This window comes from Lagopus muta, chromosome 3, assembly GCF_023343835.1.
Source record: "Lagopus muta isolate bLagMut1 chromosome 3, bLagMut1 primary, whole genome shotgun sequence".
Taxonomy (NCBI): domain Eukaryota; kingdom Metazoa; phylum Chordata; class Aves; order Galliformes; family Phasianidae; genus Lagopus; species Lagopus muta.
The window spans coordinates 46,431,143-46,973,942 of NC_064435.1; the positions used below are offsets into that span (position 1 = coordinate 46,431,143).

At 41.0% G+C, this 542,800-nt stretch overlaps 8 protein-coding genes and 3 long non-coding RNA genes across 36 annotated transcripts; 6 read left to right on the forward strand and 5 right to left on the reverse strand.

Annotated features, from left to right (window-relative positions):
* Nucleotides 1-3,015: 3,015 nt before the first annotated feature.
* On the reverse strand, nt 3,016-20,213 carry GATA6 (GATA binding protein 6). Its single transcript, XM_048938814.1, has 7 exons — nt 20,105-20,213; nt 18,662-19,433; nt 16,148-16,314; nt 13,137-13,262; nt 11,595-11,682; nt 11,396-11,502; nt 3,016-3,475 (listed from the first exon to the last, which is right to left on the reverse strand). The coding sequence occupies exons 2-7, from the start codon at nt 19,413-19,415 to the stop codon at nt 3,308-3,310; spliced, it is 1,410 nt and encodes a 469-aa protein (XP_048794771.1). The 5' UTR covers nt 19,416-19,433; nt 20,105-20,213; the 3' UTR covers nt 3,016-3,307.
* Nucleotides 20,214-101,525: 81,312 nt separating this feature from the next.
* Nucleotides 101,526-172,944, reverse strand: MIB1 (MIB E3 ubiquitin protein ligase 1). Of its 2 annotated transcripts, none has more exons than XM_048938805.1 (21): nt 172,516-172,944; nt 163,657-163,828; nt 160,369-160,498; nt 158,652-158,756; nt 151,373-151,439; nt 149,548-149,752; nt 147,639-147,822; nt 147,245-147,389; nt 145,826-145,959; nt 144,746-144,853; nt 143,039-143,236; nt 140,424-140,575; nt 124,001-124,133; nt 123,555-123,641; nt 120,644-120,772; nt 116,929-117,110; nt 114,998-115,190; nt 113,407-113,485; nt 113,042-113,155; nt 111,805-111,905; nt 101,526-106,817 (listed from the first exon to the last, which is right to left on the reverse strand). In XM_048938805.1, exons 1-21 carry the CDS (start codon nt 172,742-172,744, stop codon nt 106,677-106,679), a joined length of 2,988 nt encoding a protein of 995 aa, XP_048794762.1. In that variant the 5' UTR covers nt 172,745-172,944; the 3' UTR covers nt 101,526-106,676. The 2 variants fall into 2 exon arrangements, with proteins under 2 accessions (XP_048794762.1, XP_048794761.1); XM_048938804.1 differs by having other exon boundaries at nt 120,611-120,772; nt 172,516-172,943.
* On the forward strand, nt 130,164-137,017 carry LOC125690462 (uncharacterized). Its single transcript, XR_007375686.1, has 2 exons — nt 130,164-131,877; nt 133,130-137,017. It is a non-coding gene; the product is annotated as an uncharacterized LOC125690462 (long non-coding RNA).
* ABHD3 (abhydrolase domain containing 3, phospholipase) lies at nt 172,797-206,973 on the forward strand. Its single transcript, XM_048940598.1, has 11 exons — nt 172,797-173,114; nt 180,815-180,893; nt 183,979-184,409; nt 185,856-186,019; nt 188,521-188,703; nt 190,395-190,440; nt 193,149-193,261; nt 197,300-197,473; nt 198,126-198,174; nt 198,259-198,424; nt 204,900-206,973. Exons 1-11 carry the CDS (start codon nt 172,797-172,799, stop codon nt 205,076-205,078), a joined length of 1,902 nt encoding a protein of 633 aa, XP_048796555.1. The 3' UTR covers nt 205,079-206,973.
* Nucleotides 206,974-210,441: 3,468 nt separating this feature from the next.
* Nucleotides 210,442-211,821, reverse strand: LOC125690463 (uncharacterized). Its single transcript, XR_007375687.1, has 2 exons — nt 211,709-211,821; nt 210,442-210,938 (listed from the first exon to the last, which is right to left on the reverse strand). It is a non-coding gene; the product is annotated as an uncharacterized LOC125690463 (long non-coding RNA).
* Nucleotides 211,162-240,036, forward strand: ESCO1 (establishment of sister chromatid cohesion N-acetyltransferase 1). 3 transcript variants are annotated; one of them, XM_048938809.1, is made up of 12 exons: nt 211,162-211,252; nt 213,773-213,876; nt 214,061-214,259; nt 214,862-216,233; nt 216,783-216,894; nt 218,114-218,183; nt 220,714-220,828; nt 228,660-228,791; nt 235,947-236,036; nt 237,144-237,287; nt 237,559-237,746; nt 239,077-240,036. In XM_048938809.1, the coding sequence occupies exons 3-12, from the start codon at nt 214,063-214,065 to the stop codon at nt 239,222-239,224; spliced, it is 2,568 nt and encodes an 855-aa protein (XP_048794766.1). In that variant the 5' UTR covers nt 211,162-211,252; nt 213,773-213,876; nt 214,061-214,062; the 3' UTR covers nt 239,225-240,036. The 3 variants fall into 3 exon arrangements, with proteins under 3 accessions (XP_048794766.1, XP_048794765.1, XP_048794767.1); XM_048938808.1 differs by lacking the exon at nt 211,162-211,252 and adding an exon at nt 212,005-212,126; XM_048938810.1 differs by lacking the exons at nt 211,162-211,252; nt 237,144-237,287; nt 237,559-237,746; nt 239,077-240,036 and adding exons at nt 212,005-212,126; nt 235,223-235,345 and having other exon boundaries at nt 235,947-236,038.
* A 605-nt stretch (nt 240,037-240,641) lies between these two features.
* Nucleotides 240,642-369,149, reverse strand: GREB1L (GREB1 like retinoic acid receptor coactivator). 18 transcript variants are annotated; one of them, XM_048938784.1, is made up of 35 exons: nt 368,767-369,149; nt 355,699-355,784; nt 313,161-313,264; nt 299,234-299,405; nt 298,830-299,027; nt 290,835-291,011; nt 287,954-288,130; nt 285,612-285,749; nt 282,212-282,346; nt 280,594-280,731; nt 280,134-280,253; nt 278,438-278,575; nt 276,494-276,679; nt 272,079-272,405; nt 271,119-271,247; nt 270,445-270,579; nt 267,726-267,923; nt 265,994-266,174; nt 264,480-264,672; nt 263,918-264,051; nt 260,561-260,900; nt 257,092-257,207; nt 256,441-256,712; nt 254,648-255,210; nt 254,034-254,136; nt 250,674-250,829; nt 250,321-250,460; nt 248,304-248,465; nt 247,775-247,979; nt 246,974-247,139; nt 246,437-246,664; nt 245,499-245,640; nt 244,812-245,012; nt 244,105-244,243; nt 240,642-243,460 (listed from the first exon to the last, which is right to left on the reverse strand). In XM_048938784.1, the coding sequence occupies exons 4-35, from the start codon at nt 299,400-299,402 to the stop codon at nt 243,297-243,299; spliced, it is 5,970 nt and encodes a 1,989-aa protein (XP_048794741.1). In that variant the 5' UTR covers nt 299,403-299,405; nt 313,161-313,264; nt 355,699-355,784; nt 368,767-369,149; the 3' UTR covers nt 240,642-243,296. The 18 variants fall into 18 exon arrangements, with proteins under 18 accessions (XP_048794741.1, XP_048794744.1, XP_048794753.1 ...); XM_048938787.1 differs by lacking the exon at nt 368,767-369,149 and adding an exon at nt 368,130-368,419; XM_048938796.1 differs by lacking the exon at nt 355,699-355,784 and having other exon boundaries at nt 299,246-299,405.
* Nucleotides 369,150-369,216: 67 nt separating this feature from the next.
* Nucleotides 369,217-382,908, forward strand: LOC125690461 (uncharacterized). Its single transcript, XR_007375685.1, has 4 exons — nt 369,217-373,626; nt 374,274-374,357; nt 374,814-374,904; nt 376,899-382,908. It is a non-coding gene; the product is annotated as an uncharacterized LOC125690461 (long non-coding RNA).
* A 19,988-nt stretch (nt 382,909-402,896) lies between these two features.
* Nucleotides 402,897-485,080, forward strand: ROCK1 (Rho associated coiled-coil containing protein kinase 1). Of its 5 annotated transcripts, XM_048940695.1 has the most exons (35): nt 402,897-403,584; nt 403,714-403,830; nt 433,314-433,395; nt 437,115-437,215; nt 438,049-438,186; nt 439,409-439,584; nt 442,656-442,740; nt 444,264-444,408; nt 444,692-444,830; nt 446,034-446,125; nt 446,346-446,505; nt 449,106-449,172; nt 453,182-453,270; nt 454,776-454,824; nt 455,373-455,508; nt 456,130-456,221; nt 456,355-456,601; nt 458,283-458,389; nt 459,488-459,638; nt 460,547-460,707; nt 460,950-461,134; nt 461,809-461,878; nt 463,320-463,414; nt 465,142-465,307; nt 466,894-466,987; nt 468,126-468,214; nt 469,608-469,796; nt 470,271-470,436; nt 475,328-475,398; nt 477,471-477,559; nt 479,007-479,085; nt 479,208-479,469; nt 480,043-480,250; nt 481,746-481,823; nt 483,555-485,080. In XM_048940695.1, exons 2-35 carry the CDS (start codon nt 403,738-403,740, stop codon nt 483,556-483,558), a joined length of 4,155 nt encoding a protein of 1,384 aa, XP_048796652.1. In that variant the 5' UTR covers nt 402,897-403,584; nt 403,714-403,737; the 3' UTR covers nt 483,559-485,080. The 5 variants fall into 5 exon arrangements, 3 of the variants coding, with proteins under 3 accessions (XP_048796652.1, XP_048796653.1, XP_048796654.1); XM_048940696.1 differs by lacking the exon at nt 481,746-481,823; XR_007376111.1 differs by lacking the exons at nt 479,007-479,085; nt 479,208-479,469; nt 480,043-480,250; nt 481,746-481,823; nt 483,555-485,080 and adding exons at nt 471,571-471,600; nt 474,746-474,794.
* A 4,104-nt stretch (nt 485,081-489,184) lies between these two features.
* On the forward strand, nt 489,185-506,723 carry USP14 (ubiquitin specific peptidase 14). The gene is made up of 16 exons (XM_048940701.1): nt 489,185-489,388; nt 491,084-491,229; nt 491,843-491,875; nt 493,321-493,425; nt 494,692-494,795; nt 496,313-496,371; nt 498,240-498,370; nt 498,664-498,744; nt 499,549-499,628; nt 501,042-501,156; nt 502,486-502,551; nt 502,867-502,959; nt 503,815-503,943; nt 505,096-505,156; nt 505,788-505,895; nt 506,002-506,723. The coding sequence occupies exons 1-16, from the start codon at nt 489,373-489,375 to the stop codon at nt 506,151-506,153; spliced, it is 1,479 nt and encodes a 492-aa protein (XP_048796658.1). The 5' UTR covers nt 489,185-489,372; the 3' UTR covers nt 506,154-506,723.
* A 932-nt stretch (nt 506,724-507,655) lies between these two features.
* THOC1 (THO complex 1) lies at nt 507,656-528,399 on the reverse strand. 2 transcript variants are annotated; one of them, XM_048940699.1, is made up of 22 exons: nt 528,135-528,399; nt 527,800-527,873; nt 527,646-527,706; nt 526,307-526,373; nt 525,295-525,413; nt 524,218-524,266; nt 523,609-523,704; nt 523,237-523,319; nt 522,830-522,903; nt 522,154-522,262; nt 520,936-521,067; nt 519,307-519,407; nt 517,448-517,514; nt 517,210-517,260; nt 516,544-516,614; nt 515,672-515,695; nt 515,144-515,239; nt 514,833-514,898; nt 511,820-511,903; nt 511,461-511,608; nt 509,943-510,021; nt 507,656-508,066 (listed from the first exon to the last, which is right to left on the reverse strand). In XM_048940699.1, exons 1-22 carry the CDS (start codon nt 528,228-528,230, stop codon nt 507,771-507,773), a joined length of 2,043 nt encoding a protein of 680 aa, XP_048796656.1. In that variant the 5' UTR covers nt 528,231-528,399; the 3' UTR covers nt 507,656-507,770. The 2 variants fall into 2 exon arrangements, with proteins under 2 accessions (XP_048796656.1, XP_048796657.1); XM_048940700.1 differs by lacking the exon at nt 515,672-515,695.
* Nucleotides 528,400-542,800: the final 14,401 nt, after the last annotated feature.

Here is a 542,800-nt window from a genome sequence, read left to right on the forward strand (position 1 = left end):
TATTTAAGAGCTGGCTACCAGGAGGGAAGGATCTCTTCTGGAGATCACCTCTATTGGTGTTTGTGGTGAGCCCAGACTAAGGGTAAGCCTTCCATTTTATTCTCTTTTGTTATCATTGTCCACTTCGCCTAACTCTCTTGATTATATTGTGATTGTAACATCTTGATATCCATTGATTACACACCTTCCCTAGGAAAGGTTGTTTTGGTTTTTTTGCTTCTGTTTTTCCCTTTCTTCCCCCCAGTCCTTATATCACCTAAAAGAATGTTTTCAGACTCATATCCAAGAGAACCTTTCACTTTTTTTTTTGTGCCCTGTAAGACTTATATCTGTGAGAACCATCCTAGGTCACACTTCAGGTAAAGGTGGTACTGAGAAGGCAGAAGAGCTTCCTGGAAGCCCTCTTAAATGGTGCCACGGGGTTTCAAAGCAACGAGACATCCACAGGCTGATGGCAAGAGTGTCAGCAGCTAGCTAAGTTTACTGCTGGGTCAGCAGCTCCAAATTAGGATGTGCTGGTCTGAGCTCCCTGTTTTAGGATAACCCGAAGGAACATAGCTCTGACCTACATGGCCCTCTCCTCCTGCTCAGCAGTGAGGTTTATATTACACTATTCAGAAGTAGCACACCAAACTCCATTCCTGTTTAAAAAAACAAAAACAAACAAAAAAAAAAAAAAAAAAAAAAAAGAGAGAGAATGCAAGACTCCAGCTAAGTCTGAAGGCTGCTCAACACCCGTTAGTGACAGCTTTTCATCCATTTAAGTGTCAGCACAGAAAAGGGCATTTCAGCCAACAAATGCTTCAAAAGGAAAGAGATTCATCCTCTTTTGCACACCTTCTGCTTTTTAAACCCAGTGTTCCCTTGCATGGCCCACTTTCCAGTTGGATGGAGCTAAACAGCTATTAAATTAGGAGATCCCAGCCCATGTGGCCCCTAGGTCAGCAGGGCTGGACTGCACCACCACATTAACACACAGGGTGCAATGAACTGAAGTGGTCCAGCACCATGACAGTCTCCTTGGGTCTGCTAAGCAGGTCTGATACAGACCAAACCCCAGGAGAGGCTGTTTGCTACGAGCTGCTCTCTGAGGCCTGTGCCACTGTGTCCATCCGTTGGTCCTCCCATCAGCCCTGAGATTACACAGGCAGCCTCAGCCCTCTGGGTTTTACAGGCTGAAAAGCAAGCAGGCAGGTTCTCAGCTGGTGCACAGCAGCATAGCTTCACTGCAAGCAGAAGAGCTGTCCCACTTCACCCCAAATGGATCTTATTCTGAGGAAGGTGAAGAGATGCATTGCAGCCACTCACAGGGCTGTCGGCATCCCTGTTCAGCAGCACAGCCAGTGTAGCTGGAAAACACACCAAGTATAAAGTCTTGCTCCCAACAGCGAAGCAATGCAGAGGACTGGTCCTCAAAGCCAGCCAGAGGCTTTCTATTCCCCTCAGCAGCTATAAACCAACATCTTCTCTTTTTCAGAGCCTTCAGCTGTGGTTGCCCTTCAGACTTCACCACCAGAGGATGCCAGCAGAAAGGCAAGGGCTCTGCTGCCCCATTTGCTGATTTTTACATACACAAGAGACCTACCTCCCACACTTTAGTTACTGTGTGAAGGCCAAGCAAAACCGTTACAGCCCTCCCAAGGCATTTGAGCAGAAATACAACACGTGTGCACAAGAGACACTCATGTTGGGAGGTGCAGGACCCCAGTTGTACATACCACCAGGAGGCATGCATACAGAGGGAAGTTCTAAAAATGCCACTCATGGCACAGACTTAGCTAGGCAGAGCGAACATTTTGACTGAAGAACATCATTGAAGCCATCTGACATGCTGCCTGCATCCATAGCTTTTAATACAGATTAACTGCTGTGGCTGAAACAAAGGAGAAGGCGCGGTGTACAGAAAAAAAAATGATACCCTTTTATTTGTAGAGCTCTGATGAAACAACTTTCCAAATGCCATCCCATTTAAAAAACAATGGAAACCAACCTAACGATGTGTCAGTCACACTATACAGATCGCATCCTAAACTTCAAAGATGCCTAAATATCTTATGGAGTATTTACATATGTATCGGTTAGGTAGTAAAGTTTCATTGCAGTTTGTTTCTTTCCAGTACAGGCTTCTTCAAATGGCAAAAAAATAACCAACTGGGGATGCATTTGCTTTTTTGTACAAAACTTAGGAGCAAACAGCTAGGGCAATTTTCCTGAGAGAAGGCTTGTTCTTTGAAACTCCTGCTTTAGCAACTGGAAATACAGAAAGTGGATGGGTTTTGTTGCACTAAAAAGCCTAAGGATGCCTAGTTAAGTTCTTCTTTTAAATTATTTACGTACCATTAAGTTAAAATGTTTACATTCATTCATTCGTATAAAAACCGTTGTTAAATCTTATGCAAATGATTTAACACTGATTGCTGCAACGCAAATTGCACTTCTTTTAAAAAAAATTATTGTATATATGGAAGAAAAAATATCTGATTGCTACCCTGTTTACAAATTTTGACTGACTCTATACAGTTCAGCCACAAAATATGAACTTTCATAAACCTCAGTCACAGTGTACTTCAAAAGTTATAGCGCAGTCTTGCAAGGTGAGTAAATATCTTAAACAAGAACAAAATGTCCTTCACCAGCTCGACCCCGTGAGGTTTGTACCAAAGGCTGTGATTTTCTCCCCCGGGCATCGCTGGGCTCTGGCACAAGGGAGCAGAGCAAGGCAGGCACAGGATGGGTGAGGAGGTCAAATGTCCGGCTCTGGGCGCCCACGCTGACTCCAGCAGTACACGCTACCAACACTTCAGAGAGTATCTGGTTATCTCTAATAATTCAAGCCTCCCCAATGCTGACGGCGTCTGTCAAATTCTTGGGAGGAGAAGGTGATGAGAGAGTGAAAACAAATATACAATCAGAAAGGCAGCACTGCTGGATGAGTGAAGGTGTGTTTCTGGAATCTATCAATAGGTCTAGGTTTCTCTCTTTTTTTTTTTTTTTCTTTTTTTTTCCATTTTCCTTTTTATATTTTTTACTTTTTTTTCTTTTTTTTTTTTGAGTGTGTATGGCTGCATTAGCTATTCCCCAGTGGGCACTTGCTTTCCCTACAGTTTTCTTGCATAGATGAGGATGAGGATGCTTCGGCAGAGCCTCTTAGGGGAACTGAAAGCCACCTCTGCCACCAAGGCACGGAAACAATTTCAGAGGAGCGTCCCTAGCCAGCACTCTCGCTGCCACCGCTCCGCAGAAGAAACCCCGCACGACATCTGGGGGCTGCTGCTCTGTGCCGGGATCCAGCTTGGCTGGCGGCGGGTCATGCCAGAGCCAGGGCACACCAATGATCCTGTCTGACAGACGCCGTCACCTCAGCCGTGGAGGTCAGGCTGACTCCTGTGTACAGCCCATCTTGACCTGAATACTTAAGGTTGCTGCTTTCGGGACTGGTGCTCTCTCCCGGGCCGGACATCACTGACGAGCTTGCCTGGAGAAGGATGGAAAGGAAAGGGAGATTTCACTGAGAGGGTAAGCTTCGCACTGCTTTCCTAAGCATTTGTGAAAATCCAGAGTTTGTGCTCAGCTCTTGAAACCACAGAAGACCACAGAATAACTGAGGCTGGCATCTGGCCCCACCCCTGCTCAAGCAGGACCACCCTGAGCAGGCTGCGCAGGCCTGTGTCCAGGCAGCTGCTGAAGAACTCGAGGAGACTTCACAGCCCCAGTAGGCAACCTCTCACCACCGGCCCCCAAACACTGTAGCTGAATCAATATTTTGGGAACAGCCTCTTCATTTTCCTATGCTGGCAAGGCCTAACTACGTTGAAAGCTGTGTTTGGAGAACAGTACAGTGGTAGTCTTCACAGCAAGGTGGAAAAGAAAGAGCATGACATGCAAGAAAATATGTGGAAATTAGACAGTAAGGGAGGAGGTGTGCATGATGAAGGATGCAGCGCATGTGTCTCACCACTCACTAATGAAGGAACACAGAAGCCAGCACCAAACATGTGACCCAGGTATGGTGGCACTTCTAGTTTTGCTCCCTCCATGGGAGAAGCCCAATGCATCCAGCAATGGGTGCTGAGCACCTCCTGGAGGTCAGATTTCTTCGTCTCCCGCAGACTGTAAGACATCTAAAACCACTCCTCTCCCTTCAAAATGCTCACCAGGATCCCTTAATCCCCACAAGACTAACCACTACGGGAGATGCCTTTTTTATCTCAAGCAGAGCAACTATGCCTCTGACCCAGGAGCATGTTTGCTCCATGCTACCTACTACTACCACCTACACACCCAAAACAAAGCACAGGGAACCCTGGTAGGCACAGAGCTGAAGCTCTGACCAGCGCTGTAATCAGGTCATTTATTTTAATGGAGAGACAGGGAGTTGCAAAGACAAAGAAACAATCATTTTTTCCATAAGGCTGAGCAGATCCACTAGAGAAAAATTTGCTGTGCCAGACAGAGAAGGGGCAACGTTTTCACCTGATAAAGGAAATGTTTAAGAGCTGACTTCATGCAAAATTAACTCTTGGATATGTCAACTTTGAAACCTTAATTTACTTGTTAATGGATAGTCTTCGGACAGGATTCCTTAAAAAGAGGACAAAAAAAAAAAAAAAAAAAAAAAAAGGACTATCCTAAACTGTGATTGCAGAAGCTTCCTGCCTGCTGTTTAAGTGAAAAGTATACATATTTAATCATTTTACAAGAGTAGAGCTCTTGGCTCTCCTGGAGCTATGCCAATCTAGCAGTTTGTACATAGGAAAAGCGGGGTTTTGCTTATTCAAAGGCAGTTTCTGAGCTGCACTTTGCAGTGCTTTTGTTGCTAACCCAGCTGAAGCTTCACCTGACAGAGGTACTCATTGCCAGCATTGCCAGTGGTCAGTTCTGTCCGAAACAAACCAAAGGCCAATACTTTTATTTTTCTCTTATTAAAATGTCTGATGGCTGCTATTCTTGCACCCAGTTTCGTCAGCTGTTAGGCCAAAATACAGAGAGTGAAGAAACAACCGCTGCTGCAGAAAACAGAATGACTCCAATTTGAAAAAAAGTATTTTTATATTATCCCTCTATCAGATACACAGTTACTGTTCAGTAACAACTAATCTCCGTATCCTCTTTATCTGTGCATGAGTAATTCAATGAGACAATTTTCAGGAGAACCTTCAGGTCCATTTGTGGGTCTTGCATCAACCCAGGTTTTTTAAATTCACATTCATCGTGTGGACTTCTGTTGGCACTGCATACCTATTTTTTTTAAGGTATTGAGTGCCCCCACACTGGAGGAAGGGTTTAAATGTGTTCAGCTTTAGCCAAAAACGCCAGGAGCCGCTTTGAAAGGTTCCTGTTTGCCCATATTTGCCGCTGTTGTTCCGGTAGGCAAATATCTTATCGCCGCCTATTTTTTCCGGGCTCGGAAAATGTAGTTTGCCCTTTTCCTGATTCAGTCCCACAAAGGTGGGGCACAGCACTCTGCCCTTTCCATACCGGGTTATCAGCTCCCCCTCCCTCTGGCACCCCAGAAGGGAGGACGCAGAGGCGCGTCCTGTTTGAAGGCCGCCCATCCCTGCCCAACCACAGCTGGATCCTGGCCCCATTCAGCCAGTGTGGGCAGGACCTGGGCAGGACAGCTGGGCCTGGAAACCCCACCCCAGTAATGTCGTGACAAATCCAGACAGCTCAGGCAGCTCCCAAAGTGAGACATGGAAAACAAACTCGTGAAAAGGAGGTGGCTGAATCTTTGAGCGAGGTGACCCAAGCCTGCCTAACTCCTACTTCAGCAGGGGAAAGGCAGCAGAAGGCTGATTGGTGATTAGAGGACATTTGTTAGCTGGAATAAATGAGCTGAACATTGCTGCTGAAGTCAAGAGGCTACTCCAGTTCACAACAGCTGGCTCAATCAATGAAATAATGGATTTGTTTTTATTGCTGGTATCTGATATTAAGAGAGATAATCAATGAAACTCAACTTCCTGAAGAAAAAATGATTGAAGTCCATTGGGAAGAACCTGCCTCCCGAACAAACATCTGTATCTGTAAAGGTGGTTGAAGGATCCCACCTTCTTTCTACACAAAGCAGCAGGAGCCAGTTATGGAGCAGCCTGCAGGCAAGTCATCTGGATCAGAGGTGACCTCTCTGCAGAGGATCTGCCCTCCATGCTCACAGCCAGACCCTGGCCAGATCCACAGAGGGATTTGGACACCCACATCCTCCCCAGTCCTGCTAGCCCGGAGCAGGAACAAGCTGCTCGGCACAGCAGTAGGGAAACATCCCCGGCTGGAAGACTCATTGTTTATTCTACCCACTCCTTCCTGCACCGTCTGTCTGCCATGGAGACCAGGGAGAGGGGAGGGTGCTGAAAGGCAAAGTCTCTGGTCAAAAAGTTGCGCTAACATCTGGAAGGGGTGGCTGAGAGCCTTGGTCTGAACCTCTCTTCTATCAGATAGACCTTTGCTCCTTCTGCTTCAAAAGTTTAAAACACTCCAGGAATTTTGGACATCACACTAGGTCTGTATCTCAGCCAATAGGCTGATCCCTTCCTCTCCTATTAGCACAGTTTAGCTTTGCTGCACTTAAATAATAACCGTAGTCAGCTGAAACACACTTGCAAAAACGTATTTCATGTATAATGTATTTTGGCAAATGGCAGTGAGCCCTTCATTTTCCAGTCTCAGCTTCCCATCGGTAACTGCCATCCCCACTTTCTCCAAATACTCTCTCTCCTTTCCAAACAGGGGTTTCAGTACTGCAAAACCACAGCTTTTCCCTGATTTAGTGACCCCCTTGCTACGCAAAGCTGTAATTTCTTGCTAGTCTAATTGATCCTTTTGTTTATATTACAGATGTGTAAGTTTACATATCTTCTAATCTCTCCTTTGTATTATAGAGACATAAATCTGTGGTTAATACTTCATTAATTTCCTAAAGGAGGCAACTTCCAGCATGGGTATGGGAAAGCTGATGACCCCACTGCTGATGAGGGCTGTTTGAGCAATTGGTTTCATTGCTTTTGCAATAAAGCTAAACAAAGCAAAATATATGCGTCTAAAACCATGTATAATGCTTGAGTAGAACAAAAAATACTCCTTATTCCTTGGTTTTCCCCACTGAAACAAAAGAAAGGATGGATTGCTTTGTTCTATGTGATACAAAAATAAATGCTTTCTCTTGAACACGTGTATACGCAGAAAAAAAAAAAAGTGAACGGCTAAATTTATAAAACTGAGTGGGGAGAGGGAAGCAGAATCCTATTTTGTGCAAGAGCAAAGACTAATGCAAAAGAGGAAAGAGAATGTGGATTAATTCCCTGACAGGGAAGATTTAAACTGACATTTCATATCTCCTGCATAATGCCCTGACTACCAGACTATTTGGTGTTTTAGGTTGCCACGTTCCTCATGCCTCCTACTGATCTTATTCCACCTGCTTTAAATATTTACTCATACCAGGACTGAGGCACTGTGTTCTCATTTTCCAGGTAAAAGTCCTAACGACTGTGCTGGTGAGTCTTTCTCATCAAAGCTACCCCAGCAGCTAACAAATTACTCTATATTAACTGAAATCTCATCATCACGTAGTCTGAAGGACTCTCAGCCATTCAACTTTCCAGTGTCCAGGTGGCTGGGAAATATTTTTAAGAGGCTCATCCACACTCTGGGAGATACTGTACTCACATTGGTTCCCCTGTCCTATCAATCTGCTACCTAGAAGAGTGCAAAAATCAAAACCTCCAACAATCTCTCTCCAACAAACCCTCTTCTGAAAACAAAATAAAACAAGTATGTGAAAGCTAATCAGTGAATTCAGCTCAGGCTGTCTTGTCATCTGGGGAACGGCCAGAGCTGTATTTTTCTTCCTCCTTACCAACTGCAAAGGTTGGTTCCTTCAGCTCTCCCACTTTCCATAGTACAAAACCGAAAAGCCAGTCCCAAAGCACTTTCTGCAGGTCAGCCTCCAAGGAGGTAAACACATGTTTTACCTGCAAGATGCCTGTCCTAAGTTATTCTACAGTTACTCTGTGGCATGCAGTTACAGTCCTTCTCAGATAGCTCCCGATTGGAGGTAAGGGGCATAGCACAGTCCTCTGCAAGAGGAGCTGCTCTGGTGCTGCTGAGCCTCTACTGACATCAGCTCTGGCTCAAAGAGCCTCCATGCCCTGCCATGAAAAGCAGATTTTACAGCAGTTTTCATCCTGCCTTTTGTCCTAATAAGGGAATAAAGCCCTTCTGGTAATCACATCAGTTGGAGCCCCTGCATGGAAATGTATGGGTGTGCACTAAAGACGGTGCCCCTCGTTTAGCAAATTATTCTGCATAGCTTTTCTCTGTGCTGTTTCACCAGCAACAAAGGGAAAGCAGGTATGGATGCAGATGCAGGCTGCCTGAAACCTTCTTTTTATGGGGATGTAAGGCAACTTCATATATCATGCAGCTGGGCCTTTTCCATATTAGTAACACAGGACTCCCAGTACTTACACTGCTTAGGAAAACAGAAATGGGCCTAAATCCTAGATCCAGATGTGAGTTTGGCAAATAGCTCCTTTACAATGGGGCAACGAAATATCTCCGATCCGAACACTTTTACATTTTGAGATGTTTGAAATCAACTTTGCACCCATAGCAATTCATTAATCATATCTTTTAAATGTTTAAACTTCAGCTAGAACGTAAAATCAACATCTAAGGTTCTTGACAGTTTCTCTTGAAATTGGCATTGCATAAAGTTCCCTTCATGAAATAGAGTGTCTCAAAGACATTTTGTTGAGTAATTGCTGCCCTCCTCTTTTTCTGCCCTCCCCTCTTTATTTTACTTTAAAACAGATAAAGAAAGGTAGGGCAAAAAGTGAGTATTACTGACACAAATGAATTCTGCTGAATTTCATTTCCATTATATTTTTACATAACTAGGAGCTCTTTTGGCAGCCTCCCACAAGAGACATAATAAATTACTTTTGTACCAGTAGAGGAATTCATTTTCTCTGTTTCATTTAGCAACAACATGGCAGTGAATTTCAGACAAGAGTTTCTAAAACGTCATCATATTTTTTCTGTCTAATGTTGATTTGGCATTTTTCCCTTTCTTGCAGAAGGGCCAGAGAAGAAAAAACAGAGTAAGGCAACAACAAGTTGCCATGTCAGTTGTGCAATGTGCAGGTAATGGACAAGTACACTCTCTGAACAGGTGCCCAGGTTACAGCAACATCACCCTTCTTGTTAAGGCAACCAAAAATTAGAGAGCCTGGATTCATCCATCCGAGGGCTTTTACCTCCTGACATGGCCTGAAGAAGCTTATTCTCCTCATGCAAAGCCACTGCCTGTGCTAAGAATAGACACGAACCTTCAGGCTATCAATATGCAAGCTCAAACATGGGGAAAAAAAAAAGGAAAATAGAAGTCCAGTAAAGTATCTGTGCTTCACACACATGATCAGATTAAAGGCTTCCATGTTCTAAAATGCTGCATTCCCTTCCCTCTTGACAGCTTCAATGGGCCTTAAGAGCACCCAGCTCACGGCGTTTTGGCTCACATTCTTCTCCATCCCACTGAATTGCTGATGCTTGAGATACAGCCCACCTCCACTGCTTCCTTTTACAGAATTTTTGCACACAAGAGATATTTTGCAAGTGCTTTGTACATGCAGGCCACATGTACATACATTCCAGGAGAATCATAGTAGAGAAAAAGCTATGACTGTCCTCTCTTAGCCTGATCTGCAGAAAAAACAGGGATGTGCTGGCCCCGGGGATGCCTTCATGTAAATAAGAGCAGCCTCAGGGTTTCTGCAAGTCACTCATAGTTGCCAGCATCTCCCAGCTCATCTTTTGCCTTGGGAACACTCAGCTCTCTCTCCTCTTTCACGCACACAACTCCTCCTACTAAAATCATATCACAAACTGTATCACAAAAATGATAAAAGAAATATCACTAATATCGGTGCTGACACACTGTCCTAGAAAAAGAAAACAGACGACAGCCAGCCAAGAAATTGGCAGCATGGGGAAAAGGGGGTCTCTCCATAAGGTCTCTCCTTCCAGAGGAGCGCACAGCTGCACCACCTACAGCCCACACCTCTGAGACTCCGGGTGCATTTTGCCGTTAGTTCTGCCCATTGTATAAATCACACAACATTCCTCAGATCAGTAAGCATCCAAAGGGAAAATCTGGCTGATTTTTTTCCCCTTTGGAAATATTAGGGGAGAAATTAAAAAATAGTATTCAATGCAGAGAGCACGAAACCCAGCACAGTGCACTTTTTGGTTACTGTTTATCCCTTGTTTTTGTTTTTTGTTTTTTCCCCAAGTGATCTGTTTATTTTATTGGACTGTCAGGGTTTTCTCATTGTCAAAAAGGAGCCCTGTTAATAATATCCTTGCCTGACAGCATCAGAACCAAAAACCCAGTGCTTCTGAAACTTGGTGGCCCTGCCAGCCAACAAACAATTGCATCTGCTAAAATTGCTTTCTGTTGTTTCTTTCCCTCTGTACAATGAAACTTTGAATGTCAGCAATTGAACTACCAGATTTAATAGAAACTGGGATGTGGGAGTGCTGGGACATACTGAAAAATACTTATTATTAACAGTGTCTTCTTTTTATTAAAAAAGAGAGAAAGTCACATTAGGAAAGCTTTTGAAATAAATGATGTGGTAGATTGAAGGATATGAAGATCAAAAGGAGTGTGGATATGGGTACGTGTAGCCAAAAGGTTAGGAATTAATCTGTATTAAGGCGTGCAATTTTAACAGTAGTATTTGTTATCAAATGTGATAACTGAGCGAAGAAAGGCAGTCTGAGATGGTATGAGCATGTGACTCAAAACTACTAGAGCTCATGGCTGTCAGAGGCTCAGCACCCAACCCTGGAGGAGCCCTCTGCTAGCAGCGGGCTGATGCACACACACTGCAGTCAGCTGGCATTCTCTGCCTGCTTTCAGCTCGGTCTGAGTCCGAGTGTAGGAACAAAGCTGAGTTTAAACCAAATGGCATTATGCTTCCCTTCAAACAGCAGGACAAACTCTTATCAGAGAGCATTTCAGAAAGAAACGGCATGTGCATAAATGTTTCTTGAAAGGATCAATTGGGTACGGTTTGTTGGTTTTGCTTCGGAGAAAAACCTTTGAGAGGGAAATAAGCAAAACACTTCAATACAAAAGGGCTTGGGCTAAGCCATGCTTAACTTAATCATAAAAATTATATAGATCTTAATTAAGGGGTTTGTAAAGTACTTAAGCTTGTCGATCTGTTTACAGCTATATGTGATATCTTCCGAAAATCTTGTTCTAGTATCAGCTAACAAAAGTGGAAAGTTTATTTAGATTATTGTTCTGCTAGATAAGATAAAAGTTGTGATAACACCGCGCAGTGATCAGCCTGCTTAGCAGTATGGATGCTGCATCAGTACTCACCCCCGAGGCTGCCGGCTGTGTGCTTGGGGAGGCATTTTTGCTACAGTCATCTGAGTTAGTAGAAGACGTGGATGTTGGAGTCATAGGAACTGCAGTAGTACTGTTACCTGAAAGATCAGGGTCCGGCATTAAAAACAAGAATTTTCCAGCCAAGGAAAAAAATTCTAGCATCTCAACTATCTTATTTTTTCATATTTACCAGAGCATGCCTTTGACTTATTTATGTTCTTAGGTTTTCGTTTCCTTGTCTGAATTCCTTCTTTCTTCATAGCAAGCGGTCGGGGAACCTGAAAAGAAAAAATTTCCACACCAATCTTAGAGCTGTGCTTGTGCTCTAGTGACCAAAAATCAAAACTAGACTATAAGAGCAAAGAGAGATGTTCGAAACGCCCGTTCAAGTCATTTTTCCAGTCACAACGTAGCAATTCCAAAAAACATTGTATTTTATTTGAGCAAAACCATGAGTTGTTTCAAGGGGAGTTTTATCGGAATAAAGAAGTGGGAAAAGGTTTTTGTTGATGTAGGCTAAACAGCTTTTCCAACACCTCAGTCGGTCCACAGATTAACAGCACCAGTTTAAAGGAAAAAAAAGCACTGTTTGGCCATAGGTCATACGACGTTGAACTGGACTGGATGTATCTGATCACTAATTCCTTTTCCCAGTCAGTTGGGGATTATCTTCAGAAGTTTGTTCTGGAAAGCAAGAATGCAAATGAGGGGAAAAATTGTCCTCTCCTTGCAGACCAGCTATGCAAACCAGATCAACACCAGTAAGCTTTTTAGGACAGAAGCTTCACACCATAATCAGCGTGGCATTTGTTCTTATAAGCAATTCTGCACATGATACAGGTTTAGAGTATCCAAATTTATGTCTGTAGAGAAAATGATTCAAAAGTCAGCTTTGTGTTTTCTGTATAATCATAGTGATTATACAGAAAACATTGGCTTAAGATGTATTTTCACTTTATGATAACATGAGTTTGGAAAAATACAGTTCAGCCATGTGCTTATTATCATTACAATGTTTAAACCAGTGATAAAATTTACGTTTTTTTCAAAGGCTGGACCACGTACCAACCACTCCTAACGCCCACTTTCTTCAAACACATGTGCTCAGCTTTAACATAACCCAGTGGGTCGTCATGGTCTCCAAGTCTCAAACCATATTCCATCACATTCAAGTTATTTTCTTCCTGGATTATTGCCTACCAAGGCTGAAATCGCATATAAAGTTTTGCTGGCATACCTATGGTTGTAATTACATTTAAAATTTTGCCCGTCCAGAGTATGAAAAGCTATCATATTAAATGTCCAGTGTTTTTTTTTTCCTGTCTGAAATCATGGTAACAAAAAGACCTCTGCCAATTATCCCGAGGCAATTTCTTCATACATATCTATACAAATTTGCAATGACAAATCCCTGTCATTGCACTGTCAACACCATAACTTGCTAAAAGGAGAGAGCCAATTTCCAGTGCCATTTTCAGTCATTTTGTCAATTTTATACACCTCTATCCTTTTTTTTCCTAACTCCATAGTCCAAGACTATTAGAGTCAACAGAAACTTTGCCCTGGCTTTGGGAAGCCAGATGCCACCCACATGCTGTGCCCAAAGCCGCCGCAGGGACAAACCTTCTGCCAGCACTCACCAGAGCCTGGGGGACAGGGCAGCCAGGCATGAGGGGACACGGTGCACAGGCCAGAGGGAACATGGCACCTAGGCCAAAAGGGACTTTCTTACCCCGTGAAGCTTCATGTAGAGGCCGCATGCGTTGCAGACGGGCTCGCCCTCGGCGTTCCGGCGCCAGAGGGTGGTGGTGGTGGTGTGGCAGTTGGCACAGGACAGGCCGAGTCGCCGCGATGAGGGCTGTGGGCATGGGGAGGCAAACACATGTAAACAGGTGGGCAGGAGCAGATGGTCGGTGTTTTTGCAGTTGACATTCAAAAAGCAGGGATGGCGGGGGGCTTTTTTATAACATTTCTAAAGGATATCCTAGAAGTGACGCAAGATTATCCTCATTTTCAAGGCTGGAAAGATGGTTGGAAGGGCCTGCAAGTCACACTTGGGAATCACTGACTTGGGCCTCCACTGAGACCAGCGGGTTTTTCTCCAGCAGGACAGACCACAACACTGCCGCACCAAACACCTCCCTGCAGTCCCCAGCAATGCCATGATGCCTACCGGGATGCAAGCAGCAAGCCTGGGCTTAGGCAAGGGAGAGGGGCCGAGGACAGCTTTTAGAGAGTGCAACACATCAAAAAGCATCACCTTGTGGAAAGGCTTCCTTATCATCCCGTGCTGTTATCGTGTGAAAAAACAATGTGTCTCAGGAACGAGTTTTACGGAGGGAGCTTTCCCTCGGCCATCAGAAAAGCTGGTGTGGGACAACAAGGTCCACACTGCAAATAAGCCATTTATGGCACTCTTCCGTGGAGTTTGGAGCCAAGATGAGGCAACCCGGTATCAGAAATAACCGCATAACCTGGCGCTTTATGGCTGCAGGCTGTATATCATAAGTGAAGGCAGTCCTCATAAACATGTGAAATGAAGGTGAATGGGTTATAAAAGTTCCTGTAACAAGTGATCTCTTTTACGTTCATCACAAGCAAAGAATTCCAGCTACATCGTAAATCTATTATTTTTCAAAGTATCGCATTGTCAAAAAAAATATATAAAAAAAGCTGCGACTGGCTCTGTCTGGCAGCCAAACGAGTTTACGTGGAAAAGTCAGCTTTAGAGAATTGCATTAATCTTATTTTGACTATAAAGCGCCCATAACTGAAATGACTGAGTTGAGGGTACTATGCCCTTCCTCTTGAATCATTTACTGCTGGGTTGTTAGGCACAGCTCGGTCACCTTTGATACCACAGAGCCGCCTGCCACTTGGGAAACACACAGCGATGCTTTCAGCATGGAGAATATTCCAGAGTAATGACTGAGTTTCTTGAATTTGGGCTGTTTCAGTTTCTTTCACGGGAAATTTGTCATTCTAATCTGCGGCTCAGAGTGAGCTCCAGATTTAATAGGATTTGTGCAACTTTGGAGCAGTAATTCATTATTAATTGCACAATAATAACAATTAAAAAAAACTACCAAATATAAGACAGGCTGAAATATATACATATACTTTCTAATCTGAAAAATCCAATTCTCACAAAAGCAGAATTTGTAGTTTCAAATGCATATAAATACACTGCCCACTGTGCTCCGCAATTCGGTGCGAGTTTCACACGGAACAGGTTATAAAAAAAGTTGGTTGTAACACATATGTTGTATTTTCTCTCTTTGCAAGCAAAATGCCATTTCACTGCTAAATCCTTCTGTCTTTCGCATGCAGTCTGGTGTAAATCTTCCTTAATTTTATTTCCGTAGCTTTGCTCATTCCTCTATCTAAACAAATGAGAGTTTTGGGGCACGTTTTGAAGCTAAAATGGCTTTTCTGCCGCAGGAATTTTATCAGAAACTTCAGGGAAATCTAAACATGTTTAGCATTTTCAAAACATTTTCCCTTCTCACCTACATATTTCCAATGGCGTGAGCACGCAGCCGCCTCTGATTTATAGCTCTGGCCAGTGTGCTTGGTGCAGAGTGTTGCACAGAGCTATTTCAGAGTTATTTAGCCGAGGTGTCGGGCTGAAATCAGGCTGCTGCCTGACTCTGATTTGGTCTCCTCAGCCCTCTCCCCCCTCGGAAACGGTGAGAAGGGTCGGGAAGGGGTACGAGCCCATCGAAATCTGCACCCAGCCACGGTGCCGCGCGTAGCTGAGCTTCCCACTAAGGAGATAAAACTTCCTGCAGTGTGATTTGGTGCACAGCCGGCTACAAATACACAGGCACCAAGCGGCAAACAGTTCCTGCCCCAGCGCTACATTAGCTTTGTCCCTTTAATCAGAGGTGAGGTCGCTTTGGGAACAGGGACAGTCCGCTCCCTGAGTGTCCGCTTTTTGCCTTCCCCCATTAAAGGCATTAAATTCAGACCGTTGTGAAATAAAGGGTGAATTTAAACGCTACGAAAATAGGGACGGACTGGAGCAGCTGGTTTGATTGAAAGGCTCTTGAAGGGTCGATCGCTTTGCTACGCCGTCTCCGTACACAAGGGTCCAACCATCAGCTCGGATTATAGTGGTGTGATTTATTGTGGCTCGCTCCTAACAGCCATTACCAAGGCACGGATTCTTTTTCCCCGCTGACCTCCACCCAGATTTGCTAAACATAATGTGCAGTTCCCACTTGGTAAATTCTCTCCTCACCTATTCAGTGCCAGCCGGAGCTATAAACAGGGGCTCTGGTTTGTACTATTTATTTCCCTCCCCCTGGTTTTAGGAGATATTTTTAGAAAAATTACCGCTCATTTCTTAGGAGTCAAACAAAACAAAGGCTATTATCGTCGTTTAAACAATTGCTTTTCTTTGAATTATATACAAAACTTGCTTACGTTCCCAAGGATCGAGCTCTCGGCAAACAAAGCAGGTCTGCAGAAATTCCTAGCGCTCTCAACAAACACTTTCCAAACCCAATTACTTTTTTTTTTTTTTTTTCTCCCAACCCTTTTGGAAACTTTGGAAGTAAACCTCCTCACACCGATGGGCTCCACTAATGCAAAATAAACGCCAAACACCTGTGTATGGGCAGAGGGTCCCAAAGAGAGGCTCTTTGCCTGCGCTACCAGCGCGCTGGCCTCCGAACTGGGACACCTCAGTGGCGTCCCTACGTCTCTCGCACCCAACACCGGCCCGCAGTCCACACTCACCACTCTCTTCTGGGGTTTGATGAGGGGCCGGCTGAGGCCATTCATTTTGGTGTAGAGCCCGCAGGCGTTGCACAGGTAATTCCCGGTGCCATCCCTCCTCCAAAGCGGGGTCTGGATGGAGCCGCAGTTGACGCACTCGCGGCTTTCAGAGAGGTCTTCCAGCAGCTCTGCGGACAGGAGCAGGGCACTGCGATGAGGCACGGCCGAGCCATTCCCCCGCAGGCCCCGAGATTAAATTTTTTAAAATTCCCCCCCACACCACCTAATCTGTTGTTGTTTTCCTTTAATCCCACCAGGTTCCTAGCGCAGCCGCTGCTGCCAAAACACCCTGCCGAAATGCCTTGCGGCAATGCCCTGCCGTAATGCAAGCCGAAGGCTCCTGTTCTTCGCCCCCAGCTCCGAGCCCACCTGCGGGCCCGGAGCGGCTTTGCTCGGTGTTCCCGCCGGGCACGGAGCCGTGCAGCTTTCTGGCGGAAAGCGCCCAGCGAACGGGTACGGCTCCGACCTGAGGGAGCCCGGTCTCCCAGCTACAAAGGGGAACGAACGCTTAGCTTATTTGGTTCAATTCGTCCTCGGCGGGAGAAAGAGGGGGAAACGGAAAAATCGGCGGCGTTGGGCCACAATGTTCCGAAGGCTGCGGAGCGCTGGGAGAGCGCTGAGCACGGCATGGAGCAAAGGAAACGCGAGTGTAAAAGCGAACACCTTCCCCCTGCGAATCTCCGTGCTTTATCTATTTTGTGTGTGGGGGGGGGGGGGGGGGAAGAAAGAAACGGAAAAAAAAAAAAAACCCCACTCCAAAACGAAACTGCACTAAATACAAACGTTGCCTACACCGCTCCGCGCTGACCGTGGAAACGCGGAGCGCTGCGGCTGCCCCGCGGCACTGCTCGGGCAGGGAACGGCCCTTCGTTGTGCGCGGCTAAGGGGGATCGCAGAGCTGCGGAGCGCAGCGTCCGCACTGATCCATCCCCACACCAAACCACAGGCCGATGTTCCACGGGCTCTGGAACCATTGTTTGATTTGTCTCTCTTCCGTAGTTCCCTTCGTGCCGACCGAAAGGAATTGTGCTCTGATTGCACTGCCCGGCCTTTTTTTTTTTCTGTTTTTTTTTTTTTTTTTTTTTCTTTTTTTAATTTATATATATTGCTCCTCTTAACTAGTGAGAAAAATATTTCTCTCCGTGGAAAGCAAAAATAAAGCTTTGATTTGAAATTACTTTTTGGTAGCCCTACGAATAACGTTAAGTTAAGCGGCATCAGATCGCCTCGTGTTTTGTTAGAACCAAACCAAACGAAAGCGATCCCTGCGGGCTGCTGTGGGCTGCCCGTGCCACTGCTGTGCCCGACACAGCGCACTCCGGAGCCCTCCCACCGACGGGCAGCCCCGGCCCGCGCTCCGCCGCCCCGACAAGGGCTCTATGGGAACGGGAGAAAGCCCGAAGCGGGGCAGAGTCGAAGCCCACCGGGCTCCATCGGCACTGCCCCTTTTCTCCTTCCCATGTCCCGTCTCGCCTCCTCCAGCCCGATAAAGTCTTTACGCGTTTTTATTTGCTGTTATTTTCCCCTTAGCTTTATGCTGCGGTGTAGGGAAATCGTGTACAGAGCGTTTGTTAAAACTTCGGCTTTGCTCTGCTCCGTTCCTCCACCGCTTCCGCCTCACCGCGACCCCCGCGAGCAGACGCCGAGCGGAGCCTTCGTACGTCCGACAGCCGCCCGGTGCCACCGGGAGACGGCGGGGACGGCACGGGGGGCAGCGGCACGGCGGGACGGAGCGGGCAGAGGGGGTGGGCCTGGGGCTGCCCGGGAGAGGGAGAGTGCGGGTGTGCGTGCACGTCTATGCGTACATCTATCCCCGTACACAGGTATATATCAGTATATATACCCGTATATATAAGTATGCAGAGACGTGCATATAAGCATATATATACATACATATATATATACACACATCTATACTATATATATACATACGTACACTCGCACAGTCCCATCTCTCCCTACACACACTCACTCCTACCCCTACAGACACCCCCTAAAGCCGCACAAACGGCAGCGATCGTCACACCGCTGCGATTCCAACAGAGATTCCCCCCCGCATCCCTCCACACAGCAGCACTGTGACACCTCTGGAGCGATCGGGACATCCCCGCACGGCAGCAGCGCGGGTGCCCGTTCTCATCGACGGAGCGAGGCTGAGTCTCGCTTTCTTTAAAACATATATAGATATTGGGTGTTTGGGTTGTTCGTTGTTTTTGTTTTTAAACGAAGTAACGAAAAGCTTTGCGGATGAAATTATTAAGTAGTCCAACCGATAAGTAATTCAGCAATTAAGCGATTCGATCATTAATTTGATAATCCTGTAGTTAAGAACGGGCTCGCACTCGGGGATGGCAGAAGACCCCGCATCCCCCTGCCCCCTCCTATCCCGGCACCGTTCGCTTCGCGACCGCCCCGAACGAAGCGCCGTTCCCGGCCGCTCCCCCCAGACCCCACGCGGCCGCCGGCGGCCCCTACCTGCGCTGGGAGCCCGCACGGGGATGGGCGCGGCGCGGCCCTGCAGGCAGTGCAGCACGGAGTTCTCGAAGGGCGCCGCGGGCCAGGCGGGGCCGAGCTGCGGCCCCACGTAGGAGGCGTAGGGCGCCGGGTAGGAGCCGTTGAGCGGCCGCGGCAGCGCTCCGTACTGCTCCCTCGCCGCCAGGCCGCCGCCGTACTGCTCCCGCGAGGCGCCGTTGGCCACGGGCGGGCTGGGCGAGTAGGGGAAGCGGCCCGAGGGGTGCGCGCCGCCCGCGGCGCCGTACGAGGGGCTCTCGGCCGCCGGCTGCGACCAGACGTGGCCGGCCGGAGCGTGGCCGGGCTGGGCCGCGCCGCCGCCCTGCAGGTAGGGCAGCGTGGGCAGCACGGAGCCCACGCGGGTGGTGGGCACGTAGACGGGCGAGCTGGGCGCGGAGTGCATGAAGCCGCCCGGAGATCCGTCGTAGGGCGCGGGGCCCTGCGAGGCCGAAATGGCCAAGGTCTGGTACATCGCCGGCGGCCGCTCCGAGTCCGGAGGCAGCGAGAGCGACGGCGGGACGTCCTCCTCCCGGCGGGCGGGCCGGCCGGGAGCGGGGGCGGCCCCGAGGTGCGGCGGGGCGGGCCGGGAGCTGCCGCCGGTCTCCGGAGCGGGGGTCCCGGAGGTGGAGGAGGGCGAAGGAGGCGCCCGGGCGGCGAAGGGGTACGAGGACGCAGCGCACCGCTCCGCCGCGCGGCAGCCGCCTTCAGCCACGGCCATGCAGCTCCGCTCTGCGCGCTGGGTGGGGACGGGAGGGAGGAGGGAGAGGGGAGGGGGTCCGAGGCGGGGGGGGGGGGGGGGGGGGGGGCGGGACGAGAGAGAGAGGGGAGGGGGGAGAGAAATGACAACAACAACGTTAGCGCGGGGCGGCCGTAACGGGACCCGCCGGTTCCCGTCCGCACCTCCGCGACCCACAGCTGCCGGGGGTGCAGGGGGACGGGGGTGCGGCAGAGCTCCTTCCTCCGTCACCGCCGTCCTTACGATTCCCGGTGCGATGAATGAGTCATCTGACAATGTTCCGCGGTGACAAGCACCGGGAAGGCGATCGCTCTGAGGTTACTTCGCGCATCGCCTCTATCGTCCGCTCCTTCCCAGCACGGGGAGGCGGGAAAGCGGCCGGGAGGGGCGCGGGGCCGGAGACAACGGCTGCAGGGACAGGGACCGGGATGGCCCCGAGCCCTCCGCCGCATCTCCGAGAGGAGACGATGTCTCTGAGAGGGGGCACCCGTAGGGACCGACACGCAAATGGGCGCGGAGCGCGTCTCTCTCCCGCCCGAGATAAGCGGCAGATAAGGGCCGGCAGCTAGATAAAGCTGCGGCCCCGCCGTCGGATGTTTGCCCACAAACCTCCCTCGGGCTCCCCTGGCGGAAAGCGAACGGAAAGGAGCGGGAAGAACGGGGGCCCAAACCTGCTGCCGGCTCCGGGCCGGGAGGGATCCAGCGCCGAGGGGCAGCGGCGGCGGCGGGCGGCGTATAAATGGGAGAGAGGAGGCGCCTCTCGCCGCCGGGCCGGGAAAGTGCAGGCGGAGCGGCCCTGATTGGGCTCCGGGCGCTGAGCAAACAGCGGCTCCGCGGGAGCTGCGGGCGGGCGGCCGGGGGGGCACCGCAGCGCTCGGGGCCGGGCAGGGGAGGAGGGGGGCGGGGGGGCCGCGCTCGGCGGTGTCGCTGCCGTTAACCCTTCGTTCTGCTCCTTAGCACCAGAGCGCTGCGAGGGGGAACGCGCACTCCTCCCCGGCCGTCAGGTGAGGCCAAAGCCGTGTGCGAGCCGGCGGCGGTGCGCATTTCTCCGCTGCTTCTTTCTCGTTCTTCTTTTTTTCCTCCCTCTTTTTCTTCCCCCCACCACCACCCCACATCCCCCCACCCTCCGATCCTCTTATCTCAGCTGTGTACAAACTGATAGCGGGAAAGTGAGTGGAAAATTAAAATAACGGCGTTGCCCCGAGGTTATCGCCTGCGGATCTGTCGGCGTCGCTCCGCGAAGGGCGGGGGTGGGGGGAGGGGGGAGAGAACCTAGGGGGACAGAATGGGGGAACGAGTGGGAACGTTCCTCTGCCGGATTGTAGCTTTACTCGGGGCTCTGTGTGGATACTGATGTTGTCCTACCGGATTAGGAGTTTTGTTTTATTTGTATTTTATTTTATCTTTTAAAAAATATATTTAATTTCATTGCATTGCATTCCATCGTTATTTTTACCTTTCGATGTTTGTTAACTGGCCTAATAATACGTAGAAAATAACCTTTTCGAAGCAGCAATCCTCTGTCTCTTAACGCCCCGCGCTCACTCCCATAGGACTTTGCCACGTAAAACGCTTTTTCTTTCTCCCTCCTTGTTCGTTACCTGCGGGGGAGCCCCGAGCGCGATACAGACGCCGCCTTTCCCCCCACACGTACCGATCCCCGCCCCTAAACGCCGCCGGCTCCACGCTTCCTTTCGGGTCGGGCCGAGCCCCGCGGGGCGCCTACCCTCGGCACGGCTGTGCCCCCCGCAGCCCTGCTGCCGCCAGCTCCTCGTGGTCTCACTCCGTGCCCAAATCGCGTTCTTCTGACGTAACGGTGAGCCCCCAATCCCAAACCCCACAGCCGGGCGTTGCAATCCCTTAGGGCAACCCCCTGGGCGCTCTTCATCTAAGGGAGGGCCCGGCTGTGAGGGGTCACTTTGGGGACCGTGGCGCTCTCCCCGGGCGGTGTTTATGTAACGCCTTGTACTCGAGCGGCGCGGGGAGCCAGTGGGGCCGGGCCGATAACGCAGCGCCCTGAGCCGACGTGCTGCCTGCGCTCCCCTCCGTTCCTTATCCCAGTGCCTTAAAATACGCTGTTATCGCTCCCCCCCCCCGCTGGGACATTGGGTCCGGCGTTATCGCCCGGGCGGCGGCGGGGCGGGCAGCGAGCTCTCCGTCCGTCCCCTCGGGCCCGACGGTTGGCGGAACTCTCCCCCTAAAAGCCCGCGGCGGTTCGGAGGGATGTTGACCGTTCCCTTCTCCCTATCGATAAGGGCTCCCGGGGCCGAAAAGAACATTTCGTTTTCTGCTTCAAAATCCTGCGGGCAGCGCTGCGCTCCCGTTCCTGCTCTAAGAACCGCCGCGGGGGCCTTCCGAGGGACGAAACCACCGCACCCAGCCGGGCAATGCCCCCGGCACCGCCTTCCCCTGTGCTTTTGACTTCGGCTTTTTTGTTGTTTCTATTGCCAGCACCGCCGGCAACGGACGTCCCATTGGAAACAACGTTCGTGAGGGACAGTCTGAAACAAAGATGCAATTTACATATATATACACACATATATATAATTACATATACACGCACGAAATATGTAAATATATATATACACTCATATATATACACTCACATATATGTGTGCATATATATATATAAATATATACACTGTGTATACACATGTATATCTACAGTGTGTGTGTATATATATATATACATATATATGTATGAGTATATATGCACACACGAAAATTGCAATCTGACTTCAGCAAAGCCCCTCCCTTGCTCCAAACCAACAGATTTCCAATTGCCGTTCCGAGAGCAGTGGCACAATTTGGCGACTCCGCTGCTGCTCGTCTGGAAGCGTCGGGATCTCTGCCGGGGGCCGCCCGATCCATTCTGTAAATTGAAGTCTCATTCGATCGATGGGTAAAAAAAAAAGAAAAGAAGAAGCGAATAGAAGCAAACCAAAGCCGCCACATTGCAGCGGGAGGATCTCAGGGCTGGCTGAGAACACATTATTGAAATAATCATAATTATAATTAAGAAATGCGGATGCAGCGGAACACCCTCACACACCCTCACCCTTCCCCCTACCCCGCTCCCCCTTATTTTGTACTCCTTTTCTCTTTCCTTCTCCCTTTATCCCACCCAAAAGTACCGCCGGCCCCGCGCAGATCCCCGCGCAATCTCCGTCGTTCCCGTCCTGTCCCCGCAGCAGCGTTTGTCCGTTCGCTACGCAGAGGATAGGCGCTTTTCGATTGCCGTAGGAAAACGCCGGTCTGTGTGTTACCGACGCATCGAATTTATTGCTAATTACGACGACATCGGAATCGGGAAGTCCCAAAAGACGCTTATGACCGGGAGGCTGCACTGTTGCCGTCCCATCGCCGCCGTCGGTGTGTTGTAAAGGGTCACAGATGAGTGCATTTGGAGGTGCGAACTGCTCTGTTTCAGTCCGGATTGGATGGACGCGAGTGCAGCCGGGAGTGCTTAGGGGCTGGCTTTGCGCACTGTCATCAGTTCCTACGTTTATCACAGTCGATGATAAAACTCAGGGAAGAAATTAAAGCTTTATCACAGCGGTGCCTGAGTAGGTGGGAGTCATCCCGATGGCTCTGCTTTTCAGCATTCGTAACATTGGCAGGGTGTAAACGGTCCTCCAACTCGGGATGCCCAATGGTTCTATGGCTCTAAATCCACGTGCTGGAATCTGCACAGTGGCTATTTCCAAGGCGAAAAAAAAGAAAAAAAAAAAAGACGTAGGCATCTTTGATGAGCCCTGAAAATAACAGCATCAGCTGTGTACCAAAACACCTCCGGCAGTTTGTAAGCAGGACTGCATCTGGGTCTTGCACTGAGCTGCTATTCAGAATGGCCAAACAGAAGCTGAGGCATGCACAACTGCAATATCTAGCTGTGAAATAAAGCAATTTAAAAATAAAATTACAAGAAAAAAGCTTTTACTTATTAGAGATTTGTGCTTGTTGCTTGCTTTTACTGCAGCCCAGCAGAAACGTGCACGTTCTGTGGGGCAGGGTGGCTGTCCCCTGTGTTTCACACTGGGCTCTGTCAGGTTACAACACCTCTGTGGTGCAGGTGCCGGCAGCTGCGTGGGCACTGAGGCTGTGCAGGAGGATGGGGATAGACAGAGGGAAGTGAGGTGGCAGCAGAGGTTCACACTGATGTTCTGTTCTTACATACTACATAGGGCAATGCTCTCTCAAGTGGATTTATTTCAGCCCGAACCTGGGCTGAAATAAACCGAAGCTGTACCCTTCAGGTTCTCCCTACAGAAGCAGGCACTGCTCAACTCCCAGACCCTGCCATTCGCTGTGCTCCATTTTCGTATCTCCTCAGTTTGGCTTTTGATAGCTTCAACAGAATTGTTGAATGACATTTCCTTCGGTGGGGCTTTTAGAAACAAATTAGCTTCATCTCTGCTTGCAAGAAATAGAAAAACATATTTTTCTGATGCCTGCCTGGAACCATGCGTGCCTGCGAGGTCCAGAGGGCGACACCTCTTCCACAGCATTTCCTCTAATACACCCATAGAAGAGAAACTAATGGCTGGGAGCTGTGCCTACAAGAAAGCTAAAAACATTCTGTACAAAATACACTGACCGAAGCCAAGTGTTCGTGCTGTAGGAACACAGAGCTGACTTGGGTGCATCTGCAGAGGGGATCAGAAGGAAAATAGTTCGACCTGAGCTGTAAAGGGAGCACAGAGGGATGGGGCAATGGGCCCCTCACTCAGCAGAAGGAGGGAGAGCTGCCATGGGTCCATCCCACTCTTTGCACAAAGGCAGTATCCAGCAGCCCTACAGCCTCACGTTGCTAAAAAGAACAGCAGTATATCTCCGTTGTGGTATTCAACGTTACGAGGGTTCCCAGTATCTGTCAGTGAATATCAAAAATAGGCTGTTTAATGGACTAAATTATTTTATCAGCGCTCTTTTTGGAAGGGAGAATCCTGCTGAGTAAAGAAGTCAGTAAAGCCTCACCACTGAGGACCTGGCTGCAATGGGAGTTTTGCTGGAGGAGGGCCCGTAAGAATTGACCTATTTAATTAAAATGTGACAGCATGCATTTTCCTTTACATCACTACACCCCGGTGTCAGACTTAGGGTCACAGGTCTGTTACAGCTGAGCAAAGTGTCCCATCTTGGGTCCCCCCTCTTGGTTAAAAAGAAAGCAAAAAGACGCTCTTAGGGAAATGCGTTGATGATTAAAAATAAACATAATGGTCTAAATGAACACTACCGACAGTATTAAAAAGGATGGCTTAATTATGTTGGTTGATGTCAGTTAATCATTTTGGGGCCATCCAGATCTAAACCGGGGTAATTTATTGACTGCAATAAAAACTGGACGTGTGCCATATTATTCAAGAAAAACAATACACTGCAAAAACAATACGGAGAAGAGGTAATTTGTACAGAGTTCATGAGACAATTATATATCATCTAAGCACAAAACTGACTCACTATGCCCTTGGCTCCATTTACTATGAGAGGTTTGAAGGATGTGCTGAACATACTGAGAGTCCAGGAATTTTAACTGAAATCCTGCCTGTACACCCAAGTTGGCACCTGGGGACTGGTGTGACCCAGCACACAGACCAGGGAAGCGTTCCTGGATTCAGGACTCAGGACACTACTTCATTATTTGGTGCTGTTTTGCTGAGGGGTGCCTTGAAACTCCATCAATGATATCATTGGAAAACTTTGATGAAGCATTCAAGACCAAAACAAACAAACAAACCAACCCAACCATTTGAAGAATTAATTACTGGTTTGAAACCCTGAATGACAGTCTGAAAGCTGCCTAAACGTTACTTGCTTCTCTGGCACTTCTGTTGGTGCAGAGCTTCTCTGGAGCAATCTGAAGGGGACGCCTGTATGCAAGCAGATGCATTCCTTGTTTAAACAGAGCAAATACGCTGCGGTGCCTGAACTGTACTGTGGAAGTTGGGCTGTGCCCATCGAAGCCCAGAAATGACCTGGACCAAAACAAAAGCAAGTTGCTGAATTATTCTTCAAATTGCCAAGTCATATCTGCACTGCAACCTTCTGAAGTATTGTTGGATGCTTTTCCTTGAACTTTTCAAGCTATTTAAGGAATGTACAAATATTTTCTTTGTTGATTATGTAAAAAATTTCATTAAATGAAGCTTTTTTTCCCCCCCAATTTGCATGTCTTCTGATGTTTCTTACTCTGTTTATCGTGCATTTTGTGTTTGAATAGATTTCAGTGGGTGATGTCTAGCCACGCTACCACAAACTGTGGAGGAGGTTAATGGTTATAATGAATATTCATTTATAAAACGGGGAAAACCTCAGTGCCTCTTTATTTGTTTCTATTAATAATAATTCTGGCTGGCCTACAATACGTTTTAAAACTAAGGCTATGAAAACTGAGGAGCAAATGTTGAGTCTGGGAGACCTGGGTCCTGCCTTTAACCTGTGTAGGGTCTGGGTGTTGGAAGGTCCTTCCACAGCACGTTGGCTTTGGTGCCGTGCTGTCAAGCAGCCCTCTCTGGCAGCCTGGAGGGTCCCTCCTGCCCAGAGGAGCCGTGCTGGTGCCAGCCCTGCAATCACTGCCTTCCCGTCATGTTAATGGAATTCCACGTGGGACCACACCGGGAGAAAGACCACTGAAGTGGTTACATTTAAAAATATCTCCCTCTCTCTTCCTCCTGCAGGAGGTTTATTTTTAACTTCCACTACTTCAGCGCTCTGGTTTGAGCTGTCCTGCACACAGCTGTTTTGGCACCACTGAGGAGGTGACAACTGTGGGACAGAGGTGGCAACCGGCATCTGGGGCAGGGGCTGTCTGGGACTACGGTGTGATAGTTCATTGTATGGGCTTAAACTTTGCCTTTCCTGGCTCTTCTTATAGCCATGTAGCATCTCTGCTGCAAATCCCTGGTACAGAAGTGCCACAGCATTGTTGTTTTCTTATCCCAAACCAGCTCAATTTACACAAGAGATTTCCCAGAACCATAGGATCATAGAATATCCCCAGTTGGAAGGGACCCAGAAAAATCATTGAGTCCAACTCCTGTTTGCGGTCACACAAGTTTTATTGTGGAAAAACACAGTGTAGGCAACGCCTCAGCCAAATCATGAAGCCTGTGTCCCTAAAGACTTTTGTAGGTGGCTCATATTCGGTCAGTTACAGGCTTAAATGGACAGGGTTAGTATCAGGCGTTTGGTTGGAGACGGTGCCTTGGCCATAGGGCAGCAGCCTCTCATGCTCCCCAGCTGCAATTCCCTGCAGGTCTCTGATCACAGCCCTACTTATTTTGCTTACATTCAAAGGATTAAGCTGCATATGTGATTCAGGACTGAGTAAGAACTTCTCCCAGGTCACTTTGGCTGGGATTTAGGGTTCTTCCATCTTTTCTTAAAGCCATGAGTCACTTGCTGAAATCTCTCCGGCCTTCATTCTTATCTCTCCAGCTTCCTGCCACTCCATGGATCTCAGGTGATGATGGTCCTTCGATTGCTTCTATCCTCTGCCTGTCATTTTTGTCTACCTGTGAATTTTGCAAAAAGCTATAGCCTAGTTCAAATTGTTGTATACAGCTTTGCAAGCACTTGGGTGAACTTGCATAGCCCTTAACATGCGGGAAATCAGATAAAATCTAATCTTCTCCACATTAGGGTAAAACTGTGTCCCTGTCTGCTCTACAGAAGACAGCATATTGCATAGTATAACCCATCCCACAACTCTGATGATTAAATGCAATCATCCAACTTGTTCGTGTGACAGCATCACAACATGACCTCATCCAGCACCCTGAGGTGCAAGAATTGCAGGAAGCTGTGATTCACATGGCTTTGGAGCTCTCCATTAGTGCCTCAGGTATCTCATCTTTCACGTGTAATCTGGATTTTGAGCCTACACCCTCAGTTCATCAGTTGACGTGTCTCATTCCAGTCTTGATCTAGACGAGGGACACATGACCTCTGCTTTCACTAGATTCAAGACTTCAATATCAATTTTTTTTTATAAGAGTTTGCTTGCCTGCACATGCATGTTTCTTTTTTCTGATCCACATGCACTTTTCCAGTTCTCCCTCAGATTTGTCTGTTATTGTAATGCAGATAAAAACAAGATAGTGTCATGATGGCTCTAATGGAGCTTTTCCATGGCACTCTACTTTTTCTTAGTGGCATAAGAAAAATACCTAATGAAAAGTCAACTTTGAAAATGATCTGGCTCATTAAAGCATGATTTTGTGATGAAATTTTCCCAAGAGGTGACTCAAGCTTGCTGGATTGGGCTGTATCATGAAGATCTGCAGTCCTTCCTGAGCATCACATGAGGAGGGAACACTCTTGCTGTTTTCAGTGACTTTACCTCCACTGATTATCTGTTATCTTTTCACCTGTGAATCTCATTCATGTATTTTCTGTCCTCATTCCCCAGAGGTGTAGCTTCAAAAAACTCACCCAGAGCATACAGAATCTTCCTCTCCAGCTTCCTCTGGAAATCACAATATGGTATGGAGGCAATTTTTAAAAAATGGTGTATTTTCCTAGCAGCCCTTATACAGCCACCAAATTGGCAGTTCTTTCAGAGGTGATTGGCATTCCTCTCAAAAAACTATTGCCAAAGTCGGCCAAAATTCAAAGGGAAAAGAGAGAAGGGCTAGCAGGTAACTGATCCATTTTGGAGCTGACATGTTGTGACACAAGGCGTGCTTTTATATGACAGGCAAAGAATCAGGTTCCTTCCCAGGTGAGGAGCAAGACGATGGCTTAAATGCGGAAGGGTAAACGATGTGTGGCATGCAGATGGTCCTGCATGGAAAACATACCCAAGAAAAGAACTGATCTCACACAGCTGTAGTGGAAGGTTACAAGTTGCTGGATGAGTGATACTGAGTTGGTGTTCCTTTTCCTAGCTGTAACTTATTTATAAGAAGAGAAAGAAGGAAAACTCATGGAATAATGAAGACGAATGTGATAAACATACCTGAGCCTGTCTGCTTGTTTTAGTGGCTAATTCCCCTGGAGGAATCCTGCGGGGCTTTAAGAAATTCTTAGTGATGAAGATTTATGAAGCCCTTTTAAAAACTTCATTAAAGGGTCAGAGAGATTTAAGTGGCCTTGCAAGCTCTGCACTGAGCCAAGAGATTCACTCAGCAGAAGTTCAGCCAAAACAGTGCAGGGAGAGATGCCTTGCATGGACTGCCTTGTGCGCTGGGCTAGGGATGGTGCTGCCCATGTCCATATAAATGGTCCATGCCCATACAGAGCTGCCACACCTGAGGTGGTCAAAGGAAGCTGTTTAGTAAAAAGAGTTATGAATAGGTGCAGGCTGGTGCACACTGGTAAGCGTGCCAAATCTGCATACGCGGTGTCACTGCTCCAGTGCCTCTCTTTGTTCAGCTTCCCTCCCTTTGGGTAAAACATGCTAAAGTGTTTTTGCAGTTTGGATGAAACGTACATTCCTCCTTCTGACAATGTCTGCCTGAATCCCTTCAAACCATGGCACAGAATCTTACCTTCCATCCTGATGCCCCCCAAGCAGTTGTTTAGGAGTGCAATTATTTAGATATAAATAGCAGTGCTCATTAAGCTGGCAATCACTCCCAGCTATGAACATATAAATCAAGTTGGCTTGTTTGTGTTTTTGAGAGAAAGGAGGTGGCAGTGGTAGGTGGGAGGGGAAAGTTCCCGGATAATACTGTTATCACTCCTCGTCTCACCATGAGCAGGGAGCATTTCATCTGTGCCCTGCAGAGCTTTTCCCATCTTCATCCCATCACTGCTGATGTGGCACATCATATCAGGCATGCGAGGGTGGTTTGTGGACTTACAAATAGGGTCATCTCCCAGAAAAACTGCACTCTTTTGTAGGTGTTCTGCAGGATGAGCTTTGGTAGGAAACAGACTTTGCTTACCTTGATGGAGAGAGAGATGGAGGCTGTTCTGGCAGAGCTGCAGGTTGAGCCGCCATTCCATTTGCTTGCTGAAGATGTTTGGCCCCTAGAAAGGAGTCACAATGGAGCAGATGTTGTGAGCTGTTACACAGCCCACTGTAAACCGAAGTAGCAAATCTCCTCTGGAAGATGTGTTTCAGCTTGACTGCCCTCCTGCAGCAGACACCTTCACTAGGAGGCTTGTAGTGCACTGTGTTGTATGTTAGATGAAGGATAACAAGTGTTACACAGCCTTGGTGCCTAAAGATGAAGGAAGGAGGGTTAAAAAGAGAAAGATAGTAGAGGATGGAGAAATGGAGAAACCTGAGAAAACCGCAGTAAGAGAACCATTGGACAAAGCCATCCAAGACCCACTTCCCCTCATGACCTGTCCCCAGCAGCACCAGCAGCATGCAGAGAAGCCTACCGAAAAAGGGCGTATGAAGTGATACCTATACTGTATTTGTTTAATCCTATCCCCAGCCTCTTAAATACATTCAACTCGAAATATCTTCAACAAGTGTGAAAGGGAGCTCCTGAGTTTTAGCAGTGCATTATTGAAAGGAGAATCTCATATAGGAGTCAGTCCTCTCCATTTCAGGAGAGCTTGTTCATACTAGCTGTCATTAAGGAATGCACTTTTTACACTTGTGAAGCAAAGCACCACTTCTGCACTACCTGAAAGGGATAGAGGGAACTAAACTCTTTCAAACAGTTGCTCCACAATTGGGTTCCTTGGAGGACTGGCTCTAGCCCAGGGCATCCTCAAATAAGGGTCTAATCTATGATCGATGCTACAGGCAATGCCCAGCCAACCACCTGGCACTATGTTAGCATCTGCTGGAAGCACAGCACTGGCTATAGAGTCTCCAAAGCAAGCCATAATAACACTTTCCAAACAGTTATTCCGTGACAGTTTGCAGCCAAGAAGACCAACTGTGTCCTGGGCTGCATCAAAAGAGGGGTGGCCAGCAGGAAGAGAGAGAGGATTGTCCCCCTTCTATTCTGCCCTTGTAAGACCCCATCCGGATTACTGTGTTCAGGCCTGGGGCTTCCAACACAGGAAGGATGTGGAGCTATTGGATTGGGTCCAGATGGCTATTGGATTGGGTCAGAGGGCTGGAACACCTCTCCTATGAAAAAAAAAAAAAGGTTGAGGGAGTTGTTTAGCTTAGAGAAGAGAAGGCTCCATCAGATCAAATTGCAGCTTTCCAGTATTTGTAGGGAGCTTATGAACAGAAGAAGGACTGACTTTTTACAGTCTATTAGTGATAGGATAAGGGGGAATGGTTTGAAACTAAAAGAGAGGAGATCTAGATTAGATGTAAGGAGAAAATTCTTTACTCAGAGGGTGGTGAGGTGCTGGCACAGCCGCCCATGTAAGCTGTGGTGCCCCATCCCTGGAGGCAAGGCCGAGTTGGATGGAGCCCTGGGCAGCTGAGCTGCTGGGTGGCAGCCCTGCCCATGGCAAGGGGTGGGACCATGTGAGATTTAAGGTCCCTTTCAACCCAAACCATTCTGTGGTTCTATGATAAACTGCTCACTATTAATAAACAACATAGGGAAGCTTAGCCACTGCTAACTACATCTTGCAGCCTTCCTTAGAGGAGCAAAAGGCCTTACCTAGTATCTTCATTTGAATACAGTCATTTCTGGAGCACATCTGATTGCTGCATTCCAGAAGCTAGCAAGAAAGGATGGAGGCGTCCTCTCGTATGCAGGAACTGGCAGAGATTTGCAAGTGAACCAGTTACTGCTCACAGGAAGGAGAAGGCTCCCTCATGACAGTGAGTCATGAGATCCCAGCATTGACAAGGAGAACTATTAGAGAAGGGCCAATTGCATAATATTGCAAGGAGGAGCAATTAAGTGTCTTCACTGATAGAAGCTTTGCATGAGCCCTATGCTACAAATAGCAACTTCATTCAGGCCATTCCAATGACACACCATAGATAGGAAGAGCCAAGATAACGATGTTTCGTGATAGCATTTTGGGAAACACAAACCAGGAATTCTTCCAGAGTGGAAAACCCTTTTTCCTCACTGAAGGCTTTGTTTTGATTTAAAGCCCTGTTGAGTAGGCACCATTGCTACATTTTTAAGATACCTTTTTTATCACTCCCTGGATTGTAGGGCACAGGGAGATTTTGTCAGCAGAACAAAGGCTCTTCTGAGGCATATGCAAGATGAGCGGAACAAATCTGCTCCATGCCTCTCATAAACACATGGTTAGCTTATTTTATCTAGCTGCCTCTACACCAACATCAATGCTCTCCTATTCCCAATTGGGACATAGTGACAATGGTGTCCCAAAGAGTGGCACACCTGAGGCTCCTAGATGGCTGCTTGGCAGATGCTGCATGTCTCAACCAGGAGAGCAAAACTGTCCTGGGGCTGCTAGTTATTACAGGACTATGTCACTTCCACAGGCTACTGCTGACCTGGGTGGCTCAGGAGAACAGAACCTACAGGTTTTAAGAGCACCCAGAGGGCTAGCAACAGCTCCAGAAAATAAATTTGCAGTGAAGTGTATCTCAGTCCCTCATTTGGAGCCATACTCACAGCCTGCCAAAGTAGGAAACATCTGAGGTAGCCCATTTTCCATTGTTTTCTTCTTTTTTTTTTTTTTTCTTCCATTTTCCACATGCAAAACAATGCAGGTTGTCATAAAGTTATTTAGAGGCTTGCACTGGTCTCCAATTAGCACTCCTAAAGCTTCTGCTTGCTTCAGGTTTTGGAGGGAAACAAAAGAGAAAATGGAGCAGAACTTTTCCATGAGCCAGCAGGAGCCTGGCCAGCATTTGATTTTTTATATCTGGTTTCCTCAACTAATTTAGTCACATAAAATTAGCAGCCTCAAAAAGGAAAGTGTAAGTGCGTTCAGCCTGTTTTACCCCCAGAATGTGTTATGTTTCCCAGCAGCTTCCACCAGCAAGGCCTGTACTTCTGTGAAGCACCAAAATATATAATAAAAATCTTCGACTCTTTGGTGAGGTTTTAAAAACAAGCGCAAAGCAATGTTTGTTGCACAAACCCTCTTCTTTGAGGCTTTGGTTGCTCTCAGGATACCTGGGGGCTGCCGCATTCCCTTTCTGAAGAGGGGAAGAACATTGCCCTTTCCTTTCCCTTCCACATGGTAAAAAGCCACAAGCAACCGCAAGGCTGTCACTCTGCACCGCTGCCATCAGATTTCCCTGAGAGCTTTTCCTGTAGGAAAACCACCAGGAAAAGCCACCAGTGCCAGACGTATGGAAAAAAAGGGCTCTGAAATCACTCTCTGCAGAGCACCTCTGCGCTCCTGCAGATGGGCTGTCATCTGTGTCTGCCAGGGGACAGTGGAGTCTGAGGGGGAAGCGTTACATTCCTCAAATAAATGATTCATTGAAAGTCACCATCTGGCTCTGGGAACAATTCACTATCAATGTTTTGCCTCAAACTTAGTCATGAAACCAACAGGAGTTAAAAAAGACTCAACAACGAACCCCTTCAGCAATTAAACCCCGCCAATACACAGCGTCCAACACTGGAAAGACACTTTATTTCTAGAAATGATGTGAGCTGTGGAAAATATAAACTGTGTCTTCCCTGCAGACACAGCCAAAACTAATCAAAATACTGCTAGCAACACAAAGGAAATACCTCTAGCTGTGATAAGGAATATGAATGTAGTTCTTTTACGTCTCTGCTAGCTCATAACAATATGATGGACTGGTGGCACCGTTCTCGCACTGAGAAGGAGAAAGTGAACTTTCAGTTTTCTTTCCGATGGCTAATTAAAAAGGCCATATCTGGGAGGAAACATTGTGGAAATGAGAGCTATTTGGATGTCCCTTCCCCCGTATACTATCACTCTGCTTTGTCAAGAATGCTTTATTAATGCTAATCTCATCCCTGTGCTTTGACAGAAGTTACAGTTTCCTTCCTTTGCAACCGCTAAGTCTGAATTCTATTATGGGTTTTGTTTTATGGGAGCATTATTATTTTACTAAATTACCTCATCTTCTGGGAACAAACCTAACCTTGAACTACAGAGATAAATGGCTTTTTAATGATGCAAGTCTGTTTGGAAATTGTACTTTGATGACTCTAAATTTTCTTCCTTCTCCATGTTTAATTATGTGCAACAAACACTAAAAGTGACTCATTTCTGCAGTCTTTCAGGATTCCCTGTTTTAGTACAGAGTTGCTGCATTTATTAGGGTTAAGATGAGTGGGAACAAACATTCTTTGCCCAGGGAGGTGGTAGAGTCACCATCCCTGGAGGTGTTCAAGAACTGTGTGAATGTGGCACTGAGGGACATGGTTAATGGGCATGGAACCCATTTTCAGGAACATGGGAAATCACACCAACATCAGTATTTAAATGCTTAAATTCTAAAATGACTTAAATGATACTCCTAAGTGTGCTCTGTGATGGTGCCTTCTTGTGCTGCCATGACAGTCAATAAGGGAGAATCTGTAGGAAGCAATGTTAAACTGCCCTGACCCAAATGAGGATGATTGGATCCATGGTTGGCAGCCAGGTCAAATTAATGTGTTTTTATAGGATGCCCTATAGCATGGTGGATCTCTCTGATCCTGGAAAAATTAGGTTTTGCCCACAGGGCACATAGGCACTGTGCAAGGCTACTTGCTGAGATCTGATGTACACTAGAGTAGTCACGGTCTTGTTTCCTGCTTGATTCCCTCCCAAATGCCTGCAAGTCACTGCAAACCCACAAAAAAGATTCCTTGACTCTAGAAAAATGTATGTCTCTGTTTAGGGTGTGTGCAGTTGGGGTACTTCTAAGGCTGCATTGCCAAGAGGTCACCTTTGGGCTAAGCTGGGGGCAGCCTTTTTTGCTTGTGTCTGACTTGAGTGGGAAGAAATTTATCAAAACCAAAAGAAAGATGCTGCTTGTTAATGGGGTAGCTGCACTGCAATGACCTATCTGTTAGGGAGCACTATCAAAGCTGGCAAGCTTCATTTCACATCTGATGCAGAAAATGTCTTTATCTTCCTGCAGCAGCAAGGGTGCTGACTTGCTCTCCTTCCCCATCAATTCACCAGACCCACAAGAACAGGTACAGCCCATCTCATGCTTCTTGGGGACACTCAGCATCTCCCCACCTGCTGCATGTGTGCACACAGGTGTCCCTTGCTTGCTGCCTTCGGAATATGATTCATAATTTCATATTTGGACATTAGGGAACAAGTAGCAATAAGGCTGAGCCCCTTGAAGGCCAATGAGGTATTCTCAACCACTGTCTCTGAAGAATGAAGTCCCTTCTCTGGCCCCAGATGGATGTGTGGCTTGGCATAGTGAGGAAATGAGTTTGCTGAAAGAAGCTGTAATTGGTTGCAATGAATTGTTCTGAGGGATACAGGCAGCCCTTGCTCACGTCAAGCTTACAGTTCTGCCCCACACTGCAGAGGAATTAAAAGCAGGATTGTCGTGAGCATGTCACTTACAGCACAGCTTTCATTCTACATTCTGTACTGTAGGAAACAGTCTCAGTACATCATGTGGAAACAGCCTTAACAACAGTCTCATAACTGGCACTAAGTATTTCATCTGTTGTTAGATATCCGGAATCTGCTAAAACTGTTCTGAAAAGAAGCCAGCAGATCTGGTGTCTTGTTTGTTGCTCCTCAGAAGCTACAAAACCACTTTCTAGGCTTTGCATTGAAGTTATAGAGGAGCCTTTTTCCCCAAGTGCTACCATCAGATTACCCACTCTTCTAACATCATTCACACAAATCACTCCGTGTGATTATTAGGTTCTGGAGTAGATCCAAAGAAAGGCAACAGGGCTCGTGAAGGGCTTGGAGAATATGCCCTACGAGGAGAGACTGAAGGAATTGGGGCTGTTTAGTCTGGGGAAGAGAAGGCTGAAGAGAGACCTTATTGCCCTCTTCCAATATTTGAAAGGTGTTTACAGCAAGAGAGGGGTTGGTCTCTTCTCACTGGTGAGAAGTGACAGGATAAGGGGAAATGGCCTTAAGTTGCACCAGGGTAAGTTTAGGTTGAATATCAGGAAAAACTTCAGGAAAATCTCAACCCACTGTGCCAGTGCAGTCCCCATGTCTCTCCACTGAGAGGTTAGAAACGGGTTCTATCATCATATATTTATGATATTCCTTGGAATTTCAGTTGACTGACAAGGTCCTGCTGTGCTACTAAACCTAACCAACTAATCTTTGTGTTGTGTTAAGCCTTGACTAGATTTTTTTCATTGATATTTTTTTCCAAATGGGAATGCAAACAGCTGAAGCACAGTAAGAAAACATGAAAATAGATTTCTAGGAATGTAACCAAAAGGGCTTTATCAGCAGGACAAGTTGCTTATCAAAAACTATTTTAGGAGCATGAGGAAATGAAACTTTGAAGAGAGATTTCCAAAAGGGAAGATTTACTGAGGAGTTGAAGGTTCAAAGCAGGATGACAGAATGGCTACCAGGAAACCTTCTCTGCACCTGTTTCTCCACCAGCTGCCTAAGTGTACTCCCCCTCCTTTCTGCTGGCAGCTGAATGACTGAGGTCTGCATCTTCTTTTGTGCTAATCCACTCCACCGCCTGTCTGGAAATGTTTGTCTGTTCCCATCCTCTTCTCAAGCAGAAACATAAGACACAGATTCTGATTTTAACGTCCAGCTATGCACAAGAGACACAATCCAAGTCACACACTCTAAAAACAGGGTATAAACATGACTCAGTTTTCCTTCTGTACAAGGAAAAAGCGGTACATCTGCTGTAGTGAACTGGATGATCTTAGTAGTCTTTTCCAGCCTAATGATTTTATGACTCCATGATATTACCAAAGGGAACTTCAGACTCCTTAGCCTGGGAGCTGCTTCCTTCAGATGTTACGCATGGTATTTAATGGAAAGGGATCCACCTCAGTTTGAGATTATGGTGCCTGAAGCATGTGTACTGTAGCTGTCACTATTCAGGCCCATCAGTGCAAACACACTATGAATCAAGACCTTTTCACGCACAGGGATGAAGTGTAGTCTTTCCCAGTACCAGTGTTTTGCACACAAGTACTTTGTGCAGGTCCCCTCCAGGCTGTGTGTCTGAACTGCTGGTTCCACAAGCAGAAGTCTTGCACGCCACCTATGTGCTCCTCCTTTAGAGAAGTGCTCTGAAACTCTTATTTGCTGCCTCAGACCCCAAGATTCCAGGATATAGTATTTTTGTACCTGTGCTACCACAAGGCAGAAGAAAGGGGTGGCTTTACTCAAGTCAACAGTGCATCATACCCTGTTCTGATTTTACACGTGATTTTAGAAGATGATAAAACTAGCAGCTTCAGCATATAAGTACCAAAGCATCAACAAGTGATGTTATATTTATATTATGAGGACTGAAAGCTCCTCCCTCTTCAGCCATAACTTCATCTCATACCTCATACCAAATTAAATCATCAGCTTACATCAGCCCTAATACAAGCTGCATCACCTGCTTCTCTGTGCTTCAGTGAAGGAGAGCAGCCTCAGGTGCTCTTCTCACACCTCCTTTACCCCTCTCAGGTGTGGTTCTAATAACATTTCAGCTGTCAGTGCTAACAATTATGAGCAATTATGTTAAAAGCATTCCCTTATATCCCAGTCTGGGGAGGAAATATTGTTTCTGTCTGATGTCTACCCAAATGGTTTCATAAAAGTTGAGAAGAAGCCCAGAGCTCATCCCCCAGTCCATGTCTAAGCCAATGCTCCACTGTGTGTAGAATAACTTGACACGGCCATGCAATGTCTGCCATGTTTCCATGACTGGCAGTGCACAGGGGATATTAATAGCCACTCTGGCAAAGAATAGACTAGGACACATTACCTGCCTTCTTGCTTTTGCTTAAATGTTGCAATTGTTAGTTCTAACTGACATGAACGCATTTGATAAGGTCCCAGGTTGTAGCAGAGAAGGTGAGGTCAGGGAAATGTGAGGAACTTCTCTTTGTGGCCTGGACCCACAAAAGAGGAGGAGGAAGCAGCTGAAGCTTTTAGTTGGCTGATTTCAAGCTGTATTTGCAGCTCTGAGCTCAGCCTGGATGGGGAGTAATGCAGCAATCAAATAAAAAGTGTGAAATGAATGGTCTCACAGCCACACATGAACTAGAAGGCCAGGACCAAAGCTGAGGAAACTCCCTTCAGAAAAGACCTGTCTTCTTATTTGTATCCCTAAATGATGGATGTCAAATAAAGAATGGCCCATTGAACATGTAGCTGAAGAACCTGCATCCAATTTCTAAGCTTCTCCCCCACCCTGACAACAGGCAATCGGTTTTTATATGTCTTATATCTCAAGTTTGCAACCTCTTTGAGGAAAACAATTCTCATTGTAACGTCCATGGCTGAAATGTATTTATCAGTTTGTGAATAGCATTGAGGATGGAGCCACCTTCATGGCAGTAAAATCCATCTTACAACATTTATCTTGTGCTTTTAAATATTTACCCCTCTCTTTGCTCACAGGCCTTTGCCTGGTTGTTGGCTGATGCTGGGGTGTCACAGGTGAGAATGGCAGCTGATCCCGGAATAATGGCAAGACACAGACTATGCACTTGGAAACTTCAGTCAGATTTCCTTGTTTTTGGTGTATGAATTCTACAAGTGTTCACAACAAACAATAGGATTTTTGCCCCAGACTTTGTTGTGGTTATCTCCGGAGCTCCTGGAGGAGGTATCCTAGGTCCTAGGCGTTTTGGCTTAGAGCAAGAGATACAGGGAACATATTACATTGAAATTAGTTCCTTTTGACAGATAGATAGATAGATAGATAAATAGATCGATAGATAGATAGATATAATGTAAATATCTATCTGTAATATATGAAGAGATATAGACATACATACATTTTTAAAACATGCATTTTAAGTATGAAGATATTTGTAGATGGATGTTTACTGCCACAGTACAGCTCTCTAAGAAGCTCCCATTGCAACCACAGTCACAAATGGGCATCACACAGACTCCTTAAATGTTGAGATCATCACAAGCTCTCTGCCTGTTTCTGATTGCACATCCAAAGGCAGGTAATATTAACACAGACAGCAAGAATTCAAACTGTGTGCAAAACTCCTCAGAGAATGGAGTGAAGCTTTGAAGCTTTCACCCAACGATCTTTGATCCCTTTCGAAAAGGCTGTCTTTTCACCCCTTCTTTACACCTCTCTCAGAAAACTGCTGAGCCTACACAAGCCTGTCATGTCCTGTGGCACTGAGGCATCATGCTGCAGTCACCCAGTGACAGGCTGGAAGAGCCGGTAGGTGTTCAGGGCAGAGAGGAAGCACAATACCTTTGCACACTGGAGCAATTTACAATGACTTTTGTTGCTGATGGCGCATGTTAGGTTCTGCTTGTTAAATCTTGTTAAACAGGAAACAGGTTTTGAGGCGAGAGGGTCCCTTAGAGTTCAACCTCCTGCTTTCAAATGTTCTTACAAGATGCACAATTGGCACCGACTTACAGGAAATATTTAATTGGAGTCGGAAGACACTGGCTCCACTGACCTTGTATTACATTTCTCTGTGTGCTGCTTTCACAATGATTTTCACCTATAGCTTAAATCAGTGATTTATTTATACTGGCCAATGGTGAGTTGAGCGGAGCTGAGGGGATGAGTGGACCACAGAGACATAGGGAGAGAAGGAGGAGCAAGCAGCAAGGAGCAGTCTTATGAAGCAGAAGGGGCTGCCGTGGGCTGGAGAGTGACATATTTATGAGTCCAGTATCGGTTGCCTGCACTGATAAGCCACGGTCATTAAAGGAAGGAAAAGTCACCTTTGTGTATATAAAATATACAAGATTCATAGTCTGAAAAGACTCGACAGGAAAACATTAGGTAAATAAAGGATATCCCATAAAGCATAATGTGAAAATTAAATTACCTCATAGGGGAGGAAGGCTGCATGTCCCAGCAGTGAAAGTGAGGAAAAAGTTAATTCCTCTATTCCATCCCAAAGCTGATTTGTCTTTGGAGTTTTGAGTGGATCTAGACATATTGTTACTCATGTCTATTTAAAAAAAATGTATTAAAGTTCATTATATTCAATTGGAAACATTGCAGTTTCCCATAATTTCTCACTGTACTCACAAGGTGGTACAAAGCATCCCATATTTATCTGTTCATGGTGGCCAAGTAAGACCTTTTTTGTTGTTGTTTTGTGTCGTTTTTTTGGTACGGTGACACAAGTGGTCTGATTCTGATAGGAGCTGCCTGTGGCAGGCAGTGCCTGTGGAAGTCATGCACACCCCTTAATGTTTGTTGAGGAGGAGCTGATTCAATGTGAATCAAGCCAATCTCAGTTTTCATTGCAGACTTTGATCCTGGAGACATAGTCCACACAGCTGTTAGGTAGAACCAAGCAGCAGCTTGTAGCCATTACTAAAATTATTTTTCCAGCAGAATTGGTCAGCAACTATTTAAAAATGTGTTTGTTGAGTACTCTTCTGAATAGTGGGAAAGTTGCTCCCTCGTCATACTGTGGGTTTTTGGAAGGACAGCTTCAAGCAATGAGCAATGGCCAGGGCCTCTGTTCCCAGGAAAATGTGCCACACTGACTGATCCATCTGAAAAATGTTTTGCTTCCATAGTGCTTCACAGAAGTAAATCAAGCTTCCCAAGCAGGGATCCAGGGAAGAGAGAGGCACTTATTCCACATAGCCTGCATCTGTCTTTGGAGTTTGCATCAACATGTCTTCCCACCCTCTTCTTCTTTACAAGTCCAGGTCATACTGCTGCCAGATCTCCGCCTGTGAGGCCCTTCGCTTCTTAGGAGCTGTCAGTTTCCTCTGAGCAGGTACGTCTCCAAAGTATCTTCATCCTTTCAGACCTCTGCATCAAGCAAAAGTACTGAGGGTACATAGTTATCTGTGCAGACCAGTAGCCTAATGGCATTGCTTTTGCATGTTAATAGAACCAGTAATGGATCACCATCAACAGCTCCTCTCTGATTTTTGAAACCCTGAATTTATGGACTCATGACGTTAAACAAAGAAGTTTCTTTTCCAAGTCAAAACAAACTCAGTATCTGGCTCTCTGTTCCTGGCAATCAACATTGCTTCAGTGACCTTCATTGACCTGGCTTCCACCAAACAATGTCCTCACTCACGCTAGCTTCTCCTTTCAGGAGCATGGGAGGAGGTTATTTTAATTACACTTCTTCAAGTTGAAAGGTGCCACTGAGCAAGGCAACTAATATCACAGCCAGGATTACGCGTAGGAATCTATGACTAACAAAATAATAAAAGACTATTTTGTCACCTCTGGAAATGCAGTTTAGTCCAACCCTGTCACCTTTATACACAACCCCCAGGAACATTTCTTTATCCACAAGGAGTTTGCATTCAAATCTCTATGTGTACCCCTCCATTAGATAAATAAGGTTAGATCCAGAAGTGAGAAATAGGAGACCAGCCTTCTGGCCAAAGCAGATTCATTTCATTTGATTTGGATATTTTTTAAATTCCCACTTTTGCCCTTTGCTGTTGTCTCAGATCCCTCTCTAATAAATAACCAGTCCACATCACTAAACTGCCGCACATAACTCAGAGCAATTTGTTACTGTTGGCAATGTCTGTGCAGCGGGGGCCCAGGAACAGGCCAGCATGGAAGCAGCACTACCTCCCACTCTTCAGGAGCATGATTTCTGCCTGATTACAGAAGGGGTCATTGGTAGGACAATGCAGAAAAAGCCATATACAACTGCCTGTATGCAAGCTGTATTCGCTGCATGGTCCTTGCGTGAGCAATTTCAGTTTCATCCAGGAGTATCAGTCAGGAGAAGTCATCACTGTGATGTCAACACCACATATGTGGCAGGATATTAAAAAAATTAACACATATTCATCGTCACCACAATAAGATGAAGTTACCTGAGTGCTTTACACAGCTCTGGGCCCAAAGGGTAGTTTAAAATACAGAAATTCCTCTAGAAACGATGATATAATAAATCTGCTAGGCCTAAGGTCATTCAAAAAATAAGAAAATGAACATAGCCTTCAAATATTTGGTAAGGATGTATCATTATGTGGTCAGGTACTGGAATGGACTGCCCAGGGAGATGGTTGAGTCACCAACCCTGGAAGGGTTGAAGAAACATTAGATCTGGTACTAAGGGACATGGTTTAGTGGGGAAATACTGTAGGTAGATGGTTGGACTACATGATATTGGAGGTCTTTTCCAACCTTAGCAATCCTATGATTTTACGATTAAGAAACAAGTATAGCTTTAAAAAGAAATGGGAAAGGATTTTGCATGCTTCTTCCTTTGTAATTCCTTCTTGTAGTCCTTCATAAACACCAAGCAATGCAAAAAGGGCAGCAGTCCACACCTTCCTATGGTGTGGTTATTCTGTGGGTGCTCACAAGAAAATAACTAGCTGTGAGTCTGGCTGCAGAGTAAGAGGGATCTTCAGGTTCCTACCTGGAAGGGAGAGCTCACCAGTCCTCTGCCTGCAACAAGGCACCGGGGTTAGATAAGAGTGTGTAGCTCTGCACTTGTGGTACCCTCTCTTTTCTTCTCAGAAAGCTCATGAGGGTAGAGAATGGAGGAATGGCAGCTCCTGCTGTCTGGGGAAAAAAATCATCCAGATACATGCCAGAGGCTCCAGTTCAAGGGGTTTTTCTCAGCTTCCCTTCATCTACACACTTATGAGAATAATAGTCTCTACTACACCTTTCTCCTTATAGCCACCTTCCTTGAGAGTCCTGGCCCAATTTGGCACCTTTTGGATGGAAAGATATGAAGTGAGAAAGCAGAGGGAATTTGATTTTGATATACACTCCAGTCTCTCTTTGACAATTAGCTCATCTCTGTGGATGTTTGTATCTGAACCTGGAAACCTTGGGGCTCAATGGAAGAGCATCAAGTGGAAAAATAAGTCAGCAGAGCAACCGGAGGGTAACTGCGGTTTACCCAGGATGTAACATCTGGGCACAGCAGCACCATGTGCCAGTGCTTTCCAGTTTCAAAGTCAAAGTTGTTTCTGTGGGAAATTTGGGGGGAGTTTGTTATTTGCTGTTGTTTATGTGGTTTTTTGTTTTGCTTTTTAACAAAGCAACTTTTGAAAGAGTACACTTTCCAATAAGGCATTGTTTAAGTTAATAATAGAAGAGGAAAACTGGGAATGTGGGGGAAGGCAAGGGAGAAGCAAAGTGAAAATAAAACCTCCTCAGTTGCTCCAGAAGGAAAACACTGGGTCTATAGTGTGTGATGGGTAAAATACTGTGTGTGATGGGTTACAAAAGGGATGTCTTCCTGGAATTTTCCAGGTATGCTTCATGGAAGACTATTTATTCTGGGAAAATGCAAGCAAACAAAGGAACAACACTTTGTTCTTAAAATGTTATTTTTCCATTTAAGCCCAGGAAAGAGCCAAGCAAGGCAGAAAGCCAAACTCCCAGTGCTGTCTTGTGCAAAGCAGAAAGATCTGCTGCAGGTTTGGATGTGATCAAAGTCACACTACTGACCAAAACAAAAGCCACAATGACCATTTTCCCAAGAGAGTTCTGGGAGTCTTGTACAAAAGACCCAGATTGCCCAGAACTCTCCTGCTCTTTAGCAGAAATGGATTGTCCACTTCCAAGGAGACATCGACAAAGATGAGAATGATGGGGGAAAATGAGGTGATTTCACCTGCTCTGCTCCACATGCTACAGAAAGCAGCTAAAAGCAGGTGAGGGAACAAGAAAAAAGGCTGGGGCACAGAGAAGCCCAGTGATGATGGGTGCAACATTCATTGATCATCTGCTGGGGAGAAAACGAAATGAGTCTGCTATCTTCAGCATTAAGCAGGAAGACAAAGTTATAGCAGAAGAGGCGGGCAGAAGATTATGTCTTTACCCATCCTTTCTAAGATTTTCCTTGGTCAGTGACTGATTATAGTTAAGTGGATGCCTCAAGTAATATGTAAAGTTCAGACAACACTTCTTGTTAGCAACTGTTTGAAGACAACAAGAAGCTTCTCATGAAAGGTTGACATGAAAACAGAATTGTCATTTTTACATGCATTGTTCATGTTAGTGGCCTCTTATCATGCAAAAGAACAAACTTGGTGAGCCTGGAATGAGAACAAACTTCACAAGATGTCAGCCTTCATTTTGGATATTTCACAAAAGGCTGGATACCAAATAAGACCATATGAAGAAAGGATTATGTGGGGTATCTCTCTGCATAGTCCCACAAAATAAAGGAGCTACTCATACATGGAGGGTCAGACACAACTACTTGTCTCACCGGATCAAGACCAAATCTCTTGTGTCTCCAAAGCTCACCACCAATCCTCATGGGATTTTCAGTATTTCCTGTTTCAAGGCAGGCTACAAATTTTGTCTGATCATTTGACAGTGCTACACCTTGCAAGCCAGTCCTGCCCAGACCCAGAAATGAAACCATTCCTTAAAATGGAAAATCGTTCATATAAACTACCTGTGCATGTTCAAACTTCAAGTTTCCATATGAGGCTGGTTCAGGCTGGGCTTGTAGATTAACTCTGCTTACTCACTTATTTTTAAGTTATATTCCTTTGACTCTTGCTTACATGCTTTCTGACATGCTTATCCTTCACTGCCCTTTCCCAGCATTTCCAGACCTGCAAAATCTGCACCTTTCACTGTATGCGTATCTGCAGGAAAAAAAAAGAGCCCCTCCTCCTGCCTCCCCCTTCCCCCTGTGTAAGTAACATCCATCACTGTATCAGCACCTGCCTGAGCAGTGCTAGGAAAGGGTCAAGGTATTATTTCCTACTCTTGACAGGTGTTATAACAACACCGAACTACCCCACTTACAAAAGTTTCCATTCCACAGGCTGCTGTGCGTACTTTTCTTTCTGCTATTCCATCCTCCCTGGAGGCTCTCAGCTCTTCTAGAGTCCGGACAAAAAAGCCAGTCATACTTCCACAAATGTAAAAGCAAAAGGCAGACTTTCCATTTGTGGAAATGGTGTGGAGGAGAGCCAGCAAGCACAAGTCTCCCACCACAGCCAAGGCTGGCATTGCCCCTCCTGGGCCAGGCTCTGCTTGAGACACATTGCTGAGCAGCCTCCCATCAGACAGGGTCATATTTGGGCTGAACCAGGACAAACAGAGGAGCAGAGGCACATATTAGATGTACAGATGCACAAGTGCTCAGGACCACTCCTTAGAGATGCACTGGGTCCATCTCTCTGCATTCTTCACTCTTTTCTCCTGCTCCCCACAGCACAGCCGCACCTGCCATACATTCATAATCCCATGGCACTCCCTTTCTAGCAGAGCGAGAGCAGTTTAAGAAACAAAGAATCTGTTAAAGCCATGAGCTGTGTGAGAAATGTGAAGTATTTGGAGGCTGGATTCTCAACTTTGTAAACGTGATGCATCTAGGTAAGCCAGGTTTCTTTTTTGGGGAAATAGAATCATAGAATCATAGATCTGTTTGAGTTGGAAGGAACCTCTAAAGGCCATCTAGTCCAACTCCCCTGCAATGAACAAGGATACCTACATCTCTGTTAGGTGCTCAGAGCCCCATCCATCCTGACCTTGGATGTCTTCAGGGATGGGGTATCGCTGTAGGGTGACCTGTTTAATCCTAATGTAAGCGTCCAGTCTAAAATAGAGTTAAATTCCTTCCTGCTTTTCAATCTCTCTAGCCATTGCTGACCCTGGGCAATTAGCTTTTAGATGTGGTTTAACATCTCTCGTCTTTTACAAGACACTTTCCCCTTTTGTGTGGAGTTCAACAAAACAATGCAGCAGATGGTTCACCTGAGGAAGAGGAGAGCTCCTTGGAGAGGCTGCTTTTTGGCACCCCAGTCCATCCCATGTATACCCTTTCCTCACACATATTCCATCTTCAGGCAAATCAGGGACTTACTGCTGAGCCCACCAATGCCCAGGACATGAGCATTACACCTGCTCCTCTCTGAGTCACCCCAGGAAATGCTGGGAAATTTGCGTTCACATGTGAGAGAGAGCACAAGAGTAGGAAGTCTACAGAGGAGAGGAGAAACTTCTTAAAATAAAACAATTAATGTTAGTGTTCTCCATTTTGCATGTTTTTTGGTTTTTGGGTTTTTTTCCACTAGGAAAGACTGTGCTTAATGAGAAACCACACCTTCTTGCATCCCATTGCTGACAACCATTGAGGAAATGCAGCAGTCTCCCAGACTCAAAAGCTGCTGAGTATTTCAGGACTAATAGGACATGTTCAGAGCTAGTTCAATGACATTTCTGGCACTCTGAAACTAGCTTGGAGAAGTCTTGGAGACCTTGTTGCAGTCTTACAGTACTTGAAAGGAGCTTACAAGCAAGAGGGGAAACAACTTTTTCAGTCTACTAGTGATAGGAAAAGCGGGAATGGATTTAAACTAAAAGAGAGGAAATCCAAAAGAGATGTGAGGAAGAAATTCTTTACTCAGAGAGTGGTGAGATGCTGGCACAGCCGCCCATGTGAGCTGTGGTGCCCCATCCCTGCAGGCGCTCAAGGCCAGGTTGGATGGAGCCCAGGGCAGCTGAGCTGCTGGGTGGCAGCCCTGCCCATGGCACGGGGTGGGACTGGGTGGGATTTAAGGTCCCTTCCAACCCAAACCATTCTATGACTCTCTGAAGCCAGCACAGCACCAAGCATCGGTTATTTCCACTTTTCCACTTGGACTCCTGCAAGCTGAGAGGTGGAATAAGGGACATGACAGCAGATATTGGACACCAGGAGAACTCCCCAAGCAGAGAAATTTCTTTATCTGATTCATTCCTTAATTGTGATTAATTGTTTATCTTAGTTTGGTCATAAATCATACAGCAAGCTGAGGGATGGCTCCAGCAGAGTCACAGCTTCTGAGCTGACACACTGCTGGTGCTGAACCTCCTGGTCCTCTGGCAGAGTGCTCTCAGTAAAACCCAGAAAAAGAAACTGCAAAAACAAACAAGAGGAATAAAATAATACCCAACACAGAGGATAAAGAAAAGGCTAAAGTCAGCATTTTATCTGATAGTCCATCTTCAGGAAATGCCTGTGAAAACAGCACTGGAAAGCAAAAGCTGATCTGGCTAGAGATATTCCTTAAAACAAAATAATAAGAAAAAAAAGTGCAATACCCTGGTGCTTTTTTAAATAAAATAAAATTGTTCTCACCAGAAGAAAAGCATTCTACCTGTGAAAAGTAGAGTGCCTGATTGAATGCAAAGTGTTAGAAGATACAATGCTGCCTGCAGAAGGATTCCTATACTTGTAAGAGCAAAAGGAAATAGTTCTGCACTAAAAATGAGAGAATGGAAAGTAATAGACAAACACAGAAGAGGCCAGTGCAGTGATGAAGTGTTTACCTAGCTAGGCTCTCCCTGAATCTCTGAGTGCCATCATCACCGTTTTCCTCATTCTCAGGATTTTTCATGTTCTTTTTTTTTTTTTTTTTACTGACACCCAACCATACCCATGAAAATCTCTATGTCTTGCTGCATGCCTTCCCTGCATGTGTTCTGCAGGAGAAGGAATGAGATGGAGAGCTGACAGCTATCACACTCCCATTAAGACAAGAAACATAGCAGCAAAGATATTTTTACTGTTCTAACACCCTGCCTGATGACCCCAGTTAGGAAAGGTATTGTAACTATTGCTCCTAAAAGCAAGCTCCCCTTCTCCTCACGTCCACCCTTATTCAAAGCACACATATCTCTCACTACATTGGTAGAATTAATCTCACCTGTAGCAATGCCTTCTAGAGACAGAACTGGAGTGCAATGCACTGAAGCCCCACTATCTGCAAGGAATGCAGAAACCTGAAAAGAACATGCAGCATGCAAGAGCCTGGCAGAAGAGCTGTCCTGAATTGTGGTGGTAGTAACCCCACTGTCACCACCTGAAGTACTGTAGGAGCATCTCTACTTGTAGGTAATCTTCCCACACTGGCACACAGGTGAGCACTCATCCACTTCAGGCTGTGCTTGATTTCTTTAAAGCTATCAGGATGCAAGAGTTCAGGTGCACGAAGGACAATACCAGGGACAGGATCAGAAGTGGCCGAATGAGTTTTGGGGCAGCACTAAGATCAGTAGGATCCCTGTACTCAGACCTCAGTCCAATCTAGAGCTCCTAATGGGGTCTGGTTATTAACTAATAGAAAGCCTCTCTACTTTGGTACTGAGGACAGCATGCATGATAATTGGATGGAACCCAGTGGTAGCCAGCCATCAGTCCTGCTGCCTCACATCCTGTGCCAGAATCAATGGGCGCATCCAGGTCCTGATCAGATCAGATCTAGTTGGCTTGAAAACGGGAAGGCAACCATCACAAAGAATAACAGCAATATAAATGTCTCTAGAAATCGCCTAAGCAAACAGACACAATAACCTAATCCAACCAAAAATAAAAAATGATGCCTCTGAACAGCAGCGAGTGGGAGATAAGAACTATCCTTTATCAAGTCCAGAGGCCTCCTGGACAGAAGAAAAAACAAGTGGAAGATCAAATGGGTTGTGGGTCAAGTAAAGCACTAGGCAAAGAGGTTTGAAGCCAAACCACAGGACACATTTGTCAAACTCTTAAAAAAATAGAAATGTGGGATCAAAGCAGAAGCACTTTGCAAATATTAACATTTGTCACCTACTTTTACTTTTGATGTACTTCATTTTGAAGACATTTCTCCCTTTAAAAAAAAAAAAAAAAAAGGCAGGATAATCTAATCTATCAGTACACACACTTGTTTCCTTCAAAAGAAACATAGTGACAATATTAGTGGAACGTGGAAGACTTTAATAAGAACAGATTAAAAGAACCACCACATGGAAAACAAATAATTAAGATATATTAAGCAGCAATCCAGGGAAATGTTGTTGACACCGTTGTCAAACGTTCTAATATAAATGTTTGGTAATTTTCCCAACAAAATATACACAAAACAATACCTCTTTGTATCGCCTCCCATTCAAGTGAAGGAAGAGCATTCGCGCAGCACTGGTGCCAGCGGCTCTATTAGTGAAGAAATCTCATCAGCACCCAAATGGGTCATGTCCATTGCTAATGTGTAGGTGTTTCTCGGAGATGCTACCCATTGACTAACATACCTCCTGCACACTGCTCTGCACACAGCACCTCGCAGAATAGCAACCAAGCCTCGGGTTCAATTTAGGAAATTCGGTAATTGTCAAGTGTGGTAAATCATCTTTAAAGCAAACACTCTCAGAACAGGAGAGATAAAGCTCGTTCTGCTGCACTGAGGCAGCACACAGAGCGGGGCTGCACAGGGTTTCAAAGCTGCCCGGTGGCATTTGGTGCAAAGCAGCCGCCCGCTGCCGCCACCAGACTGCTGGCACCAGGGTGACACGCTGGTAATCGCAACAGGGGAAGTCTGTCTGGTGCCTGCCCTTTGTTCCAGCCCCACTTTCGTATTTGAGAACCCTTATGATGTACTTTCTATTCACAGCAACGTTTTAGCCTGTCGCAAGTGTGGCCCCAGTGATTGTAGTTTGGCAAATACAGCAAGAACCCACACAAGCTTCAGCCCTTCAAAGTATCTTTTTTTTTCTTTTTTTTCCCCTCAGTTTCCACTTGTTAATATTTGACTGCTCAGTAGTTTGAACAAGTACTTCCCAAATATATTTCAGCCTTAAAAAAAAAAAAAAAAAAAAGTCACAGAACATTCATGGTGCTCCGAGCATTTATGGCTGAAACTAGTTCTGCAGGTTCGGCCATCTGCCCTTGCACAATGCTGCTCCTTCTCGTAAAATGCAGGCAGCCGTCCTATTGGGGAACTCATAATGCCCCTGGCATCGCATCCCATTCCTGGATGTCTCATCAGGATCGTTTCTTGGAAGTGGTAAAACTGAAGAAGATGCTAGGAAGATGCAGTTCCAATGGGGATGGAGAGGTTGAGATGCATATTAAGATGTCTCAAGGGATGAAGCTCTAAAAGGATATATCCCCAACTGCAACCAGCTCTGTAGAAAGAGAATGGTGGGCACATGCTGCTAATGACAATGACATGAACTTGGTACGTGGTACCAGCAGGAACATCAGATCTGAGCCAATGTTCTTATCACTCAGATTACCAGATGGGGTGGTTAACATTACTGTTATGCTGAGTGCATCACAAATTGCAGGTATCTGCTCCACTCACATAAGAGACTGATTTCTCACTGAGCGTAAAAATGAGAGGAAAATTGCTACACACAATTCAGTGGTTTCCTGCAAGCTGGTGTCTTTCTTTGTGTTTGTATACACAAATACTGGATATCTGCAGTGACCTGCCTGCTAGCAAAAAAACAGATCATCTGCGATTCAAGAATAGACTCACTGGTGGTTACAGTCTTATTTCTTAGATTGAGACTTGAAAGATGAAACCACAGGAGCACAAGAGCTTTGGTTTTATCTGCTATACTAAAGACACAAGGCTCTATCATATCATGGTATCATGGAATCATGGAATCATAGAATCACAGAATGGCCAGGGTTGGAAGGGACCTCAAGGATCATGAATCTCCAACCCCCCTGCCACATGCAGGGCCACCAACCTCCACATTTAATACCAGACCAGGCTGCCCAGGGCCCCATCCAACCTGGCCTTGAACACCTTCAGGGACAAGGCATCCACAACCTCTCTGGGCAGCCTGTTCCAGCACCTCACCGCTCTCATAGTAAAGAACTTTCCCCTGACATCCAACCTAAATCTCCCTTCCCTCAACTTAAAACCATTTCCCCTTGTTCTGCCATTATCTTTCAAAGAGTTATATCCTTCCATTTACTGTTGGAGAGGTATACCTGAAACTCCACATACACTGGCATACACAGGGTCCTATCAACTCCAGCAGCTGCTCCTCCAAGCACCTTGTGAAGGCCAGTGCAATCTTAACATGGGAGAGCTGATGCAAATCTACACAAAAGCTTCTTCAATCTGCTTCTGGCAACACAATAAATTTAAAGAGGGTATAAGTGAAAGAAGGTATAACAATTGTTCTTATGTGAACCTGTTCATTTATATCTCCTTAATCCTATGCCATGACAAATGTGAAATGTGAGAATTTTATAACCCCAATTCTTTTTGAGCCATACACATAGTCCAGATCTAAATCTTATGCTTCCGTATGCAAGACAGAAATCCTGTATGCCAGCCTGTACACCAAGACGGGGAAACAAGGATGCAGCAATAATAACAAGGAAGCCCATTTTCCTTTGAAGAAAGACCCTTTGTTTTTTAAAAAGCCTGTGACGTGTAAATAGCTGTGTTCTTGGAAGTGGTAGGTATTTGTTAACATGCAACTATAGCATTATTGTAATAACCTTCAGGAAGCCTTGAAAGGATTTCACACGAGCAAGGAAGGAGAATCTGGAGCTCGTCTCAAAGCCTGTCTAATTGCACAGACTTACAGGAACTGCAAAAAATAGGATGGAACAGCAATTCAACTTCCATATTTTGTTATTTGTGACCAGAACAAAGTTAAACTAGGTGAAGATCTGGCCTTCTATGGTGACTGAAAAAATCTGATTTCCCTGTGTTTCTGTTCAGAGAAAAATAAGAAGTGTTTAGAAGGCTGAAAATTTTCTTAGTATGTTGATTTCTGCTAAGAACATAACCAAGGTTAATAGCATTTATTTATGATTCGGGATAAGTGTTTGAATCACTACACTTTTTTTTTTTTTTTTTTTAAGCAGATCTGTCCCACAGTACTATAGCAAGCATCAGAATCAAAGAAATCCCCAAACCTAAGAAAGAAAGCTAAGTGTCCTTGCTGTCCTCAGTGCTGATTAAACCACACCTGGACAGTGGCCTGGTTTCACTGAACTGTGTTTTGCTTGACTTCTTAAATAACCATTTAATTTCCATTGGTTTCTTCCCATCCTCCCCATGATGCTTCCTCTTCACCTTATCCATTTTCTGGACCATAGATATGAATGTCACATCCCCATTACTCCTCATCTGTTATCCTTTTTCCAGGTGTTGCTTTCCTCTCATAGATGCTTATTCCACTGTATTTTCTCACAGAGTCCCATTAGGAAATCACACTGGGAAATGTCTTACCATCTTTTCTCTGGAAGTCAACATTATTGCTGTAGCACGTGGAAAAGTCACTGCTTGTGTCAGTGATAATACCTCGCTAGGCCAAGCAGGTAAGCAGAAGTAACATGCAAGATCTTGTCCACATGTCCTGAGTTTGCTGCCCCAAAACTCCTCACTGTAGCACGTCTTCATCCTAGAAACACAGCTACGAGGCCGCTCACATCTTCAAAGTGTAAATCAGGCTCATATCTTGGAAGCAACTGGTACAGTTGGAGCATGGTGTTTTTAAATCAGCTCAGAAAGTGAAAACCAAATAATGAATGATAACAGAATATTAGCTTGGCAAAACTCCACTGCGATGATTTGTTTTCCAAAGTGCAGCTGATTTACAGATTTGAGGCCTCCATTCGTTCTCTCTAAGTTTAAAGCGAGATATTTCAACAAAAATTATAGCCGATGAGCAGTTCTGCTGATACAAGAAATGTTCTGTGGGTGACGGCAGCCTCTTGAGGTATGTAAAGGAGCAGAATACTCCAGACGGTGCCGTTACATCTCTGCATAAAGCAGCCAAGCGGCCTTGCTGGATTTATTGGCTTTCCAACCCTGTATCCTTTCAATGGCCCCGCAGCCATCCAGCCATTCCCATGAGTCAGGAGTGGGTTTCACCAGATTCTTGTTGATTCCCATCTCCTCGACACTGGTGGGGCCACAACGGGAGTGCTGGGTGCAGTTGTGGGTTCCCCAATACAAGAGATGTGGGCATACTGAAGAGAGTCCAGTGGAGGGCCGTGAAAATGGCAATGGGGCTGGAGAACATTTCCTGTGAGGAGAGGCTGAGAAAGGTGGAGCTGTTCAGCCTTCCAGGAGAAGGCTCCGAGGAATCTCTCATCACTGCCTATAAATACCTGAAGGGAAGGAACAAAAAGGATAGGGCCATGCACCTTCCAGTAGAACCCAGTGTGCCCAGCAGCAATGGGCACAGCTTGGAACATAGGAGTTTCTCACTGAACACCAGGCAGCATTTTTGTGCTGTGCGGGTGACAGAGCACTGGTACAGGCTGCCCAAAGGCTGTGGGATCTCCTCCTTGGAGAACTTCATAAGCCTGGCACCCTGCTCTGGGTGGCCCACTTGGACCAACTTCTGTTGTTTCTGTTGTATTCTAAAGCAAAATGCAAACTTAGTAAGGATGAACTGTGTCCACACTTAAACTCCTGTAGCACCACTAAGCCACCTGATTTATGGATGTTATTAAGGGGGACAGTCTTTCAGATGACAGAGCATAGGAAAGCAATGTGGATGTTTACTGACAGCTTCCTCACAAGTTGTCCCCAAATTGGGGGAAAGAGAGCTCACTGAACTCTTAAAGTTAGGAAGACAAATTAAGCCACTCTTCCAGGTATGATGTGAAAATCGAAAAGACTGAGCTCTTTCTGCAATCAGGAAAAAAGATCATTTCTGGCAGGTCTTAACTTGAGAACTTCTATAAAGCAGTGGAATAGCAGATGATATTTTGAGCGCTTAATTTACTTGGGTCTGTGGAAGAAGTTAAAAGATTCTGCCCTAATATTCTCATGATCAGAAATACCAACAGTCAGCAAAGGTGGGAGAAGCTTTGAGGAGAGTTTCAGCAGATCAGAATTTAGAAGGAACCCACTCAGGATAAAGGGACAGGACTATGCTGTGAGAGAGTCACATCAGAAATGCACGTTTCAGCCTTAAGACTTAAAAGCTTGAGAGTTTTGAAGAGGCATCACTGTGCATTGTGCAACTCCTCCTGGACCTTTGCACCACACAGATTTTGGTGATGTAAAATCTCTGGCATGTCAGTCATCGTCTCCAGTTAAGTGACAGACAGAGGAAAGACGGGTGCTGCAGACAGCCTCATCCTGTATCTGATGCCATGATGTGCCACTGAATCACCAGGAGATGAGAACATTTGGGGGCAGCTGGGAAACTGGGCTCTCACCAGCCCAGCTGGGCAAACAGGGCAGGACCTGTGGACTCTTCACCACCTATGAGACCTTTCAGACTTCATAAGCTTTTTAAAGATTTTCTTAGTTATTTTGTAAAATGTTTTCAGTTTTTGCTTTTCTTGATTCGCTTTCTAGTTCTGGCCTCTTTCATGCTACAGATTTTTTGGCTGTAAGCTCCCTCCACAACTTATTCTTTCTCACAGACAAATGAGGATAAAATTAAAAAAAAAAAAAAAAAAAAAAGGCGTAGAAATGTGATAAGACTAAAGGGCAAGAAAGGGGGAAGCTTTTCAATGTAAATTTTATTAACACAGGGAAGAGCAGAAATTTCTCTGAGACAAATTCCGAAAATTCTTCTCTTTATTTTCATGTACAAATTCTCAAAGTAGCTATTTCTTTTTTTGCAAGCAGCCTCGCAGATACTCAGTAGTTCCTGAGGGCATGTGAAACCCAATTCACCCCTTAAAATCCTCAGACAGACAACACTCAGCAATGCGAAGTATGAGATGATTGCGTCTTATATTCACACATTATCATCGTGTAATTGAAACATTATCTGAAGAGGAGAGAGGGAAAACCACAGAGCTGAATTAATGTGGCTGTCAGAGAGAACTTTTAATTGCCTTTATACCCGTATTACATATTTTCATAAAAAATTCTAGGATATAGTAAAGGGAAAACTCACCACTGCAGCGTTCCATTCAGCATGGTGTTGTGGCGGCATGGATAGGAGTTTGTGGTTAGGGGTTTTTTTTGTGTTTTGTTTTGTTTTCTTTTTCTTTTTTCTTTTTCTTTTTCTTTTTTTTTTTTTTTTTTTTTGCAAATGCTTCAGATTTTTCCAATAGATGTGGGCAAAGTTTTGTGTAATTTTCCTGTGACCTTGATTATGCAATTGTGTGTGACTGCTCCCCCAGGTGACATCAAAGATGCCACTCTCGTTATCAGGTCGAGGGCAACCCCAGGAAGGCAAGGGACACCCTGAGGGCACCTGGCAATGCCAGGGGCAGATGGCTCTCCATCCTGCTTTGATTGATGAGTTTGTCGTGGGGAAGCTCCCGTTTTTTAGAGTGGTTACAGAGCTGGCAGGCAGAGCACTCGCAAAGGCACCATGATGATGACACTCAGGACCCCCAAGGTATTTGTGTTCCCTTCCAACCCAGCAGTATCACCTCCTTACCTCCAAACAGGGGCCCAAACCCCACTAAAGTTAAAGGGTTAAATCGGGCCCCTTTTGAAGTTAGCAGTGCAAACCTTCATCCCAACAGGGCGGGTTCTTCCTCCTGGCGCTGAGTGCTTTGATGAATCAGCACTGAAGCACCCAAACGAGGTGCAAAGGAACATCCCCTCTTCAAGGTCCCTCCTGGCCCAGCCCTCAGGAGGGATGACAGCTGTGGCCATGCCCTGGTCATTCCACACTCCTACCGCCCATTGCAACTATCAGTGGGAAATCACATTTGCTTTAAGTCTCCGCTCCTGCCCACAGCCTGGCTGTGGTTGCTCAGCTAAGGGCAATGACCCTGCAGAGGCCATCAGGAGAAGGAAGAAGCAACGGCCTCTCTTTGCCATGGGAGTCACTGGTCTTGCCCAACAGACCTGCCAGCCTCCCTTCAGAAGAAACCAACTGCATATGAAAAATGCAAAAATGCAAATGTTCCAAAAAAAAAACCAACAAACCCTCCCATCACATCCAAATTCTCCTTAAAACGTTGCCATAATTCAAAAATCCATACATAAAAAAAAAGACAAAAGCTGCCTACAGATTCAGGTTCAGATGGTTCAGTGTTAGATGTTTTTATGTTAAGACCTGGAAAACTAATCTATGAGAGACTTCTACCCACTCCTCTTTGAATATTTCTCTCCACTTTATAGTCACTTTTCCTCAATTTCTCTCCTCCCTGAAAGCCTGGGAGGGAGCTTTGGGCAGCCAGGTGGAATCCCCAGCACCTGGAGTGGTGAGGCAGAGAGGAATAGAAATCCACCCTAGTCTTTAGAATTACTTTGCACCATGTTTTCTGCTATATCAGGTAAGAATTTAGGGATCACAAGTTGTTTGTTGTTTTTTTTTTTCTTTAAAGCAGAAAATTGAGTGAAAAATAAGAAGTAGGAAAAAGAAAAGATAAGCTCTGGTCAATTGAGCCCCAGCTCTCTTGTCTCCAGTTTGTGATATGTTTTATGATCTCAGACACAACAGATTGTGAGCCTGCAATGTTTGGAAATGGTAGATGATTAAACCTCTGGCCAGGTGTAAATGCAACCTTTGTCTTCTGCTCACTGTGTGAGAATCACCTTCCTTCTCAAAGTCCCCGGCTGGCCCTGCTCTCATCACTGTTACAAACATCCCCTGCTTGGATCCGCAACCACCTTGCGCTTCCTCCTTGTTTCTGATCTATAAATGCACCTATGTGATCTGTACCCCTCAAAATGTTTTGAATCACAGAAAAAAAAAAAAAATAGAAGAAAAGAAAAAAAGAAAAAAAAATATTGAGCAAGTTACTAAAATTTGCAAGAATGTGGCCTATGAGTTTTTGTACTTCTTCTCCTGGGGGGATTTTGTACCAGGTAAATAATAAAAAATGTCTAATGATTGACTAGGCTTTTAAACCTGAGCTGAAGGTAAGTTTGCCTTGCTGTTCCAGTTAAATATTCTCACTAGCCCCCTTCTCTTTCTTCATTTTATCATGCCACAAAGTCCCTTTCAGCGTGATCCATTCTTTATTCTTCAGAAATTTGGGCAAAAGTCAAATCTGACCTTTAGAGCCATAAACAAATTAAATTGTTTCACAACCAAATAATACGAAACAATATTGAATAGCTCAGCTTCCGCTGAGTTTCCTCTTAAAGAGAAAGAAGCCCCAAAAGGGCACAGCACTGAGAAATGGAAGATAGAGAGATGGGGCATGAGTTGCGTTGATGTAGCGACGAAACGGTGAAACGCTGGGCTGACAGACACCAGCACTTGGGAAGATGATATGCTGAATTATTGAGTCTTCTGGGAGAAGGGTTTTCCCCAGGGCACGCCCCACTGCAGAGCAACTCGAGCTGAAAAACCCAACGATGGACTCTCAATGCACTCTCAGTGCTGCCAGGCTGGAAAACATTCCTCCTCTCTCTTCTGTTTGTCTGAGCTTTGCTGTTCTCTGCACAGGAGGCACCCAACGAGCAGTCCAGCTGACACAGGCGAGGGGCAGCCTGTGTCACCTGCTACCGACTCCATGGGACATCTTTGGCAGTGAAGCTGTTCCTGTCCACTGTGCCTGGGATGGAGCCTACCAACAACTGCTGGCCCTAGAGATGGTGAGATGGTAGCGTTTGTACTGTAGGTTCAGCACATCTGTGGCACATCACTGGAATGCAAAGCATCTAGGGCAGATGTAGAGGCTGGATAAGGCTCCTTGCCATCCTTGAAAACACTGTGAAGTGCCAGGCTGGGATTCCCCTGGCAGTGGGGGATTCCTTGCCTGGTACTCATCTAATCCCAAGTAGGAGGCACTGAGACATCAGGAGCAGCCCAGCCTCAGGTCCCAGGACATGGCCTGTGGTGTGATGCTGGCCTGTCCATGCAGCCCTACCAGAGACATTCCTGACCCCTGCCAGCCCCAACCTGAGAGATATTCACTGTCCTCAAAGAACACAGCAAGGGGCAGCTGAAGGAGGAAGGAGCGGGCACAAGCTGGCATTGGGGCACATACTGTTTCTGTGCTACCTGCATTTCAGATGTGTTCACATCATGTAACAGGATCTCAAGCCACCATTAACTCTTCCTTTACTTGTTGTGTACACACAAGTGACAGTATGTTTATATGAGACATAAGGACAGTGCACACTGCTGCTGCTTGTCACCTAGGCTAAACACTCAGATACACATGTGCTGACAATCACTGTTGTTACAGTCACTGATAGGAAAAGCCTTTAATGATACACAACTTAGTACAGTTACACAGCCAGGGAGACAGGCATGAAGCACATTTGGCTGCCTTAATTAACCTTAAGAATTATGAAGCCGTGCCTGTAACTGAAATATAGTTTTGCCTTTTATAAACTATTTGACATGAGAATTATGAGGCCAAGAATTAGATGTAGGAACACATCTAAATATTTATGCTATGTTCATTACTCTGGTATCTGAGTGCATGTTTACATTGTAACCTCCACTCCAACATCCATTATTTCACTTGGCCATAAAACCCCGTGTTACCCATCACACTGTGCCACTGCTCTCCCTGCCAGAATAGGGAAACACAGAATCATAGAAACATAGAATCATAGAAACACAGAATCATTAGCACTGGAAAAGACCTCCAAGATCATCTATCTAGTCCAACCATCAGCCCATCCCCATCATGCCCGCTAACCACATCCCTCAGTGCCACAACTACCCTTTTCCTGAACATCTCCAGGGACAGTGACTCCACCACCTCCCTGGGCAGCCTGCTGCAATGCCTCACCACATTTTTTGAGAAGAATTTTTTTCCTGATATCCAGCTTGAACCTCCCCTACATTCAGATCAAGATCATCTTAAGTCTTTTCCAACTTATGATTCTGTGTTTCTATGATGAATGTCACTGGGTACCATTTTTTCCACATGAAGGAATTCAGTCACACTCCATTGTTTCATATAATGTCAGAAGCCATTCTCTCAGACTGTCCCTCTGCTGCCATCTGTCACACAGCAACAACAGGTAACAGGACACTGATGGGAAAGTTCAACCTCTACCGCTGTACCACCAACATCCGCCTCTGATGTCATGTGCCAACATAATAAAACAGGAGGCATTACTTTGGGAACAGCCCTCCTAATTCTCACATGCTCAATATAAAACTTGTTGCAACTTCTCCCTGCTTTGAAACCAGGATACTGGATTCAGCAGGTTTCTGCCCTAGACCAGATGGCAGCACGTTGGTTACACAGCCCCTGTGGGCTGCACCTGCTCACTTCATATTGCAAAGTCCTCTGACAAGGAGCTCCAGCCCCAGCACTTCATCATGGCAACAAAGCAGGGCAGCAGTCATCAAAACACTGAAAGAAACTGAGTTTAAGTGTACTAAATGTTTCACCATTAACAAAGCCAACATGATGTATTTTTTTGGCTGAGGATTGGGGGAGGGAGAGAACTCTCAGCAATGGCACTTAGATGCAAAGCTGTGAAAGTGGCTTTGAATAACACTAGAAGCCTTCTGATTAAATAAAGGATACACGTGTACTGATGTTTAATTAATCTTTTCATCTGAATATGTTATCCAACGAAGTGAAAAGCTGATTTTGGGAAGGGAAGGGAAGGGAAGGGAAGGGAAGGGAAGGGAAGGGAAGGGAAGGGAAGGGAAGGGAAGGGAAGGGAAGGGAAGGGAAGGGAAGGGAAGGGAAAGGCCAACATTCTTAATTTTGAAAAGTTCAAAAAACAAAAATCAAAAAAACCCACTATGATGTGCCTTAGACTTCTGCTCCTAAAATACCTTGTCTAGCACATAACTTGTCTATACAGAATATCTAACTCTTCATTTAATATAGTGAAAAGCGATGTCAGCAGTCACACACTGACACACACAGGAATCCACATTTTTTCCTATGGAGCAGAACAGCACTGCAGGTACAGCTTTTGGCTGGAGGGTGTTTAAGAGCTCCTAGATCATCAAGCTGGGCAATCTGACAGGGTGCTTCCAATTTCCTGTATTAGAGCAGCCAGGAAAGCCCAGCATGAGGCACCCGGGCAGCCCCACGTCTGCACAGTGAGGACATCTCTTATCACCCTGTCTCATACTAATTTGGGTTCAGCCTCAGCTATGCTATCATTGTTTCATCCACCTGTTGTAATCTGCTCTTCTCTGGAATTATCGCCAAATTATGCTTTTTCTTCTTCTTTTTTTTTCCCTTCATCATTAGTATCTTTTCTAGGGTAGAGAGCTTCCCAGATCACTCTCCACCCACTTACACACATGCGTGCACACACACTTTATAGAAAGTGTTTACTTATGCGGGGGCAATAGTTTAAAAGGTAAATGAAATGGAGGACGCAGGCTGGATTGGCTTAGCAACACAAACAGTGCCAACAGGTAAAGGGCCTGGGCCTGTTCTTTCCCACCTTGGAATTGTTTTAAAATGACACCCCTCCATAATTAATTGTACAGCACCTGATTAGTCACTATTGACAGACCCAGAGCCAATTGAATCTTTTTTTTTTTTTCAATCTGGCTGGGGAGAAAATACGAGGTGCCGTCGCCACACACGGCGCAGCTCCCAGCGATGACCTCAGGCAGCTGAGCAATTAGAGCCCTGCACACCAGTGCTGTGCTGAGCGGGATCACAGCCCCGCGCCAGCCTTTAATATGAAAATGAAGAAGGGAAGCAACAAATCCAATAAACCGGCGAAGTCAAACAAAGCCAACTGGGAGTTCGTTTGGTGATAAGCGCAAGAGAGGCGGCTTTTATCAGGGTGCTTCTCTGCTGGCCCTGTCTGCCACGGGTCTGCCAGGACTGAATGGCTCGTGAGGCAGCCTGGATCCACCCAGGTGGGAAAATCACCTCAGGGAAAGAGGACATGTGCTTCATTTGCAGCCAGGGAGAACAGGCGTTTTTCCACCCCTTTTCCATTTACAGGCATCTGCAAGCTCTTTGCAAAGCAAATGAGTTTGCTCCACAGCAGGGCAGGGACACAGCGCCCAGGGAGCAGATCGGCAGCTTCTGCTCACCTTGATTTGAAACAGCATTATCTTGCTGAGAGTTTTGTAATAATAAAGTCACCCTTCACTGCCAAGATCCTCCATCTGAACATCTCCAGCAGACGCCGACCACAGCACCTCAGCACCCTATCAGTTGAGGTCAGTCACTGTACAACCCAGCAAAGCTCAGTCCTGCTGCTGTGCAAACACTTTACTCCCAAAGAAGAGGATCCCTACAAGATCTCAGCCAACTTCAGAGCACTCTGAGTAAGGTATTGAGCCAATATCAGTGCCTACACTGGGGCTTGTACCAGTCTGAGTTAATTAGTTTAAACCCATACCTTTAGATAAATGCTTGTGTGCAGACAGACAGTGATTCAGGATTTGATCAAAGCTCAATGAATACAATGCGAATGAATGCACGGTCTGAATAAATACATAAACAAATAGAAAAGCGACACTTAATTAAGGATCAGTGGCCATTCTCCTTGAAGACCAGGCATGGTGTTCAGAAAACCCCAGAGTCAGCTTTGAAGGGGATTACATGGATTTGGCAGGGAATCTGCTGCTCTGGAAGATGAGGAACTCATCATGAGTACATAACTCCGGAAAAATCTTCCAGCACCAGAAGGTCCCCACATAGCCTGGATTTGGAATACCTTAACTCATAGCAGTGTAACCTTTTGGCTTGCTTGGGCTGCAGTGAGTGAAGTGGAATTGTCTCAGGCTGCATATAAGGGGGTTGCACCAAAAGTAATGCCTCCTATTTATTTCCACGGAAACTACAACCAATATAAAGGGCACGATAACACTATTCGATAGAGCAAATTCTCTACTACAAAACACTATCTTTCATCAGAGCCACTATCATTAGCTATGCATTTTCACCAGCAATGAAGAAATGCCTGTATGTCATACTCCTCAAAACCTGTACCACTGGAGGCGACCCACTGTCACCACTGCTGAAACACACCACCCATTGCCTCTCTTTGCTCACATCCACTTTGGTCTCTACAAACATTCAGCAAGCATCGATGAATGCCAGTTTTCTGTATGAAGGAATCCAATGACACACCTTTGCTGCATATGCACTTCCACATTAGATGCCACTTTGTTAGACTGCCCCTCTGCTGCCATCTGTCACATGGGAACAAGAGCTATCTGGATAATGGTGGGAACATTCAGCCTTTACTGTCATACCATCCGTATCCACCTCTGATGTCATGGGCCAGCATCATAAAGTAGGAGTCATTACTTTTGGAGCAGCCCTCATTTTATATATATAATATAGCTCCTGTATATAAGTAACAAAACTTATTTTCTTTTTTAATATTTTTTGTTCAAACTAAAAAGGAGAGAAACAAATACCTAAAACTAGTGGGATATGAGTCTTTGTTTTTATGAAACTAACACATCACTCTGATTTGATTGGTAGCGGCTCCAATTCACAGTCAGCTCTCAAGGTGTTTGTCAGAGATTTTTGATGAAATTTTACTTTTCCTGTGCTTCACACTTGAAAATAGGTGTTCACAAATGTATCTACTGCCAAAAAGCAGTGACATGAATGAGGTGTGGCTGTGAAGTGAGAGTTATTTATCTCTGGTCAGAGAGTGATATGTAAGTCTGGTAGAGAGACATGGTCACATTATTCTTTGAGTTGAATATTTGATTGCAATATATATATTTGAAATATATACATTCCATTTGAAAGCTGACAGGTAACATATTCACGTCAACTGAAAACAGAACTGCAAATATACCAAAAAATTGATGATTTTTTCAGAAATCTCAAAACTTATTCTCATAATCCTTTATCACAACAGAAGGCACAGCTCCATTTTTTTTGCTGTTCACAGGACTGTCTTTAGCCAGTGTATCAAAATGCGTAACATTCTTTGCTGTCACTGAAGCTGACACTGCACTCTCCCCCTGCCCTGCTTTCAGACTGAGCAGTGCCCATCACACACCAACGTTTGATGCAGTGAGGGATGGGTGCATATCCAGGGCACTAGCATACCATGAGAGTTGATATTCATCAGGCCTATATCTGTCCTCCTTGTTCACAGCTACCCTGTAAAGAATCAACATTTATGGCTCAAAAGAATGCTACAAGGACTTTGGAAAAATGAACCTGAGCCACACCTTTGCCTTTAACTGGAATCAAAATTGTTTTATTTCTGTAAAACCTGTATTAACTTTAACCATCTTTTTTTGTTTACAGGAACTGTGACAGAGGTGCTATCTCCAAACACGATTTTCTTGAGAAATACTCCATAAATGCCACTGAACTCACACATCTAAATATCTGCAGAACAAGGGCCTTAGCAGAGATAAGGAATTGCAAAAAAAAGATTAGGCAACAGCAAGCCTATAGGCAGAAGTGGTGTATTAGGACTTCAGTGGCATGGCTACATAGCTTTAGAGGAGAGTGCACAATTCTGACTTCAGTTCTGATCTTTTTCTTCTGGCTCATTTTTAGGCCGTATATTGTATTTTAGTCTTACTTCTTATTTTTCAGGGAGCGCTCTTATACTTTTCTCTGTCCCTGTTTTCTCATCCTATTCCATTCCAGAGTTTCTGCAAAGAGCAGGGTTTCTGCACTTTCCGTTCCAGAAATCTCTTCCAGGATCTGATTCTGCAGATGATGCTGTAACCAGCAGTCATATTTTATCCTGGGCCTGCTGAAACAAACCACAGAACTGCCGTTCAAGTAATGGGTTCATGTATTTCGATCACAGCTTGGAAGATGAGCACCTACAACTGTGTATGCAAAGAACATCTGAATTGATTTTCCAAGAAGGAGAAGTACAGAACTCAAACTGTTCTTCTGGTAGGATGTGTGTACTCTCACTGAAATTCAGACTTTCAAAATCAATTCACAAACGCCCGTAACTCTGTACTATTTAAACATGGATTCAGAAGGTTACAGCATTTCCTCTGACCCATACAAAGATAAGACACTGGTCACAATACATTACATCAGACAATGTAAGTCCCCACTAACCACGAATGTGCCTCTGCTCTCCGTAATGCATGAAAAAAAAATAAATAAATAAAGAAGTCATTCATTTCTGAAAGAGGTGCTTGATCTGTTTTGTAGGGTTTGCAGTGATCTGACTAACATCACTTATAACCCATCAAAGCCACTCCACAGCTCAGTCCTGAGCCCTCTTAGGATGCAACAATCTTTCTCCACAGTGCGCAGTTCAGATATCTATACTGTGCAGGAAGACATTACAAATGGACAATTGCACAGGATTAATCCTGCTCAGATTACATGTCCTGTAGCCTCTGGATGACAACCAGATCCACATCATTACCACTTCTGAGCAAGAAGAAGAGCCTCATCTGGTGCAAGATATAGCCTGCAAAACATTGCTAAGAGTCAACAGGTGAGGTAGCCAGTAGCAGGTTATACGCCATATGTTATCTTTAGCAGGACATCCTCTTTTCTTCACTGTTAAGGAGCATGCACCTGGAGAAGGGCTGAAGCTGGAAGTGCACCCGCTGAGGAGGGAATGGGAAGGTGAAGGAGATACTGGGTAAGGGTGAGCATGGAATCTGCATGCACAGTGGTTCTTGATGCTTCCTGAGGATAGACTCCAGTTATAAGCAACTCAGGTGGTACCAAGAGGCTGCAGATCTGAAAACCCCTATAAGAGAAGGACGAAGCCAAGAGACAAGGTGTTCCAGGAACAGCACCTGTTGCTCTCAACCATATGGATGCAGAGTGAAGATGGGTGATGGGAAGGCACTACAGGTAGAAAGTTGTGTCCACTGGGATGGGAATATGATAACTCAGGTCTTGTCCCTTGCTTCCACCTGACCTACCATGGAGATGTCACATGAGCTCATTTTACTGTACTCTATATTGTCAACTTAATAAGCATCCTAGAGGTTGCAATGTAATCTTCATGCGAGACAGCAAGACCAGCAGAGCCCACATCTCAAGGTGCTGCAGCAATGTGACTGATCCTAACAGGAGGCTTTGAAGTCATGTTTCCCTGAGAGCTAGGGGAACATTTATTGTGATAAATGTTGATAACTCTTTGCTAATGGAGAAGAAATGCTCAATGGTAGGAACGCAGTATGCTCAGGCTGAAAGATTCCAGCCAAATGTGAAGGAAATGCTGGTGAACATGGAAAGATGGAGCACAGGGAAACCTTTCACATCTTCACGGGAGTCCTGCCTTGAAAGGCCTACCTGTGAGCTTGTGCTTGTGCTTATTTAACCATGATACTTTCAAGGTTACTTTGGTCATATTTTTTGAGCTTCTGAGTTTACCAGAGTGAAAAGAGGACAGAAACAGCAGCATTTCAAAGAGGCTGAACTGCTCAACCAATGCATTTTATTTCTCTTCGCCAATTGCAGCATTGCATGGACAACTGTTGATTTCCAGTACACTCCTAACTTGGATCCCAAATCTCTGTGATCTGTCTTCATTATACTTTGTCTCTACTGGAGCATGCTGCAGGAATGTACCCTGAGAACCAGTCCTGGTCAGCCTTAGGAAACCAATAGCTCTGTGTATCGGGGCAGAAGCCAAACGTATAAGGAGATGTACCTAGATCATCAGATATGCACTAGCCATAGGCCTATCTGAGGAATAGTATAGGCATAACAGCTCTGGCAGACCTGGATCATTATTCTTTCTCATAAGTATAGGTTAGAAAAAATTATTTCTATTCTGTATATTTCTTACCATTAAAAATGTTTGCATCATTCCAATGCCAAAGTGAAAACCAGAATTATTTTAAATCACAAAATAGATATTCAGGAGGTTTGTTGGGATGACTCCAGGAAACTGGAATGCAATATTTAGACTGAAACTGCAGCTACTTGGAGCAAAAGGCTGAAATAGAAGATTTCAACCTCATCCTCCACCAAAGTATAGAAGGCTAAATGATTTGTTTCAACCTACCCAGAACCATCAGAACTGGAAATTTTCCATGAAGTGTTTAGAATTTTCAAAGGAAAAAACTGTTCCACTCAGGTGTTATTATATCCTGTGGTTACCAAGCATCCTTCTGTTGGTTAGCTGCTTGTAGTTTCCGTATTTCTTGTTCTTCTTTCTTCCTCTGTGTCTGGGCCTCAGTCCCAGGTACTTATATTCAAGAAGCACAGCCTGGAGACAGATCATTTAAAAGACTTTCTAATCTGTGAATAAACTGTCTCTGCATTGAGAGAAGCCACAAGTCTTGCTGCTGTCTTTCAGCTTGGACTGACGGGAAGCTCCACTGAATTCCCAGTGGTCTATTATTATTCCAGATGTCCACTTAGCCCTGCCATCTTTTGCTTGTTTTTCGGTATGTATTTGAGTAGGGTTTCTTCAAACAGGGAAGTAATATCTCTATGATCGCTGCACATCAGCAGCCTTTGCTGTTATGTTTTCACCTTATTTTGTCTTTAAGCAATTGTGTAGAGATAGAGGAACTGCTCTGTGAGAGTATGGCAGCATGCCACAAGATGTCTATGATGAATCTTATCTAATCAGAAAGGTCGCAGGTTGATCTGAGAACCTGTCAGAAAGAGAGCATATTTGTCAGCTGATTTATTTCCAAGGAAAACTGGATCAGCTAGAAACTTTGGCTATCTACCTCTAGCAGTAATTAAGACTCGGCTTTTAAAGAAAGTGGAAAAATAAAACAATCATGCACCTGCTGAACAGTACTCTTGTGGTGGGAAAAGCCTCTGTCTACCTCTGTCCTTCCTGCTTCTTGTATGTTGCTAATGGGGGTATGTTGTTTAATGGGGTCCCACCAGTAGGGGCAGGCAACTTGTGCTGGAGACAGCAGTAGTGTGCTGCTGGTTGGTTACTGGCAGCTTACAGATCCGAGGAATCATCTCGCACTGTTTAGCTTTTTAAACAAAGGCAGATTTTACAAATTCATTCAAGCAGCCTCTTGTTTTTGTCAGAGAAAGGCACAACAAGAATAGCTGGAAGTTGAAGCCATACTGAAAAAAAAAATCCAATGTGAGAACTCAGAACTACATTTTCACCAGTGGGGATGAAGAGCATGGCAGCACATTGCAGAAGCCTTGCTGCTAGGTGAGTACAGCCAAAAGCAAGTTGCCTGTGGCAGAGGGATGTACTGTGGGAAGCTGTGAGGTCAGTGTTAGGCAGGATGCCCTAGCAGAACCTTCCAACTTTTCACAAATCAATTAGGAAGGACTAAGACTACTAACACTGCAGTTTATATATTGCTGTCAGGAGCCACCTCTTACACACTTTTTCGTGATTTTCACCTTCCACCATCCTTGTCCATGCCATGTCATGCAGCTGGTCAGCACCAAGGATGGCAGCAGGGGCAAGATTTCCTGCTGTGATCTCACAGACCTGCTCCTTTTCTCATACCCTCTGCATTGCCAGGCCAAGAAATATCTTCGCTGGCAAGACAGCCCATATTATGACTAAGGCAGAAGGCCACACATTTAGTCAGTTTGTGTACAGTTTGCAATTATTTGGCTGTTTTAATGAGAAGAAAGACCTTCAGCCCATGATGTCAGAGATAAGGAAGTGTGGAAAGTAGCAGATGTGTGACCTTGCTGCTCTCCTGTTGCTTTCTCCTTTGTTCTGTGTGTTGCAGCTCTTCAAGGTTTTAAAGCCAAAAAGGGGTGAGGGGAAAACTAACGCAGATTTTGTAGTAACTCAGGCTCCTGGCTTGTGAAGCAACCTGCTGGCCTTTAATACAAACCACTAGTGCCAACTGAGAGCCAGCAGCTGCTCAGAAGCTGGGATCCTACAGGCTGCAGCAATTTCCAGAGTCTGGATTTTTGTTCACTTTGCTAAGCTAGGATAAAAGTTAAGTGTTTTCTTGGAAAGAAAATTTTGCAAAAGAAAAAGTTCAGTCTAAAGCCTTTCACATACAAAACAGCATCTCCCAAAGGTGAGCATGGTTGAAGAAAATATTTTGATGTGAGCTTGTGCCCTTTTAGAGGAGAGCTGCACTACAAGGGCAAGAGTCAGAAAACTGGCACAATTACCTAAATCAAACGTTAATGGTCCCAGAGGCATGTAACTGCAAAGGCTCCACTTCTCTGCCCAGATGCGACCAAGACCTTCTGGTTACACAGCTGGTTTGTTAAGGTATGATCAAGCTGACTTGTAAAACACCTAAACTGCATTGTTTTCTGTGTCAAGGTGTCCTTCCAGCCATCTTGCATCTCTCTTGCACATCTCAGACTACTTGCTTCTGGAGGTGGGTTGGGGTTGGCTCATGTGCTTTCAAAGCTGGCTCACACATCTTCATGCAAAACTGAAAAATGCAGTTCCAGTGCAAAACAGGTTTGATAACCCAAGCCAAGGAGCTGCTGCTAGTCAAAACAGGGAGTCACTAAGCAGGATGCGTGGCCTGTGTCCATCTCTCTGTCATTGTCCTAGTCACACTGAGAGGCAACTTACACTGTGGCATCAAGGCTGGCTAAAACAGACATTTGGAATGTACATGCAAAATTTTGAAAGAAAAAAAAAGGAAAGGAGAGGAGAGGAGAGGAGAGGAAAGGAGAGGAGAGGAGAGGAGAGGAGAGGAGAGGAGAGGAGAGGAAAAGGGGAAAACTTGATGAAACTCAGTGGGCAACAGTGCAAGGATTTACAATTAGGCAAGAATAATCAGCTGAACATAGCAGGTGGGAAAAGGTTGGTTAAGCAACAATTCTGAGACTGAATCACTGTTAGTGAAAACAAAAAAGCAAACCTCATGCTGGAAGGAAAAAAGATCATCTTTCTTAATAGAACAGAAGAAATTGTCCTTCTGTTCAGTGCATACACACTCAGATCCAGCATGCCACCAGCCCTCAGGCAATGCTACCCTTGAAGTATTCCACTCTGAACAGAGCAGTGACAGAGCTGTTTGTCCAGGGACAGAGATGATGCCTGTCCCATCCTTACAGGCCCTGGTCAGGGCGTTGTGGATTGGGAGAGGCCATCACAGCTGCCAGCCTGGCGGCTCCCTATCCTAGAGCGCCGATAGGGAAGATAGGCCTATTTGAAGACCATTTAGAGTATCCGTGTTATCCCCGAAAATATGTCCTGAGGGAGATTCTCTCCTTTCCTCGACAATGAAGGTGACTGTGCTGATCATGGGCAGATAAGCATATTTGGTGCCTAAGTTTTTATGATCTCCAAAATGTCCTGTCTTGTGTGTGCTGCACTCCACCCATTGCTAGCCGTCACTGCCCATGTCAAGGCAGATTTTGGGGGTCAGCTGCTACGTTTACTTTGCCCCAGCCAAAAAAAAAAAAAAAAAAAAAAAACACAACAATTTTAGCCATATGACAGCTGTCTCCTGCTTTGCTCACACAGCTCGCCCAGGAAGGCCTCCTGCTACACCTTTCTACCCAAGGTGCAATAAGTCAGGGCTGGGCGTGATGGGATTTACCAGGAATAGCCCTGAGCCTCTGGAGCAGGCAGCCAGCAGACCACTCTCCCTGCACACAGGCCCCCCAAGCACAGCATTGAAATTCTTATCGGGACGATGCACATTTTTTGCTGGAGGTGGCAAAATGCCCAGGGGCTGCCAAGCTGCCAAGCTTTCGGCTAAAAATACCAAAAGACACATTTCAGCCATTAAAGAAAAGAGTTCTAGCTACAATGGAAATTACATGAACAAAGACAGGCAAAAGAGACAGAGGAGTGAGATAGGACATGGGCTGCCCTCACAGGCCGAGGCAGTGGCAGTGGACTGCAGTTATGCATGTCCCCAGAGTGATGAGCAGTGAAAATCCTCATCCACAGCCAAGAAGTATGTCATCATCTTGGAGATCCCCATATGGGTGGAGGGGTCTGAGGCTTTTGGGAGCCCTGAACAATGGCAGGTCGTTCACTGACTTCCCCAACTTTCATCAAAGCTAACCTCCATTAAACATAGCTGGTTATGTTTTATCAGTATTGCAAAGGAAAGGCACAAATTTGGGGGTGTAGAAAGGGATTTAAGTTTGTGAGAGTCAGGACAGGCGAGCACATTTTGTTTTTATTTTTAACATACTGCCTCTGTGTTTAAACTGCAGGAGAACCAAGGAACCTTCACCAACACAAAGTGTACTTCCCACTGACCTTGCAGATAACTGCAAACCAAAACACTCAGCCCTCTAATTGCTGTTCCTGATTGAGCTTTACAAGATTGAGCTAAATTTAACGAGGAGGAGGAGGAAGGTCACTCTGAAAATCTTTCCAAACATTTCTCTCCAGTGCCGGAAGGGAGGGTTAAGGTGCAGGAAGACTCTACAGGCACAAGGACCTGCTGGATCAGCCTCCTTGGCCAGAGATCCATTACTGTCCCACACCACCCTGCTCCTTCTCCATCAATCCCATAACATCCCCACATCGTGACAAGGATGTGAGGTGGTGCTGGGATGTACCATGAATGGATGTACCACCCATTGTAATGCCAAAGGGCTTTTTTTTTTAATTGAATTTGTTTATTTTTTCTGTCCCTCCCAGCCTGGTATGTTCCATGCTCACGATTTTTCAGGGGAAGCAGATGTAGCTCTGACTACAGTCATCATCACAGCACTTAATTTCATTAGACTTTTTAGGCAACAAACTCTCAGCACCTTTCACAAACCACATCCACCAGCCAGCCTCAAATTGATCAAGATGAGCATTTAGGAGAGGTGAAACGCCTGATAAATTAACATTTTCTTTAAGTAGATCTGGGCTGATTCCACTGGCTGAATAATTTGTGTGTGAGGCATTGAGGATACAGTTAAAGGTGAGCAGAAATAATTATTCAGATTATTTTTCCAACTGAGCCTGCTTGGAAGAGGAGGAACCTTCCTGTCTTGTAAGTCACAGAGGCAGCAGGGCTGGTGGTCTCCTTCCAAGTTTCATGTGAAAACAGGGTATATGATTGCAGCAAACAGAAGTGTGTAGTTGATGATGACGCTGCTGATTTCCAATCTGGTGTGAACACAGTGAAGTGAATTCTGGATAAAGAGAAAGTCTGCTGTGATGCCTATCTGGATGGCATGCCTTAATGTGTTACTGTGAGAGAAATGCAACATCCTGTACCTTATAAGCATTAGCAGTAAAAAGAAGGCCCAGGCAGAGGCAAGAACAGATTTATCTAATGCATCCTGAGGTCTAGCCAGCAAGACATTCAAGCTATGGTTTCAGTTAAGGAGGAGATAGGAGGGTTCATCCTACTGAGCAAAATACAGTCACTCTGTAACACTTCCTGACACTTCAGCCCTGAAAACAAGGGATTCCCAGTCTGTCCCTTGGCTTGCTCTAAGCTGGTGCTGGGATAATGCACCTGGTGCTGGGATGAAGCAGTGGAGCCCGCCCGAATGGGGCAGTGGTTCCCCTGCTTTGCTGGTGGGACACAACAAGGTAAGGGTCAGTACAGGGCTGCTGGGTCCCATGTTTGCTGCTGGGATGTCTCTGTCACTCAAAGCACTGAAAAACCTCTCCTTTCAGTGTGCTCTGCCTTTTCCAGGCTAACAGGTAATTTTTCCATGTCAGCAGCAATTTCTATGCTAATACAATATACAGGACATGGGCAGGAGTGGCTTAGAGACATCGTGCTGACATCAAGCTGGTTGACACATAGTGAGCTTAAAGCTGTTTCCATAGCAGGACCTTCATTTGCACCTCAGCCAGTATGCACCAGGCTCGCAGTTAGCAGTTGGGTTTAATCCTTTTACTCCTTGTGTGAAGGAATGCGCACTCACTGGCAGCTCTCCTCAGCTCAGACTCATCCTCCTCTCCTCCAGAGGTAAAAAGTTCACGGGATGATAGGTACATGGAGAAGCATCTGTGGGCTATGGGATGAGAGCCCTCTCACCCCAGGCTGGCTGTATATGGGCTTTACGTAGCTCCAGCCCAGGACAAAGAGAGCCCATGAGGCTGCTGGGATTTGTGCTTATCTGTGGCTGGGACAGGAAACGTCCCACACCACAATAACCTGAACTCCACCTTATGTCAGCAAGCCCTACAAACAGAAGGACCCGGCTGTGGGCTTTTGCACAGCCTGGTACTGTACACCATAGCCTGCTCACATGGTGAGCTGACGGAAAAATAACACGGCCGTCCTGTGCTGATGGCCAGCAGATAACCGCTCGCCCCTCTCAGGCGGGTATTGTTTCCTTCCCACAGGCCTTCTTTCTGCCACCACCAAGCACACGATAAAGCTTTGGCTTTTTATAGGGCTTGTTTGAGTTTGTGCTGATTTCAATGCAGTCATTCAAAACTAACATGCTTGGTGAATTGTTAATTCAAGTTCCCTGGAACACGGCAGCTAGGGAAAATGTAAAGACTATTCTTAACCAGTTAGTGCCGGGTGGGAGTTCCCACTGCTGCTGGCACCACGGTGAGAGTCACTCCAGCCCTCCACTCGCAGTTTCAGAGCCAGGGCTGGAAAGGAAGGAAAGGAGTACAAGCAGATGTAAGGAGTGTTATTTCAGGTTCTAAGCTGCTATTTCTTGCCAATGTTACATCCACATGTGGCTTGAGATAGAAAAGACCTGCAGAACCTTTCAGACCCCAAACCTTGTGTTTGCTGTTCCCTAAAGTGCCAACAATGATTTTAGATGATTTGCCTAATGCTTGGTGTGTTACAACAACATCCTGGGCCACCTTCTAACCACCTCTCCCCTTACTGCAGAACACAAATGTGTTCTGCACATCTGGGAACCCTTTGGCAGGTAGGGACAGAGGTGAAACGTGGGACACCAGATTTTGGGGTTTGGTTTTGTAATGGGATGGTCTAACAGAACAGCCTTTGTGAGAAAGCACAGCACAGGTGCTCTGACCATAAATGGTCCATCTCTTTCATGGCAAGAGTACAGATCTTTACCTTTACTCTGTGCTCTCTACTATTTCCAGCCTCAGAACTCTTTCAGCAAAATTAAAAGGATAACAAGAGCTTTGCAGCACAAGGTATCTGTCGAATGCTTCTTCCCATCTGTCAAGTTCCACAAAGGCTACTGTGAAGAGTCCTTTTTCCAGCCCAGGTAGCTCTTTACAGCTGCTCTATGTTTTTCACTGGGTTACCTGCAGAAGCTTCTTGTGTTTCTACTGTTTGTGAATTGTGTTTCTTTTTGCTGTGCTCTCTCCTTGCCACATTCACCACACTCACCAAAACTCATTGCACACTGCATCTCTGTCTCCCGAGAAGAGGTTAATTTTGGTTGACTGAAATATGCAGTGGGGACATGAGAGAATCTCCCATCCTTGTAGTTATGTGCTTCTGCTCTTTTCCAAAGCCAAACAATAAAATAAAACTGGGAAAGAAACATCAATGTCTCCGCTCTGTCAACATGGGCAGCGATGTTACTTGTCAACATCAGTGTGCCCAAAGGTTTGGTTTGCTGCTGCTGCTCGAATTGTGGAACAACCAGGATGGCTTTGTGAGCCTGGGAACATGCAAAATTCCAATGAGAAGCAGCCCCTGGCCTGAGGAGCCGCAGCACTGTTAAGATAGACAGACAGGGAGAAGTCACGGAGACAGCGGTGCTGGGATGAGAAGTAATTAATCCCAGGCTTCTGCTATTGAAGGGCTTTCCAGGGCCCTGAGTTGCTCACTAAAGCAGACACCAACTTTAAGGAGATTTTATAGTCCCTTTTACTTGATCAGTGAACGTTTAAGGCAATATTTTGACATCCCTGCATTGATTTTACTCTGGCATATATCTGGCATATCTCTGGCAAACCATTTTTGCTGCAGCACCAGCTCATTGAGCAAACAGGTTCAAGCTGATCCGATGCCTCTCTTTTTTAGAGTCCTTCCTGGAGATGCTCTTGTCTACCTGAAGGACAGCTTTACCCTGGTGTGATTTGAGACAATGTACATTTCTTCTATTTGTGTCATGGTTTCCCCATTCCTTTGAATGCTCAGGTATTTCATCCCTCTCCTCCTTTCTCTTTGTAAGACAAATTTCACCTATGTACTGCCACCCCCTCGAACCTCTGAAGACAGATTCCTCTACCCAAGGGTGCTGCTTCACATGGGCAGCAAGCAAGGTGCCAGAGGCTGGAAAAGGCCTCATACAAAGTCTCTGGCTCTAAAAGCTCTGTGAGTCAGGCCACAGGAAAAACATTTACCTGTGTGACCATTCCCCTGCATGGCAGTGGCCAAATCGTAGCATGGGCAGTTCTTCTCCACATTACAGGGGGTTTCAGTGTGCACATGGAGCAGAGACCCTGTGATCCCCACCTTGAGGGCATTTATTGAGGTGTTAGCATGTGGGTGCAGTTTGCCAGGTTCTTCTGACCCCATCTGAGTACAGTAAGCTCCTCCAACCAGAGAGACATGACTCAGATGAACATGCTGGCCTGGGAATTTATGAGCTGAGGCTGAGAGAATCCCCTGGCCAAGGATGGTTTGACCATGACAGTTCAGAGCCTACTGGAACTGATAAAATCACAGAATTGTTTGAATTGGAAGGGAACCCTAAAGGTCATCCAGTCCAACTCCTGTGCAATGAGCAGGGGTACGTACAGATAGATCGGGTTCTTAGAGCCTGATCCAGCCTGACTTTGAATGCCTCCAAGGATGGGGCATAGTCTCCAAGTACGGAGCATATGTTGTGGCTGTCGCTCCTACCTCCAGCCCAGAGGCACAAGTATAGGCTTAGCACTGCAGAAGGATGAAGACAGAGGGATGGAGAGGCCTTGGATTAAATCACACTCAGAGGAGGGAAGACCCTGTGCAACAAACATGGCCAGCACAGTGTCTCTGTCAAGGCAGAATGGTCTGTCCATCTCCCTGTTCTGGTCACTGCCAGCAAGCTTTGCCCTCTATGAATATTCCTCCTCATTTCCCTGAATAAAGGCAATTCTCTCCAAGCTGTTTAAACTAACAGCAGCACAATTCACAGCCAGTGGCTTTGGCCACTTTGTGTTCATTTGCTCAATCAACATTCACCCCCTGGTAAGTAACTTTCAGAGAAAACTGTCACTGGCAGACAATGGGCTGGCAGTTAGCGGCAGCAGTTTTGTGTCTAAATGTTTGCAGACCCTTGGGTAAAATGTCTCAGCCCACATTTAAAAGGATGGCTGCCTCCCTGCCTTCTCCTGCTCCATATGCCACCACTGTGCATGAGGCACCTCCAGCAGGGGACACAGGAGGGGACAGGGCTGCACTGCTGATGCGGGCCGTGCCTGCGGTGTTGCCTGGAAGCAGGCCTGGCAAAGTCGGCAGCCCCACTTTGAAACACTGCTACGAGCACCAGCACTCAGCTGGCAGCCGCATCATCCCCAAACCTCGGAGCTTCATGAGAATAATTTGCCTCCCCCTCTGCGGCTCACTTAAAACATTTGTTTTGACAATGAAAGCCATCATTAATTCCACTCATTGATTTATTTTTCCTAAAAGCCCATTGTTACTGCTTAAATGTGCATGATAACTTGCCATTTGAGATACCAGCAAGTGGTTTATAGGCTTGTCTAGCAGAAAAAGGCATGTCGGTTTACAGATGGGCTACTCAACATGCCTTCTTCGTGGCAGTGTCCTTATTTTGCTTTGAAAGTAAAGTTCGGTATTGTTTAAACTTGAGACGAATCATTGCTTTCTTTAACTGACACGATTTTCTTACACAGCGAGGAGCTAACATCTCCCAGTTTGCTCGTGCCATACAAGTACCCTATCTCAGCAGATCATCCAGAAGCTGCTGTCAGATTACAAACTCCCTCTTACCCTTCTAATGTGGATGAGACCTCAAAACGCTGTCATGCGTCTTGTGACTGTGGTGGAGAAGCAGCCAAAAATTATGTAGCAATAAATATTCTTGGTGTAATTGTTTCAAACATTCCTATGTGTTTCTGTAGAAATTCTCCAACCCTTTCCCTTTGGGCTGTGTCTCTACCCAAGCTGCAACAAACAATCTCCGACAAAACCTTCTGTGTCCCCCCATTCCCTCTCTCCTCTCATCTGGGCACTTGAATTAAAAGTTCACCCTGTTCCTTGCAGATAGATATGTAGTATTATTTTTCACCTCCCCCTGCTAGCCTTCCTTTGAGTCTTTCCATGGATCCACATGAGGTAGAGGACCCCAGATGAGCCACAAGAGCAGGCTTGATGTCCAGGCATTGGCAGGACATTCACCACATGCATATCTAGGCAAAGCACAGTGCAACCATAGAGCTGGTTTGCAGCCTGAGTAAGAAATAACAGATCCTGCAGAGGATGGGCTCCTTCTTTGCACTAGGTTAGTGCAAAGACTTGGTCAGGAATGCAAACAAGAATTGGTACAGAAAGGCAAGAATGCTTTTAACTAATAGAGACCCATCATATTCTTTCATCTCAAGTACTGTGTTCAATTTTGCTCCCCCCCCCCCACAAGAAGGACACCTTCCCAATAAACTTGTGGTGCATCACTGAGGGACATGGTTAGTGAGCATGGTGGAGATGATTTGACAGTTGGGCTAGATGGTCTTAGAGGTCTTTTCGAACCTTTATGATTCTATGTTCCTATGTTTCTATGATTTTCCAGTGTCTTATACATAGAAAACAATTGTGAATGAGATAGTTCTACTGAAGTTAGAAAAACAAAAGTAGTAAGTGTTTTGTCTTCAGCTTACTGGCTCCTTTCTTAATGCTGTACAAGTCAGCTGGCATTCTTCATTGTATGATACCACATGAAACCTAAGAAGAAAACAAAACACTGGTAATTCTTTGCTGTATGATAATAATTGGTGAGCTGCCGGCTGGTTCGTAGCCAGCACACGCTGACCAGAGTGACAGAAGGACTATCCCTGGAGTGCTCATGGAGAGGGCAGGCACAGTTGAGCTTCTGCAGTGCAGCAGCTTTGAAACCTATGTGGACACAGGCATGCCATCCCTGGAGTTTTACAGGAACCCTTCCATCAAATCTCCCTACTTTCGCGTCCCAGGAAATAGAAGAAGGCATTTGTAGCCTACTTGGCTGAACCAAGAAGCTTGAGATGCAGATCTAAGGATTCAGAGGTCCCAAAGAGAAAATGAAGAGTGTCTCAGGAATTCCTCTGTTTCTTCAGATTTTGAGTCATCTCCAGCAATCCCAGCCAGATCTGATTTCTGCACCTCTGGCAGTTGGCTCTGGCAGTGCGATCAGGCAGCCTGGCTGGGCCTAACTGCCTCCTATCAGATGATGGGGATCCAGGTTTTACACAGCTTGAGAAATCCTGCCTGGTGTCCACCCCCATCATCTCCCACTCCCCATCTCTGGGGGTCCTTCCCGGGGGATGTCCGTGGGGGTGTCCTTGGGCTCAGTCCCTGCACACCCTGCCTTTTGGGAAGGCAAATATGCAACCAAAAGATCCAGGCTGAGGGCAGCATGACCTTCGAGCGACCCTTCGCCTGACCCAGCACTGGTCACTCTCACCGGCAGGTTTGTTTATCTTGGGACCAGGAGGCTCCCGGCCCCACAGCACCGTGCTGCCTCCCGTCAGCCCTGCTTAGAAAGGCACAGCAAGATGTGGGGTTTGGTTTCAGGCCCCTTCCATCAGGCCTGTGCTGGAAAGGGGCACAGAGATCTCATGGGCGGCTGCATTTAGTGACCCATGGAGGATGATATTCTCCCATGCAATGCCTGGTTTGAGTGAAAATCTCAGGGTAACCCTGAACTACCCAGATTCTTGGTTAGAGTACAACTGTCCTACTGAAACAAACAAACAAACAAACAAAAAAACTGCTGCTTTGATCTGCAAGACCTCACACTAGGCAGGCAGCCGCGGCTTGAGCAATACGCTCTCGAACAGTAACTCTGGGCCCAACCCTTACAGGCTGCAGGGTTTCGGACACTGCCCAAGAGGGGCTTTAGCCTTTCACCATGCTCAGGGGAAGCATCATCCAGGGGTTTCCCTTCATTTGGCCAGAGCTGCAGCAGGAGGTGCAGAAGCACAGGGTGCTTTTTTGTCTTACTGTAGGAGAGCAGGGGGCCCGAGGGGCAGCGGGACACATCACTTGGGGAATGTCTGCTATCCCAAAGGGACTGGAAACAGCCCATCTGAAATATGCAGAGCCATTATCAGGCCCGGCTTAAATAAACTTTACTGTCCATTCAGTGATCAACCTCCCTGGGAGCCGCTGGCTCCATTCGTCACTGTCACCTTTTCAAAGTGACTGTGATGACGGTTCATGATCATTAACTAGTAATGGTGTGCTTTGCATTAACAGGAGAGCACATCAAACGGGCAGACTTGCAAGTCGAGAGTTAACTAAATTATATAATAAACGTTCTCCAGCTAACCATGTACAGATGGCGACAAAAGGTGGAACAAAGTGTCGGGCAGGAGAGAGCAGGGACGGGGCACAGTGGGAGGCAGTGTGTGGTAGGGGGCCTGCAGTGCTGCCCAGCTGCTCCTGAGATGCTATTAATTACAATTAACAAAATGTGGCTCTCTGTGTGGATGGACCAGAGCTGCTACAACGGCAAGGATGTAGCAGGGTTTTACAGAGCTGCCATGAACAGGATTTTTGACAGTTTTGTCTTTTTTCTCAAAGGTGGATGCTCCAGCATGTGTAGCGGGCAGTCTGGATGGGAAAGATTCAATAGTGAAAAGATGCGGACACGAGAAGGGAGATTTCAAAGGAAGATTCCTTCTTCATGGGGAAGAACAGGGATGGCTCATCACCATTTCCTGCTGGCACAGAGCTCCAAGCACAGGACCCTGTCCCTCTGTTGTCTGCTGGGGGAGATCAGCTCTCAAGAGCTTGGGAGGCCAGAGCTCCTCACAGTGCTCCCAGTGCAATCCCTGCTGGCTGAGAAACATCAAAAAAGTAAAAAAAAAAAAAAAAAAAAAAAAGTAAAAAACAAAACCAAAAAAAATTTTTTTTCAATCTATTCAGTAGCAGAAAAGGCAAAAAATCCCCATAAATCATATTAGCGCACTTTATTATATTATGCTTGTAAGAAGATCTTACACACAAACAAAGAATGATGCCTGAAGTTGAGGCTTTAGATCCATAATTCAGCTCTTAAGGAAATGGAAAAACATTTTAACTGGGACTTCAGTGAGAGCTGGCGGACTCTCAGGGCTTTTGCAGAAATCCAGCCTAAGCCCCCTGCAGTGAACCGGTCTCCTGCCACAGGCTGTTTAGACACTTATCTATACACTGAAGGGCTTTAGGTTTAGGCAGCCACTTTTTAACCTCTCAACATTTCAAATGAGCACACAGTCACAATCAGGGTGGCTGATTCAGAAATCGAACAAAAAAATTGTCCTCCTTCAATTAACCAAATCTCTGCCCCTTCAGCAACTGCTCAGATGATGATCAGTTGCCATGCTCCCATGCCAGGGGTATAGAAAAAAGTCACAGGAAAAGGAACCCATTCCTAGCTTTTATCATGAGTGGGTAGCTGTTAGGGCAGGGAAGAACGCCTGCCCTTCTTTACAGTTCCTCTCCTAGACATGCTTCAGTCTGCACTTCAAGAGCTGACACCCATGAATGGTGCAGGAAACATTCACAGACATATTTTCAGAAAACACTGATTTTCAGTGCTAAAATTATTACGACAGAGGGATGATCACCTCCCTGCTCCTACTGGCTGTGGAGTGCCACCTTCTTGGCCATCTGAGCACACTGCTGGCCGAATGCTGACCAACGCCCCCAGGACTTTTTCTTCCATGCAGGACTTTTTCTTCCATGAAGACTTTTTCTTCCATGCAGGACTTTTTCTTCCATGAAGACTTTTTCTTCCAGCTACTTTGTCCCAAGCCTGTAGTGATGCCTGGGGTTGTTGTGACTAAAATGCAGGACCCAACACTTGGTCTTGTTGAACTATATTCCACTGGCCTCAGCCCAGCTATCCAGTCTATCCAGATACCTCTGTAGGGCCTTCCTATCTGCTGGCAGATCAACAATTCTTCCCAACTTGGTATAATCCATAAACTTACTGAAAGTGCACTCAATCCCCTCAGCCAGTCTTCCTTCGTCTATCTTGTGTTGTAAGTTTGGGTGGAAGATGCTGCATGATTTGGGTCTTTTACAATACCACAATTCTGAGCACCTATGCGCTCTGTTTATTGATGGCAAAAGAGCAAAATAAACAGCTGTCAGGCACAAAGGTGAAATATCAAGTGATACTAACAAATAAAATTGGGAGGCACAGGTATAATAACACCCTCTTAAAGGCTCAGGAGAGAGACTCTGTTTCCCCACAGCTGCCCCTTTCTTCCATAAGCTGCAGTGATGGAAGGCAGTGTCTAAGCTCAAGTCCACCTGCTGTCTCCCATCCGCTCTTCAGAACCTGCCAGGCTCACAGCTGGGCTCCACCATCCACCCAGCACAACACAGTGGCCCCGCTGGGGACCACATCAGGACACCAGCATGCATCATCCTACCAGGGATGGTGCCTTTCGGGAATCAGATAGGATGAAGCAGCCACTATTTTCTCAGGAGATTTATATCACTCATGGGATATTGCTTAACAGATCTTTCTGTCCCTCTTCTTTGGCCCTAAAACAATGCTTACGACAGAACAGAAAGGCTGAAAGCTGCAATTGCTTTATGATTTGTTCTTTTATATATGCAGATGGTTCAGAAACTTTTAAAATAACAACCAACCCTGGGAACACAGAAAGCGAAGGAGGCAACGCAGCCAAGGACTTTTAGTCCTATTGAGGATGTGTCAGCTCACACAAGTACCCGCAGGACTGCTCTCAGCCTCTGCTCCCTCCCCTTGTTCTGTGGTGTTTATTTGGATGGCAAGCACGTTGTGGGGCAGGAACTGGGTCTTTTGAACCGTTCACACTGCATCCAGCATAATGAGAAGCCTATTTGTGCAGTCTTGTGGATGAGACATGTTGTATTTCAGTATCAACATCACTTTTCAAGCAACCCTAAAGCTGCTACCAAATGAAAGCTGATGGATTCAGATATACTTGCAGCAAAAACAAACAAACAAGAAAAGAGCTCCATCAGGTTGCAATATTAACCATATGCCCATACAAGATTAACAAAGTTTCTGCACTTGTTCCTGAAAATTTGTGCTGGGCTAAAGGTTGCCATATGCTCTAGGAATGTTCCACAAACACTGATGAGTAGCCATGAAAGTTGAAAACTTGAAGTTACTTCACAGGTGTAGGTGTTTATTTGCTGCTTCTACATTCTGTTTGCCCAGGTATATAGAGCATCCAATTGCTTAGTTACAAGAGATGTTAGCTTTTCTCATCACACATGACTAACTCATTTTCTACATACCACTTAAAGGAAAACGCAGATAAAAGTGGCTTTCAACAGGATTTCTTCTCCAGTGTGGCCTCTATGAACCTTTATGAGTTCAACAGTGGCTGGTAGGAAACAGAAGATCAAGAGCCATAGCCAGGTGGCCTTGAAAGGAAATGGAATGGAGTTTTTTGTTTGTTTGTTTGTTTGTTTGCTTAAAAAGAGGAAAATCAAAGTTTAATATTGCCAGGAACTGTTCCTGGCTGTGCTGGAAGGTCTGTATCTATCTGGCAAGAAGTTAATTCCTTCCTTACACCAGGCATCTTCCCTTGGCATTTGAACTGGGCAAAGACATGTGGTAAAGAATGCTTTCCGAAAGTGCTTGGCTCTTTTAGGTGCCACAAAAGTTTCATTACAGAGTACAGATGAACATCATGGAATGTAGATCTGCAGAGACTCCATTTATACAACAAAATGTGCCTCTAAGTCTTTGAGAAGTGGAAACAGAGACAAAAGGAAGTGAAGGCAAGTAAATCCTAAGCATGAGCAGGATGGGGTTTCTACCAGAAATAGAAAGGAAATAGCCATCTTTGCCTGCCATTATCAACTGGGTGGAGCTGTGTCCAAACTGGCAGGCAGCTATCCTTCTCCATGCATTGCTCAAGATGTGGGGGAAGATGTCTCTCTGTGGGAACGTCTTCTCCTTCATAAACCTGAACAAAGAAACAGGCTGAGATGAGGCATGTCAAGATAAATGCAACATGAAAGTTCCCTTGAGGTACATAGGGGATTTCTTTTGTCCTTGCAAAGTGCAGACTCCAGAACACAAATCACAGAATATATTAAGATGCAAAAAACACTGGAAGTAAATCTGTAGCAATGGTGGAAGGCAGAATGGAAACTGAAACTTCTGACAGCATAATCTAGCCATTATTTAATGCTCTTCACTTAAACACTTAAAACTGGGTGGGGAATTGGGTTCTTAATTGCATCAGAGTGCCCTCTGAGACACTTCTGTCTCTACCATCTAAGTATCTGGATACTCTGCCACAAAGTGCTTGTCTTAGCATCTCAGCACACAGCTACACCAAACAATTTGCATCTTCAGAAACTACTGTCCCCTTCCATGCTTTCTTCCTTCTCCACAAAGAAGCAAGAAAAAAAGCAACAAGCAGGCAGGAGAGGACAGCATGTGACAAATGCATTACCCTAATGGTATGCAAAGGACAGGCTGCAAACAGGCAAGAGGCAAACCAGAAGAACAGCAAGTGCTACGGCTGGGAGGAAAGCTGTGCTGGCCACAGTCAGTTGCAGACCAGACCCTACAGCTGAATTACCTACCAGGGGCAAGTGCAAAACCATTATTTCAGGAAAAACGCTCCTAAAAATGAAATGGCAAGTGTAGTGCTGACTGGGAGGCAGGTCTGGTTAATATTATGAAGGGAACTAAGCTCCCCTTCCCCCTCCTTGCTCAAGGGCCAGAGATTTGTGTGCAAAATAGCTCAAGCTTTTCCCTGTGGTCAAAGACCGGTGTTTTATTTATTTGGGGTCAGTACCATTGGACTTGTGTCACATTTTGCTGTGGTACTCCATTATTTAATAAAGTCCATGGACACCAGCCAATGCTGCTGCTCAACACAGACCACCTTCTGACACTGCACCTGGCCAACAGGATCAGTCCTATGGCAAGAAAAGGGGAACTAAAGGTCCAACAAGAAATTGTTTTTTAGCTTGGAGGAAAGAGATTTGTCAACCCTTGTAGCACTTTTTTTTTTTTCTCCACTTAACTTGTGAGATGAATACAGCTGCCTGTGTCACAGAGCACTTCTGTGTGTATATCAAGTTGCTCTTAAATCTTTCTAAACAGCACACATCTCAGCAATGTCCCACTGCAACCAAAGCAATAATGTGCCCTTCCATGAGTCTTCGACTTCATTCTTCATGCAGGTCCTGAGAGAGACCCCTGGGACAGCTGCATGGCCACACCATCTCCAGCTCCCACCATGTCCTCCAGGTCCCCCACTGTCCTGTAGCCAAGTTAAACACCTCTCCTCAAAGCAAGGATGGCCACCAATGCTTCCCTCACATCTGCAGCTTCTTTTTTTCCCATTTTGCAGAACTGAATCTTGAGTAACATCCTCTTAGGATGGATATGTAGGAGAGCAAGACTATAAAACCAGCCCAGATATAGCAGGGATTAAGATGTCATGAAAATGGGAACCTCTCTGCCTTCTTGACAAGAGCATTTCAAAGTGGCAGATAGAAGGTTTGGGAAAATAAACCTGGTGAATTAGGCAGGAGAAAATTAGATACTGTTGAAGTTCTGGAATACTTCCAAGTATTCAACCAGGTAATAGACCTGTTTAAATAAGTGGAAATAGTTAGAAAATGTTTGTTGCATTGTCTAGCTTCTCTTTTCTGGTCCAGATCCAGTCCAGGGATGATGACAGAAGTTTCTTCATGCATGAACTTGGAGAAAACCACCTACTGTAAAAATACAGCAAAACTTCACTGCACTGCAGAGGGAGTTTTTCAGTTGGCACACGTCTAACACTATCATGAGTTTCTGTTCTGCAGAGAGCTTTGGGGAACTGCCTACATGACCCACTGCCAAATCAGCATCAGTGAAGTACCTGCAGAAATAAAGAAGTCAGCTAGATACGTGTAACAACACTTGCTGCTCTCCTTGTTGCTAGAATCCTTAAGGCTGTTGTGATCTGGATAACCCAAGCACAGATTTCTGCCAAAATATTACAAAGAGTTTCTGATTAAATAGGTGTTACAGGAGAGCAGGTCCTACTGCCTCCCCAGCAGAAATCAACAAGTACATCAGAACTAAATATAAACATAATGGAATTTCATCTGAGATGCAGCACAGATTTCCTTCTTTCGGCATTTTAAGTCTATGTGGAAAAACTCATTAAACTCCACACAGGTTGAGATAATTAAGATCATTTTTCCTTCCTGATGTCCAACTTTCATTTGGGATAAAGACTGCTGCTTGGATGCTTCAAAGACTTTCTTTTTCTCTGCAGCCCTGTATAACAGTGCTCTTAGGAAGCATGGCTGTCTGCCTGTAAACACTGCATAAATATACATGGACTATAAATTCAGCACCTCTAAGGTTCCGTAGATATTTTCCTCTATTCAGAGGGATAGGAAAATGAGGTAGATAGCAGCTACTGGTTTCTCACAGAAGTGTTGGTTCAGAGACAACACAAATCTCGTAATCCTCATCAGTGTTCACAGGCTCCCAGATATTTCCCCTTATTCGTGTTATGGATCAGAACTCAGCTGCAATATTTGCATAGTTCTGTAGTTAGCTCAGCATTCTATGGGATTGAGACTTGTGCAATTGGCTGCATTCAGCAAATTTTAACCAGATTTCACACACCAAACTCAAAGTCACAAAGTTCTACAAAACTCAAGAAAAATATGCAGCTATGTAAATGGGAAGAATAAGTGGGAGGGATGGAGCAGAGAGAAAAAGACCGGGAGAGACTATCATGGTTCCACTCATGGAAAAGCCAAAGCCAAGCAAATTGACTCTGTAGAAAGCAATGAAAATCTGATTGGGTTCACTCTTTTGCTCAGAGTGTGACTTGTTCCTCCATGAGCTCCACAGGAAAAGTACTCCTAATGTCAGTAACACATGGAGAAAGCAAGTATTTCTCAATTGAAAATGATCCACTGACTCAATAAAGATCTGGCCTAAGCTGGAGACATATGTTTAAATTTCCAGCTATTTCCTAAAGAGTATTCCTCACCTTCTGAGTGATCTAAACCAAAATACAACAGTAAAAAACATACTGGGACAGTCTTCTTTGATGCCATTTGTGATCAGAGGCAAAAGCTGTTTACCATTGGTGTGGACCAGATTGGTAGCAAATCTTTGCTCAGGTACCTCAGCTGCTCCTTTCTGAAGGCAGAAGCTGAACACATGCACGTAACCCTGGCAGCCAGCGCCCTGTGATGCGGCCAGGCCTGTGGGGAACAATCCGGCCAGGAGGTGCTGATAACATTCCTTTACAGAAGGCTGTTCCCAAGGGCAAGTAGTGACTCACGCAGCCGCGTGCCTGTGCACCAGGAGGACGTGGCTCCAGCTCCAAGTCACACCCGTCATGACCGGTCTCTATCAGATAACTTTTGCCATTCATGGAAACGGGCATAATTTACAGATCAATTTGTCACTTCAGACCTGGATCAAACAACAGTCCTCGGGGTCACTGCAGCTCCAGCCATGGATGAATCAACATTTAATATGGCATTAAAAATCTCTTTCAGTTGCTTTTAACTTTTGCGCAGCATATGCCAGAGTGGGGGTTCTCCTGCGCTGGCAAGTGGCTGCGTTTTGTAGGCCAGCTCCATCAGCCTGTCCAGAGCCACATTCCTATTCTTCTGATGATACAGAGTGAGACTCCTCAGCTTCACACACCCATTTCCCTCTCTTCTCTATCCAGGAGCAAAGCATCCTGATCACAGGGCTGCACGCAGCATTCTTCTGTGGCACGCAGTATGGTGGTAACACAAAGGAACCAAACTGTTATAATTGACTCCTCCAGCGCTTCAGCATTTTAAATTCTCTTTTTCTTCCCTGGTCTTGCTGGATTAACCTTTTCTAACATAGCAGGGTCGACTGTGGGTGTCTGGGCTAGATGTGAAGTTCAATGAGGTTCTTTATTTTCCAGGAAACACTCTTCCTTCCTTTCCTTCCGTGATTGTTCCCACAGGTTTTAGTTTCTTGTTCAGTTGTTGTTTCTTTTTTTCTCCCCCCTTCTGGGTTTGGCCTTTGTTCGGCTGCTCTTTTAGCTGAAGCCGCATGGGTCTCACAAGGTTTCAATACAGCGGTGCTCACAGAGAGAGAGGTGGCTTCGTTGGGTAGATGGCAAGTTTCTGAGCTTCCAGCATGGACTCAGCCAGTGCTTGGTTCTAATCCTACTCCACATGGGGATTAACGCCCCCCTGCAGGCTGCACAAGGGCAAAAGCCCTGGTGAACTGAAGAGTTCATTCCTGCCCCTCCATATTGCAAGCAAAGATGGCTACAAGAAAGGGTAGGTGTTTTGCAGAGCTTGAGGCAGCATTTCTGGGAACTGAAGCCTCTTACTGAAGCAGTAATAACTTCTGTGCCCAGACACATCAAGGCGTTATATATATATAGGTATAGATACACATACACAATTGTCTTCTTCCATTAATTCCACAAAAATCTCTTCTCTACCACCATGCAAGTGCTTAACATGTAGCAAACCCGACTACATGAATTCTGAGCTGCCTGGCTGGCAGTAGAGACAGGAGTTTAGCAGGTGCTTGCAACCTGATGCCTCTACAGCTTTTCCAAGCACTGTTCAATTGTGCCATGACTGCTCCTGCCCTTCTTTCCTAAGGATTCCTCAAATATAAGCCAGCGTTAGAATGAATTTTGTCCTGCTCACTGCAGCATTGCACTGCGCACCACTTCTGCTTCTGTGATTATTTCCGTCTTCTTGAGGAGACCCAAATTTCCCTCTATTGACAGTATTTCCCAAGTTCAGGTCATCACCACAATCCTACATTGATACTTGGTGAAAATATTAAACCAATTTAATAGCCAGATTTATTTTCATGAAACTCTGCCAAGAAAACTCCCTTGAATCTATTATCCCTTTTTCCCACATAAGTCACTGTTGTTGCATGATTCACCAGTTCCTTACCTGCATTAAAATTCTATTATACATGTTCTCATTTGACTTAAAGAAAAAGTTCAGCAGAATTAATGCGCTGAAATAGAATTTGAAATATTAGAAATAATTAATAAATTTGAGAATGATTAAAAATGTATGTATTTTCTTATCTACAAATAGTTAAGTTATAACACGTTAGAGTCCTGCTAGTCTTTCACAATCAGTTTTTGCTAGTTTCTTTTCTCTTGAACGTTTGCCTGCATGTATTTAATTCTTCCTCCTGCATAATTCTGTCCTGAATTTTTTTAGTAGTTGAGACTAGATTGATTTGACCTCAGGTATTAAAATCCGTTCATGCCCCCTTCTAAAGCATAGGTGCTTATATGTGCTGTTCATCACCCACAGCACCATTACCAAACTTGGTTAGTTTGAAACAAAACTTGTAATGAAAGTCATAATCAATAATGTCAGATATTAGTATTGTAAAGGAGAAAGGGGATGAAACAGCTTCTTTCTGTTAAGTCTTCTGTGGGTGTTACGTGTGTCAGCTCTGCCTTCATTAACCAAAGCCACTCTGCTAAAAGAGACAGAAAGTGCAATTATTCCTTTACTTGGCAGGATTTAACTTTGAGCTGATGCTGCATCAATGCTTCCCCTCCTGGTAGTGGAGACCTCAGCCCAGCAAGGCAGGATGAGGCCTCCAACATCTCGTTGGGCTGTCTGGCATCCCTGAGTCTTTTGGCTGAGAGCAGCTGCTGGGTGCCTCCTGGCTGTGCAGATCTGTGTCTGTCTGGCACATTTGACTGCTCCAGCCTCTTTCTCCAAAGAATCCCCTAAATACAGAGTGTGTGAATTGCTTTGCATGATGCAAGTTGCAGTTTCTCCTTGGAAACACACAGATTGATGATAATCTCTCATGACATTGGGAGATTACAAATATAATCCTTCCAGGGGCAAAAAAGAAAAGGAAACATCCTGATTTTCCTCTACTATCCTTACAGTAAGCTGGCTACATGGAAAAGGGGACCCCATGGGTCTACTGAGATGCATCTGTTTGGTCTTCCCCTTGCATCAGGCTCCCCTACATTTGTGACTCCTTTAATTTCCAAACAGACTCCTGGTTTTCTGCTGGAGACCATTTGCTGGCAAAACGGAGCAAGGAAAATCTAACTTCCATCTCTTTGAATCAAATCTAGTGCTAATCTAATCTACAAGAAAAAGAGCAAAAAGTAGTTAGGGCAGAGCACCACAAGCACTCCTGTTAAACTAAAGAAGTAATGCATGCTAAGCAAAGCCAGGCCTGGCACAAGCTACCCATCACCCCATTGGCACTGATTCCCCTTTTGGTAGGCCAGCACGCTGCCTCCTGGTTGTGCGTGAGGGCAGCATGGAGGACAAGGAGGTGAAGGCCTTTCACCAGCACCGCTGGCTTCTCACCATGGCCTCGCTGCCCAGGCCTGCAGAGACCCACACGCATGTACTGTGCTTTGGCCCCCCACTGCCGACAAGGGCTCAACAAGTTCACAAAGTGAGGAGAAGACAAAAAGCAGAAAGCCAAGCAGCCCCTACCACGGGCTGCCCAGCACCTCTGAGTGCCAGGCACAGGGTGTACAGGCCGAGCACCCCGTGAATGGGGATGTGAACAGGTCCTTCTGCCTTCCTGTGCTGGAGACACTGGTGGCTTTGTTAAAGCACAGCCAAGCCTAATGTGGCTGAAAATTTGGCAGAGGTGTGCTGGCCCTTTTCCCTGCAGCACGATCAGATCAGATGGCAGCACTGCTCGCTGGGGCTGGAAGCATGAAAGGATTAGCCGACTGCCCCACCGAGCAGGTGAGTGAAACCCTTTCCAACTCACTACATGTCAGTTTGCAAGTAAAACATAAGGTATAAATGCTGCTATTGTTAACAAGACGCAGCCATCCTGGCTGGGGAGCTAGATTAGCAATTTGCCCTTTGTAAAAGGATTAGTGGAGCCCTATTGTTTCAGTGTTTATTTATCAATTTGCATTTTTAGAAGGGGGCATAGAGCTGACAAGGGCCCACATTCTCCATGTACCCAGGGCCACACCACTTTATTCCAACTGCCCATTGCCAGAACCTACGAGAGTGCCTTTAGCAGGCCAGAAACAGAGGACAGACCCAAGCAGCTTCTTGTGTAAGCTGCTACCTAGATGAAAACGTTTTGTTGGCCTGCCTGGTGTTCACCAGTGTTGCAGCAGAGAGCAACTTGTGGAACACATTTCCCAGGGAAGCTATGGTGCCCATCCCTGGAGGTGCTCAAGGCCAGGTTGGATGGGGCCCTGGGCAGCTGAGCTGCTGGGTGCCAGCCCTCCCCGTGACATGGGGTGGGACTGGGTGGGTTTTAAGGTCTCTTCCAACTCAAACTCTTCTGTGATTGAGTCTATGATCCTCAGCTGCTGCTAGCCACATGAATCAAGCATGAGAGTTTGTTTCCACATTTCCACAAGTAGCTGAGTTGGATGCAGAGATATCCACAGCACACTCACCATAAGTGTGTGGCTGTAGCACCTAGGATAAGGCAGGTTACTCCCTTACATGGTTCATGGGCACTACAGCAGTGCAGTGCAGCTGTAGGACGGGGCATCTACATAATTAGCACCAAATCCACACTTACAATCTTCAAAGCCCCTCAGACAATTGGTGCAGCTTGCACCAGCCTCACAAAAACTTGGCTCTTACCACCGACAATGGAAGCAATGAGGAAATAACTCCAATGGCAAAGCTTAGAGGTTGGTAGCCATGAGCACCTCCAGACAACATCTCCCTTAGTCCTCAGGTTGGGTTGCACTGAGCGCTTACGTGGTCTTTAGGAACCTCACAAATGAGTATTTATCATCGCAACCGCCAGTTCACTATTCACACACCATAGGGACTCCTTGTTTGAGTTCAAGTTGAGGGAAAAGCATGGGAATGGCAGAACTCTCGCCAGAGCAAGCTCAGCCAGGAGCACAGCCCAGCCATTTGGCAGCCAACAGCTGCTCAGGCGGATTAGGTAAGAATTCCTTCATTAGAGGAGATGAGGATGCTGTGGAAGGTGAGAGAACAGATCTTTTAAGTAAAGTGTGTGTTTGTACTCTAGTGCAGACCTACACCCGGTTTTTCATAGGATGGCAGTTTAGGAAGCTATTCTTTTAAACCATAAAAACAGTTTAGGAGGTAAACAGGTATCCAGCTGTGCGGAATTACTTTCCCACTCCCACTGGACCCAGCAGCGAAATTTAGCATGTATTTTACAGGCATATGATTTATTTACATGGGGTAACATACAGGTATTGGCTTTGACCCATACAACCCTTCTATGGCCTGGAGCCTACACATCCAAAAGCCTTCTTTGAGCTTTCTACCACTGCAGCTGCACTGGAGCAGGACCTCAGCTCAAGAGAAGGGGAGAAGCAACTGCAGGGTTTTCTCCGGGTCTATGCAGCTCCCTTCACTCACCCTTTTTCCCAAACAGTTCTGTTTTGTTGATCATCAGGCATCTTGCAAAGGCAATTCATTTTTCCTGGCCATTGGGGGAATGAGGATGCTCCAGTGGGACACGCTGCAGATATCTTAAAATACATTCTGTGCTGCTGGCTTAGTGCAGATATCCTGATTCATGGTTGGAAAGGGAGACCACCAATGATCTTGATTAGGTACATGAATTTAGAAATCACCAAGGAACACGTAAGGTAAGAAATAGGCATTTTGCACCCGAGAATGAGGCAAACACATTTAATATAACACACGCATACATGAAAGTAGGAAGAGAGAATGCTTAAAATGCAAGGGACAGACTGTCCCACAGAGCTTACAATTTACATTTAGATTAGCACAAGTAGCAGCAACGTTGCAGGGAAAGTGGATAAGGATTACAACAACAACACTTTGACCAGCCTGCACTGTAACTCCATTAATTAGAAAAAATGAAGCGTTTGTAGTTGCTAACTCAGTGCTATGGCAATTTCCATACATTTGAGGGAGTACACAAATACCTGTGGGGTAAAGTGTCTGGACTTCACCAGAATGCTTTCTAACATATTGGCTTTCAGTCAACAGTTCTTGAGGTCTGCCTAAAAGGTATGCGGGAGGTATCTTTATAAGAAACAAGGCTATTCGCCGTATATCCCTGAGCATTTTTGGTGAGAAGAAATCATGCAATGTTGCAAGTAACTGTTTTCTAGAGTGGCAGATAGGGAGAAGACAACCAAAATTGATCAGCAGAGTCTGGAGCTACTAACCTCTTTACAGGGTCTGGGCTAATGAGGTTGTCCATCACTGAGCCTTCGATGCCTGTAAACACTGGTTGACATATGCAAATTTGCAGGCAAGCCTTCTCAACAGATATGCAGAGGCCTCAGTCATCTTTTAGATAGGAATAGCGTGGTTGTTGCCAATAAATACTTAATCATATCTTACCATAGCAACAGGCTACACACTTCCATATTATCACCAGATGCCATAGCTACAATGCAACACACTGCAGAAAAGCAATGGCACCAGTACGGCCACTGTACTTTTATCTGCCTTGCATGCACCTCCCTGCAGAAGGCAGCAGCCTGCTTGGGGCATGAAGCCTTGCTTGCACATGTCACTGCTCACAGCATTTCCCGTAACACAGCCCCTCTTTCTCTTTTGCTAAGGTTCCACTCTCAACAAGGAAAGGGAGAAGCAATTGCAAGCCTTCAAGATGTCTTGATGCTCCTCCAAAGAACAGTGATAATAGCCTAAGATCCCACTGTAAAGATAACTGTCAATGCCAAGAGCTGTAACCATGTATAGTTTCTGCCCAGCTACGTGTTCAAGATTTGATACTGTGGGTGGAACGAATACCAGGCACAGCTACAACGTCAGCTGTATGAACAGATGAATATATTGCCTAACCCTAAGAACAAAAGGAAAAAGTCATTTCTTCCACACTGAGAACACTTTCTCATTTGGCTAACTGGAAACAGTGATCTCTCAGAACTGACTGACAGTAGTTAAGGCAGTTGTGGTTTATTTGTTTGTTTTATACTGTGTTATCATCAGATTTTCAGTCTTACCGTTACTATGCTTACATCAACATCCTGGATTTAAATGAGGGAATAGAAATCAATATACATTCAAAGCTAGGTGAGCTTTTGGATGGCAACCACATTCTGGCCATTTAGCAGAATTGTTTTGCATCTGCACAGAAACTGGAAATATTTCTGAAGGCAGATTTTATTGCCCTGTTCAGATCCCCTTTCTACACTTTGCCGAAACAGCTCACTCTATGAATGAGGCTCTCTGAACCCAGCAAATGGCTGGAATCAAGGTTCATTCTATTTTAACTCCAAAAAATACCAAAAGGTAAAGTAATTATGCTTTTAGACTGCTCATATTAGAACGATGAGAAAAATTAAGAAAAAGAAGAGATCGACAGTCATTTCCACATTTGTTTACTTTTAAGGTAGGCAAAGGGAGGAGAGATTGTCAAAACAAATCGCTGAAAAAAAGTATAGAAAACATTAAACCCTATAAAAAAGCTTTCTTAGAGAGTTCTGGTTGAGAAGACAAAAGACTGAAGATGCTTCCCTCAGAAAAGTAGGCTGGTATGTGGCACTGCTGAGCATAGCTTCCATCAAAACCTGTATGTTTGTTACTTACTTGCACAATAGTAAAGTGGACTTATAATCACCTTCTGGTGCCCACAGATGCTCTGTATTGATAATAAAGAGCAAAACGTAAGAAACACAGTATTTTGTTCATAAACCATCAAGGAGTAACATCTAAGGACCTTCACTCTTTTATATTCCATAGATTCTGTCAGCACAAAATAGTGATTCTTGTTCAAAAAGAACTGTACAACTGGATGACCAGCAAGTATTTCATGGTCAAGGCTAAATGGACATCAGCTAAAATAGCCTCATCCCAGGCAAATATTCCAGAGAGTACTGTGACTCCTGTTTGAAGGCAAACAGAGTGAATTGATAAGACAGAGGTCAACAATTGGTTCTGATATAAAACATTTCACAAAACAAGCAGACCAGGTCATCTTACAGTAACCATTGCTTTGTTGTTGTTGCTTTGTTTTGGTCGTTTGTTTGTTTTTGTTGTTGTTTTTTGTTTTTTCTTTTAAACAGAGATCAGGAGGCCAGCACGGCTATTAATTATTATTATTGAAATGCCTTGTGCTTAGACCAGACAGCATAGAGCTAAATGGAAGCATATAACAAATTAGTGTTAATAAGCAAATAACCATTAGAAGTGTTAACAAGTGATGTGGAGAAGCTGCTTTTCATTTTACTAATCTCTAGTAAGTTTTATAATCCTCATGGAATAACATCTTATTATGAAAAGCGCACGCACGGCATTAAAGCCTTAGATAGCTCAATGCTTGCCAGCAGCAATTGCAAACAAAAGTGAAAGAATCATTTCTGAAACGCCGACAGCCATTAGTATTCACTAAGTTTATAGGATGCAGAGGGCCAGTGCACTGCAGCGTAAGTAAGAGAAATTTACTATGGCCTGGGGCTCTGGGGAAGCGGCTGGAGACTCGGTTTCTTCCCATTTTTCAAGAAAGCCCCAACACACATTTAATCTCTACTGATGCGATCCTGAGTTGGGATCCTGAGTCCTTCTGTTAGATATTTTCAACTTTTTTTTTCAGCCAACAGATTCCTTAGACATGTCCCTCTTATATAACGCAGCAAACAGCTGCAACTAATCATTTTTCATTATGGCATTGTGTATCTGTTTTGTTTTACAAGTTTTACTTAAACAACAAAAATGCAAGAGAATGACTTCTGCTCACAGCAAAAATGAGATTTTCTGCAGAAAATGGAAATACTACCAGTTATGACTGAGACGATGTGCTTATCCCAAACCATAGCCAGGAAAAGAGTGTGGATAAAGAAAAAAGAAAGAGACGGAGGACCTTAGAAGATCAGACCAACAAAAATGTGATCTTTTGCCATTTGCTGTTACTGTTCGTCATATCCAGATAACCCGAAGATTGTTGAGACATTTTATAGAGCTTTATTCCCTAAGCTTTGACTTAGAACCAAAACAAGCCAAGTATACCTTTCTGTGTTGCAAGTACACCATTGCCATCCATTGGGAAAAAGGATAAGCTGAGGAGAGCGTAGTGAACACAAGGGGATGGCTGAGCATCCGCAGCAGCAACCAGCCCCAGCTGAGCTCCACTGCACCCAAATCTCTAGGAAAAGTTTACTGAATTATTAAATAAGCAATTCTGATAACACAAGATATTAAATACAGATAGGATCAAATCAACACAGCTACAAACTATTTTAAGTTCTTCCCTGCGGAAGTATCAGTACTAACACCTTCCCTTTCCTGCATGCACATCTCCTCTGAAGATGGGTAAAAATCCTTGAAGAAAGGGGAAAAAAGAACATAATACAGCAAAGTCCTATGAGGGAATAGAGTTTTAATGAACACACAAAGCAACTAGGTGACATCTTTATCAGTCCTCATAAACCTTGATTGAATACACAGTGATAAGGCCTGTTTAAACTGTCATCCTCACGATAACACTCAGGGAGACAGTGTGGGCCTTGGCAACGGCTCGTGGGGAAGAGGCCTCTCCCAAAGCACAGCCCCACGAGGGCTGTAACGCACAGCACACGCACAGCTCAGATCCAGAGTGGGGGCTCTGAGTGGCGGTGGTGGCAGAGGGCTGCATGGACACACATCTGGTGACAGTGGCCCGACGAGCTTTGCTTTGGGCCACTCTGCTGGTGAGCAGAGAGCTGCTGGGGGAAGGTGGGCACTGAGCAGAGTGACCTGCATAATGTTTTTTAAGCATCTCTAGGAAATATCGTGTCAACTCTGTGGCTAATAAGCAAGGATTTAAGTCAACTTTTTCTTTATTAACTCAACAACAAAAAATTAATTCACACCAGAACTTCTGCTCCCTGTCCCAAATCGCCTTCCCTGTCCATAATGCCCGCAGTGACACCCGCTGGCAGCAGCAGGCCGAGCTCCAGGCCCTCGCTATTAGCTCCAGCACCTGGCCCACAACCACTGCAAGGCTCTGACCAAAGAGATGTCGCCAGCACAGAGCGGCCACTTTGTCACCTCATTGAGAACTGCCACTCGATACCTTTATTTAACACAGGTTTCTTCCACTCGTTGCTCTAAAACATAAATAATGATCAAGTGTCACTTGTTAAATATAATGAAATATCTATTTGCATGTGATTACTTGTTAATTAATAAGTTAATAATTGCTGCTGCCTGGGTGGTGGAATACAATAGCCCATTTTATCCTGTTTGGCCTTTGGCAGGCCTGCGAGCTAGCACTAGAGTTTTCCACCATGAAAAGGCCTGATATCATGATACAGCTGAAGCATGCTGCTATACCAAGAGATGGGCTGGCAGCAGAGGCATTTTAGCCACTCAGGAATTCAGTTATTCTTTTGTATGTTCTTTGGTGTACGCCAACTGATTTCTCCTAGTAGCCCCAAGCATTCATTTTTCCTTATTTCACACAAAGAATAAAAGGGAAAACACAGAACTAAGTGCTTTGAGCGAAGACTTGCAGAAAACCCAGGAAACCCAAATCTGACAAATCTCAGTCTCATGGATGCAATCAGAAAACTACCTGTCTCTTCAACTTCATTAATGGAATTCCTCTGAAATACGTGTCAGTTCTCAATGTTTAAACAAAATTGTCCAAGTTTATGCTGGAACTCATACAAATACTTCCTGTTGCACAAAGTGCTCACCAAAAGAAAAGGCCAGGTTTTAATTTAACTACAATCCGATGGTTTTGGAAAGGATCAAGGGAAACTTCAGAAATATCTGGAATAAAAAATTACAGAAAAAGAGAAGCACTTTTTGCCTACTTTGTAGCATGAGCCAAGAGCAAATGGCTCCTGGCTGTGAACACGCAAGGTGTGTTTGCTGACTCACTTAGATTAAAAGCATTTTAAGTCAACTTTATTTCCCACATCCAAAGCCACTAACATTCTCTCCATAGGAGAGACAGAAGCACAACTGTTGCATTCATAGAAAACTCATTTATACAGGATTTCCCACAGAACTGAAAAAAAAAAAAAATAATCCAATGCATTCCCAGCCAAACTTCCTCCTGAAGTGAAAAATCCTTCCCTCTGATAAGAGAGCTGTGTCAGACCACATTTCTGTCCCTGACAAAAAAATCAGTCTCCCTTGGCTTGCACCAGCTTTGGCAGCAGCACTCAGCAGAGCTACGCTGCTATTCCCAGATATTCATCGCACTTAACAGAGCCACTGGCTTATCTTTGACCCTAACAATACAATAAAAATGAGCTACGCACAAACATGAGTGAGCAGTTACTGTGGATAACACCACCAGCCTCAGCTCTGTGGCAGTCAGCTCTCCTTGGGGTTAGGAAAACTATCCATCTCCTAACAGGTCATTAAAGATTTTCTTTTTTTTCTGCCAGATAGCTGCCCTTCTTCCCTCAGATATACTTTCCGTATCAGGAGGGAAGTGAAAAATAAAGATAAAAAATAAAGTAAAAAATAAAAGTAAAAAATAAAAGAGTAGAGAGGTACGCTTGGACTCAAACACTGAAAGTTTGTGCCTTTTCAGATAACCTTGTTTCTAATCCGCTAACAACTAATTCAGAGATGCCAACGGCTGCTCAGGAGCCTTCTTTTAAAGCTTTTTGGGGTAAGCCTACCGAGCACAGCATGGTGGCGTGCCCCCGGATTCCTAGGCAAGGTGACAGAAGCAGCCAGCCACAGTACTACCGACCTCTTCTCAGAGGGCCACTCTTCAGGAAAGAGACGACTTTTCAATTCATGAAAAATACTACATTATCAAATCAACTCCCCTTCAGGCAAAGGCTGCAGCTCACATTGCTGCCCAGCTTAGGGCTGCATAACCTAGAACATTGCCAAGTCCTTACTTTTCTTCCCCAGGAAAATTTGGCAGCTGCAGGCCACTATCAACAACCTTAAAAGCACTCAAGCTGCTTAGCTTAATGGTCAAACACCTGTGTCTGACAAAACAATCAGGGCTAATTTTGTGGGAAAGGATGTGAGAATTCAAGAATTCCATGCACAACTGTAATAATGACATTGATTTTCTCTCAAAATTACTCATCGTCTGTAAAAATGAGGCAGCCCTACATTTGATAAGTGAAGATGGCAGAGAAGAAAAGGCCAGAGCAAATCAACAGCGTTAGAGCTTCTCCCCACTTTTTCCCCTACAAGCCCAGTGCATCCACACACCCTATGAAAGGGCATTCTAGGGATAGGCAGGATTGTGGCAAGGAACGGAAGGCAGGATGGAAACATAGGCTCTGTGTTTAATTTCTGCCATCCGGGTGACAATTAGCAATTATGACAGCATTTTCAGTGAAATGAAAGTTGGCAAAGTAAATGAAAACTAGGCATAGATTCCATTCAAAAGGGCACATTAAATGCCCCTGTTTGGATTGATCGGGTTTTTTTGTTTAGTTTGTTTTCTGAAGGCTTCAACTGCTTTCTTGAGAAACTCCTGCAAAAACAAATCTGTGAAATCATCCAATGACTTAACTTTTCCCGGAGTGCTCAACAATGGTTTGCCTGTTCTTGATGTCATGATTTGACTCAGCAGAGCAGATAAAGTCTAAAATTAGATGTCTGGTGTCCCAGTCTTGCTCCTGAAGATATGCTTTTCATATCTAATTAACTCACACGCTACTTCAGACAATATCAACTCAGGGCCCCAAGGGCTTGGCCCACTCAACTCTGCTTGGCTTCAGCACTTTGAAGGTGCTAGTGGACTTCAACCTCTGAATGCTGCAAGGCAAGAGCTTCACATAGGTAACTGCTAAGTAGTTGATCTGTAGTAGCTTTCTATACTACTGCTTGTTTACAGGTACCCAGTTTGAAGTAAATCTAAGTAAAGTTCCCATTACATCCTTGTATGTCATGGGAAATAACTGTACTAGGCAGAGCACCAGACTCATAACTTCTGCATCAAGGACTGGCATGCAGCTCTCACACCTTCCCTCCCCATGTGTTGGATACTAGCTTAAGTCAAGGACATATCAGTCCAGGGAGAATGAGTGTGGAAGGACCCACTGGGAACAGTTGGACATGCAAGATAGTAGAGATGGTAGCATTACAGCAGGGCTCAGCAGATCCATGATACAAACTCTCAGAAGGCCAAACAAACAAACAAAAAAATTAAAACCCATGAAGGTGGTGTTACTCACAATGAAGTTTGTCATTTGAGTTTTTCACCTCACAAAATTCCAAAGATTCAGGATAGTTACAGTCTAGTTTTTAGTTTCCCACTACCTTATTCTAACACACTTTCCTATACCCTCAAAAACGTGTAAAGTATATCAGGCTACGTTCCCTCTGCCTGAAGTTAAACTGTGGGAACACAGTTTCAGAGGACAACAGTTAAGTGAAGAATCCCTCAGCTTTAAATAGTGTCAGAATCAACTGACCAAAACCCAAGAGTAGTATGAATTAGGTGCTCTAAGTTTCCTGTGCTGTAGATGAGACAAGTACAGCCATTAGCCTTGGGCATGATATTTTGAATTTTAAGCCTATACTAGAAATAGCTTAACTAAGCTGTTTGTGTTGGGAAAATAAACCTTGCCTACATGTATCTGAAGTAGTCTTTATTTACAGGTCTGACCACAAAGGAAGATGGAGAGAGGAAGAATGATAGCATTGTGTTTCAAAGCCGACAAACTAAATAACATGTCCTTTGGGAAATACACACTGTATAATTGCTATTTATTTTATACAGCTTTCATAAAGTATCACAAGATCCCTTATGATCATATGAACAGTAGGGATTACAGAAGCTTAGTAGGAAGAGTATTACTCCACATGCGGTTTCAGATTTGCTTTTATTCAAAGAGACAGAATATTTTCATACTTCTCCACAGATGAAGCAAAAAGCACAACAAAAGAACCTTTCTCCTTGCAAACAACCTATGCCCATCCAAGAGACTGTACTGACCTGAGCAAGCGACCTCTTGACAACTCAGGTTGGCAAAGTACATAGTCCTAGGAGACAGCAACTTACAACCAGAGTGCATTTCTTGGGGTAAAAACTGAAATCTGAGATATGGTTGGCAATGGGAATTTCAGGCAGCTTACAGAAAAACAAATACCCCCAAAATATTTGCTTGTTCCTGATTTTCATCATACAGGTGAGAACCGTTGCAACAAAATCAGCACCCCTTCCCTTTCCTCAGTGGCAGCCATAAGCCTTTTCTTATACTGACAATGTTAAGAAACAAGGGTTATTGATAAAATAATGTGAGATTTTGTTGAGATTAGGAATTCCTCCTGTCAGTATACTCAATTAAGTTTGGAGTCAGACACAAGGATAAGCTCCCCTCTCTACTTAAGCCAAGGCACTGTGGCAATCTCAGTATAATGGAGATTAATTTTAGTAAGTCCTGGAAAGAACGACACTGAGAAGGATGGGACACAGTTCTGCTATCAGTAATACTTCACTGGAAGAACTTGAAATGCAGAAGTTGAGTAATGGGAGACAAAAGAAAACAAGAAATGCAAAAACTATAGCAGACAAAAAAAAAGCACAAGTTACAAGTATGAAGGGAAGGTCCCCTGTTCATTCACCAAGCAGAAGAACCTATACCAACCTGAAAGACATCGACCTACTTAGATTCTTGTTTGTGGAAGATGGCTTTAGTGCAAGGATTGAAAAATTTTATCTAGGTTTCAACTGTCTGCTCTGTTTAGCTTCCTGGTAGAAAAATAATGAGTTACTTCTAAGTTGTGTCCCCATCTTAATTGCATACTTTGGGAAGACCTCAGAACTTGAGCATTCCTTTCAGTGAGCAGATTGATAAGGTTCAAAGCATATTTAACTGTAACCCGTGCTACTAAAGGATGTAAAATGCCTATTAGCTCTAAACATCTAGGAAGACTGTGGTTATCATTAAGAATACGTGGGACACTTATACAAGAATTCTTTTCCCTGTTCACTGGACAAGCTGTCTTCTAGAGTTCATCTGCTCCAATTACATGCTTTTGGGAAAAAAAAGAGCTAGGCTAAATGAATACTTTCGACTAGAGCTAAAGGTAAATACTCCACTGGAACTTTGCCCTAATCAATAGTGGCAATGTTCATGTCACATGAGAGTCAGAGGATAGAATATGGTGCTTACTGAAGTCAGCAAATAAGCTAATTATACTTAGCCTGCTTGAAGAAGGGTACAAGTGAGGCCTGGTCCACCCACATATTAATGCAATCATCGTTATCCTTATCCCTTGTTTGCTCTGTGCTCATAGTACAAAAAAAAAATAATAATAAAATTGTCCCAAGCAGAGTGTGCTACTGACCCCTTGTGGAAGAAACACACTGCAGACATTGCAGGGTGCACAACTGCTGCCGTGTGCATCAGCAGGCACTCTGTACACTTACCTGCTACAGATCTACGTCTAAAGAAAATTAGTGAAACAGCACCACAGTGTCAAGAGAGGTCGGTATGTTCTCATCACATGTGCATTTTTCTGCTGATTTGCAGAAAGTTTGTAGGAAGTTTTTCAGGTCAGTCAAGTAAGCTTCAACAAATCTGAACTGAAGTATATTTTACACTAAGTTTCCTACAACTTTGTCCTGCATTGTAACAGAATAAAAGTTTTACATTGCCAGCTGCAAAGTTCTTGATTTCTAATATCATAGAATCTTAGAATCCTTAAGAGTTTGAAGGGGTTAGATCTTTACACAGAGCTGTGTCTTTGCTATCTGCCCTTTCTTCTGGGTCTTCCATCTTCCCAACTATGGGTGAAGCCTCAAAAATACGAAAACATCAGTACCTTAATGGTAGCCAGGTTCACTGTGACCATTACGGGCTGCAACCCTACAGAGACCATTAAAGAACAGCAGGCATTTAAATTTGATAATCTGCATCAACTGTTTTCAAATAGAGGTTAAATATATATATATCTGAAAATCTCATTTATTCACATAGACCTGTCATATAAACCAAGATTGAAGAAATCTTGAGATGGGAGAAAGTAGAGGCTCCCAGTGGGCCTCACCTGTGCCTGGGAAGAACATGGAACAGATCCTCCTGGCAGATACATTAAGGCACACCTGACCAATCTGGTGGCCTTCTATGATGTAGTAATGGCATCAGACGAGAAGGGAAGAGCAACTGATGTCATCTCTCTGGGCTTCTGTAAGACCTTTGATGTGGTCCCACACAACATCCTTAAGTTGGAGAAATATAGATTTGAAAGGAGGACTACACAGTGGATAAAAATTTGGTTGGATGGCTGCAGCCAAAGGGTTGTGGTCAACAGCACTACGACTAGGTCAAGGTTAGTCACAAGTGGTGTCTTCCAGGTGTCCATCCTGGGCCCACTGCTATTCAGCATCTTTATCAACAACTTAGGTGATGGATCGAGTGTAACCTCAGTTTGTCATTGTCTACAAACTTGCTGAGTGGTGCAGTTGATACAACAGAAGGAGAGAATGCCATCCAGAGGGATCTGGACAAGCTTGAACAGTGGGTCCACAAAAACCTAAGAACGTTAAACAAGGCAAAGTGTAAGGTGCCACACTTGGGTCAGGAAAATCCCAAGTATGTGTGCAGACTGAGAGTACTCCTCATTGAGGGCAGCATTGTGGAGAAGAAAATGGCTGTCCTGGTGGATGAAAAGCTGGATGAGAGTCAGCAGGATGTTCTTGCAGCCTGAAAGGCCAACGGTATCCTGGGCGGTTCCTTCAAAACACAGTTGGGCCAGCAGGGAAAGGGAGGTGATGATCATCTTCCTCTGCTCTGCTCTTCAAAAGTCCCATCTGGAGTACTGTGCCCAGGCCTGGGGTCCCAAGTTAAAAAAAATAAAAAAATAATAATAAAAAAAATAAAATAAAATAAAATAAAATAAAATAAAATAAAATAAAATAAAATAAAATAAAATAACATAAAATGTTGCAGCAGGTCAAGGAGGCCATGAAGATTATTAGAAGGCTGGAACATGTCTGTTATGAAGAAAGATTGAAGGAGTTGGACTTGTTCAGCCTGCAAAAGGGAAGGCTCCAGGGAAAACTCATTGTGGACTTTTGTAACTTAAAGGAAGCTTATGAACAGGACAGAGACTGACTTTTAACATGATCTGATAGTGATAGAAAAAGTGGGAATAGTTTTAAACTAAAGGAGGAGAGATTTAGATTAGATGTTAGGAGGAAGTTCTCTACTCAGAGGTTGGTGAGGTGCTGGCACAGCTGCCCATGTAAGCTGTGGTGCCCCATCCCTGCAGGCGCTCAAGGCCAGGTTGGATGGGGCCCTGGGCAGCTGAGCTGCTGGGTGGCAGCCCTGCCCATGGCATGGGGTGGGACTGGGTGGGCTTGGAGGTCCCTTCCAAATTAAGCATTCTGTGATTTTATCATTAACAGCAGCTCTAATTAGTGCTATGAGCTGTATTTTATAGAAAAAAATATATAGAAAATACTTATAGAAAAAATATTCTACAGATAAAAATATTTTATCTATATTCTATAGATAAAAAAAAGTCAACAATCTGCCCTTCATACTTCGGTTGTGTTGTTTAAAAAATATTTGAGTACCTGGAAGACTCAAAGGCACTTGACATTTCTGATGCTCTTTGGTGATACATTTTAAAGAACAAGAATACTTGGAGGTTTGCAATCTCCCTCACTAGATGAAGTCCGTTGCATCTTTAAAACATTAAACATCAAACAACTCACAGTTACCAAACACTTGTTCAGGAATACAATTTTCTAATTCCATGGGTGACATCATCACAACTAAGAATCAAATCAAATAAGTTGCTCCCTTCCCAAGTTCTCCCGTTCCCAATAATGTGTGCACAATAAGCACTATTAATTCCATCTCATTACATTTTTTAATCAAAGCTATTGAAGAAGAATATCTTATATAACAAGTTTTATTAACCATTCAGTACATTAGAATTTCTCTCGAGAAGCTGAGACCTTGCTAAGCAGTTTCAATGAAAGCAATCATATAATGCTATCTGCATACGGAAAAATCCTCTACATTCACACAGACAACCATAAATTTCTCCAATAAACAGTCATGTCAAAAACTACTGAAATACAAAGTTGGTTTTAACGTAGCAAAAACGTTCCTGTGGTTCAGAAAAACCGGTTTTCTAACAGGAAGAATTTGCATTCATGAAGACAGTAAGCTTGTGATAAAAAAAAAATATATCCTCTAGAAATGTAAAATTACTTAATTTTTTGTAAATATGACAAGGCATGCAAACACAGAATTGTTGTTTATTCTCTCTCTCTTTTCAGAAACACTTACTGGGCCAGAATAAAGAGGGTATTTTTATTTTTATTTATTATTATTTTAATACAACAACCTCTCCCCTCACACAAAAAAGATCCCATACAGAGCTTTTTTATCAGCTGTCTTTCCCAGAAATGCTACTTTGGTACATTTGAACACTAAGCCCTTTATACCCTGCCCCCCTCTCCCAACTGTTGCAACAACAAAACAACTTACAGAAAGCTTAGCAAGACCTACATTTGCTGATTTTCCTTTACAGTAAGTATATACAAGTACATAAATCCATAGCAGGGATATTACAGCTGCATTAACATAAACTCCTCAACTGGATTCAAAAGATACTTGCATTCTGTAAGGACTCTACGGCTGCTGCCCATTATACAGTTCTATCAAGGCACTGTACAGTCATTAAATCTACAATGCTCTCCAAGACGTGCTGAAGAATATTGTAAATGTATTTAAGTTGTTAAAAAGCCCTGAGTCAGAACTTTTTTTTTTTTAACCACAGGCTCAGCTATAAAACTTCTAAACTTCTTATACTAAAACCTCTGTGATAACAGTTTTGCTTTGTCAGCACAGACAAGTTACGAAATACATAAAAAGACAACAGTACGAATTCCAGCAACTTGTGCAAGACTAATATACAATGTACATGGTGGCAAATCATACGCTTCTACCGTACGTCATTTATACAGTCAGTAAAAATGCTCCGCAATGTATTTAGACATCAAAACTGATGAAGCAAAAACAAAACTGAAATGTTCCCCGTCCTTTCCCCAAGACAAACTAACCCACAATTCAGTACTTAGAGAGAAAGGAGGTAGCATTACTAAAAGGACGCTGTGATTTTTTAAGTGAAAATCTGACTTAGGCAGCACAAAGAACAGGATAGGCTTCTCGGTTCACCAGCTGCTACTGGAAAGTTGAGTTTCTGATGTTTAATGCACAGTATTGTAGAGGAAGCTTAAACAGATCACTAGCTCAGAGCAGCTTCTTCAAACAGCCTAGTGTTTGCATAAACTGCAACTAATACTGCTAAAAACAGGTATGCACACATAAAACTTCATCTCTAAAAAATATCTACACAATAAGGACTTAAATTATTTTAAAACGTCATTTAATGTCTTTCAAAGAAGCTAGAATACCAATTGTAAGACTATGCTAACAAGGCACAAGTACTTGTGCAAATCTGCTAGATCCTCACTCAATTCAAGTTAGGAATAATAGTTTCTAATCAGCCTCTCATATTTACAAAGTAGCTCGCTCATTCTCCTGCCACATTAATTCAGTATCCATGCCAGTAAAATGGGATTGCTCCAAACTCTGAACATGCAAGTATAGAGTATTTCAACAACTGGAAGGTAGGTATTATGAGCCCGAATTCTGAAAAGTGCCCAATGAGTTCAATGGCAATTTGGGGTATAGCAGATGACACACAGCAAGTCTGTAAAAACAAAGCAAAACCAATAACAACAACAAAATACAATTATTTAGCATGTTCTATCAGCCTTCTAGGTTGTCTCTATACTTTAATATCACTGTGTAGTGATATGACAAGTTATGTATTCTACTGAATTGAAAAGAAGAAGGATTTACTTAAACATCTGAACGTACCTTACATCTGAACAGTACTATTAGTTCTTTTCTTGATTGGTTGAGGAAGCTAATGGAGATATATCATCCAAATTAATTTCAAAACCGCTGTTGAATATTGAGGGACAATCATAAGAAACAAAGCCTATTTTTCATCCTCTTTGTCATCCATGTCTTTAAGTGCTGCTCGATTTGCTAACATTTTTCTTCATTGAGTTTTTTGAAGGACAACTTGGGAAGGCTACACATCTCTTTAACCTGTTAATTAGGCCAGTAGTAGCAATATTTCAAGCATGTTACTCTACCTTGCATTTCTAGTTCAACTGTTTCTCTTGACATCTTGAAAGCGTGAAATTAAATTCCCAACAGTGATACCTTCCAACTGCAACTGTTCAAGTCCACTTGGCATGATTACAGTACAAAAGACTACAACTGCTCCTATACAACAACTTCAGTCACTATGTCTGTATCCATTTGACTGTGATGACATGCAAGTATTAAGAGTATTATGGAGTAACACACAGCTTCTCTTGCAAAGTACAAGCCTATCACTGGACTTAGCTATTTTTGCTAATATCTCGCCTCCTGCAGATGGAGAATATTTAATACTCAACTCCAGTTATCCACCCAGGATACTTTAGATCAATTCTTATTCAGCTGCATTTTTTCAACTAACGTGAAGTTGAACTACTTTGAAGTAGTTCTGACTTGTTCCAGTAAAAAAGAATTACAAAAATGCCAGCTGCTACAACAAGGTTTTAGTTTTGAGCTGCATTATCAAGAAGAAATCCACTCTGCTTTTATGCTTATAGAGGTCCCCTTGAAGAGTAAATAGGGCATGATATTCAAAACGTGTACCAGAACTAGAGGAAACAAATGTGATACATTACATAACAAAAATCAGGATGGATGGACAAATGGCACATCTCACTACAAAATCGTTTTTGGAGGAAGACTGGAAGGAAGCTGAAGTGTCCTGTAGACATTTGAGCTGACAAAAACACTGTAAAAAAAAAATCAGGTTTGGTGGCATACATATTGTCTAAATAAGTACAACACTGAGCACTCATGCAATTGGAGTCTAAGTGGAGATAGCGAAACAACAAAGTGGAAAAAAAAGTTTTCCATCAAAAGTTTTCCAAAGGTCCTTGAAGTCTCCATATTTTAGTACAGGGATCCAATCAGTACCAAAAAGGAAAGACTATTTACTTTGGCCAAAAAGACAGAGCCATAGATAATTTTGAACAAAGGACTGTTAATATACAAAATAAAACAATATTACATTGACTCCAGATTAAGATGGTGCCCAATGAAAAATTACTGAAAAGAATGATGAATCCATTTGCAATACTGGATAAGGATTAAGTTGTCTATAGAAAAGTTGTACATTACTTCACTTTGTTAAAAGACACTGGCCTTACACTGTTTCAATATATCACTGTAGCTGCTTCCTGGAAAACACCATTAAGTGTTTAAATCTTACTGTTTAAAAGTTTATCTATCTTTGCAGTTTACTAGTAACATTCTTCTGAGAATTTTGCCAAAGTTTACAAGGTTCTGGCATATCAACACAAGCTTCAAAAGACTGAGATTGATTTTTCCAAAGAGACCAGTTTTATTCCTTTATTCCTACTTGGATCTTCCCTTGAACTACCCCTTTTGCCATACTTTTGCTGTGAGAATGAAACAAGAAATTAATTTTTGCTGATAGGAAGGCACTTCAATGATTCCAGCATGTATTTCTTCATTGATCTGCATTCACACAAAGCCAGCACAACGGCAAAGGGCTACACAAACTGCACTCAGGAAACTGCTGAATATCTTATGCCTGGTACGTGCCTGGTACCTGCAAACAACTCTTAAATCAGCATATCTTTTTTTTTTTTTTTCTGTCCAAGAAGACAGAAGGACATATTTGTTATCAAGGCGTTAATTGTTTGCAGCTCCTCACAGCAGTACTTTCAGATTCGTGAACACTTTTCAGTCACATCAGTGACAGCTGACTCCCTCATACAATTTCACCTCACCTAGGCATGGCTCCGAAATCACTCTCTGCCAACAATATCCTGAACTGCAGTATTATCTATAGATCCTAGCTAACATGGTTTTAACATTCAATGTAGATGAAAAGCTAAATTAAATCTTTGATCCTGCTATTTACTACTATTTGTTCTGAGACAAAATAACTGAATTAAGAAAGGAGAATGATACCCATTAAAAGCTTGCTTCATATTTTGTAAGGTAAGATACTGAAGTTTAACTTTTGCAAACTTCACGTATAGTTCTTCTAATTTGTAGAGACAGAATATTTGAATGGCTCCACACATGTATCTATCTGTTCTCCCAAAACTGGTCGAATTCACTCGTCTGAAACGGATAACTGACCCACTGTTCTCCTTTCCAACCAGATTAAAAGTTATTCCATAAGAATCTATGAGGCTAGCAGCGTCAAGAGGTTCATATTATTTAGGTCAGCTTGAAACTGTTACGCTAAAGTGCAGTTTGAAGAACGCAACCTTTCTAAACCAGATTTGTTTCTTTTTCCTGTTTCTTTCCCACCTCATCCTCAGCAAAGGGCACATTAAAGTTGAAATTACCTTAGCATTGTATTTTGTGACCTGATCTTATGGAAATAATATTACGTTTATTACAACTGCGCATACATTTTGTATGGACTCCGCATTACTGTGTATTTCAAGATGAAAACCATTACAAATTATAAACGTCACAGAATATTTGAACATTCTCCAGAAAAGCATTAAAAAAAAGCACTAAATAGATTTATACTCAATAGTAACTGGCATTAAAAAAAAAAATAATAGAAAAACTACATCACTCAACACCTTATACGCACATTAAAAAAACAAGAATGAAACCAAAACAAGATTGTCCCTTTACACTTTAAGGGGAAGAAAATGACAGAAAGAAAACAAACAAAAAACACAACAAAAGAAAGGACTGCTGTAAATTAGCAACTTTTCTGAGTAAAGTTAAAAGCTGACTGCTCAAATACTGTTCTATTATTTGGTGTGTTCACAGTCTTTAATGAACCTGTGCTACAGTATTAGAAATGTTTTCATTAGAACCTTTTACCGCCTTTCAAACTTGCAGAGATTTAAATCACCAGAATGTCCTTACTATTCATAAGCTACCAACAGATACTTGTTCCACTTCTTAATACAAAAGAATCCTTCGTTCGATTGCCTTGCGGCATATAGGGCATTCACTCATTCGGTCTCCACAAAGCTGACACGTCCCATGGCCACAGAGAAAGATCATATTCTTCAGACGGTCCAAACAGACAGGACACATAGTCTGTAAAAGATTTTAACAGGTTATTTACTCAATGGCAGCAGGGATACAGTACTCAGCATGCCATACATCAATTAAAGTTAACAATAAATATGCCATCTTAAGCACAACAGACTGTTACCGCAGCATAACCCAGCTACTAAAGCATATATTACTTAATCTGAAAAGTTGTGGGCTTTTTTTTTTTTAAACCTCCATGTGTGTATTTTTTTGTTTGTTTGTTTGTTTTAAATGCACATTTTTACATTCATCTACTTAAAGTACCGGGGATTTTCCTACCCCATGATGACACAAATGTTGTGTCTTTTTTTCCCTCCCCCTGCAGGGGAGTTGTAACATGATGATCCTCGAGGTGCCTTCCAACCCAAGCCATTCCATGGTTCTATGATATCTTTAAGAAAGTCAATCCAGTAGTAGGTCGATATCACATTTGCAGCATCACCATCTACATTTGCAGAATTTAGATGCTATTCTAGCAATATTCACCTTGACATAACCATTTGTAACCTTCCAGGATACAAACACTATACAAAGTTTTATGTCATGTAATGCTCAGGTACATGGTTTAGCAATTCCTTCTCAGGCCTGTAGTTCATCACATACTTACCTCTACAAAACAAGTTGAACAAATGCAGAAATAATAAAAAAATACTGCATCATCAGTATTGTATGTAAAGATTCAATAATAGTAATTCTAGTCTTTGCTTGTGTAAATTATCTAAGTTTTATATGAAGAGCAACTTAATAAATCTGTTACCTTCAGTCATAACAATAGCACAGCAAACTTTTAAAATCCGTTTTAATTGCTGAACATTATAGTGACAGCCAATGCTCAATAAAGATCTCCTAAGGCTCTTCAACAGCAAAATTTATTTAGTACCAAATGACTAAGGAACAACATCCTTCACCTTTTGTCATATGCAGAATGTGAAGTTTTTGTAAGGCATGTTCCTTCACCATAAACATACTGCAACTATATTTTACATTAGGATTTCATTTTTAACAGGCTTAATGAAAGTTAGTAAATGGATAGATGTTTTAACACATAATCGTTAAGTTTCTTCTACAGTCTGACAAATCAATAAGATGCACTCAAATCTGAGACACACTAACATTTAAAAACACTGAACTCATACCTCATTCACTTATGATATGAAATGCCAGCAAGTCCAACATTCCAAACAAATTCATTTTATCACCACCTTGCACCTGTGTTTTGTTTCCACACTTTTCATGGGGAATTCACTTCAGACCGCTCATCTCATGAGAGATGATCCATGGCAGAAACCCTTCAAGCATCCTTCCTATGAAAATGATAGATACTACTTCCTAGGGCAGGTAGCTTAGATGAAGACAGATATATATCTTCACCATCAATCTGCTTACACCAAATTTGAATTCACACAGAATTTGGCCAAACGCCGATTTTAATCTCCAGGACATCGGTATAATGGGCCAGGAGTGACACAGAATTTCCAGATAAATCCTTCTGTCACTTTGTTTAAAAAAGAAAAGAAAAAATCTATTCTTGACAAGAACACCATGCTCCATCTTTGTCAGAATTTCAACAGCGCCACACCAAAACACAAATTAAAAACTTGCAGACCAACAGTCTGTCAGTCAGTCCAGCTTATTTTTCCATTCACACCAAGTCACTATCTATACTTCCAATGGGAAAATCCGAGCTTGCTTCTTCCAGTAATCTACAGACTTCAATATCAAGTAGCTGTCAGTTTCTGATGAACACACAGCTGCCTCATTACCTGACATCCTTTGATAAAAGACTGACAAAGGCAATCGAAATCTCACCTTTGGAGGAAAAAAAAAACCAAACACAAAGAACTTGCAGACCTTATTCTATGTGTTTAGAACCAATTTTTTGCCCAATTCCTCCAACTAGGTACAAATGTAAAATATTTAAAATTCATTACTTGTTTATTTCTTAATATGATACTATTTTAACATTAATACTACTTCATACAGTAGGAGAATTCAGCTGGCAGAAACAAACTTGCTGTCTGCTATGCCACTATGCTGACAAGGATTTTCTCAATCAGTTCAAATGTTTCCCAGCCAGGATGCAAGACAAAGTACGTGAGTTTCACACAGCTTCCAAGGAGCACGCCAAAATTTAAGCACTAGCTCATATGCACTTTTACAATGCAATAAAGTTCATGCATGCCTTACACAGATTTTATGCCACAGCATCATTTCACTGTTCTGCTAGCTTGCTAGAACATTCTCTGTATGAAACCATATTTTACATTTCTTTTATCTGCAGGGACTGTTTGACTCCCATATTTTGAAGCAAAACAAATAGCATAAATAGGTACTACCATCTATTATATGCAGAAATTACTTTGAGAGAGAAGAGCAGTCTTCAAAAAGTGTTTAACACACTTATAGCTTGGTCTGATAATTCAAATAGATCAATTTTTACCACTAAAAGATGTTTTAATCTGTTTGAAGTATTTCCTCATTCCCAAAAATACTTTCTCCAATAACATGCAGGTGCACAGTGACAAAATAAATTCATTTTTAAGCAGAAAGAAAGTGATGTAGGTATGGTGAAGGAACATACACAAGATATTAGACAGATGATGGTGATTATGTATGAAATGAGGTGAAGGTATTGCAATTACAGTCACAAGGGTTCACATTCAGGGAATCCCTGAAGAATGGTGTGGTCATCAGATGTGGGAGATTCAGCTGACATCACGCATCACTTCTGCTCGGCACGAGAAATGGTTTTAAAAGCTTGCTGCACTAATATATTACATTATCATTGAAGGTATGAGTTGAAACATAGGTTTATACCTGCTGAAAGAGAACAAATTAATTTTAAGTACAAAAACATCAGTGTAAGAGGGAACTACTAAAGCACAAATCAGAAGTATACATGACCAAAGTTCAATGCTGTGCACCACTTGAAGCACAAATTCAAAAGAGAAGATGACTAATTGTAATCAAATCCTGCTTGCTGTTCAAAAGTATGATACAAAGCTTGCCCCCTCAGTGGAGCAAGCAGAAATGACACTAAACAAAACATTAAACAGTCTCAAGTCAAAACCACACGAGAACAACCAGAACAACCTCTTTCTGGTCAAACAGGTGTGGAATAATCATTAGTTCTATACTGATCTTAAAAAACTTTAAAAAGATAAAAGTGAATGTCAAAGCAAAAGAACCTCAGTTCTCAAAATGTTTCAGTATTAAATATTAGTTGTTGAAAATATGAAAACCAGAAAACTTAAGTAGAAAATGACATATATAAAATGATCTTTTTTCTCCCTATAACTGTGTAACTTTCTGATATTGGAAAGCTTCTTGCTAAGATTTCCTACAGTAAGAACTGTTATGACTAAGAGCACTTCTGGAAAATTGGAAAAAAAACAAACCTGAGGTCACATCTAATCAAGGAGAAAAATTGTAAAATGAAGCAGTCATCCTTTCATATCCCCATCAACAAAAAAAAAAATTATTACCATATCCAAACAGGACTCAAATCATTTATAAACTCAAAGTAAGTAGAAAAAATATTAATGCATTTAAAGAAAACAGATTTCTTGGATTTAAGCATTCATCAGTATATTTGAATATATCATTTTAAATGCCAAAGTAGTAGCCTTATTATCCCTTTCTTTTCATCCAATTATGTTTAAAAGTAAAACTGAAGCAAACCAGCAGATTTAGTAAGTCACAGATACACAGTAGCTCCAGACATTATTCTTGAGGAAGACATATGTTTTTCAAATGACATTATTTGTCTGCTTCTTCTACACAAACTATGAAGGAATGTGTTTTGAACAAGATATTTGAGTTCAAACTGCCAGTGGGGTCTTTGGCCAATTCTCCATATACCAGGAGCAGTTCTTTTCAGAGATACTACCAAGGCTGAAACTTGACAGAACATGAGTTCTCAAATATAAAGTATTTAAAGGTAAGAAGTGGTGATCCAAAACTTCAGTCTTAACTTGTATGTATACCAACAGCTGAGAGCAATAACTGTCTCAGCTGGATGTGATGCTGACATCACTGAAGCATCACATACTGCTATAAGCCTCCAAGAGGAAAAGGCTAGTTGTAAACACAAAGGCTTCTCTGTCTCCTGTATCCATTAAAACATTTTTTTTCCAATTGTTATATACAAGGAAGCCAAAAATCACATTATCAAGGCTCTTTTCTAACACAGTAAGTTCATACAACAGTCAGATACTCCTTTACCACTGAAAACATCTCAAATATTCATTGCTCGGATGGAAAAGAAGGAAACCATTCAGCAATTTACCGTAGCAAAGTCTCACATGCAGACAAGTATGTAAACCATTTCAACTGGACTACATTTACAGGTGTAGGAAATTTAAACATTCTCAATTCTCTGAAACAATTTTTTAAATTTTTATTATGTTTCTAAATCACATGCAATTTAGTTAACTGATGAATTGCCACTGTCTATGGCCAATTTGAATAGATTTCTACCTGCAAATATGATGCATAATTACCAAAGAAAACAACTTTCACTTATATCCCAAATATTCCAGTTACATACAAACAATTGCCTGAAGAGTATGTACAGAAGAACCTTTCATGATACAGCTGACAGCCACTGTTCTAAGGTAGCTCACAAACAGACAAGTAAATGTTAAGCTAGGCACACAGCAATGAAGAATATCTACCTCTGTGAGAGCACCTGCTGCTGCAGCTAACACATTCAGGTCAGTTACAGCAGCACAGGACGCACTGACTGGGCAGAGCACCCTTTTTTATGTCACACTGACACAGATGCTCTGGTAAAAGAATCATCGAAAATTGCCACCTTTTTTAGAATCTATATGTGGAAGACAAATGAACCACAAAAATTATTTGTTACTGAACTAAAATTGAAGAACTGAATCGCTTCAATGGGTTATTTTGTTTGAAATAACAGAAGATGCATTGGCTTTCCACAGTTACCTTACTGGTCCATAAAATTTGTATCTAGCAGTTTTACCTGTTCCTTGATGTCCTGTAACTGCTGCTGCAGCTTTTGTACATCTGCATTGACGTTAGTGTTGTCTTTGTCTTTCTGCATAACTGGAATGTTACCACTTGCTAGAGAAAATAGAGATTTTAAAATTTAGAGAAAATAAAGGTATACGATTACAACTAATGAAATAGGAATAACTTTTTTCAGAATGCTAATTATAATTTTTTCAATTATCTGAAGTGATGTCATTAAAACACGTTTCATAATCTAAATTCACTAGAACCTCACTGCAGCTCAAGTCCCAAGCAAAAAAACCTCTGAGTTTTGTAGCAACAAATGTGGTAAATACTTCCTCAGTAATGATGCTCAAGGTGCTTGTAAGCCCCTCTTAGAATTCTTATTTGTCAGCAATGATTCTCCAGTGAAGTTCATTGCACACACACACACAAAAAAACAAAAACCAAAAACCAAAGCAAAACAAACAAAAAAAAAACAACAAAAGCCTACAGCCAAGTCCTTTCACATTGAAAACATTTTTTTTTTTATCCATACAGCTGATTCTATTTGGTGATGAAAATTACACAAGTCCCAGGGAAGTAGTTTGTTGAAATTTCAAACAAACTCAGCGTACCATTTTTATCTTTGACAGATCCAGGAAGCAATGTTGCTATGTGAAACAAAAAAAAGCCTGAAAAGTAATTCAAATTTCCAACACGAGTAGTTAAAAAATTATGATTTTAAGATTATACTTGTCTGTTTAGGAATACCATGACAAGAATAACCTGGTTTTCCAATTCAGATAAAATGCAGCCCAAACATTGTATACCACATATACTATAAATGTCCATGGATTATTTTTCCACAGAAGTCATTCAGAGAAGTCATAAGAACTTTAAGAAATGGTCAAAGATGCCAGATTGAAAAACCATCATGAAAATTATTTATACCTAGCTGCAGAACATTTATCACCCCTTTGTTAGTCAGATAGTTCCAGAAGTAAAAATAAAACACAAATTTACTCAAGAAGTTAATGTATCTTTCAGCTTCTACTCTGCATGACTGAGAGAGAGACTTTTCATAAAGTGGTTGGTGCTGACATAGAATCTGCTGTTAGCAGTGCAAACAGCAAATGGGATACATAGTTTAACACTGTTTTCTTAAACTTTTCTTCAAAAAGGAGAAGAAAAATTTAGGTCATTTCATAGAATGAAAATACATTGGTGGGAGCAGGAGAAAGAGTACGGGTATTGGAGTCACTCACAGATATCATCAGTGGTATCTTCTGTACCTTTCCCTCCACAGCACATTATGAAAGGCACTCTTCGTTCTACCACTGCCCGACACTGTACACATTTCTTCATCAAGCTTGCACAATCTGAAAGAACAGAAATAATCTGAATTTAAATCCTGCTATTCTTATTGTTCCTTCTTCCTATCCATGAACTTGTTTACTCTTTTCAGATTAACTTTACAGCAATATCATAAGAAAGTCTTATAATATAACTAAGTCAGACTCAAAATCACATTCTTAATAAGGTTTTAGGGTTTTTGTTTTGTTTTGTTTTCAAGTAAAAGCTTTCTCTTTGAGGACTATTTCAAAAAGAACATCCCATGAAGTCTACTTACTCTCACAGGCGCACATATGACCACAAGGCTGGAAAAGGACTGCTGCCTTTTTGTCTGAACACACTACACATTCTTCAATCTGTAAAGTACAATAAACATACATATGAGAAAAGTTTATCTCCTGATGTTTACATGAACTTGCATTTTTCACTCTGTTTCGCGAGGCATGTGGATTTTAAGGAGCTCCATCTGATGTTGTATTTACTAATTCATCACCTCAGAATGCAATTTAAAGCAGTTACCATACTGACTTTGAAGAACTGATATTTGCTGACAAAATGTATGTGTTCAGTATACTGACAGGCATAAAGAAGCAGCTAGGACATTCCTTTTTCTTTTATCTTTTCTATTTTGTTTGCCACAATGTATCACAGTAATCTGTACTAATATACTGGGTCAGAGTTTTCTCATGACATTTAATGTGAAGAAATGTATACAGTGGCCACAGATGCCTCAAGCCACTCTATTCATATTGGTCTGGATCACCTCTTCTAGATCATAAAATTGTTGACCATGTTCATTCATTTCTTAGCACTACATTTTAATATAGATAATATATATTTTTAATTTTTTAAAATATTTTTTAAAATCCTTGCATACCAATAAAAATATTTAATATTTTTTTAATAGAAGAACATTAGAGAAGTACTGAACAGATATTCCACTCTCTAACTCTGCAGAAAAAGTCAAAGGAAGGTTATCCATAAAGGTCAGTTTTCACATAGGACAGCTGATTTCTACACATTCACTTCTTTAGATGGATGAGGGGAAGCAGCAACTCTGCTGCTCTGAGCCCCCATGGCTGAACGTTTCAATTGAAAAATTTTTACATAGTCTGCAGAAAAAGAACTATGCTAAGATTTGTCCCTTGAAAATTGCATGGAAGAATGAGTAAACAAGTATAAGAAAGAATTAAAAGACTGAATAGTAGAAACAATACAAGTTTATATTTGCAATTTCTATCACAGAGTAAAAAAACCCCCAAAAAAACCCAACAAAAGCCGATTAACCAAAAGTGTTTGGATAAAGATAAAAAGAAGAGAATGGATTTTCCACAGATTAGAAAACCTTTAAGTGGAATATGAGATTTATTTATTTAAACAGCCAAAAAGCAGCAGAAGGACGAGACCTGGTGATTATTGGGAATAAAGGAATACTCAAACAAAAGTAGTGGGGATGCACCCAGACTAATCACAAATACCTGTGTGCAACCATTTGAGAAACCTAAGGAACTTTGTCTGATGAGGTCCTTAAAATGGGACACAAACAGCTGATACTCTGAGGAAGAAAGCACAATAAGATATAACTTCAGATGGCTGTATTACAAACTCTGATGACCTGAATAATAAAGACAATAATGGGGAGAGAGAGAATGAACAGCAGACAAGACAAGAGTACAGGCAAAAAGAAAAGAGCATCATGTGATATAGGTAGTTCCATCCAGTGAAACACCTGTAAGGCAAAATACTGCTTAAAACACAAAACAATTTTCCTTGACTTCTTTTTATTTTTTTCACTTCAATATAAAAAAAAAAAAAAAAAAAAAAAAAAAAAATAAAAATAAAAAACAAAAAGGTGTGGAAGTTTTTACCTTTGTCCTAGACTGAACTTGCTCTTTACAGATGAGGCATTTTTTCACCCGTGGTGAGCACAGAGAACACGTGGCAATATGTCCACATGGGCCAAACAGAGTATCTCTTTTCATATCTGAACACACCATGCATTCTTCTAAGGTTTCAGAGTCATTGTTGATCATAGATGGACTTCGGGAACCAACTTGACCACTACGAAGAAATTTTGCAGTGAGACTTCCTTATTATTATTTTTAGCTCACGCTGCACAACAGTTAGCTGCTTATTTATACATTCCTATGCACTCAAGCACCAGTGTATATGATAAAACAATCCCAACTGTATTTTCCCAAGTGTACAGTTGACCCTAGTACACAAGGTTTCATGATCAGTTAAGACATTCTGCAAGAACAGACCACGCAAATCAGAATAGCATTTTGTAAATACAAAAAACCTCCCTCCCATTTCCGCATTTACTTCAGAGTAGGGTAATACCCTGTACATTCAGACCTGCAAAACACCTAGAAAATCCTGAATATATTTGTAATACTTTGCAATCAGACTTGTAAAAGAACCCTCAAAATCCGTAAGTGTCCTCAACCTATTTGTCCCCTGCTGCAGCTCACCCAGCAGAGGGAGCACAGGTTAAATGTGAACAGCTCAGTCCCATAATGCTCACAAGCCCATAAAAGGTGGCAAGAAATAGGAACAGCCACAATGATGAGGCTGACGAGAGGAGAAAAAAAAAAAAGAAGACTGCAGAAAGAACAAACCTTTCATGCTAGGGCATCATCAACAAAAAACAGTTCCCCTCTGTGACATTTTGAAAGTGTGGTCTTTGTCGTCTTACAGTGATTTTCAAACAGGAATTAAGGATGAGAATCAAGTGAATAATGGGAATATAGCTGGAGCAAGTAGCAAGCTGCAAATTTTCATGTGCAAGATACCAGCACAAGTGCAATTCTTAGAGAAGAGCATCTGAGGTGCCAGGTCAAACCTCTCCTTTTCTTTTTGGAAAGTCATGCAATGATTCAGTTTGACAGGTACTCAGGAGGTCTGTTCTGCAAAGCAGAATCAGCACTGAATTCACACCACATAATACTGGGCTTTGCCCATTTCAGTCTCCAAAACTTACACAGATTTCTGAGCCTCCATGGGCAACCTGTCCCAATGAGCACTTAATTCTTCCAGTGATTTCCCTCTGCCCCTTTCCTGGAGCTGGTAATCTACCATGTACCAGCTGCATCTTGCCACCTTTCCTCTCCGTCCCTCCCATAGGAACATGCATTTTGCTGTAATTCTAGTCCCTGGTACTGCAATCTCCACCCTGAATGTATGAAACAGTATTGTTTACTTCCCAACTCTTTAAAATCCTTGCATACCAAGCTCCAGGAAATAACCTGCTCTAGTCACACCCAGTCTTAACTCTCTGAAATTCTTAGAACCTAATCCTAATTAGCTAGATCCTTTTTGAAGTTACCAAACCCCAAACCTACTCAGTGTTTCTCCCCGCTAACAGAATTCCTCACAGCCTGGTCAGATAGTTGTTTTTTCTAGACAAAAGCACAGTCAGGCCATCACACTGCTATGATGCCTGCAGCAAACCCACAGCCCAGCAGGTAAGAACAGTAAGCCCTAACAAGATCCAGACGCCACAGGGCAGAGATGCAACCCACCCTGCCTGGTACCTGCCAGAGGAAGAACAAGGCCTAGAAATAAGGTACAGTTCAAATTTCAGTCAGTACATGGAACTCTTGCAAAACTTACTTAAGTTTCAACAAGCACGTTTGGGGATGGCATTTGGTGTACCACTGAATATAAAGAATTAAGCAAAAACCAAGAAAATGCTTGTAAGTTTTAATACTCTAGGTAATAAAAGCATCATTTTTAAATACATCAGTTAATCTACAGAAAACAGATTGGAAAGTAGGAATTTTGTTATTATACTAACCTGACTTTTTCTTTGTGGCATTTAGCCAGTGCTTTGCAGAGGCTAGGGTCAGGGCAGAGATCAAGAGGAGACTGACCCTTCTTATTACGAATGCTGAGGTCAGCTCCATTGGCTGCCAGGAAGCAGGCAATAGATGCTGCACTCTTCTTCTCTGCTCCCTGAGTGCCAAGTCCCATTATTAACTGAAAGGAAACAAATACGTAAGCAACTTGAGACACTGTGCAGTTAAGAGTAGCCTGACCAAAGGAAAACATGCACATGTGCGCATGAACATGCATAGATCTGTGTGCCCACGGAAGTGACTCCAGAAGTAAGACTATTGTATGGTTGTTTAATTCTACATCAGTTGTACTCAGCTTTTCTTTAAAGGAGCTAAAAGACTTCAAGGAATAGCTCAGCTACTGGAACACCAAATCTCTTGCAAACCTACACACACTGGAGAAGTGAAACCTACACACACTGGAGAAGTGGCTGTGCTTCTGTAGTAAGCATTTCAAAGGCTACAATCCCAGTGCGCATGTATGCAGAATGCTAAAACTAAAACTGCTGAGTTCACACAAAATGGTACCACCACCATACTTGAACTGAGAACAGCTGGGCAGAGAAGTAGCACACAATTTTATAGCCCAGTGCATATAGCAACTGCCCAACAAAGACTTGATTTAGTTGCCTTCTCAGCCTGATGGGATTTAAACTCATATCTGTCCTCCTGTCCTAATCATTTAATAATTCTTCACGCTTTTATAGCTACTGTTTTATTAGCGATTTTTTTGTATCAGTTCACCGACTATGCATGATGATGCAGCCAAACTGCATCAACAGGATTGTTATTCAAAGGAACTGGTTTAGCACAGCCTAAATTCAAGGAGTTTTAAGTGCAGAATTCCAGAACTATAAAGGCTTTGACAAAGGAGAGGCAGGACTTTGTATGCACCACACTCTCAGCAACTGGTTTAAGCATCCAACTTGACCAATGTACATCATTCTATGCCATGTTCAGTCTGTGCAGCCTATCCCTGCAGCAGGCCTTCTGAAGGCTGTGTACCCCTAAAAATTAAGATCATTTTGGTTTGGTCAGAAGTCCTTTTGTGTTTAAAAAAAAAAACTATGTATACTGCATTAGACACTGTAGCTTATGGAAATAAATTTCAAATAGCAGATAGCTGTTGCATATCAAGATGTGACCACATCACATGACCCTTTTCTGGAAGTCTGAAACATTTCAGGCACACAGAATGGATTAAAAAAAAAAACAAAATCAACAACACAGAGGCCAGCATAGCTGCAGTAAGTGTCCTCTGGAGAATCATAGAATGGCCTGGGTTGAAAAGGACCACTATGATCATTTAGTTTCAACCCCCCTGCTATGTGCAGGGTTGCCATCCACTGCACCAGCCTGCCCAGAGCCACATCCAGCCCAGCCTTGAATGCCTCCAGAGATGGGGCATGAAAAACATCTGGAATCCTACAAGTGACATTTGTATTCATTTTTTAGTTTATTCACTTGAAATATTGCTGAAGTGTTGCACTACAAAAATGCTCTCTAGGTGATTCAACAAGTTGGCATCTTAAATTCTAATCAGACGTGGACTACTGTCCTTATCAGAGCAAAAATCAGCTCTCAAGTTTTACGTATCAGATTTGCTCTTACATAGGCTTCAGGAATCTGACCAGATTTCCCAATCTTTAAAGGAATTACTAAAAAGTAATTAAAAAAATACAGATTCTGTCAGTTTACCTTAAACCATCATAGTCACAAAAAGAAAAGCTTATTGTTTCCTAGATGATGTTATTATTCTATTAATAATACTATTTATCTATTATCCATTATATGTATTTGGATAGCTTTAAATTTTCAGAGCCTGCACATGCAGGTTACTATTAAAACTGATCACAGGCAAAATCTAGTTTATAGCATTTTTTACACTATCTTCACAATAGATACAAGTATTGTGCTCATTTAGTACTTACAACTATTTAACATTTTCAAGGTAGTTTGATCTGCTGATCACCTTAAGAGTTCTTAGGCATATACTAGCCAGGCTTGACTCCATCTTAGAACTTCTGACACATCTTACCTTGTTTTATACCATTAAATAAAACAAATTTCGATTTCTTCGAAAGAAGAGCACATATCTCCATTACACCATCTAAAACTTGCCAAGTTTCTTTGCTAGGCAAAAGTGCAGCTTAAGAAAAGTGCAAAAAAGACCAAAAGTTTGATCAAGCTAAAATATGATGGACTAATTGATTTTTTTTTTTTAATGAAAGAACAATTTTCGGATCAGAGATAAAACCTTAAAGAGTCTTCTTGTTAGATATGCTATCTTTTTCCTACTTTTCTTTTTAAAATCTTACTAAAATGAATCCAATGGTGTATTTTTTTTTAACCTGTACAGCTCAAATGAAATTGGAAGAAAACAAAATGAAAAAACCCTCCTTTTTCTCTGAAACTCTCAAAAATAGATGTTCTAAGGTGAAAAAATACTAGAAAAAATAAATCAAAACAACTCCTTCAATTTCACCTTGGATGTCACTGATGGTAAAGCAATTGAAAAGCCTATGTATCAAATGCTGAATCTCAGAAAGAATATTTATCTTATTAATTCCTTTCAAAATAAAATACATGCACACAAATCATTTTGACCATGGCTCACGGAGTCCATTTCAGATCATAGGAACACAACCAAGTTCTAATCAGCTTCTTCCTATCACTTATAAGGACATGTTTTCTTATTTATGTCAGTTGTACTTTTAATCTCCTTTCAAAGTTTAGCACAGTGTATTTCAGTGAAATTAAGTAGCCAATTTGAAAAATATTTGTTGTACAGTAGAATTACATTTGAAGTGAAGTTTTGAAGAAAGGCTTTTCAATCACGTTTTTTTGGAATGAAATGCTCAAACTATCACCCACAGTTTAACTGCGAAAAAAGTATTATGATATTGGTAACAAATGACTCAGTAAATCTAATTCTGTGCTATGCTGCACATCTTCAGCATTCATGAGAAAAAAAAAAAGTGTTTGCTTTCCACCACACAAATCATTCGCAAATTTTACTTCTTTCTATCAGCCAAATTAGAAACTTCACATGGTGCTCACAAAGCTTTTCAGGTGTGAGCATTTTTTTTGTAATTACAAACATTTTGACCTTTATTATCTTGTGTTTCATGGACTATTTCCTTACTATGGTATTATTACTGAAATGAACTCTGTCAAAAAGATATGGAACAATCAATATATAAAGACTAAGAATCCTTTATTCTAACAGAAGAAGCTTTCAAAAGGTTATAGAAGAGTGTGAACAATGAAAGCTACAAACAAATCATGCAAGATGTCGAAGCACAGAAAATGATTTTAGTCTTATTCTGTACTATATTACTGTTTATTTCTCTTTCCAAAAACTACTTCTGATTTTTTGGCAGCTGTATACGTTCACTATGAAAAACAGAACTATTTTGAACTAAATGACCTCTATTTTTCTTTAACAAAGACAATGACTAAATGTGAAAAGCCCCATTAAAAAAAGGATTCCTGCCTACACTGCAGTGTAATGTGGTATTTACACAAACTTACGCTGCCAAAAAAAACAAAGCAGTTCAACAGTACAGAAATGAGATAAGCTAGAACAATAAGGAGACAAACACATAAGAAAAAAAGAATAAATAAATGCATTTTATTTACTGTGTTCTTTGATGGCTCCCAAGCAGTATCTACCTTGCCCACATCTTGCATGTCTTGGAGCTGGCGGAGCTGTGACAGGGTATGGTGTCGCAGGGCTTCATGCAGGGGAGTATCCCCATCTTTATCCTGGATATCCAGCTTAGCACCTGCACGGACTAAGAGCTGAGAAGAAAGAGAACTCACTTTAAAACACAACAACAGCTCCTTATCCCATATAAGCATGGATTTCAAGGAATCTGTGGTTTAGGATCCACTATCAGGTCCAAAAAGGTTATTCTTTTCCCACACCGGGTACACAGTTGAGAGCTCAGCCTCAACTGAAGCACTTCACCTCTTGCAAATATCAACTTTATTTCAGCAGAAGCCTAATGCCTGACTGAGCAATAGCTAGAAGAGATGCTATTTCACAGGATTCTCTCTATTTTTAATTTGTACCAAATAGCCAACAAAGAAGGCAACAGATCAGTGTATCAGAAGCAGAACAAAGTGGGCAAACGTTCTGACATCTATGCATTCTGAAACATTAGGTTTCAATGATCTCAAAAATCACCACTTTCATCCCTTGCTAAATTTTACAACTTAATGTACAGTAATATTCTCACATTAACAAAGTAGTTGAACACATACTTAGGTTAATTCTTATGCAGCAGAAGATATAAAAACCACTGACTATTAAATACCATCTTAGAGCACTTTGGAAAGTAATGAACTGTAAGAATCATCCTTAAGGCTAAAATTAGCCATATCCTCTTAAGACATATTCCAGCTCAAAAGTAGGGAAGCAAATAAGGCTGCATAGGCCCTCATATTCATACTGCCCTTGCACAAAGCACTCTTATAATTTGATGCACCAGAACTTTCTTAAATATGCTGCTAAACAACACAGTGAACACATGCTAACAAATAACAATGCCTGTAAAAAAAAAAAAAAATCACATTGCTTTTGAAAACCTACAGGCAACAGCTGATGTTTTAACTTTAGTTTCGAACTTCTGCTGCTCTGCAACACTCTGAATTGCAGTAGTGACAAAAAGAACAGCCCAGAAACAGGAATATACAAAGGGAAATATCTCCCTCTTCAGAATAAGCCCAACTGCAGGGATTTTAGCATCTTAGAATTAAAGAATCAAGACTCTTGAAAAGACTAAAAATAAAGTATCTATAAAGAAACTCAGAGCATGTATTTCAAGAAAATACCTGTCTGTAATTGACTGCAGTTTATCACATTCCTCCAACTCTTTCTTCCACAACTGAAGGCAAGAAAACCAGCTGAGACTCACAACAGCCTCACGAGGACACCCTACATCTTCTGAATGGACTCACTCTGACCCAATTTGAATTTCTTACACCCACATCCTGTCTGCCACTAGTCATTTTCTGCTTCACTTTCTCCTGGAAACAAATGGCAGCATGTCATTAAAATTTCTCTATCATTACTATGGATTTTTAGTCAATCTTTCGGAAGACGATCTATAAGAAAACTCTCTTCAGAGTGACATGGAATCCTTGGCTACCATGGAAATTCAAACCCTTTGCAGAAGTTTAAAAAAAAGATTAAAAAAAAATTTTAAAATTACCCTTTGTCATGGCAGCGGAGCTTTTAAAAGAACTCTGCTACCTTTGACCACTATTCCACAGATGCCTGAGGGTACAACCTAACCCTGGAAGGTACCCAATAGGAATTAAATTTGAAATATACGAGCCAACATGTTCTTTGCATGGCTGCATGAGTTATTTTAGGACTTCTCAAAGCTAATCCAACGTTGAAATATGGATACTCTACCGAGTCATTCACTTAAATATTCTTGGGTGTAACTATGCCAATCCAATACACAATCCAACAGCACTAGTTCTTCAACGTGCCTACCTTCCTGCTCATCTGCTGCATTAGTGTTGGATTCCCAGGTACCGTGTCAGTTCCAGAAGGGCACAAGAGCTCACCAAATATAGCTGCAGAAAAGCTTGCAGAATGCAAGTGACACTGACTCTATGAAACCATTCTTTTGGTAGCAAGTGGTTCCAGATATAGGGCCATATCACATGTTTCACTGTAATGAGATCACATCCATCAACCCGCAGAGATGGAGAAACCTTACTGCAAAATAATGCTCAACAGAACCACAGATACAAGTCTACATAAGGGGCACAATTCTCAGTAGGCCTGAATAGGAAATATTTTTCATCATAGGAAGAGTATCACAACACAAAGACAAAAATTGCACAGGGGGCTAAGGCCAGGGTGATGTATTCACTCTTAGCAAACATATCCTCCAGCACTGAGGACTCTCTCCCAAGCTTAACAGCCCTTGTCAGCGATCCATGCCAGAATGAGAAAGTAGTGCCATACTTCGGTTTCCTCTGCCTTTAACCAGGTTTTGTTAAATGGAAGTGTTAAACCTTCATAACCATGCAGGCAAACAGAAATAGCATTAATTTCACCGGTCACTTTATTACTGCTTCTAGCTTTCCCAAGCTAGGAAAAGAGAAAACCATATAGAAGACTGAAAAGCAGTGAAACTGCTAAGGTGTTGTTTCACCTAGCCACAGTTTGCAGAAGCTGTGAGCAACAACAATTACGCTCAAAGAAAGAGACATCAAAAATGCTATGCTGAGGTCCCACCACAAGACCATAAAGCTCAGACAAATAACAGAACACATCATCCCGTACTCCACAAGAAGAGATTCCAGAACTGGCAATTACAGAAAGGAAACGATAATGCTCACATACAAAAATTTAGCTTTCCTGGAAATTCCTTCATATTGCTTGCTAAACTTCTATACAAGTTGGCAGGTTCCCAAATTGATCAAAATTAATCGTACAAACATTCAACTGTTATAACATGCTGCTAAGCCAATTACCAAATTTCATCTCTGTGTTGAGAGCTTCAGTTACCTTGAATACAGTATGACTAATCACATGGCAAATTGCAAGTAAATTACTTACCCTAACAATTTGCGTATGCTGACGCTCAACAGCAAGGTGCAGAGCGGTTTGCTGGTTAACATTCTGGATATCCAGGTTAGCATTGCCCTAGAAGATGTTCAAAGCATTAGGCAGCTATCCCAGCAATTCATTAATGCAAGGCAGTCAATTAAAGCACCAAATAAAACCCTCAATATGATTACTGTTTTGAAGATTTGAGAGCAAAAGTTAATAAGTACATCAATCATTTGCTGTACAGATGCTTGAATCAGACTGGGTATCAGACTGACCAATCCCAACTCCACTATGAGGACAATGTACCAATCTCAAAAGCAACTTTGACCTTTGCAGCTCCTCATACGGCTCTCCCTGCTCCATTGCACAGCAGGCATCAAGAGCAAACTATTTTCACGTAAGACGTTTAATCAAAGTGCAACATATAAACCCTCCTGAGAAAAGAATCCTACCTGGTGCACCAAAAGTTCAGCCACCTCCACGTGATTGTTGAGAGCTGCCAGATGCAAGGCAGTGTAACCATCATCTTTTTTCTCATCAACAATCCACGGTCGTGGTAACTTGGACAGCAATACGCGCATTGCACTAAAATAAACAGAGATGGATAAATGCATTTGTGAGGTATTTGCTGAATAACAATATGACAATAGTAAAAACAAGTTCATTCTTGGAACTACAAAGCAGCAGTGAAAAAGACAAGCATAAGTCTCTTTTTTAGAAGAGAGAAAGGAGAAAAAGTGAGTGAAAAGTTGTGAAACAGCTCCAAAGCCTAACAATTTCATGCTTGGTTTCTTCCAGTTGAAGTATGCAAAGCAGCCAATCACCGAGCATTAAACAATAAAACTTCTAAAAACAAATGAAATAAATGCTGAAACTCTTAAGTGGCCGTTAGTGGAATACAGGAATAGCTGTAACAGAAAGTGGCTGAGTTTAAAACACCATGGCATGTTCAGTCTTCTACCCCATTCTCTATGTGCTTACCAAGATACCAAGTGGAAGTGGATTTACTTTTTACATTTTAAATTCTAGGGTAGGGAAAAGCAACATGACTGCTGTAGTATTAAAGTAAACTAAAATCCATTAAGTCCAAAGAATGCAGGATTGATTTGATCATCACGCATTCTCTCCGAAAGACTTTCCTCAAGTTCACTTGACTTCACTTAGCTTCTGGAACAGGCAGGTAATCAAACATGATTCCCTTTGTCTTATCTTTGTAAAAAGCAAAAGGAGTTCCTTTATGACAGTTATTCTGAAAGAAATATAAAAACAAATCTCCTCTATCACCTGATCTTTCCCTTCCCTTAAAGGAACATGCAATTCAAAAGAAAAACAGAGCTTCTTCACAAAATTCAGGCTTTAAAATTCAGTGCTAGCTAGTGCAGGCCATAAGCTGCATTCCAATGTAGATACTAAAATGGAATTAAACAGATCTTCATTAGAGCCCAGATATTCCACAGGTAGAATTTCAGCAAGCCTCAGAAATAGCCCGATGCAATAAAGTCTTTCAGATTTTACTCAAAAATACTTGCAGCAAGTAACAATAGGCTGTCTGTATTACCAAACAATAACTTAGCTCCTAATTCCATCCCAAGGATCTGTTGTCTTGACCATCCACATGACACAAATGCTATTTGCTCCTGAGCCCCCTTAAGGTAAGAGATTGAGTTTCCTATAAATCAAACAACAAGCTGTGGTTCTGGGGTTCTGCTCCAACGAGCAGAAGTAAGAGATCATGAGGCAGATTGTGCACTCCTTCGTCCAAGCTGCTAGGACCCCATTCTAACAGACTTTGACTTCTTAAGCACCTGGACATGCTCTCCCAATGCTGTTTCACACCCTCTTCACACCAGAACAATCACTCTTTATCCCCCCCCATTGCAGAGAAACCACAAGGAAGTAACTGCACTTCCAGGCTTCAGGGTCACACGGCTCCTGAAGAGACCATGACCACACAGAGCCCATTGCCCACGTGCTCTGCAGGGCAGCGCTCTGTACAGTAGGCCCAATCTCTTCCCTGGGAACTGAATTTATTTTGCAGTCAGTGAGTCACCTCAGCTTCCAGCAGAATCACAGCTTTTTAGAAGTAAGCACATTAAAACATTCCACCTCTCAAGATGACCTTATTTACCTGGCTAAGCTTCTCACTTCCTCGATGTTCACATCACTTGTAACAGCAAAATGAGACCACAGCACTTAACAGATTGTACATTATACACTCTTGGCTTCTGTTCATCTCATTGTCTACAGTTCTGTCATATGTTATCAAAAAAATATTTGAGTTAAAAAATTTCAGTAAAAAATATTTGTATATATACATTTCTTCAATATTTGAGGAAAAAAAAAAAAACACTATCCTTTGAAAGATTCACTTACATAGGTGTTTCAAAAGCTAAGTACTTAATTTATTAAGACAGGAGATACCAAAACATTATGAAATGTAGAAAAGTACAGGGATGTTAGTTGCACTGTAAATATTATTTATTTTGCTATGAAATGATGCCTATCCAAATCCCAGATATAAACACACCACGAGTTAGAAACATGTCAACAGTTTCTGGCTGTCCCAGAGGGAGCAAGCCCAGAGCACTGTGGTTCGTGTCACACCTAGCTGACAACTGCACAGCGTGCCTGGGCACACCATCAGCTCTTCAGAAAGTCAAGCTGATACAGAGCATGCCTCAGGAGCATGTGAGGCCAAGAGGAACAGAAGCCCAGTCCTCTGCTTTATCCACAAGGAATCACAGCCTGTACTCTCTTCATTCTCTACTGAAAGACTCAGTGCTTCAACAAGCCACAAAGCTCTGGAGTACCTACTGTGGGTCACCTGAAAAGCACAACATAAATAACATGAGAATTCCTTATGATGGGAAGAAAGAGGTGACGTGACTACTATAAAAGGTGGGGCAACAGAGGACTAAGAAGAAAAACAAGGTGAAGAAATTCTCACAACTGCTACGTCTTCAGGAATGCCGTGGTAAGGCACAACACCCAGACAAGCTGCTCTTTAAATATACTTGGCTTATTTCCAAAGTTCTGGTCACTGAGCAGGGAATAACCCCAACCAACTCAGACTGTATTTTATGTCCTTGTCTTCTGCAATAAAATAAGGAACTGCCAGCTCAACAGATTTCAACAAAACAATATTTAAAGCACATTCACATAAATAGATGCACCACGGAGTGAGTACGCCTCAGAAATACTATTATTATTTCTTTAACACCCATCTATGAGAGAAAATTTAAAAATTGACAGATGTAGTATCATGTATGATATTAAAAAATTCACTCATCCTAATATTGGCAAGTGCACAAACCTCACCAGTTCTGCTTTCAATTTTTTTCCTACTTAGTTTGCTGTTAAAGGCCATTGAGATTTTCTTCTAAAGTTCAACTACTGAACAACCAAGGGTTACAACCATACCTTACTTTTATGCAAAACTTACCAGACAGCTCATCTGTATACTTCTACAAAACTGAAAAAAAACCAACAGGACCAATAAAGCAAACAATTTCTGCGTATAATAGACATGTATATTACTTCTCCCAGTAAGCCATTTGAGTGAGAGTAATTAATGTTCAGTTTCTTCTGCCTAGGAAGTTAGAGACCACATACTTCTCTTTGATCCAGACTGCACCAAGTTAATAGGAAGCAGGATGGAAGCACGGATTCATGGACATGACACCTTAGAAATTAGCAAGATATTAATACGCCACAAATGGAGAACTCTTTTAAGTAAGAAGTTCAGTGGCTGCAGGCTCCATCCCCACAAGCAGAGAGGCAGCTTCTTGCAGTGCACAAAACTCTGCCCTTCACGTTGCAGGCTTTCCTGCTACTGCTGTTCTATTTATCAGAATTTTCTAGAGCTGCTGCCAAAATTTTGACAACTTGGCTAAGTGGCTATCATTCAGAACAGCACTCACCGAAACTAGCATGTACTGTACCATAAAAAGTCATCTCAGTGAATTAATGTTGCATGCCAATTACATAGCAATTCCTAATTCACCAATCCACATAAAGTATTAATGAGGAAGCTGAATCACACTATTCTGTTTTCAGGATCATAACATCAACATGGTCCTGAAAACCTGCTTTCCTTTTCCATACATTAAAACAGAGTACAGACTGCTTTCACTGTAATTGTATTCAAAAGATTAAGACATCAGCAAATCTAAGAGTAACTACAAAATCAGCTTCAGACTATAATCATCTGCAGTTTATTCAGCTGTTACAGATTATACAGCTAATTGAATAGCTTCAAAGATTACTGACAAACATTTAAAAGCCTTATTAAAACACCAAATTTGTGCCACTGCTATGCTAACTACTATTTTTGTTTGTTTTGTGACAGAAAAGCTTTGTCATTAGCTGGGCTACAGTAGGGGAGTTGGAAGTAGATGTTCTCTAAGGTCCCTCCCCAGCCAAGCCACTCTATGACTGGCAGATTAGCAGGAAGCTGATAATGATCTTAGGCCTTTTTCAGTTGGATAATCTCATGCAAACTCAATTTGAAATTTTCTAGAAAAAACTTTGCTGAAGCTTTTAGAGTAAATTTTCTGCAAAGCATGAAGTGGATGAAGGGTGTTCATCTTTCACAGAAGCTAAACACCTGCTCTGTGAAAACAGGAAGGAGAAAGTCTAAGCGTGGGCAGAAATGAAGGTGTGTGCTGCTTCCCCACCTCAATTGTTGGGGCATGGTAACTTACAAAGCCCACCACAACTCACGTTTTCTCTGGAGCTGCCACCTTCTGGTCCGACTTATCCACCCAATACAATGATCATCATCTAGGCTCCAACGGTTGTTAGTGACTTGGTACAAGAAACACCCCTTTATATTCTTTTACAGCTTTAATTTGACCTTGCCATTCAAATATGCTTTTTGAGTGGTGCTTTTTTATTATTATCATTTTTATTCAGAGAGTCTGGAATCATGGCTTAACATACACATATTTAAATAATGAAGTGTATCAGAACACAAACTCAACAGCATGAATTTTCTGACAAAGCAGTCACCAGTGTCATGACCAATGATCAATACAGTATAGTATTCATTATTGATCTACATACATAATTTTTTTCCTTGTGTATTTCTTCTTACAGAATTTTTACAGCTGCTCACAACACTTTCAGACACAGTTTGAATTTTGGGTGGTCCTATGCAGAGCCAGGAATTGGACTCTATAATCCTTGTGGGTCCCTTCCAAGTTGGGACGTTCTGTGGTTCTATGATTTTGTGAGCACTACCTTAGAACACTGCACAAAGTAATGGCTTTATTTGTAAAACCTACAAGGTAAAAAGTATTTACAAGGAAGATGAAACTAGTACACTGCTGCATAGAAAAGATTTGAGGTTTAACATTCTTTACTGCAAACCCATCCTTCTATCCTGTTTAAAGAAAAACTACACAGGAGATTCTCTGTTACCAACTGCAATCTGATTGCATGCAGCATAATAAAGGGGCAGGTTGGTTGCTTTGTGTTTGTTTTGGTAGAGAATAGATACATATGTTGAAGTAAAAAAAGAGCTTACACGTCTGCTTAAGCACATTTAGGTTAAGTTGCTATCAAAAGACACTGTCCCACTTTCCCCTACTCTGCCAATGCAAGCATTATGTTGGCTGCATAAGCAGTCACTGAAACAACTGCCAGACTAGGTATACTCACTTTCACTCAGATCAGTGAGCTCAACCAGGTTACACTGCAACTTCAGAGCCACTGTGAGCAGTAGGAACAAGGAAGTACTGGATCTGGAGCTGTAGGGAGGGCACACTGCCCTTCCCAGGAGCAAAGCCTTAGTTCAGCGCAAACTGATCAGGTAACCTTATCTATAGGGGTTGTAATAATGATTCAGTGCACCGTACAAGTTCCTCTACTCTCCTGCCATTCTCCTCCCTCAGGTAAGCTTTCCAGTGTTACAGTGTGACAACATCTTCCTCACGCATGATAATTCACATTAAACTGTGTCTTGAAATGTTGCTCCCCCACCCACACACTCATTCCTCCGCTCCTTCCCAGCCCTGCTCATCAGCCAAACCTGTTCACATACTTCCTCTTATATCTACAACACTTAATTAAACAATTTTAAGACAGCTGCAATTGCAAAGTCATCTTTTAAAGTATATATTTGCATATACATTAAAATACAAAAGCAGCAAGACTACATTTTACTTATCCTAATCTTGTCCTCTGACCACATTTGTTCAAAAATAAAAGTAGTTCCCACCAAAGCACCTACAAAGAATGACCTCGTTCTGTATGATTATTTCTCATGCAGATTACTACTCTGATCCTGCTCACTGGGAGCCAAAAGAAGTATTTGTACCAACACAGTGCAAGAAGTAACACAGGAGCAGGACAGCACTATTTTTGGCTGCGCTATGATCTGCAGCGCACGTCAGCACGCAGCTCCAGGCCAGGCAGCCCGCTGCTCCGGCTCACAGCAGCTCACAGACAGCTGTGCTCAGAGTGGGAAAGAAGCATCCCCAGAACAAGTGACACGTGGAGCAGCACCGGGGAGCAGCCCTACTGAGCACCACACAAACAGAGTTCAGCATTTCAGATCAGATTTCCATCAGATTGCTTAGTTAGCATGTGTTTAAGCAAGGAGGCTGCTTCCTTCTTTCATTTTTCAGTATTGTCAATCAGTTCTCAGCACTTGAGAATTTCCGTTCATGAAACTGAAAGGAGCATGAAACTAAAGGCGCAGTAAGGTATGTAATACTCAGGGATCACAAAAATATGCTCTGCATTAGTAGAGCATCAATTTAGTCTTCAAAGCACAACTATTAAGTCAATGGGAAACAAACGCAACTTCTACCAGAGAGCTCTTCTGCAACAGGAACTATGGGACAAGTGGGTGCCCACAGATGGGGGACAAAGACTGCACAAAAAGGGGAGGAAATGAGCGAACCATGATCCAGGAGCATCCTTGCAGGGCTCTGCCACTCATCACCCACCTCAAGGTGCTGAGCTTACATGGATGAGTAACGACACACTACGTCAGCGTTCACAGAGATGGTTAGCTTTAGAGTGAGAAACTCTTCAGCACTTTCACTCTTGCTCCCAAGGAATGTAAAGGCTGCTGTACAAACAATAAAATCTTGAAATATGAGGGCTCCGTATTCTGTCATATATATCAGTTACTTTATTCACTTCAGAGAACAACATTGCAGATATTCATACAGAGATGAATACACTTTTCTATTCTGCATGTGTTGCACCGGTACAGTTAGAGGCCAGTTCTGTACACACAAAAGTCAGACTGACGGAGTGTGCTGTTCAGGGTTGGGTTGCTACCTTTTCTTCCTTTCCCTTAGATCTCTCTCCACAGAACAGCAGCACCCACCTCACACTTCCATTTATTTTTCAAAACCCGTTTCCTAGTTTAGCACGGAACACCGCAGGACTACCGAACACCCGCAGCACCGAATCACAGGAATTCGCTGCCCTCCGTGCCTCCTCCCGGCCCCCACCCCCCGGACCGGTCCCCTCCGGCCGCCGCACTCGGGGTCCGGCCGCCCTCGGGCGGGGCTGGAAGCGCGGATCTCCCCAGGCACGGAACTCCCCGGGCGCAGCGGACCCGCAGGCCGCTCAATCGATAGGCGGAGCGCGGGAGAGCGCCCGGATCGACAATCGGCAGCTGGGAGGCTATTTTTTGCGAGGGTTGACTAAATATGGTCAGGGAAGAGCGAGGCGCGGGGGAGCCGGGCGGCCCGGCTGTGCGTGTTTCAAATGCTTAGCCGCCTATAAAGCCCGGCGGCGGGGCTGTGGCCCGCGAGCGGCAGTGCGGGCGGCGGGGTGCTGACCTCTGCGGACGGAAGGAAGAAGGAAGGAAGGAAGGAAGGAGGGCTCCGGCAGCGCGGAGCTGCGGCGGCGCGCCCCGGGAGCGCAGCTCGGGCACGGGAGGATGCGGGGCTCGGCCGCGGGAGCCAGAAGGAACCACCACTGCGGGAGGGGGGGAGACGATCGCTGCCTTCATTTATTTATTTATTTTTAATTTTTCTGAAGAGACTCCCAACTTTTTTTGGGGGGAGAGGGCTGATTTTCTTTTTGGGCTTTTTTTCCCCCCCCTTCCCCCCTCCTTTTTGCCTGTGATTACTCTCATCATAGCCCACCTTCTCATGGCTTGCCAGCACCCATCCTTGGACTCTTAGCTCCCAGCCCAGCAGCCGTGAGGTACCACCTCTCCACCACCACCCCACCGCAGGCAGCAGGTGCCACCGGCCCCGCACCTCTCCGCACCCTGCAGGCCCGGCCCGGCGAGCTGGCGGGTGAGATGGCAGCTGCCGGGCCCTGGCCGCACCTCTGCCAGCCTGCATGACCCTGAGCTCAGGTAACGCACCGCCACACCGCCTGCCGTGTTCTGCACGTTTAAGGATGCCTATGACTTTCTGCATGTGTGACTTATTTACTAGATGGGGTGTTTTTTTTTGGTTGTTGTTGTTTTTCTTTTTTTTTTTTTCCTTTTTTTTTTTTTTTTTTTTTTTTTTTAAAGTTGTGATTAATCCCTCTGCTCTAGGAGCAGCTTGGTTTGAGTGTGGTGGAGTATCATGCATTGGTGGTGTAAAGAACAGGCCAACACAAATCCAAAATTCCTAGCAAGAAAGCTCAACTTGTCTGGCAGAATTCTTGCTAGTGAAGATCAACTCAGATACCGCAATGCCATTAACTGCTCAGCAAACAGCATTAGTTTCACTGATACATTCCTGTTTTCCTATGCAAACCATAACTAAAGGACTACCAACACCACAAAAAGCCACCAGCACGGCTGGGCAGAGCTCTGAAGCTACGCAGAACACAGAGGTGCTGTAGCTCGGCTGCACGAGGGATCAACCTACTTACAGCACTAGGATGCTGCTGCATTGCTGCTCTCAGTGCTGTGCCGGCTTCTGCCACACGCTGATTTGCTCTCTGCCAGCTGCACTAGGGCTTTGCCATGAACTGCAGAAATCCATACTACCTCCGCTCTCGGCTTGCCTTACCACTAGTACATATACTAACTGTCACACCATTTACCTTCTAACGCTGGAAAAAGAAAGCTTACTCCTCACAGTAACCCCAGTGAACCTCTGAACCAAATTTAAGCAGCCCCAAGCGGTGTCTGACAACTCTGTGGAGCCAAACCCCTCCAACACACCTAATGTTTAACTTCCAGACCTAGTGGAGTCTGCTCAAACAGTTTGGCTGGGGTTGTTGGGCTTTTTAAAATTTCATAACATTTAAAGCGTGAACAGCATTTTGACTGAAGCAGGTGAGTGCCAATTTAGGAAAAAAAAAAAAAAGAATAGCAACCCTGTTCTGTAGAAGTGTTGAATAGGAATTAGCTGCCACATGTGACCTTGGGCCTGACAATCCAAACCCTGTCACAGCAGTTAGAGGTTGTTTGCTGAACTCCATGCCATTATGCCTGCGATAAGCAGGACCACTGTGGCACACGCACATCCACTTTTTAAGACTACTCTCAGCTACAGCAGAAACCTGCAATGAGTTTGCAGAACACTGGGTGTATGAAGCAGGAAGGTGGGGCTGGGGAGGGTAAGGAAGTTTCTAACTGCTGTATTGGATGAGCTTGTGGTTCCCTCCAGGATCCTACATGAAGAAACACACGTGGAAGTATTCCTGAAGACCTCAGAGAAAGCTGGCACTTTCGCAGTGGAATACAACTCCGAATCCCAAGAACACATCCTGCAAAATTACCAGTGATTCACGTCTCCGTTCAACCCTGGTTGCTCAGAACAGCAAGCAGCTGCAGAAGCCTGAATAAGCACTTCTCTTGTCAGTGCCATCAGAGCAGTGAGCTATAACTGGCTTTAAGCCACTGCACAGGTAAATTGCATCATTGAATTCAGTTAGATTGAGTAGATGGGTTTCTATCATCAGTTAATTGTAACATTGTTCTCCCAAAGAAATCTCAGCCCTGAATTTTACTTAATGAAAGAACCAGTAAGCAGCAAAGTCCTTTTCAGGTTCATTTGAGCAACTCTACAAGTACCTGCTCAGAGCACATACTTCTTTATGTACCCATATGAACATACAATGCTATGGAATGTAAAGAAGTATGTATTTTTGGCAGGCACAGAACGACCAGTAAGAGGAAACTAACAGCTGTTGGGAAGAGCGTGCTTCCCCACATTTGAGTGACATTCAAGTGACAAGTTAACTGGCTAAGGGTCAGCTGGTACTGCCTAAATAACACATACTTACTAGTAACAACTCACAAAGCATTAAGTTAAGGGACTATATACGTGGGTTGAGAAAGTTTTTCTTGGATTACAAACTTAACATCAGCTGTAAACACAAAACCCACAACGAGGCTGGGAACTAACAGTTCAACATGCTAAGTCAGATCAGCAAAAGTTATGATTACAGTACACCTCATACAATAGAACCTAAACAAACTTTAAAAGCCCAATTACCAAAACATATCTCGTTTAACCAAGCCATTGTTTTACTAATCTCAGCAAGTCCTGTACGCTCACAATGACACCTTTTAAATTTGCATCTACCACAGATTATTTAACAACTTACAGACTGCAACCAGGACATAAGCAGAAACAGATGAGAAATTAAGGCTGTGATTTAGAGAAAAGGATTTACAGAAGTACATTAAGTACAATGACATCTGCCGTTTAGCATATAGCATTTAAGTTAGAATTTTCTCCAAATCAGCATTTACTATGCTCACTGAGCTCTTCAGTACAAACTGCTGTGTCTGGTTTATGCGCAGAAAGTGACAATACAGAGATTTCTAGGCCCCAGTTGCTAGTCAGCAGATTAAAGCTATTGACAGATTCCTAAAGGGAAACACAAATGGCAAATAACACTTACCTAAGTTACCTTACATATCATTTTCAAATTAACCACATTTACTTTAAATCTGGATTGAAGAAAATTGGCCATGCAAACACTTTATAACACCTTGAAAATTTTGAGACCTGCTCTGGAAAAACGTCCCACAACAGTTTAAGTTCTAAAAGCAGGATTAATTAAAATATGCGAATGCATACCGTCCCTAAGTTAAGAGGCTCAACACTAAATTCAGGAATAGGGAAAAAAATCAGAGGAATACTCTCAGCTCACCGGTACAGCAATTCTATTCATAAAGCAGCTTTCTAAGAGCAGTTAGCTGATACATTCATGAGAAGCAGGCACATCTGTCCCAGTTTAAAAATTCTAACTCTATCTATGTGCTTACTAAAATGTCTGGGAATAAAAAAACAACAACAACAGCAACAAAAAGCAACATACCAATTTTAGATTGAGAACCTTATTTTTAAAATACTCAAATAATACTCAAATAGCTATTATACATAGCCTGCTATTTTTATTGCTTGAAACTAAAGAGTAACGCACAGTAGAAAGAACCACAGAAGAAAGAAGGAAGAATGGTTCTCTTATCAGAATCATTTGCTAAAGTAAAATGCTTAACATTTTTTAAAAAGCCATTTCTCTTATAAGCAGATATTGTGACACAAAGACAATGGCATCTCTAAATCCAAATTCAAATCTACTTTATAGTGGGAAACAATCAAACCATAGTGGCTAATCTCAGAGTGATGCTACTGAACTTGATCACGCTCACAGAAGTAATCTGGTATTACCACCAGCTTTACAGAGAGGTTAATTGCTAAGCATCCAGTTGTTCTACTGAAGAGTTCCTGTCCTCCGTGCTAATTGATTTGGTCTCCACTGTGTACTCAAACTTTTTAACATCTCAAATGTATTTAGAGGTTTTTGGTAACAAGTCATCATACCACCTTCTTTCTCCTCTGCTTTGTGTAACACTGCAGCGCTGTTCCGAAACAAAATGACAGTTCTGAGTGACACAGAAGTTAAAATTACACATTGACACTGCTTCCTGCTAGTTCATGTTAGCGTAGCTCTAAGAATACATATCCAGTCACTCTGAAATGTCACATCCATCACTTAGATCAGCTGTTCGGTTTTTAACTGAGCACACGTTGAACTTTGGGCATCTGCTGACACAGTTGTAACTCAAACATTTCAACTGTGTGACTGACAGGGATAACAGATGCTGACATTATCAAATGCTACACGGCTTTTTTTCCATGGCCATTTTTTGTCCCGATATGGCCAGTACATGCAACTGTATTACCATCCAAAAGCGCACTTGAGCAGCTGTATCTGTAAAACAGTTCCTGTATAACTGGTAAAAATAGAAACTAATTTTATAACCATCTTTAATGCTGAAGTCCAAGTGACACACCTGCTATGTTTCTATTAGCATGCATGGTGTTGGGAATATATTTACATAAATCTTCTCACCAGTATCAGACCGTGCAGCAAACAGATGCAGACTATACTTGATGCAGTCATTATTAGTGAATGGCTCCAACTAATTTTTGTCTACTATTTCCCACTGCAGTCAAAGTTCACTTTAAAAAAAGAAAAAAAAACACCACTGAATTCAGCACACAGCATATAAAAAGCTATGTTAGCATATGCACATGTTAAAGGAGGCTTGGTTTAGGAGAATTAAAAAAAAAAAAAAATTAAATCCCAGATCTTTCATTTTTTTTTAAACTGCATTTTACCTGCTATATAACACTTACATATACAATCAAGTAGGAAAAAAAAAAATCTGTCTTGCTATATTATGTAATCATTCCTAAAAAGTTAATACTAACCAGAGATATAGTGATGGAATTGAAAGCACTTGACATTTACACTTGTGCTAAGCAAGTACAGCACTAAAGCAGCTGCAAAGGGTAACCTGCCAGAAAACCAAGGGGGTAGGGAGGTGGCAAAATGAAACCTTCTCTCCAGTAATGCTCAACATTGAGAGGCAAAGGAACTCTGCATGAGTACAGCCTCAAAGCACGCTGTTTGTGGTCACTACCCTAGAATTTCATTATTTCAGATCAAGAACAGTTTACACTGCAACTAGAATTTGAGCTGAGACTCAAAGAATTAGGCAAGGAAAATACAACCCTGTATGTATGAGGCCTCACTGGCACATATCTTTCCATTTTGCCACTTCAAAATTAAAGAATTTAAATTTGCAGTGACTAGAAACAAAACACAGCTCAGGAGGAAGCCACACATTCTTTGTGAACAGTCCACATATGCTAAATGGTCTTAAAAATATGTTATTAAATTATAACCTTCCTGCACTCCAATGCTTTGCTAAAGCTGGTAAAATGGAACCAAATCACCTCTTCAATGGATTTGGTCCCCTTCAACCAGCTGTAGCTATGCATTGATCACTACAGGATTTTTTATATATTTAAAGCTAGATGATAAGCCAGAATAATTTTGCAGAGAGGGCTGATTTTTTCCAGGCACTTAGAAGGTAACAAGAAGTACAGTGAATTCCATAGTTCAAAAATCTCAAGGTTGTACCTGTAAATAAACAGCTAATGGTTGTATATATTCGTATATATTCATTGCAAACTGACCTTAAAACATTTTTGAAGATAGGCAAACAGCGAAATAAACACATTTTCCAATGACTGATTGTCTCCTGTATTTTTCCTCAAGTCTGCTGCACTTTTAACAGAACTGATCCCCCCAGAAGAAGATACAGAATGAACAGTATTTGCAGTAGCACATCTACTTTCTGGACACCTCTGTTATCCCTCACTTTCCTTTGCCCCCTTCTATCCTTTAAATTAAAAAAAAAAAAAAAAAAAAAATACAGCAAATTGCACAAGGGAAGCAACACCCCGGGTAGAAACTGTATTGGCTGCCTTGTATGCTATCTGGGCATATTATTTACTATTTAAAGATAAAGTTGTCACTGACCTCAGCAGCTACAGGCTATCTAATTATAGGTCTGCCCATGGAGATTATATTCCCCTTAACACCAATCTGAACAAAAGTCTTATTTCAAAGCATTTTCTGACTTAATACGTAAACAGTTTGAAGAGCATGCTTTTAATTTTTTTTTATTTTGAAGCATTCAGCTTGTCTGAAGAGCAAATAAGTAAAAGCAATCTTTGCTTCCAATTTCAGAAAATAATTTTACAACTCTTTGATTATTCCAGACCTTGTCTCTTTGAGGACTTGCATGACCAAACACCACAAATTCCTGAGATACTAAGAACAGCTGAAATCCTAACTCTCACAGAACACATCAGTTAAACTCCATTACCAACCAGTTCAAACCATCTGCACATTCTAAAAGGACAGATCTATGAAAAATAATATAACAACTAGGGGGGGAAATTGCAATTCCATTTTGAAATACTATTTTCTATTTGCTAGTTTATAATAAAGACATGACAAACCGCTTGCTATCAAAGAGCCGTGTAAAAGCTGCATCTTATTCCAATATTTTTTTTAACCTAAAGAATAGTTCCTCAGTTACCAAAGAATGGTCTGAGGAACTAGAAGTACGTGTGCCAAGAGAAGTCAGCTCCAAAAGCAGCCTCCATTTAGGATGCTGACTGCAGTGTGAATAGCTCTCTTCACAAGATACAATGCAAATCTCCATCTAACTGGGGCAATGGATATATCATACACCCACACGGTCTCATCTTCAGATGAAAAACTCAAAGTCACAGGTACGTGAATAGATCAAACATAACCAGAAGTTGAAAAATGTGGTAAACAGAACTGATCTGTACAGTATAAGCAAATTTTATTCTGAAAAATCTCATTAATGCTGAGGAGACAAAGTCTGCTGAGCTTAAAGGTTCACAGTACTTTAAATGAAAACAAAACATTCATATAATAATTATTTATATATTTATATATTTGACCTTAAGGGGAGTCTAGTGCAGTCTATTCCATATATGGCACCATAGCCTCAAGCCACGCAAACTCCAGCTTAGAAAGCTTAGATAGGAAATACAAGTGCTTAAGTAAGGCTTCAAGCAGAATGTATTGTGATCCTTAACAGCTAAAAGGTAAAATTCAGAGTATTATTTTTAACAGTACTTTAAATATTTTATACTCAGTGCATTTAACAGATTAGTAGTATCTATTGTTCTATATCAGATTAGAAAGAACTGGTTACTAATATAAAAAAATCTGCTTTCATCTGGAGAGAGGCCAGTGGCAGAACTACAGATCAACATAATGAAATAAATGACAATCATTTAAGACTAAATGAAAGCAGAACTCAACTCTCAAATGAATCAAATAATTATGATTGGGGCTGGGGGAGGATGTGTGGAAGGAGTGGCACAAAAGAAATCTTTCTGAAATCTTTTTATTTCCATTAATTCTCCCCAGGTTGATGTGTAAAATGCTTAATTCTGTGAAGAAAAACAAACCTACCAAATTCCATAGTAGGAAAAAAAAGATTCTCTCTGTCTACCTGCTTCAGAGGTACTCAAGCACAGCTGCAACCAGAAAGTAGATACCTAACTGCTTTATATAGCAAGCCTTTTCAGATACTAGTCAAAACACACATACAGGGAAAGCTACACAAGGTTCAAATCACTAATACTGGAAATATTTTTTATTCTTGAAGTAAAAACTTTCATAAGGAAGAAAGGATTCAGGGAAAAAAACTGTATGATGCCTCACGTTCTACCAGCTTTCAAACCAAACTAGTCTAAATTCCAATTTTGATCTCTCTGTCAAAGAAAAACCTTGTTCATATTCACCCACAGAAAAATCTTCAGTACCCCTAGGAAGAGCTCTTTTTCCACACATTTTCCTTGCATTTCATACTGAGATAGTTTTTCATGCAAACCAACTGTGACAAGAGCCTAAGGAAAGTAACACAGAGTTAAAAAGAATCCAACCCAGGTAACTGGAGACCGCACACAGTATTCCTGGTTAACGCTGTTAATGTAAACATGGAGAGTTCATGTTAAATAAGTTACCCATTTGTGAAACAACTGTCTTTGAATGCCAAAAATACACTCCCTTCACAACATCCTCAAATCGTTCTCTTACAGACCTATTTCAGGCACTGTAGAAAGCTGTAAATACAGTTATTGTTCCTATCAACACTCCCAACCACAACTTTCAACTATGTGATTCCATTCATTTTACATACGTAAACACTCATATTTACTTTCTGACCATCAGCCTCGATAGCTGTATGCTAAGACGCTCACCCACGTTATTCCCACACACAATATATATAACATCCTTATAAATAACATCTTTATTCATCTAGCTTCATTCAACTGAAAAGCAGAAAAATTAAGCAGTAAACAAGCATATACATTTCTTTCTTCATGCAAAGACAATTCTCCACCATGCAATATCACCCAAGTCCTGTTATTATAACAGCCTTCAAGAAAATCACATTATCCCTAACATAATAAGCAACCAGCAAGTTCTCCCACAAAGTTCTACAATCATTTTTTCTGCAAACTATCTTAACTGAGGATTCAACACAGATGCATAGTATGCAACTGCCACAAAACAAATTATGCCTTAAATTTAACTTCTTCAGAATAACCTGTTACAAAAAGGAGAAATTCCTTCTACACATGCTTTTGAGGAAACAAAATCACGTTTCTTTTACCAAAGGGGATTGAACCCAACAATCCTATCACTTTATAACCACACAGCATCTTTAGAAATTACTCAAGTGTTTCTAAAAATCTCAAATCCCTTCCCCAGTTCCAACGTTCAAGAAGAACAGAAGCATTTTTACAAATGCTTTAAGATCCTACTTAACTTCTCACTGGTAAAAGCCTGTTTGCAAACTTTTACAGACTTCTACAGAGATCCAGAGTTGCCTCAACACAGCACTGAATGCAGCAGATTAGTGATTTCATTCTAATTGTGGCCTACTCTACTATTAGAAATAATTCCTATCTAAGCAATATCAAAATTTAAGAAACAACTATATGCAGGCTCAAGGACCTTTTAAAAGAATACCACGATTCCACATTTCTATGCACTTGTCTTTCACAAATGAGAAAATATTTTTTAAAAACAAATCTTTACCTTGGGTTTCCTCTTAGTGCAGCATGGTGAAGAGCATTAAAGCCATTGTTGTTGGTGATAGTAACATCTGCACCAGCTTCTAACAGTACAGCCAGGATGTCATCACGCTTTTTACTTATTGCATCATGGAGTGGAGTGTCACCTTCAGAATCCTGAAACCAGAAACAGCTTGCATCAGTTTCTGTATGCATTCACATTAAGAAGTAACATGTAAATATCACTATGAAAAACTGACTACACAAAACAGGTCTTTGTTTCTAGAAGTGTGGCTATACTGTAGAGTTCAGAGCATGGTGCTTCTGCTCTTGTTCTGGTTTTGGAAACACTCGAGTATGTAATCCCTCCCTGGGCTCCCAGTTTTCTATGATTACCCAGCTACCAGAACACCAAACCAGAGTTTAAGCATGCGTTGCATGTGACAACACTGGAGATACTGGTGTAGATATCAGCTTCTGTATCTCACACGTGGATTAATGAGATGCCCAAATTAACATTTCTGAGTAACAGAAGGTCAGCAACAGGAACACCACAACAGAGATTAGCCAGGCAGGGAGAAGGAAGGGAATTCTGAGTGATGGCAAATTAGTAATCTACATGGTTAGTAATTAACCACGTAAAAGATAATGCCAAAAAGATGATAGGAAATAAAAGCTTAAAGAGAAGGAAAAAATAAAATGCAGGCCAAGTAATTTAGGCACATCTGTCATTTTAACTGAAGCACATCATTTTCCATGAAGCAAAGGCCAACGTCACAAGCAATATTAAGCTTTTAAACTTCTTATAGCTCATACTGGATTACATTACACAAGGAAAATGAAAATATTTCTCTGATTTCATTGCATAATTAAATTGAAGACAATTCATTTATATTTTTAGCTTGTCATTTTATTCTTCAAATATCCCAAATAAGGGGAAATACTACTTATTCCTAAAAGTAGTTTGTACATTACTTATTCGAGGACCCAAACGGTTGGGCTAAAAAGGAATGTCCTATGATTAACAGTGAGAAAACACATCCATTTATGCTTATTTGCTGCTATCTAAGCAAACTCTCCAGATTTATGTTTCCAGTAAAATTTTAACACCATATAAGTCAGGAAGACTTTTGTCACTGACTCAACTACTAACTGATAAACACAGGATCTGAACATTTTAGCAATACAGTCCAATATGAAAACAAATCTTTTGAATCTTTACCATGAGAATCACAAATTGACAAACAAAGTGTCAAATAAAGGAAAAACTTGAACCAGTTTGCTAGAATTTAACTATGCAGCTTTTATCTAGTCTAACTGATGGCATTTGCTGAATTTACTGCTTACAAATTAACATGCTTCTGTTTACACCAAGAATGGGCTTCAGCGGAAGAGTGATGGGCACTTAAATTCCAGTCGTGATTCAATCTGACTACTCTGTGCTCTTATCCACCAAGTCAGTTGCCTACTCACATTTGCCCATTAGCATTCAGCCCTGCAGGATCTGAAAGTTCGTTATGTTCAATGACAGTTTTATTTTCCAGGTAGAGATCCACAGCACCATTCTACTGAATTTTTCAAACCAAACTAATTTCTGTTATTTCAAGTCAGAGATATTCACTCTGCCTACCCACAGATCGTTGTATGATGCACATTATCACCCCTGACTAAACTCAAGACAAAAGATTCTTTACTTATCCCAAGTTCAACAAATACTAAGGAGGGTATGGATGAACACTAGCTGGCTGACAGCTCAGCCTCAGCAAGCTCAAGAGTATACACACAAAGCCAGGTAAAAGCAGACAGACGATTAATATATTAATTAATTTTAAGTTTGCTTTACTTTTGTTACATGAATGTACAGTTTTGAAAATTTTACTGCTTTTTGACATGATGGCAAAGCAAGATGGTAGATGTGTTATTAACATGTCTTGATTTTATCAGGACATTACCGCTTTTTCTTTCTACTGAAAACCTCTTCTGACTTGTTTTACTAATGCACTGCATGAGATTGCATTAAGCTCATGAAGAATATGGATGCTTGCTTGTTTGACAGCAGGTTTCTCCTCTACCTTCTCAACAGGAGGTTCCACTCATATGTCACAGCTTCCACCGCATTCATTACAGATAAAATTGCCTGTGTAATTATGGAACTTGAGGCCCCATATATCATGACCTTTTAGATAAAAGTCTGAGCTTTAAAAGAGAATTTGGCTAAACAGTTGTATTGACGATAGGTCAATTCTAGGGGAAAAAAGGTTTCTTTCAATGAAACATTCCACAGTATCAACATCCAAAGAAAAATTCAAAGCTGCAAACAGCTGCAGATTAGATAGAGAAAGAATCTGGAGAAAAAATTAACAATCACAGATAACTACAGTCTGTGAAAATATCAACTAACATGAACTGGCCTGAATAAATCAGGTGCCTTTATCAATCTTTTTAGAAAACCAATCAATAACAGCATTTCTATTACAGCTGGTCACATCAGGGTAGAAGATGGAAGAGAGAACTTCACAAGGTCTGTTCCTTTCCATCCTATTTTCTGTGATTATTCAATTATCTATACACAGCATCCACACGCTTGAAATGCTAGAAGTAGAATAGATTCACGTTTTAGGTATTTAACATCTGCATTACCTGGAGACTAGGATGGCAGCCGAAGTCCAGTAAAGTCTTCACAACTTGAAGATGACCTTTGTTGACAGCAATATGAAGTGGAGTCTGCCTCCGTTTGTTGCGAGCGTTCAGATCTGCGCTGCCTCGGTGCAAAACCTCAATCACAGCACCCTCGTCACCAAAGGCCGCGTGATGGACAGCCCTGTCTCCATCTTTATCCTAAGGTAGAAACAATAGTTTAACTCTATATATTTCACACTTCAAGAAGAAATTAAACAGAACCATGAAAATTTCTTTGAAGAAGAAAGGGATATTTGAATGGAACTGAGATTATTTAAACTAATAAAAGAATTGATCAAAACATAAAGGAATAATAGAGAATGAAGAATCTGTGTACAGAAATATGCATTCTACAATATATGATATTCAATGCTATATCACCATCAACAAAAACAAACAAAAACACAATACACCACCCACCCTGTAACTAAGGACAACCTATTCTGTAATCCAGGAACTGCCAAATTCCAAATCATGGAAGAAGACCAGAGAATTGTTCATATGATTAAGTTACATATATATATTAGGGCTTATCATACCTTAACTTTGAGTTTATAAATTGTTTTCCAAAGGAAATCTGGGATTGAAGCTAAAGTTAAATGCAAGTTCTGATTCTACTATGAAGCTTCACAGCATTAAAATTCTGATTCAATTCAGTTTGTCTCAGTTTCATTACTTCATTCTCATATTCTAGGTACATACTATAGTATAAATAATACTATTTAATAATAATAGACAGCTTCTTAAGCTGTCAGTAACAATTTTTTTCTGACAAAATAGAAGCCACTTGAACTCAGAATTAAGCTGAGGTAAGCACAGAGGAGGCAACACCAACAGAACCTTCTTCTGATTGAGATAATGGGAACACTAACAACCCCACCAGATGATCACAAGATGCCTTATCTCAAAGCTGCATAGATAACACTTTGACCTCCCTCTGCAATGCATCTAATCCTTCCTTACACCACTGAAGTATCAGTTCACAATTTGATTAATGCTGCAGCTTGGATCCCACAGTACAGATGAAAAGCAGCTCAGACTAGTTAACAACAATGCAGGGTGTGTACTGCGGTGAAAGTACAGCTTCTACAATGCAGGTGTTTCACAGATTTTAGTCCACAGCAACAAATTACTGCATCAAGTTTGTCATTTTTGCCGTTTAAGTAGAAAACTTCTACAAAGCAAAGGTGTACCAGTGAATATGAAAATTATTTCAGTACCAAGGAATTTATCATTTCATCAGTGATATCAACACAGCATAACTAGCTTTTAAACACAAAGCAGCACATCTTATACTAAACACACAACACTTTGCCACACTGTGTCCAAGAAAAGCAATCAGTATGAAAAGATAGTCTATTCATTTCTCTGCAACCTGGTTACATGCTGTTAAAAAAAGTAAAATTTTTCTACACCCTTTGTTACTCTGCTTGTTTTTTTAATAGCTATCTATCAATCAATCAAAAAAGCAAAAGTAGTTAACCTGTCATCAGAAAGAAACATGTTAGAAAGCTCAGAAATATAGTTGCATGTAGTGCAAACTAAAATAAAACCAAAAGAATTTATAAATTATTGCAGGAAAGCAACTCCAATAGATATGCTATTCATGTGCGTAGGTAAGTTTAAAATGTAAGGGTACAAAAAGAATATTTGAAATATTTCATTTACCTCTGCTTCTACATCCACATTCTGTTTCAGAAGCAACTTCAAAATGTCAACATGGCCATTCTGACTAGCTGCTTGCATAGCTGTGTGTCCAGCACACTGTCCATTTACCTGGAAGCAATTAACACTTTGAGATAAATGCACATAGCCCTACGAGACACTGCATACATGCAAGTGTCTTAGAAAACAGAGTATATTACTGAATCAAACACAAGACTAGAAAATGAACGATTTTTAGAAAGCTGCCTTTTTGACATCACCTCCTCCTAGGTCTACGCTATCTTATTTTCACAGCATTAGCTAGAATGAAGGAAAGAAGAAGCATTTATTTAACACATTAAGATCTTAATGACAGCTGGATTAAAAAATGTATATAGATTACCTTTGGGCCTCTGTAAAGATAAGCTTTTAAAAATAGGCCTAATAATGATGTCTGTTCTCTGCTCTAAGTTACACTTCATTTTCTAATTTACTTCAACAACAAAAGTCAACCTGAACAGAATATCATGCTTTATATAATCTTGAGCTACAAACTAACTCTTGGAATTGATGGAGATTAATCTACTTCCTACAAGGATACCTACTGTTCTAGTGACAAAAAACTCCAATTGTGATTTTGTTTTTCCCGAATCGAGTCCTTAAACATTTTCTGTCTAATTACACAGTCATGTGACTAAACAATTTGGGAAACAGTATCTGGAGAGATTAGGTGATCTACCTTATGAACATAGAGAAAAAAAAAAAAAAACAAAAATCCATCCATCCAAACCTACCCTCCCTCCTCCTATTCTCTAAAAACAAAAGAGGTCTGACACCCTTCATTAATTGTGAGAGTTTAACTCTCTGCCCTGACTCTGGAAGACATAGGACTGAAGACGCTTTTATTCACAGCAGACAGCATAACAAAACTTGCCCACTGAAACAGGGTATTGAGCACATTTCAGACATCCCTCTGCACAATTCAAAGGAAAACAAACAGGAGATGATGCACTGGAACAAGGCGTATTACTTCTATGCAAGCATGCTACTGATTGGCTAAGGATATCTATATACCATTAGCATTACAAGACCCCTGTAACTCACATCCACATCTGGTCTCTTTAGCAGATCTTCCACTTTAGCAACATCTCCATTGGCAGCAGCTTTAACCAATTCTTCATTGAGATCTCCAGATTCTTGGGTTTCAAATAATTTCTTCAATAGCTGGGACAGTCTCTCTACATTTATTAAAACAGACCACAGTTAAGACTACAATTCTAGCCACAAAAGAACAGGAAAAACAACAGCAAAGATTGTCACAATTCTAAAGACATGTAACTAGTAACACACAAACCACCTTTAAATTATTGTAGGGTTTTCAATAAATCTGGAATCCTGATCCCCTTAAATAGTTGAGACAGTCACATCAAGTATTTCAGAACAGAAGGGTTTTTTTTTTTAAAAACCACAAATAGCTTGTCTACCACAAAATACAGAAAGGAGGGGGAGCAGGTAAAAATACAGATTTACATGTTGATGTACCAGGATTCTTAGTCTTCTATCTTAACTTTGTCTAATTTCTGCCTTCTATTATCATAGTCACTGTGTGTCTTTTTTCTATTTTATTTCCTTTTTTGGAGAAAATTCACTGTATCTATGCTCACAATCCCTATGAAAAAGTCTAAAAGCCTATGTATAAATATTTCTTGACAGAGTAAATATGTGAAGGGGGAAAAAAAAAACAATGAGCTATGACAAAGAAGAAAAAAGACATTTTAGTACAACTGATGAATGAAACTGTCAATAGAACACAAAACATGTACTGGATAATCTTCCTGCCATCAGTATTAGATGAACACTAACACTTTAGGACAAGGTGGAATGGTTTTAAATTGAGACAGGGGAGGTTTAGGTTAGATGTTAGGAGGAAGTTTTTCACACAGAGGGTGGTGACACACTGGAACAGGTTGCCCAAGGAGGCTGTGGATGCCCCATCCCTGGAGGCATTCAAGGCCAGGCTGGATGTGGCTCTGGGCAGCCTGGTCTGCTGGTTGGCAACACTGCACATAGCAGGGAGGTTGAAACTGGATGATCATTGTGGTCCTTTTCAACCCAGGCCATTCTACAATTCTATGAACGTGAGCAGGTTCAACAGAAATGAAATGTACTTATGTAGCCTATAAAAAATTTCCCACTATGATTAGCCAAAGTATATTTGATCATCCCTTCTTACCACTCCAGCTTTAAAGCCTTCAGTGCTGGTCTCCAAAGATATACTTGCAGTGTAGCCAAAGAGAATCACACATTTGATTTTGCATCTATCAAGATAACAACTATAAACAACTCCATACCTACTGCAAGCTTCTCCTTTCATCTCCCCATGAAGAGTAATATTGGAGTAGCCAAACATCAAGCCTTGAGTTTTATTAACCTTACATACAAGCTCTGTACCAGTATTTAACAATTCTGTGATTAACACAAGTACCTGTCACACATTCGTTACTGGTTATTATTTAAACTTACCACCAGATGCATTACTTATAGCAGATCCTGCTGATGCCACCTTTGAGACAGCTGCTGGATTATATGTCCAAGATGTCCCACAAACCTCTACCTTTAAGTCACTGTCTGAATAAATCTGCTGGACACGACCAACTTTACCTAAAGTCTGCAGGGAAGGAAACACCTTAAGTAAATATACTACGAATAAAGTAGTTAGATATCTGAACATTACAGAAAACAATTTTTATCAAATCAGTTGTATAATAATTCAGTTACTAATCCTTCTAAATTTAATCAGGCTATTGTTTGGTTAAATATTCTTTCTCTGACACTTTCATGGCCTCCAGGTATTATTAACAACCATAACCAGAAATATAAGTTTAATCACCCTGAATCCAAACATACAGCAACTTACAGGAAGCATTGCTTCAGCCCACTCTCCATGACCTCTCTGAAGAAGCTTGATTCGCTCCAAATCATAGCACACTTGAACAAGGTCACCCACTTGAAACTGAGAAGTACCTCCTTCTGCACCTTGAGCAGCATCTCCACTTCGGACAACGTTGGCTTTGGTGAGAACAGCTGGATTAAATGTCCACCTAGACAAAGAATCATTTGAAGTAGGTTTTAAACTTGAAGTGAAATGAATGTTAAAAAAAAAATGTTAATAAATAAACTGAATAAGGTTCTGCTTGTATGCCTAAACCTTCCCGTAAATTGATGCTGCAGCACATGTTGTTAACTACTTCTTGCCCAGATGAGTGAATGTGGCTCATCAGTTGAATACTGCCATCCTCAGAGATGTAAATTACTGAAGCAAAGAAGAAATGTCTTACAAGCTAACAGCTCATGACAATGTAATATTCTTGAAAGTAGGTTTTTTAATTATTATTATTATTCTAGGGCAAGAAGGAGTCAAATTGGAATGGGAAAGATTGAGTTGTCTCACAAATGACTGCACTGTCAAGAAACAACAAGGGAAGAACTCTGGATGTTTTCCTCCTCTCCGAAGTCAGAAGATGCTATATGGAATTATAAAAAGATTCTCCAATCAAATGCGTGGTCAATATGCACCTGAATTTGAAATGAGCTATCCTATTTTTCCACTGTCAATTTTATTGTTTTACAGAAATTTAGCTGTTTTTATGCCTGATTATATTCCAGTATTTAAATAAGGTAGTCTGCACTTTACATGTAATTTGTTCCGGGATTGACTTGCATTCAACTGTTCGATCTGGTCGAGAAGCATCAGGTGACTGATGAAAGTCAAGGAAAAAAGAAAACACGATATAGATTAGCTCCTCTGATTGCCTCTATAGCCACAATTATCAGACAAAATGGTACTTGCATCCCTACGGCTCCTATTAGTTGAGGAAAAAGATGTTTGCATTACTTCGCAATATTAACAAGCAATATCCAGAGGAAAAGCCTGAATACATTGACACTAATCTTGATAGATATTAATCTTGATACATTTTTTTTTTTTGGTAAGTAGATTAGAGTGGTGAGCAATCACTAACCACATGAGTTCATCAAGCGCAATGATTCTTAGCTCTTTCGGGACAAATTAAATAGGTCAGTCTCCAGGCAGAACTGAAATAATGATCTACTCATTGGCTGGTTTTTAAAGAGAAAACCAGTACCTGTAAGCAAAATGACAAAACCATTTGGACATATTAGCTCATATCTATCGGTACAGCTGTGTTTGAACCCTGTTAGCATCAAAGCAGCTAACAGAACATGAAATCTGGCTTGAACTAAGTGGTTTTGGCAACAAGTTCCCCAACACTTCCTATTCCTGCTTCACATCTACCCAAACGAATACCCCATTGATTAAAAAAAAAAAAAAAAAAAAAAAAAAAAAAAAGCTAGATACAGATCAAGTCAATGTATCTAGACTATTAAATGAGATTCCCAACAAGGACATTCATCACCAATTCTCTTAACCTGTTTTCCTGAAACTCTACACTGCACTGCTCTTATCATTCTCCCTGAAACCTTGAGGTACTTCATAATAATAAAAAAACAAGTACTGTGTAAAACACAACATTTCAGAAATAAGATATTCCACAACTTCATGATTTTGGACTCAACCTTTTTCTAAGTGTGAAAGGCAACAAATCTCTCTGTCCTACTACAGCTTTAAATCCTTTAAGTTCAGAGAGCTTATATAAGCCCTCATTACATATTGCAAAAGAAATATAAAAATCCTCAGAGATATCTTAATATACACACAAGCAGAACAGAACCTCTCTGGCAGTAACTGATCACACGTGCCAAAGGCAAAGTTTGTGATTATGAACATCAGAGACTATAAAACAAACCTGTTGCCACTTGGATATTGTACCACAATGTCATGATCCTCATCAATGCCACAAACTGTTCCAGTTGTTGTTAAGGTTTCAAACATGCCATCAGTCCATCCTCCATGACCATGCTGCAAAGACTGCACAATTTCCAAATCAAGGTCAATGTTTACAAGGTCACCAATTTGCAGACCACCAGGATTTCTGTTACCATTTTGTTCACCTAAAATAGAAAATAAAAGGTGTTCACATGACCACAGTAATTTTCCAAGCAATCTGAAAAAGATTTCTGACACAGCTGATAACCATGAGGCCCCATATCTACAAAACTGTAGTGGTCAAGAGCTAAAACAAATACAAACAGGTTAAAAACGCTGAATCTCTGGGTATTAAATAATCTATTATTCTTGAGGTTTCAAGGCAAGTAAAAAAGGTGGTAAATACTAAGTCCTTCTTCCACTATGGCTTCTAACCAAGATGTAATAGCTATCATATGGTGCTAGACATATGGAAATGTCTAGTTCTGATAGTTTTGAGGTAATCACATACAAAGTGCCACCTAACCATTCATAGATTGAAAGACTAGCAAAATGCTTATAGAAAGTGGTTTTGAATTCAGTCAGCCCATGAATGCCGAAAAAGAACTGGCAAAAGACTGTCTCCAGAATGATGAATAATGGAAGTGTCTTTAGTGGTCTAAGTGACTACAAAAAAGGAAACTTGCAAATTTGGGGGCAAAAAACCTCCACCATGGACAATGCTTGCTTTCAAAAGACATCATTACAAGAAGCCAACAGCTGATGGAAAAGAGCATACATCCACACACCTCAAACTGCGGTAACTTATGAGAGAAGAAAGTTGTACAACTGCTCACTGATTGAAACAGAGGATGCTATCTGCTGCCATCCACAGAATAGCAGAGTGACAACCACAGAACTCACATACATTGAGTTTAGTGACAATACTGGTTGCATTGGAGAGGGTCAGCAGAATTCCTTTAACAAGGACATTTAACATGCACTGAAGTATAACTAATTGAAGAAGAAAAGCACAATTTTCTGTAGCATCCCATTTTACGACCAAGTTTTTTTTACCAAGGAAATACATATTAAGATAGAGGAATTCGTACTCAGTAATCCATGAACTTATTCCAATTTGCCCATATTTCAGAAAACACAACATTTGGCAATTATTTTTACAGTACACTCTGCTATGCCTACAGCCCAGCTAGGGCACTAAAAATAAGTCAGTGCAAGAGTAGATAGGGGAAACTTCAACCAAGATTTCAGAACAAGTACTACTTACTAGTATAAAGTAATAGGGTGAATTATATATTCAAATAACCCTGCTTATGTATACATCAACTCTGTTACATACACTGTTCTAAACATACCTGATTATTTAGAAGTGACTGGGCACAAGAACAGGCTGCTCAGGGAGGTGGTGAAGTCACCATCCCTGGAGGTGTCCAAGAAACATTTAGATGCGGTACTAAAGGACATGGTTCAGTAGGGAATATTGGTAGCAGGGGACAGTTGGATTGGATGATCTTCTTTTTCAACCTTGATGATTCTATGATTCTAAGTCTTTGTAAGAATGCATAGATACTTGGCTCCCTAGAAGTAGTGCCCAATGTGATTTCAACGCTTAACAGTACTCTCACATTCACTTGGCACACTGACATCAAATACACTGCGGAAAGAGAAATCTACTATTAACACAGAAATGCTACCATTTACATTCACTATAAAGGGCTGTAATTTTAGATCAAATTTGAAAAGAGAAAACAAGACTACATATAATTAATGCAGATCAAGGCAAATTTACTTTGCTTTCAACTCACCTAACACAGGACAATGGTCTCTGTAGAAAGAGCCTCCTTTTGCATCTTGGACGCATTTCAGGTCAGACTAAGGAAAGAGATCAAGACAACTTTAGTCCTTACTGACTGAGTTTCCTGGATAACATCGGTCACTGGAACTAGAATTTAAATATATTTGATTAAGCAAAACTGAAAGTTATGAAAGTCACTAACCAAATAAGCTCAAATACTTTCCAAGTTGTCAGCACTGACATTCTCAAGATTTTAGTAACTTTTACCCATATAAAAGGCTGTGAAATATAAGGTATTTTTAACTCCAAAAGGGTGTTACAATATCATAAGCCTCCTTGGTATTGCTTTATGAAGTTATCCATAAAAAAGGCATACGACTGCAAGCGCAGAAAGAAGCATCTGCAGACAGTGATAATATCACTTAAAACTTACCAGTCCTGCCCCCTCTTCACAACTTTTTTTCTGACAAATATTTTAACAACTTTGAAAATAAAACCTGGCACGCAAATTCTAAAAACCAAAAGAATTTCCCATGAAGAATACATGGAATACAAAGATATTAGGGTTTTTTTTTTGTTTTTGTTTAATTATGCTGAGCTACACATAATCACTTGAAGAGAAACATTCAAAAGCCTAAGCCTCCAGAAAGATCACTTTGTATTATCTGGGGAACAAAACTTTCAAGAGTGATAACCAGCTCCTGTTCAAAAAGCCAGCAGAGTCCCTATAATTCTCCCTTCCTCTAATTCTTTCTATGTGTAACCCTCCACACCAAAGGGCTACCATCTGGCATTGCTCCTTGAAGAACAATCCTCACTAAACAAAGGACATTCAGTGTACATGATGAGCTGGGAAGGAGATGGGGTGCTGTCTGTAAACATGTCAGAATATTCTAAGGGAAGGGGGAAGGAAATAAAGGGGACAGGTGGTGGCTGCGATGTAACCAATCAAAACTAAACAAATGTTTTTATAAATAACTATTTTTCCTCCACACTCTGTGTTTACTGACTGGCAAAAGCATTATCATGAACTCTCAAGTCATCCACATCACCAAGTCACTGCTGGCCACACAACTGCCCTCAGTGACTTGAAACTGCTAAGCATCTAGAAACAGAGAACACAGAGTACACCCATTTATGAAGAATGCACTGCCACATTCTGAAAAGCCATTAGAAACAGGCAGATCGAAATAATGACATACAGCTACACCTCATGGGCAGCAATAAAGCAGAGGGGCTCAGCCGGCTGCAGTGGCGTGCTGCCACCCAGCGGGCAGGCCGGCCCTCCGCTGGGCCGAGAACAAAGGGCTGCTAACCGTCGCAGCGTACCAGATGGCAAGCTAATGAACGCCCACGGGGCCCTAAATGAGCCGGGCAGCACTCAGTCTCATCCCCTGAATGCAGACTCCCATGTCAGGCAGCAAGCAGGTGGCTGCACGTGAGCCAACGGGAGCAGATGGGAGAGTGCTGCTCCTGTTCCCTTCTGAGCACCGAGCAGAAAGGTCCCAAACATTTCTTCCTGCAGACAAGTAAAGTTTGGGTGCATTACAGCCAAAATTAATGTACAGAGAAGTGATGGCTAAAAGCTCACTGCAGAAAGAGACTACTTACACTCTTGAAACAGTAATTCTCAGGGAGCAGCCTGAAATACCTTGAGTTTCACAGGATAACACAAAAGCCTACCTGTCCGTTCTCTCTTACTGGCCAGCCTGGGGCATGTTATTTCTGGAGTATAACAGTACACATACTTGGGTGTAGCTGTAACAGCAAGCTGTAGCTTACTGGTCAGACTCAGCTTCACAATTGCCTTCATTCCAGCAACACTGTGGAGTCAATCTAACTACCACACAAAAGCAAAGTAAAGTGATTATTTTTCCACATAAGCCTCCGCCAGAGAAAGGAGAAGGAATCAAACAAAACATACTCAAAGTTGAGGTACTGACAGAGATTAGGACAGTAAAACTAACTGATACACCCTGTATTTACAGCAAAGAGTTCCTTCCACAACAACCAAGCCTGAAAAGAACTCCACGAGCTGTAAGACAGGAAATTGTACTTATTCTAACTCACTATCAGAAAAACTGATCGAGTAACTATGAATCTCCTCAAACAAACTAGCTCCTATTTTTATCAAAGCCAAAAAACATGCTGTCTTCTAATGAAGTAGCTTGGCTTGAAAAGCAAGAGTGGTACAAAGGCATCCTCCTCTCAGGACTGTGAGGGAGAAAGAGGCCCCTAATGAGTATGGGGCTTAAGCACACCCGAGCCTGGCCACAGCACACTCACATTTCAAGTACATTTCAACTGCTAGCTCCTCTCCTCACTTGAAAAGCTCTGCTGTACTGCTGTTCACTTGACTCCACCCACATTTTCAGAAGTCCTAAGAGCACGAGTCTTACAAGTGGATCATTTGGAGATGACAAATACGAGTACAAAATGCCAAGTATACCAAAACCCAGGAATTTTAGTATACTTAGAAAAGAGACGAAAACCCCAGTCAAGAAGAAAACGGCTAAAATGAATATGCAATAAATTTTAGCACAACACAGCAAGTAACAGTTGATGCTTTCAGGCAGCGAGTATGAACAGTTTCTGCCTAGAGTAATTATCATTCTTAGCATCTTACCTCCTTCACTTTGCCAAAAAACCCTTTGAGTTCTAAGAGTATATGACTGAATTATATAAAGATTATGACCTGATGAACCAAATACGAAATACAGAGAATGGCTTACTTGACTTACTATCCAATTATGCCACTGAAAAAAAACAACAGCATCAACATTATAAAATCTTCAGGGAATTAAAAAAAAAAGTGCATGACAGCAATGTCAACAGTGCTGGCAGATGGTGTAAGAGGGCCATCATTCCTGACCTTGACGAGTAAAACTATGCTGAAGGAGCAGCTGCTTACTGGAATAATTCATTTATTCTGATCAACATGGGTGTCCAGCCACTCAAATGAGGGACACAAGTCTACAGAAGTAAGGAGACAAGGCAATGATGCTAAGAAAAAACGTTTGTACCAGATGCACTGAAATAGTGCCTACTCTAGCAGTAAATACTAGAGAAATTTCTACTGATCTGACAGTTATTCCAACCAATACTGTACCCCAGGTACAGGCATCTGAGAAAGGTAGCAGTGAACACACTACAAATATCTGTTTAAGTCTTCAATCTGAGGATAAAGAAGTGTGCCCTCACAGGGAAAATGAAGGACAGTGTATGCTGCATTGTCACCAGACTGCACAAATCCTGGACTGGACAAGGGACTGGACAAATCCTAGTTTAGCTAAAAGTTTTAAGGAACACATTATTTCAAATGTAATGAATTTAAATCGTTCAGCTCCAAAGAGCTGATAGTAGCAAAAGCAATAAAAGCAGAAAATAGAAGACAGCAGAGAAAGTAACTGAAATCATGAGGTGCTAACAGCAGCCTCTTGCAGGGGAAATTAGACTGCAGACAATATCTGCATGAATGGCTTACAATCTGTCTACTGATTATAAGTACATATAAAAACTTCCCACATCAAACTTTCTCTTTTCTAAAGGTGGCTGCTTTAAATTCATGATTGTCTTGCTTGTAGGTTTATATAGCAAATAACGAAATTGGACGAGCGCATCTCTGCTTAAGGAAAATAAGTTCTAAACAACTCAGTTACAGAGAGATGAAGAACTGGGCTTCGTTGAAACTACAGGAGAATGAAGAGAAGTAAGGCCACACAAAGAGTAGCAAAACAAAATTCACTGACAAATACAAAAAAAACATAAATACTGCACTCCTCCCACTATTCAAAAACAACTACCCCTACTTTCTGAATGACATCAAAGTTAAAGTTTGCCAGTACAGAAGAAGCCACTTGTAATAACAATAGAAATCAGTAACTCTTGGGCTTCCGAGCCATGTTCCAGGCAAATTCATGGGTTAGGACAAAACTTTGTCTTAGAGCAATTCCACAGCTGCTCATGAGCCAGAAGCTTGTTAAACCTCCTGAAATCCCTCATTTTTCGGGTACAGGGGACAAGATCAAGGACTAGGCAGCTGAAGATCTGACTTGCATTCTGTGTCATAACTGCACAAGAAAGTGTATTTCTATATAGTTTGTAACACTCGCCTGCAAAGCACAGCATGGCAAGAGATCTACCTTGGTTTTGTTTTTATTGTGTTAATAAACCACTCTAATTACTGAAATTACTCTAGTGTAATTCCAAGGATTATCTTTTAAAGGTAACCCCCCAAAAAGTAATGACCAGATAGTAGGTATCAAACAGGATGAGAAACAAAGTTTAAAACAACATCAAAACATCAGGACAATAAATCCTCCTGGTTTCCCTTATGTACTCAACTATATAGACTTTTGTGAGAAAAAAAGTACACAAACACAGATGGCTCACAGATGACTGTGACAATGATGGATGAGAACTACAGTTACTTCTTTCAGAAGCTCCATAGATGAAAGGAGATCCTTCATCATGAAAAACAAGAGGAGGTTAATCATAGCGGAAAAGGCAAGTGGTCAGAGCAAAGAAATTTAATAGCACAGAAATAATTCCTAAATAATTAAATAGATTTAGGGCATGCTTGCTGGTGGAACCATTTTCTGAAGTTTTTCTAGCAAAATCAATCTACTGAACACCAACAGATTTACAGTTTTACATCCTTAGGTGCTTAATATGAAGAAATGAAAACTATAAACAAGCTCAAAAACCTAAATCAGTGTTCTCATTTGGTTCTCTAATTCCATGCTGCATAATCCTTTTTATTGCAGAGGGCTGCGTTCACACACTCTTTAAATACGAAAACATGGTTAACAGCTTGGTCTGGCCCTAGATTCTGAATACATATACTGTATGAAGTGCAAGTGCTGCCGATAATCACATTAGTCCACAGTACTTCATTCCTCCTATGGATATAACAAACGTGTTATTATTCAGCCCTGCAGCACCATAAAACCAGATTTTATTTCAGGGACTCATTCTGCATCATGATGGCAGCAGAAACTCCTAGACTTCGTAAAGAAATACAGGATGCACCCCTCAACCACTTCATACGTAAACACAACCACAGCAAACTCTATTAAAAACCGTAAAAACTGTAAGGATTCGACTGCAAATAAATGGAAATTCTCAGGCAGCACCTGCTGTCCTAGTAGCCAATCCCTGTCTCTCCCACAGAAAAGCTGGCAAGGCAGATAGATTCATTTTGAGAACCAGACACAGCCTGTCAGCTATCAATAAGCAATCCTGACTTACAATAATAAGCTGCATTTCTTTAATCAGCTTCATTTGTGTCTGAGTCAAGTGTTATTCATTTGCAAGTACTGCTCTCTCCCAGCTGTATTTACATGGACACACACTCTGCATATTGTTTCCACACTCTCAAGACATTCTTAATCAATCCTTAAGTCCCTAGACAAGTTTGCCCCAACTATATATGAGCCGACAGTATATAAGCCAGCTTTATATAATAGAGCATCAATACTAGAAATAGCCATAATTCAATGTACAAATTGGCACACAACTCATCAGTTATAAAACGCATTTTTATGTGTATCACAGATACCCAAGAGCCCACTCTGTCTGAGGGGAAAATTGCTTTCATTAGAAGTACTCGAAGACAAAAGTAACACAGAGTTGGACTGCAACCAGGTAAGCACTACCTACAAAGCCTCAAATTATCTTTGATACGTACATATAGATACCAATATATAGTACATTACTCTTTATATGTTATGGGTATTTATGGCATTTCATGAACAATTTAAAAGATTTTTTGTTAATTATTAACTTGATGAATCAAACATCTCTATTTGTACATATTTCAGGGGGAAGGTAAGCGTTTACTTATCTGTTCAGCTTACAGCCATTGAAGCAGGTAAGTATTTTAGAAATATTTAACACTTCCTCATGCAACAAGTTTGCCAACGAATACAGGTGGATTTACAAATAAGTTATTCCCTTAATAACAAAAATTATTTATTTCAGAACAGAGTACAGCTTATATTAACACACTTTTTCTGCTGTCAAAAGGAACATTTAATGATTCCAGAGCATTATATCCCCTATCAGGCAGTCCATAAATTTTAATTCAAGAACTCTGAAATTGCAAAAAATAAAAAACATTACAATCACTTGAACTGTCTGTCTATACTTCAGTAATTAAAATTCTTTTCCACGTCACAATCAAATATTACTATAACTATTCTTCCCTTCTGCTAGCATATTAGAAATGTTCTTTAAAAATGGGGGGACCAGGAAGGATGTCACTTGATAATAACTTGTATTTTATGCTTAGCATCTACCTGTTTCAGATTACTGACAAATTAGTACATAAGCTTTCCAAAATATGCATCAGAAAAGCTGACCTGCACCACAGATATTTACTCTTTCTAAATCCAACATTAAAATATGTATTTACTGCTAACATCGTATTAATTTCTGGTTTCATTCTAAAAATATTTTATTTCAAATAAGACTATAAGGCAAGCAGGTTATGTTACTCTCCAAAAAGAAGCAAACTGGTCATACAGATTTTATTACTGATATGCATCTGACAAAACGACACCTTAATGTTAACATGGCTTTCCTCTGAATTATCAAACAAAAATCATGCAAAGAAAATGTTAATTAAGCTGTTATAAGAAGCTGATAATCAAAGTAACCTTTCCCTGACCCACATTAGGATATGAAAACCCAGCAACAGAAGGCACTTTGGCTAGAATCTAACCTATCTTCTCTCTAAAGCTGCAGTAGGAGCTGTAGAAGTTCAGAAGTGAAAAACCTTCGGCTAAAACAAATACAGGTAATGTAATTCTACATCTCCCCAGTGCAAAAAATAAAAACTAAAAAATTGCTCACAAGAGGATTTTGAACATTTCTTATAGCTTAAAACCTGCAAATCTTGCAGTAATCAGACTAAAATTTGAAGTGAACTTAGGAGTTCAGGAGTTAAAAGCTAAGGTCTTTAAGAAGTTCACAAGAAAGCTTTTTTCCTTTTTGAATTTTAATTTAAGCACATTATTAGCACAACAATCGTTGTATGCAACATAAATATTTACTATACACTCAGGCAAAAAGCATCCCAACTTTAAATTACTCACATTTTATGAATTCCCAGATCAGACTTTTTTCCTAATACATATGTATAATCCATACAGCTGTATTCACAATGACCTGGCTAACAGCATGCAAACTGACAAAGGATATTAGAAAAGCAGCAGAATAAAGCTCAAGTTATTCCTGCTACCCTTCCCCCACTAAGCATTTTACCCTTTATCTTCCTTTATGCTTACCATGCCCTCAAAGCCAACTCTGTAAAGGTTTTTAGCACCATTGTCCCAAAGAACGTATGCTGCACTGTGCGGACTTGACGCGCTCCAATCTTGGATTTCAGTTACCTATTTAAAAATAAGAAATCATTGGTATAACAAAGATTCAGAAAAACTACTGGAACTTAAAATCTTATTGATCCCTTCACATAAATAAAACAGCTCTGCTGAATTTCATCAAACATTTCTTCTAACTCTTCATAACTGCTATTAGAACCATTCCCTAGGTGTCTTAATAAAATAGTAGTCTGCATACGTACACTATATGTATACGTTCATAGGCCTATTTTTCTTTATATATATATTATATATATATATATAAATATATATATATATATATATTTATATATATATATATAGTAGTAGATAACCTTACTAAAGTACAGAACAAAAATTGTATTATGATCCCCTGACAAATTCTTACTAGAAAGTGTTTCAGTAAGGAAAAGAGAATGACAAATTTTGTTTAACCTACATTAGCCAAGTGGCAGAATACTGTGAAGAAACAAGGTTTTATTTACAGAGCCAATCTGTTCAACAACAGGACAAAAGAAGGGAAGTGAAAAGGACTTTCCTTGACGTTTCTGAAATCATGAGGCCATGCAGCAAATTCTCAAAACACTTCTATTACTCAAAGAATTAACTTTCAGTTTGCCTTTATGTACCTTTATTTTAAAACTGTTTCTGTTCTTTTCTGTTTTCCTAGTTTATATCCATCTTGAAAACACTTCACACACAATTCCATTTTATGCATATCTCACTCATTCTAGTTTAGCCCATAAAATCAACACAAGTACCTTGTTTAGCAAATATCAAAATATCCCACACAATTCAGAGCAAAGGGTAAAGAATCAAGTTGAAAATAAACTATATGTGAATATCTCAAAGATATTTAAATTTATTATTTCCTCTGAATAAAATCCAAAATGAAATGCTCAGAAGTCCAAGACTGTCATTAATAATAGCCCATGTACGGTAATAAAAGACATCGCCTATCTTACTTGCCCTGCTTAAGTTCATACTTAAAACAAACTTTCCTTAGATCCAGGTAAGTTTAGGTTGTTGCGAATCACAACATTTACAACTTTTCCACATCATTCAATGCAATCCAATTCTCCAATCAATTTTTTTTTTAATTATAAATGGTGTCAAAAAAACTCATTATGTCCAGTAATGCAGCATATACAACCAGAACTTGCAAAGTTCTCACTTTAAATTGAGATAGTCTCTATAATAATCTAATGAAAAACAAATCTATGGTGTAAGCACTTAAAACCAAGACAAATGTGATGACTCAGAAGCAATCAGACCACACAGTGCAGTAGTGACCAGTAAAGGCTATGCTTGAGAGGTCTACTTTCATACCAGCTCTAGTAATGCTGAGATAAATACACTCAAATCTTAAAGCCTGTCATAGGCAGAACAGCAAAGACAAATATGTGGTAGTTTTAAAAATTTCACACTGGAACTGTAAAAATGTGAATTTCAATGAACTGGCCATGTTACACACTCCCTCCTTTTTTAAGTGCTTAGGCATTATAGAGTAGGATTCAGAAATGACTAACTATGGTGCTATTTGTACTCTTCAGTTAGAAAGGCCACCAAGCTCATTACATTACTACACAGAAAAGCAACTTTTTATTAAAGACAGTTGTGGTTTTTTGTTTGTTTTTGTTTTTACCTTTCCCCTACGCCCATTGCCACCATCTTGATCTTCCCATTGCCAGTCAACTCCTCGCACCACTCTGGCACCTGCAAAGATTCCTCTTGCTGTAATTTTCTTTGATTTACGGCGAGACTCCAGCAATACCCTGAAGTTATTAAAAACAAGACAAAAAAAAAAACAACACAACCACCCAAAAATGTCAAGATAATAAAGAAAGTTCAAGATGATTCTTTGGGAGTGGGAAAAGAGATCATCTTGAATAAAATAACTAAACAAATGCAGATCTCAATATGTGAATCATCAACAAATTTGCAACTTGAACAGCAGTCCACAAGACAAAAAGCTATCATGTTACTAAGTATGTTTTATCATATGCTTAGAACTAGCTTTTAATTCTGCTAATTTCTTCCCCAAGCTTCCCACTACCAAACTGCGATTAGCTGCATACTAGCTGTACTCATATTAAATATGATTAAAATCAGCAAAGAAACAGACTTGAACAACACAATCATATTTGTCTCTGACGCACACGAGGCATTACATTTCTGCAATTATTCAGAATTGTACCAAGTAAAGGAACTACATTTTTTCCCCTTCCTATGCCTCAGACATTTTTTACATACTACAGATTGCTTATCATGGCAAACGTCATTCGATATATCAGCATTTATTTTTCAGTCTTGTGTTTGTAATAACAAGCTATTTTCCTAAAGTAAAACTCCTCTCTGCCTCAGACTTAGATGGACATGAAGTACATAAGACCAAACAGAAGAGCTGATGGCCCTAACAACAGAAAAGATATTCTCCTGCATTCTAAGTCATCTGAAAAGCCACCAGTCCGTATGAAATTTGACTTCTTATTTCATGCCACAACAATGCTGCCAGACAAAAGTATTTTTCAGCTGAAATTTGAATGTTTCCTGACTCCTTCACTCTAACACCCTCCTGCTCAACTTTTAAGATCCAGCAGATGGCAGACAAGAAAAAAGTTAGACTGCTATAATCAGTGCAAAGAACACAGGAAAATCTTAGGAATTTGTATCTAAGTAATATTAAATGGCAAAAGATATTAGAAGGATATGTTATTTACAGTAACCTTTTAAAAATCTCAACATCTATGAAATTGACACAAAAAACATATTACTTCAGTATGCACTTGAATTTGTTGAACCTTCCGAGGTTCACCTGGGCCCACTGCTCAAGCCTCTATCTCCAGAACTATCCTTCACACACCAGAATGGACCTGCAAAAACTAGAGGAAACTTCAGCTAAAAAAAAAAAAAAAAATTAAAAAAAAATTAAAAAGAAAAAAGGTCTGGCAAGTGTATCTCAAAAGCAATGAAGCAATGAGTTTTGTTTTGGGTTTTTTTTAGACAGAAGTAAAGCAGACCTGCATTTTGCTACTTAGTCTTTACAAATCATACTAAGCCAGAACTTTCTACTCTTAATTCCAACTTTTAAGACTTGCTCTACACCAGAATATTGTAACTCAGATACTAAGCTCATGCTACTTGCTAACTAGGCACACCAGCATGAATCTCCAAAAAACAGTAGCTACTTTTTGATTAAGCGGTTGGCCTGGACATTTTTGCCATAGCTGAACTTCAAGGCAAATGTCTGAGAACATAAACAGAGTCCCTGCAAGACGCTTAATGAGAATTCAGTCTGTGTGCTCCAACCACACCCCTCAACTGTAAAATTGCTGATAGAAGCAAAGTACTGAATCACAGCATATTTGTAAACCTACTTCACCAAGAAGAAAGGAAAAAATGGATTTAAGGAGAGAATACTTTGGAGAGTTACAACACTTAGTTGTTACGCAGTACTTCAATGCAGCTCTTGAAGTATTTAGTATCAGGCAATTACACTGTTCTCACTTAACCGATATAAATTATTACGGAAAGGGGCTCTGGATCTAAATGAGTAATTTAAAGTCAAAGAATATAAGAACAGGTGTGTGAGAATAAAACAAGTGCCATTTCTATCCCTACAGATATCCCTACTGTAAACAGCCATAAATTTGAGCGTAGGAAGTTCCACACCAATATGCAAAGGAACTTCTTTACAGTAAGGGTGACAAGGCGCTGGAAGAGGGCCCAGGGAGGTCGTGGAGTCTACATCTCTGGAGATATTCAGAAAGTGCCTGGATGCCTACCTGTGCAGCCTGCTGTAATGGGATTGCTTTGCAGGGAAACTGGACTCTATGATCTCTGGAGGTCCCTTCCAACCCCTACAATTCTGTGATTCTATAGAACTCTAGGAAACTTAGTTAACAGACACTTAAGAAAAGAACATTATAAACAAGATGTTGTGTAGAATAACCCTTTGTCATGGTTCTATGTTTTTGTTTTTGTCTTTTCTTATTTCAGCATTCCACATCAAAACATCATGTAGTGTTAGGGGCATTGAAGTGTTAATGCCGCAATCCCAGCTACCTATCCCTGTACATTACAGCAGTCACAGGATCTGGCCCTTCCGGGTGGGGGGGCGCTCTCTTGCTGCCTTGCAGTGGGTGCAGGAGGTGCTTTCCTAGCCGTTCCAAGCTGTTCAGGTTTGACTCGGTCCCAGGAACTCTCTCTCTCTCTCATCTTGTCTGATTTATTAATCTCAATTTCAATTAAATTGTATATATTGTTGTTATCTTGTATTCCAATATTATAGTAAAATAAGTTTTCCTCCATAGATTGTTGCCGCTGCTCTTTTCCTCCCTTCCTTCCTTCCCATTTTTTGTGGGACTGGGGTGGGGGGGGAGGACAGAGGCCTGTCGCCCCTGTCACGGACATAGATTGATCTGGTCAACTCTGTGACACCCTTCACAATCTCGTCTCTCTGCTTTTTGTACTGAACAGTTTAAGGTGTTCAATTTATTTTTTTTTCTTTTGTCTCCAGATCCATCTGTGCCTCATAGCCCACAAGAGAGAAACTCTCCCTCAATCTAATCTGCTTTTTGAACCTAAAGTGACATTCAGATTCAGGAACTCATTGACAAGTCATATTGTGATTACACATTGAGCAAAGGTAATAGTCTTTGTTTTAAACCTGCTAATTAATAACACAAGAGCTGGAAGTATACAGTGAGGTTAAAGAAACTGAGTAATTGCATCCAAACTTCTTTCTCTATTCTTCCTGAACTTCCATGTTCTCCAACCTCCAGAGATCTGTTTCATCCTCACAACAGAATCCAATTCTTAAGACAGTGTTTTATCTAAGCCAAGTTTCAATAACCGAACCTGCAGTTACAGAAGTTCATCACTATTAACTGTTCCTTATTTAATTTCATGGAGACAAAAAGTTATATTTTACCTTTCACTTCCTGGTGTGGTAATTCTGTAAAAACGATGCCTTAAGTGATGCTTGTCCCCATGATAACAAACTGTGCACAAGTCGTAATTTGTACATTCAGCACATTTCCATCGGATGCCAATGATTGGTTGCTGTCGACACGTATCACACATAGTGCCATCATGCTTGATACCTGGCAAAAAAAAAAAAAAGTCAACACTGCTGCATCACCATACAGATTTGTAATCACTACTGCAATCTGAAAATATACATTAAAAAGTCAATAAAACCATACAAATGAGGGGAAAGGAGTGACTTCACCTCATATCTCTAGCTGTCAGCCTGTTCCTGAAATGCTCTTTTTTTCCCTCATCTCTCAAATTCTAAGAGATGTTTCTTTATTGCAGCAATACAAGTACTCAATACAAGATTATCTTAGGAGAATAAAAATGAGGGATCCTTTAACAGGTTAAAAAGCTGGGAAAGTGCGTATCGAAACATACAGGATATCTGGAATTTTATTTCTATCAACAAAACAACACAACAAAGACAGCAAAGTTCAACTGCGTATAAGAATTTCAAGAACACTCTTTGTATAGTGGACAAGTGTTCATCTCTATGCTTTACCTATAGGAAGAAGTCAGTGACAGCTCTCCGAGAGAGCCTAACTTCAGGAAATGTGCTACCATTTTTGAAGCATTCTCCTGTAGTGTGTTTAGCTTTCTGAAGGAGAGCAGACTAGATGTAACGCACAAGCATACACTCTTCCCAGCCTTCCACCACAAAAGGCAGGTTCTCAGGTCCACTGACTCTTACAGCATTGCAAAGACCCTTAAGAAAGGCAGAGGACTGTTGGAGAGGGTCCAAAGGAGAGTCACAAAAATGACCAGGGGACTGGAGTACCTCTCCTACGAAGTCAGGCTGAAGGAGCTGTGCTTGTTCAGCCTGGAGAAAAGAAGGCTACAGGGTGACCTCATTGCAGCCTTTTAGTACCTAAAGCGAGCCTACAAACAGGAGGGGAATCAACTCTTTACAAGGGTAGATAACAGCAGGATAAGGGGAAATGGCTTTAAGTTGAAGGAGGGAAGATTTAGGTTGGATGTCAGGGGGAAGTTCTTTACTATGAGAGCGGTGAGGTGCTGGAGGTTGCCCAAAAAGGCTGTGGATGCCCCGTTCCCGGAGGTGTTCAAAGCCAGATTGGATGGGGACCTGGGCAGCCTGGTCTGGTATTCAATGTGGAGGTTGGTTGCCCTGCATGTGGCAGGGGGGTTGGAGATTCATGATCCTTGACATCCCTTCCAACCCTGGCCATTCTGTGATTCTGAATGAGCAGACAAAGTGATCAGCTATACACATTTTCAGTCCATGTACAGCAAATACAGTGAAGCAACATAACATTAAAAAAGTAACAAAAATCAAACTCTGGAGCTTTGGAGAACCCTGAGCAATAGAAGGGACAAGCAACAAGCACCGGCAATCAGTATGTAGCACAAATTAAAAATGAGCTCTAAAGGTACAGAGGAACACAACATTTTCCCCATTACTCACCTTTAAAAAAAAGCCACCAAAAAACAAGTCTATGACATTAATGAGAAAAGAAAATGGTTTTCATCCCCTCCAGAAGGGATGCTTTTGAAAAGGACAGCCATGTTAGCTACAAACCTATTAGTCATTTGTGCCCAAAGGATGAGCCATCCGCAATGAAGAAAAATCAGCAGCAGGAGAAGCAAAACTGAAGGAAATGCCTTTTTGTCTGACTGTTTCACAGAATCATGCAATGGCTGAGGTTAGAAGTAGCCTCTGGAGACTGCCTAGTTAAACCTCTGCAAGATTCCTGCAGCCCTTTGGTTTGACTTGGCTGATGAGCCAGTAAAACAGAGGTTTTACATCACATTCCAGGTGCAGCCTGTAAGGAAGGATCAACTCCCTCCACGTGCTGGCAGCACTTCACCTAAAGTGCCACCAGTACTGCAAGGCCAAACAGACATGCCGCTGGCTCCTGGGCATTTCGCCATCCATCAGGAACCCCCAGGACCTTTCTTGAACCACAGATTTCCAGCCAGTTGTCCCCTAATACATACCCTGCAGGGATTATTCCTCCCCTTTCTGAATTACATGAGATTCCTGCCAGCCTGTCGACATCCCTCCAAATAATCTTTTGGTGTATCTCATGCATCATTTCTCCTAATCAAGAAAGTTTCTCACTTCATCATCTTCAAGCTTTTTATTAAAAAAAAAACAAACAAAACTTATTTAGGAAGATTTCCAGCCTCATGATTACAGATTTTTCAGATACACTGAAATAGAAGAGTAAGGCTGAAAAGGGCAACGCTTTTGGAGCAAAGGCTGCACAGTGTTATAAAGATGGAAGCAGTATTTTGGGGCAGCTGAAGATAGCCTTTAGAAACAGCAACTACCCTGAAGTTGCTGACATTAGGCTAAATGATCACTGTAACTGCTGGAGCAGTTCATGGCTCAGGCAGCATCCATACCTTGACCACGAATTCCATGCTAAAGTTTTGCAGGCCTGGCACAGACAGCTCCTGTAATTCATGACATTATTTGCTGACCCCAATTCCAGCCAACACAACTTTTATACCATGATAATTACCTACAACTATCCTTCTACATTTGGAAGTACTTAATGCCTGGTAACATCGTTACCATCTAAACATCTAAAAATTTTCTTACAAAGCAAGAGCTCTGAATCATCCATGCTTATATCACACTCCCAAACCACTGATGACCTTTTCCACAACATGGAGGGTCAGGGAAGCTAACTTCCTTGGCTCTGTACACTAAGATTTTGACACCTGGTATTAAGTGTGTACTTAGGACAACTGTCTCTCTGCTACAAAGCATAGTGGACCACTACACTATTTTTGGTAGCCTTCAAGAGCAGATGCATTCAGAAAGCTGGAACCAATTACCACTTTGTTGTCCTGCTTAAAGAGTCTTACCAGATATAAGCCTTGGCCTTGTAGGGCTGAGTGGCAGCACTTGGAGTTTTAAAAAATGGATTGCTAAATTGGTATTTCAAAAAGGAAACAGAGCAGCTGTGCATATTTGGAATTTTTTAATAGCTGCTGAACTTCAGGGAAGACAGCTTGCCAAGCATTACATTTACTCTGGATGTAAAAGGACTAAGTAATTGGATGCCTGCAGGATTCTTAAATTGGTCCAAGCAGCAGGAAAAGGGAGAAAAAGAGGAATATAAATAGGAGTCCTGTAATAAAGAACCATACTATCTCATGGTACACGTAAATAAAAGCTAACCATTTCAAGCCACTGAAGCTAAGGTGACTTCCTTAAGAATGAACAAGAAAAAAATGACTGACTCAGAAGTCATTTGACTACAGCATCTGGGACTTGAAAAAGAACAGTACCTATCTGTATTTGGAGTCTGTGACTGAGGTCACATTTTGAATCTCACAGACTCCCAAACAGCATCCTGATAGGAACTTCCTTTATTCAGCCATTCCCTGATACACAATTCCAGCAGCAACACCCACTTTGGTATGCAGAATCACAGATGGTTTGGGTTGGAAGGTACCTTTAAGATCACCTAGTTCCAACCCCCTGCTACAGACAGGGACACCTCTCACTAGACCAGGTTGCTCACAGCCTCAGCCAGCTTCACCTGACCATGCTGCTCCATTCCCTTAATTATGCCAGCAAAAGGGTTTGCGAGGTGAAGCAGCAAACTGAGTCAGGAAACATACCCAGCTGAAACACAGCCAGGAGGAAAAGTATCCAGCTGAATTGGTTTCCCAACCCTGTTCTTTTTGGTGCTACACAACACCGCTGGCATAACAAAGCACGCATTGGAGGGCAGGAGCAGGCAAGTAATCCTGTTACAGGATGTTTCACCAATGCATTAGAGATCCGGAGGGAGAAGTGGCTTTGAATGCTTCCGGCAACAGTGGACAAAGAGGCAGTTCTAACTTCACCTACTAAAAAGAAAGCTGAAACAAAGTGCTACTACCACCTATAAAATGCAATAACTAAACTTTACTCGTGTCACTAATACAAAAGTACTACTTTAGAATATACTATTGATCTAAGAAGACTGAAATATTAATGTAACTTGAACGAGATAGAAAAGAAGTACATGAGTGTGGTGGGCTGACCTCAGCCAGCTGCTGTACACCCACCTATCACTCCCCTTCTTCAACCGGACAGGGATAGAAAGTGAGATGAAAAAGCTTACGAGTGGAAATAAAGAAAGCGAGATCAACAACCAACTGCCAAGAGGGGAAATAAAACTTTGGACGCAACTTTGGGAAAATCTCATTTACTGCTTATCAAAAATAGAGTGATATGATGAGAAAAAATGATAACAACACCTACTTCCTATGCCCCTCCTATTCCCAGGCTCAACTTCACGCCTTTGTTCCCAACCCCTGTACCTCCTTCCTCCATCTTCAGGTGGGGCAGCTGAGTGGGGTCAGTCAGTGCACAACAACCCCTATTGCAACTCCCCTTTTGCTGCTCCCCTGGCTACAGCCAGGTCCTGTCTGTGAGCAGCAGCTTCCTGCTGGGTGCATCCACCTGCCCTCCATGGGCTGCAGGGCAATACCTGCTTCACCGTGCTCTCAGCTGGGGCTGCAGGGGAATCCAGGTCTGTGCCCACACCTAGGGCTCCTCCTCACATGTCTCTGGCCTTGGTGGTCAAATCAAATTGAAAAGGATCTAATCACCAAAACTCACTGCTAAGAAGTTACTTTAGACTGGCTCTAGTCTAGCCCAACAGACCAAATGCTCAGCAGCGTTAGTCTCACCCAAAAAATAAATCAGTCTGCATGCTCTACAACTACCCTGCAATACAAAAGGAAGTGCAGCAGAAACAACTGGCAGGGTGCATCAAGTGTAGGCACTGAAGCTGAACTGAAATTCTGACCACAATGCGAGCTGCAGCAATCAAAATGCTTCTGCTCTTCAAAACAAAGGCTATTTAAGAAAGGTTAAGAACTGCAAATTGTGTGAAGTTCACATTTAGGAGTTTTCATTTTCCAGCTCTTCCCTGGATTGCCTGGGCAACATCTCCTCCGTTGCTACTTATTAATACATTTAATGTAAGAGATTTTACAGCCTTTATCTATGTGTTTTTAAAACCTACGGTTGCTCTTAAAGTTATGAAGTGTAACAAAAGCATTGCTGTTCAAATCAGTTGCTCCTTGAATTTGTTACAAAGCTCTCTTCTGTACCAACCACACATTCAAACGTGGCAATATGTAACTGCACCCCCTCCCTCCCCTCAAAAAAAAAAAAAAAAACAAAAAAAACAAAAAAAAAAAAACACAAAACCAAAACGTTTTAGCACTAGAAGTAAGATTGACAAGAAGTATCACTGTTATACGCAGCAGAAGCTGATAGCAATTCCAATCAGTTTTCAGAACCAACAAAATCTGGTTACCAAGGGACTTGTGGATCTTTACAGAACTGCTAAGAAGGTGGAATCCTTTCACGTAAGGACAATACTGCCATCAGGCAAGAGAAACCATAAACTACAAAGAGATGCTCTGCTCTCCCCATTCTTTCACTCCATATATTTTTGACACAATGGTGAGACTGGAAACAACGGATTCTTAGAGATTAACCAAATTCTACCAAAACACACAAACAAAACTCATCTATAAAGTGTTGGATTTGGCAGCAGCCAGGCTTGCCATAGCATGTGTCCTGTCTCACAAGATAGAGGAGCAGGGAGGATTATTGTGCAGGAGACATGGGGGAAGGGCAGGCAGAACAAAGGACAGGCTCACACAAACAGGCTTCACAAGGACCCTTGCTCATCCAACTACTAGAATTTTAGCTGTGAGGGGTTCTGTAAATATTGACAAGCAGCCACTGTGCAAAATCAATACAACCATACTTAAGTGCCTAAATTGAAACCTAAAAAAACAAGTCAATACTTCAGGTAAATCATCCAAGATGCTCTGCTTTTTAAGATGTTCCACGCAGCTCTCCAGGTTACAGCAAAATATTTGTGCAGGTACAGAAAACCATTCAGACTTTCAGGTTACACCTGAATTGTTAATACAGGCAGAGTGCAGCACACAGCTGCCGAGTTGCACACACACACTCACTCTAATTGAAGGATAATTTTGCATCGGCATTTCATTTCCTGATCCCAGCTCCACCACCACCTCCCCTTATTCAAACACAATTGAGTACATGCCATATGCAGGAAAATTACATTGTTACTTTGAACCAAAAGTATAAAAGAGGAAACGGATGACGAACACATTTTTGCCTAGGCCTTGTAGAACTAATCTTCAGAAAGAGCACAAACACACAGAGTTCTGTAATGGCCACAAGTATTATGTTAACAGTCGGAGGTACTCTTTGCAAGCACGCTACTGTAGTCTTCACCTTTGGCAAGAGTCTGCCTCCTCTCCTAAATAAACAGCGCAGTTCTACACATCTAATATTGCTTACTTTGAGATAAAACTGTAGTTTTGTGTCAGACAATTTCAAACTTACCTTTTCTTTCCTTTCCCACAACACTACTGAACAAAGGTACTCTCAAGACTCTCCTCGAAGTTTCTTTTTTTTTTTTTCATTTTTTGGCAGATTCTTAGTTTAATAAATCCTCTCAAATACTTCACCTTGCTTAAATAAATGCTGGCCAATGGAAATACGATCACTAATGGGCTGTTAGCACAGCCACCTTGGTAGTGATCACTGAAAAAACAACATTCACTACTTAGACAAGTGCATCTAGAACAAACAGCCCAGAAGAGATCCTTCACATCAATCACTGACCAGATTTTCATGAAAATAGTCCTAAAATGTTAATACTAACAGCTTAAAGTTTCACAAGAAGTTAACAGTACTTGCAGCACTGATGACAGTTTGCAGTCATTACAAAGCAAGAACAGCACTACATTACTGAATCTATGAAATATTGTTCTGGTATAAACCAAACATATGTACCTGTATATACATGTATCAAAACTCAGGGTCTTGCTTGTTTTAAATTAGAATGAGCTCCATTCATCGCTTCCACAAGCCCATGGATTCCTGATGCATCACCACTGTTTCTGAAAACACATGCCTCAAACTCACCAAAGCAACTACTCTGGCTGCAAGGACTGCTTTTAAGAACCTATAATCAAGTCAGGTTTTGAATGCCTAAGAACTCTAGACCAATAAACAATTTAACTTTGCTTCCTACTGCTCTTTTTTTTTTTTTCCTTTGCTGTAAACTTAAAACCATGTTATGCTTGTAAAAGAGCTTTTTTTTTAAGCATTAAACTATGAGATATGCTTGATTCAACACTCTGATATAAATTATCAGCAAACTAAGAACATCTCATAACGCCCCCTCACCTGCACCATGGTTAATGTTACGGTTATAAACCTCTGCCAACCAACTCCACAACTCCTGCTGTGACTTAGATCAAAATTGTCTAAATGACCCCAGCAACAGAATCGAGTTATCATCCCATGTCAGAGTCCCTTATACTAAACAATGGACAGTCACTACTGTGGAAAAAAAAAACCACAAAAAGATAGAAAACTAAAGGGAAGCAATTTGGCAGAATACAAAATGGATCCAGTAGTAAAAACCAGATTGCAGCCCAAACTGACAGCATTCTAACCCCACGAGCTTTCAAATCAGACTACAGCGCTTTCTTTTTACTGCTTTACAGATTTTTACTCTTTCCATCTTCAGGGAACCGTGACCTGAAAAGCAAGTCCCTCTAGAAAAAAGCAACCTGGGTAGTTCCAAGCAGCAGTTCTGTAAGGATAGTGAACTCAGTGGCCAAAAACCTGGAGAATATTGCTTGCAAAGCCTGAATATTTTTTTAATTTTCCCCAAAACAATATATGCATGAAGCATAAATTAAAACTCTGATACAGAACTATAAGCATAACTGAATATTCAGGACATAAAACTGAGCACTACAGGAATATCGGGATATAAACCTGATTATTATTAAGCTTACAATTCCAGATACAGTTAACTGCAATATCAACTTTTAAATAAGTCAGGCAGAGCTGCAATAATGAGCACGCAAAGCTCATACTCAGCCCTCATGCATACATTTTAGCTGTAAGCAGAAGCAGCCCCACTGGTTTCCACAAGACGTCAAAGGCAGGTAAAGTCTCAAAGCATAAACATCTACAAGACAAGGATCCCCAACCAGAAGGACGACTTCCAAAAGCCATCTCCAGCTGAAGCCTTAATAGCATCTCCCCTTCAAAACAACAACAAAGCACAACCACGAAGCAAGGGGAGGAGAAGCTACCCAGGCAGAGAAGCACAAAATCCATCTCAAAGGCTCACTATGAAAGACCTACGTGGGGTTTCTTAGGAAGATTTTTCTAATTAGAATTAATTAAATGAGTCTGTCTATTCCGAAGCCTGCTGGCTCCAACTCAACCCTGTAACTAACTGCCCCTCCTGCAATAACCACACACAACTGGTTCAAAGTCGGCCTCTGCTCGCCACTGCATTCTGAATCAGGGATGTTACAAGAACACGATGTCCGAGCACCCCAACAAACAGCATCAATCACCCCGTTATTGAGGGGCTTCTCCTGGGAAACGCCCACTGCATTTGACATCGAACCGAACCATTCTGGAGTTCTCACTGCAGAGAGAAGGGAACGTTTCAGTGCCGCATCATGCCAGCACATACCTAAACCCATTGTCCGATCCGAATTTATAAACGTAAACACGGGGCAGACGAGGAATTAAAGGAAGAAATGCACGGTTTTTCTTTTTCCCAGTACCTCCACCCTTCATGTCTACCGACACACCGAGCAGACACGGCGCTGGTTACAGGACAAAGCGGCGTTCCCATCACTCGTACACACACCGGCTCCGACACCCGCCCCGACGAAGGCCCGCCGCCCCAACCCAGCTCACCGGTGGGCGCGCTGTCCAGGATGCGGAGGTCGTAGGCCCCAGAGCAGCGGTAGTTGGCGGCGGTGCCGTTGTCCCACACCACCACCACCTCCTCGGGGCTCTCGAAGCTGCGCACGGTGCCCACGTGGCCCTCGCCGCCGTCCTGTTTCCCCCACTTCCAGTCAGGGCCGCGCACCACGCGGGCCCCGACGCCTTCCACCATCACGCGGTTGTTCCTCGAGCTGCTCATCCCGCCGGCGCCGCGCGGGCCCGGCCGGCGGGGCGGCCCCGGGGGGACGCCGATGGGGTCGGGAGCGCGGCGGGAGGCCGCGGGCCGCCGCCGCGCCGAGAGAGGCGATCCCGACGCGACGCCAGGCAAAAGCCGCGGCTGCCAGGCAGAGGCCTGCGGGCCGCTCTCCTCCCGCCTGCGGGCCGCCCGCCGCCGGCCCGCGACCGCCGCTACATCCGGGGACTGCGGCCGCGACGGCGGCGGCACCAGGGAGACCGGCGGCGGCCGGCAGCCCCCGCCTCCCCGCCTGCGCATGCGCTCCGCACTGGCGCCGCTGCGCAACTGCGGGGTGACGCTGCTCGAGCGCCCCCTGCCCTGTGGCTCCTGCGCCGTGAGGTGATTTGGCGGCAGCAATGAGTGGGGGGGGGGGGGTGTCTCGTCCGGGCTGCCGCATCTCGCTCTTCCCTCTGTAATCTTAAACAGAATGCTATCCTTCATTCGAAACATTGTTTTTCTTTCCCCCTCTGTGTTCTTTGACAACTTCTTGAAGGCGTCCACTTAAAAGGACGGGCGCATCTGCGCCAGGCAAAAGAGTGCTTTTTCAGTCAGCAGGGAAATGGCTACAAAAAGGCAGCCCAGCTACTCCTGTATCCTGAGCATTTGTACCGTTTTTATGCTTCTTTCCACTTCCGTGGGTATTCATACGGTTAGAAGAGTCCACGAGATCGTTTCCTGGCTTCTTTCGTGACCATTCTAACACAACATATAGAAGAACACCATAATACAAATAGCCACCACATCTCTCCTATCACCCATCCCTTCCAAACCCTGAACTAAAGCTAAAAAATGCCTCCTCAACACAAAGTTTGGCCCTGGCAATAGGCACTGCCAAGCAGCATCTGACTGCTACTTCTACAGCGACTGCTGCTTTTACACTATGCCAACCGGTACCCCCCCAGGGAAGCATGCAATTGTCAGGCAGCTTGGGTTTCTGGCAGATACTTCTCCCCATACAGAAGCAGCCCGCAGCTCATACTAGCTTTTAGATTTGGTATGTGGAATTAGAACTAAACACGTACACATGACAGAATCTCCGAGGAATTCTGGATATTTCTTGACCTAACAAAGGTTCTATGTGGGATCTATCTTGGACAAATCTACCACGTTATGCTTTTCCAGGCTTTGATAGTTATTGGCAAGTATAAGATTCATGTGTATCTAAGCATAAGTAGGAGCACATTTTTATCATTCTTTGACAGGACTGAATAAAAAAGGCTTTCTGCAACCAGGGTATGTGTGCCAGGAAAACCAACAGAGTCTGAGACAAGAAGTAGTGACAAGTCTCCTGCAGAGAACCTGAAGATTTCACCTGTCACATTTATTTTTCCAAGAATGGCATCTTCTACAGCATAGGCCTTAAGCAGGATGCTGCAGTTCAGCAGCAATGCATGTGTGCAGGTGTAATCCTGGAGCTTCTTCTAATGATCTTTTTTGACTACATTTGCACCTCTATACCAGTAGTCCCTGCCTTTCCTTCTACTCACCTGCTTTTTTTCAGTTATAGGATTTACTTGCTAAAAAAAAAAAAAAAAAAAAAAAAAAAAAAAAAAAAAAAGAACAGAATCTGTAAAGGTACTTGACTTACCACAGAAGAGGTTTAGACACATGAACACAGATACTGGCCTCTATGGGCTGAAGGTGAGTGCTTCCCTGACAGCTAAGAGGGAGTTCTCCGTATGTTCAAAATACAGAGGCTGTGTCATTTTGTTGGTGTTGTCAAAATATTTTAGAATCATACAGGGTATCATCTATCTGTACACCTGCTTGATGTGTAACCAAACAGTAAGGAAAAAAACGTTTTTAGTTCGTGGATCTTCTCTCCAAAACAGATTTCAAAATAACAAGTAGAAACCAGTTTTGAATGGAGGTTTAAAAAGATACAGCAGAGAATGGAGAAGGATATAGCTTTGGTGAAAAATTTATTTTTCAAGCAATGTTGGTTGGATGTTAGTGTTCCTATCTAATATTTTTCTAATATCAGCCACTGAAACATGTATCAGCCTGGAAATTAGCACTGCAGTGATATGCAAAATAAGCTAACTGAGTAAGCACCTAAAGGATTTTTTGAGACTCATGGAAAGAAAAAGATACAAGAACCAGAATGTAAGCAGCAAAAGCAAAAAGGGACTCTGAAAAGAACCCAAAGCAAAGCTAGAAATAAATAACTCGGAAAGGGTACAAAGAAGATGGAGATGCCACAGAACATTGAACATGATTGATGTATTATGGCAAGAAAAATGACAGATACAATATTTTTGGGTATGTATACACATTTTGTTTAGACTTGGAAAGTAATACAGTAAGAACGATTTTACTTTCCAATAGGAAAAAAAAAAAAAAAAAAGAGAGAGAGAGAAAAAAAAAACCCTCTTGTTAGCTTAGACCATTTCTCAGGCAGAGAGGATTTGTTGGTTGGTTGGTTTGTTATACAGATAAATGCATGTGGCATTTTAAGTCACCTCTAACAAATCTTTGGTCCCAAAGCTCACCAGCTGAAGGCCTTACTTACCAGAACAGTGCTGCTATGATTAATCATTGCTGCCTCTGTGGTGAGGTAGAGCTCAGTTTGAACACCTCCAATGGTCATGACAGAGCAGCTGGACCACAGGCTAGCAGAAGGAAATCCACACTGCTCTAGGCATATTTGACTGTAATTACAAAGACTTCCTAATATGCATTCAGTGCAGGAATCTTGATGCACAGAAAGAGCTACAGAACTAGTTCTCTTCTGGCTACCAAAAATTACACATATTGCTGAGTCACACCATCCTCCAGCTGGTGATTATGGTCTTTCCCACTGCTTCCTGCCATTTTAGAGCAATCCAACAAGGCGCCATGGAAGAAGACCTCTGGTTTATTCAGAATTCAGCATTATGCATAACCTAATGACATCCCTTTAAATTCCTTGTTATTCTTGGAGAGCATATGGCCCTTTTGTAAGCGCAGCTGTTACCCTCACAGAGAGCACGACAAACCTCACAGAGCCACAGGAAACAGGACCTTGGTGGTCAGCCAGCCCATGAGCCTGTTCAAAGACATTCTGGAGGGCTGCTTGTCTGAACTCTGCCCCATTGTCCTGTGAGTCTGCAAAATGTCACGCTACATCAGAGAATCTTAATATTAGTGTTTCCATGTATTGAAGACAGACTTTGATACAAGCTTTTCTGGACTGTCCTGCTTGACTACAGCTGATTTTAATTCTCTGCTTTCCCCAAAAGGTTATTTTTCAATCCAGGTTTTTTTCTGGTGGAGGGAAAAAAAAGAAGCATTAGGAAAAGTCATTAGGAATAAGTAAGCAACTGCCTTGATTTTATTAAAATATGCGTACTCTTCAATGTGAAACTCACTTGACAAACCCTGGAAGATAGATGGAAATATTTGCAAACTAAGTGAAAAGCTGCTTTACCGGGAAGTTTTGCCCCAAAATGTCATTTAAGAAAGTATGTAAACAACTTCCACAGAAACCTATGGTCTGATAAACTTGCCACACATTTTTTGAAGTGAATAGAAAGAAAAAGGAGTTGTCCATCTGTATCCTCTAACATATTCTAGACTCTGACGAATGAGTCATTAACATCAGGCCACATCTTGTTTGTCTAGGTTTTGTAGGGGAAAAAACCACCAATTCCTCAGCCTCTGCTGCCATCACATGGCTGTGTATTGTTCCCCATTAACGCACCTATCCTGTTCTCTGTCACATTGTATCTCCATGCAATTTCTTTCCCGGTTTTCAGAAATGACGTAAGTGACACTGGTTTTTTTCCAAGTTTCTGCAGATTAAATTATTTTTACTGGCAGATAGTGAGCAAGCTGTCATACAACAGAACTAGCAGTTTTGGTGGGTTTGGTGTTTGCCTTATGCTATGCTAAGAATGCTTATTATGCTACCCCTATGAATGTGTTAATTACAACATATATAATAACTGCCAATGTCAGTGCCACTGTTTCTTTCCATAACAAGTTCTATCAGCTGTTCTCTTCTAGGAAAAACAACTGAGCAGAAATTATAAATAAATTACTTCATTTTCATACTGTGGAAATAAACTAATTCCTTGGAGACCTGCTAAAAAGAATGAAATGTGCCAGTATCTAAGACCTCACCATTCTGGAAAGCTAAACAAACTTCAAAAAAAAAAAAAAAAAAAAAAAAACCACAACATTTTAGGATGAAGAAGGGTATTTTTCCCTGAAATAATTATCCCAGAATCTTCTCCCTTGGATAACTTTGTAAGGCTGAAATACTGTGATAAACAAAACAAAATAAAACACCATAACTGAGAAAGACTACAAAGCATAAAAGTATGTACTTGTGTCTGTTACAAATCCTCCTACATCAGTACACCTCAGCAGATTAAAGAGCACATTCCTACCTGACACTCTGAATGTTTAGCCCGCAGTTGTAGGCCACCCAGCTGGAAGGCAGTCTGGTAGAAAAGGACACCTGGGAGTCCTGGCAAACACCAAGTTGAACATGAGCCAGCTCCGTGTCCTTGCAACAAAGAAGGCTGATGGTGTCCTGGGTCGTATTTGTCAAAGTACCACCAGCAGATTCTGTAATTGCTGAAATCCTTCCACTCTTCTCAGTGCTGGTGAGGCCAGGCCTGAAATACTGGATCCAGTTCTGAGCTCCCCAGTATGAGAGACATGGATACATTGGAGAGAGTCCTCAAAGCGGCCCAGAAATGATAAAATGGCTGGAATACCTCTCCTGAGAGGAGAGGCTGGGAGAGCCAGACAGTTCAGTCTGGAAAAGAAAAAGCTCAGGGGATCTCATCAATGTCCATAAACACCTGAAAGGTGAGTGTGAGAGGATAAAGGACAAGAGGCAATTGGCACAAAGTGGCACACAGCAGTCCAGCAATAGCACAGGTTGCCCAGAGAGGCTGTGGGATTTCCTCCTTGAAAATCTTCAGGAGCCTCCCGGACACGGTGGTCCTAAGCAACCTCCTCTGTGTCCCTGCTTGAACAAAGGCTGGGCCAGACGGACCCAGAGGTCTCTTCCAACTTTAACCATTCTGTCTTATTTTTAAACTGACAGGAAAATAAACTGTCTTCATGGGTAATTTTTGTTAAGATCAATTAGTCATGTCCTTGGTCAAACATGTAGTATAGGGCCTTCTGTTATTATGAAGGATTTCAATATGCACAATGCAATGCCTGAAAGATTATTTAAGCACTGAGTAATATATATGTTCAATAATCTGCTAAAGCAATATCAAACATGGAGAACTAAAGGAGAATCTAAACATTGTATGTTTTATCCTAAGTCCCAGTCACAACATAATATAATCCTAAATTCCAGTAAGATATCCATCACACTCCATCAGATCTGTTGAATTCTCTATTTAATAAAAATACTGCTAGAAAGTTTCAAGAATAATAATTTAAAAAAAGCTGTTGCTAAACATACATATATAAAGTATTTTTAAAGCACACCTAATTTAAGATTGCGTCTACTGCTAATAAATAACTTTAATTTATCATGCTAAAGAAAAATCTAAGGAATTATCTAAAGGAAAAAGGGCCATTGGACATATCTGTGAGTCTACTGAATTCAGATGGATCCATAGTACAGTTGTGAACAGAACAAGAGTTTACCAAGTATGTATGGTAGTTCTTTTACATTACTATAAAATACTCTAAAATGCTTTGATTTTGTGTTTGAAATTTAAAAATGCAATTTTTTATCAATTTTAAAGTGTATATAAAGGAATTAAAATAAATAAACAAAATTGAAAACATTTTATCTTAAGCTACAAAAAAGATGCCTTGGGGCCAGGAGAAAATTTAAACTCTACTGCACTCTTAGAAAAAAATCTCAAGTTTTGTAGCAGCTTTTGATAATTAAATTCTTTTTTTTTTTTTTCATTAAAAATGTTAAGAAAAATGTCCTCAAAGTATTTCCTTGCTTTATACTGAATTCAGTTTATTTTACAGTTTCACATTCTCAGTTTTCAGCATGCCATGAATTATCATCATTGATTTCTGAACAATCAGTTTGAACTTAATTCACATTTCTGACAGCTACATAACTACAACCCTGTGTTTAGCAGTTCATCAGCCGTATTCAAATGTAGGGAATTGATTTCATGCAGAGCAAATCCCACATAAGGCTGTCCAAGGGAGAAGAGTATCAGGCAGCCTTCATGTTGCAACAGCTGTTGACGGTACCTTCAACCACCTAAACAGAGAGTGAAACAGTGCTAAGTTATGTAGTTACATTTGTGCTCAGGATACCAGCTCTACCTTGCTGAACTGGAATTCTCACCCTTTAATAGAAGGGATGATAGTTAATGGAAAGCTGAATCGAATGATACAAAGCATAGCATTCCCTTTGAATCTTATGTTTCTTCTAGCTCTGATGGATAGAAAGGGCTGAGGAACATTCCCTGAAGGAGCGAAGAAAGGCAGCGCGACAGAAAAAGATCTGGCAGTGTGAGAAAGTGAAGATAATGGCCTAAGTAGCAAAGTTCAGGAAAGGGGCAAATTGAAACAGCTATTCCTAATGCCACGGTCATTCATTTCTTTAGTTATTTTTTGTGAACACCAAGGATACAGACATATACACAGCTGGCTCTTTCCTTCAAAACCTAAAGTGCTTCCAACATATATGGACTTTACCACTTCACTACTTGAATCACACTTTAAGGAAAGAAAAACTTGTCATACGCATGAAGGCCTGAGAAATGCTGAGTTGAACTTTTCAAACATGTTTTTCTTCTTTCATTCCCCAGCTGATAATAAATATCCGGAACGGTGAATATCATCTTTCCTGCACTGATGGGAAAGTTCTCATATAGTTTATACACAAATAAGGAGCTTTTAATGTATTCTCCAAACAGGTCAAGCTGATACAAAAAATATTTTTTTCCATTTTGCTTGATGAGAGGTAAACAAATGTTAAATAAATAAATAAATAAATAAAAATCCTCACATTTAAAACCCTGAGGCAAAGTGTCACCTGTTTTCTCACAACTAGGCTGTACCACCTACTGGAATCCGTTCCAAAAGTGGGGCTACAGAGAACTCTGCTGGGATCAACTTGCAATTGTAAGGATGTAACAGCTCCTCCAACTCCAGATGGTCACAGAGTCACCTCTCTTAAAAAAAAAAATAAGAAGATAGAATACCACTAATGTAACTTCCTAGTTAATAAATAAATAAAAAAATAAAAACAAATCAAGCTACGACTCACTCATTTCTTCTGTAAATTATTATCTATTGCTTATACAAACTAAATCGGGACACAGTGTGAAAGAACAACTCCATGCCCTTTCCCTTCTGCCTAATCTTTATAATTCATTACAAGCTGAGTTGATTCAAGAATATTAGTAAGCACTGGAGAGCATAGGGCAAATAGCAAGCATCTGAGAATGCAGGACTCTGCTCCTTTGAAAGGAAAATACAGTAAGATTTCAAAGCGCTGTGTTGATCACCTGTTTTCTCCACACACACACTATTTGCAGTCACTAAACTACTTGGAAGCGGTTGTAGCATGAACAGGATACAGTATTTTTCTTTGCCAGCTCTGCAAAATCTGTCATAGGTCAAAAGTATTTGAATACTTGAAAGTAACACTGGAATTGGATGGTGTGACAGGGATTACTTACAAGGAAGTTATTAACACTGTTGTTATTGACACTGCAGTGACATGCTTACACCCTAAAAGCAAGGCAATGCCTTTCTCAGTACAGGCATTTGTTTCAGTTTGCGTGTGGCCTGTCACATGTACCTGATGCTCTTATTACTCCTATGAGTAAGCAACACAGATACGGCAACGGTTGAAGACCAGCTAAGCCTCATCAGTGTTTCTACAGGTCCAAATCTGATCTTGTGAATACAATCTCCCTAGCTTAATGATTGAGGCATTAAACCATTGGATTTGTATTCCTCAGAGAGGTTTCTTTAACCACCAGCATTCACACTGCCTGCTTTTCAGTCACATGTCTGTATGTGTATTAAAAGCCTTCCATGGACACACGCTGTGTTCTCTTCTTTCTCAACCATTTGAGATTTTTCTTTATTTTTCAGGTGACTAAAGTGTTCTCCAACTTCATAGGCCTTGGACTTGAATGTAGACAGTCTGCTGCAAGCAACAATCACGTCAGAAGTAGCAGATCCCCAAGCATCCTAATGCTGAGTCCTCAGCTCAGTCAAATGACTGTCTCCAAAGGTTCCTAAACTCACCTTGCTGAAGTCAACACATTTTCAGAGCAAAGCTCTCTAGTGCAGCTGCTCACACCAGTGTTCTTTCACAGTAAGTGTTCTATCTGGGGTATACAGCATGATACTCTGAGTTAGTCAGGACCTGCCTATAGTTTTCTCTACACACAGAGCAGAGAAATTGCAAGGTTGGTAACAAATGGTTTTCTATCCATTCAGTTTCCTTTTTCTGTAATAGGGTAAAAAAGCAAAGTCCAGATCCTTCCTACCTTCAGCTTACTGATTCCCATACTCCCTTCAAATGTTGCTGTACCCCTGTACCTCTGCATATCTTCAGAGAGAATAACATACTCTTACTAGTTTACCCTTATTAATAAAATATAAATTATTTTGTGTCTTGCATCATTCAAATTGTATTGAATACTTGCATCATTTTTGTATCATTCAAATTCTTCTGTGGAAAATCCTTAAACTGTACAAACTGTTTTTGCAGAAAATGAAGAGAAGTAACAGATTTCGGCTTGTCAGAGTGAACTGTAAAACATGCTGGACTTTTCCAAATACCACATTCCAATTAGCACTGCAGTCAGAAACAGACATTTCCAAAATCTTCAGATGTTACAATGGGCTTTATGTTGTTGTCAAATTAGAACTGGAATCCACTGGTTTGACCAATTGGTAGGAACAAGGTAGCGCTTTATAGCAAGGAAAGCTGAAGCCTCTTGTAGTACTTCCCTAAGCTCTTTGGCTCAATATCCAAGACAGCGAGGAGCTTTGCCCCTGCCATTTCACGAAGAACAAGTCAGAACCAGAAATGTTTTCAAATTCTGTCAGAGCAGTGCCTCCCCGATAAGATCTGAGCAAGGAGAAGCAATGAGATAGGCCACGCCTCATCTGCAGCTTTTACATGCCTTTTCCTGTTTGTGTTTTTGTGATGATTCTCCAAGGCATAGCAAGACAACACTGCTAAGGTAAACAATAGAAAAACTAAATCTGTCTTGAAAGGAAGAGTCTCAGTAAATGCCTTTCCTCAACAGATCACAGAGCTCAGGCATAAAATAAGGAGCAGGAAGGTACTGCTGAGTCTTGTGATGTGTGGGAGTACCCCCAACAGCAGATGCTCAGCTGCAGGACATTTATATTATCCCAGGCATGTGCAACCTGAGGGCTGGCTCAGCTTGCAATGCACTCGCCCTTCACCCTGAGCTATAAAGGTGATATTTCTTCACTGCACAGTGGTTCAGAGCATGTACCCATTGCTCAGCTACAACTAAACCAGTGCTATTCACACTGTGTCGACTGAAACCAGGGCACAGGGAAGGCAGCGTGGGCAGTGCTGATTCAAGTGACAGAAAATAATGTTATACATTTTGTTAAATTGGCTAAACACAGTGCTCAGAACAGCAAGGAATATGCAGCCACGCATTCTGTTTTGCTAAAGGAATTTTAGCATCAGTTTTAAGATTGCTAAAAGAATCAATTTATGTTCATGGTATCGATTTCAGTTAATAGAAATACACTATCTGAAAATTTCAAATGGAATGTATAGAGTTGTAATCAGATATTCAACTCCAAAATGTGACCATGTCTCTCTACCAGACTTCTATGAGCCCTCTCTTACCAGAGAGAAATACCCCTCACTTCACAGCCATGCCTCATTCATCTCACTGCTTTTCAGCAGTACATACATGTGTGAGCAAATATTTTCAAGAATGAAGTACAGAAAGAGTAAAATTTAGACAAAAATCTGTGAGGAATACCTTGAGAGCCCACTGAGAACTGCAGCCACTGTCACTAAGCCAGAGTGATGCGCTAGTTTCACAAAAACAAGGAGAGATATCCCTTAGTTTTCTGGTCTTGTTCTTCTTGTTTCTTATAATTTTTAAGAAAAAAACAACATTAAAAATTAAAATGTTTTGTTACTTATATATTAACGATACTGCTTCTTTTACAAGGGCTGCTCCGAAAGTAATGTCTCCTATTATATAATGTTGGCCCATGACATCAGAGGTAGATGGTGACAGTATGGCAGTACAGGCTGAACCTTCCCACTGATGTTCTGTTACCTGTTGTTGTTGTGTGACAGATGGCAACAGAGGTCTGACATGGAAGTGTGTATGAAGCAACAGAGTGTCACTGAATTCTTCCATGAGGAAAAAATGGCACCCATTGACATTCACTGAAGCTTGTTGAACACTGATGGAGACCAACCAGTTGCTGCAAGCACAGTGAGGCAATGAGGCCGTGTATGGTGTGTTTCAGCAGTGGTGACAGCGATAGTGGGTCATCTCTGCTGGTACAGATTTTTATGAGCATGGCATGCAGATTCTTGTTCATTGCTGACAAAAATGCAGAGCTAATGATGGTGACCATGTTAAAAAATAGTGTTTTGTAGCTGAGAATTTGCTCTATCAAATAGCGTTATTGTGCTCTTTTTATCTGTCATAGTTTCCATGGAAATAAATAGGAGAGTAACATTCAGAGTAACTAATGCATATACGGCCCCAAAATCATTACACTTCACTCAATGTGGTGCAGGCAAGCCAAAAAGTTGGACTCCAATGTATTATCGACTGTGATCCTATGATTTTACTAAAGAAAATGCAGTCACATGCTACTTCAGCTGGAGACAGAAGCATCAGAGCAGGCAGACAAGTGCGGGTCTCGATGCAGCAATCCGTGCTGCTGGAAGGGAGTATGCAGAGATACCCTGGGGAGATCCAGACTGCATCTGCTTCGCTCTGCTCTTCACTAATGCCTTGTAACGAAAGGGAGAGGTGGCCAAGCTGTCACGCACTTCAGTCTCAAGTACAACATTTCCACGGCTGGTGCGGATTAGCCAAGCTGGAAATCCCCAGCGTCCCCTCTCCGTCCCGTACACTTCAGGATTCTTGTCCTGTGCAATTAATAGCGTGCGGGCAGGGGCAGTACCGCAGTCACCGGGTTTCCAGAGGTCGGCACCGGCCGCTCCCTCTCCCCTCGGCCCCAGCACGTCCCATGCGAGGGGAAAGCGTGGGGCTGAGGCACTCCAGGAAAGCACCAGCCGCGGGCTGACGCGCCCCACGGCCCGGCCCGGTCCCGCCGCTTCGCCAGGCACCGCCCCCCCCTCCGCCGTCTCTCGCCGCCCCCGGGCGCCCCGGGCCTGGCGGCCGCCCGCTCCCCGCACACCGGGGCGGGCCGGGGGCGGGCCGGGCACGGCGCCGGCGGCGCTGTAACGCGGAGCGGTGCCCGGCGCCGTGTGCAGCCGGCGGACAGCAGGAGCCGGGCGGCGGCTCCTCCTCCCCTTCGCTCCGGCCGTGGGTGGCGGTGCGGCGCGATGGACTGGCAGGTGCTGACCCGGGAGCTGTCTCTGTACCTGGAGAACCAGGTCCGCGTGGGGCTCTTCGGCTCCGGCGTGGGCTTATCCCTGGTGCTGGGCTTCGGCGTCGCCTACGCTTGCTACTACCTCAGCAGCATCGCCAAGGTGAGCGGGAGGGCGGCGGGCCGGGCTCTGCAGGTGTCTCACTGACAGCATCCCGCGGCCCCGCGAAGGTCACCTCGGCCCCTCGGCGGCGGGCCGGGCGCAGCGTCCCCTCCCTGCCAGTGCCGGCGGGGTCAGCCCGCAGAGGGCCCTTCCGCCGGGCCGGGCCGGGCCGGGCCGGGCCGTGGAGGAGCCCCGAGCTTGACTGCGCGGCCCTCCCGGAGCGAGGGAGTGCGCGGCCTCCCGCAGCCCGAAACGGGGCGCTGGGGCTGGAAGGGGGGCCCGGCGTGGGGTGACGGGCTTTGCCTGACGGTGTCCCGCAGTGCAGCGAGGTGGGGAGCGGTGACTCGGGAAGGGACTGAGGAATCCCCGCTCCGATGTGGGGTTTAGGAGCAGCACGGGTAACGAAGGAGTTCCCTGCCCTTGTGTCTGCCCTCAGTGCCGGTTTAAGTACTGTTGGACTTGCTGCTGCTGCGTTTTGGGGCTCTGCCACCCTTGTACATCTATGTGGTACACTGAGTGGTTTCACACATTATTTGGGTACAGTGAACCTGATCCCATCTAAAGCGGCCCTGCGGAGTAATAGTGAGTGCCTCATTGAGTGCTTAACCAACTGAAAACACACATATGCAAAGATTTAAGGCTGGTAAAGACTTGCACGCCGCCACGAGCTCCCATAGAACTGCTGAGAACATTGCCTTCCTCTCCATCAGAAAAAGGACACTTTATTTTTGTCAGAGGAGGAAAATAAAGGGTCAGGAGGACATGCTGCTGCTGCTGCTGCTCTGCGTGCAACGGTTTTCTTCAAATCTTCTGTTGTTGTCTTGCTACTGCCTGCATGCTGGAGAGTCAGTGTAAAAGGGAAGCTTAAGAAACACGGTTGCTGAAGTATGAGTCACTTGGTGTGACAGTTTCCTGATTAATTGGAATTGAAGTATTCTCACAGTGAGAAATATATCTGCATGCAGAGCGTTTTAGAGGTGAGTGCCAATGCAGTGCGTGCTGTAGCGTGAGGTGGGAGAGGGAGTGTCCTACCAGGTTAAAATAGGAACTGCAAGAGCACAGTCCACATCCCTGGTTAAACTTCATTTCTGCATCATACAGGAAAATCGATGCAATACAGTCTTTCTCACTTGCAGTGTTACGCTATGTTTTTGGTTCCTCAGGGAAAGGTATGATGCTGGTAGAAATAGAGCTGGAATAATGTATTATCAGAAATAGGTAAGGAATCCTTAATGCTTAGTGATTTTTTTTTCCAGTTGTACAATTTTGGCATTCCATTTGTTTTTTGTTTACTTATATCTTCATTACAAAAGGAAAAAAGTATTGTAAATAAATGTATTAAAGAAAACAGTCTTCTGGGACAGGATTTAAACAGACTTTTGTTGATTTATTACTTGTTTATTTTTCCTCTGAATACCCATTCCTGACTGTAGTCTCTCTTCCTAGAAACCCCAGCTGGTGGCAAGCAATGAACGTTTCTGCCGCTTTCTGGAAGAGTACTGTCCTGTTGTGACAGAAACTTACTATCCCACGATTTGGTGCTGGGAAGGTCGGGTGCAGACACTCCTGCGTCCCTTTATCACCTCTAGACCCCAAGTACAGTACAGAAAGTAAGTGCCTTTCTTCTAGAAAGTGACTGTTTGTGTAGCCAGTGGTTACCTTACTCTGGGTCACAGCTACCATTATTGCTCAAGCTTGTGCCCATATATTTGCTTTATGCTCATCTATAAAACTCTCTCCTAAGCTTGGTACTGTTTCTGTCCTGGTCTCAATATGCAGTAAATTTAGAAAGTCAGGATCCCTATTCTAGCTCAGAGAGTTTTGGAGCACTGAAATACTGGTGTCAGTATAGCAGCTGATATGGTTATATGTTCAGAGACTGGTTGAGGTTGGAAGGGACCTCTGAAGGTCATCTGGTCTAACTCACCTAGAGGTTGCCCAGGTCTATGTCCCAGCAGCTTTTGAAGATCTCCAAGGAGGAGATTCTTCAACCTATGCCAGTGCTCCATTGCATGCATGGCACAGAAGTGCTTCCTGATGTTCAGAGGGAACCTTCTGTGTTCCAGTTGTGCCTATTGCCTCTTGTCCTGACACAGGGTACCACCGAAAAGAGCCTGGCTCTGTCCTCTTTGCTCTCTCCCTTCAGGTATTTGTATATGTTGATAGCTACCCTCTTGAACTGAACAGGCCCAGCTCTCTTAGCCTGTCTTCACAGGAGAGATGTTTCATGCTCTCCAGCATCTTCATGGCCCTTTGTTGGACTCTCTGCTGTGTGTCCATGTCTCTCTTGTGCTGGGGGACGCACAACTGGACCAGCACTCCAGGTGTGGCCTCACTGGTGCTGAATAGAATCACCTCTCTTGACCTGATGGTGAGACTTTGCCCAGTCAGCCCAAGATACCATCAGCCTCCTCTGTGGCAAGGGCATACTGCTGACGCACCTTCATCTCGGAGTTCACCAGGACACCAGGTCCTTTTTTGCAGAGCTGCCTTCCAGCTGGGTGGCTCACATCATGTTCTGGTGCCTGGGGGTTGTTTCTCCCCAGGTACAGGACTTGGTACATCCCTTTGTAGAACTGCAAGCAGTTCCTGTGAACCCATTTCTCCATCCTGTTGAGATCCCTCTGGATGGCAGCAGAGTCATCTGGTGCATCAAATACTCTGGTGATTGAATGCTTTCATTTTTGAAAGGTAATACTATCACTCTCTCCGTTCATTTAACCAATATGTTCAACCTTAATCATGGCACAGCTGCTCTCAGCCCAGTTCTGAATATAAAAACTGCAGACGTCTGGAATTTTCTGAGTTACTTTTACCTCTCAGGTTTATCTTGTGTTCTTTGATGCCTAAATTCTAAGAGGAAAGAAATTAAATGTATTGTTTGTCCTTAGCTGATCTCTCTCACACAGAAGTGAGACTAAGTCTGGCAAGTGAGGCATTTGGCACAAGAGCTAAGGAGAAATACTTTTATGCTCCGGAACCTGGACGCAGCACAAGTTGTTTCAGCTCTGTTTGCATGGTAGAATAGATTTAGCATTTAGCAGTTTCCCTTAGTTTTAGTAACTAGGAAACATTTCAGTAGCATGGCCATGTCCATTTTTTGTAGCCTTGCTTGTATACTCTCTGTTGCAAGGTTTGTGAGGAAAGAAATGTAGTTTCATGGGGCAAAGCTTAATTTGCACCATTTGAGATTGTGTTGGCAGTACATGCTAGTGTTACATCTACTGCCCATTACTGAAAAAGGGCAAAGCTGACACTATGAGTTCAAGAAGGCTGATTAGCTTTAAAATCTGTAGTAAGTTCTATCGAAACTGTATTTTCAAATGAAAAATCAAATGCAAAGAGGACTTAAATTAAATAAAAAGTTTCTACGTTAACTCCCTCACACAATGTATTCATTACCAGAGAAAATGGAAGATTCTGTATGTTTCTATTAAAATAGATAAATAAATACATATATATACACTGAAACCATTGCATTGTTTAATGCATGCTTAGCTTCTTGGGATACTATCACATTTGCTACATTCTGGAGATACATGTTTCAGGAGTTCATGCTAGCAAAGTTGGTAGAGAGACAGGGTGAAATTCTGGCTTTGCTGATACTGTAAAAATGGAGTAGTGTCTGTCTGTGTTCCATGTGTTAAAAGCATAGCAAAGTGTCATCCACTGTACTCACAGCTTCTTTGAGTAGAGGGAAAAAAACACGTGATAGATATTTAGCATGCTGCCCAAAGTGCATCAAAAGGTTCTCAGACCACACAAAGGAAAAGAAAACTGTAGTAGGCAAGCCCACATAAAATAGGAGACAGTGCCAAAAGCCACGTTAGTTCCAAACTTCCACTACATCAACAGCAAACGATCAAAGGTCAGCTCTTCATTGACTGTAAGCTGGAGTTGTGCCATGACTGACCGCACTAACTCATGTCACCTGGAGGTCTGATTCTTTAGGAATGTTGTACCTGTAAATATACTGAGGTGGTACTTTTATTGTTAAAACACAATGAACAAAGTCGATTTCATACCTGGTAATTTTTACAGTTTAAGCACTCGTACTAGAACGCATACATTGTAAAATCTAATCATGGTTGTCTTAAAATGTGCCTTTCAGTGAGCTCATTAGAACAGCAGATGGAGGACAGATTTCGTTGGATTGGTTTGATAATAATGACAGCTTATATTATCCGGATGCCAGCACAAGACCTACAGTCCTGTTATTGCCTGGTCTGACGGGAACAAGCAAGGAATCCTACATTCTTCATATGATCCATCAAAGTGAAACACTGGGATATAGGTGCTGTTGTATTTCATTACTTGTATTTTGCGTGCAAGGTCACATATGTGTATGCAGGAGGCATCTTCCTAAAGTAAATGAGATTTAGGGAAATTAGTTTATATAAGAAAGTATTAGAGGTAATAATAATAATAATCACCAAATTATGTAATGGGCAGTAAATTCTAAAAATCTGTTTTAGTATCTACAGATGTGCTCCAGAAATTGCAGTGAACACAAGCTATGTCTGCATAGGTCTTTACTGCCGTGTCCTAAACTATAACATCAGCACTTGTGTACCTTCACACTTCCTTGAGAAGGGGTTTGTATTCAGCTTCACAAAGCCTTGTGTGGATGGATTGCTGGCAGCAGGCACTGGAGGAGGTCAGCTGCTGAATGCCAGAACTGCCCGATTCAGTAGCCTTCAATTTGTGAGTGCAGAAAGGGAAGCCAACCCACTCATACTGGTAATGCTGCAGGAAGAGGTTTGTCACCTCTTGACTGCCACTGTGTAACTTAGTTTTGTTATTAAGGCTTCTGGTCAGAATTGGGTATAATGAGTGGATTAGTCAATGAGTAAATTCCTTTATGTAATCATATTCCTGCAACTGTGCTTTAAAATACATTGTCATTGTTCCAAGATTGCTGCTTGAAATGTGGCATTTTGTAACTGCAGACTGGCTTCTGGTATTGACAATATGAAGTTCTTCAAGTACATATGAGTGTTTGTGCTCATTTCTGGCTATTTGTTCTCTGTTTGGACATCTGGGTGACTGCTTTATAAATTGTAAAAATACAGCAGCACTCTTAGCTGTTTAAACTGCTTTTAAAATCACTGTTGCTTCAAAACTTATTTGTAAACAGCACTAGAGGAAGAAAGACCCCAGATCAACAACTTAGAATTGTTTTTAAAATAGTCCCAAAAGAAAAATCTGCATTTGATCACCTTACAAAGGAAAATATAACATTAAAAAGGAGAACTTTAGGTTTTGTTTTTAAACAGCAACATTTGAAAAATAGCAAAGTAAGTCATTTTTTTCATTATTTATTTTTTCACATGCCTTTAACCCATCTAAATGTGTATGTTTTATTTAACAAAGTTATCCCAATGACAAGGTAGAAAAGCAATAGAAAAATAAGATTCATTAAGAAAGCGTTTATTCCTAAGGCAACATGTAACTGCTAGAAAATTCAGCAACATAGAGAAAGCTGAAATATTGCTGTGCAGGACAAAAAAAAGATCTTGTACATAATGTAGATGCAGCTGTTGTAGTTTTGATTTGGGTCATTTATTGCTATTTCATAAAATGATGTGTGATGGAGAATGTCCGCATGTAGCTCTCCTTTTGCAGAGCACTGCTTTAGGCTCAGCACTGCACTGGCATAACTTACAGCCTGTAATTGGCCAGCTCTGAGTGCAGGCAAGCAAGATCCATGCACTGTTGTCAGGTAAGCCATGCAGTTCTCATCCTGCAGTCTGACCTAGACTGCCAGATCACAGAGTTCACTTACAGTCCCACTGACTTCAATGAAATCCCATTCTGGTATAAAGGTCACTCTGCACCTGTCAGATTTCAGCATTTGTAGAGCAGTGAATGTTTATGTGCTGAACTGGCTTGTAATTCTTTATGTATTTTCATTTGTGTGCACGCATTATTTTTTTAAGATGAACAAACAATCCGTATAATTAAATTTGCTTTCTCAATTTTCAGATGTGTGGTTTTTAACAATCGAGGAATTGCTGGCGAGGAACTTCTGGTAAGGATGAATGTTAAGATAAACATCTCTCGTGTGTAATCAGTATATATATAACCATCGGTGTCTATTGGTAAGGCTCTATTTAGATCAGAGAGGCTCATAGCATATGTTGAAAATGCAGAAAAGAACATCTCATCTGGTAGATCAATAACGAGCAGATATAACCTTTTATTTTAAATCTCAGAGACCAACTGGTCAAGACAAAATTGTTTTTGAGTAGGAGCAGTGGTAATTACTCTTACAATTGCCAGTATCAATTTAAGCTAAATTCTGATGTGGTTAAAAGCTTGTGCTGTTAAAATTGATCTGTATTATGTGTTACTGAATTAATGAAGCAGATTTATATGGATAGCCATGTCTAAAAATGAAATGCATTTTTCTGTATTTCTCTGCAATTATGACACAAACTCAGCTACAAAATAGCTTTGCCGTGTGTCTGAGACATACATGTCACGTTAGCCTAGAAATAACTGGCAGTCCCACAGATGATAAGATTGTGGAGCTAAACATTTCCTGCAGCTGGGCACAAGGCGTGATGAAATACTGCTGAATAAGCTTTGTTTCTTCATATGTGTTTTGTTGAGAGTTTTGCAGCTGGTATGAGTGTGCATAATGCTCGGTATTGTTTTGCATTTTTTAATCCCCTGGTTTCAAACTTAAAAAGCTCTGAATGTTTTCCCATAATCAGATAAAATATTTCAATGCAAATATTGCCATGTTAGGGTAGTTTTCTGCATACTTCTGGAGATGGATGTACAAAGCAGTTTTGTGACACACAAAGTCCTTATTGATGAATTTCTGAAACGCTAACAGAAAAGATCTCTTGTTTGGATGCATTGTGTGTAATTTAGTGTAATCGGATTTACATATTTAAGCATTATAAATTCTTACTGTGAAGCAAAACAGCTGAAATTGTAACGTTTTCTGTAAGGGGGTTTCTTCACTTCAACATGAAATCCCTAGTTAATGAGTTTGAAGCATGGTTGAGCAGCACAGTGGAAGTTAGTCGTGCAAGTAATTATTTTTCTCATCTCTTTAAAGATGGATGTAAATTTACACTATGTGATAGCTGTATAGGGAATCAGCTAAACAAATTAGCTGTCTTTTTTTTTTTTTTAAATTAAAAGTTACTGTGAATTGTTGTTATGGAATAGTCAAATACTAAATGACCACAGCCAATGTGAGCTAAGACACTGTCTTAAAATACCTTAGTACAATAAATAGGTATCCTGATAAAAGTATCAGGAATTAACTGAAATTAAATAGTTTTATAACTTTAGTTAGTTTTAGTTTTATAAACTTTTAATCTGATATACTTTCACTTAGAAGACATTAGACCTTATTTACTAAATGTAATTTATTTTTCCTTGTAAACTTGACAACTTAATTAAAATAAAACACATTTGCACCATTTATAATTACTAGGATGTAATAAAGGGTACAGTGATTCATGTGGATGAGAATTGGAAATGCAACATAAATGGAAAGCATCTTCAGCTTTAATTATCCAGATTTAGTTTTCTCTCCTTTTTTTTTTTTTAATCTTTTACTTCAACATTTTAATATTCATGTTAAGTGTACTTCAAGTAATTAACTTCTTCTAATTAAACTTGATAAAATTGTCCACAAACATCCAAGCTGTTTAACTGAAAACAGTTTAAAACAGCAACAAAAAAGGAAGAAAAAAAAAACACCTTAAAATACAGTGTTGCTTCAAGCAACAAAAATTAAATCAGTTAATTTAAAATAGAACACTTTTATAGTTAGTTTTAACGTTTGTACTGAATTCTGGCAGACTAGCCACTACCTTAAGTCGAGGTCACTAACATGTTTAGTAACAACTACAGAGTTAAAATCTCTCTTGCTGTTGAAGAAATCTAGAGAACACCATTAGAAAAACAACAACAAACAAACAAAAAAACCCCAAAACCCATCACTGTGATTCCTACTGTTCCTGTAAGCATTTAGCTCTCTTACTCTGCTCCACAAAGTCTTCAGGTTGTGACCTGAGGTAGTTGTATGCAGGTGAGGCTCAAAAGTCAGGCTTATCCTACCTTCAGGTAAGCAGGGAGGGGAGTATCCAAGTACCAGTGATGGCAGTGGGAGGCATTCCACATTCCAGTTCAAGATCTGAAGAGCTGCAGCTGATAGAGAAGGAATATAATGTATGTGTTGCGTTGCTTTTGTTAATAGAGTATAGTAGTAAAGTGGGTAAACTGCATACTGAATTTTTATTTATTTGCTCATATTGTGTATAGAATCTAAATATAGTCTACCTTTCAAGTTTGAGCTGGCAGAACTTGAAATCTAGTATTTTCTTTGGCATTTGAATGTGCGTAGTGATGGTCAAATTGTCATTATAGCTATTTTTTATTAGTAAATTATAACCTTTATGATGGTTTTCATTTCCTTAGGTTATCTAGTTTTATCTAGTTTAGCTAGTGACTCTGTGATCAGACTTCACCTAATGATTTGATAGTTGCAGGTAGTGAACATCTTTACTACTTATTTCATTTTGTAATGATAGCAAGCGTCTTCTTCGTCCACCTCCTCCTGAAATGCTTGGGTTTCTGTTTGCTATTTAATGCACTTTCAGGGTAAGTGTGAAAATTATCTTGTTATATAAATGCCCCACTGTACAGTTTGCTTTGTCCTTAAAGGTTGATAAAAAAGCTTATGGTGGCATTTTTCCCTATGACTCCTTACAGACTCCAAGGACTTACTGCGCAGCTAACACGGAGGATTTGGAGGCAGTTATTCATCACATACACAACTTGCAGCCCTCAGCTCCCTTCATGGCAGCAGGTGTTTCTATGGGAGGGTAAGGTATCATGTAACAGAACTCTCAGCTTATCTGTGATCTTAGTAAGACTGTTACAGCATGATTGTAAATTGTAATTATTCGGCGATACTTACTGCAATTAATTTTGGTCTGTCTGTACTTGTGAATATTCAGAAGAGTTTTAGAAGCTTAACTTCCTTGAGGCTTTTAGCTCTGTGTCATGTAAGGCAGAAAGTGGCCAGTGTTCAAAAGATGCGAGGGAGGAGAACAGAGGGACAAACAGGGAACACTGACAGATTGACAGAGAAACAGGTGGGCAATATAATCTGTGGAAGCTATGAAGACCATCTTTGGAACAAAGGAATATAAAATAGAGACTAGAGCTAATGTACCTGTGTAAAATATCTTTCTTAACAGTCTCTGGAATTTACAGGCTTTAAAAAGATTTTCAGTCTGCCCGGGCTCTGCAGTGTGTGGGTAGGTTGTGCTGGAAGAGATGTAGGTATCTGCTCTGTCTCGCTCAAAAGCAAGTAGTAGCATTGTTACTGAAGCCAGCATGGGTTGATTTTAGCATGTGGTGTTAAGACTTGCTGTGTCCTGGCTTGTGTCCAAAAAGCATAGTTAGAACAGATAGTGATAGAACAGTTGCTAGAAAAATCACTGCTAGAAAGTAGGAGAAATGTTCAGACAGCCTCTTGAACAAAAACTGGACGAGCGGAGAGCTTCCCTTAGAAACATAGCAGGCACAGTGGAAACTTTAAGATTTCTTACAGACCTGTACATTGACATTAATCTACTAATGACTTGTAGGAGCTTTGGGATAAATATGGGCTTATTCAAGCATTGTAGTTATTACTAAAATCAGGAACTTGGAAGCCTTTTAAATCAGTTAGGCCAATGTTTTTCCATTGTTGCTATTGAAATTTGGTCAGTATATTCAGGATAAAGAGATATGGACCTCTTCAGTTTGTCAGTATCAGTCTTTCCAGAAAGTCCAGGTTTGGGCCCACTACTCCAGATACCACCTCCTAAGTGCCAAGTACAGAGAAAGAATCACTTGCCTAGACCTGCTTGTTTTGCTTGTACTAACATAGCACAGCATATTGTTAATCTTCATTGCTGCCAGGGTGCGTTGCTGATCTATGCTTGGCTTGCCCAGTCTTTTTCAGCAGTGCCACTCTTTCTCCAGTCATGAATCTGTCTTAGGTGTAAGACTTCATATTTGCCTTTGCTGAACTTCACAAAGTGTCTGCCAGTCCATTTCTACAGCCTGTTGAGGGCACTGAGGATGGCAGCTTTGTCTTTTTGCACCTGCCACTCTCCTTGGCCTGCAAGCCCACCAAGGTTATAGTTCATCTCATTATGCAGTTGTTAATGCAGTGTTATGCAGTATCAGCCCCAGTATTGATCCCAAAGGAACATAATGTTAGATCCAACTCCTTCAGTTGTGGATTTCACGTTCCTGATCACAGCCATCTGAACCTAGTAGTATAAGCCAGTTTTCCACCACGTTACAGGTCACCTGTCTCTCCACTGGCTGCATGGAGACCATGGAACATTGTCAAAAGCCCTGCTAAAGTCAGAGTAAGCAACGTTCTCTCCTTTCCTATAATCTTTGAAAGCAGTCAGCTTATTAGAGCAGTCAGTCAGGCATGCTTTGTCCTTGCCTGTTACCAATCACTATCTTATTCTCACATGCTTGGAAATGGCATCCAGATGAGAGTCCCAAATTTGGGCTGACCAGCCTGTATTTCCTCCTCCTGTTTTTGCAGAGTGTGTGACATGTACTTTTTTTCCAGGCATCAGGAATATCTTATAGTTGCTGCAGTGTTTCAAAAGTGATAGCAATTTCACAGACACCTTGGTTCTCTCCTTCTGGAGCTTTGGTGCACCATAGTTCATCCTATATATGTCCAGTTTGCATAACTGAGTCCTCACTCAGTCTTCCTCTTCCGTAAGTAACACTACAGTCTCCCATACTCTGCCACTAGGCAAAGGGACCTAGTAGGTCTGGGAACAGACCTAACTTCAGCAGCAGAGACAGAAAATGAAAGGTACTCTTGGCATTTTACAAATGTTTTGTCCTAAGATCCCCTGTTCTGTTGAGTAATTGGTCCAGGGCGGAATACAGGTTGGTCAGCCTCATTCTTTGAGGAGATCCTCTAAAAGCCATTTCCAGTCACACAAAGGATGAGACTGGATTTATCAAGGACACAGTATGCTTGAATGATCTGATTGCCTTCTGTGGTGATGTAACTGTTGAGGGGTAAGGAGTGGACGCTGTTCTGAGCATTTCGTTTGTTACCAGTGTACTTAGGGAAGCCCTTCCTGTTCTGCATTTTCCTTCCCAATTCCAATTCCAGCTGAACGTCAGGTATTCCATAGCATCTCCTGCGTGCCTGTGCAATGACTGTATCTCCTTGGCAGCCAAACGCCACCTGCCCCACCTTCCACCTTCAGGATATTTTTTTTAACTCAATCAAAAGTCCACATGGGGACTGTCTCCATACTTCAAAATTAATTGGAGCACTCACATGTTTAAAATGAAGCAGGAGCAGAGATTTCACCAGGAGATATTGTGAATATCATCCCCTTGTCCAAATCCTACAATATTTTTCATTATTTATATTTTTTCAATTTTTTCTGAATTTCCAGTTAAGTTACATAGGATGTATTTGCCCATTTGAAAAGAAAAATAGACATTCACTTTACAAAGGTATCAATATAAATAATCGTCTGATCTTTGGTACATATTATTTTGGAAAGAGATTTAGTTTTCTAACGTAAATATTCCTAAACCTTCTCTCCCCTACATATGTTCTGTAAATGCTGTTAGAAGCGGTTTCTTCTGCTACTGCAACATTTTTAATTGGTTTATGGCTCATTTTTCTTCTTGGAGTATATAGACCCAACCTATAGATGGCTCATAGGTTCCTCCTTTTCTGTGAGCACAAACTACCTAGATCCTATATGTATCACGCACAGCTTTCCTCGTTGGGTTTAACTTGAGTATTTTGCAGGCACACATTCCCAAGCACTGTTAGTTATTCTTTTCCTGCTTATTCCCACCAACTGGTGAGTAGGCAGGAACCTACATCTCCCTTCTGTACTGCTATCCTGCAATTTGGTGGTAGTGTGCAGGGATAAATTCTCTGTGATGGCACGCTGGTTCGCATTGTCATTGCTATAGGCTGTCTTCTACAATACAGCAGATGAAGCCAAGGTATAGAGTGTTGGTGATCCAGGAAGCTACATTAATTTCTGGAGCTTCTAATGTTTTGACTTCAAGACTTGATGTTAAAATGCTGCTTGGAAACCTTGGGGTATCAGGCAGTCAAGTGAAACAGTTATTTTTCTTTTACTATCTTCTTGCTAATTTAATTTTTCAGCATCTGACGAGTCAGGTACTCATGAAGTCTCCCTTTTTTCCAACTCAATTAAACATCAGCAGTACAGACTGCAAGTCGCAATTGGTCAGAAAGGCAAGATTTATACTAGTTTTTTTGAGTCATGATTTGTTAGTTTTATTAATTATCTATCATTTCATTCTTTACATGCTTTCTGTTAAAGAAAACATGTTCTCTCATGTGTCTGAAGTGGGGTAAAGGCATTACATTCAATTCCAAAGACAGTTTCATAATGATGCAAGTGTGCCAGGTGTGCATTTATCAGGCAGACTGATTAGATTTACTGGTTCAGGAAGTCTAAGAGTTGTAAAATTGTAAAACCCACTAACAGTCAAGAGTACCTGTTCCATGAGTAAGGTATATTTGCTTGGCGTTTTCCTCCCCTTTAGTGATATAAATAAGACTAGCACATATATCTTTATTTTTAAATGCACTTCTACCCACTTCCCACACGATGCACTCGGTTCCTTTCTGAATGTAGAGAGAGAAAGCAAATTTCATGAGTCATATGCTGATAACATTGACTACTTTTTAGAAGTATTAGGCACAACTGTAAGGCTCATGCTGTAAGGAAAAGCAGACAAAAAGGCGCCTGATTTTTATGTTTGCTTCAATCTAAAGCAAATAACTTGATAGTATATATGTTTCTGTTTTTCATTTCTGTTTGTAGCATGCTTCTTTTAAACTACCTGGGCAAAACTGGCAGAGACACTCCTTTAATGGCAGCTGCAATTTTCTCTGCGGGTTGGAATGTTTTTGAATCTGTAGAATCTCTGGAGAAGCCGCTAAACTGGCTTCTTTTCAACTATTACTTGACTACTTGTCTACAATCCTCTATCAGCAGGTGAGTTGCCTTCTAAACTATTTGGCAAGATGAAGGATGTTAGCATAAGGTCTATAGCAGGTACAATAATACTGGCAAAATTAACACTGTAACAACATTTTACAAAGTTGTCCTGCATGCATTTTTCTACTGGCTTTGAAATCAAAGGGATCTTTGCAAGAAAAATTGTCATCAATGTGACTACATTTCTCTGTTCATCTGGGGAGTCAGCAGAAGGTTAATGTACTTCTGGATTTATGGAATTAGCCAATTTAATTTTTTAGACACCTACACATATAGAGCTTGAGTTGTATACTTATATGCATGTGTTGTATATACTAATTCTTTTAAGTCAGCTTTGATTGCAGAAATGTGGAGAGAATTAGTTCATCCTTTGTTTTGTAAAATTAGGTTGTATTTTACATTTCAAATATTTAATTATCTGAACGTCAGCTTCTTATGACTAATGCAGATTTTGACCATGTTGCTGGATGTGCCTGCAAAGAAATGAACGATTCTTATGTTCTTGATTTCCACAGGCAGATTTTTCATACAATAAAATTAAAAAAAGGCATGTTCTTGATAGGGAGTTGTCTATACAAATGTATCTATGGACCAGAGGGCTTCTACATCTGTTCATATAACCCTACAGTTTTTATTCCTTTCTCTCTAGGCATCGGCAAATGCTGGAGAAATTATTCGATATGGATCTCGTGATGAAGGTATGCAAAAATGTTACTTTCACTTTATTTTGATGGTGTTTTCCAAATGCTGACATAATTCCCTGTTTGAATTCTGTACTTCAGGCTAGAACTGTTAGAGAATTCGATACACAGTTCACTTCAGTCATGTTTGGCTACCGTACAATTGATGATTACTATGAAGATGCCAGCCCATGTCTCAAGCTGAAGTCTGTAGGCATTCCAGTATTATGCCTAAACTCTGTGGATGATGTTTTCTCACCAGGTCATGGTAAGTTTAGCTTTTTTGTTGTATGTAAATATTACTTACACATAGGATCACAACCTCCAGGAGCTGGTCAGTCTTGCAGTTTACTTAGTATAAAACACATACAAAATAGTTGGGTACAGAGGGGCCTGATTAGAATAGAACACAGAAGAAGCATATGGGGTGGCAGCTATTAGCTTTTAGTCTCTGTATAAAAGCAAAGAAATACGGGCATTTAGGGTGTGATTTATTTTTTTTTTTCACTGTAAGAAAGCTACCAGATGTATTGCTCTCCCAAAAGTGCCTTTTTCTATTAACCAAGTATGGAGACAGCCTGTAACAAGGAGCTTAGTTAGAGATGTCTGGACTGTAGGCATCCAGAGTTAACAGAATTTAAAGCAAATATTCTTTGTTACCATTTTTTCCCTAGTCCCTACAAAGAATGTCTAGGGTTTGGTTATGTCTAGGGTTATGCAGGTGACTCGAAGTCCCCTTGTTGTTGCTCATGATTCCAGTGATACGAAATCCAGTCCCTGAAAATTAAAAAGGAAGAAAGCATGTGGACCAAAATCTAGGGCAAGAGAAAAGATACAGAAGAGTTGAGCTTCTAAAAGGGGATATGTTATAATCAATAAAAACCCAGCTGCATGAAGCAGCAATATTAGATAGTACCTGATTGGCTGAATACCTTGCTTTCCTTTCTCTTCCTATTTTCAGCCAGCCATGCAATCATTATGAACACTGTGCTTTTGATCTTTAACCCTGTTGCTAACTGTCTCAAAAAAGATCTGCTTATTCCCGCAGTCTGTGTATTGGCTACAGTGTCTGAGAAGGAAGAGAGAAAAGAAAACAAAAGTTAATGTATAAGAAAATCACTATAATGAACAGCTGGTTGAGAACACCAATGCAGTGAGCATCTGATACCTTTAAATACAAAGTTCATTCTGTTGATTTATCTCAAGGAAGTTTTCTTCTGTTAGCACAAGTCAAGTGAGATTATTGTAGAATGAATCACAAAATTGAAGTTGGTAAACAGATTAGAACAACAAACAGAAGAATGAAGGAACTGAAAGATACTGTATACACGTGTATGTTCTATTTATGTATGCCCACATGTAAGGCATACACTGAAAAATACACATATTTTATGTTAGTATTATGAAGACCTGTTAGAGACAAATGTGTCATGAAGAGAAAAGGGCCATTCCAGTGGAGTGCACTAGAAAAACAGTCTTTTTTTTTTTTTTAATCCTCTTGAACAAAAATTGTCTGTGCTACTCAGGAACAATATATAGAGCTGGCAGCCACCTATTCCTTACATTGGCCAAAACAGTGACCTTAAAAAAACAAAAAAAGATCAAGGTAAACATAGTGATACTCTTCCAGAATATTTCATTGACCTCTGACAATTAATAGTTCAGAAATGTATTAAGACAGCGTTTTATTTACTAGCCTCTGTAGGATTTTTTTTTTTTCTTGAGTTACTTTCCTTCTGCAAGCATACAATGACTTGGAAATGATAATGGATATGGCTATGACCTTAAACTCTGTATCCAAATGTAAAATCTGGCTAGTCATTCTGAAGATAATTGTTTACTCATGGATGACTTCCCCCATAGTACCACTAGGTGTTCTAGTGTGCCATGTTTCTGCCTCTCTGATTCACCCGTTTAGCTTTAGCTTGGTTTGTGGTTTCTATTCAAAATGAAATACTGTGACAGGAGTAAGCTGGCTAGTTAGCACAAGTAGCTGCAGTGGTGAACTAGACAGCGTACTTGTATCTCCGAGAATATGTTAACCTTATTCCCACTGGGAGTGGGACCTTCGCTAGATAGACTACAGCTAGTGCACAGATACTCCTTCCCTTAAATCTGACATCATGTAATTCAGTCTGAACACAGGTAAACACTTCTTTTTTTTTTTTTTTTTCTTCCCCTCTGTGGTTGGCCACACACTGGAGCAGGTTGTCTGAATAAGTTGTTTGAACACATCCACCCACGGAGGTGTGTCCATCAGGTTTTGAACAGTTCTGGTCAGCCTGTTCTATCTGGTCCTGTCTGAGAGGGAGTGAGCTAGATGATCTCAGGTGGTCCCTTCCATATTCACTGGATCTGGGATTGTGTAGCTTGACAAACCATTGGATTGAGTCCCCTGGAGTATGGCTGTACTGCATTTCTCCTCTCTTGGAACTGGTCTTTAAATGAAACATGGCTCCTGGTGAACAGTGGATTATAAGGATGGTCTCTTGTTTAAGGATCAAACCTATTCTTAGAACTAAACAATAAAAAATGCCTAAGGTGTCTTGCAGTATAGAGAGAGGTGAAGTAGAGCATCATGAAGAATCTGAAACAATAAATGTTGCTATCTGCTAGAGACTGTCCATCCCCTCTTGAACTCTGACTCTAGCTTGCCGTTCTCAATGAAAATGTCTGTGGGAGCAGGCATTCATTTATTTCTTGTTCACAGAATTGCACTGTTGTCGTGATGGTGATTCGTTTACTCTAGAACAGGTCACCAGAAAAAATACTGATACACAGATAATAGTATGACTGTTACAGATGTGTATCCTTGACTCCTTTTTAGTTGGTGCCATATGTAACAACTTTTTGCATTGAGTGCTGGTAGGAAACACAGGGCACCCCAATTAACAGCCTAGAATTTGCAGCCACTACCATCAGTTGCTGGAGGTCACCCATCTTGACGCTTCAGCTGTCCTTTGCTATCAAACCTACAAGGCTGGTGTTATTCTGGAGAGTGACTTTGTCTGTTTTGGTTTGTTTGTTTGTTTTGGTTTGTTTTTTGTTTGTTTGTTTGTTTCGTTTTGCTTGAACTTTAAAGTGTGTGAACACATGTAAGCCTATGGCAACCAGAGAGATTTTCCAGTGACAGCTACGTCGGGGATTCAAAGGCACAAACTTCCTTTTCAACCAGACTCCAGTCTTCTGCTCTCTTTGGGAACTGATTATTTCATGCCTCATTGTGGTTCATCTCTCCCAGTAATGCATGCCAGCTTTTAAGATATCTTCAATTCCTTTTGTAGATAGCCCTCTATCTAAGAAACAGGCCTAGAAAACTCACTGGAGAGAAAGCTCTGCCAGAACTCTTTTGTGATTAAAGATCTTTTATAAAGCCAGCCACACCTGTCCTCCTACTCCAGAGTTTGAGGAATGCAAACCCAAGTCTGTTTTATCAATACACAATTTGGACTTGAAGAGAGACATCGTTTATAAAGTACAAGTGCTGGCTCTGTTGCCTCTTATTACCTGAAAACTTCTTGCATGGCTTCTATGCTTTGTACTTCCCAGCAATTTTTTTTTAATATATTCTGAAAATACATCCTTTGATATTAACTCAGGGTTAGAAAGACACAATTCATTTGCACATCCTTAATGTTGATGCCTAAATGTTCACAGAGTTTGGCAGTTGATGTATCTGTACTTTAATTCTGGAATGCAGTTCTCATATCACGTATTACTAACTAATGAAAGCAAATGCTTTCTTTGCGTCTCTCACCAAAACTAATTGAAACAAGCCATTGCTTGAGGAAACATGTAATACAATTAAGTCAAGCCCTTTTATTTTGTAAATGTCAAAAATAAATTAAGAAGATGGAATGACAGCATTCAGTATCAGTGTCGCATTTAACTTTTCATCTGAAGTGGATTTTTCTCCTCAGGGACTTTCAGCGACATATTAGGCATCCAACTTAAATTTCATCATACTAGTGCTTAGCTAATTGCTGCTGGTGTGTGTTGTGTCTAAGCTGAAACCCTACCCTTCAAGTTAGGTACTGTGCTTTTTACTGAACATCTCCAATGCTCTGAATCCAAACTTGATATAATTTCTCTTGGGTGTTACTTTGCCTCCTTTTCTGTAAATATCGTAGTTTTTATGTTGTGCTGCAAAGAAACCACAACAAATTAATTCTGAACAAGGTAATTCTGCACGGGTATTTACACTGTGATTCTGTGATCACAAATTAGAGATCCGTGCACTGCTGGATCAAGCAGCAGTACAAATTTTGGTCAGTGGAAGCATACGTACAAGATTAGATTTGGACAAAGATGAATAGTAATGTCTTTTGGCATGCCACCCTGTAACCCAGAGAGCATCATATCCAGTGCTCCATTTTCTGCACTTTACATTGCAGAATTTGCTCTGTTGCACTATGGGCTTATTAGTGGATAGCTAACAGTCCCTGGAAACAGCTTTGAGAGAAGCATCATGTGGTTGCCAAATGTGCCAAAATGCATTATTTGCATATTGGCACATTTTTCAGTTCTCTCCTGAGAAGCTGCAGAGCAAGAAACTCTGCTGGGGAAAAATCATACAAATGGTTACCTAACTGTGTCGAGAATGTGCCATGGACAGGCTTTCTCTCTGTAGGGGAGGTTAGAGCAGATATGTAACAGCAGGTCAAACTTGGCAGCTACTGAACATCCTCACTGCAAATGGAAATAAATGGCTACGTATTCAGCACAGTGCTGCAGCTTTTGATAAGAGCATGATCTGTGGCAGAACTCTGCTGTAAATGAATGTAAGATAGAATAAAGAACATTCAGGATGGGGAAGATGATGTTCACAAAGACCTGCATATGGCTCACACTTTACCCAGCACAGAAGAGTGCTGTTACTTATTTCTGTCTGGCTACCTCGTTGACTTTTCTTTTTAGCTTTGCCTCAGCATTGCTATAAAAGGCCCAGGTCCTGCATGTGGCATTTCCAATTTTCCAGCTGAACAAAGGAAAAGTGAAGCAATTTTTGTGCAGACAGTGAGAAACACAGTTCCTTCCACTTAGTAAAAGACTGAAATCACTTACTAAATGCTGGAATCAATTTACTTAAATGCATGCAACTTTAAAAGAATGAAAAAAAGGACAGTAGTGAGTAATGAAGAATCTCGACTTTGCAAGAGAATTCCCACTGCTCTCTGGAGCTCAAAGGCTGTGCGCTACTCAGTACACAATCAAGTTCCTATATTGTGGGCAGGAGCCAGATAATGCAACATTCAGAAAAAACACTAACTGTGCTGCATGTGCAGTGGGTTTAGCATCCATGTTGAGGCCTGGAGAGGAACAGAGCCAGAGTTGTGCCGCGCACTGCTGGGATGGACTTCTGAGGCACAGGCTGCTCTCATGAATGTGCAGATCCAGTGCTTCTCCCCCCAAATATTTTAAGGTGAGATCTGTTTGCTACTGTCACTGCATTCAAGATCCCATGCAGCTTCTCTAGCTGACAGTCCTTCTTTAGCCAAGGAACGGGCAACATGCTGTTCCTTTAGTTGATGAAAATGAGGGCAAATCGGCATCTGAAGCATGCAGCAGCGAGCCTGCCAAAATCCAAATGAAAGGAGGGAACATGTGCATAGAAAAGGTAAAGATGTACAAAGATAATGACTATTCACCTTTATTGCAGGAAATGCATAAGTAGTAAAGAAACACAGACCTCCAGAAAGCAGGGGGACAAAATTCAATCAGGAAGGATATGGGCAACTGACCCACCCTAAAGTGAACCTGATTTAATGTCTCTTTTAAAAAATGCTTTTTAATGCATAGGGCAGCATTGAAAGTCCTGTGAACAAGTCACTGCTTTCTGTTGTGGTGCCAAGGCAATTTTAACTTAGTGTATGACTTGAAATCGGACTTATTTTCTTGTGGAATCATAACCTTTTTTAGACAAATACAGTGAAATTCCTATTACTTCCTTCTCTCTGGACAAAATGGGTATTCTTTTCCTGCTGCTTTGTCAGTCCTGAATAATTTAAAAAAATCTGAATGAATTTTGGTGGTTTTGTGTTGTTGTTTTGTTTTGTTATTTTGTTTGTTTTTATACCACAAAGATTATTATTTGTAAACTGGAACTTTAAACAGCATTCTTCACTGGAATGTATAGAGATTTCTGCTTGTTCAGGAGAATAGCATATTTAGTGTACGTAAAACTTCAGAGGAAACTGCTTAAAATAACAGTTTCTTGAATCAAGAGCACAAACACTACAGTTCCATAAAATTCTGCCATTGTGTTGACCAGTTCATATGGTGACAGTGTTATCCCATTTCCTCATCATTTGCTTACCTTGTGTGTTTAGATGATAAGTTCCTCAGAGCAAGCACTATCTCTCGCTATATTTTCATGGTGTGGTCTAAACATACAGGTGTAATCATATAGAAAAACAGATGCAATAATGATAATCCTGGGTTATCAGGATTAAGATGCTCAAGACCCCAACCAACCTGGCCTTGAACACCTCCTGGGACAGAGCATCCAGAACCTGTCTGGGCAGCCTGTTCCAGCCCCTTGTCTCCCTCTCAGTGAAAAACATGAACACGTGATTTCTGACAGTTTTACAGCAGCCAGAAGGATCACACAGAAAACCTGAAGAGGCAGAAATGGCTTTTAACACAGCTCAGTTTCTAACCCCTGCTCTACATTTAAGCTTATAGTGCGTATTTATTCATATATAGCGTGATAAATACCTAAAGTTCTTTTTCCTCCCTTTTAGCTATACCGGTGGAAACTGCCAAACAAAATGCAAATGTAGCTTTGGTTCTGACTTCTTGTGGAGGCCACATTGGTTTTCTGGAAGGAATATGGCCAAGAAAGTGCACTTACATGGACAGAGTCTTCAAGCAGTTTGTGCAAGCTGTGTTTGAGCATGGAAACAAAATCTTTAGCATGTAGCTTTGGCTATAGCACAATGGCACATTCCAACAAGGGCAGTTAAGCTTAATGCACAAATTTTAACTACCATAAGCCAGCAAATGGAGAAAGTCCATTACTACACGCAAAAATATTTTTTGCCTAAGATTTTGTAGCAAGAAACTAAATAATATGTTGTCACTTTTGTATTTATTTTTAATATGCCTTACTAAGAATGATCTTAAATGAAACAGCATTCTGCATACATCAAATTGCACTTAACCAAAATCATCAAGCAAATAGATTGTAATTCCTCAAGATTTCAATTTAAACCAGTACATATTTAGGAGAGTTAATTTAGATGGCTTTTAATATTAAAATGGCAACATTCAAAATAACATTTATTGTCCTGCCAAACATAGTACAAGTTGGCCCATTCCTTAGCTGAAGATCTTAAGAAAACATAAGGAAGGAACTCAAAGAAGCACTGGTTCTTCAAACAAGTCTAAATTGTGGCATGCTATTCCGTAGCATTAGACTGATCAGCTTTTGCTGTTTTACCCTGACAATATCCAGATTTAGGGCTAGTTACTGTGTTTTAAACTATGCCAATGCCATATTCATTTTACATGTGTATTTTTTTATGCGGCTTATGTATAGCGTTTACATATAACCAAAAGATTCCTTTAAAAGAGTACTGTAATAACTTATGTAATTAAAAGACATTTTGCATTTCAATGTTTGTGTATAGCTGGGCATTGTCATATCTGTACTAGATACTCCATATAACTGGTAAATTCAATTACTGTCTGTTATGTTTGTATTACCTTGCAAGAACGTTACAGTTTTAAATAAGAAACCATAGAGCACTAGGAAATTATGATATAGTCTGTTTTAAATTAAAAAATGTATCATTCTGAATCCATTATCTCTGCTATCGTTTCCAATAATTTCCAATAAGAGTGTAACAAAGTGTTTCAAGAAAGGTGGGAGCTGGACATGGTGGTGTCATTGGTTTGCTTATTTGATCACGTGTCTGCACTTCAGCAATAGGTTGTCAGTCATTGAAGCCTCCACAAACTGATTGCTGCCCTGGTGGCTTATGAGGTGGCTGCCTGAGACAGTGCTGTTTGCAGCCCTGAAAGAGAAAGAGCTACAGTGGATCCTCGAGGAAAACGGACAACTCTGAAAACTGCTGGGAAGGTCTAATTTAGGGCAGAGTGAAACGAAATCTTGTAAGTGGCTTCTGTGGAGGTTCTCTCCCATGCTAATGATTGTTTTGGGCCCAGCATCACAAAATCAGGCAGTGGAGATGCCTTTGCATTTTCATTATGTTTTGAACAGGGTCAGTGCAAGAAGAAAACGTGGATAGAAAGCAAGTCAAGTCATCTGTCTTAAGTAGCATGTGAACAGTCCTCTTGCAAGGCAAGTATCCTACTAAAGGCAAAGGCAAGGGAAGAACATAATTAACTTTTGCCTTCAGATAAAGCAGAAATCAAGATACACTGCATGAAAGCTAATTTTATAAGGTGGGAGGTTACGTTAAAAATTAGGAAGTGTTTTCAAGTTTTGACTTTTTAGGTAAGGCATTGGGCTTTGTACAGATAATAAAGTCTAACTTACTTCTTACCTAATAAGGACAGTGGGAAAAGCAAAATGAAATTTTATGCATGTTGCTACAACAGATGAAATCAGCACATTAGTAGGGTGCCTTACTCATTCTTAAATTCATTCCCATTATAGAAGTTATGTTCTTACAAAAACAATGAGCAATAAACTGTGTATTGAGCATTACATTTGTAAAATCATTCGGGTACGGTACTGTTGAAAACTCAGCAGCAAAATAAAAATAAAAAAACACTTATATTAAAAACACACCTTACTTATTAAATAAAAGTAACATGGTTGATGGCAGAATTCCCGTCTCTTTGCACTTATTTCATTTAGGTCCAATTCCACACACAGATCCACATGATACATTTCTCTTTATAAGTATCTATTAAGTGTTTGTCATTCCCTCGATGTAGAGTGCTTTTGCTCACATCCTGTTGGGGAAAATGCTCTGTCCAAAGCACTGAATGCTGAGAGACAACAATCAAATTTTACTGTGGTTACCTTCAAACTTTCCTGGTCAGATTTTCTGAAATATAAGATACAGACACTTAAGAGCTAAAGAGACACAAGAGCTAATAAGAAACACTATAAGAAATTTTCCTATGTAGTATTTTATATGTTGTACACAAAGCTTCACTAGCAAGCTAAAATACTGAGTCCAGGATGTGCACTCTGTTCAGAAGTGTGAATTCATATAGGCTCTTTGGCTTTTCATGGGAATCTGAGAAAGCAAACAGCAATAGGGAAACAGGTGTTGGAGATGGGGAGAACAACGTTGTTAGCAAAACAGGTTAGTGGAAAGACAGGTAATGAGAACAAAATTCCAAGTCACAAAGGTACAGACACTTTGTAATTGCAACTTTCTTCTTGCTTCAGAACTGTGTAATAGCTGAAGTTGAAAGGAAAATCTAAAAACTGTCTAGTGCAATCCTCCTGCTCACAAGGGTGCCTATTACAGATATGCTCCAGAACATAACCTCAGCTTGCTCTTGGAGCTTATGCAATGTACTGTTTATACCTGTGAGACCTTCAGTCACCCAGAAACCATGCTGGATCTAAGCAAAGACTAAGGTTTTAGAGTACAATGTATTAAGTCTTGTCAAATAGACCTAGACAAAATGAAAATTTAGAATAGGAATGAAAATATTTTTCTAAGGATGCAAAGAAACTAACCCATTGCATACATTTCACAATGAACAGAAGGATTAATGCTTTTTTTAGGAAGCCAGAACACACACAAGTATGGCTTACAAGACTTAACCAGAACGGGCAATGGAGAGCAGTAAACAACTCCATGAGAGCTGCTGTTGATGAAATGGCAATTAATGCCATTGGCATGAAGCAGGTCCTCATGGTTGTGTTCATAAGGCACCGAGTATCAACATTCAGACATCCACATGCTGACTGTCATGGAGCACAGTCACTCTAAGAACTAGACTGACCACTACAGGGATTGGAAAAGGCCTCTCCTTTCCAGAGTTACATCCAATATGTGTTTCTGGAAGCTCCCTACCTCCTCTCAGCTGCAAGTTGCCTCTTCCAACTGATATCCAGTAGGCAATTGCTTGAGCCCTTCAAGCCAACAAAACAAAGCAGCTTGTTTTTCTTAACAGTTCCCAAACATTTCAGACTTTGGGCCCCTTCCCTTTTTCTGTAATTGTTTGGACCTCTCACGCACAACTGACACACATTTACAATCACTGGCCTGGCCCCAAATCACTGCAAACCAGACATAGCTATATCTCCAACATACACGCTGATTCCCTTCCTCGAAACAGGTTAGCAATGTTTCTTGCCAGCCTGGAAGACAACAACTGCAGATAACTGCTGTAGAAATATCCCAGCCATATATATGTATACACATACATATTATTATTTATTTCCATTCCAAGAGAGGGAAAGCAAAAATCTGCCAAACACACAGGAACCCACAATGGTCAGTAGTTCTTCACTGGCAAAAACCTCTTCTTCTGTGGGATACAATTTTCCTGTCCTTTTTTTTTTTCTTTTTTTTTTTTTCCTACTAGACATGCAAGAATCCAGCCTCTTCCCTCCTCTTGGATGAGAGTATGGGGACTTCATGAATCTGCAGAAAGGATAGGAATAAGATCCCCGTGCTGTCTCAGCTTCCTTTCCGATCCATTAAAGGAACTATACAGTGATTAGAAAACCACTAGTCTAAACCAGCTTCACATGTGGCTTTGGCTAACCTGACTGAGAAATTCTTCAGATGCACTGGCAGCGTGTGCAGGGTTAATCACAGCAGAGAGGTTTAAGCAACAACTACTTCTGCATCTGTCAGTCACCACTTCCTTGCCCAGATGAGGTACCTGATAACCAGCCAGGCAGGTTCAGTATGTGTTAACATGTCAAAGGGGCTGCAAGGTCTCTGTGCTAGCAGGACTGCCATGGTAGGACACAGGATCAAGAACTCAGACTGCAAGTACGCAGCACTTCCTTCTTGAGTCAGCTGCCATTAGCAGGCACTCCAGCAGTATTACACTTAAAATTAGTAAATAAAGCTAGGTTAAAATAAAATCCTTCTGGCTTTACACCTGTTCAATCAACACACTGCACCTGTGTGAATGCAGTTTCTCCTTCCTCTGCAAGTCCTCTAGACTCAGAGTAAAACTGCCCCTAAGCACTGTTGTTCACAGTCACCACATCCTCTGAGGAGAACGCATTTCTGAGACGCTCCTGTCCTATCAGCAGGGGAGACATCAGCTCGAACACTCAAACTGAAATTAGTGCTTCCAATGCTGCCACCTTCTGTGGGAAAGCTGGAAGTTTACTCGTATTCTTCTATTCCATTACCTGAGTTTTCTTGAGTTTTGGAATGCAATGCTTTACAAGAACGCTTGCTTCTTTACAAAAATTTGCTGTTCAGCAGATTACTATTCCATGGAAGGATGTGAGAAAAACCTAGCTTTACTTGCTTCATGGTGCTAAGAAAAAAGGATGTAAAAATATCTTGCTAAGTTTACAAAGCTAGCCATCACATTAAAAAATGCTTTTATCATCCTCCAGGAAGTTTACAGGCAAACCAGTGACTAAAGTATCGTTCATCTGGAAAGAATTCTGCACTCCTGCAATAACCTACAAGGGACCATGTGCTGCTGCATTCACTGTAAAGTCACAGCAGATTATCATGCATTGAAAAGAAGCTGTAACAGGAAGTTATAAATAACATTTCCTTGCTATCAGCTTTTTCAAACACTGCAGCTGCTGAAAATCTCCATTTGCCTAGGAGAAACTGTGCTTCAGAGAAGTTTGTCAAGAAAGAAGACTTATCAAGGGAAGATCCTTATTTCAGATAATAAAGGGGGGGAAATTACAGGTAAGGCAAAATGCCTCTAAATAATTTGATTTATATATATATAAAAAAAAATCATTCAGCAACTTGTGTATGCTTCCCAACAGTTAATCTAGTATATCTAACAGCTATAGAAACAACAAAATGTTTGAGATTATAAAAAAAGGACTAAAAATTTTAGTATCAAAATGAAAATATCATCTTCAAAATACTTCAAATATTAACAAAGGAATATTTAGAGAAAGTTTAATGCTGGGTAGCTCTGAAATACAGATCTCAAATATTGGCAGAGGTACTGTGCACTATCTTGATTTCCTGTCAAAGTTCACTAAAGTTGTTGGAGGTAGCAGCATGCTAAAAAACCTAAACTTTCTATATTACACAGCCAAACTGCTCCTAAATTGTAGTCATGAATCTAACTCTCAAAGGAGAATCTAGCTGCTGATGCAAGCTTCTAGTAAGACAGTCATACAATAAGTTCTTTTCCAAAAATGCTTCTCCTATATGTTTAATTGATGTAATTGCTGTAGGAATATTGACTAATTGCCAAAGGGAAGGGGCAAGTCTCTTAAGCTACAGATCTGCTGTTGGAAAAATATGAATCTTTAAGACTGTCTCTTCACTGAATTAATAAGACTGACACATCTCAGAGAACAGAGAAAAAAAAATTACAGATGCATGGTTATGCTATAGAATGATTTGTGAAACACGGTGCACAACTTGCCCTGCTGCCGGCATCTTACTGCCAAACGTGGTCAGACAGCGGCGATGAGACGAGCAGGAGTGGCATCATATTGCACCAGGGGAAGTTCAGGTTGGATATTAGGAGAAATTTCTTCTCATACAGAGCTGTGAGGCAACGGCACAGGCTGCCCAGGGAGGTGCTGCAGTCACCGTCCCCGGCGGCGTTCAAGAACCGTGTGGATGCGGCACTGAGAGACGAGGTCAACAGGCACGATAGGGACGGGCCGATGGCTGAAAGAGATGACATTAACGGTCTTTTCCAACCTTTAATAAGCCTATGAATCCCCGCTTGTTGGTGCAGGCACCTCAGCCCAGAGGACAGCGCGAAGGAAAAGCCCGCCACACAACCGCACGGCACCACCAGCCGAAGCGACGCCCTACTGCGCCTGCGCAGCCCCTCCCTGCGGCAATGCCCGGATGTGAGCCGCTCCGCGCTCCGCCCACCCTCTCCGCCCCGCCCCTCCTCCCCCCGCCCCGATCCCGCAGCTGGCAGCCCGGTGCGGAGGGCGGCTCGGCGCCGCCGCACGTCCCTACCCTGGCGCGAGGTAAGCGGGCCGGGCGGGCGGTTGGTCCAGGAGTCGCTCCCGCCCGCGGGTACGGGCCGCCGCCTGATGGTGGCTCTCGTCGGCTCCGCGCCGGCAGCGCTTCGCGGAGCCGTGCCTTCTCTCCGCCTCGGGCCTGCCGGCCCGGGCCTGCCGCCGGCCGCCGAGCCCCGCGATCGTGGCGGGGGCGAGCGGGCGGTGCCGGCTGTCGTCGTGCCCGGCGGCGCGCGGCCGTTTCCTTCAGCGCCCCCCTCGCCCCGCGGGAACGGTCGCCCCGCTCTGAGGAGGGCCCGTCCGGCTGTGGGGCTCCGGCGGGTCCCGCTCCGACAGTGCTGTGGCCGTGGGGCGGTACCGGGCCCGCGCCGAGGCCTTCCCTTGGCCTTTCTCTGAAGTTCCGAGGTCCGTATGTCAGCCCGGCCCTGTCAGGCAGGTGTCTCCCCTCCCCCCTCCCCCCCTCACCTCCTCTCCAGCCCGTCAGAAGCCGAAGGCTCGTTCCTGCCTCGGGGGTTCGGCGCTGTGGGTGCTGCGGCGTCGCTGGGCTCTCCTCCACTTCGTGTAGCGAAAGCTTTGGTCGTTGCTTAGTTTGTTCTCGCGTTTCTTCAGCGCCTTCCCTTCTCCTAACCTGGCTTTGTACCAGAGGGACTTCTTCGGGGCAGGAACTGAAGAACTGGCAGGTCCTTGCCCAGCTGCCGACGGCGTTAGGAGAGAGGGATTGGCTGCTAAGAAGCCGGAGCTGTTTGTGGAAGGAGGATGATTTGTCAGTGCCCTGAAAAGCAGTACCGACGAGGGAAGGATCGCAGTTTTTGCTTTGCTCTTGAAAGTCTTCCTTGAACGTGCCCTGTCATGTGGCCCGGAGTGGCTGGAAAGCACCAGGAAGGTCTGTGTGGCTGCATGGTGTGTGTGTCACCAAGATCCCACCGATGCTGGGAGTCACTGGTGTTCTCTGAACTAAGAGACTGTAAGCCCACAGCTTCATTTGGTCTCTGTGCCTCGTGTTTTTGTCCTGAGTGCAGTTGTAAGCTGGCCATACTGCATCTCTTGACTTTGGGGAGTGGAAAACTTGTTTTTCCTATATGGCACAGAGCACATTCGCTATTAGCAAGGCTCTGTTTTCTGCTTCTTAGGGAGAGACATGGAAATAGAATCAAAGAATGGCTTAGGTTGGAAGGGACCATCAAGGGAAGGGACTCTGCCATGGACATAGTTGGCAACCACTAGATCAGACTGCTGAGGGCCCCATCCAACCTGGAAAAGAATCAATATGAGAAGTGCTATTAGAGATTTTTTTTCATTATTTATGTTCTTTAATGCCACTTCAAATGTATGTTGCTGGTCACATGACTTCTTTAAACAAGAAAGTCAGAAAACAGCATTGGTGTCTGTCTAAATTTGAGCATCGTTCATCTTGTGTGTTTAGAGATGGCCTCACAAGAGAGTGGGTAAATGATAATGGGGTTAATGACAATTGTAGGTGTGAAATATTGGAAAGAATACATAGCTCTTTTCTTTCTGTATGATGAATGGTTATTAAAAGTTGCTTAATGTGAGCATCTGCCAAATTGCTGGGAAAAAGGCATGTGTTTGTGAGTGCTGGAAGGCTGACTGATGTTGTGCTGAAACGAAATATCTAAGCAGTGTTGTATAGCTGGTAATTGTGAAGTTCCTGCTTGACTGTGAAATCTGTTTCTTTACATCGGATGAGTTAACACTTGAAAACTATTAGAGTTCTCTTTTAGAAATTTGTCTGGCTGTCCTTGGCAAAAATTAATGGATAAATCTTGACCTAAAAAGGTGGTAGGGAAGTTCTGAGCACTGTGTCTTCCAGCAACCTCAACTTTTTAGAGAGATGATTATACCTTTACTGAACAATTATTGCTTAAAATGGTACCTTTGATAAGAGAACTTAAAAGCTGTAGAAGCCACAGGTGTAAAAGAGCCTGGAATGGCTTCACCAAGAATCTGTCAGTTTTTAGACTCTAGTGCTTATTAATTGCTGCTTCTTTAATATTGTTTCAGGAGACATCATCTTGCATAATGCCCAGGGCAAATGTCTCAAAAATGCTACTTCCTAGACTTTCTGTCTCTGAACCGTAGCATAACTGGTATTAGATGGAGAAGTTGTAGACAGTTGCTGATGTCCTTAAAGTTCTGTAGAAGCAGACTCAAAACTTAGAATGTAATGAATTGCTGTTGCTGGGATACACAGAGTTGTGAGGAGGCCCACTATGAAAAAAGGGCACCTTACTGTTTTCTGGAAAAATGCAAAAGGCCAAGAAACTTGAAATATGTACTGTATCTGCCACAGTTCAAGAGGTAAGACAGCAAAATGCCCAGCATTCTGAGATGTGTAAATAAAAGCAGAAATCTTTGTCTGTTTGTTTTTAAATTGAATATCAAAGAAGTTTTAAGTATTGTTTGAGGGGTTGGAAAAGGGTGGGAATATTGAGTTCAGAGTCTGAGAAGAAACTTAATAAAGTACTGACTTGATCTAAGTGCTGTGTGAACATGTTGTGCTTTTCATAGGTGTCATGAAACGTCTTGTTTGTAAGCATATACGTAAGGAATGCTCTTGGCACACCGTGATCAGTTACTTTGGCCTAAACATCGATTGCCTCTTGTAAAAACCTGTAAGTAAAATAAATGTAATTTGGTTGCTTCAATGACTTGCTCTCTGAACAAAGTTAGCATGGCCTGCCTCTAAAAGGAAAAGTGAATATCAGTTGGTTTATTTTGTAAAAGGGGCAGATCTTTGATTCTATTGTAACAGCTGTCAAAGACTTTGAAAGCTGAATCAATTGTTGTGTTTTACAGAAATGGCAGCTCAGAAAAGGAAGTCTGCGTTAGTAGAACCGTCTGCTAAACGTCCCAGGCTGGACAAGAACAGCAGACCATCATCAGCAAAGAAGGAGAAAGAGGTGTCAGATGCAAAACATGTTTCAAATAAATCGAACTCTAATCAGTGTGCAGTGCAGGAGAAAACTGTACTCAGAACCTCTGTCAAATCAAACAGGTCAGTGATAAAGCAAATAAGTGATTATTCTACATTTTCTTCCTAGACTGAATTAGGGCAGAAAACAGTATAAAGAGAGTGAATTGGAGTTAAAGGTAGTTAAAATAGTTAAATATTAAATAGTTAAATATTGCTAGTGGGACAATCAGCTTTATCATTTTGATATCTTCTACATGATCTTTTTCCGGAACCATTTTAGTGTCTTGAAATCCAGAAGGACTCCTTCAGAAAGGGTTCTGGAGGGGAAAATAAAGCTAATACTTCATTTAAAAGCTACAAGTATCAACAACTAACATGTGCTAGAAATGTTGGAAGGCATTTGTTGCGTTGCCTACTACGGGCATTCATGTGGAGTTCATGGTTCAGTCTTGCAATACGTAAAAAGGCATTGAGCACTGCACTTAAGAGTAACCAGGTGGAAGTGATGTCTCTTTAGACAGATTGCAAGAAAGTGATTCTAAAAGTATTACAAATATATGATTTCTTATAAAGAGGGGGGAAAAAACCAACAAACCACAAGCAGAGGTTAGTAGGAATGTGACATTTTTAATGACAAATTGGATTTTTCTGGGTGCTGAAGAATAATTATTTGAATATTTCAGTGTCAATGCAAATGAATGTGAACTAGGAACACGCATGACTACAAGGTCGTCGGGATTCAATTCAAATAGTAAAACAGTACCTGACAAAAAGGTCCAACAGCAGCCCAAATCTACAAAAAGTAAAGAGGTGTGCCAGAAAAAAACTGTGCAAGAAATTCCTAGGTCAAAATGCGTAACTGCTCCAAGTGAGCCTGGTGCGAGGAGATCACAGAGGCTGCAGCAGCTAACACATGTAGAAGAGTCTGCACGATCCCTTCGCAGCAGAGAAGTTAAAGAAGGAAAACCTTTGGATGTAAAACAGAGTAGCCAGGCGAAGAAACCTGCTCACAATGTTGCACCAAAAGTGCTTCAGCCTGCTGGAGAGAAAGCAGAGCAGAAAAATACCAAAATAAAGTCAAACAATGCAGAAGATAAAGAAACACATGTAGAAGTGACCAGCTCTCCGAAAGAGAAGAAGTGTAAGACAGACAAGAAAAATGACAATTCAAAAAGTCTTCAACGTAGCGTTGAAGACTCGTCGTTATGTCCTGATGACGACCTTGAAGGAGTTAAGAAAGACCAAAAAGACCCTGTATCTCCAATTCCTAGCAGCACAAAGAAAGCGAAAGTAGATTCTCCAAAGCCAAATTCTAAGACAGTATCTAAGGAAAAGCAGCAAGCGCACCAGAACGTAAAAGGCAGTATCAAGGCAAACAAGGTTTCACAGCCATCTGTAAGTGAAACAAAAGTAGCTGATCAACCCGAGAGTGATGTGAAATCCAAAAGGGTGAGCATCCTTGAACTCTGTGAAGAAATTGCGGGTGAAATTGAGTCAGATACAGTAGAGGTGAAGAAAGATTCCCCTAATGCTGAGTGTAGTAAAACAGAAGAAGAAAAGCATGCTGAAGTACAGCTGCAACAAAGTGAAACGCTTACTCAGAAAGAACCTGCTCAAAGTACTCAGTGCAAACGTTTTTTCCCTAGCAAAAAAGGAATGCCTGTCAAGTGTACTTTGAATGGTAGAAGTAACTCCTCAAACAAAAACTCTAAATGGACCAAAATCAAATTACTGAAAGCTAATAACGTGAAGCAGACTAACTTAAATTCTGTTAATGCCCCCAAGCTTTCTTTGTTAAAAAATTTCCCTGAAGTTTCAGAGGCAAGTCAAATAGCTACAGAAGCACAGCATTCTAAAGCAGAAGGTCAGCTGCCAGTGACAAGACTGTCTGAGAATGAAAGTGCAACTTGTGTGCAGGACAAGTCAGACCCTTTATCTGAAAGAGCTGGAAGTAAAGAAGTGGCATTAGAAATGAAACAACCCACGAAAAGAGGTGCGGAAAATGGTTTGTTGCATAATTTGACAAAACATTTCTCTGAGCCACGACCTGATGAGGTAAGTCATTTTAGTTACAGCGCGTGATGGGGAGGGTGTTCTGAGTCTGTTTTGTCTTCTGAGAATGCCCTGCTTAGAAGGTTTGTTTTAACAATGACTTTATTTTACAGTAACTTACGCTTTCAGATGTGTTAAAGGTCCTGTCACTGATGTGTTATCATAGATGAAATGTCAGTAAACTGGAAAATGGATCTGTTCATTCTCCCAAGTTCCTTAGCCAATTAAATGTTGGTGGTTAAAAATTTCCTGCTGCAGCCAAAGGTTGTACAGGTTCATCTGGATGTTTTGTGATGACTTAAGCTTTTCTGAAAAGATGCATTAAAAGAAGTGGAGTGGGGGGAGTGTTCTCTACTTCAGTATGGACTACCTAAGCTGATGCATTTTGTCTACTTGAAATTGAATTTCAATGTATGATTGAAATAGGAAAAACTGGTGCTGTATTCAAGGTGTTAATACTGTGTTAATTGAGTGGTTTTGATAATATATTAGAGGCATTAAATAGTTGTTTGCTTTTTTTAATTTAAATCTAATCTTCTGTGTTTTATTTAGAACTTCGAATTACGTTTGGAATCAAGTCCAGAAAGCTCTCCAGTCAAGCATCTTACAGCTCCTAAACCATCAAAACAATTAAAAAAAGAGCCTGGAGAATGCAACCCACAAGGTAATTGCTTACTAATAATTTTTGTTCTTTTTCTGATCAGCTGCATTGGAAGTAACAGTATTCCTTCCAGAGGGATGTTTCACAGAGCCAAACTTCCAGAACTGGAGCTGTTCTCTGAAGGTTTTAATCTATCTTTGCACCTAACACAATAACCATGTTAGTAGCAGCAAATGTGGTTTTATCTGAGGGTTCTGAAGTGAGAAGTAGTATATTTTTCTTCCCAGCTCTACTTCTGGTAATTCTTTGTGCTTTATGCATGAATATTTTAATGCTTTAATGTGCTCCATTTCAGCGTAAGTGAAGTGACAACTTATTCATAAGCAAGCACAAAGAACAACCTTTCCGTGTAATAAATTAATAAGAAAACCTGCAATTTTTCAATTTGTGTCTCTTTTTGTTGATGATCCTCTACTGGTTCCCACTTCTTTTGCATAGATATCAGCACTTCTTTCTTCTAATTTGTTGTGCTTAATCTTGACCAACTTATGAATTGTGTAATCGCTCTCCCATTTTATTATGTATTTTAGTTTTTTTCAGCCTGTGAATTCTGTTTGTAAGACCTTGTGATTAGTGAGATGTAAATATTTTAGCTCAAGTACGCTTGATTAAGAAATACTATCAGTGGATCACTAGCATATCTTTCCCCTTGAAGTTGTTCATCCTTTTGTTTTGTGTTCTAGAATTCTTTATTTGATAGGGTTTTGTTTTGTTTGAAAATCTGATCTGGAGAGCACTTCTTAATTATTTTGTTCTATTAACCAGTTACAATTTTACTACTATTCTAGGATATTTTTCTAGAGCTGAATACTCTGTGCTGTAAGAGAATGTGAAAATGTGGTGTTTGTTTTTTGTTTTTTTTCTAAATCTATTCTAAATTGCTGCTTCAGTGTCATGGAGCATGCTTCAGCTGATGGCATTTATGATTCTAATACTATAAACTCTGGTGTAGTTTCACTACTGCCTGTGCTTAGCGGTTGGCAAGCTGCTCTGCGTGAAAAATGCCCAGAAAATGTTAAAGAAAATTGCATATTGTTTAAGTATATGTGGTGAAACACTTGAATACTGCCTCAAAAGTTGCATCTTTTTATTGGTTATGAGCAAATTGCAGCATTATCTTGAACTTCAGTAAATTAGTTTCAGTGTTTAAAAGAACACGCTGTGTAGTTCAAATTTCCTTTGTAGCTAATGACTTTCTAATGCAATGACAATCTTTGGTTAGTTGTAGGTTTGGCTCCCAAGCAGTTGACACACACTTCATCTACAAATCAAACTTCTGAAACTGAGAACAGGTATAGTATTTCATACGTGATGGAATGGCTGTAACCTTTCTTAGAGTTACGACCGTTTTTATTATGAGACCGTTCTCCTAACCTCAACTTCCAATTCCAAATCAGTAGTTTCTTATTTTTATTAAATAAAAATAGACTTCAATTTTATCTAGTTGTTAAAAGATATTTTTGTTCTGTTAAGAAAGTGAAGGAAGTACTTTTAAATAACTGTACTATTTTAAAGTAGGGTTTAGCAAAGTCAGGCAAACATCTGGGGGGTTGGACTCGATGATCTCTGGAGGTCCCTTCCAACCCCTACAATTCTGTGATTCTGTGATTCTGTGATTTCTAATAATCATCTGATTTGAAGAGGAGACTAAGAAAAAGTATGTAAGGAGGAATTACTATGTGATTTTTGCTTAGTGGATTTTTTTGTCTACTTGTTTTAAGGATTTTACTTGTCATCTTGTTTTAAGGATTTTCCTAATCCTTAAAGTAGGATCTTCTTTGTATATGTGTTTTTTTTCAGGTAAGGAAAAGAGCACTTAATTTGAGACTTTCGTGTGATTGCTGTAAAACTAAAGTTCAGTGCTCTTTTGGTCAGCTGCCTTAAAGAAAAGGGATGTTGGAACTGTTAAGTTCAAACTGACACTGTGTACCTAATGTTCAGATTGTGTAGACTTGTAGCTTTTTACTATAGTTTTGGGGGTATTGATTGATGCTCGGCTGAACATGAGCCGACAGTGTGCCCAGGTGGCCAAGAAGGCCAATGGCATCCTGGCTTGCATCAGAAACAGTGTTGCAAGCAGGAGCAGAGAGGTGATTGTTCCCCTATATTCAGCACTCGTGAGGCCGCACCTCGAGTACTGTGTCCAGTTTTGGGCCCCTCACTGCAAGAAAGATATTGAGGCCCTGGAACGTGTTCAAAGAAGGGCAACGAAGCTGGTGAGGGGTCTGGAACACAGGCCATATGAGGAGAGGCTGAAGGAGCTGGGAATGTTCAGCCTGGAGAAGAGGAGGCTCAGGGGAGACCTTATTGCTCTCTATAACTTCCTGAAGGGAGGTTGTAGTGAGCTGGGGGTCGGCCTCTTCTCTCGTGTCATTAGGGATAGGACCAGGGGGAATGGTTTCAAGCTACGCCAGGGGAAATTCAGGCTGGACATGAGGAAGTATTACTTTTCAGAAAGGGTGGTCAGGCACTGGAATGGACTGCCCAGGGAGGTGGTGGAATCACCGAGCCTGGGGGTGTTCAAGGAAAGACTGGATGTTGCGTTGAGGGACATGGTTTAGTAGGAGCTATTGGGAATAGGTGAACGGTTGGACTGGGTGATCTTTTAGGTCTTTTCCAACCTTAGTGATTCTATGATTCTATGATTCTATGACATACTAAAGAAAATAATTTCTTCATCCCTAAAATCTTGAACAGCAATGTAGTTGGCACAGTGGTTAGTCAATTGCTTCTTCTTTCTATATTCATAACAAAGACAAAAAATGATTCATTTGCAGTTCTTCCTCTGAGGCCAGATTAACAGTTCAGACTATCCAACACTTTTGTATGTGCTAAACCATACTCTGTGGAGTCTCACAGGCAGTGAGGGTTAATGTAGATGTAAGTCTAGTTAAAGGAACGTGTTCGTTCGTAACTGTTCAGTAGCTTTCTGGCATTTACTCAAGTGTACTACATTTTTAGCCATAATATCTGTATTGCCTTACTGTTATGGGGATGCATATATCCTGAGAGCTTTCTTAGCCTGATTTCCATGTTACCTTGATTTGTCCTAGGCTTAAACCATCATTCTGTCTGTGGTACCCTGCTATAATGCACGAGTAATGCGTATTAGCTACAGCATAGCTCTCTTTCTAGGTGCTTTATCAGAAAAGGTTACAGACAGAAAAAAGCAACCCTTGAAGTAGCCAGTTAATGCAAATTTTGGGGTGTGACTGTGACAGACTTAAACTGACTGAGAATATTGTAGCAATTTAAATTCTTTATTCCTTAAGTCCACTTCTTCCTCCCTCTCTCCTTCCCTCTCTTCTTCCCATCTTCCCTCACTGACAGCAATAAGTCTGAATTGAGTTTGAGAGATTTATGTTATCTGTTTTATAGAGCTGTCTGGAATTTGTGGCAATACTTACAGGGTTTGCTTCAGCAGCCTGGCACGTGATACCTGTAACTAGTAATCTAAACCTCGTGTGGGAAATGAACGGCATTAGGCACCATCCTTCATGCTCTGAAAACACCTCCGTTTTTATTCTCTTAATAGGTGTGAATAACCTATCCTACTTGATAATAAATTCCACCTTTTTTTTTTCATTACGAAAAAAATCTTGTCATTGGTTTAGACACAAACTGTATTTTTAGTTAGTCCTCTTATTTCCCCATTATTCCATCTGGTTTGCAAGCTAAAATATATAGGGCTGTGTTTTGGAGCTTGAAACTTACATTTGCATCCTTTCAAAGTTTGGTTATACTAATCACAATGGTTTTAAGTGTCTGGAATGACAGGTATGAGCAGTCCCTTCTTAATATGAAATATGTTTGTATTTCTAGGGCTCCATTGACAAATCCTACATTAACATCAAAGTGCAGTAACTTGCTGCCATCTGAGGAGCACATTCAAAAGCTAAAAGAAGCAGGAAAAGATGGTGAAAAGCAGCTGATCATAGTAAGTAACGCCCTTTTAGTAAGGTTTATAGTTTTCTCAGACAGCTTACTTTTGAATTAGCAGTGCTGTGTTTTTAAGAGCAAAAGTCCTCACTTGTATATACTACTATTGCTATTCTTACTGATTCATGGAACTGAAACCCTTGCTAAATTGTCATTTGGTATTTTTAGAGGGAGTGGTAGCAGAGTGACTTACATTTAAAAGTGATTCTTGTTAGAAAAATTCTACTGCTTTGAAAAGACTGACTGCTCAGTAGAAGTTCATTTGCTTTAGGGATAATGAATGTGCATTTGCTTACATGCAAAAACTCAGTTTCTTAATATTTCAGATGCATAGGGGGATTTGCATCTGGTAGATGTGTTGTGAATGGTTTTATTCCTGCATCATTCAAGTCTGCAAGGTTCTGAGACAAACTTTTTGTCTTGGAACAAATGTATATTTATTTTGCTATGAACACACTGGTTTTCACCTTAGTATGTCACAGAAGCCTTGGGAAATTGAGATCTGGGAAGCTGCTGAGGGAGGGGAAGCCAGAGCGTTAGGAAGAAGGAGCCCATGGGATGCTTCTCAATGGGTTTACCACTCTCATGTTGCGTTGATGTTCTGGCTAAATTGCAGTATTTTCCGTGCAAGGCATGAATTATACATAGGAAAGTATTAACCAAAATAGAACCAGCTGAAACTCGGAATGCTTTAATATTTCAAAAGCAGAACTTCTAAGAAGTGATTTGATAAGTATATCCTTGTTTTGCCTAAATGATACCCATTTAGATGCTTGAATGCACAGAATGGTAAACAGTATAAAATAGTATATTATGAACAGTAGCTAATAGCAATAACAATAGCTGACAATTTACTTAAGTAGTTTGGCTGTTGCCTCTTTAAAAGTCATTTTACCAACAAAGTTAATGTGAGTGATTAAATAGCTACTTAGAATTGTAGAGTATTCCTCATCACTGCAGTGTATTTTACATATTTTTTAGTTAACAGAGTGTGACTGATGAGTTGCTTAGGACCTTTGGCAAGAAGAAATAACTTGCTGCTTAGCTACTGAGGGGAGTAATTTTTTCACCAGATATTCAAGTAAAAGTTGTCAGTTGTTCAATCCAGCAACATTGTAGATTATAAAGAATGGTCACCTCTGAAGAGTAGTAGGAGAAATGAGAGAGACCTACTTCTTGTTTTCTGTAGGTATTTCTGGACAGTGCACATTTACAAAATGTGCTGTTTACTTGTAAGCAGCAGCTTCGTACCATCTAGTATGTTTTAGTTTTATCACTTTGTGCAAACCTAATTCACTTCAATTTCACCCTGTTTGGAGTTGACTTTTTTGTTCTCTTGAAAGAGCGTTTTGGTAATTGCCCATAGTTTGCTTTACCTGCAGAGCACTGGGGAATGTAGTACTCAGATATTCTGTTAGCAGTACCAGAAATACTGAGGATCTCAAATGTCTGTTATGCCACCCTGTGAAATTGATGTTTGTTACTGCAGAGACAAGACAAAGTTGTGTCAGCAGTAGTTTGTGCTAACATCTGGGGGTGAAAGAATTGCTAAGTGGGCCTTTGAAGTACAGACATAGTTCATACAAATGCTCAAAAGAATGGAATTAAAGGCATATAACAAACTATGGTACTTTTTGAAGGTAATAGTTGTGTTTTGCAAATTCATGGTGAATTTCTGAAGTGTTCATTCTGAATGGCTGAACAGCTCTGAGAGATCTGGGGGGAACTGGTGCTATGAATTGGTTTTTGTTGTTCTTAGGGGGGTGGGTTTTTGGTGTGGGGTTTTTTTGTGTTTGTTTGTTTGTTTTTTTTTTTTTTTTTTTTTTTTTTGAGGTAGTTTCAAAGGTGCTTGTGTATTTCTGTAATGCTCCTCTAACAATAGTGATGCAGTCTTGTTCTTCTTTAATTTGAACAAATATGAGAAGTGCTGTTCTTTATTCAGAGCAGGGAACATTTAACTCACTCTTTGTTATATCTTAAAGTAAGTAAATGCCTGAGAGGTGCCTATTAACTCTCTTGATGGTATCTTGAGGTTCAGAGTTTGAGATGTTAAAAATATCATCTGTGTGTTCTAAATGTTTGGGAAGATGGTATGATGAAGCTAGGCACTGTTTTCTACAGTATGCCTTAATTTTTGTACTCAGTCCTTAAGGGTATATATTACTTTCCTTCTTCTTCCAAGTGATTTTTTTCTTTTTCTTTTTTTTTTAAATATAGAATTCTTAACAAGTTTTAAGGCTATTTAATTGCAAGAAGTAAAATAATGACTTCCATTTGTAGAAGCAGTACTTACTAGCTGTACTTGCAATGTTCTTTTTCTTGGTGTACATCATCTAGTCATCTGAGCAACTTTCAAATATTACATCATCATCGTTGTATAAAGGCAGAGCTAAGACAGGATGAGTTGTTTCCGTGTTCCTTGGATTTGCTTTGTCTTGCACATCCTAAAAAGCAGAGATCTTCCAAGTGTGACACTTAAGCTGAAAAAAAAGAACAGGGAATCTAATCCTGCAGCTCTTTGTAAAACAAGCAGTGATGGAAAACAGTGCTACTCAATGTGATGTGCAATGAGGTAGGTTCTGAGCTAGGTACATCTGCAGGAAGGTCAGATTGAGCTCCAAAATATATGTTCCAACTCCCCACTTTAGAGAAGTAATCTGTTCTGAATATCTGTGAATTGTACCATACAGGTAAAGTGAAGTTCCAAACTGGAACTTTTACAGAATTATGCACTTTTTTCCTGATATTTGAATATGAAATCATCTGTTCTTTCAGTTTCACAAGTTAAAGGAAGTGTAAATGTGCAAAGCAAGTATTGTCAGCTTGCATGAGATCTTGCTTTACATCCAAGACGAGGAAAGTCATCTGTTGTCTTCTTGTGAAATTCTGATCTCCTGCCACATCTAGAACAAAATTTTGACCATGAAAGTATGAAGTGAGAATGCTACAAAAGAACGTTCTGAGTAGTATCTCTGTAGCTCACAGGTTTTCTTCCATTTTATGCCACTAAGGACACATGTTTCTCTGCAAATAAAGCTAGTCTGTTGAAAATGGTGCTCACTAGTTTTAGGGAAGAACGTGTACAGTGATTGAACAGTGAAGGCACATAATCAAAGTGATAAAAAATAAAGCATTGCAGAGATTCTTCTGCCTTTCTAATGATCTGAGCTAATACCTGGATGGAAACAAGCCTGAAGAATTGTAGGTGATTTTATGAATGTCAGTAATTGCGTGGATCAGGATTGCTTGACAAAAAGTGCTTTGATTCTGGTGCTGTGTATGGAAGTGGTGTGTAACTTAATTCAGTTTATACATTTGGATGTCATACTTGAAATATTCCATATATTTTGTTTAAACTTGGACATAATTTTCAATTTGACTGAAATAGATGTTTTCATTTAAGTTGAAACCACAATCCTTGATGGAAACAATAAAATAAGTGTAGAAGTGATTTCTCATGAGGTTGAAGAAACTTATATAACAAGCATTTAAAATAGCAGATTTCTTCCTTAAACTGGAACAGTCCTGTTGGCAGTTTCTCTGAAGAAGTGGAGAGTGATTTGGGGTCAATATTGTGGTGTTCTCAGTGGTTACATGCCATCTCCTGCAGTCCCAGTGAGAACAAGGCAGTGGTTGCTGTATGAACGTCTGGGAAGGGATTCAGTGGAGATGAGAGCAGTGAGTCTCCCTACTTCTTGTGTAAATCTTACCCTCTGGGACAGCTCTGCCCCTCGTGGGACTCTAATGATCACCGTCTCTCATTGTCATTCCTTCTCATTTCTGCTCCACCACCAAAACCCAGCTTTCTCTATCAAATCCAGGTGGCGTGTGTTCAGCATCCTTTGTCCTGAGAGTTTTGAAGACTGTTCCATAAGGTTAGCTGAGACTTGCTGCAGGAATTCAAGCACATCAGGGCACTCTGTGATATACTTGAGCTGTGTTTTCACATGGGTTGAGAATGGATTGTGCAGATTTGGTTTTTAAGTTTGTATTTTTTTCATGTTGCTCTAAGTGATGACCAGTGGGGACATTTCATTTTGCATTTTCTCTAATATATTTAAAAAAAACCAAAAAAAACAAAAAAAAAACCAAAAAACACAGAACTGATACATCACAGTTCTGAAAGTTCTGAGTTGGCTAAATTTTCTTTTCAGAAAGATGAGTGTTGCTGGTGATTTATTTTCCTGTTGCTATTGTTGTAATTGCCACGCACAGCAGTTCATTTCCAAGTGAAACTTGTTTCTGAGTTGGGTCGTGTCTTCCGATCCTCTCATCCAAGGGGATCCACCCATCAACTTCTGTCTTGAATGCATCTTTTGTTTAAATAGCATTCTTTGATGTTTTCATTTGCTGTGGGGAGCCTGAAAATCTCTGTGTTGTTCCTTCCTGTTCTTCTCCATTGTATTTCCTTTCCAGCCTGCCTGTTTTATGGCTGGGTTATATTCTTACTCTATATGAGAAGATGAGAAGAAAAAATAATCTTGCTCTAACACACACTAGGTAATAAAGGAAGAGGTGACCTAATCTGTGCCTGAAGAGAGAGGGAAGAATAAAAAAGGCCCCTTTTCATCTCCTACAGAGGCACCAAATGCCTTTTTTGCTTGCAGGGCTCCCTATTCCACACATGGAGGATCAGCAGACATGCATCTTCTCAAAGAAGATATTGGTAAGACTTTTCTTTCTGTCTAACACAGATTTAAGAAATCCTTCTGGAGAATGAGACAACATTGTTGCAACGTTCCATTACAGTTAGCCTAGAAAAGCAGTGCCTCTCACCTATCCTTTACTTTTATGAGTGAGGATTGCCTGATGTATCAGGAATGCTTAACTGCCATCTACGCTTGCAGAATCTCATTTGGAAGTAGAAGTATTCCTGCTCCTCGTTGTTTCTGTTTAGAAAACTGAGATTTACATAGAATAACTCATTTTTCTTCCTACAACCACACATTTTCTTAAATGCTGCTCTGATAAAACCTCTTTGAGTTCTGAGAGCCAAATCTGACATGATTTTCTAGTTCTGGCAAGTCACAGAATCAGAATTGCAGGGGTTGGAAGATCAAGAGATTGAGTCCAAACCCCCGTTTTAAAGCAGGTTCCCTACAATAGTTGTCAGTATATTTATTGTCCAGTTTCTAGAATCTGATATTGGCTGACAAGATTGAAGCCCATCAATTTGAAGTTAAAGCAAGATAAACTTAAATAAATACCGTAATTAGATTGTGAAAGCATGTTGGGTTTTGTTTGTTGGCTTGTTTGTTTGTTTTTAATTCCCCACATCTGAGTTTTTAAGGGTTTCCTTTACTCCCAAGTGTGGTGCATAACGCTGGTTTGTTCGTATGTCTTCCCATTAGGGAGAACTGGTGACCTTGAATGCAGTGTTGTTTGGGAGCACTTCTTACTCTTGATGCATGCCCTTTCCCCTTTTACTTTTGCAATGGCGCAAGGTTAAAAATAGCCAGATTCTCTAGATGTTTTCTCAAAGTGCAGAATGCATTCTTCATAACTCCTAATTTTATTTTCCGTGTTCTAGTTTTGTATCATATGGATATGAGATACAGAGCTTTTTTCTTTTCCTTCCTTGAAGCGTTATGTCCTGCAGTGTGTGTCTGAAACTCTTTTTCAGTTACAAAAAAAGGCTATTGCCATTATTACCCTCAGGACACTGCTAAGTATTTGCTAAACAAAAAAAAAAGGAAAATAGAGGCAGCATATGTCGAGGCTACAGAGTTCAGAAGATTGCTGTAGATGCATTAAAGTGTTTTTCTGACGTCCACATAGCAGATTGATAGCACTAACCTGTTTGTGTGTCGCACATTGGTGCAACTGAGTGCGTGTCAAAATGATATCAGCAACATCTATGGAAGGCAAACTATCAAATATGGCAATACTGCCAAGACAGCACGTGTATTTACAATATGAGATGGGACAAGCTAAGGAGCTTGGCAGCTTTGAGGATTTTCTAGCCCCTTGTTTTTAATGACATCCTATGTAGCTATTTTATTTTTTTTGGTTTTGGCTTGAGATAGGTGTTTTGGCTTAAACACCATTAATTTCTCATTGAGTTGAACAGTTTCATTGTTGAATTGTTTCATTGCAGTACTGATATGTTAGGAGTTACTTTATGTAACAGATTTTCTAATTACTTTTTTTTAAAGTGTACTCCAAGCACCAGAGTAGATTCCTTCTTCACTTATTGTACCCTCAACATGAGGCGTATGTTCTCTGCCTTCATCTAGAAATTGTTTGGTTCATTTTAAGATAATCACCATGCATCCCTCCTGCTGAACTGCCTTTTCTCTCATAGATAAGCCCTTGAGCATATTTTGGTGACCAGATGGGGACCTCCTTTGGTATTATGTTGCTTCCTTAAGGGAAGTCTACAGGTAGAATGAAATGTACTGGATTCAGTTTTTACACCTTTAGAAACTTCATCTTGTCCTGACTTTGTGAATCTAACCTCAGGATGCATCTCTCTTCTTCCTTCATCAAAGTAGTGTACTTCTGTTTGTCTTTCTGTGTATGATATGAATGCATGAACTGGCACACCGTGTCAGATTCACCTTCTTTCTTCTGGCTGACTTCCACGCATGTGCTCTTATAGAGAAGTTCAATTCTGGATCTGCGTGACCAAAGCAGTTGTACCTGTAGTCTCTTCTTGGAAAGAAACTGATACCTACGTGTTGGAATTCTCTTAATGACTGCTTGAAATAAGTTGCTCTCAGTGGAGAACTGAGCTGGCACACAGGGCTTAGAGTTGCTTAAAAATATCTTTGAAGATGGAAGGAGTAAGAAGTAGCTAATCAACACTTCTGCACTGTAACAACATGCATTTATCTGTGAAGTAGACCTGTGAATGTATCAGCTATTAGCAAACAAATGTGGGTGATATATTTTCTAGCAAACTGTGTACTTTCAATTTGTGCACAAATATCTATTTCTTTAAAAACAACATGCACAAAGCCTCATCTTTTGCTTATAGAATATCATATGCATCTGAGCATACAATTACTTTGTAACATGTTATATATGTTAAAATAGATTAAAAGTGACGTTTACTGCTGCTTTCATAAACACAATTTTCAGATGTAGTTACAGAAAATTGCATTTGAGCATTAAGCCAAAATTGAAGACATGCTTTTTCTGCTGGAGTCTTCAATCTACACTGGTTTTGTTTCACTCTTTGTGAAAGAGCACTCTCCTCACCTGATGCTGCAGTCCTTATTAGGCACTGACTGCTCAGTCTGAGCACATTTCCAAATTAATGTTGCCACCTGGATGAATAAATCCCAAAGCAATATGCGCTGAGTGGTGCCCTTAATTGGAGAATGCTTGGTTGTAGAGTTGAAGGGTTGCACAAAGGGTTTACAGGTAAAGTTGTATGATCCTCCATTCGTATTGTAGCTGCAGAACTGTAGGGCACACCAAATACTGTGGGTCTGGATGTGGTTTAGTGTGTGTGAAGAAATGGTTGTATTTACTGCAAGTAGTGTAACAAAGGAAGTTGGTGGGTTTTTTTTAATAGAGAAAGAAGTGCATTGTCCATAACGTAGGAAGGATGAAATCTAATTTTAATAAGGGTAGTGTTCTAATGATAGGCAGTGTGTGTCTCTTTTAAGGCTGTGTGGGCTTTCGAAAGATGGAATTCTGATTTCTCTACTTACTATTTCTTGTGTTTCACTCAAATTTGGCCTCTGTATTGAGTGTGCCTAGAAGATCAGTTACACTGTTATAAAGGGCATTTCCAATGAGATGGAAGCTCTGTTATATTTTTTGTGCTTGGAATTGACATGGCTTTTTTTTTTTTTCTTTTCTTTCTTTTTCTTCCATAGGATGCAGGACAGAAGAGATTTGGTGCTATTTCTTGTAATATTTGTGGAATGCTTTATACTGCATCAAATCCAGAGGATGAAACCCAACACCTGCTCTTTCATAACCAGTTCATAAGTGCTGTAAAATATGTGGTAAGAAAATATTATCTTTTACTTGCTGTGTACTACTTAAAGTTCATGCTACACTGTCATGTTTGAATAGATTAATATCACAGGAGGCCACAAATCCACTGTTGGAAATAAATTGCTTCAAAAGCCATAGTAGACAGGCTCTATGACACTTTCAAAAGCATTCATTAGGATAGTGATGTTGCATTGCCATTATATTCCTTTTGTACAGTTCCTTAGTTGTGGGAGGTGGGGACACGGTGGTGGTAGGAAGACAAAGTAATGTCACTGTTTTGAGAGAGCTTAATACAGGTTTGTGCTTGCAGTGGTTGGACTAATTGTCAGGAACAGATCTGACTTTTTGTAATTGTGTAATGTTAGCTGACTTCTAAATTGCTTTTTCTTAATTAGATGCAGTTCAAGAAGACTGCCTGACAGTCCAGTTGATAGAACATCACAGTTTTTTGAAACTTTACCAAATTTGTAGTGCAACTGTAATTTTTAAGTATAAATTTCAACTATTGTTCAATAGGTTTGTTCTGTGTGCTCTAGCTAAGTATCTCTCCTATTCAAACTGAGATAGAAAAATTTTATACAATTTGTCTGCCACTGTAAAATCAGCTATTTCTCAGTAGCTGATATTACAAGATCTATAGGAAATATCTGTTCACATGTCTGAAATCCAGAACAGAATCCCCAAAGTCTATTTTCTTTATCACACATGTTACCTTCAGTACTCTACACTCGAGTAGATAAGACCTCCAGGATAGCTGAACTGAGGCCACCAATTCATTTCATGTACGTACCAAATGGCAGTAGGCTGCTTTTAAATCTCAAGCTCAATTTATTCCATGATTCATAAATACAAAAATATACCTTCACAGCTAGCGTTTGAAACTGCCTGGTAAATGGTTCTGGTACTTGTTCTGCTCTTGGTTAGTTTTTGCTGAATAACGCAGACATCTTGAAAGATCTCTTCTGCTATGCGACTGCCACCTTGTAGGATGAGAAATGTTTTCCCATTTTACTCCTATTTGCCTTCCCCCCATATTCCCACGTATTTTAAGATCTTAAGTGTTACCAGAGATGTAAAGATAAGTCACTAGAAAGCGTTAGTTCTTTTGAGCAGAAGCTGGCATATGAGTTCAGTAGATATTTAAAGCAGCCAGGTTCACATGGCGATAGGAAGCTGCACTGAAGTTTGGAATCAAATATTTCAGAGATTGAGAGAGCTGAAATTTCTTACTTGTATATAAAAAGTGAGAGAGTGGACTGCCTTAAAGCAGCTGTAAATAACTGAAGTTAGGGAAGGTTTACCTCAAATGAAAAGCATACCTACTGTTCTTTCTGCTGCCAGGCATCTTGTTAAACTTCACACAGCTTGTATTTAAGCAAATGGTTTGCCTTGTCAGTTCAGTAAGTGAACATCTGTATTTCTGAAATGTTAGGGCTTCAGTTACATTTCATGACAGATGACTACAGAGTAGTGATATAGCTGAGTATTCTGTACCAGAAACTGTAGGGTAGGGTGCAAAGGAAGGAGTTTTTGAGTCTTTAACTTCCCCTCTGGCTTTTTTCCCTCATAAAAATTTGACTGACTCAGTTTTCTGCCTTGCTAGGTAGATACCTCTCTACAACTAATCAGTCGTTGGTGGTTTGTTGCTGTAGAGTCGTAGTGTTCGTGACAGAAATGCCTTCACCTCCTCTTAGAGAATAATTAGAATTGTAGATAGGCCTTCTTGCCAGTGAATTAGTACACTAGGTATCTTCTTACTAATGCTTTGTTGCCCAGATACCAGAAGAAAGCTTGCTTGCTATCCTACTTTTGCTAGGAGGTTTCTAGTGGGGATTTCTGAAAAGGTGATTTGGAGGAGATGTGCTTGGTTTCTGAAGACTTATATGTAGTTACTGTATTGAACCTGTAACTACATTCCTTTCCCTGACAGAAGAGATGGTGCCATCAGGCAAATAGAATGTTTTAGAGAAGATCTTAGTTCAACCTAGGTGACCTTGGATGTTACTGTGTTGGCTCTCCAAATGTTGGCTTTATGTTGTTAACACATGTGGTGCTATTGTTGATTTGGGGACTGTTTTAAAATATTTTAGGAGCATATTTGTTTCCCATTATTAACATTCTTCATCACATACAGTGCAGTCCCAATCTGACTTGAGATAACTTTTCCAGTACCTGAAGGGAGCCTATAGGAAAGCTGGGGAGGGACTTTCTATAAGGGCAGGTAGGAACAGGATAAGCGGAAATAGCTTTAAACTGGAAGAGTAGATTTAGAATAGATGTTAGAAAGAAATTCTTTACTGTGAGAGTGATGAGACACTGAACGCGTTGCCCATTGAGGCTGTGGATGCCCCATCCCTGGAAGCATTCAAGGCCAGGATGGATGGGGCTGTGAGCAACCTGGTCTGGAGGGAGGTATCTCTGCCTATAGCAGAGGGTTGGAACCAGGTGATCTTAAAGGTCCCTTCCAACCCAAACCATTCTATGATTCTCAGCCTTTCTCCCTATTGAGTGTCTCTTGTTATGTACTTGGTGTTTCTGTTGATGATTCATCTCACAGAATCACAAAAAGAAGACTGTATGTATATGATGGCAGAGCTTCTGTTACTGTGAACTGTGAAAACTGGCTTTGTTGTTGTTAGTGGGCTTGCCCTTCTTCATGCAGCTGCTTTGTGGGTTATTTTTGCCTTTTTTATTTAAGTACCAAGTAACCAGAAGATAGTCTGCATATAAACAATGTTATTTACTGTCTTCAATAGAATATATTTTTAAAAATATGTTTTAAATATCATATGTATATTATATAATATGTTTTAATTATTTTCTTACCTTTAGTAAAGAATCTTTTTTAGATATCTCTGTAAGTTTCATGATGTCCTCAGAGGTAGGACAGCCTGGCAAGGAGATGGCAGAGAAACTCACTTTGTCACTGATGGCTGACAGAGACAACAAGGAAGTTGCAGGCCTTATGTGGAAAGAGAGAAAAATTGGGAAGTGGAATGGTATTTTCTAGATTAGGGAACAGCAGATTGGCAAGGAACAGTATGGCTTTCCTGAAGGGTGATATTTGCTGTTAAACAGAAGTAAGCAAACTGGAAAAGCAAGACGATAACGTGGTCAGGGACAGCACTGAACAGGAGCAGTGCAGGAGATGTGCTGCTGTAGACCAACACAGGAAGCTGTCTCACTATCCTTCTGGTTTCAGACATCTGAAAATCTCCAGAAAAATACGCCATTCTGGCATGTGCTTGCGTTGTGTGATGGCACACACATCAGTTGTTAACTTCAGTGCTAAAAAGTGGATGGATATGTGATTCAGTTTCAGTTTTAAGAAGCAGACATCTAGCTGTCTCTGTGACACCACGTATTATCAATTCAGTATTTCAGCACAGACTTTTTTTGAGAGAGACATTATTTTTAATGAGGTTTTTATGTTGTGAAGATAAATATTTAAGTTAGGAAATGTCTGTGGTGGGAAATTCACAGTCACGTGCTGTGAATGCAGTTAATGCAGTGTTTGTATTTCTAGCTCATTCTCTCAGTTAAGAGCTCAAGAAAGCAGAAGGAACTGTTTGGGCTGATGTCAAATCTGCCTAAGTTTTAAACAGGTATTCTACTGAACAGCACAGGTTTGTCACTGAGATTCTTAGGATTTTCAGATCATAACAACCAGCTTCCTGGAAGCTGAGGTTAACAGACTTGAAGATGCTGATTGGCTTCATGTCATCTTCTCTTGATTTGCATGAATTCCAAAATTGATAATTCTGTGCAAAGTGAAATGTAATATACAAATTGAGTTCTTACCATTAGCAATCTTCTGTAATATAGTTTGTGAACTGTGTTAGAACAGCTGCATCCACTGATCTTAATGCATTCTGTAGTCGGAACCCCCTCTCCTTGTTACTTGAAGGGGAGGCTGGGTATCTGGGACTTGATGAAAGAGGCAGGAAGAAGAATGCACTGGGCCTAGTTCTCTGCTGCAAATTATTGTAATGTTTCATACTAAAGGGAAAATTCCACCAGTGCTTTTCTACATGAAGGTATCTAGAATTATTCAGTATTAACCACGTCTCACTCTCTAACTCAGTCATTTTGGGGAAAGAAATTGTGTAAGAAAAGTACACCACCAGTTTTGATCTATATGTGTTCACTTGGGAAATAGGGCATACAGTCAAGCCAGCACTGACAGAAAAATACCAGCTTTGCTGTCATACTTAGTACTCTTCCCTAAGAACTTCTAAAACATGAGGAAATGCACAGGAAGCAGTCTCACTGTGTTTTCCAGTGTATGTCTTTAGAAGCAAATCTGTGTCAGACAGTGTCACTGAGCACAACATACTGTGTGTAGAACTGAGCTCAGAACACTTGAGTTACAGGGCTGTGGGAGCCGCCTTTCCACCTGTGTGCTGCATTGTCATACACGTATCCAGTGTGCTGCAGTGCAGCTGTATTTACTGTCCTTATCACTTCATCCTGATGGACTAACAGCTTTGTCCTTTTTCTGGTCTCTCTTCTGTACTTTTATTACTGTCATACTCAAGTAAGCAAGCACAAGCAATCTTCAGTCTTGTTTGAATTGGATGGGAAAGTTATCAAATAGCTTGGAACATTATGAAATATCAGGTAGCTTTTCAAACCTTGTGAGTCCCTGTGGGGTAAACAGCCATGGCATGGAAGGGAAGAGGGCATTGCAACTGTTAGTATGCACCAGTGGGGCTCGGTGCAGCACTCATCTGCCCATCTGTGGTGATGAGGTTGTATGTGCCACACTACAGCTACTCAGGTAGGTCATCTGCTGTTTTTGAAAGGCTTCCAGTGTCAGAGAGGAGTGGTATAATCACCTTCTTCTACCCCAGGCCTTTGCAGAACACGTGTCCTGGTGAGAACAAGAGCTTCCCTTTTCATTCAGTTCATCACAAGCGATGTACAGGAGTGCCAGGGCATCTTGTTCTGCAGTAAGTCTCACTGCCCTGAAGTAATGTCAATTAAAAGGGAAGGGAAAAGCATTTTCTGACATTGTAGTAGAATACTGTAAAATACACTGCAGACACTACTCTTTTGTTTCGCACTGTGGTAATACGTTGCTGCCCTCTGCCTGCATTACAGTCCAGTTTTAGTGACAAATCTCGTGCATGATTTCTGTTAGTTCCTTCCTTCCTAAGGCTGAAAACTAAGGATGCTGGGGAGGCAGATACACGAAATGTTAGTTTGTGTGAAATGCATGGAGCTGCTTCAGTAACAAGGGGCTTAAATGTGTCTTCTCTAAGGTAAACCAAATGAACTAAAAATGTTAGATGAGCTCAGCGTTTGCAGAGAGGTTTTGAAGAACTGTATCTAAAAGATATGCTTCAGCATCAGTTCCAAAATTCTTGAATTTAGAACTTCTCTGATTAGTTCCTATATGGTACCAATCAGTTAAGAAAATAAATAGGTAAACAGTAGTGAGTTCGGAGTATTAGAGAGCAATTTTATCTTTACAGTTATTGTATTTTGACTGAATTAGGTTTAGACTTCTGCTTTACAGGCTGTTGCCTGGACATATAACAGCAGCGTGGTGATAGCAGAAAATGTTTCTGAACAGATTTCACTTTGCTGGAAATACCTGGCTGTTAGGGTAACAGAATGCCTGGGCTTTAAACGTAGAGAGCATTTTTGTGCATGAGGCCTGCAACGTTCTGGGTGCAGTACAGGGCCATTTAGCTGTTGAGTGATGCTCAGAGGTGGTTTAATGTAGGTTATCAGAAGCTTTTCTTGTCCGAGGTTGGAGAATAATAAGCCTTGCCCAATTTTTTTGTCCACCTTTTCCAACAGTCTCAAAGCACACATCACAGTCCTACGAATGACACTTGTTTGCTTACCTGAATCGTGTTAGACCGCAATGAATACGAATCCAAATGGTTGTGTTGATGCCCAGTGCAAGCAGTACAGAGCAGGGAGGTAGGCAGGATCTAAATGGTATCTGCCTTGCTGCTGTCGCCCTGCTGGGGGCGGGACTTGTCCTGCAGCTATTGAGGTACTGCTGGCAAGCAGGGGAGCTGCTGAAGTTATTCTCTTCACGTCATGTTTGGGGTGAGGGACTGAAACCAGCACGGTGCGTCTAGGTGCAGATCAAGTGTTGTAACGCCAAAGTTGGTCACTTTTTTTGGTGGTAGTGTACACGGCATTCGTTCGGTGCCCAATCGCATTGCTTGGTCTTTAGCTGAATGTTATTTTGTGGAAAGTTACGGATTGCAATGAGAATTACTCCATCAATATTGTTTCTTCAAAGGCTTTTCCATTTGCAGTTGCTTTGCGTAAGACTTGTCGATCGGCCTTTCTAGTGGCTGAAGTTACTTCTGCATTCAGTGTTGTAGGTCCCGTCAAAGCAACTTGATTTCTGATATCTACCAGTCCCATCTTACTAGATTTAAGTGGCTTTTTTGTTTTGTTTTTTTCCATGCAGGTACTGCTCATTATTCACCACGAGTGTGGATCTGAAGAAGAGTTAATTACCTCTATTTTTTTGAGTATGTTTATACTTCAGATACACACAACGTAGCCTCCTTCCCCATTAGATTCTTAGAAGGTAGTTATAAAAATTTTTTTATAGTATCCTTCTTGTGGCTTTATTAGTAATGATCAGTAACAAAATAAACTATTCCTTACATTTTGGGCAACTGCATGCCAATCAGTTCACTTAGAACCTCCTGGAGGTCTTTCGCATGCCAAAACTTTAAAACTGAGTGTGTATTTGTGGAGGTAACTATGTTAAAAAGAAATCTTTCAATAACCAGTAGGGTTTTTTCCATTGGCTGGACTCGAAAATAAATGTGACGTAGGTGTGGAGATCAGTTGTGTGAGCCGAGCGTGCTGCTTCCATTTAAAAACTCAGTGTGCACTGCAGTCCTTGGGGGAAAAAGTCTAGCTGGGAAACGAGATGCTTTCATAAATCATTCCTAGTTGCAGTTAGGCTGTTGTATTCTACCATAAATAAGATCCCCTTATATCTCTTGAGCTCATTTTAAGACTGATTTTTAGCTGGCTGAAGTTTCCTTCGCTAGCACAACAGCTGCTAAATAGTTGGAAGTCTCTGCCTAAGTTCAGTGTCTAGAGCAATGATATGCAGTTTCTGTTTGTGAAAGTACATCTTGTATCTGGTTTAGATAAATCTGGTTTGTTTTATTTAGGGATGGAAAAAGGAGAGAATTTTGGCTGAATATCCTGATGGGAGGATAATAATGGTTCTTCCTGATGACCCAAAGTATGCACTTAAAAAGGTATGGCAAGAAGAACTAGACCTGTATATCTTACTTTGTTTGATATTTTAATATCAGTGATGGGGATGTAGAGTTAGTCAATTTAGGTGGAAGCACTTGAGGTTGGACTCAAAGCTGCCGTGGCTCTGCAGCCTTCTCCACAAAGAGGTCTGAGATTCCACTCCTACAGTGAGCCTCTCACAGGGAGCTGGGCCTGGGCTGAAGGGGAGGCAGGGCAGGAGCAGCTCCAGCCAACTGGTGCTCTGGCTGTTTGTGATATGCTTGCTGAATAACTGCCAGATATTTTGTGCAACAAAAATGTTCTGCTGCGTTTCAACAAATTGAAACATGCTGATGGTATTTCACAGCATGAGTGCCTTCACCATTCTCTAGATGATTTTTGGCTAAAAACAGATTTAGTGGCCTCAGTCTTCTCTTCCATTCCAGTGTCCAAAGCAGGATTTGCTCTGGTTATGCTGCATCCAGCAACTTTCTAGTACTTCTAACTGTGGGCTTTTTGTTTGGGCCTTTTTATATAACTCCCTGAGACTTTGTTGCAGTACTTCACTGTCCACGAGGTGGGTATTTTCCCCTCTGTGTCCAATAGAATCTCCATACTGCAGTTTAAGCTCATGAGTGCACGTTGTTCTTCCAAAGCAAACAACTTGTACATCATTTTCGTTAGAATGCCACTAACTTTATATATTCATAGCACTGTTACTTCCAATATGGTGTGACTGCAGTGTGCATTACAGCAGCTTCTTGTACCTTTTAATGCACCACTAAGGGAGGCCACCTCATTTCTGTGCTTTGGCACAGACCTCATCTGCTGGGTAAAGTATTGGAGTCCACATTTTGAGAGCCTACATTCTATTAGTTCTTAGTAACTGGGGCTTAATGAAAGCTGATGTAGAGGTATCTACTCTTCCTATTTCAGCCAAGCATTATTGAAGAAATGGTTGTATGGACTTGCTGTACATTCCGTAGGACAATCCTTACTTCTGGAATAGCTTTCAGTGTTTAATGTGCTTTAACGTGTTTCCATAAACCTGTCATTTTAATGAATATTTGTAAGAACGTTTGTTGATATACATAATTCTTATATAGCATTTACACTTACTTTGACAGGTTGAAGAAATTAGAGAAATGGTAGACAATGACTTGGGATTTCAGCAAGCTCCGCTCATGTGTTACTCGAGAACGAAAACTCTTCTTTTTATTTCTAATGACAAAAAAGTAATTGGCTGTTTAATTGCAGAACATATCCAGTGGGTAAGTGATGACTTGGAGAAGGACTGTCTGCTAGAGCTGGTGCTTGGTAGCTGTGTTCCTCACGTTCTGCAACTACAGAAATACCTTTGAATCCAGGAGTGGCCATTGAGCTGATATGGGAGGAGGGGTGAGGGAGGTTTTTGGTGTTAAATCACTCTGAAATGTAGCCATTCATTTTAGTATGGTCAACGCTGAGCTGAGACAGACAAGAATTACTTTATTTGATAATGATGCTGTTATAAAGTAACAAATGTTTTGATGTCACCTGTAGGGCTACAGAGTGATAGAAGAGAAGGTTCCAGAAATTAGTTCAGAAAATGAAAAAGTCATATTTGAAAGACAGAAAGCGTGGTGCTGCTCAACCTCCCCAGAGCCTGCTATCTGTGGCATCAGTCGGATATGGGTGTTCAGCATGATGCGTCGGAAGAAGATTGCTTCCCGGATGATAGAGTGTCTGAGGTAATATTAAGGATGTTGCCGTGGTTGTACGGCTAGTTTAGAACTTAATCCAAGACGCCCTTGTGTTACTTTGTGCTTCAAGCTTGGGTTTTTAAGTCTCCTGTGATACCTGGCAATATAGAGGTGAGTACAGCTGACAATTCCAGTACAGTGTGGGGTCAGTAACTCACGTCAGCGTTCTGCAGTATCTTGTGTTTAAAAGGGGTCTTTATTTAAGAGTTGTGAAGAGCCAGCCTGCAGAGGAGTTTAACCCTTGGGTAAATTCCTCTCAGGTAATGATGAGTGAAGGAAATCAGACTGTCCTTGGGCCGAGTGTTTGAGATCCAAGTGTTCTCCAAGGACTGTGATGCTGTCACTGGGCAGAGACCCATTCCTTAGAGGTAGGAATGGGGAAGTGAGTGGAAAGAAGGTACATACCACTATTTGATGGAGCCCAGTCAGTGGCTTACAGCTGCACTTCAGCCATGTGTTTCTGATTTATTTTTTTTAAAGCTTTGCTCAGGTTCACCAAACGTTCTGAGAGAGTTTCAATTGCCATGGGGCTTTAGTAGCTACTGATGAGTAGCCTCAACTGAGTACTAAGTGCTAGACATGTAAAAGGACTCAAATATTTGCACCACTATTTAAACAGATGTTAAAAGACATTGCATCTCACCTTATTGTGTGTTCTGCTGCTTGTCTGGCCTTCCAACTAGCTTGTTTTCCTAAATTTGTTCAGGTAGCCATCCAGAAAAGTACAGCAGTACCCTTGCCTATTTCCTTATTTATTCAAGCAAGAATAGAACTTACATAAAATATTTTCACAAAACAGTAAACAAATTTAATATTCCTTTTCATATAATTATTACTGAATGTGTATTGCTTAAGAATTGTGTGAAGGCCATGTTCTTAGATATTCCAAACTAATCCAAGCTGTGCTCTTATCCGAAATGTCAAACGTGATTTATTTCAGACTGGCACTTGAAATTGCATCAAACCCCTCTGTGAGGACCCTGACTTGCTGGTAGCTGTTATTTCCCTTCCTGGTGATTGTCCTTTATACAGTTGGAATAGTTGGAAAGAAGTCAGAGCAAACTCTGCAACTGAACTTGATGCAACTCTGAAGAAATGGCCCCACAGAAACACTTGTTCTAAATGAGGAAAACCTTCCCAGAACGAAGGCTTCTTTTTGCCATTTGATAAGGGGAGACAGTGGCTCACAGAGAATGAGGCTTCCTCCTGTGGAACATCCCACCTCTTAATCAATGATCTGTGGCCTGATAGCATAAATAACGTTACATTATTCCCTGAGGGTAATTCCCTTTATTTTTCCCCCCTCTCTTTTAAACAGGAGCAACTTCATCTATGGCTCCTATTTAAGTAAAGAAGAAATTGCATTCTCAGACCCCACTCCGGATGGCAAACTCTTTGCGACGCAGTACTGCGGCACCGGCCAGTTCCTGGTGTACAACTTCCTCAACGGGCAGCAGCAGGCTTAGCTGCCCCTGAAGAACTCCATTTGTAGTGGGAGACTTCTGCCAAAACGGACGGAATGGGTGCAGACCTTATGCAGAAGCCAGGGCCATTTTTCTTACCGTGAACTCAGGACTGGTAACAACCAAAAGGTTGTACTATTTTATTAAAATTGTAAACAATGCAGTAATAGGCTAACTTTGTTTTTGTAAAAGAAAGATATTTTATTAACTTTTACAAAAGTTTGATTGTATTTTATCTAGTTAGTCATGTTTACATGCAGCAGAAAATTGTTCATAGTGGACTGTAAACTAATGCAAAGACTATAGTCTCACTGATGAGTACGTGCTGAAGTTCTTAACGTGGTGATATACCAGTGCTGGGCGGAGCTGGGAGCCCCTCTCCCCCTGCCATGTGAGGCAGCTGCAGGCTGCCTGCTTGGCAGAGCTCCCAGCCCTGCCCTGTGCCTGCAGAGCCAGGAGCACCTGCACAGCTGTGCTGGGCAGAGACCCTGTGGCTGCTGGTGAGCGTTGGGAGCACCTTTCTGCTGCCAGTGGGCCAGCCTGGCACCAAACTGTACCTAACGGCAGGGCAGGCGTAGAGTAAAAGGGGGAGTGCAAATGGCAGGGAGCGGTGTGCAATTCGTGTTCCCTCAAGCACTGTACTGAGTATATGCCTTTGTTAGTGGACTTCACTTTGGTACTTGTCACTCCTTCATAAAGCTCTCCTCTTTTAAAGGGTTTGTATGTTGAAAAACTGCTGTGGCCTTTCTTGATCTGTACATAATGTAGATAGATAAAAAATAAAATTCTTGATAGCTTTTTCTAAAGTTACTCTACATTGATGCCAAGTGTGAATGAATCCTTCCTGTATTCATACTTCTGTATGTGAAATATGACCGTAGCACCGTGGGTTGGACGCGGGCTGTAAAGAACAGTCCCTGTGCTCCTGGGGTCAGGATTGCCTCTTTGGCAATCAGTGTGGGGGCAGTGGGTGCTGCTGCTCGGTTCCCAGGAGCCCTGGCTCAGCACCATCCTGCGAGGAGGCTGATGGGCTGATGAGAGGTGATAGCATCATCCTCGACTGATGGCCTAAAGCCCTCCTGGAGGGGGGGGAAGGAACTGAAATTTGTACTTTTGGTTTGCTTTGGGGTTACACTGGTTTTTCTGTGCTGGGTGCTGCCACGGATCTCCTTAACCTTTGTTTAAGTCTGAAGCAAAGAACTCACATTGCCTGTAGAATGTTCTTCACTCAGTGTGCTGCGTGGAGTGCCAGTCCACAGAGGCTGCGAGCAGCAGGTGTGCAAGGGCGCTGTGAGCTGTGCTGCAATGGCCTTCATCACACAGCTGGGGCAGGTGCACAGAAAGCCTGGAGGTGAGCGCTGCTGGTGGGCCTGGAGAGCAGCCACTGCCAATGTCACAACAGAAGCGGTCTTAAATGGTATCTCAATATACTCAAATTTAATGAAAGCACATTATAAACATACCATCGCCACAACTTCAGACAGTTTCAGTTCATAAACAATAGCATGAGGTAGACTGACTAGTGAAGCTAAATTCACCAAGGTGTTTTTGGTTAAGAAAACTTTACACTAGGAAAGCGACATTTTAACTCTCTTCCAAAAAGTCACAAAAAGCAATTACATAAGTTAAGCAAAAAGCATCTGAATACGATTCTTTAAATCTTAGTTTACATTCAAATTTAACCTGTGAATAGGCAATAACATCTACAAGTAAAATATTACGCTGGCCAGTGTAATACATTCATAGGCATGGCTGTGAGGGCGAGGCTTAAACGCGACATGGAATAGCACTAATCCAGCTGTCAACCAAGGGGCTCCTTTCCAGAACTGCACTGGACAGGCCTACATGCTGTGAGCCCATTTGTGTCCTCTCCCAGCAGTTCCAGACCTCCTCCTGTCTGTGCACGTAGGAGGTAAGGAAATCTGTTTGCTAGGTTTGCTATTTCTTGGTACATGAAGGCCAATATATTGACATCCTGCAGCCACTCTCAACCTCTGGGACCATTTTGCACTGTTTCACCAAAGGGCTGCATCCTCACAGCAGTCTCAGCATCCAGGATTTCAAGAACTTCTTAGTGCAAACGTTAATTATGCAAACAGAAACGATGTGATTCCTGAACACTGAGTACGTGAACCTTTGATATCGCACTGAGAGCCAGAGCCCCCCTTCAGCCCCTCTGGACAAACCGTGACTCTGGTGCTGCATTCAGGGACAAAGCAAAAGCTTCAGCAACCCCCTTTATGTCCCTGCAAGTGTTCAAATAAAAGGCAGGCTGCGACTGCAGGAAAATCAAAAATCCATCTACAGAAGGGTGGCGGTCAGTTGAAATTTGCTAAATCTGCTGCATCAGAGTTAACCTACATGAATGCAGGCAACTCATTTTCCTTTTGCCTCAGCCTATTATGGTTTCTTTCATCCGTAAACATCTCATGAGATAAAAAAGTTGCTCAGTTACCACAGGATGTGAAAAATAAGGATGCAGCTTTGGCAGCTCCTCCAGCGAGTCGCAGCTAAATAGCAACGTATTCATTTCATTATTTTTCAGAGATTAAATTAACATACCTGGACTTCTCCTAAAAACACACTGCATTTTTTCTTTCAAATAAAGGCATCGCGATGCGCCGGGAGATTTTCTCTTTTAATAACGCATAGAAACATCAGCTGGGTTACCAACGCTAAGGGCAGGAGTGAGGCTGTGTCCCAGTGGGATTTAACCCTGACAACCAAATTCTACTGCACCAGGTTCCTCTAACACAACGTACAGATTCCTGATTCTTGCCCAGATTCCTGATTCTTGTCCAGCAGAAGACCACAGTGTGACCATCACAACAGCCCACAGATCAATGAAAAACAAAGGGCTGATGACCTAAGGGGGTGCATCCAATGGGCACTGCTTCTGGGCAGGAGGCTTCTGGGCAGAAGCGCTCCTAAGCAGCCCTAGCTCCCTGGGACTTCTCCCCTTCAGATGCTGTAAGATCTCTTCTCCTTCATTTGGACTCATTTTTTCTCTCTCCAGTCCAGCTCAGGCACCGATACCCTCCCAGCACCTTTGTCTGATACATGCTGATTTACATAGAGGTGGGAATTGATGGATCTCAGCTCTGCAGCCAACCGCAGCTGACTGAGAAGGATCCGAACAGTGCTTGGCCACCCTCCAGGCACCGTACAGTCATTAAGGTTGGAAAAGACCACTGAGAGCATCCCGTCTTAATGATCTTCTGTCACCATCCACACAGCACGACACATGGGCCACAGCTTTTAAAAACTTGGAGAAGTGGGAACCTGAAGGTCTCCTGCTGGCAGGTTGTGCTGGACTGACTCCAACTGAAGAGAGCCTCTGCAGGAGCCTCCTCGCCACGTGAGCCAGCAGCTTTGTCCCTGGAGGTGAGGAACTCCACAGTGGGACGCAGTAGCATCGCGAGGAGGATCCGTGAGCACCGCCCCATGCCTGCCATGCAGTTGCTGATTTGTTCAGGTTCAAGTAGTAAACTTTGAACACCTGTGGAAATTTTGCCAAAGACAGTTTCAGTAAAAACACAATTACAAATTTTAAACTAACACTGCACAGAGAACGAGACTATTCCTTTTAATACAAATATCTACAAGACGTTGTAGTTTCAAACCCCTGAGTATTACTGTACCGCAGTACAGTCTGTAGAGGAACAGTGGGCTCTCCTCTGCGGATCCTCAATAAATCCCATATGCTGCATTGAGCTTTTGTAACACATTCAAGTGAGAGACTGCTGAAGGCAGCTTCTTCCAGAACTAACTCAGCTGGAAACAGAATTCCCCATCAGCCAAATTCTGTCCTCTTCCCAAACCCCACGGCGTGGAGGCTGCATGATCGGGGTCAGCGGTTGGGACCGATGTGACAATAACTGGAATCTGTGATCCTCAAAATTGTAACTGCTGTGATCATTTGATACCTAGGAATAAAGCCTGCTTTAGAACGCTGGGGAATCCCTTAGAGTAGTCTTGGTAAATATTGGTTGCACTTTGCTCCACAGTGATTGTACTTTTTAAAACAAACAAACAAACAAAAGTGTTTTTTTCATGATAGGTGTCTTCTCAAAGCTTATATATGGCGGCCGGTAAGAAAATAGAGCGGTTTGTCATCACTGCTGTTGGCAGTTTGGAACTCATCCCGCAGGCGGAACTGCCACTCGTCCTCCAGCTCCAGGCGGACGATGGTCTGTCGCAGTGAGCTCCGGTCCTGGCATATGACACACAGCGTGGCACCTTTGAGTGAAAACACAAGAGAGCCTTAAGGAACTGTGACGACTCTCAGCTTCATTCGCTGTCTGACAGCATCGTAAGCACAAGGTGCTGCTATCAGCCACAGCAGGGAGAGCATTAACCTCGATCCCCGATCCATAGATCATTACTGAAGTAATTCTGCCATCCTCAGCACAGGAGGCTGATGTGCTCAGATTTACCACAAACTCACCCATTTTATCCCATGGCAATTGGCTACATGTCACTATAAAGACAAGAGAGACTTGGACGAGGTCTATAATGTCCTGGTGAGGGCAAACCCCCTCCATCCTCCAGCTAAGAGCTGTCCCATCCCACAACACTGAGCATTTTGTGCCATGGCACATGGTCACCAACCAGCAGACCAGGCTGCCCAGAGCCACATCCAGCCTGGCCTTGAATGCCTCCAGGGATGGGGCATCCACAGCCTCCTTGGGCAACCTGTTCCAGTGCATCACCAGCCTGTGTGTAAAAAACTTCTTCCTAATAGCTAACCTAAGCCTCCCCTGTCTCAGTTTAAGATCATTCCCCCTTGTGCATCTGTTCACTGCTCTGCCTTCCCATTTCCCCATGTGCAACTCATCCCAGCAAAGCAGAGCCACAGAGCATGCAGCAGGGCAAGGTTTTACCTTTCAGAAACCGGAACCGCTTGAGGAAGTCAGCACCGACAAAGGAGTCGCAGAGGTACAGCAGGAGCCCACTGAAGAACACCCCTTCACAGTTGACATTGACAGAGTGTGGGCGTGAGCTGACATAGCAAATGGCCACCTGCATGAAGGGGAAGCACGCCCTTGTGTTAGACATGGCCTAGTGAGGGACTTAAGTGGAAGGGAGCACAGAGCGGTGCTGACTGGTAGGTGAACTGGTGCTGGCAGCCAAACAGACCAACAACAGCAGTGATGAGCTGACTTCACTGGGAAATAACTGACCAGACAGACCAGACTAACTTCAGATTTGGTCACAAACCGTGAAATGCCTTATTTCAGGCCCCTGAATTAACCATAGAACCATTAAGGTTGGAAAAGACTTAAAGATCACCTAGTCCAACCATCAGCCCATCCCCACCCTGCCCACTGACCACATCCCTCAGTGCCACATCCACATGGTCCTTGAACACCTCCAGGGATGGTGACTGCACCACTTCCCTGCGCAGCCAGTGCCAATGGCTCACTACTCTTCCTGAGCATAAAGTTTTCACCCTCAGAGATGCAGAGCTAGACCAAGCTCTTTTCAATCACAAGAGCCTGTTCACAGAAGAAGAGTTTTCCAATACTAAAGATGCTGAAGTACAGGTTTGCATTTCCTGCTCCCCATTATCCCTGCAAATATTTTGTACCTCAAGACCAATGTTCAGATAGCAGTCAATGGCCAATACTGGGTTCTTGAAGTTATGAATGGCCTTAGGGAAGAGTTTGTATGTCGCATGCTGAAGGAATTTCTCCAGGAGGAACTGAGATGGGGCTGCCAACAGCGTGTGCTCACTGTCTGGGGCACAGACGTACTGAAGAGGCATGATTGGTGCCGGGCTGTCTGAAACCTGCAACGAAGGCAAGAGGAGCCCCTTTAAACCCTCCTGAGTACATCTTCCCTACAGAGGTTCATTCAGCAGGGGAGGGGATCACCGCTGCAGAAGGAGGAGAGAAAGCTGGGTGAAGAATCAAAACCCCCACTTTGATACATTAATGCATTAATCATTAAGGTTAGAAAAAACCCTCTAAGATCATCTACTTCAACCATCAACCCATCCCCACCATGCCCACTAACGCCAGCCTCAAAGGTGAAGAGCTAGACCATGCTCTTTCCAATCCCAATCTATCTTCTAACTGCTCAGGAGTGTTGCTGTTAGTCATCTATCCTTAGCAATACTTATTTTTTTCTATTTGGCAGCTCCACTACAGAATAGGCCATGAACTTCAAATTTCAAGTGAGCACTAAATAAAACTAACAGGCTAGAAAATTCATTCTTTTTCAGGTAAATGGGTTTGGATTTCACCCTTTACATGGCTGAGCACAGACAACTCACCACAATTTTTGGCTTAACAACAAAATCCTTCTGTCCTCCAACCTGAATATGTTTCTTCATGACACTGAAGTTGTTGAAACGACAGATGAGCAGGCCACTACTGTTTGTCCTCAGATTGAAATCTATATCTTCACAGAAATACCTGGGCATAAAACACAAGGTGATTGAGTCAGCTGCATTCATAGACTCATAGAATCGCTCAGGTTGGAAAAGACCTTAAAGATCATCAAGTCCAACCACAACCTAACTATACTACACTAACTCTAACAACCCACCACTAAATCATGTCTCTGAGCACAGCTGCTGTAAGGGAATAGGATTTTGCTTCGCTCTGATAAGAATTAGAAGTAAGGCCTGTGATAGCTGTGCCTTATTGCAAATGCTTTAGGGTGGAGTTGTTAGAAGGAGAGGGGAAAAAAAAGGAAATATATAGCAGAAAGTGAACTGTTCATCTGTTGTAGTTTCAAGTCACGTGGCAACAGAGAGGGAGAGGTGACTAAAGGAAACAGAATAAATCCCTCATCAATGCTCTTGAAATAGCAATGGCCCAGCCATTGCCCGCACTTTGGTTCTTAGTCATGTAAGAGGCTCCCGCACTCCAGGAGCCTCACACTTCCTGTCACTGACTCATTTTGGCCTCTGTTCCCCAGGTGTGACCGCCCAGCTCTTTTTTTCTCCTGAAGCTTCCCCCTCCCATCCTTGCATTTTCAGCCCTCTGTAGCTCTCTCTTGCCTCACAGCTTCTCTCCCCATTCTTCTGGCTGCTGGTAAGCATGCTTTAATGCCTTATTCATTCTGATGCAGCACACACCATTCTTTTTTTTTTCTGTGATTATGTACCTCAGACAGGATCCTTCCATTCACCTCAGAGACATTAGAAACACAGTGATGAGCTTTTTGCCCTGTCAAAATATTTTACCACCAACACGCATCACCTACCTGTTCAGATCATATTGCACATTCTGGGTCAGGTCTATGTTGAGCAGAATAAAGTCACGCACGTGGCACCGGGAGAATGGAGCCTTTGTCTTCTTAGCATTCAGCTTACTGTTCCACTTCTGAACACCCAATATTGCATAATGAACAATTTTGGGGGTAGCTTCAATGTGCTGGAGAACATTCTTTAAAGACACATTCTTGCTGGTGCCCCCAGGCTCCAAGGACTGGCTGCAGAATGGGAAGGAAGTGCACACAACACACAGACGTGGCTTATTTTGTCTATATAACAGACACAGTTAATAGCATACCTGTAGATACAGGTGCAAGAAATTCCATTATCAAGACATGCCATTCTACATGCTGTACATACAGAGGTAAATAAACAAACACAGGCTTTTTAAACAACAGCCAAACAATCCTATCCCATCTATTCAGCTATCGTAAGAATAAAGGCCCCTCAGCACAATCAGGTCCTATGCAGCAATTTAGAAAGGGAAAAGGAAGCACCCTATGCACCATTTCTGGAAGGAGACATACCTGGACTGCTCGTGGACACTGTGCATGTTCCACAGCACACAGGAGTCATCCATGACCACAATGAAAGGCCACACGCACTGGCGCTTGACTCCCAGTTCCTCCAAGCGGTTTCTCTCCAGCTCCAGATTGTGGTAGGAAAGCTCCTTAATAAGAAATCTGGCAGCGCCTGAGGGAACATCGTAAAGAAGACACACAGAGATCTTAGACTTCATCACTCTCTCCTGTCAAAGAAAGGCTATGCAAAGATCTGCAAACCACATCTTAGTTTAAGAAGAAATCAAAATGTCCATTTTTCAGTGTGAGTGCAACCTAAAAGGCAGATACAAAGAAAAGTGGATCTTTTAAGAGATTACAGAAAACAATTTGGCGGGCATTAGAAGAATAACAAAAAGCAAAAAGTGGCTGAGATCCTAAAATTGAAGCTACTTAAAACTTTATGCAGGTGAAACTCAGAAACTCCATGAAAATGAAGTCTGAAGTTCAAATCCGTGACATTCACCTGCACTTAATATTTAGCCTCAGCTTAACAACAGAAGAAAATTTGGGTAAAATACCTAGAATGAATGTTCACACATCAGGGCCGAGTAAAATGAATGAATGCAGTCTATAAAACACCATATTTTTAACTGAGAAACCACACACAAATATGCAAACCACATCTCCAACAGCGTTTCTTACAAATCATCGTATCTTGCACACAGATTGCTGTTATTCACAGCACTGGAATGTTTCTCAAACAACATGACCCATACTGCCCAATGTGGATGCTGCCATTTTCACAGCACTGGTGGTGTTTCTTACCAACGCCAGCATTGTTGAACATGCCTGGCAGGACAAGCATGATGTGGTTGGGCCAGTACTTGCGGTACAGAGGCATTTCGTACTCCTTGACTACTAGGAGGTGAAGGTGACTGATGCCTTCCATGGCATGGTAGAGGTTCAAGAGGCCGTGCTCATGACGTCCACTCGATGGAGTGAAGATAGGACTCTTGACTGCATTCAAATTCTGCTAGAACAGGAGATATTTAGCCAACATTTTGTAAAAAGCAAGTTATTCCTGATAGGGATTTTTATTTATTATTTATACTAGATTTGAACATTATTGATTATTGCAACACATCTGGGATGGATACTAGGAATGCAAATAGAAATGAATCTCTTCAAAACCTCCAGTTCTAATGAAGGTAAGGCAAGAACTATGCAAAGGACTAAAACAAAATAGCAAAAATGACAAAAAGACAAACCAGCCAACCATCAGTTTGCAAATGCTTGTCAAGCTGACTGCACTCAGCACATGTAGACCACAAACTGAAGGGAGCCATACACGCACCTTGTCAGAGACGAGAGGGAGACGCATGCTTTCTAAATGCTTCCCTTGCTTGCTAAAGACAAAATGGCTTTCTTTGGATTTTGGGATTATAAAATGCAGTTGGACCTCTTCTCCTAGCATTGAAGATGAAAACGTGAACGCATGCAGAGTGGAGTCAGACACCTGTATTAAAAATATTAAAAAGAAAATTAGAAAAAAAGCAGAAGGATTTGAAAGCAGGTAATGGACAAGGAACATATGACCAGGCTGGATGTGGCTCTGGGCAGCCTGGTCTAGTGGTTGGTGACCCTGCACATAGCAGGGGGATTGAAGCTGGATGATCATCATGGTTCTTTTCAACCCAGGCCATTCTATGATTCTATATATGTCAACATGCTCTGGCAGTTACAATGCTGGCAGCCACCAGAGAAGAACCACTACATTTTCTTTCAGTAACTGAAACTAACTTTATTAAATTCTCACTTTCCTTTACCACAAGCTACATTATTTAGGCACGTAACTTCCCCTGCTATTGAAACAATCAACTTTCTACACCACTAGTGATCTTTGGCCCACCTGGACTTTTCTGAATTCTGTTTGAGCTGGAAATTATTTATTGGTATATACAAGGAGAAATATACACGCACACAAACACACATGGGAAAAGAACATGCAAACAAATTTTCCCCAACGATTCACTGCATTATATAGGTGTTTCTTCACAGCAGAATGCTCAGCCATTCGGAGGCAGCAGCAGCATGGTCACACGAGTATGGCATTTTTCCAGTAACAATCCTTCAATCCTCTTCTATGCAAGAAGTAACCAAGGCAGACCACTCCACAAACAAGGCCATGAAAAATATGGGTGAGCCTGAGTTTGCACAGTGCTTCACTGAAGCATGCAAACACATACAAAGCGTTGACGTATCTAGTAAGACTTCTTCCTAGACAGGAGGTGTTGTACCTCAAGGTCAAATCCTTTACTCTTGGCAGTCACTCTTCTATAATCTTTTCTAAAGAGCTGATGTAATTAGCCTAAGTAATGATGAAGCATGAAAAGCATTTTATTTAGATTCTGTTAAAGCATTTAAGAATCTCTCTCCTTTCATAATGCTTGCAATCCAATGACTCTCCTTTGGATATGTAATTTGTCTGAATTATCTCTCATAACTCTATATACACAACTTGTAGTTACAAGAACAAGTAGATACTTCTATTTATTACTAGTCACTATGTTTGACCAGATGCACAAAGATCTGTAAAAAGAACAACAGATGTCCACTGGGAGGATTTGTTTGGGTCAACATAGGTAATGAAGCATGAGGTTTAAAAGAGATTTGCTGGTGCAGCTCTGTAATAACTGACATTGTACATTTCCAGGTCAGTGTGTCTACGCTGTGTCTGGTTAATAGCAAGCTGCTGGCAAAGATTAGTAAGCAAGAAAAGAATGAATTGAGATAAGAAACCTCAAAGCAAATTATTGGTGGTGGTTAATAAGTAATTCTGAGCTACTAAGCAGGAAAAATCTTACCTGCCAGCCTCCTGTGAGCAAAAATCTTCATTTTGGAGAACAAAAGATCAAAAGGATTATGAAACAATTAAAAATGATCCTTTTTGTCCAGTGAACCACAGCTGAGAAGCAGGTATGGTTACCAACAAAGGGAGGAAAAAATAGGCCCAGACTCACGCCAGAGGCTGGCTGGCATTTAAGTAAGACAAGCATCCCTCTCAGTCCTACAGTCTTCTCCCATGACACACTAGGAACCCTTTGGGTAGGCTGAATAATGCTCTGGCTTAACTAGTCACAATATTCACCCTTTGTCAGAGGCAGCTGTGAAAGAGAACTGCTCGTGTATAACACAGCAAACCCAGTTGATGCTCCAGGGTCTGTAGCTCAATGTCTCCCCCAAGAATGGAAGAAATTAAACAATTCCACCTCAGGGAAGGTGAATGCATGAGTCTTCAGACCAGAGTGGTAAGCCTGCAGAGACCACAGAAAAATCAAGGATGCAGTTTACCCTTGGGCCTTGGCACCAACCTGTACAGCAGGATTAATGTCCATGTACTGATGGCACTGCTCACAGTGATGGAACGTATTGTAAGCTGCATATTTTGTCAACATCATTGACACAGTCTCTCTTTTCTTAGGCTCCTCTGATTTCATTTCTTTGCTTGTTTCTTTACACAAATGAAAGAAGAAAAAGAAATTTTATGAGCGTTCATATCTAGAGATTGCGATCCTTGTGACAACTGTGAAGAACAAATGTTTTGTTTTGCTCTGTATTATTTAGAAGAACAAAGGCTTTTCTTAAGTTCAATTGTCCAATTAAGATAATAAAAACCTATTTTTTTTATGGGAAAGTATTCTGAGAAAATTCTTTTTTTACTTACCTTGTTTGATTCTTGACAGGTGTTCCGTGTACACTGGACTTATATTTCTGTACTTGGGGTCATGTACACTCAGGTCAAAAGACATTTTACTGAAGATCTCAATATCTGGCCAGTGGTCATTGCTAGACTGAGCAATTTCACTGCTTTCTGTATGATCTGCAACAACACATTTTAGGTAAGCAGTATCAGATACCCACTAAATGGTGCTTATGTGATGTTTGCTGATTTACAATTGCAGAGGAACTCACACAAGTGTGCACACACACAAACACACCACAGATATCTCTGAACATCATCAATGTTACCAAAATTGAAAATATGGTCACCAAGAAGTCACTTCAAAGAAACAGCAGTTCCTTGGAAAACATGTGTAGGTGAAGCACCCTCATGGGTAACTTTCTGCTCTGCTCTTTGTCAAGTTGCTGAGGTATAATTCACTCTGGTTTATTCACAAACTGCTCAGATGACCTGTCTCTGCAGAAGTGCTACAGACAGAGCCTCCAGCCCCTCTGTGGTTCCCTTTTCAGTACATGGAAAGAAGAACAATGGGTAAACAAGAAAAACAGGTAACAAGGTAAGGTAAACAAAAGCATCCAAAGGCAAGAGGATGAAAGCGAGGAGAAAGAGAGCGTATAAAATGTACAAACTAGCAGTTGAGTAGATGATAAAGGCAGTAAAAGACACACTTCTGTTAGAGAATGGGATGTGACAGCAAGGATTAACTAGAACTTTTTTGCTTCATCCAGTAGAGGTATGTCCAAGGTAGACAATCAAGTGTGAGCAACAACATCAGAAAGCACTGTCCAAAGATGACAAACTGAAGCTTGGCGTGAAGCTTGTACAGGAATTGAATTGATCCAGTTTAAAATCAGAGAGAAGAATACATAAGAGTAGGCAAATGAGGTTATTGATTTCAGAAAGGCAAACTCAGATGAAACAAAAGCAGTGTCTCCAAACCAGCATACGCTCACCCTACCAGACTGACTGGTAGGAAGCTGCTGGTCAGAAGCTGTTAACCTCTGAAGCCCATGAATGTGTTCACACACACAAATCCTGAGAGAGCTGGCCCCCTCCAGGCACTTCTCTACAAATGAGAGTTGGATTTCTTGGAGTCGCTGTTACCAAACAATCAGTAACCAGCAAACCAAGCAATGCAAGATCACCAAGAGGAAGGGGCTACAGAGGCACAAAGGACACTAAGAATGTACAAAGTCCAAGAGAAATGGAAAAACCTCGTCAGCAAATAAAGCTTTGCCTCAAGCACCAGCAAGTGCAAGATAAAAAAAGCTTTGCCAAGTATCACACTAAGGCAGACCTCAGCAAAGCACATGAAAACAAACAGCAATTTTCTTGGCTCTACCACCTCAGCTAGGTAGGCAAATATATGTGCTTTGCTTTAAATTTTGATACACACCTAAATGAATGAGAAAGAATAAACTTCATGACACTTTTCTTAAAGAAAAGGTATCTGAAACCAGGTGTAAGCCTGACTGTAGTGCAAGCACAATGCATATATTGTCCATTTCAGAGGAGATCTATGAAACTCTGTGACGGTTACTTTGACATTGCTATAAAGATGGAGTAAATGAAAAATGCAATAAAATGCAGTCACATTCCTTGGTTGACCAAAGAAATCCTGCATGACTTTCATTACACAGATGTGACATACCTATTTCTTTAAATAAAAAAAGGAAACACATCTTATCTTTCTGGACTTAAGTATTTGATACGATGCTATATGACAAATCACATCAGTTAAAGAAAATAGAGACAAGAAATGGTCTGTAAACTGAACAAGTTGATTAAACAGAAGATGGCAGCATGTAACATGATAAGCATTAATGTTTCTGTAGAGTACAGATGAAGTTAACAGAGATCAGCAGAGAGGCACACTGTTTAATATTTTCACTAGCACCACTGCCTCAAAAAAAAAAACCCAAAAAAGATTTGCGTCACTAGCAAACTTAAGAGCCACTGTCAACATAAAAAAAGGCACAGAAGGTCAACCAGAAAGAATTCAATGAGCTCAGAAATTACAGAAACTGGGTGACATTCAGCGAAAAAAATTGTATGTGCAGTCAAGGTCTAGTAACAAGCATTTCTTCTGTAGGCTGGGAGTCTGTCAGCTGAAACCACTGAGCTGCAGAGGAACCCACGAGCACAAGCTAAGTAGAGCTGTCAGTGAAACAGGAAAATGGAAAAGTGCAATCATAGGTTTTGTCAATCATGGGGCTTTCAATGGAGGCAGGGAAATGTAGAAGCTGTTGTACGTTGTATTGGTTAAACATCCTACACAACATCACATACATTTCTAGTCAGACGTGCTGGAAAGAGACAGTGAAAATAGATGTACAGACAAGCTACTAAACTGATGAGAAAATAATGGGCTTGTCATTTGCGAGGATCCTGCAAGCTGGTTCAGGCTACCTACATGAAAGCTGAGAGGGAGTAAGGTTTCTGCATGACTACATTACATAAGCAAACATCAAAGAAGAGTAAAAGCATTCTAAAGCAGTACTTTTTTCAGTCTTCCCTAAAATGTTTCTAACTGGGGCAGGGGAACATCTTTTGACTGGGGGATTGAAAAAATAAAATAAATAAATCACAGAATTGTAGGGGCTGGAAGGGACCTCTAAGAGATCATGTAGTCCAACCCCCAAATATTTTCAACCACCAGAACATGAAGGATCTAGAAAAGCATTCCATTAGAAACTGTGGGAGGAAAAAACCCACAACCAAAAACCCCATGTAAAACCCAAACTGCTCTTCTGACGCGCTGTCACACATTCCTGAAAGGGGTGTGACACATTTGCTGTGATCACAACAGACCAGACTGCCTTCATCCTAGGCTTCTGGGTGTATTCTAGTTCAAATAATGAGAAAATAACAGTACTCAAAGTTCCAAATCAAAAGGAAATGCTTTTATTTTTAAGATTAGTTTCTAATTTTTAATTAAGTAATATTAATGTCTCAGGCAGAAAAGTAGTGTTCTTCAATCTGTCTTTTCTGCTTAGAAGCAGCCACAGCTTAAAGATCGGCTAGCAGAGATACTGCAAACAGCAAGCAGATGTTTCCTGTATAGAGTTTTAAATTCACTTTCACTTTAGTGCCAAATAAACATATCAGTCAAAAATGCACTTAAGAGTTCTCAGTTAAGTCCAATGTAAAATTTACATTTTTATGAATCTATTTTTAAGCACATGCAGATAGCTACAAGTCTAGCTGCCCATTACTAGACAGGACAAGTGGCAGGTGTAATTTACGAAGTCTTTTTGTAAATCCAAAATATTTGTCACTGCTTATCAATATATAACAAAGTCACTGAATAATGTGTATTGATAGTGACTTCTAAATACTCACTGGTATTAATTTCTTCTTCATCATACACATCTACTTCCAGCAACCTGATCAGCATGCGGAAGAGAATCCTTAGGAACTGCAGGTATGAGCCAGTCTTTCCCACCTGAACCAGAGATGAAAAAAGTCTGAAACCCAACTCAGATTAATACTAAAGAAGGACACAGTTCAGATAAATGCATTTGACCTAATGCCTGTTACTCTGCCACTCTAGTTCTTCCCGATAACACAACTTAATATTGCCCATTATGCTGAATGGCATTACAGAGTTGATCTGTGAGGAATATCTGGCCTAGAGCCTGTATCACTTCTGTATGAAGAGAGATGTGCAGTGGTTGACCACTTCCCTACTGATACATTCACGGCAATTTAATGTCTGGTGCCATTCACAAGTACATCACACAAGCTTAAATCATGAAACTTAAAGAACCATTCTTTTTACCACTTTCAGCATGAATTTAACCTTCAAATTTGCCTGATTTTTCATCTCTAAATACGTAGTTGGGTACAACTTTGCACGAGCCTTTCAAGGACATCTCCACCTGCAGCTATAGCAGTCCTCACCATCGGTCCACTCATCCTGCTAGTAGGGCAGAAGGAAGGAACAGTGCTCTTACTTGTGGTGGCCCTGTCAAAAGCAGCCGTCTGGGGTGAAAACTTCTTGAGCTGGATGCTTCCCCCTGATTGCTGAAGTCTGCATGGTGCTGCCGGGCCGTTGTCCATTGCCTGTAGTAAAGCGACTGCTCCTCACTGCTCATGTCCTTGTGAAGCAGAGGCCTCAGAGAGCTCAGCCAGGACACATCAGCGTGAGGCAGCAGGGAAGAGGAGGAAGGCAAATTCCCACTCTTCTGTGAGCTCAAGAGGCAGTAAGCAGCTTTTGACAGAATGACGATGCGTGGCAGTGCAGCACGGAGGGCCTTGCTGTCTTTGGTGGAATGACCAGGCCACCGAAATGTCTGAGAGACTGATGACAGCGACGATAGTTTTGAAGTGGTGCTGCTTGCCATCTGGTTACCCAAGGAGTCACATTCCTGTTTCAGAGTCTCTCCAGCTGTGAACCCAGGGTAAGTTCCCTCATCTACTGAGCTGTGTGCAACCATTTGAAAGTTAAGTGATGGTGCTTGCTTCTGAGATTTGTCTGCAGCACTTGAGGAGCTCACACCGTTGTCAGCCAGGGAACCTGGTGAAACAAAGAGTGGGTAATAGACAGACATGGCTGACAAAAGGCAATGCAAATAAATCCTGAACTCATCTGCGGCAATCCTACCCTACAAACTCTTCTGCTCCACGAGTACAGCTGGGAGAGCTCACCATGGGCTGTAGATTGGTGCTTCACCATTAAAAAAAAAATAATTATCTATCTTTCTCTTTTGTTGGAGGAGCAACTGCCATTCTTTTCAAGCTCAGAATCCAAATGCAATCCAACCCCAATTCCAAATGAACAATAATCCCAGTATGTTAACCATCATTTTCCATCAGGGACTTAACTTGCAGGGGAGATTCAGGCTGGACGTTGGGAAATAATGCTTCTCTGAAAGAGTGGTCAGGTGATGGAATGGGCTGCACAGGGAGGTGGAATCACTGGCCCTGGAGGTGTTTAAGGAACGTTTGGATTTTGTGTTGAGGGACATGGTTTAGTGAGAACTATTGGAGATAGGTGGATGGTTGGACTGGGTGATCTTATGGATCTTTTCCAACCTTGGTGATTCTATGATTATCTTCTGAAATTCAAGTATAAAACACCGTTGTATACACAGATCAATTTCACTCTCCCCTCTATGGAGAACAGAGCTTTTATTTCACAGTGATCTTAATGCGAGTTGGGCTATGCTCTCTCCTCCCTGTCAGCCACTTTCATGTTAGTGTACAGCAAGATCTGGCGCACAATTAAGCTGACTTAATACCTCAAATTCATACAGAAGCAAAGGGAAGGACCTAGAAGTGCCAGATGAACACAAGGAAGGAAAAGCTTAATGGGGGATGATTCTCTACTGATGCCTGAAGAGGAAGGGCAAGACCCAGCCATTCTGCTTGTGTTAGCCAGAAGGCAAACATCCACCTTCACTCACAGCTACCCCACAGTTACACGGCATTCTGCTACTCCTAACATACCCTATTTATTTCCATCCTCATTTTTAAGATCTTTTCAGGATCCAACAGATGAAACTATTGCAACTGTGAAATGCAAGTTTAAACAAAATCATAAGGACAATTAGGTATGGCATCCCATTCTCCCACTGCAACACTTTCCCCTTTTAGCTGCAGACAGGAAAATTGCTCCCTGTGGCAAGAATCTGCTACTGGCATTTCAATGGTTAGCCTGCAGTAGCATACTTCCAAGCAGTCCACGTTTGTCAAAACATCTCAATATTTGCACTCAAATTTCAAAGATGTATAAATGAAGACTTACTCTTCAGAGAAGCAGCAGTTAACTGACCTGAGGTTCCAGTGACAGCGCTGCTGTTACTCTGCGGTCTGTCCAAGTCTATCAACAGCTCATCAGCATCATTCTCGCTACCATTTGCCTTCTCATGCTCTTTCTCACTAAGGTCAAGAGCTACAATAGGCCCTCGAATCACCTCCTTTGAGACATAGCAACATGCCAGGCCCACTTCTTGCTCTAATGCAGTCCGAGTTAAGTAGCTTGAGTCAATCAGCCGAAGGTCACAGTACTTCAGTGACCTACAAAATCCAACCAAAGGAAAAACGAAGGTTTGTCTCCTGCAACTCTGGAGAATATTCTGTATTTTTAACTGCTTACTAAATATTCATGAACAATTTCAGTAGCCATGAAATATCACATCGTTTTAAAATATTCAGCACATAAGTCGTGCTCCTCAGTACTTGGCACAGATGATCACTGACCCACACAGTGCAGGAGCCTTACTTTTCACAAACCACGCTTCTCAAAATTTTAAACTGCTCCCAAAGAAAGCCTCCTAACACGCACTTCTCTGTGAAAAAAAATAACCACTTCATATCAAACCACTTATCTTTCCCCAAAGAAACATTTATCTAAGCATTTTACAAAACAACTGTATCACAAGAGCAGTAACAGCACCTGGGGAAAGTCTCGCCCAGAGGATCCTTGCCAGTTAAAATAACAATGCAAGGTAGACCTTCCAGATCCTGATAGGTACGAGGAATCCAGTCGTCCTGCTCATTTCCCCTCCAAGCCTGTGAATGGAGAATATTCAAGTCACATCTAAATGACACCTTTTAAACTGTCACTTGTTTTTGTTTCCAGTTCCTGCTTTTTCTTTGTATGAGGTTAGCAGACTCTTGTTTCAGCAAAGCTTGGTGAACATGGCTGAGCCCATTTGTGTTCTCTGTTCTGGCTGCAGACTCCTAAAACACTCCTCTGTCTTGAACACTAACTTTCTTGCACTGTTGCACTACAGCAACTGTTAACAGGAAGCAAAGCTGAATGACTCAGAGACTCTCACTTAAAAAGGCAAGTAGCCATTCTGCCTCTATAAACATCAAAATTATAAAAATGAAATGAGAAAATGCAGGTTCATACCTAGCCATCCTTATCAATACTTTGTGGGTACTGCATGATAAAACTGCCTCTTCAATCAGTGACCAGTCCAGGCAGGAGATCAGCAGAGACTAGCAGTCTCTTTACATATAACGCAGAGATTTCACACTTCCACATTGACTAGAGACATTAAGGGCTCTCCAGACCAAGAAAATAAGCCATGCTGGCTCCAGAATCACCACATGTTTGAACTTCATCATATTAGTCCACTGGAAGATGTTTTTCTGTCCATCTTTTAATAACGTACAAAATGAGTTGAGAAGAAAACTAAAACCTAGCTGAGGCACAGAATCTACTTTGTTGAGTCACACAGATGACAAACCCAGCCACTCATCTGCCCATTAAAAATAAACATAATTACTCTTTTCAGCACAGATGGGCAAGACAACAAGACACAGCTGCCTTGATAAAGCAACTAGACTTATGCAAACTGTATGAAAAACATGATCTGAAGAGAATCCTGTCCTGAATTCCCTCTTCGTTCTTCTGTTCTCAACCTAAATGCTTAACCTGATCTTTCCTCACCTTTCCTCCACCATGGAAAGGCCACGTTTTATGAATCATCTCAGACAGACAAAGGGGGTTGAAAAGGAGGAATCAACAGCAGATCAGTGACTCAGCATGCCATTTTATCTTTAGAAAATTTCCACTGAAATAACCCATGATTATTTCTTTCTTAGCTTAGGGAGAATGTGATTTGAAGTAGTATTTCCCTTCAATGTTATGGCTTTAATTCTCTTCTCTCAGCCCTGATTTCCTTCCCCTGCTGAATTCTGCATCCTCTATATAACATGTTCACAGAAAAAAAAAATTTCTCCAGCTACCTAACAAACCCTATGGTTCAGTTAGAAGCCTCAAAAGCTGAGATTTTTAGGCTCAGCAGGGTTAGTCTGGCTGTGCGTCAGCCTGCCTCTCCAACACTGGAAGCTTCTCAGAAAAAGCAAGGCTAGAAAACGAAACAGGGAAAGACAGGTTCAAAGATGATTTTATTTCTTCTAGCCTAAAGGTTTAAAAAGAAGCTTGAGTGCCTGGAGCTTTCAGCTGTGGCATACAAACGTATTTCTTGTCCACAGTACTTAGGAGAGGTAGACAGCTGCAGCCCTTTGGTCTCTTCACTTCCGAATGGCTTCAAAACTGATTCTTGTTATGCTTAAAAGGTGATGTCTATAGCCATGACAACAGGCCTGCTCAACAGAACAGTTATTTAAATTATTTCCTATCTCTTCTTTCATTCTGCACCTCCAGGTGATCCTTCCCTCTTGGAGCTCAGCCCTCAGCCTCCCAGGCTGCCATGGGGCTTGTCTGATGGAGAATATTGCCCAGCTACCAGCATCAGAGACCACAGCCCTGCTGGGGAGCCATGCACATTGGTTACTTGCTCTTAGGAAGAGGCTAAATCAAATCAAACATTCCCTCTGCGCTCTTTCAAAAGATTGGAATGAAATCTCATTCTCCCTGCAACTCACAACAGCTATCAGTGGGACCAGCATTTCATGTCTTAGACTCACCAGCAGCCTAGTCTCTTCTCGTCTGTACTCACAAGGAAAGCAGACAGTGATCCATTCCCCACCCTTGTTCTCCAGCTTTAGTATTCCACTTAACATAATGAGAAAAGCAAGTGCCAGACTAGCAGGTATGGCAGCCAAGCACAAGCCTCACAGTTGATCTTCATCTTTCTGGAGCCCTCAACTGAGATAACCCACTTGAAAAGACTTACATTTGGGCAACTAAGTTCTTCTCCTCACTTACATGCATCTTTCTGAATTGAGTAGGTTTTCTTCTAGTTGTTTACAAGGAAAGAAACAAGTTCAAAAGCATCTCATGTTGTGGGTAAGGGGGACAAGAAGAATTATTTAGAAGGGTTTTTTTCTGTTGCTTTTTTTTTTTCCTATCTGATCATGTCCTCTATTCAGATCAAGGGCTATATGGATATTAGCTTGCATCAGACTCTCACACTTGTCCTGATCTCTTCTAAAAAACCTAACAGGCAGTTCTAGAAGTGTGCATGGGGCTGCAACCATAAGACAAAGGGCTGTAAAGAAATCCTCACCGTACTCAAAGCCCAGAATTATTTGAAGTCTAGCCAAATTAAAAACCAAAACAAAACAAAACAAAAAACCCTACACAACTCCCACCAGCAGAGCACAGAGCTGTTACCTCACAACCTATTTTCTCTTTCACTATTTTTCTTCCCTCCTCTGCTATAGGTGAGATTTAGGAAGCAGAAGGGGTGGCTTCTCAAAGGACATTTTACCTGGCTTTGGTTGTAGAGAAACACTTCAGAAGCTCTGCAAAGAGGCTCATGCATTTTCTTCATTTCCTGTGTGTTTCTGAACACACTGAACGAATCTTTATGTGAGACTTAGAGCAGGAATCAGGACTGGTAACCTGAACTACTCTCAGGCTGGTATCTAAGAAAGGCAACCAAATTTGGTTTAATGTGGTGAGGTTAATACAGGAAGTGGATGTGGGTGTTTATACCAGGCTTTTACAGGTCCATGCACAAGTTTAGCTTGGTGCATATATGCTATGCAGAAGAGGCTTTCAGCATGTAGCAGTTCGAGACATGAAATCTACAAGAGATATACTGGTTACCAGAAGAGCAGAAGGTGGAGAGACTGAGCATGCAGTTGCATACACTAGACAGATAAGCTGGCGGTACTAATTAGCCTGTCTAGAGAGATCTGAGCTCTGCTTTTAGAGATTCAAAGAGGAAACCTATCTGACTCATGCTGATATTCAATTTTAAAAAGTGAGATAACACCTGGTGACTGACTTCAGGAATTCAGAAGTCAGGGTTCAGAAACAACCCAATCTTTTTTCTGAGTTTCTAAATCATTACACTCACCAGAAGTACAGTATACTTCCTTAGAGAAAGATACAGAACATTCATCCTTCTCCTACAAAATAATTAACTTGGGAAAACAAAAAAACATATCCAACAGTCAGACGACGACAATGGTCATACAAAGAAACAGTTTCTGCTCACCTTCAGACGTGTCACAAAGTGTTTCGCAACAGTAAGCTCTGAGGCAGGATTCCCAAGGAGGATCTCAAACCGATACTGCAGACCTAACTTGTCTCTTACTTCTTGCAACCTCTCCTTGGCCAGCATGGCTAGTTGCACAGATGGCACCCTAATGACAAGCATGTGGCCACAGCCGTTCTTATCCTTTCCTGGAGAAGTGATAAGGTCATCCATTATGCTGAGAGTTTCAGGTGTGCTGTGATCTCTTAGCGAGGCCATGGTCGTGAGAGACATCAGAGCTTGGGAATACTGCTGAATGAGAAGGTAGCAGCGAACCACCATGCTGTGTAGCCGTGGATACCTTTGGGGAGATAACAGCGCTGTGTCAGCACATGCAAAATCAAAACAGTGTCTGAAAATTAAAAACAAAACCAAACACCAAGAATGTGGGCTAAAGAAGTGCCCATCTGTCTTTAGTGCTTAAAGAATTAAGTCTTTAATTTTCACAGACAATGACTTTGTACCAAATCTAACTATGTTTTAAAGCAAACATTTCTCGAATGCAGAGAATAAAGTGCAAAGCCCTGCTCTCAACTAAAAGGAATGATAAGTTTCTATTATCTTCCTTAGGGAAATAATTTCAGCTAAAGTTCTTCGGTCTGATGGAGATAATGATCATGTCAGATCTGGTTCACTCCAAGACTGCAGGATAATAATTGCTTTGCTGTTCGGAAGGTTTTTTTCTTCTATGAACTCAGAGGATCACTGCTGCTTTAAGTGGTTTCTGTAAGAATTTCTTCATGATTCCCCATTTCCCACTCTCTCAGCAGAAAGCCAGACTTACCAGTGGGGACTGCTGGCTCTGAGTCAAAACTGAACTCGCACTTTGCCTTTTAACTATGTAGTCAACATTTCTTTCTCTCTCATTACAGCTACATTCAGTGATAACAGATAAGAACTCAAAACGTGAAATGCTAAGAAAAAAAGAAATTAAACCTACTCAAGCTAAAAAGCACTCCATTTCTGCACATTCCCCACAAGTTCACTCATTGCCATAACATATAAAAAATCCAGCACTAATACACTTTTAGTAGTAGCCTTGTGCTACAGAAGTCCAAACAACTAAAAGCTCCAAATTACTCTGTTCCTTTTTTTGTGTAATTTAATAGAAAGTGTGAAACCCACTTGAATAAAGTTTTGAGCCTGTCTGTTACAGTATCTCTATATACCATTATCAGTAAATTTTTAAACACCTCCTGTTCAAGTACCCACTGCAATTAGAACACTAAAATAAATGGAGTCTTTCTGATAATAACAAGACGTCTGACATGTTTTCAGATTTGTAAGGTTGCATGGCTTACCTACACAAAAGGTACAGTCCAATCTCTTGGAAACAAAAGCTTAATCAGTAAAGTGTGATGAAAAACACATCCTGGCTCCAAGAAACAGGTTCACTTTCTCCCTATTTCTAGGCTGATCTTATCCTCAACATCAAGATAATATTTGCATATGCTCTAATCTTCCTTCTCTGTTTTCCCCATCCACGTCTTGAGAACAGAAAGACAGCAGCAATGGCCACCATCTCTTCCACTGGACTTGGTCAGAAAAACTATGAAAAGCTGAGAGAACCGATGCAATGAGATTACCTGACCTTACTATTATTCATCACGTTTATTACTTTATTATTTGTAGATAACAAACATGAATGTGCTTAATGATTCACATTGCTATCTTAGCATATTTGATATTGTATTTTACTTTAAAAATATAGATACATTTTCAATTATTAATTTTAACAGAATCAAGAAGAAATTCTGTAGGTACATCAGTGAAAGAAGCAAGGCTAGGGAAGATGTGGGCCCTCTTTGGAAGAAAACTGGTCATGAGGGGTAGAAAGAAAACTGACTTCTTTGCCATGGTCTTCAGTGGCAAGGGCTCTAGCCATATCACCCATGTTGCAGAAATCCCAAGCACAAATACAGGCTGGGCGGAGAACAGCTTCAGAACCACCCTGAGGAGAAAGACTTGAGGGTGTCAGTTGATGAGCTGGCAAGTATGTGTTTGCAGCCCAGAAGGTCAACCATATCCTGGGCTGCATCAAGAGAAATAGAGAAACGTCACCACCAGGTCAACGGAGGTGATTCTGCCCCTCTACTCTGTTCTCACAGATCCCATCTGGGGTACTGCATCCAGTTCTGGGGCCCCCAAAACAAGAAGGACACCAAGCTGTTGGAGTGGAATCAGAGGAGAGCCACAAAGATGATCAGAGGGCTGAAGCACCTCCCCAGTGGGGACAAGCTGAGAGAGTTGGGACTCTTCAGCCTGGAGAAGAGCAGACCTTACAACAGCATTCTGGTACCTGAAGGAGGTCGTACAGGAAAGCTAGAGAGGGACTTTTTATAAGGGCATGCTGTCACAGGACAAAGGGAAATGGCTGTAAACTGGAAGAGGGCAGATCAGACTAGATATTAGGAAGAAATTCTTTACTGTGAGGGTGGTGAGACTCTGGAACAGGTTGCTCAGAGAGGTTGTGGATTCCCCCCTCCAGGAGGTGCTCAAGGCCAGGATGGATGGGGCTTTGAGCAACCTCATCTGGAGGGAGGTGTATCTGCCTATAGCAGGGGGGCTGGATCTAGCATGATCTCAAAGGTCCCTTCCAACCTAAACCACTCTATGTTTCTGTACTGATCTATATAAAATGGAGAAAAAAAAAAAAAAAAAAAAGAGTACTGAAGACAGAACAATCCTGTTCTATTAAAAACAAAAATACAGGAACTACAGCTTGAACAGTTATAACAGATCTGTCCTGCTGATATGCAGAATAGATTAGCTCCACAAAATCATAGTATTGCTTTTGTTTCTGTAATGTGCACATTTAAATATATATTAGAGATGCACTATGAAACTAACTTGTTCAGGCAGCTGCAGCTTACTAACAAGACACTTTCAAGCTCTGAGATGCAGGAATGAAAACCACAGCCAGCTAATGAAATAAATACAGTGGAAGGTTTAGAAATGGTATCACTTATCTGAGACTCTGCTAACCGATCTGTTGGCAGTCTCAGCAGACAGCCACCAGAAGTGAAGGGGTATGAAACTTCACCTAGCTTAATGAGGGCTGAGCTAAAAGGCAAGAGCACCTGTGAGCATGGATTGTCACTGAATGGGCCTAATAATTCCATAAGGGAATGAAAAATATCCCCTCCTTCTTCATGTTGAAAAATACAATAATTTTTTTTACAAAAATAAAAACTGCACATGCAACAGATCTCAAGATCAATATCAAATGTCATCATGTCTTCGTCCTCCCGTGATGGGGCTGATAAGCATCTGTACACTTAAGATCACACTTCAGCAGCATCCCACGTTACTATTTACCTTTCTAAAAGCGTGGTGACCATTTTCTCAAAGGTTTCATCACATCTCAAAAGTGGACTTGTGACTCCCCATTGGAGAGATTTGCTGTATTCATTCAAGCCAAAGTACAGCTTGTCTTCACTTGCTGTGTCATCCTGTTTCATACAGAAAAAGCAAGAACATACAAAAAGCTGGATATACTTTCAATTGTAAAGCAAAGTGTATTAATTCACTCCTTCATTCCACTATTCTATCTGCTGCTAACAAAAGCTAGACTACTTGAAAATGGAAAGTCAGCTCCAGAGGTTTCCAGCACACCTGCAGAACTCTGTCTGACCACAACATAAAAAGCCAGTACTCATCTTACATGACCTGGATAAAGGAAAACATGATTCCTGGGCCTGCAGGTCAATCGTACCTCTACTGTCACAATCCCAGGATTGCATAGCTAGAACCTGAGCAAACAAACACCAGCAAAGAAAGAGCTCTCTTCTAAAGTTCTTCTTTAATATGAATCTGCTAATTCAGTAAAATTAACAATTCTGTTAAAATTCACAGTTAGAATTATATATTACACACTTACCACAGCATCAAATTGTATCCAATGTACCTCATTGCTAGAGCTGATCCTGGACTGCTGCGTTTGCAAGGCGTAAGGAAAAGAGCTGACCTGAAGAACAAGGAGGTTGAATGCTTCAAGGACCTCTCTGCAATTAATAACTCTATCAGCCAGACCATGACTAGGCTCACCATGTGACAGGGAACTTGAAATGGCACTGCAGAAATAAGAATGCAAAGAATTGCCTTACTGACATCCTGAGATTCAATGGATTACTCTTTTCTCCAGAAAAATCTCCAACAGCACTGAGAATCACAGCTCGAAAAACTCTTGGAAAAGGTGAAGAATGTCAAAAACGTTTGAGTGCTCTCTATAGGTAGAGTCAGGCAAGAGGAAAAAAAACCAACACCTAAATAAAGGACTAAATCTGTCGTAAGTAAGACACTGAATTAGTGGGCTAATTTAATCCATCCTAAAACGGAGGCAACTCAAAATGAGCCAAAGTTGAAGAAGTCTCTCTTACAGACGAACACTGTTGCATGAGTTATGGGGCTAGGATAGAGTAACACGTTTACAAAATCCACTTGATTTTCCAGGCAAATACAACATGTTTTTTAAGAGATTAGAGAACTTGATAGTCTCCTGTTGTCATGATTTCCAGCTCCTGGAATCAAGTTGGCCTCCAGGTTAAACGGGAATTCCAAAATGAGCGTACACCAAACACAGTAATAAAAATTTGATGAGGAGCATAAGGCAGGAAGAACATTGCTTTTACGTATTTTTCTCTCTCCATTAAGGAAAGTATTTTCATTACTGACTCTGCTGTCAAGTGAGTCCCACAACCTTATGTACCACATCTAAATCACATTAACATTTTTCTCCTCAGTTTACTCAAAGAATGAGATCAGAACAATTAGCTTATTTTCTTTTTCCATTGCAAAATTATGATGCAATGTGAAGAAATTTTTCTTAGCATGTGTATGTTGTTCTTTGCAGATCTAACACTGGCCAATTTCAACAGAACTACGGTTTTTTTAAGTCCTTTTTTCACAGGACCTAGGATATTTTTTTCAGAAGATGTTGCTGAAAAGTTAATTATTAGTAACCCTTTCCATTTCAAAAACAACACTATCACTAAAGATAAAAACATGAATTAAAACATGACTAGTTTGTGAACATGGGGAAGTTTTTAGGTTATGCACAGAAATAAAAACCACAGAAATAGGGAATAGGAAAAAGACAAAGAAGTAAACAAAGTTGTAAAATTCCACTCTTCTTGCCAAATTTCAGTACTGTACAACTTATCCCTATTAACAATTTTATTAAAGACCTAAAAATCCAAAGCTAGACTCATCCTACTTCAATGGAATCAGTTAACAAACATCAGACCCAAACAAAAGGTTGGTATTTGATTCCATGGAACAAAGTGCCTTAAAACTAGGGAAACCTCTGGGTGTCAAAGAAGAGTCTCTTTTGAAATATGTAACAGAAAGATATCAGAAGAGGATTGTTTTCCTTCAGTACATTGAATCAGCTACCTCGTTAGATCCACATGGGCGTTGTCATGAACCAGCACAAACAGTGTGTATGGATTCTGCTTCACCCGTTTCATGAAAACTTCAAATTTTGTTTGAATCTCATTGTCTAGCCGAACCACATATTTCTCAGCTCTCTGATATGCTGTTCCGTTGTCTTCTAGGCCCAGGTCCACAAGGACACCTGCCAGAAAGGAGAATGCAACAAAAACCTTTTCCTTTGAGTACATCCAAAAATCCAGTGTCACCTGCAATGTTATCTGCCAATATCAGAACTTTTCACTGATAGGCATTGGTAAGAAGACTGTGATCAGAATGTACTTTCTCTCACAATGGAGACCGCCATTTGCTTTTCGACTTTTGGGTTTCCTTCAAACAACACCTGAAGACCTTTCAAGACTTCTCACATTAACAGCAACAAAAAAATATATCCACCAAAAAAAATTCCAGAGCAGCACTCAGTTGCTACATGATATTAACTCAAATTTCCCCATGCGAGGTCATGCTAATCCTGCCAGAATCACAAACTGTTGCTCAGATCTTACTTTTACAAAAATAATAAACTTAAGTAAAAGTAGCTTTCAAGAATATGATTGTTTTCATGCTCTTTTTTGTGCTCTACCTTAAGGTTAAGGTTCAAATGTCAGTAAAATACAGCTACATAGTAGTCTTTGCAATGATCAACTGTCATATTCGTAAAAAAGGCAAGTTGTAACGTAGCTTTGAACTCCTTTTGAACTAAAGTAGTAGCAACAAACAGTGGTGATACAGCTCAACTATACATTTACCATCCATGGCCTTAATCACTTTAAAAACTGTGTAAAATAAAGTAGAAACCACTCGCTCAAAAAAATAAAATAAACTAAATGTAAAACACTTAACAGATATCAGACAAGCTCTGGTTTATGTGGAGCATTATTATGACACACATATGATTAAGTGAATAAAATGTCTGAAGAAGCAAGAAAGGGAACAACAAGCCATCATTTTAGAAAAGGAAAAGTAACGCCTACTTCAAGTAATCTATTTCATTCTTTTCATTTTAGCAGTAAAATAGTATTGGGCTGAGAAAAAATACATGCAGAAAGGGACTATAAAATTGACTACAACAAAGAGAAACTCCTACACTTTCCTGGGCACACATCAGTCAATAACAGAATGAATCAAAAGGGTCATTCTCAAAAGGGTCATTCTATCATCTGCCTCCTAAAGACTTCTTGCTCTTTAAGCATTTGGTATCAGCTATGTGCAGATAAAGAGCCTGACATAAAAACTCACCGTTTGAGCAAGTGATTATTGTTCACTAATGTGAGTGCACTGCCCACTCACTCATTTATTTTAAGAGTTTCCTGCACCTATCGCTGTGCTCAGTACACAAGAATATATGAACAAATGTGTACCTAGAATGAACTGCAATACCAATTATAGGTGATAAAAGATCTGAACAACTGCAGTCATCCACCCCGTTTTCTCTTGACAGCTGAATATTACTTTAAGTCAAACATTCCTCAGTTCTGAAAGAATTTCTTCTTTTGCTTACGTGATACAGTTTGAGTCTAGTCTGAGAAAGGAATATACTTTGAATTCATCAATAATACCAACTAAAAAAGCTAATATAGGGTGTACAAAATACATGCTAGTGTAGCTTATTTTTGCATTTATATCAGATATCACCTAATAGCAATGACATATTTGCTCTGAATTAACAGTTTCTTTTCCCTCCCCTCCCCTTTACCTGACTGCCGGATCCGCTGCAGGGTCTGCTGCACCAGGACTTCCGAACGAGGAACTATAACAATGAAGTCTACTTTGCTGAAGTGGCCCAGATCCAGGCTCTGATTGCCACTGTCTGCTATAGCACAAACCTGGGACAAGAGCTTTCTGGCAACTGTAAGCTGTGGCTGGTAAATTTGGAAGGTATCAACATCCAAATCTAGTTTGTTTGGAAAAAGAAAAAACAGAACACAAGAAACATGTTTACTTTCCCACCCCCCCAGTAAACATGACCAACCAAATAGTGTCCTCTCTATCATCAAGAAAAAAGAATAACTCACCAGAATAAATTCTAACACAGATCACAAACATCACCTTTCCCTTTTTTGATCAAAACTTGATTATCTGTCAAATGACCTCGAGTACAGAAATCCTATTCTTAAAATGCCTTTTGAGGGTTTTTAAGGGTACAACCCAAGGAAACCTCAGTGCCAACAAAGTAATACGCAGTCTGGTAAATGAACCAACAGATACTTAGTATGCATATATTAGAGATATCTATATATCCCTAATCTTTTTCCTGAAGCTTGTAGTTCTCTTTCAGAAGCCTCCTTGCTCCCTTCTGCCAAGAGAACCATCCATGGGTGCTGAGGTTGCTGTACTCAGGGCACTACGGCAAGAGAACCACCACCACACATCTTAATCTGAGGAAATTGAGCTCATGTTGATAATTCTGCCAAAAACATTCTAGCAGGGCAGCCGGGGAGTTCATTCATATATCAGCTCTACTCTGATTGCTTGAGCTCACTCACTCTAAATGAGCACTGAGACAGCCATATGTTTGTATACGTCTGTACACTGTCTGATACTAACGTATACTGTGAATGGGAGACAAGCAAAACAATTAAGGAGTAGATTACTGAAGTGGGGAGCTTATTTTTAAAATAAAAAAAAAAAATTGTTTAGAGGTTTTTCCATTTTTAACAAGATTTTAGTCTTAAATTAATTTGAACTTCATAAAGATCAATATAGTACTAGCTGCAGAGTACCAGCTGGGGGGACTGGACTTTTCTATAGGAAATATGAAAGTTCAGATACATGCCTAAAAGAAAAAGCATGTTCCTATACTTTGGTATTTTCTACGCCTAATAATCCAAGTTTCAACAGCCTTGAACTTTTGCATCTTGCAGATTACTAATAGTAAACAGTATTTACCACAGTAACAATACAGTTTTTGTTTACATCACCTTTCCTAGTACAAATTAAACCCAAATTCATAGATTGTGTATCATAACAATTTCCTAGAAGAACAATCTTTAACATACAAATAAACCCAGATCTACTTCAAAGCTAATACAAAAGAACTGTACTTCCTTTTTCAAGTAATAAGTCATTTTATTAGGTGTTTTCATATGCAAGAAAATTTGAATGTATTTGGGGTCAAAGCTGGTATGTCAATTCTACAAAACCATGCATGTGTTGATGTATGTGTGTTTATCTCCTGTTCAGACCTGCCTCAGTGCTTATTTCCACAGATCTACTTTGGGTGAAAGGTCCCACTCACTGCCTAGGAAACTTACCTCTCTATTTTTATTCAGGCTGATCCCCAATAGCTTCAGTCATTGTAGAGCCATATTTTAAAGACAAAACTAACTCAGAGTAATTGTTTGAGGAAATATGGAGGTTTTAAAAAGCATCGCTGTATATCATTACATGCTAAGAACAACAGAAAAATAAAATAATCAAAAGATGGTTCTCACTTCAAATTAGTTCTGTGAGGAAGCTTAGGGCTTATCCTTCTGGAGGTGCCAGAACAAGGTACCTGGCTGCCACTCTAACTGGATCTTCTGATCCATGTGGAGACTATAAATCTGAATTAAAATAAGATGGTTTAGCACTGAGACTATTATTTCTAGCTAACTAATGTGAACCATGAGAATACCTTTGTTTCAGGGAAAGCAAAGCTTTATATGAGGTTGAATTTGCTTTGATACTAGACCTAGAACAATCTTGGTGTTCACAGCAGCTCAATGTATCTTCTTTTACCATTACTGTCATACAAAAAGGAAAGTGTGATTAAAACTCGTTAAAACTTTGAGTAATTAAAGAATTCCAAAATGGAAAAATGATAATTAACATTTTTAGACAGACAACTCTGCTTCATGCTTTGCACGTAAGTATCTCACCACCTATGCTGAGTAAGTACACATCTCAGGTAAGAAAACAGGTTGTGCTTGCCTAGCACATTCAATCCAAGATCTTTAAAACTTTCCTGAAAATATGGGAAAATGACAGTCCCAAGGCACAACTGTGTAGCATATATTATTATTTCCACTGTAAACGTAGAAAGTGAGGAATATAAAAAAAAATACAGGAAGACACCTAGAGAGATTGGGAAGAGAACACAGCTCCCCTCTGCCTTAAGCTGAAGACTACACACCTTTCCCAGGTTTACAAGAGTCAGACAAGTCCACGCTGACATCTCCTCTACTCTGCTTACTGCAGAGCAGAAGATCATATACTTTGACTTTGGAATTACCAAACACAGGGTGGTAAGCACTACTGAAGGTTATGACTAAGATTTTCTGTCCAAGAGACTGCTTTATTTCTACATCCAGCTGGCATTATTAGTATTTGCAGGTTGGCACAGTGACTGCGGCCTTCAGACTCTTCTAAGGCATATGCATTTTGACATTTAAAACCCGATCACTTATTTCACATCTTGCATGTAAAAACATTACCTGGTTCCTGTGTAGATACCATGGCAACTGCCTCCTGAGATGACACACACTCACTCACATCTCCATTAAAAGGAATAATGACACTTTCCCCTCTCTGCTGTAGCATCTTCTCTAGCAGCTTATCCAAATCATCACCTAGTTAAGAATTAACAACACCAAATTATCTGGAAACACTTTAAGACAAATGATGTAGAAAATGACATACATATGTTCTCACACAGCTGATGTAAAATCTGTGAAGGGAAGCTGAAAATAAAGGGAAGAGAGGAGAGGAAATTTTGCTAGTTAAATCAATTCCAAGAAAAAAAAAGTCACAGCTGAATAATCTCAGTTCTGTGCCTTTATAGCTAATGATGACATCTGATGATTACAAAGAAACACAAACTATAAAACAGCCTCAAGCCAATGCTAAAAACACAAACAAGAGCACTCATACCTACCACAGTTAGCAGTATCAACAGTGTTAAAAACATTTTGTCAAAGGATGAGTAATTGTCACTACACAGATGAAGGATAAGATGAGCACTTCTTTACACTCATTCAGCGAAGAGAAAAAAGTAATGCCTCTCAATGGAGAAGGGAGAGCTATCTTCGTGCATGCATGCATTAGCTGCTGAACATCAACCCTAAAGAAATTGCCTTCAATGGAACTTCTATTTCTTATAATCACTCACCTAGAGAAGTATTTTTGAAGTGTGATGCCAGGAAACTAACTTTCCCCGTGATGAGTTCATAACTGATCTCTTTCAAAAACTCACTGCTGGTAAGCATGCTTTCTGCAAGTGCTCTAGACTGATACTGACCTGGAAAAAAAGTAAGATTCCTCTATAATACAGTGCACCATCAACACAATATTTTTGTTCTAGAGTTAAGAGGCACGTTGACCTTCAGTGATGGATCTCCACTGACTGGGAGACCAGTCTCAAAAGAATTGTGACAGCGGCAGAACTATTGGATATACATATAGTATATCCTTTTGCCAGCTGTTGCCCATAAGTTCGCACCCTGGGTAATAAATAATATGCAAAATAAATGTTTGTACCTTGGATGGAATGGAAGATTTTGGCTAAAAATGAAAAAATAATTATCCTTAATGTGGGAAATTAAAAAAAAAAAAAATGACATTATTAATTTACCAGCTTACTAAGGAGAGAAGAAAGTCAAAATTCACTCCAAGCCAGACACACACATGCACACACAGATGTCAGAGCCAATCACAAATGAGGAATCTAAAAATCAACATGATAAAAAGGGTAAAATAGGAGTAAAATAATATCATGTTTTACAGTGACCTGCAGAAAACTGTGGTCAATCCAATACTACCATGTAAGATGGCACAGCTGTTACATGAAAGAGAGAAAGAAAGACTAATTTGCCACTGGGTCACTCCAAGATATTTTGTAAGGTTGCCTCAAAAATAATAAAGTTCCAGGCCTCTCAAGGAGTAGTAACCACTATCGTACAGTAGTTTTTCTAGGTTCCTATGGACACCAGTGCACCAAGTCTTGATGGAGGAACAGTGAACTGTCACACTGCAGCATAACTACACAAGGAGAATAAGAAGAACAAAACGTATTTGAAAGCTGGAACAATGTCTTGAGAAAATGCATTCAGTGTACTGCAACTGCACTCACCCAGGACTACCACGCAGAATTCATTTCCTCTCATCTTTGATGCACAAATGGCAACTACGTAATCTGGTAGCTTTTGCTGATGTTTCATTTCATTGAGAGTCCTCAATGTCTCTGAGATGCCCTCTGCCAGAGAGTTCTGGGTAACCACCACGTGCACGAGGTCCCGAGACACGCTGGCAATTAACCTAGCGAGCCAGGGGAGTTGAGCTGGTGACACAGAGATGCACTGTGCACTCATCTGCAAGGATCGCTCCCTCAGAGTGAACTCCTGCATAGCTTTCAGCATGATCTGCTCAAATTCTTCCCTCAGGGGTATCTGGTCAGGACCTACATCAAAAACAAACAGAAGAACAGTACCTCATGTCAAAATGTTAACGAACCAGAAATAAACTCTTGTCTGTCTCAACATGAGAAGTTCCTTCACAGTATTTTTAAATGTAAAAACCCACTCTCTACTCAGTGGATATCAACCTGCGTGACATATTCTTGCTTTCGCATATTAGAATCCCCCCTCTCCCTCTGTACTTTCTCTCCCACTGTCCCTTTATTTTGTTCTGTCAATTTCATTTTATTCCTAGCTTTTCTACCCTCAGAAAATGGTGGCCCAAACAAGGGGGAGGGGAAGCAAGTGCCTGAAACAGAAGGATTAATCACATTCCCTCTATATGTCTTTACAGCAGAAAATGCAAATCCTTGCAGTCTAATCACAGCCATGCAGTATGACAAAACCTGTCACTGGTCTTCATGTCAGTTTTCCTCATTTTTCATACCAGTAAACTAAACTTGGATGCAAATGAATATGCTTAACCTCTTCTTTTATAATTTAATATAGCAAATTTTCAAGCTCGTAAATTTAAGCAGCATATGTACATACAACTTTACATCTACATTCCTCAGAGCTTGTAAATTATATTGCAAACTTCAATGGGAAAACAGAAGTCATCCTATCTCAGTATCAATCACTCAGCTTTAAATAACATTTTGCTCACTAAGATTATTTTACAGCCAGAGATACTCAGGAAGAGATTACAAATATTCATGAATGCAGAGCAAAAAGTAACCATACTTTAAATTGCCTAGGTCCCATGTCTGTGCAAAAGAGACAGAGCTTTACACCTTAGCAGTTTGCTTTTCTGTGACAAAAAGGGGGGCATAAATACCAGCAACACGTGAAATGCTATTTTTTTGTTTGTATGTTTTCTCTCAGGGCCAAATACAAGAAACAAATTGGGTAGTGAAAAAAGAAAACTAAGGTTGTGACAAAAGAAGGGCAGGGAGTGGATGAATAACACAAGTACATGATATGTAAACGTTGCTGTCTGTTGTCACTTCGCCTTTTTGAGAAGTAAATATGGAGAATGTCACCAACCAATTACCTACCATAGCATGGTAAAAACTACAGACTTCTGAATTCAAACCTGTCTTCATTTTTTTCTGCAACCTGAAAAGTTCTGATGAACTTTTTAACACATCATTTAACACATGGACACTATGGCCTACAGAGCACAGACAGACATATCTCTCTCATTATAATTCTCTTTTTTTGGAAAAAGTATTTTCCTTCCTACGGAAGCACCTCTGAAAATTTCCAAGTAGCAAAAGTAAATGTTAGTTGATAGACAAATAAACAGCTTTCTGCAGAAAAAACTCCATCTACAACGTATCAGCCATAACAAAATAAATGTTCTAAAGTAAACGGAAACATTGAAAGCCTCTCTACAGAAGCAAGTTCCCAAAGGATCATCTTGGCTTTTGAAAATGAAACTGCTAAGGAATATACAATTCACATATACAATTCACATCTGGGAAAGACATTACAGTAGTTATGTTTTCAAAAGCATCTTCTTTAAGTTCAGTGCCACCCAGTTCTGGGAACACACACTTCACTGTGCACCCCAGATAGTCCTCCAGCCATCTAAGGCTGGGGGCATTGCTAGGATAACCTCATGAGGTGTGGGTGTCTGCATATCCCTTTCACAGAATACAGAGGCTTGTTCTTGCCCTGAGCAAGAACACAGTCAAAGTGATTCAACTGAGAAGGAAGGATTTTATGAATCTAGATTGGTAGTTAACAGATAGTCCATAAATCTCCAGCTGAAAATTCAAAATAGAGACCTTAGGGTCGCATGTGATGAAGTAAAGTAAACAGACAATAAACGTCACTGAAATCGAACACATTTCCTCATCATTTTTATGTCATTCCTTCATCAGTCAGCAGAATTTATTTGCAGCAACATTATGGCTTACGATCACAGCTTTAACTGTGAATTGCCTTCATAGTAGATTCAAAATTAAAGTATTAGAGATGTGCTTTACGCTAATTTGTAACACTGCTTGTGAGATCATTCACTTGGTTGCAGAAAATTTAACAGCATTTTATTACTATTAATAATGCTGCCATGGTCTCACAGGGAGTCTGAAACAAATTCTCTCTCTCACACACACACAGCCCTATGTATATAGTTTTGGCAATATATATATATTACCAAAAAGGAGCACTTTTATAAATAATATACATATGATCTGCACTCCTATACAGTTTTATGCACAGATGTTTTACATGATCAATGAGATATGAAAAAATTAGGCAAGGCTCAGGATATGTCATTCTTCTGTCTTTTGATCTTTGCCCTTATCATATGCTTTTGTAATACACTCCAGAAGACATAACAGCTTCTTAGACCTTTCTCAAGAAAGAGGTTCACATGAATGAACTATTTATGTACGCAATTTGTCTTTTCTCCTCATCAAAAACTTGGGACATGGTTGCCCTCCGATCATCTTTAATCTGCTTTGATTTTACAGATTGGATGAAGTCTACAGTTCAGTGCAACTGTCAGGACTCCAACAGTTTTCAGTTTGGAGCATGATCAAAACCAGTGCCACGTTTTGACCCCCACACTCTTCAGAATGTTTCCAACTTTTCCCTCATTAGGTTATTTCATCTCACAGTGCCAATGCCCATCTCCACATAAGGCCCAGTAGAAAACAGCTCAGCTTTGTGCACCTAGCCAACCCAACACCTGCTAACAAAAGAATTTCTTTATTAGGAAGGCATACTGCTTACTAGACATAGCTGAGCTCAGCTCCAGCCTGCAGCAAGGACAGACAAAACACCTCCTAAGGCAGGATTTACTTATGGAATAAAGCTCACTGATTCCATAGGCTTCAATAAAAAAAATATTTCTAATCAGAAGTGCTGTATCAGCTGGCTACATGTCTTTCTGAAGGAAGTCTGCAAGCTGCCTCTATCAATCCAAAACTGTGTGAATCAGCTGCTTTTAAAATGAAAACTCTACAAACCTTCCATTGAGGTTAAAAAACCTCAAATAACAAATATAAGCCCAGTCAAAGAACAGCAAGAAAAATACATTTACCCTTTAAAGAAAAAGAAACGCTTTGTCTGTTCCAGCCTGGCATACAATGGGCTATTAAGGGTATTTCTCAGCAGAGAATGATAAATAAAGCAAACAGGTCACTTAGGGCATTACAACACAGAAGATAGCATTCTTCCTGTCTGTAACAGTACTGCATCAACAGAGAACAGCAGAGCATAAGAACACACGGGTTAAACTGACACAGAGCACATTTATTTCCCAAATTACAGGGTTATCACCAGTTGCACTCCTTTTGAAATGTCTGCACATTTCACACCATCATGTATTACAGATGCTTTAACAGGAATCTAGTACAGGAAAAGGAGTGTGATCTTCACTAAAGTCACTTCACACTCCTCTATGATAAATAGCATCTTTTCAAATACAGAAGCTAAGGCAAAAACTGCTGTGAGAAGCTTCCTAAAGATGTCCTGCATCATTTCTTTGACTTCTAAAACCTTACTGCTGACACTACTATATTTTTATCTAAGGCAGGGAAAAATGTCTGGACCCGTAATAAGAGAAATAAAACCTCCTTTGCTTTCAAATTTGCAAAGGATCCATTTCAAATACATTTACATGAATGAGATATTCTTTGAACAACTTGCCTTCATCTGAATAACAAATGTGGTTTTCATGTAAACGGTGCTGTCACCAAAACAATGATGACCATCACACATCTGCTAGCATTTGTTACAAAACTAAATAAAACAGACCAAGTGTCTTTAGAAAGAGCTGTGGTAACTGATGGTTTGATACCCTAAGCAAATGAGTTATCTGCATTGCAAAGGAGGATCAGTTTTCACAAAGGTGACCTGGTCAATCCCCATATGGAGAGCAGAAGCAGTATCAGCCCTAAAATTCTCTTATTCAACCTGATATTCAAAGTAGGGAATACACACACACACTAGATGGAGCCACCTACCTCTTCCAGGCACAGAAAAATAGTCAGAAAATTGAAGCAGACATAATAGAGAGGGTGACGAGAAAAAGGGCAGTAAAAAATAACAACTGAAGTATTTATGACATACTGCTTACCTAGTTGGACAAGATACTGAATAGTTAAAAGTATCATGTTCTCCACGCTTAGCAGCTGACTGCTGGTCAAACCCAGGAGCTCCAAATCCTTGTTTTCCAGCTGTGGAATCTTGTAGCAATTCACCAGCAAGGGACTTACAACAATATCACCAACATTGCCATAGAAATAAGGTAAAGTGCCATAACCTTTCATAAAAGAAACAAAACAAAAACCAGAAATTCACAAGATATGTCACTACATGAAATCATGTACAATGTATACATTTCCAAATTTCTCCTACATGTTACCTTGCCACATATGCTGCATCAGTGACTGTTCTTGACATTATAATTACTAACAAAATAAATGAGATAGGCCACTGTTCCTTTAACCTTTTTTTTTTTTTTTTTTTTAAACAATGAATGATCACACAGATTTGCAGAAACTATGGGCAATGGCATATTAGGATAATTATTTTTTATTCAAATACAAATGAGAATATTATTTGCTTGGGTCTTACCCTGACCTTTTACACATTCTCCATAATACAGTGTGCAGAAACCCAAAAATCAATGGACGCAAAAGAATATTGATCTTAATGTTACAAAAGCAGCATCAGTATCAGCAGAATTGATTCAGCTGCTGCCATACCGTCTTGATTAGTTTCCCTTTTCTTCCATGTTTTCTTTCTGTTTTCATAAACAGTTAAAAAAGTATCAACAAATAAACATGGTGTTCTGTCAGGTAAAGCAGAGGAGAATAGGCTCTATTCTTTTCCTTGACAATGTTTTCCTTTCAAAAAAATTTCTGCACAGATATTGCCAAACCCATCCATTTGGGTACATCTGGTTCTGTTCTATTAATAGGACTCTGTTTCTCAGGGACACTAACATGTAGCCTAGCTGAGGACTCCATTGGCAGCTCTCCAAGAGCCTAAGGGCTGCATTCAATTTGCACTTAATCTGATAACTGTAGACAACCTCATCTTTAATAATGAAATGTTTCTCTGAAAACATTGAAGCGCTACACTAGAGCTTTAGAATATACTTCTAGAAAACAAGACAAACCAAAAGAAGTGTAACCCTAACCTTGATAGTTTTACTGGTGTAGATAGACCTGTTAATTCTTTGAAATTATACGTATTAAGATTATCTGTTCAGGTGAGGACTCTGAGAACTTCTCCACTTCTTCATGAATGATAAACTATCCCATGGATTATACAGACAGGTATTTTCTTTTAACACTGAAGTTACTTTATATAAAGATCTGTACTGTGCTGGACTGGAAAGAGATTTGAAGAATTAAAAATAAAATCTGTCCTCACAATTTTCACAGACCTGGCCAATTTAGCTCTGCTATATTTTATGCTTATATTGTTCAGCTTGAGAAGAACATATTCACATTATGAGTCACATTCTGCAGTAAAAGCAATGTCTTTCTAAGGGATAACCATGTACTCATATAGCTAAACAATTTTAAAAGTCTGATCTGTTATCTCAGTTGCCTACAGTAATTATAGACTATAAAAGACAGAAAGTACAATTCACTTTGGATTAGTCAGATCAAATCAATTTTCTGATTTTCGTGTGGAATTCTTGGGCTTTGAGATCTGAACTATAAATGCTGCAGGAAATACGTTCTTGTTCTGTAAGTTGTTTACACTGGAAAGCTGTTTCCATTATATGGAAATATTTCTATTCTTGGATTTTACAAAATTGTCACTTGTACAAAATTTCATCTTGGCCAGAGGTCAGGACCTGTTTGCAAATCAGGTTCTCACAGAAATCTAACTTCAAATCTGAAGTGTTGAGCAACTAAAGCAAATCATCCATGACAGAAAGACTACATACTGTACTAGATGCAAAAAGCAACAAAAAGAAACTAAAAAAGAAAGCAACAGTTTTCTCGTAGGGAACATGCATTTGTTCAAAATGCAGCATTTGACTTCACAGGGTAAAACTTACCTATCAGAATCACTGGTCTGACTCCCGAGTTATTCAGCAGGTTTTCAGGAACAATTACAGTCTCCCCTGCTGGGATGGGTTGAGGCTGTAAAATTCCAGTTAACATGGATTGAGGAACTGGGACTGACAAAAGAGGCTCTATAAAATAAAGAAAAGAGAAGCTTCCATTACTAAAAGGCTCATACTGTGATTTGGCCATATGAACAAATAAAAAAAATAAGTGCAGATCACAAACTGTAATAAAATTCAAAAGGCCTCTGCATTTCCTGCTATATCTTTAAGTAATTTAAATTAAGAAACTATACCCTTCTGTAGCCCCACCCCTAAAATAAAACTTTTCTGGCCACAGTATTGTTGGTGAGAATGAGGGAGGAAAGCACAGGTTTGAATATGCATCTGCAAACAAAGCCAAGTACTAAGCCAAGAGGCCATCTCTAAGGCAGAGGCCATCTCAATAATATCTTTCAGTAAAAGGGAAGCAACTGGTCTGACTTAGGACCTAGAACATATGTAGACAAGAAAATAGAAGTCAAAATCTCAAAGATATCCTTAAGCAGCTATTCATGCAAGAAGGTGCAAAAGTAGCTGTCAAATGTAAAAAGAAGCAAAGTGCAAGATTCTGTCATGTGTTATCAGCTTTCAGTGTGAGGCCTGCTTCAGAAGTTTCTCAGGCTTCTTTTGGTTGTTTGTAACAGATTTTTCAAACAATGCTATCTGCAGAAAAACACCACAGGCAGCATAAATGAATGTATGCATGCATATGCTTCAGCTGTGGAAACAGCTGTGACTGGCGGTCAAGTAGGCAGAACTGCTCAAATGGCCCTTTCTATATGTAACCCTTCTTCCCATGATAAATACATTTGAAAATAAATTCCAAAATATCTCTCAACCAAATCTTCCAAAGAAGAATTAAAAATAGGTTGGACATGACAACAAATGTTTTGTGCTTTTTTCCTTTCCTTATGTGTTTATTCTCCCACTCTACAGAAAGATCAGTAATTGCATGTTCCCCTTTACAAACTATTCTGACTCCCGCAACTCCAAAGTCCTTAAACAGTAAACAATTTTATTAGTTGTCATGTGTGAAGTAGTACTGATGTGTATTAATGATGACTCACACATGCATATACTTAATCCTGTTTCATATTGTGATATGTCCCTCCTAGAGCTTTTCCACACACAGGCCTTTTGGTCTCACAGACTTCTCCTTCTAACCCAAAATGGGAATATCAGCATCCTGTGTCAGGCTAAAATTCCATAAATACATCTTTCCTGTACGAGAACCAAGCGTGCTGTTTCAGCAGAATGACACACAAGATGGAGACATCATATTCAAGCAGAAGGCTAATGGAAAGCCTTCAAATATGTTCAGATATTCATACAGCTGCACAATTTCAGAAGAACTGAGTTACATTTGGGGAAGTTAGGTAACATTAGATCCTTGTAACTCTCATCTTCCTTTTTTCTTCCTCATGAAGGATCAAGAATTTTGCTTTCCCATCTTTGATTACAGAAACGAAAACCAAATAATTATGTTTTTCTTGGACATCTGAAGAACTCTCCACGATGTCTTTAATTACTAACAGCAAGCTTAGTGATATTTTCTGCGCAAATCTTAAGTGAAGCAGTACAGGGCTGCTGGTCTGCCTGAATATAGCTTTTTGCAAATGAAATCTCTGTATCATTCAAGTTTTACCTGTTCTAGTTGACGGTCGAACTGTAGGAACAGGTACCACTAAACCAGGAGGAGGTACTGGGGATCCAGGAGACCATCCCCGATGACGTTTCTTCGGTGGTCCAGAATTGGACACTGAGGCTGTGAAGAAAAGCAAAAACTAATTCCAAATTCCATTTTTGAATGACCTGACTCCAGCCTACATTTCCATTTCGCAATAGGGTTGAGCTGTTTCATCACACTACAGAGCTCCTCAGGTTTACACCTAGACTTACGCAAAGCCAGACTACGATGTGAGAAACCCTGCCATCTCTGTTAAAAACTACAGTGCATTCATCATCAGAAAACAAATGGATATGTAAAGACTGAACTGCAGAAACAGTATGATGGGAAGAAAACCCAAATCCTGAATTTCAGGTCCAACAGACATCGCAGCTTAAAAGAAAAAAAAAAAAACAACACAGAGCAGAGTTTTCTTTACCTTGGTCTCCAGCTGCACAGGCAGGGCTAGGAGAGGTTGAGTGAGGCATTGGCCGAGAGACTGTAGAATTCAATACATTATTTCTTCCTCCATTAGTGTTTCCATTAGCACCATCAGTGGCATGCAGTGAAAGAGGAGCTGAGTATAATAAAATACAGAGTGCGTGGCTTGAGACAATCTTGAAAACAAACAAACAAAACAATACAGCGGCATGCACACACGAAAGAATATGGCGAGATGCCTGACTGAAAGCATGAAGAGTACTTAGCAGAGGATAATTTGGACACAGGCTTCAAGATCTTAACGTTGAAACAAGACATCTGCATTTCTAGGCAGAAAAAATTGTATGAAGAAAAAGTCCAAAATAACCTTGCCAGAATAAAAAGATTACACACACAAAAAAAAACCACCGGTAATCTTGTGAAATGTTTTTCAGACACCCAGAATTTTAAAAAGTGCCCATCGTAAATTCAGTTCATAAAGGTTTCTATGCCTCACTGGTTCATCTACTTATTTTTCTCCCAATTATCCACATGCCATACTCATTAAGTCACTACAAGACTCTCATCTGAAGCCTTAGCATGGGAGATGTAAGAGTTTTCTGTGCAGCATGTCCTAAGCATTATCGAGGCAAACCATGCCTCTCAAAATCGGAGTAACAGCACTTGCCCACTGCGAGCTACCCATTTGTACTCCCATGTCAATGATCCAGTATGGACAGATGTGGTGGATGTGGCTTAATTACAAAAGTAAGTAGAAAAGGGTGGGGAGTAATTCCCCCTGCATGATGAATTCTCTTACTCAAGTAAAGAGAGGAAAAGTACTAGTATACTGAAGATATAATATACTGGAATATTTAAATACAGGATTTGCTGGTATTTTATACAAAACTGTGTTAATGATTTCTTCAATGCAGTGTATCGCCGAGGAGCAATACAGTAATATGTACATAAAATAGCAAAAATAAAGCATTATGTACAAAACATAATGCTCACACATATATAAACCAAGTAAACATAAACATATACTTGAATAAGGAAAAAAATATATTTCCCTATATTATTTGTGATAATTTTGATCGTTTAAAGGGCTAACTAGATAAATTAATAAATGATCAGAATACCACAACAGAGTACCTAAATGAGGGGTCGAGGTGCCACAGTTGATACTTCTAACTTATTAAATGTACAGTACAGAAATGATCAATTAAACAGCACATATAGTAAACCTCTTTTAAGTGAGACTGTATTCCACAAAATACATCTGGAGTAACTATACCCACTACAAAAGGCACACAGGTCTCAGTTACTGTGGCAAGAATCAGTCAGATCAAGGGGCGACTTTTCCACTCTTTTAGATGTCTTAGCAAGTTCAAGGGAGATATGATATGCATTTCTATCAGAATGTCAAATCTGAAAGCCAACGTGTGGCTCTGTCTGGAGACAGGAATGACTACGGATAATCTCAGTCCAGAGAACTGAAAGAATGTGAGGACTCTAGAAAATACTAGTGAACTTTCTCCTTCCCTTTTTCCATCTCTACGATCATTTTCTTATTTCTTTGCCGCAGAGCAGATAATTCCCTTGGCTTTCATTTGTCCTGAAAAGCAAAGTGCTACCTGAAGCAAATGTCTTTCCTACAAGCTGCACTGACAAAGCCAAAGGTTTCACAATGTTCTTGTTCCGAGATGGGTCTTGAGGTCCGCTTAAATTAATAGCAGAAGATGATTTTGCTGGACTGAACACTGAAGAATCTGAGAAAAGAAGATGTTTAACTAAGTAATAATTGAAAACTACATATATCAGTATTTATGCTTTGTACTATATTAGCACAACCATGCACGTACATTTATCTATACACCTTTGCAAATAATGCACACAAACTATTTTACACTTAAAAAAAAAAATCATTTAAAGATATCTTACAAGAGTTGTAACAAACATTTACCAGGCATTTCTGTAGAATCTAATAATATACTAAATCCAGGATAGATCTCTTTCAGAATACTCAGTCTTCACATACCAGCTGAAAAATAATTTTAGTGTGCAAGGAGTCTGCTCTCAAAACTGCTCCTTAAAACACACCTGTGAGATAGGCAAGTAAACATTTATCCTGTGTTACAGATGAGAAAGCTGAGGCAAAGAGTTGGTGTGACTTGCCTCCAGCAAGCACTGCGAATGGGCACTTGGAAAAAGCTGCCTAAAAGGCTTTGGAATCTCTGTCACATGAGACTTTCAAGAACATGCTACAGACCTCGCCAGACTAAGATGAGCCTGACTTTGGATATAAAAAAATTAAATACATAACCTCTGGAGATCAGCTTACACCCCTATTATCTATAAGGCTATGAAAAGTGTTACCCTACATAAGAAACACTTAAGAAAAAAATCTAAAAGAAAAAAAAAATCTGCGTAAGAAAAAAAATTTAAAGTTTGCCCGGTATAAAAATATAAATCATAACAGGTTCAGAAACTCTCTGCATGCTAACATTAGGCATTTCATGCCTGAAATTTATTTCAAAGAAAAATCCAACATTGGGAAGCTGATACACTGGCAAATCCAAATTTTTCTTCCCAGGGTGAAGGAACATTATCTCAACATCTGTGCAGAAAGTTGTTTGCAAGAAATAGGCTAAGTTCACCTACAGATGTCCTAGTAAAACAGCCAGGGGAAAAAAAAAACAGAAGGCAAAGACCAACTTGATCTGCCAAACACATTTCTCCCCAGGCGACACACCATTTGGTGAGGAAGGATGGGAGGAGGAGAGTCTGTTTTGCCAGACAAGCAACTGAGATGGGGAGAAAACAAGAGCCAATAGGGTTGCTCCAGCAGAAAGCCTTGTCCGCGTTCACAGGACAAATGCCGTAAGGCCACCAGACTGCTAGCTCAAAAGCTTTGCAAGATAACACTGGTCTCTCTTTTTTTATTATTTTGTTTGTTTTCTCCCACTCTCTGAATTCTAATACATTTCTTGACATTTTATGTGTGAAATCAAGTGGCTGGTATATGTATAAACATCACATTGACACCTAAAAGGTAGTACTACAAGTCCTGCTTATTAGTTTATCTTTCTATCATAAAACTTGGTTTCTAGTTGTTTACCATCCTTTAAACACCTGAATTGAAGTTTTATCTCTTGCATGTCTGCCTAAATGGAGTTCTTGATGCTGTTCAAAGTTTCAGCCACTTTTGTAATGCCAATTAAAATACAGCTCATTTGACCCAGAACTGCATCTTCCCATGCTGTTCTGAACAAGGGACAGTGTCACAGCCATACCACACTGTCAAGTTTAACTAGGATATTTCAAAATTCTACTGCGTTCTAATTTCTATCATGAAATTACAATTTCTGACATGACGGCCTGCCTACAGGTGTCTTCTAGGAGATGGAGACTTAATTAATGCCTTACAAAGGCAAAAGACAGAAATACTTACACAAGTTTAAACGGAAAAATGGGTGAATTGACAAGAAACTGCAAACAATTTTAAAAAGCAACCTGCTAATGTGTACTCCCATTTTAGAACAACATGCCATCCACCCTGAAGTGCAAGTAGCTATGCAATCCAAGGAGAGCAACAGCCAGACCTTTATGGGCAACATATGTCAGAATTCACACCAGAGGAAAAAAGGTGCCCTTCCCCCTTCTCCTGGTCACTGGGAATTCAAACGCATGGATGTGGCATTATCTTCACTAGAAGATAACCCAGAACAAGATGAAAAGGTCTGAGGCAACTGTGACCTAAGTGTACAAACAATGACACACAAAAACCAAGCAGACTGAAAATCACAGTGAGTGATAAGCAGAAAGCAGTATATAAAAGGTGTATCTATTAACTTGGCAGGTACAATAGAAGACAAAACTGCGTTAAATATTGTGTCATTTGTTATTTCAAATAAACAGGTTATCATGCATCTGCACAGTTCTCACATCAGTCTCTAGAAGCCAATGGATCATGCAGTGAAATGCAGATGTGTTTGAATGATACTCTCATTTCATTCTAATAAAAGCCTAAAGCACACAGCCTGCTAATCAGGAGGGTTGACCACTTGGAGAAAGGATTTTTCTGAACATATTGATTAGTGACTGCAGTTCCATTAAAAGACCTATGCTCAGTTTTTGTTTGTTATGCACTTACAGCTTTTTTAATTTTTTTTTAATTATTTATTTATTTTTACTTTTTTCTCATCTGCATTTCATCCTCCATTAAAGGGATTTCTGTTGTGGCACATACATATCAGCCACTTATAACCACCAAACAGAAGGCTTTTTTCTGCCTTTAATTTTTCAAGAAATAGCAGAAACAGACATAAAAGCATACAACACAGATAAAGCTGCAATGAAACAATGAGAAAACAAAAGTCAAAGAGAAACTCTTTAGCTATTTCTGAAAAATAATTTATGATGCTGCTCCTTTGTCAGCAAACGTCCATTTGATTTTTACTGCTTCTCCTCAGTCAGGTCTATCGTTAATAGCATTTTAGAACTGGAAAGCACATATGAGACTCATAATAGAGCTCAAATAACGTTAAAAAAGCCTGTATTTTAAGAGGAAATGCTTTAATTTTTACTTCTACCCATGTGAAAATAAATAAATAAGCAAATAAGTAAATAAGAACTGTCCTGCTCAGCCCCAAAGGAGAATTTTTTTCCCATTTCTAGGCAAATACCCTGGTCTATATACACTAAGTAAGGATCTTGCTATAAATGCTTTAAATATATAATTCAAATATTTTGAGATTCACAAAACGAAGCAAATACAGGGAAATAGAATAAAATAAATTAAACAAAACACCATTTAATGCTTTTTCATTGACTGCTCCTATGAAGAACAAGTCCGTCTTCAACCTCACCTGGCTCTTAATCTCTCCCACAGCAAATTCCAAAAGGTATCCTCCCAGCTGTAATCTATACATGGCTCAAAGTAAATACTCACTTGTTTATGGCATCTCTAAACCAACAATATCTGAGGTAACTTACCACCCCAATGGTTATCTTTATAGCACTTTCAGCTCCTACCTGTCTGAGTGAACCCTGATTTGTATCCATTAGCTGATCCACCCTCTGGGGTCGTGGACGGTGACACCGCAGAATTTGGTTTAGCAGAGAGGCTAGCAGCAGATGATTGCCTGCTTCTACATTCTGCAAACGAAGCAGCTACAGTACATATTAACAAGGTCTGCCTTCCAGCCAGAAAGTTCAGCAACACCGTGGTGAAAGGTGACAAAATGGTATAAGCATACACACAGCACATACAACAAACAGCAGCAAATGGCAGCATTCAACGAAAATACAGCTCAAGCAGTTTAGTCAACTTTGTCTTCTAATTAAGAAAACCTCCCCAGGGGCCACTGAGAGTGCCAGACAAATAGAGACCAGATGCTGCAAAATGGCCAAGAGCCCTCAACTCTCAGCCTTCAAGAGATTTGAAGGTATTGGACATATCCCAGGAAATGCTATGTGACACAATCTTTATACAAACCATCATATGTTGCCCTTTAGAAGGAAAATTGTGCTGACACTCAGATTGTTTGTATGCATCCAGAAAATCTTCAGGGAGATCCCATCCCTGGGAACGTCTGTCTGGATGAAAACTTAGTTGAGGGAGGAGAAAATGACTTTTAAAATCTCATATTAATCTGTTTGGGTTTTTTAAACTGAGATCTAAACAGGTTTTGTTTGAAGAGATTGGGATGCTCAACAGCATTTCTTTTCTGATTAGAGCTTTAACGTAAATAAATGGTGAAGGGTGTCTAGATGGATGGTATCAATACAGGGGTAGAGACCATCAAAATAATGCCCAGGAGGTCAATTTTTGGTCAATTTTCTAAAGTTTTGTAGGTTCTGAAAACACATACAGTCAACACATAACCAAAAGCTAGCCTTGCACCTACTTCTTCCACACCATCACATCTGTGATTAAAACAAGGTTTAAAATGGCTTTTCACACATGTTAGCCCTGACAGTATGTACCAAGACATACACCAACCCCAATAGCATGATCGTCAGGGGGTTCAGGGAAAGGATTCCATTCCCCTCCTTGTATTTCAGAATACCAGTAGCCTAATTATTGCCTTTGATGAAAAAAAATCTATGTACAACGAAACAAAATGCATGACTGCAAATTACACTTTCTAACCAAGTGAAGATTAAGTGATTGTTGTCAATGGTCTTGCATATGAACATCACCAGGCTGCACAAAATGTTCCAACAAAACAATCTGCTAAGTAGTGCATTAGACTGTACTGTATTGCATAGACAAACCTCTCCATAATTCATGGAAAATTGTGTACAAGAAGGGTTTCTTTCTCAGTATTCAGTATTTAAGAGACTACCAAATTAAATTTCAGTAGTTCTTGTGAAAAATGATGATGAAAAACACATCCACTCTGAAGTAGTTGATAATTATACTTGTAATCAAGAAAAACAAAGACAGGACCCCTTTGAACCACAAACTGATACATTACTGTAATTACTCATACAGTTTAGTGATAATCATCTCTCTGGTGTCTTGTTGCCATTCACATGAGGATGTGACTCTTCAGATGTGTGTCAGTCCTCCTGTGGAGTTTCTCCTCTCCTCATCCACTTGGAACAACAGGCACCGGATTGAACTCTGTCATTACTGAGTGACAACATGGCTGAGGAAAATAGGCAGCCAGCATATACACCAGCTTAGCAGGCAATGAGTAGGTAAACTGTTCTCTCCTCAAGACTTCGGACAGCTCTAGCTCAAAAATCCTGCATCCATAATTACCAGACCCCCTTGCCTTGCCTTTGGGTTGCAAATGTCATCTCTTTAGCAGATTTGTTTACAATACTGCAGAGGCAGAGGGTAAGCCCATGTATAAAACACCCAGTGGATGGCACGAGCGTGCATAATCTCCTTTCCTTGCAATCAGTGAGCTGAGCTTTCCTAATACAATGATGTGCTGGCTATCCTCAGGCATTAGCCAGATTGAATTGTACCTGCTAAGATGAATATCAGTGTAAAGCCAGTGCCAGAGCCCTTGCTGTGAGTCATCTTGTTTTAGGTACGGGAAAGAATTACAGATGGAGGAATCTTGTTTCTTCTACCTAGGTGACTGCATATCTTAAGGATAGATTTAGCACTCCCAGTGGAAGCACTGGGAGATGGAAGAAGACAATTTCTATTTGTGTGATTACTAAGAAGATACAAAAAATCTCTTTGGCACAATCCAGACTTCAAAGAAATCGTAAAGAATTTTTCTTTCAATCAGAAAATAAATTCATTTTCCTTTCTTTTTAACATATACATTTCCAGCAGTAACTTTCATTTTTTCATTCAACATCACGTTAATATAATATTAAAACCCCAAGTGAATGGGCACCGTCATTACCTTTCCAGCAAATAAGAGGTCCCTTTGACAGTACACCTTGGGAACTTCTTACTAGGTAGTACTTTAAGTGCTTCTGCTTCTTTGGCTGAGTGGTTAATTTCAGGTTGATATGATTAGAGAACTCTGTGAAGTACCGAAATCCTCTTTCTCCACAGCCTATACAATTCCCAGAAAATCCTGCATGAATGAAGCAGAAGGTTCGCACAGATTGAACAGCATGTGACAGCTTCTAGGAACAAACCACTTTACCCTACCTGCACATCCAGTTCAGAGTGCCTAGATGCCATCAGCCAGATAGTTACCACAAATGCACTGCTCAGCACATGTGTCAAGCAGCAGCCAAACACAGGCAGATTTTAGTCTTTACCCTTCTGAAACTCTTTCATATTTTCAGGTCATACTAACTTAGGCCAAAATTCCACTACCACTGTTCAACTCTATCCAGAGCAAAGAACTGTGAGGTTGGGAGAAGCTATGATGCCAAGAAAGAAAATTTCCATAAGATCTCCCATTTCTGTTCTACATTTCTACCTCAGAAACCACAGGTTCCAATCCAACTGCTTCCTTCCCTCTCTCAAAATAATGCCTAATTCATGATATGCACAGACACTTTGTGGGACTAAAATTAACCTAATACCTAGTGACTTCTTCTGAGATTCCTCATGCAAGGCACTCTCCAAGAAAGGTGGACCTTGCATCTTTAATATCAAAGACTTAACACCACTCATTTAAGGCTGATAAGGCTTGTATAAGCTTATACAAGCTTTCACCAAAGGAAAAAAAACCAAACATATTTACGAGCAAGGTAGGCAGAAGGCTACTTTTCTGCAATGTTTCTGACATGGTTTCATAAAATGGGATGAAATTTTGCACTGAGTGTGGGGGCCTGGGTCTATACTGAGGACCATATACAGCTCAGTGTATATACCATATACTGAGGACCTTTGAGCTGTGAATGGCACTGGAAATCAAGGACAGTACTGTACACAGAGTGCAGCAGTCTGGAATCTTCTAGAACAAAGCATAGAGATATTCTAAAATAAGCCTGCCTTAAAATCCCTGTTGCTTGAATAAATCCACTTCCTTTATTACCCAGCGCTGAACAATTAGAATCCTTCGGCTTATTTGCCACTCCACTAATCTTCAAATTGTTTTCAATCTTTAATGAAAAAATACTTAATATTCTTTCCAGAACTTCAATAACGATTTAGAATAGAGCAGGGCTGATAAATACCTCATAGAAATCCTTTACTTTTGTTTTTGTGTTTTGCTTTGTTTTTCATTTCTCAGATCAAGATCTACAACAGAAGCAATTTTTCACCTTCATTATAATTTCTACAATGCTAGGCACTTCAGAAAATAGTTTCCCATGCTTTTCCTATTAAACTCACAGTTTTATAAAAAAAGATATTTGGTCTGCCAGTCCGACAAAATGCATTTTCCATAGAAGTCTAATTAATTTGGCTATTGTCTTTAGCCTAATTGTGCCTAATTATCACATTTTACCATCACATTGCTAGAGATGCCAAGAAGTAGACTTCTTCATTTTGTTTATCCTGGGAATTAATTGGTTCTTCCCTTCTCCTTTGCAATCCATAGGAACTATTGGCTACAATTTCCAGAAACAGTCATCAGGATCTCACAAGGTTACTCAGTCAATTCCTGTGTACCACTTACACAGGCACAGAATTATTTAAATATGTAACATCAGCAATGCCAGAACACAGTTGTGAGTCAGTAGGCTCTTTATCAATGACATCAGAGACATATAATTGATACAAAGCTCTGGGCGTGAGATGGGGAGCTTATTCACAATGATTAGTGCTACCACATCTGATCAGACTGAACATCAGATAGCTTGTACTGATCAACTCTCCACATTCTCCCTGTTCACTGGGGAGCAGTTCCTATAGCAATAAACACCAGGGTATTCCCCATGACCTCACCTCCCCAACTGCACCCAGCAAGGACACATCACATAGTATCTCCCATCTAATTTTCCCCAGTGGAATCTCTGCCACAGGTCCAAAGGTTTACAGAATATTAAATAGGCTTAAGGGAAAAGTAATACTAAAGCTCATAAGTACGAGGAGGAGGTGCTTTCAATAGTTATTAAAATATTGCTAGAACGGACCAGAATTTGAGTCGTGCGGTTAAGAAGCGGTATTTATGCTTCACTGTAATTTCTTCTCCATTGAAAGTCTTTCTGAATGCATGCTAGGCAGTACAGTGAGAAGTGAGAATGTAAATTCAAAACAGGATATAGGTCCAAAATACATTACATCACTTTTACTATTCTGTTAAAATGCGCACCAATTGTAAGCCAGGCAGGAAAATCCAGGTGCCTTTCTTCAGTGACCAAGAAATATTCCTGTATTAAAATACAGAAGCTCATAAATGTAACCAGTGATGTACATGTATTATCAAAATCTGTGTATTAGTTTCTGAGAGCCAAATTGACATCAGAGCTCCTATTGAAAACTATGTCTCTGATGGAGAGAAGAGCAGAATTTGCCCATTAATCTACAGAAAAACAGCTCATCATCTACAGCTGCATGAGCATATTTCTTCTTTAATGAAAGCGCTGCAAGCATCAGCAGAAGTAAAGAAGTACTTGGAGAGTTCACATTGCCAGGCAAACAATTGTTTTCAGCCCACACAGAAATCATCCAGCTTCAACTGTGGTTAATTGTGGAATCAGGGACTTATTTCAAAATAAGCTTTCATGGCAGGTTCAGCTATAGATTTCATTTAATAAAAACAAGCCTCTTGTCAACATATTTCTAAGAGAAGGTCATCAGCTGAAAGGACTTCAGATAATTCTGAACCAGCCTTTTTCTCTGAATTGTTATGGTACGAAGGAAAAAAAAAAACCTCTTACCTAAAAGTGCATTTTTTCCATGATCATCTGGCAAAAACCGCTTGTCGACTGCGCAGACTAGAATGTGCTCAGGAAGGTTTGGAGACTTGGCTCCTACTAACAGGAAGCCTGCTGGGATATCAATTTGCTCCGTGCACAGTGATACTAATCGTAAATCCTTGCCTGCTTGACAAAAACCTAAAAATAAAATAAAACCAAAGCAAGTGATAAATCTTTAAAAGATTTTTATTAGTATTATTTCTTTTTATCAGTTCCATTAACAAATGGGGTTTTTCACAATCTGATGCTGTTTTGTTTTGTTTTTAATATATATTGTTCAAGGGAATAATGATACAGCACCTACTCAACTCAGATCCACTAGCTCAGGGGTTCAAAGACAGTAAATAGACTATTTTAAAGAAATCCTGAACATTCAGGAAGAGAAGACTGTAAAGACAAGATATCAAATGGTTCAGAAACTGCTGTTCTTTCCACAAGCTTTCAAAACAAGAAGGAAAACTTGTAATTTTATAGCACAAAGTAGCTCCTAAAACACCCCAAAGAATTATTCTTTACTTCACAAAATCTTAGCTTACAGTTTAAGTTCAGAGGAATCAGTTTTGATTTTGTAGCTTGTCCCAAGCTGGCACTGGTATAAAATTACCACTAAGCAGTATGAAGGTATGATAAAAAAATGATGAGGGAAGTTTAATACTGACTATTAAAAGAATAATATTTTCAAATTAAATTCTAACTTGTCTCTAGATTAAGCATTCTAATAATTCCAGCAAGGAAAAAATGAGGTAATTCACTGCTTCAGTAAAAGCTTGCTCTCATCAACCTGTCTGCTCTCCAACTCCATACTGATCACGTCAGCTCAGAGTTTCTTCAGAAAGCTTTTAGCATTCCTCCTCAGTTCTTTTTTATAGAAGTTGACTCAGACATCTCTTAGCTGGACATGTTTTTAGAGCTGTACAACATGCTTTCTGTAAATCTCCAGTTGAGTGCTGTGTGACTTCAAGTCTCCAGCTTGTTTTTCCTGCACACAGATATGTAAACGCAGTGTGAACATAACACTGGTTCTGGTACAGCTAGTTAATACAAGGGTAAAGCCAGCGATGTGGGCAAGGGGAACTGGAGTGAGCAATTTGTAAATGGCAGGCTGGGACACCCCAAAAAGCAGCCCAGATCCTGTGGCTGAGCATCCCAGCAGCATCCTTGGGAGCTTAGGACTCATGATGGGCTTGGCAGCCACCTACTAGGCAGCCATGCTCAGGATTTTTTAAAAGGCTAGATGAGATGGCTTTGCGGTTTTCAACATTGCAGAACAATTTAGGGACCTCTGAAGGTCCACCTGGACCAATATTTTATTCAAAAGAAAGCCAATTCCAAAGTTAGATTTTTGTAACTTAATTAAGCTCCCAACAACTTTCAAGGACTCTTCCATTAAGTTCAGTACTGAACCTGAAGGATCACAATCACACAAAACCTTTTTCTTTAGTGATTTCCACTATCAAATGCAATAATGACAGGTGTGAGAGAAAGCAACAGTTATGTGGTTTCCTCTGCGGGCAAGGATACCATCACATGGGACTTCCTGATTTCCCCTAGGCAGAAGTCAGTGGAAGCACCACCAACTTTTACTAAGATCAAGATTCTAATGTCCAAAGACATTACACAGTCATCTACTGACTACCTCTCTTTTGCTACAACCACAGAAATATGGTAGCATAAACAACATATGCATGTATCTGTATGAACCAATATTTCTACCTAAAGTATCACTGTAACGTGTTCTGTTTTCACATTATCGTTAAAAACATGTCAAACTTAATTTGGAATTATTGAAATACCTACTAACACTTAACCTACTAATTGGTATTAATTAGATTTAAAATATTTTTCAATCACTCCATAGCTAGTAGAGAAATGAGAAACAAAAACCAAACCACTAGAGAAAAATTTTAAGTATCAAGAAACAATTTGTAGCTTAACCCACAGCCACCTTGAGTATTATTAACTTGGCTGTACTCTCACGTACTATGCTCCCACATGGCTTAAAACTTCAGCAAGGATAGTGAAACCTGATGTTGCTTTTTTGTTTGTTTTTATCTCACACCTTTACCTGGCAAGGATCATGTGTGAAGTGGAATGCCTATAGTCAGCTGTTGAACTCCCTGGCAAGCAGCAACTTGCTGAAAATGTGGTACAATACACGCTCAGTCCTGCGCCTACACCCACAGTCTGCTGAGCCAGTTCTTGGCTGAATATTTTCTTCAGTAATTCAATTAGCTCAGTTGAAGCAACAGCTCATTCAAACTGAGAGCTAGTCCAGATTCGCCCTCTTACATTCCTTCTTCCAACCAATTAATTAAAATTAAATGCCTGAAGTTTTTTATTTGTTTAGAAATCAATGAATTTTAATGATTGCTTACCAATGAGAAGGAGCCTACATTTTAGGGGAAAAACATTGAAATTCCCTGTTTAAAGAAAAACAACTTATTTTATGATTAGATGAAGTTGGATTAAAATAAGTAAAGCTCTTTTAAAGGTGTATTCCTTAAAAACATTAGGATTAATCCTAATCAAATGGAACGCTAGGTGGCCAGGTAAGAATTATCCAGACTTTTTAGTGTAATTTGTGAAGAAACAGTTGCAGATAAATATGTGAATGAAAACTCCCTTACATTCAGAGCAGATTCTTCTTACTCAAATGTTTATGTCGTTTGGATATTATGCACAGAATTTTCAAAATAGATCTGAAATATTTTGTGCATTCGGTGCAATCTGAGTATCTGACATACTTAGAAAATGCCATTGTACATCTAGATTTAAAATAGAAAAATTACCCACTGTTGACAATGTTGGCAAACAGGAAATCTGTAGATAAGGATTATGAAACAGCAAATGTGATAAGATTTCAAGGCAGATTTAAACCTGTCTCTTCAAAGAACTGTTTTTTCAAGAAATGCCCAGAAGCACAAGCAATGTCTAGAAAGAGGCTATTGAATGAACTGTTGGCAATGGCAATACTGGGACACCAGAGAAAGCAGGATTCTGATTGTCAACACATTTCACTATGGACTTGCTTTCCAACATGCAACATTCAGATGGCTGAATACAGAGATAGTAGAAAAGGTAATAGTTTTAAACTGAAAGAGAGTAGGGTTTAGAGCAGATGTTAGGAGCAAATTCTTTACTAAGAGGTTGGTGAGGCGTTGGCACAGCTGCCCATGTAAGCTGTGGTGCCCCATCCCTGGAGGCGCTCAAGGCCAAGTTGGATGGGGTCCTGGGCAGCTGAGCTGCTGGGTGGCAGCCCTGCCCATGGCAGGGGGTGGGCTTTGAGGTCCCTTCCAACCCAAGCCATTTGATGATTCCATATCATACATGAAAATCTGAGTTTTTCTGGATGCTTGAAGGTTTGGATGCCCCAGTGAGATGAAGCATTGCACCAGTACTCTACATAAACTCTGCACAACTTGCAAATAATATGCATTTGCCCCTGTATCATCTCTTCCTCTATCCAAAGCTCTCTGAGATCCCTTCTACAGTCTTCTTCCATCCTGTGCAATCTCTTCCTGCATCTTTTTCTGGCGACATCTCTGCATCAGAGGTATGCATGTGTAGATCAGCTGGCCAGCACATGCCTCCGTAATGTTTGGGCTGTGTGAAAGGAGAGGTATAATTACCTTTCTGCCCCAGGGGACGCTAGTTTGGGGGCTCCAATGTCACCTGACAAGCTCCTGAACTTTACAGATCTTGCAGATACTAAGCTTTCTACATTTCAGCCCGAAGTGGCTGAAAGCAGCTACCATCCCCCTGACAGGAGGGCAGCAGGACATCCAGGTAATTGCATCAACCGCGTTTTCCTGGGAAGCAGATTGACAGCATCGATATTGAACGCAGTACCCCTGGCTCCCCTTGCCGCAGGGACAAGCCATCCTGAGAGACAGGCAGCGATAGGGGGCAGCACAAGGAGCCTCACACCTCCAGAGGCTCTGGTTCACCCGGTGCCACAGCACCAGCGAGGGAAGGCTGGCAGTTTGGCCAGATACAGCACAGCTGGTGTTCGCTTAAAGCAGGAGATATTCAGAGAATGTAAAGCTGCTGCTGTGCAGTAAAGTCTTGAATTTTCCTTCAAAGAAACGGGGATGGTATTTGCTCAAGACCCCATCGTTACCATCCTTCCCCTTGATTTTTGGGACTGTAAATCACTTAGCTTCAGCTGCTTTTTAAACTAATTGAGAAAATTCCATGCAAGAAATAGTTATTTGGAAACAGGTAATTGACTACAGGGAGATGAAGGAAGGATTAACCACTTTGTCTGCTACGTTTGAACTAAGAAAGTACATTTTTCTAGCCAACAAGCAACACAGAGACCCCAACCTCTTTTCCCCTCTGTTTTGCATTGATTATGCATTGATAGGTAATTACCTACTAGAGATAAGCGTTTCCATATTAGGAAAGACAACACAGGATCTCTCTGCACAAATATAAATTGTGTTGCCCGCGTATAAGATTTTGACCATGCAAAATCTATTTCCGTCTCATGGCTGAGATTTATAACTCATTTATAACTGAGTTAATACCTAATTTTTTATGCTGAGCAACCCTAACACGACTAAGACAACGAAAAAACCTCTGAGCCACTGAAATAAATCAGCTTCTCTTTATGAAATTGTTTATCACCGTGCAATCATAAAAAGAAGAGCACACAGCTGAGCTGCTCCGTTAAAAAAAAAAATAATCTTCCCACAGGATCTCAGCTTTGTTTAAATAAAGAACAGGCATTCGTATTCTGATTGGGGATTTGCAAATATCAAGAGCAGTCACAGAAAGAATAGTGAATGGCTTTCACAGACATCATCTGCATTTCTTTGAAAGAACATTCATTAGTTTTTGTTTCTAAGTAGCATATTTACATTCTCAACATCACTTTGTTTAGGTTAATTCAGCGTTAATTTTGAAAACGAAAATGTATCTGCTCTACTGTTAACACCCAGAAGCCCTGGAATTTTCTTCAGATTTAAGTTTTTATACATCTTCCCTCTCCTCACCGATAGGAAGAAGCAGTTTCAGTGTGGGCTACCAGCCCCTAGTTGAACTGCAATAAATGAGGTATTTGCATAAGAAATTAGCTTCCAAGAATTACATATGAATTACCAGTCACTGTCACTTGCTATTGTAACTTCACAGTAACTGATCAGGCGTTAAGTACCTGCTTACCTAATTGCCTCGGAAACTGCTTCGGCCCTTCTTTAAGCAACAAGTAAACTGAGGGTTTTCTAACAAAAGAAAGGTGCTACTATTGTGCTTCCCACGTTTTGCATAAAATGCTATTCTACAACTTAGAAACGGTCCGTTTTAAAGCAACAGCAAAGAAATTGTTAAGAGCAGTTTCCTGTATTATTTTGTTGCATTTGAGATTCCTGTCTGAAAACAGAATAGTTTTTTTTCTTAAAATCTTATTTTCGTGGAAATTACAGTAAGTTAATTGTCCAAACTCTATTATTCTTGATTGCAAAGCCCTTACTTTTATAAAGTAAAGCCCTTACTATATAAATGCAGTTGCTCTTTCCAAAGGCTAACAGGAAAGTTAAGGGATGTAACATTACGGCCAGCCGCGAAGGAGCATCCAACAAGCTGTCATTCACAAAGCACTTATTTTTACCGATGAAGAAAGGCAATGAGTGCTTTCTGCATGCATGTGACTGACGACTCAGCCATCTAAGTAAAAGTACAGGTCATCACAGAAAATTATCTATTGACAACAATATAGATCCTGAATTCAGGAAAAGCAAACAGTACAAATACCTTGAAAGGGAGAAAGATTTCAGCCCATCGGTGCTAAAACATGGGAGATGGGTTTTACAGCAAGAGGAACTAGGAACTGTGGGTTCTGGTACCAAGGTTTTGCTCTTGGATAAGCAATGAAGCATAGGCTCAGTTTAAAGCATCCAAACAGCCACAGTGACTTCAATTAGTCTACCAGTATTCTTTAACATTTACCTAACATTATTTATCTTTCTAATTAAATAACTAAGATAAGGAATGTAAACAATGGCAGCAATTGTGTCTTAAGTCTCTGGAAGGGCATATTCATGAAAAGAAAGATGAGCTATACAATTAATATCTCACTGAGAGACAACTAGCAGAGTGAATGTTTTAAACAAAACTGGGGGTTTAAAGACAAAACTGTTCTTACAGATCATCAGTAATCTTAAATACATATTTTTTCCTTTCATTTTCCAGACACAAAAGGAATATACTCTTAAATACTGAAAACACTGAAGAGAGACAGATTTTGTAAATTCAAAACAGCTAAGTTGACAAAGGGTAATGAACAATCCTAAAATCTGGGAGAATGTTGGGAAACTTTCTTCTAATGTATGCTGATCATAGACAACTTTTAAATAAAAATCAAAACAGAGAACTGTCTATGTAAGGTCTTCCAGAACGTACTAAAGCCAACAATACTACATGAATACATGAGCATATAGTTACAGACACTATGTAACTATAGCATCACTAGACATAACCTTGTGATAAGCAATATGCAACCACACTGCAATGCAGGGAGCACTTGTCACTGAGCATCTCCTTGCCGTGCCATGTCAGGCAGCAATGAAGCAGTCCTGAGCAGAGGCAGCATTGATGAACATGGAACAATCTGCATTTTATGTAGATCATAGAATCACCAAGGTTGGAGAAGGCCTCTAAGATCATCTAGGCCAACCATCCACCTACCACTAAGTATTTCCCCACTAAACCATGCCCCTTAGCAAAACATCTAAACGTTTCTTGAACACCGCCAGAGACAGTGACTCAATCACCTCCCTGAGCAGCCAGGAAAAAACTTTTCCTAATATTCAACCTGAACTTCCCTTGGTGCAACTTGAGGCCACTCCCTCTAGTTCTATTGCTAGTTACACAGGTGAAGAAGCCAATCCTCATCTGGTCACAACCTCCTTTCAGGCAGCTGTACAGAGAGATGAGGTCTCCCATGAGCCTCTTCTTCTTCAGAGTGAACAACCCCTATTCCCTCAACCATTCCTCATAAAGCCTGTGCGCTAGATACCTCACCAGCCTCGTTGCTCAATTCAGTTGCTTCTCTCATCCCACTTTCAGCTGCAGTGTCCTGCTGGTATGACCTTCTATTCTTCCTTCTTAGTGTTTAATGTTTAATATATTTAGATGCCATTTCAGCTCTTGTCTGGTAAGCAAAGAATTTCCCATAGCAGTCAGTCTTTCTATTATTTGTATTAAAGGGAACTGGAGATACACTGTCATGGAGGGTAAATGCTTAAATGAACTACATTCAGAAAGAATAAAGTAAAAGAAAAGTCCAACAGGTATATTCATAATGATCCATCCGTTTCATTCACAAGTTTAAAAGAAAAAAAAATAGTACTGTCAGCAATTTTGATCACCTTGAACAACAATCAGGATTGCTCAAGGTAAGCAACCCATAACAAGTGGGCAGGTGGGGAAGAGAAAACAGACAAGGTTCCACTAACGTCCCTCTTATCCTCCTAGTAGCAGAACAAACAGTAAGTTTCTTCCCCACATTCTCCCTCCAACTCTTCTTTCTGCCCATGGAAGCAACAAAATCCAGCGTTGCCAAAGTTTCTGATACACCTCAGTGTCTAAGCACTTTGCCAAGGTTTTAGGGATAGACTGGGAACCAGCCATATCAACGCTGACTCAAGAAACTTCTTTGAGGACAGTAAATCAGTGAGTAGTAAAGAAAATAAGGGACTTCCAGAAACTAATGAAGTGCCATGGTGAATCTTAGGAACTGTTTTCAAGTAACACATTTCATTTTATGTCCTAAAAAAAAAAAACACAAAACAAACAAACAAACAAAAGTCCTCTTACTCTATGCTTAGATCTAAAGCTTTGACTATGAACAGTTAATTCAAGACCTCCTTGCTCAAGTGTTTCTAAGTTCAGAGATAATGCATTTTACTGAGAACTGCTTTTAAAGATCTCACAGGTAAAAGAAAGTACACCAACCATCAGTAGTGCAAGACCCTTCCGGGGCAGGTTTTTGTGAATACGGGATTGGTGGACTGCTTGAATCTGACATGTCTTCATCCTCCTCTTCATCTTCCATTTCATTAACAGTTTGGTTAGTAGAAAAGTCCAAATTTCCATTTTGTGCATAGCGATGTACTAACTCTTTATCCAACTCTTCCACCTTTGGCTTCACATCTGAGCAAGAATAAAATAGAAAATAAAGATTTCATCAGTATTTGTGACTACCCCCTTTTAAAACAACAGTATACTACTCTCCCTCCTCAACAAGGCCTGAAATTCAGATTTTGTGTCACACAATGAGCAGCAGTACAGCTTTTAGTTATTTAATGAAATGCATCCCACCCTTTTCTCAGAAAAACAACAATTGAAATGTGCCATACTTTCATGGTTACCTTCCGGCAAGAAAGGTGGCTGGTCAGGATCCAGGTACAGCTGTGAGAAGATTGGCCGTGGGACGACGCTACTGCATCTCAGAGAAGCTTCTATGGAGTTATGAAGAGCTTCTTCAAAACGAGCAGATTTTAGTTGTCCTGCGTATGAATTCCCCATGATCTAAAAATGCAAAGAAAATGGTTGATAAGCACAAGGGAAGGTGCATACACAGATCTTTTACAAATGTCAGATGAAGTCTTTTTAATATCCACCGTGACAGACGTTGGCAGAGACATCAAGTTAGTAATAATATTGTGCTCTAACTAGCACTACGTTTCTAAGTATTTTGTACCCCACGCATACTCTTGTTTCAATTACAGTTTAGCACAACTGCTTTGTGTTTTGCGCATACATTTCCTTCTCAGAAAACTCAACAACCCCTCTGGTGCGGAGTTTTGTTGGGGGTTGGGAGGAGGAGAGGAAGAAGAGAAAATCATTATCACTGTCATTTTTAAGATTTTCAAAACAGACTAGAGAAATTAATACAACACAGAAAATTGAAAAATGTCAAGTCTGGCTTCATCACTAGTTATTGAACTACTTTAACATTATTTAACTTGGGAGTATGCCATCATTTGCAAAAATATAAAAATAAAAATCTTATATAGACATGCAGTAACTTGAAATTTTGTTTTTGCTAACATTAACTGAAATTGTGTGGAAGTCAGCTCTCTTTAAGAGTCCTTTGCAAATGCTGTGAAGTGTTTTTATTTTAAATTATGCTTTACATTGCTATACTGTTAATGACCTTCTAAATTGTCTATTTTTATAGTTAACATTCATGTTTATAACGATGATTAACTTATGAACTTTATGAAATACTAAGCACAAATAGACCTTGAGATCATCACTTCTCCTTGGGCAACATTATTCACCCCACAGCCACTTATATTTGTTCGCTCAGCATTAGGAATCAGTAAACATCTAGTAACAGGATGGCCATGGAAAGGTTTACAACTAGCTAGGGCAGACTCAATGAAAATGAATTTTTCCACTTTGCTGGGTCTTCACGCTATGTAACATTTACTCAAAAAAAATTAAGATGTAACATTTTCTGCTGTTCAAAATACAAGACTGCATTTTCAAAAAATTTTATTTCAACAAAGGTTACTTTTCCTCTGTTAAATCAATAGTAGAAAGGACAAACACTTATAATATTGTCTTTGTAATTTCCTTCAGTAGATGTCACCCAGTCCCGTGACCAGAATAAAATCTGAGCCAAGAAGATAAGTAGGCATTTAGAAAATCTACAATTCTATTCCTGGTTGATTACTGGGTTGCTCAAGGTTTTTCAACAATGATGATAGCTGCTTACATTAGTGTTTCAGAGCTCCCAGCATAGAAAAATATTTCTGACTCAGGGATGAAGTTTATCTAATTACTCACCTCAGGGGGATGAGAGGCATAGTTAGCTGTTCAAACTTTGTACAACTCTGGGTAAAAAATTCCACATAGAGTCATTGAGGCTGGAAAGACCACTAAGAACACCTAGTCCTTCCATCAGCCCATCTCCACCATGCCCACTGACCACATCCCTCAGTGCCACATCACACAGTTCTCGAACAGCTCCGTAGACAGTGACTGTACCACCTCCCTGGGCAGGCTGTTCCACTGCATCACCGCTCTTTCTGAGAATAAATTTCTCTTAATATTCAACCTGAACCTTCTAACAAATCTGAGGCATTTCCTTACCCAAAACAAAGACAATACAAAGATAATTTTTTTTCCTAAGCTTTCATTAAATTCAAAAAACATCAGGGAGTGTGTATAAACATACAGTACCATAATAAAAGCGAATCAGCATTTAATTATTAAAAAAACTTCCACTTCCCACAGGGCACTGTCTATCTGAAGTCACTTCATACTCTGTTTTCTCCATAATCTATGTGATGTATATTGTTTATGCCTTTTTTTGAGAGAAAAGTATTAATAAAATGCCATATGCTTGAAGGCAAAAGTGTATTTTTTTCATTTAATTTTTCTTCATGGGATCTATGCAGAAAGACCTGCTTGTGGAGGACAACTGTCATGGATTAATTTGAAATGGTGGGTTAACATTACTGGAGGACCGTTCCAGCTTGATGTGAGAAAACAAAGCAAGATTACAAGGACGTTGGAAACATCCAGTAGAGGGAGGCTCAGGAATTGGTCTCCTCAAGCCACAGAATGGAGCAATGGAGCAAGAGGAAGGCTCCTCTCAAGACTTGGAGGGAGAAGGGTGAGGCACTGGTGGGAAGGAAGGGGGTGGAGGGAGCAGCAGCAAGGCACAGGCCTGGCTGCAGCAGGGGAAGCTAGGCCCCAGGGAGCCCAGTGCCAGCAAGCCAGAGCTGGGCAGCTGATGTCCTAACACTGCCCCAGGCCATTAGGGCAGCTGGGCCTCACAGGGAGTTCAAGGGAGCTGGGGAGAGGAGGGGCAGCAGGAGAAGGAGGCTTCCTCTGCAAGGGAGAGGGCTGGAGAGGCCTTGCCACAGCACGCAGCTCACCCATCCACTCTTCTGATCCAGCCGACCGAAAGCCAAGGGCACTGATTCATGGCATTGCTGCCTTTGTGTTTCTGTTTTTGAATCTACCCTGAGTGCTTGGTGCAATTAGGAAGCATTTCATTTTCCTCCTGACTTTGTCAATGGTAGGGGGCTTGCAGTCAGCGCACTGCAGCAGTGGCAGAGCTGCAGCATAGCATCGTCTGCTTTAAGTGTGTCTGTGAAGGGGCTCCGAGGATGCAGCAGCCTGGGGGAAAAATAAAGAGGTGGAATTGGAAGGGAGAGAAAAAGAAGCAAAAAGTATTTATGTCATTAGAACATGTACCTGATGTCTCTGCATTAAAATTTGACCAAAACTAGTGATTTAACATGAATTAATGATCATTATTAAAGAAGTTTTCCAAATAATATGTTTACCCTATATTTCCACATTGGTTTAAAAAAAAAATTAAAAAACCAGTCAAAATTGGACTATTTGAGCACACTCAGGGGTCTCTAATGTACAAGAGGTTTAATCTGTTGTGCATGGAAAGAAATATGTGCCCCCAACTGTAGCTAGTTTAGCACAGACCTGATTAAATTCCTAGATTTCAGCCTTATTAATTCACACCACTGGATACCATGATTTAGAAATTGCCTTTTGTTTTAAAATCTCAGCAGAAGTCTGTAGCCCAGTCTATTCTTAGCTGTTTCAAACCGTATATAATAACAGAGCGTTATTATGTGTAGTAAGATTTTCCTCTACACTTTCTCATTACTCCGCCAAAGAAGAAGGTTCAGACATCCCTTCTATTTCACCAACTTTGCCACTCTAGGCAGGCAATTTTTAGTCCATGCCCTAAAAACACTACTGAGAGACACAAGACAATTAAAATGGAACAACTTCAAAATGAAATTTGCAGCAAAACCTAAGAAGAGAACTTCCTGACATTCAGATGACCTGCACCTCCCACCTCTATCACTCTGAGGGTGCTTCTCTGTAAAGATCCTGACACTAAGTCATCATGACTCCTACCCTACACATCCTGAGCATCTCCACTGCTGCTGTGCTGCTTCAAAGCAGATTTACTGAGACTATTTCACGCCTTCTTTGCAGTAGCCAACACTGAGCTGGAGGATTAAGGGGCATTTGCTGGAGTTAGAGAGCTACTCTGCAGTCTGAATTGGGGTACTAATGCTGCAAGTTTTGGTTGGAAATTAACTATAGATGTTCACTGTAGAAAACAATAGCAGGACTGACAGGTGACTCCATAAAGGCAGACAGAATTGGAAGTAACTAAAGATTACAAAGACTATTTTAGCACTGCAGTAAAGGACACAGGCAAATCTGAATGCTTCTTTCAACCACAGAGGCTGAATTTGCAATAGAGTCGTATCAATTCAAGCAAATAATCTAGTTCTGTACTGTCAAGAGATCTGCGCACAAATAGGACACTGCATGTTCTGGAAGAAGCAGGGCCTGGCTTCATTACAGCTCCAGCAGACTGGCAGTGTCTGAGCACTGGAAACATTACAAACTTATTCCAATCAGAAAAATACATCACTCTGGTCCTGCACATACCCCCTCCCACACACTAAGAAAAAAAAAAAAAAAAAAAAGAACTTTTTTGGAAAATAGACCATTACCCAGCAATTCTCTGGAGCAGATCTACACATTGAGCTGAAGGCTTTACAAGTAAAAATATAATCAGATCATTCAGTACACCAGATAGCACATATCTGGCCTCCAGGTGGGTCATGACCCCAGAGACTTTAAAGGAGAGGAACTGAACTGGAGGATGAGGGAGGGGGTGACTGTTGTTGTTATGGCTTAAAGCAATTTCACAATTACCTGATAGCGAATGATGAATCTGATGCAAACACCCTCCATTAAGTCAGCTCTATCAAGTCCTTACTTTGTGTTTAACCTAATGATGTAATTGTATTCTCCAAAACACATAATCTGACTTTTGATCTGGCCTAACCCCACAGAAAAGTTTCTCTTCAAAGGAAAGGAAAACAAGCTCCTTGACAAAGGTACTGTCAGGCCCCACAAAGCTTCTGTATCTTGAAGGGTCATCTTAGGCAAAGGGAAAGCAGGCATCTATTTATACTGTAAAATCATTTGGGAGCTGATTGCTTCAGGTACATTGAGCATTTTCTGTTATTTACATCAGCCTTAACTGATGTTCTGGGAGTCACAGTTTTTCCACTAAGGCATCATTAAGAGCTATCACAAACATGCATACAAGCAGAAAGGATGACAGCTAACAACACCAGTAACAAATATATTTGTTAATTGAAAGTGTAGACTACAATGACAGAAGTATATCTGTCATAAGTATATATATTGGAAGTATAACCAGCATTAACCATAGCAACAAGTAGGAAAGAATATGAGAGCCAATACAAGAATGCAAGACAGTGTTCTCATTAACAGGTACCTTATCTCACAGCCTTTGTAAGATCCCCTTTACCCCCACAGTCCTTTCAAGATCCTGAGATTCTCACCCTGCTTTTGTCTGTGTTGGGGTTATTCAAGCTCAACTGCAAAAGAGTTTACAGTTTTATCTGGTGAGTGACAAGACAATTCACAAAGCCTTCCAGAAAAAATGAACAATTTGATTATACTGACTGTTTATGGTGTTACGGTCTCTTAAAATTTTTCATTTACTTTGAAGAAAATATTGATAACATCCTATATCCACTACCACATCCAAGTGGAGAATGTGAAAGACCAAGAACACTTACTTTTCCTGACAGTACTCACTTACTTTTCCTTCTTCTTACTCAGTTAGTAGTATCTCTCTACAGTTGGAGTACTGAACTAGATTACACGCGATTTGGAAAATTCCTTCACCAGATGCAGATAAAAAAGCTATTCCACAACAAGAACAGAAAGCAAATCCCAAATGGCTGCTATAGCCTGACTCCATCAGACATCCTCATACTCTTTCAGGCACAGCTCACAAAATAATAAACATGCTAAAGGTAATATTTGCACCCAAACTCAGAAAACTCAGTGATGCAGCACTGAGGACAAAAAAGGAAAATACCCAAGAAACAAAATCTGAAGCCTATTTAAAACTCTGAATATCTCTAATTCTTTTTAATATTATTAGCACACATCAAGAGGAGCTTACAGCTGCAATCAAACTCAGAACACATTGTGAGGTGCTGTGCTACAGAAGTCTCTCAAAGTTAAGCTCAAGTTTTACAGAATTGTCACTCAGTAGTTTTAAGTTATGAACTCAGCAGTTTATTGCTCAACATCCTGCATTTTCCTTCATCTTTCAAATGCTCTGCAAAAGCCTTCCCAGAATCATTAGATGTAATCTTTGGCAAGACTGAAGTTTTCAAGCACTGTTTCAAAGTTCAGCGTGTGTGGTTAGAGTCAATCCGTGTCAAACTGACAGCAGTGGGTCCTCCTTAGCCCCATCTGGAGCTGAAAACCATTTGGCCAGATTCCCACACACGAGTCTTTGTGAGTTGAACTACACAGAGCTTGGACTGGATTTAGTTTCCTCCAGGCCATGGCTCCAACTCAGAAACCAGACGCCGAATCCCAGGTAGTCTGAGCTCACATGCCACAAAGAGAGGAAGGCTGAGGATGCTGATCACATTCCTCTTGTGAGATTTAAGATGATTTACAGATTGAGCTTACCAAACTACCTCTGACGCCATTTCCTCGGTAAACAGATGCAACAATCAGATGAAAGAAAACATTTGACTACTTAATTTAAGCAAGTTCACCGACAGTGATTGCAAAATACACAATAATCATGAGGGGCTAGTATCTGTGAATGACATGCTATAAGCATTTAAGGCAGTGGATGCCTACTTGAACACATAAAAGTTACTGTAAGTATTGTAAAAAGACTGGAAAATGAATGGAGCAACATCTAGCAGGCTGCCCTGAAACAAGGAACATCTTTTGATGGCTGCAATACTCATGCAGCTTCATGTGCAAAGAACCTCCTATGCATGTAAATGCTCATCTACAAATAAACACTGTGTGTCCTGTCACCACTTGCATGCATACACAAACTTTTACTGCCTCTTTTACACCCTCAGCCCTCCAATTGTTCACACATACACCCCCAAGCAAACTCCCCAGACATTTTCCTCTGATGGACTACTGTGGAAAAACAAACCTACTTAGAAACCATAAACAAACTGTAGTTTGTGTTTATAATAATTTAAATAAGTAAATAATAAATAATTTAAATCATTTTAATTCTTTGCTCGTTGATTCGTGTTTTTCTTTGTTGTTTCACGGAAAGCTCTTCAACATAGGTTTGTGGAAGAGTGCAGAAAGAAGACAAATTTGAACATAAGGGCAAAAAAAGAGTGGAAGAATTAATAAAAAACTAATTTGCCAGTAATATAAAAGTTTACTTACATATAACCATATGAGAATGAGAAGATTATACAGTGGAACCTGAGCTTTACACAAACAGATTTATGTTCTTCATGAAACAGAAGCTTCCAGAAGTTAATTATTTTGATTTAAGCCATTCTGACTGCAAATCTTCTTTGAGTCCATTAAATGATTCTATGAAATTAGCAGAGAAGTTACTGTGAAGGTTTTCCAAGGTTTTTAAAATTAAGTTGTGAAAGCTGGAGAAAATCCTTTTATGCTACTGGGATCTTCCGCCATGTACACAGGGAACAGAACATTTCTATGTACCTTCAACAAAAAGAGTACATTTTCCTCTTTTATTTAAATGGAAAAGCCTTCAGAAGAAAATAAAATCATCATAAAAGTCTAGCTTTTCCTTTTTAGTTTCTGGCAATGTTGAAATACTTCATCAATTTAAAGCAAAGGATGTGCTCACACTGATTGCAGAGGCAGCACAAGGAAATCACCAAGGAGCACTTCCGAAAATCTCATCTTGCCTCCTTAAAACAAGCCCGTTCCTACTCAGTTTTCACCATTTATGGCCTTTCCCCTAAATCAATAGGGCTATTAACCACATTATTAATGCCAGTGCAATACAACTAGATCAGTAATGGTGCTTAATCTCAGCTCTAAGATCAAGGCATATTTGGCTGTGTAATTCTGATTTAGCAATTAGTCGCAGACATGAATTGAGGCTCCCAAAAACTTTGCGTCTTAGCACAACCAGGAAAGTTATATGCTTGAAAACTTTGAGGTGCCACCACTAACACCTCAGCAGATGAAACTAAAGAATGAGTAGTATCTACAAAATTAATATAAGAACGATTTAAATAACTATAGCCTGATGTAGCAAAACTGAGATGTTCCTCTGATCTCAAATAAAAATAAGTTCCCAAAATCATATAATCAAAACTGGTATCTGTTTCCAGGCCTAAAGATTTTCATTGTTTTTTTTTTTTTTTTTTTTTTTTTTTAAATATATACATAGTTTTCATGCATACAGACATACAGGCATTCACTGACAAAACATATTCTGATAGTAAGCTACTAGCTAAAATACATTTAGTGATTGCTAAGTAAAACAAACTAATTAGAACTACTGCAGACACGACATTTTAACATACTTTACATTAATCTATAACACAGGAATGTATCTTCTCAGTCACATCAGTTAGCTACCTTAAACCTTAAGTTTTAATGTAGATTTAATGGGTATTACAATGGAACACTGTCTAATAATACCCCATTTAGATATACATATATACTTTAATATGTATCTTTTAAATTTCCATGACTTAGAAACTCAGTGAAGAGTCTTGGTATATATTTCCAAGTAAAAAAGTTAAATATATATATATATATACAAATCCATATTTGTCAAGAATTTTAGCATTAACAACTATTTCTAAATTGTTTAGTTTCAGGAATTGTTTTTTGTTTTTTGTTTTTTTTTTTGAGGGGTTGCTTTTGAGAAAGTGGAAGGGAAAGCTACCAGTGTTTCAAAGGAGATGTGCAATGAGAGAAAATGAAGCATTAATGATGGCATTTCAACTTGCACTGCTAGTAAAAATGGACTTCATGGCTGTCTATTAGGGTAAGTTGGCCTGACTGTGAGAAGCTGAGTGCTTCACCTATAGCCCCAAACATCATCTGAATGCCTTATCAGTAAAGTTTGTGATCAACTCTTCAACACTACTGGACTAACAAAAATCACCATGTGAAACTGCTAATATCCATGTTGTTTTGAACCTTGACATTCACTCAATTTGTTCTTAACTCATACTCTCTTTTTTTTTTTTTTTGGCACCTATGTTCTATACCAGTTTTCTTGGTCTGCCTTAAGTCCTTAGTCCTGTAAGTACATATTCATTTGCTTAGTGTTGTATTACTGTTTTCGGTTAGGGCTGTGCACTGTGGATTAGCAAAACACATATATAAATTAGATTGTTAGTACTCTGTACCATAAAACGTAACCTGTTCTGAAACATCTCAACATTGAATTCTAGGGTATAGGCACTAAAATGCCTACTAAAGATTCACATAGGCAGCTTTTCCCCACTCACATGCTAACTACTAAATAAAGGAACCAGGAACACCATCAACTGCCAGGCAATAGAAAATAATTTCTATGCATCTTGCAGAGATAGTCTTAATTCCAACAACATGTACTAACTGACACCAAAAATAAAAATAAGGAAATCCCAGTACGAAGCATAATGGCAATACAGGTTTCATTGGCTATTGGAACATTCCAAACAGACAATCGGATTCTTCAGGAACATCATGCCTGTTCTGACTTGTGACAGTTGTAAAATACTAAAACTGAAGCTCTGCAGGAGGACTTTGTAAACTGCATCCCTTCCTTTGCTGCAAGCAGCTCATTTTTACCCCTTGAAGCCAGCAGAACTGCAGTCATCGTGTGGCAGTTTCTCAAGTAAGCAACCAGAAAGCCACCTCAGAATTGCTCTTCTGCTGGGGTTAGCACCTTGAAAACAAGATGGGTTCCACAGCCAGAGCATGGCTGTGATGTGGCATGAACCAGGATACTTGGCAGCCAAGAACCTCACAAGCTCTGTTTCCCACAACTCCTTCACCCATAAAATGTATAATCCTGCCAAAAGCACTAAGGTTTGCTTCTTTCTCTCTCTCACATTATTAAACAAATCCGTAACACAGATTTCTAGATTAAAAAGTACAAATAAATCAAGGACTAATAAATAACGCCTTGAGAAATCAAACTGCCTTCACTAAAGCAGTTGTATAAAAATGCATACATGGGTTATTGGTTACAATCCTCTTTAAAACAAATTTGTCTTTCTTCCCTAATGCCCAGACTGAAAACAAGGCAATTCCAAAACAAGTGTTATCCTTCCTTTTAGGAAATGAACCAGCAAAGGTGGAAAGGAGCCTCTCTTCTGCTGTGGAGAGACTGTGTCAGGATGTTTGTCAGAAGTTCTCAGAGCACATTCCTGTACAACTCTTCCCAAAACTACTGTTTTCGAATAGGTCAAAATGGTTTCATTTCTCCTCATCAGAACTCAGAAAATGTTAAAAAGGAATATTTTAAAAAGGAACAAGCAATTACTTTCTAATCTGAAGCTCCCATGCTGTCTACAGGTTGAGAGATGTATGTAGTATCTTTTTTCTGCAGCCTCTTTTAATAGTAATGCAGAGGCAAACAAATAATAAAGCAAGCTGCTTTCACAGCCATTTCTCTTAAAAAAGCAAGCATTGAACAGACACAAAACCTTGCATAGGTCAAAACCATAGCAATCACCTTAAACACACAATCTTAAGTCAAATATTGTATGGACATTTTTTGCAGCCTACCTGCTGAGACTGTTTATATCACGGATAGAATTTCTATTAAAAAGACAAACGCCTCACACAGAATCTTGTTGGAAATGAACTTCAAATTGTGTTTTGTAGAGTCCTTTTTCCTTCCCCGAAACATGTGTTTATCATGTGTCAAAGCTGACTACTTTCTCCCCTTCCCAGAATACCATGAATTCTTCTGTAAAATAAACAAAGCTCTGTCAAGCATCTCTGAAATTACCAGAGGCAGTCCCTGTTTGAGATCAAAGATGCACATCAATGCTAGGCCTTCTGCAACATCCAGCCTTTCAGTAAAATGAAAATTACCACAAACAGGTAATCAACAGAACAAAACATTAACATCATCATATCCAAGGGATGTATCTAAAAAGAACAGTTTTGTCATTCAAAGGGATATATCTAAACAGAAAATTGCCACTGAGGCGTCTCTTCGGAATCCCAATAGGTGTTTGAGGGATGTACCCATTTCTGGGCATTTATATAGCACCATTTAAATCTGACAAAGAAAAATGTTAATCTTTACCTAAAAGATGCAAAAAATCAATAATTACATATTAACGCCCCAATAGGAGAAGAAGAGTTTTGTAATTCTATTGCTCATATTTGTTCTGCGATGCAATTCATTACTTGTTCTGACACACTGCGTATGGGGTCTTTATGTCCTGGAAGGAGAAGAAACAATACTAAAATTATTATTTATTGGAGGCATCAGATGCGCTCTCTACTTGTTTTTCTCCCAAAATGAAAAGTCTTAAGAATGTCCATAAGCTGGGCTTAATTTACCTGCAACATAAACATGCTATCAGAGGCAATTTTGCTTCCCAAAGTTGCTATTATTGTTTAGTGAGTTGGTAATACAAAAAATTTACTGGGCCTATGCACTCTTGAAGGCACTTAAATAAAACGTCCAGTGAATACTGACATTCAGTATGAAGAAAATAGCCTTCCCAGTATTTATATTCTACTTTTGCAGCAGTCAGAGAAAAGTACTATGTGCAAAATACTTCCTGTGGGCTAAAATCTTCTTTGGGTTAAAAAAAAAAAAAGAAAAAAAAGAAACATTTTAATAAGATACAGAGCCATTCTCTACAGAACAGCAGATGAAAAAAAATCTTAATAATACATGTGCTTCCATGTTATATATCTTACCTAACTAAAGTATAGGATCTTAAAAGTTAGTTTTCCAGCTCACACATATACTCCCCAAAATGTTTTAATTATAAAGCTGATATTAAATTTCTCTTTATTTCATATAGATACATATATAAAATGGGATATCTGTATTTTTAAAGCTGAACAGACATCCCATCAAGTTCCTATGGCAAAAGTCAGTCCAATCTCATGGATAAATAAATCACTAATTCTTTCTTCATCTGTTACTGCCTCACTGCAAAAGAATTAAGCTAAGGCCTAGAAAGTCAAAGTTAAGGCTTGCCCTTCCATCCCTACCCAATCTATCCACTCCCTTGTGTACCCCTCAAACACACATGCTATCATTTCCTGATGATTTGATGTGGTTATCAAAAGAAATTCAGAATATCTGTCAGTTTTGTAGCAACTTGAATGCTATACAAATATCTTGATTTGTTTTTTAGTAGCTTTATTCATTCACAACTTTATTTGTTTAAAGGTGCCTTAACCTTGACATAAATCAATGCTAAGCATCTGTAAATAGCATTTTTAAAGAGTTTAAGAATTAAGCTCTTTCGAGAGCCATAATTTGCAGTCAAGTTTCTTCCCAAAAATAAAAAGGAAAAAAATCAAATACAAAACTGTTTGTCAACATCTTTGCTCTTTTTTTTTTTTCCCTTGAAAATTATGCAGTTTATTCTTCTTCACTCTTCTTACAGTGTTCTTTTAAAGATCATGAGAAACCACCATGTTAGTTACTATAAAAATGCTACCACTGGCTCCCAAATATCTTTTTCTTCCTAATTTGACAATGACTGTTTGTGTATGACAGTAGGGCCAAGGAGTCTGAGATCTTGGGTTGTGGCCCATGGCTACCCCCCTTTCCAAAAGGAAACAAAAAGCACTAAACCTTTTCAGCCACACACACGCTCCTTCCCCCACCACCTTTCTTGCAAAGACAGCTGCTATTGCATTTCCTTTCTTGTTACTTACGAGGTCTTGGTTCTTGACATTGATTTCTTATCTGTTTCTGTGACAAATGTTAAACGTTAATAATCTGTCAATTTGAAGAAAGATAATGCTAAATAAATTATTGGAATTAATTACTCAAAAACTATCCTTTAAAATTCACTGCAAGCATTACAACATGAGCAACAAAAATTGCTCAAGAGCAGCAAAAAAAAAACCCATATTTTCAACCAATTAGTAAGTGTTAGGAGATTAAAAAGTTATAATTTAAACGAGGCTGTATCCTGATAATCTAAAGCAAATCTTTGAGGAGACAGAGAGTGACTGGGATAGGACAGCTCCTTAAGAAGCAGTCTTTTAATTTCTAACTGACGGATTTTACTTCGTACTTTTCGATTATGACATATAAATTTTAGGGTCAAAAGGTGAAAGTTCAGGAACGTTTTCAGTTATAGAACCAATAAAATGATAAACATTTGGGATACCGAAGTACACTTCTTCTCTAACTGTTCTTTCAGACCCGCACTGACCGCACTATAATAGCTGCCAACATTTGGTAAGGATTAGCCTTTCATTTAGACAAAAGAAAGCATTCCTTAGCTAAATCAGCACTTTTTGCCATCAGACTCATAAAACCTTTTCACAACACAGATTTTCAAGAGAATCCTTTAGGGTTTTAGGATGCTGCTCCTTTTACTAAGTAACAAAATACACCCCAGGGTGTCTCATTGACCGCACTCAGCTGTCCTTTGACCTCCGCAATTGTTTAGGCCTAACTTCAGGGCCACAGAATCTGCCTCCCCCCCATCAAGGAGGCGAGTGTTGCATCTTCCAGGCACCCAGGGAAGCAAAACGCTGGAGGTTCCCCGCTTACTGACTTCTACCACGATCCAGATGTTGCCAAGTAAAACCTTCCTGCAGGCAGGTTTTGGGACCCTGCGGGGGCCACTCAGGACATAGGTGGTGGCAATGACCCCCTCGCTCTGCTAGGCCTCCATGCTGCCCTTGCCCCAGGGATGCGAGAGGTCATAAAGCATCTTCAGCCTTCTGGGTACACTAGCTATTTAAATGCAACAAGAAACTATGCAAGCCCAATACTGTGTACTGAGTCAAGCCTCCCCCTTTAAGAAGTCACAAAAAACACTTGTGAGAATCTCAGTTGGAAGCACAAATCTATCCTGATCTTGACAAAGATCTGCATTCTTCTTCCCATTTGTTTTAAGCCCTTTGAGAGGACAAACAAACAAACACCCACTCTCCAAGTGAATAAAACTCATATTTAGCTGGTAGCTTAGGTATTTGCAGTGCTTCTAAGTACAGTATCAGAAGAAAAATGTTACAGCTTCAAAAGAACTGCTATTAAATAACAAAGTTGACCTCACAGTGGATATGTAAGAAAAAAATAGAAGTGTACATCAGACCTCTCCGGAGAACTTAAGATATATACACGATCAAAGCAAAACAAAATAGGAATTTACTGTCTACAGCATTTTTAAAATGTAGTCAGTGTATTTGAAGCCTCAAACATTAAACACAAACATCCCACATATTCTCTATGAGGAAAGAGGAGTACAGTACCTTCTCAGATTCCTTTTAGCCTATCTGAAATGCTGTCATGATTAAAGGATGCAGCTAAGAGTTTGTGAAGTCTTGCTGCGAAACTGCTTAAAACTCCTAACCGCCTGAAAAATAAAAAGGGAGAAAAAAACAAAAAACAAAAAACACATTAGAATGATTTACGCCAGCATGTATTTTATAACAACCCAAAAAAACCCTGCCTATCCACACCTGGAACAGAGCATACTTGGTTAAATCTGCATTGCTTTTCCCTGTGCATTCTACCAGAGGAAAAGTCCAAGTCTGTCACTATATCTGTATATTTTTGGTGCTCAAGTCACCATATGCAATATTAGAAACCCACCTCATCAGTATGAAACGTTTAACTGTTACAAAAACATCAAAAAGAAATGATAACGTAGAAATAATTATTTGACTCCTCATTTAAAAAGAAGCCAACTAAATGGGAGGTTGGTTATCTATTCTGAACTAGAGATCGGTTTTCAAAATGAAGTCAGCATTTGCTGATTTCTCTCCTATTTGACATCCCAGAAAGGTACTTATACGAAAGTATTTCTAATAGAAATGACAATTCATAAAAGAATACATCTGAAATACCCAAAAGAATGAAAACAATGGTAGAGCAAGTAGTGAGCAGAACAGTATCTCCTAAAATACTTAGGGGTGTACACAACAGTAATTAACATCAGGAAAAGCATGAAATTAAGATATCATCAGTGAGATTCTGACAAGACTTTTAGGCATACAAGCTGGTTTGACTTCTTAATATTTTGTGAAAAGATTTCAAGAAGATTATTTCGAAAGATTCTTGCTCACAGATAGGATTTGGGGCTTAAAGCTGCTACCACACCTTTACACCTGCTGTCAAGAACAGAGTGAATACAACTCCTTCAGATGTATGCCTGTAGTTCAGAACCCAGGGTTTAAGATGCAAAGTGAAATAGCTTTAAACTTCTTCCTTCTCCTGTTTTTAGAAATTAGACTATTGAAGAAAGCAACTCTAGTCTTTACCTCTTACCAAGGAAATGTTTTTGTTCAGAATTGTGTTCTGGGAGAAGACACGTACACAGCTCTACTCATGCCCCACATCCCTGCAAGGCCCGCAGCAGATCTACCACAGATGGCCCACGAGGTTAACATGCTCAGCTCCCGACCAAACCAGAGTACTCTGCGAGGACTTTAATGATGGCAGAACGGCAGTAATCCAATTCCAGCAGCTCCTGGGTTTGAAATTGCTATTTTTTGGACACGTGCTGAACATTTCACCTGCTAGTAATGACATTTTTGTATTTTCTTCTAATTACACTCAAAGCTAAGACCTTTGGCCCTAGGCCACAGACCGCTATTCAGGCTGCACACATTCTCTTAAACGCCCTGATCCTTTGTTGTCACCCTTAGTCTTTCATCTATTATTTACATCCATTGAGAAGAGAGATACTCTACCATTTGTGAAGCTTTAAAGCTTCTAATCATCTTAATTTCTTCGCCTTTCAACCAGTGCTTCCCCTTATGGACCAATGCCAATAGTGTGACAAAATAATTTTTCAAGTCGAGATCCTCCCAGACCCTTCCCAAACCTTGACACGCACTGGGCTGCGCCTTTTGTTTGCAGCCAGCTGCTTTTGCAAACACAGACCTCTGCTCGGTTTGGAGCTCTGACTTCACTTGTTAGCATGTTGGGAGCAGTTTTGGGGGACTTGGGATATGTTGTTTGTTTGTTCGTTTGTTTGTTTTATACCACTTTCTTTCCATTACAATGTTCAACTGAACTAGTTAGTTAGGCTGCATCAGAGATACTGTACTGAAACTGTTTAAAACATTAAGCACCCTTTAAAAGCCAAATTGCCACAAATTTCAAGATTCCTACTCTTCCAGAAGCAAATCTACTAATAAGCTCAGCTTTGATTTTCTGTTGTTACACACTCGGTATTGAAAGATTTCAAATACTATTTAAGAAATGCAAAAAAATCGGCAACCTTTCTGCTGGTTAACAGCAGCATTGATTTGTCTTAGCCTTAGAGCATGAAGCAAAAATACAATTTCTTCACATGATCTTCAGATCGTACCCTTCAGATCCTCCTTTATTTGCAAATAGGAAGAAAACCTATGGCATTTTCACCAAGACAGGTCTCTTCAGCATACATCTGTCTTCAGTCTTAGTTTCCAAGACTCGTGGGGTGTGATCCATCTTGGCTCTTCCTTCCACTACTGCCTGGCTTACTTTTGATTTCTAACAGAGCTTCCTTGTTGTCTGTCCCTTCCGACGACCCCAGCCCCCTCAGCTTCTCTTATTTTCACCATTTGCTTCAACCAGCAGTTCACTTGAGACTCATCCATCTTACAATGCCCCAAGTGACAGATGCTCTTAGGAATGACCACGCTGCTAAGGGAACAAAAGATAACATCACCTCTAGGAACTGAGAGAGAAATACAACTTCAACCCTAAGACAGGGCTGTCCTGAAGGACATGGCACCATAAACCTCTCTCAAGTGGAAAAGAAAAAAAAAAGGACAATTGCAAAGAAAAGGAATCTGACACAATCAAAGGCCAAAAAGAATATGTGTTTTGTTGCAGCTGTAGTTAGTAGCATTGATGGCCTTTTTACTTTCTTTATCCTAGCAACCTATGGAAGGATTTTGTGAAATTTGCCTGTGATCAAAATGAAAGAATAGAGATATTTGGTATAAAAACTGTTGAAAAATTCCTACAAAATTTAGAAGGCATTTGGAAACAGTTTCAGCCACATGGCACAGAAGCAAACAGACCAGCTGTTGCTCAGTTAAGTTCTATAGGAATTCATAATCACAGTATAAGCAAGTGTACTTGATGAACAAATAGTGTAATGGGAGTTATGTTACTTCAACATCACAGCTGCTTGACAAATCTATAATTTGCAAAGTCTGCTTTGACATTTGAGCACATATCATTTAAATTATTATTAATTTTTAAAATTAGAGTGATATATTTTGCAAGCTAAAACTCACACCTCATCAGATTGAAGCAAAAATCTCTGCATCAAAATTCACCCAGAGTCTTTTATCGAGTTGGTGCAAACAGACTTCTGAGTGGGAGAGAAGCAGTTCTGGGTGGTTCTGTAAAACTCTTACTCAACAAAGAGGAGGGCATATTAGCATCTCCCAGTGACATACTAGCAAAAGTGATAACACAAATTCTGAGAATCCCTTCATCTACAGTGGCAGGCAGAGAAACCTACTTCTCTCTCAGGAAAGCTTCAAACAGCATCTCATGATCGATTTTCAAACACCACAGGAAATAACCATCATTACAGTACATGAGATTGACAGCACATGAGGCTAATGGACATAAAAGCCAGAGCTGTAACACAAAGCATAGGAGGTCTATTAACCAAAAGTTCTCTGTTTAATGTAAAGTCTGGAGAAAACTGCTATATGCACTTCTGCAGCCATACTTTTGGCAGGACTTGAGTTAGTCTCTCTGCATATCAACTGCAAAAAGAAAAAAATAACATCAGCTACATTTGCTCCTTTTTGAACAGAAACTGTGGAAGCATCCCAACAACAGAGGTGCATCCTAATTTCACGGTTGCTCTCCCACTCTGAGCCACTGAATGATCCCTGCACCAAAAGGTTTGATAACATCCCACTCGGTTGGGGAAAAAAAGATGTAGGAACCTCTGTCATACTGGGACATGACTAAAACAGCTGCACAAAAGACTCTGCTTTCTACCTCACTGCCTGGCCTGATCAGTCCACATCACTCTGAAATCGTATTCTGATTACTTTGATGTCTTGGCATCAAGTATAGACCAAAAGTAGCAAAATATATGCTGCCCTACAAAATCTATACTCAGATAGCTATCTTATCATAGAGATAATCTTTACATGTTGTAACTCCAAATATTGATCACAGTAGAGAGAAGTGTGTATAGTTAATATGCAGTCCATCTTTTAGGTAAACGAGACCAAAAGAAAGGTAAAAGGTCAAAACTACAATGTGGAGCTCTGAGTAATTCCTCTGACTTTATAAATCTCTTGCAAGAAAGGACAAGGTGTAAAATATGTCCTTGGAGTCCAACTTTCTACATAATAGATCAGGCGAAGGACACTGACCTGACCTAAGCAGTTATGAAGAGTAACACTACTACCTGCGTTGATGCATTTACTAATACCAGACTGCTTTGAAAATGCCTTGTTTGATGAGTATAACATTTCTCAATTGAAACTGTTTTTTAAAATATTTTTGTAAAACCAATTCTAACACAATTCAATATTAACAGAGTAACTGAAATATTGCTACTACTGCCATTACTATTAAGTTATTGACACTGAAACATGACCTTGAAATGACAACTCCATTAATGCAAGTCTTACGGGGGAAGGTTTCAAAAAGCCCCGATTAAATTAACTACTTTTAAACACAATAGGATCAATATGTATGCAGAGAATGTACACCCCCATAGCAAGTCCTGTTCGCTTGATTGATCAAAAACAAAAAAATCCTGTGGCCTTCCAGATCTCAGCTGGTGCCAGAAATTCACATAGAAAAAAAAAATCCATCTAAATGAAACTCTGAAAAGGTTTACCCTTCACCAGTCTATTTGCACTTCAAAAACTCCTTAAGTCCTTCAGCTAAACCCCAGGGTTGAACCATTTCAAAAATGAGAGGGGGATGGCCATGATTTATCTTCCTTCTGTGCTCTGGACAGAGCTGTAAAATCTGCCTGCCTGCCTGCGTGCCATAGACTCGTTTTCAGGAGCCTTGGAATATTTACCATTTTTAGAAATAACGCTGCCCACTTCCTTACTGTCACTTATCTCCTCAGTCAGACACACGAACATTAATAAAGGAGTACTTCGATTTCTGCTCCCTGATACGCAGCACGTGAAGCTGAGTCAACAAAATGGCCAAGCATTTGAAATCCTTTTAAATAAAAATACAGCAGACCTCATTAATGCCTGCAAATATCACTTTCTGCCTTACTGAATTTGTGCTGAGAGAACATTTACTTAAGAATGTAATTTAATCCAACCCCTTACATCTGTTTGTATCAAAGACATTTTTGGCAAAACGCTCAAAATAATTTTCCCACTTGTACATAATCAGCACATTGGGTCACACAGCATGCATTTTTCAGTCCTCTATACGTCAGGATACATTACCAACAGAAGGAAAACGGAGATTCCATGGGTCACAAACTTCTGGGTCACAAGGACCTTCAGTACTGCTGTCAGCTTGGTAAAACTCAATTGACATACTCTTGCTTAACATGGCCATTATAGAAAATTTCTACACATTTTCTGAAGTATAAACATCAACCCGACATTACTGCAATTCTTTGAACAGAAATTAATGCTCCAATATTCAGGTTATGTATTAAAAATATAAATATACATTCATGAAACAATGAAACATAACCTTCTCCAACATCATGGGTAAATCCTGAAGCATCAACATCACAGAATAGCACGAAGGAAGGGCACTGAAACATGCCTATGTTTTACTATTTATAAAGCTCTCTCCTTCAAGCCACATATCAGTGATACAACTCTTATCACTCTAAATTCTTCAGACTTGGATAAATAGATTCACTATTATCTCCTGAAAAGGGCCCATTTATTTTCCAAAATCCTTTTGCTTTTATCACAGATTGGTATCTAAAACAACAAAAACAAAAACATTTTACAAAGAGATAAAAAAAAAAAATGCAGATCCTGTCACTGTAGGTCCTGTCTTAATTAGACTAGCAGGAAGCCTGAAAAACATTGACATTGTGCTTGTTTTCGTGCAAGCCAAATGCTGGCTGTAACAAAATGGTAGGCCTAATCCAAAAAAAAAAAAAAAACACCCTAATCACTCTATTAGTCCCCACTCAGATCAGCAAGGATAGTTAAGTAGGAGGTTGTGGATACAGACTGATTGGCAACTTACTCAGCGTTTGACATTCCTCCCAGCTTAACTCCTCAGAGCCTGAAACTCACCTCTACTTCAGAAAATAAGTACAAAATGTTTAAGCATATATTCTCACTGTGTATATATATGCGTGTGCATGTATTTTCTTCATTAAAAAAAAACCTCAGATCTTTACGTTTTTGCAAAGTCTAACACAATAGTTATTTGACTGTGTCAACTATGCCCTTCACTGGCTCAGAACAAACAGACTGCACTGATGGTGTTTCTCAACTTAGGTCTAACTCTGGTGTGCTTGCAAGACTTACAATTCCAGCTGCAGCACAATTTATAAAACACTTCAACTTCCTTATTTATCACATTTGCTATTTTAATTGAAACAATTTTCTTGAAGGAAGGCAGTTTTCTTTCTCAATTCTACATTCAGTAGCACAAGGAACAACTTCTGTTTCTTTTTGTTATAAGGAAGCTTTGAGTATTTAGTGTAGCTGCTCATTTTTATTTATTTATAAGTTCAGAAAACAAAATAAAGTAAAATAAAATAAAAAGCACATTCTGATCAACGAGATTTGGAATTTCATTTAAAACATGAATGCCACCAGAGTCAAGTAGAGCAACTTAAAGAGCAGAATTTTGAGCAGAGGGGAAAAAAATGCATAAGAACACAAACAGTTCACAGGCTGTTCCCTCTCTTCCCCTCCTCCCCCCAAAAAAAGCCGAAAAAACGAAACATAAACAAGAAATACCCTGTGGATTCATTAGCAACCAGGGTGGCAGGCCTTCCTCTAATTCCCTTATAAAAGCCCATGACTACCTGCAGAGCCTGGGAGTGCAAATCACATTAGTGGAGACACCAGATGACCAAAGAAAGCACTGGAGGCCTGGTAAAACCAGTAAACAAAAGGCGGCATTCCAGCTGAATACCACTGCTAGAGTCAGCATTGTAAGATGCTTGGATCTGATAACCCAGAAGCAGATTAGCTGCAGGCAACAAAAGAGTAAAATGAGAAACAAAGGGGTCATTTTGACACATGAAGAAATCATTTCCATTAAGCCATCTTGAGTTTACGGTGTAGTTATAAAAACCGCTCCTGCTTCAAGCGACATCTGAAGCAATGAAGTCGAGGCAGTGCAGCAGCACAGACAAGCTCCTGAAACAACGCGTTCCTCGATGCAACATAAAGAGGTAAACGAGCCTCTCTGCCTTGGAATCCTTGTGACTTTTTAGAGATTTAATAATGCTTATTAAATCTGCTGTACAGATTTCTGTTGAAAGACTGCCGTGTTTAATAGGCAAAGTGAACAGAAGACTTATTAGTTCCACCTGTATGTAAGAGCCATGTGCAGAGAAGGCATATACCACAAATATTCTCATGTCACCCCGTGAGAAGGTTCCTATGCTGCACACATACATGTCTCAGTTGTTCACTCTCATCGCAGGAAAAAAAAAAGAGTTGTACTACATGGCTTATCAGAAGGGGACCATTCGAGGGACTGCTATCCTGAAACAGGTCTGGGCATACTTCTATCACTAGAACAAAAACTGTAAAATCAAAGCACAGAGGTCTGTACAGATACACAGATATTAGAATAAGTAAAGTTTTCAGGCTAAACTCGGAAAAATTGCCACAATTTTGTCTTACCCAGAACACAATGAAGAATTAAATATGCTGAAAAGAAATGCAGGTATTTTGCTTTCTTTCCTAGAGAATGAACTGTCATGCTATGAAGTACCTGTAGGGAACACAGGGAACATTCTGGCTTGCTAGCTGTGTGCTGTGCATCTCCTGTGGGCAGCAGGACATGCAGAAACCTGGCACATAGCGAGGAATCCATCCTTCCTTTCACACAGTGAAATTTCCTACCCTTCTTTAGCAGAGACACACCAACTAACCTGCCAGATTCAGGTTCAGGATTTCATAAGCATATGCATCTACAGCTAACTGATTCTTCTCAGGGGAAAGCATTGTGAAAATACTTTGAAAAAACAGCCTGGATAAGTCAGAGATACCATAAATTCCAAACAGTGACTCTGTCCAGGTACAAATGACAGTACATATTGACCTGCTATCAAGGCATCCCATGAAGACTCTGCAAAGATCCTCTGTTACCTGATGGCTTTGCACATCACATATGCAGTAACACACGAAACATATCTGAAAAGAGGAAAATGGTACGGACATCTCATTTCACACTAAGGACATCCTCTGATGACACTCGTACCAGCATACTGACATCAAGACAGGAATAAAAACACAAGAAAAACAGTCCAATGGCATAGAATAGATATTGTGCAAGAGTGATTTTCCATGGTCCCAAACTGCTCTGCTGTGGGACATCACCATGGCTCTGCACTGCAGCAAAAATACTGCCCGCAAGACCCGGGAGACAGAATATTGACAGAGCAGAAGACCCACTCTATTACCGTGCTTTTGAAGTTAACTTCTCATCCAAAATAGGCTTAAGTGTGCCTTTATGAATTCACAGAAAGAAAAATGCAGGGAAAGATGTAAGAAGCGTCATGAAAGAAGCAGATTGAAAAAAAAAAGTAACATCGTGCAAATGTACATGCTGTATAAATCTGTGTGCAGGGAAAGCACCAGATGCTGTCATGCACCAGGCTCATCTTGAATCCCTATGCTAAGGAAAAGGAAAACCAAACTGAAACTCAGAGATTCCACCTCTCATCATTCAGAGAAACACTTTCTGCCAAGTCACCCAAAATGTTTATATTTACAGCCCAGCCATCAGTCTGAATCTAAAGGTGGATGCTGCTAGTAATCATATAAAACGATCCACTTCGACCCAGTTAGCCTTTACTTTGCTGAAGGACAACACAATCTTTGCTGGCAACCATGGACACTAAATTTCCCATTAGCAATCTTTTCAAAGTATCTTTCTTATAAAAGTGTCAGAGCACCCTAACCAAAAAGGCAAGCTGACTAGCCCAGAATATTAGAAGTAATCTTTCGATTCTTAATCCAAGCAGATCCCATATTTCATTTACAAAGGGCTTTTCTAAGCAACATTATTTTCTAAGCAAGAACCTTTGGGTTCTTTCAGCACTGTGGTAATCCAGCAAAAGAGAAATCCTTGGACTTGCTGCTTAACTGCCGTTGCTTGTGCAGAAAGACATACATAGCCACATCTTCCTAAAAATTCTAATGTTGAAAGTCTTTGTGTCTTTGAGGAATTCTAGATATTTTTCCATAGGGGTGAGCATCTGACTCACCAGTCTTCCCTCTTTGGACAGCTGACTGAACATCTTGGAGGTGGAAGAGATTAGGTTTCTTGTTCCTAAAGTTCCTCAGCAGAACTGGCAAGAAGCCTCCAGAAGGAAGACCCTCATCAGCAAACTGATGGGCTCCTCTCTCTAGACTTGGTATAACTGCAAGCAGGTCATGGCATCCTCACTATTTGTGCTGATCAAATCCTCTAAGAGTACAGTTGGAGTCTAAAACTTCTTTCGCATTAAACTGGTTTTGTTGAAAAGCCCTCCAAACAAGGACCTCCATAAAGCCTAGAAAACTACCTGAAGTGACAGTAAACTTGGCTAAACATTTGGGTTACAAATAACAAACACCAGAAGAGCTATCCTAGTAGAGAAGAAACTATATCTATACAGATATTATGTCTAATTTAGACACTGCTTGCTAAAAGGAGTATTTCTGAAAATGGATGTTGAAATTTATTTTAAGGTTGTTGGCGAAACCAAACACATTGCTCTTTGAGCAATTAAGAAATCTAGAATAGACAAAGGCCTAAGTGAACGGAACAGGACTGGGAAGGACAAATACTCAGGTTTCACATGGACAAGACAGTGATTTTGCTCAGTCCTGCCAAATCTCCAGTGCTCTAACATAGAGGGGAAAAAAAACAGTTTAGGAAAGAAAAGGTCTTTCAAGAAGAATTTTATAAGAAAAGCAAATAGGAAGAAAACACCTTGTTCTCTCTCTCTCACACTGAAATAAAGAGATCCCTCTGCCCGGAAGATTCAGAAATAAGGAAAAGTTTCTTCTATGCTTGAAATATAGGAGATTAGCAAGGGATGGCAATATCGATAAGGAGGTTCTCTATACTTGTGATTATGTTCCCCATAGTCTAATAAAGGTGGAAATAATAACATCTTCTTCTGGCATCATAACCAACCATCAGAACTCCTCAGGACAGAGCCTATCTTCCTATAACTAGTACAGGCCTCTGTTTTAGTCAATGCTTCTTTAGTGAGCACTGCAGAATGCATGAACTGAAACACTCAGAGAGATCCTGGAAAAGGCTTTCATATTTCCAGCTGTTAATTATAACATAAAAATCAGGACTATATACAAAGACACTTACTAATCTAAGCCTTTCTGCAGGCCTAATAGGTCTGATTTGCTGTGAAACGTACATCCTCCATCTGCCTCTTTTTTCTTTCAGAGAAAAAGCTCCACTGCTGCTACATGTATTGGCTTTCAAGGCCATAATCATACACTGCTCTATAAAAAAAACAACATGCTTTGTAGAGTGGGAACCTTTTCAACGAATTCAAAAAGAAGCAATTTTTTGTTCCCTGCTTAGTAGGTTCTTATTGTACAGACAGTTTCTGAGAACAGGTTGTGTACAAGCTAAGCAGGGAAAAATCCTAGCTTCACTGCCTGTCAACCCTGAAATCCCTAATGTGACAATAAGCAGTACTTCCCCACCATATGCTGCACACTTCTGGTGCCTTCTAGGAAGCCTCTTTATCTGATACTCAGAACAGACTCTTACTGCAGATTTGAATGCAGAAGATTGAAAATAACTGAGATGGAGCTGAAAAAATGGGTGGTTGAGGATACGAAGAAAGAGGAAATGATTTCTCAGAGATGCTATTTTTGCTTTATTGCTTCTGTTCCACCTCCCACCATTCCAAAGCCCACTGCCTGGGCTGTAGTGACCATGCTATGGTTGAGTTCATGCTCTAAAGGAATATGAAACAGGCAAAGAGTAAAATTATGATGCCAAATTTTAGGAAAGCTAAATTCCAGCTCTTCAGGGAGTTAGTCAACAAAACAGCCCAGGAAACTGTCCTCATGGGTAAGGGTGCAGAGCAGAGCTGGCAGATCTTTAAGGAAGCTTTCCTCAGCACAGAAGAAGTCTCCAACCCCAGGTGTACCGAGTCAGGAAAGTCAGAAGGCAAGAGACTGGCATGGCCGGGACCTGCTGTTCAAACTGAAGAGTGAGAAGAAAATGCACAGGCAGTGAAAACAGGGATAGGTACTGTGGGAAGAGTATACAGAAGTTGCTAGGCTGTGTAGGGGGTGGGGCTGAGAAAGCCAATGCCCAGCTTGAACTAAATCTTGCAGGGGATGGCAAGAAGAACAAGAAAGGCTTCTACAAGTACCTCAAACCAAAAGGAAAGTCCAGGAATGAGTATCCCCCCTACTGAGTGACACAGGCAAACTGGTAACAATGGAAAAGGCTGAGGTACTTAAAATTTTTTTGCCCCAGTCTTCTCTGATAACTACACACTGCACAGCCCTCAAATGTTCAGTTTGGTAGGAGAGGGTTTAGGAAGTAACGTCCCTGTAAGTGAAAATCAGTTTTATGATCACCTGCAGAACATGAACATTGATAAGCCTATGGATCCCAATGAGATGAATCCCAGAGTCCTGACAGAATTAGCTGATGTAGTCCCCAAGGCACTCTCAATGATATCTGAAAATTGCAATCAGGTGAAGTCTCTGGTGACTGGAAAAGGCAACATCATACCCATTTTTAAAAGGGTAAAAAGGATGACTGCAGGAAAAACAAACCTGTCTCACGTCTGTGCTGGGAAAGTTCATGGAGCAGATCCTCTTGGAACTGATGCTAAGACACATGGAAGACAGGGAGGCGATACAGGAGAACCAGCATGGCTTCACCAAGGGCAAATCCTGCTTGACCAATGTAGCAGCCTTTTATGATGGGTCACTGCAACAGTGGACAAGGGAAGAGCCATTGATGTCACCTATCTGGACTTCAGAAAGGACTTTCACACGGTACCCCACAGCATCCTTCTCTTCAAATTGGAAAGATATGGATTTGATGGGGGGGATTGTTCAATGGATTGTAGGATCAAGTCCACAGAGTGGAGGTCAATAGTCATGTCTGGATGGAGATCAGTGATGAGCAGTGTCTCCCAGAGATCAGTGCTGGGACTGATACTCTTTAATATCTTCATCAGTGACATTAACAGTAGGGTAAACTGTACCCTCAGCAAGTTTGCTGATGACACCAAACTGTGGGGGGCTTTTGACACACCAGAGGGATGGGATATCATTCAGAAGGACCTAGATAGACTTGAGTAGTGGGCCCACATGAACCTCATGAGGTTCAACAAATTCGAATGCAAGGTCTTGCACCTGGGTCAACATGACCCTCACTACCAATACAAGCTGGAGGATGAAAGGATTGAGCACAGCCCTGCCAAAAAAGACCCAAGGGACTGGTGGATGAGAAGCTGGACATGAGCCAGCAATTTGTCCTCGCAGCCCAGAAAACTAATCATATCCCATGCCTCAAAAGCAGCATAGCCAACAGGATGAGGGAGGTAATTTCTGCACAAAAGGCCTCACCTGAGCACTGCGTCCAGATGCAGGTCCAGATTCCGTCCTTAGTACAGGAGAGACATGGACCTGCTGGAGCACATCCAAAGGATGGCCACAGAAGTGGTGCAAGGGATGGAACACCTCTCCTATGAAGACAGGCTGAGAGAGCTGGGGCTGTTCAGCCTGGAGGAGAGAAGGCTCTAGGAAGTCCTGATAGCAGCCTTGCAGTATCTAAAAGGGAGCTATAGGAAAGAAGGGGACAATTCTTTAACAGGGTCTATTGTGATAGAACAAGGGGAAATGGTTTAAACTAAAAGAGAGGAGATTTTGATTGGATATAAGGAAGAAGTATTTTATAGTGAGGATAGTGAGGCACTGGAACAGGTTGCCCAGAGATGTGGTTGATGTGCCATCCCTGGAGACTTTCAAGGTGATGCTGGAACACAACCTGGGCAACCTGATCTAGCTGTGGTGTCCCTGTTCATTGCAGGGGAGTTGCACCAGATGACCTTTAAAAATCTCTTCCAACTCTAAGGATTCCATGATTCTTGCTCTCCATCCCTTACCAGCTTCCAATCATATCAGCTCTTTCCTAGCTACTACCTCTTGAAAGAATGAAACTACCAAGAGCATCACCCTCTACTGGTGCACTACAACTTTCTAATTAGAGTACTGTCTGGTTTACCCTGGCCTATCTTTGGCTTCCATGTGAAAAGCAGCAACTGTTTTACTTGCAGCTTTTCCCACTTCCCTGAACATTGTTTTAAATCCCAAGTAATGACACGGTTAGAGATCTTGGGGAAACTCCAAGAAATCAGCAGAAAGACGAAAATTACAGTGTACGAAGAATAAACAGTCATTTTTCTTTTTGGAAAACCATAGTCCAGCAGGATAACAATTCCTGATAAGATTTAAATAAACGAACGTGGGAGGTAACAGAGAAGACAGTTGGTTCCTTATGCTCACAGGTAATGACCTCTGTCTCTCTTGCTCTCCTAAAGCTAACAGTGCTGGTTATGGCATCCCTCCACTGTGATCTGGAAAGGATCCAGCACGCTACTGATTACATTTCATCCCCAGTTAGCTTAACCTTTGAAACATGTCAGTCAGCTGCACAGAATAGACCAGCACGTAGGGTCAGCTCAACCTTGTTGGTCCCCACATTCTCCCAGTGTTTGCACAGAAAACAAGCCTGTGCTTAGGGATTCCTTCCTGATAAATACAAAAGACCTAATGGGAACAGCACTGAAACACTGACTTTATTGCAAGGTGCCGTTCACAGCCATTCATCCACTAAAGCAGAAAAACAGTAGTTCTTATCTTTCTAAAACTGCAAGAAATAACGTATGGAAATAAGAAATACTCTCTGTAGGAAAGCAGAGACTCAACTGTTTTATCTGACATTAGGTATCAAGCAAAAGTGGCATACAGATTACTCCTCCATGAATATGTGAACAACAACAACAACAAAATCTAAGAAAATATACTCTGCAATGACACTGAAGCAATCAGGTCAGCAAGCGTAACAAAAATACTTTGTGCTAAAAGCAAGGTTAAAACATTCCTATTAAATTGCCTCTTTTTCTCGAGTTCGCTGCCTTCCCAGAACACTCTATTTTCAAGCTCACATTTAATCTGCTGGAGATCTAATTTTGAAAAAGAAAAATCACCATCTTCCATTTCCTGGTAATCCTACAGAAATGCACAGGTCTTTGCAAGATCAGATACTTTGTCCCTTTTAAAATATTTTTTAGGTTTCAACAAAACCCTTAGTTACAAAAAAACATGCAAAAGGAGGGTAACACTAAAGTTCTCAGCTTCAAAAAGCTGCTCATTTGTTATTTAGGAGTTGCTATATTTTCCTTCAGGATAGATTGTGAGTGTTTTAAAGTTATTGAAATGGGAAAAAAAAAAAAAGAATTTTCCATAGGAACTAAGGCCATCTAACGTAACAGCAGCAATGCTGAGCTGTCCCTTGGAGCACGTGCACTTGGATTTTTCATTATTTGGGTAAGTGTTTGTGTGGATGGCTCAGGGAACACAGGCTTTTCAAAAGCCAGAGAGAGGTGAAAAAGAGGTCACTTCAGCAGAATTCATTTTCTCTTAAATTCTCAGAGAGATGCTGCTGAAACGGTAACAAAGCTTTCACCTCTACCTCTCCCTGCCAGCATCCTCCTAAGGTTCCTTCAGACACAATATAACAGTATCCTTAGGTTTACCCCACCATCCTATTTTTGCCTCTCAGAGAGGAATTTTAAGACAAAAGCTGGTGACAGTGAGAGCAGAGCTGGCTGGGCCCTCCACATCCCTTCTCCAGCCACCCCTCTGACGCTGCCACCACCACCCACTCCCTCAGGAGCATCACCCCCTCAGAGGGGAGGCCTCTCCGCACTTCCACGCACACTGCTGTAAAAACATACCAGCCTCCAGGCTTCTCTGTAGGAAACATCGGGCTCTTCATCCTGCCCAAAGCTTCCACTGGAATGCAAGCACCCCCAGGCCCAGAGGAACGGGCAGAGAACTGCACCGGCTAACACAAAAATCCAAGTCCAGAGCCAGCCTGGCCCTAGATCAAGGTCGGCTGTGTCTGCCCCATTAGGCACTGCAGGCTGAATGGGTCCGGGGCTGACATCTCAATAACAAGGAAAGACAGGGGGCAGATAATGGGAAGGAAAAAACCTCAGGGATTTGAGGGCCTTGAAAGAGAAGATAAAGAGCTTAAATTCGATGCTATAAAGACAAGACAACACAAGCAGAGGAATGCGAAAAAAGAAAGGTAACACAATCAAGGCGCAGAAAACACAGGGCAGGCACTAGGTTCTATTTGTCCAAGTCAGCGAACAAGGGCTCAACACAGAGAAGGTAGGAGGTGAAAATCTGTGATTCCTCCCCAGTGAAAGAGCAAACCCATCCCAAAGGGCCACTGGGGAGGTAGGCATTGCCACTGCTGGCAGGGGAGGCTCAGGGGAGAAGGGATGTGAGAGGGAAGATATCGTCTGCTCTCATGATGCTGAGCTGAGAGCTGAATGTCCCCACGGCAGAGACAGGTCAGGGCTTCGGCTTAAGCACAGGGAGGTGGGTGACTCACTTTATGACCTGTGAGTGCTTCCCTCCAAAGTTCACACAGGATGATAATATCCCCTTCAAATGAATTCATGCAGACGATGGTTCGTCTGAAGGATGCCCTTTCAATTCAAAATGAAAACATGCCATATCTTCAGCAGACAAAAACTAGCAAAAGTCAGTTATTGCTATGTGAATTATTTCTACAGCTGCTTGTTCCATTTCAGTGGCAATTCACACCACTGGGCTACGCACGCAGGGCCACCAGGCCAGGAAGGCAGATCCCTATCTCCTGTCAACTCCATAGGCCACACCAAGGCCATACTCCTCAAAAGATACAAGTGAAAAGACAGATTGTGTATGGTCCTGCAATCTAGCTTCTGAATTCACAATAAATCCTGCAATGTAACTTCTGAATAAAATAAAAGTGTACCCCAAGATGGACAAGTGCTGAAATGGTACAAAATTGAATGTTTCAGGAAAATGCTATTTGTGAGACAAGCAATGTTCACCTCAAGTCAGACTTAAAAAAAAAAAAAATTATATTGATGCCATGATTCAGTAAGACACAATAAATATATAAATAAGCTGCAAGCAAGCTATTCCTTGTCCACTCCATTTTTCATTTTCCTGTGCTTTTCTCATGTGAACTTGTGATCCTTAAAGAGGTTTACATATGTAAAAATAAAGTTTCAAGCCGTAAGCAAGCGTTACCTCCCCACCAAGGCAACAATTAATGTCAGGCATTCAATACAATAAAGTACAGTGGCAGGGGGATGTAAAAATAACCATTTCATTTTGCTGCCATTGAAATCAGACATTGAAACTTGTTCACTGATTTTCCTTCATTAAAAAATAACCTATCGTAAAAGAAGCGTTGCTTTGTAGGATCAAAGCCAATATATCCTACAGGAAACACACACACGCACAAAGCATTTGGAAATGAGGGTTAATTTGGCATGCAATTTAACAGCATTAGCTTTTATCAGCAGCATTTCAAGGTCAGGCACATCCATGTTGAAAATGCTGGTTTAGTTACTATTTCAGTTATCATATATTGGAGTTCAACAGTTTTAAAGTGACATTAATTTGAAGGGAAGCTGCACAGGAGCGTCAACATTAAACATTAAAAACTGAAAACTCAATTCAAAAAATACACTGCCTTTCATGGAGTAGTGCTGCAAACATTAAAAGCAGAAAACCTATTCCAGAGACACTCAGCTGAAAAACCTGATGTAGCTGTTTAAGTCTCCAATTCTCTTTTACTAATTTAAAACTTAACTCCTGAGAAGTACATAAGTACATATAAACCAACAAATTACAAAAAATGCTTTCCATCTGACCAGAGGACTAAGTCACAGAAAGGAGTCCTTTCACTGATCTAATTTGTGCAACATTTCAAGAGCTTGCAAAGAGACTTGCTTACTATCTCAAGTAACAAAGTCAAAATGGCCTCACATTTTAAAGAGGCTTTCTTTTCCCCAGGTCCCTGATTTTTAAGACTTTTTTTTTTTTTTAAACTTCAACCTATTCTGTTCAGAATTCAAGTTAACTCACTATATTGATCTGCTAAAAGACTAATTTAAAATTCAGATCGTTCCATTTTTACTGTACTCTACGCTTTGTTTATTCAAAACATGCAGAAGGGCAATGGTAAAATAAGATACCAAACAGAGTTCTACAGATCCAATAAGAAAATATCCCGCAGCTGTTTAAGGGGAATTTCCCATTTTAGTGAAAAAGCGTTATTTCAGAAACTAACACACTGTTGCATGCTTTTGCATTCATGGTTAAGTCACAGAAAGGCTTTATGCAGCTCTTCATTGAAAATTTGATCTTTAAAAACCTAAACAAACCCACAGTGCTGACAGACTGCAGTTCAGTTAGCACCACATGTTTCATGGGATCAAGTCCATACTGCACCTGAAACAAATACTTTGATCAATCATTTACTGGCAGAACCTCACAGTACCAGGGATGTATGCCTAAGAGCTTTACAAATGCTTACAGGACAGTAATGTTACAGCACTGAAATCTCTTAAGCCTCTTTCTTTGCAATTCTGTCACAGTTCAGAAGAATGCCACCCTATTACACCAAAATGAGAGGGGGAAAAGTTCTCAATGCTTGCATGAGCATGATTAATCTTGTGACACCTTGACAAAGCAGCTTATTGACAGTGAAAGAAAGGATTTTTCTGATTTCCTCTCAAGACAGGAGATGGTCTTTATCCATCATCCCTTCTTCCTGATCTCTTCTTCCAGAGTACCCACATCAGCAGATCTGTCTATCAGAGCCGACAGCAGGAGGGAAAGGCCTGAATGATTGATAGGGCACCAGTGCTCACAGTGCTATTTAAGTGCAGGAACCTATTGTTGGAAACTTACTTTAGAGCAGTTAAACAAATATAATGGCAACCGATTCAACCATTGTGTGGCTAGAGTCAGCTCAGGCTAATAAGTAAAGTTAGCTAATTACACAGGTCTGATTTAAAATCCAGAAAAATTGTAGAGACAGTCAGCATTACAGTGCATTGAAAGCAGAGGAAATTGAAATAAAAGTTGTAAGCATATTGTGCTTTTTAAATGATGGCTGCTTCCATTCTCACTCTCCTTTGTGAGCAGGATTGCACACTCAGATCTCCTTTCCTTCTCTCCCATTCACAGGCCTGCTGGAGATTCCTAACTAATGTTTTTCTTATTACACTGTTCAGTTGCCTCCTCTTTTCCTACTTTCCCCATGTTGTAACATATTCACTTGTGAAAACTGAGAGGCATTTCATCTTTTAAAGGGAAAACAATTAAAACTGCCTTCTTAAAAGAGGATACTATATACTACATAGCCAACTGAGCTCCGCCCTAGTAATGCATCTTTGAGGGAGGTGATTTGTTGTAATCCACCACAGATATCCTCATGTATTAAAAAAAAAAAAAGAAAAAATTCTGAATACTTCTCAAAAACATGCACTTACTGAGCAAAATGCTGTTTTTCTCATATATATGTATATATTCTTATTATATGCACATTTCATATAATTGTACTTATCTTTTATTTCCCTTCCACTCATCTCCCTCACCTTTTCCAAGAAAAACATAAAGCAAAGACTTAGCTATAATTATATGCCCATTTATGCACTCACAGAGAGGGGGAAAACAATGTTATATACTTCTTTTAACGTCCTAATTCCTTGACAACTCTTGGTCCGGGCCAGAGAGGATCAGGGAATGGCACTCTGGCAACTACTGCAGCCAGGGATGTCTGATTCAGTTCCTGGTGACCTATTTCAGATGCAACTGAGCCATAACCTGTACAGTCCTCCACCTTGCAAATCTAACCACCAAAGAAAAGCCTACAGTAATCTGCGTTCTCTGAGGCTGCCAAGAAAGGCAGCCTCATTCAAGACATGGGAACTCAGTAATCCTGGGTTTATCTGTCCCATTTCATTCTTGAGTGTTTAGACTGAGACTTATTCAACTCCCCCTTAAAAATAACTGCTCATGCTGTCTGGCCCTGACCAATTCTCAAAGCACTCTTCTTTTGCTCAGTTACACCAGAGAGTCTGGTCACCATTTCTATGATGTATCAAATCAACTCAGTAAAGTTTGCTGTTCAAAGAATGAATGCAGTGTTCTTTCCACAAACTGTGTAATATTTTAGGGGACACCAAGCAGTCTGGAACTGTCTGTAAGTTCAAATACTGCTTATGTCAGACTAAGAAACTATGTTCCGTTACTGCAGATAATATTGCAGGCCACAACCTGGAGAAAGACCTTTCCATCACTTTACTGGTATTTTATACAAATGTAAGCATTAAGTATCATTTAACTGAAGAAATGCGATTGACCACACAGCCACATGTCACAGCAGCAGAAAATGTCCAAGAGGGCAGAATCAGCATCTATGCTACCTCACCCTTGCCTGCACTTCTGGGTCCCAGAAGAATCATGGCCACAGCTGTTGATGCTTCTGTTATGTGTAAGGTCAGAAGTGAAAAAAGGAAAAGCCCTACGCTTGTTTTATTATCTACTCATTTCCAGTCAAAGCATACCAAAACTGAAAGCATGCAGAACTGAGAAGAACAGACTAGATTTTGAAGTCCTGTACTCTTGGGTACAGCCATGAAGTAGGAGCAAACAACAATGGCAATGAAATCATAATTAGCAGTAACTCTCAAAGTAATTATAAATTACTAGATACATATTTTACTCAAGACAGTAAGTTACAGACCATACACCCCATAAGCAGAGAGAAAAACTTCTAACTGCTAGCAGATTTGCTTGGTGTGTCCACTTGAGCAATCTATCCACTGCAGCTGTCCTGCTCTCCAAATATTTATCTCTGGGATCCTTCCACAGCTATCTCACACAGAAGAAATGTGAAGCACCCATACTGTATATCTTGCTTTAAGGGATGTAAAGATAAGGGTAAGACTGCTTTCCTCTTTATTCCCTTCTCCCTCAGTATGGGCTATCAAAAGAAGCTGCTTTTCCTCATTCCCAAGCCAGCTTATTTGCTGCCAGAAATAGCAGAGCTTCTGTTTCTGGATTGCATTCCCGCACTATTGGCATAAGACTTGTTCCAGGCTGAGAATGCAGAGTCAAAACTAGGGGTCTGGAAATAAATAAAGATTGTAAACTGTAACCCTACAAATGCCCAGGCCAGCCAATAGCAAGATCCCTGCAGCAGGAAAGAGGCTGTCTGCCTCATGGCTGAGCATTCTGTGTTGTCAAGTGAGTGGCAAGAACTTCGCAATCGCTTACGGCCACAGCACCAGATGGAGCGTTACCTGTGTTACCACAGGAATTGGACAAGTGTATTCAAGAATACTGAGAAGTACTTTTAATTAAGCTTCAACTATACAATAACTCCTAGCACTCTTCAACTGTCAGTTCTGCATTATCCTTCTTAAATGGGAAGACTAAAAGCAAGCTAGAAGTCTCTCAAGCTGGAGGCATAGTTTAACAACATTACAATTGCACTGTCTGCTGAATCATAGAATCACAAGGTTGGAAAGGACCTACAAGATCATCTAGTCCATCCTCCTATCACCATTACTAGCCACTAAGATACTAAACCATATCTTGTAGCTCCTTATCCAGACGTCTGCCTCTTGAACTTTGCATTACATGCATGAAAGCAATGGAGTTGTTCTCTGCCAGTGACAGAATGGGAAAGCACTGGGACCTGCAGCAGATAAGACATGCCTTTGAAACCGTTTTTTGTTAACACAGCATGCAATTGACCTACAGTCCAAACTAGGCTGTATCTTTCCCACACATGCAGAGCAAAGATATCTGGGCCAGGAGACAGCTTGAGAACCTGGATACAGCACACAGCTCCTCTGGTACTTCCTTCTGAAAAAGGGACTGGAGCACCTTCTTGCTGTTCTGCTAGGTGCCTTTCAAAGTCCAGCCTTTTTCCTGGAGTCCAGCACGGGTGTCTTTATAGTGCATTGCAGAAGAGACAATTAAGAAAAAACACAGCTGTTTTACAGTTAAACGCTTTATAAAATTATCTTCTTGGATGGATTACAGTTCTGATGTCCAGAAAGAAAAAGTCATGTGTCTGAGTGATAAACACAAATGTACTTGTTAGTCTGTGGTTTTGGAAGCAGCATGCATTTCTGTCCTGAAGGTGAGTGGCAGTGACTAAGAAATTTAATGATAGGTTATGCAACTTTTCTTCTTTGGCAATTCATTTAGAGGCATAAAGTTTTGGCTTTTCACCAAAAAGAAAAATGGTGAGAAACTAGAAGTTACCAAAAAAAAAAGAGCCAGAACAACAACAAACCAGCAACCAAAAAAAAAGGAAAAAAAAAAAAAAGCAACTTGCTTCAGATGTAGGAAATTACAAGGAAAAAGGAGAAGACGTGGGAAAAGATAAATTTAAAAAAATCACAGAATCACAGAATTGTAGGGGTTGGAAGGGACCTCCAGAGATCATCGAGTCCAACCCCCCTGCCAAAGCAGGTTCCCTACAGCAGGTCGCACAGGTAGGCATCCAGGCGGGTCTTGAACATCTCCAGAGAAGGAGACTCCACCACCTCCCTGGGCAGCCTGTTCCAGTGCTCCGTCCCCTCACTGTAAAGAAGTTCTTGCGCATGTTTGTGCGGAACTTCCTATGCTCCAGTTTCTGGCCATTTCCCCTTGTCCTGTCTCCACTCACCACTGAAAAGAGTCCGGCCTCGCCATTCTGCCCCCCACACCTTAGATATTTATAGACCTGGATCAGGTAAATATAAAAAGGTATATAATATACTAATTATAAAAGCTTTATCTACTATGATTATTTAATTGCACTAGGTGGTAAGGAACTGACTGGAGAAAAGCACTGTCTGTTGCAGCTCCCCGAACTTTTTGCTTACAGATCGAGTTGAACCTTCTGGAAATGCGTAACTTGGCACTCACAGAAGGAAGAATAGAGCTCAGTGGTACACAGATAGCATGTATTACATGACATTGTTTTAGAAGTCAAAGCAACGAGCAGTCCTCATTTACAACAAGAATCTCTGTTCAACCTTTCAGCTTCAATGAAAAAAAACAATGTTATTTTGACTACAGCAACATAAGACTTTGAACCAGGATCAGAATACAAGTATAAAGGCATTTAGGGATTGTTAAATCCCTCATTTAATTCCTCCTCACACAAATAAAAACCCTAGGAAAATTATTGGCAATGAAGGGATAACTCTCACAAGTTTTCTCTCATACTACATACTCACAACATAAGGCAGACAAAAAGGAGATGTAGGTACACGTGGAATAGGTTTGAACTCTTGCATAGCAATTGTGACTTCATAAAAATTCTGTCACCATTTTATTGCTATTGCGTTCTGTTTGAAATTACTCATCTGGCAGCAACACCATGAAACAGCAACACTGTTCTGACCTTACCAATGTGCCCATCACCTCCCTGTGACTATCAGGATTCAGATGCTCTTGTCTAGCTGTCAGGATCTCTGAAGTTGGTAGTTTCAGTGCACATCATGTCCCCAGCAACAGCAAAAACAGAGACCAAGTACAGATGTTTCTGCCATTGTCAGAAATGAGGCGAGTTTAGAAGAGCAAGGACTGGGAACAGTTCATCTCAGAACACTATTAGACTCAGATTTGGGGTCAGTTACTTCAAGGCTTGCCATAAGCAGCTGCTTGATGTACAATAACAATATCAATTATAAAAACTGGATTTAGGAAAAAAACTGCGTATTTTTGTATTATTACTTCAGCTTGATTTTAAGCCACTTAAATTCAACATTTGAAATTTAAAGAGGTGTCTGAATGATTTGTGCTTGTTCAGTGCATGCTGCTCTCATCACGAACGTTTAAAACATTCTTATCTTCAAAAAGTACATTTTGTTCTCTGCCACTCAAGCATGCACACAAACCACTAAGTTACAAAAAAAAAAAGCAGATACACTGAAATGAATTATAGTTGTTTTCACGAAGATGAAGCACATCAGAAAAAACCAACTGTATTTTTCCTTTTCTTTTTCTCCCCTCACCCTCATACATCCCCAAAGTAACAATACACAGTTTGATCCTTGCCTTCTAACAATTACTCTTGAAGGTACATTTCCAATTACCTGTTCAGTTAAAATATTATACAGATGCAAAGCTGCAGTTATTCTTCATAAAATTACACACTACTTGGCATCCATCCAATTAACATCTCCATCCGAAGAGACTGCAGATCAGTCACTAACTGTGGTGGCTCCACTTGGATGCTGTGGGAAATGACCCATTCAAGGGCAACATTTACCCCACTAAATTGTTTAAACATAATCTGGCATTCTGCAAGGCTGGTAACTATTTTTATCATTGCTGTTGTATTAAAGTGGCCTCCCACAAGTCTCAGAGACCTTCTCTTGAAAGTAACTGCAGTTGAACAGGGAGAAACGAGTCAAGCTAAGTATGGCACACTTGGGAATATTAATCTGGAAGTCGATGGTTTTACAGAAAAGTGCTGTATAGTTTAGAAAGAATGCATGCAAATAAGTGAAGAGCTATGATATTATCTGGTTTTTTGCACACCACATTGCTCCATGTCTACAGCAGAGGTATTTGAAGACCAGTTCCATAATTCTTATAAAGGAAGTGGACAGCATATTTTTTCCCATTCATCTCTAAGCAGCCTTGTAGATTATTCACAGATTTACACAAAACAGTTCTCAGTAAAAGAGAAAGATCAAAACTGATCAGACTGGGAAGTCTGCAGACTGTTTGTACTATGGTTTAAACCTAAAAATCTATAAGCACAAATCCAAAGAAGGCAGAGAGACTTTTTTACTTTACTGAGCAGAAACTAATACTGCATATCTACAGAAATACATAATGCAAGAAAATAACTGATAGCTATGCTATTACACAATGAAAATGAAAATTATTACAACTTACTATAGCTCCTAAAATAGGTACACCTCACCTCAGCAGTTTCATTTAGTCATTTTCTTTAAAATTCAGTTTATATAAATTTTGAATGTAAACTGGTTTGCAACTGTAACTGACTTTTGAAACCCCCTATTCTTTTTTTAGCCCATGTAGCCTTATTTTTGCTAGCAAGTTAGCCAACACTGGATTCTGTGAAAATGAATGATGCAAACAAGTTTAAGGACTGACATTTCAAGAAGATTAAACAATTTTACTTCTTGTGAAACTGTAACTGAAGTATTCATGTCAATTAACTAGCCTTCACTAGCCTCACAAGCAGTAAAATTGTAACATAGTCCTAAGTTTAAAGAAATGACTTCATGTATTTTGCTCCCCTACTCCAGCAAATGCTGTATTGCCATGACTTCACACTGCAGTGAAATTTATGTCATCTTCAAAATCAACTTCATGTTTAAATGCTCTTCTTCCTGCTCTGTCTTTTCTGGTGATAAACAGTGGGAAATCAATGAGGAAACATCATTTGAAGTGAGCCATTCATCATGTACCGAAAAGGGTAAGTACCCCATAAACTGCAGTGATCCGCTTCCTTCTAGAAGCGCACAACAGAAGGCAACATCATTTGCATTAGCAATTTTTATGACCTCTGTAGAAAGAGGATAAGGCTAGGAAATGGCTTATGTTTGTCAGCTATAAAGCATTTGTTGGGTGGGGAAGGAAGAACTGGTGACAAGTGGTGTCCCTCAGCGGTGAGTACTGGGACCGGTGATCTTTTAACACTTTCATCAGTGACATCAACAGTTGGATTGAGTGCACTCTCAGGAAGTCTGTGGATGACACCAAGCTGTGGGGTGCTGCTGACACACTGCGGGAATGGGATACCATCCAGAGAGGCCTAGACAGGCTTGAACAGTGGGTCCACGTGAACCTCATGAGGTTCAACACATTCAAATGCAAGGTCTTGCACCTGGGTCAACACAACCCTCACTACCAATACAAGGCAGGGTATGAAAGCATTGAGTGCAGCCCTGCCAAAAAAGACCCAGGGGACTGGTGGATGAGAAGCTGGACATGAGCCAGCAATTTGCCCTCACAGCCCAGTAAGCCAACTGTATCCTGGGCTCCACCAAAAGAAGCATGGCCAGCAGGGTGAGGGAGGTGATCCTGCCCCTCTACTCTGCACTGGTGAGACCTCACCTGGAGTACTGCATCCAGATGTGGAGTCCTCAGGACAGGAGACACATGGACCTGCTGGAGTCCAGAGGATGGTCCAGAGGATGGCCACAAAAGTGATGCAAGGGATGGAACAACTCTCCTATGAAGACAGGCTGAGAGAGCTGGAGGAGAGAAGGCTCTAGGAAGTCCTGATAGCAGCCTTGCAGTATCTAAAAGGGAGCTATAAGAAAGAAGGGGACATTCTTTAACAGGGTCTATTGTGATAGAACAAGGGGAAATGGTTTCAAACTAAGAGAGAGGAGATTTTGATTGGATATAAGGAAGAAGTGGGGGTTTTTTTATTGCTTTTTCTTTTTGCATTTGCTTTTGTTTTTTTCCTTTTTTAACAGGATGAGTGATAGGGCACTGGAAAAGGCTGCCCAGTGAGGTGGAAGAAGCCCCATCCCTGGAGACACTCAAGGTCAAACTGAATGAGGTTCTGAGCAACGTGGTCTAGCTGTGCGTATGCCTGTTCATTGCATACACACTTTAAGGGTCCCTCCTAACTCAAAATATTCTGTGATGATATTTTATTTATTTATTTATTAAAGAGAATCAGAGTTATTGGTAAGCGAAAAGGGAAGTGGGAGGGAAGGAAGGGAAAGAGACAACATGCAGCAGTCCTACCAATTCCAATATTGAATATTTTAGTACATTTTAGAATTAAAAAAAAAAAAAAAAAAAAAAAAAAAAAGTATTTTGCAGCATGGGTGGAAGCCCAGAAAGTTTCTTGTCATTGCTCATGACTGCTTCCTGATGAACACTACTTTCCTAAAATCTAGAGACTATAAGGACACCGAAAAAATTAAAAGGAGAATCCAACTACTGTATGAGACAGAACATCAAATAAAAATAGTCTTTAAAATGAAAAATAGATGTATTAAATCAAGCATTACTTGATTTACACTTCTCTTTAACACTGTTTCCCTTCACCACACTTCGTGCTTCCTACATCAAAAACAGCAAACACACTGGACAAAAAAAAAAAAGGCAGAACTTGTAAGTTTTGATGTTCCTCTTTCACAGGCTAAGGATATCACTAAATACTAGACTTGAAAAAAGAATGAAGCTTTAGGTATGAAAAGGCTTCTCCTAGGGTGCTGGGAATGGGTTGAGTGAAGGTAGAAAAAAGAAAGGAAGAAATTCTAATAACTTAGGGACTTAATTGATTACCAGACAGCTAACTTTAGTCTCTTAACAGCATTATCAAAACATTTTTCATTGAAATGCGTAAGAGTAGGAGCCCAGGACATAACTCAGCTTAACTAAATTTTTCTTCCCTGTGTCCCTGTTTTGACAAAACAAAGATGACACTACAGAGAACAGACCCATTTGTACAACACTCTCTTACAGAAACCTAGGCATCAGCAGTAAGTCAGACAGCATAGTTTATCTTCAATTCCAGGACTATGCCACAGTTCGATTTTTTCCATGTGATGGAATGAGTCCTCCACTTGGCCAGCAGACAAGGCAGAAGCCCCATACTCAGATATACTGCCACAAAATGGCAGGCATGTCTCTACAGAAGGCAATCTGGAAGCCTGCCAGTTTTCCTAAAACTGTATGTCACACCTCAGTTTTAGCAGCCTGTTTCTTTGGGTTCCTATCCTGCATCCTGGTCCACGTTTGAGTCTCTCCTCAGCCTGGAGGCTTTGATGTTTACTCTGTCACACAACAACTTTTCCTTTCCACATTGCAGCCTAGCTCCTTCACATTTGCCTTGCCCTTGAAATTAATTCATTGTGCCTCTCTGGTTCCCTGACCTCAGTTATTGGGAATAACTGGCTGGGAGCCCTCCTTGTGACCTGCTTCTATCCCAGTGCCAGCCTGACCCAGGCCCTCAGCCAACCCTGCCATGCCCTCACCACAGCAATGATCACAGAGCACCTATTGGCATACTGAAGCCCCAGATGGAGAGGCTGATGGTTTGTCGTTATGAAGACAAATAGAAGGCAAGCAGCACTGCCAATATTCCCACAGCTCACAGAGCGTTTGGTTCTCCCACATTTGCTTTACAAATAGAAGTGGCAAAGGGCTTTGGAGTTCTCCCTTCAGGTCATGGTGCTCCACACACACCACTATCAGTGAGGCAAGGCTTTGTAAGTCAAAAGACTTCAGAGATTTACTGACAGCAAAAGAACGACCAGGTTAGGGAATAAATAAATAAATAAATCTTCCTATTCAGTTTTAGGCATTACAAAGAATAAATTGATATGGAAATACATTACTCTGATCTAAGGCTCTCTGCTTCCCCTCCCACCTGTTTTGTCCAGCTGTAGTCCAGCCTATTTCACAGTCTCACTTGTCTCATATAATCCTCATTCCAGTTCTAGTTACGTCCCATCCGAAGGCTCCTTACCAATCTACATTTATAACTGAACTAGAAGTACTTTATTTCATCAGGCCTTTTTCTCCCCTAACTTAGTCAATTCTCAGGCTCCATGGCATGACGTTCTCAGTGTCATTACCCAGCTTTGCTCCAATGGCCCCATCACTTCTTCTTCTCCTGATTCCCATATCCTTCTTCCTCATCAAGCCAATCTCAATATTTTCTAGCACACGTTTTCTTCTTTGTTTCCAAATACTCAGATTTTTGTATGGCCTTTACCTTTTTTACTCTCTCTCTGAGTATTTCCATACCCCACCATCTGCACGTTGCCTAAATCCAACCAGTGAACTCGCACACAAACTAAACCCTAGAAGTCTTCTCAGTTTCAGTGCCTGAGCTTCAGAGGGCTTGTCATGGCCAGAGGTACAACTGCATGCAGAAATCCTGCTCCATTTCTCGTAGCTGTGGATTAGAACAGAATCACAAGGGAGGCAGGATTTCAGCAGCTTACCACAAGCAAGTTTCTGAGCATGAATTAGCTAGAAGTGTTGGCTTTTAACTTGGATAGCTTTGGCTGACTTCTGAAGGGACAGTTAAGATGCACAGTAAAAACTAAATTGATTCCTGCCAAGCACAACGTAATTACACCACAAGGCTGTTAGAAAAAAAAGCAAGAAAGAGCAGTGATCTTAAAATGTTTCCCCTTCTGCAAACAAAGCAATTGTTTCCTCTGTGTGCTTGATGCCAAGAACTGCCAAATACTGCGACTGAAGTATGGGGACAGAGTAGCGTAACAGCAGCTCAGCAAGCACAAGTTTCACACAAATAACCACGGTCTGGGAAAGCACCGGAACACTGAACTATACAACAGAAACTACTTACAAAGCTTAACAGATTACATTACCAGTTTCATCTGTAATTATTAAATCAATAAATAAACCTTTGTCGAAACCGGAAGTGCTCACTGGTTCCTTTTATTTGTTTCTGAAAGTCACCCTTCTTTCATTGCCCACTTTAACCTTGTTAAGACTTTTAGCCTTCATTTTCCCCCAACTCCTCCAAAATCCTAGAAGAGTTCAGCCAAGAACTTTAGGTTTACACCCTATTAGTTCATAGACACGACTGGCTTCAGATCAACTATTTTAGCTTATGACAAAGATCACATCAATTTACCATTACTATTCACTGCCAAAGTCATTTACTGCATAATTTCCAGCCTCTTTCAAGACAAGAATTCCCATCACAAAGCAAAGAAAGTTCATCTTTTTAGTAATGAACCAATGGCTTGGTACACTGATAAAAATCAAACTATGCTTGAAGGTACAGATTCAGATAGGCTCAAACCAACCAGCTCTACACTGCTGAAACCTTACCATGCAAAAGGAAACTAAAAGCAAGGCTCCACATTGAGGCTTGGCAATGAAGAAAAAAAAAAAAAGTCACAAGAGAAAAATTCAAAATGAAAAAGATTAGGTCACCTAATGCCTCGTCTTCTCAGGCTACAAAGAAATGCATTCCCTAGTGACTCAGTGTGGCCATGTGCCACCTGCACTCCCTCTCCCAAATACTGGTCCTGTCTTTTACTACTCCAAAACCAACCAATGCAGTTACTGAAAATCATGATTTCCAAAGGGTCAAATAATGGCCCTCTCTTCTTTTTTTTTTTTCCATTTCTGATTTTTAATCTTGATAAGAGGTGGCTAAAATATGGTGGCGTTCAGTCTTTGAAAATCCCACTCTGCCCAGGAAATACACTTCTACACATATGTAAGATCACTGATGTACAGAAGAATTGGTTCAGAATTGATTCAAAATTCAGAGGCTGTTTTGATCACCTGAGCCAGGAGACAGAAACTAAAACACGGGGCCACGGTGCCGACAACCACAAATTCCTCCAAGCATTCATTATTCATGAATAAAATCCATAAACAAATTCAAAAACATACATTCATGTATTGTCAGCAAAAGGTCATTAAAAAGCTTTGTGTGAAAGGCCTAGCACTAACTTATGAAGTCTTAATTCAAATTTGATAACATTTTCTCAGTCTGCTTGAAAATACAGTACTATTCATGTTAATCCATATGGTCTGGAAGTAAATGAACACTCCCCACTACTCCCCCACTCTCTTTTTTTCTTCCTCAGAAAAAAATTTAGAAGCAAAACAAAACTATCCTGAAAGCAAAAACATGTTTTTAATAGGTGGCTTTTCTCTTAGAGATGGTAAATAATGCTATTGCAGTTTTACGGTGCTGAAACATAAAGCTAGCAAACCAAACGTTCTTGCTTTTCACAGGAATATGAAAGAACTGTATTTCATTGTGAGGTCAAACTCACTTCATATGGCACAGCACAGATGTCAGAACAGCAACAAAATCATCAATGCTCATAAAGTATAGGAGATAAGTCAATAAACCTTCAAAAATCTGTCTAGGTCAGTAATTGTCATCACTATCCAGTTGGCATTTAAAGAAAAAAGTAGCCACAATCATGACCTTTGCATTTTTACAAACATTGGCTATTGTCACGAGGAAGACCTCTTTGGCCTCATAATTCACGTGCTGTTAACAACCAGCAAGAACACAGCATGTTGTGTCAGTTACTAAATAATGTAAGAAAAATTGGATGTCACCCTCATGCCCCTCTGTTCCTGTGCACATTGAAGCAATGACGTACTACATTTAGAGCTTTAAAAAGATTTAAGTCTTTCGGGGGACTATATTATTACTATTCGGGGCAAGACAAGGAATTTTTTTCCTAATGATTTTATTTATTTTGTACTATTTGCTTTTGTCCACTTCTGATGGAAATGTGGCTCAAATAATTACATTTTCTGTCAACTACACTTAAACTCACAAATAAATTCCATAAATATTAGACAGGGTTACAAAAGATATTTAGTCCCCTCAATATTAATGAGGGAACCTAGCCAGTTAGGCAGCACATTTGACTGACCCAGCAGCAGGGGAAAGGTAACATAAGAAGAACCCACTGAAGGAACTGACCCTACTCATTAACTAAAAAAATCTAAATATTTAGGAAATATTAGAAAATTTAGATTATTTCAGTGTTCCTTGAATTCCTTTGAGAACTTAGTTTTATCACCTACAAAACCAACACAGTCCAGAAAACTGTATACCGCTTTCTTCTGACTCACTGCCAGCAGAAAAAGCACTGTGAGCAAACACCAGAACTGGAAGGCTTTCCACAGCCCATCCCATTCAATCCAGTGACCCACGCAAACAAAGAATTACGAGATGGTCACAACAACATAAAACCAGACGTGGCATGTCAGCCCACAGGTCTCCTAACTTCATTCACAGTGACCTATAGCTGATGTTTAGAAAAATACAGAAACCACGACATTACTTTAGGAGTAACTATCCAAAGTACCACTCCACTGATCCATAACTCAAGGCTCATTTAACAGCGGCTATGAACTTGTCCAGCTTCCTTAAAAAACACTTAAGCCTTCAGCATGCCAGTGTCCTGAAAGCAGGGCATCGCAGCTTACCATACACTTGCAGTCACCACCTTTTACTCATGCTCAGTGTGGCACTTACTGATTCCATTTGATGCTCCTCAGTTCTCTTTCCGCAGAAGACATGACCAGGTCCACCGTCTGCCCAACATTATTCCGTGGACCTCAGCAATCTTTCTCCCAAGCTAAGTTTAGTTAATTGTTCCTGATACAGTAGTTCTACATCTTTGGTCTCTTACCACTCTTCTCTGTGTTTTTTTCCCCAGTGTTAATACCTGTTATTGCATAAAAGGGAAAGGGAGACAAACTGCATATGACATTCAGTAATTTGATACACTAAAGATGAATGGCAGAATCATGTTTTCTGCTTTATTCTCTTCTTTTTTTTCTTTAGTAACATTTGCTTTTATCTTTTTTTTTTTTTTCCAATCACTACAGTCCTTTAAGCTAGCATGTTAATCACACTCTCCATTACAACACTGGGACAATGTTTCTGAGCAATAACTCAAGAAAAGCATCTACACAGAATGGAAATACACACATGCGCCTTCCAAGACATATGAGGCATTTCTGAGAAGGAACACTGTTTATTCCCTATACCACTATCCTAGTCCATCCCTAGGACAAAAAAGATATAGGGCAATAGGAATTCAGCTCTACTGTTCCTTATCTGTTTTTATGGTATATAATTAGTTGTTATAGCGCTTCATAACACTAACAGAAATATTACACATGAAAGCAGGATAGTAAATTGTAGGTCAACCCAAGCTGACTGGAAATTCTGCATATAAAGAGCCCAAGAATGCTGACAAACTTTTTAGTGAACCCAGCCCAAGATGTATTATAAAGCAATGTTGTATTTAGCTATATAGTATCTTCAATCCATAGCAAAAAAATGTTCACAAAGTAATATGTTCAGTAGAAAAACTTCAGCACTAAAGAGTATATGAAGTTATCAGACACAAATATATTTTCTGTATAATATAGATATCTTAACAAAAAAATAAATCGAGTGTTAACTCTCTTTTAGGAAGAGAACCTGACAAGCAATTACAAAGATGATATGAAGACATTTTTTCTGCCTACTCAGTCCCTTAGGCTTTTATCAGCAACAAAATGGGGTGAGAAAAAAAAAAACTAATAACCGTTCTGACAGCTTTCCAGCAGCTTGGAAGTAATGACATTTCTCATATGTGGATAATCACATCAACACATGTTGCTCTATACTGACCAGTCATAAAAGATCACAGAAACAGCTGAGTGTGCACTGTGTGAAAACCAGAAGATAAGGTGGAATTTTCCTCTCCTTTCTCCTGAAGGCTGGCAAAAGATCACTAAAATTAAACACTGCCCAAGGCAATTGTTAAAAGCAGTTTGGCCATTAAAGTCATGTCATCTGGTGACCCAAGTGACCTACATTAAACCAAGGCTAAAGGGCAATGTCATCTTTCTTCTCCTTTAGATAGCATGACTTTGCATCTTCAGCACAGATGGAAGACAACCCCTCTGGCCTCCTGGTTTCCACTGTATCCCTTTTTGCAAACCAAAGTCAGCTGCAACCAGTCTTTTGTATTTATTTGGCCTGTTTCACACTGCTACAGCACTACCGAGGTGAACAGCAGCACATGCACTCCCAAAAGGGTATTCAACCAGTATCAAACTAGAAACTGTAACATTCCACATATTTAAAACTCAAGGGTTAAATCATATTTGAAAAACATTGTGTAATTAATTAACATTAGATGCATTTCATTTGAATTGTCTGAATATACTAGAATGTTGAATCACTTTTCTATTAGAGCATTAAATAACAAAGATATTACTCAATATATGACTTAATTTAGATTTATTGGATGGCCTTCACATCCTCTCCAGATTTTTAGAGCAGCCATGCCGATAATGAGACATTCTTTAAGAATTTTCTTAATTTAGAAATGATGTTAATGATTCACAGAAACGCTGCTCTCCACAGATAATAGGGTAGGTTGTTCCACCTCTCCAATCCTCTTCATCATGCTGATGAACTAAGTCAATTCATAATATATATATAATATTGATTTCACAATATATACATTCATACATATATGAATATGGATAAAATTTTGTAGCCTGCAAAAGGTTCTCAAATCATTTCTATGATCCATTAGAAAAAATAAGTAAAAAACACTTCAAAGACAAAGAATATTCTTACATTTCATTCCATTTTTCCTCAGTGTGGACTGTGATACACAACACTTATTTATAGGGTTAAGATTTTTCATGTTTGGTAATATAAGCTGCTAGCATGCCAGGTATACAGTTTATTGCTTGATTCTATTATGTCTGTACTTCTTTATCATTGTCATCTTCGTCAGTGAGACGAAGATACATCACTAGACTGCCTAATTGTTCAGGCAAACAAGCTCTTCCCATGGGAATAATTATTTTGAAGCATCAGAAAGCTGAACTTTCTAGACTGCGAAAAAAGTCAACAGCTTCAGAGAGTTGGCATTCAAACTACAGCTCTTTTCTCTGGCACTCAACCACACCTGGATATTACTGAGATAAATACAATCTGATTAACTGTATGGCTGAAAGATCCAAAGGCATGTAAATCATTCTGACTGCTATTTAAAAATAACAGCGTTTGAGCACCTTCCATCAAAATAACTAAATAAATAAAAACAGAAGTCGCAAAATTCTGTTCTCAAATTTACCGTAAGAGTTGGCACTGTTAGTTACATAGCTCTAGACACATTTACATAGAAACACTACACACATTTCTAAAAATACACACAGCACCTACTGGAATCTCCTCCAATATTAACACTGATCATCGTCTTGATGAGAACCTACACTTCATGCCTTGAATGAATGTAAAAGCTTATGACTGCACTAACATCACAGTTTATCAAAAATATTTGTGTTATAGAGAAAGGTTTCCATTGGATACGTTTCTTTCTTAAGACTATCATGATAAAGGAGCTGTCAGAAGGAACTTAAACCTAGAACACTGGCAGAAAAGCAGCATTTCACATAGGTCACGTTTTCCACACAAACGACAACAATTTTTCCTTCAAATATGGCCTGCAACTGTGCTAACAAAAACCAACTTGCTTTCAGTTTTCTAAACTAAGCCATTTTAACATACATTACCAAAAAAAAAAAATCTTATAAATCAAAGAACACATGCTTTTGGTTGAATGCTGTTGAGATAAACTGCGCATATACACTAATCTATAGGGATACAATATTTAGAAAAGTTTTGTTTCACTTTTTAAACTTCCAAGTCAAAAGAAAACTATAGAGTCAGTATGGGTAAAACGAACAGAGGAAAAGATCAAGCTGTTCAGCTAGTACACCACAGATGCTGTACTTTATGTGCTGGTATACAGTTTATAGCAACTCTCACGCAGAAGACAACTTCCATTTTTATAAGAGCAGCTCCTGTAATATCCATAGGTAATAAGTGACCCATCAATTCATTAAGGAATGAAATCAAAAGGTGAAATTCAGCAAAGAAAATAACAGAGTAGTGCTTTTGGTTTCTTGCTTTTTAATTATTATTATTGTAAATTTTCAGAATAATTATCCTTTCTCATTCCTGTACCAAAGGCAACTGGCTGAAGAGTCAGTTAATTTGTGTAATCATTCAGAAACTAGGGAGTGAGATTCCTAATCGAATGGATTGGCACTCGATTCAAACTTGAGAGAGAGGTAGTCCAGGAGCTAAACAGGCCAGCATGGAGCAAGAGTGAAAAATTCTATCCTCAGGCTTTCCCTGTCCAAAATATTTTATGTCTTGCTCTGCAACTCTGCATCACACAAAATATTATGTGCTCACTATACAGGTAACATTTGCCTTTTGGTGACATACTGATTCTCCTTGATTCTTGTTGAAATGAAAGACTGCCTTTGTTAGGACAAGAAGGTTACATTTGTTTTAAACACAGACCACAGATTTCTATATAAAGTAAAGCCCTTCCATTTAACCGTATACTAGGTTTACTGTGAATTTACCCTAAGCCAAATGGGGTTTCTATTACTGCCTTTTTCTTTCCTGTTCATTTATTTTAATTCAGACTGTAACTTCCACAGAGTAAGAGTATGTTCTCTCATGCTGCATTTGAAGTGTATTTGCTTAGGCCTAGTTATGCAAACATGTAGGTTCCAGATCCAGGCACTCACATTTTCTTCAAAGGCAAAGTTGGGCATTTTTCTGAAAAGCCAGCGCTGTCAGACAGCAGCAAGTATCTGAGTGCCCTTGCACAGGGGACAGCACCAGAGGATCGATGTGCTGCCAGGAAGACTACTTCAACTCACAGTTCAGCCACAGCCATGCAATATCATCTACCTTTTGCCAACTGACTTTCTCCCTAGAACTGCTCAAAATCAGGTAATAGATACAAAAACAAAAATGTAGGATGGCAGAGTAAGGAATATGAGTCTTAACTGCACAGAATGTTATTGATAAATTTGCTTTTGTTTCCTTTTTCCTACTCCCTGTTTTTTCCAGAAATGAAAGCAGTATTTCGGTCAGCCTCACTTGCACTGACCATTCTCCTTCCTTTATTTCCCTAAACACAGGTTCTCTATGCTTACTAATCTCTCACTGTGACAGTTTCTCCCTGCTGCTAGGAGCCTTTTTTTTTGGTAGCTATCACAGATTGCCAGGAACACTTGTATTTCCTCCTTTTATTTCCTCATTAGAGATTATGAAGCAGTCTGATTAAAGCACAAAAGTTGTTTTTAAAGAAAAAAAAAACAAACATCAGAAGAAAAAAAAAAAAAAAAGGCAACAAAGACTTTTATTAGAAATAAAAAACCTTCTTTAAAAAAAAGTTAGAATTGAAAAAAAATAATATGAAGATCTATTTTTGCACAAGACTTACTCCTGCTTATTGGATGGGGAGCCAAAGAGGGAAAGAAGGTTTGTTTCCATTGACAAAAAGCAGGGCTCTGTTGAGCTGCACGGTTATATCTGGAATGACAGAGCGCACACAAAGCACCAAGAAACTTTCCCCATTCCCTACAGTGAAGTCCATCCAATCTCCTCTGGGAGCCTCTGTACACTGGTGATGGGTTAACATTCATCGCCCTTCTGGCAGGGAAGGAAAACAACTATTTTAAAACAGAAAAAAGGCCTGCTAGGAGGTGTAACAGCCCTCTGCCACAGTGACTGACAACGACTGCTTCAAGTTTGTAAAACAGCAGTAAGGAGTTTCTATTTAAAACAAACAAATTCTTGCAGACTCTTTTGCATCCAAGCCAGTGCTTAGAGCCTTAACAATTTGGTCACTTTTTTTTTTTTCCCCCCTCCAAACTAAGGAATTTACAAGCCTTCCCAGTAACCTTACAAAGGCCATATGCTGAATACTACTACCTTCGAAACTCAAAAGCTTTACAAAGAGGGAAAATTTAACTATAAGCAGCCCTGCAATGGCAACAGTAAAAACAATCACAAACATAAAACTGTTTATTCAAACTTGAAGTCTTATGGCAAAGAAGTATATTTTTTCTTTGCATACCTTATTTCTTATCATTCCCTTAATTAGCTTTTTAAACACTTAAGTTTTATTTATAAGTAGCTTATTATAAAGAGAGGAAGTCACCTTCATTTGTTCACAGCTGTTCTTATACTGAATCACACCTTTGTCCAGGCCAAAGCACCAATCACACATGCAGAACTATTAAGGAAACAACCTAATCAAATTAAAGACTTCCCTACAAACACTTTAAAACGATGATTTGTGTTAGATGCTTGCCAAAACCCTTCTGTCCTTCATCTCAGGGAGTACTTCAGCCTGCCTTCAGCTTTACCCCTTCAGGTCTGCCACCTCCTTTTTATGGCGTAATCTGCTCTGTGTTTGGAGAATCCACACATCAGCCCCTAAGCCCTGTCTCCTTTAGGACAGCTACCTCCTGCTGTAACAGCAGTAGGGACGGCTGTAGCCCAGCACACTCAGCTATTTATCTCATTAAGCCCAGCCAAGGCCATCACAAAATGGCGTCCAGCAGGGCCTCTAGCTTGTGTTTCCAAAGAAATTATATTCAGCAGCAAACAAGCAGCAAAAACATTATCTTTATATAGCCAACCTTTATAAAAAACACAATCCAAGGGCATAGTCGCAGTGAGTTAGCAAATCATTTCAGCAGTAAGGGGATCTCACCCACAGCTACTGCCTATGCGTGGGCAAATGGTTCTGGAGTGTAAGGCTATGGCCTCACTTCAAGGACACACAAAACCTGCATCTTGCCCAATATGGTAAGACTGTTCTCAGCTAAAAACACTGTCTCTATGACAAGCAAGAAGGATTTAGCATACACCATACTGCATTCAGTCTGGGTTGGGTTGTGCACAACACTGAGGTATAATGCTTGAGACTGCAGCATGGAGAGATAGAAAACATTGCATCCCAAACTCAATCTCAAACCCACTTCATACATTCAGTCTCACAGAAACCCCAGTCTTTATAATACAGCTACATCAGAGTAATCACTTTAAAGAGAGATGAAAAAGACTGCTTTCACCACTGGAAAAGTGCTGCCTATTCCTAGAAATTATCTGGTAGGATCACTTATTCTGAAACAGAATCTGGCTTGTAGATAATACTGTTTAAAATGAGATTTTATTTACAAAAAAAAAAAAACAACACTGCTTAAGCAAGGGTTTTTATGCAGAGGTAGAAATGTTAGTGCAGAATTAAAGATGAGCCCAGACTGCATATGTGAATGAGACATAAGCTGTTCAGTTAGTTAAATGAAAATATTCAAATTCGTTTATTAGCAAAGAGGAAATCACAAATGTGATTGATTTGAGATGCACAAAGCAATATTCTGTTAATCAATAGGAGCTCTAACAACAGCTAGAAAGTCTTCCCTGACTCTTCAAACTTCGTTTACACCATATTTCCTGCAACAAGAGCTGTAAGCAGCCGTATAGTGGGGCACTATGCTGCTTTAAAAGCATTTAAACTGCAACAGGCAAAGAGCAAAAGCTGTTTAGGAGGAAAGGAGAGTGGAGGGAATAAAAGAAACCACACCAAAAACCATCAGTGAAACAATATTTAAACTCCATCGTTCTTACAAAATGGCAATTATTTAAACTACGTTATAAAAATACAATCAAAGCACTAGCTTGCTTCATATAAATGCAAGAAGTTTCTTTTTTTTTTTTTTAATTAAAGCTTATATATATGACGATAATTATCTAGTGATATGATTAAAACTTTATCAAAACCAAAATATCTGAAAATCACTAACAGGGAGAGCTCCAACCTTACCTTTTGTACGTCATGATCTGGGCACATAATCTTACATACACAGCATCACAGTCCTCCAAAGTACTTCATACACATGGGCTAAGACCTGCAGTTTTTCCTCCTAACTCATATCTGGGCATTATCTATATTTTACAGAAGGAAGATTTTATGACACAGAGATTAAAATTACGCACCTAACAGCCAACGCATAAATCAGCTTAATGTAAAGTCCTCAGTAGTTTCAAGAGTTAACACTGCACCAAGTTGTTTTTTTTAAATAGCTCTCTTATCACAGATATGGAAAGAAGATGTTCGCTGCTGCAAACTTTCTAAAAGCCAGTAAAAAATAAGACAATAAAAAACGTAATTTTCTAGAAGATGCATTTAAAGTAAGTCTGATCAATTTGCCACAATCCAGCTTTCCAGGAAAGATGTGAACAAGCATGTTTCTGCTCTGGCTAAATGGGTGCAGAGGAGCACCAACAGAGCAACCTGGGCTAGAGCTCTGGTATGCTGTTAAACACACACAAAAGTCTTCTCCTATTTATCCCTGGATGCTTCATTTTTAAAGTATGATTTCACCGATGCAGTGATGTAGCAGTAGTACAGCTTGTGAAATTCAGGTGACTGTCACAGATGTATTCTAATCAGAGAAACAACACCCTGACATAAATCCAAACCTCAGTTTCTTCAGGACAACTCTGTTGTTAGGAAAAGGCACGAAGTCACAAAGTGATACCCTTAACATCTATATCCAAGGAGTCCTCTAATGAATACACCTCAAAAGAGAGGAAAAAAAAAAAAAAAAAAAAGAAAAAAAAAAGGAAATTCCTCCATGCCTAAAATCCAATCGCTAAAGCAATGTTACATTCTGTATGAAGCCTCTGAGAAGCAGCACTGAAAATTTAAACGGGAGAAGGTAATTGATTCATTACATCTATTTCTACTATATTTCTTTTTGTATTTTTTCGTCCCCATTTCAAAAGGCATTGTTTAAATTGCCCTAATCTGCAAACAGCAACAATAAGTGTAGCAAATACTTGACAATGAAGATGTAAAGCCTCTAAAAACCTGTTACCTTAGTAACCAAGGGAATGCAGTAGAATAAGAATACACTGAGTGTCAGGACATCATTTTAGATTCCAGAGGGTTTGGGCTGAAATACAGTCAGCTTTCATTAGCTTTTTGTTTTTCCCAGTAGGCCCTTGGACTTTGAAACAAAACCTGAATGACAGCTATGAGCAATTCCAGCCTCACTCCTGATTAGCCACACCAAACAAAACAGCTCTCTGCAGTGTGAACCCCCCACCATTTGCACCCAACAAACCTTGAAACGAACATTATTTATGTTTCTGACCCCCCTGGAAATCACTAATAAATAGCATTCCAAAACGAGGGGTAAAACAAAGAGCCACTTCTCTGTGACTTAATAGAGAATTTACTTTAAACAAATGTACTGCAAGAAAAATAAGCCAAGATATCTGCTCGGGACATTTTGGTAACCTCACAGTTTATTTACAGGCTTTAACAGGGGTGTTAATTCAACACAAACACTAAGGAGAATTTAGCTGCTCCTTTTACTCATGGAAGAAAGAAAAGGAAAAAAAAAAACAAAGATCACAACAACAACTGAGTTCCAAACGCCCGACCCCCAGGGTCTGTTAGGAACTTTGTGGTCAAGACGGATCAGAACAAAGATCCTCCAGCCAATGCTTTGAGCCGGCTTAACTCCAAGACCATCCCCTTGCTGGTATCTGGTCACTTGGGAAAACAATCTGAAAAAACTCCAGGCAAAGATGTCAGAAAAAATAAGCAGAAACACAACCATCTGGATTATGTTAGAGCCAGCCCATAGCACACCAAAAGCACCTCCAACTTTACACCCACAGCTTCATGCAGTTTCTTCCTCTGCAAGTACAACACCAACACATTCAGAAAACCCAAGAAAGTCAGCTAATTCTCCTCAAAAGAAGACTGTGGAATCAACTACAAGTTACAAACAAGCAACAGTACAGCCAACAAAAACATCCTGTTAATCAAAACTAAGTTTTCTCTAAAAGCTTGATCAACTTCCTTGATCTGATGATAAAGCGTAGCGGTGCTGCAGTGAGAAAAACAGAGAAAAGGAAAGAACATTTTTTCCTCAGTGAGGGAAAAAACAGAAGTAAACAAGACCCACATGGTCATCATGTGATGACAAATCTTTACATGAGAAAAAACTGAAAGGTAACAGCAGTTCAGAGAGATTGGTCTAATCTCCCCATACACTTGCTCACCTCTCCTCAAACTGGTACATTCCATTTTATCTGCTTTCATTCAAAGAAATTGTCATTTCAAAACACCATTGATAAACACAAAACTAATGCCTCCATTTATTTGCAGCCTTCTGCAGCCATTTACAAACATACAGGATGAGTACCTATTAGGTGTTGCACTGTGGCAACACCTAATTTTAGAATCACATAAAGTATTCAGAAACATCGAGTTTATACCCTCGATGGCTGCCTGAACAGACTAGATCTCCTAATCACACAGCAAAACAGCAGTATTTCTCCAGGCAGCTTCAACTTCCAAGTTAAATCAAAAAGAATACCTCAATGAAAGCCCACTAGTCATTATGTATGGAAGAATATTTCATTATCCGTTCACATCTTTTGCGGAAACAAAAAAGGCTTGCTATTTCCCTCCTCTTGAATGCCATCAGGTGTCCAGAAACAAGCTCAGCTCCACAATGGTTACTGCATTCATAAGAACAGTGAGGCAGCAGATTCTAAAAGAGCACATTTTCTCCTGCCACAGACACAAAGAAGGTCACCTCAGGTTTGAGACATTAGCTTAGGCCTCAGAAGTCCAATTTTCAGGTCAATTAGTCCCTTCCTTTTTCAGTCACTCAGTTCTCTGACTGTAAATGAGGCAAAATAAACATAATCACTATTAAGGAGAAAAGGATCTTAGGGAAACCACAAGTTCTAAAAAATAATTTTAAAGGCTTCCTAAAATATTTAAATAAATGAATTTATTTAGCATACAAAATGTATTTATATTATTGAAACCAGGTACAAGTTCGCATAAATTACCAGGAACTCTATTGCTCCCCAATTTTCCCTCCAATCTATAATATCACTTCATACCTTCAGACTGGTTTTACAGGCACTGCCTGGCACAGCCCTGCCTGCCTACCAAACAGGGTAAGAGCACCCTCCCCTGCCTAGCAAACCCACGAAAGGCTCCCCCCAGCAAAAACAGCAGATTCTCTTCCAGCTCTACAAATGATTCTTCTCTAAAGAAGCAGAAATGAAAGTGAACTTAAATCAGTTGATTTCATCTAAACCCTACAAAGCTTCTCTATGGATTCTTCTCTCTCACTACAAACGATAAAAAGGCAGCTGTTCCAAGCAGTTCCAGAAAATCTCCCAAAGACTGCTGCTCACTACTAAGCATTCTCACCATCCATCAAGGAGCACATGAGATGAACCACAATGCAGGGCAGGACTGATCTATGGACTATTCTCCTGCTTTCAGAAAACTGAGTACCCTAAAACGAAATGTGAATTAAGCTAGCAGAGATGGTCCATGAGGAGCAGCTCAGCCAGCAATCAAGCCAATACAAAGCGAAGACTGGAGGATAAGCACAGTCAGCATGCCCAAGGGCCAGACCTATTCTGAAGGCAAGCATTCACCTGTGGAATAGCCTCTAAGGCAGAAGGCTGTGACAGATGATTAAGTAGCTGACCATATCTCCCTTAAGCTCACGCTTCTTTCTTCTTTTTCTTTCCAAAGATAAGCTTCAGCAGAAAACTATTTGCTGGAAAAAGAAACATTCCATAAAAATCTTTTTTTAGTTACTTCCCCTTGGAAAAGCCTACCACTGGTACAGGTAGCCGCACCTTCCCGGGAGAAGCTTGGCACTTTCACCTTTGATGCACATGGTTTTCTAAACAGCAGTATGGGCTGGAGAGGATAGGACAGCACCATTCTTCTCACAGCAAGAATTCACTGATACAGTGACCACTCTCCTGCATACCACAAGTAGGCCTTTATATCGCAGGAAAGAAAGATTTCTCAAACTTTTATCAAGGACAGCACCAGTACTGGTTCTGTAAATGGTGGCTGAGTTGCAGTAGGATCATTATAACAATGACATACGCGAGGAGCTAACATCAGTTCACCTAGTATGGAAAAGCAACTTGATCACGACCCTACCACTCAAAACCCTACCCCACGTGTGTCCCTTTCTCAAAGAAAAGCAGAGCAGAATGCTCCAGCACTGAAACACACAGCTCAGACTCTGGTTGACTGCATTCAAAAGGCAAGAGACATACATAAATAATTGCATCCTTGCAACAGCAACATGAGAAGGTGAATGCAAGCAGATGCCAGTCTCCTACCTGCCTCTCAAATTACTGCTCTCCTGCATGTAAGGTAAGCCACAGGTGCTGCGCCCTCTGAACAGCAGATCTGCAGCTGCTTTTATCTGTGAACAAAGGACACGTGAGATCTGTTTTAATGGAAGAAATGCAGCACAACGCAACTCAGGAAAGCATGGAAATAGGGGCAAACCAGAATCCTAACTGCTCTGTCATTTGCGTGCGCCACTGACTCACCTGCTTGAGAGAACTGGACCTTCAGTCTGTTCCCTGCAGTTTGGGCTATACAGCTTAGCAACATAAAAATAACTACTCTTTGCCAGAAAGATAGCTATTCTATGCCTGAAAAAACACATGGGACAGGATTTTCAAGCCTGAAAGAAAATTCTCAAGCTCTCTTAATTTTTCCCCCCTTCAAAGAAATTCATTTCTGCAGGTATTAGGAAAAAGAATCCATTCGAGACAATTCAGAACAGCTCCCTCCTTGCAAAGTTTAAACTCCCTAGCCCCAAACAACAACCTAATTTACACAGTTACACAAATGTTTTTGGGTTTTCAAGACAGTATAAAATGGCTAAAAGATATCTTGATGTTGTCTACTCATCTCTAGCACAAGAAAGGGAGAAAGCAGCAAATATGCTTGTCCAATTAGTTTCACAAAAACTGTCTGTACATCTATCCGATTAACAAAATTCCCAAACTAATCCTAATGCAGTATTTCTCTACTTAGCAGAAACTTCATATGTGTAAACAGCTCAATACATTCGCCATGAACTAATGAAAAAAAGATTATATCCAGTCACACATATCACTGCATCACACACCTCAGCTTGGCGTGTTGGATCAAGGAACTTACACACCTGAAAAACTAACCTAGAAAAAGTTCTTTTCAAGTGGATCACTTCCTATACCAGATCATAGCATATGGCAGACAAACAACAAAACAACAGGGGGAAAAGGCTGAGGTTCAGGTTTATAAACAGCCAACAAAAAGGAAGATACAAAGGTGGCTGATCTGCAAGTAAGCCACAGTGCTATCACACGTCTAACCACAGACTCACTGACATGGTTTGATATGAAACTCTTATTAAGCAAAGTCACAGATTTTAATCATCTCATGCAACTTCAAAAAGGAAGTAACGAAAACCCACAAGTATGCCTGACACAACATCCACTAAAATCAGTGTTTAGCAGGTACCTTGCTACAAGCTCAAAAAGATGCTAATTCAATACATATCCAAGGCAATATTGAAAAGCTTCAGACAACGTATCTTCAGCTTTCGCAGATATTACTTGTCTCTCTGGATACACATTCCTTACTCTTTTTTCAGCTGATAACCGAAGAATCGCCCTCTTCTCTGAACGTTGTAATTCAAGGCAGGAAGAACAACAGAATGCGAATGCTTAATCAATAAAGGTGGCTACAGAGCACATGCCTTATACCCTGCATGCATAAACCTAAAGGAAAAATACGGGCTTTTGCAATATAAATAAAGATGACAAAAATAATCTAATCAGAGTTTAAATCTATCTATTACTAACTAAGCAAACATCAGGAGATACTCAAACAGAGAATGATTTTCTAACAATTAAGCAAGAACAATAGCAAATATTTCATTTGTAACTAAAAAAAGAAAAAAAGAAAAAACCACACAGAAACCTTTAGTTTTGTTTCAAAGAAACAGCAGGGATTTCTTCAATAGTGACTTCAGTTAACTTCTGCCCCCATCACTGCCAAAAAGGTTACGCAGCCAAAACTGGCTTTTTCCCAATGACTTCACACTACCTAAAGAGCATTATTACTTCTTGAAAAAAAAAATATTTCAATTAAATTTGTGCCACTCTAATACTGTACTGATGGACATTCCCCAAAAAGGAAAATAAATCAATAGGAAGAAAGAGGGAGCAATACAGATGAATAAAAACCACGGTTAATGGCCTCAGAAACACCAAAACCCAAAACGTTTAAGAAAAAAAAAAAAAAAGTGGTAGGTCTGATTTGTGGTCTCCACAAGCCAACCTGCTGATTCAGGGCAATGTCACCAACAGTATCCTTATCTGCAAAGGGTAACAATCAATTGTTTGACAGAAACAAAGGATAGCTCAACAGGAAATCAACTGGCTTGGGACAGATGGTCACTGAATCAAGTTTCACCCCTCCTCTCACCAAAAATAGGCTTAAGAGGCATTTTCTGTTACCAAGCAACAGCGCAAAGGAAGGCATAAATCTTCCCCTACTCGTTATTCCCCTCCTCCCCGATACACACACATTTCAGCCCGCTGGGGCGCTACGTTTGTGCCTTGAGTTACTTTTCAAGGGAGAGATGCAGTGCAGGAGGGCTTATTCTGCTCAGGGGCAATGCACGAGGGCAGTGGGCCTGGGTGTAAGCAGGAGGGCAGCCTGCAGGCTCCGGGGCAGGATTAGGGCCCAGGCTGGGCTGGGCCTCACTGGACACCTGAGACAGGGCAGCATACAGCCTGCACACAATCAGATTGCTCTGAGCATTCACAGTGCAGCAACCAGCCTAGGTCAGAATGAGCGACCTGGGGTACTGGAAAACATCTGCAGAATCTCCTTCCCAGGGGCAGAAAGCCACAGTGTCTTTCTGTAGGGAGTACAGAGTGCGAGGAGTGGAACAGAGTAAGAAGCAGCGGCTCTGAATTGTCTGAAAGAACAAACTGGTGTGTGTGACCTCGTGTTATACAAATGGGTGACATACAGGCAGGCCTCAAAGGAGATGTAGTTAAAGGTAATCCTACTAAGAATAATCTGCAATAAAAACAATAAAATAAGGTTTACAATTACAACCCTTGCAGAAATTAAACACGAAAGAAAAAACGTCGCTTCAGCAACAAGCTGGGTAACTAACCATTCTATATAAGCTGGAGCCTGGATTACCGTACTCAGACTACTAAAATATATGGCAAAAAAAAAAATAAAAGAAAATAAAAGAAAACCCCCCCAAAAAAACCAAACCATCAAGAATAAAACAAGTCTTTCTCTGAGCAAGGGGAAAGGCTGTGCCAGCCTGCAGCCTGCAAGGGCTGCATTTGCTCCTTTAGCAATCCAGAGCCCTCCTCGCAGACACAGCCTGGCCCCCCGTCCCTCTGTATTTTATATAACCATTTGACAACGATGTAGATAATGAGCAGCAACACTGCCATGGGTAAACACAGTCTGCTTCGCTGACAAAGGGCCTTGGACTTTAGAGTCCATTTTGCTGCAAAACAGCCTCAGTGGGGACAGCCGGCAGGCTGTCCACACGTAGCACCCTGACCTCACAGAGAAACCAGAGACCAAAGCATTTTAACTCCAATTACAGCTAAGCTAATTCAAATTAAACAGAAGATTTGAACACAAAAGGCAAATTAATAACTGTTCAGGCATATGCCAGGAACAGAATTTGTGGTCTAATATGTCCACAGCTTCATGACAGCAGCATGATGCACAGTGACCCAAGGTCACGACAGGGCTGTTGAATTAAGGACCCTTAGGCTTGGTCACAGAAAATCGTAACACCTTATCATTACTGTCGTACAGCACTTTAAAAGCCTCCTAGTATCACCACATCATCCCCATTTTATTGAGGCAGCAACAGAGGCATAGAGGAGCTGCACATTTTCTGCAGAATCTGGAAGCAAAACTCTTCTGAGGACCACAGTCCATATCATACAATGACTCAGAGCACTGGAGTGAAAGTAAAATGTCATTCACTTAAATTTATGACCAGATTCAACATTTTTTCAGCTGATTTCCCTTGCCTCATAACTGATTACTAAGAGTCTTGTAGCTGAAATCACTTTTTTATTAATCTATTCTCTCTCATCAAACAGGTGATGAAGTTACCTAGCGTTATTCAGAAATGGATATAAGAATTCTCCTAACACAATGAGAATTTGGCTAAAAAAGACAAAAAACCTACAGTTTTTCTCTAATGCGTGTTAGCAATTTGTCTGCAGCACATTAAATGAATTATGGGCTGCAATGTCTTTGTTTCTTCTAAGCATCAGTGTAAATGCTTTGAAAAATGCCCTTGCAACAGAAACCCCTTTCTGCACTACTACACAATCCATCACATTAACAAACCCTATGCCATAGCTTTACATAAATATTTATCATTGTTTCCTAAGTTTTCCTCTTATACTCACAAACTGGTATCCTTAACATGGCACTGCCATGACATAAAAGACATAGTTCTACTCTTTATCTTGAACTAAATCATTCTTCACCTCCTCTAGTCTGATACAAAACAATTATCTTTTCAAAAGAAAGTAATATACTAGTAGTACAAGTAGAACCCAAATGTCAGCAGGAAGGGAAACGGCTGTTTGTGAGGGTGGATAGTGATAGAACAAGGGGGAATGGTCTTGAACCGAGACAGGGAAGGTTTAGATTGGATATTAGGAGGAAGTTTTTCACACAGAGGGTGGTGACACACTGGAACAGGTTGCCCAAGGAGGCTGTGGATGCCCCATCCCTGGAGGCATTCAAGGCCAGGCTGGATGTGGCTCTGGGCAGCCTGGTCTGCTGGTTGGCGACCCTGCACATAGCAGGGGGTTGAAACTGGATGATCGTTGTGGTCCTTTTCAATCAAGGCCATTCTGTGATTCTATGATCAGTTGAATACAAATTCTTATTTACTGAAATCACAAGTGCTTTCCTCCAGTGAAACCAGGAAATGAAAACAGAAGAGTAAAGAACAGTGACCAGAAGCTCTGTTAAATAAAAATCAGTCTAGCTGTAGAAAGTTAGAAGGAATAACAGAGCATCAGGTAAAGGAAAGCCAATAATGATGTCAGACAGATCATTGCAAGCCTCATTTTCAAAATAAAGAAAATCACAATCTGAATAATAACCCTCTTATGGATAATAAGGGACACTGTCTTGAACCATTTACTCATCAGTTTGACACCAACATGCTGCAGAAGACAGTTCCCTTACATTATTTTGTCCCTAAATGTTTGCAGTGGCTCCTATTTTTCCCAGCACAAATAATGATAGTCTGGACGCAGGAAGACTCACCAGTGTATTCTCTTATCTCCGCACACTGGCTGAAAGAAACAGTTTATGGGATTTATTCCAGACCAGAAAAGCACTCTGACAACACAGAGAATAAATTTAATTTTCAACATGCATTTTTTAAATGAGAGATTTATCAGTTCCCCTCAGCACAAACTGCACTTTGGAACATGGAGGACAGAGTCGTTTTAATGAACACATCCTGAGGCCAGCCTCCTTCCAAGCATTAGCCTGGAATACACTCATTCTCCCTCCTTTGGGAAAAAGAATTGGTTAGGAATCTTAACAGCTCTGCTCTAGCCCTTGTAACTGGCAGGTCAACTTCTTTCTAAAACTGCATATCTTGAAAAACATCCCATCTCCAATTGCCAATTTCCAGATCTTCTTCTCCCCTTTTTCCCTTGCTGGTGGTTTTTTGTTGCTGTTGCTTTTGTTTCTTTGCTGTGTTGCTATTTTGGTGTTCAACAAAAACTCAACTTCCCACAGTTTATTCAGATAACCATTTGGAGCAGGAGTGACAACCACTCCTCTTTTCACCATTGGAACTAAGAAGCGCAAATCCCTTCTTCCCACACTTGGCTGCTGGAATATGTTCAGCTAGACTGAAACTTCAACCCATATTCTGAACCACCGCATAAACATCAATACATCCTGAAAAACGAAACGTATGGGCACACACACAACTCAGTTCCTAGAAATATGCACAAGGGGAAATTATAGAGAACAGCATTTCTCAAACCTCACCGATTACTAAAACTGTAGAAGTGACCAGCTGAAATAAATAAGCAAATCTCTCTTCCTTATGCGTGATTTTAGTCCAGAAAAGGATTAGAAATACGTTACTGGGCTTATTTGCAGCTTCTCTGAAGTAAAATGTTGAATTATGAACATTAACCTAGAAAGACTGATTTTAGACAATGCACCAAAGTCAGTCCAGTGGGTGTCATTATTTTCCTCTGGTGCTTGATCTTCCACCCAAATCAAGCAGAACAGCCTCTTACGGAGTACTGAAGCTTATACACCATAGCCTTCCTACTGATGTATGAGCAGCAGTGCCACAACCATCACCACACTTCTAGGTTCTCATGAAGCAGCACAACCAAACCTGCAGCAATAACTCAAAGTATCTCTCCATTTATGTATACAACTGGATATGAAAACAGTATGCATTTCTAATCACATACAGAAAGCACATCTAGCCCAGAGCTGAAATAACACTCAGAAAGACAGCAAGCAGAAAGAAGGTTACCAGAATAGTCCATGCTGCTGATAGCCTGCTCCTCAGGAACCCTTTCCAAAGTTGTGAGACCAGATAAATTGTTTCAGAAGTTGCATCTAACCAACTGGTAACACTGGCCAGTTCTGTGAGGTTTTTTTTATACCTCCCTACTTTCCAAGAAACAGAATAATTCAGGCTGGAAGGGACCTCTAAAGGTCATGCAGCCCAACATCACACAGAAAGCTTGGCCAAACTGGAAATACTGTGAAAACAAAACACTGCTTTGATGTCTTTTGGTTTGTGGCTGACATCCATCAACAGTTTTGACTTCTTAACCTGACAAATTTAGATGTAAAGGCTCTCAGTTATTGTCAGGGGGACTAGAATTGAAGTTCTATTTCTTAAAAATAAAATTTCAGAAAAAAAAATTCATCTTTCTCTCAGGTTAAAAAGAAAGAAAAAAAGAAGTGATGTTTCATTATTTATGTTTAATCTGTTTCCCAATACACAGTTACTGCAATTTGGATAAACGACTAACGAACTACAAAGCAAAGATCCAGTCATGTGTCAAGGTTACACACAGAGGTTCATCCTGTATTTGTTTATGCAGTAAATCACAGTAGAGAACACAAGCCTCAAGAATATCAGTATCATCAGCCATCACAATATCAGAACTATGCAGCATCTGCTGCATTCCTCTCTTTTTCAACTGGAAGCCCCTGAACTGCATGTTACTGAATTCCAAGGTGAGCCCATTTTCACGGGACAATTCAATTAAAACACATCTGGAAGAACACTGCCTTCCACTGAATGCAAGTCCCAGATCCAGCTCTCATTTATTACACTGCTGGGACAGCATCCTTTAAACGCTGTGATAGAAAGCAAACCTTATTTTTCCCTTCAAACAGACATCAAAGCAACAACATTAGGAGGAGTTTCCAGCTGTCCTGCACACACAGATGATGCAGATTTGCTTTTTTTTTTTCCCCATCAAGAGAAATTCTGGTGGCACACAGAACGTCACAGCACATAATCACAAATGGATTTACTACAGCAAATGGAGATGCAAACCTTCACCATGTCATGGGGGAGAGCGCTTTACCCTTTCCACAAACATATCTTCTTCCTACACCAAATCCACAAGTATCACCCCAAAATCAGGCCTGACAGAAAGCCAGACAGCTGAGCCACATAGGAGAACCAAGCATCTATCTGCACAGCCATTAGGCACAAGGCAATACAAGGAAACAACCACGTCATTGGTCATTATGAGAGCTGAGAACAGCCAGAAGAACGCTCCCTCCCAGGCTTTTCTGGCTCAAGGTCACATCTGCTTTTGAAAATTGAAGCTTTTTTTAGTGATGGCTTTTATTTAAGAATTTCTGAGGCATACAACTTCAAATATTTCTCATGGTATTTCTACTACACATTAAGAACTCCTGGCCTAGTCACACAACAAGCACAACCATGAACATGCTCTGTGCATTCATACCAGCATAAGCCGTCTTAACAAAGCAACCACTGAACAAAGAAAGTGAACTACGACCCATTAAGACATCAAGCCATTATGACACTGGGTCCCTAAGTAATAAGGGTATTACTAAATTAATGCCGCAAAACAAAAAAAATCTGTGCATTTACATGTCCTGCTGTTTCATTTTGAAAGATTCCGCAACTCAACACAAAAGCTTCCAACAGCTAACATGTTTTCATCTTGATGCCTTTCAAATCCAGGTTGCCTCCCACATCTGCTAAAATCGTGACTGCAGACCTAGAGGGAGAAGGAAAAAAAACAACAATCTGGCAGCAAAGCCGTCTTCCCTCTCCTTGAGAGACTTGAAAAGGAGAGCTGAGTCTCCAAAAAAACAAAACAAAACAAAACTGGCAGAAAGCTACGCTTCACGATCTGCTGAAACTGCTGCAGCTAGGACTATGACAATGCATGTATTATTCACATTATGCTTGTTATTCTGCTTCTAAATACTTCAGCAGTGCTTCTGCATACCTCTGTCCTGGGCACTGAAGTCCTCTTGGATGCCTTTGCCTTCTCCCTTTAAGTCATCTTTAAAATTGCACCTCTGTGAGCTGGTACCCATTGCTGACCTATTACATCTAATTTCTTACTGTCCTCAAGATCAGAATTTCCCCTCAAAGAGATTAAGATAGGAAGAGTAATGGCAACTTTTGAACAGCTTATCCCTACAAATAAATTTTAGAAGCATTTTTGACAACACTAGGAAACCCCCACATTCTTAAAAATCACATCCATCATAGTTGGCCTTGGCAGGAAGCTGTTAACCTTTTCTCAATGCAGCAGTGCATCAAAACGGCTATTCTCAACGTGGACTGAAAGCGTGAGAAGACTTATGCCATGTAAGGCTCTAAAGGAAGACAGAATTTGGAGGGCTTGCTGACAAGCCACAGGGAGATTAAGTGAGGCAGAAACAGGTGCAGTAAAAGCAGATGGCATGATCTCCTGAACAGCAAGACTGAGATGCAGCTGCACACCAAAGAAACAGCAAGCAGAAAACTAGAAGTAGCAAGGTATATAGCAACAGCAGAAAGCCACTGCACTCACGACTGGTTATGGAGATCCACAGATCACCAACAGCCAGCACAAGGTTTTGCTGCATTTGATCCTCATCCTGAGACATCAGTTGCATTAAGAGGCAACAATAATGCTTCTCACAATCTGAATATCCCTATTTCACCAGTGACTCCAGTGTAGAAGAGGTAGGTGCCCAGATTCCTCATGGCATAGAAACCAGCTGCACTAAGCTATTGAGAATAATTTTTCTCTAACTAACTTTCTCTAACTAACCTTAACAACTTAACAACTTCACCCTGTACATTCCAGGAAAGTCCTATTACTTTTGGCAAGATGCATGGTTGAGCTTTAATTTTAAAGCTAGTTATATTCAGGAACTACCTTCACTTATCTCTGAGGGCTCTGCCCAGATCACCCCAAACACCTTGAACAGAGCTACTGGAGACTGTGATGGAGATGAAGAACCGGGGCACCTTTCTACAGCATTTTATAAAACCAGTCACTCCAGTGTTGTTCATGGAACCACCATGACAGATGTCTGGTAATCTCTTAAGTAACAGTATCTTAAGCCTGCCCACACAGTTTGGTTGTTCATAGCACCATCAGTTTGAAAAACTACTTCAGAATAACATCTCTGAAATCTTACCTGGGGAATATTAAATGAAGGTTCCTATTATAGATCTTGTCATACTGACTTAAGCAGTTCCCTACCTATCCCACTGTTCTGGTGATTTTATGTCACCGCATACAGTTCTTAAAGTCTGTTCTGTTTTATCAACATTTTGTTTAGTACCATATTTGCAATTAAATATATATACACATTGATTAAATGCAAATTAACCAAAGCACTCGACAAACCCGCTGTAATGTCTTCAGACAGCGCGTGGTTTGGTTTGTTTTTTTTTTAATTAAACCTCTGCAGTGCTATGGAAGTTAAAATGCCAGCTCAATGGGAATTACATGAAATATATTTCGATTAAAATACTCATCTACACAATTCTCAATGGCCTCAGGTCCCAGAAGAATTCCACAGAAGCTGGACATCACAGCGTGCCCACGTAAGACAGCACAAACCAGCTGACACAGTTCCAGGAGTCACTCAAAGCAAAAGTAATTCTATTTTAGAGTCATTTCTAAGAAGAACTCCATACTTCTACTTGAGACACCCAAGCCAACCATAGCAGAGTAGAAAATGTGGCTGCTACTGCCACGAATAAACACTGTTTGAATTTTCTGTCACCTGCAGGTTTCTCCAGCAGACATTCTGCAGAGGCTTTGTTGTTGTCTTCTCTGGTTGGTTGTTTTTTTGGTTTGTTTGAGCATTTATTTTATTTAAATGGTAGGAGTCTAACATTACTGGATAATTCACCACTATAAGCACCTTCACAACATAACTCCTTATTTTTGGGTAGATTTCACTACCTATTTGCTAGTTCAAATTCATTACCATGAGCTATATAAATCATGCTCAAAATTGCAAACGAGTCATGACTAAATGAAAATTCATTTTCCTTCACATGATAAGGAGAGAACTGGTATTTTCAGAGTTCTCAGTAGGAGGATGTGTTTGCAATATACAAGACAAAATCACCACATTAATGTGCACGTTAGTGTACACAGAGTAAAGCATGAAACCAGATGAGGTTAGGTTGGGGATTAAAAAAAAAAAAAAAAGAAAAAAACCAAAACATAACCACCATGCCAATTAGTGGTAAAAATTTAGTGTCGTTTTATGATTGCCACTGTATTATGTTTCAGAATATCCAAGATATCTTAATCAGTTATTGTTTCTAATGAAGTCTAGTTCACATGACTAATTCTCTAGAAGACATTGTCAAAATGTCAAGGCTTATTACCCTTTCATTTGGCAGCCTTCTCAACAGCCTTCACAATTCTGTTTCTGAAGCAAAGGAAAACACATCTTTTGTGCCATGCACAAGAAATGATCATGCAAGTATTTGGGGGTTGGACTCGATGATCTCTGGAGGTCCCTTCCAACCCCTACTATTCTGTGATTCTGTGATTCTGTGAAGTACCAGCAAAATGCAAACAAATCAGAGAGGCTACATGACTGAGTTCTGAAACCAAAAAGCTGAGGTGTTTTCTACACTATTTCATCACCCTTTTTACAAGAGTAAAGACGTGATGCCTTAATATCACGTCCAAGCTCCAGGTTTTGTTACTTACATCCTACCTACCTAACCGCCCCCTGTAGTTTCAATTAGACATGGTACTCTTCTTCACTTCCCCTCTTGATCATCGTGCCCCATTGCTAAGCACTAGTTAACAGCTGCCACATTCACCCAATGTTGGCTGCACTTCAGTGGTCATTCAAAGAATTAAATACAAAACATATGGTACAGAACCACACAGGACATAAAAGCACTTTTAAAAACCACTCAGATATGAAAGAAACAGCAGGAAACATCCCTCAGTAAAATCCTTACAGCCCCTTAAATTTTCCTAAAAACACAGAAAATTATAGAGAAATTCATCAAATCATGTTTAAGCTGTCACTAATAATGTTTTCCAGAATACATTTTTGACATTATGCCAAGTCAAGCTTTCCAGAGAACGAACAGCCCAGCATTTGTAATGTAGTAGGCTTTGCAGTACAGAGATTTTTTCAGATTTCCCCTCAAAACCCTTTCATTCCCTATTTCCTACAGCAATTAACTACTTTCCAAACTTTCTCCTTCCTTGTAACTATGAAATACTTGACATATGAGTCACTGAACCATCAAATATCAATGCCAATAGGGATGCTTTGGAGAAGACCTTGAACCAACCTGCTTTACTGAATTCTAAACCAACTTTTCACACTGTGATGCCTTCATGAGATCTTACAAAGCATCACGTACTGAACCAACCCACTAAAAGCTCTGTATTCGGGTTTCCTATTCCCTTTAATCTCACATCCTAGGCTTACAACCTGCCTTTTCAAAACATCATTGCTACTTGTTGTTGTTGCTACGTCCCTCCAGTCAAAAGCAACTAACAAAAAGTACCAGTGTGTACACGCAGGGCTTTTATAACTAAACTTCTTTTGTTAAAGATCTCGGGCAAGATTTGTTTCACACAAACAGCCTTATTTTTCTTTGGTATGGCCAACCAGAGAGAAAAGCCAAACCCAGTGAAGCATCCAGTGTTTAACAGCACGGAGAGCTCTGAGCCGTCCTCCCCTTGTCACACACAGAGCTACATCCTGAACTGAAACAGGCACCTACTGGCTTCCCTCATTCACACAAAGGAAAACGTATGCTTCATTTATTCCTAAGACGTCAAGAAATAAAGTCCGCTTTATTCTCCAAGGGCCTTTATTGCAATCTTTAAAAAAAGCTCTTTATAACAAAGCATTGACGGCACACGGAGAATCTGAAGTATCACTTCAGGACCAAAAACGTCACTCAGTGGCAAAGTCGCAAGTGTCAAAGGAAGCCAAACACAGTCATACTTACAATGTCACATCCTCGGGGTGATTAAAGGAGAAAATTACCCAGAAAAAGGAGCAAGGAGCATTTTTTGGCTCGGTAGGTCAGAAGCATTCTGCACTTTAAACGCATTTGCCCATCGATGATTCTAACGCGGCAGAATGCGGGCAGCCCTGTGGCCTAGCCAAACGGCAACCAATGGACAGAACCCGACGGCTTAAAGAAAGTTTTCACCTTTCAGACGCTTCAGAAAGGAGCCAAGGAGCGTTTGGAAGGGCAAAGTCTCACTGCTTTCCAGACGCTTCCGAGAGCGGGAGGCGCAGCTAATAAATCTGTCAGCTGCTTTCGAGCAGCGATATCTACTTGAGCCGTTTTGTTGGTGGTGGGTTTTTTTCCCCTCCTGCGCTCAGGCCCTCGCAGCTCGGGCCTACCACCGCAAATCCGCCGAGCGGTACCGTGCCCTCAGGACCGCTCCTCAGCCCCGCGCCGAGACGCGCCGGCCCGGCCCGGCCCTCCTCAGCACCCCGCGCCCACAGTCCAGCCTCCCGCAGCGGGGGGAGCCCCCTGCCGGCTGCAGCCCGCGCGGCAACGCCGCAAGCCGAGCTCCTTGCCCGCCGCCCTCCGCCGGAGCCACCTGCACCCCCCGCGCACCCCGCCCACCTCCGCCGGCTGTGCCGCACGGCGCTCTGAGCGCGGCTCTCCCACGGACGCCGCTCGCCGTCCCCGGCCCGGAGCCCAGCCGGGGCAGCGCATTGGCAGCCGCCGGTGACAGCGACCGCGGGGCGAGTGGCGCCGAGTTCCACACCGCTACCTTTGTGCCCTTCCCGAGAAGCGGCGAGAACGCGAAGGGAGCCCCGAACCGCTGCCTTACCTCGCCGGGCAAGGAGAGCGGGACTTGAACGCTTTCCTTCCACACCTCCCTCACTTTTTTTTCTTTTTTTCCCCCCTCCCCAAAGCCGCCCCCTCGCTGCGAGCAGCGCCACTCGGCAGCCCCGCCGCCGTCTCCCTGCGGGTCTCGGTCTCTCTCGCTCTCCACCGGGAAGAGAGGAGGGGAGAGGAGGGCAAGGGAGGGAGGAGAAGGGGGCGGTCCCGCAGGTGCCGCCCCTCCTGCGCTGCTCTGACAGCGGGGACCGGGGGTCGGCGGAGACTGAGGGTGTGCTCAGCGCAGAGCAGAGGAGCTGAGGGGAGGCCTGATGGCGGCTGCAGCTCCTCGCAGGGAGCGGAGGGGCAGCGCTCAGCTTTGCTCTGTGTGACTGCGGCAGGGCCCGAGGGAACGGCATGGAACTGTGTGAGGGGAGGGCAGCTGGGGGGTGAGGGACAGGTGCTGTACCACAGGGCAGTGGGCATGGAACGGGCTTCACAGGGCTGAGGGCACAAAGCTGGAGTTCAAGGAGTGTTTGGACCACGCTCTCAGACATAGGGTTGGATTTTGGGCAGCCCTGTGTGGAGCCAGGAGTTGGACTTGATGGAGAAGGCAGAAGATGGCACTGGGCAATGTGCAATTTCCTTCATGAGAGGTGGTGGTTACCAGGCAGGAGTATGAGCACAGTTTATCATCAGAGGGTTCAGCTCACATCTTGTTTTGGAGTTGGTTAGAGATTGAGGTAGCTCACAAGTGGTAAGGTAGGAACTGGAAGAGCTGAGTGAGCTGGGAGGGTGCCGGAAGCAGAACAGAAAAGAGCACCGTGAGCGTACTTGTGAGGAGATTAAACTGAACAGGGCCAGGGCAAGGCAGACAGCTGAGAGGACCTGAGTGTATTGAAGGCAATGGACAGAGAACGTTCTGGAACATTTCAGGCTGTAAGAGGCGACAGTCTTTGTGGAGCTTGTGCACACTGGGGTTTGAACTCCCAGTGTGCATAGAGATGAAGGTCAGATTTAGTTGGAGCATGGGTAAGGGGCTGGAAATGCAGCAGAGCACTCGGAGGGTAAATAGCCATTGAAAACAGCAGAAAAATGATTTCACCTTTTCCTCCTTTTACCTTTGAGTAAGCTACCATGCAAGTCACCATCTCCTCTCTTTTTCATTTTCCCCTTTTCAAAGTATATTCCTGAACCTCTTTTTTCCCTCAGGACCATAAGCATTAAAAGCTTATACAGCATCTCACCTTTATGACTCAACAGCTGAAGAAAAAATAATCACAGTAACAAAAGAAAGTGGTAGTTTTGTTTTTATTTGCCAGCAACTTGTTGCTGTGTGACATTGAGAGGCATCAGGTGTTCAGTATTTTCTCACATCCTTTTCTTTTGTCTTTGCTTGCTGAAATGTTAAGTTCCAGCTTTATAGCTAGTGCTCTCATTACCACAAATAATGAGAATTCTACATCAAAAGGGAGTAGAGAAAAAAACTGTCCCTACCTCTTGGAGAGAGTAGAGATTGCTCAGAGATGGCATGGCACTGCACTACTTCTGCATGCTCCAGCAACAAGCAATGGGTTTCTGTCTAACAGATTATGTAGATGTCTGTGATTATTCAACAAGATTAACCTTTTTATTTATTAATCACTCTCTAGTAGACATTAAGGAGGCTTTTTTCACTACTGGTTCTGTTTTGTTTTACCTTGAATTGAGCACTGCTTTTTTACACTGTGCTGATTTGTGGTTCCTTTCACTGATGAGGAACAGCTGGGGCTGTAGAAATGCATGCACACATCTGTGTAGGTATGTTGGAGACCAAAGGTTGGGACAAGTTGGTAGGCAATCTTTGAAACAAACACGCCAGGGAAAAGCCTTGACATGCAACAAATATACGCAAATGTACCTCACTGCTTTGTATGCACCCATGTGAGTACATACTTCTGTATACATGTTTTTTTTCTGCCAGCTTCTTTGGCTACAGCCGTAAGTCCCACGACCTTCCATATGCTCTCATGCTACAGTTCTCAGGAACAGGGTAGCTGTTAAGGAATGGACTGTTCACATACTTGAATTGCTTAGAACTATGCTTCAGCTGTGGGTTACTGAAGACATGCCTCCATTAGCCCGATCTGGTTTCTGTGTATTTGCAAAGTTGTTAAAATATGACCCTTCATGATAGATGGCTAAAACTTTAGCCAAAGTGGAGTTCAAGAGAATCTGCTAAGTCAGATCAGACTTTTAGGTCAAGTCCTAAAGCTTTGCAGCTTTGCCTCTAAATGGTTCTAAATGGTACACTTTATTTCCTGGAAACTTGCAAGTTGATCGTTGCTAAAGAGTTTAGACTGCTGTTCTAGCATGTTCACGTGTATGTTGTAGATGTCAACATGCTTCAAAATACGAAGAAATTGAGCAATATCAGTGTCAGCCCTCTAACCTAATGTTGCCATGTTACCCTGGACAGATTCAGACAGTAATATAATCATTACTTTAAAAAGCTCATGAGAGATTTGAAAGCATATCAAGGTGCTTGTAAGATACCTGCTATAGCATGCTGTCATTCTAACCTAGATGACTTAGTTATGCCTAAATCAATCCCTGCTTAATTTTACTTTAATTTTACTTTGATTTTACTTTACTACTGCATGATTTTTTTTTTTGGTTGCTTTCATGTAATAATTATTTTTTTTATTTGGACTTCTTTTTTTAAAGGAAGAAACATTCATTATATGTTTTATTCTGCCTTTCCATTTTGCATGTTAAAATTTACAGCTTGTAGGGTGGTTTCATCTGTGCCATCTGCATGCCATATTGTACATCAGATGGTGGGATAAAATCTGTAACAAGAACATTTTGGGACGTTGAAGTCTTTCAGGATTTGAAGTAATGATATTCACAGCACGAATGTGTGGAGCCACTCATATAACTGAAATAGAAGACACAGAATGCCAAAGCAGCTGCTGAGTGAAAGAGAGACCACACAGTTGGGGAAGCATACAAGCAGCGAGGACAAAAGAACGTTTGAGGGAACAAGAAAGTGCAACTTCAGGCAGTGAGAAACTGGAGTCAATCACTGGGAATTATTGACAAGCAGCCATGCGCCCACACAGAGATTAGAGTCTCGCTTTGGGATGCAATGTGAATTAATACTGGTGTAAAGAGTCAGTATCAAAAAGGCACCTGGCTTAGTGTTTTCTGATCCCTGACTAGGCAACTTTGTCATTTATTGTTGGGTTTTAGACATGTTCACAGTCACAAAGTAGGACACCATTACCTGTACTAACTTCTGTTAGAAAGGACAGCCTAAGAACTAACTATGACGTTACAGTTTGTGCAAGGATTGATAGGGCCCAATGGAACTCCAGATGTTGATAGGTATACTTCAGTCTTGAGCCCTCACAATAGATTTCATTTGCCCCTGCCTTTAAGTATCTCTTCACTTTCCTTGAGATCTCCGGTTTAAAGAGCAATAGGAATAAGATCCTGTTAGATGTATTATGTTTAATACTGTGGCTAGTAGGAATTGCCAGTTCTCCCCTTTCTAGCTATGAGTGCAAACTTCTCAACAATTTTCAACAACTTTCTAACTTTTCAATACATTTTATTTTATTTTTAGTGAAAGCAGTCTGTTCATCTTAGATCATCCTGAACCAGAGCTTGTATTTTATATTTGTCTTGCCTGTTACATTTGCTGGTGACTCAACATTTCCAACTTCAGAAGTCAGGTTTCAAGAAATGAAACAAATACAAATAGCAACAAAAGGGAACTCTGCTTTATTTTCTTGATATTCATGAGCTATGAATGTCACACATACTGGAAGCAATGATTTTTTTCCTAGAAATATTAGTATGAAGGTTTTATTTGATCCAACCTACCAAACTGTTTGATATTAAGCTTCATCTGGGAAAGGTGTCTGAATTCCACAGACCCGGTCTTGCAGATGTAAAAAGCTGATAGCAAACTTTGCTTTCACTACCTTTGTTGGGGGCCATAGCAAGTCCCCCTATCCTGATGGGTAATTCTGATTGAGCCTTCTATGTAACTTTCATTTTTCTGTGTGAATCACAATGGTCTCTTATGATTTAGTATACCTTTTTCTTTTATTATTGTCATGAATTATTCCTTCTCTGGTCGTGATACTGTAAAGTTCTGTTGGCTATGTTTAAAGTCGAGGCACTGATGCAATGGGCACAATCCAGATTAGCTGTTCCCTGAAGAATGCTTCTTCTAAATGGACATCTGAACAGATGTTTAGGATGAAACAGAAGCAATGCTGAAGATGGGGAGCTAGAGTGTATAAAATTAAATGGGTTTACTGCAGAAAAACTCTACCATTTAGGGCAGAGCTAGGAGCAGAATTCAAGTCTCTTGATCAGCCACTGCTTTAATTCCAATGTCATCATATCTAGGATTGAAAAGGGCTTTAAGGAACATCTAGTTCCAGCCACTGGCCATGAGCAGAGGCACCTTCCACTAGATCAGGGTGCCCAAAGCCCCATTCATCCTGGCCTTGAACATTTCCAAGAATGGAACTCTCCTGGTAGTTTCACTGTAGCACATCACCAGTGGCACACAAAGACTTTCTGTTCCTTCCTGATCTTGATAGGAGTTTGCAGAATGAGCACGTTCAGAGATAATCATGTCACAAAAAGAAAAAAGTGGTTACATAAAAGCTCTGAAGCTAATCACTAGAATGTCAGTCTCAGTGGGAATTACAGCCAACTTCTCATTTTTTCCAGAACCTTCTGTAAAATACTTGGAATTGCAATATCAACTCTTGTTTACAGGCTCACAACAGTACTCTTCTAGACACAGTAGGATGCTTTTTCCTTTTCTCAGAAGCATAGACCTAACAGCAGACTGTGCCACCAAAAGGTAAAAGGCATTATCCTGCCTAAATTTAAGTTATTCTTTGAAAAGGAAGAACATTTTGCGCCTGTACTGTACAAGAGACTCAGTAACAATGCTTCTCTATATTGTTTATAAAATTCCACTTTGTTTCAGACAAGGCAATGCAAAAGGACTTCCCATTTCTTATACTGAGAGAAGTACTGTGAAAAATTAAGTTTTGTGTTAAAACTGTGTGAGCTACCATTTCTCATAGCTGAGCCTTTACAGAGGCTTTATGGTTTGGGGTTTTTTTGGTATACGTTTTGCTTTTATCATTCATTTTCAAAATTCATGAGTATTTCTGATTCTTTTTTTTTTTTGTAATTAAGCTGTGTAGTAAAAAAGATATTCTAGAATGTGGCTGATTGAAATTTAAGTAGTTTTCACCTGTCTTTGAAAACACGGATAGGACACCAGTATTCCTCTACTGCTAAACACAATCTAATCAAACTCTATTTTACCCTCTAGAGTGAAATAATCCTTTTAAATAGGGCTTACTTAGAGAGGAGGTAGAGATGCCTAACTTGAAGCCACTTGAAAGTTTAGCTCTCATCTGTCTTTACTTACACAATGAAAGTAACTTGTCAACTCTGGTTTCATCCCATTCTGAATTGAACACCTTTGGAATGCAGCCCCTCTCCCCGATTCTCTTCTTTGACTTCTAAGGAGCTTGAAGACCACACTGCGCCTGCACACCTCTACAGCATCGCTATCAGGTGAGTGCAGCCCTTCTGTCATACCACTGATCACATGGTGCACATATATAAAACATTCCCACTGTTGTTCTCTGATGCACACAATAGAAGCACTCACAGGTCTTCTCTGAAGATCTGTCCCCTGGCTTGCTCATCGGAGGTGAGAAAAGTACTTTAATATTAGCTGTTAAATTCTGACCTCACAAAAGCTTGCTTTGTTGTTGTCTTGTTTTTGTTTTTTTGGGGGAGTTGGTTAGATGGTTTGGTTTGTTTCAGTGGTAAATCTTATTTAAATTCCAAATTTGCAGCATTTGCTGCAGTTTTTATTGGTAAAAGCAGTGAATCTCATCAAAGTATATGCATCGGTGCTGGCTAACGCTTGTTGGGATATTTGCTCTGCGGCTACATGCAGAATAGCAGTGAGCTGACTTGCTGTTTTATTTTTGCTGCCTGTAATCAGTAATTTGCTCTTTGTAGGTGCATGAACTATCAAGAATGTAACACTAGGTGTAGAAAATGGCCCTGAATCCATTGTGGAGCCAAGGCGTGGAAACTGGGCATTTTAAAGGTAAAAACCTAAAATGCCACAATTACAGTATTCATGTGTTAACATTCATACTGCAAAGCATTGTTAGCATTTTAGAAATGGATTGACTATTTTTTTTTTTTTTGCAGCCTATAATCTGTGGAGGTTTATCTATTCAGGGCATCACATTTTCCTCTTGGTTTGTGACTTCATTTTGTTTTGTTGCCAAAAGGTCAGAGGTGCGTTTGAGCTTTTTGGGTTTTCTGAGATGGAAAATATTTTGAAGACGAGGCGGTGGAGGCTGGACAAGCCCAACCATGCTTGGTTTTGTCACTGCTGTCTTTACACAGACAAAATTCCTGCTTAAAGTAGCTTACGGCAAACTCCCAGACCTGTGTAGCTGCCAGAACTAACAGTCTGTTCCCTCCCAGTTTCCTACTGGGTCCATGCACGTCACAGTAGGCCTTATCCTAATGAAAAGCTGAGCTGCTGAGCGGAGCTAGTGCGGCGTTCACAGTGTCCTAACAGGCACAGGTGCTCTTGGGAGCAGACCTCTCTCACAGTCTTCTGGAGGCAGATCTCTGAGCCTGCCTACTCCCATATTTACAAATTCCCCGACTTCCTAAGAGGTTTTACATGAGTGTGAATGCAGACACACCTTGGCTGGGTTGTCTCCAAGCACAGAAAGCCAGGTAGGCATGTGCCGCAGGGCATGACATGCCTTTCCCATAGCCATAGCTTCCTCTAGAGCTCCAGAAACACGTCTAGCAGCCACCACGCCTCTGTGGGGAGCTCCTGGGGTCCTCACATTGAGCTGCCTTAACCTGCACTGTGCAGGTGTGCAGGCACTGAGGGTTTTAGCTGCTTGTCTCCAAGCTGGCTCTCGTTTTTCAACCAGAAAAAAGCACAGTGTTAAATGCTGCAGTGTCTGTATGACTACAGTCCTATTAGCAGAAATAAATCTGTATATGAGTAATCACATATTGATTACATATACTTTTATCTTCCTACTATCCCTGTTATTCTCCTATGAGTAATTCTCCTGAGATGTGAATTTTGTTTAATGCACAAGAAAAGTTTGGGTTTAAATTCTGAGTTACATTTTACTTAGGGATCAGGGAAATTGTCGTTCTGTAAGAGTTGGTATCATTCACCATCTCTCTGTATTCAGCATATACAGTGCTACCAAACACGCAGTCAGTGAGGTAAATTTGCTAGCCATGCACTGTACAGATTTTTAATTCCCATCTGTCTTCTGTGGTCATCAGAGTAGCACATCCAGTGGAGGGTCCCCATGTGCAACTTGCCAGCAATCCACGATGGGATTCAGATTCAGGTTTGTCAGCAGGGAAGGCTGCTGTGCTAACTTGCTCTATCTGCTTATCTGAGCACCTGCAGCAGCCAGAATAACCCTCAGTCCTGGCTCTGGCAGTGTGGGATCCTCATGACTACAACGTGAAGTTTCAGATCCTTTCTTATTTACATATTGGGTCATTGGGTTTCTTTTACAGGTTTCTTGGTACCTCCTGCTGATGAGTCAGAGAGCAGATTGCTATTGCCATCTGGAGGGAAGGAAATCTGGCTGTTTGCACTGCTGAGTAGAAATTTGCTAAAAGCAGCTGTAAGGACAAAGAAAATCCCTATGGCTACAGAAACTATAGTCATTAATGCTGTTGATTATTTCCAACATAAAACTCTAATTAAGAATTACGTTACCAGTTAATCTCCATTCATTTAATTATTATGTATTTACTGTGTAGAGCAGCCTCTGTTCCAGCAGCTCCAGAGAAAGGGTAGGTCCAGGTTATGCAAAACAAATTCCTCTGGGTTTTCTAGTTTGCTTACAAGAGTTTTTGTTCATCTGAAGTAACAAAAAGCCAGCTACGTCTCTTACTATGTCTACTTGTGACATTTATCAATTTATAAACTTGAAATAAAATATTTAACCACATAAAGGAAACTTCTGCTTCTACAGAAGGGCTGCTTTCAGATTGGTAATCCCAATCGTCTGTATTTCCTTCTTCCTTTGCTTTTAGTGTCGCCAGATATCTCTGCTCCTGGTGTCTGGGTCCTCTCTACATCTGCTCTGATTGTCAGCACCAGGGACTTGAATGTTATGCAGAAGGAAACTGGAAAATCACAAGACTTTAAGGTACTGATTTCCAAATAAAACTGAGGGTGAGGAGAAAAGTACACTGTGAGTGGAAGGTTTCAGGAAGGAAATACTATTGACAGTGAGAGCTGAAAGTGGATGCTAAAAGTGGCTTATAAAATCCTTCAAGAGATACTACCAGGGAGGGAAACAGAAATTAATGAAATTGTTTTTGCCATGTGTGGATGGACAAGAAATGGAGATGGGTAAACACAGCACTTGTTACTGGTTGAAACAGTCTTCTCTGGCTTCATCAAATGCTTTGGTCTACTACCTGTTCTTTTCACTGCCAGCTGACTGGGAGTAGTGCTTCCATTCACAACCTATCTGGTTTCACTGGAGTAGGGTTGCTGAGCAAGAAGTTGAACCAAAAGCAAGCTCAATAATGTTCAGGCCACCTCCCCGCAAAGAAGCTTGACCTTCATCACATCATGATGGAGCACTCCCCTTCCTACTGCAAGCACTTACCTATTGGGGAACAAGAAGGGAAATTCCACCAGGAAGCTAGGGAAGAAAGATGCCTCTCTTCAATGCCTCTGGCTGCCCAGAGAGACCAATGATTCCCCATCCGGGGGCACATTTAGAGCTTGGCCCTGGTCTGAGCAGAGGGGCTGGAGTAGGTGCTCTCCCTTTCTTCTTTCAGTAAGCAACTGTGTACGGCCTCAGTAAAGAAGATGGGACAGTTTTAGGTGCTTTCAGCTTCCCAGCAATATCAACTCTGCTGTTGTAGCTAACATGAAAAAACTAACAACAATGAAGTGTGAAGATGTGGATGGCTTGCATAGATGTAAATACACAGACATACAGAAGCACTGGCTTTACCTGCTCTGTGGGAAAGCAGTCCAACAGCAAAATGTGAGGGCGGAGGGAGGGGTGCTTGAGGTTGAAGAAACTCATGGAAAAAGCACAAATTCTTAACAGATTTTGTTTCCAAGATGCTTGTATGGAGCCATTGTAGCAAAACAAGCAAGTCTGAATGAATGGAAGGCAATGTCACAGGCACTGAGTGCTGGCTGCACTACTCAGTTACATGCTCACCCCTTTCTCCCTGCATCTCCTTTCCTGGGAGTGCCAGAGGGACTAAATAAATGGGGAGCAAACTTTATAATGTCTTTTACTGTGCTATTTTCAGAATTCCAATAAAAGACATCATCAAACATTAATTCTGGACCTCAGAAATATATAAAGGTTTACATATTTAGGATGACTATTGTAAAGGGCGTGATTTCCATCCCAGGGGAAAGATTTGCAGACCCTGACTTCACGTGTATGTAGTTACACCTATGAACAAAATTCAGGTACACTGAATGGTTCCAGGAAAAAAAATCTCTGATACTTCTCAGAGAACAGTCTTTCAGATAAAATAAAAATCCTTTGCTTTCTCAAATTGTATCATGCTAGTCCCTAATTTACACCACTTTCTTGCCCATAAGCGAAGTCCCTTGGAGCATCAGAAGTGCCTTCTCATGTGCTCTGTCTGGGTTTTGTGCAGCAGGATTAAACCAACTTTTCCCCTGGTCATTCAACAACATCCTGAGCCCAGGAGAACTAGACCCAGTATTTCAGCATCGTGGTGAGGTTCTCTGTTAACCCAGCTCCTGTCTCCTCTGCCTGCATATCTGAAGATTTCATCATCCTTTAGGTCCCTCTTGCAGTGGGAGTTTCTGTTCAGCTCCTATGTCCTTCTTTTCTGAATCATTTCCAGAGCTTCAGAATCTAGTTTCCATCTTACTGCAGTGGCATTCATTCTCTGTTTCTAGACATAGAGCTTCATGTTTACCTGTAATAAACTAATACATCACATGCTTGCTTTCTGTTTAGTGCTGATTACATCAGTGACCTATTTTCATTTCAGTTCCTCTGGTATTCATGTCTGTGGCAATATGATGGCTTTGTTCTCTTCTGTATCACAAATTAAAATGGGCAATGGCTAGTAAACAACTCCCATGGTGCTCCCCTAGTTAACACCCTTCTGGTCAATGGCTCATTGTGTCACATTCAGATTAAAAATTGGGTTAACCAGTTTCTGAACCATCCAGTCAATTAATTTTCTACAACTTCTTGGCCAAATTGTGCACAACAAAAGCCTCGTGCTTTATAGGCGTTTACTATATGAATAGAACTGTTTTTATGAAGTAAGCTCTTACTCCTCATAGCACGCTAGCTCAGCATAATCTACTTTCTGTAAATCCATGCCAGTTGGCATAAATAGCCTCTACTTCTTTTTATTTTGTGATCTAATAACACAGGCATTTTGGCCAGCATTCTTGTTAGACTATGAACATCCATTAGGCTCATAGCCAGCATAATGGTGAATAGTCCATAGCCTGAAATGGCCTGGGCTCTCTTGCACACCTTTCAAAACACTGTTCCAGGGTGCCCTTCTTTTCCAACCTCTGGAGATCCCTTGGACTTCCAGTTCTTCTGAAAGTGACATTTAGTGGCTCACAGTGTTCTTCAGTAAGCTCTTTGAAACTTCAAGGATACTAATGGTACAAGTTCTCCAATTTTAGGATGCCTGATAGCAGCAGCTGTTGTTTGAGCCTTTTGAGGCATCTGCTTTCTCACCAGCCATGTGGCCAGACATAGCTTGCTTTTTTCAACCATCTCAGTGGATTAAGATACATGCAGCACACTGCTTGCTATTGCTCAGCCCATACATGTGGGTATGAAGCAAGTCTTCCTGAGGCCTCACTGCCTCCGTAGCTCACCTGAGAGAGATTCCAGTTGAAGAGATTCTTAAACAACAAAACTGGATCTCTGTTTGCTTCGACCAATCATGAGTCACTGTAGTTGGCACTAAGTGCCAGCACTACATTCAGTACAGCAGGGCTGCCGTTCATCTTTTCCCACTTCTCTTCATCCACAGCTCTTGGAGTGGGACACTGTCAGCCAATGCCAGCAGTGAGATCTTTGACAGCCACGAGGTTGGATCGCCACTGGCTGCCCTTCTTGGCCGGCTCCATATGGAAATGCTAGAGTGAGGGTGACTGGATGCTCTCATAAGCAAGCAGCACCGAGGATGTCCTAATCCCACAAAAGATTTCCAGTTCACATAAGTGCATGATTTTTAAAAAGACATATAATGGCTTTAGAATGGAATGGAATGGAATGGGATAGGATAGGATAGGATAGGATAGGATAGGATAGGATAGGATAGGATAGGACAGAGTAGTGTAGTGTAGTCTTCAAAGATCATCACATCGAACCACCATGCAGTTCAAAAAGCTAAAGCACAGTGAAGGCAGTGACAAAATGCCTTGAACACCGACAGGCATGGGGCACCAACCACCTCTCTAGAAAGCCTGTTCCAGGCTTTGATCCCTCTCAGGGTAAAGAAATGTTCCCCAGTGCCCCAGTTCCCCAGTAGCCTCCCCTGGAGTTCTCTGCCTTTCCCCTCCTGCCATTGGTTTCCAGGAGCAGAGCCCAGCACCTCCCTCTGCTAGAGAGCAGCAAGGTTGCCTCTCAGCCTCTTTTCCAGACTGGACAGTCTGATATCCATGGCCTTCTCTCACAGGAAATGCCTTCCAGTTCTGCTTTGTTGCCCTTTTCTGGATGCTTTCAATGACTTTGTCATCCTTTTTAAACTGTGGGGACCAGTACTGCACATAATATTCCAAGTGAATCCACACCAAGTATAGCAGGAGAGTCACCTCTTTTGACCAGCTGCCTGCGCTGTGCTTAATGCAGCCCACAATGCATTTTGCCCTCTTGGCTGCCAGGCACGCTGCTGCTCACACTGAGCTGCTGGCACCAGCAGCCCCAGGTCCCTTCCTGCAGAGCTGCTCCTCAGTCTGTCCCCAGTCCAGCGCTGCTCCATCCCAGGCTCAGCACGTGGCGTTTTTCTTTGCTGAACTTTGTGCCACTGATGATTGTCCAATGCTGCAATGTATCTTGATGCCCCTGAAAGGCCTCTCAGCCCTCCAGGGAGTCAGCAGCACTTCCCAGCTTCACGTGTCACCAAACTTGATGGAGTGGAGGATACACTTTGCTCCTGCCTCCAGATCACCAGCAACTACTCCTGAAAGGAGATTGTGGTGAGGTGAAGATCGGCCTCTTCTCCCAGGTAACAGTGATAGGACAAGAGGGAATGGCAGTAAGTTGCTCTAGGGGAGGTTCAGGTTGGATATTAGAAGAAATTTCTTATCAGAGCGGTGAGGCTGTGGCACAGGCTGCCCAGGGAGGTGAAGGAGTCACCATTCCTGGAGTTATGTGGATGTGGCACTGAGGGACGTGGTCAGTGGTCATGGTGGTCAGTGGGAGGTCAGTTGGGTGGGCTGATGGTTGGAATAAATGTTCTTAGCGGTCTTTTTGCCTTCTTTTCATCCACCAATCACGTAACCTTATCGTAGAAGCAAATCACCTAAACACATTATGATGATTTTCATCTCGAAATATTTAGTAGCTTTCAAACAGATGCTCGCGGCTTCCTAACAACGTCGGTGTCTCCTAAAGAAAGGCACGCAGCGCTCCGATGCGCTCAGCTCGGGTGAGCGCTGCTCCGCGCCCGGCCCGGCCCCGCACTGCCGCCCAGCGGTGCCTGCCCACGCCGCGCCCACGCCGCTCCGCTCGGGTCTTCGTGCTCTGCTCGTAGCCGGCCCGCTCTCAGAGAAAGCACGGGGCTGATACGGCGGAGAGGATGAAAGTAAAACACGCTGCGCGGTGGGACTCGGAGGCAAAGTAAGAGGCAGCAAGGAGTGGCTGCAGCACGGAGACTGAAGGGGCTCTGACTTGAATATCCCACCGAAGGACACTGGTGGTGAGGCCCGGCATATGGGGAGATCCATTAAAGCTCAAGCACTGACAGTATCAGAACAAGCCACAAGCCCACCTGCACAGAGTTAACATTGCTTCAAACATATTTCAGCTAAAATCACAGAGTCATTAAGATTGGAACAGGCCTCTAAGATTATCTAGTCCAACCACCACTTCTCACCAAAACATTTTAGAGGATGTGTCTGCAAGCTGTTGTTCTGATACTACAAATCCTAAAGCTAAATCTTCTGTGTCCTGAGATTGTAGGTATTTAAAATGTATTCATTTTTTTTTCTCTCTGTGTTTCTCATCTGACCACTGGCCCTGTGCCTTTCACATTGTACTGTGCAAAATAGCCATTGCCCACATTTTAGGAGAAGAGTGTAAGAAATCTCTTAGCAGTACTGGAAAATGCTAAGCAATTTCATTGAACTAGTTGGCTGGGGATCATTCACAAACATAACTGTGGCATAATATTTAAGTTGGTTTTTAGAACCAAACCCCCAAATGAAAATTTACAAGTACTTGAAAAGCGAAAAGAAGCAAGGATGAAGACACTACTTTTTTACCCTTCTAGCAGGAGAGATTTTCTGGTAAAAAGTACCAAACAAATGATTAGCCTTTCTGTTGCACATTTCAAACCCAGATTTTAAAGTATTCTGGTTGGATGTTTCTCCCTTGAAAGAGTGGTAGGGCAGCGGCACAGGCTGCCCAGCAAGGTGGTGGAGTCACCATCCATGGATGTGTTCAGGAAATGTTCAGATGTTGTACTAAGGGACATTGGTCAGTGGGAAATATTGGTGATAGATGAATGGTTGGACTGGATGATCTTGGAGGTCTTTTCCAACCTTGGTGAATCTATGATTCCATAATCTGAGTATTTTACAACAGAAGTCAAGCATCGCTGGCAGAAAAAACTGAACTCAAATGGCAGAATTACTTGGTGCAGCTCTGCCAAAGATGTAACAGCAGAATTAAATGCTGAGAAGTGCCTTGTTTCTCAGTTGTCCGCATATCAGGGACTACACTGACTCTCACTGCTGCATTAACTATGCCGAGATAGTGAAAAGTGAAAAAATACTCACCATGTGCTTTGGACCCCTGTGAGGATCAGAAAACCATGCCTGCGTTGATCAAGTGGCACTACCTAAATAAAACACATTGTTCTTTCCTAACTTATCTTTACTATTGTTTAATCATGCAATAAATGTACACTCGGCTTAGCCTTGAAAAACTGCTCTTTAGAATAGTTTATATATTGCAGGCACTATTTCTAAAGCCAAAGAACAGAGTTTTGCTGACAAGGGTTCCTCAGGACCTGATCAACGTGTGGAAATCTTGAGGATGTTGGACACGTCTCCTTCTGGTTTTGTCAACACCAACATGCAGAGCTGCTACAAGCTGTATCTGCAGAGTATCCACTGCATTCACTCACAGTACTTCCATACCACCAAAGCTTTTTTACATCAAATCTTCGTGGTTTTTTTTCCTGGAAACAATGCACACTCATGGATATGTGAGTTAAAATGCCATTAAATATTTATATGACACATTTTTTGACCACTCAGGAACTGGCAATGTTCCAGAAAGCACCGCTGAGCTATTCAGATGGCCTGAGACTAAAGGTTTCCCAGTGCCTGGTCTGCCCACTGACCGCACACGGCAGTTACACCATGGAGAGCCTCATTTCTCAACAAGGGCTTTGCAACATCACCACAGTGTGCCCAAATCATTTCTGTTCTGTAATCAATGAGACAAAAATGCTCTAGCTGTAAAATGTCCACAGCATTGCACAACACATGGCCCAGCAGCAGCTCTGACCTGCCAAGTTAGCACAGCTGGAAGATGTTTCAACCTCAGGACTGATCTTGTGTTGGCCTTTAATGTAGGGAAAGGAGTGCCTCGTTGTTGCAGTTGCTGTCCTTTGGCTGAAATGCTGACACAAACTGCATTTTCTTCTACTGAGAGCTGTTTATCCCAGCATAGATGTAGATACAAACAAACAGAAGATGGTTGGTGCTTTCAAAGCCCAAGTGTTGATCTCAGCTTCCCAGTATGGTTCTCAGACTGCATAGACCAAGCCCTGCCTGTTCCAAGCTATCATTACTCCACCAACTTGGAAGCCACTTAGGATTTGTTTGTTTTTCTGTGCTATTCCCACACTTAAAATGTTTCAAAAAAATTAATCTTCATAGAATAGTTTGGGTTGGAAGGGACCTCCAAGCCCACCCAGTCCCACCCCGTGCCATAGGCAGGGCTGCCACCCAGCAGCTCAGCAGCCCAGGGCTCCATCCAACCTGGCCTTGAGCACCTCCAGAGATGGGGCACCACAGCTTACATGGGCAGCTGTGCCAGCGCCTCACCGCCCTCTCAGTAAAGCATTTCTTCCTCATATCTAATCTAATTTAACTTGCCAAAAGATGTCCAACTTCTGGACAAATGGGAGCTGAGTCTGTTGAAATCAGCAGCCCTGAGCTTCAGCTGACAGGATGCATGAAGGCAGAGACTTTATCTGTGGGATGAGTGATGCTCAGAGGTGAGTCTTCTGGCTGTGAGCCCATCCTGCAGCTAAACAAATCCCAAAGGCCAGGCTATCCTCTGTACATATGTCTGGGCTTTTTCAGTGTTTTGGTGGTATTTGGTATGGGCATAAAAGGTATGACCTAAAATCACCTAACACATCAGCTCATAAAACATTGACTGGTTGTCTGGTACAAAACAAGCATTAAACAAGGATCCATCCTAGTCATGCTCAGTATTCAAGCAAGTCCTGCTGTTGGAAGGTGACTTTTTCCCTTTAAATCTGAAGATTGGGGTCATATGTTATCATGAGAAGGCTTTAGAGTCTGCAGCGCTGGTGGGAGTGTCAGGACAAGCTCGCAGAGTGCGTGGCTCACAGCCTCCTGCTGCTGAAAAGCATTCCTAGCTCCTATCAGCCTCCCCTTGACACTGGCTTCCCAGTGACAGTTGTCACTGGCAAAGTCCCACTCTACTGAAAGGCCCTGTGCAAACACACAGCTGAACATCTGTCAGCGCTGCTTGCACACCACTGAGACCACTGCTGCTGTATTTTCTTTCCTTTTGCTGTCTTTTAAGAAAAAGCTTATGAGCTTTATTTTAATTTCTATTTTTAATATCATTTACATTTGTATTTTATATTCTAGTTTACGAGCAGAATTTTTTTGACCATAATAACATGAAGCAGTGTTTTCCTGGGAAAGAACAAATAGTTAATTCTTTCCTGGCTGGCCTCAAGTGACTCCGTGTTCCCATTGCTTTTGAAATCACTCGAGTTTGCTTAGCCTGAAAGATTACAGCTATAGGAAAACTTACATTTCAGTGTTCTATTTTAAAAAGGAACAGCAGAATTTTTAAAATAGCATCGCTACTGTTTTTTTTCTGACTGTGGCATCTCCAGCCCAAGTACGTAGACGCAATTTCCAAAGCACTAAGAAATGTCTTAGGTCACATTTAAGGCGGGTCAGCCAAATCCAGGATCAGTGAAAAAATGACTTGTTCATCTGTTCTGGAATGAGAACTGTCTTCCCACCATTCTTAGCTATAAAGATATCTTTTGTGTGGCTGATGCTAAATTTAAGCCCAGGCTGAGTGTATTTGTGAACTATCTACGCGCATTTATACATCAGCAGTGCATTGCTGGTAGGCTGCATGCACAATTAGGGGCTTTATGACTTTTGAAGTCACCTAATACAAAGATTTTTGCAGCAATAAAAGCCTGTGATGGGATGGATGTTTTGCAGACCTACAGCCTGATTCTCCTTTGTTGGTATTGGTGGTGCGGTGTTGGTTTAGCTCCACTGCTTGCTGTGGCACCGATCCTCACACCACTTGAGCACCACAAGAACAGAAGAAGGAAACCCACCCTTCAGTGCAAGCCCAGGGAAGTTGAATTCTGCACAGCTCACTCTTATTTCAGACCATAGCCCTGTGCAGAGTGGGCCTGGCAACAGGAAGGACACCTTGCAGGATGCTCCTTGCACTGAGCAGCTCACGCAGCACTGTCACCTTGTGGGGCAGCGTTATGGGGGCTTCCAGGGCACCAAATGTACAGGTACATGGAAATGAAAGGAACGTAAGGTGAGAATGTGCTCTTTTAATACATGCATTACTATTCTGCAAAAAAAATAAATATCCTCTTATAGTCTATGTCTTTCTTCACCAAAGCATTTGGCTACTGCAGTAGGATTGAAAAGTAAGAGGAGCTGAACTTCTACAGACTTACAGCAGCAGTTAATAGCAAAGGAAAGTCCTTGTGTAGCTGCTTCCTGGTGTTATAATGTTTTGATAACAATGGTACACAAAGGCTTGTTTTGTTCAGCATGCACCATGTCACTGCTTGTCAGACAATGTCTCAATTCTCTAAGTCAAAGACAAAGTCTTGATTCTTTCAGTTCAAGGCAAAAGCCCTGGACAAATGTGTGACAAAAGTATGGATCTGGAATGTCTCAAACTGCGGAGGAATAAAGAAGGGCATTAGTATCAAATTCTACATCCAACTATGACAAAAAGAAGGGACAGACAAATATGCACTTTCTAACTGGAAGGGCACATTTAGGAAAGATGTTTTTCCTCACCATTCCCTGGCTGATTCTGAAATCCTATGATGAAAATGCCTTTCCTGTTCTCTGCACGCACTGCCTACCCCAGGCAGACCTGCTCTCACTGTTCTGGGCTTGGCTCACCCACAGCAGACAGTTTCCCTTCAAGAGGAGAGCAGCTTTGTTTACCAGCCCCAGGTGCAAACCTCATTAACTGATGTTTACTTCTTTTGTGTTTTCAGCTTTCGGTGAGGAGTCGGTTAATGGATACTGAAGATGATGGTAACAGGGACAGTGCTATAGAAAACTCAGGAGCTGGTTTTACGTTTTCAGCTTTGAAGGCTCCTAGGCAAAATGGTTCAGAGCTGTTCAGCTATGGAAAAAAAGGAAAAAAAAAAAAAAAGAATCCTTTTGTGTAGGTTTTGGTTTGTTGTATTTGTTAGGGTTTTTTTTTCATGACAATGGGAAACAAAGTGTAGCCAAACTCCTGACATCTCACGAGTTATAAATACTGCACAAAATTCTACTTCTGGCACCAGAAAATGCTTTCTTCTGTTGTTCGAAGTGACTCCAGATGCTGGTGCACTGCGCAAGCACGCAGACTGGAATGAAAAAGCGAAGTAAATGAATTTACATTCATCTATCAATATCCCTAAGGGACGGGCTGTTCAGACTGCCAAGTCTGCTCTGCGTATGCGTGCATAACTTCAGCGGGCCGGAGATTCCCACAGTGGAATCTCCCCCGTGAGCAGGGCTTCTCTGCTGCCGCAACCTGGTGGAGGTGGTGACTGCTCCCCTTCTCATTGTTCTCCATCTCCTGCAGGACTGGCAGAAAGAACTTTGCAAAGGACCTGGGTATTTTACATTTTAAATAGCCATATATTTCACTGACTGCTGTCCCTCATTTGAAATAGTTCCAAGAAAAGGGATTTTGTCTGTACAAACAGCAGCAATTTCCATCCCAAACTTGAGTGATTTGATGCCCGTGAAGAAAGCAAACAGGGCACATGTGAGAGAAGAAACTACTATGGCCAATGTCCAGCACGTGTTGGAAATACATGTAAGAAAGTAGAAAAGATGAGGGAAATGAGATGATGAAGTAGCAATGGAATCATAAAGGCTGGAAAAGATCACTAAGTTCATCTAGTCTAACCACCAGCCCATCCCCAGCATGCCCACTAACCCACATCCCACAGTGCCAATGACAGAAGCGAGCTGTGAGAAAGGGGTAAGCAGTGTTTTGCTCAAAGTGACGAAATGTCCTTCACTCAACAGCTATCCTCAACCATGCCACTGTCACCAAACTTGTCTGCACAAAGACTGACCAAAGCCAACGTCTTCTTTAGAGGAAAGCAAACAGGACAGTGGCTACACTGACCTTTTTTAAGGCTGGAAGATTGCCACATATCCAGGCTGTGTTTACAAACTCAGACCTTAGTCTATTCTAGGACTTTAGGGCACCTCCTCTGGATTTCTGCCCTATGAAGAATGGGAAGTGACTAAGATCAGTGCCTTTTTCCTCTGCTCACCTCTCTTACTGCAGCAGTACAGCTGGGTTCCTCAGATTTTCTTGCTCAGATTCCTTCATTCATCCTCGCTTCAGCCTAAGGGAATGTCATTTGTGATGAATAAGAAACCTGGCAGCAATGACTTTTTCCTCTCTTTGTTCTGCGCAATCTAAGATGGGGTAAGTTATGGTGATAAAACACAAGACCTTTATACCCATCACCCCTCTTCACCTCCCAGAGGGATGGCCAAAATGTACCTTGGCACCAGCATCAAAGACAAATGTCAATATGTTTCCCTGGTGTTAGAAACAAAATGTTTCCACAGAGCCTTTACCCTGGGCTGCTGGGCTCCAGGCTGGACTCGTCCAGCCTGCATCAGGCTGAGCTCCATGCTGCCAGAGCCTTGCTTTGGCAGAAGGTGCTGAGAGATCCGCTGGGATCCCTGGAGAATTCTGTGGAGATGTATGGGGACTCAAGTGTCCCCCTTTCACCAGCAGCAAGTTATGGAAGGGCCATGACAGGAGTGCCAGTGCTCATCACCCTCACAACATGCAGAGCCTTGGAGCCCACACTGTTTCTAGCTGCCTGAACGTAACCATGGTGAAGACTCAGCCTCAGAGCAGTCCAGTAGTTCTTCTGTTTTACCAATAATATTTAGTATTATTTGATCTTAGCTTTGTTTCCCAGAATTCTGTCAAGGAATACCATAACAAATATAGCAACATTTTCAGGAAAGAAAGAAACCCACGCATCTAATGCTGGATTACTTCTGTAACTATGAAGAATGATACAGTGATTAATAGCTATTGCATTTTATTTCAGACAGAATATTGATAGAAAAAAGAAATATCACAGGAAAAGGGCTTACATGCTCATTGGTGCCTATGGGAATTGCTGATCACCTACATGCTTCAGTAATCGAGTGTATATGGGACGTTTGTTGGGCAATGTGAGTATTCCCTATGCAGTCTTTTAACCTTGTCCACCCAAAAGCAGAAGCTAAGCCCATTTGTATCATTCCCACATCACTGACTACAACAAAGCATGTTTCAGTGCATGTTTAGAAGGATTCTTCTCAGTCCAGTGGAAAGAAGAAATATCAGAGGGAGAGGCAGAATCATTCACCCTCCAGGAAATAATTATTTGGCTGCTGTGAGGCTGTTTCTCCTCCCGTGAGAGCAGATGCATGCAGTCAGCAATTAGTCAGAGTTTTCTTAATATCTGGGATAAAATTCTAGCAATCAAAGTGAGAATTGTTTTGGATGGATATGTATGCTCAGTGCTGGGGTGATGAATAGCTGCCTAACCAATGTCAGGTTAGGATGTGCATAGAGACATCTTGCTCACCAGAAGTGTGCATAGTGGACTGCTGAGGAATGTCTCTGCTTCAGAAGACAGTAAATAAAGTTGGTTCTTGTGTCTCAAGATGTGAGCTGATGACTGGCAGCTTGCAGAACTGGCAGTGTGCCTCCTTCATGTCTTACCATCCTTTCCTGTGTACTCCAGGACAGCTCAAAAACAACAACAGAAAGCACCAGCAACACTGCTTATGTACTCAGAGATTATCCTTCTGAATGTGGAGAGGTGATTGTCATGTACTGCAAGTACTGCAGGCTTCCCCAAATCCATCCATTTTCTTGTTCCTCCATTGGGAATTGGACAGGTTTCAAATGAATGAATACACAAAATGTGCTCTGCTGCTGTTGGTTCCAAAACAAACAAACAAAAAATGCTCAGAACTTACTGCTGGTGCAAAGGCTGTGCTTTAGCTTCCATGCAGACATCAAAATACAGCTCTGAGCTGTTGTACACAAGCTCAGCTTTGTTGTGATGTGCACAACTGTTCTGCTCCTCTAGAGGCTGAGTTCATTTCAAGCCCCAAAACCTGGAGCCCTGTGCTGGCTCAACATACTGAAGCCATAGGGAAGCTGAAGTCCCTTATCCATACAGCATCCCTACCAATGCTAGCGAGTAGGGGAGATCTTTATTTAAAATCTGAGTTTCTCTCAGCACTGCTCATTATTGCACATTCAGTAAGACAAGCAATCTTTGCAACTGTCATAACTTCCATCCCACAGCTACACCTAGGAGGAGATGTTTCTTAAACACCAAATTCCAGTTCCTGGGACAGTTAATGTGCTGGCAAGCTTTCTGCAGCGATATCTGGTGGCCAGTCATCAGTACATCCAATTGCGCATACTTGCAATTTGATCCCAACCAATGCAATTTCCTTTCCTTCTTTAGGAATTCTTTTACTGCCTTTATGCCCAAGGGATAGATAGAGAAGATAGCTGTATACAAACTGCTTCTAACTGTGAGGCTAATACCTCAGGGATGATTCTACTTCTGTTTATGGCCACACTCTTCTCTACAAAGTCCGTTGTAACAAACAGTGAAATTCAGCATTTCAGAAAAAAAACAACAACAACGAAAAAACAAAAGCACAGGGAAATGTATTTTCATGTGTCCAAAAGGGCCCTTTTTGTATTTGATTAAGGTCACAGGCCTGTATGAGAGACTGGAATATCAATGGCAAAATGACATGACAAGCTGTCATTTAGTAGGATGTGCCCCCTTTCACATTAGAGTGAATCACTGTTTTCCTTTAAAGACAATTTTGCACTGTTTAAGCATATGGAAAAGTAGATTTGAATTAGCTGGCTGTGGAAACGACTGTAACCGTATATGTGACACCAAGGGACAGGACAGCCCACCTTTGGGTTGCTCTGCCCCAAGCACTGCAGAGCTCACACTGTGCAGGCAGAGGGATGCTGGCGAAAAGCAGAAACCTCTGAGGAAGCATTAGAGCTTTACTTTCAATAAAAGCATTGTTTCCAGTTGTGATTCATATGGTATCTGTAGAATGTCTTTTAGATACTTGATAGTTTAAGATCTTTTGGGAAGTTTTTAACGTCTTTAATTTTTTTCAGCAGCCTTTGGACGGCAAAGCCATTCATCTCAGAGACCATTTTTTTTCCTGTGCTCTGTGAATTTCTGCGTGAGACTCATTGAAATGTTAACTGCCGGAAATGTCCGTGGCCTTTCTCTGGTTGGTTTCTCCAGCAAAGGTCAGGGCAGGATGCCAGGACAGCTCGCCAACTGCACTGCTTTACAGACCTGTGTTCTCGTTGACACCGTGACAGCAGTGGGCGACGGAGCGTTAGGAGAAAGCAGGCTGCAAAAGTGGGGTGGCATTTCTGGAACAGATTTAATAGAGAAAAGGGCTGGGAAAGTTTTGTAGGGTAGAGGAAACGAGACCTGATTTCTCCTCACCAGACTCCCAGTTCCAGGATGTATATCAAATGATTCCTGCTTATCACATCTCCACCCTTACACTGAAGGAATAAATGCCTGAAAACCCAGCTTGTGTTACCAAATAAATGGCAAGATTATGGGGTTCTTGATCCGTGCTGCAGGGACTGCCCTCCTTCAGCTTTCTTCTCCTTAAGAAAGAAAGCTAGGGCATCCAGTTCTTGTGCCCCACTTGGTAGCACAGCACCACTTAACTCACAGGGCCAGTTCTCGACACACCAGAAAGGAGCAGATTTACAATTCTCTTTTCAGTCCCTGGCCTGGCACACGTGTGTTCTCACAGACTTGTCCATGACACCACCGAACTGCAGACTTTCCCACAGGATGCATGGCTCATGCTGTACAACAGGATAATCACACCCAGTGGCAGAAATAAATTAGCATAGCAATCTTCATCTGGTATTTCCTAATTTTCCTAATTTCCTTATCCTTCAGTGTTCAGCCATGCTAATCTAAGCAATATTCTTTTACTGTAATTTCTGGACTTTGCCATTTAAATATATGTTTGTGTATCTCTCCATCTGTCTGTATCTGTTAATGTATTGATAAACGCAAAAGAAAAAGATAAAAGTCGTTTGTTTTTAATTCTTTCGGAACCCTTTGATCTCTCCTTGCTTGTTTTAGCAGCTGCCCAACTGTTTTTTCTCGTATGTAAACTTCAAAGTCACTCAGAGGTCAAAGCTCGGATGAAGACAGACCGAGGAGAACAACAGCGGTGAGAACACGCAATGCAGAGAAGCCAGGGATGTCAGTGGCAGCACACTGCCTCCTTCGAGGTGCTGGGGAAATGACCTACATCTTGAACGTGGCATGCCACCATCTCAGCATCTGATGTGGCTGTCGAGGCTTCTGTGCTCACTGGGAAGTTGTCTGGCAGAGAAACGAAGGGCACAGCCACGCTCTGCCGGACTTGACAAACTCTGGCTGGTCTTGGTTCAGGCAATCTGGAAATAGCTGAATAGATCACCACGAAAATACTGGACAAAACAGCTTTTTCGTGGTTTGTGCTGAATGCAGAGGGCTTTGAGGCTGGGTACAAATTCGGATAGCAGTTACAATAGCATGTAAATTATTTCCCGCAGATGTATTAGCTTGCATTTGTTGCTTCTTCCACAGTAAATTCCCACAGGCACTGTGGGAAGAGAGCATCCTTCTGTACTGCTGGGCTTCCCCACGAGGGCTAAGAAGGGTTTCAGGCTTAGGAAGTACTTGAGACACTCCTGATACAAAGAACACATCTAATGTGTGTCTTATTGTCCCTTGTTAACATAACCAGAAGCCACATTGTTCTCTGCTGCTTCTCACTCAACAACTGTTTTCTACTGGTTTCAAGCCATTTACCATCGTTCTTTTCCTTAATGAGCTTCACATCAGTTTTCATTTTAGCTGAGAGAATTAATTTTTGGATCAGTTTCAATGAGTTTTGCAAGAATTAAAGTGGAACTCACTTTTTCATTAGTGACTCTTCACTACTAACACAGCTCTGCTTACTCTTAATTTCATGTCCCTATGCGTTAATACAAAAGTAGAGAAGAAAACAAAAACACTGCGAGAGAAAAGAAAGAAAAAGTGTTACTGAGAGAAGAGAAAGTGTGAAGTGGCTCTGTGAAGAGCCATGTGGGTGCAAAGAGAAGCGACAGGGATGCAGGGAAAAGCAGCTGGAAAACAAGAATGTGAAGAATAAGGAGGCTAGGAGGAAGGGAAAGGGGAGCAGGAGTGGGAGTGGGGAGATTATGGATGGTCCCAAGGGAGGGGATGGGGTAATGGGCAGGAAGGAAAGCCAAATAAGGAGCACGGAGTCATGTAGTTTATGCAGTGAGAAAGAGGTGGCCTTAGCAGCAGCGCTTTGCAGGGCCGGTGGGCAGCATGATGTGCACTCAGCTTGGAGCAGCTGTCGTGGTTCTTCTGCAGACAACCTAGGAAAGAAGATTAAGGCTTCATTTTAATCAGTTCCTAACCCATGGTCTCTCCATACAAAGGATGCTATGAAGGATGAGTATTGTGTTCCATTGAATGACAACTTGAGTGTGCTGTGGTTTTTGTGTGCATTGTCACTGATTCTAATGCCTTTTGTGTTGTGCCTGATGAAAACAAAGGTCAAGTACCAGCACATTCTGTTTTCTGTGAGAGATTTAATTAAATCCGAAGGACAGAGGCAGAGTACTGGAAACCGTTACCATTGGGAAAGATGCTTTATTTTGTATTAGTGTTTTTCAATATCAGTTTGTCCGCAGCTGCTTTCTAATTCTGTTTTATTTTATTTTGGTGCAATGACAGGAGAATAAACGTTTAAATGTCCATCTGAGTCTTGCAGATGCTACTTTCTGCAAATAAAGCATTTGTTCTGTACAGGCTTGGAAACAGCTGCTCAGAAACAGAGAGGAAGAGCACTGAGAAGGATGGGACAATTTTGGAATGCAGTTTTGGTCCTAGCACTTTAGTGAGTGTAAATTGTAGGGCTTGAAATGGACTGGGCTGTATAAGATTTTATTATTATACTTTAGTGACAATAAAATCAAACCTGAGAGTTTCAGTAATTAATAGCACACTTCTAATGACAGTGTCATCGTGAATAACCTGACTAAACTGCCCAGGTAACTGCACTGTGAAAGGCTCAGAAATCACCAAATGGAAATCACTTCTCCTTTTTTGCTATCACACTACCAGCTTTCGCACGAGCCGCCAACTTGTGCACATGCTGGATTCCTTGGTCCATGTTTCAAGATAGGTCGGATGGGTAGCCTGGATATTTAGATTAGCTGTCAGGGGAAATTGTTAACTGAGAGGCCAGCAAAGCACTAGAACAGGTTGCTCAGAGAGGTTGTGGGTGCCCCATCCCTGCAGGTGCTCAAGGCCAGGTTGGATGTGGCCCTGGGCAGCTGAGCTGCTGGGTGACAGCCCTGCCCACGGCACAGGGTGGGACCGGGTGGGCTTTGAGGTCCTTCCAACCCAAACCATTCTGTGGTTCTGTGATATCAAAACACAATTGTATTAGGATACTAAGCTTCAGAGTGTTTCAGTTTTGCCATACTATCCTTTTTGTTGTTGTTTTCATGAAATAAAATAAAATATTGAGAAATAAAATATTGGAACTGAACACAGTTAATTTCTGGTGGATACAAAACATGAGATCCCACACCATAACTCCACTTCAGCACACACTGATCCCTCAGCTTAGCAGGTGATAAGGCAGGAATTTGCATTCGGCTGGTGATAAGGCAGCATGGAGCTACCTCTGGAGCATGGGGAGTCATTGCGCAGATTTGGCAGCACAGGCATACAGACTCAGGAAGATAGACAGGATGAAGTCATATGTCTACAGGCGCAAGAAACCATCCAGTTTACCCACAGTTTTGAAATGTTGTATGAGTAATGCAGCTATGTCTCCCAGTGTAGGATTTTGTCTTGTAGACTGCAACAAGATTTTCCAAGAAATGTGGAAAGACTAAAGGCTTGGACATACGCAGCAGGTCACGCTCCATCATTACATGTTCTGATGGGGAATGGCCCTTCAGAGCACAACCTGAAACCCTCTCCATGTCTTCAGGGCAGACACCCCCTGTGACGCCACTACATTTCACGTAGTAATGTATCTCTCACATGGCAGAGCCCCTAGCTCCTGGCTGATTTGCTCATCCAATGATCTGTTTTTAATGAATGGGCACGGTACTGATGGTGGGCTGCCATGCTCTCTGCACAGCTCTGCACCACTGTGCAGACATCCAAGCCTGCAGACATGACTCATTTTGGGGAATCTGCACACAGTGTTTTGCAACAGCCTGGTCAGGACGTGACAAAGCCAGCAGTAGAGCGTGTGCTCAGAACAACGCAGTGGCCTCAGGCGCTTACAGACAACAAACCTGGCCAAGAGCTGATCGTCTCCTCTGGCACATGGGGCTCTGAGCAACCTGACGTAGCCGTAGGTGTCCCTGTTCATTGCAGGGGAGTTTGACTAGATGGCCTTTAATGGTTCCTTCCAACTCAAATGATTCATCATTCTATGATTTTCCCTGTTTCCTCCTTGTGTTGTGTTACCATCATGGCGCGTTTAATAGCTCTCCACTGCACCTCTTCCATTTCAGTGAGACCAAGCAAGTTGTCAACTTGCATGACTCAAGTCCTACACACAGTGGGCATTTCCAGTTGACAGGATGCAGGACATGTACACCTTCCATGAGAGATGCTGTTTGCAAAACTGACTTAGAGACAGACGCAATTACTGCTGGACAAGCGATAAGGTTACAACATTTCAGTGCTTTTCAGGAATGACTCAAGGAGGAAATGGGAACAGCTAACCAAAGATAAACATATGGTCATCAAATAGGAAAAATATTGGCCACAAGGCATTCTTGCCATTCTTACCCACAACACAAATAACATCAGTGACCACTGACGGCTACAACTGAATGAATTTTCATAATTAGTTGGATTTAGATTTTTAACTGCTGCACTCAAAGTATCAAAATTACAAGGAGCCAAGCTATTATGGAGCCTGGGTTTTTTTTAAGTGAAAAATTCTTCTGTGTATTCAGTTTTCAGTTGCTGGCACTCCTTTGCAGTGGCCGTCATTTTATCCTCCTGTAAGGACAGTGACACTGTCCTATCTGTGCCGTACAGTGCCTGCAGGAACTCAGCCCATGCCAGCACAGATGTGATTGTGCAATGCAGCTGGATGGAACAGCTGCACAAAGCTGCAGCAACATGGCTTTGGGGCTTAACAAGCAACAAGGTGTTCCCAGACACTGATTTCTCCGCTGTTTGGTAACCCAGATAGCTAGCTAGAAACTAGCCTGCATGAGCCTGCAGGTGCAGTGCAGTAATTCTCTCCTCAGCAAATGTGTTAGTAGGTAAAAGGACAGACTCCTAGTCTTGCCACATGTTTTTTTCAGGCCTGAGGTAGGAGAATGCAACTGCTGCTACTTCAGCATTGCACCATCACATCTGTGCTGATGTGATCAGAATTACGGTAGATGTTCTACAGCATATATAGCATAATGAGTACGAAGTCATGGCATGGCCACAGCAGTGGAGCACTGGGAAATACTTAGATAAACACAAAGTATTTTCACTCAAACAAACCCGGACTCCGTAATGGTTTGGATGTAGTATTTGTGGTGTCAGTAATTTGTTGAAAAGCACTTACTTTAGTACTGAACTACTCCATGGTTTCACAGAATCACAGAACCACCAAGGTTGGAAAAGACCTACAAGATCATCCAGTCCAACCATTCTCCTATCACCAATAGTTCTCACTAAACCACATCCGTCACCACAACATTCAAAAGTTTCTTGAACATTTCATGAAGGTTGGCCACACAAAGAGGAATAAGAATTATAGATGTGTAATAACAGAACATAGCAAAGCACCACTTTTGCCTAGGCATTTCATGGCTACCTCTTCGGTCCATAAGACTCAAAGGAAATCTCTGCTCGTCACCCAACCTTTCACTGCTTTGGAAAAGGTGCTACAGCACTGTGGGGGAGTGATCTGGCAAGCATTTTTGTGGCCACAGGCCACGAGTGAGTCAATCAGCTTGTAATTTTTTTAATGGAGTGCTCTACAGGACAGCCTAATCTATCCTGCCATCCCACTGTGATATTTTATGAGTGTTATTACAAAAGTGCTTTGAAGTGTGGACATGAATTTTCAGGAGACTGCAGCACAAGGTTCGGACAGAAGATTTTAAGGTAATTCCACCCTTAAAAAAGCTTCTCTCTAACATAGTCACTTCAGAAATAAGAGATTGCAGACAAAACGTAGGGCACACAAAATGAAGCTCAGACAAGTATTTTGGATCATTTCTGAGCTTCCCCAGGTCCAACAGACAGGCAGTAGGTGACCCGTGGCAGAAGCAGACTGAACAGGCTTGTTTTTCCCTCTGCCTGAGAAACTGCTGCTGGGGAGGAATGACTTTGAGCGTACACCACTTTTGAGATGGGCCTGAGGAGAACGTGAGCCTTAGGTCCTTCACGTTGTCAGGTTTTGCTCTCATCAGATGAAGAAGCTATGAGCCTTTGTCTGTGTTCTGAATCAGTTTAAGGCAGTGCTTCTGACCTGAAGTTATCAGTGTAACAACGGGATAAACTGATATAAAATTACCGCCTTTCAAGTATTCAAAACTGAATTACCCAACATGGCGTTTTGCAACAAGAAGTAGGAAGTTTAGTGTCTTTTATCTTTCAGGAGGGGAGGGAGAGAAGAAAAAGCGAGATTAACCCTTTGATTCTAGACTTGAGGAGGCATTCTCATACTTTGGAACACTTTGTGTTCTGCCTATGATCACACCTATAGAGCTTCCATTTATAGCTTTGGACAATTACGGCCAAATGAAAACAGGATTGCGATAAAGACCAAATGAAAATTCTCTCAGTAATTTAAGACTGCATTCCCTTGAATCTTACAGATGTGCTCTAAGAGTAATAGAGCTCCAGAAACGTGACAACAGAGTGCTAGTGCTGGTGTAAATAACAGTAAGTCAGCTATCCATAGTGGCACAAAATGAACAGAAGAATTTGAAAACGTCCTGAGTGCGAGCAAAATGACTGTCAGCTTCTGTCATTTAGTTATTAAAAACCACCAGAAACTGCTGATTCATTTATAATTCATGTGATCTCAGTGAGTTCACATTATTCGTTGGTGACAAAGCTTTTAAAAACTGTTTTTTAATACCTCACTTGAGTGCTTTCAGTTTAAAGCCCATGAGCAAGAAAAAAACCATGTGCAATCACATGAAGCTTCTTGATATTAGAAGTTACCTACATCTTGTCTTGCAAAACTTTATATTGTGATGAGTATCAACTGCCATTCTGCCTACAGAAGGGTCGCATGAAGCTAGCTTCAGTTATTCCAGCAAAGTTATGAAATGTGCAATTTAGAAGTTAATTATCTGCCAAAGTCTGAAACAGTTAAATATTTTCCAGGCCCAAGATAAAAACATAGCTTTTTATGGATTTGACACAGTCTTCAGCAAAAGAGAAAAGCACTTACAGGTGGTGCAGATATTTAGGACAACATACATAAGGTAAACAGGGATAATCAAAGCTAGTTTACTTTTCAACTCTGCCCAGTTTACTTTTCAACTTTTGTCTTCAGAAGAACAACTATTTGAGTGAGGACTGACAAACTCCAACCACGGGAAATATATCACAGAATCACAGAATCACAGAATCACCCGGGTTGGAAGGGACCCCAAGGATCATGTAGTTCCAACCCCCCTGCCTAGCAGGGCCACCAAACATACATATTCAGATCAGGTTGCCCAGGACCCCGTCCAACCTGGCCTTAAACACGTCCAAGGACGGGGCATCCACAACCTCCCTGGGCAGCCCGTTCCAGGGCCTAACCACTCTCCTTGTAAAGGAGATATGTATATGTGGGTCAAGTAGGAGCAAGGTGGGGTGGGAGAAAATTGTTCTGAGAAAGAGCCTGAGAAGAGGAACTGAGGAAATAGCAAGAACAATTCTTAATGTTGTAGATGATTCATGGCTGATAAATTAACAGCAGGTCAGACTCATGATAGCTTAATGTACAAAGAGGTCTGTAATGACAGTAATTGCTTTACTTATCATGGAATAAAAAAGAAACAATTCTCTGTTGTTTATATCCTGATAGGTGATGCCATCAGGACATTAAGTTTTAGCTCCTGCTTTAACATACTCCTAACTTTCTGAAATCTTTGTTTTCTTTCAGGCCAAATTTTTCCATGGTTTATGTTTGGGCTTTTCTTTTTTCTTTTTTTTCCTTCTTTTTTTCTTTCTTTCTTTCTTTTCTTTTGACTGAGAGTTGAATTTGTTTGAGTTTTTGAAGATTTCAAGCCAAAAGTACTTTTAAGCTTCAGGACAGTGAAAATAAAAAGCCTTTTCCCAAGGTAAGAGAAGAATTTCTGTCATCTTAACATTTTCTGTACCCTTCAAGTGGCTTCAGTGGGAAATCAGGATTTGCCATGGAATCAGTCCTTCTTGAGGCATGAAGCTTTCAGCATTCCAGTGAAATTTTGTTTTGATTTGATTTAAAATTGCTTTGTGCGCTTTTGCCATACATTGGTCACAGGCTTTTTCTACTCCTTTAAAGCATAAGGGGAAAGGGAGCCCAGGCCAAAACTGCAGTCACGTCTACACTGGCCTGAGCCATCTGGTGACCAGATATTTACCCACTGGATTGCTATCAAAGATTCGCAGCTCTCCTCCTTTCCAGATAGAGCAAAAGTTGCTTTGGGAAGGCTTAGCTGAGCTGTTTATGCAACTCTGCCCTTGTCTGCTAGCAGCAGACACATCTGTGTTTGCACTGGAGCAGACCATCACATTCCGTTTGCTTCCTGGCTTGCAAAAGTTTCTTCTCAACCTTCTCCCTCCCCAAATCCTGACCAAACCTGTCCACTGCAACACTTCTGAAAGGCGACTTTTTTTTTTCTTCCCTATTTCTTGCTCATTCAAGAGAACAACAAACATGCAGATCTGTTTCTCCTTCATCACTCTCCACACACAAGCTGCATAGTCATGTAACTGAAGCCCTCCATGTCTATTAATGCCAGTGACACATACACATTTACACATGTATATTTTGCTATGTTTGACCATCCGCAGACGTTTGAAAGATACTACTTCCACTGAGTATATCCATGCCAAATTCTCCTTTTTACTGATCATATCCCAATTTGTCTTCATTTGCTAATCATTTTTATTCTCTAGGCAATTTTTGTTTTCTTCTGTTTTTATTCTGTTTTCATTCTTACATTTTTCCTCATCCTGCGAGAACCAAAATGCCTTATTTTTCTTTTACTAAGCAGTATGAATTATATCTGTAATCTTTCTTTGTTTTCTCTCTTCCACTGGTACAATTTCGTAATGTATTCACTACTTAAACCTACAGTCTGTAATTCCTTCAGGAGCTTTGCCAGCATGCAGCCTGCAAGGGAAGCCTCTCGATGTCACTTGGAGCTACCTGTAGCTACCAGCATCCATCCTCAACATGGTCTTTTTCACGTTTTGCAGGTACACTAAGCCCAGTGTCGGTGTGAGTCTTTCATTACCTAAATTCAGTTCAGTTATGCTGATGTACAATTGGTCCTTGCCTGAAATGCTGAGAGCTCCTGCAAAAGGCCTTTCTGGTGCACAGATGAGTTTTAGCCACGGCAAAACATTTTGCCTAAGGAGGGTGTTTATTGGCGACAGCTTTCACCTGAGAGCTTTAAGAAATACTGGCCTGTGCTGCTAAGTGCCCCGAAGGCTTGAGTTGTGGTGAACCTGACTCAGTACCATATGGCAAACAAGGAAAAAGGGTGGTGGACCAAAGTCTGGCTTCATGTAACACGACTTAACTGTTCTAGGTTTCATGTTGACTAAGGAGGAAGCTGAATGCAAAGGGCAGATCCCACATTAGGGACTTGGCTGAATATGGTGAACAAGATTTAGAATCATTTTTACCTTGTGTAACTCCTGTAAGTCAAGAGTTACATCAGAAGTTAATGAGTCTTCTATTCTCTCTTTCTGTGAGCATTCTTAAAGGTACACACTTGGTGACTTAAGAAATTGAGACAGCCTTTGGTTTTACAAGGCACTTAGTTTAGTCTTTCTCAGCTTCTTCGTGTGAGGATGGGGAGAACAGTGCCTGCCCAGAGAGGGCCCAGCTAATACTTAGCTATTGAAACCTGTTGTGATTTACACAGTCTTATCACATCCTCCAGTATTAGAGACTTCATGCTTTTCAAGAGAGAGAAAAAAAAAAAGATTTTTTCAGGCTTGCAGTCTTCATCAGTTCAGTGTTACTGGGTCATACGTGTGTTGAGTAATTTCCTTTCACTCAGCAAAAGATAGCTACATTCAGAAATACAGGATACAGCAAATGCAGGAAGAAGAAATTGTCCAGTATAGTTTGTGTGTTATCAGGAAGCAAAAACAAAGAAAGATGTGTTCACTGCATTATAGCTGCTAAACTAGGATGGAACTTCATATGGTTTCTAAGGGGGCACTGCTAGAAATACATAAGTTCCTTATCACACAGATACATGCTGAGTGCAGCTCGTGAAAATATGTTTGAAGAGCCAAGCATGTGAATGAGTGTCCACTGGATTAGAATCTATTACATTACATGGGATGCCCCATCCCTGGAGGCATTCAAGGCCAGGCTGGATGTGGCTCTGGGCAGCCTGGTCTGGTGGCTGGCGACCCTGCATAAAGCAGGGGGTTGAAACTGGATGATCATTGTGGTCCTTTCCAACCCAGGCCATTCTATGATTCTATGATGATTCTATGATTACACTCATGAGTTAAAATGTGAGCGTTTTATCACAGCAGACACGTTTAAGCCATAACTGTTTTTAAAATTAGCACTTGTTTTCTCTTTTGCTCCCCTTGATGTTTTCAAAGCAGGGCTCACAGTTTTCTAGACAGCTCATTGAAGCTCTTCCCACACAAGTTCTGTGGCATTTTGAGACAGACATACATTTTTAGTCTACCATACTCATGAGAAAAGCTCAATCTGATGGAGGTGTTAAAAATATACTCTGTTTGCATGCAGCTGAGCACACACACGGCAGCTTCCCTCATGAGGAACACTGGAGGAGGTACACAATAGCTATACTGCTATTGTGGGAAAATCATTCACAGTGTGTGAATTCAGGCCTTTCCAGTGCCCAGCTCTCCTATCTGAGAAGATGTCAAGCCAAGGGGATGGTGCACTGGGCAAGTGACTGCTTGCCTTGACTACTGCATTCATTTTCAGGCCTACAAGAAAGACATCAACGGCACTGGAGCATGTGCAGAGAAGGGCAGTGAAGCTGTGGAGAGTCAGGAGCACAGGTATTACAGGGAGTGGCTGAGGGAGCTGGGATCATTCAGTTTGGAGAAGAGAAGGCTCAAGGGAAGGCTTATCGCTCTCTACAACTCTGTGAATAGAGGTTGTGGCGAGGTGGGGGTCAGCATCTTCTCCCACATAAGTTGTGATAGGATGAGAAGGAATGGCCTCAAGTTGTGCCAGGGGAGGTTCAGGATGGATATTAGAAATGTCTTCTCAGAAAGAGCGGTGATGCAGCAGCACAGGCTGCCCAGGGGCGTGTTGCAGTCACCATCCCTGGAAGCGTACAAGAACCATGTGGATGTGGCACTGAAATGAATTTGTGGGTGCTATTGGTGGTAGGTGGATAGTTGAACAAGATGATCTTAGAGGTCTTTTCCAATCTTAACGATTCTAACTGCTGACATGCAATGAAGAGTTGGGCCTGCACTCTGCTGGGTGCCTAAACGCACCATGGCAAGTTCTGCATCATTCCGTGGGTATTTTTACCCTGTTTAATATCAAGGCTGCAAGGAGCACTTCTTTCTTTAAGCAAGCAGTGAATATCCATGGTGGAACAGCTGACACGCCCATGTGCTTGGCTATGGACTCCTTGTTTCTCAGCCACAGCTGTGGAAGCAACACGTAGTGCTAGCGATTGAAGCACCTTCACTGCCCCAGCCCCGTGGGGAACGTCCCCGTGGGCAGAAGCACGGCGCAGGGCCACCTGCACGACGCGTCGCTGACGGAGCCCCGCCCGTAACCGCCGTTCCGCACGCGCCCTCCCCGCCCTCCGCGCGCCGCCGCCCCAAGCCCCGCCCATCTCCTTCCCTAGCCCCGCGGGCACGGCGCGCGCGCGCCCCCACCGACCGTTGGGCGGCGGACAAGGAACACCGCCCCCGCCTCTCGCGCGCATACCTTCCGCCTCCTTCCTCCCGCGCGTGCGCGCTTGCGCATCCGTGGCGGGCGCCCCCCCCTCCCTCCCGTTCAAACAGGAAAGGCGGACATGTTGGTGCCGTTCGCGGCTTCCCTCGCAGCCGGACCTCGCGCTCTGCCCTCCCTTTGAGCCACCTTCTTCCTTCCTGCCTCTCACGCCGCTCGGTCCCGGGGCGGCCCGGGCTGCGGCAGGTTGAGGAGCGGCGGCGAGCGGCGAAGAAGAGGAAGGAAGATGCCGTTATCGCCTCTCCGCCGCTGAAGCGCTCCCGCGGGGCGCTGCTGGCACGGCCCGGGAGAGGGGCGGCGTGCCCCGCGCTACCTGCGCCCATGGACGGAGCGAGCCCGAGGCACTGAGGCGCGGCGCCGGGAGGGCTGTCCTGCCTTGCGGGTCGTTTTGCTTCGCGCTGCGCCTCTCTGATCCCCCTTTCCTCATCTCGTCGTCGCTCCTACGCGCTTCCCGGACCCGGCCGCTGCTGCGGGGCGAGAAGGAGGAACCGCTACGCTGCTGCCAGCGCGGCTGCCCGGCCGCGGGAATGAGGCCGCTGCGGCGCGGGGGCCCGCGCGAAGGCGGGAGGGCGCGGAGAGCCGCGGCGGGGCTGTGAGCGGCGGGAGCGCCCGCGGCACTTTGCTCCCTCGGTGCGGCGCGGGGACTCGCCCGGAGACCGCCGTGATTGAAGGGACTGCGCAGGAAGCGCTTCGCAGCCCCGCGTAGGCTCTGCGGTTTCTCTTGTGCGTGCTTGTTCCTGTTCTTGTTGCTTTGGGTTTTTTGTTTTTTTCCGTTTTTAATTTTTTTTATATGTTATCCTTTTTCGTTTTTTTTTTTTTTTTTTTTTTTTTTAACATTTGATCTGGAATAAGGGAAGCTTTTTAATCTTCGGAAACATGTCGACGGGAGAAAGTTTTGAGTCTCGGTTTGAAAAAATCGACGGGACTTTAAAGGATCCCAAATCTGAAGTGAACGTGGACTGTTTGCTGGTAAGTGAGGGGTGACAATGGGCCCTGGGGCCTTCTCCCTTTTTCCCTTCCAGGTGGCATCGCATCGTGCCTGCCTGATTCATGGTCCTGTGCCCACCCTGAGTGGAGGCAGACAGCTTTGGTGTGATCTGCTGATCGCTGAGCGAGGTGCTGTGAGGTGCTGGCACAGCTGCCCATGTAAGCTGTGGTGCCCCATCCCTGAAGGTGCTCGAGGCCAGGTTGGATGGGGCCGTGGGCAGCTGAGCTGCTGGGTGGCAGCCCTGCCCATGGCACTGCTTAGTACTTTACTACAGCGTGACTTCTCCCTCTTGACGTTTTGCTGAGAAAAATGCTGTGAATAACATAGCTGAAGGATTAAGGTGTCCTTGCAGGTGGGGCAGTACTCACAGCAGAGGGGCTTAGTTCATGCTGAACTACTTGCTGTGCTAGGTATGAGGTTCACAGCTGCCTGCTACTTGTTTTCCTGTTTCCCACAGCTGATGGCTCTGGTGCTTTCAGTGTCGTAAGTGCATCATGAGCAAGCAAGCGTAACACATTCTGACATAAACTTAATGCTGTTTGACAGTTGCTTGCACAAAAGTGGATGATGCTTCAGTTCTGGCTATAAAAAGTATCAAAACATGTGCCAAATCCAGCCAGTTTGGGATGTGGATGGATTCTTGGATATGCCTAAAGATATCCTCAAGTAGCGTGGGTTTCCCTTTTGTGCCAAGCTAGTGAGTTTCTCTGTAGGAAGTGATAAAAGTTCGGAAGTGTGTAGGTGGGTCCCCATCTCCCCCTTCTCCTATCTCAAAGAGAACGACTCAATGGGATTTGTTCCTAGCGTGAACTCTGACATTTGGGGGAGGGGATTGGAGGAGGGGATAGTTCTCAGTAGCCATTCTTCATCCTCTGTAGCATGGGTTTTAGCATGTAGCTTGCTTGAGCATAAAGCAGTGGAGAGATGAAAATCTCGTGAAAGACTGTGCACAGGTTCATGGCAACATGCTCTCTGTTCAGCTGGTTGGTGATGCTGAGGTGCTGACAGGTCAGACCTACCTCCCTGGACCAAAGCAGGACCTTGTAGATGCTGTTGCCACAAAGGAAAACAGCACTGCATCTTCCAGGCAGCTTAGTGCTTTGGTTCTAGTTCACATATCTTTAATCTCTGAACCACAGCTGATGAGAACAGAGATGATGCTTAGGATATTGCTTACTCCATTGTGATGACTTAAGCCAGCACTGTCAAATCCTATGTTTTTACACCCGGCATCTACTGATAGAAGTCAAGGGTAACACAACTGTGTCTGGAGTTGGACAGTAACTGTGGCTCAGTCTGCTAGCGTTTGTGTTGGTCCTGCTATGGAGGTTTTCCCACAGTAGCACTAAAGAGGCTGCAGAAAGCAAACGTGCAGTTGATATAGTTTTTAACTGTATTCCTTGATCTCAGCAGTTTAAGGATTTAGTTCCTTTTTAGTTACATCAGTCACTATTTGGAGCTGAGCTGTAGTCAAGTTGGGAATGAACTTGTTGGGATGTTTCCTGTCATGCTTCTGTTAGGTTTTGAACTCGTTTGCCTCTCTGGTCTTAAGAATGACCTTTAAAGTTAGGTTTTTTTAATCAGTTTTCTGAAGTTTTTGGCATATATTTGAGTATTCTTTTAAAAGCAGCTTCATATGTTATAATCATCAGTATTACTATTGTTAGCCCTCATTACGGATAATGCTGTCTTACAGTAATGCTGATTTTAAAAAGTGCTTCTGAAGAAATCATCTGGTGGATTAACTTTGTGTTTGGTTACTGTATCGCTCTTTTTTAAAATCTTTCCTCAGTTCTACGGCTTTTTTTTCTGCAGAATTGAAGTGTGTAGCCCTTTCTTAAATAGTCAAAGTACTTTACACCTCTTCTTACACCTCTTCTACACCTCTTCAGTGCGAATCGCACTGCAAGCATTGTTCTTAGCTCTAGGCTTATATTTAAATTCATAATCTATATGGTTATTTTTTAAAGGAAGAAAAGCTTAGGTGTATTTGGCCTGCACCTGAGGTACTTCTGTGAGATGAGCCCATTTCCTTAGGCTAGACAAACTTGTACCAGCTCTCTAGACCTGGTATGTAAATAAAAATATTGTTTTTTATGATCAGGCTTGACACAAAAGAAGTTCATCCATTTTTATGATAATTGTTATATCTTAAAAACCTTTACTTCTTTTGAAAAAAGATGTAAATTGGTGTCATGTAGTGTCTTCACATTTTCTCATCAATGGTGTTAGCTAACTCTTGGTCATTTTTTGCATCTGTATGCTTTAAATTCAGCTTCCAGTATTCGAGATATGTGGGCTTAAAAATGCTGGAGTTTCTTTAGTTTGAAGGAACTTATGTTGCCCTTCTTAGTCCTTGATCAGCCTGTAGTTCTTGTACAGATATGGAGTAACCTGAACAGCAGTTTTGTGATCTTTTTTTGTGAGTCTATGTGAATGTCCCAAGGTAGTTTCTGTGTGCTGAAAGTATCCTAAATTTATATGTGTACTAGTGAGAGAACAATAATGTGGCTGGAGGAAGAGGTGGAGGAAGGCCTGATACAAAGGAAGGTGTGTTATGGGTTCAGGAAGGTGTGGGAGAAGAGTTGTGACAACAGAGCTGGCAGAAAAGGCAGACTGGGGACTATGGAACTTCAATTTACATAACACAGGAAGGAAATTCAGAAAGCTGAGGAATAGGAAGGAGAAGAGAATAAGAGAAAATGGAGAAAAATAAGCAATTGCAATAAAAGCAGAGTTTTAAAAAACAAAAACAAAACAAACTGGCTCCAAGTTGCAACTGTCCATAACTAAATTTGCATCTTCCCACGTACTTGATTTAGTACTGGGCTGGGAAAGCACAGGCAGGGTCTTTTTCAGTGAACCATGAGGAGGTCAGAACCTGCATTCTTTGTCAAGTATGTGCTACAGCATCGTGTAGGGCTTTTCTCCAAATCAGGCCCTAGGATTTTTAGTCTTGAGAAGATCTAGTAAGATTGTGAAGTAGTCACACAAGGGCGTGTGATAACCAGTACTGCGAGCACCACAGCTGTGATAAATAGAGCTAAGGGCATTGTAAGTAACTATTTTTTATCTTGAGCTCTTTTTTCCATTAATGTTATTAAGCAGTAAAATGTAGTATTTGCTGAGCATGGTTTTCCAACAACTTTGGAATAAAACCAGGTTTCTTTCATCTCTGTGTTCCCAATTAAATCCTTGGAGTTCACGTGCTTCCAGTTTTTGGAGAGCAGGGAGGGAGAGCTGTAATATGTTTATGGATAGAAGGCTTGTTGACCTGAGGCTGCCTGTGCTTGTGATTGATTTAAAAAGTAAGTGTTCATGAAAATGCTCTTTGGGGCTGTCTTCGCTCTGATGATAACTTTCAAAGAGTCTTTCTACGTTTTATGTGAATGCTGGAGTATTGAATATTCAGTCACCTACTTGAGTAGGTGATGAAGACTTTTGATGATCTCAGTCTTAAAAACATCGAATCTATCAGCTGTTTTCAGCAGGTTGGATTCGGATTAACTGGTAACGGTGAAAAACTGTATGACAGAGTTGGTTTATTTAGTCTTAAGAGCTTTCCATTTTTGTTATACCCAAAATACACAAGTGTGGACCTTTTCCTGTGTCTAACTAACACTTGGCCAGGTGAAGTCATATTCATCTGCACTATGTAGGGATTTGGAGTTTTAAATCTCTGTTGTCACTGGACCTTCCTTTTCTCCATTGCTTAAAGATTGTTAGAAAGCCCTTCTGGAGATGTTGTATAGAGATTTGTTAGAAAAAAAAACATGAAAAAAAGAATGCAAGTCAATGTACCTTTACTTCAGGAGGTCTTAGCTCTTAAAAAAAACCTCTTGAAAATTACTTCTGAAACCATGCTTTTAGAATCTGAGTGGTAAAATGCTGAGAAGCTTTCTCTGTTGCTGACAAAGCTCCTGCACAGAAGAAGCAGGATTTAGACATTTTCAGATCATCAACTCCAGGATGCTGTAAGTAGTCTGCAGGTAGTTCAGGGTAAGGTGAAATGTCAGCGCTGACAAAACCTCCTAGGCTGTGTCTCTACAGCTGTTTTGATCTGGTGGATGTATTGTTCAGTAGGATCTAAAGTGAGACTCCTGGCTGACATAGAATTCTGAGTCTACAAGATGTCCAAGCTTTCTGACTATAACTATGATTGTGGGTTAATACTGCCTTCTTACCTCTATGAATTATGAACACAGGTTGATATGAAATCAATGATTAATATATTTTACCTTGTTAAGGTAGAGTGCAGCTGTAAAGTTGGCTTTGGAAAAACAGTAACTTGGTGGATTTGCATTTCAGGTTGCACTTCAGGAGTTATCTTACTGTTATGCAAACCTCCAGAGAGTAACAGTAAAAGCAGCGGGACTGTCAAAATGTTAGCGTTTTGTTCACAGCGTATGGTACCTTTTACACAAGGATCATTAACTTAGCCAGCTTCTCTGTTTGTAAAACTATAAAGACTGTGGACATGTAGTTTTTTTCCTATTAAAATTTTTAATCAAGAATGATAATGGAAGGGTGATGTTAAGATGTGTTTCAGCAAGAGGAATAGGAAAGAAAAGCCACCCGTAAACTTTTAATAGAGTGTAAATGCTCTTCTGGAGTAACAACTTCTGTAAATAAAATTCTTTCCCTGGCAGCTGTGGAGTATTTTCATTTCTTGGAGGTGGTGGGAAAGAGGATGGGAGCTCATGGAATTTGTTCATTGGACGAACTGAAAATCAACCAGCAGGTCTGGAAGTCTTTGACTTCTTTGGGGAAGATGATAGGCTTGGGAGCCCCTCACTGAGAATGTAATAAATCTTTAGAAGCTCTACAACCAGGTGATACTGGTAGTCTCATAGTGGCTGTTACCACATTCCCTAGGATGTACTTCAGCACTATCTGAAAACAAAGTGGCTGCTTTTAGGTCTCTCACTAAGGAATACTGAGATACTGCACTACTCAGTGCAGGATGCTTCTCCTGAATTTGAGGGGTTCCAAAACATGTATTTAAAGAACTGTTTCTTCTGAACTTGAACTTGAATTTATCAAAACTCCTTTGTCATCAAGAAATTGCAGTTGTCATTGGAGATAGTAGAAAGCCAAACTTCCTTTTTTGAGAATAAAACCAGACTGTGGCTGAAAACTATTCTGCCTCTACCTTTATTTGTTCAGCCATTCAAGTGGAAATAAAGCCAGAAGGCTGATGAGACAATATTGGTACAACTGTAAGCACTCTCCAGACAACGCCCAGTTATAGCTGGGCTATATAACAAGTATAAATAGTACTATCTTCCTTAGCAGTCTGCTGAAACATACACCCTGATAAACAGGGGTTGAACAAGAGCTGAAATGTGATCTTTGTGAAAAGGAGAAGTAGTGTGGCGATGTTGGTGTCTTGCTGTGCTGAGACAGTTTGTTCTCCTATAGTGTGTCTTTAGTCAGACTGTTTTCTTGTTTTTTTGTTTTTTTTTTTTGTGAGGTTTTTGGTGTGGATGGATACCCAAACAGCCTCAACTGTGTTGTGGCATCACGTTGATGTCTCTCTTTAGTTGAGAGTGTGCAGAGATGATCTGGACTAGCAGCAGTTGCTCAGTCCAGTTTGCCTCCCATGTTGCTGAGGGAGAATTGCTGCAGGATCAGTACCACGTTCTCATTAAAGCACAGGTCAAAGTCTATTCTGATACTCAAAATCTTGTAACTCATTGTTTTTAGCTTACTGAAAGTTTGCCACTCCCTGTAAATATTTATACAATGCAATGTTATGGGGACACTACTTCGAATCTCTTTGTTACAGGCTCTAACTCAAATCCAGCTGTTGATTTCTGTGTTTCAGCTTTCCCTCTTAGATTTTTTAGCCTGGAGAAATGGGAAGACCTATATGAAAGAGACAAACATGAAGTTTTGTTTTTTCATCTATGTGGGCTGAGATAAAATAGAGATGTGATGCCTGGAAACTTCTGTAGGAGACACTGGAGAAGTTAAGTCTTTCTAGGTTGTGTCTGGTCTGCAGAACTTGTAAGTGATCTGGAAACACAAGTGGAATGGGTGGTGTTCTTCCCCCTGCCCTCCCAGATTAATGAATTGTAAGTTAAGTCCTTGAATTCTAGTGCTTGGACAAATTTTGAGTAATGATGTCTTTCTCTTTTTCCTCCTAAAAGCTGTGTGCTGTTCAGATGGTGCTACATGGTATTCAGATGAGTTGAATGACGAGGTAAAAGTATATTCAGAGGAAAACAAATACTTCCTGATAATGTCTATTGATGTTAGATATCCACGCATACACTGGATTAATAACAAATGGCTATTTTCCTGTGTAGTCACTGACTGCTGTGAAAATACTGTTTCTCCAGAGGTTGGGTTTCTTTAGCAAATAAACAACGGCAAAAGAAAGGCCTAATGGCACAAATCTAAGTTTCTCACATCTACTCTGTGCTATCCAAAGAAGGAAAGGTTAGAAGCTTCTCTTTTCAGCTGGAGGTTTCAAATAGGCGGCATTTCCCTGTTTTAGTGTTAGAGAAAGCTGTGTGTCAGGAGATGGCTAAACAGGATTTGTATGATAGCCACAGTAGCTGTTTCAAATGGGAAGGTGTGAGGGAAGGAAAGATCATCAGGACATTTGTTTCATGGTGGTGAGGGATAGATGCTAGGCTAAAGTTTTAAAGGAAAGGAAGATCTGAAGGTGATTTTCTAAGTTCCTGTTTTATTTAGAAACTTTTAAAGAAACTTAAAAATGAACTAGGCTGTTTTCATTTTCTCAGTTGATTAGTTTGGGATGTGATTTCCAAGTCAGTCTCTTCAGTATTTTAGTGCTGTGTATACAGTTGAAGTATTATTTCGCTGAGGACCAGTTACATGACTTCAGAGAAGGGTTGGGGTTGGAGGTGAGGTCTGGTGCCACCCTCAGTGTCTGCCACCTGCCCACAGCAACAGCCAGGTGGCTTTGGACTCTGTGGGGATGGGGGCACTGACATCTCTGGGCAATCTGCAGTTTGCTGTTTCTCAGCAATATAATTACTCACTGATGCTGTGTGGTGGAGAATGAAATTCACTGAGACAAAGTTGTCATTTATTGGTTTTGATGTGTAGTTTTCTGAGTGCTTTGGCCTTGTTAACATGGTCAGTAAGCCTCTGCAGCCCGAGTCTTTACATTTTAGAAATGATCTGCACAAAGAAACTTCCCGCGTGTAATGAGTTGTAGATTTGGAGTTTTTGTGCACAAGGGCAACTAAGTTACCTGATGGGGAAGTTGCTATTAAGCTGGCTGCAGCTCAGCACCACTCAGCTGCTGCTGCTGGGTGGGATGGGGAAGAGAATTGGAGGCAAGAGCTAGTGGCTTGAGATAAAAACTATTTACTAAGACAGAAGATAAAATGGGAACAGAAAAGCACTATATAGCTGCAGTGCAATCAATTACTTGCCACCTGATGCTGCACAGCCCACTGGGTGAGCAGCAGCTGGCCCGGTCACCCGCCCACACCTTTAGAGTTCTGTGTGGTGTTGCAGGTATGGAATTACACTGGCTTTATTCTGGCACCTGTGCTGGCTCTGCTCCGCCCCTGCTGTTGTGCTGTGAAGGTGGTGGCTCTGCCCTATGAAGTGGCCCAGCCCTGGGTGTGCCTCCATCTCACAGCAACAACCAGACACTGGTGTGCTGTTTGGGCTGAAACCAGGACAGCTGGTAAGCTCATTGAGTTTAATTTGTGATGGTAGATGAGATAGATTAGATGTAGAATTTTCCTGTTGGAGAGGGAAGAAGAAAATTGATGACTTGCTGTGATAGATGGCATCCAACCTTTTGGCTAGCCTGGGTTGCACTGAGTAAAGAGGAAATGTCTTGGGCTGCATATATGAAGGTTGCTCCAAAACTAATCCTAATTATTTGCATGAAAACAGCAACCGGTACAAAGAGCACAATAGCACTGTTTGATAGAACACGTTCTCGGCTACAAAACATTCTTTTTCAATACAGTCATCACCATTAGCTCTAAGTTTATACCAGTGATGAGCAAGAACCTGCATGCCACACTTTTAACAATCTGCACCAGTGTTGGTGACCCACGGTTGCTGCTGCTGAAATGCACTGCCTGCTGCCTCAGTGTGCTCCCGTACATTGGTTGGTCTCCACAGACATTCAGCGAGTGTCAATGAGTGTCAATGGGTGCTGTTTTTATCTGCGTGGAGGAATTCAGTGGCACATCTTTGCTACATATGTACTTCCGTGTCACGCGCCATTCTGTCAGACTGCCCCTCTGCTGCCATCTGTCACATGGCAACAACATGCAACAGGATGTACAGGATATGGGTGGGAAAGTACCTTTACTGCCATACCACTGCCATCATAAATATGATAAAATATAACTTCTGGAGCAGCCCTCATTAAATATACATTATAGTTAATGCATAGAAAATAACAGAGCACCTTTAATTTTTAATGTTTTTTTATTAAAATGTATAAAAACAGAGCAATAAAGCCATAAAACTAGTGGGGTGTGCATCCTTGTTTTTGTGAAACTAGTGCATCACTCTGGTTTAATGGTAGTGGCTGCCATTCCCAGTGAACTCTCAAGGTGCTTGTCAAAGATTTTTGATAAGTTTTTAGTCTTCCTGTATTTCATCTTTAGAAACGGCTGTTAACAAATATTGCCAAAAAGCAGTGATATGAGTGAGGTGTGGTTGTGAAGTGAGGAATATTTCTCTCAGGCAAGAGGGGGCTCATAGAAATCTGGTGGAGAGACATGGTCACATGTTTAACTGTGGTGCTACATATTCCATTTGAAATTTTGTAAGTAATATATTTATGTTGACTACATATGGGGTCATAAACAAAAAAATTGATTTTTTTTTTTTTTTTTTTGACAGTCTTAAAACCTATTCTCAACTGCCTTACTTAAAATGGAAAGCAGGGTGGCATTTTCTTTGCAGTTCACAGGACTGTGTTTAGCCAGTTTATCAAAGCCTATAACCTTACTGGCCATGACTTGAGCTGGCACTGTGCTGCAACCCATGCCTTGGTTTCATTCATCCCAGATGGGGCTCACAATGCACTGAGGTTCAGTTGGTGCTGAGGGCTGGGCTGCTTAGCGGGAAGAGCTGCCACCATGATGGTGTGGGGTTGGAGGTAGCTGCACTGCCGGCTGAGCTGGGCCACACCACCTGTAGGCTGCAGGTTGGATATGGCTGTTGGTAACAAACTTACAAGCTAGTAGTGCCTCTCTGATTGTTTGTGATTCTGGTACTATGGAGTTCTGTGCTTCCAGTGTCTCAGCACATAAATCATACTCTTTCTGGGAAGCAGTGAGGGAGGTTAGGAAAGGCTTCAGTACTGGTGGGGCAGGAGCTTGCCTCTGGGGGATAGGCAGTGAGGAGAGAGGCTGACCAGTGAGGTTATGGATGCCCTGTCCCTGGAGGTGTTCAAGGCCAGGTTGGATGGGGCCCTGGGCAGCCTGGTCTAGTATTAGATATGGAGGTTGGCAGCCCTGCCTGTGGCAGGGGGTTGGAGTTTGATGATCCTTGAGGTCCCTTCCAACCCAAGGCATTCTATGATGTTGTGACTGTTGTGGGCTGTCAGTGCAACAAGTGCTATCTTCTGCAGTGTAGGCGACAGTCCAGCATGCTTATTCTACTCTTAATATTTAGAACACATTTGACTCTATCTTATAAGGGGGGTGGCGGAAGCCTCTCTAGCCAGGGGATGGTAGAGTAGATGGGGGACATTCTTCAGGTAAGAAAGGGCTGGAAAGTAACACAAAGAGTTTGTGCTGGTTACACTTGCGCCATTCCTTTATCATGGACACCACGGTGCACAGAACATGTAAGGCTGGATGTGGAGATGTTGTTGAAAGTAAGGTAATACTAGCACCATGCATATTTATGTTAGATGCTGCTAGTGGTGCTAGAAGTGGAAACCTATGAAAATTCTTCACAAGCGTTTATTTACTATGATTCCTGACTATGCTGATGTTTTGTTATACCAATTCTGAGAAAATGGTGTCAGCTGAGTTGTAGATGCAGAAGTGATCCTTTCAGTGTTGAGATGAGGGGATTTATCCTCACTTTGCAAAAAGTTTTTTCTGCTGCTTCCATCTACCCGTCTGTTACCTTGTTGCTCTCTAATACATCTTCTGTGAGCTGCTGTCTTCTTCCTTTCGCTCTGCTTGCTAATAGCTCCACTACTGATTCATTGGCAGTCAAACGAACAATTGTCAGCAATCTGATGACGTGGTTTGCGCTGACCTGGGGACCACTCACATTCTGAGTAACAGAAGTTCTAGTGTAAAGAGTGTAACTTAGTACTGTATGCTCTATATCCTCTTTTCATAGAGTCAGGTTGGAAAAGACCTCTAAGATCATCTAGTCCAACAGTGAGCTCTTCTCCGCTGTGCCCACTAACCATGTCCTTCAGTGCCACATCCACACGTTTCTTAACACCTCTAGGGATGGTGACTCCACCACCTCCTTGGGCAGTCTGTGCCCCTGCCTCACCACTCTTTCTGAGGAGGAATTTCTCAGAATTTTTTTTTTCTGAGGAAACAAATGTACCTTCCGTGGAGCAGTTTAAGGCCATTCCCTTTTATTCTATCATGTGTTACTTTTTAGGTAATTGTAAAGAGCAACAAAGTCTCCTCTGAACCTCTTTTTCAGAGCACACCATCCTCTAAGCAACTTGTAAACACACAATGCTGAAAATGATGCCAGTTAAATTACAAACTTATTCAGGCCTGAAATTTTTGCTTTGCTAGTATTGGCAACAATCATAACAGCTTTTGGAAACTGGGACTATCATTGCTAATGCTAGTAGGTAGCAGTAGAAATGGTGAAATGCCCATTAAGGGCTGTGGAGTGAAAGCTTAGCTGTTGATTCAAGGTATGTGTGTTTTGTTTTATTGCTCCCGCCCATGAAGTACACTGAATTTGGAACTGGAGATATCATTAAGAAGGCTTCCTCTGAAGAGAGCAGATTAGTTTGCTTCTTGGAAGAGTTTTTGTCTTTGACTAAAAGGCTCTTGTCTATTTTCAGCCTTGTTCATACTCCACAGACTGTTCATACAAATTCTGAACATAGCATCTCCAAACAGTTCAGGGTCATGCTTTTTGCTTATAAAATCTAAATGTCTTAAATGTCTTCAGGTTTTCAAAACAAAGGTTTTTATCTTACTTAATGCAATATATGAGATGTAATCAGAGATTGCAGATTGAGATGTCAGAATAAAGAAAAAAGTGTGGAGTGTTACAGTGCTGGAATTATACTGCTGCAGTTCTGGGACTGTGACTGCAGTTTAATCCTGTGTAAATTTCTGCCTTCTGATGCAGTGCAGTTGAACTGTTACTGTCAGAGAAAACTCTGGATGGCTGTGTTCTTGACTTCACCTTCCTGTTTGGGCATGGCAACCTCTTCCTTAATCACAAGGAAGGGTGTCAGACCTACTAAGTTCACCTTCATATAAATTAAAGTTCTTGCTAAGTTTGTGGGAAATAAGAGAACCAGGAATTCCAGGGAAAAAGAGGGATTTTTTAATATACTCTTCTTCATTCCAGTTTGACAAACATGTAACAGGAATAAATGAAAAGATTAATTCGAACTTTGTATTTGCAAGTTGGGAAGTATTTTTTTTTTTTTCCCCCTAAATTTCTGATTGCAGTTCCCCTGGAAAGGAAAACTTGATTTTTCAGTTTAAGATTTGACCAGAATGGGCAGTTGAAGGTTTCAGATCAGGCTGCCTTGTGATGGACTGGCTAGTTGTATTAAAAGAGATGAACTGTGTCTTGTCTTGCTGCAGTTAAATCACACAAGAAAACTTGCCTGCCAGTTGTGTTGCATTGCTTATATTTTGAGAGAAAGCAACACATCTGAGAGAGGTGTGTGTTAGAAACAAGCTGTTAAAATGGTCAGCCTACTTCTGCAAGGAGAGTTAAATCATTGCATATGATTTAAAAATTCGTCTTGTTAAGTGATGAGTTAGGAAGAGTGGGGGTGGGGAAGTGAAATGTGACTGTCAGTTTCTGAAGGATTCTTTTCAGAAGTCCTCTGATGTCTTCATTACATATTTAACTGTTTTTTCAGAGGAGTTGAAATCAACACATTTTTTTTCATAACCATGTTGAATGACACTCTTCTTTTATAAGTAACTTGTAACTTTGTCTAACTGAACTGTGAGCTTTAGTTCAATCTCCTGTAGGTCTTACTCTCCTTGGAATTGCATCATGATAAATAAATGGCTTTTAGGTTTAATGAAGTACAGTTTTTCCATCCTGGAGCTATAGAAACGAGCTATTTTATTAGCTAACCCTCCTTTCTTCCTCTAGAAAAAAACTGATAATATGTATATGCCAAAAGAGCTTCTGCTTAAGTTGGGCAAGATGCCTGTGTGCTCTGTGTGCTACAGAACACCGCTTCTAGAATTCCAGGATTTCTTAATGCAGAAGGGAGGTGAGTTATCAAGATACAATATTCTTCAACTAGAAATCATATTTTGATAAGAGGAGGGGAAAATAGGGTAGAATTGGATAGGTGACAAAATCATTTAGGCAGAATTGACATTGCTGACAATTCTTAGGCTTTCAAGTTAACATAACTCTTCTACTCTCACAGTGGGTGTATTTGCCAACCATGCATTTCCTCATTCTTACTGGTTTTGAAAAAATAGCTGTGTGTTCATTTGACTTTGAGATTGTGCAAAGTTGGTCATTCCATTTCACTACTTTGAGTAGCAATCAAATGTCAAGCCTAATAAGACAAAAGTTGAAATCAAAGCTGGAGTGCCATGTGATCCTTTTTTTTTTTTTCTTCCTCCTCCTACTTAGTAAATGAAGTATCAACCAACGGAGAGCATCACTGCTGTACCTGACTTTGCTTTTGCCTTTGTGCTTTCACCTTGTGTTCTGCAGCTGGGAATAATCAGTTTTCACTATCAGAGGTGATGGTAAGGGGTTAGAACAATAAGAATACCCTTTGTTTGGAAGGAAGCCTTGTCCGTAAGATACCAATATGAATACAAGGTTTGGACATCAGGCAAAGAAATTAGGAAGATAATTAGAGATAACTTTGGGACAGGAGTCATTTGATTGGCCTTTGGTGACTTAAATCAGGGTTTTCTGGTTTTTTAGGCTTTTACTGAGACACTGTTTTTGTTTCTATGTCCTGCTTCTAAAATAAGGAAGTACTAATTTTTCCCAGCTGTAGGTTTGATGGTGCTGAGGCAAGTACTGCCTGTACTCATAGAAGAAGCAGGGAAATTACACTGGTAGTACCATGGTATACTTGAAAAATAGATATCAGGTTTCAAGCACCGATATCAAAGACAAAAGAAAATCCAGAGACTTTTTAAATCTGAAGAAAGGTGTGAATCTGTTTATAACATACTAATGAAGATGCAGTATTACACTTCACCATTTCAGCAGTTAACTAACCTGAAGCCATTGCTTTCAGATGAAGTATTTTGTTAGAGCTGTTCTCTTCAGTTAGCCAGATAAATTGGTAAAAATAGTAAATTTGAGTGTAGTTTTGACTGCCAGCCATTGCTTTAATAGAGAAAACTAGTATTTTTGTTATACTATGTTATACATGAGCTTAAAATTGCTTTGCATTGTTATTATAGAAATAAATGTTTATGATGCCCAAAGGTTTTCCTTGACAGCATGGAAACTGTCCTGTTCATAACCTGGCTGTCATTGGTTACAAGCTTTGTGTAGATTATGGTAGGGATTCATTGTATTTTTTGGGAAGGGAATTTGGAGACACTAAGCACAAGCCTCAAGAGATATGATGCTTTTTACAGAAAAAGTTCAGTACCACCTGTCTGAGTTGGGTGATGTATATGAAACTGTTAAAATGAAGTTGTATGCATTTTCATCTGCAGTTAAACTGATAAACCATAGCATCCACTGCTCAGTTGATGACGCTCAGTAGAATGATGGGAGGCCATTCCTGTTTGGTATGGTTTCCAGAGGGGTAGGGATCAGTAAAATGTTTTATTCACCTAAGTAGTTGTTGAGGGTTGTAATAAAGATTGTAATTAAGTTCATTCCTTTTCCAAAAGAATACTTAGCATCATATTTTGAGTGCTCAGTGTTTTTCTGCTTTAATGAGGTCATGTGCAGCTAGTGCTTGACTTCTTTACTTCTTAAAGTCTGTCTCACAGGTTTCCACAGAAAGTCTTTCTGTGGAAGGCTTCATTAATTTCTGGAGATGTTTAAATGCAAGTTGACTAAAAAATGTTTGGTATGTTCTTGATTAGCTTTTCTGTATTTATATTAATGGAATGTCATGCATTTTCTTTTAAAATAATAATAATAATAATAATAATAATAATAATAATAATAATAAATCCTGCAAATTCAATTGAATCTTCAGAAGGCTTAGCAGAAATCTTCGTTCCCAACGCTGTGAAATTGGAATTTCCTACTTGAGATGTTGTTAGGAACATTCCCATCGTATTTCTTTCTATATACTGTGACGCCATTCACAAAATAGCAAACTTGATGCAAATAATTCCTTCTGCCAATGTGTAGTTGATTTAATTTTGAAGAGGCATCAAATGCACTGTGATCTCAAGCTTCAGAGAAAACATGCATGCAGTGTTTCACTGTTTGCTCTTCCCTTTCTCTTGATGCTTTGTGACCAAAGCTAGAAAAAAAGTCTTTGAATATCAGGGCAACAGTCTGTTTTCAACAGTGCTAGTTGGTCTGTATGGTTACCGTGTGCACAGTTGTTTGAGGGGACAGCAGAGTGCAGGGTGTGATATGCTAGTCAGCACAATTTTCGTATCATTCATTTCACAATATCAGATCGGGTCAATGGGGAAAAAACCCAAAACATTCAAAACAAACCCTAAACAACTCCCTATCCTCCCCATCCTCGCTCCCTGCTCCAACCAACCAAACTGAACAAGGAAAAAAAAAACACCAAAACTGAAGGAAACAGTTGATAAATCTGGTGGCACAAGCAGATGGAGGAAACTAAATCACAGAATGCTTACACTTCAGATCTAGTTTCTAAATGAACAAAAAGATGAACTGCTGCAACTATGATGATGAAAAACATTTAGGAAATACCTAACTGGCAACTTTAAATTGAAATTCTCTGAATTCACAAATAAAATGCAGTGGAAAGGTTCTGTAGAGTTAACTGTTTGTCACATTCAATATGTTTCAATGAAGATGAAGATTGTCTGGGAGGACATTCCTAAGACTTCATCCAGCAAGTTCAGATTTTGCAGTTGAGTTAAGAACTCTCCCATGCTGGAGAAATTAGCAAACTGGTCAGGAGCAAGTAGTATTTCTTACATACTCAGTAGCTTTATCTCATGATAGCTTTCTTCCAGCTGATAGATGACTTGAGGTGAGAAGTTGCTCAACTTGTATAGGTCTTTCCAAATATAGAGTTACCATAGAGCAAAGTTTTCAGTAAAGTAGGTTGTAATCCTCTTTTTCTAAGTATGGTAGTAATAGAATTAGGATCATAATGTAAGTACACATATCAGTACCAGATTAGTTTCAAGTCAAATTTTTCCCAGCAAATCCTTATTCTTGAAGATGCCAGAGGTTTGTTTTAGAATTTCGTTTTTACAATCAGACGGGTGTTACAGATCTGCAGCTACAATCCTGAGGTTGGTGGCCATCAAGAGTGAGGCCAAGGCAGTTTTGCTTCAACAGCTTCTTGAGTCTCTATTGTAAATCAGTGCCTAACACTGCTACTGCCCTTGTGCTGCATGTAGTTGCTGTAGTATTCGGATGCATGCTTTCTAAAATGTACCTTTTACAGAATCACAGAATCCAGTCCAACCATCCACCTATCACCAATAGTTCTCACTAAACCATGTCCCTCAACACAAAATCCAAACGTTCCTTGAACGCCTCCAGGGTCGATGACTCCACCACCTCCCTGTGCAGCCCATTCCAGTGCCTGACCACTCTTTCAGAAAAATAGTATTTCCTAACGTCCAGCCTGAATCTCCCCTGGCGCAGCTTGAAGCCATTCCCTCTAGTCCTGTCACCAGTTACACGAGAGAAAAGGCCGACCCCCAGCTCACTGGGGTACTGTGAGAGACAGTGTCAAAGGCCTTGCTGAGGTCTAGGTAGACTACATCAACAGCCTTTCCCTCATCTACCAGATGGGTCACTAGATTGTAGAAGGTCGGGTTGGTCAAGCAGGACCTGCCCTTTGTGAACCCATACTGGCTAGGCCTGATCCCCCAGCTGGCCCCACATGCCGCGTGATCTCCCTCTAGACAATCTGCTCCATAACCTTCCCTGACACTGAAGTCAGGCTAACAGGCCTGTAGTTCCCCGGATCCTCCTTACAACCCTTATAGATGGGAGTCACACTGGCAAACATCCAGTCTTCTGGGACTTCACCAATCAACAAAGAGCACTGATAGATAATGGTGAGTGGCTCAGCTCTCACTTCTGCCAGTTCCATCAGCACTCTCGAATGAATCCTGTCCGGCCCCATGGACTTGTGACAGTCCAGGTGGAGTAGTAGGTCTCTGACTATGTCCTCCTGAATTGTGGGGGGTTCTGTCTGCACTCCAGTCGAGACTACTAGGTCAGAGAGCAGAGTACCCTGCAGATAACTGGTGTGACCTTTAAAGACAGACGTAAAGAAGGCATTCAGAACCTCTGCCTTTTCCTTATCCTCAGTGGTCACATTCCCAGCCTCATCCAGTAAAGAATGAAGATTCTCCTGAGTCCTCCTCTTACCGTTGATGTATTTGTAAAAGGGTTTCTTGTTCCTTTTAACCCCAGCGGCCAGGTTGAGTTTAAGCTGGGCTTTTGCCTTTCTGATTTTCTCTCTACATATCTTAACAACTTCTCTGTACTCCTTCTGAGTCGCCCATCTCTTCTTCCACAGGAGGAACATTTATATGTACATTTTATATGTAGTTTATATATACATATTTATTTGTCAGGGAGCAATATTATGATTAGCAACAAAATAGACTCATTGGAAAGTGCATATCAAATTCTGGCTAATACTGGAATGACTGCTGTCAGCGTTGTTGATGTCTTGGGCATTTTGGCTATTAAAAATCGCATCTCTCTAGCACATTCAGATTATTGGATGATGTCTGGAACCAGTGAGTCAGACTATGGGATCTTCACAAGACTGTTTTCAGTTGTTAATGTTAACCTTTATGTAAAGAAACAGCATGTGAGAATTTGAAACTGTTCCACTCAGCTCTTTTTCCAATCTCTTCCTCTTGTCTTCTGGACAATAATGAACTTTTCTTTTGGTTTTCAGAAGTTACCTAATTCATAGATGGGTTTGGTTTGACTCCTGATGTTAATATTCAGGCCTTCTCTTATTTCCTTAACAGCAGTATGTTCAAATGAGTTGCAGTCTGGCGTACTGTAAGTGATACAGTCATTTTTGAACCTGCATTTTTGTTGAAGATTCATTTAAAAACAGTTTCTTATACTGGACTGTTATCTTCTAGGATATGGCCAGATTAGGAGGTTTTTCAGCGAAGCAAGATAAACTTTGGCAATTGAGGTTTGTCCTGTTACAGTTTTGTAGGTTGAGAGAGAGATGAAATCATAAGAAAAAAGGATCACTTCACGTCCTTGTGTACATTATATCCAAATTGGAAGGAGCAAGGGAGAAAGCTCTAAACATTTCAATGCAGTGCGAATGAGAATTGTACATCAGTTTTTTTGGGTATTCTCAAGTGCTGTTTGAGATGTATGTCTGATGTATACAGAACATATATGTGCACGTTTCCAGACCTTTCCTAAAGCTTGAGTGATTATGCTTGTTCTTTTTCTTTTTTTTTTCTTTTTAACTCTTCTAAACCGAATTGCTTGGCTGCATTTCAGAATCTAGTTAACTGTGAATGACAGTTATTTCCATGCAAGTGCATTTTGTTTGAATACCACAGAAGATTTAATGGTTTTCTTAATTTCTACTTAAGTCTATGAATTCTGAGGTTGGGTAATTATATTCAATTATAAAGTGGCCATGACTGACAGCAAGCATCTGCTTCTAAAATGACTGTGTACATGTACCTGTTTTCATATAGCTGTTCAGAAGTTGGCTTTGCAGTCCAGCAGGGACTTCTGCCAAGAGAAGTGGAGGAGGCCTGAGGGAAAGTTAATTCTGAATTCAAGGGGATAGTGCTCAGTAAATGATGTTCTGGTGTAATCACTCACTGGTATTTTCTAGTATTTAGGGAATTGGGATCCTGCTTTGCTTGGTGTCCTATGAAAGCAGATTTTACATGAATCGGAAGGAGCAGATATTACCTGAACTGGCTGGATGTGGCTTTTGCACCGCTGGTTGTAGCCAGTAGATAATGCAGTGCCCCCTTTCGTGTGGATGGTAAGTGAGTAGTATGTTTTTCATAGTGTCTAGGAAAGAAATCATCTAGCAGATTGACACAACTCACACATAGCCTTTCAGTTAGCTTTTGTTTTGTTTGTTTGCTTGCTTACTTAGAAAACGTGCTTTCATCAGTTTTGCTCTCTGCTTAAAGAGAAACTAAATGACAGCTACTCCAAACAGTCTGTGAGATGGAGGAGCAGAAGTAATGTTCGAGTGCCCTGTTTCATGACAGGCTTATATGGTGTGACTAAAGTATGGTCTGTCCTCATCTCCTGTTGAGATTAACATAATCAGCCCAAGCTCAGCCTTGCTCCCTTGTAAGGACAGGCAGGAGAGACTTTGACAAGATTCCATGGTAGTGGCAGTGGTCCAGACATCCCTGGCTCTCTCTTCTCTTGGGCTAAGATTTGTTTTCTAAATCTAAAAGAAAATCATGCCTTTGGAGGATATATATTAGTCTATTGCATCCTCTTGGCAGGGCGAATGCTTTTCCCAAGTTCTGAAGTGTTCTGTATATGTGGGGAGAGTAGTACTAAAGAGGAGTTGATGTTGTACACTGGTCTATGATATCAGTGCATCTGGAGCAACATGTTGGAAGAGCTGTTTTTCATCTGTTTCTTAGAATTTTAGTATTTTATTTCCCTCCAATAGCAGTTCTTAAGCTCAGTGTAAATACCCAACATAGTAACAGCTGGATTCCAGTATTTTACAATGTTTTGCTGTCTGTCTCTTGGTTGAGCAACCACACTGAAATGTCTTTCTGGCTTGAGCAACTGTACTGAAAATTTCAGGGCATGCTGTCTTTCTTGCTATAAGAAGCTAATGACTTTAGTTTTCCCAAGCATAAATCTCAAGGTTTGAAAGGAATGTAGGAAACTTATTTACAAATCCCTAAACAAGCTTGCAAGCCTAATATATATCAGGACGTGATATATCAGGACCCTTTCTAGATTAGAAATAAGTGTTGGGTACAAATGAATTCCTGATACAGCATCTGTTCCTCTAGTTTTCAAAAAGTGAAATTGAAAATCTCAGGTGAAGTGACATATTCTTGCTGTGCTATGTGTAATAAAACCCCTGCTAATTATCACGTGAGAAACTCCAATCTGCAAAAGCCACCCTGAGCTATGGAAGACAGCTTTAGTTCAGGTCTGTAATTACTTGAATGTGCAACCATGTTTTCATGTAGGTTTTAAATTCTTATTGGTTACACCCCTTTTTAATGTGCAGTCCAAAGCACTTAGGGTTTTTGTCATGACTGCTGTGTTGTCAGAATGACAAGCGTTCTGGAGGAAATTGGTCTTAAATAGTGGTGAAGTCGTACTTAGAGCTTGCTAGATTTCTGGCTTTACTGGTGAATGCAGGCGCCTTTACCCTTGAAAGCAGTCGCTGTTTGTGACTTGAAAATACACATAAGCATCCAACGTATTTCAAAGATGCATTACTACTTCACTCCTCATGTTACCGTTTGTTTGTTGAGGGGGATTTTGATAAAGTGGGTGTCTTTGTCACTTCTTTCTTAGCTTCTTAATGGCAGTGGTAAGATCATACTTGTAGGTTCTAAATTTTTAACACTTTGGATGCCAGAATCTAGAAGCAATTTCTTCTCAGAAGTGCTTTGTTCAGTGGTGCAGATGTCCTAAAAATGTGAAAAGCTTGCTGCCTGCTTTGCTGCTGTCAGTAGCAAAATCCTGTCCATTCTGAAGAATCTCAGTGCTTGGTAGTAGAATTATCTTGCCTCTGTCTAAAATAAATCTCATCAAACTTTTATTACCTGAAAACAAAACAAGCCAACTTTAAGATCATTCGTGTAGCTATATTCATCATGGACAAAAAGTGAATATAGAACAGCATTAGTTTTATGTACACGTAAATCTTTCGTTTTTACTGCAGCTGGAGTTTTTCTACTATTGATAGGTGAAAAAAAGCCCATGGACTTTGTGGGTGTTTGCATTATAAAGCTGTGTAGTGATGCACAGATTCTTAAGTAGCGCTCAGTCCTTGTTGAGTTGCATATTTCAAATATCTGTGTGACGTGTGATCGCTTGTGATGGAATGCCTACTGCAGAAATGGAGATAGAGCTCTGACAGGGGTCGTACAACCACAGAAGCTTCCCAAAGCTGATGCTCTCAGGGAGTTGTGCTCGACTTTCCTCCTTTTTGCAGTCCATGTGACAGCAGAGGACACCATATAATTCTACAGATCACGGTTTCAGTTTCCAGAAAGTATTTTTGGCATAATTCTCTCTTTAACTTCATTTTCAGACTTCTGTCATGGCTACTTTTCACCTCTTAATAGGAAAACTGTTTTGACTTATTGTAGAGTTTTAGGAAAGAATTTTTGTAATATGTTGAGCTAAAAGATCTAAGGTTGTTTTGCATATTAAATACCTCTTACACGTTACATTTCTTCTTATGGACATGTTGGTACCCTGCTAGCTCTCATCCTGTCCAGCTGGCTGAAGTTAGCTTCTGCAGGCTGACTGCATGGATACCTGCCTGGAAAAAGCTTGAAGAGGCAAACTGTGGTTGGTTTCCCAAGCAACAGTTGCAGAGGGGGATGTTTCCTTTGCTATAAATGTCACTGTTTCATAGTGGTGTTGTACTGTTGCTTTCCCTTGACTGAAGCTGTTTGTTACCTTTGGACTTCTGAACTGATACTGGCACAGTTTATCCTTCCATATCTCTGGCTTATCAGTTGTGTTTACTGTTTTATTGAAGGATAGTTGTGTACCAGTGTTTCTATCTGCAGTGTTTTAGCCATCCTACTTTTGCTTTCTAATGAGTGTTTCTCAGACTGTTTACTCTGTTATTCTGAATCGGTAGCTGTGTGTATGTTCAAATGGACTGTACAAGCAGAAGCAGTAGATCTGTGTGCTGCCTGTGGATGAGTGTCCTCTGAAGATAACTAAGAGTACTGTAGACATCTCAACTTTTGCTGATGTATTTTGCAGGTGAGATTTAGTTTCCGCCCCCAGGTTACTTTACATTTGAGATGCAGGAACAGGACTTGTGGTATATTTTCAGCAAACAGGCTAACTTGCATAACTCAAAAGGATGTGAGGTCACTTCCCAAGGTATTTCTGTGGCTGCTGTGGTTTCAGGGAGCTCCAGACCTGTGAGGCACTTCTATTGCTTAGTGCTGGAGCTGCTGCACAGCGTTGGATCCATGGTGGTGTGAATGCCAGTCAGACCTTTAACTATAATATGCTTTAAGTGTATTTGTGCTCAGCACATTCAATATAGTTTTATTGGAAAGGGCAGTTTTAAGAAGCTGTGCTTACACATTATTTGATCCTAGTGGGAATTCAAATACAGCTTGGTTAAATCATATAAACCTAGTGTATACCATCTCTTTTTATTTTCTGCACATTGAGATGTCAGGAAACCAGTGTAGCCTTCCAGATAGTTATGCAGCTCTTTTCTTCTGCATGTAAGGTGTCTTCTGGATGGCAGCACATACCATGCACTGTACTGAAGCACTGTAGATTGTAAAAGAGCATACCACAGCATAGCAACTCATGCAAGTGAACTTCTTTAAGGGAAATCAGCTACAGCTATCAAGAGACCTCTCTTGTTACAAAATGAAATAATATAATTTGACTTAACAGCAATTAGTTTTTACTGCTTTCATGCATCTCTTCCATCTGCTTCCAAACGCACGTTGCACTTATTTCTGCATAAATCTGACTGAAATATGTTCTTGGTGATATTTTGGTGTCTGTATATATATTTTCTTCATCTTCCCTGAAAACACTGTTCTCTCGTTTTATAGCTGTTCTTAAAGATATCAGATTAACCGAACTTTATTAAGGTGATATATTGAAGTACTAAAATACCAGTGTATTAAATTTAAGCTTGGATTTAATAAATATTAATCACACTATGATTTCCTACCACAGTGAAATTAGCGCTGTTAGAGGTTTTTGTTGGCAGGGACAACAAAACCTCTGAAATGTGTAGAACCCAAAATATGTCTGAAATGCGAGGACCCCAAAGTACTGCATGCTTTTGAAAGAGCAGTACAGCTTGTGTCTGCCTGTCTGTCGTCCTCTGCTGAAGATTTTCTTCTGTATGAGTATGGGTGCTAAAAAGACTGTTACCAATTAAGTACTTACATTTGCATATAACTATACAAAGTTGAGTTACAGGTAAAACTTGAAACTATTTATGGAAAAAACCTTTAAAATCCTGTGATGGAGGCAATAACTGTTATTGCTTTCAGTACCCTTGACTTGAGGTTTCAGGATCTTACTACTGAGATTTTAAATCTTTACTGAGTTAAACTCCTTACTTATTGGGAAAAAATTTCTTTGTGAAAGACTTAAATTTATGAAAGCTCAGTGAATGCTGCAAGATACAAAGAAGTAATGAGCTCTGTAGTGTTGTAGATGCCAGCAACAAGAAGGTGCCATGAATCAAGTGCCTTGTACTCAAGCTCATGTCAGTTTGTGTACTTTGCCTAGTCTAACAGTGTAATGAAAATTCTTAAGTGAAGTGTCTTAACTCTGTGTACATTCACTTGTCTACTTTGAAGATGAAGTACTAAATTGCAGTTCCGTGTTCTCTGGGCAGCAATGTAAACAAATAAGATTAATTTAAAACTGTATAGTCTTTTACATACTTAATTAGAGGTGGGTAAATGCAGTCCTATTGGCCTGAAAGTTGGCTTTCGAAGAATATTGCCTGAAACTAGTAGGTTATGAAGGTCTGTGTGAAAAATACATTTAAAAAAAAAATAAAAATGGAGAGGAAATAATGCTGGGCATGAGAAGAATGGAAAGCTTTGTGTCTTTCCTTATCAGCACAGTTGGCAGCAGGATGTTTCACAAAACAGTAGGGGAGCTCAAAGATGGCTCCAAGGCTTTCTAAAGGGCTGAAGAAACATCAAGTATGCAGAGCTAAGCCTTGTAACAGGGTCTGCCTGCTAATCATGGGGTGTTAAGGATGTTTGGAGAGGATAACTCACTCCTAATGCTTTTTTCATGCAAAGCAAAAGCATAACTGAAGCCATGAAAAAAATTGGAAATTTCTGTATTACAGATAGAATGGGGTCATTTAGGTTGAAGGGAGCTCTGCAGCTTGTCTAGTCCAGCGTCCCATCACAAGCAGAGTCAGCTGGAACAGGCTGCCTGGGATCGTGCCCAGTTAGATTCTCAGGATCTCTGCGGGGATGTTGGGCAACCTGTTCCAGTGTTTGACCACACTTACAGGTGTGCTTTATTACTAATTTTTCTTCAGATGAAATCTCATGTTTTAATTTCTTTGCCTCCTGCCCTGTCAGTGGATACCACTATTGGTCTTTCTCTTTTTCATCCCCTTCTGTTTCATACACGTGGATAAGATCTTCATGAGCCTTCATTTCTCTGGCTCGCTCTCTCTCAGCCTCTCAGGACAGTGCGTTAGTCGCCTATATGGCCTTCTTCTGGATTTGCTCTCTCTGGAGGGCCCCAGAACTGGGTTCAACAGTGCAGGTGTGACTTCACCAGAGCTGAGTGGTGGGCAGGGATCACCTCTCCTGTCCTGGTGGCAGTGCTGTAGGTATCACAGCCCAGGGTGCTAGTGGCTGCCTTGTAGCTGGTCAGTGCTCAGCACGTACTGGTGGCAGGAGCATTTCCTCCCCAGGTGTGGGGCTTGGCATCTGCCTGTGCTGAAGTTCACAATGCTGTCAATTTATCCAGCCTTTCCAGGTCCCTTTAACAATACAAAGATCTGATGATGCAGTTCAGAGAAACATGTTTTTTCTTTCCCTGTGGAGTCGAGTTACTACTTTTTGTGCACGTTTGCAGGTAGGATATAAAAACTCACTTCTCCCGCTACTGTCCCTATTGACATTTCAGCACAGATCATGTATATACATTTTGTAATGTAGGACATGTTGAAAAATTATGATGGACCCACAAGGATAAAGTTCAGTCAGATTTGTTGGTTTAAAGTATGGGAGGAAGCTCTAGTACTATAGAAATAAACAGGAAAATAGTTACAATGCGGGGAACTAAAATATGGATGGTGAGAGTTGTTTGCTCTGAAGACTTACTGTGCTCTCTCCAAAAAAGGAAAAGTAGCAAAGACTGTAAAATTGGATAACTGCCAGTCAGTCTGAGGAATGCAACTTTTGTATGCTGATAACACTCACTAGGTTTCTTAGTTGTCTGAATGATAGATAAACCAACAGTTGTCTCAGTAGCTGTCCTTCATCTGGGTTTATTCATTTTTTTTTTGTCACACACTTCCATTAGGTACGTAGTAATAAAATGTGTATGAAGTTAAATAATAATAAAAATTAGAAATAATCCTGTGGCCGTATCCTGATAATGTAGGTCATGTATGTTTGACTTTATATCACTTAAATGTGGTGACAATGTGTTTTGCCACACTGGATTTGCTTGATGGAGTTTGAGTTGTTTTAACACTAAATTTCACTGTAAAAATTGCATTAAAGTTTATTTCTTATGTCTGAATAAAAACAGTATTACAGATACTGTAATGAGTTCTGGGGTTAAGGAGTGTTTTTACAAAGTGAGACAGCTCACTGCAGTCATGGTGGGACTGATAGCTTGATTTGGGAACGCTTTGGGATGAGGTCAAAACTTTGTGAGTAGAGCAGTACCAGCTGACGTGGGACTGCTTACTGCAGGAAACAAACACACTGTGAAGGAATCTTAATGAAAAGACATTCATAATACATATTAATGTATTGAAATTCAATTATGAATTATCGAATTATGAAATTCAAAGCTAATAAAATATGTAATTAATATGTATGCTAATGATGCATGCTATTGTTTTCTATATGTATAGAAAAACTGAATGGAAAGTAAAGAAATCTGTCTGCATGCCTCTTAATGAAAATGCATACAGGATTTTTCATACTGGAGTCCTTCCTTAGAGCGTTCTAGAAAAGGTCTTTGTACAAATTGACAAAAAACAAACAAACAAACAGAGACTGGTTAATATTTATCCATCTCTTTTTTTTTTTTTTTTTTGCTTGATGGTGACTCATTAAGACATGGAGCATTTTTGTGTGTAACCTTTCTGTTTTTCTACATTGCTATTTAAAACTGTTTCGACAGCAGTAAGGAAGATGTTGAACGTATAATGTTTTTTCTTCTTTCCTTGAAATAAAACAAACAACTTGGGGGGAATGCAGGAGCACCCAGCCCCAGCAACAGAACAAATGAGCCCGTGTGTGTTAAGATGGGGAGCACCTTAACTCCTGTTTGTGGAAGAAAGTCATATTTTGCAGACCTACCATAGGTCCTTGAGGGGATTAGCGAGTATGAGGCAAACAAAAAACATTTGATAAGGCTCTTCATTTCAGATTTTTATCAAAAATAAGTTGCTCTCGGATGGGGTTGTTTGTGGATGAGTGAATAAATTAAGAGTTGGCCATCGGCTCACTCAACAGAGAGATCAGTAGTGGTGTATAACAGGCTTGTGGTATTTCTCAGAAATAAGTGATCCAAAGTGGTGAATAATGAGGGGATTTATGCTAAAAGGGTAGTGAAAACTTAAAGCAGAACAAAGAAAAAATCATTATTTGCTGGTGCCTGGATGGTTAAAAGCAGTAGGTGAAATTCAGCATGGGAGGATAAACTCTGATCTTTGTTGAGTGTTGAACTAGATTTGGCTTATAGTACCTGGTTGCATAAAAGAATCAGTGCAGTGCACAGTGGCAGTCCGAATTACTCAGATAATGCAGTTATTAACTTAGTGAAGAGCAGAAACAGGAGATACTGTGCTGTAGTTTATGCTTTTGGAGTGAACACAACTGAAATACTATTTATGGTTTTCCCTCCAGTTCAAAAAAGGAGGATGAGAAACAAAACATTGGGTGACGGTGGGACTTGAAATACAATTCATACAAGGATAATTGGAAAAGAAAAGGCTGAAGGGGAAGTGATGGAAGTGTGTGAAATTGAGGTGGAGGAGCTGGGTAGTCATCATTACTTTTGTGGCTGAGACATGGTGACAAAATACACAAAATGAAGTATGCTTTCATGTACCCTTTAGGGTGTGGAGTTATTTATGTGATGCTGTAACTGCTAAACACTTAGATAGAGCAATGAGGGAAAAATTACTGAAGAAAATTGTAGTTTGCTATTAAATACAGCAATGCAATTTCTGACGTATACCAAAAAGGCACTGCTATATGCTGGACTTGTTCATGTCCTCTCTCCTAGACATCCTTGTTCTCCTCTTTGGAGACAGCATTTGAGTTCAGAGCGATCTTCCAGTTGACTCTCTTAGAGCTTAGGTTTAGTTGAAAACACCTCCAGGCTGTAAATGGTGAGATGTACTGGCTGTGCTGTGTTTAAAGATATGTATCGAAACCGGGTTTTTCCCATTGGTATGGTTTCAATATCACGAAAACATCTTGTTTATTTTAATAAACAGCATCTGATTACTGTAATTGAAGAGGAGGAGATGTGGCTCCCATAGGTCTTGAAGGAAAGATATTCCTTCCTGTCTGTATCAGGTAGGGGTCAGGTGGCACATTGAGCAAGATGGAAACAGGAGAGCCAAGTTCTCTTTGCAGTTATCAGCAATAATGGTTGTGTCTCCTTTCACTTGACCTTGTTTCTCCAGTTCTCGCTGTAACTCTGTCCTATGTTCCTGTCTCTGTCACCTGTGCCTCTTCTGCTGGGCTTTGCCTTCTCCCTGTCTGCTTCTCCCTGTTCCTTCTCCAGCAGTAGCACTTGAAATAGCTCTTAGTTCTCTGGATGTTGTAGCAAAGGGGGGTTACTGTTAAAGAGACTGTTGTAAGAAGCTGCTTGTCTCCAACACCGTTAGGTGTCCTTTGTGTGATTTTGAAGTGTGATTTGATGTGAACATGAGATCATCAAGTAGTTTGAATTTGTCTTGCAAAGTTTATTTTTTTTTAAGTGTTTTACTTGAGAGAATTCACTCAAAGATCTGAAAGGGAACATTTCCGTGGTTCACTCTGATTTAAACAATTCTGAAAGTTTGCTGTGGCTTGTTAAATGTGAATTCCCCACTCTCGTCTTGACTTCGGAACTTTATTAAAAGGCACACACGCACCTGACAGACCAATGAAGCTGTGACACTTTGAATACTTAGCAATTTTTTTTTCTGGGTAAAGTCATATTTTAATTTAGAATGAAAAAAGTCATGATGCAAATTAAGACTGATGTTAAAAATGTGTAAATATTTCCATTAGTCTTAGCTTCTTGTAGTCACTTTTTAACGTTCTTGTGCCCCAGAAGGAAAAAAATGAAGTGTGTCAGTACTTAGTTGGTTTCTCTCCCAAAGCTACCAAAAAGGTGAAATTCTCTGGTGGTTTTTCTGGGTGTTTACTGTGCATCTTTGAAAAAGGCATCTTTTAGTAGGATACAAAATATTTCTGACCAAGTTGCATTTGATCTAGCGCTATTTCCCAATCTGGTTGGAGTCCAAGCTGTAATTGGCCTCCTACTCTCTTGTTTATATTTCTGATCCATTAGTATGTCTTCGTGGTTGTTGTTTGCTTTCCTTTCTTCTCATCAGTATAAGTTCAAAACAACGGGCCTTTAATACACTCAAGATGCAAAACCTGACTTTAAGGGCTGTGAAAATATTGTGATAATTGATTTGACTGTTTTTTTGTTCTCATTGTAATGCTTCTTAGAGTTCCAGCTAAGCCATTCTTATGGAGAGCTAACTTAACCTAGCAATGTTTCAATGAAATTAACAAAATGAATAGCGTCCAGCCTTTAATATAGCTCTGATTAGCCTTGTATTTTTAGTTCCTTACCCATGGTTTTGAATACCATCATGATTTTACTGCTTGTTTTCATTACATCTGAGATATTTCTATCTCAGTAAATTTAAAATGAGGATTGCAAGCCTATAAATAGTTTAGATAGGTAGTGTTTGGTTTGCATAGCTTATAAACTCTTATAGACTGATTTGAATAAACAGGTTGGAATTTGATGTGAGGAACCAAAGGCAATTTTTTAATATACATCAAACACATTCTTCTAATAAATATTCTTGTAAAGTAAGCTTTCAGAAAGCTTGCTCTGTAATATTTTTTCAAGCAGAGTTACCTGAGGGATGAAGCAGTTAGGACTGATGGATCAACTTTCAATCGTGTATTGCATAATTGCATAGAAGTAAACAACAGCCAAACCCAGGTCTGATCAGATCCAAACTGATCAGTTCAAAGGTGTCTGATCTAGGAGCTTACTCCAGCAGGTCAGTAGTAGGTGGTGTGGGCATGTAGGTGGCAGTAGGGCATGTAAGTAGCAGTACTTTCCTGGCACGCTTTGCTTGCATCCAGTGGTTTGTATTCCATGGCTTTCCTATCCATTGGCTTTCTTGTTACCTAGCTGATGAGTGCTATGTGTGTAATTCACAAGGTCTTCCTAGAATACTTGATTGTTTTTCATTAGATGCTGTATCTGTGGTTTTCAGCCAACACATTTTTGTTTAGTTTTTCTCTGAGGAGGTGTAAACCACCAAAGCGTAATACATGCCTGTTGTAAAATTAAGACCATAAACTTTAAGACAAAGTTTATGGCACTTAACAAGACCTTTAAAATGTAGGATTTATTTATTTACTTATTTATTTGGTTCATGGCAATGTATTTGGTGAAAAATCAGTGAAATTGCATTTGTTCACAAAATTAAATTTGCACCTTGTAAATATATTATCTTCATTGCTGTGATTAAAAAAGATGGAGAGGTTTGGGTGGTAGGGGGCCTGACTCTTGGAATTAACCTTTTTTCCTGTTGCCATTCAGTGATTAGGTGCTTGCTGCATGGTATGTTGTCATTTCTTAGCATTAATCAACCTCGTTAGAATTTTCATAGTTCTAATGAAGGTTTTCTAAACATGAAAACCTTAAAAAAAAGAAAAAAATAGTACTACTGTAAATGTGGTGCTAATGAAGGTGAGTAATTTGTACAAGTGTATTCGTTTTGAGATGAACAAAGATTAAGTTTCAACCCTGGCCATTGGAAGAGGAGTAACAGCTATTTTGTTTGTCCTTTAGAGATGTGCAGTAGCTAATTGAATCATTAAGTAAATGTGAATAATTTTGTTTGTATGGAAAATCGATAAGAACAGCCATTTTAATCTCATCTCTCTGGCTAGCAGAAAGTGTATTTTCCCAAACATTTAATTTTGCTTTTATTGTTTTTCTTCAGGATGGATTAGATGCTTTGGTGTATGACTTGGATTTTCCTGCCTTGCGAAAAAACAAAAACATTGATAACTTCTTAAACAGGTGTAAGTATTTAATATTGTGGTTACTAACTGGGATTAGAAATACCAACTGAAATAAAAGAATTTGTTGTTGCATCTTGAAATCCTTTGAGAAGTCCTTAGAGATTTTGAGTGCAAGGTGTTCTAATAGTCACATTTGTTTATTTACCAGTCAGTACTGACACAGTTACTAGTAGAAATCTAATCCCCAGCAAATGAATGTTCAAGTTTGCTAATGTAAGTGATGTTGTATTCAGTATCACAGAACCTTTAAAGAGAAAGGCCTGTTTCTTTGTTCTTGGCAACTTTTTGGATTCCTGTAGCTTGCTGTGTAATATCATGTACTAATGTACTTAAAGCAATTAGCAGTAAAATGACGTAATGTGTGCAGTGTCAAGAAATCATACTGAAGTGTTCACTGACAGACTGGAGCATTTGTTCCATACTACAAAAGGTCTCTTTACTCTATCCAATACTCTATAGATGCTGTATTTACATATTCATCAGTTTAGAATTATTTTTTTTATATATGCACAATTGTTAGGTCACCATGGTAGCTTCCTTGATTTTTAAAGGAATTAGCAGGTAAAAAATAATCCGTTTTATTATCTAGACAGAAAAAAGAAAAGGGAAGAAAATGTTATAAACATTTTGTTGGTTTTTTTTCTTATTTTACAACTGGGAGATAGCAGTGCCCTATTACACTTTCTTGTTAATTCTGTTCCCTGTTGGGTTTTTTTGGAAAGAATTTCAAAATTCACATACCTTCAGGTTAATTTTACTCTTATCATAGAATCACAAGGCTGGAAAGCACCTATAGATCATCTAGTCCAACCATCCTCCTATCAACATTACTGCCCATTAAGCTACTAAACCATATCTTGTAGCTCCTCATCCAGATGCCGCTTGATCACTGCCAGGGCCGGCAACTCCACCACCTCCCTGGGCAGCCATTCCAGTGCCTGACCACCCTCTGAGAGAAAAAGTTTTTCCTCATGTCTAACCTAAACCTCCTCTGGTACAATTGTGGCCATTTCCTTAGGTCCTGTTTGTTGCCTGGGAGAAGAGGCCAAATCCCTCCTCATCACAACCTTCTTTCAAGAAGTTGTAGAGTGTGATGAGGTCTCCTCTGAGCCTCCTCTTCTCCACACTAAACAATCCCAGCTCTCTCAGCTGCTTCCCTACTTGTGCTGTAAACCCCTCACTCCTTAGGAAATAATATTATTTATCATATTGCTCTCTATTTTTTCACAACAAGATATCCTTCTCAGTAATAATATTCTTAATGAATAATGTTGATTCTACTGATAGAAGCATTGCCTGCTTTTCATATCTAAAAGCAAAATAAAACACAAAAAGCACATCATTTAAGAGCAAAGTCTTTTACAGTTTACCAAACAGATAAATTCTGGAAATGATGGCAGAGGTCTTTCCTGATTCTAGACATACTGCTGTCTGTGGATAGAATGGGCAAAGCTTAGAATTAAATTAAGTTTTATTAGATTTTTACAAGCTTAAACATTGTAATTGAATGTTGTAATAACCAACTTTTATGACAAATGCAAAGTAATTTCATTAAAATAACCTGATTTTTGTCTTTGCTTCATTGAAATTGGTTTAAGTCACAATAATGAACTGGTGGATTTCATTTTATTTCCTATCTGTGCCAGTGTAAGCCCATTTGATGTGGTCTGTGGTTCAGCATGCAAGTCAGGCACTCCAGCAACCAGCTTACATCTAATGTTAAACTTCTCACAGTTCAAGCTGTGTTTGAGTTTGTACACGCTGTTATGCACACATATTGTATACTCAGTTATTTGCAGAGAAGGTGTGGTGAAACTGCTGGAGAAAGGAGAAGTTGGATTAGGCAAAGGAAATTCTTATTTCAAAACATAATTTGAATGCAGTTTTTAAGAATAGTGAAATTGTCAGAAAGTTTCAGAAGATCTTCGCTTTAGCGTTTGGTGATGAGTGAAGGAAAGGAAAATGTCTGTTCACGGTCTGAGAATGAGTGTCTTGTAGGTGTAAATTATTCTGTGTAAAATGTAACCTGAAGGAATTTAAGGGTAGAGAACAGACCAAATTATTTCAGCTTCAGACTGCTTTTAGAGATGTAATTTTGCTGTCATTGCTGGAATATGAAAACAAGCTGTGTGCCTGTGAGCAGTGACCTTAAAGGGAATGGTGAAATCTAGTTTACCTCAAAATTCTGAGTTAAATAAATAAACAAACTCCTTTATGTAACCTACGACATGCAGGCACTTTTTATTGATTAATAGAAAACCATTAAAAAGTATCTTTTTGCAGTATTAGCTATCCAAATAGCTTACTCCATTATTGTACAACTTCGTTGTGGTCATTTACATTACAAATAAAATCAGAGCTTGCTTTATTTTCTAGAGAACATGCTGTTAGGAGATGCTTAGACAGTAAGTTAACAGTCATTGGAAAATCATTGTCATGGACTGGATGATCTTGAAGGTCTTTTCCAGCCTCAGTGATTCTATGATTCTGTAAGAATTGCTGCACTTCAGTTCTCTGCAGTCCCACCCATCTGCTGCCATAGGTCAGTTTTTGCAATTTGCAAATAAGGCAATGCATTTTATTTTAAATTACTGAATATTTTGATCCTTGTATGAAATATTTTGTCAGAATTTACAGTTTGAACATAGTTTGTTGGAATCAGCTAGGGTCACATTGCATTGTAAGGGATGGCTCCACCATAGTGGTTTGATAGAGTATTTCTTCAGACAAAACTGCGTTTGCTCCTGTAGAATAATAAAATCTTGATTTAATTGCACATATGCCACTTTTGTTTTAGGTAATGGCAGTGTATGCTGCAATCAAATGGTAGTTTTCTGTTGTCTGCCAAGTCTTTTTTTTTTTAAACATGAACTATAGAATTGACATTTCTCTTTTCTCTTCCCTTGTATTTCTTTCCAAGCTTTGCTGTTAGGTCTAGAATATTATTTTTGAAAGTAAAATGATGTTGTATAACTTGTTTTATTAGAAGTATTTTAGTATCTGTTCCTTCTTTTTAGAAATACTGAAACTTGAAGCTTTTCCATGTAATCTCATGCCAGTGTTGACCCACATGGATTAAAATAGACCGTTATAATCTTTGACCAAATTTGGAATTAGAATATCTGCCCACTGGGAGTTGGTAAATTATTGTAGTTTATAGAATGACAGGTTTATATAAATAATTACCATGATTCCCACTGCGTGTTTTAAATTAAAATCTTCTTTTTACAGTAAAATGAATAATGAAAGTGCAGAATTCTGAAAGGTTTTTAAAAATAGTTTAAGTGTCTCTTATGTATACTTAATAACATTTTCTCAGATGTATTGCATAGTTATCCAGAAATAGTCTTTTAAAACCGATCTACTTACAAGCAAGATCATGCTGGATACGAGATTTTCGCATAGCTGCTTTTTTTTTTTTTTTTTTTTGGTAATATAATTATTTAGAAAAAAATATTTAGAAAAAAATGCCAAGTGAAGGATATCCAGTAACTTGAGTGTACCATCATTCTTATATTATGTTTATGTCAGGTTTGGTTACTACAGTAATGAGAGTGAGGTCATGCATTCTGCAGGGAAGTTTCCAATAGGGAAGTAGGTTAAAATCCAAATCCCCTCTTTAAGGAGTTTATCTTTCAATAATGTTGAAAAATTAAAATAAGAGGTGAATGAGTTTAATCAATTTGATGCATATGAAATGTGAATTTTCTTTCATGTAGATAAAGACACAGTAAATAAAATGAGGGATCTGCGGATGAAAGCTGAAGATTATGAAGTGGTGAAGGTCATTGGCAGAGGGGCATTTGGGGAAGTTCAGCTGGTAAGTTCTGTCGCTGTACGTTTGAATGTCTTCTGTAGCATTTGCTGATGCATCTGTTTCTGAATGCAGAGTTCAGAAGATGAAATCACATATTACATATATATGTTATATATGCATTTTGTTACACATTATATATTATATATGGAAATACATATTTCTGTATCTCCCTATCTATTTCTTTTTATCCCATGGAAATGTTTTTGAGAATTTCTGTACTCTCAATCTGCACCTGTTTGGCACTGTAAGTCATACTTCTATTAAAAAGTGGAATATATATTACTCATAATCCACAAAATCAGTCTTTGCTGGTGTATTTATGGATGCTCAAACAGTTCTTCAAGACTCAAAGAATTTCTGCCAGTTTGAGGCTTACAACTGGAGTTCTGTGGAAGTTTTTCACAGATGAGATGCGTGCTGCTGATGTTACATCAGCAACTAGACTTGTTTGTGCTGCTTTATTAAACTGAGAATTGGTGGTAGAAACTAGACATAAGCAGCAATTTTATGTTTGCTAATGATCTCTACAAATGCTAATTGTCTTACTAGTTTTTAAAAGGTGCCTCCACATGTCCTTTTAGAGATATTCGCCTGCAAGACATAAAATGATTGTTATGCCTTTGGATGCTGGAGGATAGTTCTAGCAAGTATTTAAAGAGCAATGTCAGAAAGTGCCATCTAATTATTTTGTAGGTGTGGAATATGTAATTCTCTGTGAAAGCATGACGGGTCGTATGAAATCTATTAAATAGAGTGAAGCATGAAAAGTATCCAGTTATATTCTTCCTGTATTAATGTGGGAAACTAATGTATTTTGTATGTAACTCTTGTCATAGGTAAGGCATAAATCATCAAGAAGAGTGTATGCTATGAAACTTCTGAGCAAATTTGAGATGATAAAAAGATCAGATTCTGCGTTCTTCTGGGAAGAAAGGGATATTATGGCTTTTGCTAATAGTCCCTGGGTTGTTCAGGTATAGTGAGATTCCTTTAAAAAACATTATTGGTGTAGAACAGTTCCGTTATAGTGCTGCATGACTTGTATTTTCATGGTTTAGCTTTTTAAATTCCCTTCTTTGTTACACTGATCTCTTGAAGAAATACATCACTTACAACAGGAATGCTGTTTGCAACAAATAGCATGTATTGCATTTGGTTGAGAACTGCTTTGCTTTAACAATTGCAAGATAAGCTATTCAGCTTATTCTTAGAACTCTTTGCCAGATAGAAGTTAAAACTGGTGAGCCCGCTCCATAGTAATTCTTTGAAGCAGCCCATGTAACAGAAATATGCGTAAGATGTAGCTTCTGCATATTCCATTTTCTGTATATATTTGCCTGCTCTGGTTATGTTTTCCTCATTTCAGTGTTATTACAATGTTTGGAGAGGCAGTGCTGCCTTTGAAGTTAATATGGAGGATGCCTGAAGCTATCATCATACGTTTGTGTGTGCATGTTAACACATTCGTTTAAACTGTTCTTACCCTTAAGCATGCAAATTCTTTTGTTAAGTTAGAATTAAACAAAATCGTTCAAGAGTAACCTAAAAGTCATACAAGTTTTACCGCAGTCACACCGGCAACTACATCACTTCTGTCTAGGAGTGATTGTCCAACAGGATATTTTATGATTTTCTGAAAGGTTTAAGGAGTCATATTTAAATCTACGTTCACTAATTGTGTTGAACAGAGCATCGACTACTGTAAGGGAAGTACTGCTTTTTTTGGTTGTTTTAAATTTGGATTCACTTTCTAAACAATGGATACACTGACAATAGAATAATAAATATTTAGTGATAACGCAAACAGAATCAGGAAGATGCTTGCAGTACAGTAGTTTCATGTTTACATATTTGTCAGTTGTCATTCCAGGGAGAAAGGAAGCATTATGTTCTATTATGCAATGAACTCTCTTTGGAATTATCTCAATATTTATTGCACCAGATTGTGATCTGGAAGCAGAACTCTACTGCTTACGTAGTAATATAAAAGAATGAAAAATCTGGCAGAAATTAAATTGAGATTAAGATCTTTTCAGAAAGTCTACTGGATGGTGAAAAGCTACTGCAGTAGTTCTAGCAATTCCATTACTCAGTTGACTTAGTCAGGTGGCACAAGAATTCCAGGGTTTTCCAACTAGCAAAAATGAAAGATATCTGAAGCATTCAGTGACGTGTTCTTTTATTTTCTTTTTACAGTTATTTTATGCATTCCAAGATGATCGTTACCTTTACATGGTCATGGAATACATGCCTGGTGGAGACCTTGTGAATTTAATGAGTAACTATGATGTTCCTGAGAAATGGGCAAGATTTTATACTGCTGAAGTTGTTCTTGCATTAGATGCAATTCACTCAATGGGCTTTATACACAGGTGAAAAAAAAGAATTGTTTACATAGTGTTTTAATACTGTCAGAATTTAATTGTTTAAGATAGTTTTAAAATTGCTAATGTTCCTTCTTTACTGTTGTTTCAATGTTATTCTGTGTAACAACTGCAAAAATTCTTGCTACCAGAAATTACAGATCTGAGGTGATACAGTCAAAATAAAGTTTTTCAGTTCCTCTGTTCAGAGAATAATAAAATTGTCCCACTTTACCAAGGGATGCAGACCTAAAGTGACATGAATAAGTTGACCCTAAATTAATTCATTTAACTTGGTCTAGTGGTTAGATTAACATTTAACCCAGTCTCATAGCAGGGGGATTGAAGCTAGATGATCACTGTGGTCCTTTTTAACGCAGGCCATTCTGTGATTCTATGATTTTATGATCAGCTTCATGAGAGAAAGTTGTTTGGAGAATTTGATAGTAGTACACACTATTAGTAATTACTGACTCTTAGCTCTGCATTTAGGCACTGGAATGGGCTGCCCAGGGAGGTGGTGGAGTCACCAACCCTGGAGGCGTTCAAGGAACGTTTAGATTTTGTGTTGAGGGGCATGGTTTAGTGAGAGCTGTTGGTGATAGGTGGATGCTTGGACTGGGTGATCTTGAAGGTCTTTTCCAACCTTGGCGATTCTGTGATTTAGAGCCTCACATGGCAGTAGTGACCCATTCAAAAAGAAACTGAACAAGATTAAGAAAATCTCCCAGCCACCTATTTTCTTGTAAGAGGCCAGATGGAAAACAGACAGAGAGAAAAAGAACTTAGCTTAGTTTCATGTTATCTTTTTAACCTCAGTTGTCGTCACTTGTCAGATAAATTGCGATGTTCTCTGTTGATGTTTGAACTTTTGTCTGTTTATCTAGTTAACTATGTTAACTAGAAGAATAAATTTATCAGCAGAAAATACGGGAACAGTTTGAGAAGGGCATGGTATATATTCTCAATTTGTAATTTGGTCAGATCAGCTTTAACACATTTTGTACAAAGAAAAAAAGCAAAGCATGAAGCTATTAATCCATTGCTTGAACAGGATGTAGGTGATACATCACTAATGATGTCACTATACCACATTTAATGAATGGTCAGGCAGAACCATTTGTGTGTGTGTATTGCATTCTTTAGAAAACAGACAAATGCAGTTGATTTGCAGTGCTGCTGGCTTTTCATGAAATTTTTTAAATATTTTGGGGCTGACAGTTTTTTTTTTAATTTGAGGAGTGAATGGAAACTGATGAAAATGAGGGCTGATGTAGTGGCAAAGGAAGTGGGAAGGGCTGAGGCTGCTATCTTTACCTCAGCCTTCACTTGTAAGGTCTGCTCTCAGGCCTCCTAGGTCCCTGGTGGCATAATCTGGAGGACTAAAGCATTTCTGTGACAGAGAAAGATCAAGCTGTGTCCCATGTAGGCAAATTGGGCATATACAAATCTAAGGTCAGTACGATGCACCAAAGGTTTTGAAGGAGGTGGTCATGATACTGCTGTCTGGAGTTTCTCCCTGGGGAGGAGTGGAGAAGAGGATCAGAGGACTGCAGGTTGATCAACACACTGACAGTGTCTGGGAATAGTATGGAGTATATTATCAGGAAACAGCTTCTAAGCACATGGACAAAAAGGTGACTGGGAACAGCCTGCATGGATTTACCAAGGGTAAAACTTGTCTTCTAACCTAAAGGCTTTTGATGAAGTTGTGATGGAGAGGTAGCTGGAATAGGTATACTAAATATGGCCTCAAAGGGTTTTGCTCAGTAGAATGAAGTCCAGCAGGTTGCTAGGGATTCCTTAGAAGGTTGATGAGGTCAGCACTGTTTCTATTTGCAAGTAATGTTCTCATGAGACAGAATGCACCAGTCTTCAGCGGCCCAGTGAGACTTCATATAGAAGGTAAGGCCAGACTTGAAATTGCACAGTGATGGGATTAGAGGCAGTGATGGCAGAAGTTGCAGGAAGGGTAACAGTGCTGGCAGAGGTTTCCCAGAGCCTGTGGAATCTCCTCCTTGAAGATCTTCCCTGCTCTGGGTGTCCCTGTTGGAACCAGGGTAGGGCCAGAGGACCCTGCCAACCTCAGCCTGTCTGTGAATATTTAGTTATTCGTTAGGAGATATTTTGAGTATGGCCAAATGATGGAAAAGAGTTCATGAGAGTTTGTGAAATCCCCATCCTTGAAAAAAACACAAAACTCGACTGGATTCAACCCTGGGGAACCTGAATGTGACTTTGAAGTTTAATCTCATTTCCTTAGTTGTGCTTTAATCAGGCAGTTGGCCTAAGCATGCTAGAAAAACTCCCAACTAAAATTATTCTGTGTATACTGATACATTTCCACTGTGTGCCCTGAGGTGAGGTAGTGCTAGAGCTATTCATTTCACAGTAGTGGCCTGAGTTGTTGTTTTGAAGTCCCAGAAATTTACTTCCTTCTGAAACTCATTTTATATTTCTGATTGCAGCTTCTTACTATTATTCTGCTACAGTATATTTAATACCATTAACTTTGAACTTCACCAGTTAGCTTATGGAAATTTCCTTTAAGAGAATTACCATGTGGAAAAGGGCATACAACAATGCTTCTTCTTAGCCAGAGAAATAGTTGTTCACACACACACATATTTCAAAAAGTGACATGCATTTGTTCCCTGAAAATAGAAGTGATGCAGGAGGGAAAAAAGCTGTGTTCTCAAGGTCTGATTGATAAGGTCTGATTATCTGGGAATTTGATGCATTTCTTTTTATGTAGGTGAACTGGATCTTAATGGAGATGGGTTTTAAACCACTGAGTGTTTTGGTTTTTTTTAATTATTATTTTATTTTGGAACAAGAGTAACTTCCAGATTTGTTAAATTCACTGACTTGAGACTGTGTTCCTACACTCATTATCACTTTTTAAAACATTTAGTTCCACAGTCTGCATGTAGGGCATGATACTTTAAGAAGGAAAAAATAGAGGAAATGGTATACTTTCATGTTGTTTTTCCTTGCTGTGTTACATCTAAAAATGGATGACTGCTACTGTTTTCATCAGTTAAATCGACCAATTAACACAAATGTTTTTCTCTTTTCAGAGATGTGAAGCCTGATAATATGCTGCTAGATAAAGCTGGTCATTTAAAACTAGCGGATTTTGGTACTTGTATGAAAATGAACAAGGTAGGCGCAAGTTTTTAACTTTGCTTTTCTTTTTGTAAAAGGAAAGTGTATCTGAAAGTGAAAATAAAATGAATTGAAAACTTCTTAGATGAGAGGTGTCCGAGATTCCCCTCTATTCCTGTTACTATTCTTTGTTTTGAATGATTCTTTGATTTGAAAGAATCAAAGCTGATGTCTAAGTTGTTGAATCTTGATTATACTTACTAGCATATTCTGACCTTGCAAAAAGGTGAATCTGAAAGAAACAGGTTGAAGAATATAGTGAAGTTATTTATTTTTCAAAATAAGAAGTATTTCAAGTAGTGTGGAACATTGTTGTTCCCTACACAGAGTTGATTATTTTGTCAACCTGCACCTGTGTACTAGGAAAGCGATCTGAAAGAGATGATACTTTACAAATAGAGTCTGTGTAATATACACATCATATTTTCAGTTTAGTCTAGGAGCATTGAATAAATAATTCATTTAGCTGCTTTGCTGTAAGTAAAAGGCACCAGTAAAAACCAAATGCAGGCTATGTGCACAAATTGAAAAAGCTGGCTTAAGTTACAACCAGTCCACTTCAGTGCAGTAGCAGACACATAATTTGTCTTAATTTTGTCTTAATACAGATTTTTGGGGACTGATTTTGCTCTTAACAATGGAAACTCTTGAAATACAGAAGAATATTCAAGTGCTTAAGCTTTAAGTGCCAAAAAGAAGTAAAAGCATAGGATTTTGTATATTAGTGTGAAAGAAGTAAACTTGTGTCAATCATGGTTTGCGTTCTGTTCTGTACTAAACAAAGCTAGCTGTGTGTTGAAGAGCACGAGTAAAGTAGCTCTGTGGAAGAGAAACTGTTCCATGTAGACAGGAGCTTGATACAGGTGCATTCTGGATTCACTGCGCAAGCAGCATTTGCTTTGTTGTATTTCTTATTTATCTATTTTTGTACAAGTTTTTCTACTGATCCATTTCTAGAAACAGCATAGACTTATTCTGAAAGGATCTGAATACTGGAAAGGGTGGTGTGATTTCTGCTTCAGTGTTCTAGTTGCCATCTCCGGTGTGATTACTGTGCTCTTCTGCCACTCCTTTCTCAGGAGGGTGAGGAGTGTAAAACATTCTTCTGACCTGTTACTCAATTTGAAGTCTCTGATTCAAGTTTCAGGGCCTTATCTACACTGCAGTCTTCCTGGCATTTAGGATATTGGATTGGAAGTGAAAAAGTTAATTTAGCTGGTCTTGACAGCAAAATCCTGAATGTTTGACTCTTTTACACTAACAGAGGAGCTTTCCTTGTTTACCCTAAATCCTGTCAGTATGTAAGACACTCATACTTGCTTGATCAAGTAATCCAGTGCTTTGTTCTGGATTTAGTAGGTTAGTGATTAAAAATGTATAAATACCCATTCCAAGAAGAACATTTGTTAATGAAAGTTGATGTTGATTTATCAGCATTATTTAGGCTGTGTGTACTCTTGAAAATGGCTTGCAATTTTGGCTCTTACATTTGGGCCTGGCTTTTTTTTTTCTCTTTGTAGGAAGGTATGGTACGATGTGATACAGCTGTAGGAACACCAGACTATATCTCTCCTGAAGTGTTGAAGTCCCAGGGTGGTGACGGTTATTATGGACGAGAATGTGACTGGTGGTCAGTTGGAGTTTTTTTGTATGAGATGCTTGTAGGTGAGTAGTAGGATAATAAGAATGAACTGTAGTACTTAACTCTAAGTTAAAATACCACTGTTGCTTTGACTGTTTAATGTATTACTTTCCTGCCATAAGTTGTGATTGTGACTTCATTGCTCATAAAGCATATTTTGGAAATATTCTGGCACAGTTCTCAAACACTTGTCTTTACCTGTTGTTCAGTTAGTTGCTTACATTCATTGAGTATATAAATCAAATGCTATACGTCAAATCCATAGTATTTATCTTTGTTTTCATTTTTGTCTTGTTGCTTTTTCAGGTGACACACCTTTTTATGCAGATTCTTTGGTTGGAACATACAGTAAGATTATGAACCACAAGAACTCCCTTACCTTCCCTGATGACAATGAGATCTCTAAAGAGGCAAAAAACCTTATTTGTGCCTTTTTAACTGATAGGTGAGATTTAAACTTTAATCAAAATGAAAGTAAGCTTTTGTTAAGGAAAACTATCATGTTGAAAGAACGTAAGTGTGTGTATCTCTGTATAATGTGTTGATATGGGTTTCTAAACTGCTCAGCACAAGTGGAATTTTCATTGTCTTGGTATGAACGCAGTGTAATTTAGATGCTACTGTAGTTTGATGTATGCAGTCTGAATGCAGTTCTTTTGATTGAATGTTCTCCTTTGTGGAAGTTGGATTTTGTTTGTCTCAACAACATAAGAAAGTGTTGGCCTCTTGCTTAAAGTACAGGAAGGATGTCTTAAATTTAGTCAATAAACTTTTAGAACTTCAGTCACTTAAATCTTTTAAGTCATTTTGTCTACTTTGAAATAATGTTTTGCTTAATGTGAAGTAGCAGTTACTAACCAGTGTTGCTGCAAACTGGACAAGCAGGTATCATCAGTTTTACCTTGTCCAGTCTCAGCCTGGGAGAGGAATCCCCAGTGCTTGCTAATGTCCTTTGTGGTAGCTATCATGTACAGTGGTGGAAGGGAAATGCTGCTACTGTGAATACTTCTACCTTCTAAACTTGGTTGACTATAAATATTTCTTAGTAACAGCTGCTGTGTTGTGGAGTGTCATAAGAGGCATGGGGTCCTTTGGGATGAAGCTGAAGCAAAAGGTGCATTTTGTGAGCATCCCTAATACAATCCCAGCTGCTAGTGGGCATTCAGTCCACAGGATCAGGGTAGAGACAACCCAAAGGAAGCCCCCTGGATGAAATGTGGATGTTAGGCTTTCTAATTTTGCAGATGCACTCCAGTTGTTACCATACTTCTTAGTGTTATAAGCATAGCCTTTGCTTGAGACCCAGTGCTACAAAGGACGGGGACTGTTGCATTTGCTGAACTACGTGGGATTCAAGCAGTGGCACAAACTCCTTGACAGCTGTATAGTCAGTCTGTGATGATAGAAATAGTAACAGCAGGAGTTCTTGTAGACAAGATTTAAACCAGATTTTTGTTCTGAAGTTACCTGTGGTGTTGCTGTAGTTATTTTCATATCTGAAAGCTTTGAGATATGTCTGTTTCTTGCCTTAGTTTGAGAGGTAATTATTTTCACTTTGTTGTGAGATATGCTGTAGAGTGAATCTTCTTTCTTTTGGAACGATTTATGTTGTTGTACATGCTGTACTGAAAAAAGCACCTCTTCACAGGGAAGTGAGACTGGGACGAAATGGCGTAGAAGAGATTAAACGGCATCTTTTCTTCAAAGATGATCAGTGGGCTTGGGAGACTCTCAGGGACAGTAAGTATAATGCTTTTCTCAGACACTGTGATCTGGCTTACTAATGTATCACGTTAGCAAAACAACTGCCATATTTCTTTTCAGTAGAATTTAGTCTTCCTTACTTTGTAGCAAGGAATGAGGTTTCTTAGACACCAAAGAGACATTCCTCCCAAACTCTTAACTTTTACTTGAATGATAAAATGGTTAATATGGTATAATTATTCCTTTTTTTTCCTAGCTGTAGCACCAGTTGTGCCCGACTTAAGTAGTGACATAGACACTAGTAATTTTGATGATATTGATGAAGACAAAGGAGAGGAAGAAACATTTCCCATTCCAAAAGCGTTTGTGGGCAACCAGCTTCCTTTTGTTGGATTTACGTATTACAGCAACCGTCGGTATGTACAAACAAGCAATCTAGTGATGTATTCTCTAGTCAAGACTCCTGTTTAACTCTTAGCAGTATATAAATAGAAGCCAAACAGATTTCTTACTAGTGAGTCAGAATCCTAACAAATGACACTTTGACACTTTGATAGCTAATATTTCTAGTCATCAGTATCTTAAATATCACACTGATTTTGTGAATATCTTAACTCTCTGCTAAGAATGTTGCAGAGTGGTGCAGCAGAAACTGAGCAAGAATAATTATCGTCTGTTGCTGCCATAAAGCTGCCTAGAGGGCACTGAAATATCCATGTCATCATGAATTAGGGATATGAATATCACTTTTGTTGAAAAGTTCCTAAGTTTTATACAAGGATTCCACATCACTTATGTAGTATTATGATAAATTAAAATGTCTGAACTTCTCTGTGTGTCACTTGAAAGAAAATATTTTTCTTTTCCCTGTTATCTGTGGTAGTTTATCTTATTCAGAGTATTCAACTACAGTGTGAGATAGTTATGTTTCGGTTTTTGCTGCTCCTTAAAAAACTTTAAATGACATCAGTTGAAATTACATTGATTTGTACTTCAACATTCATTATTATTATAGGCTCTATAGATAGCTATATCTACATTCAAAAAATCTTTTTCTTACCTTGAATGCAGCTTTTTATTGTCGTGGGTGTCAGTCACGCTTAAAATGGACTAAGACTTCTAGTAGAACGTGCCAGAGAAATGTGACTTAGTTTTTAGACTTAGCATTTGAGGATAGGAAAGCTTTAAAGAAAAATAAATCTGTTATTCAGCCTTGGATAGAAGAGGAACCACTTTTCCAAACTTGTGGTGAAATTCTTTCCATCTCAGCTGTGAGTTGGATTTTTTAATGTAGTAAAAACAAGCTTTGCAGACAGTTTGTGTGAGTTCAGCAGTCATATAATTTTACCTATTGTTTTGACTTCAGTCTGTAATGAAAAAAAAGATGTCTTAATTTTTGACTTGTGGGAAGACTTTGGAACATATTACCAAGAAGGTGAAATAGCATACTGATGGTTGTTGATAACTGAAGTTCTTCTCTTCCCTTTTCCTTGTTGGGATGGGGACAGTACCAGGAATTCAGAGACTAAAAGACTGTTTTACTGTTGTGATAGAACTCTTCTACTAAGTGCTATTGTTAGGTTGTATACTTACTGGAACTAAAATAGTTTCTGGAATTGATATGAATCCCATAATACTCTGTTGTGACAGTTTTGAAAAGTCTGAAATGACCATTTGTAATTGCTAGACCTGTAATCCTAATTTTAATTCCCTTTTTATATTGAAAATAGTTCAAACATTAAACTGTGTATTTACTGCATGCATCTTCCACTTTCTTTGGTTTTGTTATATTTGACATATGCTTAGAGTTAAAAGAAATGGGGATATAAGAAGATGATCTGACTTATGTCACTGAAGGAAGTCATAAGGTATTTAGTAAAAAATATTTTCTACAGCTGTAATCTCATTGATTCCAAACTAGAAAACATGATTCTTTATTATTGAACTTCACCTATAGCACAGGTTTTGGAATACTAGTTGAGAACAGTTTATAGCAATTTGTAGCTTTTGCATTCCCTTCTGGGTTGAGGTTATTCCTACTCTTCTCTGGTACTGTGACTGCTTCAGTATGATATTTTTCCTGCTCAGTAGCCCCTGGTGTGCAAATTATGATAGCTTCTTGAACTTGAGACACTCGATCCCTTTTTAAAGGGAACTATCATGTTTTCTTTTTGTCATTTGGTTATCTGTAAGCAGTCCTGATGTTTAATTTGACTGGTTTGCAGATGTCTTTGATGTTACCCTCCTTGATAGTTTGAAGGGGTTTTGTTTCATGTGGAACAACAACAAAAAAAGAGGATGCTTCCATCTTCCTCAGTTCATGTGCTGGAGATTTCTTCCTCACACAATTTGATATAGTTGAGGAATCATTCATGTGTCTCTACAGTATTTATCAGGCCAAGAATATCACACCAAATGCAGGAGTAACTATCAGACAGTCACTTGTATTTATTTACCTGACTGTTTAGAATCACTACAAATAGACATCTGTGGTATTTTTAGAAAAGAGTTCTGTGAAATAGCACTCCAGGACAACTCTGTGTGTGGAACTTCTAATGACTTTGTTGGAAGTTATGTGCACACGATCTCTGCAGTTTGCTTCATTACTACTTGTTTCAGAAGTGCTGGAATAAATATTTATGGGATGCAAGCCAGAGAGAGTGTTGTAACCATGGAAAGCAAAGATTTTTTTAATAGTTTTTTCTTTTAAAAGTGGTTGTATTAATACTTGGCAGAAATTCTTTTTGCAAGAGATCTGCTGCTGCAACTTTCTTCTTTCTACTTAAAGCCAATTTTTGCAATTAATTGTGTGTGTGGTTTTTTTGGTTTATTTTTTGCTCAATTAAATGTGCTTAAATCTTGAAGTATGATAAATAATCCGATTATGTTACTATTTGGTTATCCAGATTTTGGGACAAAAAAAAATCAGAGGGTTCTATTTTTAGTGTGATTATATTCCGTTTTTCCGTTTTCCTTTTAAACAATTCTTAAAATAACATTTAAAATGTTGTTGCAGGTATTTATCTGTCTCTGCAGAAAATTCCAATGATAACAGAACAGGCTCCAGTATGGATAAAAGTGTGGTATGTCTCACTGATTTTAAATTTTACTGTATACCAGAGAGTCTGTTCCATGTATGCTTATAAACTGATTTCTAGTTGACTCTGTTTTAGTGCTTTGAGATAGAGGAGAGCAATACATGGCATTGAACTGTGCCTGTTAAATTTGTTGGAAAAACTGAATTTCAGTTCTTCCTAAAACATTAACTTTTATGAGTGGGAATAAAATGGTTGAAGCTGCATATTCTTCATGTGAAGTGAGATTTGCTGAGTTTGTCTTTTGAAATTTTGAAGTGTTTGTGCAGTATTTTTAGAGTGCAGTATCTATCCCAGCTGTACACTGGCTTTATGGGGATCATCTAGACCTGCTTGTGATAGGAAGTTTGAGCTTTCCAGCAGCCCACTGGAGCTTCCTGTGGGATAAGTGGGAGGTGGCAGATGAGGTAGCAATGCAGCAGTTCTCTTTTTCAAATAAAATTTCCAAGCTTGGGTGTCTGCTCCTTCTCAAGGGTCCCCCACAAGCTTTTGAGATTCAGGGCACCAAGAAGCTGCATTTGTTTATATAGCAGCTGACCTATCTGAAGAAAAGCATAAAAGTTCAGGAGCTCTTTTGGTGACTGCTTCCTAAGCATCTTGGCAGTCATGTTACCGGGAAGGTAAGCTGCTATTTTAGGAGCAAGGCAGGCATGGATTCTGTATATTTTGGTATAAAGTAGGCTATTCCATTTCATATTTTTAAGTTGTTTTTTTCCAGTATAAAATGCTGACAAAAATGATAATTGACTCTAAATAACTCTTATTGGCTTTGATTGATTTACTTTGTTAGTGCTTTGTTCTATTACGATTTCCATTTAGAGTCAAAGAGAAGCACGTTTCCTTTGAGGTGATGTTCATGCATGTTCCCTTTTCTCTTAATCTTGTTATATACGTGTTCTAGTGATATATGGTATTACCTCCTAACAATTTGTAAAAGGCAAGGGAACTAGTAGTTTATTTTATTGGACTAAGTGAATTTATTAAGCACTAAACTGTTTTGATTTTTTTACGTATGCTTTTATCTTCCATAAATTTTGCTTTTCTCATCAGCTAACAGTATGACTGTTAGTGAGGCAAAATTAAAAAGAGAGCTAGAGTTTCACATATTTGTAGATACTTAAAGATGTACTTTGAGCTTGGGATGACCTTAAAGATAGTTGTTAAATGGACTTTGCAAACACTGTAGTGCAAACCTCTGTTTAGCTAAAGATTCCTAGAGCACTGTCTGAACTGTCAGGGCTATTAGAATGTCTTGTGATTTTAACAGTTCTGGGAGGGGAAGCTCTGGAAGGATGTGGGTGATAGAGAGGTTTAAATGAATGTTAAATCTTTACTACGGGGTATTTTTATCTCTCTCAGCTGTTTTTCCTTTCATTACATGCTGCAATGAAAACGGTAATGTTAACACATGGCTAGCACAATAATTAATTCTGGAAATATAACACAATGTAAACTATGTGTATTTATGGTATAGTACTGAGCATCTTCTCTGAGGGACTGAATGCCAGAAATCAGGAGTGTAAAATTTCATAAAATCAGACCATGAAGTCAGAGAAAAATGGAATTGAAATCCTTTTAGCTGAATTTCAAACCTCTTTAAGATCTGATTATTTACTTTCTTTACTTTACTTTTACTTTACTTTTTTTAGTGCTACCCTAAAATCCTGTCAGTGGTTCAGGTATTAAGGAGATGAACAAATATTTTTGCACTGGATCTTTGATATTCTTCATTGCTCAGGGGGCAAAAGCAGATGCACAATGCTTCGGTGGTTTAAAAAATAAATAAAATATGGCAACTTCAGAGGGATTTTTCTTGGCATCTCTGCCGTAAACAGAGAGTAAGACACAAGGGAATGCTTTTATATTAAGTTACAATTAACCCAGGCTTTTCTGAAGGTATTATTTAGATTATTGATATCAGACTGTGCAAAAGTGCTCTTGAAGCCTGTGGTCTTGCACTAATGTAATGTGACTGCTCAGTAAGATTAGATAAATGTAATCCTATAAATGTATCCAGAGATAGAAGTAAGAAGAAGCAATAGAGGTCCAAACTATGAGGAGTCAGTACAGAAATGCTTCAGTTACCTAAAGTCTTTAGAACTGTTCCTCCATCACATGTAATTCCTTTATGGGTTAAAATGAGTAACCAAGAAGTAGATGAGCAATTATCTTAAAGTTTCTTGATCCTTTATTTTTGTATATTGTCTGTGGATCCTTTTCGGTTGAGTGAGAGCTTGCCTTTAAATAGTCTGGCTTTGTTTCTCAGTGGTTAATACCAGTGGAATAAATGTGTTGTGCACCAGTTCTCCTTCCCTCTTCCTCTGAGTTGACAGTGGTTTTTGCCTACAACCATTTTTTTTCCAAATGGTTCTATGTTGTATATAACGCCAGTAGTTAGTTCTCCAAAGCTGCTCTGTAGGTGCTGAGAAGTCTATTACTTCCAGCATTTCACAGAATCACAGAATCACCAAGGTTGGAAAAGACCTACAAGATCATCCAGTCCAACCATCCACCTATGACCAATAGTTCTCACTAAACCATGTCCCTCAACACAACGTTCAACGTTTCCTTGTTCTCTCAAGGCTTTCTGGTAGGTAGAGATAAATACATAGAACGTGGAGTAGTGAATAAATAAAATACGTGGTTTCTGGTTAGTCCCTTGTTGCCATATCTGTGTTCCTCTGAAAACTTCAGCTTCAGAGCATGGATGGAAGAAAAATGAGGAAGTGAGAAAGGGTGTCTGGTTCTTGGGAGTACCAAAGTGGGCTCATTGCTTTTTTCCTGCTGAAGTAGAAAGGAGTAAAGACTGGAAACAGGAATAAGAGGAACACTTGCCTGCAAGTAGACAAAAATTATCTCAGTGGTAGCTTTCGTGTTTAATATGGTTAAAGCATGCTGTGTCTTCAGTTTAGGACCAAACAGAAGACTGTCCTGTTTGAAGACATTTACTATTGCTATGAAACAAGAATGGAAGGAGAACTTCTTTTTATGGTTTTAGTGTGCAGTCCTAATTTTTTAGGTGTGTTTTGAGGGGGAAAAAGTGGAAGAGGTGGACATCAGAGGAGCTGTTCTGTTTCTCCTTTTTCTGGGAAGATTGTGCAAAAAGGAATTGGGCAATTATCAGAGTTTGTGAAGTTAGAAGAAGAAATAAGACAGCCGAGTGTCAGAACTGCTTTCATGTGTTGCTTTGAGGAGAGTCTAGATTAGGACTGTAGTTTTTCTCTGTGCTATTCAGAAAGGCTGAGAGAAATGTGGGAAAGCTAAATAAGGCTGAAATCCTTACAAGATCAGTGGAAAAGTTTAGAGTGAATCAGCACAGACTTGACTTAATGAGCTTCCTTGAAGCTGATACCATCTTGTTAATTGAGGATCTTGCTGATGTTGGAGTGAGATTATTGTGCACAGAAATCCAGTAGAAGGCAGATATTTTGAGACTGCATGGAAAGAATGAATTCAAGAATTTGTTTTGCTGGCAAACAGTAAATGCAAATTACCATTCTGTATTAACATATGAAGCCTGTTACTATTTTCAAACCTTAGTACAAGGCTATCTGTAAAAAAATCTCTCAACTTAATATTTAAGAGCATTTTCCCTCTCTGCTAATAACTGATGGGCCTGCTTCTGCTTCCTGAACTGAGAACTGAAGATGCATTGCAAAATACATTTAGTAGGTTATGCTAGAAAAAGGAATTGAGGTTTAACAAAATACTTCTGAAAATACGGAAAACGAGGCGTACCTGACCTGACTTTGTCCCATGAATTTTGATGGAACTACACACAGACTTAAAATTTTACTCATGTGTATATATTCTTTCTTGTAACTAACTTTGATTTTTTTGGAGGAAAGGGAAGAGTAAGTCAGCTTAAAAACATAGTGTTTAATTCAAAGTGAGTAGGCTGTGATAGTGTTAAGTAGTTCTGAATATACTGAAATTCCTTTTTGAAGTTTTTGAATTTAATGCGTGTTCTTTCATGTACAAATATATATATTTAAAGATGGAAAATATGCAGAAGATGATCTATGATTTGGAAGAGCAGCTACATAATGAAATGCAGCTGAAAGATGAAATGGAGCAAAAGTGCAGGTGAGACTTTGAATTTAATTTCTTTATGTAATTTTAATGTATCTAACACTTCAATTCTGTATTATTACTTTAGGGATTACCAGAATAACATTATTGTGCTGTATTCCTACAAGGGAGTTCCACGTGCAGGTTTAAATCATTCCAAAGCAACATTTGAACAGTTTTCTTGACTATAGTGTCAAGGAAATCCTTTGTTTTCATTGGCGTTCATTTAAAACATTTTCTGAACACTCGTAAATTTGAGTTTATCTAGTTCTTCTGAATTAAGATGCCTTAGTGGAATGAAGAACATTTTTTGGGAAGAGTAAAATACTCGATGTACCACCTATCGGACTATTAACATTGTCTCTGCTGTCTAAATACATGGTAATTTTTACAGAATCCCATTTATTTTAACTCCCGGGACTGACAGGTAAGACCAAGGATTTTCTTTCCAGAGGTCTTGTTTCTGCTATGTTGAAGTAGCTCTGTGTAAATTTGCCCACTTTTTGCAGGTACACTTAAGATCAAACAAGTGGGAATATTCTTTTGTAATAACTAGAAATTTTTACTCAGTCATTCCACCTACTTTCTTTCAGTTAGCTTTTCCTTTTGAAGTGCTTTCCTGAAAGCCTGAGTAAAGCCAGAATGCTACGCTATGCATAGGATACGGGAAGAATTAATGCTTGAGATTTAGGACTGAACTCTGTAGCTGTACGAGCCACTTAAATAGAAACTGATAACCAAAATGGTCCTGTGTGAATGTGTGCTGTGTGACTTTGTCTCTAACTTAACCACCACTTCACTGTTCACTTGTTCTGATCGCTTTATACAAGTAGGACACACGTTGCTTGAAATATAGTCAGTAAGTGCAGCAGTTCCTGCAGCACTAATGAAATTTTCAGAGCACAACAGTGTATTTTCTGAGACAGCCTGTTGTTTACTGTAGATTTCGTTGATTGGATACGTTGCTGTGATAGCTCCTTACTGTTAACCTGTCAGATGACTTTGAGTCCTCCTTGTTATCTCTCTAAAGAGGGATTTGTAGTTGCCAAAATGTATTCGCTGAGATTTTTATCTATTAACTGAAAGTTTTATAGTGTGCTTAACTTTGCTCTCTGTGTTCAAATAAGTTATTTCAGCTGAGACTTTCGGATAATACTACTTAAATGTTTTATATGTGATAGTGAGGTGATTACTATTGAAATAAACATTTTAGTTATCTGGGAAGCTCAAAACTAGAAGTAGTCTTAGCAGTTCATGAGAATGTTCCAATTTTAATGATACTGTCTGTATTTACTGTTTTACATTTCAGATCTAGGGACAAAATGTGACACCTAAAGTCTGCAGCGAAGTTATAAATACTTAAGATATTTTATGAACCACTTGCAATGATTAAATATTTTCTTTGTTTTTTAATTACTTACAACAAAATAGAATTAATTCAAATGCAGCACTTCAGTGATGGCTGGAAACTTTTTAACTGGAAAAACATAATATATCCTTGTTAATCATTTCATTTTTAGGTCTTCAAACATAACGCTAGACAAGATAATGAAAGAACTGGATGAAGAGGTAAGGTGTTTTCTCACTGAAGCATTCTTAGCTGGATGAAGAGTACGGATAGTACTTCAACAATTCAAGTTTTTTCTCAGTTTAAATTTGAGGCCAAATTATCTCACTTCATTACATTGCTTTGGAAAATATGTATTTATTTGTTCACACTTTAAAAATCTTTTTTTTTCTTGATGCACTGATTTGAATTGTTTCCTCTGCTAAATGTTTTACTTAGACTTGATCACTGCAGTTTTTTGACATTTATCAATATCAATTATTCTAAAAAATAGTCTACAGCAGATTTTCTCTTGAGTCCTTACGTAGTATCTTAATATTTGGTTTAATGGTTACTTAAATGTAAGCGTGCTAACAAAAATTTTCCTAGTAATTTGATAAATTTGTGATGTAGGAGCTTTAAATAGTTATCTTTTGTAAAAACTTTTTTCAAGGGAGCCCAAAATGAATCCACTGAAAATGATGTGTCAGTTTCCTTGACTAATTATTTGCAGAGATATTGCTTTAGGTATCATTCATTAAAATGTAAACTCCAATGTATTCAATTTTAGGGAAATCAAAGAAAGAACCTAGAATTAACAGTGTCCCAGATTGAGAAAGAAAAGATGGCACTGCAGCATAAGATAAACGACTATCAAAGAAAAATTGAACAAGAGAGTGAAAAGAGACGGAATGTGGAAAATGAAGGTATGTCACATTGTCCAAACATTGAAACAGATGAGGTAGATGGTGTGTTTAATAATGATTTACAATGTTAACATCTTAAGTGCTGCAGAACACAAATTTTGAGTGCTTTTTCTTGAGTCTTAACAGGATGTTATTTTTGTCTTATTTTCAAATTCTGTTCTCTACAGCATGTTGTTATTCTGCAGACATGGAATTTGATCTAAAAATGTACGGCTGTTTATGAGGGTGGATAGTGATAGAACAAGGGGGAATGGTTTTAAACTGAGACAGGGAGGGTTTAGGTTAGATATTAGGAGGAAGTTTTTCACACAGAGGGTGGTGATGCACTGGAACAGGTTGCCCAAGGAGGCTGTGGATGCCCCATCCCTGGAGGCATTCAAGGCCAGGCTGGATGTGGCTCTGGGCAGCCTGGTCTGCTGGTTGGTGACCCTGCACATAGCAGGGGGTTGAAACTAGATGATCATTGTTGTCCTTTTCAACCCAGACCATTATATTATTCTGTGATAAGAAAAAGGCTAACAAAAGACTTAAATGTCAGTGGAATTGTATGTTCAAATGTGTTTGTTTAAAAACTAAAGAATTTTATTAATCTGCTTTATTAATGGTGTAATTTCTCTTTAGTTTCTACGCTAAAAGATCAAATGGAAGACTTGAAAAAAATCAGCCAGCATTCACAAATTACAAATGAGAAGATAACACAGTTACAAAAACAAGTATGTTGTTTGTTTGCTGTTTTCATAATTTCTTAAATCTGAGGAGCAGTATTATGCACTCATATAAAACAAAATTTTTCCCAATAAATAAATTTCCATGTTTGAGAATCTTCTTTTATTTTTCCTCTAACAGCTAGAAGAAGCCAATGATTTGCTACGGACAGAATCAGAAACAGCAGTAAGACTGAGAAAGGGTAACACTGAAATGAGCAAGTCATTAAGTCAAGTGGAATCACTGAATAGAGAACTGCAGGAAAGGTGCAGAGTTCTGGAAAGTGCAAAACTGCAGGTGGAGAAAGATTATTATCAACTGCAAGCAGCTTTGGAATCAGAACGAAGGGACAGAAGTCATGGATCTGAAATGATTGGAGAACTACAGGGTAAATCTTCTCTGTAATTAGAAGTTGTAAGCCTGCTTATGAAGTACAATTACATGAAGAAGGGGAAAGCCAGTCTGTGAGCAGTGTGATTTAATAGAGTAATTCATGAAGATTTGATTGTGTCTGAGTGGCTCTTGGGAGGGAGGATACCAAAAAGAACATTCTGAGGGAAGCCGCTGATTATGGGGCAAAAAGTGCATTACCAGTAAAAGAATATGAAAAGCTGGTAGTGCTAGAGAAGATCCAACATTGCATTTCTCCATCTTGGCACAACAGCCAAGTTGGCACACCGTTTAATTTGTTGTTAAATTTATGTTTTTCTTCTTACGTTTTTACATTACTTCATAAGAAAGATGAAAAGTATAGTTAGGAATACACATCTGAATGCTTGGAACTTTTTACCATGTATATTTGTGATTCTTAGTACTCGACTATTCAGATAATGTTGTTTCATGATTGTGACTGTGCTAGCAGAGCCTGCTTCCTAACTTGCCATTTTAATCCATCTGCTGGCAGCATTGAGAATCATTTCCCATGAGGCACAATCTTCTGCTTACTTGTATAGACTGGAGAGAGGTGTTGAGGGCTTTTTTCGTTTTTTAAGGTCAACCTTTTCTTTCTCTGGTACAGGTTAAGAAATACCAAGAATCATGCTGCCTAGTTACTGTGCTTCAAGTATGAAAAAGCTGCTTCAGTTTAATTAGTGTGCATTTCCTCTGAAATTATGGAGTGTAGTCTGGTGCAGCCTGTTATTAATGCAAGCAAGAAGTACGAAATGGCTGAAGACTTCTGTGCACTTACAAATGTGCTCTTTGATTTCATCTAACTTGAGGGTTTGCAGGGAAAGGATCTTTATTCTGAAAGGTGTAGGGATAAGGTATATGCAATAAGATATTTGCTGGTGACGTGTGAATAACTTTGTGTATTTCAAACACTGACACGGCTGTTTTAAAAGCACATTTTGAATGCACAAAGATAACATTCAGGAAGATGTTCTTTTCTTCCATCTCATGCCTTTTCTTCCTGTACTTAAAAATTAAGTGAAATGTTCTGCACTGTTGCCTGATGGAATTGAACTGATAGGTTCCCTACTGTATTTACTGTATCTAAGGTATTAAGTGTAATACAAAGTAATTAAAAATATTTTGTCATGTATGTGTTTATTTTAAAGGAGCTAGTGCAAAATCTGCAGTCTAGAAATGCATACTATGAATTACTATTCAGTGTATAAACTTCTAATGCTACATAGGGTCTTGTGGTAGATGCTAAGAAGAAATATTTAATCTGTTCTTGGAAGATTGCTCTAGTCAGTTAGGTGAATACGTACTGCATTAACACTGTATATCCATGAAAGGTTGCCTTTGTTAATATGCCTTATTTATGCTTTACTGGAGGTAACAGCAGAAAAGGTATTTGTTGTGTGGCACAAACAGAATTAACATTAATGGAAAGAAATTTTGAAAAATAGGGAAGGCAGATACCAACTTCTGCATGTGATTTTTTTTTTCCCTTGGAATTGCTTTTAACAGTAACTAATAAGGTCAATTTCCTTTACAATGTGTGGTGTTTGTATATATGAAGAAGTTGGAAGTGTTTAATGGTCCCAAAAATCAGTGAAGGTTGAAAAGATTATCTTTTTAAGTTTAGTAACAAATACTGAATAATACTTATTTTTTGACAGTTCGGATTACAACTTTACAAGAAGAATTGAAAAACCTTAAAAATAATCTTGAAAGAGTGGAAGCAGAAAGAAAACAAGCTCAAGATAGGCTTAATCATTCAGAAAAGGTATGGTAAAATGATGTTGAGGCTAATGTTCTTTGACAGCTTTGATCATATTTTCAAATTTGCAACGTTACTGTTATGTCCTTGCTGTAAATCAGTCTGTTAAAAAGATAGACTAATTAGTGCTAACTAATTTATAGTCTCCTCAGAGTGGTAAGTGTAACAAATCCTTAAATGTTCTCACTTGTAGCTTTAGGAGTATAATTCATGTTTGTCATGAATCAGTCAAGGATCCAGAGCTTCTGCCAATAGCAAGTAATTTTTATTCTGTTTGGCTAACCACTGCTGCAGAAACTTGCCTTCTAAAAATCTACACATTGAAATTTTGTAAAATCTGTGATTTAAATTTCTAGTTTTTACTGGATTTTAATTTGGCAGGATCAGTGCTGGGCCTTTTTAGTCAACTTAGAGCTGAGCCATTTGAGCTTTTCCTTCCTTCCCAGAGAGCAGCGGCAACATGTTCCCCTAGCATCTCTGGTCCTTGCCCCAAGGTAGAGAAAAAAGAAGAAAAACAGTAAATCCTGCGTCATGTTTTCAGTTAGGCTGTGTAGTTAGTTCTCTGTTTTGATGTCAGATAAAGACTTGCAGTACTGTGTGGCCTATCCAAATAAAACAGAGAGATAATTACCTATGTGGGAAGCTGTAAGAAGTGATCTTTCTCACTTGGAAATGCATGAAGTAGTGATGGAAAGGCAAGTCCTGCCTCTCAGTGCCCATCTGCTGTGCTTGTTTTGTGAGTTACTGGTTAGGCGCTGGGGCTCCTAATAATTAAATAGTGTAATTGCATGCAGGTGAGGGTAATAAAAATTCCTTTCTGCTCTACTGTTGTCAGTGGGATTGAGAAATGTTTCCAATTTAGGTGACTACTAGTCACACAAATGGAGAGTTTTCATTATGTTATGAATTTACACAGTAATAAATAAAACTAATGAAGTTTTCTCCAGGGCACGGAGCCAAAGTCGGTTGGCTTTCTTTATAAGTGTACAACACTGATTATTTCTTTGTAACAAGATAACACTAAAAAAGAAAAAGGAGAAAGTATTTCCTCAGATACTATAGAACTACTATAGCCCTTTTTTTTTTTTTTTCTCTTATATTTAGGAAAAGAATAATTTGGAGATAGATTTGAACTACAAACTCAAGTCTTTACAAGACCGCTTAGAACAGGAAGTAAATGAACACAAAGTGACTAAAGCTCGCTTAACTGACAAACATCAGTCAATAGAGGAGGCAAAATCAGTTGCAATGTGCGGTAAGTCCAGTCTGCAAGTTTGGGATGGATAACTCATAGTATTTTGGTTACAATACCTTAAAATGCACAGTCTGATAATGTGGTACTCTTACACAAGTGTTTAATCCTTGATGTGAAAACAAAGAGTTCAGAATTGTTAAACATAATGAAAACGACAAATTTTAAAAGATTTTATTTAATGTGATACCTGCATGGTAAGAAAATGTATTGCTTTTTAATGTTTTGATTAACTTACTGCTTTTGCAATTCAGAACCTTCTTTGGCTTCTAAAATGCCATTGAATCCTATAATGTTGGCTAATGTTAACTGGAATTGAAAGAACTTATTATCAAGACTGATCTCCTGGAGCATTCATTCCTGTGTAACTTTATTAAATACTGATGTTCTGTTAAGGTTGTCTGAAGTGTTTGAGTTTTTTGTATATGTATATGTCCATGAATGAAAGAGGTTTCATGTCATCCCAGTTGACTATAAGGTCTTTGTGAAGATTGTTGGAGTCTGCACATGTAGTTTGTAACTTTTCATAAAGCTTATCTGAATGGTACCATATCCTTTCTTTCCCTGTACTACCCATTCTTGGAAACTAAACTTTGCTTATAACATTTCATAGTGATCACTTCAAGAGCGTGCATTTTGGATTTCACTTTCATTATTTACTTTCAGTTGTCATGATAATATTCTGATGCTTTGAATGCAAACTGAAATTAATATTTCTTAAAAAAATATTGCTTGCAACAAAGCCAGGAAGTCTTTATGCACTAACCAGTTCATCTAGTGTCAGAAGAGCCTGAATAGCTGAGCAGATAGGTCTGAAAAATATTAGGGTATTTAAGACTGTGTTTATAAAAAGATTCTTGCAGATGCTACATATTCATTTCCATTGTTTTTCTTTCCTTAATCTTGTTTAGAAATGGAAAAAAAAGTAAAGGAAGAAAGAGCGGCAAGAGAAAAGGCAGAGAATCGAATAGTTCAGGCTGAAAAACAGTGTTCCATGCTAGACTTCGACCTGAAGCAGTCTCAGCAGAAACTGGAACACCTTCTTCAGCAAAAGGAAAGACTGGAGGATGAAGTAAGTAGAATGTTCGTTGCTAAGAATTTTCTTTATAAATAAGAAAATAAGAAGGGATAGTTGCAATGAGAAATCAGATGTTTGGACTGAAATACTTGGAAATTTAGGGATATTTTCATATATTATATCATGTGTAGCATTTAGGCAGTACTGTTTGACAAGTAATCCATAAATTAAGCTTTCAACCTTATACAACTGGCTGTTCAGCAGACACTTCTAAACTGAAATAATTTCTCATTTAGGTAAAGAATCTGTCACTTCAGCTAGAGCAAGAGACAAATAAGCGAGTAATGGCACAGAATGAATTAAAGGCGCAAGCTTTTGAAGCAGATAACTTGAAGGGTTCTGAGAAGCAACTGAAACAAGAAATCAATACGTTATTGGAAGCAAAAAGGTTACTGGAAGTTGAGTTGGCTCAACTTGCTAAGTAAGTGAAAATCTGAGGTAAAGTGGAAAAATTGTTTAATTATACATGTACTGTTTTATTCATTCCTATTGAAGAAATGTTCTATGATACATTTTTTCCTAAACAAAGAATATTTTTAGCTGCATGTTATCATTTCTATATGTAGCCTTCAGTGTTGGAATATTTTTGTTATCAGCTGTGATACAGAGTAAATCTTGGCTTGTTCAACATCAGGACATGGATGCTCTTTTTTGAGATTTGACTTCCTTAAGGATCAAATGTGATGGTATTTATTTAATTGTATGGAACTTATCTTATTACACAGAGGTCGACAACTTTTTCCTCTTTATCTACCTGATATCCTGTTTTTTACAACTCTTAATCTGACTGAAATGCTTCTTGTTAATCATGCTTCTATCGTAGCTTCCTTCAGCTGAAAGTAAGACTCAACAGTCAATATTTCTGTTTAGCATACCACTTCTATTCTAGTTTACATAGCTAAAGCCATCATCATTCAGTTAGAAGAAAGTATGTAATTAAATCACAAGACTAGGATGAAGCAAACTCTTCATCTTTGAAATAATATGTACACAAATATAAAATTATTTTTTACTACTCTTCTGGTTAGAACTAGCCTTTGTTATTGGTTATTAACTGGCTTCTTACACAATTTCCATTTTTTTTTTCCTTCAAAGACAGTACAGAGGAAATGAAGGTCAAATGCGTGAGCTTCAGGATCAGCTTGAAGCAGAGCAGTATTTTTCGGTAAGCCTTGCAAAGAATTTTGAATGCTGTGTTTTTGTGTGAAACTGGCTAGTTGAATAGTTAGGCATATTTAAGTTTTTAAAATGTAAACAGCAATAACCTGACATAAATCAGCAGTTCACAAAATCTACTTGAGTTGCAAAAATGAACAATAAATTAGTGAACATTGATATGTTGTTTGTCTGTTTTATATGTTCCCTTTTAGTTGCTCGCTTGTCCAGTTTTCTGTTACAGTATAATGAACGACTCAATTATCTTAATTATTCAGTGGAGTAGTTGCTTTGTTATCTGTTATGTTATTTGTTAGTTATCTTGATAGAGATATTTTTCTGACACATGCAAATTTCATAAAGAGCTCAAAATCTTAATATTTACTGGAACGTATTCTGTGTAATTGATCTACTATAAATATGTATAAAAACCGTAGATCTGGTAGTATTTGGCACTTCTCCCTCATCTTTATAAAAAGATAGCATCTCTGCACCTCAGTCCCCAAACTGTATGGAAGAGCCTTATTGCATAGCCCACAGAGCCAATATGTGTATTTCATGGATTGAGTCTGGTCTGTTCCATTTCTGTGAACAGAAACAGTAAGATGAGAACTTCTGTAATGCCAAAACTTTAAATAATTTGTGATTACACACTGATACATTTTACTTTCGGAAGGACTCTTTAAATTCAGTTCTTCCTTGGAGGAGCAGTAAAAAAATGTTGGTGTTTACCACAATGCGTGTCACTGTGATTTTATCATACATTCCAGGCTTTTGTGCATTTCTACATAATGTACTGCCAATAGGGAAAAATCCAGTGTGTGGTGTTTTATTGTTTTTTTTTTCACAAGCTTACAGTCTAAACAAAATACTGTTAATGCAGTCTGAAAACTTGGCCAAAATACTTTGCTGCAAATTTTAACGTACTGAATTATTGATGTTGTTAATACAGTGATTAAGAACAAAAGTCGTTCACATAGTCAAGACCTCTGTTGGATTAGTTAAGACAAAATCAATCTGTATATAAAACTTGCAGTCTCAGAGCATGGATACAAACAATACAACAGATGAAAGTGTAGGACAGGATTAAGCTTCAGTTTGACTGATGGTTTGGGGCAGTGATGCTAGAGGAGGATGCAGTTTGGTGCCATTGTCTCCAAGAAGGCTGCTTGCCCCAGCACCAGCCTTCCAGTTTGTCAGTGGATGTGGTTGTACAATTATGTAGAAAGCCAGACTAGAAAACTGAAAACTAACCCAATCACAGCATTTCCCAACACGAGAGTAACTGGAAGGGAGCGTACTGGGCAGGAGTGGAAGAGAGGATTATTATTAAAGGTAGTACTGTCATTTGTTGGTTTGACAAATTAAAACCATCCAGGTACCAAAACCATGAGGAATTACAGTATGGAATTTGAATAATGATTCTTTTATTTTTATGCTTTCTTTTACAGACACTTTACAAAACTCAGGTTAAGGAACTGAAGGAAGAAATTGATGAAAAGAATAAAGAAACTCAAAGAAAAATGCAGGAATTGCAAAATGAGAAGTATGCCCTTTGTTTCTGTCAATAGCATAAGTTATTCCATACTAAGTTTTTCACTTCTGAAGATTAGAATCAGATGTGAAATATTTAGTTCTTTCAAAAGCAGCCAGGCTTCAGAACTGTTCTGTAACACTCTGCAAGATGGCAAATACACACGATATTGCCTATGCTGACAATAAATATGATAAGTATGATAAATTCATATTTAAATTCAGATAAATATGGCAATTCATATTTGTATGGATTTGAAGCATAACGGCTGGAAGAAGAGTGCTGACTTCTAGGAATTTTGGAGGATGTAAAATTTAGGAAAAAATATTCCAGTCTCTACTTATTGTCCTTTTGTTTGTGAAACTGTTTTGATTTGATTACTACACCATCCTCATTAGTATTTAATGTATTTCCATCTGCAAGAGTATAATTTAAGGAAAAAATAATGAAAATACTTTGAATTCTGACTTTAGCGTACTCTGATTACTTAAAACCAAACCAGCTATGCTAATTCAACATTTTGTTAGTTGTGATACACTGTCTTCAAAGTTAGAAAATGAGTAAAGAATTATCCTAAGCTTTTTTTTCCAATTTATTAATTTACCGAATATCTGTTTATTCTGAGGAAGGGGATTTAGCCTCACCCACGCAACGGAATTTCTCCTACTGCACTTTAGCGTTAGCATTTCTAAGCAATCTAAAGGGAGAATGTTTTTGCAGTGTAAGTGATGTGTTTTGATCAGATAAGAAAGGAAGAAAACAAGGATGTGGTAATAAACACAATATAAGAGTAGAATATGTATCTTTGCAAAGTTGTCAGGAATAGTATCCAACTTAAAAACAAGCAAACAAAATAAAAGAGGAGAGACTTCAGTCCTTCCATCACCTGCTTTCATGGATTCGATTTATTCCCTCTCTCTACATCACAATCCTGTGTTTGCTACAGATGTTTTTTATGTGTTTATATATGGGATTAAAGACAAACTCTAAATATATTTTGATAGTTACCTTTTATAGAGAGGCCCACATCTGCTACAGTTGTTTCACATCAGTGGATTCCATAGCAATTTTTTCTTCACAGCATAAATGACATTTTGCAGTGTAGGAAAGACCTCTGTTCTGAAGCCCACACTGCAGCAGTGTATTGCTGCCTTTATTTTCCTCCCACATTGTGAGCCATGTCACCTGTTGCTGGGTACCTTTGACTCCTGGGTGCTAGACTGGCTTGACATAGGTTTCCTTGCAAGCACATATGAGTGCTCTGCCTGTACTCCTAGCGAGAGCAGGACAGTTTAGCTTGCATGCCAAACTGCCTGTCAAGCGGTAGACAGAATTTGCAACTCTTCATGCCAAAGCCTCCTTAGAACCACTGTACATTTTCAGAAATGTTATGTAGTTTTATTGCTCAAACAGCTGAGTGCACATGAGCAGTAATCCTGTGTGAAGTGTCAGCTAATACAGGTATTATTCCTCAAAGACAGGATAATGTGAAACTTCAATTCCAAAGGGTTGTTTTTTTATGGATGACTGAAATTGTAGTTGAACTATAGTAAGTTGACTGCTGTAGCTTTTTGTTCATCAAAATATAACATGCATACAGAGTTCTGTTTTAAAATCAAATTTTTAGGTAACTAAGATAACGATAACTAACTGAACAGTATAATTTGCATTTGTTTGTTTTTCCTGAAAATATGGAATGTTTTGCATAGAAAAGCAAAATCTGAATGTCCTTTTTACAGAGAAACACTCACTACACAGCTGGATTTAGCTGAAACCAAAGCTGAGTCGGAACAGTTGGCACGGGCACTTCTTGAAGAGCAGTATTTTGAATTGAGTCAGGAGAGCAAAAAAGCAGCATCACGACATAGGCAAGAAATGACAGATAAGGACAGCATCATAAGAAGGGTAAATTACATGACTAAATAGTACCTAAATATATCATCCAACTGGAAAAATCTTTTTATTTTAATTTGTAATGTCCTGTGGGCATAATTAATGATTATTTAAGTATCTGAGCTTTGAACTCAGACAATTAAAACATTTAAATCCCATCGTCTGAACTAACAGAGAAATGTAGACGGTGAGAATCTGAGATGAGCTCATACTGTACATGAAGCCAATGTCTGTAATTCAGTTAAGCTTTTTCCAGCCGATTCCTGTCATTGCTCAATGTATGTAAGTTTTTTGAAAAACTTTAGATGGTGTACTGTAGAATCTTACTGTAAAACTGCTTAATCTTAAAAATATGTATATATACCTGGAAATCTTGAGATTTTTCCCTCTGCTAAACCATTTATTTAAAAGAACCCCTTCTCGCTCCCCTTGCAGTTTTTGAAGATACTTTATAGCATAGCTGTTGAATATTAATATCATGCTTATAAATGTCTGTAACTGAATTTTCAAGTAGCAATCTGTGTGTGTGTGTGTGCGTGCATATATATATACACACACACAGATATATATATATATATATATATATATATATATATATATATATGTATTTATATAGCATTGCTATTCTGTCACCATTGTCCCCTTTGGCAGTATGCAGATACTCTTAAGAGTCCTGGGATTGGAAAAGTGGCTGTTCATCTTGGATCAGTTACTGAAAGTTTTCTCCTAGCATCGCTACATGTTAGATCTCTATAAGAAGGCAGTAAAAGTAATATTAACTGCACCTACAGTCTGTGCCCTGTTAAGAGCTCTGACTTTCCAAAATTGAACAATTTCTTAAAAACTGTTTAGACTGTGTTAGCAGGGCATAGAAATAGTACCTTCTTGTCAGTATTCTTCCTGGTTTCAAATACTCTGATTATGCATTGAACGTATACTCGTTAAGTAGCCAGCAAAGTGATCTTGATTGTGCCTTCTGGCAGTTAACGTATTCAAAGCATAATGGTTTTTCTTTACAGTTACTTTTTTTTTTTTTTTTTTCAAACCTGTTTGAATATTTCCCTCTATATACTTTGACTCAGACAAAATTTAGTTTTGTTTTCATACTGATTTTTGCCTGTTTTTCATTATAAACATCAGTTATTTAGCAACTGGTTCATTGAATCTTCTCTAGCCTTGAATGCAGGAATTCTATCATCTGTCTGCTGCTTTTCTTTCTAGATCCATTGGATCTGCCCTCTGGGTACTGTTTTTTCTGAAGAGCCACAAAATTAATTGTGAACCACCACATTCAATGACTGCAATCTATTTTTGACTGAATTTTTAATTGTATGCTAGAGTATTTTCAGTTTTGTAAAAAGGATTTTTAAAAAGATGCTTTGTGAGACCAGTTGTATTCTAGAACCTTCTGGTATGTCAAGGCAACTTAGAAAAAATGTATCATTTTTATAGTTCAATTTTGAAAGGTAAGCAATTTTCTTTAATGCACACTTGAAGACATCCCAAGTAAGAGGCTGTTACAGATTAAGGATATTTAAGAAAATAATCTTATAAATATGACAATATCTCTGTCTTAAAATGTATTTGTTTTAATTTAGCTGGAAGAAACTAACAGCACGTTAACCAAAGATGTTGATCTAATAACAAAAGAAAATTCAGAGATCAGTGAAAAAATGAAGAAACAGGAGGAAGGTATGTCATCTTTGGAGTCTTAAATTACTTGTAATGAAGCACAAATGAATTTGAAGCATGGGTGAAAATGAAAATGGGAAATTCCTGTATGTCCTCCATAGTGGTGAAGTGACTTGATGGGAAATGTGTCATCTTGAAATTACATGTGAATTGCTACTCTACCGTATTTGTTCCATTCCTATATGCTGCCTTTCTGTTGTTAAGAGCAATTAAAATCTCAGTTTCAGCAGGCAGAAATAAGTGAGCTGCTGCCTCTGCTTGCCTCAGTTTTTAAAGCAAGTTAGAATGCAGGTTTCTGCAGGCATTATCAGGAATGCCTGCCTGGTACAGCTCTTCCTTACCCTGTCTGTCCAACCTCTTTCCACCAGCCCTACCTCAGGTGAATGAAAAGTGTTAAGGAGAAGTGGTGTTTCACTCATTTCACATTGCATGCAGTGTACTTAATGAAGTGTTTGATTCTGTCTCTGGAACGTACAGTAAGACAGCATCGATACTTCATATTCCTTAAGACAGCCTTTAATTTAGAATTATGCTCTTATTGGTAGATTTGCATTCTAATTCCTTGCATTCAGAATAAGTGGAAAATACATTGTTGAAGCTGCTTGTGATTCTGCATTTGAGCAAGGAACGTGTAATCAGAACATGTATTTTAGTATCTGTTAACTGTAAGAGGAAAGACCTTATCAGTTGAGATGCCAATGGTGTTTTAAACACTATGTAAGCAGGAATATTTTCCTTGTGTTCTGTATTTCTATAAGAGCAGGGATTTTGCAGGGACTGGGCGAGAAAATTTTCAGTTTATATGTATATATGTTAGTTTTATCATGTTTGTTAGTTTTAAGTATTTGAAAATTATTCGTTAAGTGCTTGTATCTTTGATGGAAGAATTCTTATCAGTAAAATGCTTAGAAACCCTGACAAAAATCAGGAGATTGCAGGTGTGATAGATAGGTTGTTTATAGTATTTCATCTTGATGCCATCAGTAAATAGGAGTAGTAGCACAAGACCAGTAACATTTATCATTATTTAGGTGATGCAATAGGAATAAGGGGAAATAGAATGGTACAGTTTTATGTGATTAAGCTTAGGAATACTTACCTTGTCCTAAAATCTCAAAGTTGAATCTTACTTTAACAGAATATAAGCTGAAAAAAGAGGAAGAAATTAACAATATTAGAATGCAATATGAGAAGAGTATCAACAATGAGAGAACTCTGAAGACACAGGTATAAGTCTTACATAACTGAATAAAGTAAAAATGATGTTGCATGTCAGATATATTTCAACTTTTTTTTGTTGTTGTTTTTTTGGTGCAACTAGTTCTTAGTGCCTGGGATTTGTTAATTTAATGCTAATCACAGAATCACAGAATGGCCAGGGTTGGAAGGGACCTCAAGGATCCCGAATCTCCAACCCCCCTGCCACATGCAGGACCACCAACCTCCCCATTTAATACTAGACCAGGCTTCCCAGGGCACCATCCAACCTGGCCTTGAACACCTCCAAGAATGGGGCATCCACAACCTCTCTGGGCAGCCTGTTCCAGTACCTCACCACTCTCTCTGTAAAGAATTTCCCCCTGACATCCAACCCAAATCTCCCCTCCCTCAACTTAAAACCATTTCCCCTTGTCCTACACATATCAACCCTTTCAAAGAGTTGATTCCCCTCCTCTTTGTAGGCTCCCTTTTAGGTATTGAAATGCTGCAATGAGGTCACCTCACAGTCTTCTTTTCTCCGGGCTGAACAAGCCCAGCTCCCTCAGCCTGGCCTTATAGGGGAGGTGCTCCAGCCCCCTGATCATCCTAGAGGCCCTCCTCTGGACCCTTTCCAACAGCTCCCTGTCTTTTTTGTACTGGGGGCTCCACACTTGGATGCAGTATTCCAGATGGGGCCTCACAAAAGCAAAGTAGAGGGGGCACTCACTTCCCTGTCCCTGCTGGCCACCCCTCTTTTGATGGAGCCCAGGATGCCATTTGCCTTCCGAGCCACAACAGCACACTGCTGGCTCATGTTAAGTTTTTCATCTATCAGGACCCCCTTCTTCACAAGCCTGCTCTCAAGGACTGCTCCTTCCAGTCTGAATGGATGCCTGGGATTCCTCCAGCCCAAGTGCTAATCATGATGCATAGTACTGATATTTAGAGTTTAAATAAAATCGATTATGAGGGCTTTTCAGAATTATTACTAGTATAGTAAGGACCATTAATACTGGTGAAGTATTTTTCAGGGGCTAGAGATTACTTTTTCTGTACCAACTACATTGCAGTGGTTTTGGGAAGTCTACACTTTTTAAAGACAGGTGGAGATGATTGGAGAAGTTGGAATGGGGTGAGAGTTTATCTTTTTCAAGCTCTTATCTCCATTTTTGCTATTTGAATTGGGTGTTGGAGTGAGAAATACAGTAACCGAGGTACACATTTTAATGTATCCCTAGGGGTATGTTTTCAGTTTTGGAATTAATTACAATGATTTATTGAAGTGCACCTCTCCCATTCTGTTTTTAGATCATGAAGACTTGCACATTTTTGCTAATCCTCCAATTAGATAAACTTGGAAGGTTTACGTGACACTTGCTTTCATACATAACTTCTCTGACTTATCTGTTTCTTGTAACAGGCTGTCAACAAACTGGCTGAGATCATGAATAGAAAAGATTTTAAAATAGATAGAAAGAAAGCAAGCATGCAAGATTTGAGGAAGAAAGACAAGGAAAACCGGAAGCTACAACTGGAGCTTAATCAAGAAAAAGAGAAATTCAATCAGATGGTAGTGAAATACCAGAAGGAGCTTAATGAAATGCAAGCGGTAAAATGATCTTCATTTTTGTCACATTATGAACCTCTCTGCCCAGGGAAAACGTGCAGCTCTTAGTGCACTTGAGAAAAAGGAGTTCTGTTCCTGATGTACTAGACTAGAATATTAGTGCAGCTGTGTTGTTCTCGTTCATTTTCTTTTCTCAGTTGGTAACTGTGGGAGAGACTGGTACATTATGAAAATTGAATATTGCATAGTACATTATTCATATGGTTTTTCTCTGGAAGATTAAATTTTTTGTTATAAGTTCTACTAACATTTTCCACTTCAATGTATTGCTTTGTCTTTGATATTTAGCCTTTTTTCCTAGTCTTTAGGAACATTTTTATGATAATAATTTATGTCAATGCTATCAAAAGTGTCTAGAGATTTTGGGGCAAAAAGAAGTAGTAAGGTTTTGTTTTTAAATACTTTGCTCCCATATTTTTGATACCTTGGTGATGATGTATGTGTATACAAATACAGCAACTAGCAGAAGAATCAACATATAGGAATGAGCTACAGATGCAGCTGGATAGTAAAGAGAGTGACATAGAACAACTACGAAGGAAAATTTTGGATCTCCAGCAAGGAATGGATTCCACCAGCGTTTCTAGTCTACAGCCAGATGAAATTGATGGAAATCTTTCAGGTAAGAGGAAAGTGTCTTTGAAGTAGTTGTTTTCTGTGCATATACACAATTTTGGAAGGTCCGTTCTTCCAGTCTTTCAAATAGGTCACTACCTTCTTGAAAATACCTTGTGACTATCTTTCTGTGTCACGTTTCTACTTGTATGTTTTGAATTTATTTTTCAGTTTCATGGCTCAGCTGCTCACACTTAGTCTTCTAAGTACTTTACGGCACAGTATTACCTTAACTTTCCACTTTTGTGGAAGGAATATAGCTGTCACTGCTGTTTGAATATAGTATCTACAATTTGCAGTGTAGAGTGAATCCAGTAGAGGGCCAGCATATTTCCATAATGCATTTTATATCTTGAGTGTAAACTTGCCTTGATTTTGTTTGTTAGTCATAGTAATGTAGCATTTTTTTGGTGGCAACAGTTGTCTGTGCAGAAGGGAAAAAAACAACCCACCAAACTGTAGAAATTTCTATAATGCATAGCAGAGTATGGTATTCTGATTCAACAGTTTAGAAGAATATCAAATGTAAGCTGGTGATTCCCATATAGCTTCAGTTGCAGACATTGTATTTGGAGGCCCACTGTTAACATTGGTTAGTGATTTCCCACCCCTCGATATTTGCAGTGTGTAATCAGTATGTTCACGTTTCTGTATCCCTAGGTAGGGATAGTAATAATCAGCACTTTCTCCACCATTTTCAGCAAAATGGCTGTTTTGTAATATACTGAAAAAAAAAACAAACCCTCATCGCTTGCCTCCATCTGGTAACATCTTCTCTATTTCCTTAAAATTAATATTAAGTCAGTGTCACACTGTGCTAGATCTGGGGAAGTTTATAGCAGTTTATAGCTCTTTCTTTGTCTGCTTCACACTATGGTATGTTGTTTCCAGTTTTCCCTTCGCAATTGTGCATTTTTAAGTATCTGTCCAAACTGCCACTTTGAATTTGGGGGCAGAAATTTACTTAGTTGTAACAAATCAGCTATAATTTTATCACTGTTAATTAAAATAGCACGATTACTGGAACTTCTTACAGTCTTTCCCTTTGTCTTCTTTACTCCTCAATTTCTACTTTATCAACCTTTCACTTCCCTTCATTTTTTGCCCTCTTCTTTCCACATGCCTCTTACTTTTACTGCAGTTGTGCTTCTGATGTTAGTATTTCATACAGGTAGGACCACTAATATTATGTTATTAGGCCATCTCATGTATGTTCTTAAAATATGTTTTGATTTTGTCCTTAGAATGTGTTGGGTTTTTTTGTTTGTTTGAGTGAGGCTCTGAGTTGATCAGAATTTGAATAAGAAGCAATTGAGGTAATTTAAGGAGATTGTGATGTTAGTATGATCATATTTCACACTTTTGTGAGTTAAGTAGAGAGCACAGAAGAACTAAACTAGCATTCAACTAGCATTTAACTTAGCATTGTAAGCAGGAAAAGAAAGCCAGTCTTTAAAGTGTACATACCCCATGCCATAAAAGAGGAAATAACAGAATCACAGGTTAAGGCTGGAAGAGACCTCTGGAGGTCGTGTAGTCAAGCTCCTGCTCAAATGAGGACACTGAGAGCAAGTTGGCCACCACCCATCACCATGTCCAGGTGACTTCTGAAGATTCCAGGGAGGAAACTCCACAGCCTTGGTGTCCACTTGGATCCCTAAGTTCTGCCCTCCTCTATGTCCTAGTGTGTGATGTTGTTCCTGCCCAGGTGTAGGACTCTACTCCTTTTTAACTTCATTTGATTCTTGTCAGCCCTGGATGGCTTTGTCCCTTTGGTGAGTCAGTCACTCCACACTGATTTGTGTTTTCAGCATATTTACTTAAGATGCACTCAATGAACAATCTGTATCGTGGAGTAAAGACGTCAAGAAGAAGTGGAGCTGGGATCTTCTGCTTGTTACTGGCCTTCAACTAGACTCATGTTTCAGTTAGTGTCTCTAGTGTTAGAATCCTTGGTGAAGCAGCTGGAATAATGTGCATTTCAGTTAAGCCTTTAGAATGCCTCTTCCTCCTGGCTAGGCTTACCAAGCCTCAATACTTGTAAAAAGAATTGCTCTTTGCAGAGACAAAATTCAAGCATGAACTTCAAGGGTTTTTTCCTAACAATTATGGGACACTTTAACCTGTTCTGAATTGGTTGTTTTCATCTGAATTGCAATATCATAGAATCGTAGAATTGTTTGAATTGGAAAGGAGCTGTAAAGGTCATCTAGCCCAACTCCCCTGCAATGAACAGGGACTCCTACAGTTCAGTCAGGTCGCTCAGATTCCTGTTGAGATTGACCTTGAGTGTCTGCAAGGACAGGGCATCTACCACATCTATGGGCAACCTGTTCAGAGGTTCAGATAACTTAAAGCTGAGTTGTCTGGCAGTTTTAACTGAAGGAATATTTTGATGTATGTTATTAGATGGTATTTTACACAGACAGAATAGAGCAATGAACATGAACCACCTCAGACAACAGTTTTTTGGAATACAGGACACAGCTATGACTTCTTGACATTTTCCTACAGGTAGCTATCAAAGTCTGATCCAGCTGTCTTGGTGAGGTTTAAATGAAAATGTGGTAAGAAATCAAATGGGAAGGGCTGGTTGGAAGGAGTTAGTGAGAGAGTAATCTTTCACTTTGTTGTTATGGGTGGAGTTTGAGGAGCAAACTTTTTTCCTTAACAAAAATAAACTTTTTTCCTTAACATGGAAAAAATACTGAATTGCTCCTGAAGGCACCTGTATTACTCAGCTCAAAACCTACAAAAGCTCATGAATCACTACTAGCAGTTGTTGTCTTCTCTAATTCTAACTTAGTGTTAGAACTCCTGTTTATCATCCTGAGTCACTATTGTGGCAATATGAATATTAGCCATGAAGATGTTTAAAATGCAAATCCATCTTCTAATATGCATTGAGAGAGAAGTGTAAGAGTTATAGTTTTCACAGATGTTTTTTCTTCATATTCTGTTTGGGCCCAGCTGGCCATCAGGTATTTTCAAGGTCTAACTCCTTCCTGTTGCTTTTTAGAGACAAAGTTGGAAAAATCTTTTTCATAGTCTGGGTAGCTCATATTTTCTTAATTACTTAATCAGAACACTCATAAATATTATTCGTCTGGATCAGATATTGGCAAAATGTCCAGATGGGCATTTGCAGTTGTTAGCTAACTCTGTCAAGGAAAATCAAAAAGCACTGTAAATATTACTCAAGAAGAACATTTGTGGCAAGGCTGGAACAAGAATAGCTCATCTGCCCTTTCACGAGTACATTTAGTTCCAGTCTCATGTTAGCTGTTGCTGAAAAGGAGCACATTCAGAAAATATTTTTGACTGCAATCTGATATTCACAGCTCAGAAATTCTCTCTCATTCAAATAGTGTTTGCTCACTAGAATAGATTTATAGTAGGCAGAAAAGAATGTCAACCAATTCACTTGTAATAACATACCCACTTTCTACTGCATGTGAAATTTCTTCCAGGATGTACTGAAATAGATGTGAGCTTAGGAAAATATTCCTCCTCATGGTATCTGTATAAACAACGTAGTACCTGATGCTTCTTTAAAATCTGTCATTATTGGATCTTTCCAAATTATCATAGGGCACAGTTACCCGAAATGTGCAGTGTTCCTTTAGAACCACTGTAGTATGTTCATTAGCAGCAGGTAATCAGGTTGGTTTGGTGTTTTTTTTTTTCTCTTCAAAAGGGGACTTCACCTTTAGCATATTTCTAAAATGCTAAAAACAGAAATTAAATTGTCAAGGACCAAATGCTCAACATAAGGTGAGCATTAGCTGTGATGCCTACAGACAGTATGTTTCCATTTCTAAAGCCATGGATTATTAAGACCTGGGAGGAGGGGAGGAGGAGAGGGGGGCCTCTCAGGCCCTCAATGCAAGTCTTACACGGGTAGAAGAGGCAGGAAAGTCTTAATTGTTCCAGGCAGATTTCTGGTTGGAAAGGGTTCTGCTTTTCTCCAGATAGGATTTGAGCAGTTCACTGTCCCTACCCAGTATTTTGAGACTTTTCTGTAGTCTGCTGAGAAATGATAAAGACATGATTCTGTCTTATTTCTTTATTGTAGTCCACTTTTAAATATTGCATGCTGTAGGAATAATGTTGCAAAGCCATGTTTGTTCCATACCTAGTTTTAATGCCAGGTGGGGCTGTCAGTCAGGCAGACTTGTTTTTCTTGTGACCTTTCTCTGTAGAATTGTTAAATTGCTAATTTCATGATAGCAAAATATAAGATTTTAAAGTAATTTTTGAAAAGCTGTCCACTGAAAATCTGAATAAAATGCTTGTCTTTTATTTCTGATATCTAGTTGATTCTTCCTGCATTCCTTATTTATTTATCTCCTATGCTTATCTTCTGTGAGTAATGGAACACCTGTGTAGCTTTGCTTGCTCTTGTGCACTCTTCTTTTTGTTTCCCTTGGGAAATGTGGATCTGATTTACTTGCTGCATTTTCCTGCTGAATATTTTCATGTAGACCCTGTGAGTGTTCAATGGTATTTACACTGAAAATTTCTGAATCATCCTCCATTTGAGCTGTAACACACTTCCAAAGCCAAGTCTTTTCTGTGGCCTGACCCTCTGCAAACAATGTACATTGTGTTTAAATGTTGACATCAAGGAAAGCAGCTTCACTTTATTCTGCAGTAACTGTGTGATAAAGTGTTAGCTTGTGATGGAGCATGAAATAAATGCTTATATCTTCCTTTTATTCAGCTGTGCTTTTTATTCTGCTTTGCTGAATTGGTAATTGCCTATTACTGCATGTAGTACATTTTCCTTTCTAGTAATAGTTTGCTTTGTGTTATTTTGCTTTACTATATATAATTAATATAAATAATAACATAAATATATACAATTACTTACTGGTTTTTGGTTTTTTTTAAACTAGAATCAAGGCTTGAAGGTTGGCTTTCAATACCAAACAAGGGAAATATAAAGCGGCACGGTTGGAAGAAACAGGTACAGATGGATTTCTTTTTTTCTTCCCTAACTCCCTTGAAAAATGTTGTTGTTGTTTTGTTTTGTTTTTAGGCATGCAGTAAGGGTGGAATTGGTTTTACAGCTCATATTTAAGAAGCAAAAAAAGTAATGAGAGTATTCCAATATGTATATATAGAGAAAGAAATTGATGTAACAGAAAAACAGATATGCAAGATGTATCAGAAATTTTGTTTGATATCTAAGGCTGTCTGACTTTTATTGTTCTAGAATTGATTTATCCAGCTTGCTGTCAGACTTTTGGCATTCCTTTGGCACAAAACACATTACTTCATTCTGTTCTTAATTGCCTAAAATATTACATCCTTTTTCTGTTGGAATATATCTTACAGACATCTCTACATGTCTTCTAGAATATTCATTCACCCTTGGATGATTACATTTATAAACTTCAGATAAACTCAGCTTCTCCACTAAAAGACTCGAACTTCTTCAGGCATGCAAGATATTGCAGTCAGTTACTCCATTGATGCTCCTCTAGTTTAAAAAATAGGTCCTGCACTTTGAGGGCATTTGAGCTATAGGTGGTTGCTTCTGTAAAACAAATTATGCTGACAGGATTCGTTAAGCTGAGTTTCAAGCCGCTGAATGAGGGGCCGTATTGACTGGAGTGTGTATTTTCTTGGCTGAACTACACTGCATCTGAAACAGTGTCAGCAGTGTGATAACTGAATTCTGTCATAGTCAGAATTTGCTTTTGTTAGCAGTAGTCATTTTAAGGCTGTTCTCTTACTGTGAAAGGCAGAGCTGTATACTTCAAAGGCAAAGAAGGCATCAGCTTTCTGTTGAAGTAGATCAAAAGAGTACAAGCACAGATGTTTTCTGTGTTGGGGCAGATTGCAAGAGGCTTGCACAATGAAGACTTAGCAGCTAGTCACCTTGATCAGGCTTTGTATTAAAGACTTCTGACTGAGGGCTTGAGATCAGTAGTCGAGATGTGCTCAGCTGAAATGTGCAGCTTCAGGAACACGTGTCAAACACTTTCCTGTGAACTTGCTAAGGTCACTTTCATATTCAGATCATGAAGTCAGACTCATTCCTGTGTAATGAGGAAACTCCTCTTGTAAGGAGGAGTGATCAGCATTTACAGAATAGTCAGTACTGCTGTCATGCAGAAACTCATTCAATTACCTACCAGTAACTGGAATTCAAGATGAATTGTTTGTGCATTCTCTTATTTCCCCTTACTTTTGAGTTGTATTATACTAGAATGTGGAGATGAATATGGTTGGACCAGTCTTTTAGATCCTTTTTTTAATACATATACCTTTAATATATTCTAAAATGCTTGAAACTACAGGGGAGGGGACTGCCATGGTGATGGTTGAGCTTTTGCTTATGTCCGTGTCCGTGTGCTTTAAATTGAGGACAACATGAACAGGCTTTTGGGGATGGCAGGCATACTAAACATTTGGGAAAGAGGAATGCTGCAAAAGAATGTTCATTTCTCTTCCTCTGCAAACTTTTCCTTTACTGTTTCGGTTTATTCCTAGATCTGGAACGTATATCAGACTATCACCTGTTCACTCTTACTGCTGCTTTACTTTTGCTCCTTGTTGTTTTAGTCCATTAGATAGGAAGTAGATTCTGAGCCCAGTTGCTAACTCCTTCAGGCTACCAGTTATTTGGTGCAAAGCAGCAGTTAATCCTGCAGGTCTCTGGACTACAGGAGGTGTTTGCAGCATATCAACAAGTGATACTCTGCATTCTAGGAGCTGCTCAGGATTGGAATAATTTTTCATATTCAACTTTGCAGTCAAGTGAAATTTGAGTTCTGTATGGATAGACTCCCAAAGTCACTAAGGACACTGTGGAGTTCTGCCATGGCAATACACAATCACTGTGGCTGTAGTGTTGCGCAGCTGTCAGAAGTATCTCTGGCAAGGACTTAAATATCTCTTCATACTAGCTGAAAAGACTGAGTTTAAAAAAAAAAAAAAAAAAGGTTTTTCATGTTCTTAGGAAAATACAACTGGATAAATGTTTCTTTTTAGCATTCAATTTTAGCTTGTTTTTACCTTTTCTCTTCCCAGTACGTTGTGGTGAGCAGTAAAAAGATACTGTTCTATAATGATGAAAAGGACAAGGACCAGTCTAATCCATCCATGGTACTAGACATAGAGTAAGTACAGTTACTGTTAGCTTTGTGTTGACAAGAGAGCACTGTGTTCAAGCTGATAAGAGATCTGTCATCTTGGAATCAAAATTCCATAAATAATTTTGAATTTCCTGTACTAATTGGAAAATGTATTTCAGGATGCTGTTATCTTTAATGGAAGATCCTGTGTTTTAGGGTTTTTTTGTATTGCTGTGGCTAAAAACTGAATCACGGGATAGTGATAGTGTGGGTCTTTCTGCATTCACTGGTCTATTTTTGCAGAAGAGATGAGGCTTATTATGACAGAGACAGAAACAGTGGAACCTACCTGTTCTTTCTCTTTTTGTGACTTGGTGTTACCTTTTTATCTGTGCTGGTTAAAGTATGGGATGGGTGGTAAGTTGTGGCACAGCCCCCCGATATTTTAATGACTGGTTTGTCCTGTTACTTCAAATAGCTGTTTTCTAATGCAGGTTGTGATATCGTGGGGCACACCAAAGTAAGGTACAGGCTCTCTGGTTTTAGGTCTCATCCCTTTGCCTCATAACTTGTTCTTGCAGTCTGAGAAGGGATTGGTGTTGACCAAGCTCAAAGCATTTCTAAATTTTCCAGACAATTTCTATTAAAGAGGAACAACAAATAGTTTCCCCTGTATTCTGTATACTGTTGTACGTAAGGAAGGATGTTTCATCACTGAAACCCATCACTCTTACATGACTGGCTATGATGTTTGAACAGCTGAATGTTACAGAACCTCATAGAGTAGTAATTGGAAGAAGGCTTTAAAATGCATGAAGCAGTCTACCAGTGACTAAGAATATAAGGGTCAGGAAGGAATCACCAAATCAGGGTGCGCTTAAGCTGCCATTTGCTTGTAAACAGGACAAACCATTATTTTCTCTTTGAGCTGTTTCTTATTCTCTTTTCATAAATGTCTGTTATGGCTATTGTTGAAAAGAGAATGTTGGGCTGGATAGACCTTAGATTTTCGTCCACTGTGGGATGACATTTGTTTCAGTTTTAACAGTATTTTCAACACTTTGTGCCCCAGATTGATCTTTATGATCTTCTGGCATTGATTGCTTCTCAATTGATAACATGACAAAGGGGAAAAAAACCCAACAACAAACTGTACTTCCATCCGGGGTTATCAGTATGCTTTTTTAGTAATAGTACAGATTTTGGAGTGTTCTAAGAAAGAATTGGAAAGCCTTTTTCACAGCTAAGTTTGCCACAGTGTGTCTTGAACCTATTGTAACATCATCCTCTTTCCATGCTATGAAATGTTTTGGTTTTACTTGGGTAAGACCAACTAACTTTACTAGGCAAGATCTATAAGGTATTAGTGAATTCCTAAAACTGTATTGCAGCCTTGAAGTATGTAATTTTGCTTGTATAAACAAGATTTGGAAGAACTTGAAAGCAACTTTATTATAGTCACATTTTCTGATTGGTCTTTCTTTTAATCTAGTAAGCTGTTCCATGTCCGACCTGTAACTCAAGGAGATGTATATAGAGCAGAAACAGAAGAAATTCCTAAAATATTCCAGGTAAAAAGGAAGTGAATTGTCATTCCTGTTTCAATTCTTTTCAAGAAAACATTTGGTGATTTTTAGAAACTGTATAGAAATATTTAGTGCTTCAACAGTAACATGCAGTATTCCTTTTTCAGATTTTGTATGCTAATGAGGGGGAATGCAGGAAGGATGTGGAGGTAGAATCAGTCCAGCCTGCAGAGAAGACAAACTTCCTAAATCATAAAGGCCATGAATTTATTCCAACAATATACCACTTTCCAGCCAACTGCGAGGCCTGTGCCAAACCTCTTTGGCATGTCTTCAAGCCCCCGGCTGCCCTGGAATGTCGAAGATGCCATGTGAAGTGCCATAGAGACCACTTGGATAAAAAGGAGGAGTTAATTGCACCATGCAAAGGTATCAGTACTGCTTATGAAGAGGCAGCTTTGAGAAGCCTTTGCAGGGAGGCCTTTGGTGTAACCAATGTGGCTCAGCTGTGAGAGCACAAGGGCTTTTGCCCAGATGCTGGTCCACTACTTGGTTCCTGAACCATTCTTTCTGTCAGCTGATACTTGGCTGTGTTGGGGACAATGCAGTGACCACATCACCAAGCTGTGCTGAGACCTTTGAAGAGTGGTTCTTCAGCCACTTCACAGACTGGGGTCAAAGTTTCCTCTCTGTGCTCCTGTGAAATGGAGTATTTGGGATACGTGCTCTGGAAGTCAGTCATAAGGTATCCACACAGCTGTTTAGCATAAGCCTGAAATCAGTGCAAGTTGTCTCATTACGTGAGTATTGAAGTCAAGACTATTAACGGAGACAAACACTGAAATAATATTTGTAATTTCCCCTGCTGGTTGTCATCTTCTAAAAATATGAACCATTCCAGGTGTGTATGTTGGTGCCACCAGGTATGCTGTGTGGTGGAACAGCTGGTAGGTCATATTTCTCATTCTGATAAGGAATTCATCTTCTGCCTTTTACTTACAGTGAGTTACGACGTAACTTCAGCAAGAGATATGTTGTTGCTGGCATCCTGTCAAGATGAACAGAAGAAATGGGTAACTCATTTAGTAAAGAAGATCCCTAAGAACCCACCTTCTACTTTTGTTCGTGCTTCTCCTAGAACTATGTCTACAAGATCCTCAGCAAACCAGTCATTCCGAAAAGCTGTTAAAAATACTTCTGGAAAAACGAGGTGAGAAACTACGAAGGCTGTGAATCTAGTCTGTGAAACTAAAAAACATAGGTATCTGTTTGTAAAAATCTTATTTAAGAGGAAATTGTGAAATAATGCCATAGTGAAGACTGTAGAACAGATTGTCTAAAGCTGTGCTCAGATCCTGAAAGAGGAATAGACAGAATTCATCGTTCTCTCATTTCCTGTCTTCTTCTGTCCCATGAGTTGTTAGTAAAGCTGTTTGTGGCCCTATGCGTTAACCAGAGACAGGTTTAAAATGTGGGTTTTTTAATGCTAGGACATGGTACATTTATTTTTTTTAACCCTCATCCTCACACAGTATAGCATGTTTCTTTCTCCAAGAATAAGTGAGTAGGTGGACAGTTTGAAGTGGAATTAAGGAAAGAGTCATTCTGGATTGAAGGACATCAATTTGGAAGCACTGCCAAACATTCCTTGCATGAAGTGTGTTAAATGCAAACTTCTGTGCACAAGGGGACATTAAGTATATTATGGAGCATGCACCTTCAGAGGCGAGTAGTATAAAAGAAAAGCTACAAAGAGTGGTGGTTTTCTTGTTCCTGAAATTAATACTAAAACACGGGTGATTATAGTTTGGGCTACAGGTATGCTCAGTGAAGATCCTTAAGATAACGTTAACCAGGAATATTACTTTAGGCCTTGAACTGTCAGAAAACTGGAGAAAAGCAATGAAAATGTTTTCATTTAGTATCTTAGTTTTTCCTTTCTGAAATGTGTATCGCTGTCTCGTGTCCTGTGCAGCTGCTCTAGAGCAGAACTTCAGCTCCTCCTTCTGCTGCCACCCACCCCTGCAGTTGCCGTGAGAGACTTCCTACAAAGGGGCTCTTATGTGATCAACTGATGTGAAATTTTCAGCATCAACTCTATTTGAAATACCTGCTTGCAGGTTATGCTTCATTTCTGTCTGTAAGGGACATTTCTCAGCCTTTAATGTAAAGAATGATTGATGTCAGTAAAAGAAAAGTGCATTTTTACTATTTTCCTGGAACATAAAATAGGTTTCTCTTTAAAGGTTGAAATGGAATTGGAAAGAATTATTGTAATACGGCATTTATGTGCATCTTTAAGCAGTATTAATTGGGCTAATCTAAAACAACACTGAAATGATCCTGACTGTACATTTTGGAAATCACTCTCTGTTATTTGAGTATATTTGTTCTTGCCCTGTGCTGCCAAACCTTGCCCTTGTAAAGTTCCCTTTCTTTATTTCACATTCTCACAACTCCGAAATGAATACTCACATGGTATCCTGATCTTTTCAACGTCTTGGAGCGCAGGCTGCAATGTGAATCAAACAGATAACAATTGTGTGACTCTCCAAGAGTTTGGCCTGAATCCCTCAGCAAACTTGTTGGTGTAATTGATGTTTGACCTCGGAATTTTGTTTTTTACTTATGTTTAACATGGAAATAGTTTCTCAGAACATGTAATTAATCTACAGCGAGCTCTGTTTTACTGCTACGTATTGTAGGCACCAAGTATGGAGGAAGAGGAATATTGAGCATAAGCAATTTAGAGAGGCTCAGCTGTTGGCCAGCAAGAGTGCTAGGTACGTGTGTGCTGCCAGCCTGGCTGTGCTGCGTGTGAGATGTATGCAGGAGGCAGGTGGGGACCCGCACAGCTCACTGGTGCTTGAGGAGCTGCTTGGGTGGCTTTGCGGCATGCTGCATTCCAGCACAGAAGGAGGCAGCTGATACTGGGTTAGCTGCAACAAAATGGGGCTTGTGTGGTGTTTGCAGACAATGTGAGCAGATAAGGAAAAGATACCTACCACGTAAGTGTTAGAAGAAGATGAGATAGGAACTTGTTCTGTGCCGTTTTGTTGTGGATGGTTTTCTAACCCTCAGACAGATTTGATGCTACTGCTGACAATGAACCAGTTAGCGACTGCTGCGATGTGTCGTGGCCACCCTGTGCCTGCATAGCACTGCACATTATATTCTGTATGTTTAGGAAGGGAGAATTCCCTGCTTAAGGAAAGTCTGCTTCTGGTGCTCCTGATGTTTATGTAATTACATACACATATAGAAGGTGTTGCATACTGAGCACTTACCTGGGATTGGACAGTAGCTGAGCTAACCCAGCAGGCTGTTTCCGCTGATGCTGGTGATGGATGACTCCTCTAAGAGGAGAATTTTCCTTTTTCAGTCTTCCTTCCCTGTTCTATCGTTGCTCCTGGGTAGGTGCTTGAAATGATCCTTTTTGGTCCTTTGAACAAAGATGCACAGTTCTGACAGTCAAAAAAGCCATAGGCATGGTTCACTGAACTGGTGAGTGGAATCAGCCCCCTGGGAAGAGCCGTGACTGCCTGAGCTGAGGGAAGGTTGGTAAGAGGGTGGGGTGCTCCTCTGGAGTCAGGAAGATGGAAGTGGGAAACTGGAGGTCCTTTCAGGTAGATCAAGACACTGCACCCTGCAGTTCTGACCCCGACCTCTTTACTTAGGGAGTAAGAGGAAGAGAGAAGGGAAGCAGTGATGATTTCTATGAGATCCATGTGTATCATAGCTTTTGCTAAATACGTGGAAATTGTTCTCTTGGCAGACGGTAACAGCACAGTCTGGTCTCATTGATGGGTACAGACCTTAATACATCCTTTAAAACGTTTTACGATATTTCATTTAGGTCTAATCTGGCTTTCCTTGTGGTGGATGGGCAGTGGATATCGTGGAGCATTGCACCAGACCCTTTAAAGGGAACTTCGAACATAAGTTATTTCTTAGTCTTATTTTTTAATAACTTAATCACTAAGAAATACGGATTATAACTTCATTATGAGCTTGCCGGCAATTGCAATGCTGCTTCTAGATCTGAAACTACACTTCCTAGTTTACAGCAGGCTAATTTATACACATTGTATCAGCACAGGTGAGGTGTTTTATTGTAATGGACTTGGACTTGGGCACCCAGTGAAATTCATGCATGTTTCAAATGGACTTCCCATGCATCAGATGAGCTTTGGCAACTGCATGCGCGTGCTCTAGTCCTTTTCTAGTCCTGTAAGGACGAAGGTCACTTATGTTTGCCACAAATATGCTTGTGTGCTATGAACGGTTTACTGGTAAAGCTGCAGTAACGTTATCATGTCTGATGTCTGTGTTCACCTGATGTTGTCAGAAGTGAAGAACAGTTGGGAAGGTTGTGTAGGTATGTTTTTAATATCATACATGGCAATTGGGAAAAAAAATTTCTTCTCGGAAGTTCTTAACAAACCTGCAAGAATGTTATGAAGCAAATTTTAAAATATGTTTTATTAATTGTCTGTTCTTTTTCTTTGTTCCAGCTAACCACGTGTACAGTGCTTAATGGAACCTCATGGGATGCGGTCTGAAAAACAGCTTTTTAACCACACAAAGCAGTGCAGACGGGCTGTTGTTCCTTCCAACATAACTATCACAGGCTTCAGGGTTAAGATTGCTATTACTGTCTCCTCCTTGCTTTGGCACAAAAGCACACTGAGGGTGTTTAATTGCGGGTTTGCCTAAAGGTAGATTAGATTAATTATTACTGTGTAATGCAAGTTAAAGCAAATAAAGCTTAGCTAGGTGTATAAAAAAAGGTGCTGCCTTTTTTGGATATAAAAAGAAAAAAAAGCCTGTAAATCACGATGAAATGCAGCCAACTTTCTTCGTATCAGTGAAAGAAGAGGACTGTTTACCCTCGGAAAGGGATATTTATGTCAAGATGAGCATATGAAACTGAGTAGAGGAGGAAGGTTTCTCAATGAGAAGGACTGCAATTGCTTTCAGGACTCAACAGTTGTGCTCTTGAAGACTGCAGAACTAGCTTACAAATGAAGCCTTATCACTTGAACTTCAGTGCCTTCACTGCAGAGTTCTAAACAGCCTTAATGCTAATCACCCACTTTGGAACGGATCCAAGTGTTAAATATCTTACCTTATGCTTTTCAAAATACTGATTCAGCAGGTTTGTAAAGGGGGGGAAAGCCAAGTAATTGCCTTTAATCTATGCATTTTTGCCAAGCCATACTGAATTATTTTACTATTAGAGGCATTAGAAACTAACAGGAAAAAGAACCGAGTTTGGAAGCATATTTTGGGGTACATCATTTCTGTAACTGAATACTGTACTGCTTTACAAATTCAAGAGATAACATACATTAAGTTAACAAACATGTATGCACTGTTTGAAATGTAAATTATTCTTAGAACACTTTTACTGGGTTTTACGTTGTCGTTTTAGTGCCTTAATTTGAGTTAATTGTATGATTGCCATGTCAATAAATGTAGAAATATAAAAAATAACAAAGGAAACCTCTAAACAAACCTATTGTGTTATCAGTGGTTTTTACTGAACTTGGATTGGTTGAAGTATTGTAGATGCTAGATGCATTTTCTAAATTAAAGGCCATCTTTGAATGGGAATTCCTCTTACAAAGAAAGACTGGTTCTAGTTTATAAGGCAAGAAATGTGCAGGCAATGGGGAAAAAAAATAAAAAGCATATAACATAAAAGCTTCAGGTAATTCAGGAATGTCAGTAAATGCTGTCAGCCTCTTGCTTTGTAGCAGGAATGCATTCATGGTTATATGGGCAGTATGGTTTTATTTTGTATTATTTCTTAACCGAATACCTCCTCAGTAATTTATAATGGCTTTGCAGTTGTGTATTAAATAAGAAGCACTGGAAAACTGATTCGTCCTTAGGACGATTTGCATGTTTCAAGTGGTATTGAAAGCCGCACTGATGGATATGTAATAATAAACATATCTGTTATTAATATGGTAATGACTCTGTGCTCATTTAATGAGAAATAAAGTAATTTATGGAAGGACTCTTCTGAAAATGACTGGCATGGTGTTTTCTCCTGACTGCAGCTTATACATGGATCTGAGCGTTCAAGACCCTGCGATGAGCTCTAGCACAAAGTACATTTGCATCACAGTGCCTAGGAGACTGGGGAACATTTTGTTTCTGTTTGATGTAAAACAGTAAAGACCATTCCAAATTTTTTGTTTCCTTATTCTCCTGGCCTGCAGTAGCCTATACTTATGATTCCAGCATGCCTTGTGCTTGTGAAGGTTCTGGTGTAAAGATGCTTCATCCTTTCTGGTACAGAAATCCCACTCATTTGAGGGGAAGGAACCCAGTGTAAGCAGCCATGTTCAGAAGGAAAAAGCAACCAAACAGCGCGTGTGTTCCATGAAGCTCTCTGGGAATCTCCCTGGGTCTCACTGAGGTCTGCAGAGGAGTGAGCTGGTAGGGACAGCATGCAACTGTATGCCCTTGAAAGGTCTCAGTGATGGGAAATGCAGATCAGCAGAAGTAGATGACATAATTTCAGAAAGTTCCCTATATGGAGCTTGCTGTATTGGTAATATCAGCAATTTCCAGAGCTGCCAGTGAGGCACGCCAAAGATGAACTTCCAGATCATGATTTGCTTGCAGCATTGTTAGATTGCAAAGCAATACAAGGGACCGCTCTGACCTGCTTTAAACTCCTGTTGTGTACTGAGAATGAAAAAAAAATGTAAGGGTGATCATATGCATCTTACGCTATGTATTCCTATACCTGTACAGAGAAATATCTAGAGCAATAGAGAAGGCCTTGTAGCCAGGTCATTCAGCAGCCTAGGTTTGTTTTTATATTGCTTTTCCACCTTCTGTAACTGCTACCTCTTTTTTGAATGATTTCTTAACCTTCCTTAAAAGATGTTGTCCCATCTTGTAATTCCATGTTTTATGAGTATGAAAAGGATTGCGTAAAAGCTGCTGTGAATAAATACTGACCAGGGGAAGGAGGGAGGGGTTGTAGAAAAAATGGGCTTATTCTACAGGTCCCTAAAAAGCTCCGCAGGTGATGGTATGTGCCAAGGTTGAATTCCACAGTTCTTTCTAAATGTTGGTTTTGCTTGGGAAAGAAGAAGCCAGACGTAATGAAGTGTAAAATGAAGTTGACTTGTCTGTCTAGGATAGGTTGCAACTAAAGTACTGTAATAAAGAAGTCTAGACATGCAAATCACAGTTTGTGTGCTCCGCTATACCACTGTTAGCACTCCCTTACCCTCAGCAAGGGGCCCATCTGCAGGAATATTTTGCATAACAAATTCCACCACAGGTTTACAGGTTTCTGGTGTTAGGAAAAGCAATGCTTGTAATCTCAACTGTGTGAGGATATATTTTTGGAGAAAAAAAATTTACTACTTGAATATCAGTGTTGCTCTCCAGAAGAAAAAAAAGCAATTCCCTGCAACTTTCAATACAGCTGGGGGTTTTTTTGTTTTGTTTTGTTTTTGTTTGTTTGTTTTTATCTCTTGCCACCTTTTATTTTTCTTTCATCTGTGCCACTGCTGATTCCTCTCTCACAGAAGTGCTTTGCCCACTCTCATTGAATTCAGTGCCAAAGTCATCAATAGAATGAGCAAGCTAAGAAGAGCTGGCATAAGTCAATGCGGCTCTGTTCATGCAGGTGAAGGTATGTAGGTTTACACAGTGTGAGAAAATTCGATGTCCAGATTATTCTGTGATTGTTTTTTTATTCACTCACACTATTTTTTTTAAATTTTCCATTATTGTATTACCTTGAATGCTCATTAATGTTGATCCAAAGCCAAAAATGTGTTCTCTCAGTCCCTCTTTCAAGCCTCCTTTTTCCTGCTGAAGTAACCAGGAAAATAAAATTAAGAGTTAGGCAAAAACAAACAAACAAACAAACAAAAGAGCCTGAGCAATAAGAAATGAGTGCAGCCTCTCCCACAGGTGGGCTTTAGCAGCAGCTGCCGAGGCTACAGAGCAGGGAGGAAAGGGCTTCTCCATGAGGCACTGAATGGCAGTGGTGCGTTTTCATGTGTGGTACAAACAAATGCAGGCAAGGAGAAGGGCTTTTTTGACTAAAAATGAAAGTTAGTGTTTGCAAACATATTGCTTGTAAAAGGCAAGCAATGGCACTGAGATGAGAGATACTATGTATGTGACTTTAAACACCTCCCAGATGGCCACTCTTCAGCCTGCCTTCACGCTTTACAGCTCACTCTGTTAGAAGTCACACTGCTACCAGTGCATCTTTGTCATTGCTGTGTCACGGGAAGCAAACAGAACAGGGGATTTCGTGATGGGAGTGCCATGCCCCAGGCCCCCAGCAGCCCCAAGGAGATGCCACTGCACATAGCAGCTACGGCAATCCCTTCTGGGCCTTGCTCAGCCCCGTGCTGGAAGTATCCTGCATGCTGGAGGTGTATTTTGGGTAATTTGTTCTTTGTTTTCTGGGCGCTCCTCTAGAGCACCCAAACCCCTATGGTTTTGCAGCACAGGAAAGTGGAGTGCTGTAACGTAGTCAAGGTAATCTGTACTTCCATTGCTATTCACACACCGCATTGAACTCTACTGCTATATTCCTTATGCCAGTTTAAGATTCAAAGAGACCAGCAGCATCTCTCAGCTGATCCTCACCTTAAGGAAAGAAGCACAAAGCTGTCATGGGAAGCCGAAGGGACAGTGGAGGAAAGAAAAGGAAAAAGGAGATAGCAGCTGTCATGGTGGTGAGGTTTTCCTGCAGATACAAACCCTGTTTCTTCTCTTTCAGCACAGCACCCTCTAGCGCCATTCCCAAACTCTGTAAGCGATTTACATCTGCTTGGGATGAGACCCGGTACGCCAAAGGTCACAATACGTGGGAGGACGCCTTCAGTTCAGCTTGACTGTAGACCATTCTACATTCATATAGAAGGCATGAATAAATGGTCTCTATACAGGTCTCCATTAGTATTAAGAATGAATGGCTGGATTGGAAATAACTCGTAGTTACATGTGAGCAGGCAGCTGGGGTCTGCTCTGACTTGAACAGGTGGTCCCAGAATCACAGAATGGTAGGGGTTGGAAGGGACATCTGGGGACCATCAGGTCTAAGCCCTGCAAACGCTGGGTCTGCAAGTTCTCACCAGAGAACTGGGCCAATACTTCCCTAGGAGGCAAGCTCGTCTCTTCTGAGCAGCCCCAGCCTGCAGAAGATTCAGCACTCTTGCTGAATCCAAAGCCTTGCTTTCAAGCCCTGGGTAATTTCTATGGCCAATTTGTGACCGTGTCAACTGTTTGGAAGTGAGAACTGTATTTAGAGAGCAGGGTGTTCACAAAGGAATTACAGTCACCCAAAATTTGGGAACAAACTCATTAACTGCAGTGTGGTGTCAGCGAGTAGGCATTCTTTATTTATGACATCGGATGTGTGAGGAGCTATTTCCACCCTAATCACACACCTTGAAGGAAAGACCTTCAGCTTATGTACATTACTTGTGTTACGTATGAGAAGGTTTCCTGGTCAGTACATACATATACAATATTGCCCCAAAGTCATTCATTAACAGAGGGCCCCACATCCTTGCATGTGCTCAGTGATTTTGAGTGGGGGTCTCGAGTCCCTGTGGGGTGAAGTAAGCGGCCTTCCTCTTCATGACTGCAAATCGCCCTCCTGTAGCCTTCCAGGTGGCTGTTTGAGAACACTGTACAGGAGAGGGCCCTGCACTGACTGAGATAAGTGATGCATGGGGTCATGGAGTACAAAGTTGATGTTTTGCTCATCATCAGCCCCGGTGTGTTTTGCATTATATTTGTGAACGCAAACATCATTCAGTTAAGCATGTTTAACATCAGACCAAGCGTATTTTGCTTTGTATTAGCTACTTTAGTGATAGCACGACCAGAAAGGTCATGGAACAGTGGAACAGTGTTGGGGTTTCCAGAAGCACCATCCCAGAGAGATGTGAGGAAACCAGCAGGACAGTCTGGAGACGTTTCATTGTGACATTCTCCTCCTTTCTACGTGTTTAAGCACTGATTGCTGTATTGGCCGCAGAGCTACACTACAGTCGCGCTACGTGCGCGCTCCCGCCCGCCTGTGAGGCAGCAGCACCACGCGCGTTCCCGCTCTCTCTCTCCCGCCCGTCCCTGCCCTTCCGGCGCTGCGCGCGCACCCCGCCCCGCTTCCGGCAGCGGCCGCGTTGCAGCGTCATCCTGAGGGGCCGGTTTGAATGAGAGCCCGAGGGAGGGGGCCGCGCCCGAGCTGCCGCCGCCGCCGCCCGCCCCTCCCGTGTGCCTGCCGCTTCCCTCCGGTAACGCCGCTCCCGCCGCCGCTCCTTGCCCTCCGCCATGCCGCTCTTCTCAGGTGAGGCGGGCCGGGCGGTGCCCGTTGAGGGGCGGTGGACGGGCTGCTGCGGGGGGCTGGGAGCTGCGGGAGGGCGGGAGCAAGCAAGCAAGCTCGCTCTGCGCTCCTCTCCGAACCGCCGGGTGCCGGGTACCGCGATGGAGCGGTCTGCCCGGCTGATGGCAGCGGTGGGCGGCCGTCCTGAGGCACGTGGGGAAGGCCCGTGCCTGGTGGGGCTCCCGGGCGTCGCGTAACGCGCGTCGTTCAGCTGGGCTCCTTGTGAGGTTCTCCCAGATCGGCGTGTTATGCGATCCTGCGCTCCGTTCATTCGTCCTTGTTGCCGTCACACGCGTTGCTGATATCTGCAGTCTTACCCTTTCGGGAAGATTTTAAGTTGTGGCTTCTCGAGTTCTGTGGTGAAACAAACCCAGAAATGACGGAGTAGATTTACTTCAAGCAAAAGTACAGGTGGGACATAAGGAGAGGGCTGCCTCCACTCAGGGTCTGCTGACTGCTTAGCACGCACGTGGGTTGTTGTTACATGCTGTGTTTTGCAGGCTTTCAGCTCAACTTCAGCCTTTATGCACGTGTGAGATCAACTGATGTGAAGCCATCAAACAAGTGTTCCCTAAAAACACACTTGTGTGTCTCCCTGCTCTGTGTGAGTTAGCCTTGCAGGATGCAGGTAGCATGCTCCTGTGTCTGTGTGCTGGACGTTTCACTGGTGACACAGGCTGTACTCACTGGTGTGCAGCAACAAAACCAGGAAATGGGCACAAACTGGAGCACAGGGAGCTCCCTCACGCTTCTTCACTGTGATGGTGGCAGAGCACCGGAACAGGCTGCCCAGAGGGGCTGCAGAGCCTCCTTCTCTGGAGGCATTCAAGACCCACCTGGATGCTTTTCTGTGCACCCTGCTGTGGGGAACCTGCTTTAGCCGGGGGTTGGTCTGAATGATCTCCAGAGGTCCTTTCTAACCTTTACAGTTTTGTGATTCTGCTCCTACTAGCACGACCAAACACCATGTGACTGCTTGGTTCCAGGCCTGCACCTGTACTGGGAACAGAGCTCCAGGAGCTGTGTTTGCATGCAGGTATGGTAGGTGCTGCCGAAAATAAGGCAGCAGTGTAGTTCAGATTGCCAAATTATTGAGTTGTTGGGTTGAAAAGGACTTCTGGGATCATCAACTCCCCTGCTAACGTGGCACTGTCAAGTTAGTGTTGTGCTAAAAGAAGCAGGGGGTGTGCTGTTTTTTGGGGCTTGTGTCAATACATGGTTACCACCTTGTGTCGCTCAGTGTGGATAGTAATATTTGGAGCCAAAACGATGGCTTTTAAAACTTGTTTGCCACTGAAGGAGAATGAAAAACTTACCTTAATGCGTGTCCCAACTTCCTACAGAAATTTGTTTGCAGTGGACAGCACCATGAGATTGGAGGAGTTCACTTTATGTCTGCTTCAGTGAAGACTTACCAAAAGAATTTCTGATTCTCTCCTGTGCAGTTGTTGTGTGTAGAAGTTCTCAGTACACATGTTGGATCAAAGTTGGATCACAATAGGATCTCCGTTATGCTTTGAAGGGTGTCCCCTAATGTCAAGGGTGTCCAACTGTTTTGAGATGGTATAAAGTCTAAAACTTGTAATATTGGTTCCATCTTGGTAATTATGTTCTTTCATTTTAGGAAATAATCTAGTTTCAAAATACTTCTGTTTGCAGTTAATGTGAAATGGGGAAAAGAGAAATTCGATGGTGTGGAGCTGAACACGGATGAGCCTCCAATGGTCTTCAAGGCTCAGCTCTTTGCCCTGACCGGAGTTCAGCCGGCTCGACAGAAGGTCATGCTTAAAGGAGGAACCCTGAAGGTTGGAATCCATTTGTTTTTCTGCATTATTTCTGATTTAATTACGCTGTGACATAATTAACAACATCCGTATTTGAGTGCTTCTCTAGAATTAAACGGTCTCTACTTCTCAGAAATAATCTGTGTGATTTGTTGCCTGCTGCTGGAAATTTATGCTGAAAGTTTGTTGCTGAATGACTGGGAGGTGTACTGCAGTTTTGAATCACTTTTTCACTGATTTTTCTGTGCAAAAAAAAAACAAACCCAAAAGACTGCAAAACTCTGCAGTTCTTGTTCAGCTGTTCCTTTTGAATGTTCATAGTCTGTATGCAACTTTTTTGTTTTTCAGCTGAAGAAAAGTTTGTCTGGTGCTTTGCTGGAGGTTTACCTCCATGTTATGCAACGTGGACAGCTTTCCTAGCAAATTGGTTTACATCTGAACACCTTATTGAGAAGGTGGCTTGGTTGCTTTTTATTTTTCTTAGACAAGGCTAATGATGTGTAAATCCATCATAATTGAGAATTTTGGATGAAACGCAGTTGTATATTAGAAATATGTGATAAATGTTAATGAGACTGCTCACTTGTCTTTTGGTGGAAAGTAAATAACCTCTTTTATTTCACTTCACATACAGGATGATGACTGGGGGAACATAAAAATAAAAAATGTAAGTTCTAAGCAATATCTACATTTTACTGCCTTGAGATTTATATAATTATACATTTTGGCCTTTAAAGAAGAACATAAAGCTTTTGTTTCTGTGTGGGCTCTGTTTGAGTGAGTAGTTCCTTTTTTAAAACTAGGCCTTGATGGAAAATAGTTGTAGAGTTGTTGGACCTGAGTGTTCTTACTGGCTCCTCACTGCTGCTCCTTGTGCTGGGGATGCTAAAGCAACCACTCTGTTTGCTGCCTTTCTCATTAGCCTTCTGAAATTTGTTCTCCTGTTCTAGATGGCTGTTGTTCAAAGCAAAGCCATGGGTTGTGCCTATTGGCACTTTTGAATTTGCTCAGTGAGGAAATGAGAAGTAAACATGTTTGTATTTCTTACCTGTATAATGCCAAAACAGGCATTTTTTGTGTTTTCAATCATTTTCATTTCTGTAGGTATACTGTAACATCTCTTTATTGAGCAGGTTGAGTCAATAAGTGTGATTGTTACCCTTGCCATTAGTTCCTGAGCACCTGTTAGAGCCTGCAGCAGTATGTTGCAGCTACTGTAGCAGAGTTGCTCAGCAAAACATCCAGTATATCACCAGTCTCTTTCTTTTCTGCATACTGTCATGCTTACAGCTGCCTTTATCATTTTAGTCATGATTTGTACAACTTGTTGGGTGCACTTCATCCTTTTCCTTATGGTGTTCCATTTGTAGCCTTCAGATAGCCATTTTTTCCCCTTTGATAGATAGACCTTACTCTGTATAGATTTTTTCCTGTTGAACACTGACAAACTCCTTTTCCTTGTAGCAGTCCCAGAGGCATTCTTTTTTATCCCCTGAATTTGTCCCCCTGCCTAAACTGACTTTTTGATGAGTTTAACATCCTTGGAACGTGCCAGGCCAAAGGGTGTTACTTCCTGTCCCGCTTGCTTTTCAGGTGGAAAAAAAATTCTGTACTCAGTGCTGTGGTCCCAGTTTTGGCCAGCATCTGTCTGACGTGTTTCCCCTGATTCTTGGCTGAAAGGGAGGATCATTTTTTGTTTTGAGAATTCTGACCATGAGGTCTTGTGGGCTTTTTCTGATTGAGAATCTCAAGTGTTGCAACTGTTTTCCTATTGGAAGTCAGGTGCTCAGTTATCCTTGGTTCCAAGGTTCTTTCTGAAAGTTAGGGGAAGAGGAATATTTGCACCGAGGTCTTCAAGATGCATCCAGTGTCTATCAGGAAGGGAGCTTTTTTTGAACACTTCACATTTGGGTTACTCTTGATTGTTAAATGCAGTCCTGATTGGAATCTCCAGTTGTCAGCTACTGGCAAGAAATGAGTTTGGTAACTTAAGAGAAAGATCTATCTTATGTTTGGGGAAATACCTTTAGTATGTTAAGGGCTTCACATTCTGTTGCTTTTAAGGGATTAACTGAGCCTAAACATTTATTGCTGTCTTTATTGTGTTCCAAGGGAATGACCTTATTGATGATGGGCTCTGCAGATGCGCTCCCGGAAGAGCCCATTGCTCGGCCCGTCTTTGTGGAGGACATGACAGAAGAGCAGCTGGCTTCTGCAGTAAGCATGTTACCAGCTTCACTTCCTTTGTGAATTTCTGAATAGCAGCAAGTGCTTAAAAGCTTAAGTACTAATTCTTAAGTTGCTTAAAAGTGTATTTTGAGTCTGCGGTTCTTCTGTTTAGCATTTGTATCTCCTTAAACGTGAAATTAAATGGACGACCAAGTTAAGGTATGGGATGTACTTTAAAAGTCCAGTCTCTAATGCTGTCTTTAAGCAGGCAGTTGAGTAAATGTTCTAAAAAGAGCGTTGCTGGTGCCTTTAGAAATGGTCTGTACTGCTGTCCTGAGATCTACCTGAATAAGAGATGCACAAAGGTGTTCCCTGCCTTCACAGAATAGAATCATAGAATTGCTCAGGTTGGAGAAGACCTTAGAGATCGTCAAGTCCAACCTAGCCATACTACCTAACAACCCTCTGCTAAATGACATCCCTGAGCAAAGGGGCGTGATATGTCTTCACATTTCTGAAGGGAAACCAGAGGTGGTTTGTGTTCTTGTTTGTTCTCGTTGAAAGCATTACGTTACGCAAACTTGTCTTTCTAAAATTGAAGTAGGTTTGACATTATTGGATTGGGATCAGATTATATGTTTTCCTGGGAATGATGGAATCATTAAGCTGCGTGCTTTCTCCTGACAGCTACTCAAACATGCAGGATATCTGCAAAACAATGAAACCAAAAAAGAGCTGTTACGTTGTGATTTATGGTGGTTGCTAAAACTGGTTAGTGCAATTATTACTTGGCCTCCACATTTGTCAGCAGTTGTGTAAAAAGAGCAGATGGACGGTCTGTCGCAGAACTCCAGGGAAGAATTTAAGTAATGCTTTTGTCTCCGGCTGTGAACTTTATCCCGTTCAGAGTTGTGCTGAAAACTGTTTGTAATTAAAACCCCAGTGTTACTTACAAGTGAACTCATGTGGAAATTTCACAGAAATAGGATTTTAAGGTCAAAACTGGGATTGAATCATAATTGAACTTTCTAACTGACTGCCCGCTTGAAGAATATGCTCGATAAATTAAACGTGCAGAGCAAAAAAGTCGCAAAGTGTTCTTGGATGTCCTCTGAAAGCAGTGAATTGTGAAGTAGATTCATACAGTCAGAAAACAGCTCTGGGAAACTCAACAAAGTAGCCTGATGGAACATTCTAGGTTTTACTCATCTCTGATGGTTCCTTTTCTTGCAAGTTTTATGTGCAATTACAGCTTTTCTGGAAGAAAGGCTTCCAGGGCTCTCTATTCAAGCACCCTTGTACATTTTTTGGTAGATGGAGTTACCATGTGGATTGACAAACCTTGGCAACACTTGCTACATGAATGCTACGGTTCAGTGTATCCGCTCAGTGCCAGAAGTGAAAGAGGCCCTTAAAAGGTAGGACTCAGTACAAAAATACCATGACTAGAATGTTTTCTTTAGCTTATGAAATAGCATGCATTTTGTGGAACAGTCTTTTAATACTATGGATTACTGTAACGCTCTTTAAATCTGGTAAGGATTAATAGGATGATTAATTAAAGTGTGCGCTATGGCTTTGCTAGTTTAAACTTTTAAAAAAGATTTAAACCAAGTATTTGTTGGAAATAGCTTTTAATGGAGAGAATGAGTTTTGCTTAACTGAAAGGAAGGCTTGTTTAGAATGCTTCGGCAGGCCTGCTGAACTCTGAACCTTCTCTGTGTTATTTGTATGAAAGAATTGTACATGACTCTTCTTCCTCTGAAGGTTGCCTTTTTTTAAACTTGATGATTTTATAGCATAATATGCTTTCAACTGTGAGATTCTGAAGTTAGTATTAACCTTTTGGTGCTTGGAGATAAAACAGCAGGGTTTTTTGGGAAAGCCATGGGTGTTACAGAAAGAAACTGGAGTTTCAGCGATGGGTAGGGAATGGCAGCCAAGTCCATCAGAATCTGTTTCATTAGTTCTGGTTGTAGAATATCTGTGATTGTGGACTAAAATATTGAAATGACCAAACTTCTTTTTGTGAGGAATCTAGTAGAAACTTCTTGAATATTGTAAAGATCAGAGGATGAGCCTGAATTTGTCCTCCAGATGAATTACTGCAAAAGAGCCGTTAGCGTGGAGTTTTCCATGGGAGAGCTGGCCTCTGCTTGGCCTCCTCTGCTTGGTGATGACGTGGGAGGGTAGATGGCAGTGGGAGAGAGGTGAATGGTCTTGAATGGGGCAACTTTACTGTGTGGCTTTGTTCCAGCTGTTCAGTTCATCTCTGCAAGGTTATTCCCATTTTTGAGGCGTGGCAGGAGGCAGGCCTCCTGTTCATCACTTGAAGTCTGATCTGAGATTACCTAAGAATGCACGAGGCCTTCCTTTGGCTTGAAGGCTTATATCCTTTGAGGAAGGCCTATGTTCTCCATGCAGGTGGTAAAATTAAGAACTCTTCCAAAGGGGAGTGCTAAGTTCTCATAATGTGGGTGGGCTCCCCCACATTTCCAGTGTGGGAAATGCTTCCGTCTGCTCCAAAACGCATCATCTCTCTCTGTTCTTCTTCTGCTATGAAGGTAGGAAGACTGTCCTCAATCTCTGTCATTTTATCTCCTGTCTGTGAATGTGTTTTTTTTCCATGCATCTAAAGCAGCTGTGGCATACGTTTCAGAAATAGGGTAGCTTCTACTCAAATATTTTCTTGGTTTCTTTGAAACTGGATTGCATCTTTGAGGAAAATGAATTAGGGAGGCAGCATTTGTGTGTTCTCAAAGTTGCCAGTTTTCTGGCACGTGCTCGCAGAATAACCAAGACTTTGATACGAGTCTTTTCTTCAGTTACTTTGGTTTTAACGATTGACTTCTTTTGATGCCTTTCTTTAAATTGGTTGCCCACTTGACTGCTCTTCATGATTTGAGCGTAAACCGTACAAATTCTTCTCTTCTAGGTATGGTGGTGCCTTAAGAGCTTCAGGAGAAATGGCCTCTGCTCAGTACATTACTGCAGGTTGGTGTTTAGAGAAAACATAGGCTTTTAGGCTAGAGTGTGATTTCCTGTTAAATGGAGGTGAAAATTGCAGCTAGAGCTCAGCGTGTGTTTCTTCAGTGCATACACCTTAGGAACTTCCGATCTGCTAAGCATTGGAGAGCTCATTTTGCTTGGTTAATGTCTTTAAAGGCTGCAAAGCATACATCACTGCATGTTACGTAGCTGCACGCTGGAAGAAATATGCTCAGTGCTAGCCAGGCTTAGATAACAAGTGTTCATGTCATACTGTGTTGCACGTAGGCAAATAGATTGGAGCTCTCTAAGGCAGACTCCATCCATCTGCTGTTTGCATCATTTTGCATAGGAATATTTTCATGAGCAGTTCTTGGATTCACTTGCCGGTAGGCTAACGCCGCACCCGTAGCATATGGATTTTATTTATTATTTTTTAAATGCTTTATTGTTTGGGTGGTAGCTGATGCTTAGTGGTCTTAATGGCCTTAGTGGCTGCTGATCTTAGCCTTTACCCTGAAGAGCCCTACCAATACAAAGTAACCTCTTAGAAAGGAAAGTTACTCTTTGTCATGTTGATCTGGGTGCTCACGATTTGGGAGCTCACCGTGGCCCCTTATCTCCAAGCTCTAACTAGAATTCTAGTTAGACCCCTTAGACTTGAACAAGGGTACTACTTGTCCACTCTTTCTTTTTTTACTCTATTTCATTGCCCCACTATGATGCTGGGCCAGGACACTGGGATTTCTACCAGTCCATTTAAGGAAAAACAAAACAATATAAGGAAGGAAAGGTCAAGTTTGTGGGTATGCCTGCTGATCGAATTGTGGGGTGGTAAGTTCAATGGTTACTCTATACAACCATGCCTGCCCCTCCCCTTTCTGCTGCCTTTACTTTGTGTCCCTTATTTTCTTTTTGAGGTGACAGCTCTGCTTTTTAGGAGTTGTAATGGTTAAAGGTCTGAGTTATTTCTTAGTTAACTGTCTGGTGCTGAGTTGGTCAAGAACTCCTGCATAACACGTAGGGCATTTTTTTTAATTACTGCATCATCTCAGTTGATCCTCTCTCCAAGATCAGTGAACACATTCTGTAACGAAGGGCAAAAATTGACCTTGGTTCCATATGATCTTGCCTATATTCACCAGTTCACGATTCTATTCAATAGTCTCTCTGTTTGTGAGTTGGTGACTGTGCGATCATTGCCTACTTCACGGGGTGGTTGTGAGGGTTAACAGGTGTCTCTGAAGTGATTTGTTAATGTGAACTGCTATAACATGGTTTGTTAAGGCCTTCATGAGAGTGTGTCCAGAGCCAAAAAGAAAGGCACACGTCTCGTCATGCAATCATATCAGTCACTGAATTGCACAAAGTCACTGAATGTCTGCACGCATGTATCCATGTACTTCTTTTCATGGGTATTAAATCAAACACAAGCATTTTCTAGATATTTTAGTTGGAAAAAATGATTTTTTTCTTTCCAAATAGTTGGTGGAGCCACTTTGGAGCGTAGATTGTGAACGCCTTCTGGTCTCTCTAGGTGTTGTCTCACTGCGGAAACATCGTTGCTTAGATGTGTCTTAAATGCAGTGCAAACTACTCAGAAATGTTCTTCTTTTAGCAGCCAGGAGAGTCAAAACAGGATGCATCAAACTCTGAGTTGTCATCTTTACCTTTGTAAAGTCAAGTTGACAAATGAGATTTGAGGTGCACCTGCTATGGCACCTGGACAATTTGGCCCTGTTTGGGAAGGGTCAAGTTGGGCACTGTTAAATGATCAGTCTTTAAATATTGCTGTCATTTTACTGTTCTTTTTAAACCTCCTGATGTGTTTAAATGTTTTTCCGCTTCTCAAAACGTTTAACTTTTTTTTCAAGCTCTTAGAGACTTGTTTGATTCCATGGATAAAACTTCCTCCAGTATCCCACCTATCATTCTCCTGCAGTTTTTACATATGGCCTTCCCACAGTTTGCAGAGAAAGGTGATCAAGGACAATACCTCCAACAGGTAAAGAGTGATTATTAACTCACTGCTTGAAAGTTCTGTATTGTCTTGGAAGTCTTAGCACAATGCATATATGTTTTCATTTTCTGTGAAAATAATGTAACCCAGTACATTTTGGCCTTTGTATTGTGTAGAAAAGTGAAATGTAATTTCATGCCCTATTTCTGAAAGGATACAGAGATAAATTGTTAGCGAATTGTTACATTTGGTTTTACAATGTGAGGATGGATGATTGTAATGCTGTTCTTTAAATCATTCTGCTGTTAGTCCTATTTCATGTTCTGTTCCTGTCCTAGGATGCTAATGAGTGCTGGGTGCAGATGATGAGGGTATTACAGCAGAAGCTGGAAGGCATAGAAGGTGATACAGTGATGGAGGTAATTGTGGTCTCACTCTGTCTGGAGTTAGAATTTATAATATTATACTTAAACTTCACATAACTTTTAAAATCATCTGCTCACTGAGTTCTTAAACACGTGTCTGTAGTCCAGTAAGTGAAATTGCTTTCTGGTGACTGCTCATGGTAATGCTGTCTATTTTGCAAGCTGTGCTGTAGTGTATTTTTTGGAATACTTTTCATTTGGACCTTTTAGGGAGTGTTTTGGACCAGGGTGGAGGTGGATGTGAGTACTTGGCAGCTGGCCACGGTAGCCTATGAATCTAGCATACAAGAACCAAAAACTGATAAAAGAACAAATTTGTGTCTGAAAAAAAAAACCCAGCAGCATTCTTCTTAGGTATACAATTGCTGTTCTAAACAGAGAACTGACAACCTGATACGAAATAAGTTTATATGATAAAATCTTGGGGAGAAAGTGACTTTCTTCCTCTGCAAATGGTTTTCTGGAGAATCTCAGCAGCAGAAAAAAAATTTGATAGACTCTAAAATTTAAAGATTCTAAAATTTAAATTTACTCTAAAATTTAAAGACATTTAACTTGTGATGTGGCACATTTTGATTGAAATCTTGCTTGCTGATGTGCCTTGAGGTGGCCTTAACAGCAGCAGTGCTATAAATGCATTCCTTCTATGAAGTTTTACACTGTGAAAGGGGATGGACTAGGAAAAATGCACCTGAAGAAAGGTGAAGGAACAGGCTTCAAGGAATTGAAATAGGGTTATTAAGAAGACTGTTTTTACATGCTGTTTAAAGTTATGTCATAAGAGGATTTGTTTTACAGACAGACTCTGGAGCTACAGCAACAGCTTCTAAAAAGAAGAGTTTAATTGATCAGTTCTTCAGCATTGAATTTGAAACTGCGTATCCTATGGACTAAGGCAAGGCATGTGGGGTGTTTAATGATTTTGTGCTTCTTTTATTGAGTGCAGGGAGCATGAAAAGCATCATCTAAAGAAGCATGGAAAATAGAGACTTGTCAGGGGATAAAAGGAATGATGTATTGCAGGAGTACTCCGCAATTGAAGTCAAGTTTGTATATACTTGGAGAGGAAGGAAAATAATGGAAATTTGCAGGGAAAAAAACTCACTGAATTTAAATACCAGATTTTCTTTCCAGAAAAGACTTTCAGTTATCTGCTGGGAGGGTTCTGAGATGTTTTATTCAGGTAAAAGTAGTTAACTTCCTAAAATAGCCTTTTTCCCCTGAGTGTTGCAGATAATCTTGGTGTACTAAACGTGGACAAATGATAGCTTGAGATGAGGTGGATTTCTCAAGAGATAAATCAGGTACTTATCGAACAATGTGTAAGAAATGTATTTGGCTCCCAGCTTTCTAGTAGATTTTTTTAACAGTGAAAACAAAAAGGAGTTGACCACATGGGGGTTGTGTGTTCTGCCAAGCAATCCATCTGTCCTTTTTGCCGTCACAAAATCATTAAACTGACCACCACTTGCCTGAAAGGTTTCTAGTGTGGGCTTTGCTCTTTTGAAATAAGGAAGACTCCCGTAAGACAAGGTGTTGTATCTCATAGCTTGCTAGTAATGAAGAATCACAGAATGGCCTGGGTTGAAAAGGACCACAATGATCATCCAGTTTCAACCCCCCTGCTACGTGCCAGCAGACCAGGCTGCCCAGAGCCACATCCAGCCTGGCCTTGAATGCCTCCAGGGATGGGGCATCCACAGCCTCCTTGGGCAACCTGTTCCAGTGTGTTATCACCCTCTGTGTGGAAAATTTCCTCCTAATATCTGACCTAAAGCTCCCCTGTCTCAGTTTAAAACCATTCTTCCTTGTCCTATCATTATCCACCCTTGTAAACAGCTGTTCCCTCTCCTGTTTATACACTCCCTTCAAGTATTGGAAGGAGTAAAGAAGTTGAAGAGTAAAGACCTCATATTTTGAGTCATATGTCTTTCTCCTTGCGCTGTGATGTCTTTTATTCCTCAAGCATTTGAAAGGAGCAGAATGGGTAGTTAGCAGGAATGCTGGTCAATGACAGGAGAAGGAGACCTGTTAGGAAAGTTGGGTTGCAAGCCTCCTGAGTGTTACTATGGCAGCATTTGTAGAATGAGTACATTGCAAGCAGTCAGAAAAGTATCTTGTTAGTGGATAGAAAAAATAACAGCGCAACAACTTGGATGGATTGATTAGGAGAATGTGTGGAGAGGAATGAAGAAATAGCCTTCCTTTCAAGAAGGAGGAGTTTTCACTAGCACAGCTCCTTCACTAGTTCAGCTCTGTGGTGCACAATGGTTTTCCTTAATTTTGTGAAGCATGAAATGTACAGAAGCTGAAGAAGAAGAGGTAACTAAAGGAAAGGAGAATCAACTTCAGCTCAGCTGCTTTATCAATCAAGAAGTGAAATATCTGTTTACAGGACTAAAACTGGTAAGTCATTACAATTTTTATTTAATTGCAATTCCAAATGATTTGGGTTTTGTGGTGGTGGTTTGATTTTTATTTATTTTTTTTAAATTTACCCCTGACTTGGAATTCACATCTGCTGTCCAAACTTTGATAAGTTCCAAGACTTTTTGGGGTGTTGTAGACGGAAATGAGAATGAATTATGTGTTAATATGAAGCAGACTTCAGCAGAGCTTTTTTTTTTTTTTTTTTTAACCCTGCTGTGGCCTTCCTCAAGCAGGTATCCATATGCAAACCAACACGTAGTTTTAACAGGAGGTATTTTTCATCTGTCTTGCATTACAGACTGAATAGGATCATAGAATCATAAAGTTGCTCAGGCTGGAAAAGCCTTAAAGGTCATGGAGTCCAACCACGACCTAACCATACTACCCTAACTCTAACAGCCCACCCCTAGATCATGTCCCTGAGCAGCTCATCCAAATGATTTTTGAAATAAAGCACGCTGTAAGTAGTTCTCCAAAAGTCAGTTCTTAATTAGGCTGCTATTTTGATTGCTGTGTTTGAAGGGAAAGCAGCAGGTAAGGGAAAAACAAATCTTAATCCCTTCAACATGCAAATATTGTGCTCACTGCTTTTACAGAGCAGTTTTGTAAGACTAGGAGTGAAAGCCGTGATTTGGTTTGTACAGGATTAGATCAGCTTTACGGGTCTCAAACAGTCTCTATATCTGCTTTACCTTTTTACAGAATTTGGAAGGAAGAATAAGATAAAATAGTTTAATGCTCACAGAGTATGAAAATTAAGAAAAAGGAAACCTCACTTTCAGGCCAAAAAAGGTCAGCTAGAATTCTGATGCTGGATTGTCTGTGGCAGCAGAGAGTCCCAGTGCTAACAGCCAGGTCAGTTCTTCCCTGACCTGGGAAAGGTCCCCAGAAGTGGATCTTTGCTGCCCATCTCCTTGTACACAACTCTGCCCACTGTAGACCAACAGCTGAGAAATGTGCAAATATTTGTGCCACAGGAAACTGGAAATTTGTGTTCCAGGTGTGACACGGCGCAGCACATTTGTAACCAAACCCAGATTCTTCAGTTCTAAACTGCGGTTTTCTTGGAGAGTAATGTATTCTGCAGAGAGAAACAGAGTCTTGTGAGGTCTCATGAATGGTGGATGTGGAGCTGGACAAATGAATGGCCGTGGTGGTTGTGCCAAGGGATTTCAAAAAGCCTTATGACCAAATGGCCGATAGCAGTGGAATGGATCAACAGCAGAATGCTTAGTTTGTTTATCCGTGCTGTGCTTGAAGCTCAGTGCTTTATGACAGATGTGTCTGTTGTGCTTTTTTGAACAGCGTCTTCAAGAGGAAATCACCAAACTCTCTCCAACTTTGCAGAGAAATGCACTCTATATCAAATCTGTGAGTGGTGTTTGTGTTGTTCTTTCTGATTTTTTTTCTTCAGCTGCTGCCAGTTTTCTGTCCTAAAACACAAACTTGTTGCTGCACGCGATTTATGTTTATAAAGCACCTGAATATCCACTACTGAGAAATTTCAGTTGTGGATTATTTCTTTGAGTACAATGCTATATAGAACTGCAAGAGGGGAGGCCTTTTATTCCTCTATGTACAAAAACGTTCCTGCAATATCCTGTAAGTTAGGATGAATGGTGTTTAAGGTATAAATGATCTGTGAATGTATCTGAATTAATAGCATCTTCTAAACTTCTTTTTTAGTCGAAAATTAGTCGCTTGCCAGCGTACCTGACCATTCAGATGGTTAGATTTTTTTACAAAGAGAAAGAGTCTGTGAATGCCAAAGTTCTTAAGGTAAGTTTTCTACGTATTAAAGCTTAATTCTTCTTTATGCTTTTTATTATGGGTGATGAATAATGCTTGCAGGTCATTTACTAAATTGTTTTCTTTAAAATTACTTGAGAAATATTAATAGTAGAATTTCATTGCTCGAGTATGAAGCACCTTTGTTCCCTGTTACCATAGAATACCAGAATCATTAAGGTTGGGAAGATCACTAATATCATCTAGTCTAAATATCAGCCCATCCCCACCATGCCCACTGCCCCCATCCCTCAGTTCCTCATCCGCACAGTTCTGGAACAGCTCCAGGGACAGTGACTGCAGCACCTCCTTGGGCAGCCTGTGCCACTGCATCACCACTCTTTCTGAGAAGAAATTTCTCCTGATACCCATCCTGAACCACCCCTGGCACAACTGGAGGCCATTCCCTCATCCTGTTGCTGTTACCTAGGAGAAGAGGCCAATCCCCCACCTTGCCACAACCTCCCTTCAGGGAGTTGTAGAGAGCAATAAGGTCTCCCCTGAGCCTCTTCTTCCCCAGACTGAACAATCTCAATTCCCTCAGCTGTTCCTTGTAAGACTTGTGAGGGTCTGTTGCTTTGCTGTCCTTCTCTGGACACGCTCTAGGTCCTTGATGTCTTTCTTGTATTGAGGGACCCAATGATGCTACATGGCAAACTGTGCTGCCAAAATAGGCTGGAAGGGGGAAGTTAGGGATTGAAGTATATACATTGCTGTACGTAGTTCAGCAGATGAAGTTGTCATAATACATTGAGTCTCATTTAGTTGGATTTGCTGACTTAAGGAGAACGCTTCCACATAGCGTACGAAGTTGTGCATATTTTCTTTCTGCTGTTTACTTCCTAGGATGTGAAATTTCCTCTTATGCTGGATGTGTATGAGCTGTGTACGCCAGATCTTCAGGAAAAAATGGTTTCCTACCGATCAAAATTCAAAGATCTTGAAGACAAAAAAGTAAATCAACAGCCAAAGAATGTGAGTCTTGTGGCAGTTTCATGGGCAGTTAGGTTAAGTGCAGCATACACCTGAAATGATTATTGATACTATGGGCTGCAGCATTAGGCAGTTTCTCCTAATCTAATGAGATTCTTTGTTCATATTCACTGAAGGATCTCCCCACAAGCCCTTTGTGTTCCCATCAGATTTGCATGTTAGTAAATTGCACCAAGTTACTGGTATAGAAGGGTCTTCAGTTTCGCATGTTCAAATACTTGAGCATAGCACCTTGTCACTGTTGTTGATGTTCACTGAGCAAATCAACAAATCAGTTGTTTGCAGTCAGGGTTCCGAGTTTCTGCTGGAAGCAGTGAGTTGGATTGCTTCTCCTTTTAAAATGTTTTTTTGTTTGTTTTTTTTTGGAGCTCAGAAGCAGGGCACAGAGCTGTACAGCTGCTGCCTGCCCAGTGCCTGCAGAGAGCTGTACGGGGCGTCCTGCTCGTCTCGTGACTCGTTTAGAACATACTTAGCAGTGAGCTAAAAGGCTGTGCTCTGAACGCTTAGTAAAGTTTCATTTCCTATCCTGTCTTCCATATTCTAAAACTGACTTCCTTTTTTTGTTTTCCTTCGATGGAGAGAAAAAGTGAACAAAACCTATAGTGTGTTCTGCTTGTCTTTTCCCACCGTAATTCTTGGCAGTTGCATGTAAATACATGAATAAGGCTTGCACCCCTTTTTACACAGTCAGAAGTGAAAAGAGCTATTCTAAAGCACAGTGTGTTGGCACTTGGTCTGCCTGGGATTTTCTCATAACCATTTCTTCTGCCAGCAAGTCCCTGGCAAGGAATGGAACCTTGAGTTGCAGAGTGCCTTTGGTGGCCATGGTCAGGGCAGTGTGTGTTACAGTGGTTCAACAGAATTACAGGGGTTGGAAGAGACCTCTGGGAGTCTTCAAGTCTAACCCTCTGCTAAAGCAGTTCCCTGCAGCAGGTTGCTTTGGAAACTGGTGCTACCTAGATGAGGTTTTGGGAGGTCCTGCTAGAAGTAATTGCAGTAGAATCTGTTTCAGATTGGAATAAAAAAAGTTTAGTAGTAAAACACATTTAATCGAATGCACAGTTGGTCTTTGGTGAGATTGTGCCAAAACTTTTTCAAAATGTGTCCGCATTAATTCAGCTCGTTGTTTTCCAGCTGAGTAAAAGCGATGGTGCACAGAAAGAAGTTAAATACGAGCCCTTTTCCTTTCCTGATGGTGAGTATGGGGAAATGTATCTGGTTTGAAGTTATTTTCTATTTACTCATGCTTAAGTGGAGCAGATAGAAGGAATACTTGAGAACCCTCCTGTCAGTGCATTTGGATATTCATGTTCAGAAAGTGATGGAAATACAAGGAATTGAAAGTTTAGGCAAGTTAAAATGTAATTCTCATATGTCTGACAAATTAATATATGAAAAATACCTGCATCAGGAGCCATTTGCATGGAACGTGCACTCATTTTGTGTGTTCTACCACTGGGTGGGGGAAAGCTGGAACTGAAGCAGAAACTGGGAAGAGGACTTTCAAAACCCACCCTGAGTGCAGAGAGCAGCTGACATTGGAGCGAAGTGTTGGCTGAACCTGTCCCACAGGACCATGTTTGCTGGCCACCTATCACCTGCTGAGTGCTGCAGGCTTTGCTGTGTGTGCACCTCATCCATCTGCACAGTGAGGTCACAGCATAGCCCGTGTCCTGGCTGAAAGCTGCTGCATTTAGAACTGTGCTATAAGGAGGGTTTTACACAGCTGCAGTGCTGCAGTGTGGTAAACTTGTCTTTGTTCTTAAAAATACTAAGATTGGTCCTTTAAGAAAAGCTTAAGCAGTTTTTTTTTCTCTTCCTTTCAGATATTGGTTCTAATAACTGTGGCTATTACGACCTGCAGGCAGTACTAACGCATCAGGGCAGATCAAGTTCCTCTGGGCACTACGTGTCCTGGGTTAAAAGGAAACAAGGTGAAAAGAAAGTAAAATGGCGCTGGGAAAGGAGGGAGCTGATGGATTGTCAGCTCTCTTCATGGTGCTGCCCTTCTGTTACAAGCAGTCTCTGTTTTTCTTACAGATGAGTGGATTAAGTTTGATGATGACAAAGTCAGCATTGTTACACCTGAAGACATTCTGAGGTTATCGGGGGGAGGAGACTGGCATATAGCCTACGTTCTACTCTACGGGCCACGCAGAATTGAAGTAATTGAAGACGAAGCTGAACAGTAGCCTTTGGTTCTGACCATTCTGCCTAGGTGTGAAATAAATGTTGATTACTGATCACTTCTTTAACCCCAGAGCTTTAGCAGGTGGATACGTAATGGGTTCAGACCTTTTCGTTTGAAGAGGGACGTTGTTTAAAAACTGATCCGTGTACCAATTAGTCACTATGAAACTGGACTGCCCACTGTGGTAGTGACAATACTTAAAATAGCTTTAATGTCTTGCAGAAGATAATTTTTTTTTAAACGAGCCTCTTTTCCCCCATTCCTCTCTAATGTCATCAAGTATTTATTACACACCTACTCTCACATTTGTTACTCTTGCATGGTTCGTACCACAGTGCAGTGGCTGTCCATCCTCTGCCTCCTGCAGTGCTGCTGTCAGGGAGGTAGAAGACAAACTGTCTCCTCCTTGCATAACTCAGTGCTGCTGCCCATAGCCAACAGCCGTGGCTACAATCAAGGGTTCTGCCCAGCCTGACCTGCTGATCAGTCTGTGCTGTTGCTGGCATTTCATGACTTTACAATAAATTGTGATCAACACTGTCTCCATTAAAAAAAGAAGTTGGTGGCTTGATAGTGTAGTTAGTATGTGTCTCTTTTCACTCCCTGGGCCATCACTGGTGACTGTCTTACAGCAGGTGCTGAGGAAAGGCACTTTTTTTAAGCTGTAGAGGGGCATGGGTCAGTGCTGAGGCTCCTGTTCAGCATCTTCCCCCAAGGGACAGAGCACTGCTGGTGGCATTGATGACAGAGTTTGTCAGGAGTAAAAGAAATCTGCACTTCACTGTGCACAAAGTGACACAAGACAGATCAGAGAAGGATGGCATCCAGATTAAGAGCAGCTCCATGCCAGCCTCATGCCTTGAACACAGGCACTGAGATTACAGTTCATGCTGCAGGAACTGGTAATAAATCACCAAGCACAGCTGCTTCATTCACCATCCGTTAGGGCCTTAGCACCAGCTTTCCCTGTGTCAAGATGGCCATGTTACTTCAGCTGCAGAACAGCAGGGGAAGTAACCGCTGTTAAAAGATGTTCCAATCCAAATGGCCATTGGAGATACTTCCCTGATGGTAGTGATGCCACAACAGGCCCTAACCAAAGCTGTAGCAGGCTACAACAGAACAAAACACATGAACAAACCCAGCTACAGGAACAGCTTGTACTCAACCAGCAAGCTGCTCCCTGTCCCAGAACACACTGCTGCTTCACAAACAAGGAAGTTTTCTGTCTATGCAGGGCCGAACAAAGCCTGCAGCACTGAGGATGCACACAAAGCCTTGTGTCTCCCACCCAGCCCCAGTGGGAGGAGCTCAGTGTCTCATTTGTCAGCAGGTACAGCATCATGCTCTAGAGCTGCCAACGCCCACAGGAGGATGTAGGAGTGCTTCCTCTTGAGCCCCACACTGAGCAACTCCAGTCTGCAGCCTCCCTTTTCCATTATCTCTGATGAATCATGCAAAGGATGGATAATTATTTTCTCAGAAAACAGGGGAAACCGTGAATATTATAAAAAGGGTTTATTGATTTTTTTCTTTTGAAATGAGATACCTATTACAGACCTGCTCCTAGTACCAAGGGTATCACTGTAACCTCGCCAAGAAGAAGGGAGGCAGCACGCTAGCTGCTGGTGTCGGTGTCATTGGTCAGGCTCTCGGCAAGGTCCCCCAGCCCCGCTTTGCTCAGCGCAGTGATCAGGTTCTCTGGTGTGGCGTGTACACCCTCCTGGTCCTGCCAGGCAACCAGCAGCTGCTTGGCTCTCATCTTCACGTCGTCACTATCCGCCTCGATCTGACGGATGTCAGAATCCTTCATTTCCAAGTAGGGGGCCAAAGCTCTCCAATGCTCCCCCAGCCTGATGGCAAATGTTTCCATTTGTTCCCCTGTCATGGGTTTGTCCCGTTGTACCTCTGGACCTGGAAGAAAACAAAAGAATCAAGATTCAGGGAGCATCTCAAGCAGATACTGCGATCCCTCCCTGAGCTGCCCTGCTCTGAGCCTCTGATTTCATCACCAACAGCCCCTCAGTGAGCCTTTAAAAGCTGCTCAGCAGCGCAGGCTTTGTATGGCTGTATCACTTGGGTTTCAAGCAGAACACCCCCTATTAGTCCCCGCATTGAAGTAGAGCCTGCTTGACTGAGAACTGCTGAAGCCTCACATACATCAGAGCTGCCTCTGCCAAAGTGAAAGCAGGGATCTGCACATGGAGCCTGCACTTGGCAGTATGTGAGTCAGCTGCAGTGGCTCAGCACTGACTGTGTCTCACACTTACTCACGTTGTTACAGACTTAACCCAGGTAACACTGTGTTGATTTGCAAAGAGCAGGGAAGGAGCCACAAAGCAGAGTGGGGACAGGGCATGAACAGGGGCTCAGCTTCAGTATGTAGTCAGTCCTCTAAGGACTTCTCTCTCTCATTCCACCATCACAGCAGCAACCCTGACTCCTGTGCTCTGCTGAGAAGCCAAGTGACCACACAAGCAAATTACCCATCTACAGCTCATCACGGGTTATAACCTGCGGTTTGCCACTGATGGTTATTTTACACACTTTCAAAGAAAAATCATGTAATGACTGAATTAATTATGCACAGGAAGTCAGCATATTCCTGATTTTAATGAGCTGCTCACCCTCATGCCACCCCAACAGTAAGTGGGCACAGACTGAGCTCCAGCTCTTCACAGTGATAGAAGCGTGGACTCAGCTCACTGATCCTCACTGATGTGAGCTAAACCCACCAGACCTATGGGAAAGATCCAAGGAGCACGAAGACAAAAGAACAAAAAGCACCCAGATCACTTCCATTAGCTCTAAACACCCCGCGCAGACCACAGTCTTTGCTTTAAGACAACATTTAAAGAAAGATGTACACAGTTCAGTTGGTGGATTCAGGCAGTATTAGGTTCAAGAGAACTTCACTATCAGCACAGAGACTGGAAATGAAGGTCAGGGGCTGATGGAGGAGGCAACAGAAGCAACATGGACACAGGCCCACCCGCAGCTCTCCAGCAACAAAAATCTCTCAACCAAATCCTGAGGGCCTCAGGTGGGAGATCCCAGCCCTGCACAACCCTCCTGCCTGCGCCAGGGACAAGAGCTCATGGACAGGAGTACAGAGCACAAGGGATAAGGCACTACGAGATGAAGGCGTGAATGAGGATGGAGGAAGTAGTTCACAGACACAGGAGATGGGAGGAAATGTGAGAGCACAACAACCAAGGTTATGGGCAAGAGGCAAAAAGGAACGGGCTGGCTCATGGAGGGGAACGAGAGATGGCATTTGTCAGGAAGGCTCTTGTCTCCTCAGTCAGAGAAGCTTTCGCCTTTAAATGAAGATGAAGCAAAGACACGAGAAGATGAATAGATTTTTTTTTTCAAAGTCTTACAGCTACACCCCCAGCTTTAGGGAGGCCCTCAGCCACAACATCTAAAGGGCAGAAAGAAGAGGAAAGGTGCAGAGGAACGCACAAGGAGGTTTGTACACAGCGGTACGGACCCTTCAGCTACAACTGCCCAGCAATTCTGTAAACATAACCTCGCGGCACAAACAAAGAGGCTCCTAACAAAAACACCTCTCCAGCTTGGACAAGTCAGATACCGTCAGCACTGCTGAGCATGAGACCAAGGGGTGCTGCAGCTGTGTAAGCTGGGGAGGTCACATTATCTGGTACGAATGTGGGCACAAGTGAGGAGTGCCAGGGCAACCAAGAGCGGTAACCCTCAGAAGAAACTACCATTAAACACAGCTTCTACTCTATGCATCAAGAGAATACTAAGAACATGCAAATCTTACTTTCATTGTTCTCCTTTAATAAAGCATCATTATCTTCCTCATCTTCATCTTCGCCTGTTTTTATTTCTTCAGAAGGAGGCTACAATGAGAGAACTAAACATCATTGGATGAATTTTGTGTTTAAAGAAATTTTACAGCTCTATGATGGTGCCTGGCATCTGTGTTAGAATGGAAAATCTAACATGATCCCACAATGAGTACTAAAACTCTCCCACAGCCCTCTGTATCCACCAGTGATAATACAACACTGTAATAATTAAAAAACCTAAGAAAGGTCCCGCTGACTTCATGGGATTCTCCTATCCTCTCCACACTAAGTACAACAAGAGCATCACATCTATTGCTTTATTACTTTCTTTAAAACAAACAAGCACAAACTTCAAACCCTAGAACCTTCTTTAAGTCTCCACCACTGGGAAACTTATTTCCTTGCTGTCTTAAGAACTCCTCAAGTTCTCTGTACTGTCAGACTCCCCAGTAGACAATTATAGGTGGCAAACACGTAAGCAAACAGCAGATTTCTCATTCTATATAAGCTGTAGATCAGATAAGATGAACAAAAAGTTCCTTTATCCTACATTTCAGTCACAGGCCTTATCCAGGTGTCTGTTTCATGCCACCTGCTACACGACAGGAGGAGCATGAGGCACGCTGCACTGAGTGCCTGTTTAACAGTTCTCCCTTCCCAGTACTTTTTCCAAAATCACTTTTAGCATCCAGTTAGCTCTGATGGCTGAACAAACAAGAAAGCTACACATTACAAACCAACCATTACACCTCAGTCATTTTAGTTTGCAGACAAGAAAGCTCTCACGTATAGAACCACAGGTTTATATCCGTAAACAGCTGGGCTGTGCTAACTCAAAGGCTTAGTAACAAACCCCTCTCCAGCATAAGCCTTCCTTACCACTGTGTAAAGACAAACCTGAAAGACCCCTAAGGGCCCTTGCCTCAAATCTGTACTGTTGAACGTGCAAAGACACAATGCCTTTGCATTTGCAGCTCCACCAGTTCTACTTCACAGGTATTAAAAGTCAGGGGGTTGCCAGAAGAACTCTGGTAAGCTTTGTAACAACGATCTCCCACAGTATCCTCAGCTGCATCCTCTGCCCTTCACTGCAGGCAGCTGCCCCAGTGACAACAGCTACTCACACCAGGAGCTGGAGCATAGCTTGTATCCTCCACAGAAGTAGTTTGCACCACAACACTGAGCCCAAGCAGCTCAGCACAAACATTCCTGTCTAGCAGCTTTGCAGTGGGTGCAGGAAAGCTTGGATCGCCACAGCTGCTTGCCCACAGAACAGAAGGCAGAGCTCAGCAGTGAAGCTGTTAGACAATGTTATCTGAAATTTAACATTATCCTCAAGGATTAAATCATTTTCTTTGCGATTTTTCCTTTACTGTACAAACTTTTTTGTGTTTTTCCCCATGTACCAAACGGACTGCAGAAGGAGACAAGCAGGAAGTCAAATTAATTCATTTATTATTATATTATTATTATAGGATAATACCACTTACAGGCAGCTCCTTGGCTAATTTGATTACCATGTTTTCTAGATATTCTGGTAAGCTCTTGAACTGTTGATTTGTTGGCTGGAAGAAATGGGGGCTTCTGCGTGCCAGCAGTCTTAGTGCTCTCCACCCATAGTTGGAGTTGTTCACAGCCCTGCAATGAACACAAATCCAGCTGGTACCAATCTGTTACGTATAAAAGGACAAAAAGATCCGAGTAGTTTCCTAATTATTCTATTCCAAACCTACAAAGACTCATGCATTAATAGGGTCTGACACAGATATAAAGTATCACAGCGAACAGTTTGTTTTCTTCAGCAATCCAAACATGAAAATGAAGTGAAACAAAACAAAGGCCCACGTACTTGTACTTATTTTCAACCATGTTTTCAGGATCTGCTTGTTCAATGGCTTCTTCAAAGAATTCTTCCAGTGTTGGCATATATTCCCTAAAAAAAATAAAATATAGAGCTTAATATTACTTGCATATTACTCTAAAGTAAGTGCTCTTCAGTTTCTTCATAAACATCTGCCTATTATACACACTTAGCCCTTCAGCCATACGGAAAGGTGTATCGTATCATAGAATCACTTCATGGTTTGGGCTGAAAGGGACCTCCAAGTCCACCCAGTCCCACCCCATGCCATGGGCAGGGCTACCACCCAGCAGCTCAGCTGCCCAGGGCTCCATCCAACCTGGCCTTGAGCACCTCCAGGGATGGGGCACCACAGCTTCTCTGGGCAGCTGTGCCAGCACCTCACCAACCTCTGAGTGAAGCATTTCTTCCTGACAGCTCACCTAAATCTCCTCTCTTTTAGTTTAAAGCCATTCCCCCTTGTGCTATCACTATTGTCAGTCCCCCTCTGGTTGTAAGCTCCCTTCACACTGATATCTTAAAGCACGTTTGGTGACAAAGGAATACAGGACAAGACATGACTTCTGGCAAACAGACTTTTGCAAAAGTATCCGTAGCAACTGGCTGGCTGCATTTGAGACATGCCCTCACATGCACAGCTCACTCTCAGGAATCTAAAATGGCTGCTTCACCTGGTGTGATCTGATAGGGCAGGGTAAACAAACACAGTCTCCTGCTCTATACACATGCAGTCACTCCAGTTTCAACTGCAATCACAGAAAGCTAGAATGCTATCCCTACTCAATTTCAATTATTTATGGTCACCGTGTACTCAGAAGGACCTTGACAGGCAGGCAGGATTGGGTGCAAGAACCCCATGAAGATCAATAAAGGGAAAAGTGAAGCCCTGCCTCTGCATAGGAACAACCCCAGGCACCAGGGCAAGCTGAGAGATGCCCAGCTGCAACAGAAAACGTCTCGGTGGCTAGGAGGGCAAATGTGAGCCAGCAGTGTGAGCTTGTGGCCAAGAAGGGTGGCAGCACCTCGGGCTGCCAACAGGCCAGGGGAGATGATGTTTCTCTTCTGCTCAGCACTGCTACTACACATCTGGAAAGCTGGGTCCAGTTCTGGGCTCACTGGTACAAGAAATGCGGGCCTATGCAAAAAGCTGTGCATGGATGGAAACATCTGACGTGCAAGGGGAAGCTCAGGGAACAGGAAATTCCATGTAAGCATAAGGAGCTGGAAAAAAAAAAACTTAACAAAAAACCAACCAACCAAAAACTACAAAAAAAGAAAACCAACACACCACAATCCACAAACTTTTCTGTGACAGTGATCAAGCTCTGGAACACGCTGCTTGCAGGCTGTGTCATGGAGTGACATTGAAAGCCTGACTTGAGGGGGTACTGAGCAGCCTGCTCGAGCTGAGCAAGGGGTTGGACTAGACAGCCTCCAGAGGTCCCGTTCAACCTCAGCTCTGCTGTGATAACATGATTTAAACTACAGTATCTGTGGTTCCTAGGGGATGTACTAAAAGGGCAGCTGATTTTTCTATTCTTGTAATAGCCAGCAGTTGCTTCTGTAAGATATTCAAACTAGGATATAAGGCACCATGATCAGAAAGATGTAACAAGAGGAACGATATTCACATTATTAGGTCGGTTTGCTGCTTTGAAAACTATAAGCTTACTTAGAGCTGTAAGGTACTGTGGGCCAAGATTATCAGTGGTGCAAAGCAGACCCACCATCCGTATTTCTGCTGTCTACTACTTGATAGAGATACATCTGCTTCTACACCAGAACCTAGTGACCAGTCAAGGAAGGGGAAAAAAAAAATCAAAGGGAGAAAAAGGGGCACTGGCATATTTAAGAGTCCTACTACTGAGTACTGGAACTAAAGCTAGCATCTCAAAAACCCATCTCATTTGAATCCTACTGTATTTGGCACTATGCAAAAACTTAAAACATTTTGTCCCAAGAACAGCTACCTAAAAGGAAGGCAGGTAAAGCAGGATTGTGCCATTTTGATGAAGACAAGAAAGCAAAAAGCTACAGTGCCTTGACAGTGTCCAGACACAGAGCCCATAACAAAACTTAGAAGTGAATCTAGACTCCCCGGGACCTGTTCCTGCCTGCTAACCACAGCATGCACTCGTGTATGTGGTTTTGTTGTTATTTTGCTTTGTTTTTCTTCCTCATTTTCATGCACGAGGAATCAGAAGCTTAGTGCCAAGCTCAACTTCTTCAGCCTCTGAGCTCATAGGGACCTTCCTGCATATCTTAGCTTCACAAAAAGGGAAGAAGCTTTCTCAGCAGAGCTCTCAACCTCTGGAGAAGCAGTTCCTCAGTTCAGGATGCCTGCCACCTAGCACCTCTCCACAGGCACCTACAGCCATTTTGGATGCTACCAGCAAAGCCCTCTTCCGAAAAGAAATGGGACGGTTCCCAAACTTCCACATCAGCACAAAAGGGAATTAAGTGCTCTCTAACAAGCAGACAGTTAAATAAAAGTATTTATTCAGTATTTCCTACAATTGTACAAGCAAAAGGGATAGCTAATAACTGCATTTTGTTACATCTGCACCACTAGTAGATGTGATGTGTGTTGAAACATGTGTGCTAGCTGATTTCATCTTATCTGCTATTGCTCAAAACACGTACCTACCTAAAAATCTGCTAACTTCGTTAGAGCCAGACGTGGCAATCTTCCTTTATCGTGTAAGGTACTTCATTATACAATCACCTGATATAAAAATGAGACTTTCCACCTGCTTTTTTAGCACAGATTTTACTAAGCGATGGAAATTACCGACAACATAAACGTTAGTCAATAAAACTAGTGTTCTGTAAGAACACTTCAAGACAGAGATGCATGCAAGTGCCTTCTCTCACAACGCACAGTGACATGGCATACCATGTATGATAAACACTTCCCTTATGTAGCACTCTAATAACTAATTTTGTATATATCAAGTGCTGGAGGTGGGCTTTAGACAGCGACACGCCATTTCTCACCTACCTGCTCTCAGATTTACAAGCCTCCATGTTATCAGGACATAAATTCCAAAGTCGGGTCAGCTCCTCACTGAAAAAGTGAACCACAGGCACACATTAAATTCCACATTCATCATTCCAGCATTCCACATTCCATCAATCAGCAAAGCCAGGCACACAGAACAATGCTACAGAAATTCTCATCCCACTCTTTACACTAACGCACGTGACAGAAGGTTTGTAATACAAACATAGTAGGAACTAACAGAAGAGATACCACAGAAACCCTCTGTGAAAAAAATACCAAAACAAATTAAGAGGAAAAAACCAACATACTTCCCCATAAGAATTTTTTTGTTTGGTCCTTTTCCTAAGAAGTCCTCTGGAGCTGGCCTCTTTCTTGCAGGCCTCATTGGCTTAGAATCAGGAGGCCTACAGAAAACAAACAAACAAACAAGGTGCTCTTTAAGATCAAACCAGTAATACTTAAGACAAGAAAATCACATCATTTCAGATAGCTTTGAGTTAAATCACAATGAAAGTGTTCAAAAGGATGGGGATTATCAGAATGGAAAGAGAAAAGGGAAAAGAGGAGGATGGAGAACATAAAGTAGGGGGGTAAGGAAAGAGATTTGCCATACACCAAAATCAGTTAACTCACAAAAGTCAAGGCTTATCAGTCCCGAAACAGAGAAAGAAGCAAATCACATTTACTCCAGCAGCAGCACCACATACTAAGTGTGATCTATTCTGCTGCTGGGATCATCTGCACTATGATTGCAAGTTCTCCTTCCCCAGCTGCACCTGATTTCATGGGATCAGAGAATGGAGATCCCAACTCACTGAGGTTAGGGTAAGACCTACCCAAGCTGAAACTCTGGCTGAGATCTAAAGAAGGAGACAGAACATTTATAAATAAGTCAAATTTCAAAACTTTACTTTTCCCCTTCCTCCCCCCCAACAGTAACTTCTCTTTTCTCACCACCCCCCACCCCGTTTTTGCCAATGGCTGAAGTCAGGAAGAGAGGGTTCTACCTGAGCCCTCCACAAATGGAAATTTGCAAAGAAGTGGTGACCAGGCTGCTCCTCACCAAAACAGGGCTGTGGCAGTGGGTAGAAAGAATAGGGATGGAAGGGAAATGTTTTGGTCACCACCTCAAAACAGTCAAGTAGACATACAGAGACCAAGTTCAAGTTTGGCACTAGTTAGTTACTAACTACACAGGAAATCTTTTGACGGTTACAGCCACCTAACCATAGTTTCCTTTCAGCTAAGTGATCACAACTAAGTGAAAAACCTAATCAATATAGGTATATAAGAGGAAACTGTAACACAAAATTCCAGGTTTGCTACCCTATTAAAGCCATAGTGCCCATGGCTCTGGTATTTGTACAAGGCATTCACTTCTTCATCCTAGCACCTTCCAGAGACAGGAAGGGACACAACACTGTCAGCCTCCCGTCTTGGGACCCTTGGTATTGAGAGAACAAAATGCTGCCACAAATGAGGAATGCCTTCCTGAGACCCACGTATGCCTCATCATCTCTTCATTAGCAAAATGAAGCCTTATGACTTTTGACAGACATCTAAGAGTGTTCTGCACACAGAAGGGACATCCAACTACAGCAATGTCAAGGTTCTCTGATTCATTAAGTTCACAGACATTGGATAAATATTCTAAAGCTGAGCCACCATTTCAAGAAAGCAGCAAGTTTCTACTCAGTAAGAGAGGTACCTTTCTTTCACAAAGCTTGGGCAGCCTTCGTTTTTCCATGAGTTCCAGTTCTCTTCAGTATTTAATATATGCTGGAGAAACAGAATATTCCCCGTTATTAGGATCATAATTACCTTAAAATTTGGCCCCATGAGTTTTAATTTAGCTATTGTAAATAAAGGAAAAACTGATTGGGTGTATTTCAGTCACAACTTTGAAGGTCCACAGTAGGCAGCTAGTTTTGCTTATTCAAAAGTAGTGCACTTCCACTCTTCAATGACTATGGAAAAGGCTTTCTTCTGTGAACAAATAGAGGTACCAAGGTAGAAGAAATGAGGGAAGACAAGAAGTTTTTTTAAAAAATAATATAGTTCCACTTGTGTCTTATTTCCATGTCTTTGGACCTAGCGTTCCTTCTTGTAAAGATCCCGTCAGCATCCCATGTATGCATACAAGCACATACATGCACATCCCCACTTCTCCCCAGGAGAAACAGGAAATGCACATTCATGAAAACATGGGGAAAATGTGGCTATGAAATAAAAAGATGCTATGAGATCCTCTTCAGTGGGGTAAGATAAAAAGTCTCCCAGACATTACATCTGTGCTCCAAAAGCCTGTTTCAACCAAAACAGATTTTTCACTCCTTACACTCAGTTCAATTCAGACATGCACCAAAGTACTGACCTCTACCATTTTTGAGAATCTTTCCCCATCTGGAGGATTTTCTGAAAGAAGCTACAGTGGGGGGGAAAAAAAAAAAAAAAAGTTAACTTATAGCATTGTTATTTATAGCAGAATACTTAGAAAAAAAACCCAACAAAGAAAATGGTGGGTTTTTTGCTTTAAGGGTTATTGACACAATATTACATGAGGTATTACTTTGTCCACACAAATTTTTATAGAAGTACCTACTGGTACCAACCTGGTAAACAGCTTTTGTAGTATCTTCAATCCAAAGAGACTGCTCATCTGTTAGAACATAGTTTGAACTAGGAAAAAAAAATAAAATCATTTCTCATTTACAGCACATGCTTCCTGAGAGGAGTTGGAGAGAAGCTGAGGAAAGTCCTCTCAATATGCTCTAATGTAGTCCCATGAGCTGACCACCTTCTGACCTAATTAATTAGAGGGGCTTGTACTGTCAGGTTTAATTTCATGCAAAAGGAAGTCCATTTGTGTGACTGATGGTAGCAATCAGTAAGTGAAAGTGCAAGCAATGCAGACAAATACAATAGCTTGGATATTATAGAAACACAGAGTGGCCTGGCTTGAAAAGGACCACAACAATCATCTAGTTTCAACCCCCTGCTATGTGCAGGGTGGCCACCCACCAGACCAGGCTGCCCAGAGCCACATCCAGCCTGGCCTTGAATGCCTCCAGGGATGGGGCATCCACAGCCTCCTTGGGCAACCTGTTCCAGTGCATCACCACCCTCTGTGTGAAGAACTTCCTCCTAATATCTAACCTAAACCTCCCCTGTCTCAGTTTAAAACCATTCCCCCTTGTGCTGTCACTAGAATATTGCTTATTTCATTTCCTAGATGGATTTTTTTTAACTAACTGAAACATTAGATGGTTCTGATTCAAGAAGACTCCATGCCATTTACATGCTTTAAAAACAAACCAGATTTGTACAAAGCACTAGGTACCTCAAATGGCAGATATATGATGATGGTTAATCCAGTAACACGAAAAAGGCTTTTAGAACTAGTTTCTCTTTGTTAATAGGATTTCTTCAAAAAAAGATCTTTTTAAGGAGGGGAATAATTTGTATTATCTTACAACATCTGCACCAAGTGTTACATGATGCCATTCATATTTCGCATTATCCTTGATTGCTGAGAAGTGAGTTCTTTAGTGCACTGTTTAATGAGCAGTCACTAAAATGACAACTATTGCCTCTTACTGGACTGAACTGCAATTCAGGATACCTGAATCCTATTCCTTCCCTGCCACTGGCTTGCATTTGTACATAATTTATAGAATGAAGATAATGAGACTAATCTAGTTTGAAAAGTTATCTGAGATCTGTTTCTGAAGGGCAGCGTATCACAGCTGAAAGACAACTTCCTTAAACATTCATCTTTATGCACACATATGGCCAGCACAACATGAACATACAGGTAAGTTTTTCTTCAGCATTCGTTAGGGTATGGAGTAGAAAGAGACAGTCTTTGTTCTGACCCACCAGTTACTAAAAGCAATAATGGCCATGGTTATTATTGCTCTTTGAGACGGAATTCTTTAGTGCATTAGGAAGAAACAGATCAGCAAACAATGTCACAAGAAGATCACAGAGCTGGTTGCATATATGGCTTCCATTCTGAGTCTACGAGCAGCTTGCACTACTACCTAATAGCTTACTGATACCAGAGAAAGAATCTCTTGGTTAGCAGTCACCTTAAACAAGCCCTGGTGGTCTCTGCTTTTCTGAGACCCCACTCAACTCACTAACCTGGCAGAAAACTAACTCTGCAAAGACAAGCAGATGGTTTTTTGCTAGCTTAGTGAACTGCACAAACTTTACACAGTTTAACAAACATCAGAGCTGCTGGAAGGGAGGGTAGGAAATCACAATAAGAGGAGCACAGAAAGGTAAGAATGAGGCCACCCCCATACTGCTGTAAAATAACCGCAGCCAGTTTTCATCTACTGATGCAAGGTTCCACAGATACAAGAACCTTGGAATGAACAGATGTAAGCTCTTCTAAAATGTTTTGGATTATTTAACTCTGAGGTCTTGGCTCCCCAAACTCAAAACACAGACACTTCCGTATTACCTTTTAAATTTGACCTGTCCCTTCAGATACTGAAACAGAATTAGATACTGCAACAAGATGTGACGGCGGAAGTTACTGTCACTCAGCTGCAAATCCATCAGCTAGACAAAAACAGAAGAATTACACATATTTTAGAGACATGCATAACTGACGAAACATACAAAAATCCAACAAATATTTTCAGCTAAGTCAGGTGGGGACTGTTTTCACCACAAAAACTATTCAGTTTTACCTGTACTTTTAGGACTGCGCACCACAAAGAGCTAAGATCAGTGCAACTGTCATTCACCACAATTTAAGAAAGCCAGTTATCAAAGCTTTTAATCAATTTCTTAGAACCTTGAGGAACTGCTTGTAAAACAGACAGCACATTCCTAAACTCTTTTTAAAACCATTTCATACTGCCTATTCTAACGAGTCACCTTGAAATGAACAAGAATTCAGGAAAACAAATATTCAGTGGTTTTAGTAGCTGAAGGACAGCTTGCTTCCTTTTCCTATCAACTACTGGCTACAACATAAGGACGTGGCTACCACAAGATGGTTCGCTCAGCATCTGCACGCTGACACTGCTTGGTTTCTGCCCCATGGGCTGCAGATTGATAGCTCATGCAAAGAGAACTCTGAAGATTCTTTTTCCTTGAAGACCTTTGACTTACATGCTTATTTAGCAATCAGCTCCATACCACATTATGACAAAATTCTTGATACACAAGCCAAAGGTCTGTGAGCCTCTTCTCCTCTGTTCTATTCCAGAAAGAGAAAACTCATTTTGAAACTTGCTTTCTGTCACACAGAATCACAGAATCACCCGGGTTGGAAGGGACCCCAAGGATCATGTAGTTCCAACCCCCCTGCCTAGCAGGGCCACCAAACATACACATTCAGATCAGGTTGCCCAGGACCCCGTCCAACCTGGCCTTAAACACGTCCAAGGACGGGGCATCCACAACCTCCCTGGGCAGCCCGTTCCAGGGCCTAACCACTCTCCTTGTAAAGAACTTGTAAAGTCACCCACCATTATATATCTGTAGAAGTTAAAGCTACAAATTATTCCAAACTAAAGACAAACATTTTAGGATTAAATCTGATAATGCTGTGTTTTTGAGTTAACTCTGGCGGAGTTCAAAACTCTCATCTTTTTCAAGGCAATTTTAAAGAAGACTCTTAAGAGGCAGGAAATGGGGGTAACACATCACCAGTCAAAATCTTTAGAAGATATTACCGTGGTGTTTTTAATTGCCTTTACATCAGCTCTTCTTTCAATATCATTTTTAAAAATGCAACAAAACACATCAAACACAATAACTAGTTAAGAGCTTTACTGCATTACTGCTTAAAGCATTACTGCTTTACTTTTATTCCAGAAACATTGGTCCCCAAATCATTGACTGAGAGAAGGAAACCACAGAGAAAATAAAACTAATTTAGAAAACATGGAAGAAATTTCTCTTAATTAACAACGTGGTGAAATAATGCAATGAGATACTCTGAGAATCTGTGCAGACCTTCGTAATCCTGCTGGACACAGCACAGATCAAAGCCTGCTCCAGTTGAGTTGAACTAGATTCTCTCTCCAGGTTCCCCTCAACCTCTCCTACCCCGACTGGGAGCCAGGAGATGCCATACCTTTTCACTGGTTAGGAACTTGGCAAAGTACACGTGTTCTCCACCTGTTTTTAGCTCTTCCAGCTTTTTTCGGGAAGCCTGCGTGTCGTCCAATTTGTAACTTTTGAAAACAGCCAAAACTTCTTCTGAGTACTATAAAACAGGTATTTACCACGGGAAAAAGAATTTCATTAGAATATTTTAATAGTCTTAACACCAAGCAAATAAAATCATTTGCAGACCTGCTAGAAGACTGCCAAAGCAACGCCTATAGAACGCACCACGAAAACACGGTATGTGCAAACAATGCACAAATGCTTCCTTGAGAGATGTTACAAAGAACAAAAGGCTTACATGATGATAGTGCTTACATCCAAACACCATGAAGGATGCTCAGAATGTATACACACAAAGGTAAATAAGTTAGAGTGAAGTTTGCACTCCTACCCTTGAAAACCAATTCAAAACCTTCAAATTGAAGAAAATCTGTCAGTAAAAGTCATGTGAAAGACTTAAACCTTATCTTCATTCTCTCAATCGTGGTTTTCTTGTTACTTTGTTTTTTTGTTAAAGCTGAGAAGGTAGGCTTTATTAACCATATTCATATCAGGATGTCTGTGCAGATGTTCCCTCTTATTTCCAGAGTACAGAGAATGAAGATTAGGAAAAAAAAGAAAGAAAAAAACAAAAGAGCTTCTTACTATGAAATAGAAACTGACTGACCAAGCGTGAAGAAATATGTTATCTTTGCAATAAATCATCCTCAATCTTCATCGTAAGCAAAACTGAAACAGCTGGCTGAAGGGGACCCTCAGGTCATTGCTTCTACAGAGATCTTTTTCATTAGAATCTTGTCGATTTTAGGATTCTAGTGGGATTAATGTTCAAAAATAATCAATATTCCAAAGTTAAGACTTAGGAGTAGGTAGAACTATTTTTCTTATAATGAGGTAAAAGAAGTTCTGCTTTTTGCAACTGATTAATAACAAAAGAGGTACTTCTGACATTACTGCATATCAAGTGCTTCTGCAATTGACTTCTGAAAATTTTATTAGAGGATTTACTCTGCATCTTAATATGCTGTTCACTGTCTAAAGATTCACTTTAAAGCACAGCAATATGCACTTGCTCCCTCATGCACTATCATTTTCAATACTTTCTGTCATTATGCTCACTTTCAATCACATAAACAGTGATTTTTACTTAGCATGTCTAGTTGAAAGCATGCAGATGGATTACCTTAAGAAAAGTTTTCCATGAGACCTTCTCATAGCACTGCACAGGGTTTCTAAAGTAATCCTGAAGCGACCAGAATTTTCTATACAGGTTATAATCTATTGGAATGGAACTGGAAAAACAAACAAACAAACAAAAACACAACAGAAAACCTCAGTAGCAACAAAAATCTATACTGAAAATATCGTATTCAATTGAAGTCCACTCAGGAATGTACAATCCTAGAAAATACTGTTCATTTTCTAAGTAAAATAATGAAGTCAATAAGGAATCCTGTTGAGAAGTCCATAAATCCAGATGTGTCCCTGTGAGAATCTTCCAGACAGTCTACTGTTACTTTTTCAAAATGAAACTACAAACAGTGAAGCAAAAGTAATCTTAGTTTTACACTGCTGTGGAATGAAGAGGAGCACGGTCTTGTTCTCTAGAAGCATGCACAGAGTTTACTCATTACTCATACTCAAGCTTTGCCAGGGAATCTGGATTCACTGTGAAAGAACACCAGTTAGGGTATATAACATTTTCAAACAGCCAATAGGTTTCCTTCCAACTCCAAGCAATTTCTACTTAAAGAAATTGAAACATTGCTCGTTCCTACCTAAAGAGGACAAGAAATAAGAATCCTTTCCTTTCAGTTCATAAAATTCTATTTCAACTTTTAGAACTGCTATAAACTCACCAACTTGTTGGTGCTTCATCGTCTCCCATCTCACCTTCTTCTACGTCCATTCCTTCATCTCTCTCCTCTGAGTGCTAACAGGAAGAGACAATTAAAACTTCATATAAGTGCCACTATAAGTCGTACATATTTTCCTCAGAAAAAGGCTGTAGGGAAATCTCTCTCTTCTGTAGGGAAAACTTATTTTAAGTAGCAGCTCCTATCTCTCACAATCTAATCAACTTCGATCTCCCTCAAAGTCTGCACAGCTTACTGTACAGAGAACCATGTTGAGAATCAGCTGCTTGGTCTGGAGGAACAACAGCTAAATCAGAAACATACAGTTCTGAACACCACGGAGAGTAGTAAGACTGCACAGAAATGCACACAGAACTGAAGTGAGTGAAAAACGATGTGGGAATTCTCACCTTCTGCCCAAGAGTGCTCTCGTGTTCATTAGTATTGAAAACAGTCACATTTTCCAGGTTAAACTGACTCTGCAAGTTGAGTCCTGCAGAAAACAGAGGGTCAATCTTCAAAGCTGTGAATTTTTAAGTTTGCTCTTTCAGTTGTTTTTTTATGAGACACTTCTATTAACATCTCAGAAAGAGTATTTAAAACCTACGTCTGAGATGACAACAAATGGAAGCCACTTGTAACAGTAAGGGTAGAAGAAATAAAATACAAATGCAAAGCAATTTTCACCAACTGGATTTGGTCTGCAGCTCTCATAGGTTTATCATATGACAAAGAGTAAATACACTGAACCTTTCAAGTGTGATGAAATGGAAAAATCTTACCTGACTTCTCAGATAGCGGAAACAATCTAGCCAAGAACAGTTGAATTCTTCCACAAAAGACTGTGTTTTGTGATTTAGACAATCTCCTTAGAAGGTCTAAATATTGTAAAAAGCAAAGAATATTAGCATGTGTCTCGCTTTCAATTTTTCACACATTAGAACTTCAGACTTTTTAAGTCCCACTTCACTAACAAAAAGCAGCGATATTTGTAACTTTAAATATTAGCAACCTCCTCCAATTAGCCACAGTTTTCCCAAATGCACTCTAGCTGTTCTCTGAATTCCTGCAATGGTGAAGAAAGATCAGTTCAAACAAATCCTACTTGTGTATTTCCTTCGATAGGGGCCTTGTCTTTGCTGAGAAATACATACATATCTGATGATCTTCCATAACAGCCTTCGCTGATGAAGAGGATCTCTCTCAGTTAAGAATGACTTGTTGATTAATCAACAATATTTACAAATAACTGCTAAGATGAGCGATCTGCTTCTTACCTTTATTGCTTATTGAACAAATTTATGTGTACATTAAATTACTGAACTCGCTTTCACTCACTTTTAGGGAGTTCTTTAATTCTCAGCCAGCGCCAATGAGAAACTAAAACTCACCATTGCACATTCGTAGCAAGTAGTTCTTCCCTGCAGAATAAAACATGTTCTGAAACGGAGAAAAGGTATTTAGATCAGCAGGAGACAGCAAAACTTTTGGAAGCAGATTTTAATCCAGTTATAAGCCGTGAGCGCGTAAAGCCAACACAAAACAAACAGTCCCACACATCTCAAGAGAGCATGAAATGCAACATTTAAATCCAGTCTTCATATAAAACAAACCAAAAACCACAACCAAAGAACAAAAACTGCACATGACAATGAGTTGCAAGAGTAGGATCCACCTTTTCTGCCTCAAACACTAAGTTTTTTTACACTCGTTGCCTTTATTCTTTCACATTATTTCTATTCATTTATGAAGAGCGCTGCATAAAGGATTTTGAGCGTTCACGAAAGAAATAATTGGCAGTGGGAGGAAGAAAATAGGAGTTACTTTAAATAATGATAAGAAACAGTTTATGAATACACTGGAGAGGACAATGTTATCTGAAATACAACAGCCTCAATGCCTATGGAAGAGGTCAAGGAATGCAGGCAGGGTCTCAGGCAGAAGTCTTGAGAATTCCCTCTTCAATTAGCAGTGCCCACAGCACAACTGCACAGCAAGAATGCAGAACCCTCGCACAGGCCTCAAAACTCAGTCTTGTTCAAGAGCAAAAGTATTTCAGGGCAACATGTTCACAACTGCTACAGTCTTGTATTGGAAAGACTGTTAAGCAAGAGCCCAAGATTTCTTCCCCTGCAAGCTGAAGAAGTTGCAATCTCCTGCAGCTGCAAGGAAGCAGCTGCCTAAGTCAAGAGAAGGCATTCATAGAAACTGCGTATCTCAAGTAAATTTTTCACTTTGTATAAGAGATAAATACTACAGACAGGAGAGAAAAAGAGACAGAAGCAGAACAATCAACATTATAGTCTTTTATTGTTACTTTCCTGACTTCTGTTATCTGACATTCCAAGCAGAAAATGCTTCATGCTACTATTTTAACACGGACACAAAGACGATTAAAGTCTCCTCTTAAAAACGTTTCAGGTATGCAAAAACTTTGGTGTAACATCCTAGTATGGAAAAATACTTACTGATTTCCATGTAGCAACATTCTTCTCCACAAAAGTGAAAATTTTATCACACTGATCCAGAGGCAAGCAATCCAGAACATCTCCCAAAAGCACAAAAGGTGTCGATGCAGTGCAGATACCTGTGAGCAACAGAGAATATTTTGTTCACCAAACCTGAACAGAAATGCTATAAAATGCATTTGGCAGACGTTATGTTCAAAAAGAAGAAAAGTTCCTACGATGCCTAACAAAAAGCTTGGGCTCAAGTAGGAGCTTGCACGAGAGCCATTTTTCTATGTATACATATGCAGATAAGAGCTTTGCACTAATGCATAGCAAATAATAAACAGTATCTATTTTAAAAATAACAGAAGTTCTGAACGCCTCATCACAGACTGTGGGTGAACTCTTTTAGGCTTCTAAACCCACAGTCTGTTTTCATGCACACATCCAAGACGTCTAAGAATCTTTTTCTCAAGCTAAGCACCAGTGAAGCAGCACTCCAAGTCTGTATGTCCACTCCCTATACCTTGGTAATGTCTGCATTCATCATAATCAGAGGCCACTTCATTCTACAATTGATAAGGTGTGTATGTAGTTGAGCTACACTTAATAAAACAAATGAGTATTTGATAGGCAACGTGAACAAGTGAACAAATGCAAGGGTATGAGAGACTCTTCAGAAGAGATTAGCACAGCAGTTTCTGACACACACACAAGAAGTTATGAAAACAGATTCAGTAAACATCTGTAAATATCTGTATATGTTGGTGTACTGACAGGTCAGTACAAGGGAGATGAGCCCAGATTTCAGTAGAACTGAAAAAAAGGTTCCAAGAAATGTCACACACATAACCAAATTCAATTACATTATATTTCACCCCCTTCGGGAAACAGACTTAACCACTAACCTAAGGACCACATACTATCAAAGCCAACTGCTGATATACCTTACCAAAAATCAAGAAATTCAGATTAAAAGCAACCCAGCAGCCCCTAAAGCTGTCAACAGATTAGAGAAAAATATGCTCACCTTCAGTGACTCCATTAATAGCAAGAGAAATAATTGCCAACAGGTTTTCACACGGAGCTTTGTTTATCTAAACAAAAGGAGTAGCGTTAAACTTCTCCATTCAGACATCAATATACTTAATGAAATCAGACTTCTTGTTTCCAAACAGGCATAGCTATAGCATATGTTGATATTCAGGTTCCCAAAATTTTGGTAAATTTTGGTCTATTAAGTCAGACACATCAGTTATGCATACAGAGGTTTTACTGAATGAGTAACTTGATTTCTTCTGTTCCTACAACACTTACTCTGAGCCATTTACTCCAAATATAAGCATCCTACATTCTACTTACAATCAAGCAGTAACAACAAAAGCATTCTTTGACTCCTCTCACCAGCTGTAATAACAGCTTTGTTACGTGCTACAAACAGGCTGCCTGCTCTACCCCACTCCTGATGTAAAACAGCGAACTGTGGTTTTAATTCTAGGCAGAATTTCACGAGCATTACAAAGAACTGCTAGAAAAGGACACACCAGCACCTCTCAGTACCCCAACTACCATATCCTTTAATCATCCGTGCTCAACCTTAATTACAAAACTTCCATTTCATTCATGGCTTTAATAAGCAGTATTTCCTGATACTATATGAAGCTGCTCAGTTAATGTGTTAACTTTTTATGATCATGAGCCAGCAGCATGCCCCTGTGGCCAAGAAGGCCAATGGGATCCTGGCCCACACTTGAGGAGAGCATGGCCAGCAGGCCAAGGGAGGTGATGTTCCCTCTCTGCTCTGCCCCTCTGAGGCCACATCTGGAATACCACGTTCAATTCTGGGCTCCTCAGTTCATGAAAGACAGGGAACTTCTAGAGAGAGCCCAGCAGAGGGCAACAAAAATGACTGGGGGCCTGGAGCATCTCCCTTATGAGGAAAGGCTGAAAGACCTGGGGCTGTGCAGCCCAAAGAGAAGGCTGAGGAGGGATCTTATCACTATTTATAAATTTCTAATGGGTGGGAGACATGGAGATGGGGCCAGGCTCTTTTTGGTGGTGCCAAGCCAAGAATAAGGGGCAACAGGCACATACTACAACACAGGAAGTCCCACGGTGAACATGAGAAAGACCTTGACTGTGAGGGTCACAGAGCACTGGAACAGACTGCCCAAAGAGACTGTGAAATCCTCATCTCTGGAGGCATTCAAACCCCACCTGGATGCTTTCCTGTGCACCCTGCTGTAGGGAACCTGCTTTAGCTGGGGGCTGGACTGGATGATTTCCAGGGGTCCCTTCCAAACCCTATGACTCCGTGAACCTGGAGATGCAAGTTTATTTTATATCTGCTGGTAAGCCGTAGTACTTACTATTTCCTCTTCTACGATAACTCTGAAAGCTTGATCCAGGGTACACTTCTTCTCATTTTCGCTGCAAACACAAACACCTCCCATCAGTGAACAGCACAGCGACGGGAACAAGATCACTAAAACCGACCCCCCATACAGAGCGGCAGCCACTCACCTCCCGGGAATCTGATTAAAGGCGTTCAACAGCGGTTTGAGGGTTTTGTGGTGCAGAGCTTCTCTGGTGGAAATCTACCGAGACGCAAACAAACAGAAGTTACCAAACCCAGCGCAAAACCAGGAGGCTGCCAACGTTGCTCTGAGGGATCGCCGCCTTCTTCCGTGTGAGGAAGGCGCGGCCGCACATCGCTTCTCACACAGCTCTCCCCTCGCGGCGGCCCGGAACCGGGCCCGGCGCGGGCGGAGGCAGCGAACGGCCGAGCTCCACACCGGCGCGGCCAGGCTCCGTGCGGCCGCCGCGGAGAAGAACCGCCGCCTTCCCGCCGAGCTCACCGTGAAGCGGTGCCGCGCCTCGGGCAGGCTAAAAAGCAGCGGCGGCGACATCGCTCCGGCCGAGCGGCGCTCCGCGACGCGTGCTGATGACGCCATAGCGCCGTCCCGACCGCGAGGCACGCCTTTCCCTTCCCGCCTCCGCGGACGGGCGGCGAACGAGGCGCCGCCGCAGGAGGGCGCCTCCCTCCGGGCGCCGCTAGAGCGCCACGCGGCTGAGGGGCTGCGTGAGGGCCGCTGTCGCCGCGGCTCCGAGGGCGGTCGGGGCCGGGCGGGGCAGGCGCGTCGCTCTTGGCTGCGCGCATGCGTGGCTCTTTGAGGGCAGGCGGGGCGGGAGCCGCGGGCTGAGCGCTGAGCCGAGCGGTGCCGGGCCATGGCGAGCTGCGCGCTGCGCCGTCACGCTAGGGCTGCCGTTGCTATGTACGAACGAACGTGTCCTGTGACCGCGTTCTGAGCGGGAGCCTTGGTGCCAGCTGGGTTACGCGAATTCATCCTTTTTGGTTTTGTCCAGTTTTCATACCGAACTTGCTGAATTTTTCATTTCTGCTCCTCACAGCTCTCCCTCCTTACTACATGTACTGTTTTTAATGTGCTGTATTGCCTGGTGCTGCCCAATTCCTGTAGCATAGGGAAGAAAAACATCCATCCGTAATCCCACTGCAATCAGAAAAGGCAAATGATTACTAACAGTATTTTATTCATTACAGTTAGTTACATTTGCTATTATTATAAAAAGCAAATGTTAAAAATCATAGCATCATTAAGGTCGGAAAATAATTCTAAGGTCACCTAGTCCATCCATCAGCCCATCCTCATCAAGCCCAGTGCCCACGTCCCTCAGTGCCACATCCACACGGTTCTGGAGCACCTCCAGGGACAGTGCAACACCTCCCTGGGCAGCCTGTGCCACCTCAGCACCGCTCTTTCGGAGAAGAAATTTCTCCTAATATCCAACCTGAACCTGCCCTGACACAACTTGAGGCCATTCCCTCTCGTCCTATTGCTGTTACCTTTGAGAAGATGCTGACCCCCATCTCGCCACAACCTCCTTTCAGGTCATGATAAGGTCTCTCCTGATTTTCCTCCAGACTGAACTACTCCAGCTCCCTCCGCCACTCCTCATAAGACTTGTGCTCCAGACCCCTCACAGCTTTGTGTCTTTCTCTGGACACGCTCCAGGCCCTCGATGTCTTTCTTGTAGTGAGGGGCTAAAACTGTGCTCCATACTCGAATTCAGTGGTGCCGAGTACAAACGCCGGAGGAACAGCGAAGGCCTGTTTTTCTGTGTGCTGTTGAGTGTTCCTGCCGGCAGAGGGAAGTGTTCACCCAGTCAGCGTATGCTATGAGGCATGAGTTATCATTTTGAACGAGTTGTACACCGTGAGGCATACTGAAAATCACCCATTCAGGCGTGAAAGAAAGTTTGTTCAGCTCTCTACGAGATCTTTTCACTATTTCTCATCTCTTATTTTGATAAAGCATATTATCAGATGAATAATGCACTGCACTGAAGAAACTGAAATTATTCTAGCGTCGTCATCCCTCTCCAAAACTGTATGAAAGAAGAACAGAGCAGAGCTCTCCAAAGAGGATAAAACAAAGCATTTACACTTTTACAAAGACAGTAAAAAGCCAATTAGAAATGTCCTAAGGAGATACAGCCAATGTAAATAAAGTCTTTTTCAGAATACAGATATTCCTTAGGCCAGGATTGATGTTATATGTGAACAGAACAGGCTGCCAGCATGCTGAAAAGCAATGCAATACGACTTCTTAGTGAGTGCAACATAGAAGAAAACTTTTTATTTTTTTTTTTTTTAGTTTTCCTGGGATAGAACAGATTAACAAGAGAAAACGTTACTGTTATGACTAAATAGCCTCTGCTTTTCCTCTGTTTAGGGTGCTGTTTGTCATTTTCCTATTAATCTTGGCATCAGTGCTGAACTGTTACTACCAGTGTTGGTATATTCACAAGTGTATCCAGTGAGCTAGTTGCAGTGATTGAAGGTGTTAGCTCCCCAGCAGTTGTTGTGCACTCCTGACAGAAACTACTCCTCCCACAGCAAAGCTAGCAACATAATGTTTCTGCTTGCCTCTTGTCTTTGCCATAGTGCAAACTGGACAATCCATCTTCAGGTATTTACGCATGGATCATAGAATCATAGAATCATAGAATGGTTTGTGTTGGGAGGAACCTCTAAGATCATCTGGTTCCAACCCCTCTGCTATAGGAGGGACACCTCCCTCTAGACCAGGTTGCTCAGAGTCCCCATCCAGCCTGGCCTTGAATGCTTCCAGGGAGGGGGTATCCACAACCTCACTGGGCAACCTGTTCCAGTGTCTCATCACTCTCACAGTAAAGAATTTCTTCCTAATATCTACTCTAAAGCTATCCTCTTCCAGTTTAAAACCATTTATCCTTGTCATGTTGCTACCTGCCCTTATAATCCTCTCCAGTTTTCCTGTAGGCCCCCTTCAGCCCTGGCTTTCTCAGCCTGTCCTCCTAGGGGAGGTTCTCCAGCTCTCTCATTGTCTCTGTGGCCCTCCTCTGGACCCACTCCAACATCTTGATGTCCTTCTCGTGTCAGATGAAGTACTCCATGGGGGGTTTCACGAGAGCAGAGTAGAGGAGTAGAATTACCTCCCTCAACCTGCTGGTCATGCTTCTCAATGCAGCCCAGGGTACAGCTGGCCTTCTGGGCTGCAAGTGCACATTGCCAGCTCACACTGAATCTTTCATCAACTGACACTCCCAAATCCTTCTTCACAGGGCTTCTCTCAAGCCATTCTCCACCTAGCCTGTATTTATGCTTGCGGTTGCCCCAACCAAGGTGCAGGACCTTGCACTTGGCCTTGGACTTCATGAGGTTGGCATGGGATGCCAAACAATAAACTGGACTGTCTGAAAAAATTCCTCTGCTTTAGAGATCAGAAACTCAGTGGAGTGTGGTAACAAATGAAAATGTGAAAGGAAGCCAGTGTCCTACATTGACTAACAATTTGTTAGAAAACTACAGCATTGATCAGTCTGTTTTCTAGTACATGCTAGGAAGAAAGTAAGAGGGGAAGAAAACAGTTAATATTGCTTTCTTTAAAGCTAGTGAAAGCTAGACCAGTTTTCAGCTCAGAATTAAAATCTATAGCCAGCAGAAAGTCCAGATGGATGAAAGCAATTAACAAAACTAGTACATTGGAACATTGCTGTGCTCTGAGGGCAACTGATGCAACAGAGATCATATTACCTTATGTCAGTAGGGTGTGTAGTTTGAATTACAAAAAGCTTCACCTAAACCAGATGCTATCTTTATGGATAAAATCCTTCCCAAGACCAAGCTGAGTTTTCATTTTAACTTCTAACATTTCTGTGGAACAGAGCCTCTGAAGCCTCTCTCTCTAATGACACTAGTGTTGGGTGCTTTGCTTCCTTCATTGCCCTCCCTTGTGCTCAAAGAGCTCATCTATTCAATGCTTTTCCTTCCCTGGACAATAGTGCACAATATTCAGTATAGAAGGACTGGACTGAAAAGTGGGTAAATTGCCTTATTAGCCTAGGTCAAGTAGCTTACTTAGTATTTCTGAACCAGTCATGGGATGTTGCACAAGGCAGAGTACTTAATTTTTATGTGGCATCCTGTCCAGCCACTTAAGCTTGCTACAGACTGTGAGATACAACTAAAAGTGCATGGACTGATGACTCACAGGCTAGACTGACACAAAAAAGAGCCCCTCCGGAAAATTTAAGTTACCTGTTAAAAAAGAGTTTAGCAGTGAATTCTACCTTTTATTAGTATGTAACAGTTTTATCCAGAGCATACATACAACTTTTATATTTGTTAAATCTTATTTTAATATTCTGCTGCATTTAATACTTTCTGTTGTTCTACTCAGTTTCTTGGGTAAATAGCTGGGGAATATGTTCCATATGATCCCATTCTATCGTGCTCATTGCAGCAGAAATACTTCACCAATAAATTTTCATGGCATTGTTCAAATAATTTTTTACTGTACCTAGAAAGGCTTAATTTACTTGACTTAACTAGAAGTCTGGTCCACAGACACATCTCTGTTTTACTGAAAATGGCTGATTTTCTACACTTGTCTTTCATTTGGGACATGGGGCTTGCTAGAACAGTTGTCCTAGAATACTGTTGCTGGATGCAGATGGAATATGATCCCAAATGGAAATGAGTCCAGCCTATTAATGATCAAGACCAGGGTCAATAGAAGCTGAGAGCATGGAGAGGTGTTCTTGAAGCACGCTAAAGATGCTTGTGGGTGGATTCTGTCCAAACTAGAGTCCATCATCTACATCGACATTGACCCAATTAAACTGTGCTATTCTATGCATATAATTATATTCATATATATATATATTATATATATATTCATATAAACTATGTGCATGAGGGTGATGACCAGACAACTTACTGTAGCTAGATACTTGCAAAAAAACCCAGAATGGAAAGACTCTTGTTTGTCATTGGCTCTGCCTGGTAAGTTAGGAAAAAGAAAAAAATTAATTTTTTTTTTTGTGGGGGTCATGTTTCTAGAACTTTATTATCTTATTATTGTCATTATCATAATTATTAACATACTTTTACATAAATATTACTGTTTCGAATAAATAAAAATCCATGAAATGTTTTCAAATAGTATTGTTTGCTATCTTTAAAAATATCCTTTGAATTTGGTTCACTTATCATTGTTGTGTGTCCCAAGTCTCACTTTGTGAAAGTGTTACAATATATTGCTTGTTATATCTCTATGCAGAGAACGTGTCATTTTCACTGCCAAAATAATTTACCAAGCTTTATATTTCTGTAGTACTCCCTTACTGCAGAAATCTGGCCTTTTTCAGAAGCACAGTGTCACACATCTGGCTGCTATTCACAGTAATCATGGTATCAACATCTCCTTCCCTCAGTCAGTATTATCTTTTGGATTATAACCTAATAAAACTACTGTGAGCTAAGCAGAAAACCTGGATTAGCGTGACAGTTTTAGCTAGGATTTCCTTGTGAAATACTTCTCATTTTTTAGCATGTTCTGATATGGACCTCCTTAATTTTCATCACAAGTGCTTCATAATTTCAGCCATTGTTATGAAAGAATGCTGGAAGGCACCTTCTGGACCATTTAACTCTGTTTCTATACCACAAGTGCCTGAGGTTACTTCTTGTACATTTGTTGTTGGTATGAATTTGAAATACCACATTGTTTCATGATTATGCAGCTGAAAAATGATATGATATTTGCAGATTTGGTTCCTGCAGACTGCACTACTAAAACTCTTTTCTTTCTCCTTGTCATTCTCTTTTTTACTGTTCTTGTCAATATTTGGTTAAAATCCAGCTCTGCCCCCCAAGAGCTGGAAGTCTAGTTCAAACACGAACATTAAAAACAAACAAAATGTGGGAGAGACAAGCAGCTAACACTGATTGTAAGATTTTGTAAATGGACTTTACTTTGAGAATGAATTTTTAGAGGGATAACAAAGCTCAGCAATACGGGCTTTGAGTGGAGATGGAAGAAGATGGGAAAGTGAGAATCCCAGACAGTTACTGAGGAAAAGAGTGGGAGTTAAGACATAAGGAGGCAGAGTCAGAGTCTTGAAGGTCTGGAGGAAGAACTTGGCCCAGGTAAGGAAGGGGGAAAGAAACACTTGGAGGAATAGAAGAGAAGCTAAAGGGCAGTGAGAACTGATCTTATTACAAAGCAGAAATAGAAGAAATCCACCATCCTGCACTGCAAATGTTTGTCCTTTGGTAGCCCAGTAACAGTCTGTTGGGAGCCTGAATCAACTGTGTCTGTTGGGAGCCTGTTAATGAAGTGGTCCTTAATCAGAGTTCAGTCCTGTCCAAATAACCTCTCACATGCATAAGCAGGAGAAAAATAAGGAATCAGCTACTGTAGTTCAAACTACAGAAATGCACTGTGAAAAAGATTTTCTCAGGCTTTGGGCCAGGATTTCATCCAAAAACCTCCCCAAACCAAGGCGAACTCTCTGGGAAAAGTCTTGAGATCAGAAGAAGCTGTTGCTCTCCATAAGCTACTGCTTCTCTCTTGTGCTTCAGCAAAGGACACATTCTAAAAGAATCATAGGAACAGAATACCCCGAGTTGGGGGGGACCCACAAGGATCATCAAGTCCAACTCCTGATTCCACACAGGACCATCCAGACTCTATGTCTGAGAGCATGGTCCAAACGCTCCTTGAACTCCAGCACTCGGGGCCGTGCCCACTGCCCTGAGCACCCATTCCATGCCCACCGCCCTGTGGTGCAGCACCTGTCCCTAACCCCCAGCTGTCCTCCTCTGACACAGCTCCACGCTGTTCCCTTGGGCCCTGTTGCTGTCACACAGAGCAGAGCTCAGCGCTATCCTTCCAATCCCCTCCCTGTAGGAGGGGGATCTGTAGGACATCATGAGGCTTCCCCCAACCTCCTCTGCTCTAGGCCAAACAAACCTGAGGACCTCAGCTGCTCCTCATACAGTTTTCCCTCCATACCCTTCACCCTCTTCACCTCCTTTAATCCTCTCTCATAGTTTTATGCCCTCCTTATATTGTGTCCAAAGCTGCACATAATACTCGATGTGAGACTACACCAATGTAGAGCAGAAAGGGACAATTAATCTCTTCCCTCTACCATTGAGAAGGGATACTCTTGCTTGAATTCTGCATCATCACAATGTACTGCTCATATGTGATGACTTACCCCTGTGAAGAATGAAGAATGAATGGAAAAAAACCCGTGATATTAAAAACCTGTAATGAGATTTGGATCAATATGTTAAAATAAGTAAGGTCTATAGCAAACAATTTTATTAATATACACAAAAAAACTCCACAGGAAGGACGAGAAAGGAAGTGATCAAACTATGTGTGTTACATCTAATGGCTCCCTACACTACAATGTCCCTTTCTACCATATTTTTCTCTTTTGTATTGCAATGACCATAAAGTCTCCATGCTGAAACTGAAGTTTGTAAAGTACCTTGCACTCTGTGGAGCAGCACATCACCTCAGCCTGCTGCTGTCCAAATGTCATTCTAGAATGTCTGTGTGTGGAGGTCTTATCTCATGCTCATAGCTGGAAACCACCAGCTTATGGCAGCTGATGACATTCTTCAAGAGCCAGTTGAAGACAAAGTGAAAAATCCAGCCATGTGTAAATTCTAATATGGGATGTATGGTTGATAAACTTTGCTGTCGGGGCTCTCTGTTACACTTTATTTATATCAACTTAAAGCCTGAAGGAATGCCGCTTTGGCTGCCTTTCAAAACATGAAAGCTGAGCATATGTGGATTCATTGAAAGTCACTCTTATTGCGTTGGAGAATCCAATCACTTAAAAACCCCTGCAACATCAATATGCCTCTACATGAAATGTCAGTTTGCATTGCTTGAATGCAACTATCTTACCAGCTACTAAAGAACCTACAGAGGCCTGGAGAGCGTTTGGGAGTATTGCCTGTTCGATCAAAGAGTATCTGAACAAACTTAGAATCAGGACAGCGTTTACATTTTTTGTCAGTAACCTTAAATTGCTTGCAAAGTCTTTTTCCAGGCAGCCTTACTCATCACACAGCACTGGAGAAAGCTCATGGAAACCCACCATCCTTAAACACCAAAAATGGTAGCAAACCTCAAGCTACTTAGTCTTTCACACAGGCCCGCAGTGTTTGCATTCTCACAGTTTTCTTACCTTCAGCAAGGTGAAATGTTTAGATGCGAGGAGATGTGACAGGCCTAAAAGATCAAGTATTACTGCAGTGGTGCGACCCACAGTGGTGATGCTCTGAGCCACTGAGCTACAATTTTAGATTTTATACCTGTTGTTTGAGCTTGTGCCATACTAGCAGATTCCTAAAAGCTATTCAGAAACAAGGTTTTGCTAGCTTGCTGTCAATGGAATGAAGTCTGCTAGGTTTTTTGCTTAACTTGGAATCATGCTGAGGAGGCTGGAAAGTGAAAATCCCTAGGTAAGAGCCCAAAGCTCTCAAACTAGCAAACATTTAAGCACCATTTGAACTATGCAGGTAGCTTCAAGGAAACATTCCTGGAAAATTCTGTGCTTCACTGCTGCTCGGAGCTGAGTAAGCAGCTGGAGGGAAGCTTTTGCTAGTGCCAGAAAGAACTCCCTTTGGTCCTGAGAGATGAGGAAGTTAAAATGTACAAAAGTGGGGGAAGGGTGGGCAAAGGGGAAAACACACAAAAGTAGTGCAAGTAATTTCAATTTCTTTGCGTGCTCTTGACTCTCACTGCTAATTTAAATGACTTTGTGACATATTTTTTCCTTGGGTTCAAGTTGTTTTTTTCTCACTTCACAGCAGACAGTAGAAGAAAATGGGGAAACAGTTATGTAAAGAAAGAACTGACAAATGTGAGTAATTCCCCTGAAAAGAAGTGAAAAATTTGTTTATCTGATTTCTTTAAAGTAGGACTAGTAACGAAACGTGTCTCAGCGACAGTGATGCTCTGATAACAATGTAGTATCTAACTCAAAGGTAAAATACCACGTGACAAATACTAAAATCTGACTCAAGCTTTCTATCAATCCCATATTTTCCCATTATATATAATTTATCTACTTAAATTTCACATGCAGGTGACTTTTCTGGGGTGCTCAAGGAAACAGTAATGACTTATCAAACCTTTCACCCGAAGATTCACAGCTATCTGTTAGACCCTGAATTGACTAAATATAGCTCAAACTTTGGTTTGCCTGCTTTGGCTCTTCATTCACTGTCATTCATTGCCTTATTTAAGGAAAAGCAATTAATTTCTTTAGTCAGCTACTATCTATTTGGTGAATGAAGCAAAAGATCTTTTGAGTCAATTGATTACAAATATCTGGTGAACTAGTGGAATTTTCTGGGTGTTTTTATTTCTAGTCTCTTTCAGATGACTTTCTCAAGGCCACTTGCAGATGTTCTTGTGGGAATACTTGCAAAGCCTTTCTTTGGCTGGCAAATATCATCAGCGTCTGAAGTGAATAGAAAGTGAAACTGGACTGAAGAGTCATTTAGACACTGATCAACAGGACCAGAAGTATGTTTAAAGCCAAGCACAGGTTTAAATGATTTACCACATTGGGCTCTCATCCAGAAAATTGGTACTGTATTGGTTGGCGTGTATCTCTGCCAAGGCTCAAGTAGTAACAAACTGCTGTTTAATTTAGTAAAAAATTCCAATTAATTGCGAATGAAAATGGACTATTTCTGTGGCAGATTTCTATAACGGAAAGTTTCCATGATAGCATTACAGAATGAGGCTCAATCTAGTTCATTCCCAGGGAGAGGAACTCTAGAGGCTGTCTTTAAAAGGATTCTGTAAAGCAAGGAAACGGACATCTTCAGGGTAAATTCTCTATTGTCTGGCCATACAATTTTTAAAATAACAGGGAAATTTTAACCTGGTTTTCTGAAAGGTGAGAAGAATTAACCTGAAATGCTTTATTTGTTTGTTTGTTTGTTTATTCTCCAAAGCTTGGTCGGCATGTAAACAATGGAATTTGGCTTGCAGTATTGATTGCTGTATCAGAAACCAATTTGCAAATCCTTCAGCTGATCTTTTTTCTTTTCGACTGCACACCACCCGTGATCTACAAGTTAAACTGCTTGTGCCCTTATGCTCTCATTATGATATGAACCAAACTAAGCCAGACTCAGATTGTCTGTGGTGCTCTGTGGCATTTGCATTGCCAGGCACTCTGTGGAGTCCCATTACCACGAGCCTGGGCCTTCCTGGCATATTGGAGATGTTCAAACCACAGTGGCATATGTGGCACAGAATGAGATTTTGCATGCTGGAACTGGCAGCTGGAGCCAGTAAGCACCTATGAGTAAGTGTCTGAATAAGTCCCTTCTCTATTTTCTAAGGCAGCTATTTCTTTTGAACAAAAGCAATGCATCTGCTCCATTCCGGTGCCACTATGGCCTTCATGGCACTGATACGATGAATAACAACAAATGATGTATTTTCTGTAAGTTATATTTGTTGCATAATATTGGTTAGTGATCAGAGAATTAACGTATTGCTAGTTTTGTGATTTTATTTATTTATTTATTTTTATTTGCATAAGTTCAGATTCTTCACTGGTTCATTCCTCTTCTTATCATAAAAAATCAGAGGTGAGCCTTGTATGTGCATTGGGAAACAGCTGACCCAGTGCTCACAAGCATGGAAGCACGCCTGGCGAATGTCAGCTATGCTGGGGGAGCTCCCCCCAACAGCTGTGGTGCAAGAGCTGTGCACTTTGCAAACTTTACTGTCAAAATAAGAATTACTTGGGCTTCAGGAAGCTTGATCTTGGGAATAGGCCTCTTCTCTCAGGTAACAGTAATGGGAAGAGATGGAATGGCCTCAAGATGCACCAGGGATTTGGATTGGATATTAGTGATGAGAGATCGGAATGGGCTGCCCAGGGAGGTGAGAGCACTGTCACTGGAAGCGTTCAAGAACTGTGTAGATGTGGCACTGAATGACATGGCAGCTCCAGGAGGGTTTATGTAGCCTGTTGCATAGTGTACACTCTTTTTCTCTCTCTCTGTACTTGAAAAATGAGCACTATTCCTGGCTTTTTTGTGTGGTTTCTCAGCCACATGTTTGTTCAGTGTTTTTACCTTGGCTCGTGTGATTACAAAGGAAATAGTGCAATAGTCCCTCAAACTGAGGGAAAGGAGCAAATCAAAACACACATCAGTCTCCTTAGCGAGAGTGCCAGCTACCTCAAGGCTGAGGAAAATGCAGTGTACATGATTTTACTGCTTGTGAAAATGAAGAGATAGGAAATGAAAAATATACCACCCTGTCATTGAAAAATGTGTACCTACAGAGTTGAAGCGATGACTGATGCTGTGCAGGTGGTTTTCCTCTTGCCAGGGAGAAGTGTAGTAGGGCCAAAGTCTTTTAATCTGTTGTAAATATAACCCAAGATTTACAGTTGGAATCAGACTTGAAAATGCAAATGGATTTTCAATTACAGAGTCTGCTCCATCGTGATGGCTTTCATACAGAGCTTTGTCTGGACAGAACAACAGCTGTTCTGCCTGTGTTATTTCTTGCTTTATTTTATTTTTAGACTTCTCTCGTATGTAAAATGCCAGGAGATGGACGCAGACCAGGATACCTCGTGGTGATGTCTGCTAAATAAATAAAAGTGCTCCCAGTAAGACTGGAGTGAAACTGTGTTTGAAGTGTTTTCTCCCTTATTTAACACTGCACAACATACAGACAGAGAGAGTCAGTTTCAGTTAGTAAAAGTTCTAATCAGGACTTTCGATCACCTTTCCACTCCTAATATAGCTAAGCTGGGTAATAATGGGATGCAGAAGTCCAATCGCCTTTCAAATCAGCTTTTTGCTCGAAATCACCACCTGGTGACTATTGAAGGACTCCTGAGGGCTCTACATTCTGTCCCTTAAAATTAAAAATTGGGGAAAGCTGGTGATTACTCACTGACTGATCACTCATTTAAAAATGCCACCCTTAAAATTCCTACCTATGAAAATCACTTGCATATTTCTGCTTGAACCGTCCTTGATTTTCAAATTTAACAATCATCTGTTTTTCAAAACCAAATAATTTTGTTTCATTAATTCCTCTTTTTCAACATCTGCACATTTTTACTGCTGTTTATTGCTATTATTAAAGACGCCTATTGGACTGTTCATAAAGTGCACCTGCTCAGATGCAAACACCAATGAGAATTCAGTACTAAAATAGGAGTTCTGAGCCCAAATTCTGTTGCGGACCTATTTCCCAGTGCACACATTATTTTGTTGCTTGGAGACTGCTGTATATTCTTGCTTTAATCTTTCTTCCAAAGTCTAACTTTGTGCTTCTAATACAGCTGGAAGACTAGAAAGTATTCTGTGTTTCCAAACTTGTGTAGGAGGGAAAGGATGTGCAGGAAAAAAAACCAACCACCAAACCAAAATCCCCAACCCAGCTCTCTGGAGACTTGGAGCCACCAGGAATTTTTGTTTGTGCTGGGAAAGTCGGACATGACTGCAGGCTCCAGCGGGTTTCCCTCACAAGGCAAGCGTGTGTTCTTTTCCCAGCCGAGAATGGGAGTTATGAGAACCATGACAATGGCCTCTTACATTATTTCTGAGAAGAGAGCTCTTCTGTGGTTGATCTTACTAGAAACCACGATGAGAAATTAGAGTTCATTTTACTCCTCAGCCATTCTCTACCTATTTCTCTTTTCTGTCTGTACTTTTTGCTTTCTCCTCTGCCCCTGTCTTCGGCTCTTCTCTCTTTAGCCTTAGAACACTGCAGGGCCGCCCGTGCCCCTCAGAAGATTGACCAGTAATACAGCTGTATCTGCACTAAGTTTGCTTCTGTGAGCAGATAGCAGTAAGCTATCTGCTGTTGAAATGTCAGTTCAAGCTGTTCTCACAGGCATTAATCCAGGAACTTTATTTGCTTTCTGCAGTAGGATTACTATGGTGCCAAACAATGTTTTGTCCAGTTTCCACCTCCAGACTTTTATTCTGACATTAGAAAAGTAGTGGACAAAAATACATTGCTACCATTCAGAAAAAAATAATTCATCATCTGTTTTATATGAATGTGGATAATGGAGCTGGAATTATGGAAATGTCATTTTTGCAATATGCCCAGACTTCTGAATGAGAGAGATTCCCAAACAGACGTCTTCCAAAGTCACATTTCAGACGTGCAGCTTCCACCAGCAGGACCTCTGGCAAGGCTGGCGAGAGCACGGCTGCAACTGGGGGAGTTTGGAAGCAATCCCCACTGCCCGGAAGCCTGTGGATGTCTGAGCTTTGGATTTGTGCCTCAGCAAGACTGATAGTCCAGAAAATCTTACCAAGAGAAATCGCAAGATAACTTCTTTACTAGCGAGGTGCTGGAATGGGCTGCCCAGAGAGGCTGTGGATGCCCCATCCCTGGAGGTGTTCAAGGCCAGGTTGGATGGATTCAGGTTGGACATTAGGAGACTTCTTCTCCAAGAGAGTGGTCAAGTTCTGCCCAGGGAGGTGCTGGAGTCACTGTCCCTGTTGGTGTTCAAGAAATGTTTAGATGTTGTACCAGGGGACATGGTTAAGTGGGAAATGCTGGTGATAAGTGAAAAGTTGGACTGGATGATCTTAGAGGTCTTTTCCCACCGTGGTGATTCTATGATTGAACCAGAATAAATATGGCAAAACTCAAACTGGCAGATGGATTTCTTTATAAAATGTGGCACTGCCTCATAAAAGCCCAAGCACCTCCTACTCGACTCTGGCAGAAAGCCATCCCCTATTCCAATTTTGTTGCTCTCTAGCAGTACTAAGAGCATGGAAGCTTTGACCATTCAGTGAGAGGCATGGCGTGTTCTCAGAGAGTCCCTTGTGGGGCTGGAACCAATGCCAGACTGTGTCACAGGGGCTCCTCAGTTGGTCAGAGGGATGTTTGTTCCCAGCCGCTCCTCACTGCATCCAGGATGGAATGGCTCCAGACTGACCACTACAATTGCATGGCAGTCCCTGGAGAGAAGCGATTTAAGCTAAGGGACAACAATGCTACAGAAACAAATTCATCTAAACTGGACAAAATTGTTTTCACACTGGTTATTAAAAGAAGGTTCTTAATAGAGTTTTTGAAGAGCAGCCGGAAATATTAAAGAGGTAGAAAACCCTAATTAGTTTTAAAATAGAGCTTGTCATATTTTCTGGGTGTCTTATTCATACTGGGCTGCAGAAGTCTCAGCAGCCCTTTAACCTGCTTTCCCATGATCAAGGGGTCTCCTGGAAATTCAAGGTCATTTGTTAGCTCTTATCCCTGCAAGACATAGCTCTCTGCTGGCTGATGTTGTTCTGTAATCACACTGAGGTCTGCTTTCCAAATCCGCACCACGTGCAGGGTGATGTGGGGGAGACACCTCTCTCTCTAATTTAGCACTGAAAAGAACCCCTTCCTCTCAAACTGAGGTGTGTGAATGTGCTCTATGCCAATGTCAGTATTACTGGAGGAAATCACCTCTATAAATCACCTCCCTAACATGTGAAAACAGACATCCCAAACTGAGACATCAAAATGAATCATATGCTTGAAAATCTCCTCTTTTCCTCAGTCACAAAGTGGGGATGGCAATACTTCCATACCTCTGGGAAGCCCTTTGGCTAAGCAAATCCTAACCACATGTAAGATATTCTCTAAGGAGAGCATTATTTGCCTGGTGATACCTATTGTTCTAGTATTTAAAAAGAAAAAAAAAGAAAAAAAAACCTCTACACAAATTTTGGAGCACTACACAGAGTTTATTTTGAAAAAGAAATCAAAGAATGTTTTTTTCAACTCTGAGCCAGATGGAGACTAAAAAACAAACGTATTCCATCTTAAGAAAGGAAACACATGAGAACTTTCAAAAATATTTTTGCCAAGTTTTTTTTTTTTTTTTTTAAATTATTAAACAGCATGGAAAAAGTGAGGTGGAAATGGTGAATGAACAAATAGACTCTGGATTGAGGAAGGCCTGGTTTCTAGAGAACAAAGGTGTTTTCCATCAAGTGCATTGCTTTTCTGCCTATAGATATCCAAATTACTTTAAGTGAACATGAGTATGCACTGCAAACTGTATAGCTACCTCCTCATCCCAGGCCATGGGAGAACTAGGATTCTGTGAAGGCTCAGGGCTGACCCCGTCATGTACTTTTAGT

Excerpts from the sequence above, each read along its gene's own strand:
- USP14 (XM_048940701.1), top strand. Across the intron at positions 498,745-499,548 it reads AAGGTGATACAGTGATGGAG|ACAGACTCTGGAGCTACAGC; the intron begins GTAATTGTGGTC and ends TTTGTTTTACAG. Across the intron at positions 501,157-502,485 it reads TGTTTACAGGACTAAAACTG|CGTCTTCAAGAGGAAATCAC; the intron begins GTAAGTCATTAC and ends TTTTTTGAACAG.
- GREB1L (XM_048938791.1), bottom strand. The coding sequence starts at position 299,402 with ATGGGGAATTCATACGCAGGACAACTAAAATCTGCTCGTTTTGAAGAA. Across the intron at positions 280,254-280,593 it reads CTGTGCAGCTGGAGACCAAG|CCTCAGTGTCCAATTCTGGA; the intron begins GTAAAGAAAACT and ends TTTTCTTCACAG. Across the intron at positions 247,140-247,774 it reads GTTCAACAATGCTGGCGTTG|GCGCTGCCAGATTTCTTATT; the intron begins GTAAGAAACACC and ends ATGTTCCCTCAG.
- GATA6 (XM_048938814.1), bottom strand. The coding sequence starts at position 19,415 with ATGGCCGTGGCTGAAGGCGGCTGCCGCGCGGCGGAGCGGTGCGCTGCG. Across the intron at positions 16,315-18,661 it reads CGTGCGGGCTCCCAGCGCAG|AGCTGCTGGAAGACCTCTCT; the intron begins GTAGGGGCCGCC and ends TCCTGTCCGCAG. Across the intron at positions 11,503-11,594 it reads TAAGTCAAAGGCATGCTCTG|GTAACAGTACTACTGCAGTT; the intron begins GTAAATATGAAA and ends CTGATCTTTCAG.
- ESCO1 (XM_048938809.1), top strand. The coding sequence starts at position 214,063 with ATGGCAGCTCAGAAAAGGAAGTCTGCGTTAGTAGAACCGTCTGCTAAA. Across the intron at positions 216,895-218,113 it reads TGGAGAATGCAACCCACAAG|TTGTAGGTTTGGCTCCCAAG; the intron begins GTAATTGCTTAC and ends ATCTTTGGTTAG. Across the intron at positions 237,747-239,076 it reads CGGATGATAGAGTGTCTGAG|GAGCAACTTCATCTATGGCT; the intron begins GTAATATTAAGG and ends TCTTTTAAACAG.
- MIB1 (XM_048938804.1), bottom strand. The coding sequence starts at position 172,744 with ATGAGCAGCTCGAGGAACAACCGCGTGATGGTGGAAGGCGTCGGGGCC. Across the intron at positions 158,757-160,368 it reads GCAATGGGCGTAGGGGAAAG|GTAACTGAAATCCAAGATTG; the intron begins GTAAAAACAAAA and ends ATTTTTAAATAG. Across the intron at positions 113,486-114,997 it reads AAGTTCAGTCTAGGACAAAG|ATTGAAGAATGTGTAGTGTG; the intron begins GTAAAAACTTCC and ends TGTACTTTACAG.
- ABHD3 (XM_048940598.1), top strand. The coding sequence starts at position 172,797 with ATGGGGTCGGGAGCGCGGCGGGAGGCCGCGGGCCGCCGCCGCGCCGAG. Across the intron at positions 173,115-180,814 it reads TGCCCTGTGGCTCCTGCGCC|GTGACTAAAGTGTTCTCCAA; the intron begins GTGAGGTGATTT and ends TTTATTTTTCAG. Across the intron at positions 198,175-198,258 it reads ATATGGATCTCGTGATGAAG|GCTAGAACTGTTAGAGAATT; the intron begins GTATGCAAAAAT and ends TCTGTACTTCAG.
- ROCK1 (XM_048940695.1), top strand. The coding sequence starts at position 403,738 with ATGTCGACGGGAGAAAGTTTTGAGTCTCGGTTTGAAAAAATCGACGGG. Across the intron at positions 455,509-456,129 it reads ACGGAATGTGGAAAATGAAG|TTTCTACGCTAAAAGATCAA; the intron begins GTATGTCACATT and ends ATTTCTCTTTAG. Across the intron at positions 479,086-479,207 it reads AAATTCCTAAAATATTCCAG|ATTTTGTATGCTAATGAGGG; the intron begins GTAAAAAGGAAG and ends TTCCTTTTTCAG.
- THOC1 (XM_048940699.1), bottom strand. The coding sequence starts at position 528,230 with ATGGCGTCATCAGCACGCGTCGCGGAGCGCCGCTCGGCCGGAGCGATG. Across the intron at positions 521,068-522,153 it reads CATGGAAAACTTTTCTTAAG|TACTCAGAAGAAGTTTTGGC; the intron begins GTAATCCATCTG and ends CCTGTTTTATAG. Across the intron at positions 516,615-517,209 it reads GATTCTCAAAAATGGTAGAG|CATATATTAAATACTGAAGA; the intron begins GTCAGTACTTTG and ends CTGTTTCTCCAG.